The sequence below is a fragment of the Heloderma suspectum genome, chromosome 7 (genome assembly GCF_057233095.1).
Source record: "Heloderma suspectum isolate Gila_16-S chromosome 7, 16-S_ref, whole genome shotgun sequence".
Classification (NCBI taxonomy): domain Eukaryota; kingdom Metazoa; phylum Chordata; class Lepidosauria; order Squamata; family Helodermatidae; genus Heloderma; species Heloderma suspectum.
Genome location: NC_139464.1, coordinates 78,382,540 through 78,959,255, shown reverse-complemented (window position 1 = coordinate 78,959,255; position 576,716 = coordinate 78,382,540). Strand labels below are relative to the sequence as shown.

Below are 576,716 nucleotides of genomic sequence, written 5' to 3'. Positions count from 1 at the left end.
GGGAGATTAAAATTTGCAGCTCCTCCCGCTCCACTGCCTGAGGTGGCGATTCACCCCATTTCATAGGAGGTTCAGCCCTGGCTCCTAGCACTAGTGGCAACCAGAAGGCATTGTGCAGCTGTTCTGTCTTTTCTTCCTTAATGAATTTTCTGCGTTAAGAAAAAAGATGAAAGAAGTGATGGGAAAACATGGTGGGAGGGGGGTTAAGTATAGAAGACGACTACGTCTGGACCTCCCCCATAAACTTCCATGAATGAGGCAGGGTGAAGGTGTCATAAAAGCCTTATCTGATGGGTTCCTCCTTACATAGCTAGTGTCTCTACTATTCACCTACAATGACTACAAAACCTCTAGAGCATATCCATACTGTGAGAGTAATGCTAAATTGGGTGTAGTGCCATGATGGTGTTAGGAAGAAACCCAGTACTTTTGCTCCTAAAACACATCATAATCTCTAACAAGCCATAACATTCAAAAGAAGTTGAAATGGACTAGAATTTGTGGCTATGTAAAAGCAACCTTTATTTCACAGTTCACTTAATTCTGATACGTTCGTGTCCTATTAGAGTATTAAGTAAAAGAAATGACCTTTCCACGTTCCTTAAAAGCAAGTGTTGCATGTCTAAGTGGATCTCTCTTGAATTTTCTGCCTAGGTAGTATAAAACTGAAGTTCCATTCATCAAAAGGTTAAGAACCTAAAGTACTACAACGTTATGAATAAGGAAAGAATTATTGAAATCTTATAAATATGTGCTGCTGTATGAATTCACGCAGATTAGAATTATTATCATGTTATTAACCAAGACTGATTGGTTAATAGAAAACAGGTATTGAGATCACAACCAGTAGTCTTCAGTGGCTTCAAATTCAGGATTCACATTTCACATCAAATGGAATCCAGTTTTAGGTGTGTGTTTTTTAACATTTATGCCCTTCTTTCTCCTTCTCCCTCCCCCTTCAGGGCAGATCTACATCCAGTACATGGAACTGTGTGGGAATTGTAGTTGTGTGTGAGATGGGTATCAGTTGTGGGAATAGGTTTCTAACAGAACTCTTCGCACCTGACTAAACAACAAATCCCATGAATTTTTGGAGGACCCATTGCAGTTACATTAGTTTAGTACTAGGATACATTTGTGGTATGTAGACTTGGTCTACATACTAGACCTTGTTGGTCTACATATTAGACCTTGGGCTTGGTTGCCATAGGCAAGCAGGAATTCCTTGTTGGTGAGTGTATGGAATTCCATGCAGGTGAGTGAGCGGACTGGTGGAGAAGGGATAGATCGCTCCATCCCTCCACCAGCCTTCTTGGTTTCTGTGCAAGCTGCAGATGAAGGAAAGTCTCTTCCTCCACAACCAGCATGGAAACACAGTGGGCTGGCAAAGGGGGAACACATCACTTCATCCCTTCTCCGCCAGTCTGCTTGCCTGCTTGGTAGAAGTTATTTTAGTAGCATGCTAAGAGGCTAGTAGCCTGCATCTCAATGTTGACCGTAGAGGAGGAAGCTTACCTTCCTCCACAGCCAGCATGGAAATGCAAGCTATTAATTTTTTTTCAGGCAACTAACTGTTGTATTATTTACAAGGCTGGTATAGAATTAATCCCTCTCCTTTGCTTGCCAAAGTCTTTATTTCTTTTCTTTTTAAAATAAAATAAAATTGTATGTTGACTCACTACTTGGAATCTAGCGGTCCAAACAACATAGTAATTTGGGACTTCTGTTAAAGCTTTGTTTACATATATACCATTTATATAAAATGTGACTGCATGTATTTATTGGCTCACAAGTGCTGTTTGCTACTTTGACTTCATATCTAGAAAGACATAAATATGTCCGAATGGACTCACCTGGCACTGTGAGGAGCTGGCCAAATCAGGTGTCTCCTTCTCATGCTCCTTGTCCTGCCAGTCAAGGGCAGCAAGAGGCACGCAAAGCATGACTTGGCCAGAGCTAGGAGGAGCTGCTCCTTCCATGGCCGGTTGAGTCCCCGGCTCCTCATGCGCTCGCATCCCTGCTGTTATACACATTGCTTGCCCTCCCAATGGAAGGGGGACTGGTGCACAGGAGAATCCCCCCTCACCCTGTTATCTCTGATCACATATTAGAGATAACAGCAAGGATTCCTCCTGGGCACAGGGCCTCAAGGCCCAGCCCCGCTCCCTGGAGAAATCCTGGGAGGCACTGTGGGCCAGATGGCGAAACTGCATGCTGGATTAAGCCTGTGGGGGGGTTCCCTATCCCTGTGCTGATTGCTCTGAAAGGCAGCAAACTGCCCATTGAGGAAGAGAGCAAACTCTTCCTCCATGGGCAGTTCACTGCCTTTCTATGGTGTGTGTATGTGAATCATGTATCTGTGTTTGGGCAAGCACACTAGGGGCTGCATGCCAACAGCGGGGGGTGGCTCTGCCTACTTTGGGCTGTAGTCCCCAACGTGCTTGCTTGGAGCTAATATGACCCTTGGACCAAAAAAAATCCCTACCCCTGCTCTATGTCCAGCGACATCAGAGGATGCAAGACCCCCCCCCCCCCGGTCTTGTTGTTGTCAAGCCAACAGTCTTGGCTTGACAACATTTATCAGAGGGATTGCTATCAGATCGGTCTGTGCACTGCATTAGAACATATGTTTGGAAGTTAGAGAAAATTCTACGTAAAGGTGTTGAAAGTAAAACTATTTCAGTTTCATAGTTGAATAACTATTGTGGAAAATTTTAATTATTTTTCTTTGTAGCTGTCAATAGCTACAATAAAAAAGCATGTTTTATGCTTTTAATAGAAAGCATAAAACATGTAAAAATATCCACTGATTCTGAGAACATAGGACCCCCCCCCCCATAGCAACACATCTACATGACTACTCTAAAAGTTTTCCAAAACAATATTGCAGCAGTCGAAATGCATGGCCCATACAGCAGAATGCTCAGAGAAAATGACTTCTAGTAAATAAGATCAGTGAAATGTTAGTTTTGGACGGAAGTACATAGTAAATGTCATGAGTAATTAAGCTTCCGAAAATTTCTGTAAAATCTCAGATAGTTCCAGTACTTTGAGTTCTTGACCTTTTTTAATGAATGAAATTTTTGGAAGTGTACAGCTGGCACAGAGGGCTTGTTTTATGTGATTCTGCTTTGTTGGTAGTGATTTGTTTTCTGAATACTTAAAACTGCTGTGCTCTGAAATTCCTCCCCCCCCCTCTCAATCTCTTATATATCATGCATTATTTGAATATTGATCTGGAGAAGGAATTTTTTTTCCAGTGAGTCACAATTGACTGAGTAATCTATATCTCAGTCTTATCTTCTCCCCATGGTCAATTTCAGATATGTCTAACTGAATCCTCATGCTATATTTTCACAAATAGCCACAATCAAACCAGGGGCATTTATAAGTGTGGGTGGAGTACAGTGCTTCAGACCATGCAGGAGGTTCATTACTAAGCAATAAGACAGCACCAGATCACTCTAGGGATTTTCAGCCAGTTGTATGTAACCATTCGCATCCTTCTAACAGTATCATACCCACTGAACAGATATAGAAAAAAATCACACCTTGGAAGGACATCTTGGAATGGATGGGGTCGGGTGAAGATATAAAAATGTCTAGGTCCTGAAAGCTTTGGGAAAAAATGCTAATAAAATATCTCTATTTAACCTTGTGTTTGTCTATCTGTCTTACTTACATTCCCACACAGTTTATATATGTTGATATCTGGAATATATATTAAAATTTGATTATGAGGAGCTTCAAATGACAAAGTTGGATAATGGGGTGTTATGGTAGGTGTAAATGTAATGACAATGCTGGTCTTAAGTCATATATTTCATTTCATTTACATGGGTCTAAACTGTGTTAAATTCGAACAGTTAGAATTAACTGGATTAAGGATTACAGCTGAATGTTGGTAGTGTGTATTGTGCTGTTAATTTTGTAAGAATCTATCCAATATTCATGTAACTAATGAAAGAAAAGGCACTATATGGGAAGTAATGTATTTGATCACTGGCCTGTACTTTATAGACAGTAATACAAAATGTTACACATCCAAAGCAAGCAAGCCAAGCAAAGGAATCTATAATTTCTGCTGTTTTTAATTAAAGGAATCAATACCATTATCTTTGCCCTTCTCTCAAGTGTTAACAAATGCCTTTCTCCTAATAGTTTCAAACTAGAATTAATATATATATGGCCTGATGGATTCAAAAGCATTTAAAAATAAAGATTACAAACGTGCAGGGCAAGTAGAAATATGGTGTAGATGGTAGTAATGTACTGTTCCAAGTTGGAGGCTAATTCTCTTTATAAATTCCATTGAAATCAATGGTATTGATTTGCATGTGTTTATGTTTACTATACTATCACTAACTCTATTTTACAACCAAACACTAGTACACTACAACGAACATCTGAGGCCGCCCTCCAAATGCCTCCTCTGAAGGAAGTTCAGGGGATGGCAACAAGGGAGAGAGTCTTTTCAGTGATGCCCCTCCATCCCCAAATGCAGAATGTCTCCCCAGTGAGGTCCATCTGGCACCAACATTGTCATCTTTTCAGTGCCAGGTTAAGACTTTCCTTTATTCCCAGGCATTTTACAGCACATGATGGGCTTCTTAATTCAGGTGTTTTGTCTTAGAAGTCAGCAATGTGGCACCTGCAGGTGCACTGGCACACACCAAGATCCCTGACAGTGGCCTCCAAGACCACTGACCCCCACAGACATTCCCTAGCCCTTGCCCAGGATTCCCCCACACTCCTACCTCACCTCAGCAGTGACAAAACCCTAACCAGGAAGCAGGAAGTTGTCAGATGGGGAGAAGAAATCTCCTGATCTGCTGACTTCGTGCTTCCTGGTTACAGCTTTGTCGTTGTTGAGGTGATCACAGAGGTAGGCAGCAGAAGGGTGGGGGGAATCTTGAGCAAGGGCTGGGGAAGGTGCAAAGAGGCTGTGCACCACCTCGTCATGAAGCCCAAATAATAAGGCGAAGTGGGTTTATTCGGAGGTCTGCATGTGACCTGCTTGCAGACCTGAAAAGGTTGCTTACCCCTGTTTTTATTGGGTCTTGGAATTTTATTAATTGTTTTAGCTGTTTTAAATTGTTTTGTATGTTTTAATTTTTGTTATAAGATGCCTTGAGTCTTTTTTCTGAGAAAGGCATCTAAGAAATTTCAACAACAACAATGACAATAATATATTACACTTGTTTTCTAGATGGATTACTAAAGCTAATAGAGACAGTTTCTTGCTGAAGGCCATGCAATAAATACATGTATGGGTAGGAATCCACTTTATTTGTATCCATTTGTAGCCAAATATCCCATGTACTAGACCAAACTGAATATATTAGCATTTTAGTCTTTTGCCTGACCCTAAACGTTGCTGTGCCAGCATGTATTTTTTTAGGATGGCGTGTACCAGAAACACTATGTCAAGTGTTACATATAATTGCTTTGTGATAGGGATCGCTGCTTATTATGGTGGTGTTCAATCTACGGGGAAGAAGCTAAGGCTGAATCTACACATAGCAGTTATACCGTTATCATACCATTATCATAACTATTGGTGCCCATTGGTGTCATGTGTGCCAATACTTACGATAATGAAGCGCCCCTCCCCGACAAAGTGTCACGGGCTCCTTGGCGGCCTCTTTCAGTCTACTCCAGTAGCCAAGTCCAGACACGGACAAAGGATTCTTTTCAAAGCTTTATTCCTTTTACAACTTAATTACTCTATCATCAGTGACTAGCTATGAGCAGCAGAGTAACCTATGCCCTGGGTTGGAACAATTGGTCCCCGTTTGAAGGAGAATCACTTGCAGACCCTGAACTTATGGGCTAGGGAGAGTCCCTCCCCTTTTCCCTTGGATCCTCTGGGTGCAACCATTGCATGCATGCCAAACGGGCACTACGCCTCCTTTCTGCGCCCTCCATCTGGCGCCGCTCCCTGCATTGGCGTCGAGCGTCCAGCAAGCCCTCTTCCCACGCTCTCTCACTTCCAGGATCGCTATCTATCTCAGGAATGCCGGCGGGAGGAATCTCTGCCAGCTGTTAGCCCTGGGAGGGATGAGCGCACTCCTCTCCCACGGGTGGCTGTTCCGCTTCAGAATCAGAACTGCTCTGGGATTCTATGGGCTCAGTGTCCACTCTGACACAAAGCGCCTTCTCTGCCTTGTATATTCAGAGTTCTACTTCATGCCTTAGTAGTCCAGACAGACGGTCTCCAAAATGTATCAGCTTCTGAATGCTCACGTGGAGGGACGGAAGGAAGGAGGTGGGAGGGAGAAGGTGAGTGGACACAGGAAGGTGGGGGAAGGCGGGAAGGGGAGCGCAGGAGCAGGAGGGAGTGTGCTTTGGTAAACAGGAACTCTCGGCCAGAACCGACACTAGCAGTTTCCAGTCAGAGAGAGCGGGTGGAGGAAGGGGGTATATATACTTTGGTGAAAGGCTGTGTTCGGTTATTGCACTAGCTGTGTCTTTCGGAGAGGGCTTGTGTATGGGCAGATGATCGTATGCACGCATGCGCACGTGTGCATTCCTTGAAGTCGTTCCTTCTATTTCTTTGTTTTTTGTCACTATTAGGCTTTCCTCAATATTTAAATTAAAAGGAAACAGTTTGGCTGTAGTAGAATTGTTCCCTCACTCCCTGCTCGACTGTCCCCTTTGGGATGGTGTCTTTTGCAGCACCCCTTCGAGCCGCCTTCTCCTATTTCTTTCTACCTCCACTCACTTGTTATTTGTATTAGATATATTCATCTCTCCTTTCCATATTTTTTCAAAATAACATAGTTTTTCCTTGCTTGTTGCTGCTATGCTTCCCCTCCCCCGCCATTCCTGTGTTTGTTTATGTCGCTTTTGGACTCCAGAAAAGGCTGTGTTTGTTGTTTAAGGACGATCCACACTTCTGCTTCCTCCGTTGTATTTCCTTGTCGTTTTTGTCTGTAAACTCTGTCTCTTTTAGATGTTTAAAACCTCAGTCTTATTTCGATTTTTAAAAGCAAACATCCTGGGCATGTTCCTCCCCCCACCCTTTTTTAAGTCATGTTCAAGCATTTAGTTTTTTCTCGCTTTCTAAATTCTTAAAGAAAGGCATATTATAGCAGCCTATGTGTGTAGTGTTTGGTCCCCCCGCCCCCCGGTGCTGAAGTGAACCATCTATGTCTTCTCTGTGTTGATCCTTCCAAAAAGAGAAATTAAAGAAGGGTTTTTTTTATTATTCTTTGCTTGCTCTTGGCTCTTATCTTATCTCCTCTGCTGTCATCCTGTATTTCTTGAAGTTAACCTGCCTTCCATAAAAGAACATGAAATATAAACCAATAAATTAAAGACACCCATTATTCACTTAGGTAGTTCTGCTTTTCTTTAGCTGTTGTGTGTCTGTGTCCGTGTGCATGCATGCATGCTAGGTTGTTGTTCCACCAACACTATATGTCCAAATTTCAAGACAGTGTTGAAAAAGCATGAGATTCATAGTATTTGTATTAATTACCTTCTTATGCAATTACACTCCACTGTGTAGCAAAGCAATCCAGCACAATATGAGGCATCTTTGGGGTGCTGGCAGGGGCAGAGTTGGGCGAGTTGCTGCTATCATTAGCAGCACCATTAGGCAAGTTCTCTCTTCCCTTGTGCAGATAGTGCATCCCAGTGGAGAAAGAGCAGCAGAGCGCGGAGGCCAGTTGCAGTGCTCGGAGGTCACTGTTTGAGGAGACTGGTGTGGGCAGGTGCAGTAGTTGCACTCTTGCCCAAGGCGGAGTAGCATCTCCTTCTGCAGTGGAAGATGGGAGCCCGCTGATGGATGTTAGGTCAGAGGTGTCTGACATCCTCAGCATGGTGGAGGGCGAGGAGGAGGAGATCCTCCAGGGTGTGTTGGAGGAGGAGCAGCAGGAAGAGGCTCCAGCACCTGACCCCTCTTCCATTGTTTCCCCACTCGTGTGGTACGCCCCCAGATTCAAGGCAGGCAGTCTGTGTCTCCTCTTCTCCTGAAACATCAGGGCAGCATTGTGTGGCACCGCTTTGAGTTGGGAGCAGATCTCAGCTCTGCTGTGTGCCATCACTGCAAGCTGGCACTGCCCTCTAAGCAGGGGGAAACAGCCAGGGCACTACAGCATATAGTGTATAAGATTAGGGATGTACGAAAGTCACTTACATTTTCGCGGATTGTGTTCGTGGGGGGGGAGGTGCTCTGTCCCCCCTCCGGAATCCTCGAGGAGGGATGGCAGGCCGTTCCGTCATGGATTTCGGGGGGCCGAATGCCAGTGCATTCGGCCTCACTGAAATCGGTGGCGGAATTCTCTGCCATCCCTATGTAAGATACATTCAAAATACTCATTTAGTGTGTGCTAGAAATAAACAAAAGTAGATAAAAAATAACCTCTTCCAGGCTGCCTGCCAGGTAATGTGTGTATTCAGCTATAGAGAGGCTGAGCCGCTGATTCTCCTGAATAAGGGGTGTTTTGCACTTCAAAGAAACCTGCAGCAGAGATTAGGGATAGTGACCTCTGCTTCAACACACTTTCCCTTCTGAGTTTGGTCTGAGTTTCTGGGAATATCACATTTAACCTGCACCTGGCACACAAGCCAATGGGCCAAACTGCCTGGACTTTGGCACATGGGATGCCCTAGAGTGGGTCTGGAAGGAGCCCAGGTGTCATGCACTTCCGTGGAAACAGGGAGAACTTACAGCTCTTTGCTTTCTGAGTTTTTGTGGAAAAAAATCAAATTTCATCAGTGCCTTCCACACAAGCCAGTGGGCCAAAGTGCCTGGACTTTGGTGGGTGAGATGTTCTCAAGGGGGGCTGGGAGGGGCCCAGGTTTCACATGCGTGCATGGAAATATGGAGAAGTTACAGCTCTTTGGTTTGGGGGTTTTCCTGGAAAAACTCAAATTTCCATTGTGCCTAGCACACAAGCCAGTGGGCCACACTGCTTGGGCTTTGGGGGTGCAATGCCCTCGATGGGGGCTGGGAGAGGCCAAGGTGTCACGTGCGTGTGTGGAAACAGGGAGAAGTTACAGCTCTTTGCTTTGAGAGTTTCTGTGGAAAACATCAGATTTTAACTCCGCCTAGCACAAAAACCACTGGGCCAAACTGTCTGAAATTTGGCAGGTGGCCTCCTCTCCAGGGAGGTGGAGAGGTCCCCAAATTTCATGCCTGTATCATAAAAACTAAAACAAAAAGTTATGACTGTTTGTGTTTTCCCATGCAAGTCAATGGGAAAACGCCAAAAACAGGTGATATGGATATCCGAATCTCGCTTTGGATCTGAGTTGAAGCGGAGGGGGTCCAAATCAATCCGAGGCACATAGCGGTCACTTCAGAGGATCTGAAGCGGCATCTGAAGCAGATTGGTGGGTCTGTGCACAGCCCTAGTTTTAGGACAGCTGTCACATGGTCAGAGGGACAATAGGGGTGAATAATAATGGCAGCAGAGTGCCTGATGGATGTGAGCAGATGAAGGTGGGACAATGGAAGACCAGGGACATCTCTACACCTGCAATTTATCGCACACTCACGATTGGCCACTCACGGAAGTTTTTGGGTCCATTACACGATGTTGTAATCCTCCAGTGATTTTCCCGCCATTTCCCCCTACCTATCCAGTGTTATCCCCAAATGGAAAAAATGAAGTATTTTTTCAGCTTGTGCAACAGAAGCACCATGGCCTGCCTGTGTACTTCTCCCATAGCACAAAACCCCCACATTGTTTGGGGTCATTGGGGGCGCGGTCATGATGATGACAGCAGTGATGGGGTGGTGGGCGTGTCGGTATATTGACTTGGCTGCCATGTTGGCTTACCGCCATGTTGTGACTAAATGCAGTGCACCAACTTTTGCTCCTGACTTTGGCTGCTTACCCTACAACACAGAATGGCCAGTGTGCCAGCATTCCAACAGTTCACAGGGATACCGGTGCCTGTGGGGGCGGGTTTTTTTTTCCCCAGGGAACAGCTGGACTGAGGGAGATTCCCCCTCACACACACACACACACACACACACACATAATGGAAGAATATAGTTCTTCATATTCCCTGGTATGTTTATTCCTCATTTTGTCCATCCCCTGAACATGTGCAGAGTGTGCTTTTTATTCAAACAAAGAGAAGGTTGCTGATCTTTCCCTTCATGCTGCATTTGTACAAGTGAAGTGTGACTGCTTCAGAAAGAACTTTCCATTATACTGTCTCTTTTTCTTCATGAGTTTCATAACAGAAGTATGATCTCGTGGTTAGAGTCCAGCCCAAAGTCACCCAGTGAGATAACTAACAGGAGGTAGGGATGTCAGAGAATTTCACCACGAATCTCGGGGAGGCCGAATGCCAGCGCATTCGGCCCCCCGAAATCAGTGGCGAAACGGTCTGCCCCCCGCCCCCCCCGGGACGGGACTTACCTTGGGCGAACCTCCTTGGCGGCGGCGGCTGCGGCGGCCGGTCTTCCGACCGGCTGCCGCCGCCGCCATTTCCAAGTTTTTTTTAAAAAAAAACGTGATAGGCTACATAAAGATTTACGTAGCCTATCACGGCTAGATTTTTAAAAAATACCGTGATAGGCTACGTAAATGTTTATGTAGCCTATCACGGCTGAGTGAAAAAACAAAACCGTGCATACGCAAATGGCGGCGCCCATGGGCGCCGCCATTTGCGTTCCTTATTTTGGCACGTCTAGTCTATGTAAACATTTACGTAGACTACAGCGAAAATAAGGGGAATGCAAATAGCGTAGCGTCTGTGCTATTTGCGTTCCCCTTATTTTTGCCGTAGTCTACGTAAATGTTTACGTAGACTAGACGTGCCAAAATAAGGAACGCAAATGGCGGCGCCCATGTGCACTGCCATTTGCGTACGCGCGGTTTTGTTTTGTTTTTTCACTCAGCCGTGATAGGCTACGTAAACATTTACGTAGCCTATCATGGCTGACTGCAGGGACGCAAACGGCGGCGGCTATGGCCGCTGCCATTTTCAGACCCGGCAGGACAGGATTTGCGGCGGGAGGGATGGGGCGCCTCCCCCCCGGCCAGAATTTCGGGGGGGAGGTACGGGGCGCCTCCCCCCTGGCCAGAATTTCGGGGGGGAGGGACGGAGTGCCTCTCCCCCACCGCGAATCAAATTTCGTCACAGGTAAGTGACTTTCGTACATCCCTAACAGGAGGTTTGATAATGAGCTGGATGTGGAAATACAAAGCTGAGCTGGGGGCAAGTGGGGTGCTGACATGTGTAGGAGTAAGTTGCATTGAATTCAGTAAGACTTCTGAGTAGACATGCACAGAGTTGGTTCTCCTCTCCGCTCAGCTTTGTATTTCCACGTCCAGTTCATTATCAGACTTCCTGTTAGTTATCTCAGAAGACCCTTGGGTGAATGGGCGGGGTTTTTTCCAGGGAACAGCTGGACTGAGGGAGATTCCCCTCCCACACACACACATAATGGAAGAATATAGTTCTTCATATTCCCTGGTATGTTTATTCCTCATTTTGTCCATTCCCTGAGCATGTGCAGAGTGTGCTTTTTATTCAAACAAAGAGAAGGTTGCTGATCTTTCCCTTCATGCTGCATTTGTACAAGTGAAGTGTGACTGCTTCAGAAAGAACTTTCCATTATACTGTCTCTTTTTCTTCATGAGTTTCATAACAGAAGTATGATCTCGTGGTTAGAGTCCAGCCCAGAGTCACCCAGTGAGATAACTAACAGGAAGTTCGATAATGAGCTGGATGTAGAAATACAAAGCTGAGCTGGGGGCAAGTGGGGTGCTGACATGTGTAGGAGTAAGTTGCATTGAAGTCAGTAAGACTTACTTCTGAGTAGACATGCACAGAGTCAGTTCCCCTCTCCATTTTAGCCTCACAACGTCAACAACAACGCTGGATGTGGAACTAGAAAGCCTAGCAGGGGGAATAATACTCGTGCAGGGCTCCAGACTGGCATGGTCATTTGAAAAGGTTTTTTTCTTTCTTTCTTTCAAACAGCGTTGGTTTAAACAAAGAGTGCATCGCTCAGGCACACCGGGCAGCCTTGTTTTGGGAAGCCCCGAGGAGGAGGAAGTGTTTTGGCTGAAAGTAAACAGAGAGGGAGGATTTCAATTGAAAAAGAACACCCACAAACAAGGCGGTGAGCACCATTCATTTTTTAAAAAAAAAAAACTTAGGTATTTATTATCGGAATTACCTTGCGTTTTTATTTATGAAAATTTCGCGACTCTGTGTGGATGACCAAAAAAAAGCCACATGACTGCTGGCTCTGCAGGACCTCGTGGTGCCGTTCCGCAGAGGATTCTGCGGCACAGACTGAAGGGAATTCGATCCCATTTCAGTCCATGGCGGAATTCTCTGACATCCCTAGGTCTGCCTGTGTGCTGTAAGTACTTAGTAAATGTCTCCTTGTAAGTAAACCTGGATCTGACTTACCACTTTCTCGGCACCTTTAAATTCTGGAAGCCCACGGCCAAGGCAAACAGTATGTGCCAGTCATTCCATGTAATGAGCCTGAATTGTCTTTTGAGTTGTAGCATCACTACACTCTTACAGTGTGAAGCCTATCATTAGGCTTAGGTTATCAGTGAAACTTTAAATTTTTTAAAAAGTTATTTTTAATTGCAAAGTTTGTAAAGTTTGATGTACTTGTGCTACCTAGCATAATTTATGCTAATTTTTTTTTTTTAATTAATCAGTAGAGAATTTGGAGCTTTTGCACTGAACATGGCTTTGATCTAGTAGTTCACCTCTTTTTATCAATAATTTTACTTATGTCAGTTGTCAGTTACATTATTTTGGAAATCTCAGAAGTTAATACTTTCTAACTATTTTACTGTGTGCTTTTTGGTTTTAATTTTTTTGAACTGCTCAGAGAGCTTTGGCTATTGGGCGGTATATAAATGAAATAAATAAATAAATAAATAAATAAATAAATAAGGATGAAATTGACAAAGGAAAAGATAAACAAGAAGGTGGTAAATAACACTTCCTTTATTTAAAATTATTTCTACTCTTGTTGAATTATTTCCACCCTGCTTTCAACGCAGTGTACAAGGCAACATAAAAACATTAACAAATGCCTTTAAAACAAACAAACAAACAACAGCATTATTATAAATAGCTAAAACAACAGTAAAAGAGCAAAGCCGGTAAAACCTCATATCCAAAAATAAAGCCAGTATCACCACCAATTTAAAGCTCAGGCAAATAAGATAATTTTGACTGTGTCCCTGGTCCATGGCATTGTCTGAAGCAGGGGTAGGAAACATGGTTTCTTGACACCCACTAAGATACCCTACCCATCCCACCTTTTTTATTATTATTAATTTTCTGATGGGATTGCTGTGAAATAGGTTTCTGTTGGTGCTGAAATGAGTTCAAAGGAGTTGTTTAGTATGTTAGAGGTCAGAACCCACCACTGCCTTATCCCCAGTCTTTTGGAAAGGTTGCTTGTCCTTTGCCGCGCATTGCAGGGCAGCCATTTTGTGGTGGTTCTCAAATTGCCAAATGTGCCCACAGCCCCAAAAGGTTGCCTACCCCTGGTGCTGCAGCTTTGTTGAAGCTAAGCATGTTTGGGGCTGGTCACTGCTGGTTGGGAGACAGCCTGGGAACTTTATGTACCCAGCTTTAAGTTCCATGATGGAAAAGGTGGGATATAAATAAATAAATTAATATTACCTGGGAGTAAGTTCCATTGAATTTAATGCGATTTCCTTCTGAGTAGACATGCCTAGGATTGTGCTGTTAGAAATCTAAAGCACATACACCCCATTCCTTCCTTTTTTGTCTCCAAAGATAACCACAGTCCTGGCTAATTTGCTTTTTTACCACTATTTGTGTTTCTCTTGCAGTTGAACATAAAAGGCACAATTAATCAAAATCAAAAATGTATGTACAAAAACATCCATGTGCTTAATGATGTAGAAGGTACTGGTGTTTGATTCCTGGTTTTCTAGGCTATTATTGTCACTAGGGCAGAAGTAAAATTTCAAGTTGATTTGATGAATTTGAAGTTGGACTGTACAGCAAAAGTGTTTTGACAAAGTTTAATGAAATCCAGCCAGATAAAAGATCAATTCCCTTCACACTGCCTACTTTATTGTGTACTGTCCCATAACAGTGTTTCAGCCACACTCTGTGGAAATAATGTTCTTAGGTACAAAATGTGATAGCTGTTTAATAGCACAGCGCATCAGTTTACAGTAGCCATTCAGAAGAAGGAAGGAAGAAAACAATCCAACCGAACTGCTGCAGCCACTGTAGCTTGAAGTATGTATTTGGATGAAATCATATCATCTTAAAAGTTTCCTTGATCAGATTATGTTTATGTAGCTATGGTTTATAATGCATTTATTATGACAATATGAATAAATATTATGGATTTGTTTATCTGATGAAAATGGAATTTGTTCCACTTCTTCTTAATCTGCTGGCTATCTCTACTGTGTCAGTACAAATTGACCATGCATTAGATTATTATGTCCTGGAGGATATAAAGCAATATATATCATTTTATACTGATATGTATAATCTTTAAAAAAAATAATAAATCTGGACATCCATGCTTAAGAATATACTTAGAGTCACTGTTCAAGTGATGCTTCAGAGTGTAATGTGAGACAGGAGACTTGACTTAACCTATGTTACTGCCTATATGTGGATGTGAAGAGGATAAATTGTTATATTAGTTCAGCAACGTTCCTTTTGGACAACAGGACTTTCAGGATCATTTGAACTCCACAGGATTTGGTGTCCAATAGTAGTGTAAGAGATGTTAATGCACCAGGTATAGCTTTCCCCATTAAAGCATCATGCCTAGAAAAGGTTTGTCTGTTGAATTCCTGCTGTCATGCAGGAGTCCTAGACAGAAGATGGCAACCCTGTAAATGTTTTGGTTGACAGGCACCAAACTCAAACGCTGGATATCTCATCTACTAACATGGATCACAAGGAAATTAATGCCTCAGATGTTCATTTTTGACAGTATTTGCAGTGTCAGAACAAAATAAGTTGCAGAATGCCTCATTAAATACTTCTGCATGACTTTTTAACCCAGCTGTATAGATAGTGCAGTATAGATAATAGCAATTGTAGTTTACGTGTGAGAGTGTTACAGTAGTCCATCCTGGTGACAAAATTTATTTTTTGTAAATAATTTAAATGTGTCCAAAAACAGTAAATTGTAAGTTATTTTCCTTTACCTCTTCTCTTTGCCTTTTTCCCAACAGACTTCATATCCCTTCATTCAAATGATTAGCAGAAATATTGCTATTCTCAGGATATGCTATTTGGATTTGGGTTGACATTTAGGCTTCAGTAAACTACAAATGTAGTTGATTTTATGCACTATAGTCAGTAATTACTATTTAGCCCAAATAAAGAAAGGAATGTTACAGTATTTTTTTTTAAAAAATCAGTTTATTCAGTTTTCAAATGAAAGCAGTTGCTTTTGTGTGTGTGTGTGTAAAATTCAGAATAGTTTGTATTACAAAGTAAGTAATTTGCACACTACCATTAAAGGAGAAGTATAGAAAAATCTTCCTATGAAGCATTGCCTAGCAATATTTTTTAAATAAAAAGTTATTAATGGATAATAATGGGTTGTAGCGTGGTACAACATGCAAATACATATTTCTTAAACACAAGGCAATTGCTTACCCTACAGATTCTGAGGAGGTGCAAGTGGAGAAAGAGATTGTGAACAGAATTGCCGTTTTAAACCATTGTGAAAGCCTTCTGTGGGCAAACCCTTTATTTACTGTATTTGTTGGGAGTAATGTAGCCTTTTTATTGCCTGGTTTCTTTAGGCAACATGTGACAATGCCTCGCTCAAAGTTGCTGCATCATGTTGCAGAAATACTGGAGGCTACTATAAAAATTCCGGGGGCATCAAGAAATTCCAGCAGCATTAGGAAGTGAATGCTGGCCCAGTGTTCCCCAGTTTTTCAGCTCTCCACTTGGAATCCTGCTTATTACAGAAGCTTGCTTCCTTCATGTCAAGCTTCTTCCAGTTGTCTCCTGCTATTTCAATAGTTTTCTGTTGTTGTTGTTGTAGTAAATAAAAGAAATGCATGGAGCCTGAATTGGACAATGATATGGGGCTATCGATACGGCTGCTGTGATTTGTGTGATAACAGTGCCTCATGAAAGAGCCGCCATATTCACAGAAATCATTGCAGCCATGCTTACTACGCCACTTGAAGATGATGGTTCATACAAAACTCATCTCCACACAGGCAGCTCCCAGCTGGATCCCAGAAGCACTCTGCACACTCCCAGAGGGGGGAATCCCGAATTTTAAAAATCAGTCTTTGGTAGCCATTTCTACAGTTCTTTAAAAATATATTGGTTGCCCCTGAGGAATCCTAGCTGGCATAAAATATGTGAGAAGGGTAATCCAGCCATTTGACAAAGAAGATCCTTGAGATCAGGTTGGCTAGAGAACTTGGTGTGTATTTGCTTTTTGCCTTCTGTAGAGCATGGCTTGATTAATTTGCTTGAGTCATCTGAAGCTATTTGTTACACTGATACTGTTCTGTGTTTCATCTAGCACCCTACAGTCAGGATTGTGTGGGATTGGTATCTAGATTTCCTTGCCTCAAGCAAGTGATTCAGATAAATGGCTGTGAAGGTTTGAGGCCTACAAAAGGTCAGGCTTAAAGGTCTGGAGTTTTCTGTAGGGGGGGGGGTAACCCTGAGAGGAGTAGTTTCATTTCTCCTGTTAAGTGTCAGTTTAATTACTTAAGTTTTATTTCTTCAGGTTTGAAGCAGTACTTTGGTTTTGAGGGAGGAGGATAAAAAAAGCAGAGCAACAGCAACAGCAAGAGTTGAGGAGACCAGAGCATGAAGAGAGAGCAGGAAGAAGCAGCCTAGAAAAGTTGAAGGACAGCTAGGGTAAAGGAACTTGTGATTTGCAACTTTTATTTTCTTTTACTGCCTTTTGTATCACTCAGCTCTATTGTGTAAATACCTTTAGTTGTAATTGGTTTGCTTTAAATCTACTAGTAAACTGTTGTGGTTAAACCCAGTGTCTAGGGTGTCAGTTACCACACGTCTCCAGCCTAAACGCCATGTTACTGTAACGGGAAAGGGAACAGAAGGAAGGTGGGATGCCTAAGGAGGCAAGACTTCCCTAAGGAGTTGCTCAAGACGTCCAGGTCATAAGGGGAATCTTGGCAATGGCTTTTTTGTTCTTTCAGGTTCTGTTGTTCTGTGCAGAGCTCACTTCAGAATTCTTTGGGGGAGTTCATATGCCCTTTTTCAGAGACATGGATGAACCTTCCAACACTGAGTTGGGTTCAGATTCAGTTAGGTGCAAATATGTCCCATAGAAATCAATATGAAAAATTAGTCATTGCTAACTAGGCATTACCCATTGATTTCAATGGCACCTTACAGTGCAATCTTGTATATGTTTACTTGGAAGTAAGTTGCATTGTTTCCAATGGGACTTACTCCCAGGTAAGTGGGTGTAAGATTGCAGCCTGTGTGTGAATAATTGAGTCTGGATCCAACCTATTATATTTTCATTCATGTTAAGAAGTTTCTCAACCCATTTTAAAGCACCACCCAGTGGTACAAATTAGAGAGAGAGACAGATAAGGTCAGAAGAGAAATATTTATTTATTACATTTATATCCCATTCTTCTTCTAAGGAGCTCAGAGTGGCTTACATCCCCTACCCATTTGATACTCACAACAACCATTTGAAGAGGCCCATGGTCACCCAGTAAGCTTCATGTCAATATGGAGACTTGAACAGGATTTCTCAGCCCTAGAGCAACGTTTCAAGCCCTGTACTAACCTTTCCCAACCTGGTGCCCGCCAGATGTTGTTGACAGAATAATGGGAGTTGTAGTCCAACACATTACAATCTTCTATATTTTTGTTTGTAGTATTGTATAGTAATATATTTTGTCCTTAGCCATATCTGAATCACCAATTTTTTATGTCCAGTTTTCATTCTAACAGTTTTCATGAACATATTACTTTCAGAAGGCAGAGGATTACCAGTTACACATTTAGCCTAGTGTCAAAGTCAGCTTCAAAGCTAGCCATTATAGTTGGGTAAGAAAGAACAAAGGTCTCCAGGATGTAATGTGTTTACTAAACCCATTGGCCCGTAAATACAGTGAGGTTCCCATTTAGTGAAAGCAAATCCAGAAGAAGCTTCTCCTGGTTTACTTTCAGAATTTGTAAGAAAGTCCTTTCATGGATGTGAACACTCTGTTATGGGAACATGACAAACATCATTGTTCTTGTACTCTCACTTTGAAGTATTGACCCAGTTTGAAATGGGTTCAGTCTGCCACCTTTTCCAGTGCATGGTGAATGCCTGGCCTTATTTAAGAAGATTAGTCTTTCTGGCAGTAAATCACAGAAACCTTGCAAGTGAGGTTTTCTTCCCCCATATCATGAGGGCAGATGGTGTGCTGAACTTACAAATAAAGAAATGCAATGATTAATGTTTTCTCTAGTAAAATATGCATTTTTAGTCTGACATATCTAAGTGGCAAGATTTCAAGTGGTTTGTGTAATAGTTTGAGCATGTGTCCTATCTTTTGCTATCAGTACTCCTCATGCTTTGTTTAGGGGTGTGTTTTTAATAGAATGTAATGTGATGGCTTTTAAATGCAGATTAAATCTACCCATAGACTCCAAAGGCTGGACTCAGCAGTTTTTTTATTCTATGTGAGAGAATCTAGGACAAAGATGACAACAAGCTTCTATTCATATAATTTTGCCTAGTTAATTATCAACTGTAAGGATGTACAATGTTCATACATTATATTCTTCTGTTGATTTTATATGTATTCAGTTGTGCTGGACTAGATATATTGTGGAGCAGTGCAATTATATTTTAGAACCGTTATTTTTTTAAATGTGCTATTTATGTCAGAATTGGAACACCATATGGCCATTTCTTATTTATTTATGGAAATCATTTAAATAATGCAGTAAGTATTTTTGGGGGGGGGAAACTGGTTTTTTTTTCTGGTTTTTTACCCAAGGACTATTTTTGTATCTGTTCTGAAAAACTGAACAGCTTTGGATTATGAAATATTTTCTTTTAGAATTTAAGACAACGTATTTATATATTGTACCCAGTCTTTACTCCCCCCGAAATCATTTCTAAGAACTATGTAATAAAAACACTTTTATAGAAAGACTAGAGTTGTAAAATGTCTGTAAATAATGAAGCCATGAGGAAAAATGTTTTTATAATCCTCTCTGTAAGATTGTCAGCATAGTTATTTCTTCCATTCCTTATTAAATTCTTGACCTAAAGTATATTTTACTGATATACATTTATGCTCAGTTTCCCAACATGTGAATAGAGTCACCATTGTGCATTCTTGACAGTTTGGGTTTTGTTCTGTAGAGTACTGTGTTTCTGATGCTATAGCAGTCATTTAATGTAGTTCTAATCTGTTCAGACAAGAATTACAAATTTACTGAGTTTACTTTTACAAGTTTTAAAATATAATGATAATTTTATGAGCAAACTAAGTTATACATAAAATAACTTTAGGAACAGAAAGACTGCTTTATGTTCCTAATGCAGCCCTCCCCAACCTGGTGCCTTCCAGATGTTTCGGACTACAGTGCCCAGCATTCCTGATCACTGGCCATGCTGCCTGAGGCGTATGGCAGCTGAAGTCCAAAATATCTGGAGGGCACCAGGTTCCAGAAGGCTGTCTTAAAGCAACAAAGTGATTTTAGATCTGTTGTTGTTGTTGTTGTTCAGTCGTTCAGTCGTGTCCGACTCTTCGTGACCCCATGGACCATAGCACGCCAGGCCTTCCTGTCCTGCGCACTCTCTCGGAGCGTGCTCAAGTAAAGAGTGCTAAAAAAGGTATTGCTTATTTTTCCATTTCCCCCAAAATCTCCCCCCCCCCCCCGATAACCAATTAAAAACGGTTGTTTTCCATGGCCTCAACATTTCTGGAAATTTTATATCTCTAGGCCTCAACTTTCAAAGTATAATGTATAGTTGCGGCTTTTAAAAATGGACATTGCTCTTCATAAAACATTAGATGGGGAAAGCAGCAGTGAATGCTTTGTGAATCGAAGAATGTGTGTACCATCACACTGCATCTCTTTAAAAAGTCGCTTAAATACTATTATTAATCTTAGAGCTTTTTGAAGACTTTTATCAAATAATTCATTGATCTTTTCACTGATCCTGCCATGGTGTGATAAATCTAATTTAGAGGGAAAGTTATCAAGCAAGTTTCAAGACTGAAAAACTGTATTTCATTCTCTTTCATCTAATCAGAAGAAATAAAAAGGGGATTTGTAGGGTTTGATCTAGTAGCAATTATAGGATGTGGCAATGGGAGGGGAGGATTAGCTAGTAGCCAAAACTATTGAATGCTTGAGTTGTGATGGACCATTAAAATGTAAATGTTTTGAGGAGAGGTTAAAAAGAGGAAAAGAAAATTGGATGGAGGGGTAAGGTGTGGCTGGAGAGGGAAGGGCTAAGGCTCCCCTCCTGACATGTTGCAATCTTGATAACAATCCACCACATGGCCATAACTGTTTTTAGTAAAACAACACACAATATATTAAGCATAACAGATAGTTTACCTCACAGGTAAGCCAGGAATCAGGACCTGTTGGGGAAGTCAGTAGTCAGGATTGAAGAGCAAATCAAAACTAAAGGACAAAGGAGGAAGCAGAGGCAAGAAGCAAGTTATAAGTCAGGGCTAGCTGCATCTTCAAAGAAACATGTAGCTTGGTCCTAAGAAGCTGCCACCTGAAGTTCACAGGGCAGCTTCACATAAATTCAGCAGCTCATGACACAGAAGACACACTTCCTTTTCCTTCACTTTGTTGCAATGTGTAAAACTATGAGGCATGTCAGTAGTGGCTCCATTCCTAGAAAAGGTCCTGCTTAGTCTGAAATCACAGGAGGTTCAAATTAAAACTTTTATTTGAGCAGGCTTTGGGGGTGACATTGTAGACTTCTTTCTTTCCCCCCCTTCACTTTTGGTTGTGTGTTTTGTGTGTGTGTGTGGGGGGGGTGACTGTAGTGCTTGTTAACGATGGTTGTACTTGTTAATATTGAATGCATATTGTAATATTGTCTTGTAATATTTTGATGTACGTTCTAAGCCTCTTGGAGTGTGTGATATAGGAAGCATATATATGTAAGACATTCATGAATACATACTCATTAAGTTCATTAACAATGCAAAATGTTTAATCACTTCAAAGTGGAAAACATATTTTACACATCAAATAAGCATTGATAAAGGCTCAAGAAGACAAGGAGAAATAAGGAAGAAGTTTGTCTGGTTTATTGTCTGTCTTTTTTTTATACCCAGGCAAGTCTTCAGAGGTGTTATACATGCTTTGTCTGAAGGCAAAGATGAAAAGGTCAGAGATGTGTTGTTCTTCTGGCAGGTTCTTGTCCCTCTTGGGCTGTAGTATCCTGTTCTATGAGGCTGTCTGAAAGTATGCGTAATAAAAATGTGCATGTCTTCTTTCTTAGGTTTTAACTTTAGGTGGTCTGAGGATACACCACTGAAAATCTGAGTTTATAAATTCTATACATTCCCAAAGGCTGCAGTCCTGCTTAGAGTTCTCAAGCCTTCTTAAAGAGTTCCTTAGCAGATTCCTGAGCAAAGCTGTTTGTTTAAAAAATAAACCTTTCTACTGCTTTTCTACTGTTGCTAATCTTGTAGCTTGCTTAGAGATGTGATTGAAAGCATAAGGCATCATGTCTGGGAGTAGCCCATGTTTCTTTTCCTTCCTGTGGAATTCACTGAAAGTTTAATTTTCCCAGAATGTTAGATTTTTTTTCATCCCTTCACCGTGTCGGTTGTAGGAGCTGTGGGTTTTGCCTTGACATCAGAAAAGCTAGCACTTTATCACCCAGTAATGTCACTTGTATTTTTCAGTCACAGAAAAGTAAAAATAATTGCCAGCATTGTTCATTATTGAGAGTGCTGCTGTTTTCACTTGAGGAATACTATCCCTCCTTGCCCTAACAGTTAAAACTACATACTCTTAACAGTTAAACTACATCATAAAAAGCTACTGATTTAGCATATCACATTTAGGAATATTTCATAGATAGAAAATTAAAATCCTCAGCAATGGTAACTTTTGTAACTTTTAAACATTTTTTTAAAGAATGAGAAAATCCATCACTAGTACAGACTTAAGCAGTTGTCTTTTATACGTCTGACTGATGAGTTCAACCAACTTCTATATTTATGTGTATTCTCTATGGCTTAATAAATGAGTTATGCAAACTATTTTGCTCCATCTGATCAATTATATGCATTTTAAATGAATGCTGTAGACATCTATCCATAGTAGACAATCCAATCTTTTGTATTTTTATCACTTCAGGCTTCCGGTAATATGACTCAAGGACCACAGGCACAATTCAGTGGTGTTTTGAATAACAAAAGCAGTAGTGTTTCTTTCAGTAATAGATGCCAATAGGTTATGATACAGTATTCCGATAGGAATGTAAAATGTTTAAACTAATTAGTAAAAACATCATTTATTTTAAAAAGAACTATGGGAAAATATTATTTGTTCATGCTTAACCTTTTATTCTTTGCAAACACACTGCATGTATCATAGTGTGAAGCCAGTCAGTCAGGATGTGGATGAAGTATGAGATCCTGTTCAGCTGGGTTAGGAGGAGCACTTGTTCATATGTGTACAGCTTTTTAATTTGAGTGTTAAATCCTATAAAGTTTTTTTTGTTAAAGTAAGAGCTTTCTTTGAAATTAGATTTCTGTTGATAGGAAAATGAATTTACCCTAATTTATCAAAGGGCAATGCCACTATTCTGTGCAAGTGTCTAATCCAGTTAATTTTCAATCAATTTCCAACTCTTTAGGTGAGCAGCATGAGAAGAGCTCAAAAAGGAGACAAGGGAGAAGCAACCTTTATGTAGTCACATTCATATATCTTTTGTGAAGGATATTTTTATTTGCCCACTGCCCAATTCCTAATCTAGTATCTATGCTCTTGATTTTTTTAAATATTGGGATATTACTTCGTTTGATCGTCTATTCATTTGGACGCGTCTCTGAATTATTCACTTTCCATCTCACATCTTTTAAGTCCTTTGAGGCCTTTGGATGAAAGGTGCTTGTTATAAATGCCAACATTACAGTTTAGTGCCCTTTAAAAGAAAAAAGACTCTTAGGGCTGGTTCACAAAACTATGCTTTTCAATTGCCATGTGATAACTTGGTTCTGTGACATGCTTTCTCTATACAGCTTGATGCAGATTGATCAAATGGAAGCAAGTTTATTAATTGGTTACTAGCACATTCTTGACTACCTCTCTTTGGGTTTGTTTTCATTATGCTTCTCCCTACTGTTGGGTATTGATTGATCAGAGGGGTGTGTTCACTGAACTGATTTGCTTGGTTCTTTCTGGGCTGCAAGGGTTACTGTATTTGGGGAGGTGGTCAGGTGAGGCTGGGGTGCATGTGTGTGTGAGAGAGAAACATAGCGACTAAAATAGAAGCAAATGGGGTAGAGGAAGGTATGGAGGTGAGGAGGAAGGACATCTTCATGCTGTTCCCCTTTCTGCTCCCTCTCTCAGCCAAGGTTTTCTTGGCTGCCCATCAGGTCTAACTGTGCAGTTGAAAACAAGGGCAGTAAATGGTAGAACATCTGCCATTTAGTATCTGATTCTGGATGAGTACGCTGACCTAGAATACATTACTGAGATCTGGGCAGGTAGCATTGGTGGGGGAGTCTTTCACATTTCTAACCACCTGGCAGCTGCTGGACTCAATTAGATTTTCTCCACGCTCCAGCCACCCTGCATTTGCAGCTAGGTGGCCAATTTCGGCTGTGTAGCCTCAGCGCTTCGGGGGGGGGGGGCGGTGGCTGGACAACGCATAGGAAGTGTAGTATTGGCCTTTCCGAGGTCCTTTCCCCACCCCTAGGAATGCCCCCTTTCCTCCTGCTCCATGTTGCTCTTAGGAGCACAGAACTGGGGATGATCCACGCTGCCTATGAGGAGGGGGGCAGGGAGGCGGTTTTCTGGGAACTGAGCTTGCAGCACAGGCTCAGAGGTCGGTTCCTGAAAACCAAATAATCCTATGGCCATCCAGCTGCTGCCTGGCTGCCATAGGATTGCGCCCTAAGTGGCTTTTATCATTCCTAGAGGGGTGGTTCCAGAATGTAGAGCTGTGAGACTGCTGCTTTAACCCATGGCCAATAGCCTGTGGGATGCCACAGGGATTAATCTTATCTCCCATATTATTTGACATCTACATGAAGCACAAGGTGGAGGTCATTCAAAGTGTTAGGCTGTGTCACCAATATGCAGATGAGACCAAGCCATTTGTCTTTTTCATCAGATCCTAGGAGGCAGTAGAGACGAAAGACCTGCCTAAGGAGGTGTCAGAGACCCGACTTTGGTAATGGACTTGATGGAGGCAAGCAAACTGAAACTTTATCTAGACAGAATGGAAGGACTGCTTGCTGGGAGACAAGCTCATCCAAAGTTGGGTAAACAGGCTGTTCTGGACTGGGTTCTACTTCCTTGTAAATGTCAAGTTTTCATCTTGGGAGTACTTCTGGATATCCAGGTGATCTCCAGGAGTGCTTTTTACCAGCTTAGGCTGTTGTGCCAGCTGCTCCCTATTGTTCCAACTTCATTGGTTACCAGTGTGTAGTAACTGAAGGTTCTTATCTTAAAAGTTAAAGCCATAGACAGTTTCGGGCCAGGATATCTATCTATCTATCTATCTATCTATCTATCTAGGAGTTGCTTATCAGATTTGCAGATGACATGAGGCTAGGAGGGATAGCCAACACCATAGAAGACCGGATCAAGATTCAAAAGGATCTAGACAGGCTTGAACACTAGGCAGGATCCAGTGGTTGCCTTGTGCGGCAGCCAGATCCGCCCATCCTGATGCATGTGCAGCCAGCCCTACCACTTGCAGCTACACTGTAGCACTTCCGGGGGCAATTCCTGAAACAACCAGAATCTGGAAGGGGCGCGATCTGTCCCTTCCAGAAATGAGTGTTTTTGGTCATTTTGGGGCTTGCCCATGAAAGCACTATATCACAACCACTAGCAGTAGGGGCCATGCATGCACACCGGGATGGGTGGATCTGGCCGCCCACACAAGGGCACCATAGGGTCCTGCCCATCCGGCGAATCGAACATGAGATTCTAAGATAAGGTTCAAGAAAGATAAATGTAAAGTCTTGCATTTAGGTGCAACAAATCAAAGACACAAGTATAGGATAGGGGAGACCTGACTTGGCAGCAGTACATGTCAAAAGGACCTAAGTGTCTTTTTGGATCACAAGCTGAATATGAGCCAGCTGTGTGATGGGGTGGCTAAGAAAGCTAATACAATCTTGGGCTGCATGAACAGATTCATCGTGTCCAGAGCATGGAAAGTAATAGTTCCACTCTATTCTGCATTAGTCAGGTCACATTTGGACTGCTCTCTCCAGTTCTGGGCGCCACATTTTAAGAAGCACATTGACAAGTTGTAGCGCACTCAGAGAAGAGCAACCAGGATGGTGAGGGGTCTGAAAACCAAGTCCTATGAGGAATGGTTGAAAGAGCTGGGTATGTTTAGGAGAAGAAAAGATTAAGGGGAGACATGATAACAGTGTTCAAATATCTGAAAAGCTGTCATGCAGAAGATGGAGCAAAGTTGTTTTCTGTGTTCCCAAGGGCAGGACTAGAACCATGGGTGGAAGTAGCAGGAAAGCAAATTTTGGCTTAACATTAGGAGAAATTTCCTACCAGCGTGAGCTTTTCAGCAGTGGAACAGTTTGCCACAGGAGGTGGTGGGTTCTCCTTCACTGGAGGTATTTAAGCAGAGGCTGGATTGCCATCTGTCAGGGATGTTATAGCTCCACACCAGTGCAGAGTCTGCATTGAATTGGGTTGGACTAGATGATCTCTGAGGTACCTTCCAACTCTATAATTCCATGACTATCCTGCTGAGAAGGCCTGCTGGCCCATTGAAACTTGGTCGTTTAAGAAAGCCTTTGGGTGCTGATGTCTGTTGCTGAATATTGGGTGTTGTGTTGTTGTTGTTGTTTTACCAATCCTTATTTCTCCTTTCTGTACTTTAACCCTAAGAGGGCCTCTCCACTTATTTACGACTACTTAATTTGCTCAGTAGTCTTTGGAGAAAGACTTTGTCAAAAGATGTTGAGCTGACCCATCTATTGGTGAATAGCAAAACATCTGCATGCCCAAGATATCCATGTGTGCATCAGAGCTCCCATATGCATAAGGACCTAAAGGGTTAGGGCCTAACCCTTTTATTCACCTAACCATTAAAACACTTTCTGAGAAACACCATATTTTAGCATTCACTTGGCTGAGGCTCATACTATCCTACTTTGTCTGCATGCTACTATTCTTTTTTTTTTAAGTTAAAGTTCCTACACATAGTTTTGAAGGCACTTTTCATCATTCCAGTTCAAAAATCCCCCCCCCTTCACACCCCCCAGATTTCAAGACTCTCAGCAGGTCCTTGGTAGCACAGCACACTCATTGTTGAATCGTGAATGTACTGTCAGCTCTTTTCCTGAGAATCAGTGGGGGATTGAATTTAACAGAAATCCTGCTCTCCCAAGTTCCATAGTCCAAAAATCTTGTCAGTTTTAATCACCTGCCATCCCTCAAGAACTTGTTGTTTTCTAACCTTGTAGCAAGGATAAACTTTTCAGAAGGCCCGGCAGATATTTCACTATCTTGAGAATACCTTTTATAATAGTTTTATTTTGAAAGCTTGCAGTCTGCAGAAGAAGATTTATTTTTTAGTGTGTGATCTTGTGCTCTGTTTATTAAGCAAGAAAAGAAAAAGAAGGCCTGGTGGCTTTTTGGATTTCTCACCATCTTCACAAATGATGGAAATTAATTTCATATCCTGCAGCTTCTGCAGATGGCACACTGCTATACCTTTACTGCAAAAATAATCACATGTAAATATAGACATGGGGCTTGATTACTTCTGTGTGCCATTGCACAGTAGCTGTGATTATAGCAAGCAGAAAGAAATGGGGGGGTTTTAAATAAAAAGTTGTGTGAGTGCAGATCCTTGCAAAGGTTTTTACTCTGTGGGTTGTCTAGAATAATTATACAGAATAGGATGCCAAAAAAGACCATTTTCTGCCATGAATAGAAAACAAGAAGAGGAGGAGGAGGGAGAGGAGGAGGAGGAGAAGCAACAATCCACAGTTCCTAGTATATCTGTTCTAAAGTGGTTATTTTCTGTGGATTTAAGGCTATTATGGAGGGGTTTTCCAACCAGTGGTGCAGCTAGGTAATATTAGACCCCTATGGGGCCCCTCCCCTTCATGGATCACTGCCTTGTTGTGGTGAAGGGGCTTGCGTAACTCAGTGAAGCCATAAGCTATGCTGTGCAGGGCCACCCAAAACGGACAGGTCATGGCAGAGAGTTCTGACAAAATGTGGTCCACTGGAGAAGGAAATGGCAATCCACTCCAGTATTCTTGCCAAGAAAACCCCATGGAACGTATCACAAGGCTAAAAGATATGACACCGGAAGATGAGCCCCTCAGGTCGGAAGGTGTCCAATATACTACTGGGGAAGAGCAGAGGGTATTTCCAAGTAGCACCAGAAAGAGTGAAGCGGCTGGGCCAAAGCCGAAAGGACACTCAGCTGTGGATGTGTCTGGTGGTGAAAAGAAAATCCGATGCTGTAAAGAACAATATTGTTTAGGAACCTGGAATGTAAGATCAATGAATCAAGGTAAGCTGGAGGTGGTCAAACATGAGATGGCCAGATTGAACATCGACATCTTGGGAATCAGTGAACTAAAATCGACAAGCATGGGCGAATTTAATTCAGGTGACCATCATATCTACTACTGTGGGCAAGAATCCCTTAGAAGAAATGGAGTAGCGCTCATAGTCAACAAAAGGGTGGGAAAAGCAGTACTGCGGTACAAACTTAAAAATGATAGAATGATCTCAGTACGAATCCAAGGCAAACCATTCAACATCACATTAATTCAAGTCTATGCCCCAACCACTGAGGCCAAAGAAGCTGAGCTTTATCGGTTCTATGAAGACCTACAACACCTTCTAGAACTAACACCAAAAAAAGATGTCCTCTTCATCATAGGGAATTGGAATGCTAAAGTAGGAAGTCAAGAAATCACTGGGATAACAGGCAACCATGGCCTTGGTGTACAAAATGGAGCAGGACAAAGGCTAATAGAGTTTTGCCAAGAGAACACGCTGATCATAGCAAACACTCTTTTCCAACAGCACAAGAGGCGACTCTACACATGGACATCACCAGATGGTCAATATCGAAGTCAGATTGATTATGTACTTTGCAGCCAAAGATGGAGAAGCTCTATACAGTAAGTAAAAACAAGACCTGGAGCAGACTGTGGCTCAGATCATGAGCTTCTTGTTGCAAAATTTCGGCTGAAATTGAAGAATGTAGGGAAAACCACTAAACCATTCAGGTATGACCTAAATCATATCCCTTATGAATATACAGTGGAGATGAGGAATAGATTTCAGGGATTAGACCTGATAGACAGAGTGCCTGAGGAACTATGGACGGAGGTCTGTAACATTGTTCAGGAGGCAGCAACTCAATCCATCCCAAAGAAAAAGAAATGCAAGAAAGCAAAGTGGCTGTGTGATGAGGCTTTACAAGTAGCTCACGAAAGAAGGGAAGCGAAAAGCAAGGGAGAAAGGGGAAGATATATCCAACTGAATGCAGAGTTCCAGAGAGTAGCAAGGAGAGACAAGAAGGCTTTCTTAAATGAACAATGCAAAGAAATCGAGGAAAACAACAGAATGGGAAAGCCTAGAGATCTCTTCAAGAAAATCGGAAATATCAAGGGAACGTTTTGTGCAAAGACGGGCATGATAAAGGACAAAGAAGGCAGGGACCTAACAGAAGCAGATGAGATTAAGAAGAGGTGGCAAGAATACACAGAAGAACTATACAGGAAAGATCTGACTGTCCCTGATAGCCATGATAGTGTGGTCACTGAACTTGAGCCGGACATCCTCGAGAGTGAAGTCAAGTGGGCCTTAGGAAGCATTATTAGCAACAAAGCTAGCGGAGATGATAGTATTCCAGCTGAGCTATTTAAAATCCTAAAAGATGATGCTGTTAAAGTGCTGCACTCAATATGCCAACAAATTTGGAACACTCAACAGTAGCCACAAGACTGGAAAAGGTCAGTTTACATTCCAATTCCAAAGAAGGGCAACGCCAAAGAGTGTTCAAACTACCGCACAATTGCGCTCATTTCACATGCCAGCAAGGTAATGCTCCAAATCCTACAAGCTAGGCTTCAGCAGTATGCGAACCGAGAACTACCAGAAGTACAAGCTGGGTTTCAAAGAGGCAGAGGAACTAGAGATCAAATCACCAACTTTCGCTGGATCATGGAGAAAGCAAGAGAATTCCAGAAAAACGTCTATTTCTGCTTCATTGACTATGCTAAAGCCTTTGATTGTGTGGATCACAACAAACTGTGGCAAATTCTGAAAGAGGTGAGGGTACCAGACCACCTTACCTGTCTCCTGAGAAACCTGTACGAGGGTCAAGAAGCAACAGTAAGAACCAGACATGGAACAACCGATTGGTTCAAAATTGGGAAAGGAGTACGACAAGGCTGTATATTGTCGCCCTGCTTATTGAACTTATATGCAGAGTACATCATGAGAAACGCCGGGTTGAATGAATCACAGGTCGGAATTAAGATTGCTGGGAGAATTATCAACAGCCTCAGATACGCAGACGATACCACCCTAATGGCAGAAAGCGAAGAGGATCTAAAGAGCCTCTTGTTGAGGGTGAAAAAGGAGAGTGCAAAAGCTGGTTTGAAACTCAACATTAAAAAAACGAAGATCATGGCATCTGGCCCCATCACTTCCTGGCATATGGAAGGGGAAGAAATGGAAGCAGTGACAGATTTTATTTTCTTGGGTTCCAAGATCACCGCAGATGGTGACTGTAGCCATGAAATTAAAAGACGCTTCCTCCTGGGGAGGAAAGCTATGGCAAACCTATAGAGCATAGTAAGAAGCAGAGGCATCAACTTGCCGACAAAGGTCCATCTAATCAAGTTATGGTTTTCCCAGTAGTAACATAGGGCTGTGAGAGCTGGACTATAAGGAAGGCTGAGCACCGAAGAATTGATGCTTTCGAACTGTGGTGTTGGAGAAGACTCTTACGAGTCCCCTGGACTGCAAGGAGGTCAAATCAGTCCATCCTAAAGGAAATCAACCCTGAGTGTTCATTGGAAGGAAGATACTGAAGCTGAAGCTCAAATATTTTGGCCACTTAATGCGAAGAGAAAACTCCCTGGAAAAGACCCTGATGCTGGGAAAGACTGAAGGCAAAAGGAGAAGGGGACGGCAGAGGCTGAGATGGCTTGATAGCATCACTGATGCAATGAATATGCACTTGAGCACGCTCCAGGAAAGAGCGGAGGACAGGAAGGCCTGGCGTGCTATGGTCCGTGGGGTCACGAAGAGTCAGACACGACTGAACAACAACAACAATGGGGCCCATCCTTCATTCCAGGGTGGGCTACACTCTGTGAGCATGTGGCCCCCCTGCCTTTTTAGTGGCCCCCACTGTGCCACTGAATTTGTTGATGCCAGATTTTGGCAGCAAATTCAGTGGTACAGTGGTGACAATTTTGGCAGTAGGTAAGAAAAGTGTGGCCCCTGGGGGGGGGACTGGCCCCCAGACCCCCAGAAGTTGCCCATCCCTACTTTAGACAGCCATTTTTCCTCCCGATTTGATACTTCTACCTAAAAATTAAAAAAAAATGTGTAAGATGCACTCCTTAAAAACAGAAATACGTTTCCAGCCAAGATTAGACTGTTCCAGCAAGCTCTTTGAAGACTGTAGTGTCAGACTTGTGGGGCCTGGCCTTAGACATTTTGGTGACCTTGGGAAAATAATTAAAGTAGTATATGGTTTCCCTGCTCACTGCCTGGGCCTAGTAACACGTCCTCATCTATTAAATATCAGCCTGTTCCCTTAGATTTAATGGGATCTGCTTCACCCCTCCACCCAATTACAACAATCCTTCAAGAGATTTCGTTTACAAACTTCCCTCCATGCTAGTCAGTGAATGCTAGGCTCCTAATCTTTGGTGCTGCCGTCGCCACCATCATCTCTTTTGCCTCCCTTATAGCACAACACCTACTGTTTACATGCTGCTGCATTTCAGTAGATGCATGTGCACTGAGTTGGGCCAGGAAAAGTCCTTTTGACATACTGCTGCAACATATGAGCTGTCTTCTTATGAATATTGTCTGGAAACTTACTTCTCAGGGGTATTGCTTTGTTCTTAAAAAATCCAGGGCACAAACTCATAGAGTGCACATTTCCTCCTCCTCCCCCAGCCAGCTCTTCCTGCCCATCAGCGGATCTGTTGTTTTGGCTACAGTACAGCACTTCAGGCTGCTGAGGTATCTTTTTTCCTCAGCCATCACGGAGCTGCCTGAGGTGGCCAGGCAGCTCCTGGAAGGACCTGGGGCGCCCAGAAAAACAGAAAGGTATGTAACCCCTGTGCTACCCCTTGCAAGTCTTCTGCCTACTGTTTTTTAAATGATGAATTGTTTAATGGTGAGAATTGATGCTACTAGATGATGAATGATCTCTTCAAGTACTAAGGCTACGTGTTGATTTCTAGTTATTTGGGTTAGTCTGGCCTACCTGAACAATTGCAGCGTTATTAATTACATTGGGAAATGAAATCAGTTAGTTAAAGCATGTAGATTCAGAAAGTAAGAACTGGCCAAAGGTCATTTAGTCCAATCTGTCCTTGTGGCAGGATTCTCCTGCCATTACCACCAAAAACCATCCCACACAATTCAGAGAGTACAGATTGTCTGAAGCAGAGATCAAGTCCACCACAGAAAGGTAGACTAAGAAGTGTGCTTGCCCTCTTCTGTGTTGTCAGTCCCTTCCTCCTGCCCCTTTTCTCTATTCCCAGCTTATTTCCAGGATTGGAGCAAGGAAGGGAAAAAGCAGCTAGACTAAGCAACTGCAGTGTGGTAAGGCACAGGACAGGAGGGTCGGTTCAGCATTCCTTCCCCACTTATTTTATTATTAAATTTATATCCTGCATTGTTTAGCATAAATGGTCTCAGTGCACTTAACAACAAAATACAATCAATAAAAGTAAAATGGATACAACCAATCAATGGGCAGTATCCAACAGGATGCTCTGCCCCTGCCATATTGCGCTCCTGCTGATTCCATTCTGCAAGCAAAACCCACTGCTTGCACAGTGGAGATTTTGCACTTCCAAGAGCAACCAGGAATGAGTGGAAATGCTCATTTCTGGAATGGGGTTGGTCATCAGAGCTCACATAAGGGAGTTCTGCTGACCTGTCCCAATCCAGAAATGAGTGTTTCTGCTCATTTCAAGGCTTCCTATAGGAAGCATTAAATCTCTGTTGCACAAGCAGTGGGTTCCGCTTGTGCAATTCAATCAGCTGTAGGAGCAGCTTGCACAACGGAATCAGCGGAAAGGGCTGCTTGAGCAACAGCCCCGTTGGATACTGCCCCCAAACAATCAATATATAGCAAAAAACACATGGCACAGAACAACCATTATAACACACACACACATACTGCCACCATACAATGAACAGAGAGCTGAACCTTTACAGCTGTTTCAAAGGATTAAAAGGATCTAAATGGTCAGAAAATAAAAGCACTGTTGCCTGGCACCGGAAGGATAGCATAGGTTCCAGGCGAACCCTGGGAGGACATTCAAGAGGTGGGAATCCACAATCCTCTCCCTGGCTGCTATCCATCACACTGAACTTTAGATGATGACCTCAGTGATCGAGCAGAATGGTTTAGGGGGAAGACCATCAAATAAAAACTTAGACTCTAGGCTGTGTTGGCTTTAAAGGTAAGCATCTTGAATTGAGGTTGGAAACAGATTGAGAACCAGTGCAGCTGTTTTAATAAAGATGCAATATGATCCCACGTTTAGGCCCCAGTTAGCAATCAAACAGCTGTGTCCTGAAGTTATTGCAGTTTCTTAACTCTCTTCAAGGGTAGCCCTATGTATAACATATTGCAGAGGTCCAACTTCAAGGTTACCATAGCATGGATTACCATCACTTTGTCCAGGCAAGGCCAGAGTTTGTGCACTAGCCTGGATTGTGGGCTACTAAGGCCACTTGGGGCTCCAAGATCCAAAGCTAGAGCTATGAATATTCCGAAACTGCAAATCTTATATTTTAGAGTCACTGCAACCCCATGCAAGACAGGTTGAACAGCATACTCCTGGGCGAGAAACCACCACCCCTAGGCAGACAAACAGTTAAGTCTGTGTTTTTTAAATTAAGCTTCAGTGTATTTGGCCCTCATCCAATGCACATGAGCAGTCCATTATTGCTCCCAGACACTGGTTGCAGTACTTCCCCTGCATCACCTGATTGAGATGTGATTGTGTGAATGAGAAATATAGCTGTGGTTTGTCAACATACTGATGATACCTCACTCAAAATTCCCAGATTAACTTATTCAGTGTTTTCCTGTAAAGTTGGTGAGTTTGATGGACAAGATAGAACCCTGAAGGGCACTTTCCAGAGCTCCTACTGGTATTAAAGTATGGTCTAGCCCATTTCATATGTGAGCAGGTGAGTCAGTTATGGCTTTGGCTGGTTCTGGTTTGGCCCTGAGGAGCTTCAGATGATTCAGGCAAGAAGAGCACTTGACTGTAGATAGGCTAGGATATTAGATGTTGAAAGGGTGGGGACAGAAGAAATAGGAGTGCCTTTCTTTGTGCTTCCTGGGTAAGATCCCAAGCACTCCCAGGGCTAGCCCAGAAAGTCTTGGCACTTGATGTGGAAATATAATGATCAATTAAACAATTGACTATTTGCTACCCAGAGTCCTGCAATATCTGAGGGGAAAATATGTGACTTCTTGTGAGCAGGGGCACTTGTGCTTTCTCTTCTCCAGCTCTTGCAACTTCTAAATGTTGAAAATAACTGTGTTCCGGAAGTCAGTTATTAGCCCTGTGCAGACGTTGTCAAGGGTACAGTGTACAATGATGAAGGGTGATTGGCATTATGCCTGCTGCCCTTTTACAATCACATCCTCCTCCATTCCATCTGCACAAAGGTCTATGATTATCCAACAGGATAATCTTTACCCTGCAAAAATGTGTGTACGTACAGTTTGTGCACACATAACCTATGTATACTGGGGTGTACATACTTATCCTTATTTGGACCGGACCCTGTAACATAAAAGTCTGGGTTCGCATGATCAGGGAAGGAAAATTAACCATCGTAGCTTATTCTTCTGCTCCACATGTGCCAGTCATGCTCCACATCATTACCATCATTACCCTTGCCAGGTGCAGTCTGTTGTGTTGTCCAAACCCGGCAAGTCGCACAGCAGGTGGATTTACAAACCACCCGTCAACCTGTTGCGTGTTCTAGGGTTATGGGGTGGTTTGTAACCCACCCCCACCACACACCCTCATTGGACTCGGACGACATGGCAAACTGTGCTAAGAAAGGGTAATTATGGTAATGATGCAATGTGTGACCAGCATGTGCAAGGGCAGAAAAATAAGCGACAATGGCTTATTTTCCTTCCCCGATTGTGTAAACCCGGCCATAGAGAGCGAGGAAGGGGGTAGAGCCAGTGGATATGATCCTGTCTCCACCATGTATAAACTTTAGAATGTCTGCTCAAGGTATGTATCTATTTTGTTCTTCTGTGGAATTGTCATCAGTTTCCCACAAGAATGATAATCATGTTAAAAATGGATGATCACAATTCATATATGATGTGGAGATAGGGATAAAGAATGAGGTAGGCAGCCAAAGTTACTGTTAACACCAAATTATTGAGGACAGTAAAGTCTAAACTAGATTGTAAAGAATGGTAGGAGAATTGGTTCAAGAAAGTAGAATACAAGATTCAGTGCTGTGCTGAGGCAGTGAATAGCACAGAGCTAGGAAGGGTTAGGAAAGGGACTGAAAACAAAAGAGCATGTATCAAAATTGTGTGGGAAATGATTTATCCTCTCCAAATACAAAACCAACCCAGGGTCATGCATTGAAATTGGTAGACAGCAGGTTTTAGACAAACAAAGGGGAAATGTCCCCCCTACATCACATAATGAGCCTACAGTATTCATTGCCACAGGATGCTGTCATGACCACAGGCTTAAATGCTTTTCCAGAAGGATTAGATAAATTAATGAAGGATGCTGCTTCAGCTTGTCATTGCAGCTATAGGAGAATAGAATAGGCTGCTAGGAAGTAGAATGAATAGGGCTAGATTCAAATATGTTAACCTAACTAGGTTGTGAATTTATCTGTCAGAACATTTAATCAGTCTTTTAATATTTTGTTGCTTGTTATATATAATACTTGTCAAGGCTTTTCATTTCTTTTTGTACAAAATACTGTACATACATTATAATGCTGTGACTATGAAAACAGACTGCTTCAAGATTCAGAGATGACAAAACCATGGAAACGAAGTAGAGAAATGTAATTTTGTGTTAGTCCAAAAATACCATGGCAACACTTGAATGAAATGTAAGGTTGTATTTAGTTGTTAAATATGTGTAGCTGGTTTAGGGGAGGCTTTAAGGTAAATAATTGCCTCTTGAAAACTTCTGTGTTGGGTTTCTTTGTTTAATCATGAGTATTATTTCCTATAGTTGTTAGAAATCCATTAAAGCAACTAAAGCTGCAATCCTATGCACGCTTAACCTGGGAGTAAGCCCCATTGATCCTAGTGGTACTTACTTCTGAGTAGACATGCATAAGGTGCTGTAAATAAACTAGTCAGGGGTGGCTCTAGAGGATATCAAAGTCGGGCTTTTGCCAGAGCTCCAAGACAAGCAGAGAGCTCGCTGCCCTAACAGTACTACCATTTCCACTTTTCACAGAGTATACGAGACTGATGCAGCCTTAGTTTGCATGTCCTGCCTCTTCCAGGTTAAGGGGGCCTACCCAAAGGATCGTAAATTCCTGGAGCCAGTAGTGACAGTAGGGCTGCTCCCCAAATACTAATCTTAATTTCTCCCTGGACTGACTTTGGGATTACCTGGTCTTCTTTATACAGTGGGACCAATGCCTTAGGAATTACGCTTTGTTCCATTTTTTTTTTAAAGTTCAGAGTTTATATGGAGCAATATGCAATTTGCTACAGCTTAACATTCATTGATAAATCCTGCTAAAAACCAAACCTGATATGATTATATGTACAGTAGTATCAAGATACTTTCTCTGTCATGTTTTACTAATGCACATGAGCACAAGTGTGTATTGGTAAAGCGAGTGGGCCACATGTGGCCCCCACGGCTATTGTTGAAGCGCCTAGTGTGTTCCCCTGCTGCTGCTGAATTTCCTGCAGCAGTGGCAAAGTTTGCAGATATTTTACAGGAAGCAAGGTGTACAGGGTATACACCTTTTTTGCCAGCAGAATTGCACTCCCAGAAGGTAATTCTGCTTGGAAACAAGGTGCAGGCTCCCCATGTGCCTTGTTTTCCTGCAAAAATTGCTGTTACTTTTGCAGCCACTGTGGCAGTAAATTTGGCAGCAGCAGGGGAACACTGCAGTGAAAAATTTGGTGGCAGGGTGGGTTCTGGGGAGACAATGTGGCCCTCCCAGCCTCCAAACGTTGCCCACTCCTGTAAAACACTACAGAAATCTTGATGCAATGTTATGTACAATCCAGAGGTGGCTCAAAATAACAATGATAATTTTGAAGCTGATTCACGCATCAAAGCGGATTGTTTTGATTTATCAAATTTTTGCAAAATAAATAATTTAGGTTTGCAAAAACACAATGTTGCTTTATTTGAAAGAAGACCAAAAGGTATAAAAAGCCTTCTTATGGGGAGGAGGAAATCAGAGATTAATAGTGCAAGCCTATCCATGTCTAATCAGAAGTAAGCCCCGTTGAGTTCACTAGGACTTATTCCTAAGTAAGCATTCTGAAGAATCAGCAGTACAAAGTTGGTGTGGGGACATTTCATGACACTGTTTCTCCTCAAATTACTGTGTCAGTTTCACAAACCCCTTATCACAAATATTTGATCAGTTTCACAAACCCTTGAATAATTGTTCCTTGCCAATTTAGGTACAATCACTTCGAGGTTTCTTCACTGTCCTAGGAATGTACACGTGGACATCTGTAACACCAAGGAGAAAAAGATGCAGATAAACTGGAGGAAGAGAAAGCTATGTAAAGTGCAGATATTCCAGTTGTGAAATAAGTTTAAGAAATTAAGAAATAATTAAACCAGAATTCAGGAGGAGTGAAATAGGGATAGAGTGAAACGTAGGAGCAATCAAAGAAGAGATGGGAGAAATCCTCTCATCTGTGAAATAAATCTATATAAAAAGAATGATAAAATCCTGGATGTTTTTCTTTATAAAAACCCTTTCATTTTCATTTAAAATAAAGCACACTCCCTTCCTAACAGAGGAGACGCTGTTATGTGCAAGGCTTTGTGCCAAGATTATTTTAGGGAAAATGAATTATTTTAAAGATAATTTGTATGTTTACTAGTGATTATTTTCATGATTTGCATACTTCTTCACACGTTCCTTAGTAAAATCATGGGCAATGCCTGAATTCATGCAGAATGTATTGCTTTTTTTCTTATCCAGATTTTTTTTTTAATTGCATTCAAATTCTTTGGTTCACTTTTTTACAGTTGATCTTATGGGATGTGTTTGTAATAGTTTTTCTGTTATGAAAATCCAAGTATTTGGGTAAATGTTAACCTTTCAATGCCAGGTAGATATTTCTTTCTAGCTTTAGAGATGGGAGTACTTCTAAAAACAGAATTTTGACCTCATGCCAATCTCTACTACTTCTTCAGTTTATCCATTGTGATAACAGACTGTTTGGGGTTAATCACTGAAAACAAATTTGTATGTGTAGCAAACTGGCAATTTAGCAGAGTGCAATGCCTGGATTTAGAAAATGTGGAAAGGTAAGAGATTAACTTTGCAGTGAGATGATAGCAAAACCTACAACAGTAGAAAAGACATAAAAGTACTATGTTTTGCTTGGGCAGTAATGGCTGATATAAATTAAATTATCAGATAAAACTGTACCTCCTTTCCAGCAACACTCTCAGGTTAGTTCCGCAGAGGGAAAGAACTATGCTTTCTAAGATTTTAATTGATTTTTTTGTATATGATGTGCCATATCCTCATTTAATTTAAACCATCTGAATTTAGCAGGACTGTTGTCATGCCCTGATCAATCTCTCCATTACAAAAGTCTCCTGATATCTTAGAAAGTCTTTAGTCCTAACAGGCTCTATCTAGTGGTGTCATTCTACTAGCAGAAGCTTGTACTGTTCACAGACACCCTGTTTTTGTCCTCGTACAAGTGTTGAATCCAGTACTTTGATTCCTCTTGTGCAAGCGCTTGCACAAGCCATTGCACAAGTGCTTTCACAACTCATTGCAGCTACATTTCACTAGGTGTTGCTTGCAGTAGTTCCGCTTTCACTTGCTTAACCTCTAGTGAAACATGCAACCACTGGTGGAACAATGCCATCTCTTGTACTTTTTCAGCTAGCATTACATTAGATCCAACCCAATATCTTCGTTCTCTCAAGGAGGAAAAGGACTTGCTTCCCACTCCCTGGTTCCCTCCAGGATAACTCACAGGTGCTTGGAGGAAGGTTATTGAAGCCATTGAGCATACTGAACAACATTACAAAGGCTAAGTTGTAACTGAACACAAGGAATTCTTCCTTTTGGCTCTTTCTCTTCTCTGTCTCATCCCGTCTACATAAGCTGGTGCTGGGGTGGTATAAAACCAGTGCAGATCCCTGGGCAGTGACCTCAGCAATTCTGTATTAGTGATCTGACTCTTTACCAGTTGTTTTCAGGGGCCTTGGAAGATAATATTTAAAGGGCATACCTGTTGGCTAAGTATGAAGTTGTTATGCTCACTGAAAGGGATAAGCGTGCCACTTTTATAAGGTAACCTTTTACTACGTCTCAGTGCACACAGAATGACTCTAATTATAATTACTACTGTTGCCATTAATTATTCTGAGATGTTATGCTTCTGTAATGAGGCAATAAGTTGTTTTATATCTCATGATTAATTCTGAAGTGCATATATCCCTATCAAGCTATATAGTTACTCATACTACTGTAATGATACAAATAATCTGTCAGTTTGATTAGTGAAATTTTCTCTTTTGAAAGCAAAGAAATGATGAGAAGCAAATCTAGTCTAGAGAGAGAGAAGCACAGCATCTCTCGAGGAAGCAGTAAGAGGTCCACAGTCAACACACATTACAGCTATCATGCACCAGTTATACTACTTACAAAGTTGTTAAGGTAGTAGAGACCTTAGAAGTTCAGATCAGTCTGAGGCTTGGTTAGCCAAAGGACTGCCATAGTCCATATGGACCTACCCATTTCATAAGATCCTGTTCTCAAACTCTGCTCTCTGGCCTGTTTGTTGAGTATCAGAGACACGGCTTTTTCTGTGGTAGCCTCTAGATTGTGGAATTCTCTTCCTGGGGAAATCGGATAAGCTTCCTCTCTTTGTGCCTTTTATGATTAGTTTTATTTTATATGCCAGTGTTTTAGTTGCATTGTTTTACTATTCACTTTATTGGTGCTTTATTTTGATTATTGTTTTTAGATGCTTTGTAAGTTAATTCATAAGAATTTATTTGCTAAATGCATAATATAAATCTATAAAATAAATAAGGGAGCAATCCTACCAGGATAGGCAGCTGCCTCCAAGCTTGGAGGCAACCGCCTACCCAATGCAGGGCAGGAGAAGCGCAGAGGGGATCATCCCCTCTGCGCTTCAGCTGTCCTGCATTTGCGGCTAGGCAGCCGATTTCGGCTGTCTAGCTGCAGGAAGTCAGAGCGGGGGAAGCGGCAGCCGGATGACACGTTGGATGTGTCATGCCAGCATTTCCAATTTCCCTGCCCCAGCATGACCCCAGGAATGCCCCGGTTCCCGGGAACCGGCCTATCCTATGGCTGTCTAGCCACTGACTAGCGGCCATAGGATTGTGCCCTAAGTAATTAATGCATTAATGTCATAATTAATTGCATAGTTTAGAGAACAACTTCAAAAGTTCTGTGCAGTACTCTATCTGTGTGGCTACAGGAAAATCATTTACCATAGAACATGAACACCACTACACCTGTATAGGCCATAATAATTGTCTTGATTAGTTGGTGCTAATAAAAAATACCATCTAAATCATAACTTAGATCTAAGGTTCATTTATTTTTAAAATACTGTTTCAGTCTGCAGAAAAGTAAATACCTAGAATGCGTTTCTCCACCCTGTATTATTATGAGCTTGGAATTCCTGATTGGGCACAAAGAATAAAATGGGCATTTCTTGTTCGGGTTCAGCATTAAAATAGCTGAATAATAACAACATTGCTTCATGAATTAAACTGTTATTTTCCTTCTGATTTCATAAGGCCACACAAATCCTACATATTTTTCCTTTCAGTGATTTCAAACATTTTCACAGGCTTTCTGGCTTTGTCTGCATATTGTAACTGTATTTACATGCACATAATTTTCACTACCCATGCTTCAAAATCATACTGTAAAATATATCTTACATACCCTATTGTTAGATTGAAACTGTTCTCTGAACTATATATCAGAGAGGTGAAAGAGAATAAGAGAAAGTAGTTTATGGACACATTGGGAAACAGTATAATAAATAGGCTTTTCTCTCTGTATTAAGTAAGCTCATATAATCTGGGAATAGGCTATTTGAAAAGGGAGTTTCTGATGCATGCATGCATGTGGGAAGCTTTTTTTACTTCCATCAGTCAAATGATCACAGAAGTCAGATATCACTACTTCCCTTGCTGTTTCTAACCCATTCGTATTTATATTTATCCAAGGATGCTAGAAGACTAGATAGTCATGGGATTGGAAAATACAGTATTTGAGCCTTTTACCTCTGAGTGACCAATTCAATTGGATTCAATTCAATTCAATAGGAGGCAGAAAATGTGGCTGGGGGCGGCGGAGTATAAATATACAAGTTCTGGATTTTCTCAACTTCCTACATTCCACTCAAGTCTGCTGCTTCTGTCTATATCATCAGTCTTCCCCAACCTCATGCCCTCTAGATGTGTTGGACTGCAATTCCTATTATTCCTCACTGGGAATGATGGGTACTGCAGTCAAACATATCTGGAGGGCACCAAGTTGGGGAAGGCTGGTCTATATAGATATGTCCTATTTACTAATGGTTAAGAATAGTTGAAATGAGTTGCAGAAAACGACACCAAAATAGCCTTGAGGCATCTGGGATAGAGTTGATGAGCACATCTGTATAAAACTAAATGTTTCTAATGATGATATGTACCCTGGATGGAAAAAGAGATACAAGAAATATTATGAGCCATCCTGATAACTTTGTTATAGGCGAGCCCACTGATACTGTAAATAATGTTAGATGATTAATTGTATATTTTAGTACTGAATCTGTAATGTTGACTTTTTATGTTTGAACACCACCCTAGAATGCTGTTTGGATGAATGCAGGGCAGTCTAGAAGACTGTAAAATGAATGAATGAATGAAAATAACCCAACTGAACTCTGCTATCATCCATCTGCTGTTTTCTAAGTGCTTGTTATGAACTAATTCAAGGTTTTATTGATGAGCTGGTTTCACTGAAGAAGAGAAATACAATAGAGTTATTGAACTATTTCTGAACTGCTCTGCTAAGTACTATAGAAGCAGTGATGATAGAACACTGTTCTGGAGTTTACATGGCTACTGAAATTAATGGAGAGAGCCAAATTCAGAAGCAAGAGAAGTGGGGTAGTTGAGATAAATGAAGTTCCAGCAGTGAAGCTCCTAACGTGGGCTTGTAGCAGGAAGTAAGGGGGAATTCAAAGGTACACTCAGTGATTGCCGAATTGTGTGCATATCTCCTCATACTGCCTTTTGATTTCGCCTTATTTTCTTGGTAATATCCAGGGTATTTTAGAGAACAGTCTGATATTACCAGAATAAGGATTAATTCTTCTATTGTAGTCTGGGGTTTTCTCCCTCCTTTAACCCTGTCCCCTGTCCCTTACCCTGTAGAAATGGCTCCGTTCATAGCTATGACCATATCAATTACAGATTATTATTTTAAATGAAAATGTTTTTATCCATTACTGCAATTACTTCCACTTGTCTACCTGGAAGTAGCATATATACAGTATGTTTCATGAGTGTGATTTATTTTGGAAATAAAGCTAATGAGTACCCTTTGATGTATAGTCAATAGGGAGCCATAAGCATATATGTGATATTTTTATACAGCTGTTAGCTAAATCACTAATCCAAATATAAAATCCATCATGGATAAAATCCATAAAATCATAGACATTTTACATACTCAGAGGGACTTTTGGTTCATAAACCAATGAATGGATTATGTTTGCCCATATGTTGTTTTTCTTCCTTGGCAAACATATTTATAATCTTCATTAAAGAACATGCATAATTCAATGTTATTTATTTAGAGGGTTTTTGTGGTATGTAGATACTTGTCATAAAAAAAAATCACTGTCTTCAACAAAATTTAGTACTGTCATTTTAATTAACTAAGGTGAAAAATAGCTAAGTGCAAAGCACACTGGATAAATTCTTTTTAAGGTTTTTGTTCGTTTGTTTTTACAATCTTTAGCAATGGATTTCTGCATGAATTTGCTTGCCCATTCAAACTTTTGAAATTTCAAGTTGCACATCAATAAATTCAGTATCATATTTTTTTTGTATTAAATAGGGCCCCAGATATTATTGCACACGTATATGCTGCTTGTGACTTTTCTGTCTTATAGGTTTTATTTTAAAGGCTCCATAAACATCTATTTTCACACATGCATTGTTTGACTTTCAGTAGTGGAAATGATGTTGTACGTAAGAGAATATTGCATAAATTCAGCTAGTTTAGCATAGAAAAAGTTAAAATATCACAGTAATTGATATATGCATAATATTCCTTCATGTAAGTATGACTTGGAAGCAGTTCATTGAAATGTGGTGGATTTTGGCACGGCCACCAGGTTCTTTTGATCAGCTGTTTAAAACATTTCTGCAAGAAGACTCTGGTGGGGAAATAAGGGAACCGTGGTTAAGACATTGGTCAGATCGTTTCTGTTGGTGGGTTCAATGATCTGTCAAGCTCCTACTAAAAGTGAAAATTATGGAATCAGAGTTGGGGCTCATTTTTTCTTATATATTCAAAATTATACTATATAGATTATTAAAACCAACTAGAGATATGAAGTCTGGAGGCGGGGGGATCTGAAAAAAAGATTTTTTCCAAGGACTGTTTTTTTCTGAAAAATTGCAAAAAATGATTATGAAATATTCGTAATTTTTGGTTTATGAAATATATGTTTTTAGAATTTATGACAAGGTGTTCATATATTGTTACCTAGCCTTTACTGACCACAAAATGATTTCTAAAAACTATGTAATAAACACTTTTATAGAAAGTCTAGAGATATAAAATGTGTGGAAATAATGAAGCCAAGGGGAAAATGTTTTAATCCTTAAAAAATCAAGAAGATAAGGGAAAGGGGTGATTCTGAAAAAGAGAGAGTGGATCTTGTGTTTGCACTGTGGTGTGTGTGAGAGAGAAAGATGTGGGGGGAGTTATCCAATGTGAGAGAAACAACTGGGTTCAAAGATGTAGATTTGTGTTTTGGGGCTCAGACCACACCTCTGTCTTATATTGGGCAAGTTCTTGGGCAAGTTACTTGTCTTTTAGCCTCATCAGTTTACCTTTTTGTGAAATGGGTGTTTTGGTTTATTTATTTGATTTGTACCCCACCTTTCCACACTGATGGAAATTAAATGCAGAAAGTACTGGCAGTGACAATCATATTATTTAACAGTGGCCATTCATAAAGCAGCGGTGGCTTATAACATAAATATTCACATGACTGGGGCACACAGGGCAGAACTTCTGAATGCATTGACAAATTCTTATAGAAGGAGTGGGTCAAGTAGCGCAGCTCCAGATCATTTAAGGCCTTAATAGACAACATGAGCGCTTTGAATTGGGACAGAAATGAATAGGCAGCTAATGGAGATTAAATAACACTGGAGTACACTGGAAGATTAAAACCTGCTTTCACTCTTTCAGGGAAGTTCCTTAGGGCTTCTCCACATGGGGTTTTTACCCTGCGATTTAGATTGGTTACTTGCAGAAGTTTGTGGGTCCTTTACGTGACGTTGTCAACCTCCAGTGCCTCTCCTGTGGCTTCCGACCATTTCCGTGGCTTAATTTGAAATGGAAATAATGAGCTAATAAAAAGAAGCAGTTTGCATCAGTTTGAATTTGTCCATGTAAAGAGGAAGTGGCGCTATAACAATAGCGCCATCTAGTGGCTGTATAATGAAACATATAGAACTGATAAAGGGGAAGTGCATGTAAAGGGCTGATCTTAATCCCACAAAGAATCTGGAAGCAGAAGCCCCGGTAAAATCACAGGATAAAAAGCCTCTGTGTGGAGAAGCCCTTAGCTTCATGAGGTACCTAGGAGTTATAACTGATGTACATAATTGAAGTGGATAAAACATAGTCATTTTATATGAGATGGTAAAAGGTCATTCTGGAACAGACTGGATAACTATAAGATCCTGTCTATGTACTACTTCAGAACAAGCTGTTATACTGATTATTCCTCTTGCTTGCTACCTGAATGGAATGTTTTAGTGTTCTGTTCCATGTTCTACTTCTGCTCCTGATTCTTGTCTTGCTCTTTCTCTAGATCTAACCACTTTGTTGTTCAGTCATTCAGTCGTGTCCGACTCTTCATGACCCCATGGACCATAGCACGCCAGGCCTTCCTGTCCTGCGCTCTCTCCCGGAGCGTGCTCAAGTTCATATTCATTGCATACGTGATGCTATCTAGCCATCTCATCCTCTGCCGTCCCCTTCTCCTTTTGCCTTCAGTCTTTCCCAGCATCAGGGTCTTTTCCAGGGAGTTTTCTCTTCGCATTAGGTGGCCAAAATATTGGAGCTTCAGCTTCATTATCTGTCCTTCCAATGAGCACTCAGGGTTGATTTCCTTTAGGATGGACTGATTTGACCTCCTTGCAGTCCAGGGGACTCGTAAGAGTCTTCTCCAGCACCACAGTTCGAAAGCATCAATTCTTCGGCGCTCAGCCTTCCTTATAGTCCAGCTCTCACAGCCATACATTACTACTGGGAAAACCATAGCTTTGATTAGACGGACCTTTGTCGGCAAGGTGATGTCTCTGCTTCTTACTATGCTGTCTAGGTTGGCCATAGCTTTCCTCCCCAGGAGGAAGCGTCTTTTAATTTCATGGCTACAGTCACCGTCTGCGGTGATCTTGGAGCCCAAGAAAGTAAAATCTGTCACTGCTTCCATTTCTTCCCCTTCTATATGCCAGGAAGTGATGGGGCCAGATGCCATGATCTTAGTTTTTTTAATGTTGAGTTTCAAACCAGCTTTTGCACTCTCCTCTTTCAACCTCAACAAGAGGCTCTTGAGATCCTCTTCGCTTTCTGCCATTAGGGTGGTATCGTCTGCATATCGGAGGTTGTTGATAATTCTCCCGGCAATCTTAATTCCGACCTCTGATTCATCCAACCCGGCATTTCTCATGATGTACTCTGCATATAAGTTAAATAAGCAGGGTGACAATATACAGCCTTGTCGTACTCCTTTCCCAATTTTGAACCAATCGGTTGTTCCATGTCTGGTTCTTACTGTTGCTTCTTGACCCTCGTACAGGTTTCTCAGGAGACAGGTAAGGTGGTCTGGTACTCCCATCACTTTAAGAATTTGCCACAGTTTGTTGTGATCCACACAATCAAAGGCTTTAGCGTAGTCAATGAAGCAGAAATAGACGTTTTTCTGGAATTCTCTTGCTTTCTCCATGATGCAGCGAATGTTGGCGATTTGATCTCTAGTTCCTCTGCCTCTTCTAAACCCAGCTTGTACTTCCGGTAGTTCTCGGTTCACATACTGCTGAAGCCTAGCTTGTAGGATTTTGAGCATCACCTTGCTGGCATGTGAAATGAGCGCAATGGTGCGGTAGTTTGAACACTCTTTGGCATTGCCCTTCTTTGGAATTGGAATGTAAACTGACCTTTTCCAGTCTTGTGGCCACTGTTGAGTGTTCCAGATTTGTTGGCATATTGAATGCAGCACTTTAACAGCATCATCTTTTAGGATTTTAAATAGCTTGGCTGGAATACTGTAATCTCCGCTAGCTTTGTTGTTACTAATGCTTCCTAAGGCCCACTTGACTTTACTCTCTAGGATGTCCGGCTCAAGTTCAGTGACCGCACTATCATGGCTATCAGGGACATTCAGATCTTTCCTGTATAGTTCTTCTGTGTATTCTTGCCACCTCGTCTTAATCTCATCTGCTTCTGTTAGGTCCCTGCCTTCTTTGTCCTTTATCATGCCCGTCTTTGCACAAAACGTTCCCTTGAGATCTCCAATTTTCTTGAAGAGATCTCTAGTCTTTCCCATTCTGTTGTTTTCCTCGATTTCTTTGCATTGTTCATTTAAGAAGGCCTTCTTGTCTCTCCTTGCTATTCTCTGGAACTCTGCATTCAGTTGGGTATATCTTCCCCTTTCTCCCTTGCTTTTCGCTTCCCTTCTTTCGTGAGCTACTTGTAAAGCCTCATCAGACAGCCACTTTGCTTTCTTGCATTTCTTTTTCTTTGGGATGGATTTCGTTGCTGACTCCTGAACAATGTTACGGACCTCCGTCCATAGTTCCTCAGGCACTCTGTCTATCAGGTCTAATCCCTGAAATCTATTCCTCACCTCCACTGTATATTCATAAGGGATATGATTTAGGTCATACCTGAACGGTTTAGTGGTTTTCCCGACGTTCTTCAATTTAATCCGAAATTTTGCAAGAAGCAGCTCATGATCTGAGCCACAGTCAGCTCCAGGTCTTGTTTTTACTGACTGTATGGAGCTTCTCCATCTTTGGCTGCAAAGGACATAATCAATCTGATTTCGATATTGACCATCTGGTGACGTCCATGTGTAGAGTCGCCTCTTGTGCTGTTGGAAAAGAGTGTTTGCTATGATCAGCATGTTCTCTTGGCAAAACTCTATTAGCTTTTGTCCTGCTTCATTTTGTACACCAAGGCCATGCCTGCCTGTTATCCCGGTGATTTCTTGACTTCCTACTTTAGCATTCCAATCCCCTATGATGAAGAGGACATCTTTTTTTGGTGTTAGTTCTAGAAGGTGTTGTAGGTCTTCATAGAACCGATCAACCTCAGCTTCTTCGGCCTCAGTGGTTGGGGCATAGACTTGAATTACTGTGATGTTGAATGGTTTGCCTTGGATTCGTACTGAGATCATTCTATCATTTTTAAGATTGTACCCCAGTACTGCTTTTCCCACCGTTTTGTTGACTATGAGTGCTACTCCATTTCTTCTAAGGGATTCTTGCCCACAATAGTAGATATGATGGTCACCTGAATTAAATTCACCCATGCCGGTCCATTTTAGTTCTCTGATTCCCAAGATGTCGATGTTCAATCTTGCCATCTCATGTTTGACCACCTCCAGCTTACCTTGATTCATTGATCTGACATTCCAGGTTCCTAAACAATATTGTTCTTTACAGCATCGGATTTTCTTTTCACCACCAGACACATCCACAGCTGAGTGTCCTTTTGGGTTTGGCCCAGCCGCTTCACTCTTTCTGGCGCTACTTGGAAATACCCTCTGCTCTTTCCCAGTAGCATATTGGACACCTTCCGACCTGAGGGGCTCATCTTCCGGCGTCATGTCTTTTAGCCTTGTGATACGTTCCATGGGGTTTTCTTGGCAAGAATACTGGAGTGGGTTGCCATTTCCTTCTCCAGTGGACCACATTTTGTCAGAACTCTCTGCCATGACCTGTCCGTCTTGGGTGGCCCTGCACGGCATAGCTTATGGCTTCACTGAGTTACGCAAGCCCCTTCGCCACAACAAGGCAGTGATCCATGAAGGGGTCTAACCACTTACCTGTACCCTATTACTGCTTCTGTAGCCTTCCCACCTCCAGCTTTGCTCTTGCTGCGATGCTCACCTTGCTTTCATGGTACATTTCTCTGGTATTCTCTTTTGTCTTGTCCTACTTCCTGCTCTGATTCCTTCCTGCTGAAGGGCAAGCAGTTTTTCATCCTTTCTGCCTAAATTTTAGCTTTTCACATTTCCCCCCTCCTGTTTGTATGATGGTTATTCTTCTCTAGCTTGTTTGCCCTGCCTTGTGTGTCTTATTTGATCTCTTGGTCTGAAATTCAGCCTTGACTATGGCATATCTGGCTTCTTCATAGAGCAGCATCAGAACCAAGATGATGTACAAATGTAACACTTGCAAATGCCACATATGACCTCAGCATATTGTACTTCAGAATACTGGTATATCATGAATTCTCTAAGGCTACAGACTAAATTTGAATCTGTTTAAGATACATTTTAAAGTGAAAGAAATTTTAATAATATATTCTCTGTGTTAGAAATAATTACTTCATACTAAGTTTTGAGTCCATACCTAGTAAGCTCGACATTATGTTTGGAACTTTTATACATGAAACTTGCAGTCTAACTGTGATAAAATTTTAATTCTGTAATTCTTCAGTTAAGAAAAAATGCATCCCCCCCCCCCCCCCCGGCCAAGTGTCATCTAGAGCCAAGGGAGGTTTCTGGGGGAAATGCAGCAGAGCTTGCTGGCAGTTCATTTTGTGGGATAGGAGCCTGTGGCCCATTTTCTATCCCTTCCTCAAAGTAGCAGTCTTGTAAAAGTAATTGATGACCAGGGCTTGTCATTAATTTGGAGGTCTCTAGGCAGGTACCTCCCTGAACTGGGAAATATTCTGTTAATTAGAGTGTGTTTTTCTATAGTACCCTTCAAACCACCTAGATTATTCTAATTTCAAAGACAACAATACAGACAAAACTAATTTTAAATCCCATTAATTTCAACAGGAGAAAGTTAAACACTTGCTTATCTCTTGTAATGAAGAGTAGAACGCTTAAATTTTGACTGAATTTATTTCACTTTCAAACTGCTGAATAACCAGAGTTCCCTGGGTGGTGTACAATACGTTAAATGCATAAAATACAATGCTAAAACCAAGATAAAACTATCAGCAAAGAGTAAAAACACCACAGCAAATAAAACCAGAAGCAAAATAAAATAGTGTTAAGATCTAAAAGTACTAAAAACAGTTCTTAAAAGGCCTGGGAAAATAAAATGGTCTTTGCCTGGCACCAGAAAGGATTAGGAAGTGTTATGTTCTGCTGGTGCGTTTGATACTGTCTGAGACTGGGTGAGTGGCAGTCTCAGTCTAAAGATGGAACCATGGACTACAGATTAATGATCATGATGGAGAGTAGGCCAGCTTAATTTGTTGTTTTTAAGTTTGCCTCAGATTTAATTTCACCAGGACCTATGACTGCATAGTTTAAACGAGGGACGTGTATAGCTCACAGGCCACATTAATTAATTTAGCTCCTGCTGTAGCCCTCTCTTTGCCTTAGCCTTTCCCAGCCCTCTTGGCAGCTGGATGATGGGACCCATGGGGAAACTGAAGTAGAATCTGCTGGGTCGGCTGATGCTTCAGTCAATGCTTTTGCTTTTTACAGTATGTTTGATTATTGTGTCTATTTCTTTCATAAATTTCTTCTTCAAGTTCTACAGACCTTCAGCTATAGGATTTAGATTTTAATTCACTGCAGCCCCTTTTATGAGAGAGTTGGACTCCCCTTCTCCCCATTCCCCAATCACATTATGATGCACAATTTAAATCAAATGAAACAAAAAAGGATAGCCGCAGGGGCTTAAAAAATAAGGTACTCCAGGTTTTCAGTATGATTTTAAATTTTTTAAAAATCATTTAAAAATGATCATTAAAAATGATCATTTAAAAAAAAAAAGTTCTGTTCATGGTAGTCATTTTCCTTTTAGGTTATGACTCTGCAGGGGCTTGTTGACAGGCTGGATTTAGCAAACTAGGTCCTTTGAGACAAGTATTATCTGTTCTACAAAAGTAACCACATGCCTGCCTAGCTGTTTTAGTTCTCTGCCTACTTGAAGTATATTATCATCTATGGCATCTGTTTTGCCTTTTTGTTATTTTTGTAACCTCAGGACATTTCTACTAGCTGATCATTCTGCATGAATTGCCCTACTTCACAATTTATTTATGGATAAGAATATATATGGAGAGAGAGAGAGAGGTTGGTGTAAAGCAGCACAACACCAAAGCAACAAGGAGGCTCTGGATTCACTGTGGATGCAGTCAGTCTTAAGGTAAAATGTATAAGCAAGATAGAAAGACTAACAATAGAGTAGAATTTTTAATATTAAAATATATTGTAAGCTAAACATTTCAGCTTCTGCCCTCATTGGTGGCAGTGCTGTTAAACTTGTGACGTTCCTGCCTGGGGTTCCACCTTTTCCCCAGCCTCCACCTCTGAAACTCAGAACCAAACCCTTCAGGAATGCCTCCTGTCACTTTGGGACAGCTGTACCCACTGTCCCACAAGCTTCAGGCCTTTTACCCCCTCTGCTTTCCAGAGAAACTCAATATGCTCGATTGGTTCTCTCAGCCTGCTACAGGAGAAGTAACAAGGATATAGATATAATAAAAGTAGCATAAAATCAAACAACACATGGGAATTTGGATTTTTAAAAACAAACAAATAAAAATTTATTGAAAACATTAACATTTAAAATATATTATTAATTAATACTTGTTTCTAACTTCACTACCTACTCTACGCCTTCTAAAATCCTATACACAAAACTCCACTAACTAGATGTTGCTTCCTCGATCCCTAACGCCCTATCTTACTAATTAACTCTCAGCTCACCTTTTATATAGCCTTAGAATCCTCACATGCACTCAGGCCCCTCCCACCTTTCACTCACGCTCTGGCATACCATTAACCCTGTCTTACCTGGGTTACATTTAACAATGCAAACACAAACATTAATATAATAGGCATACATTACAACTCCCCCCGCCCCCCATTACAAACCAGAGGAAAGAACTTGTCCCCCTTCCCCCAGTTCATTTCGGAGGTTTATCCAGAAAAAGTGGTAAAGGAGTCCTTTCAGTAAAATTGTCCATCAGTTGAAAAATTTCAACTTTCCATTTCACCTGTAAAAAAGAAAAAAAAGCCCCACCACAACAACCCATCAATCAAACGCCACCCTTTTCCCCCAAGTCAGGAAAAGAAAAGTATTGCTCTAAATACTCAGTTCAAAAGAACAATACTTAGTCCTTGGTTGGAAGATCTTCACTCGATTGCAGAACAGGAACTCTCTCTCCTGGACAGTCCGTCAGCAACCACATACTCCTGACTGGCCACATGTTGGATCTCGGCTTGGTGTTCTTGAAGTTTCTGCAACCGGTGCTGCAACAATTTGTTGTAGTTCTTTATTGTCTGCGTCTTGGATTTCTTTTCTCTGGCAACTTTCTCTTTGGTGTTTTAGTGCTTCTTGTAGACTTGGATTTCTCCTTTGCCTTTTTCTTCTTGTCTCTGCTTACATTTTTGCTGTGAAGTGATCAGGTGATTCTGTTCTTTCAGTTATTTATCAGAGTTTATTTTGCTATTAATAGTTTATCAAATTGTATATGAACTTTAGCAAATTTGTGTAATCATAGTGTGATTACAGGAAAGATGAACACTAGATTTTAATTTATGTCAGTTTGATTACATGAAATATAAATGAGAGCAGTTGTCTCCCATTACCAGTTTAAAATTGTGGCTTACTGATGAACAACAGAAAGAGGGGGATGGAATACAAAGGGGAAATGTGTGCATGTGAAGGGAGCAATGCCTTATTCATTTCAGACTTTATCAGAAATTTAAACTTAATTGCAACTTTTCCAGAGAATTACTATTTTAATATAGTTTATCTTGTACTGCTAAAGTTTATAACTCGCTTGTCAACATACGGAGAAACTTATAAGGAGAAACTTCTGCTTTCCAAAGAATTTCTTCTTCCAGAAGAAGAATATGCCACTAGATTGCTCCCCTTATAGATAGTGAAGTCATTGCCTTTCCAATTTCAATAATTTGCTGATGTCACGTTAGTGATAAGTAACTAGAATGCAATCTGTAGCACAGTTATCTACTGAGTTCAGTGTACCGATATTATATCAGGTATTAATAAATCATTACCCATTTCAGTAAATGGACAATAATGGACTATAATAGTGAACTCAGGTGTTGTAGTGCCTATCAGTTTGGAAGCAAAACAGAGCACCCCAAAATAGGTAGTGGTTTCTATGTACTCGAAGGACTCCTTAGGTTCAGAGAAGTGTATAAGTTTGCAAACTGAAAGAAAAATAAAAAATTTAAAGTAAATGCTTAAAATGTCAGATTTTTTAAGGGCCCTATCAGCTTCCAGGGCATATAGAATGTTGAGATGATAGAGAAAATTCTAGAGTAACTCACCTCATTGTCTGGAACAGGAATATCTTGGTTCATATAAATGCCAAAGACACAAGTCCTACTTCTGCTACCTTTTGCAGGGAAGGGAAACATGTTGTTGCCAAATCACCGTTATATTAAATGTCTGGGCTTATGAGCAACTCTCTCTTCGACCTCTTAGAGGAAAAGGAAAAGTCAGGCAGGCAGCATGAGTCTAGAAATTAAACCTATGGTTGACCTTACAATTTGGCAGAATGAAGCAGCTGCCTCAGGCGGTAGATGCTGGGGCGGGGGGAGCAGTAGGTGTTGGAGAAAGAGCTATCTACCTAAGCTAGCCTGTGTTTAGATGTGGTGGAGGATGCTGTCCTATCCCAAATGTTAAAGTCTGTGTTGTTGTTTTTTAAAAAGTTAAGAAAAATGGAGGGAAGGATGGGGAATTCCCTTGCTTGAGTCCCTATTAGATTATAGTATCCTGGAGGAAACCATTAGCGTTGGCAGGGATTTGTGTCATGAGGATAAACAATTGTCCTCCATGCACTATATTTCCACTGTCCCATTATATAATAATTAACATTATCCTTTAGCACCATGCAGCCCCATTGGGAAGGTTTCAGGAGGGTAGGAAAGAAAAATTGTGTTTTCTGATCCCCACAAGCACTATAAGGCTCCTGTTCCAGGCTGGCTAAAGCCCTGAACAGGACCACTCTTGTTGTCATGACCACTCTAGGAACTGGGGATAGACTGCAACTTGCAGCTTTGCAAGTTACCACTTGTAGGTAATAATCTGTGTAACACTTTGACGTGATCAGAACAATTCATATACATTATCTTGTTGCAACTCTTAATGTATGGTGAGTATTAATTTCCCTACATTACAGATGGAAGACTAAAGTTAAGGAGGAGTAAGCTAGCCTAAGGCCACTTGGTGAGTTCATGCTGGATGCAAGATTTAAACTGGGGAGTTCCTGATTCATCATAGCTCAGCCTCTTAGCCTCTATACTACCAAGCCATTAAGCTACGGGTACAGTCAGGGCCCGAAATATTGAAACAAGGATAACTGTTTTGGCAGTTGACCTCTGTACACCACCACATTGAAGTTAAAAGGAAACACACCCAGATGGGAGCGAAGTCAGGACTCTCAGCTGTAATTCAAGGGGTTGGACAAAAGTGGGGCACTAACCATTCAGGAAGTACAGCCAGTGACATACCCCCCCTCCATCATTGGTGGCTCATAAGTAATGGAACAAACCAACATAATTTCAAATGTAAGGATTGCCTTTAATACCTGGATGAAAATTCTTTGCAGTCAATGACTGCCTGAAGTCTGGAACCCATGGACATGACCCAATGCTGAGTTCCCTCCCTCGAGATGCTTTGCTAGGCCTTTACTGCAGCTGCCTTCAGCTGCTGCTTGTTTGTGGGTCTTTCTGCCTTCAGTCTTGTCTTCAGTAAGTGAAAAGCATGCTGTATTGGGTCAGATCAGGTGACTGACTTGGCCATTGAAGAACATCCCACTTCTTTGCCTTGAGAAACTCTTGGGTAGCTTTTGCTGTATGTTTTGGGTCATTATCCATCTGCAAAATGAAGCGGCGTCCTATCAGTTTGGCAGCATTCGGCTGAATCTAGGGATGTACGAAAGTCACTTACCGTTTTGCGGATCTGCTTCACGGTGGGGGGAAGGCACTCCGTCCCTCCCCCCAGAATCCTGCTCAGCCGGCTCCACTCCGCGGGGATTCCATGGAGCCACTGGCTGGCTCCGCCTACAGCTGGACATCCGGCCGCTGGGCAGCAGGGACGCAAATGGCGGCTGCTGTAGCCGCCGCTGTTTGCGTCCCTGTAGTAAACCATGATAGGCCACTTAAGAATTTACGTAGCCTATCACAGCAAGCAAAACAAAAACAAAAAACACTGCGTACGCAAATGGCGGCAGCTACAGCGGCCGCCATTTGTGTTCCCATTTTTTCGCTGTTTTAGCCTACGTAAATATTTACGTAAGCTATTACGGTGAAAAAAAAGGGGAACGCAAATAGCATCCACTACACTATTTTCCTTCCTTTTATTTTCGCCATTTTAGCCTACGTAAATATTTACATAGGCTATTACGGCGAAAAAAAGGAACGCAAATAGCGTAGTAGAAGCTATTTGCATTCCCCTTTTTTTTCACCGTAATAGCTTACGTAAATATTTACGTAGGCTAAAACAGCGAAAAAAAAGGGAACACAAATGGCGGCCGCCGTAGCCGCCGCCATTTGCGTAAGCGGTGTTTTTTTCTGGCTTGCTGTGATAGGCTACGTAAATACTTACGTAGCCTTTCACGGCCTCCACAGGGACGCAAAAGGCGTCCCTGCGTTAGCCGTGATAGGCTATGTAAGTATTTACGTAGCCTATCACGGCTATGAAGAAGAAGCGAATGGCAGCCGCCGATGCGGCCGCCATTCGCAAGTAAGTGTGGACGGCGGCAGGTAAGTGCTCCGTTTCGCATGCCTTTCGTGGGTTGGGGGGTGGGGGCTTCGTTCCGCCATGGATTTCGGGGGGCCAAATGCACTGGCATTTGGCCTCACTGAGATCCGTGGCAGAATTCTCTGACATCCCTAGCTGAATCTGAGCAGAATGTATAGCCCTATACACTTCAGAATTCATCCTGCTGCTTTTATCAGCAGTCAGGTCATCAATAAACACCAGTGACCTGGTTCCATTGGCAGCCGTACATGCCCATTCCATAACACTGCCTCCACCATGTTTGACAGATGATGTGGTATGCTTTGGATCATGAGCTGTTCCTTTCCTTCTCCATACTTTTCTCTTCTCATCATTCTGGTACAAGTTAATCTTGGTTTCATCAGTCCAAAGAATCTTATTCCAGAACTGGGCAGGCTTTTTTAGGTGTTTGCTGGCAAAGGCTAATCTGGCCTTTCTGTTCTTGAGCGTTACCAGTGGTTTGCACCTTGTTGTGAAGCCTCTGTATTTACATTCATAAAGCCGTCTTTTGACTTTAGATGTTGACAGTGACATGCCTATCTCTGCAAGAGCATTCTTGACCTGGCTAGATGTTGTGAAAGGGTTCCTCTTCACCATGAGCAGAATTCTGCGATCATCCACTTTAGTTGTCTTCCATGGTCTTCCAGGCCTTTTGCTGTTGCTGAGCTTGCCAGTAAATTCCTTCTTTTTCAGGATGTTCCAAACTGTTGTATTGGCCACTCCCACTGTTTTTGCTATCTCTCTGATGGGTTTATTTTGTTTCCTCAGCCTGATGATGGCCTCCTTCCTTCACTCGCATGGACACCTCTGTGGACCTCATGCTGGGAGTTCCAGTGAACAGCTACCAAATGCAAATGTAACACTCAGAGCCACTTCCAGGCCTTTTATCTGCTTGATTGGTCATGGGGTACCCAGGAAACAGGCCACACCTGGCCATGCAGCTGTTTGTCAGCTATTCGTTCCATTACTTATGAGCCACCAACGATGGGTGTGTGTGGGGGGGGTGTGTGTGTGTGGGGGGGGGTGTATGCCCCTGGCTGTACTTCCTGAATGGTTAGTGCCCCACTTTTGTCAAACCCCTTGAATTACAGCTGAAAGTCCTGACTTCACTCCCAACTGGGTGTGTTTCCTTTCAACTTCAATGTGGTGGTGTACAGAGGTCAACTGCCACAACAGTTATCCTTGTTCCAATATTTCTGGCCCTGACTGTATGTAGTATAGAGATGTTCGTCCTAACCATGGCTGATGTAGTGATGGTTATATATTGTAGGCTTGCTTCTCTCCGTCAAAGAGGAATATTTTACATGTCTGGGATTTCTGAAGGAGAAATATTTGGCAAATAAAAAAAATTGAAGATTTTTATTCAGTAGTATTTAAAAACTTCCATAACAAATTCCTGCAAATGCTTGTATGTGATCATTAAATCTGAATTACAAAGGGGCAGTTTTCAAAGGTTTGGGGTGGAGCATGCATCCTCAGTTTCTGGAACAACCAAAACCTTACCCCAATTTTGTGTTTATTGATGTAGACACATTCTAATTGTGGAGTTTGGCACCATTCTAGAACAGTGTTCTGAAATGGAAAGGAACTTCCTTTAGAATTAAAAGAGCTAGGAGCTTGGACGTTCCTATTACTAACTTCAGACGAACCTTGACTTCCTGGCTTGTATGAAGATCGTATGTTTCCAAATGCCAGTTGCTAGGAAACAACAGGGAGATAGGGCTACTGCTGCCAAGTTCTGTTTCTGGGCTTCTCATAGTAATCTGTGGGAAACAAGATGCTGGATTAGATAGGGCTTTGGTTTGATCAAACAGGCTCTTCTTACATTCTTAAATTAGGTACCAGTATACCTAAACTAGCTGTAATCTTCTCCCCCTGTCCTCCACTAAAACGAAAGAATTAGGTATTTGTATACTTATGTATAACTCACTACTCTTGTACCTATTCCATTTTTACACAAGTGCTGCATTTTGACAGTATTTACAACAAGGAACATCATAATGTTCATGTGAAATAATGGTAAACATATACCAGAGATGGGATACCATTTTTCATTTCTCTGAGTGAGTTAGATCACAACATGGATAGTGTATTCTGAACTAGCAACTCCCACTACTCTGGTCCAAAAGGGGGCATATGTGAAGGAGAGCATGTGAACCACCTCATCTTTAGGGGCAGGAGGCCTTACGCCTTTTTTGGTCTCATAAGTCAACGTTGAAGACCACGATAAAGTTCTGTTCTGCAATTATGAGTCAGTTCTCAAAAAGTATGACAGTTATACTCTACATGATTACCAGGAAAGACAAACAATGGCTTTTTGAGGAATTCATTAAATCTAAACTAGATTTAGCAAATTCAGCAAACGTTGTACAATGGAAGATAGCACCTTACCTATTTCTTTAATTTATCAGCTAATTTCATTTTTTGTTTTCTGTCAACTATCACATTCCAAAAGGAGTATCTCATATGCATGTTTAAGGCTACCATCCTATACCCACTTACCTGGAAGTAACCCCCATTGAACTTAATGGAATTTACTTCTGAGTGGACACGTATGGGATTACACTTTTAGTCAAATTGATTTCAATAGTACAACACTCCATGAAAACAGCATTTATTTAAGTGTGTAAAAGAGTCATATAGTGCAATCCTAAATGTGTGTGGGTGGGGTGGCAAAGTAGCGGACCTACCACCATTTCCAAATCCCTGCCAGCTCACACCCGCCAGAGTGGGAGGTGTGTGTGTGGGTGGACATACCTTCCCCCCCGCTTGACATGTATATTTGTTTTTGTAATCTCCCTCTTAATTCTAATGAGAGAAAAATTATTTTCACTAGCTCCAGGCGGGTGCAGATCCATCCTATCCCACACCAGAACACCCCACTTCAGGGCCTCCTGGTGATGAGTTTTCTGCAGGTGTAACCAAGACCTTCAGGATGGACATGTTCCCCACCACCATCAGAGGAGAGCAAGCTCCATTCCATACACACACACACGACAGCTGTTTGGTGGTGTTTGGATTGTACTGCTAGGGATTTGTATGATATACAACTTCACAGTTTATTTAGACCTTTGATTAGCGATGTACGAAAGTCACTTACCTTTTCGCAGGGGTGATTCGCGGTGGGTGGGAGGTGCTTCGCTTCTCCCCCCGAAGTTCAGGTGAGGGGGGGAGGCGCCCTGCCTCGCCCGGCCGAAATTCAGGCCAGGGGGGGAGGCGCCCCGCCTCGCCCGGCCGAAATTCAGGCCGGGGGGGGAGGCGCCCTGCCTCACCCGGCCGAAATTCAGGCCGGGGAGAAGCGCCCCGTCTCCCTGGCCGCGAAAGAAAAAGTGAAAAAAACCAACAAAAAACCCCGTGATAGGCTACATAACAATTAACGTAGCCTATCACGGCTAGATTTCCAAAGTCAGCCATGATAGGCTACGTTAATCGTCACGTAGCCTATCACGGGTGACTTTGGGGGAAAAAAAAAGCGCGTACGCAAATGGCGGTGGCCCATGGGCGCGGCCATTTGCGTACGCGCTTTTTTTTTTCCCCCAAAGTCACCCGTGATAGGCTACGTGAAGATTTACGTAGCCTATCATGGCTGACTTTGGAAATCTAGCCATGATAGGCTACGTAAATCGTCACGTAGCCTATCACGGGTGTGTATTTTTGTTTTTACTTTTTTATTTTGTAATGGTGGCGGCGGCAGCCGGTTGGGAGACCGGCTGCCTCCCCCGCACCCGCCGAAACGCCGCCGGGACCCGCCGCCGAGAGGGACATTCGGCCACGGTAAGTCCCATCCCGGGGGGGGCGGCGGAGAATTTCCCCAACACTTTCGGGGGGCCGAATGCCTCGGCGCTCGGCCTCCCGAAGATTCGTGGAGAAATTCTCCGCCATCCCTACCTTTGATAGTGTTCCAGAAGCAGTTAGGGCTTTAAAGCTTTTGTTGATCTAAACTGGTATTATACTATTAAAAACCTCAGTAGCAGGAGGGAGCAATTCTACGGCTGCTAGTCAGAGGCTAGATGGCCATAGGATATGTGGTTTTCCGGGAACTGACCTTGGAGCCCGTGCCCCGAGGTCATTTCCCAGAGAACCGATCTTCCCCCCTTCCACACTGCTTCGCAGGCAGTGCGGAAGGGGTTTGTGCTCTGCACTCAGAAGAGGAACATGGAGCAGCCAAAACAGGGCATTCTGGGGGGCGTTCTGGGGCGGGGAAGGTGGAAATGCTGGTACGACACATCCTATGTGTCGGCTGGCAGCCTCCTCCCCGCCTGCCTGTGGCTAGACAGCTGAAATGTGCTGTCTAGCCACAAATGCAGGGCAGGAGAAGTGCAGAGGGAACAATCCCCTCCGTGCGTCTCCTGCCCTGCTTTGGATAGGCGGTCGCCTCTGAGTTCAGAGGCGGCCGCCTATCTGAATAGGATTGTGCCTTTAGTTAATCTTTTTGGCCAAGGGGGTGAACAGCATTTTGAACAAAATGTAAATGTTTATATTAAGGAAATCATGTGTCATATATTAGACTGCAGTCCAATACACACTTTTGTTGTCGTTGTTTAGTCGTTAAGTCGTGTCCAACTCTTCATGACCCCATGGACCATAGCACGCCAGGCCTTCCTGTCCTGCGCTCTCTCCCGGAGCATGCTTAAGTTCATATTCATTGCATCGGTGATGCTACCTAGCCATCTCATCCTCTGCCGTCCCCTTCTCCTTTTGCCTTCCATCTTTCCCAGCATCAGGGTCTTTTCCAGTGACTTTTCTCTTCGCATTAGATGGCCAAAATATTTCAGCTTCAGCTTCAGTATCTGTCCTTCCAAGGAGCACTCAGGGTTGATTTCCTTTAGGATGGACTGATTTGACCTCCTTGCAGTCCAGGGGACTCGTAAGAGTCTTCTCCAGCACCACAGTTTGAAAGCATCAATTCTTCGGCGCTCAGCCTTCCTTATAGTCCAGCTCTCACAGCCATATGTTACTACTGGGAAAACCATAGCTTTGATGATACGAACCTTTGTTGGCAAGGTGATGTCTCTGCTTGTTACTCTGCTGTCTAGGTTTGCCATAGCTTTCCTCCCAAGGAGCAAGCGTCTTTTAATTTCATGGCTACAGTCACCATCTGCGGTGATCTTGGAGCCCAAGAAAGTAAAATCTGTCACTGCTTCCATTTCTTCCCCTTCTATATGCCAGGAAGTGATGGGGCCAGATGCCATGATCTTAGATGTTTTAATGTTGAGTTTCAAACCAGCTTTTGCACTCTCCACTTTTACCCCCAACTAGAGGCTCTTTAGATCCTCTTTGCTTTCTGCCATTAGGGTGGTATCGTCTGCGTATCTGGTTGTTGATAATTCTCCTGGCAATCTTAATTCCGACCTGTGATTCATCCAACCCGGCGTTTCTCATGATGTACTGTGCATATAAATTAAATAAGCAGGGCGACAATATACAGCCTTGTACTCCTTTCCCAATTTTGAACCAATCGGTTGTTCCATGTCCGGTTCTTACTATTGCTTCTTGACCCTCGTACAGGTTTCTCAGGAGAAAGGTAAGGTGGTCTGGTACTTCCATCTCTTTAAGAATTTGCCAGAGTTTGTTGTGATCCACATAATCAAAGGCTTTAGCGTAGTCAATGAAGCAGAAATAGACGTTTTTCTGGAATTCTCTTGCTTTCTCCATGATGCAGCGAATGTTGGCAATTTGATCTCTAATTCCTCTGCCTCTTCGAAACCCCGCTTGTACTTCCGGTAGTTCTCGGTTCACATGCTGCTGAAGCCTAGCTTGTAGGATTTTGAGCATAACCTTCCTGGCATGTGAAATGAGAGCAATTGTGCGGTAGTTTGAACACTCTTTGGCGTTGCCCTTTTTTGGAATTGGAATGTAAACTGACCTTTTCCAGTCTTGTGGCTACTGTTGAGTGTTCCAAATTTGTTGGCATGTTGAGTGCAGCACTTTAACAGCATCATCTTTTAGGATTTTAAATAGCTCAGCTGGAATACTGTCATCTCCGCTAGCTTTGTTGTTAGTAATGCTTCCTAAGGCCTACTTGACTTCACTCTCGAGTATGTGCGGCTCAAGTTCAGTGACCGCACTATCATGGCTATCAGGGACAGTCAGATCTTTCCTGTATAGTTCTTCTGTGTATTCTTTCCACCTCTTCTTAATCTCATCTGCTTCTGTTAGGTCTCTGCCTTCTTTGTCCTTTATCATGCCCGCATAAAACATTCCCTTGATATCTCCAATTTTCTTGAAAAGATCTCTAGTCTTTCCCATTCTATTGTTTTCCTCGATTTCTTTGCATTGTTCATTTAAGAGGGCCTTCTTGTCTCTCCTTGCTATTCTCTGGAACTCTGCATTCACTTGGATATATCTTCCCCTTTCTCCCTTGCTTTTCGCTTCCCTTCTTTCCTCAGCTACTTGTAAAGCCTCATCAGACAGCCACTTTGCTTTCTTGCATTTCTTTTTCTTGGGGATGGATTTAGTTGCTGCCTCCTGAACAATGTGACGGACCTCCATCCATAGTTCCTCAGGCACTCTGTCTGTCCGGTCTAATCCCTGAAATCTATTCCTCACCTCCACTGTATATTCATAAGGGATATGATATAGGTCATACCTGAATGGTTTAGTGGTTTTCCCTACATTCTTCAATTTAATCCGAAATTTTGCAAGAAGCAGCTCATGATCTGAGCCACAGTCAGCTCCAGGTCTTGTTTTTACTGACTGTATTGAGCTTCTTCATCTTTGGCTGCAAAGGACATAATCAATCTGATTTCGATATTGACCATCTGGTGATGTCCATGTGTAGAGTCACCTCTTGTGCTGTCGGAAAAGAGTGTTTGCTATGATCAGCAAGTTCTCTTGGCAAAACTCTATTAGCCTTTGTCCTGCTTCATTTTGTACACCAAGGCCATGGTTGCCTGTTATCACAGTGATTTCTTGACTTCCTACTTTAGCATTCCAATTCCCTATGATGAAGAGGACATCTTTGTTTGGTGTTAGTTCTAGAAGGTGTTGTAGGTCTTCATAGAACTGATCAACCTCAGCTTCGTTGGCCTCAGTGGTTGAGGCATAGACTTGAATTACTGTGATGTTGAATGGTTTGCCTTGGATTCGTACTGAGATCATTCTATCATTTTTGAGATTGTACCCCAGTACTGCTTTTCCCACCCTTTTGTTAACTATGAGTGCTACTCCATTTCTTCTAAGGGATTCTTGCCCACAGTAGTAGATATAATAGTCACTTGAATTAAATTTGCCTATGCCTGTCCATTTTAGTTCGCTGATTCCCAAGATGTCGATGTCCAATCTGGCCATCTCATGTTTGACCACCTCCAGCTTACCTTGATTCATTGATCTTACATTCCAGGTTCCTAAACAATATTGTTCTTTACAGCATCGGATTTTCTTTTCACCACCAGACACATCCACAGCTGAGTGTCCTTTCGGCTTTGGCCCAGCCGCTTCACTCTTTCTGGCGCTACTTGGAAATTCCCTCTGCTCTTCCCCAGTAGTATATTGGACACCTTCCGACCTGAGGGGCTTATCTTCCGGCGTCATATCTTTTAGCTTTGTGATACGTTCCATGGGGTTTTCTTGGCAAGAATACTGGAGTGAGTTGCCATTTCCTTCTCCAGTGGACCACATTTTGTCAGAACTCTCCGCCATGACCTGTCTGTCTTGGGTGGCCCTGCACGGCATATCTTATGGCTTCACTGAGTTACACAAGCCCCTTCGCCACAACAAGGCAGTGATCCTTAGAAATAAATCTGATTTTAACTCGGTGGGACTTACTTTTGAATAAATATGGATGAAATCAAGCTGTTAATTAAATGAATTTATTTGAAATGTGCATGACAAATAGGCTTCAAATAAAAGAACATTTCCAATAATAGTTTCATCTAGTTTAAATCATCCAGAGTCTGAAAATAAATATAAAACACACCAGAAGTACTGATTAAAATGAAAAGGAATTCTCATTTTTCAAGGTAGAAAACTAAGATAAGGCTTAAACATGGTCACAAATTATTTGGTTATAGGTAGTTGCTACCCCAGAAATCGAATGACAGATTTTGGTATGGTTTCGAGATGACCATTACATATAGCACCTTCTTCCTTTGAATGATTTGACTAGCCCATTGAGTAGCTACTGTTTGGAAAGTAATGGGTCACAGTAGGAGGCTGAAAGGGGATGGGTTCCAGAAGCATTTAGTGTGTAATGGGGCTATTGCTGTAGTGAAGCAGTGTGCAGAAATAATTCTGATTAGACTTGGTCAATCAAGCTACAAAATCAGACCTGTCCTTTTCCCATTCATGTTTAAAGAATGGAAAACTTGTCGTTGTTCAAAATAAAAACCTAGAACTTCACTTCAAAATTCATTTTTTAATTATACAACTACTTTCATTTATATATTAAGTAGTTGAGATATCATATTCTGGTGAAAGAATAATTACAACAAGGCATGATAACATCAGATTTGAAAACTTATTTATCCAGCCAAAGCAACACTCTAAAGTCCCATAGATTTCAGTGGGAGAGTAAAGCATGTACTTAATTCCCTCCATTGAAACTAATGAAACTTAGAAGTGTTTATCTTTGGCTAGGTTCTCACTTTAGGGTTTCTTCAAGAGTTAAAATAGTACTAATATTAACTTCATGTCATGTTTAATTTTCAGTACATACGTTTTGTATCAGCAGGTGCTGTAAAAAGTTATTGCCACAGATGTGTCTACTTAAATAAGTAATTTTAGCAATAACAGAAAATTGAAAACATACATAGAATTATTAAATAAAGTAATTTTGCTTTCAAAGTAAGTATCATTATCTACTAATTAAATCCTAACTCTAAGGCTAGTGATAACACATGCCTAGAATTGCCATAGTTAACAAAGTAGAGTTGGAGTATGTCTTGTGTAAGAGGTCATGTGGCTGTGCTTATTGTTAGGCTTCCCTGACAATATGCTTTGAAGTAGATTATGTTACATGGTGATTGTGCTTTTGTGAAAATTCTGAACTGGCCTTCAAGGAGACTAAGTGGGCTTCAAAGGAACATTTTTTATTGTTTTGAGCATGCAAAATGACAATGGAAACAGTTTTGAGTTGACTTTTCTAGAAGTCACATTGTGTGCTCTGTCAGCAAAGAGATATATTGTATTTATAGATGTCATATTTTTCCACAGAGGGAGGTTTGAAAGGCATCATTGTTCTTGACTAATTGTGTCAAGGCAATTGCTTGAAAAGCAAAGTGGAGAAAGTGATAAATCTGGTGCATTAACCTTGTGTATAATGTGGTCATTTCTTCTAACCCACCCTGACTTTCTGAGCATTTTCCCTTCCCTATGTTGAAGGGCTCCTTTGTCACCATAAAGAGATTATTTTGTGGAGTTCCCATCCTTATCTGACCAGAAGAGTACTAATCTAATTAGCAAATATTCTAGCAAATAGCTAGGTCGAAATAAACCAGGTTTTTAAGATTAAAACAAGCAATTTGAGGGCAAATCCAGAACAGAGGAAGACCTCAAGGGAATATTGATACTTAACTCATTCCATAGTTATCCACTTTGTGAATCAGTAGCTATAGGAATGACACTTTTTCTAACTACTTGCTGCTACGTGAAATCTGATAGAACCATTTTTTGAATAAGAGTTTCAAGCAAGTAAGCAGATTTTCTTGCTTTTAAACACAGGGAAGTATTTAACCCCTATTGTATTGCTACAAAGCCTTTCCTGATCGCACAGTGAAGCTTGGGAGGTCCAAAGAGGATGTGATTGGCTATTTAAAAACAGCCTGTTTTGTACATCTTGCTGCACACAGTCCAGCAGCAACAGAGTTCAGCAGCACAGGGATTTATCAGCAGGATTACAAAGAGAGGAAGAGTTTTTAAACAACTTTTTATTATTTTTTTCCTTTCAAGAGATGAACAGCAGAGCAAAAGTACAATCATAAGGTAATATGCAAACTCATTTGGAAGATGCTACTGTTACATCTAGTTAATATTCAGTTTATTACCATAACTTTGTTTTGCACCAGTTACTCAATTTCGATAAAGTCTGTGACAAAACAGAAGTTTGAAAAAATGTGAAGGAACTAAGTTGAATTCTTTGAATTCTCTAGTTGCTTAGGGTTAAAATCAACAGGTGAGGTCTGTATATGGAAGTTCATATAAGGGTATGGACATGCTACCTTAACAATGCCCAAAGGCAAATTAAAAACAATGCTGGACCACTAAAGTCATTGGCAAAGTTCCTGTTGTCTTATACAGGAAGAAGTTTACTTTGTAGGCAGGGACATCTATCAACATAGTAATTTTGAGTGATGAGGGAAGGGATTGATGGGGGAATGTTGCTATTTGGAATTGTGCTCATATGTCATGTTTTCTAAGTATATTTCACACAGGTAATCATTTTTCTTTCAGTAAATTCGTTAACATTTAACTTATGTGGAATTTCATGCCATTTTATACATATTGCAAATCTTTTACATATTTTAACTAATGGAGTGTTTTTTTGCATTATAAAGCAAATAATTTATCTTTGCTGTTCCAACCTCAGTAAACAGATGCCAGTACATTTTCTGTTTACTGCTGTCCCACCATTGATTTGTAACAACTTTTTCAAATAATAAAGAAGAACATGTGTTTTTATTTTCACCATATATTTCTACAGCAACCACTTCAGAGATGTTTTTAGATATGGACAGCGGTATATAAACCTATTAAATAAAATATTAGATAACTTTTTTGGTATTATATATTCCTATTGATCAGTGCTAACATTTTAATCTCTAGCATTCTTTGAAAAACTATCAAAATTTGAATATGTATCATTATATTCAATTAATGACATACCTGCCCTAGATAGTAATGTTTGCCCATACATTCAAACAAAACAGTTTGGGTAGACCTCTGGATTCTGCTTTTGTGCAAGCTTCATTGCAATTGATAGGCTTAGTTCAGAAGCATTAGTTGGTGGATAATACCTGAAGGGTGAAAATCAAGCATTACTTGTTATCAAACAAAAGCAAACTGTATGAGAGATTTGCTTACAAATAAATGTACTTTAGGATTAATGTACAACAAAGCATAATATTCGAGAATGGCACATGTTTGTATTTGGCACAAAACCACTATGTAATACTGTGTTTGAGAATTTTATCTACTTCATAACAGTATATATTCTGTATTGGATGATATCATTGGTCACTTGGCTGGACTCAATCCAGCCAAAGTTAAGCACATTTAAGCCCCATTGATTTTCATGGGAGAGTTTTAAGTACAGCATATCCTTAACTCTCCCATTGACATCAATGGGACTTTAAGGTGTTGATTATGCTTTTTAGTTTTAATTTTAACAACATTATGAACTGCAGAGTCATTGCATTCCTCTAGGGATATTTATTACTATTGTTTTGAAACTATTTTCTTGCGTGCTATTGGCAGTAAAGGTAGACAATGCAGTTAAAAGAATTAAAAATTATTTCTATTGATTATTTTAGTAACTTTGGCTGGTGGGAGAGTACTAATCTATAATGATTGTCATCCTGCACACAGTTGACTTCAGCGCTAAACTCCGTAAGGTTAAAATACTGTGCTTTCTGTTTCTTCTTCAATATACTAAAATGAGTTGAGCATCTTCTATCATTTACACTTGATTTACAGTTCAGTCCTATACAGGTCTGTTCAGAAGTACCCTTACGCCCAAGTTATTGGATAGGGAATTGCAGCCTTAAGGATTAGTGTGATGATTGAATTGACTTTCAACTCTGACATCTGACACAGAGCGTTGAGTGTAAAGTGTATGCCCAACTTTAGAATGGCTTATCTTTAGGATTCCTAACTTTTTGTGTTTGCAGTCACATTATTTTGAACATTTAAACACAAATCAATATATCATAATTTGTTTTCATGTGTTACTGACTACACAGGAACTTTCTAAAGTTAAAAATATATTCAGCTGTTAAAGTAGAATCATAGAGTTGGAAGGGGCCATTTAGGCCATTGAGTCCAACCCCCTGCTCAGTGCAGGAATCCAGTTTAAAGCATCCCTGACAGATGGCTGCCCAGTCCTTGTCTGAATACCTCCAGTGACAGAGAGCACACCACCTCCCTAGGCAGTTGGTTCCATTGTCTGACTGCTCTGACCTTTAGGAAATTTTTCCTGACGTTCAATCAAAATCTTCCTTCCTGTAACTTAAGTCCATTATTTCATGTCCTACAGTCTTGGGTGATAAAGAACAGATTGCATCCCTCTTCTGTGTGACAATCCCTTAGGTTCTTGAAAAGTGCTATCACATCTCCCTTCAGTCTTCTCAAGGTTAAACATACCAAGTTCTTTCTATCTTTCCTTGTAGGACTAAGTTTCTAGTCCATTGATCATCTTTGTTGCCCTTCTCTGAACTTGTTCCAAAATATCAGAATCCTTATTAAAGTGTGGTGTACACAGTATTCGAGGTGAGGTCTGACCAGCACAGAGCAGAGTAGAACTATTACTTCTTGTGATTTAGAAACTGTACTTCTGTTGATGCAACCAAAAATCGCATTTGCTTTTTTTGTAGCCTCATCACACTGCTAACTCATATTCAGCAACATCACAAGAGAGGCTGTTTGTGTGAACTCATTTCCCACATTGTTGCAGGAGTTTCAGCAATGACACTGCAGTCTCTTTTTTGGCATAGGTAGGCATTTGGACTGCTATCGCTGAATTGACAAATGTGATGCTGAGCCCACATGGTTTCATTTTTTAAGAGATAACCACACCATCGCTGTAACTCCCATCAGCCCCAGCCTACATGGCTAATGGTCAGGGATGATGAGAGTTATAGTCCAGCAACATCTGAAGAGCCACAGGATCCCCACCCCTGCTTTAGAGTAACCAAAGTGGTTGAGGAATAGTTTAATACAGCCAACCAACCTTGAGGCAGCAGATATACAAGGCTAGCAAAGCCTCTATTGCCTCCTCAGATCACCTGATCTGTCTGGGCAGACAAGCAGTAGTACACCTTCCAGCCATTTTCAGGGTGGTGTTGTGAAGCAGTAAGAAGCAGGCCAGAAATTTACTCTGTCTATGAGCTACTCTAGTGTCACAGAGAGTGGGGCACTTTAGCCCTGCTGCTAGGTTCTCTGGTTTGAGCCTGCTGGCACCTTATGCATGAGGGGTATGCAACCTGGTACCCTCCACATGTTTTGGACTACAGACCTCATCAGCACCAGCCAGCATGGCCAATTATCAGGAATTATAAGAACTGTAGTCTAAAATACCTGGAGAGTACCAAGTTTCTGTCTTTGCTATACACACTCTGAAAATCTCAAGCATCCTTTTTCATGCAAGGCCTAAATCTACCAATGCTTTTCTTGTTTTTATTTGAACTGTATGATTATGGTAAGTAAGGTTTTCTCGGGGCTCGATAGAGATACCCGTCCTTTCACTTTTCAAATGAGATATGTAACATTCTGAAAAATGGTGTCTGAAATTATTTGTCATGGAACCATCTTTGAGAGTATCACTTCTGGCTGTTGATTTCAAGTTCAAGCATAAAGATATTTGACATCATATTCTCCACTCCTAGGATATTTGCTGTAGTTTCAAGCTCCGTAGCAGCCAAAGATACTGTTCTCTTGGACATAAATAACTTGCACTCAGTTTTGATCTTTAGCACAAGGCTTGGTTGAGTGATTTTACAGTGCAATCCCAATTGTATTTACTTAGACTTTAGCCTTGTCTTTTTTTAAGCCTGAAAATTCAGAATTTTGTGGGAGATAAACTTGTAGTTTGACAATGTAGTTATGAACCATACTTGTAGTATGGTTCATACATTAGCAGTAAAAATGCTATTCAGAAAGAACTAAATGTTTGTCCTTTTGCACTGGATTTGATTATAGAAATAAATCCCTTTATTTCTCCAGTAAAGGGTGTAGAAAGTAATATCTTCAGGAACATCTCTCAACTCCAGAGCGTTGCATTAGGCGATGCACGGGACAGCTGTTACTGCTTGAAGACCAAGGAAGGTACAACAAGCACCAAAAGCAGCATAAGATAAAGCCCCAGTGGTACCACAAGGGGAGAAGACATCCAGCATTAGGCCCTTCATACCAGATCTTAGGAGAGGGTTGGCAATTTGTGGCCCTCTAGATGTTTTGGCCTACAACTCCCATCATCAATCACCTTTGGCTGGGAGTTGTAGGTCAAAACAAGGCCACAAGTTGCCCACCCATGTCCTAGGAGCTGTTGTTTCAGCACAGTGATTCTAGAACAAATAATACAGTTTAAAATGTTTAATTAACAATATAAAAATTAAGCCTGCAGTAAAATAAAATTTTGAATATATTTTCAATAAGTATCCTTTTTTCCAGATCCAATAGCTTCTTGAAGACCAGAGGATAAAAAAGAGGTGAGACTCAGGCTGGCCTCGACAGAACAGAACAGTAAACAAAGGTATGCAAAACCATTTTTATTTTGTCAAATCCTGCATAGTAAGCTATTGAGAAATACGATTTCATGGATATATTGTATTAGAATATAAATGGCCATTTTCATTTGGCCATATTTTCTAGATATGGTGGCATAAGGCATTATGGAACATATAGCATCTTCTTCTCCCCTCTAGTGTGGCATCCAGCGCACCTCTGTTGAATAAGAGCTGTGGAAGCTGGTTCTCCTGCCTAGAAATGGAGAGATAGGGAGAATATGGATGTTGCCTGGCAAAGGGGACTGAAATAGCTTATTATTGTGATCAGTCTTGTAGACATTATAGTGCAGCTTCAGGAGTCAAGCCGTTGTATGTGCCACTGCGGATTCAGCTGATCTCCGGTATCTGGCAGTCAGATACTTTGCTCAAGATTAGTAAAGAAAGAAATGCAGGCTTTACATGGAATTAGCCTCCAAACACTTAAGAAAGCCACAGTATTTATTGGTGGGTGGAAAGTAGTACAGAAACATTGGAATCAGAAACATAAAACATATTCCAAAGAAATGGACATCTGAAAATGTGTGATATGAGTTTATTATAATAATAATAATAATAATAATAATAATAATAATAATAATAATAATAATAAATCTTAATTCTCCATACAATTTCATCAGTGGGATTATCTGCTCATGGATTCTTTACAGCAGGGGTCAGCAACCCTGCACCTATGGGTGCTATGACATGCATCAGAACCCCTGGGTGTTCCCACCAGGACTCTAGCTCCCCATTCCCAGGCATGCCCACTCACCCCCTTCTTCCTACCATGTGCTTAGGTCAGCAGCAAGGAAACATGAAGTTGGCAGACTTCCTCCTTCCTTGCTCCTGAGGTGAGCATGGCAACAGAAAGAAATGGTGGAGGAAGGGAGAAGCAGCAGCTGTGGTGCTGGTGAGTAGGTAGGTTGGGGGTGGCAGAAGTAGTGGGCAGGGGGGAAGACGCAGTTGTGGTAGCAGGCAGACAGGTTTGGGGAGGCAGAACTGGCAGGTGAGTAGGGAAGAATTGGAAGAGGTGGTGGCAGGGGCGGGCGGGTCGGTAGATTGGGAGCAGCAGAATTGGTGGGCAGGGGTGGGAAGATCAAAAGTGACTGCAGGGGTGGGTGGGTGGGTGGCAGAACTGGCAGGTGTGGGGAGAAAGAAGCAGCAAAGGAAATCTTGAGCAGGGGAGGAGGAGCAGCATGACAGTAGGGGGCAGCGGGAGCGGGGGGGAGCCGGAAGAGAAGAGAAAGGAAATCCCGAGGAGGGAATTCAGGTAAAGAGATGGTCAATAAAAGAGGGTATCCATGTAAAGGGGGGGGGGAAGAAAAGGGGGAATCCGGATAAGAGGGCAAGAAAAGAGAAAATCTAGCTAAGGGGGCAAGAATACAGAGAATCGGGAAAAAAATGGCAAATGTGCCTGTGGGCCCGAAAAGGTTGCTTACTCCTGCTCTAGAGTTAATAGCCAGTTGGAGAACAAGCTTTGATGTTCCTTTCTTTTTGTATTTGCATTGTTTAGACCCTTATAAGCAAGGGTCTAAACTTTAGATCCTTGATTATAAGAACATAAGGAACAGAGATAAGTTTAGTTGATGAACAGCTATATTGAGGGGGGAGGGTTCTTTCGTATGTGACTTGTGAAAATTAAAATCTTATTTTGAGATCTTGAATGCAATGTATTGTACTACTTTTGCATGCTTCTTCTGGTATTAAATTCACAACCCTTAATAAGGGTGGGTGGCTATGTAGACTTCAATGCCTTACTATATGTGCTTTCAGGCTTTTCCCTGAAATTAGAGACCAGCCTTCCCAAGATGTATTGGACTACAGCTTCCATCAGCCCCAGCCAGTATGGACAATAGTGAGGGATGGTGGGAGTTATAGTCAATTTGGAGAGGACCATCTGGAGGGTACTAGGTTGGGGAAGGCTGGAGAATAGTTTCAAAAGACATGTGATCAAAATGTGCCAATGCTGGGGAATTATCGTGTTTTACTATTAAAAAGTTATTAACAGTTATACACTTTTGAAAAGTTATACAGTAAGTCAGTATCCAAGCACAGTAAGTCATGAGTTAATGTTGTATGTTAATACAACATAATAAAAGAAGCTATTAAAAATATTGGTCACAATCTAGGCATGGTTAAATGCATTCTGGATTGCATCCCTTATCTGTTATTAAGAAAGACTGCAATCCATAAAGTACAATATCCAAATTACTTGAGAATAATCGAAGTCAGTGAGATTGAAACAATTTTAGTCCAAGCATTCCAATCCAGAAATACTGGGCAAATGCAGGTGTTCCTGTGCACACGTGAAACTTCCTCCATTTATTTATTATTTATTATATTTGTTTTTATGCTGCCCTTAGCTTCCCAGGGCAATTTACACAAAGAATAAAACAACCACCAGAGTTTTTTCATAGAACTCTAAGCAGGAACGTGCTATGCAAAAACAGTTTTCCTGGTTTGATGAGAGCCTCCAAAATCTATTTGTATAAGAACATTGCCTTTTACATTTATGTTCCTGTATACAATGTTATATCCAAACTACACCATTTGTGTTTTCTTCTACCCAGGACATGCACAAGCTGTTTCTGCATTGGGAAGTTGTGTTACTGTTGGGGGAAAGAGATGACATTTGTTGCCCAGAAACAGAAAGTACAGGAAATTTGTGATCCAGTTCTTGCACAATATAACAGAAACTGCTCTCAGTTTTCAGTTCTTTGGATATATAAAATAAAATGGTCATCTTATTCTCCATGCTGATAAACATGCTGATTTAATGCAAAGCCCTTGTTTTCTGTCCATTGACATTTTGTAATTAAGGGCAACACTGCTAGGCATATCTTACGAGTTACTGAGACCCCATAGCAACTTGCAGGATTAGCCAAGAATTCAACTTCATGTGTTCTTTGCTTCCCCCCCACCCCTTTCCTATGTCTTTTATATGTCCACTTTCTACTAGTCTCGTTGGGAATCTTCTCTGTCGTTCTTTGTCTTTTTGAGGGAAAAGGAACAAATAGGTTTTGTTCTTTTTTTGTTTCTGGGGTAAAGTGCACATTGCAGTACCCTCTAGGTACAGGGAGGATGGTCCAGGGACAAATTTCAGCACCATATCAACCTGCTGGAGCTTCTTGCCATCCTGAAGGCACTGAGGGCCTTTGACTCGAAGCTGCAGGGCTGTACTGTGCAGATTGTACTGGACAACACCACTACCGTTTATTACCTGAACCAGCAAGGGGGTACTCTATCCAGAGCCATGTTGGCCTTTACTCTGGAAATCTACGAATAGTGTGTTCCTCGAAACATTGGACTCATGGCAGTTCATGTTGCCGAGGAGGACAGCGTTCACGGACATCCTGAGTCAAGCCCTCTCCTTATCGCACAAGTGGATAGGTTGGTAATCCGCAGTCTGTTCCAGAGGTGGGACACTGTCATGCCCCCACTGGAAGAATCTTCCTCAGAGCAGGAGCTCCAGAGATGAAGAGCACCCGAGAACAGCCCATGTCAGAAGACCAGGAGGAGCCTGGGCTCTCGGGGGAGATTGCTGCAAGTGGTGGAGGACTCCGCCTCTGAAGTGGAGGACTTTGCAAATTGCAAATCGCAAAGCAGAACAGTAAAATGGACGGGAAAATTGTGCAGATCTCCTAGCTGCAGTCATTTGCTCCTGTGCACTTGTGCAAGACTGGGGGGGGGGGGAAGTTGCCAACATACTTGGGACACTCCGGTGTCCTTTCTTCTCTATTTTAAGAAGCACGGGGTAGAGGGCACCGAGAAGGGATGAGGGAGGATAGCAGCGACACTAGTGAGATTCCAAGAAGCAGCAGAGGTTTTCACTGCTCTTGCTGGGCATCTCTCTAGCTGTTCCCAACAACCCACGATGAAGTCATCCTGATGGGTTCGAATGAGACAAAAAGCCACCATGGGTGGCTCATGATGGCTTGTTTGTGAAAAATAAGAAACCACTCTGGGTTTGCATAACACGACAACCCACCTTGGTTGATCAGCCATGGTGGGTTGTCATGTCGTGCAAATCAGGTCACTGTGTTGCTGTGTGGTTCTCCCCTTTTTCTGCTTTGCACTCATGATTTTGAACTTACTTGCCAGTTTGCTTTTTTATGTGTGCAGGGAGTTGTAGGTGGAGCAGACAAATGTGGACTCAAAGGAGTATTTCTATTTTGCTGTAAGGATCATAGACATCCCGCAACCTTTTGCTTTGAACGTATGATATTGAAGTTAATTTGCATGCATCAGTTTGCCCTGTCTCTCTAATGGGCTCTTGTTGTAGAGCAGACCCTTTGGTTCCATCTATGGTTTGCTTCCCTGCCCGCTCTCCCAAGAGCTGCTACTGATCCACTCTCTGTGTTTTTCCTTCTACATTAATTGGAGGTTGTGTTTTCCTGATCTCTAGTGCTGGAGTTTATGTCTACTCCAATCTATTAAGATAGGAGTGGACAACCTCGGGGTCCAGAAGTCAGTTTTCACACACACACACACCAAACTCACACACTGACCTCCCATACTCTTACCACCACCAGTGAGCCATACTCTTACCACCATCATGCCACTGTGAAAAAATCTGCTAAATGTTACTTTTTACCGCTTAATAGCAGTTTGCTGCCAAAATTGAGTGGCAAACCACTGATTTGATTTGTGGGCTGCAGGGGCCATATCACAGATGGCAGGGGCCACATGTGGCCTGCAGGCTGCATGTTGCACACCCCCTTTATTAAGAAATAAGCAGGGTATTCCTCTGTAGTAGGGCTACCTCATCCTTCTCTGTTATATGGGGAAGGACTTGATTTTTGTTGCAGTTTTGAGTCAATCTGCATAGGGCATCTACATCCTAATGTAATCACGTTAGATAAATAGCATTTCAAAGTGGCATTTTGGCACAAGCTCAGATCTCCAAGTGCTCTCCTCTTTACAAGCTTTGTTGAAGTTATTTTGTAGAACTGAAAGGTAAGAATCCACTTGCAATCTTATTCTGCAGTGGTGATGGCGGCAAAGAAATCCTACTTCTCAGCCACCATTGCATCTGCTCAGTGTCATCCAGCGGAGCTCTTTTGCGTGGTTACATGAAAGCCTCTTGGGTATAGGCCTTGGAACACAAGAACTTGAACCCTCAAAGGCCTGCTGTGAACAACTTGCCAGACACTTTGCAGATAAAATCGCTTACATTCATGCCAACTTGGATGCCATTGTTTTGACAGAGTCTGATATGGACAGGGCTGATGCATCATCTAGTAGTGTTATGGATACCTTTATACTTGTGCAACTTGAGGGCGTGGACAAAGTGCTTGGAGGACTGAGGCCTACTACTTGCCCTTTAGATCCTTGTCCATCCTGGCTTGTGAAATCTTCCAGAGCTGGGCTGGATATCTGGACCTCTAAGGTGGTAAATGTCTCCTTGAGGGATTGTGAGGCCCCTGCAGCTTTGAAAGAAGTTGTGGTGATGCACTTGCTGAAGAAACCAAATTTAGATCCTATGGTTTCAGATAACTCCCACCCTGTCTCAAATTTGCCATTCTTGGGCAAGGTGCTGGAGTGTGTGGTGGCCTCACAACTCCAAGCCGTTTTGGATGAAACTGATTACTTAGATCAATTCCAGTTAGGTTTCAGGTCTGGTTATGGGATGGAAACAGCCTTGGTCATCCTAGTTGATGACTTATGTCGGGGAATGGATGGGGGAAATACAACCCTGCTGGTTCTTCTGGACCTCTCAGAGGCTTTCAATAACATCGACCATGTTATCCTTCTGGATTGTTTATCTGGATTGGGCTTGGGAGGCATGGTTTTAAAATGGTTCTGGTCTTTTCTGGAAGAGCGGTCTCAGAAGGAGGTGCTGGGGGACTTCTGTTCCACCCCATGGCCATTAGCCTGTGAGTGCCATAAGGTTTTAACTTGTCCCCCACGCTTTTTAACATCTACGTGAAACCACTGGGGGAAGTCATCAGGAGGTTTGGGCTGAAATATTGGTAAGAAGGTGATACTCAACTGTACCTCTTGTTTCCATCGGCACATCCCAGGGAGGCTGTGGAATTATTGAACCAGTGTCTGGAGGCTGTTTTGGGATGGATGAGGGTGAACAAGTGGAAACTTAATCCAGACAAGACAGAGGTACTGTGAGTTGGGAAACCAACTACTTCGGATGGAGGTTTACATCTGGTCTTAGATGGGGTTGCACTCCCCCTAAAAGACCAAGTGCGCAGTCTGGGAGTCCTCCTGGACTCTGAACTAATTGGGGAAGACCAGGTGGCTGCAGTGTCCAGGAGTGCTTTTTACCAGCTTAGGGAGGCAGCTGGCATACCAGCCTATCTGGAGACGATGGACCTTGTCTCAGTTATCCATGCACTAGTGACATCCAGGCTGGACTACTGTAATGCACTATATGTGGGGCTGCCTTTGAAGACAGTTTAGAAACTCCAGCTCGTGCAGAATGTGGCTGCCCACGTATTGGTGGGGGTGAGGCAATTTGATCACATAATGCCTAGACTGCACCAGCTGCACCGGTTATCAGTGTGTTTCTCAGCCCAATTCAAAGTGCTGGTTTTGACCTTTAAAACCTTAAATGTTTTGGGACCAAGTTACTTGAAGGACCGTCTTCACCCATATCAGCCTGCACTTTAAGATCAGAAAGAGAGGCCCTTCTCATTTGCCCACCTGTGAGAGCAGTCAGGTGGATGATCACACATGAAAGGGCCTTCTCTGCAGTGACCCCGCACCTTTGGAACAAGTTGCTATTGGCGGTCTGCCATACTCCATCATTGCAGGCTTTTAAGAAGGCCTTGAAAACATATAATTTTACCATGGCCTTCTCTTGACATGACTGCTATTGTTGCTGTTACTGCCATTATTGTTGTTGCTGGTTTTATTGTTGGCTGTTATTGTTGTTTTTATGTTTTTATCACTTTTAATATTTTACCTGTTTTTATGTATTTTATTGGTGTAAGCCACATTGGGAGGGCTTCTGCTCTGAAAGGCGGCCAAGAAATGTTTTAAATAAAATAAATATAAATAAATATTAAAGGATTTCTTTTGGAAGCAAAACTATGAAAATGAGAAGGACATTAGAAACAAACTCCAGTACAAGTTTGGAAAACTTTCCTGTAGGATTGTGATAGCCAGGTCATAACGGTGAGGGGGAGGACATAAGTGAGGGCCTCCCCTTGTTCCCATCTACAACCACAACCAGGGACCCCAAACATGTTTTAAGGGGAGGCTCAAGGTGGTTCAGTTCAAAAGGAATCTGAACTGTACTGAAGAGACACTGTTCATGAATGGTAGAAGAACTAGAAGATCACTGTTCAGAGCTTGGCTTCTTCACTTCCAACCTCAACTCTTGTCTTCCTCCCTCTCCACATTAATTCTCTTCCCTCCCCAGCAAAGCTCTGCTTCCAAGGCACCACAAGGAAGATGGTTCCATTGGTTGCTGGTTTCTAGAAAATTGCTGCACTTCTCATTTTTATCAATTAGCCTTGACTACAACAGCAATCTTTTATTGCCTGATTATCGTGGCAGGGCCCAGCCCCCCTGGTCGATCTTGCGGGCGGGGGGAATAACCATGTCAAAATATTTTAAATCACTGCTACTATCATTCCTTATTTATACATCTCAGAAATAGCGATATATGAATCTCTTACCTTGTTCCGGTCCGGGGCATCCACGGTTGGGGGGAGGCAATCCGTCCCTCCCCCCGGAATCCTCTCCAGCTGGCTCTGCTCCACAGAAAGGCTGCGGAGCCGCCGGCCACAGCCAGACTTCCGGCCACTGCCGGGCTGCTGCGGCCGCAAATGGCGGCCATCATAGCGGCGGCCATTTGCGCCCCTGCTCTTTGCCGTGATAGGCTACATAAGTATTTATGTAGCCTACCACGGCCTAATGTAGGCACGCAAATGGCGGCTGCTACGACGGCCACCATTTCCGGCCGCAGCAGCCCGGCAGCGGCCGGGAGACGAGCCAGAGCCACTGCCACATCCGCTGCCATGGCGGCACCAGGTAGGTCCATTCCGGGGGGGGGGGGAGGCCATTCCGCCACGGATTCCGGGGATTCTTTAGAATCCGGCCTCACTGGAGTCTGTGGCAGAATCCTCCAACATCCCTACTCAGAAAGAAAGGAAATTACTATATTGGATCCTAGCTGTGGATCTCTTCTGGTGCTTCTGACCAGACCTTAATTCTTTAAGCTGGAAAGCGAGACCTAGAGATCCCTTTAAGGACAGAACCTTCCCAAGGCAGTTTACTAGATTAAAAAAATACAAACAATACCATTCAATAAACTGTGCGTTTAAATAAAAGCAGCAAGGCCAGAAATTTAAAAAAGACCAGTGAAAACAGGTGGGTCTTCAGAGCTTTCTTGAAGACCTGCAACAAATGGGCCTGACAAACCACCAATGGAAGCTCATTCTAGAAATGCAGGGCCACTACCCAGTGGTGCAGCTCAGTAATTTTAGACCCCTATATGGGCCCTTTAGACAGCCATGTACATTACTTTAGTTGTGCAGCACACAACATTTCTCCCCCCCTCCCCCCGCCAATGCATACGTTACATTTTCTTCTACATTCCTAATATGTTAGAACAGTGTTTCTCAAACTGTGGGTCAGGACCCACCAGTGGGTCTCAGCCAACCTTCAGGTGGTTCTCAGTGCTGCAGACTCCCCAGTGTCTCTTTGTCGGACAGCCTTGTGCCATGCCACAGCAGCAGCATGAAGACTGCATAGGCAGGTATGGCAGCAAGAGGTGGCTAATAGGCATGGCAGAGAATTCCGCCACGGATCTCGGTGATGCCGAATGCCAGCACATTCAGCCCCCCGAAATCCATGGCGGAACAAAGCCCCCCCCACCCCGTGCAATGGGCCCGGAACAGAGCACCTACCTGCTGCCGTCCGCGCTGCATTGCGAATGGCGGCCGTGTCTGCAGCCGCCATTCGCTTCTTCCATATAGCTGTGAAAGGCTACGTAAATACTAATGTAGCCTATCACAGCAAAACTAAGGGAACGCAAATGGCGGCGGCTACAGCGGCCGCCATTTGCGTTCCCTTTTTTTCCGCCGTGATAGACTACGTAAATATTTACGTAGCCTATCACGGCAAAAGAGGGGCGCAAACGGCGTAGTGGCCGCCATTTGAACCCCTCTGTTTTGCTGTAATAGGCTACGTAAATATTTACGTAGCCTATCACGGCGGGAAAAAAAGGGAACGCAAATGGCGGCCACCGTAGCTGCCACCATTTGCGTTCCCTTAGTTTTGCCGTGATAGGCTACGTAAATATTTACGTAGCCTATCACAGGGTGGGGAAAGGACACAAATGGCGTCCCCTACACAGGACGCCATTTGCGTCCGCACCAGCCTGGCAGCGGCTGGAGGCCCCGCTGTGGGTTGGCCCAGCTGGTGGCTCCACAGCCTGGCCGCGGAGCAGAGCCAGCCAGGCAGGATTCCGGGGAGGAGGAACGGATCGCCTCCCCCCACCTGCGGAACCCGGCAGAGCCAGGTAAGCAGAGTTTCGTACACCCCTAGTGGCTACTAATAATAATTTTTAAAAACTGGGAATAAACAGGAAGGGGATAAGAGAGGGAAGCTGTTTTAGGAGAAAGTGAGGTCCAGGCCTAGTTGTACCACAGCCACTACCAAAAAGGCCCTCTCCTTTGTACTCACCAACTATTCTTGCTTTATTTTTGTGACCATCCTTATTATTAATAGGATGAGGACCCTGGTGGGGTTAGGAAGCTTTAACACTTGGGCTCCCGCTGCATTCCCGGGTTTGATTGGCACCTATTTGCATTGTCATCAATGGGAACTTTCCTTCCAATGCAAATAGCAGGTGCAAGAAAGGAGTGGTGATACAGCTCAGAACCACAGTGAGGGGCAACTAGTTAAAGCCCCCCTACGTTCAGATCAGGCTTTCCACTAGTGCTGTTAACTTTAAAAGAAAAAAAAAAATGCCAATCAAGTGACTGGTGTCATGTCTGTTTGGCCCTGATACTAACTTCAAGCTCCCTCTCACTTTCTTCCTCTTTGTGTGATCTTATCATACGTACCTTAGGGCCTTAAGATGTCTGGTTGTGTTCCCACACCATTCTTGGTGCTCCTGAGCCCTGAGAGCAGCTTCCTTCCATTCTGCTCATGCACACATACCCCCTAGTTGCTTCTCCTGTGGAGTGTTTCTGTCTCCACTTGCTCATGTCTGCAAGTCCCGTTGTGGGCCAAAGCTGTTGCTGCAATCCTCTCCTTCTTGCTGTGTCTGGGAAGTTGTTTTCGGCATGGCATGGGGCTTTTGAGCATGTGACCACCTTAAGCAGGTGTGCCCCCACCTGCCTTTGATTGATCCGGGTGCAGCAAATCCAGCTCAGTCTGTCCCTTGTGCTCCGTGGGTTTTAGGCAAAATGCCCCTCACCCCTGCATGAATCAGCATGGGGAGCACCTTTTTGCAAATTTCCATTCACATAAGCAGTACATTTTTGCAGGGTTTTTCAATGAAACCCGTGAAATAAGTAATAACAGATCAGTAATGTGAGTAATAAGTACTTGTGTATTCCATGAATTAACAATTCCATGACTTTTAACAATTAAAAAGATTTATAGAATGCCCTTATATTGATAGAGGCATCATGATGCATGCATTTTTCATTTCCCCTCCATTAATGTAGTAAACTATTTATATAATGCACTTTGAAACTGGAGTGGGTTTATTCATTGGGGAGAATGGTGATGGAGAACTTAATGGTATTGCATTTTTCTATAACGAGTTTCCCTTTCTTTGCAGCTCCAGTGCTCGCCAGAGAAGGAACTGCTAAAATCTTGAACTAAATCTTGTAATAACTATCTTCATATTGTGATATTTGTTAGTACTAGCTTTGTAAAATACATTTATCATTTATAATATAAATTACTTTGCATAGAATGTTCAGAGAAGACACTTGCACTGTCTCGAAAAACCAAAAAATAGCAGAATTTAAATAGTGCTTCCAAAAATGTTCAGATCATGGCATAGTATGATGTGTTCAATCCAAAAACCAGCATTCACTCTCACATGAATAGCGTTTCTGGCACGTACAGGGTTTTCCTCTTCACTGCTATACTTACGTATGTACGTGCACAGGACCTCCAGTCCTCAGCATACCGTTTCCTCCTGTAAGTGAGGATAGAAGTTCTACAACAACCCCCCCTTTTCAGACTATTTCTGTGCAGCTAAATTTAAAGCAGGTGGTACATGGTTGCTAAACCTGCCATCTGAGGGCTGATATACATTGCGCCCGCCATTGCAATTAAGTCAGGTGCACTCTCGGGTTAAATGCACTCGCATTAAAACGTGATTATCCACACTCACCCTCTTTCCCCGTTCCAGTACCTCCTCGAATGCACAAGCACGGTTCAGATTCCGGTGCCGTACTATTTTCCTGCTTTCAAGGAAGGCTGCTCTCACTGAAGGAGCAGCAACTCTTCCTGTTTCAGCCAATACCCTGCCCACCGTCCCTCTCTTCTTCTATCCCTATGTGTGTGTAGGGATGGCGCAAGCATCCGGTTGGGGCTTGAAGCCCAGCAAGAAGTTGCCACTCCGCCCCCCCCCAGACACCAGTTCCCTCAGCAAGAAGATGAGAAGAAGGCAACGCCTCTCGTCCTCCCCCCATCACTTCTGTGGTGGCAGTGGCGTGGGAGAAGCTGGTCGTTTCCACGGACTAACATCGATAAAAATGTCCGTGGACAATTTTAACATCATCTCATGAGCGGCGGACATTTTTATTGATGTTAGTCTGTGAATAGTGATGACGGTCTGCGTGGATATGTGTGTGTGTTTCTTTCCATGCTGCAAGCATGGGGGGGGACTGTGAAAAATATTATGCTTGCCCGGGCAAGTGTGCGGAGCAATCGGGCTGGAGAAGCTACAATTCTTTGAAGATTTGCTTCTTTGAAAATTTGAAGATAATGCCTTAATTAAAAAAAAAAAGCCAAAGCTGGGGATAGAAGGAGGTAAAACTTCATGTCATTTGAAGGGATAGAACAACCCCCTGCTCAATGCAGGAAGCCTGATTCCCAGGCAGTCTCCCATCCAAGTACTGACCAGGGCTGACCCTGCTGAGCTTCTGAGATCAGACAAGCGCACGCACATCCAGCCCTCTGCTGGTTGGTGATAAAACTTCCAGTGCTGAGGAAGCTATGCTAGCCTATCAGTAGCCGGAAGACCACATGGGGGCATTGAGAGGTGTGATTGGACAGGACAGAAATACAAACACCACCTTATATTCGCAGGTGTGGGAGTGGACTACGACCTTATATGGTGACGAACACGGAAGAGCAGAGTACATGAATGGGAAATACTGGGATATCAGGGTATTGAAAGCGGTAGCAGGGAAGCGGGAAATTGCAGTTCCAATACGAACCGTGGACAGCATAATGTGAAAGACGGGCAATGAAAGCTCATTGGAAGCATAAAAAAAGTAAGTGTAGATCGGCCCTGAGTTACAAACAACAACAAAATTGTAAGGGTTGGGTTGGCTTGGGTTGGGTTGGGTTGAGTGGGTGGGCGGGCAGGCGGTTTCTTAATGGCCATATTCCCTCAGGTGTGATCTGTTGGGGGGTGCATGCCAGCAGGAGATGGGCTTAGGGTTATAGTAATAATAATTTACAGCAAGAGTAGCAATAGTTACAGTATATACCATGAAAATTCACATACACTCTCTTTCCCCCTCCTCTTCTTCTTCTTCCCAACTTCTTTCTTTCCTTCCTTTCCACTTCTCTCTCTGCCCTCACACTCTTACTGACACACACTTCCCCCTCTAGCTCACATGCACTATTCTCCCTGCCCCTTCATGCATTTGCACACACATACTCCTTCCCTCTGATCAGCTGAGCAGTGGAGAAAAGGGGATGGGGCCACAGGTAAAGTTAAACTGTATGTGCAGCCCTGTCCCCTTTTCCCCACTGCTCCATTGGGAAGAACATAGGGGAACATTTTAATTGGGATCATAGCAGGTAGGGAGGTTTAACCCAGCCCTACTATCCCAAAGAATATCACCCCCTGCTGCTATTTTTCTAAGCTAAGCAGCATGGGGACAATTTTCATCAGGAGCATGGGGGAGGGGAGGGTTAACTCCCTCCCTCTTCGTGATCCTGATGAAAATGCTCCCCGTGCTGCTCAGCTGATTGGCAGGGAGGCGATGAGCAGCAGGGAAAAGGCAGGGCTTCAGTGCCAGACTGGATGGGAATGCATCATAGGCCCAATCTGGCTCAGAGGCTGGTGGTTTCCCATTCCTGGTTGAGAGGATAATGAACATGATTGAACTATGCCCAGGTGGTTAAAGTGTCATACATCACATTTTATTTCAGTAACAATACTTACTAGGTGAGAACTTTGCTTAGCCTAGTCCAGAACTATGAGAGGTCAAAATTCAGTATGAATGCAGATTCAGACCTCATTTCCTTACACACAGCCCTTCCCTGTCTTCTTCTTCCAGTAGAGTAACTCTTCATCATGTCCCTCATTTAAAAGTCCTTTAACCTTCATTATTACTTGGCAGCTTTTATTCCTTTTCAGACCTGCAGTAACTGCTAATATGTTCATGATTGTATGTGAAACGGGGCCATTACTATTGAAATCCCATGAGTTGACAAAACAGATTCAGTCCTTTTTCTCCTTACAGAAAATTGCTGCTGATGCACATTGTGCTGCCAATAGCAGATGTAACACAAGGGCAAAGCTCATAAAGGATCGATGTGACATAGTCAAGCAATCTTGCTGTTTCAAAGCACTGTGCATACCAAGCTAGAACACAGTTGTAATGTTATGTCCCCACATATCTGGGACATGCTTTTATATGTTAAGAATTGTCTGCTTTTATCTCTGCTAACTGGATAAGATCCAGTTGCATGGATTGGTTTCATTTCAGCGCAATGACAACTTTTGACATCATGAGTGTATGACACTCATTTTTCTGTCTATGTCAGTATGATATTACTTGCATCAGGCTGTTTTTTTCCCATTCATATTACTGCATCTTTTACTGTCCACAACAAGTTTATTCCTTTCAACATCAACACTACAAAACCTTAATAGGTTTCCTTCAATTACAAATCCACAGAAAAGTACAAATCCTCTTTCTGATGTTGGGGTGACTTTCAAATAGCCATTTACTGATATTGTAGCTACAACTCTGCATGCTCGCTCAGCAGCTTTTCAGCTGGAGCTGCAGCAGGAAGGAACACAAATGGTTACAAGTTGTGCTGCACTTCAGTAGCTGGAATAGGGTATGGCAGAAGGACATCGCATTCTCTACTATAATCCTTAATTAAATTTCATTTGATTTCTGTTCAATTGGAGTCAATATAAAATATAACTCATTGGGTGTTGTTGTTGTTTTTAACTGACTAAATTGGAGTCTATTTCACCCTAATATCCCATTAGGAAAAGGAATTTTACAACCATAGGAAGGTTAAGCTTGTGACGGTTTGGTCAGCAGCCAGAAACTCTAGATTAGATGGTAAGATGAGTTCACTCTGAGAAAAGGATTCCATGTCCTTCACGAAGAATCAGAAAATAAGATAACACATACTATTACAAATCCCAGCAGTTTTTAGTGCTGGAAGGATAAGTTGTGAATGAAAACAGTCAAGCTGTATTTTGTCTATCATCATCCCTGTGTTAAAAGAATGTGTTGAAAGGTACTCAATTAGCAGAGCAATCCTAAAAGCTGGCAGAGGGCCATTGGATGTGACAAAAGTACCCCTGGTATACCTGTGGAAAGCTCAGTGGTTGTGGATGTACCACTGGCAGTGCTCCCACCGGCAGTAGGGTCCAAAATAGTGGGCTTGGATCTGTAGGATTCCAAGCCTCCTTGTTCCACTGACACACCCATGGATCAGTTCTGCAAATATGACAGCCTAGAGCTGGTATAATTATTTCCCTCTCACTGGTGTCAGTGGGAGGGAATATAGAAAAACGAAACCGTGGAGGAAAAGAAGCTGTGCCCCCTTCTCCTGCCCTGGCCACAGCAAGCCAGTCAGGCTTACGAAGTGGAGGTTTCTCTGTCATGGAATCTCCCCCCATCCTCTGTCTTAGGATTCTTCTGTAAATCTGCCGTAATTTTTAGGTATGCCATGTAAATAATTACTGCAAAGATAGTGGCATCACTGACATGATAGAATAAATGTTGGAATTTATGTACACTTACAAAATTACTAAGCGTAAGCGGATTCATATGTTAACTTACTAATGTCATCTGTCTGGCATCAGTAGCTCTACTTTTCAATAGCTCAATGTTTCGTTTTGTGTTTTACATGGTCCAGTAATATTGTGAGGCTTTGCTGCTTCACTAGAATGTTGATGACTAGCAGCAGTTTCTAAAGCCTGCTGAAAGAATGGATAGAATAACGTCAGTGGTAGGATGACAAAAGAACAGATATTCAAATAGTGATGGTGTCTAGTTTCCAAAACCATGGCAATTGATGTGGTTTTCTGGCTTTTACAATTTTGGGACAAATTCCTTGCTGTTCAGCTTTGTAAGAAGCGTGATTCAGGAAACACATTTCAGCGTGAAATTATGAAATGCTGACATCTATTCATCTGTCAATACATTCATTAGATCGTGAAATATTACCAGAAAGAGTTAAGCCATTATAAATATTTTGAAATATAATAGGTGGCGTCAAAACATCTATTGAGAATAAATGTGTCTTTAAAGGTTTAAAAACATGCAGATGCTTAATGAACTACAAGTTTCTTGAGAGAGCTATTCAGTTGGTAAGAGTTAATTAAAGATATTTAAAAAGTAAATTTTCCAGATAATACCTCATTTTTGCAATCTAGATTTCTGGCATTGAAATGCAAGAAAAGTTGTATCTTAAAATACTTTTTACTAAATTGTGTGTGGGACCAGTCAAGATATGAAATGCCTTGCTGGAAATGTAAAATTGTTGATGAGCTTGAAGGCCTCACTGGCTCTGGCTGGATTTCTGAATAAGAAATTTTTCTCTTCAGTTTTATCTAGTTAAAAAACAATGTCGAAAATTAACTTAAAAAGAAAAGCCATTTATTTTCTGCTTTTTAGTAATTAAATATATACAGATCTAATTAAAGACAGTTAAGTACTGTTTCTACTTAAGTACTTTCCTTGGAGAAAAAAGTCCAATGAATAATCACAAGTTTATTGTAGCCATGGAAATCTTTAGAAAAAAGGCTTCAATAGTCTATGATTCAAGCCAATAGATGAATTCTTATTATAGGTCACAGTCATGCTCAAAATATTCATCATTTGAAAACCATACCACAATTTGGCATGTTCAGCAGTTTTCTTTACTCAGTGCAAGTCTATAAAATATATTATATTCCTTCCCTAGTATACTTTCCCTTTGAAATGTTACCATGTTTTTCTATTAAGAACAATTTCCATTGTTTTTTACTTAGTTGTACGTATACTCAAAGCATGATAGTTCATGTTTTAGAAATATAACTAGAAGAATAAACCCAAGTGTTATAACTTCTCAAAAGACAGGAGGAGTTGGCTGATGTGATATCTCTCTGAAATACCACTATTCGCTTATATTTTACATGCCAAAATCCAGTTTTTCCTAAGCATGTATGCAACACCACAAAAAGTAGTCTCACAGCTGCTTTCCAGTGATATAATGTTTCTTTAAGTATTAGTGGAAGTGACTGAAACTGACTGCCCTGCACATGCACCTGTATGAACAACTGTATGAACAGAACATTTAGGCAGCAGAAGATCAACTGCCATTACTAAGCAACTTATCTAAAGCACAGCTGCTGTGTCCGGCTTCTCCTTTTCTTCCCTTGGGCAGTAAAAAGACTTGCTGTCCTAGGCAATGAGGAGCACTTAGCCAGGCAACAGGAGATGAACTGCTGTTGGTGAACAAGCTAATCAGAGGCCTAGGTGTTGCACCTGCCCTTGGGCAGGAAAAAAGATCTGAAGTCCTAGGGGAAAGGGAGCATATCCTATCCCTAAACACATCAATGCCTTGGCATATTTTTGTATGAAACATACAAAATGCTTCACATTAGAGGATTTATGACTCTGAAAGACAGTGGATGCTTCCAGACAAGGCTTTTATCATGCCGTTGCCCTGCCTCTTCCACAGAATTGTACAAGGTGTCTGTCCTGGCTTGGCTCGATACCCAGGGGAAGGCACATGCGGCACTTGGATGGTTCAGTGTCAGGTAGAGAGGGGTCAAGTCCAGTAAAGCAGGGTCATGTTCATTAAACAGGGTCACATTCAATAAAGCAGAGTCAGGTCCAGGAGAACGGGATCACGGCAAGGTAAGGAACTGTCAGGACTCTGGACTGTAAGTGATACTGACTGGAGTGTTTTCTCAAAGGGAGAGCTATTGCCCCAGCAAGGGATTGCAGGCAACTGTGGCCTTCAGAAGGCTGGGAGGCCCAGAACATGCAAATGCTCCACCTCTGCTGTAGCCTGCTGCTGGCAATGGTAGCCTGGCGACAGTTGCCTGGAGCTATGCATACTCTTGATCCCTGTCTTCCTTCACCCCCTCCAGGTGCATCTGCAATAGTGGCTTTATAATCATCTCATGCTGGAGATCTCCTTGAGACTCTGGTGAAAATGCTGTTGACTTGCAACCTACTATGCTCTTGTAATCTACATGTTGATTGCACTAATGTTTTATGCATGAAAAATGTAAGACAGTAGTAAGAAGGCTAAACTATTATCCTGTTCACAAATACTAGTACTAGTGTATCATTCCAAAAGCCATATGTTTGTTTGAAACATTAACAGGCAGGTGAAGTTTTTGTGGGTCTGCCAAATAAAGGATCTATTTCATATTTTATTGCATTTGTTTATTTAGAGATATTTATATACTGCTTCTCATTTTAAAAATCCTGAAGCAATTTACAACGAATTATAATACAATAGATCACTACAAGCACAACAGCAACATTAAGACAAGTTAATGGTTGGGAAAAGCCAGGGTAAACAAGTAAATTTTTAATAATCCTCGGGAGCAGATTATCATTCCTGCCTGACGTATTGCAGAGGGGAGAACATTTGGGGGGGACGAGGGGACACACACCACAGAGAAGGTCCATTGCCACATTGCAGCCAGATGGACTCTGCAGGATGTGGCATGAACAATATGGGTTTTACATATATGATACTTATTTACTTTCATTTATATCCCACCTTTCCTCCATGGAGCTCAAGGCAGCATATATGATTCTCACCCTGTCCCATTTTATCATCACAACTATCTCGTGATGTACTTTCTAGGGATAGTGACTAGGCCAATGTTACCCAGTGACATTCATGGCTGAGCGAGATTTGAACCTTTCTTCATCATAGCACCTAAGGGTCTCTAACATCATTTTCTAGAAATAAATAGAGAATGAGGAAATGTTGTGTGTAGTTTATGAATAAATGCATAAAATGAGGAAAGTGTGAGTGTTGCAGTGGCAGTTCTTTTATGCATTAGATGTTCCACTAGCAGCAAAATGAACAGTGCTATTACTTTCCAAGTTCTAATGAAAAGTGCAACTCTATGTGAATGATAGAGGCAAAGAATCTTGCTCGGTTTTTCTAAATTAAACAGTAAAACTATGTTCCTTGTGTCAACACTGGATGTTGCACACAGCTTCATTAAAAAAAAAAAAAGACAATTGTTCAGTCATTTTCGAGGGCTGGATTGTCATGAGGACTATTGACTTCAATGTCGCTTTACAGCACAAATTAAAGAGATAGCAACTATATCCTGGAAATGGTGATACGTTATTGTGTGTCTTTTTTGCTCCTACAGCCTGTGTGTATGTGTCTCTATTATATTATCTGTATATTGGTTTTCAGCCCTAATGAATTTATTTTCAGTGGTTTGGTTCTTAGCAGTATGTAACAAGAAAATTGGATTGTGAGATGTTTGTAGCAGGAGCTTTTATTGGAACTTAGCATATGTCTCATTTGGCCAAATGAAAACTATTTAATAAGAGTCAAGACCTGGCCTATGCATCAACTAGAAACATATACATTAGGGCTGATTATTTGCTAAAACCTGCAATGATAGTTTTTTAAGGATATATATAAAATGCCAGAATATTTTTTAAATGATTGTATAGTGTGGGAGAATGTGTACATGTACATAACTATACTCCTTGTTTACTGTACATGGATAGCTGCTTGTATCAGCTAAAATAAATAATGAGTTCTTATAAATTATAGTGTTTAGGCCTTGTTTATGTAATAAATTACCCCAAGGCAACAATCTTAAAAGCTATGAACAAAGTATAGATGAATAGACCAAGAATGGGAATGTAGTTTTACAGTAGTTAATTGTGGGAATTAAATCTTGGGAAAGTATCTCAAAGTCACTTTTTTATATGTAAAAACCCACAAAGGAGACTGCTTATACTGTCTCTATGCAAATGTTCTAAGCACTTAGAATTAATGTATGTGGGTGGAACTGGATCACAGTGGCAGCCCCTCCTCCCCTTACATGAATTCACTAGACTGTGCAGATAATCCCTATGCTGGTACAAACTATAGCATTGTTTGCATCGGCACTTTACTTGCAGTTGCATTCACTGTATGTGAATAAGTGCACAGGGCTAACGCTGGTTGCTACCAGTGTTAGTGGAGCAAATAAGTTGCATCGTCATAATACTTAAACTGGAATGCAGTATGTGTGAGTGAGAGAGAGAGAGAGAGAAAGAGAGAGAGAGAGAGTCATGTAGAGGGCATCTCTACACCAGCCTAAAATCCTGCATTTAAAACAGTGCTTTCTGCTTCTGTTTTAAATGCAGGATCACAACTGACTCCCTTGACATGTGCTTCCTTTCCCCCTCCCCCCGCCGTATCTGAGTCTTCCATTATCTTTCATTGATCTTGCTCCTCTTCTTAACTCTTTTCACAGAGGAAACCAAAGCGCAACACAATGGGGTAATTTAATAGCTCATTATTTGCAATCTATTTAAAAACAGAACAAGGGGCATTTAGTGCAGGAGATGCCCCGGAGGGCCATGGCAGGGTCATGGCGTGATGTAAAGAGCCCGCAAACTTCTGTGGAGAAGCAATCTCAGTCACAGGATAAAAGCTCCGTATGAAGGAGCCCATGGCCTGACTTTAGTTGTTATGCCTTAGCTAGGGATGTACGAAAGTGACTTACCTGTTCGCGGATTATGTTTATGGTGTGGGGGGGAGGCGTTCCGTCCTTCCCCCCGGAATCCTTGACGGGGGGGGGAGGCGCTCCATTCCTCCCTCCCGGAATCCTCAATGGCCGGCTGTGCTCCGCGGCGGCTCCACGGAGCAGCCAGCCAGGCCCAGGCCAGAGCCGTCCGCAGCCAGATTTCCGGCCGCGGAGGGCTCTGGGTAAACAAAAAACAAAAACCGCGTATGCAAATGGTGGCGGCTACGGCCACCGCCATTTGCGTTCCTTATTTTTGGCCGTCTTAGTCTATGTAAATATTTACGTAGACTATGACAGCGAAAATAAAGGGGAACACAAATAGTGTAGCGGGCGCTATTTGTGTCCCTTTTTGATTCGCCGTTTTAGCCTACGTAAATATTTACGTAGGCTAAAACGGCGAATCAAAAAGGGACGCAAATAGCGCCCGCTACGCTATTTGCGTTCCCCTTATTTTCGCTTAAATATTTACGTATTTCCCCGGCCCCCTTAAATATTTACGTAGACTTAGACACCAAAAATAAGGAACGCAAATGGCGGCAGCCATAGCCGCCGCCATTTGCGTACACGGTTTTTTGTGTGTTTTTTACCCAGCCATGATAGGCTACGTAAATCTTTACGTAGCCTATCACGTCTTGAAAAAACAAACAAAACACAACTCTTCAAATGGCGGCAGCGGCAGCCCGGAAGATCCGCCCCAGGTAAGTCTCGTCCTGGGGGGGATCCATGGGGGGCCGGGGGTCGGCAGGCCGTTCCACCACAGATTTTGGGGGGCCGAATGCACTGGCATTTGGCCTCACCGAGATCCGTGGCGGAATTCTCTGCCATCCCTAGCCTTGGCAAGGAAGAGACCAGGGAACAATGATTCCCAGGCACATCTGCTTGTCCCCACTGCCGGTCACCCCAAAGCAGACCATGCAGTGATAGCAGCACTTCTGTATGAGAGCTTCGGCTATTGGGCAGTATAGAGATGGAATAAATGAATGAGAGCTGCTCGGTTCCCATACATGGCATGTGGTGGTCGTCTTCAATCCCCCCAAATGTATTACCTGTGGGGCTCCCATACAGAAGCACCACTGACACCCACTTGCTTGATGATGCAGAGGGAGGGAGGGAGGGAAAGTGCAGTAGCCACAGAAGGGGGAAGGAGGGGGAAAGTAATATGTGAACTGGCACTTCAACTTTCTAAAATTAAGAAAAGTATGTAAATTGAATTTTTAAAAAACCTATTTCTTTAGCAGTCTTCGTCTTGCTTAATCCAATAATAGTGGCTGCCAGGCTGCGATACAACTATTGCCCGATTAACAAGTTACGAAGGCTTATGTGAGCTGAAATTCACAATGAAAGACTATCAGCATGATGCTTATATAAATACTAAGCTAACTCTTACAGCAGTTAGGCTAGCCTTCCCCAACCTGGTGTCCTCCAGATGTGTTGGACTGGGGGATTCTGGGAGTTGTAGTCCAACACATCTGAAGGGCACCAGGTTGGGGAAGGCTGAGTTAGGCAGTGTTCCCTGACTCTTGTAAAACATTTGCTCATTGACTTAGTCAAATTTTCTGTTACAGCCTTTTAAAGTTGCCCCTTTCCTGCAGTCTCACCCACCTTAAAGAGTACCATAAATTTAGCAGAGGCAAGAAGTGATACTATTATAATGTGCAGTTTACTTCGTATATGTGGCAATTGTTAACCTTAAGTTTGCAGCACTGCTTAGTTTGGTAAGGAAGTGTATTAAACACCAATGGAAAAACTCCAAACCCTCTGAAGGGCAAATGGCTTAAAGGATGTTTCGTGGTGCTACAGCTCAGAACAAGGAACACAAACAAGGACAATGTGGAATTGGAAGAAAGGCTTCAGATTTGGCATACTGTCCCAAGTTAATGTTTAAACCAAAGGCTTCCCCAAAGATTGTTAACGAATAAGCAAAAATTTGGTTTTCTTGTTTACTGGAGACACAGAAAAGTGTAAACATATTTGGTCAAAGTAGTATTTATTTTATTTGCTTTTTTCACAAAAAGAAATGTAGCTTTTCTTCTTTTCTTTCATGTAAAATGAGCATTGTTCTCATAGTGACATCTTGACATTAAACACAACTAGAAGTCCCATTGATTTCAGTGCAAATCAGTTCCACAGTTATGTGCTGAAAATCTTTGGCTTAGTTTATTTTTAATTTCTCTAAATGCACACTGTGCTTTGAGTGGTAGGTTTATAGACATTTGCATGGCCGGTACTGAATATGACACACAGACTCAGCATGTAGTTGTTAAAGCAGGTTTCCAGTCTTCCTGATTGCAGATTAAAGCTTAAAAATATGGAAACTGTTTACCAATGTTTCAGAAATTAGGGGTGAACAAGGTATTGTTTCCAGTAACCAAAGGGCTGTTTTTCTACCTGTGTTTTACAACTCCTGTCAAGGAGCTCTTTACCCATGATGAATTTCCTATGGGACACCATTTCCATCTAAAAAATCATCTGTGTATGTTGTTGCATGGATAAATAAACGTGTCCGTTTTCACCATGTAAGTGACCATGAGTATAGCCTAGGATTCCAGAATGCCTGGTAATAAAGGCTCACCTTACACCTTCACTGACCCTATGGGAGTCATTTCTGTGTGGTTTTATTCCATGTAGTTACAGTGTGTGTGTATGTGAGTGTGCGTGAGAGAGAGAGAGAGAGAGAGAGAGAAACACTGCAATTCCCCTACATAACTATGAGCGTTGGAAAGGGGCCAAAGTGTAATTCTGGTGGTGGCAATGAATCATTACAACTTATACAGCTTCCTGCATTTTTCATCAGCTGCAAGTAGGGATGGAGGAGAATTCCGCCACGGACCCCAGTGAGGCTGGATTCTAAAGAATCCGCCCCCCCACCGGAGTCCATGGCGGAACGGAACACTTACCTCCACCTCCCCACAGAATCCTCTCCAGCTGGATCCTCCAGCTCCAGAGTACCAGTGATACAGCCGCCATGCCGTATCGCTGGCTGAAGGGGATTGACTGCAGATGCAAATGGCTTCCAGGACATCATTTGTGGCCATAAAGGTCTTAGTTTAAGGTAAATGCAGTGGTAAATGGTTGCGTCCCTGTTTTTTCACACGATACACTACACAAATATTTGTGTAGCCTATCGTGTGGAAAAAAAGCAGGGATGGAAATGACGTAAAGGTCTTAGTTTAATTTACGGCTGCATTTACCTTAAACTAAGACCTTTACGGCCGCAAATGGTGTCCTGGACGCCATTTGCATCCACAGTCAATCCCCTTCAACCAGCGATATGGCATGGTGGCCATAGTGCTTTTACTCCGGAGCCGGCCGGTAGCTCTGTGGAATCGCCGCAGAACGGAGCCGGCCAAAGAGGATTCTAAGGGGAGGAATAGATCGCCTCCCCCCCATGGGCAGATTCCCCACAGACTGGCAGGTAGGGAATCCATCCACCCATCCCTAGCTGCAAGTAAACTTTTTTAGGAATGGTAGGAAGCTGCCTTATACTGACTCAGACCACTGATATATCTAGCTCAGTGTTGTCTACACTGATTGGCAGCAGCTCTCCAGGGCTTCAGATAGGAGTCTTTCCCACTCCTACTTGGACATGCCATGGATTGGGATGGCAGAGAATTCCGCCACGGACTCTGGAGTCCATGGCGGAATGTTTCCACTCACCTCCACCTCCTGCCGGATCATCACGGAGCCGAATCCTCGGCAGTGGCTCCATTCCGCAAGCGATATGGCCGCCATTGCCATCCATATCGCTGCGGATGAGAAACAGGAAGTGATCCAGATGCAAATGGCATCCGCTACAACATTTGTGTCCCTGTTTCTTCTTGCGATAGGCTATGCGTCTGTTTTTACATAGCTATTTACATAGCCTATCGCGTGAAAAAACAGGAACATTTTTTCACGCGATAGGCTACGTAAATAGCTATGTAAATACAAATGCATAGCCTATCTCAAGAAGAAACAGGGATGCAAATGGTGTAGAGGATGCTATTTGTGTCCGGATCACTTCCTATTTCTCATAGGCAGCGATACGGCATGGCAATGGCTGCCGTATCACTTGCGGAACGGAGCTGGCCAGCAGCTCCGCGGACTCACCGCAGAGCCAGTCGGTGAGGATTCTAGGGGGGAGGAACGGATCGCCTCCCCCCACACACACAGAACCCTCTGTGGAGCCCAGGTAAGGGGATTCGTACATCCCTACCATGGATAGAATCTGGGACCTATTGCATGCAAAGCATGAACCCCTTCCTATGTTATGTGCTCTACTAATATGAATAAAACCCACTTCCATTGGATGCAGTTCATATCTGATTGAAATAAATGGGAATGTACCAATAGTTGCTAGCAAAAACAGTATTGCATAGGAAGAGAAACAGCTGAAAAGCTGAGGGTTCCGAACTCCCTCAATATGATTTCACCTTTCTTGTATTTTGAGGGTATGGATAGATTCTTCAGTGCCTAGAAGGAATGGTCTAATATAATATCTAGCTAAACAATACTGTATAAATTGTATTGTGTGCCTACAATGTAGCTGGACTGGGAAAAATGTATTTTTACATGGAATGAACAGAATTAAACTTTCAAGAATGAATTACTCTGTTTTAGTCTAAAAGTCTGAAGGTAAACAAGTTGTGAAATTGGCCCTGTTATGGCTTGCTTTGCTATAGTGTAATTCCTGATTACAGTAAATACCAGATAAAATTTAAGTATGTTTTAAAGGCTTTTCATTAAGAAATCATGTGCATATTTAAATATGGTGTATATTAATTTTGCATGCTTCAGTCAGCAACATCCTTTACATCTGTACTACGTATAATAAGACTTGGAATTAAACAGAGAAAATAAACATAACATCCTTCCAAGTAGCAAATGCCTGAATTTGGCTGAATAAATGTAGTCCTAATTCATAAATAAAACCCAATCATAAATTTCATGCTTAATGTCTTTTCCAATATTTATTCAAATAAATCAAGATGATAAAAGACTAGAAGATTAACTTCAATGTAATTTATGGAAAAGCCTACGGTACTTTATCAAGTGAAATTCCAAGACCAATTGGAGTTGACAAAGCAGCTTAATAGCTGTGATATTGGTGGTGCAAATAGAAAGCAAAATGTATAAATTAGTATTTGCATAAATACAATTATAAATTATATTTTTACTTCACATCTTTGAGACTAAGTTGCCTTACAGCCACATTAAAACAGTCAATATTTAAAACATCAACACTTGTCAATATTTAAAACATCAACATCAATATTTAAAACATCAATGAGAGATCAGTGGACTGTTTTTGTTCAAAAATAACACCTTGCTATTAATATCTCAAAGTAGGAGATATATATATATATATATATATATATATATATATATATATATAAACTAAAATGCTTTAAATCTATCTTTGATTTGGTCATTCATTTATTTCCAGATATGAACTTGTAAAACCTCATTGACATGGAATGTTTGATGAAAGATAATATAGGGGACTATTACCCAGGGTGTGTCATTTTATTACAAAAAATTGAATGACCACATTAAAAGAACTATATGTAGCAGCACAGGAAACGGATCTCATGAATTATTAGGGAAAATATGGCAGTACTGCCAGTGTCTTTGCACTGAGCCCCCTGGAGTTAGACTGGCTTACTGCAGAACTGGGACACCATGTACAGGTGGAGTGGAGCAAGGCATAGAAATCCAAGCTCCACCCCTGAAGCCTCCTTGTTCTGCCTCAGCTGGACAATGTATTATTTGTAATATTTTCCCCTAGTTCTTGCATTTAGAACTGCTTTAGTTTTCCCCGTATAGATTTACTTCTGTCCTGAGTTGCAGACTGGAAAGCTTGCACTGCATTGTCTTTTTACCTCATCCATACCATTTCTTTTATGTCAACTTGCTTCAGCCTTCTATTCACCCTCCTTCTACGGTTAGATACTGATCTTCTGAGCTTACAGTGTGCTATTCAAGTTGTGTTATCAACTAAATTGGAAGACTGATTTACGTGAAAGTGTGGATTGGATGTGAGTTTAGCTGCCTGGATAGACACGCAGCCCAATATGTGTTGAGGCCAGAAGAGTCACTGATGGTCATAGGGTGGGCCTCCCTCATGGCCTGCAGAGAACAGGTATGTGATGGATCCTATACCTGTGGGAGAATGACTTATGGAGAGCAAGAAAAAACACACAGAGAGAGTATCAACAAATAGGCAGTAGCTGAAGTACATTGTCTCTAAACCTAGATGTGCAGTAGGTCTTTGTGAGGAAGTAAGAGGAAAGTGGGAGTGAGGGGGGAGGGTAAATAGTGCCACCTGAGTGTTCAGCAGGTCCTCATGCCCCAGCCTTCTCCCTCAGGTTGGGAGAGGAAGACTACGATGACTGTGAGGAAACTGCAACCTTCCCCCTGGAAATTTCAGTAGAACTCCTTGCAGGGCTGTAAACTTGCAAAGCAAAAGTGCTCATGAGTATTTGGCCAAACCTTCTAATAAACATACAGAGAGGTTAGGCATGCTTAATCTTGCTTCCCTTCCTCCCTCCCTCCCTCCCTCCCACACACACATACACTCAAACGTCTGAACAGAGCTACTATGTCAGTTCTTTTTGTCTAGCCCAGAAGTGTCTGCTTGGACTAGCAGTAGCCCTCTGTGGTCTCAGGTGAGTTCTTCCCCAATCATGCTAACAGAGCCTTCACTGGAAATCCTAGGGATCAAATATAGGACCTCCTGGACACAAAGCATGTTGCCTGCTGAACGGTGGCCCCTCCCAATAGCTATGCCACAGTTGGCTGCATCTCCCAAGAACTTGTACATGTAGTGAAAAAAACATGTATACAAATGTTACACATGATCCATGTGCTGATTTCAGGTTAATTTTTAAAAAATATATGTGCGAAGTAGCGATAACGCAAAGATCGTGGTAGTCTGATGATCTCTTCCAGATCATTACTAGCATTCAGTTCTCTTTTATTGTTTGGCATTGTTTCTTTTCCAGATTGCACAACTTCACACAACCATTTCCAGAAATCTCTTTTGATAATAAGAAAGGAAAGCTGAGCGTATATTAATTGCAGTGGGAGTTTTCTAATGCATCTTGGAATAAGGATGGAGAGAGGCAGCAGCAAGTATGGCAGCAGAATTCCCTTGGTTCTCTTTTTATGTCAGATTATTGCTGCATTGGACGTACCTCTTGATTGTAAGTAGTAACAGTTCGCAGCATAAAGCATATTATTGGGTGAATGTAGATTGCTATAGCGAAACATCCTGATAACCGAAAATCAACCCATACAAAAAAAGGATTTTCATGCCCATCACTTCCCTTAGTTGCAGGAAGTTCCAAGACAGCCTTTATTTTTCCTTTATTTTCAAGTGCAATTGTATTTTACTTGCCCTGGCGTTGTATAGATCATTTTTAATTTGCCCAGCAGTGTGCTGTTTGAATGTATAGAATATGTTAAAATAATCAGTTCGCTTACATTTACTGACTTCTACCCATCCTAATTCATAGGCAGGACTAGATTTCTCACCTTTGCCTTTGTAACAGATATGTATAGTGCAACCCTATAGACATCTATTTGGAAGTAAGTCACTCTGTGTTCAGTTGGGCTTACTCCCAGATAGGTGGGCATAGGATTGCAACGTTAATGATTTAAGACAGGAATAATATGTATCAAAGAAACAAATTTAAGACTAAAACATTTATATTTCAGATATTTTAAATGGGTGCATAGAAAGGAGATAATACTGGGGCTAAAGTATAAAAAAATGATTCCCCACCAGAAGACAGAGCATTTCTAAAACTGAGTAGTAGCCCGTGTCTTCCGGAACAGGAGCTGCTGCAAAGAGACTATCAGAGGCAATTCTAGTTCATGTGCAGTGCACAAATTACTGCTTTGAACTGAAGCTTAAGTTTTTATCACCTATAGCAAATATATAAGTAATTCATTTGTTGTAAAACAGTAAATATAACATAAATTTGTTGTTTTTCCTGCAGCATGAGTTAATTCACACATAACTGAACATTATTAGTTTGGCTATAAAATATTGCTTAAGGCTCGCACATTCAAATTAATTGGTTTGATAATGAAATCAGATAGATAATTTAAAAAAATTACTCATGTTGCATATGGAATAGAACTTGGTGGTGTTTGTAACTTTAAATTCAGTCTTAAGTGTTTAGTTGCTTTTCCATTTGGCCCCATGGGCAGATTGATTTTTGCCTGCAGTGTGAAGGCATTGCATTCCATTCATTCCATCTTCCTACCTCCTCAGGACTTTATCAATACTGTATATTTTTACAGGTCATAGTAACAAGCAGTATTTACCCTTGAAAAGTCAGCATTTGACAAGTGTCTCACACATTGCAATGTGAGAAGCTACACTGACTCTTGTCATGCTAACAAAATAACTTCAGTGTCTCAGCTATTTCAGTGGGAATGATTAGAAAAGACCTTCAGTGTGAGTGATCTGTATATTTTCTCAATAACTTCTCTTTCTAAGATCTCACTTTTTCTTCTTACTAACTAATACTTTTTTTTAATTCATGATTACAATTCACCTGCTGAATCTGATGTGGGGGATAAAAAGCAAAACTCCTTGAAGAATGTAAGTTTTCTGCCCACTGAACTAGACAATAAAACTTACACTGTGTATGTCTTAATGAGTGTGGAGTCTAAGTGGCATGATTTTTTGTTTATGGTGTTGTTTGCTGTTATTAATGCTGTGTACAGATGATTGATTGAAGTTAGCACTGTAGAGAGTATAGCCAGGAGCAGCTTTGGAATATATTTCAAAATTTTGTTTTTACTTACTTTTAGCACCTAAAAGGATGTGTATGTATCCATATAGGTACTCACGTAGCCATTCTTTTTCAGTGATGCCCCATGATTCAAGAATATGTTGTTCTTAAGTTTCATTTAGGAGTTAAATTGATTGTGCCAGCTTCTGCTTGCAGTTTGGTCTAGTCAATTTCACCATTCAGTAGAACCTTTCAGATGTGCTAGAGTCAAAATCTCATAATTCCCAGCCAGGACTTTGCCTCCACTGGTTCTGTTGCCCTCGGGGGACTTACCACTTGTGTAACAGGGCTTTGGCTCTTGTAGAAGTAATCTTGGAAACTAGCAGAAATGCTTGTTTCTGGATTGGGATAGGTCAGCGGAGCTCCCTCCTGTGAGCTCCACTGACTTGCCCCATTCCAGAAATGAGTGTTTCCACTCATTTCGGGCTGTTTTTAGAAGCACCAAAGCCCCATTGCATAAATTATGGGTCCTGCGAGTGCACTGGCACAATAGGATACTACCCTGGAAATTGTGGTCTGGCACGTCTAGAAGGCGCAAGGTCAGGGCGAAGGATCCAGACAAGTAGCTGCAATTCAGAAAATAGAACCAAGTGGCATTTTCCTGTCCACAGGGCAGCGCTTCTTCATTAAGGTGAGTCAGGCCAAGTGCCGTGGTAGCAGTTAGGGAGATGTTTTTCCTATTGCTCCTGAGAAGTAATCATCTGTACACAGATAAGTGTGGTTTGCTCATCTTTTCTCTTGCTGTTAAGCTTTAGAGGCATGTGCAGCCTGAATTTGGCTCTTCTCAAACAGCACAAACATGTTTAGCCTCTCGCAAACACCCTCTGCACTAAGAAGCCACAATTCCTTTTCAAAATACTAACTCTTGGATAGTCAGTATCTTTCCACACCAAATTTAGGGTCCATCTGACTCTCTCCTCACCTATCCTTAGTCACTCACCTATTTAGGAGTGCTAGGCCAGGCAGTGGGGGGAACTATTTTCCATGTTTACTTCTTCCCTTCCTACTAGGGAGGGAAATGAACAACAGGGTACAACTGTTATTGTAATAAGTGAATGACATGGTACAGCTAATTTCTGAAACAAGACAAAGTATTACTTCTTAACCAGAAAATAAGAAATCCTCTTCGTGTATATTCTCAGGTGTACACAATACTTATTTTTTTTTAACCGAACAGTAATTCTTTCTCTGTTCCACACATCTGCACTGAAAACTGTTTGTGAAACTCCCCAGATTTTCAGAAGTGACTTGGAGTGCAGCTGTATTTTACAAAGCAAAAAAAGGTCAATTCTCCACTGCATGCACATAGCTAGCTGCTCAGTTTCCTATGACCTAGATATGATTATAGTTTTAGTATTATCTTCAGGTAGTATTATCTTCAGTGTTATCTTCTAGTATCTTGTCATCACTCAGCATTTCTCACATGGTGTGTATTGCCCTTTTATAAATACTGCTCCTGCAGGAAAAAGGAAAGGCTTAGACAGCCATCTACAGACACTCAGGAAGATTTCACTTACTAGAAATATCCTATCTCATTTCTTTCTACAACAAGAGAGAAATGTTTTCCATATAGAAATTGCCACACTACTCCACTTGCTTATACAAATGCTTGATCAATGATATCCTGGGAAGCATTTCATGGCATACAGCACAAACATTCATTATGATGCAGATATGCATAGGTCCCTACTTACTGGGAGACTGCCATAGTTCCTGTCACATGGAGAGGGAGAAAGGGGGATCTTTTACCTGTGCGGCCAGCGGCTTCTCATTGGAGTCTTAGTGTGGCCCTTTTGGTTGAGTTGGGTGGCCTCTGTGGGTGAGACCTTTGGAACAGACTTGAGAAGGAATGTTGTTCTTGGGTCCATTCTTAAGCTTTAACCTAGCCCCACACTGCAGGCACAATCCCTTTGAGCAGGTGCTTACATGCACACAGTGGAGCTTTTCTGCGGTAGCAGGAAATCTGGTTGTGATTGAGAGGCCCACAGACTATTCAAAATCCTGTTCTCCATTACACATTTTGAAGTAATGTGAAAACTTGATGTTACATGAAAATATAACTCTCTTCACTCTCATGAATTTTGCATGCCAGTCTAATCAAACAGATATAGGCTCTGGTAAATTAAGAACAAATTGCTTGACATCTGGTCCTTTGCCTAGAACGTTAAATAGTAGAGGGAATCTAATCTGACACTTGGCAATGTAGTGTGTTCTTGGATTGGGAACACTGGTGAAAGCAAATTTTGTCGGCTAGAAGAAGGCGAGGTCAGTGGGCACAGTGGTGGGCCAAGCTTCCCTTTGTGTCTTGATTCTACATAGTTATAGAACATCTGAAAAAGGCTTTAATCATTGCCTGGTAAGGCAAATGGATATCAATTTTTGTTCATAAGTAACTGTCCAGAATAAGAACATTTGTTGCTAAAAGATTAGGTAGTGTGAGCTGGCATGCAAATAGCTTGGCTGTGCTGACATGAATAATTCTGGTAGAATATTTAGTTTTATTTAGTTTTATAAACTTGGGCTGTAGTCCTACAGACATGTAACTGCAACATTCCTCATTCATTTCAGGGGAACCTACTCCATTGCAGGTTTGTGCAAGACTGCAGAACACTAGATGTCTGTGATTAACATCACTTTTTCTATGTTTTGCTTTAAAAAATATATATTTACCCTCTACAAAATGGTTTTGTGTTTTTTGAAGATATAATATAACATTTCCTTTTTTTCTAATCATATTTCACAAAAAGTGCCACAGCCTCCAACAATAATACAACAATCTCCAAAAGACTATATTATTGACCCAAGGGAGAATATTGTAATACAGTGTGAAGCAAAAGGAAAACCACCACCTAGGTAAGTATCAGCCTTACTGTCTTAGCTGTATTTCACTGTATTTTTACAGCACAATTCTGTGCATGTCTACTCAGAAATAAGCTCCATTGAGTTTAATGAGGCTTAAACCAGATAAGTGTATAACCGCAATGTATAAATCTAGGGACAAAACTATTGAAAGTAACCTGATAAAGAATTGTGAGTTTGCTGCTAATTGCTATATCTAGTGATTTACAGCAAGGAAGACAGGACTGTAATTCTACATGTAAAGATACCATATACAAACTTCTCTATTGCCCTATAAGTACCTTTAGTACTTGAAAGATCAGGTTCGTAGTCTGGAGGTACTCCTAGATCCATCACTTTTGCTGGAGGCCCAAGTGGCTGTGACAGCTCGGAGTGCCTTTTACCAGCTTTGGCTGATTCACCAGCTACAGCCTCTCCTGGACATTTCCTCTCCTGGAAATCTTTGGAAATCATAGCTTGGCCACAATGGCACAGGCATTAGTAACCTCAAGACTAGGGATGTACAAAACACTTACCTGGTTTCGTCCAGGGACATCCACGGTGGGGGGGAGGTGCTCCGTCCCGCCCCCTGAAATCCTCGATGGGGGGGAGGCGATCCATTCCTCCCCCCCGGAATCCTGCCCAGCTGGCTCCGCTCCATGGCCAGATTGCAGAGCCGCCGGCCGGGCCAACCCGCAGCAGGGCCTCCAGCTGCTGCCGGGCTGCTGCAGACGCAAATGGCGTTCTGAGTAGGGGATGCCATTTGCGTGCCTATGGTAGCCCTTGATAGGCTACATAAATATTTATGTAGCCTATCACGGATACAACGGGAACGCAAATGGTGTCCCCTACGCCATTTGCGTCCCTGCTTTAGGCGTCATAGGCTACGTAAATATTTACGTAGCCTGTTATGGATACAACGGGAATGCAAATGGCGTAGGGGACGCCATTTGCGTCCCTGCTTTAGCTGTCATAGGCTACGTAAATATTTACGTAGCCTATCACGGATACAATGGGAATGCAAATGGCGTAGGGGACGCCATTTGCATCCCTGCTTTAGCCGTGATAGGCTACGTAAATATTTACATAGCCTATCACGGGCTACCATAGGGACTAGGGATGTCAGAGAATTTCACCGCGAATCTCAGGAAGGCCGAATGCCAGCGCATTCGGCCCCCCGAAATTGGTGGCAGAACGGTCTGCCCCCCCCGCCCCCCCCCCGGGGATGGGACTTACCTTGGGCGGATCTTCCTGGCGGCGGCGGCTGCGGTTCGGCGGTGGCGGCTGCGGCGGCTGGTCTTCTGACCGGCTGCTACCACCGCCATTTCCAGTTTAAAACAAACAAACAAACAAAAATGTGATAGGCTACGTAAAGATTTATGTAGCCTATCACGGCTAGATTTTTAAAAAACACCATGGCCTATCACGGCTGATTTAAAAGAAAAAAAAACAAACGTGCGTACGCAAATGGCGGCGCCCATGGGCGCCGCCATTTGCGTTCCTTATTTGGTCCCGGTAGTCTACGTAAAGATTTACGTAGACTACGGCGAAAATAAGGGCAACGCTATTTGCATTGCCCTTATTTTCGCCGTAGTCTACATAAATCTTTACGTAGACTACCGGGACCAAATAAGGAACGCAAATGGCGGCGCCCATGGGTGCCGCCATTTGCGTACGCGCTTCTTTTTTTTTTCCAAAGTCACCCGTTATAGGCTACATAACGATTAACGTAGCCTATCACGGCTGACTTTGGAAATCTAGCCGTGATAGGCTACGTTAATCGTTACGTAGCCTATCACGGGTGTGTGTGTTTTTTTCACTTTATTTTGTAATGGCGGTGGCGGCAGCCGGTCGGAAGACTGGCCGCTGCCCCCGACGAAATGCTGCCAAACTCCCGCCGGGACCCGCCGCCAAGAGGGACATTCGAGGGAGGTAAGTCCCATCCCGGGGGGGGGGGGGGCGGGGGGGCGGAGAATTTCACCAACAATTTCGTGGGGCCGAATGCGCTGGCATTCGGCCTCCCCGAGATTCGTGGAGAAATTCTCCGCCATCCCTACATTTACGTAGACTAAGACGGCGAAAATAAGTGGAACGCAGATAGTGTAGCGTCTACGCTATTTGCTTTCCCCTTATTTTCGCCATCTTATTCTACGTAAATGTTTACGTAGACTAAGACGTGCCAAAATAAGGAACGCAAATGGCAGCGCCCATGTGCGCCTCCATTTGCATTTGTGCGTTTTTTTTCTTTTAAATCAGCCGTGATAGGCTACGTAAACATTTATGTAGCCTATCACGGCTGACTGCATGGACGCAAACGTTTTTTGTTTATTTGCGTCCCTGCTAGGCCATGGCCGGATGTCCGGCCGCTGGCGGAGCCGGCCGGCGGCTCTGCAGAATCCCTGCAGAGCCGGCCGGCCAGAATTTCGAGGGGGAGGGACGGAGTGCCTCCCCCCCCAGCCAGAATTTCGGGGGGAGGGATGGAGCGCCTCCCCACCACCACAAATGTCACCCTTCGAAAAGGTAAGTGACTTTCGTACATCCCTAATAGGGACACAAATGGCATCCCCTACTCAGGACGCCATTTGCGTCTGCAGCAGCCCGGCAGCAGCCAGAGCCGCCGCCAAAACCGCAGCCAGAGCCGCAGCCAGGTAGGCTCGGTTTCATGGGGCTTTCGCAGGGTGGTGGGGCAGGTTGCTCCGTTCCGCCACAGATTCTGGGGGGCCGAATTCACTGGAATTCGGCCCCCCTGGGATCCGTGGCGGAATTCTCTAACATCCCTACTGAAGACTGGATTACTGCAGTGTGCTCTATGTGGGGCTGCCCTTGAGGCTGGTCCAGAAGCTGGAGCTAGAATGCAACAGCTAGGCTCTTGTCAGGAGCCGCCCCTTTTCAGCATGAAACTCCTTTGCTGAAGGTACTGCACTGGCTGCCTATTCATTACCAGGCCAGGTTTAAGGTTTTGGTGCTAGTGTACAAAGCCCTGAACAACTTGGGACCAGGATGCCTGAGAGAGCACCTTCTCCCTTACTTATCTGCCCTGTCACTGAGGTCATCAGATGGCATGATCCTGATGGTTCCACATGGACCTATGGCCCAATTGGAGTCCACCAAGAGAAAAGCCTTCAGTGTGGTGGCCCCTTTTCTATGAAACTCCTTGCCTGTGGAGGTCAGGCAGGTGCCGTTTTCAGCGCATCCTGAAAATATATTTATTTCAGGAAGACTTCCTTGACTGACCAGTCACGGTTTTATCGGAATTCTGTATTTTTTTAAAAAAAAAAATTAACATGGTGTTTTATTATTTTATCCTATTTTGCATATTTTATTGTTTACCACTCTGAAATCTGTCTAGATGTAAGCGGTATATAAACATTGTAAATAAAATAATAATAATAATAATAATAATAATAATAATAATAATAAAAAATATCAGATTTTTGTTTTTGAAGAATATGTTTAGAAGTTTATGCTTCGTTTTGAAAACCTTTCATGCAGTGTGCTTTGGCCACACTACAAAGAGCTATTACTGTCTTCTATTTTCCTTCTCTGTTTTGGCCCAGTGTGCTTTCAGGACAAGACAGAGAAGCGGAGGGTAGAAGACCTTAATGGCTCTTTGTAGATTTGGAATTCGGGAGAACTATGACAGAAGGCCATACATGCAAGTCCAAGATTTGTGGCCCCTATCAGACTTCTTATGCCCCATCTCCTCCATTCTTAGTTGGTTCATAGAATCATAGAATAGTAGGGTTGGAAGGGGCCTATAAGACCATCAAGTCCAATCCCCTGCTCAATGCAGGAATCCAAGTCAAAGCATCCCTGCCAGATGGCTCTCTGGCCTCTTCTTGAATTCCTCCAGTGTGGGAGAGCCCACCATCTCCCTAGGTAATTGGTTCCATTGTCATATTGCTCTAACAGTCAGGAAGTTTTTCCTGACATACTGCCGGAATCTGGCTTCCTGTAACTTGAGCCCATTATTCCGTGTCCTGCACTCTGGGATGATCGAGAAGAGATCCTGGCCTTCGTCTCAGTGACAACCTTTCAAGTACTTGAAGAGCGCTGTCATATCTCCCCTCAGTCTTCTCTTCTCAAGGCTAAACATGCCCAGTACTTTTCAGGTCTCTCCTCATAAGGCTTTGTTTCCAGTCCGCTGATCATCCTTGTTGCTCACCTCTGTACTCTCTCCACTTTGTGTGCATCCTTCTTAAAGTCTGGTGCCCAGAACTGGAAACGGTACTCAAGATGAAACCTAACCAGTGCTGAGCAGCCCAAAATAGCATTTCCCTTTTTTGCAGCCACATCATTTTGTTGGCTTATATTCAGCTTGTGATCTACAACAATTCCATGATCCTTCTCGCTTGTAGTATTTTTGAGTCAAGTATTGCCCATCTTGTAACTGTGCATTTGGTTTCTTTTTCCTAGGTGCAGAACGTGGCATTTATCCCTATGAAATGTCGTTCTGTTGTTTTCTGCCCAGCACTCCAGCCTATCAAAGATCACTTTGAATTTTGTTTCTGTCTTCCAGGGTATTAGCGATCCCGCCCAATTTGTGTCAGCTGCAAATTTAAACAGCTTTCACTGCACCTTCTCATCCAAAGTCATTAATAAAAATGCTGAAGAGCACTGGGCCCAGAACTGAGCCCTGCAGTACACCACTTGTTACCTCTCCCCAGTTTGAGAAGATCCCATTGATAAGCACTCTTTGAGTCTGATTCTGTAGCCAACTGTGGATCCACCTGATGGTTGTTTCATCTAGCCCACTTAGAGCTAGTTTGCTCATCAGGATATCATGGGGCACTTTGTCAGAAGCTTTGCTGAAGTCGAGGTATATTATGTCCATGGCATTCCCACAGTCCACAAGGGAGGTTACCTGATCAAAAAACGTTCGTCTGGCAGGATTTGTTCTTGACAAATCCATGTTGGCTTCGAGTAATCACTGCATTGTTTTCAAGGTGCTTACAGATTGATTGCTTCCAGAATTTTCCCAGGGATTGAGGTCAGAGTTCCCATGTTCCTCTTTTTTGCCCTTTTGGAAGATACGGACAACATTAGTCCTCCAGTCATCTGGCACTTCACCCATCCTCCATGATTTCTCAAAGATAACAGACAGTAGTTCTGAGAGTTCTTCTGCCAGTTCTTTTATTACTCTAGGATTTAGTTCATCTGGCCATGCAGATTTGAACTCATTCAAAAGAATTAGGTGTTCCTTGACCATATGCCTATCGATCTCAAGCTGCAATCCTGCCCCTTCAGCCTGTACTTCGCCTTTGCCAGGGGGGTCATAGACCCTCTTTTGGGAGAAGACTGAGCCAAAGTAGGAATTGAGCACCTCTGACTTTTCTTTGTCATTTGTTATCATTTTGCCATCCTTATTTAATAGCTGAAACACCATTTATTTCCTCTGACCTTTATTATGCATGTAGCTGAAGAAAGCTTTTTTGTTGCTTTTAGCATCCCTTGCTAACCTCAGCTCGTTCTCAGCTTTAGCCTTCCTGATGCCATCCCTGAAATTCCGTGCTACCTGCCTTTACTCTTCCTTTGTTGCTTGGCCTTCCTTCCACTTCATATATGTGTCCTTTTTTGTTTTCAGGTCATCTCTAAGCTTTTTGTGAAGCCACCTTGGCTTCTTCTGTTGTCTTCCACCTTTTTTTCTTGTTGGAATTGTTTGTAATTGTGCCTTTAGAATTTTCTTTTTTTTAAACTCCCACCATCTTGTACTCCTTTTCTCGAGTCGCTTGCCATGGGACCTTACTTGTCATTGTTCTGAGTTTATTAAAATTGGCTTTCCTAAAATCTAGGGTACACATTTGGCTACGCTTGGCTTTTGCTTCCTTTAGAAGGTTGGAGGCATACTAGTCTCTCCTAAGTGTAGCTTGCTTTGATCTTCATCTCTTTCTCAAACTCAGAATTATATATGTGATAACAGCCTCCCACAAATTTATTTATTTATTACATTTCTATACTGCCCAATAGCCAAAGCTGTCTGGGCAGTTCACAAAAATACAGAATAAAAACAGTATAAAATATATAAGCTTAAAACTGCAGTATAAAAATACGAGAATAGAAACTAGCAGCAGTGCAGACATTTAAAATACAGTAACAGTTTTAAAACTGCAGAGTTAAAAGACTATAACACTAACATGCTAAAATGCTAGGAAAATAAAAAGGTCTTCACCTGCTACCTGAAAGAGTACAACGCAGGCACCAGGTGAACCTCTATAGGGAGTCCATTCTGTAGCCAGGGTGCCACAGCAGAAAATGCCCTCTTCCTGGTAGCCACCTGCCTTGCCTCCTTTGGCAGGGACTTCTGGAAAAGGACCCCTGAAGATGATCTTAGGGTCTAGGCAGGCAAATATGGGAGGAGGCAATTCTTCAGATAACCTGGCCCCAAGCTGTTTAGGCCTTTGAATGTTAATGCTAGCACTTTGAATCAGGCCCGGACATGGACAGGCAGCCAGTGCAGCTGAAAAAGTACTGGCATGATATGATCACGTCGGCCAGTCCCCATTAACAATCTCGCTACCCTGTTTTGGATCAACTGAAGTTTCCGAACCATTTTCAAAGGCAGCCCCACGTATAATGCATTGCAGTAGTCCCAGATGAGAGGTTCTCAGAGCATGGATAACTGTAGCTAGGCTATTTCTGTCCAGATAAGGGTGTAGTCGGTGTATCAGCCCAAGCTGATAAAAGGTGTTGCATACTACCGAGTCCACCTGTGCCTCAAGTGACAGTTATGGGTCCAAGAGCACCCCCAAACTACGAACCTGATCCTTTAGGGGGAGTGCAACCCTCTCTAGAACAGGTTGAACATCACCTAGCCAGGCAGATGAACCACCCACTAACAGTACCTCTGTGTCAGGAGCGCCCTTGCTGCCTTCTGAAATCCTCAAGTAGCTAGAATCAACACAGAGACATAGGGCTCTTTTCCAAGGCTTTATTTCCATTCAACCTAATGATGCTTACAGATGCTAATTGCATGAGCCTAATGAGGGAAACTTTAGAGAGCTGCCTACCAGAGGTTTCTAGTCTTAGTGAATCAGTTGATCTCCGTTTGGAGGTAAAGGCGGGAAGCCTCTGAACTAGGGATGGCGGAGAATTCCGCCACAGATTTCAAGGAGGCCAAAGGCATTGGCATTCGGCCCCCCGAAATTCGTGGCAGAATGGCCTGCCACCCCCCCACCCCCCCGTGGATCCCCCCCGGGACGAGACTTACCTGGGGTGGATGTTCTGGACAGCGGCGGCTCCAGCGGCGGCTTCGGCTGGTCTTTCGACCAGCTGCCACGGCCACCATTTGCAGTCTGATCTTTTTTTTTTTTTTTACCCAGATGTGATAGGCTACATAAAGACTTACGTAGCCTATTTTTTACCTATTTTTTTTTTACCTATCTGGGTAAAAAAAAAAAAGGATGTACGCAAATGGCGGCAGCTACGGCGAAAATATGTACAATGTAAATATGTACATTGACTATTACGGCGAAAAAAAGGGGGAACGCAAACAGCATAGTGGGCACTATATGCGTTCCTTTTTGATTCACCGTTTTAGCCTACATAAATATTTACGTAGACTAAAACGGTGAAAAATAAGGAACGCAAATGGCGGCTGCCATAGCTGCCGCCATTTGCGTACGCCGTTTTTTTTTTTTTACCCAGACGTGATAGGCTATGTAAAGACTTACGTAGCCTATCACGCCTCCCTGGCTGGACACAAATGGCGGCCGCTACGGTGGTCACCCTTTGCGTCTGCACCAGCCAGTCCGCGGCCAGAAATCCGGCTGTGAACAGCCCTGGCCTGGCTGGCTGCTCTGTGGGGCTGCCGTGGAGCAGAGCTGGCCATCGAGGTTTCCGAGGGGGAGGACCGGATTGCCTCCTCCCCCATCGAGGATTCCGGGGGGAGGGACGGAGCGCCTCCCCCCACGAACAGAATCTGCGAAAAGGTAAGTGACTTTCATACATCCCTACTATGAATTTAAGGGCTAGGAGGCGAAAGTCCACCCCTTTCCCATGGGGCATCGGGGCGCAGCTGTTGACAATGCGCCAAGCAGGCTAAGTGCCTCCTCCCAGCACCCTCCATCTCCCGCTTGTCCCTATGCCAGCGCCTATCACCCCGAAGCTCCAATTGTCCCTGCCTGCTAGGGTCAAGGGTCATTACCACTCTCAGAAATGTGACCAGGGAGGGGCTGTCCCTCCGGCGGCGCCTCTGAACAGCATGCAAATTCCTCTCACGCGGTTTCTATCTCTTCCTCAGAATTAGAACTGCTTTGGGGCTGTATGGGCTCCAATATCTGATCCAACCCTGACACTCTGTCTTGTCTAGACTGAGGCTCAGTTTATTGGCCCTCATCCAGACCATTGCCATGCCCAGGCACTGATACAGAACAGCCACTGCCTCATCCTTATTACTTACATAAGGGTGGCAGAAACTCTTTCAGCCCGAGGGCCAAATTCCACTTCAGAGAAGCTTCTCTCAGGCGCTGCATTTCAGTGGTGGGCAGGGCTGAATGCAAAAGGGGGCAGAGCCAAAATATGTATGATACATGTAGACAAAGAAGAAGAAAAACCGATTGCTTACCTGTAACTGTCGTTCTTCGAGCAGTCATTTGTGCATTCACACAGCTCACCTATTGTCCCTGCTTCGGTGTCAATATTGCTATCGTTTTGGGTACCAAAGCTCTGCTCGGTTCTGAGGCTGCGATGGGCAGTCTGAGGGAATAGGCGGGAACTCGCTAGGGACATGCGCACTGGACGGTGGAGGAGGGTTGTTCAGTCATTAAGTCATGTCCGACTCTTCATGACCCCATGGACCATAGCACGCCAGGTCTTCCTGTCCTCTGCTCTCTCCCGGAGTGTGCTCAAGTTCATATTCATTGCATTGGTAATGCTGTCTAGCCATCTCATCCTCTGCTGTCCCCTTCTCCTTTTGCCTTCAATCTTTCCCAGCATCAGGGTCTTTTCCAGGGAGTTTTCTCTTCGCATTAGGTGGCCAAAATATTTGAGCTTCAGCTTTAGTATCTGTCCTTCCAATGAGCACTCAGGGTTGATTTCCTTTAGGATGGACTGATTTGACCTCCTTGCAGTCCAGGGGACTCGTAAGAGTCTTCTCCAGCACCACAGTTCGAAAGCATCAATTCTTCGGCGCTCAGCCTTCCTTATAGTCCAGCTCTCACAGCCATACGTTACTACTGGGAAAACCATAGCTTTGATTAGACAGACCTTTGTCAGCAAGGTGATGTCTCTGCTTCTTACTATGCTGTCTAGGTTGGCCATAGCTTTCCTCCCAAGGACCAAGCATCTTTTAATTTCATGGCTACAGTCACCATCTGCGATGATCTTGGAGCCCAAGAAAATAAAATCTGTCACTGCTTCCATTTCTTCCCCTTCTATATGCCAGGAAGTGATGGGGCCAGATGCCATGATCTTCGTTTTTTTAATGTTGAGTTTCAAACCAGCTTTTGCAGTCTCCACTTTCACCCTCAACAAGAGGCTCTTTAGATCCTCTTCGCTTTCTGCCATTAGGGTGGTATCTGCGTATCTGATGTTGATAATTCTCCCGGCATTGTTAATTCCGACCTGTGATTCATCCAACCCGGCATTTCTCATGACGTACTCTGCATATAAGTTAAATAAGCAGGGTGACAATATGCAGCCTTGTCGTACTCCTTTCCCAATTTGGAACCAATCGGTTGTTCCATGTCTGGTTCTTACTGTTGCTTCTTGACCCTCGTACAGGTTTCTCAGGAGACAGGTAAGGTGGTCTGGTACTCCCATCTCTTTCAGAATTTGCCAGAATTTGTTGTGATCCACACAATCAAAGGCTTTAGCGTAGTCAATGAAGCAGAAATAGACGTTTTTCTGGAATTCTCTTGCTTTCTCCATGATCCAGCGAATGTTGGCAATTTGATCTCTAGTTCCTCTGCCTCTTCGAAACCCAGCTTGTACTTCCGGTAGTTCTCGGTTCACATACTGCTGAAGCCTAGCTTGTAGGATTTGGAGCATAACCTTGCTGGCATGTGAAATCAGCGCAATTGTACGGTAGTTTGAACACTGTAGTTTGGCATTGCCCTTCTTTGGAATTGGAATGTAAACTGACCTTTTCCAGTCTTGCAGCCATTGTTGAGTGTTCCAAATTTGTTGGCATATTGAATCCAGCACTTTAACAGCATCATCTTTTAGGATTTTAAATAGCGCAGCTGAAATACTGTCATCTCCTCTAGCTTTGTTGTTAATAATGCTTCCTAAGGCCCACTTGACTTCACTCTCTAGGATGTCCGGCTCAAGTTCAGTGACCGCACTATCATGGCTATCAGGGACATTCAGATCTTTCCTGTATAGTTCTTCTGTGTATTCTTTCCACCTCTTCTTAATCTCATCTGCTTCTGTTAGGTCCCTGCCTTCTTTGTCCTTTATCGTGCCCGTCTTTGCACAAAACATTCCCTTGATATCTCCGATTTTCTTGAAAAGATCTCTAGTCTTTCCCATTCTATTGTTTTCCTCAATTTCTTTGCATTGTTAATTTAAGAAGGCCTTCTTGTCTGTCCTTGCTGTCCTCTGGAACTCTGCATTCAGTTGGATATGTCTTCCCCTTTCTCCTTTGCTTTTTGCTTCCCTTCTTTCCTCAGCTACTTATAAAGCCTCATCAGACAGCCACTTGGCTTTCTTGCATTTCTTTTTCTTTGGGATGGATTGAGTTGCTGCCTCCTGAACAATGTTACGGACCTCCGTCCATAGTTCCTCAGGCACTCTGTCTATCAGGTCTAATCCCTGAAATCTATTCCTCACCTCCACTGTATATTCATAAGGGATATGATTTAGGTCATACCTGAATGATTTAGTGGTTTTCCCTACGTTCTTCAATTTCAGCCGAAATTTTGCAACAAGAAGCTCATGATCTGAGCCACAGTCAGATCCAGGTCTTGTTTTTACTGACTGTATAGAGCTTCTCCATCTTTGACTGCAAAGGACATAATCAATCTGATTTCGATATTGACCATCTGGTGATGTCCATGTGTAGAGTCGCCTCTTGTGCTGTTGGAAAAGAGTGTTTGCTATGATCAGCGTGTTCTCTTGACAGAACTCTATTAGCCTTTGTCCTGCTTCATTTTGTATACCAAGGCCATGGTTACCTGTTATCCTGGTGATTTCTTGACTTCCTACTTTAGCATTCCAATCCCCTATGATGAAAGAGACATCTTTGTTTGGTGTTAGTTCTAGAAGGTGTTGTAGGTCTTCATAGAACTGATCAACCTCAGCTTCTTCGGCCTCAGTGGTTGGGGCATAGACTTGAATTACTGTGATGTTGAATGGTTTGCCTTGGATTTGTACTGAGATCATTCTGTCATTTTTGAGATTGTACCCTAGTACTGCTTTTCCCACCCTTTTATTGACTATGAGTGCTACTCCATTTCTTCTAAGGGATTCTTGCCCACAGTAGTAGATATAATGGTCACCTGAATTAAATTCGCCCATGCTTGTCGATTTTAGTTCACTGATTCCCAAGATGTCGATGTTCAGTCTTGCCATCTCATGTTTGACCACCTCCAGCTTACCTTGAATCATTGATCTTACATTCCAGGTTCCTAAACAATATTGTTCTTTACAGCATTGGACTTTCTTTTCACCACCAGACACATCCACGGCTGAGTGTCCTTTCAGCTTTGGCCCAGCCACTTCACTCTTTCTGGCGCTACTTGGAAATTCCCTCTGCTCTTCCCCAGTAGTATATTGGACACCTTCCGACCTGAGGGGCTCATCTTCCAGCGTCATATCTTTTAGCCTTGTGATACGTTCCATGGGGTTTTCTTGGTAAGAATACTGGAGTGAGTTGCCATTTCCTTCTCCAGTGGACCACATTTTGTCAGAACTCTCCGCCATGACCTGTCCATCTTGGGTGGCCCTGCACAGCACAGCTTATGGCTTCACTGAGTTACGCAAGCCCCTTCGCCACAACAAGGCAGTGATCCCGCCCCAAATTCCTCAGCTATAGAAGTTTCCTGAGTGGGGCTCCGTGTAGGCACAGAGCCTGTATGTGTGTCAATTCACAGATTACCACATGAAAATCTACAGTTACGGGTAAGCAACCTGTCTTTCTGTTGGGAAACAGCAAATGCAGGGAGCATACCTTGTTTCCCAGCAGAATCGCTGGGAATTGGGAGACACAGCAATGGTGGGGGCCATCCTGCATACACAAGGGACCCAATGGTGGCCAGAAATCTCCCCCTGGGGGGCTGCCTGCGGGTCAGGTGTTGCCCACCCCTGTTCCCGAGACCATGACTGTGATACAGAGCCCCATATACACATAGCGCTTCAATTGCCGTCTGTGGAGGCCTGTATACAGGCAACAATTTTTTTCCATGTTGTTGCAGATAATAGAATATTCTGCTTGCACTAAGAGGACTGAATTGAGGCAACTTTTTTTTAAAGAATAGATGTCCTGTTCCATCCCCCAACACATTTTATAGTTGGATATCTCATTAATATTGCCATTATTTATATTGGTTTTGTATGACTGAAAATGACCTTAAAAGAAATGTTTTTTCCAAATGAATAACTTCCTCAATATTTTTATTCACTTGATAGCTTCTCATGGACACGTAATGGAACTCACTTTGACATAGATAAAGATGCACGGGTAAGAATGAAGCCACACTCAGGAACTCTTATAATAAATATTATTAATGAAGAAAATGGAGGAAAGGCAGAATCATATGAAGGAATTTATCAGTGCACGGCCAGAAATGAGCTTGGAGCAGCAATTTCCAATAATATTGTTATACGGTCATCCAGTAAGTTTGAATATATGATATTAATGAAACTTGAAGCTCTTACTACTTATTGTCAACATTTTGATTTATTTAATTTTCTTTCTTTTCTTAAAAAAAGACATGTTTTTAATCATCAAAGCAATCTTGTTAGAAGGTAATGGTATTTGATATTCTAGATTAGTGCTGTACTGCATGAAAAACTTCCTGTTTTCTCCAAAGTGGTGTAGTAAGTTAAACACGCATGTTTTCCCTCTTTTTCCTTGTATGTTTTAAACTGGGTATGGTGTAAAGCATCACAATTAGAAATAAATATTTTGATTCTTGAATTTTACGTATTTAAAAGTTATATTTTGCAAAACGGCTGTGCATTTTGAAAAGTGTGGATTCCATTTCAGATATAATTATATATAATCTCTTAAGAGTTTAGGATGAGGTAGAGCTACAGCTATTTCAATAGGACATCCTAAATCGTTGCACTCTAGTGTTACCAAATATACTCCCTTTTGTGCAGACCCACATATACCCTTGTCCACTTTCTCACAGACATGCAAAAGACATTGTATAGACATTGGACATGAAGTATCTATGGCTAAGTGGTGCCCCTCCTACCAAAGGAACCATACCTACACAAGATTTGGGAGACAAGCCACTTGGTGTGTTTATTCATAACAAACAAGTATTTAACATGCACAATTTGCTTTTGGGGAAATTAACTTGGTAGAACAATATCACTTTAAACACAAGCCTAATAATGGAAATGAACCTGCAAGCGTTCCTTGAGAACTGTACTCTGCATGAGTAAATTAGCTTATGTTCTCGCCAAGGCTGCTTCTTGAAAGCCAAAGCAAAGCTGTGGACATGCATGAATATTCTGTTTTGCAGAGGGTGGAAGGGACTGGGATGATAGCACAAGGAGGAGGGAATTAGATAATGTGGAGGCCCTACACACATGGGAGTAGGGAAAGAAAGGGAATATGAGGGCAGGGTGAGCGTTGGGAGCTGAGTAGGGAAGCGGGGAAAGGGTTTGAGACTTGGAGGGAAATTCAGCTAACAGAGAAGGGGCTGTGTTCCAGCTACACCCAACATTCACTTACTGTAGTTTTCAAGGCTACAGCCAGGGGTTACTGGAAACTTGTAATGCCCACACACTCCAACTTAAAGGTCTTGTGCGTTTACCTTTGGTTTCCTCAAGTCCTTCTCAACACAGTTTTCTGAGACTTCATAATCAATCACCTCTTCTAGAAGAGAAGACCGCCTATGGGGCCCTTTGTAATATCAAGGAAACCAAAAGAGGCACTGCAAGAGGGATCTCAGCTGAAATCCTTTCCACTAATAAAGCCAGGGAAAGGTGCAGTCAAAAGCTGACTCTGATCAAATCAGTTAAAGATTAGAACCAAATTAATTGCACACACACACTCCTTTTCCCGCTTACTCAGAAAGAAGGGATAGAGAAGGTGGAGGATACATTTGTAGTAGAGCTTTCCAGAATTGTATACCTTTCCCTGGGCCGAAGCCCTTTCCTGTAGACTGGATACTGGGGAGCAGTGATACTCTGGCTTGAGGCATCACTAGAAAGTTGTGTCCCTTTTAGAAGGAGGACTGTGTTCCCCTGTGGGAGGCACAGACCTACCCAGCCAAGCTGAAGGTAGCTTGGGGAAAGAAAATTAGGCTAGGAATGGCAGAACCTCAGCATCCACTACCCTTGGCGGAAGCGATGGCAAGCAGGATGCTGTAGTCTGCCTTCCAGGAAGAAGATCGGCCAGGAGTTTGGTTGGTGGATCCTCAAAAGACCCCAAACCCAGGATTGCTTGAGTTGAGAGCAGATGGAGTTTTGCTCCTCAAACCATGGTTTGGCACCCATCACAAAGATGGCACACTTGGCTACTGAAAACTTCTTATACTTTTTACACCAAAGAATTAAGGTTACCACCGGTATGACATCCCAACTAAAGACTTGCAAAACCAGTCTGAGTACTGGATATGGCATTACTTGCCCCCAGACAAAGGACTTGATCACTCTTTCTGCAAAAGCAATTCATTAGTCTAACACACAAGGAATACTTGATGAATATTCTGTTTTAATTTTTGTAAGCTGCCTTGTGTCCCAGTACTGGGAAAAAGGCAGGGTATAAATATAAATATAAATATAATAATAATAATAATAATAATAATAATAATAATAATAATGCTGTCTCCATGGTACACATTGAAGATACCTATTCATAACACTTTGCAATATTCTGGAGATAAATCTCTCTGTGTGAGGTATGCATACCTTACTCACTTTTACCCTCTCCTTTTCCTTTGGGGCATATGCACATTTGCAAGATTGATTAGAATCTGGTGATGTCCAATCAAGCCTTGCATATATGACAATGCTGCTGAAATTTATCCCTTTGTCTGTGTTTTCCCGCCTCTCTAAGGGCGGGAGTGAAAGACACCATGCATACTGTTCTCTAGCCAATATAGGGTCTGTTTGGTTCACTTGAAAACAGAGCTGCTTCCTAATACTAGCATGGCAGGCAGACATATCACTGCAAATGTTTAAAATGCTTTGAACTGACATAGTATTCACATCACATGTACATATATAGCATTGAAATCAATAGAACATAAACATGTATAACCGTGCTCAAGATGGTATCCTTAATTTGCTTTCCAGTTGATCTATAGTTTTTGTCAATGTCTACTCCTGCCATTTCTAATTAGGATTCCATTATCCTTCCCCCCCCCCCCGAATTTTTAATTGTTTTGCTTTCTACAATACCCGGAATTACATTATTCAAGAACTTCATATGCATATTTTAGGAAACTGTAAGAATCCAGAATGTTTGTTAATTAACAGCTGAAAACTATTCCCTGAAATAGCTATACCACAGCATAAAGTTCCTTCTAATTTCCCCCTGAGAACACTGCTACTCAAAATATATTCATGCCGAGCTGTGTAAATTTCATAAGGTTTTGATTTTGTGTTATGCAGTTTTTCCCCCTTGTCCTTGATGTTCCTGGTTTTCCTCACTTCCCAGGCCACACACAGTGATTTTTTTTTAACCTACAGGATCTCCTTTATGGACAAAAGAAAAAATAGTTCAAAAAACGCTAACTGAAGGTCAATATGCAATACTTCCCTGTGGGCCACCAGTGGGATTACCACCACCTATAATATTTTGGATGGATAACTGTAAGCTTACTTTTAAAATCCATAAACAATTGAAACAGAAATTTTATTTCAGTGATTCTATCTATGTTTGATCACCTTTGCTGGGTTGAGATACCTCTATGGGGCAATTCAGGCAATAAGATTATAACAGTTAACTGTTTTGTATCAGGTTTATAAGTTAGTACCATCATAATGGACTACATAGTAACTGCAAATCTTCATGATAGGACATGGTATGTCCACCACATTTCCGTCTTCCCTCATGATACTACTCATACTGCTTCTGTTAACAAATATACTGTTCACAGTTTTTGTGTGATGCCTTATCAACATGTAGCATGTTCAACCAATATGGTATTATGGGTTAGGTCATGTCAGCATTACAAGTTAAGACATGATGCTGGTGCAGTGGTCACTGTACAAGTAACATTTAACAGAAATTGTGAATAACCCTTCCAGATGTCACACATTTTAATAAACTTTCTGTATTTGTCAAAGTCCTGTCTGTTTCCGAAGTAATAAAAGTCTGAAAGGATAGGAACAGAGTGATACAATCTGGTGGACTTTGCAAAGGAACAGGAAGAGAGCAGAAACGAGACACTCAGGAACTGCTTCTTGAGCTGTAACTGGTAATAGAAACGCTGTTCCTTTGTCATATGATGACACAAATTTTGACCTGGCACTGAAAAGAATACAATGTTGGTGCCAGGAGGACTCACTGTGAAGAGCAGTCTACAGGTGGGGGGTGGGGGTGCTGATTGTAATGTAGAGGTAGGTTCATACTAGACAAGGTGCTCCATCAGGTATTACGGTCTTTAGCCATATACTGCTTTACAGGTCCAAACAAGCATCTTTAATTAGGATGACAAACCTATAGGCAGACAGTGCCGATGGGTCAGAATCGGTGTTACATGCTCAGATCTTCTGGTCCTCATTATCAGTCTGGCTGTCACATTTTGCACAAGCTGCACCTTTTGAACTATCTTCAAAGGCAGCCCCACATAGAGTGTGTTGCATTAATCTAACCTGGAAGTTACCAGAGCATAGACTATTGAAGCCAGGTTATCCCTGTCTATATAGGGGCTTAGCTGAGCCACCAGCCAAACCTGTTAGAAGGTACTCTGTGCCACTGGAGCCACCTGACCTCCAAGTGACAGTGATGGCTCCAGGAGAATCCCCAGGCTACGAACCTGCTCCTTCAGGGGCAATGTAACCCCATTCAGAACAGACTGAACACACTTATGCAATATCCCCCTCAGATAGTGTTCCTTGGCAAATTCCTTGTTATATTTTATGTGCCAGATTTAAGAACGTTTTATTTGCCCAAGTTGTTAGTCAACAGTAATTTTCCTTTTTTTTTAATTGACTGGGGATGTTTATATAGGATGCTTATATACTGTTTTATCTGTTTTTATTGTTTCCACTGCTATATACTTTTTCCAGTGGTACTGAATTGATATTTGTATATGTTTTATTAAGTATGAGTTGTTTTTTCAAAGTTATTGTGCCATTCTTGGAAATGTTAGTTAAATTTTTATAAATAAAGTATCTATATTGTGCATAGGATCATGTGTAGAAACCTCAGTGTAAACTGGACCATACACAGAAACAACCCATTTCTGTGAACTTTTTACAGCTGTTGTGTTAAAAGAAACAGCTGTGGAACGTCTCAATGTACAACCAGTAGTGTAGTGGCAAATTCAGAAGTGCAGGGTCCCTTTGTGACAGTCACAGCCACACCCCCTCACAGCCACACCCCCTTCTAAGATGGTACAACCTTGTAAGATATACAAGGATATCTTTTTGGATCCTTCAACTGGGATCCAAAAACAGCGCAGCTGAGAGTAAGGCAGTGGCATTTCAATTGGATGTCTGAGAAAAAAATGCGGGGGTGTTAATCTTTTTCACTGACTCACTCACTCACACACATTTTAGGTTTTCAAAATACGATACTCTATGGAAGCTTCACCCTCTCAACTCAGCCCTCATGGACAGATCCCTTCTCATTGAAACAGCCCCCTTGCGCATTCCCTTAGCGCCCCAATATTACCCATTAGCCTTTCCTAAGCTTCTTCATTATATATCTCCCATCCTGCAACAGAAACATCCACACACCCAGCTGGATTGAACCACACACACAAACACACACACACACACCCCTACATTCTTTCTCCTCTCCACACAACTGATTTTTTTTCTGTTTCCCTTCCCTCCTCCAGGGTTTGTTTGCCCAGATACATGCCAACCTTGTACTAAAAAGTGTAGCTGACAAAGCAGGTTGCATTTGGCAGTTCCGTTTACTGTAGAAATTAATGTTCAAGAATTAACAGTGCAATGCAATGGGTCTTTATTTTGAATTAAATTTACAGACATCTTGTGAAGGCAGCTAAGGCTGCAGTCCTATGCACACTTATCTGGGAGAAAGCCCAATTGGCAATTGAACATAGTGGGACTCACTTCTGAGTAAACATGCATAGGATTGTGTGATAAATCCTAAAGACTGGCACAAACCAGCCACCTGCCCTGCCCTGCCCCATAAGTAAATAATGGTGGCAGCACACACACACACACACACACACACACTCCTGCTCCTGCTGCGGCCAGCATCAGCCCTGAACGGGTGGCCAGTGTTGCAGGAGACGAGGGCAGCACTGGGTGCGCAGGCCCGGAGCAGAGACAGGCGGAGAAGCCAAGAGCTGAGGAGGAAAACGGGGAGTGAGAGGAGGCTGCAGAGCTCCCTCAGGCTTGCTCGCTCCCTTTGTCTGGCCAGCAGCCAAGAGTTAGCTGCCCGCACTCCCTCTGCTCCCTCCTCCTTCCCAGCAGACTGCGACCCCGCTGGGGCCTGGCTTGAAAATAAGTGCCGGAGCGACACCCTGGCGCAACCCGCCACCACTACACCACTGTGTACAACCCAGTTCATATTGTGATTTCTCCATGTCAGTTTTGTACAAGGGAGGGATTGTTGGGAGAAAGAGTGAGTAGTTCACATTCTTACACCAGACCCATATTGTTTAGTGGCACTATGAACATTTTCCTTTAAATTTTATTTTAACAGCTTTTCAGAAACTGCCTCAAAATAATAGAGTTTCCCAGGGTCTAAATGGAGACCTTTATTTTTCTAATGTAATACCAGAAGATACCCGTCAAGATTATATATGTTATGCAAGATTTAACCACACTCAGACTATACAGCAGAAGCAACCCATTTCTTTAAAAGTTGAACGTGGTAGGTATTATTTTTGTAAATTATTTTATATCTACATAACATTCAGCAGAAATGTATCTACATTTTTAATCTACATTACATTCAGCAGAAGTCTATAAATATTTTCTTGTGAGACTGTATCTTACTTTGAACATGTACAACTTAAATATATCTACAAGTCAGTGAAAATAATTTTCAATATATTTTCTATAGAATTTTCAGAACTTTGAAGAAGTATATACTGCAATAAAAATATGTATTGTTCAATATTTAGGATTCCATTGACAATAGGATTTAAGCAACCTATTTACAGGATTGCAACCATGGTTTTAGCAGAAACTGGTACCAAGATCTGTATTTTGCTCACTCAGATACTTTTATGTGACAAATACCAACTATCGTCTTACTATCTTATGCAAAAATTAGTATTTATTGTTGCCCTGGATGTTGCAATCAGTCAGTCAATAGGTTAATGCAATAAAATATTCCTTTCTGTTTGAGCTGATCAACATCAGTGAACAGACAGACAGACAGATATAGACAGACTTATAAAGCTCAGATTTACTACTGCGTGGTTGCATTCTTCATAATATTCTATTTATTTCAGTGGATTCATTGAATGAAACTATAGCCGCTAATATGAGTGACTCTGATTTTTATGGTGGTGAGTTTTAGAGATCCGCTCTGGCATTACTCCTTTCATTATAGAGTTTAGTTAACTAACTTTACTCCATGGCTGCTTAACCTTACTGCCTTTACAATTCTAATATATGCACTCATTAGTACTGGCAATAATATAAATAAATTGCATGATGTGCACACTCCAGTTGATTTAAAATCATTTAGAAATAATGGCAGAACCTTTGCATGTAAAACGTATTTTGTTTTGACAAACAAGTCATTGTAAAAGGCTTGTTGATTTTTATGTATTCTATTTATTTTCCTTACACATTAACTGATAATTCTTTATTACTGGGACTAGTCTATAGTGCACACTGCATCCTAAATAATAAAAAAGCTGGACAAATGATTAACAGTTGCTCATCCTGTGTAATACCTTGTTGAATAATCAGTCTAAATGTTAACTATTTAATGTGCTAGGAAGAATACATGTTTAACATGTTTAAAAGTATTCCTGTTTTAATGTGCACTTGGGTTTTATTTATTTATTTCCTTTCTTAAATTTATTTATTTCCTTTCTTAAACAGAGATAGCAATCATTGTAACACTGTCAACATAACTGCAGGGTTATCCATTTTTATTTTTATTTTATTTAATGATTTGTCACATTATTAAATTTCCCATTAATGCATAGACCTACCACTTTCCAAATGTAAAAACATGTAGTACAGCCACTTTGCCCAACCTGGTGCCCTCCAGATGTTTTGGCCTGGAACTCCCATCAGCCCAGCAAGCATGGCCAATGGTCAGGAATGATGAGAGTTGTAGTATAGGGACAAGGCCAGCCAATATAATCTATACTTGATTCAGGCTATTCCTGATCTGGGCTCCCATGCCTTCCTCTTCTTGCTCTCACTCGCATCCTCTTGTCACTCGCTACCTGTCATCATTGCACAGATTCAAAGTAAACAGCAGCAACCGTTCGTGTGTACACACGCACACACACACCAGCATCTATACACAGTATTATTAGTAGTAGCATTTATTGAATTTCTTAGTCACCTGTCCCTTTAAAAACCCTAAGGCAACTTACAACAGGCTTATTAAAACATACACCATATAAAGTAGCTAAAAACAGTGTCCATTAACATACCAAGATAATAAAATAATGAAAACATCAGTGCAGATCATAACTGAAACCACTAATGCATAAAAAGCCCATCATATGCCTTCAAATGCCTAGGAGAAGAGGAAAGTCTTGACCCAGTATCAAAAAGATGATGGCACCAGGCGGTCCTCACTGGGGAGATCGTTCCACAGTCAGAGCTGAGAGCAGGTACACTGCTGCTGTATTCAGGCCAAGGTGATTAGCAAAATAAATACCTACATCTGCTGTCCCCCTATGCAGCTAAGAAATGACAAGGGCAGATTTCTTGCTGCTGGTGGTCTCAGGCTGGGAGTTTCTCAGATCCAAGGTGACCAGAGCGGCTAATGCCTGTTGCTCTTGTTTTTGCGGAGTGAGAGGAAAGGGGATGGTGAAAGAGCTGCACAGCACATTGTTCTGTGAGCTGCATATTGAGGGTTCTGCCCTTAAAGGGCAGTTAGGTCTGCAAGACAAAGAGAATGGAAGACCATTGCTACTGTGCTAGATTTATGGGTCTTCTAGTCTGGTTACAAGGAAGTAATTGCTGCTTGCCAGTAGTGACAGGCAACTGGGTAATTTAAAGTCTGAACTTATTTATTTGCCTTTTGTTCCTTCATAAAACAAAATTTAATTAGAATACTTTTGTGTTGTATACGCAACTTTTGTGAAAACGTAGAGGGAGCAGTGTCTTGATCAACTGGCTCCTTGTGAACTCAAGGATTTCCCCATTCACCTTGAAAGACTGGGTGGCTCAGGATACACACTCCTTTTGAGCACACAGAGCTCTGTTGAAGACAATGGGGAGGTCTGTGTGCACAGGGGTAAGCTTGGGAGATATGTATTAAAAACGATGCATTTATAGTTAATGGGTGGCTTCTTAGGATATGATCTCTCTCATCCTGGGCCTATCTACACTTCAGACTTAAAGTTGTTTAACAGTCATTTCTTGTTCCCAGGGTAGGAACTGTAGGAAATGTACTTCTACAAGGTAGATGCGTGTGTGTGAGTCGGGAGTGTCTCCAAGAGCAATTTACTGCGAGTTGGCAGTGTTTGGAGGTCGTTCGGGGCACATGACGTTGTGGCCATCTCGCAGCATCCCAATGATTTTCCTGGGGGAAAAAAAGCTTTTCTGAGACTACTTTTAGTCCGATTGTTTTCCTTAATTTGGTTTGTCTGTGCTTCTGTTGCGGTGTGTACCAACCCTCCATATTTATACTGTCATGATAGCCCTGCCCAGGGGTGTGACTTTCACCTGGCTGTAACCTCACTGACCGTGGTGAAGGGGTGTTCCCCCAACATTCCCCCTCCCTGTGTATCCCCAATGTTTCCACCATTTTGCAGCTGGCCCTTCAGGAGTTCTGAGCTACTTCATGGTATTTACTTCACCTTGCCTACCGCTAACCTCTGGCGGCCATACCCCCAAAAGTATAGGTGTGCTCTGCTCCGCAGCCTGTTCCTTTTTAAAAGATCCCCTTACAAGCACAATGTCAAAATAGCACATTGCCACTCCATCGTGAACCCAGAGTAGGCACTCTAGTTTCACCAACCTGAGTGGAGCCTGGTTTCAATCTTTAACATTCCCCTCCCCCTTTCTGTGCATGTTTACTCAGAAGTAAGAAATAAATCTCACTCCCCTGCAGTGAAATGGCTAAAGGGTAATTGTAGTAACTGGCCCTAAAGCACTCTTGTACTCCTCTCTTAAATTGGGAAGGATTTTGAAGTTGTGCTTCTTTGATGTTCTGCAATTTTTCTGTTATGTAAAATCACTTCTCTGCTTGATCTTGCCTTCTTGCTGCAGGGGGAAGGAGAAGTGGAGAAAGAGAGGTGGGTGGAAGCAGTAGGCAAAAGTGCACACATAGGGAAAAATGGGCTGGGGAGCAGTAACTCCATAGCAGATTGCTGGGATGTGGCAAAAAAATGGGGGGGGGGCTAGAAATGGGGAACATTGTAATCCTATGCATCTCTACTCAGAAGTAAGCCCCATTGGGTTCAGTGGGGCTTCCTCCGTTGTAAGCGGGTTTAGAATTGCAGCCAACATGTCCCAGAGGAGTTTTGAGAAACAAAAAGAGGAACATTAATAAAGGAGGAGGAGGAGGAAGAGGATCCCTTCCACAATGGGAAAGCTGAAATCTGAATTTGAAGCAGATTGCTGGGATGCAGGGTCGCATTTACTGCTGTCGCTATTGCGCTATTGCAGTTTTGGAGAGTACATAAATTAAAAAAAATTGGTGGGGGAGGGTCGGACATAGGTTGGCAAGGGTGGGGGCGCTAACACACACTGGCCAGAGCAAGCAGAAGGGATGGAACAAGCTGAGAGTGGGAAAGAGGGAACAGGCTCTCTAAATGATGATGGGGACAAGACTCCACCTGGTAGCCACCCCAACAATTTGCAGTAAACTGCGTCTGACCTGCCCAGAGCCCCAGGCTAGTTTTGGGATAATCTGGATTTTCAACCCTCGCACGTCCCCAGATGGAGCTGATTCGACTCCAGTAAAAACTGCAACAAAGTGGAGAGCGAACTAAATCCATCGCCGTGGAGATTTCTCTCAGGGACAGAGAGTGAATGAATCAATGATGAATAGCTGGGCATATATTAGGGATCTCCAAGAGGATTCTCTGCACCAAACTGCAATCCAAGGTTTCTTCAGGGGAAGTCATAACAGTTAGTTGCATAAAACACTATACATTTGTAATGACAATATTCATCTTTGTCCAATAATACCTATTTGGAGTCCCCTTTGATGTTAGTGGGGTTTTGTATATCTGCATGTATGTGAAGTGATTTCACAGCAGAAATTGAAATAAAAAGGATAAAACTCAATGAGAGATTTAAGTCAACAAAAAATGTTTTCAGTAGAAAATGTTTATTGATTATAGTAAATAATAGTAAATAGCTATTAACTTATTATTAATGCAGCTGCCAGGAAGTTTACTACCTAGAATAACACTACTGTGTCAAAAGATAAAGATTAATTTGTTTGGGCAGATTTTCTATATAAAAAAATAGAATTCTAGTGTACTTAGTGAAACCCTTATAGGATATTTCCACATTTTAAAGATGGATTTTGTGAAACAAGGCACTACAGCATAGGTAAAAATGCCAGTGCAACGTTCCGATTGTTGGTATACATGAATAAACATATTAACAGTCAGTTTTACATGCTGTATGCATTTATAGTGTATGAACAGGGTTAGTTTTAATCTCGGTTTGGAATTATAGTGAATTATGAATATTTCTAAACACATTTTTTCTTTTAGCCATGTTATATCCAGAAAGACGCCCAACTCTTCTAACACCCACTGGCAGCACAAGTAGTAAAACAGAGCTAAGAGGAAACACCCTTATGCTGGAGTGCATCGCAGAAGGATTGTGAGTGGTTGTCATTTAAATCATGCAACATCTATGTGTTAATGATAAAAATGATATTTCATTCATTTAGATATCTACGACTAGATGCTTGTTAAAGTGTTACATTAAGAATTAGATGGTTGAATACTTTGGTGATGTACACATACGGGATGCGTACATCACAATTAATAGTTTCCTTGTTCAACCAATAAAAAATGTTTCCCCCAAATGTCTAGACTCTAGAGAATGTGTAAGGGATTATCTGTTGTAATCCCTCAGTTGTCCTGAGTATACCTTCATAAAGCAGGCTTTCGAGAGGCATCCAGGTTTTTATTCTTCACCTCTTCCTCTTCCCCACCAACACAATGGGCATCACAGAAATTGTGGGGGAGGTGGAGGGGCTCCTGAATCACTCAGCAATACTTAAAATTCCAGCAGCTGGCACACAGTGCTTTGGCAAGGACATGGAAGAGTTATATAGCTTGCTTGTCTACTCCTGAAACTACCATTATCTTCCTGTGATCACTCCCCTTCTGCCATTGCTTTCCTGCCCTATTCTAGGAGGACAGTGATAGTGCAGCATACATGGGCTGTGCTCTGGAAAGGCAACTTTGGCTGAATCTACACATAGCAGTTTTACTGTTATCATACTGCAGTGATAAATCGGTCTCATGTGCACCAATAGTTATCATTGCAGTGTGATAACAGTGAAACTGCTATGTGTAGATTCAGCCTTTATTGTCCTGTTCTGAAGCAGAAACAGACAGGATTACAGGGCAAGGATCATTATTTATTTCTGAAATGCAGACTTTTACAAATGTCTACAAAAGAGATCGTTTATATTAAATATACTGCTTATCTATGCATCTTCTTTCCTCTGTCATCTTTCAAGAATAAGTTAGTCCTGAGAGTAGTAAACAATTTTATTTGGCTACAAGTTATTTTTGACAGCATTTGTATAATTTACTGATTCACTTCTGCCAATAAGAACCTACAGCCCATTGTGGCATTGGGAAGGTAATTCTAATTTGCCTTTCGATAAGTGGTTTCTATTTCCTTCAAAATACAAGCAATTATTTCTCTTCTGAAAGTGTTTAAAGGTGTTTTGTCACCTTTGAAGGCGACAAAAGGTAAGAAGCGTTTCCTCAGTCTGCCTCCTTACACACTGGCCGGTCAAGATAAGCCACGCTCAAAACAAGCCATGGTGTGTTGGTTAATCATTTGGTAAGCTACACTGCTGCAGATTGACGATCAGTTGCTTGCTGGCTTGCCATGGTTTGTTTCCCCCTTCGTCCTCCTGCCCACTTCCAGCACATATCCCAGGGGCCTTTGTGACACACCTTGCCTATACTCTTGCTGTAATGAGATTCTTCCCCTCCCCCTTTCTTGCCTTGTGAAGCACCTGCGTTGACATACATATGCCATCTCTTCAGAGTGGAGGGATGAGGCTTACCTTACTTTTTAGGATGAGGGGACTGAGGATTTCATTTACTTTCTTTCTTTAACACTTTAAAAAAACCCTCCTTGGCTGCTCTTTGCAGACCATTCCCCCTCTTAGAACAGCTATTCCTGTATACATGATTGACTTACCTCTGGTGGGGGGGGGCACATGCACTCCCAATTCGAGACTATGGAAATTTGTGAGTGGGGATTTAAGCTTTCCCCCCCACCTGTTTTCATACCAATATCTCACCACCACCACCCTGGCATGGAATGGTTTTAAAAGGGGGGAATAGTTCTTTTTAACCCCCTTCAGTGTATGTGGGGGGAATTTCAGCATGAAAACAGGAGGGAGAAAAGTTTAAATCCCTCCCCTCCGAATCGCCATAGTTCCAAATGGGGGGGGGGCGCCTTACCCAGAAGTAAGTAATTCACACATACATGCATTGCTGTGTTAACGCAGGTCACAAGGGGATAAAGCCAGTTGCTGTCAAATGAAGCACTGAGCTGGAGGAGCACAGGGCGGAGGGCACTGCAAGATGCAGCCGAGTTTTCCACCGTTCTCACTGTTTCCGATAAAACATGCACAAGCCACTCTGCTGGGTTGGGACATCACAACAAGCCACCCTGAGCAACCTGACAGCAAGCCATGGATTGAAGGTGGCTTGTGCGTGGTTAACAAACCATGCTGAGGAACCACCCACCAGGTTCAGATGTCACAACAAGCCACTCTGAAACAAACAACTGGGTTGTCATGTTGTGTGAACCAGGTCCCTGTGGCCTGGTTCACATGAAGATTCAGCAGGAGAAACAGATTCAGACCCAGTGCAGATGTAACATTCCTGATTGCATAGCCATGGTTAAGAGGTTGGGAACAGACTACAGGATCATCTGTTTCCTCCTTCCATTTCAGCTCCTCCATGCAAAACTTCCTGTGTCAGCATGAACCATGGTGTAGTGCTATGTCTGCTCCAAGGTTAACAATAACAGTGGTTAATTTTAACAAGGGTTTGCATCTTCAAATCCTGGAGAAAAAATAACAGGGTTAGCGTTAGCACTCCCGTGCTGATGCAGTGCTACACCATTCCTAATGCTGACAAGGGAAAGAAGGGGAAATTCATGGGAAACAGGGAGGGAATGTGCCTAGCTTGCTCCCAGTCTTTTAACTGTTAAGAGATTTGGAAAATTGCTACTTGCACTGGCTCATAAAAAGAACCCGCTTCTGTTTTCAAACCATGGACAGTGAAATCCTGACACCAGGAGACTTTTCAGTTCAGAGTTTTGGTTGTGCACAGAGCTCTTGTGCATAGAGGGGTCCTCTGTCACTTCAAAGGAAGGAGACAATCCTCCTGCATGAAGGAACATACACATCGATCAACTCTTCATTTAAATGAATGGAGAACCTGTTCTAAGCTATTGGATTTTGTGTGCTTATCAAAGCTCCTGCACCTATTACATGCTGATCAGGGCAATTGACATTGGGGGTGCCAACATTTACCCAGCAAACTTACTTATTGATGGATAGTTTAAGGAAACTCAAGTCTTCCTTCATGTATTATGGTTTCAAGACCATAATTCCCTGCTTTGGTATTGCTGAGAGATTCAGGTTATGTCAGCATGGATTTATGAGATGCACCAGCACAAGAAGGTGTTTGCTTAGCACACTTGACTTAAGCATGTAAATTATTCTAAGGGCTATTTTGCACACTGCATTTTGTACTGTAGAATAAAATCCCAAGTACAAAATGGCATCCTTTATGAATAGGGCTCAATCTTTTTCTAGTGACTGTTCATTTGTCTTTGGATAATAACTCATGCTTATCACAGATATTTTGCATTTGAGAATTTTTCCTGAGTACAAAATATACCATTTAAGAGTTCATTATTATCGAATCTAAAAAAGGAGCATCTATGTTGTCCTGAGTTACTAGAGCTACTCTTTTGTACAGTTAAGAAAGTATTCACTGTGGCCCAAAAATTAAATCTACTTGCTTGGAAGTTGGTTTCAACTTCACTTAATGCTAAACACCTTAACTAATGAGCAAAGTGCCAATAAGTCCTTATGAAATACCTTAGGCTCCCCCCATGTGATATTTATCCTCTATATCCTGTGGTGCAGCTCAGTTTCCTTAATGGATAGCATCTGTGGGGCATCTTGATTTTATTATTTTAATTTATTTATATTCTACCCAGACAACTACAGTTTTGGGATGGTTTAAAAATGGAATAAATATAAACATATAAATACTCCTTAAGAACTTCTGTTGTTTTAGCTAAAAAAAAACTGCCATAGAGTTTATATATTAGGAATATATATTATTATTTCAGGGGAATATAGATAAATATACATATGATTTCTACATGTCCCTTCCATTCTTCAAGTGAGCCCCCTTTGTCCTTGTATTGGTAGAGAAACATGAGGTCTGGGTTTAAAATAAACCTTCTTGTAAAGATGTGTAGGCTTTCTCTAGTCATTTACACATTAGATATCGTAAGCACAGCTGGGACCACATTTGTTTTAGAACTGGCAGAACTGCAGGAGCTACTCTTCTGGGCCAGAATGTTTCTTCAAAGCTTGATGGCCCTCAGGCTGATTAGATGTTCAGCGTCTTCGGGTGACCTAATTCTCTCTAGATCTCATTGTGTAATTTAAAAAAAAAATTGCTGAATGGTGGACATATTCTTGTCTGAATATATACATCATGTGTACATATAATAGCTTAGATCCAGAGTTGCCCTTCTGCAAACAAAAGGGCTCTTCCCATTCACAGAAGGGCCTTTGATCCAGTGAAGACTTCTGCTGATAGAAGTTTGGGAAGCATTTTTCACCAATTCCCTCTTCTCTCTACAGCCTCCCATGCCACTTCCCATGCTCCCATGTTCCAGGGAATCCTCCAACCCTGTGAAGCAGATTTTGGAGGGCACAAATGATGGAGGAATTGGCAAAAATGGCCTGCTACCCTTTCCACAGGATCATCCCATGAATGGAACTCTGCTCATGGGGATATCTGGATCCATCCCAATGGCTCCTATTTTAAGTTTATTATAGCAGTACAAATCACACACCACATCACAGAACATCAGCATTTTAGTGTGTGGTAATATTGTCTTCCAGCCATATCCTGTTAATGTAGCACATGGCATGGGTAATGGAGCTTGCAGGATTATACCTATACTATTGCATGAGTATGCTGCTGGTGCCCTTGTGTTGTGACCTAGAATAAATGCCCACCTATATGTTTGGAGTAAGAGTTAGTATGTTTTCAAAATTAATTTCTTCATTCATTCTCAAGAGTTTAGGCCAACGCTGAGTGGAATTATAATTCTTAAAGTTATTCATTTCCTAAATTTGCTTCTTGCCCTAATTATTTTAATTTCAACTGCTGTTGGGGTTTCTTTCTACCAGACCTACACCAGTTATCCGTTGGATTAAAGAAGGTGGTGAGCTTCCTGTCAACAGAACTTTCTCTGAAAATTTTCATAAAACGCTCAAAATCATAGATATTTCTGAAGCTGATACTGGAAAATATAAATGTATGGCAACAAATCCTTTGGGTTCCGCTCACCATGTTATTGTGGTCACTGTCAAAGGTAAAACTAATGTAATCTTGTATAGCATATAAAATATTTGTTTTCCATAAAGAAAATTCAGTAATAGTTCAGAGGGGTGAGATCACTTGGTTGTACTACAGAAAAGGTTTGTCGAAGCAGAATTTCTAAACTGTATTTCTAAATTCAAATTAATCCAGTTTCCCAATGAGAAATGTAACTTTGAATAGCAACTGTACCTTTATATGTATGTGTAGAGTCCTTATGTGCTTTGTGCTAATAATTAATAATGTCATTGACCACACGGTGTGATGTAGGCCTCCATGCATACAAGCCAAATCTTGTTCAGCCTGAGGATAATTAGAAATCTGATAGATAAATTGGCAGATTTTGGTAAGTCCCAGGTCTAATCACCAGGAATTTTTCTGAAGCAGAACACCAAATCTCATAGAATCATAGAATAGTAGGGTTGGAAGGGTCCTACAAGGCCATCGAGTCCAACCCCCTGCTCAATGCAGGAATCCAAGTCAGAGCATCCCTGACAGATGGCTGTCCAGCCTCGTCTTGAATGCCTCCAATGTGGGAGAGCCCACTATCTCCCTAGGTAATTGGCTCCATTGTCGTATTGCTTTAACAGTCAGGAAGTTTTTCCTGATGTTCAGCTGGAATCTGGCTTCTGTAACTTGAGCCCATTATTCCGTGTCCTGCACTCTGGGATGATTGAGAAGAGATGGTGGCCTTCCTCTCTGTGACAACCTTTCAAGTACTTGAAGAGTGCTCTCATAACTCCCCTCAGTCTTCTCTTCTCAAGGCTAAACATGCCCAGTTCTTTCAGTCTCTCTGTATAGGGCTTTGTTTCCAGTCCCCTGATCATCTTTGTTGCCCTCCTCTGAACCCTCTCCAGTTTGTCTGCATCCTTCTTAAAGTGTGGTGCCCAGAATGGACACAGTACTCCAGATGAGGTCTAACCAGTGCTGAGTAGAGAGGAACTAGTACTTCCTGGGATTTGGAAGCTATGCTTCTATTAATGGAGCCCAAAATAGTGTTTGCCTTTTTTGCAGCCACATCACATTGTTGGCTCATATTCAGCTTATGATCGACAACAATTCCAAGATCCTTCTCGCTTGTAGTGTTGTTGAGCCACGTATTCCCCACCTTGTAACTGTGCATTTGGTTTCTTTTTCCTAGATGCAGAACTTGGCATTTATCCCTATTAAATGTCATTCTGTTGTTTTCTGCCCAGCGCTCCAGTCTATCCAGATCACTTTGAATTTTGTTTCTGTCTTCCAAAGTATTAGCTATCCCATTCAATTTGTGTCAACTGCACATTTGATCAGCATTCCCTGCACCTCCTCCTCCAAGTCATTAATAAAAATGTTGAAGAGCACTGGGCCCAGGACTGAGTCCTGCGGTACCCTACACATTACCTCTCCCCAGTTTGAGAAGGTCCCATTGATAAGCACTCTTTGAGTCCAATTCTGTAGCCAACTGTGGATCCACTGGATCATTGTTTCATCTAGCCCACTTTGAGCTAGTTTGCTCATCAGGATATCATGGGGCACTTCGTTGAAAGCTTTGCTGAAGTCGAGGTATATGTCTACTGCATTCCCACGGTCCACAAGGGAGGTAACCTGATCAAAAAATGAGATCAGATTCGTCTGGCAGGATTTGTTCTTGACAAATCCATGTTGGCTTCGAGTAATGACTGCATTGTTTTCAAGGTGCTTACAGATGGATTGCTTTATCATCTGCTCCAGAATTTTCCCAGGGATTGATGTCAGACTGACTGGTCTGTAGTTCCCAGGTTCCTCCTTTTTACCCTTTTTGAAGATAGGGACAACATTCGCCCTCCTCCAGTCATCTGGCACTTCACTCGTCCTCCATGATTTCTCAAAGAGAATAGACAGCGGTTCTGAGAGTTCTTCTGACAGTTCCTTTATTACTTTAGGATGCAGTTCATCTGGCCCTGGAGATTTGAACTCATTCAAAGTAATTAGGTGTTCCTTGACCATATGCCTATCGATCTCAAGCTGCAGTCCTGCCCTTTCAGCCTGTACTTCACTTTTGCCAGGGGGGTCATAGACCCTCTTTTGGGAGAAGACTGAGCCAAAGTAGGAATTGAGCACCTCTGCCTTTTCTTTGTCATTTGTTATCATTTTGCCATCCTTATTTAATAGCTGAACAACCATTTCTTTCCTCTGTCTTTTACTATGCACGTAGCTGAAGAAAGGCTTTTTGTTGTTTTTAGCATCCCTCTCTAACCTCAGCTCGTTCTCAGCTCTAGCCTTCCTGACACCATCCCTGAAATTCTGTGCTACCTGCCTGTACTCTTCCTTCGTTGCTCGGCCTTCTTTCTACTTCCTATATGTGTCCTTTTTTGTTTTCAGGTCATCCCTAAGCTTTTTGTGAAGCCACATTGGCTTCTTCTGTTGTCTTCCACCTTTTCTTCTTGTTGGAATAGTTTGTAATTGTGCCTTGAGAATTTTCTTTTTTAAAAACGCCCACCCATCTTGGACTCCTTTTCTTGTTAGAGTCGCTTGCCATGGGACCTTACTGATCATTGTTCTGAGTTTATTAAAATCAGCTTTCCTAAAATCCAGGGTACGCATTTGACTACACTCGGCTTTTGCTTCCCTTAGAACCAAGAACTGAAGTACAACATGGTCGCTTTCCCTCAGAGTTCCTGTAACTGCTACTTTATCCACTAAGTCATCTCTGTTGGTTAGGATCAAGTCAAGGATAGCTGATCCTCTAGTTCCTACCTCTACTTTCTGTAGGAGGAAGTTATCCGCCACTCGAGTCAGGAATTTCCTGGGGGGGCCATGTTTTGTTTGCAGAATTTGTCTCCCAACAAATATCGGGGAAATTGAAGTCTCCCATTACTACTACATCATGCTTCCTTGAAACATTGGCTATTTGCTTTTCAAAAGTTTCATCCTCGTCTTCTCCTTGATTGGGTGGCTGGTAGTAGACTCCAACCATCTGATTTTATTTGCAAGATATGAGTAACTAGAAACCTCCAGGCAACCATCAAATCGATGTAAATTTCAGTGTTGCTCATTGTCCTCTTAGCCCACATTACTCCTTTGCAGAGTTGCTTTGACAGTAGAAGCCACAACAGGAATAATTTCTTTCTTGGGGTCTAGACTTTATATGTAGGGCTCTAGCTCCTTTGTCTCCCTACCTGCCCTCCAACCCTTCCTTGCCATTCTATTTCCTTCCTATGTATGAGGCTGTGTGTGAGGTTTTGCCCACTCTTATTTGTTTCTTGGTTCTTCTTTCAACACTGTAACGTCCACCAATTGTTTCCTTCTTTTTAGCTGTCTACTTCATTGCCTTCCTTTGGCCACCATTTCTCTTGGTCAACCTTGTTATCTCTTCTGTGTCCCTGCCCATATATGCTACAGCCCTTTCTGACTTCAAGTATTGTGATGTTTTTTCACATGAGTCCCTTTTTGTTCTTGTCTCCTTTCCCTCTTCCTCATGCTTCATTATTCTTAACCTTTCCTTAGATGGCCGTTTCTGAGCACATTGTTTGTTCCACATCCTTCCTTCTGGCCACCTTGCCTCTGGGCTCCCTGCCCCTCACTTTTCTACCTCCTGTGATTTCAGCTCAAGGCACACTATACTTCATGAAACCACTTCTATCCTTAGCATCTGTGCAAGTTTTAATAATAGCAACCAAACGTGTTCCCCTTCTCTCTGAGGAAGTTCACTGCAAACATTCTAACAACTTTGTTCCCTAGACAGCTGGAATTTTGCCATCACGCTAACTCATGTCAATCTGTGTAAAATAGTATAACCAATAGAAGCACAATAAAAATGGATACTAATAACTGTTGTACTTTCTCTTCATTTAAACTCAGCTGCACCTTACTGGATAAGAGAACCTACAAACCTTGTATTATCTCCTGGAGAAGATGGTTCTTTGATCTGCAGAGCTAATGGAAAGCCCAAACCTAGCATAAGCTGGTTATCAAATGGAGTTCCCATTGCAAGTAAGGATCATTTTTACTATCTCCAGAAAAATGTAGTATTAAGACCTGGGTTGAAATTTCTCTTAGGAGAGATGAAAACTGTAAGGCTATGCAGGATAAGGGCCCCAATAACCTGCCAAGTGCCCAAAAGATTAGAGGGAAAGAAGGAAAAAGCATAAGGGAGAGAGAAAATGACTCAGTGGGGAGTTGTAGCTTTTTCAGTTGCTGAAGTTGCCACTTCTCTAGATTCCACCCCCTTTTCCACCAAGTTGCTAAGCAACAGCTTGAGCCTGGGACTCTGGAGGCTTCAGGTTGTGTCAGACAAAGAAAGAGCCATAATCCTCAAGTGAAATAGTTCAACTGAGAAAGTGGGCAAGAAAGATCTAGATTTCTAAGCCCTTACAGAGCAGGGGCAGCCTGTGTGACAGGCTTTTTTTAATACTATGTTTATTTACAGAAATGATGAGTTACGTTTTCACCTTGCCAAGTGTGCTCAAGCAACGGGTGTGTGTGTGTGTGTGTGTGGTTTTGAAATTCGAAATTCCGTTTCTTTATTTTGAGATGCAGCTAGACCAATTAAACATTATTTGCTGGAATAATAATTTGTTAAGGTATTATCTAGGCAAAGCACATACATGTTATTATTGATATTCTGCCGCTTGCATATTGTTAATTATCTTTCCATGAGAAAGAGATTATTTGATGTGAAATGCACTGGACAAGCCTACCTTTGACTGTACACAGATTAAAGTATTTTTTCCCAAATTTTGTGGTTTCTACGTGAGTGCAGGAAGATGTAGACCAAGGACATCATTTCAAAGAAAATGTGGATTTGAATCTCAAAGCCACATAGTCCCCATCGGCCTTGGAGTGTGCAGCTGTGGGCCAATGATGGAATTACACTGTTTTTCTTTTCAACCAAAAAGCAATGGAGACATGCTCAGGGCTTTGTTTTTTAATTCATGTGCTGAAGATGACAAAATTTGCAAAAAGAAAATCCTAAGTGTAATATTGAGGAAAAGATATACTCTGTGTGCATGCGCGTGCATGCTTGAATGCATGTACGTGTGCACATAGGTGAATTGTCCCAAGTGTTCAGAAAGGACAGTGAAAGAACTTGAGATGGTATCACTTTTCTTCTGAAATTAAATGTGAGGCTTGTTTGTTTGTTTGTTTTAGAAAAAGAGTCTCTTCTGCTAAACCAAATCTGTATTATCAACAAAAGTATTATGATTTTTAAGCCAGTCACCAAGCATTCTAATTTGAAAGGGCTGGATCCAGTTTACCCATGGGAGGAACTCTACTCACAGAACACTTTGCTGAAGAAACTGTGGGAGAAAGTGGTTTTTGCCAATTTCCCTGTGCCCCCTAAAAAGCTGCTCCAGAGTGTCAGTGGACCCCACAAAACAGCATGGGTGGTGGTATTGGAATGGGGGAGAAAATTGCCCCACTATTTCTGGTGGGAGCCTCTCTGCATCTCAGTTGGTTCCATAAACAGAAGTTCTTCCATGCGCAGAAAGCAAATTTGGATCCAGCCCAAAGATCTCAAGTTCAGGTGTTTTAGTAATGTGGGTCAGGCCAATCATAAAGCTCAGTTTTACCAAGGACTGGAGAGGGACCATAGCTCAGAGATAGAACATGTGCTTTACATGAAGAAAGTCCCAGGTTCCACCCCTAGCATCTCCAGTTTAAAAAGAATATCGGGTAGCAGGACTAGGAAAGACTGAGCCTTGCAAGCCAGTCAGAGCATTGTACCAGTTTTGATGGACCTGACAACAGCTTCCTATGTGTGTTCATATAAGTACCTGTGGAATTCAACCTTGCCCACCTGAATAGTCCCATTGAGGTCCCCTGAACAGATCCTGGCTTGGAGTCCAAGATTAAACCACAGTTTGACATTTGGATATAATGGGAAACTCTGTTTTAAAATAACCATGATGCATTCCCAGCTTAATACATAAATGTTATGAAGATGGACCTATGAGTGCAGTCTTTGATATAGTTGTATTATATTTCAATAATATTTTTAACCAGGTTATTTTAAGGGACACTTCATATAATTTAAATTAATTAAAATGTAAGAATATATTTCTTACTTTAAACAGGAATTAAAAATGCTATTATTCCGGCAGGCCACCCCTTTTTAGAACTCTTGTTCCTTTTGACTCTTGTATACTGTTTTTAAGGTGTGTTGTTTTTATTGTTGGATTTTTTGTTAAACTGTTTTTAGTTCAAAGTTGTTTTTAGTTATATGTTGTTTGTGTATGTTGTACATGTGCTTTTATGTAAATGGCTTTTAAACTTCATATATTGTATTTTAATGTTTTAACTTTTGTAAACCACCCAGAGAGCTTCAGCTATGGGGCGGTATAGAAATTTAATAAATAAATAAATATTTAATTTTTAAAAAAATCATTGTTTTTTATGCAGTCTGCCCTCCCCCCCCCCCCACAGGCAGTGCTTACCCACTGCTAGTTCCAATTTACCCTCAGTTCTGATTGTGTATGGAGGATAAGCAATTTCAGTTTAATCTGGATCTATTTTGAATGTAAAATAAAACTTTTTCTCATTTATGCTTTGCTTAGTCTCTTTTTTTGGCAATTGTGCATGTTATTTTTTAGATATTATATGATGTGGAACTTCCTAAATAACGTTGTCGTATCTCTTACAAAGTTTCAGATCTTCTCTAAGCCTTTCCTTATTTTGTGTTAATTCAGTATTCAAATCTTGAACATTTTTTTAAACATTTTCTGCGCATTTTCAACAGTTGCTCCTGAAGATCCTAGCAGAAAAGTAGATGGTGATACAATTATTTTCACTGATGTGCAAGAAAGGTCAAGTGCTGTTTACCAGTGTAATGCCTCTAATGAATATGGATATCTACTGGCAAATGCATTTGTGAATGTTTTAGGTAAGACTGCAGATTCTTTTTAAAAAAAAACTAGGAAAACTAGTAATAGTAATTTATAATTGTGATTTTACCATGTCACCTTTAATTATTTACAGTGTAATCCTATAAATGTTTACTTAGATGTAAGTCTCTCTAAATGGACCTGTGGGCACATTTGAGAAGCAGCTGTGGGCACCACCACAAAATGGTTCCCACAGAGGATGTGGCTATTCAAAAGTGAGCTAAAGAGGTGGTGGTGGGGAAAGAAATAGTGAGGCCAGAAGCTGGGAGAGAGGAGGAAATAGCAAGACAAAGGGGTAGAGAAAGAGCAAGTCTAGAGGCTAATGGGGAGAAACAGTGGGCTAAAGAGCTGTGGGGGATAGAAATAGTGAGGCTAGAAAGGGAGAGAAAGAAGGCCCTCTAACATTACCCAAGGTTTTTATTTAAAATTTTTTTGAAGGGGCCAGGGAGTGGAGAGCTTCATGGGCACCCTTGGAGGTCCCCACAGGTGCCATGGCACCCATGGACACTGCATTCGGAACCCCTGCTCTAAGTAATACTTGGAGAGATTTAAAATTTATTAAAGCATACTTAAAATAGCATATTAAGTCAATTAAAAAGAGAAGACATAACAAACATCAAACTTACATGGTTAAAACTCACCTCTAGATGCCAGCCCAAATAAAATGTCTTGCAGCACAACTTATGAATGTTTATTCAGAAATAAAACCACTGTTCAGTGGGGCTTACTCTCATGTATGTTACATAGGTTTGCTTCTTTAGGCTTATTCCGTATTACAGTAAAGTAAAGCCTGTAAGAAAGTTCAGCACTAAGCTACTTTACGTGGCTAAGGATGTGATCCTAAACAGACTTGCTTGGAAACAAGTCCTAGTGAAGTCAACAGGGCTTATTTGTAAATGTATACATTTTGGACTGAGCTGTCAGTTTTGGGGGGAAGGGGCACATGAGTTACCTCTAACGGGCAGTCCAGCTCATGGGGTCTACAACAGGGTAAATGGTCATATCCTTCTCCTGGAGAAATCAATACAATATTCACAGTACAAACTTTTTCTGTCATACAAATTTTCAAAAGTGACATACATTGAAGAAGCCTGACACATGTTTGCTCTGAGAAGGTTAATCTCAATTAAGCTATTGAGGAAAGAAGATCATTATGAGGTTGTCTTGAAAGGTTCAAAAATCGTAATAATGTGATATTTGAGTACCTTTTCTCAAGGTGTTTAGATTCTGTATTTTTTGTGTTTCTGAGTCTTCTTTTTTAACTTTTTAACTTTATATTTTTATACCAAGTGGACAGTAAAAAGTATAGGCATTATAGATATGAAATAATATCCAATTTACAGAGAAATAGTCCTTGCTTTCTTTTCTAGAAGGCCTGGCCTTAAATAAGCTAAGAATGCAAATCATAATGAAACTCACTCAATTCCAGACTGGAGAAGTAACTTCCAAACTACAATATAACAAGAGACAGAGAAGGAATTAACAAAAATAGTTGTATATACCGTGGTGTTTATTAAATAATGTATTTATTTATTCAAAATATTTGTATACCACTTTTCTATACAGATATATCCAAGGGGTTCACAGATGTTTCAATAATACCATTTTTGTTTCAGCTGAGCCACCAAGAATCCTTACTCCACATAATAAACTCTATCAAGTCATTGCAAACAAACCTGCTCTGCTAGACTGTGTTTTTTTTGGTTCACCTGTGCCTGAAATTGAATGGTAAGACACTTACACTATAAAAATCTTAAAAGATGTTATATTTCATTCACAACAATTATTTAAGCTAATGTATATTTTGGTATTTTATAAAATGAAGTAGAGAGCTGTGTCCTTTTTACTTCTGTGTATGTGAAAATTCCTCTTTTGCTTCTTGTGGATGAAACATTGACAGGTTCACTTAATTATTTCATTTTATACATAATATTTTTTTTCTACTGCTTAGGACAAAACTACATAATATGTTAAGTGTGTGTGTGTGTGTGTGTGTGTGTATATATATATATATATACACACACACAGTTAAATGTGTATATATCTAATATCTATCTATCTATCTGTCTATCTATCTTTTATGTATACATCTATAGCTTTTATGTATACATAAATTTCTTTTAAAGAACTACCATGGGGTTGGGGAGCAATCAGGATTGGGACTGCTGCATTTAGGGGACAGGGTTAATCTTCCGCCCCCCCCCCCCCACTGTATTCCCAAAAACTGTATCCCCAAGGCAACTTCAAGGAATGCGATTTTTGTCAGGACTGTGGCAGACAGGAAAAGGTTAATCCCCTTCACATGCTGCAGTCTTGAACCTTAGTAGCAGGCTCACAGCTTTTTTTTAAATGGCAAATAGGGTTGAATCCAGTGGTGTAGTTCTGTTGATGGAAGCTGTTCCATCAGCAGAACTGGAAGGGGAGTGATTCCCTGTCCCCTCTTTGCGCTCTCAGAATGTGCTCTGGAGGGCTGAGAAACAATCTGGAGCAGACTTTTGAGTGGCACAGAAGAAGGCTGCAGGGAGAAAGTTCTATTGTGCTAGTGGATTTCTGCTGCTGTAATGTTGCATTTAACCCACTAGATATAATCATGTATTTAACATTTTGTCTGATTTGGCCCTTAGAGTTGTTCTGTTAAATATTATTAGATTCTAACTATATTCTTTACATTTTAGTAAGTACTGCTACAGCTCTGTTAGTTTGGAGTGTAAATGTGTATTTAATAGTCACTCATTGTCCCCAAATGAGGTTGAAATGAATGTTTAAACTTGTATAATACAATCCTGTTTTTAAAAACATAGGTTTAAAGGAGTTAAAGGTAGTATTCTCCAGGGAAATCAGTATGTTTTCCACAAGAATGGAACCTTGGAAATTCCCGTAGCCCAGGAGGATAGCAGTGGCACATACACCTGTGTAGCAAGAAATAAACTAGGAAAGGTCCAAAATGAAGTTCAATTAGAAATCAAGGGTAAGAAATCATGTCTCAGTTATAAATCTCTACTGATCACAATTTATGGGTTGCCAGCTGCTAAATGTCCTAATAGCAATTTTATGTTTCAGAGCCAACAATTATTATCAAGCAACCTGAATATAAAGTTGTACAACGGACTGGGCAGGTTTCCTTTGAATGTACCATTAAACATGATACTACCCTAATACCCACAGTTACATGGTTTAAGAACAATGGTGAATTGCCAAATGATGAAAGGTATGTACAGGATTCCCTCTTTCACACTGGTTCTCTGCAAGGTAATAAAACTGCATCGTCAGGGTAATTCATAGAAGTAGCACAAACTTCCTAATGGGACCGTATATTTCAGCATATCATGTAGGAATTATACAAATTGTGGGTTTTCTATCCAGAGGATTTAGACCAGACCTGTGTGATTTACAACCCACAAAGCAGAGTACAACCTACCTGTGAGCTTCTAGGTTCTAGGTACCGTGGTCTTCTGGCTGTTTAACTATTCTCAGGAAGGCAGCAAAAATAAAAAGTGTACTGAGTAGCCAAATATAGTTGATGGGTTATCTGTGGTTGGTGAGTGACAAATTTTACAGGCCTAGCTTTAAACAGAAAAGAAAGCATAGTGGGGAGAGGTCAAATAAGTACTTGGAGCGGACTACAGAAGAAAGTGCGGTTGCAGCCTGTTTTGTCAGCATCAACAGAAATACATGGATAGTGTGCAGAGCTGCCATCAGGCTTGCTGATCAGTCACTTCCATGCGGAGGCACTGTTTGTATCAACTGAAACCACCACCTTATGTCTGATTTACAGTTTACATGATCACAGCTTTTTAAAACTTGTCTGTTAATCAAATTGCAGAATGGGGTTCTCCTGTCTCTCTCTTACATAAAATGCTTTTATTCAAAATTGAATCATATAATACAGTAGACATGCTTCAGTACGTTAGAAACATATCACCTCATCTACCCTAGCCTATAAAATATTATAGAAAAAGTAGTTAATATTAAGAGTATTAAATCATGTTCATGTTCAAGATAAGAGATGAGATATGATAAAAATAATACATATTTCAAAGTTTGATACAGCATTTCCTTAACTGCAGGCCTTCCTTTATTCTCCAGTGTTTTGTAAAACAAATCTAGCTAACAAAACCATATGTAAGTGTAGTTCTTTATTCTTAGGTATTACTTCTTTCGAATATGTCAGTAATAAATTTTTGTCTTCAAAGTGGGGATGGGGGGTCACTTCCAGTAAGACCAGTACTTCGTAACATCTGGACAAGCCCACCAACAGTGAGCAAAGTCACTTCCTCTTTGACCTCTCTTCCAATATTGATCAAGATTATTTCTACAAATCTATCCTTTACGTTGTCAAATATTGCATTAATAAAGTATAGTTGTTTTCCATTTAATGATGAAGATTGCATAGCCCCAGTGCCATCTCCCATGCTGTTCTTAAGAGTCCTCCAGTCCTCCAGAACAGCTTTTAGGGGGCGTGTGTGTGGGGGGAGAAATTGGCAAAAATCTCATCCCCTTACTGCAGAAGAGCATCACATCCAAAAGTCTGGATCCCACTCATTATTTAAATGTCCCAAGCCCTCCACAAAATTGATAATACTGGTATCCTTAAAAATGGTCCAACAATACTGTATTTACCAATAGTTTATAGTAAATATTTATTTTAATCACAGTAATTTTCCTGAGAAAGGAATGTTGTAACAATTACCATTCATTGAGATGTATTGCTAAATGCTGTTTATCAAGATTTATTTCTGAATGCCATACCAGTTCTTTCTGTGACAGAAAATAACCATTTGGGGGGAGGGGAACCTTTATAACCTGAAACCAAACCAAAATTCATAGTTCATAATACTTTAATTAAGGAGATATCTGGATTGGTATTAACTATGCAATATCATATTCATAAGTATGGATTTTAATTTCAGACTTACCCATTGTTAGTCCCTTTATTTTAGCATTATCCCTAATAGTGATTGCAAATGTTTCCAAGCACAAATTAATAAATATTGATACAAGAGCAACATTGTATGTTACCTCTAGTTAAATTAAACTGTGGCATTCCATTAACCAGAATTCTTGCAGTTTTGCACTAAATCCAAAATGTTTAAAACCTAAAAGAAATATGGCCACTTCACATGATCAAAAGCTTTCTCCATTTCAATAATGTAACTATAGCTTTGATCATCTTCCAGTTTATATAATCACTTATATTTATCATCTTATAGTATACACCATTTTCCGTTTCTTGTTGGTTCACATATACATTATAGGGCATGACCACATATAACCTTTAGATAAGACAGCAGTCAAAAAAAAAAAGTTGCAATTTAGTAAGGAGAATGGGTAATACAAAGAAGGCAAAACTGGATTTTTATCTAGATTAGGGATGACCATAATCTTGTTTCCTTCCAAGTATCTGGCATCTTTCCCTGAGCAATAATAGTGTTAATAGTACTCAGGACTGGACCTCAGGGCCAAGGTCTAGGGTCATGCAACACAAAGGGCCCCAAAATGACCCCCCCAGGGAGCAGTAGGTAATGGGAGCCACTGAAAACAGGCCCGCTCTCGGCACCTGAGCCAGCATGGGCATGCCGAGGTCCACTGGGAGTGACTCTGCTCACTGCAATGTACTTTCTTCAGTGTTAGCTGACTTGCCATATATATGGTTACTGATTCTCATTTGATAATTTTAATGTCAATATATATTATCCTTTTCTACAACAAAATGGTGCTTATTCACAAGTGTTTAGCTTCAGGGCAGCAGAACCAAACACCTTTTTACTGCACATGCTCAGAGTATTTCAGTTCTTATCAGGGTTGGCAGATTTTTTTTTTTCCCTTCTGAGATATCGGGAATGTAGAAGCAGTTGTAAAGCATGGAATGGCAGGAATGGAGAGAGAGGAGAAGTGTTCGTTGTCTGTGCTCCACAACTGAAGTAATACACATGGCTGTCTAAAGGGGTGGGAGGTAGGGAGACATAAGATGATTAAGTACAAGGTCCAAAATTACCTATCTACACCACTAATAACTCTAGTCCAGGCTTCCCCAACCTGCTGCCCTCCAGATGTGTTGGACTAAAATTCCCAGTATCCCCCAGCTCATGTTGGGAGTTGTAGTCCAACACATCTACAGGGCACCAGGTTGGGGAAGCCAGCTCTAGTCCATTGTCCTAACAGCATGACTGAAAACATCCTGTAAAACTAAAAAGGACATCCATACATCCCTGAAGCTTTTTTCAGTTGAGCATTCTAAATACCACTATTTACTTCAATTTGGTTTTCCAAAAATTGTCTATGATCTTAGAAATATTTAGGCTGCAATCCTATACCTTATATTTACCTGAGAGTAAGCCGCATTGATCTCAATGGGACTTCCTTTTGAGTAGATAGGTTTAAGATTGCACTGTCTACCATTGAAGAAAAGCCTGTATTAGGCTTTGATCTGGTTTGTCCAAGAAATAAATATTTTTATAATTATTTTCAAAGTCAGTTAATAACTCTTCTTCATTTAAAATAAACCCTCCTTCATTTTTTCTAAGTAAAGGTATCATATGTTTTTACATATATATGCTAAACTCTCAAATGGTCCACAAATAAAGACTGAATTGAAGTTAATAACAAAAAATCCACCCTGAGATTGCATACCATTTAAAATTTGTTGTTGTTCAGTCGTTCAGTCGTGTCTGACTCTTCGTGACCCCATGGACCATAGCACGCCAGGCCTTCCTGTCCTGCGCTCTCTCCCGGAGCGTGCTCAAGTTCATATTCATTGCATCCGTGATGCTATCTAGCCATCTCATCCTCTGCCGTCCCCTTCTCCTTTTGCCTTCAGTCTTTCCCAGCATCAGGGTCTTTTCCAGGGAGTTTTCTCTTCGCATTAGGTGGCCAAAATATTGGAGCTTCAGCTTCATTATCTGTCCTTCCAATGAGCACTCAGGGTTGATTTCCTTTAGGATGGACTGATTTGACCTCCTTGCAGTCCAGGGGACTCGTAAGAGTCTTCTCCAGCACCACAGTTCGAAAGCATCAATTCTTCGGCGCTCAGCCTTCCTTATAGTCCAGCTCTCACAGCCATACATTACTACTGGGAAAATCATAGCTTTGATTAGACGGACCTTTGTCGGCAAGGTGATGTCTCTGCTTCTTACTATGCTGTCTAGGTTGGCCATAGCTTTCCTCCCAAGGACCAAGCGTCTTTTAATTTCATGGCTACAGTCACCGTCTGCGGTGATCTTGGAGCCCAAGAAAGTAAAATCTGTCACTGCTTCCATTTCTTCCCCTTCTATATGCCAGGAAGTGATAGGGCCAGATGCCATGATCTTAGTTTTTTTAATGTTGAGTTTCAAACCAGCTTTTGCACTCTCCTCTTTCACCCTCAACAAGAGGCTCTTTAGATATTCTTCACTTTCTGCCATTAGGGTGGTATCGTCTGCATATCGGAGGTTGTTGATAATTCTCCCGGCAATCTTAATTCCGATCTCTGATTCATCCAACCCGGCATTTCTCATGATGTACTCTGCATATAAGTTAAATAAGCAGGGTGACAATATGCAGCCTTGTCGTACTCCTTTCCCAATTTTGAACCAATCGGTTGTTCCATGTCTGGTTCTTACTGTTGCTTCTTGACCCTCGTACAGGTTTCTCAGGACACAGGTAAGGTGGTCTGGTACTCCCATCACTTTCAGAATTTGCCACAGTTTGTTGTGATCCACACAATCAAAGGCTTTAGCGTAGTCAATGAAGCAGAAATAGACGTTTTTCTGGAATTCTCGTGCTTTCTCCATGATGCAGCGAATGTTGGCGATTTGATCTCTAGTTCCTCTGCCTCTTCGAAACCCCGCTTGTACTTCCAGTAGTTCTCGGTTCGCATACTGCTGAAGCCTAGCTTGTAGGATTTTGAGCATCACCTTGCTGGCATGTGAAATGAGCGCAATTGTGCGGTAGTTTGAACACTCTTTATCAGTTTTTAAATAATTCATTGGAAATCCAGTGTGATCAGATTTGCCTAGTACTTTCATCAGTAAAATATCTGGTTGTGGTACACATATATTGAACTATTTAGTATTTCCACTTCCACAAGCCTTATCAATGAAAGTGGGACTAGGAAATAATCTCATTGGAATTAGGTATCATTGGAATAAGATGGGAAAGATATAATCCCTCTTTTTCAGAGGTAGAAGCCATATATCTAAAACAAGAACTTAAATTTTCTTCCTAAATTTTTAGGATTGCAGTAATACTTTGCCTTTCTCTTAGTCCATCCATTTTAGTAAGCAGTAATCTCTTATTTTTAGGAAGTAGTAAGAGATTACTGCTGATATTTCATGCTCTGCCATCTGAATCAATCTATCTATATCTATATCTATATCTATATCTATCTATCTATCTATCTATATAAAAAAATAAAAAGCTGACTCACTCACATTCAGGACTCACAGTGGGCTTGAATGGCTGCTTCCCATTCACCGCCCCATTCCCAGACAGAAAATTTGGAACAGCCATTTCAGTGTTTTCCTCAGGAAGGGAGATTCTCTGTATTTTTCAGGGGCTGAGAATTACTAGAAGGGTAGGAGCTAGAACAGCCTTTTTTTCCTTGCTTTAAAAGACAATTTGTTGTTAGAAGCAGTGGCAAAAGCACTCCCATTTGCCACATTCCCCCAATGCCTCATTAGAATCATGCTGTATCGAAGTTACATTTCTTTTTTCAGGCAATGCCTTTCACCAGAGGCTTGTGCTGTTCAAGTGCTTTTCTCATAATTGCATTATTTAATCTTGTAATCTTAACAAAATCACCTACATCTTTACAAAGGTGCTTAATTTTTTTAAAATCATTATAATAAATAATTGAAGACTGCTTACATTCTGAAGGATCTATATTAAATTCGACTTGATCGGGTAATTCCATTCTTGTCTCTTTCAGCAGTTCTAATAGGCCATGTTCCTCAAATCTTGATTCTCTTCCCTCTCTTTCTGATGCTGTTCTGGAACTTCTGCCAAGTTGCAAAGTATCAGAAACCAACCTTGCGCAAAGTCTGGAGTTAGTAAATATAAAGTTGTTAATGCAGACAAAACAATTAGTTATTAGAAAGTTAGTCAAGTTCTTGAATTGTTAATATTATTGAATGAGGAAGAAGGGGAAAGATTGTCAGATATTCTGTCCAGTTCAGGTAGAAATAAAGAGAAATATGCTTCTTTTTTTGGCAATTGATGTACCACTGACCAATAATTAATAGGTGTCCAGAGGACCAATGGTTGTCCCATGTGCCTTGCCAAAAGCTGGAACTTAATTGATCCCCTCCACCCTGGCCTGCCTCAAGCTCTGAATGAGTAGAGAACTCATTCGTTTACGATTTGTTTGGAGTGAGTTCAGTAGGACTTGACTTTATCTAACCGAATGCAGAATTGCAATCTAAAGTAATATTTACAATCTTAGAAAATATACTTTACTATCATTGCAAAATTCTATGGAATTTTTAGATCACCTATGTATACGACAACCCAAGCAATAGAAAAGGGGCCCTACAAATAGTCAAATATTCATGCATTCACCCCCAAAGCAGATATAACTGCACTTTAAATGTCCATTTCAGTTAAAATAACTAAGGGCACAATCCTATTCAGACAGGCAGCACCTCTGAACTCAGAGGCGACCACCTGTCCAATGCAGGGCAGGAGAAACACGGAGGGGATCATTCCCTCTGCACTTCTTCTGCCCTGCATTTTCTGCTAGACAGCCGATTGCAGCTGTGTAGCCACAAGAGGGCAAAGTGGGGGAGGAGGCTGCTGTACGACACATACGAGGTGTTGTACAGGCATTTCCACCTCCCCCCCCCCTGGAACGCCCTCCAGGAATGCCCCTTTTTGGCCGCTCTGCACTCCTCAAGTGCGGAGGACAGGGCCGTGGGGGGAGGTCAGTTCTCTGGGAACCAACCTCAGAGCGTGGGCTCCAAGGTCAGTTCCCGGAAAACTGAATATCCTGTGGCTGTCTAGCCACTGTCTAGCGGCCATAGGATTGCTTCCTCCATAAATAAAGGTGCCAGAAGAAGTTTGCGAATGGTAACTACAGAATTAGTTGAGTTTAATTTAAAAGTGATGCTTATGCTACAGCCGTTAAAATAGCTACATTTCTGAAACTGTTCTGTCCTAATTAATTAATTGAAAATAGTGTGGCCATTCTAGATAGTATGTTTTTCATCTACAGAAAACATATCCTAATTCATGTTTTGGGAAAATTACTAAATGTATGTTCTTGCTTTTGGTACACTATGTTTAGGTGCTACAGGCAAATGTTTAGGGGGTTGATGTGTGGCCTAGTTTGTTTAATGCATGAAGGATACTGCTTCATAGCAGCAGGACTAGACCATATCCAAATACCTTATAGTATTCATATTACAATTAAGTTTCACTTTATTTTGCCACAATATATATTTAGAGTAATATGCAGCAATAGAGTGATTAAATCTATTGTAATTACAGGTTTACTGTTGGTAAATCCAACTTGACCATTATGAATGTCACTGATAAAGATGGTGGAGCATATACTTGCATAGCTAATACTACTCTGGACAGTGTTTCTGCAAGTGCTGTGCTCACTGTTGTTGGTAAGATTTCTCTTAATATACAATTAGGGGAAAGATGAGTTGCTGTCTTACTGTGGAAAATGTTGTTTTTAAGCTAATGTGATAGTGTAACTTTAACTTCTTTAGGAAAATTTAGAGAATTATATAAACTGAATTGGTTGATTTTCCCATACATTCAGAAACATATCTTCTGAAATAATTGTCAAGTTGCTAGTGAAATGGTATCTTGGATTCTAAGCCACAGATTTTCATATATAGCCACAAGTACTAACTCCTTGAAGGCTTTTAATCAAATCCGATAAGAGGTGAATCCAAAGAGACATCAGCCATAAGGGTGCTCATGCTGGTTGGCTTTCCTGCCCTCTCCTTCCCTCTGCAGCCATGTGTGTCCCCTGAAACACTGCTCCTGAGGGTCAGGGAATGGTGTGGGATGGGATGCAATGGGCTGCAGTGGGAGGGAGAAATCAACAGAAATTGGACAGGAGCAACTTGTATGACCAGGAGCTCCACTAGTGCAAGGTGCCCCCGCTCAATTTCTGCTCATTCCCTCTCGAATGCAGCCCTTTGCGGCCTATCCCATGCTGTCCCTGAGAGTTTCACGGGCACAGTGAGGCCACAGGAGGGAGGAGGAGCAGGAAGATCCCCTGGCTGTCCTTAGGCTCATCCTTCTTTTCATCCTACCTATATTATTTAGATATGGGTTTTTTCCCTTTAAAAAGGTTTCCCAGGCTGAATCTACACATCACAGTTTTACCATTATCATACTGCAGTGATAACTATTGGTGCCCATTGGTATCATCTGTACCAACAGTTATCATTGCAGTATGATAATGATAAAACTGCTATGTATAGATTCAGCCCCAGTTCATTCATTTTTTGGATTGTATCCAATGTTAGTCCTACTTAGGGTAAACCCATTGAAATGAATGGGACTGAGTTTAGTCATGAGTAACCTCAGTGCCATTCATTTCAATGGGTCTACTCTTAACATTGGATACAATCCTTTGTTTATACACATAATAAATATGCACAACTCCCAGATGCTTTGAAAACGCTGATCATAAGTTTGAGAGGAGAAGAAGAGTCCAGGATTTAGTTCCCACATGCTTGAAAAGCTGCTGTCAAAGCTGATGGAATCAGCCATGTGGAAATGATCCAACACAGACAACAGTGCACATAGCTCTGTGTGCTGGATGTCTGGGTTTTCTGAGCAAGCTCTCTCTGCACGCACAGGTCCTGATATGCCTGGTTCGGATACGGACTGGACCATTTGTTTCTGCTTGTTAAGTTAAAAAAAAATCTGTGTCTGTCTGTAGTTGTTAGGGAAAACACTCTGAAGTTCCTTAATCTCTTTCAGGGATGTGTTCGAAACTGTAGATTTAATCTAATTAATTTTGCTTTAACCCATTATATATTTCCCTTCAAGTTGGGAAGCAGTATTTTTAGATAGGTACTGTATCAAGGATCAGTATTTTGCACACAGAAACAAGACTGTTGTATATGATTGTGCTGGGTGTGGGTGCAACTAGCTGCTAAATGGGAAAGGAAAACTTCGCCACAAACAGTAGGCTAGTACATACTAGGGATGTATGAAACCCCGCTTACCTGGCTCCGCCGGGTTTCGCTGGGAGGGGAAGGCGCTCCGTCCCTCCCCCCGGAATCCTGGCCGGCCGGCTCTGCTCCGTGGGGATTTCGCGGAGCCGCCAGCCGGCTCTGCCAGCAGCTGGACATCTGGCCGCTTGGCTAGCAGAGTTGCAAATGGTGGCGGCCGTAGCCGCCGCCGTTTGCGTCCCTGAATTCAGCCGTGATAGGCTACGTAAAGACTTATCTAGCCTATCACGTCTGGGTTAAAAAAAAAAAGCATATGCAAATGGTGGCGGCTACAGCCACTGCCATTTGCGTTTCTTATTTTTGGCCGTCTTAGTCTACGTAAATATTTACGTAGACTAAGATGAAGACAAGAAAGGGGAATGCAAATAGCGTAGTGGACGCTATTTGCGTTCCCCTTTATTTTCACTGTCTTACTCTACGTAAATATTTACGTAGACTAAGACGGCCCAAAATAAGGAACGCAAATGGCGGCGGCCATAGCTGCCACCATTTGCATACGCGTTTTTTTTTTAACCCAGACGTGATAGGCTACGTAAGTCTTTACATAGCCTATCATGAAGGGGGGGGGGGAACAGACTGCAAATGGCGGCAGCAGCAGCAGCCGGTCGGAAGACCAGCTGCCGCCGCTGCTGAAGCCGCTGCTGGAGCCGCCGCCGTCCGGAACATCCGCCCCAGGTAAATCTCGTCCCGGGGGGGATCTGCGGGGGGGCGGGGGGGCAGGCCGTTCTGCCACAGAGTTCAGGGGGCCGAATGCACTGGCATTCGGCCTCACCGAGATCCGTGGCGGAATTCTCTGACATCTCTAGTACATACAGATCCACATATTTAGCAACCTTGCTCTGGGAAGTGTCAGCTCAGCAGGGAAGGCATATATGCTACTATTGTGGTTATGATTTCCTGGGAAATAAATGTGTTAGAGAGTGAACCAAAGAACCAAATCTCAGTTCACTGTGTGCCATGGGGAAAAAGTTCTGTTATGGTTCAGTATAAGTTTAGCAAGACTTTTTGTTAGTTACTGACTTTTTCATGAATAAGGCTAACACATCTGAGCTTTGTAATAGTATATCACCTTTTTGTGGAAGGTTGTTTAGATCTCAAATAAATGGACATGGTTAATTTTGTATGCCATTTCTTTCAGCTTGACCCCAATCCCATGCGTGATTAGAAATATATACTTCTCCATATAAAATTAATTTTGCTTTATAATATTCAGTCATTGTAATGATAACCTAATAATACAGCTCTTGTGCTTTCTGGCTACTAACACTGATTATATACTTTATATTAATATCCTTTTTCAGCTCCTCCAACAGCTCCACCTCTTGTTTACGGTAAACTAATAAAACATCTCATTTCCATCATGTACCCAAATAGTCCTAAACTTTCTGCCTATTTCAATTTAAAACTTCTTTCCTTTTTTCTGTTTCATTACATTTTACACACTTACTTTGAATCTGATGAGAATTTAGTGTTGCATTACCATTATTCTTGTGAGCTAAATGCTTAAACTGTTTCATTATTATGGTTAAACACAACCTGTGGTTCAGGATAAATATTTCTAATAATTGAGTAAATATTTCATCTAAAATTGTGTAAAATGCAACACTTTTTGAGCATTTTTAATAGTATAATACTGTTTTTTCCAAGTATATACATATTTCTAAGCTAAATAACATTTAGCATTCCTTTAGAGACTTTCTGTGGGCTTTTGACTTATTCTTCAATTGTTAAATGGAGAATAGAAAAATGGATACAATTCCCCAAAGGGGTAAACTTATAGCTAAGCATTTAAGATCCTTTGATCTGGATAGGAGTTAAATATGCTAAGTTCTGCTGAGCATGGGCTTCTTACTGTTATCCTTGACCTTGAAATTCTCCATGCCTCCATGTGCTTTCTCTCTGCATGCACCAGTCACTTCCTTTCCCTTATAAGAGGAAATGATGCCCTTATATACAAAATTATGTACATCTTATTATTAAACACACTAGTCAAAGCCACTGATTTGATTCTTCAGCACAGTATCATGTTCAAAGGATGTACATTCTGAAGATGGATTGCAGGAAAAACTATGTTTCAGAAACCATCCTTAGTTTCATTCTGGCACATAATGGCATACAGTTTTTTTATTTAGTTGACCAGCATAGATTGCTTTATAGAACTCAGTGCAGCTATCAAAGTAGATGTTTTTACGTAAACTTAGATTTTGTGAAGTACGTAAATACCAGCTTTTTCCAGCTTGTCAAGAGCTAACACCCAAATTTTTCAAAGATCACCTTAAACTTCTACATCTTTTGCAGTTTGGCCTGTATGTTAAGACTGGACTGGCAGTCTGGAGGTAGTCCAGGAAGCCAGCCAAGAAGCCATCAAGCAGGTTTGAAGGGACCCACAGTCTGAAAGCTCAGTCTGTGCTTGAGCAATGACTTGCTCAAACTGAGGCCAGAGACCAGAATGAGCTTCTTTATAGGATCCAAGTGGAGCCCTGATGATCCCTTCTGTCACTTAACTCCTACTCAGTTGGTATCTCCAATAATCCCCCCCCCCATTATTCGCTGCAATGACACATTGTACACTCATCATTACTCATGGTTGTTTATGGATTCTTTAGACAATCGTTTATGGGTTCTTTGTGACCCTCCAGTTTTGCTTCTGTATCCACACAGCACTTTTGGTGAGTTTTTTTTAGAGCAGGGAAAGTGTAGTATTTAATTGTAAAACCAAAAGAAAATACTTTTTTTACTTGTGTGTTTGCACTATTCTGCTATACCACAGTGCCACCTAGTGGTTATGTAGCAGAAAAACAGGAAAGGAAACACTCCTTATGCAGTGCTAAAACTGAAAGGAGATACAGCCAATTAACAGTTGATTGACAGCCTTGTGTAGAAAAGCTTTAATGCTCAGGAGAAAGCAGGTGAACAAGTCTTCCTCTGGCAAGCTATCATGCTGGCACAGAGAGTAAGGTGCCAGGGTCCCAGTGCTAGAATTCATGGTTCAAGACCCATGTATTGGTAATAATAATACTTCAGAAAAAATGCTAAAGGAGGATGCATAAGAGTAGGAACATTTTGTCTAGAGAGCCTTTGCCATATGCCTATGTATTGGGATTAGCGTCTGCTTTCAACTGCTCACTGAATATAGTTGGTAGGTTTTTCTCCAAGAGACACTTTGCTTATATTTCTTTAGTCATCATGATCTTTGGCAAGTCGGGATTGAAGTGAAGTTTCTGAGGAGTTGTGTTCTCCATTGAATACCACAATTTATTTTTTTTGCATGCTTATGTGAGTCTCACAAGTCCACCTTTTTTCAGCTTGCCAAGACCCAACTTAAAAGAATCAGCAAACTGATGTTTCATCAGTTATGTCTAAGGTGAGCTGAAAATTCTCCTGGGAGACCTTTTAGTTTAGGATTTGGTTGCCTGGGAGTGAAAGTTGTACCAAACCCACTACCGCCCTGCCAGTTTATCTCAGAAGTCCCCTAGATATTATACTGTATTACCATATGAAGGCAGGGGAGGTTCACTGTTTAGGAGGAGGTCTATTAGCTTTAACAGGAACACTGAAGGAGCAGCGAGAGCCAAGCTCAGTATGTCCTTGCAGTGTAGGAAAAATACTGTACTTCTTCCCAGTTTCCCTGTCATCTATTTGTGAAAGATAAACTAAGGCTGGAAGTATAAACCTGTTTACTAGAGAAAAAAGAAGGTACATCTTTCAACAAAACAGCAGGGCTAATTCCAAGCCACCTCTCCACAAATTCCCATGCAAGCATTTTTAAACTTTAGTTAATATAATTATATCTTGCTCTTCAACCCTGAAGAATTCTCAGGGCAGTCAACAATTTAAATAAGCCATTACAACACCAGTAATCAATATTAAAATGTAAAACAAATAGAACATTAACAACAGGTAGTTCTTAAAATCCCATAAACCCAGCAGCAAGAGGGTATGAATACACAATAACTTGGGGAAAATAAAAAAATTATTCAACTGCACCAGAAAGAGAACGAAGTTGGCACCAGCTGAGCTTCTCTGGGGAGGAAATTACAAAGATATACACTGGTACACTCGCAAACAATATGATGAACAGCGTATTATGGCTTCTTTGTCATGTCATGGCTTCTTCTACAGATTGCTTTATTCTGGCATGGATTAGAAAATGCCTTGCTAAATTCCCTGGTCCCCACCCTCAAAAGAACACACTCACTGCAATTTGAAGAGAATGTGACAATTAAAAAAATTTAAAATGTGTATGCTACAGCTGTCCAGAGTGTTAACTACAGATTAATAAAAAAGGACACATTGGAGATAATACATTATTTCGGATTTAAATTAATAAAAGACAACATAATTTTTACTGTAAGAAAACATGTCTTATCAGAATGCTTCTGATCACTGTAATTCTGAAACAGTTTCTTCCTTATAAATATGTATGCTTTTTTATTTTCCTTTTTGTGTACGAGAAAGCTTGTTTTCATAGTCATTAATCGTAAACTGAAACTGCTGGTTAACTATTCCAACTCAACTTTCGTTGTTTTTTTAATACAAAACAAAATCCGGCATTGGAACTCTTGTAACAATTCTTGCTTTCTTTTTACTTTGTTTCCCAGCAAAATCGGTTGTTCATTTTCATTGCAGTTGCATGCTAGTGACCATTAAATCATCTTTACATGCTGAAAATTAGGATTTTCCCTAGAGAGTAACTGTTTGTATCTTTGTGTTTATTTGGGATACAGATCGTCCTGATCCACCTTTTGATTTGGAACTGACAGATCATCTAGAAAGAAATGTTCAGCTTACATGGATCCCGGGCAATGACAATAATAGCCCTATTACAAGTATGGTTTGATAAATTTACTGGACTGTAATTTCACTAAACAGAATAATAGAGGAACAACATATTGCATATAAGTAATGTATTCTTTTCTCAGATTCTAAATCATTATGCCATTCAATTATAATTATCTTATTAACAGTTCTATTTTAGCACCCCCTGTGCAAAATAAAATTAAAGTCCTGTTCCATTAAGGGTTTACAGTTAACTCACTCATAAAATATGTTCTAAACAGTACCTTCATATAGGCATTAAACTACAGTACAAAATAGTAATATAAACTACCCATCCATCAGAAGCAGCAGCTTCCTCTACTTTTGCATATTGATAACACGTATGGTATTAACTTTTATCATAGTATATTTGATGTACTTTTTAATCCTTTTGATCTGTTACCACTACTGTCCAGAGATATTCTTGCATGCTTTCATCAGGCCCTATCCTACCTTTAAATGTCTTTTCATACAGCCGTGACAAGGTCTGCTTGTGGGAAGTTCTGCTGGCTTTCAAGGGAATCTTGATCACTCCTTCTCTTTTCAAGCATATGAAAATCTTGCTTTATCTTGACATAGGGTTGTCCTCAACTGAGTTACTCAGTCTGAAATAATTCTATTTGGCTTGTTGTTTGAGAGAAAGTAATGATTTCTGAAGTAAAATTCTTTCAATTTATATACAGTGTATGTCATTGAATATGAAGATGCTATGCGTGAACCAGGGATATGGAACTACCAGACAGAAGTACCTGGGAGTCACACAACTGTGCAGTTAAAGCTGTCACCGTATGTTAATTATTCATTCCGTGTAATAGCTGTCAATGAGATTGGAAGGAGCCAACCAAGTGAAGTCTCTGAACAATACTTTACAAAAGCTGCAAGTAAATAAACACTATGACTTACCGTTATCAGCTTAGACCATAGATAATATTGAATTACTCAGGGGGAAAACTTATTCAAATATAAATATTTAACTTTTAGAGCCAGATGACAATCCTAGTGGCATTCAAGGCAATGGATCAGAACCTGATAATTTGGTGATCGTGTGGGAGGTAAGGATCTATTTTTTTAAAAAAGCAACATTTGAACACTTTCAAGGAAAATATAAATGTAAATATTAGAATAAATTTGAAGGCAATGTAATTGGCATTCACTTTTCCCAAACATGTGGGAAGATGTGCATAATGAGAAATGGAAAATGACAGACACACTTACTCTTGTGTAAGACATCCTATTGGAATGCCAGTAATGCCATCCAGTCCATCATGGTGATTAAACAACCTTTTATCTGATGACACTTGCTGCATATAGAACTAAATATGCCAAAGCATGGTTCAAATCTGTATTATAGGCTACTGACACAGTATTGTGATATGCAGGTTTTATGGTGAATTCAAAGTGGTAATGATTTAGTACTAAAGCCTTCTAAATATCTAATTTCATACATGGTTATTGCCAGCATATACAGTCTGGAGATTCTCAAGTTTTCCAGATTCTTTGTCACTTCACAGTCTAAATACAGTGACCAGTGCATTCTCACAAAATTACTTTTGTCCAAAGATAATGTGCTAATTTAATATGAGGAAAAACGTATACAGAAGTGCCTGTGAACTGCAAGACTCTAATAAGAACTAGTGCCTGGGTTTGCTGTTTTTCCTCCTCCTCCTCCTCCTCCTCTTCCTCCTTCCCAATCCCTTTTCCTTTTGTGTCATGTCTTTTAGATTAGAAGCCTGAGGGCTGGGACTCTTTTATCACTGATATTTATAAACCACTCTGGAAATCCTCTTTGGCTGAAGAACAAGTAAAAAAGTATTCTCATAAATAAATAAGGTTCCTGAAGGAGCTTAGCGTGCTTGGATACATCTAAATATGAAAGAGATGTGATTAATAACATTTCAAAGCTAATATCTGATTAAGGGTGCAATCCTTTGCATGTTTAGACAAAAAGCATGGCTGGGGCACGCTGGGAGTTGTAGGACTTTTTTCTGTCTAAACTTACATAGGATTGTGCCCTAAACTGGAAATTTTGGCATTCTGATTTTATATGATCTTTGTCCTCTTTTTTTGTATTTTTTGTAAATTGAATGACTTTAATTAAAAGTAAAGCAGTACTTTAATTTATATTTCATTTTAGCCTTTAAAGCATTTTCAGTCCAATGGTCCAGGGCTTCAGTACAAAGTCAGTTGGCGGCAGAAGGATGGTGATGATGAATGGACATCTGTTACGGTTGCAAATGTATCTAAATATATTGTGTCTGGTACACCACCATTCGCTCCGTATGAGATAAAAGTCCAGGCATTAAATGACTTAGGATCCGCACCTGAACCTACAGTGACAATTGGACATTCTGGGGAAGACTGTAAGTTTTTTTAAGTTGACTTTGATATCTGCCATCATCTTTGCTGCAGGAGGTTTACATTTATCTGAATTCTCTGAAATTTCAGTAGTAATAATATTATGGTGCAATATAGAGATTCACAATCAAGTTTCTAAAATGTTGAAGTTCAAAATACTAAAATGGTGCCTAGACGTGGCTCTAACCTGAGACTTGCTCCATTTGTTCCTTAACAGTGCCAATGGTTGCTCCAAGCAATTTTCAGGTGCAAGTTGTAAACAGCACATTAGCGAAGGTGCAATGGGATCCAGTTCCTTTAAAGTATGTCCGAGGTCATCTTCAGGGATACAAAGTAAGTTAACCATAGAAGCTTCTTAATCAGCATTTATTGTGACAAAATTATCTTCATTTCTATGTTTGGCTGCGAACTCCTGATTACAACCTTGGGACTTTCAAGGTGCAATTCTATGAACATTTAGACAGAAAAAAGTCCTACAATTATCAGCATTCCCCAGCCATCCATGTTTTTTTTCTGTCTAAACATGCATAGGATTGTGCCCTTTAAGCTTTTTCTCTTTCAATAGTAACTATGTTTTCAGCAGTGTTATGGTGAACTAGCTATTCTGTCAGTTTCCAGATGATTCATTAAAGTAAATGCTTGAGCCATTGTGTTTCACTATCTAGATGGATGGCCATTAGTTCATTTCTGTCAAAAACCATTTTTAGCCTGGCTGCTGATATTCTGTGCCCTGAAGTGTTTCCTGAAAAGTGTGTGACTTGAAAGGTTCTGAAAATTAATGTAGCATGATTCAATCTGGGGTTATTCTTTCATTGTACTACTCTTAGAATTGTTTTTCTTAGCAGCACAGGTATTTATTCCAATTCTAATAACAATTATTTTGTATTCTACAACATATCAGTATGCTAGATGAAACGTGGCACTTTCTAAATAATGGTATGGATAAATCTTGCAGGTATTGTATGATACTGTCATCATTCGCATGCCACTAAATCACTTAAGTTTTATGTTTATTGTCAATTTTAAGTAATAAAAATTAAGCCAACCTCCAAATAAATGCAATTAATTATCATGGAGTTAAGGTGAAATGTTAGGCTGAAATGTGTATCTACTAAAATCAATGCTAGGGTACGGATAATCTGAAGAACACTTGTTTGGAAGGGTCTGAGTTGGCCCCAGTTATTTAAGTTTAAGTTTAAATAAGTTATTTAACTTATTTAAGTTAAGTTGGACTCATAGGACTCACTTCCAAATAAATATCCATAGAATTGGACTGAATATGCCTTAGAAATAAGTGTGGATTGTATCATTATAAGCATGTTAAGGATTCTGTATGCCTCAGTACAAATAAAATCACTGGGTTGGATCCATTCTTACTCATACTTAGAGTGAACCTGTTGAAATCATTGGATCTTAAGTTAGCCATGACTAACTTGAGTCCCATTGATTTCAGTGTATCCACTCTAAGCATGATTAAGTCTGGATCCATCCCACTAAGTGTCCAGACTGTCTCAAAAATGTATCTAAGCATACCAAAAATCAAATCATAGCACAAACCCAGAGAAGATTAGATAAATATTTAAAGTTAATATTTAATTTTTAGATTTACTACTGGAAAGTGAAAAGTTTATCTGGAAGAACTAAGCGGCATGTAGACAAAAAGAGTTTGATTTTCACTGGAAACAAGACACATGGAATGGTACCAGGACTGGAACCATATAGCTCTTACAAACTGAATGTTAGAGTATTTAATGGAAAAGGAGAAGGACCACCAACCCCTGATGAAACATTTAAAACTCCTGAAGGAGGTATGCAGTTAGAAAACTGTAAAATTTAGCTATTTAAATTTAACATGTGATTATATGTTACCTGAACATTTTCACCAGTCTTATAAAAATAGTATGTATGTAGACCATTATAGAAAATAATAATTCTAGCATACTTATTTGAAGTAATCCCACTGATATGAATGGAATTTCTGAGTAAACATGGACATACTTAGTCTGTAGGTCATAATAATTAGTACTGCGTTAAGTAAAAAGTGGTAAGTAAACATAAGGAGCAGTATCCCACTGCGTCATTCTGGTAGTGCAAATGTCGTTGCGCCAGCAGAAGTTAGGATCCAAACTATGTGCAAGAGGAGAATCCAACTAAAGTTACATTTGTGTGGTTGCACAAGCTGTTGCATAATGGGTTGGCATTACACTTGTGCAAAAGGAAAGATTTGGTGGAGCTCTGCTAGCACTATTTGGTTTTGTGGAATGACATGGGTGGATGCTGCCCAAGGATCATACACACTTTTATAGTATTTTATATAGTATTATAAGTTTCATTTAATTTCAATTTGTTACTTATCTTTAAAAAGTGTCATTTTATATTCTTAAAAGTTCCCAGTGCACCCTCCTTTTTGAAGATTACTAATCCAAATCTGGACTCTCTCACTTTGGAATGGGGTCCCCCTCCACATCCAAATGGTGTTCTGGTAGGATATACATTGAAGTTTCAACCAAGTAAGTTAACGTCTTTTTTAAAAAAACCTCAAAATACTTGCTTACTAAATATATAATGGTACTTCTTAGGTTGATTGCAACAACACATATTTTGGAGTAAATAATGTATTAAAAAAATTGAAGTGGACAGTGTTAAATCAAACGATCCACTCTTTTGAAAACTCCCATTGTGTTCTATTTCTGCATTCCTGCTGTCCCACATGTACGGAAGGCAGGTTGCACAGCAGCTCCTTATAAAAGCCAAGAAGTACCCTCCCCATTTTCTCTATGCTGCTCTACCAAGAAAGCCTCTGTCATGCTGGCGCAATCCAGCACAAGCAGACAAATTATCTCTAGAAAAGGCCCTTTTGCAAAGAGACAGTGCATCTGCTGGCTGATCCCCAGGGCTCAGCATGCAATCTCCTCTCAGCAGAAGACTTGGCTAAGCTACCTCTCTGAACAGTGCAGAAAGGATCAAGTTTTTCTGTTGGTCACAACCCTCGTTCTCCAGTTGGTGGGAAGAGGCATTCAAGGACTGAGTTATCTCCTCTCACTACCCAGGTAATCAGAGATCACATGATTAGTGATCTTTGATGGAAAACCTGGTCCTTCAGCTTCATCTCCAGTTTCCTTCCCTGACGCTGCTCAAGAGTCATTACTCTCAGAACTCTTTTTTCCTGTATCCTAATAAAATTCTACATTACTCCTTTTTCAACCCTGATCATTACTCACTTCTTTTTCTGACTTCAGTCATCTTTATCAGCCTCTTTGTGGGAAAAAAGTTTTCTCGTTCACTTCCTCTGTCCTCACTGCTCCAGTAGGGAAGGATTCCTCCTCTCCAGCCAAGCCTGCAAAGCTGAAAAAGAAGATGACATCAGTCATGCATATAAGACTAATTTCAAACTGCTGCCTTGTGCAACCTGCCTCTGCTCAGAGCTAGATTAGAGCCCATGGTCCTGGTGTCACCCAGCTTGAGTTGCTTATTGATCCAGAGCCTCCAGAACAATTCCTTTTGCATCTGCTTTTGACAAACTAGTGAAGGCTGAAAGGCTGCGCTGTCATTCAGATCCAGAAAGGGAGTCCACATCACTTATTCTACAGCAAATTTGGCCACAGCTCTCTTCAAGAGGGCTCATTGGGGGAGGGGGGGCTAAAAGATGCCCTAAAAGACATACTTGGAGGAACTAAGTACAAAAAGAGAGCTATGCCATCCTTCCACAAAAAGGATGAAAAAAGGCCCAGAAGAAAATATTCCTTCCTTTTGGCTCAACAGAGGGTTTCTAGACACAGGGACTACAAGTCTTTTACACCAGCCTGGTCCCACTCTTGCTTCTCCTTCAGACCCCAACTCTTTGTCACCTCTAAGCCCGCAGCTGCCCTGTCCTCCAAGGGTTCTGCCAGAATCAGGCCACTGGTGGGTGGCAGGCTTCTATCCTTTCAATCAGCCTGGAAGCTATTCACAGAATACAAGTGGGGTTTCCACACAATTCAAGAAGACTATCTGATAGAGCTCACATCCCACCCCCCAATAGATTTCTGTGGTGTTCAGTCTCAAGGTTCCCAGCCAAGAGGGCAATTATATCACAGTTGATCAGACAACTCCTGGACACAGGGGCTATAAATCAAAGTAGTCCCTCAATAGACCTTATCAGGCAACTATTAAATATTCTTCATAGTCCCAAAGAAGGCTGGGGAAAGGCCATCCTGAGCTTAAAGTATGTCAACACATTTGTGATTCGTCACAAGTTCAGGATGGAAACCCACCAGACCAAACAGCTCTTCACAACAATGAATACCTGGCCTCAATAAAGAGGCTTACTTCCATGCGCCAGTAGTCTCCATGCACATGAGATAACTCAGATTTGTGTATAATCACAGCCACTTTCAATCCCACCCCCCAACATTTAGCCTAGCATCAGCCCCAAGAGTATTTATGAAGCTAATGGTGCCAGTGGTTGCTCCTGCAGCTTCAGAAATACATATCTACCTGGATGATACCTTACTCAGGACTCCCTCCCTTCCTAAAGCAAGGAAAGACCTCTTGACATCCATGGCTTCCTGACATACACCGGGAAGAGCCACGTTCAACCATCCAAAACGTTAATCTATTTTCGGGTGGAGATAAACATGGAAAAGAGCCCGATTTATCTGGTCGCCAAAGAGATCAAAAAGCTGCTACACAAGATCAAATACATACATGGGGGCAGATCTCATGACCCTAGCTCACCTTGTGATTTCTTGCATCCAGATCCTTCCATGGACTCATTTTCATTCTTTTCCCCTACAGTGGCTTCTCCTAGGGCATCCTCAATACAACAGAAGACTTCCTCAGAGTAGGCAATACCATGACCTGGGAGGGAGGGCTCTGAACCAAGTCTTCCTCCAGATATAGGCTTGCTTCATAGATATGCTTGATTCTCCCCAAAATAGCAAGCTTCCGCACTTCTTTACTTGCTTCCTGACACCCAGATGGAGGGCTAGGATGCATTCACATCTTCCTGGTCTCCAGGCTTATTGTACCTGTTTCTTCCCATCCCTCTTCTCTCCAAGGTTCTGAGGAAAGTCAGACTCAAGCAAGCCTTGGTGGTGCTAGTGGCCCCACACTGGCCAAGGAGACCATGGTTCTCAGAAATCTGCAGCTGGTCCTTTCCAGCTCATGGTTCCTACCCACCAGTCTGGACCTTGTGACTGTGGGCCCCATCCAACACCCAGATTCTGGGTGGTTCCACCTAGCCACTTGGAGACTGAGCAGGAAGGTCTCCTTTACCTTGCCTTCTCTGTAGACATGGTAAGCTCCATCCTCTCCTCCTGGAGACTCTCCACTGTGTGTATTTATGAAGCCATATGGAAAGCCTTCATTCGCTGTTGCAAGAGAAAATCCATCTCCGGTTCTAAACTCGGCATCAATGATCTCTTGGCCTTCCTGCAAATAGGACTTGACATGGGTCTATGGCCCAAACATGGGCTGGTCCCCTCTGGCATCTGTCCTATACAGGCCGGGGGGGGGGGGCATCCTTTGGGTCCATGCCCATCTGAAGCATTTCCCCTGGGGTGTGGCATTCCCAGCCCCACTGACTTTCCATCCTAGAATCTACATAGCATCCTCAAGTCATTGACAAAAGCTCCATTCAAGCCACTGAGAACCATACATGTCCGACTCTTTGTCAGTCAAGGTGGTCTTTGTGATCATCATCACATCAGCTAGATGGTTCTCAGAGCTGGGGGCATCTCAGTACAAGTTCACCTTTGCTGTCACTCTTTGTTTAGATCCTCCTTTCATACTAAAGGCTAACTCCTTGTTATACAGCTCTCAGGAGCTCGCTCTTCTTTTTGCCCTAACCTCACCCACCCCTCTGACAGAGAATGACACAAGCTGGATGTGTGCAGGGCACTCAAAATCTATATGTAGAACCAAATCTTTCAGAAACACTGACTTCATAGCTTTCCTCCCCACTTCCCTGGTCCAGAAAGTGTCCAGATCTACCATTGCTAGATGGCTTAAGGCCTCTATTGTCATGGCATATGACTCACAAAACCTGCCACATCCTTCACACCTCACTCCATGCAAGTTCCAGCCACCTCAGCAGAAATTCACAAGACAGCAACATGGACCAACCCTGACACATTTACCCATCACTACAGGTTAGATAAATTTGCTTCGGTGGAGGCTGCTTTCAGGAGATGAGTTCTGAGTGTGGTCCTTCCCAAATAGTCAGACACTAGCCTGCCTGTAAGGAGGAGGGTAGCTTGGGCTTATTCCAGTCTTTGGATGCCTTCTCCCACCAACCAGAGAATGGAATGTTGGATACTTAGTGTGGAAGTCCATTCTGATTTGGTGGGACAGAGGCATCCAACCCCACCCTTCATGTGGCTGTCGTAATATTCTTAACCTGAAAATTATGCACACTCCATGTTTGTTCCCTTGTGCCCCAGACAGCTTTTTGTGTATTGGGTTTATTTTCTGGCTCTGCTGTTCTGTCCTCTCCTGGTCTCTCCTCCAGTATTCTGCAGAGTAGTACAGCCATACAGCTGCTCCCTGAAGAGGACAGCCATATTGCACACATACTTTCACACCTTGATTATGACGTTTTTAGCATACAAGATATGAAGCAGCCCTTAGACAAAAATTAAATTATGCACAATTGATCATTGGTGCTGTTGACCAGTGTGACACATTGAGGAGTCATATGCAACCTGTGTATACTAGAATTCAGGATCTGGTGTAACTCTTTTTTAATTCAACACTCATTAATACATAACATGTTCCCAAACAGATATTAACTATATTCTTTCTATCATCTTGCAATAACAGTTAATAGCACACATGAATTAGGTCGTGTGGAAGAGATCGGTATTCCAGCCAATGAGACCAGCTTGATATTAAGAAATTTAAATTATAGCACTCGATACAAGTTTTACTTCTATGCACAAACATCAGTTGGATCTGGAAGTCAAATAACAGAGGAAGCAGTAACAATTATGGATGAAGGTAAGATGGGTATGTATAAAGATGGAGTACTTAAATTTGAATAATTGTGCAAGTTTTTCTCAAAATAAGTGAACATGACTATCTGTAACTGGGGAATAGTGTGATTTTTTTTTAGAATGTTTTAGTACTCTTAAAATGTCAGTATATCCTAATATTTATGCCTAGAAAAGTTGTGCACAGTTGTTTAACAGAAGGGATCTTGCATATGAATAGATTTGCTTATATATGTATTTTACACACTAAACCATGCTTTTGCAATGATCACACAGCTTTCCAAATTGAAATTTGAATACAGTGACATGAAACTCGCTTAGAAATCATCCTGTGATCAGCTTGCAGCTGGAGGCAATATGTCTCTATATTATATGACAGCACTTTCCTCACTTCGTATTTCCAGTTCATTAGGACATATTTGGGTTGCCCTAATTTTGAAAACTAGATGTCTGCTTCCAGCATCTTTACTTCCTGCAATCCAGAAGTGCTGCAGGGTGCTTCAGGCAAAACTGTTTCCTCACAAGTGATAGGGGATGACACTGAGCCATTGTGCATTGTGTAATCCCACATTGGTGGCTTTTCTTAGTGAGCACAGGTGTGCCTTCTGGGAAGAAATTTCTGTCTGTCCTGCTGAAACAGTTTTTAGTATGCACTACTAAAAAACCAGGATCACAGATAGCCATCCTAAAAAGAAAATATCCTAAAATGGGCAAACCAAAGACAGGAAACTGTGTTGGTCCATTTGAACCAACCAAAAGTTTATTATTAGGATCGACCAAGCCAAAATTCACATAATATTTGCACATCCTCAGTGCTGAAGTTATTTTTACTGTGAAATGCTGTGCATTCCTATATATGTCTACTCAGAAGTAAGCCCCATAGGATTCAATAGGGTGTACTCCCATGTAACTATGTATAGGATTGCAGCCTGAGAGAGGGTATACATCTTGACTATACATTGATAAATTGTAACACTGAATGGTTAAGAAGGGTATTTTTAGTTGACTATTAGTTAGTATGACTAAAACAAATGCATGATTATTAACACAGGGTTGTGCTCTTACAGTCACTGTTTAGTGTGAGTATTTAATTTCTTATACCCTAGTTCCAATACTGTTCCATTTAACTGCATGCTTTTCTGCTTTAACATAAATGCGTAGATTTGTAATATTTATGTGTGTGTTCCTTTTGTTGTATCTAATTACATTGTGTCCTTTTATTTTCATCCATTAATGCTGGTATTTTCCCAACTGATGTAGGTGCGGGTAAAGGTAAAATAAAGCTGAGCACTGATTGTGTGGACTTCTTTAGTTTTCTAAACTGAAAAAAAATGCAGCTGGTAAGAAGGAGGAACAGTAGGGTTCCTTAAATGAGACCCTGAACTGACAGAGGGAAATGTTTATTGGTCATCTATCCTTTTCCTTAATGTGGTAGTTGGTTCAAAAAGCAGAAGTGTACGTGCCGTCTTTCATCTTTATATATTATCTAGTGAAGTGACATTAACTGGATAGGCTAGGTTGAGGAGAGTAGGTTGTATTGCGGAAGTGGCTCCCTCCCTTGTGGCTCAGCCTATCCTTTGAGAACAATGGTGAAAGCAGGAAAGCTGAAAGTATTTTGCAGGTTCCTCCTCCTTCAGGGCTTCTGACAATGGCACTGCTGCAACCACTAGGAGTGAAGGGAGAGAACAGGGCTCACTTCCCCACTTTCTTTCATGTAGGAGTGAGGCAATGCCACCTGTCCATTGGCCACACTCCACTTTCTGCTGTATGAGTGCCCTCTAAAGGCAAAGAGTGCTCAGTATACTGGTAATGAAGTGTAAGGAAAGGATGAGATTCAGTTACCTGGCATATATTGTTAAATGACTGTTGAAGTTCCCTTTAGCTATTGCTTTATTGGAGGGTTTTATGTTATCTTTGGCTAGGCTTACCTCTGAAGTTGTTTACTTGAGAAATTATAGAACGTCCCAGAATAAGATGAGATGGTTATTGCTGTTAGCATAAGACAGTGAAACATTAAAAAGGAGAAAGGTGAGCAGTACAATTAGTTAATAGTACAGCAGTATAGAATATTGTAGCACACTATGCCACTAAAACATAGTGGCTGGGGGCTTTTCCCCTCAAGAATTTGTGATCGTAATTTCAGACAGGATCTGAGTTGCTCTCACTTGCTCATTAGCTAAATTTCCATTTTCTTCCTGTTACATAGGTCATGAGTTGCTTTGTTCAAACAGTTAAATAAAATCTAATTACAAATAAACATTCTCATAGCAATTCCTCGCAGAATTTGATTTTCTCTGCCATTTTTTCTTTATATGTTTTCCCTTGAGGGTATTGTTCATACTACATGCACAACAGTAATGCCTTCCCTACAAATAACAGGCTTTAACAAAAAGCCAGGTAATGCAAAACTCTATGATCCAAATCATTTCACTTTCCCAAAGCATATAAATGCAGTATTTGAATTCTAGATGCAAGTCTCTAGAGAACCTTATTCAATGCTTAGCGAATCACATGGTGGATTTATTATCTTTAGTAGTTTTCCAGGACCATTTCTCATAGTTTGTTGTTCCTCTATTCCACTTCTATTTCTGGTTACATTGGTATGCAGATCCACCTATGGACAACTCTGGGATTTGGTGTGGCATTCTATGGAGCAGTAGAGCAGCATACAGCTGCCACAAACTACTGTTGCTACAACAAGAAAATGATACTCTTTGCTTCCAATAATGCTCAGTATTGTTGATATTTTTCCTGTTTACCTGAATGATTAGTTCACTGGGTTAGCCCAAAGCTCTGGACATGTAGTTTATTAAATGAACCAAAAGGAGAGATGTTAGCATTTCATCACTCCACATAATGCTTTTAGAATTCCACATTTCTTTCCCTTGTTACCAGCCCATAGGTATTCCCTCTCCCCATAAAATTATCATTATATATATTTCCCCCCCCAAAAAAAAAAACAATTACAACAACAATCCTTTGCAGATGTTTCCCTGAATTTGCTGGCTTATTGGATTACTTGGGGGGGGGGGGGGACTTCCCAAAACCTAAATGTCCCATAGATTTCTCTAAGCCTAGAGCCTCAGTGGGTTTGTTTGCTTTAGAGCCTGCAGTATCTAATCAGTCTCTGAATGCCTCTCTATGCAGTGGAGCACATTCTAAGAAAGAGCAGCAACAATATATTATATTCAGTTGTTTTATTCTGCAACTTGCATAGTTTTATCCATCTGTTGCAATATTCGCAAGTATATCAAGCAAATTTCTTATTTTTGAGTAGCTGGAACTTAGGAAGGCTCAAAACTCTTGTGAAGGGATTCTATCTTTTGCTTTATAGATGAGCACTAGAAACTTATTTTTTTCTGAATTGACTAGCATTAGATATGTGCTGACACAAAAGACTGGAATTTTGTTAGACTGTTAAAGATGGAGACACCCAGTTCAGCTAAAGTTAATCTTGACTAAGTCTCAATGAAAGCAATGAACATTGAGTCAACTGAATGAAAGTACAATGCTATGCATGTTTAGACAGACAAAAGGCCTACAACTCTCAACATGGCCCAGCCAGCATGGCTGGCTGGAACACACTGGCACTTGTAGGTCTTTTTTGATTAAGCAACTAAGGGAGCAATCCTTTGATTTGCTTTGATTAAGCAACTAAGGGAGCAATCCTATGGCCTCTAGTCAGTGGCTACTCGGCCATAGGATATCTTGTTTTCCAGGAACTGACCTTCCCCCACTTCTGTGCTGCCTCACAGGCAGCGTGGAGAAGCCCTGTGCTCCGCACTCGCAAGAGGAGCACGGAGCGGCCAAAACAGGGCGTTCCGGGGGGCTTTCCAGGGCAGGGAGGGCGGAAATGTGTTGTCCAGCAGCCTCCTCCCCCGCTCCGCTGTCCCACAGCTAGACAGCCAAAACAATTCCTCTGTGCTTCTCCTGCCCTGCATTGGATAGGTGGTCGCCTCTGAGTTCAGAGGTAGCCACTTATCTGCATAGGATTGCGCCCTTATTCAAAAGTGTAAATGTTGCAGCAAATCTTCACAATTAAAAATATACTGGACAAATGTGGAGGTGTCATGACCTAGGAGTCCATCAATGACATGGACTCTGAAGCCAAAAATGCAGTGGTGCCAACAGAGGAGACTCCAGGTTTGAGCACCACTGCAGAACTGCCAGAAACCCCTGAGCCCAAGCCTCCAGAGACCCCTGAGCCTAGCTCCAGCACCGGACCAGCACCCTCATCTACAAAAGCCCCACATTCCAGGGAGCCAATGCACCAACGCCAGCAGCGTGCCAGGCATGTACTCTTGGAGAGAGAGAAGAGGGCTAGGCTACAAGCCAGGGGCCTGTCCTTTTAAGGCTTCCATTCTGAAGGAAAGGGTGGAGTCTGGGACTGTAGCATAAAAGGCTTCAGACTGGCCTCAGACTTTGTTGGAGCAAGTTGCTCACTAGGAGCACTCCTGGGTGCCTTGACTCCTTGCTGCCCTCCTGCCCTGCTACCCTACTTCTTGCTGCCTGGTATTGATCCCCATGGGCTTCTGCTCAGGCCAGAACAGGACATCTTGCTGTGACCCACTGACACAGGATGGATGCTGCACCAGCTCAAGCTGCTATGTGGACATCCAAAAATGGTGACACACCAAGGGAAGTTCCCACCACAACAGCCCCTGTGCCCCCATGGGGAAAGTGTTGAGTAAGTCGTCCAGATACGTTTTCAGGAGACCAAGCTCTATTTCCCAGCTTCCTAGCACAATGTCAGCTCTATATGGAACTCTGACCTGAGCACTTCCCTATTGACCAGATGAAGACATGCTTCCTGATCTGCCTGCTGAGAGGGATTGCTGTGCCATATGTGTTACAGGCCAGTACACTCCTGAACAGCTATTCAGAATTCATACTTGAGGTGAAGCAAGTATTTGATGACCCACTGAAGAGAGAAATTGCTAATGGTCACCTTCAGTGCTTGCAACAAGGGGTCAGGCTCATTCCTAGAATCTGCCTATTCCTTTCTCCTACGGGCACAAGACTTGAACTGGAACGCCCTGTTTTTGGAAGGCCCAAAGGTGGAGATCTTGGATGAGCTGGCCCAATTGATACATCTAGGACCCTTCCAGAAGTGATTAATACCTGTCACCAGATTGAAGGATGCCTTGATTCTCGCTTTAGGAACCACCTGCAGGGACCTGCATCACCCCTTTAGCTGGATGTGGGCCCAAGGGGTGTTTGGTACAGAATAGGCCCTATAGAAAAATATTGCTATATTTTCAACAGCTGGACCTCTGACTATAGTGCGGGGAGGATGGGCATTTTGCCAGTGTTTGCCCACATAAAGACCCACCCATTAGTAAGGCAGCAAATGCTATTGCCCCTGCTACACGAAGGCTCACTGTCATGGACTATGTTTCCACGGATTCCGAAAGTAGCATTAACCTGACTCTAGTGGTGGTCCTGTGCTTGCCTGGTGGCCAGCTCCTAGAGACTGCTGCCATGATAGACTTGGATGCATCTAGTAATTTCACTGATGAGACATTTGCAACTAAGCATGCCATTCCTACCAAGCCTAAAGATTTCCCCATTGCCATAAAGGTGATTGATAGAAGACCGTTGGTCTTGGGTCCATTCACACGAGAAACCAGGAGACTGGAAACGAGGACCCAAGGGCCTAGGGAGCAGTTGGTCTTCAATGTGGTTTGGACTCCTCACTTCCCACTTGTGTTAGGGATTCCCTGGCTGGCTCAACACGACCCATCCATCTCCTGGCAGGCCTGCACCTTGGTTTTTAACTCATCTTACTACTGTTTACCATTGACAACGGCTACTATGATGGCAACACCAGCTCCTTCACTGAGCCCTTCACTCCCAGGGAAGTACAGTGATTTCCAGGATGTCTTCAGCCCAATAGAAGCAGACACTTTACCACCACATCGGCCATATGATTGTGCTATTGATCTGTTCCCTCGGGCTAAGATACCAACAGGACACCTCTATTCCTTGTCTGAACCTGAATTTGCAGCCCTTCAGGTCTTCATTGATAAGAATCTCAGGTGGGGCTTTATCCATCCTTCTACTTCCCCAGCTGCTGCCCCAGTAGTCTTTGTAAAAAAGAAGTGTGGAGAACTGCACCTCTGAAATGATTATTGTGCCCTGAATGCTATCACCATCCGGAATCGCTATCCACTGCCAAAGCTCTTTGAGAGACTGAGGACAGCCACAGTATTTATGAAATTGGACCTCCAAGGGGCATATAATTTGGCATGCATTAAAGAAGGAGACAAATGGAAGACCGCCATCAGAACCCATTATGGGCACTTTGAATATATGGTAATGCCCTTCAGACAGTGCAATGCATGCTTCCAACATTTTATGAATGTTAGACCAGTTTGTGGTGATTTATTTGGATGACATCTTGGTCTACCCTGAGACACCCCAGCAACATATACAACACATCAGGAAAATTCTGATGTGACTTCAGGAACACCATCTATATGCCATATTAGAAAAATGTGCATTTGATCTGATCACTGTAGAATTTTTGGATCATGTGATTTCCCCTCTAGGTGTCCAGATGGATGCATTTAAGATCCAAGCTCTCTTGGACTGGCAGGTCCAAAAGATGTGTAAAGACCTGCAACAGTTCCTTGGCTTTGCCAGTTATTATTGTCAGTATATCTTGAAAAGTCCATCAGCCATTCAAGTGGAACTTCCAAGGCCAACATGCCTTTGACCAGCTGAAGCAGAAATTTACCAAGGCGCCAATACTGGTGCATGAACTGCAGTTCATAGTGGAAACAGATGCCTCAAATATAGCTATAGAAGCTATTCTATCTGAACAGGCAACACTCACAGGCCCTCCACATCCCTGTGCTTATTTCCCCTGAAAATTGACTCCCCCTGAACACAGTTATACAGTATAGGAAAAGGAACTCTTGGCCATAAAAGCTGCCTTGGAGACTGGCGTCATCACTTGGAGGGCACCCAGACTTGATCCTCACTGACCATTGGAACCTAGAACACTTACAGACTGCACACAAGCTCACTCAGCACCAGATACATTTGGCACTTTTCTTTTTCTGATTCAATTTTCGGATCACTTATATACCCACTTCACAAAACAGGAAACCAGATGCCTTAATCTGCAAACCAGAATATCTTAAGGGAGAGCAACCCTCCATGCAACTATCCTGAAACCTGAACATTTTCCAGCCACAGTGGATCCTGAGCTCATATAACTGATTTAGTCTCATCAGCAAAAGGATCCATGTGCCCTTGCATGGCTTAAGGAACCACAGGAGGGAAAAGCCCATCCAGGCTTTGCAGTTATCCAGGGATGACTATCAAAATTCTCAGCTCTATGTTCCTGTTGGGCTGGCAAGGAAGCAGGTGTTACACCTTTGCCATGACTTCGTACCAAAGAACACTTTGGGGTGTATAAGACACTTTGGTGACTCTCACAAGCCTTCTGGTGGCCCCAAATGGGGGCCACAGTGCAAAATTATGTGGGGACATGCAAGACCTGCTGCAGATCTAAAGATCACACTGGCAAGCCTGAAGGATTGTTACTACCTCTACCCATCCCAACAGGACCCTGGCAAATGCTGACAATGGATTTCATCACAGATCTACCTCCCCAAGTGCCCAAGGAACTGCCTCTCTATTCCTTCACAATGGTTTTTGTCTGCATGGACTTCCCACTCATTTTATATCAGATTGGGGCACCCAGTTCACCTCAAAATTCTGGCAACCCTACTAGACATATCAGTTTATCATCCTCAAAGTGATGAAAGAACTAACAAAACACTGGAGCAATAACTCTGATGTTAGTCATCACATCAGCAGGACAACTGGGCAGACCTGTTGGCCACAGCTGAATTTGCCTATAACAGTACAATGTCTCAACTCAGCACTCTCCATTTTTTGCCAATTATGGCTTCCAGCCCCATTATTTTCCCGATGTCACCTCCTCCACCAGTGTCCCTGCCGCTAATGTCTTTCTGTCAGAACTCAAAGCTATCCAAGAAGACCTTTGGGACCAACTAAATCATGCCAAGGACATGTATAAAAATTATGCTGACTGTAAATGGCAGGCTGGAAACCCTCTTGAGGTTGGTGATAAAGCATGGTTGTCTACCTGTCATCTGCACACAGAACATCCCTCCAGTAAACTTGATTACAAATACATAGGGCCATTTCCTGTACTCGAGGTAATCAACTCTGTCACTTACTGGCTCCGGCTCCCATCAAACATGAAAATACACCCAGTGTTTCATTGATCTCTCTTGATACTAGCTGTCCCAAATACAGATCCTGGCAGGCACCAACCACCACCACCACTACCACCATTAATGGTTGAGGGACAGGAGGAATATGAAGTTTCCCAGATCCTGGACTCACAAGTACATAGGGGATGTTTACAGTACTTAATAGACTGGAAGGGATACCGGCCTGAAGATCGTTCATGGGAAAATGCTGTCGATGTGCATGCCCCAGCCTTGGTAAGGCAGTTCCACAAGCACTGTCTAAAAAACTCAGGCCCATCAGAGGGAGTCCATGGGAGGGGGGGGCGGTGTCATGACCCAGGAGTCCAGCAGTGACATGGACTCTGAAGCCAAAGATCCAGTGGTGCCAACAGAAGAAAATCCAGGTTTGAGCACCACTGCAGAGCTGCCAGAGACCCCTGAGCCTATCCCCAGCACCAGACCAGCACCCTCATCTACAAGAGCCCCACAATCCAGGGAGCCAATGTGCCAATGCCAGCAGCATGCCAGGAGAGATGGAGGAGTGCTAGGCTACAAGCCAGGGGCCTGTCCCTTTAAGGCTTCCATTCTGAAGGAAAGGGTGGAGTCTGGGGACTGTAGCATAAAAAGCTTCAGTCTGGCCTCAGACTTTGTTGGAGCAAGTTGCTCACTAGGAGCGCTCCTGGGTGCCTTGACTCCTTGCTGCCCTGCCTCTTGCTGCGTGGCATTGATCCCTGTGGGCTTCTGCTCAGGCCAGCACATAATGGGAAATAAGTTTGCAATTATTATTGTTATGCACAAGCACCCTGAGCTGGAGAAGTTTCATGAGCTACTACAGCACTAACCTAGGTTCCGTTTACTTAGAAAGAGATTACTGAAGACATAGGGCAATTCTGTGATATTTATTTATGCACACATACACAGAAGATGAAGGTGATGGGAATTATTTAGTATTGATGCCTGTTGTTAGAAAGATAGTTAGCAGAGAAAAGCAAAAGACAGAACAGAATGAGCGTTTACCAGTACCACGTGTACACAAGGCTAAAAAGAAGCCCATACCCTTATTTGGTGAAGCAAAGGTAAAATAGTTTACTCACAAAGTGTTCTATTATTCAGGCAGGAGCGAGAGAACAAACACCACAACTCCCAGCAATGGTGGAGGTCAAAGAAAAAGAGGAAGGAGGGAGGGAAGGAAGGAAGGAAGGAAGGAAGGAAGGAAGGAGAGGAGAGGAGAGGAGAGGAGAGGAGAGGAGAGGAGAGGAGAGGAGCAAAAGGAACAAATCACAGGAAACCATACTGTAGGCTTCAGAGATCCTAAAGCTAGCGGTGGCCTAAATTCCCATGAACTAACTAACTGCAACATTGCCCCTTCCAGTAACTTGCAGATGAGGTTGCAATATTCCCAACAGAAGGTTCACTGCATTAGCACTCCAGTTGGCTGGGGAATGCTGGGAATAGTAGGACTTTTTTCTTTCTAAACACGCATAGGATTGTGTCCTAACTGTATTTTTAACCTAGTTAAGGACAAGTGATTATAGACATGTTGTAAATAAATGTAGCTATCTTAGATTTTTAGAAGTAGCTGCTTTGCTGCCTAAGATGAGAAATCCAAATGGCATTTCTCCCTCCAGTAGTTAACATGAGCCACACTCCTGGGCATACAAGTCTCATTGAAAAGAACAGAAGGAGCACAGAAGCACTCTTATGTTCTTGCATAGCTCCTTTTTGTTTCAGTGGGGCTTAGGCAGGAGAACGTCTTGGTAGCTTTTGCCTCATGGTCCAGATCTCTCTTTTCCCATTCTGCTTCTTTAGAAGCATCACTGGGTGACCAACCAGATGGGCAATTAATAAATTTAATAAATAAAATAAAAATCACAAATCTGCTATCCGGGGTGACATTGTGGCAGAGCAGATGAGAGATTTTGCTGCCTCTTTTCTGAATAGGCTATAACTTTTCAGTAAATAAAGCCAAACTGATAATCTATTAGAAACCAGAATCTCTTTAGCAACCCAAGGAAAATTGAAAAGGCATGCCCTCCTCCCGAATCTTGAGGTGTGTTCTGCAGTTGTACAGAATACTGAAATCAGAGAGAACTGATCTAAATTCAAAAAGGAATAAGCCTGAACAAATTGCTGGTTTGGAGTAAGGCAAGAGAAGCATGCTATGTTTCCCTAGTTGTGATGTTATCTATATTTTTGGATTATGGACCAGAGTAATGCAAATAATATTTTTCTGCCTCATTGTGCACACTGCTCAGAAGTTGATTTTGTGCATACTGTTCAGTATTTCAGCACCAGGGCAAGAGAAAAAAGCAACAACAGTGGCATCCCAGATATATGAAAGATACTTTGAATTTATATAGCTCTGCTTTTTGAAACAAAAATGTAAAAATGTAAAACTCTGAAGCTTTCCACTGACAAATCGTTCAGCATTGCTTTGGGTTGGGGGTGGGAATCTCTTGGTATTTTGTTCTCCATGTAAGGTTTCACATACTGAATGTTTGAACTGTGAAACCATGTTATGAATTAAGTACCACAGAATCGGAAAATAAATGTAATCCGCCATGCACTACAACTATAAAATCTTCTCTAGTGGGCCTTCAGTGGGATTTCTTATGAGTTCCACTAATAGGAATGGTGGCTGCACAGTAGCAGTGCTTGGTGGGGGAAAAAACTAGGGCTGTGCACCGCTTTGGCCTGAGTTCCGAGTTGAAGTGGGATGCTTTGGGCTGCCTCTGAGTCAAGGCGGAGGGGGCCTGAAGTGAATCAGGTCACTCCGAAGAGCTTTGCTGTGATCTGGAGGTCTAGCTGCCATGCCCTCAGCTCCTTACCTGGGTCCTGTGGATGTGAGCCAGCAACTGTCTTGTTGTTCGGAGGGGGGGAACCATTTTTAAAATGGCAACTCCCTATATTCCCAGAAATACAGGGAGTTGCCATTTTAAAAATGGCTCCCCACATTCCCTGGAACAATAAGATGGCTGCCGGTGCACCTCCGGAGGGCCTAGGAGCTGGCAGCGGCAGTGGCTCCCCCGGAGGCACTGGCAGCAGCCTGCCCTCATTGCAAACTGCTGCTGGCCTGACTCAAGCCTTCATGCAAGCAAGGAACCCGTGGAGGCTTGAGCTGAGGCAGGAGTCATCCTCCAACCAGGCCTCCTTCCATCCTTGCAAGGAAGGGAGAGAGCTCAGTTGGCAGGCGATTCCTGTCTCCGCTGCCTGACTCAAGCTTTCATGGGCTCCTTGCAAGCAAGGAACCCATGAAGGCTTGAGCAGAGGCAGGAGTTGCCCTCCAACTGCGCCCTCTCCCTTCCTTGCAGGAGAGGGCGCCTGGTTGGAGGACCACTCCTGCCCTCGTGCCTGTCCAATCTGCATGGCCGCCTTCCATGCAAGGAAGGAGGCCATGCAGCTTGACAGGTGGCTGGTGCCTCCCGCCAATCGCCTGTTCTTCCCTCCTTGCAAAGAGGGCATAACAGATAGTTGGCGGGCTGCAACAGGCAACACCGGCAGCGCCTTCCCTGGCGGCTTCCTCCAGCAGCGCCGGCAGTGGCTCTCCCGGCGGCAGCAGCAGCAGCAGTGGAGGCTCCCCTGATGGTGGCGCCTCCCCACCACTCCCCACAGAACAAGGGCCCAGGTAAGGAGCTGGGGGCTGGGTGGGGTCTTGGGGCCCCCAAAGTGGGATTCGGATGTCCGAATCCCGCTTTGGCTTCATAGGCCGAAGAGAGTTGGGGACCCTCAGAATCTGCCCGAGCAGAATCAGGCCTGCCTCGGAAGCCCTGAAGCGGCTTCCAAGTCGGATCAGGGGGTCCATGCACAGCCCTAAGAAAACTCCTATGCTATTCAGTATGGTGGAGGATGGTGGGGGATTAGCCTTTCAAGGTAGCTTATAAAATAATTGTGCCTTTTATGTTCCTGTTTGCCTTTTGTAATGTGCTCTCCTGTTGTATCAAGTGTAATGTCTCTAAAAGAACCTGCATGGATGTTCACTTTTGCATGTATTATTTATTTAAGAGGTAAGATAGTACTGTGATTTTTGAAACATTTTTACTGTGTAAAAATATTTTCACTCTTTGTTTTCTTCTTTCCTGCTTTGTCTGATGAAGGATTAGAGAACCATTTTGAAACCTCCCCTGTCATGCATACTGTACCTCCAACATTTTATAAGGGTATTACTATTTATTTTATCAATATAAACTGCCATGGAAACAGCTGAAACACAACATCGCACAGAAAGAAACTACTGGAAGGAAATGTTGGCATTTAAAAAATAACATGAAACTAGAAAGTCATGTGCCTGCATGTCTTTAGATTTTCTTGTAAACCTGTAGAAATATCTCCACTTTTAGCATGTCTGCTTTAGGAATGGATTTAAGTAGTAATTTCCAGTATCTGGCCTTTTAATTGAGCAGTAGAGTTTATCAACATGCAATCCAATCCTATGCCTGTTTATCTGGAAATGTCCCACTGAATTCAATGGGGCATACTCTCAAATGAGTTGCATAGGATTAAATTCTTAGTTGCACTTTATAGTATACTGGCATGCTTCCTACCACTTCATGTACAATGTTTGTTAATCCTAAAGTCATGTACAATGTCTGTTAATCCTAGATACACTAATCTATAGTGGTTCCAGAATGGGGCACACTTCAGAACCTCCACTTGGTTATCAGGCAAGATCTTCTTGCCAAAAGAAAAAAAGAAGAAGAAGAGGGGCTTTTCTTCAGCTTCCAGACCTGCCTTGCCTGATTAGCAGGCAGCACAGTTCTAGCACAACTAATCATTTGAGCTTTACAACATTTTAAAAAATTATATATATTTTTCTTTCCCTTCCCTAGTGCCTTTTTGTTGGGTGTGGGAGAGAACTCCAGTCCTAAAGCCCGAAAAAAAATCATGTGGGTCGATCTTCTTTCTCTTCTATTTTCCTGGCTGTCTTGCACCTTCCTCCCACCCACCCCCAATGTGCAAAATGTAGGGCAACTAGCACTGAGTTTCAAGGAACTACCGAGTGCCACTCCACACACCTGACTTACTCCTCTCCCCATCTCAGGCCAGGAGGAAGAATTTAGTGGTGGCTTGGCCACAGTGACTCTGTCCTCTTGTCACTTAGCTGGATCCCATGGCATCCCATGATTCATGTGAGATTGCAACCACTGGTTTCAAAGGCAGTTTGATCTTTCATGCTCCAGCCTGAGGGCCGACATGCTACCCCAAGATTTTTTAAACACCTTGTGCCCAAAGAGATACAAGATGTTATTTCTTCTGAATTTGGCAGCTTGTCAGAGGGGTTGACCTTGAAAGGTTGTGAAGGCTGCATATCCCACACTTATAAAGGAAAAATGAAGCCACCAGCACAAGGATGGGGAAAGATGGCCATTGCCACTTAGGTAAATCAGTAGAAGCAAAGACAAGGATCACAACCGAGGCTAGGGGAACTAGGTTCTTCCATACCACATTTCATGTTTCATCTAGTCCAGCATTCTGTTTACATAGTGGCCAACCAGCTGTCAACCAGGAACCCACAAGCAGGATATGGGTGTAACAGCACTGTCCTACCCATGTTCCCCAGGAACTGGTGTACATAGGCATACTGCCTCTGATACTGGAGGTAGGAGATAGCCATCAAGCCTAGTAGCCATTGATAGCCTTATCCTCCATGCATTTGTCCAATCCCCTTTTAACGCAATCCAGTTTGGTGGCTATCACTATGAGCTTCTCCACACGGGCAGTTTTTCATGCAATTGTCGTCCTCCATTCTTTGTATTTCCCATGTGCAATACACAGCATCGTTATCATCCAGCAGCTCTTCCACGCCTTCACCTTGTTTTCCCTGTGAAATTCTGTTATATTTATGGACAGGGAAAATTCAGTATTTTTTTCAGTTCGCGCCATCACCGCTACCACCTGCCCACATATTTCTGCCATGGCGCAAGCGGCTTTGTGGGTGGTTGCTGGGGGTGCAGTTATGATGACGATGATGGCGTGGGAGTGCCACCCTGCCTCTTTGGCATTCTGCCATCAGTTGCCTGCAGAGCACAACATGGTGGGAGTCCGCAAGTGTGGCAGAGTAGCATTGCCTCCTCCACCCCCCATCTGGCACTTTGGCTCGTCCTCCATTTCCCTTCTTGCCTGCAAGAAAAGTGTTACTTCCTGTTTGCAATACTGACTTGCACACGGGGACAGGGGGGAGAGCACTTCCTCTGTACCCCTCGCTGATCCAATAGAGGCTGGCTTCTGGGCAAACAGGCAGCGACAGGGAAGGACAGGCCATTGAATTCAGTGGGCTCAGTCTGCACCCTGGTGTAAGCCATTTCCTCAGAACGGTACCCTGCCTTCTCCCACTCGAATAATATTGTTACTCGTTACCCACTTTCCGAATGGCAAGGCAAGAAGCTTCAGGGTTTGGTTTTCTTTGCAGGAAGAGATCGCTGGAGACTTCAGGGGATCTATAATAGTTGAGTTTACTTATAGAAATACAAGCTGCCCATAGGAGGCAAAGCAAGGAGATAATCCCAAATGCTTTTTTTCATTCCAGCTCAGCCTCAGCCCTTTCTCTGTGTCTCAGCCTCACATTCTCTCAAAACTCCAGTGTCTTTGTGCCTTTACACACACGTTGGCAGGCTTTATCTGATCGAGGCTGGCTTCTGGGCAAACAGGTAGTGGCAGGAAACAACATGCTATTGAATTCAATGGGTTTTTCATCCAGATAGCCAGGAGACTGCTGGGCAGCCTTAGCACCTGTTTGCTTGAAAGTAAGTCTTGCTGAGTTCCAGGGGCTTACTCCCAAGGAAGTCCTATTTGTTTCATCCACAGTGGCTACCTTTACTCAGAAGAAAACAAGATAGGGATTAGAACTGAAAAGGGAAGGCAAGGACATCCCCTCAGGCTCCACCCAGCAGTGTAAATGGCTGGTAGCGTTATTCAGTAAAGAAAAAAAAACAGCTGTGTAAAAAACTGATTTAAATCACAGAAAGAATCCAGAAGCAGAAGCCCCGGTAAATTGCGGGATAAAAAGTGCGGTGTGGTGAAGCTCTTGTGGAACTGAATTCCATAGTTTAACTATGCACTGTGTGAAGAAGTACTTCATTTTATCTATCTTGAATCTCCCATCAGTCAGCTTCATGGGATGACCCTGGGTTCTAGTATTATGAGAGAGGGAGAAAAATGTCTCCCTGTCCACTTGCTCCACACCATACATAATTGTGTACGCCTTTATCATGTCTCCCCTTACTTGCCTTTTTTGTAAGCTAAACAATACCAGATGTTGTAACCTTCCCTCATAGGGGAGATGTTCCAGCCCCTTGATCATTTTAGTTGCCGTTTTCTGCACTTTTTCCAGCTCTACAATATCCTTTGTTTAGGGACGGTGACCAGAACTGTACACAGTATTCTAAGTGTGGTTGCACCACAGATTTGTATAAAGGCAGTGTCAGGGTTGGATCGGAGCCCATAGAGCCCCAAAGCAGTTCTGATTCTGAGGAAGAGATAGAAATGGTGGGAGAGGAACCCATGCGCTGTTCAGAGGTGCCGCCAGAGGGAGAGTCCCTCCCTGCTCACATTCATGAGAGTGGTAGTGACCCTGGCAGGCAGGGGGAGGGACAATTGGAGCTTTGGGACGCTAGGCGCTGATGAATGGACAAGTGGGAGAAGGAGGGCACTGAGAGGAGGCACTCAGCCCACTTGGCGCGACGTCAACAGCTGCGCCCCGATGCCCCATGGGAAAGGGGTGGACTTTCGCCTCCTAGCCCTTAAATCCAGAAGTTTCCTGCCTCTGCCCTCCAAACGGAGATCAACAACTGATTTCACTAAGGCTAGAAACCTCTGGTAGGCAGCTCTCTAAAGTTTCCCTCATTAGGCTCATGCAATTAGCATCTATAAGCATCATTAGGTTGAATGGAAATAAAGCCTTGGAAAAGAGCCCTATGGTCTCTGTGATTCTGGCTACTTGAAGATTTCAGAAGGCAGCAAGGGTGCTCCTGACAGGCAGTATGATCTTGGCATTTCCTAATTATGCCTAACATGGAGTTTGCCTTTTTCACAGCAGCTGCACACTGGGTTGGCATTTTCATCAAGCTGTCCACTATAACACCAAGATCTCTTTCTTGGTCAGTCACCGCTGGCTGAGATCCCATCAGTGTATACTTCAAGTTTGGATTTTTTGCCCCAACGTTCATCACTTTACACTTGCTTACATTGAATCGCATTTGCCATTTTGATGTTCATTCTCCCAATTTGGAGAGATCCTTTCAGAGCTCCTCCTAATTCCTTTTTGTTTTAAGCACGCTAAATAATTTGCTGTCATCAGCAAATCTGGCCACTTTACTGCTTATTCCCAATTCCAGATTATTTATGAGTAAATTGAAAAGCATTGATCCCAATATAGATCTCTGTGGAACCCCACTATTTATATCCCTCCAGTGGGAGAATTTACCATTTATTCCTACTTTCTGCTTTCTGACCTTTAATGAGTTACTGATCCATAAGAGGACATCTCCTTTTATTCCATGACTGCTAAATTTGCTCAGGAGTCTTTGGTGAGAGTCTTTGTCAAAAGCCTTTTGGACGTCCAAGTAAACAATGTCTACTGGATCACCCCCATCCACATGTTTATTGACTCTCTCAAAGGACTCTAAAAGGTTAGTGAGACAGGTCTTACCTTTCCGGAAACCATGTTGACTGTTTTTCAGTGGGGCTGTTCCTTCTATATGCTTACTAATTTTATCTTTAATAATGCTTTCAACCAATTTACCCAGAACAGACATTTTAAAAATTGGTGTTACATTAGCCATTTTCCAATCCTCTGGTACAAAGGCTGATCTTAGAGACATGGTGCATATTTTTGTTAGAAGATCAGCAATTTTACATTTGAGGTCTCCAAGAATTCTAGGATGGATACCAACTGGGTCTGGTGATTTATTAACTTTCAATTTTTCAATAAGGTTGAGAACTTCATCTTTCGTCACCACTATTTGCCTCAGTTCTTCAGACTCCCTTCCTGAACACATCTGTTCAGGCACAGGTATCAGTCCTATATCGTCTGCTGTGAAGACAGGTGGAAATAATTATTTCAGCTTTTCTGCAATCTCCTTGTCTTCCTTTAGTACTACTGCTTTAACTCCATTGTCCTTCAATGGTCCAACTGCCTCCCTAGCTGGTTTCTTGCTTCTGATATATGTAAAGAATTCTTTATTGTTGGCCTTGATGAAGTATGCTTCTCAAACTGCTTTTTTACATTTCTTATTGCCTGCCTGCATTGCCTCTGTGCAGGCTTGTGTTCATTTGGGCAAGACTTCTATTTTCTGAACAAAGTCTTATTTTCTCTAATACCTTACTTGATACTGCTTGTTAACCATGCTGGAGACCTCTTGGACTTGTAGCTGAGCTTCTATTGTTGCGGTTTTGAATACCCTCCAAGCATTTTGAAAGGATTTAACCCTCTTGACTCCCCCTCTCAACTTCCTTTTTACCCCTCATTTTAGAGAAGTTTCCTCTTTTGAAGTTAAATGTGACTGTGTTGAACTTCCTCGGCAATTTTCCTCAGGTCCACTGAAAAGAAAGAAATTTGGACTGCCTGTGTATTCCCGTTCTCTTTAGTTCCATGGTGGGGCAGTATGCCAATAGATAGGCATAGAGAAAAACTTCAATTATATTCTGAGAAGTCTACACATATTTGTAGTGTGGTTAGATAGTCTGATGAACTGTCTCCAGTGGGATGATCTTTCCTTTCCACCTTATCCTTCTCATTGTTATTCATTGTGATAAGGTTAACTACAAATATTTTCCCAGTTATTGTTCAATACTGTTAGTAGATACTCTTGTCAATTCATGGTAGGGGCTTAACCAGGCACTGATGTTGGTCTTGGAGCTGAAAAGACGCTTCTCTCCTTGGTGCCATGTGCAAGAGGACCATGCCTCCATGCAGAGTGGAGGTACTTTCTCTAAACTGAAGACTGCCCCACCCTAGAATCACTGCAAATGGAAACTCACGGTAAGTCCATTTCTTTTTCCATGATGAAAACAAGAATAATTTCATAAGATTCAGATTAGTAAAGTAGTTAAAGTTGGTTTGTATTGGATGCATGCAGCCTTTCATATTTTGCTCTGTCTTTCTTGTGTATTCAGTGCAACCAGTGTATCCAAGGATCAAAAATGTTACGGCAGCTGCGGCTGAGACCTATGCCAATATCAGTTGGGAGTATGAGGGTCCAGTTCATGAGAACATTTATGTTGAATATGGTGTAGCAGGCAGTAAGAAGACATTTCATTGAATTCTTCTAAATGCTGTAATATATTTCAAAATACTTTAATAATAGAAAATGGCCTAATATTGACTTTTCAAAAATTTTCAAAACAAACGACAACCTTTTAATATGAATTACATAGAGGTAATACACATGGAGCTTTTCTCTAAATTAGTGCTGCTTAATAGTCTAAAAATACATATAGCATTGTTTCATTGTATTATTTTAGGACTTATTTCCAACATTAAGAAAACTTCAAATATCCCCATTTGAAGGAAAATGCATCGATCTGATGCAGCTCTAGGCACAGAGTCCTTTGAAAGAAGCTAAGTTCCCACAAATCTGCTCTTTGGTAGGGAAGAGATAGCAGGCCTGACTGAATCAACCCCCCATTGCCCCTCCCAAGAAGCAGATCAGCAGAATTTTGTTTTGAAAAGTACACACAGCTTCAGTTGTTGGATTAGAGGAGGGAACCCCTCATGCAGAACTTGTTTGAAGTGGTGGTTCCCCATCCAACTGTATATATATGCAAAGAATCCTTCCTTCTTTGCACGTAATGCTCTCCTAGCTTGATTTGGGCAAAAGTGTATAAAGCTGCTAGTCATGGCATACATTCAGTCTTATTGCACACAGGCATATTGGTTGTGCCAGAATATTATGTTATTAAAATTTCATTAATGCAAAATAAGTTAGAAGTATTTGTTTGAAAAGCTACAAAGCAAAATGTTCCTTGCAGTATGCTTTAAATTACAGTATATTGAAGCTGTAGATTTTTGAGCTATCAAATCCATATGTAACTAGTTAGATATTATCCAAATTAGAAAGCAGGATTTCGTAACCATCTTCAGGGGAGCAATTTGACACAGCTATCATCCTAAAGTCAAGTACTTGATGATATGCTGGCAAAAAGTGCCTGTTTCTTCATTCAGTTGTGGTCTGCCCATGAAAGTGCACGTGGTTGCCCCGTCATTAGTTGTCAGGACATGCCTGTTTCACTTCCATGAGATGGAGGATAACACCATCACAAGCCCCCAGTTAAGAGGCAGTATCCAGTGTGACACTACTGTTAGTATAAATTACACTGCACTAGTGTAAAGGACCTCTAGCACAATGGCAATAACATTTGCTGGTATGACAGGTTTCCCTGAAAAACCATTGCACCAGCAAAAGCTTTTGGTGTTGCACTAACAGAGCTAACACAACAAAATTTACATTGGTGGTAGTGTCACACTGGATACTGCCCAGAGTTTCAGAGCGACCCTGTGACATTGCACATACCAACTTTTTATCAGTCCTGAACAAAAATTTGAATGTAGAGATTCTCACTCCCAAGAAAATGATAAGCTACTGACAGAAACTGAAAATGAATTAAGCCAGCCAAATTCCTTCCATCTGGAGTGAATCCCATCCCTTCTTTTGATGAATAGTGGAGCAATTAAATAAAATGTAAAGAAAATCTCAATAGAATATGTATCTCTCTTAATATTTAGACTTGAAAAAAATATTTTCAAGAAAACAAAATGATAATCCAGTCCAGTGATGAGTTGACATCTTCATGGCAATTTCTAACTGTTAATTCCATCTCACTTCTTTTAGCAGATCAAAAATGAGATAGTATTTAGATTGTGGTTTACCTAGATATTGCATGTTAAGAAGTAACAGTAAAATATTTTTGAGAGGGAAATCTAAATTTTGCCAAATGACATTAAGAAATGTAAACATGAATTTATTTAAGAGTGAATTTAAACACTCCAATATGTTGTGTTCCTAAAAATCTTGTAGGCGAAGAAGAATTGAAAAAAGAAAATATTAATGGTTCCCGGAACTTCTTTGTGTTAAAAGGATTAACACCAGGAACATCTTATAAAGTCCGGGTTGGTGCTGAGGGTCTTTCTGGTTTTAGGAGTTCAGAGGCTGTGTTTGAGACAGGTCCAGGTGAGGCACACCATACCAATTCTGCCTTGCATTCAGAATTGTGATGTGTTAAGTGCTGGAACTTTGAACTAGTGTTGTGTTGTATCAAAATATTTGAATTTGTTCTCTGCTTCCTGAAGTAGAGCTAAAACATGTGTCTCATAGCCACACCAGCACATCGTTGGTATGTTCCATGAATATCTTCTTCTTGTAAGTTCTCTTTGTCACTTTGCCATCTTTTTTCAAACAAAAGATACACTTTTCATGGCTCCTTTTGTTGGGCACTTTTTAAGGCTGACATGCTTTGTTTCTGGGTAGTACATTATTTATTATGGATCAGAAACAGCGTAAAAGAATAGTTGCATCTGAGGAGATTAAACCCAGTTTTTCACGATGGTGTCTTCTAACTTAGGATCAACAAAAAATCTATTAAATTTGATGTTCTGTTTAACTAAAGATGCCACAGAACAAATCATGTATATGGTATTAGGAATGTTTTGTACAGAATCTTCTGTAAACCAGAAAACAAGGACCCTTTGTATCAGATTATCTTTATAAAATAGTGAATGTTAATTATTAAAACAGTGTATAGTTTTCATTATAAATATCTGGAATCTCATGTTGAGTAGTGTTCTCATAAAGCTTGTTGTTAATAGAAGTGTTCTGGGCTGTGCTATCAGCACACTTTTGTTTGTGGGTTTCATAAATTGCATGTACACTATGATTTTTAGTAAACAGAATAACAAGGATAAATATAAGGCAAAGTAATGATCAGGAAGATACTAAAGCATTTAGTTAAAAGGGCAATTAAAAAAGTTAAAACCATGTGCCATGATCATTTAAGGATGGTATATGAGTGGAAGCAGTACATATTGCTCTTCTACTTGCAATCCTCCTGTGTGTGTAAAATAGAGGGCTCTGCCATGAAAAACCCCTTGCATTCAGCACATGTTCAGGTACTAATGAACGTAAGGAATTTGATCCCAAGTTGTACACTGCACAATTCCACAAACTGAATGATTCCACTTCACTAGAAGGGACAAAGGTGATTTATTCCAATCCTCCCTCCCCTTGCAGTCCCCTATACCCTGGAAAATTGCTCTGGAGGGTTGAGGGACCTCCTGAACAATATTCAAGGTGGCACTGGAGGTTGCAGTGAGGAGAAGGAATCGAGGCGCCATTGGATCCATTTTCCCTCCACCAACAAAAGGTGCTCTTCTATTCCTGGAGGGTCAATTCTGGATCCAACCTATAGTCAGCACGGTCAATTCTGAAAGAACCAACCAACTATGAGGTAGAAGACTAATTCCAGGCACACATATCTTTCTCCTCTTTCCTAGCAGGTCATCAATGCAACCAGAGCTGATAGCACTGATCATTTATTTGGTAGGGGAGCACATGGACATCTCTGGACTAGAGGGTGTAATGCTTTGTAATATTATATATTACTAATATATTACTATCAGAAACATTGTACGATATGATAGAAAAACTGATGTGATGTCAGTGGACTTACCTATATCTGACTTGGGTTAAATGTTTAAATGATTCCTACAAAACTGATAGGTAAACTTAGTACAATAGAATGGTCGAGATTTAATTGTCCAAATGCTGTATATTCTCAATGATTTTTCCCCAACCACATTCTATGTTTATTGTAAAGCTGAATAAATTTTAGCAGTAGTATTCTGTACAGAATTTTAAAACAAAATCCTAGGAACATCACAAGAGCTTCCTACTGGCTCTTCCTGCAGAAGCCAATAGATATCCTGACCTGTGTTATGAGAGAAATAGAGCTCTAGTTTCACACCTAAAATTGGACACCAGAGTTCCGTAAAATATCTCATCCTGCCAGCAGAACCAAACATTCAAAACTTTATTCAAAACTGGTGGCTTTACCAGTCCCTGAACGACCTCTACATTAAATATCACATCCTTCCTGCAGAGAGTTATATAGGCTACAGCTGATTTAGTGCAGCCAGTCTACACTATGTGATGTGCATCCTGTATATTATGAATATTATGGAACAATAATGGGTATGTTCTTCCTTGTGAGAATTGTATCTCTCATAGCTATCTCTCATAGCTTTTTACATCCTTCTCACCTCTAGTTATGGAAAGGGCTAGTTATAGAAGGAGAAAATACCCTCCCGTCTCCTCCCTGTCAGCTTTTGTCCTGTCACCAAGGGAAGGGAAGCAAAGGGAAGAGTGGGGAATGCATTTGGGGGAGTGATAGGACAGAAGAGATGGACAAGGACGCAAAGGGCTGGTAGGTCAAATCGTTCTGAGCTCTTGCATTGGCTTGGGACATTTTTTCCTGGGTTTTCCTGATTTGTTTCTGGGAAACCCAGAAAACCAATCTAAAGAGAGAGAGATTTGGAGAGCTACTTATGTGTTTTTTAATTTATTTATTTACAACATTTGTATACTGCTCCATTTCTAAAACAGGTTTCGGAGCGGCAAACATACAAGGTAAAATAGTAAGAGGATAAAAAGATTAAAACACCATATTAAAATTATGCTTTTTATAAACAAAATGCCAATAAGAACTGTGGCTGGTCAGTTTAGGAATGCCTCCTGGAACAATGCTGTTTTCAGGAGGTGCTAGAAGCAACCCAGTGTTGGTGCCTGCCTGATCTCCAGAGACAGGGAGTTTCAAAGAAAGGGGGCCACCACACTGAAGGCTCTTCTCCTGGTGGACTCCAATCAGGCCATAGGTCCATGGGAACCACGAGGAACATGCCCTCTGATGACCTCAGTGACCAGGCAGGTTGGTAAGGGTTATGTTGCCTCTATTCAGAAGTAAACTTCACTTGACAACATTCCTGTGTCCCTCAAACTCTGTGGAATAATTCAGCATCTGAATTCTTGTTTCACGACAATGGCTTGGATCAAGAGTGTCCCATCGTCTCATGGAAGGGACTGAAATCCAGTAGAGGCTCTAAGTTGAGTTGGCAAGGCAATTTTCACCAATCCCCTCATCCTGTGCCACCTTTCAGGCTGCTCTGGAAGGTCCCTCAGCCCTCTGGATCAGCTTTTCAAGGGGCTGCAAGACGAAGGAGGAATTGGTAACAATCATTGAAGATAAGGCTGTCAATGGATACTAGTCATGATGACTGTATATTACCTCCAGTTCCAGAGACGGTATGCCTCTGAATTCTGGGGTTTGGGGGAATACAAGCAGGAGAGTGCTATTGCACTCATGTCATGTTTGTGGGCTTCCCATAGGCATCTGATTGGCCGCTATGGGAACAGAATGCTAGAACTAGATGTGCAATTTGTCTTATTCAGAACAGCTATTCCTATGTTCTTATGCTTTCTCCCCACCACTTCCTCCAGCAGTAGCATCCCATAAGCAAAGTTCCACTCATAGGAACTCTGAATCCAACCCAATAAACATGTGTAGATCAAATGAGAGAAAAGGGGAACATGGTCTGAAACCCCAAATTAGACTCACTATCACAAAACACGTTATGTGGTCTCTAAAAGGATATCTTCATAAGGCATTATTTCATTTTAAGCAAGTGCACTGGGACAGATTTATATGATCTGCATGTACTAGCAGCTTCTGTATTCATCAGAAAAATGTGCAATCTGCTTGAAGCAAACAGTTTGTGTAGCACAATTACAAACTTTTATGTAATTTAAAAATACAATACTGGCTCTTAGTAATCTATACTCCTTAGTAGAATATACAGTAATGCAAATACCAGAAGCTGCATAAGTAAGTTACCACCTTTGCTTGTTATATATTTAGTATGTGTTATGCATGGATTGTTTTGTTTAGCAGGCATGAAATTTCATACTACGGTTGAATGTTAAAAGTGTATGCCTTCCTATAACGTTCGACACTAAATTTTTAATTCCTCATAACTGCATGTCTGGAAAACCCCAGATTTCTCTAACCTATTAAGAAAATAAAAATTATTATTTTATTTCTATGTTAATATTATAATCATTTAAAATTCAAAGTTTCTACATATACTTTAATCACTATTTAGGTTGGTGTTTAAGGTTAGCTTTTGGGTTTTGTACAGAAGGAACAAAAAGCTTCTTAGAATCATTTGTTACCTTTATAAAGCACTCTTTTCTCTTTCAAAAACACAGTACATTAACCCAGTATAGTCTGAGAAAGTTGTAAATATATCTACACTAGAAATCCTGTTGCAGTGTCCTTGACATGAAGGGGAATCCAATGGGTATAACTGATGTCTTCCAAATGGATCATACTCCGAATGCATTCAGTGGTCAAATGTTCCCAAACAATATATCCTATAGTGGTGCAGAAGTAATGCATAAGATGTTTTATGGAATTGGTGTGCATAAAATGCCTCTAATGCAATAGATGTTTTAGTATAATAATCTTTTCCATTTTTTAGCAAAGGCAAGTCGGCAGGTTGACATAGCTACTCAAGGATGGTTCATTGGTCTTATGTGTGCAGTTGCTCTTCTCATCTTGATTTTGCTGATTGTTTGTTTCATACGGAGAAATAAAGGTGGAAAATATCCAGGTAAGAGTCATATCAGTATAAATTAAAATATTTAATTCTATTTAAATTTAATATCATCTCTACTCTTAATGACCAAATCAAGGAGCTGAAACTGGCATTCCCTGCGGGATTTTTGACTTTTTCACTTCAAACAGCAAGCTTTTATGCCATATTTTCTGTGCTGCCTTGAACACTATTTTTAGTGGGAAGGCAGGATATAAATTTGATAAATAAAGGAATAAATATCACAAACAGTTTTCCTTCCTTTTCAACATGAGGGCCTGCTGTTCAGGAAACATGTCCAAAAGCCTAGTTGGGCATGCAGAACTAATTGTGCTGCTCTTTGAATCCTAGTCAATATAATTTTATATTGACTCCACTTAAGGAATTATTGTGAACTCTTAGAATCTGAAATCAGTTTCGCTTGGCAGTGATGACAGCAACAATTTTTCAACTTATTCTGATCAGTGAGTCAGTAGGAAAAAAATGCAACCTATTTTTTTTCTTTGCACAGAAATTTCTGCAGTACTTTTGCATTGAGAATTGTCTTTGAAAGATTCTAATACATAACTGATTCTGCAGCTGCCATCCAACAGACTAGACATAAAAGTGGGATAAACGTGAGAGTGTGAATCCACCATTACTCTGAGAAAACATGTGAAAGATAGCCACTTCATGGCCCATTTCAGTTAGGTGCTGTAAAGAAGTGTGAAGGATTTGGAACACAGATTGCTCTAAAAGAAGTATTCATGGTATCAGGTTGTGTCTGCTAGCAAGCCAGATCATTGGATTGGTTCAACATTAGATCAGATTTACCACATATAGGAATCCATTCCTACAGGATTCTTTGCCAATTCACAATTAATCCCAATATTTATTGAACTGAATCAAGATTTAATTATGCTTAGAGTAGATCCACTGAAATCAATGGGACTTAAATTTGTTGTTGTTGTTGTTCAGTCGTTCAGTCGTGTCCGACTCTTTGTGACCCCATGGACCATAGCACGCCAGGCCTTCCTGTCCTGCGCTGTCTCCCGGAGCATGCTCAAGTCCATATTCATTGCATCAGTGATGCTATCTAGCCATCTCATCCTCTGCCGTCCCCTTCTCCTTTTGCCTTCAGTCTTTCCCAGCATCAGGGTCTTTTCCAGAGAGTTTTCTCTTTGCATTAGGTGGCCAAAATATTGGAGCTTCAGCTTCATTATCTGTCCTTCCAATGAGCACTCAGGGTTGATTTCCTTTAGGATGGACTGATTTGACCTCCTTGCAGTCCAGGGGACTCGTAAGAGTCTTCTCCGGGACTTAAATTAGGCATGACTAAAATAAGTCCCATTGTTTTGAATGAGGCTGTTCTAAGCATGCCTAAGTCTGAATTCAATCCACTGATTCTTTTAAAATACCAATTTGTGTGTTTTAGTGAAAGAAAAGGAGGATGCTCATGGTGATCCAGAAATACAGCCTATGAAAGAAGACGATGGAACTCTTGGTGAATACAGGTAAGTGATTATATTAATTCTTATTGGTCACATCAACTTAGATTTGAGATAACAACCTGTGCATAAGGCTTGTTGCACCCTGTTCAGTAGTGTTTAACATTGGTTATATTAATAGTTTCATCAACTCAGCATCATCATACATAATGTCACACCAACATTAAGAATATTATGTTGGTGTTACAGGCAAACATATTGATGGCTCTATTGCCATCCATTGCCATGGTTGTTCAATTCACAGACGTAGATATCAACACATCTAGTTATCAGATAAGTAATAATTCATTTAATTCTAAGAAGAATTTGAAACACCATGGATGTGCTAATTATGGCAAAGCACAGCATAGCAGAAGGCATGGGAAGACATGGCAGCATCACCATTGCTATAGATATTCTCCAGATGAGCAGCAGTGGTAGCGCTTCACCCTTGCTCTGGATGCCTTCTTCCCTCACAGACTTCCCACACAGCCTCTAGTTCATTTTCTAACAATGTGATCTTCTACATGTTTACTCATAAGTGGGTACCACTGTGTTCAGTGGGGCTTACCCCCAGATAAGCGAGCAAGGGTTGCAGCCTAAGTAGGGAATCTTAGGATCGTACATTATGATCAACCAGAAATGTAAAATACAGATCCAAATTGCTGTATTGACATCCCAATACTTAAAACAAAATTGGATCTAGAGTTTTACTTCATTCATATCTCTGGTATATGTGCTTCCAGTGTTCATTGTGAATTCTGAGGAGGATGTTGTTCATGTGTTATTTTTTTCTTGCAGTTTAATCTTTCTGCTTTGTTCCTTTAAAGTCAGGAATAAAGCAGAGCATATAAATGTCCTGAGTTAAATCCAAACTTAGAAGTAAAAATACAGTTGACTGCAGTATTACTCAGATTTTGCTTTTGCCTTTGTAGTGGAGTGATCATTTATAGACAAATTCTAGGCATCTCACTTGACAAAAAAAAAATAACAGCTAACTGATATGCAAAAGATTAACTTCATCACAAATTCAACACATATGATACAGATAATGGCCTCAGAGTAGCTGCAGTTTGTTCTTGTCTGTCTTAAAAAGCCAGTTCAGCATTCTTAAAGAAAACAAATTAGCTGCATGCCTTGCCACACAAAAGCATGCTCTTCAAATTAGTGAATTTATAATAGTACCAGTATGCAATATAAATTTAATATAATGTTACTGTTTTAATCCAACTTGTTGGGTTTAAACAAGAAAGGATTATTTTCTTAAATGGTTAGCGCTATGTGTTATGTTTTATGTTGTATCATATTTAAATGTATGTTTAGTTTTATGTGGTGCAATTTTATTTCTCATTTGTAATGTCATTTTTAATGAGTTCAGCATATTCTTGTAACACTTTAATCTATAGGAAATTAGTATTTATTTCCTCCAATAAGCTATATATTGTATTATTCTGAATACCAAAGAGTAGCTTCTGTGTTATTCTGTGACTCTTTCAGTGCAGAACATTTTAAAGATTATTAGTTTTTCTATTTCAGTGTTGCTGGGAAACATTAATAATTTTAAAAACTATGGGCTAATAACATTGGCCTAGAGCAATTGAGTAGTGGCAGTTACTGACAAAGGGAAATTATTCAAATGCAACTTGTACTTGTGAAACCTTTTTGTTGGACTACTTGATAGTCATGTAGAATTTTGCCAATTCTCTGGTAAGGTTTTTATGAGTCGGACAACTCAGTTCTAGATATGAACATCAAGTCATGTCAGACCTAAGCAAGGATTTCAGTATATGTCTTGAAATAACTAGCATGTTAATCTGTGAAATCACCTGTTCCGTTGTCAGTTGGTTTGTATGGTTAAGTAAATAATTGCATGAACCAGAATACCTAAAGTATTAAAAAGAAGTTACACATCTAATTCATTATTCTAAAATCTCCTTTGAGACATGAGTTCCTGTGCCATATGGTGGTAATAGGATTTGCCTCTTTTCTCTTAGAGACAAGGCAGATGCAAGCAAATATTCAAATCACAGATCATGAGTCGTACCTTCTGTGCAGCTCAGCACTGCTACAGTCAATCAATTCCATGGTTCATGCTGCCTCAGGCAACTCTAAAATGTAATGCAATGTCTTTGAGGGCATCTTTTGTTTTTCTCCATCCCCCCCCCCCCGAATTTGAGCATTTTGAACTTTTTTCCATCACTTCAGGTCCATGTCTCCATGGACAATAAAGAAAATGGACAAAGGAAGAAAGAGAAAATGTAGCAATGTCACCACATTTCCTGAAGCAGACCCTGTCTTTACGAAGGCAATGGGGCTGTTTGCATGACATGACAGCCCACCATGGGTTATTTAACCCATGGTGAGGCTGCAGTGTGTGTGGAGGACGTACAGGCATCATTTTGAATATGTAACTCCCGCTTGGGGGTTGTTGTGTTATGCAAACCGAGCAAACACGGGTTATGCGAGGGGTAAACAATTCTCTCATAACCAATGGTCTGTTTTAGGGTTGGGTGAGGGTTGTTTAGCACTCACCAGGTTTGCATGACATGACAAATCCCAAGTGGGTGATGGATATGCAACTTGGTGCCTGCAGCTGCCACAGCTCACCATAGATTAAATGACCCACAGCAAGCCACAGCATGATGTCTGAACCCAGTCAGTGTCTGTGTGGTCTGAGAGAGCCAACTTATGCAGAAGATAAGGAAATCAATCCTTCAGCACCAGATCAGAGACCTCTCGGGCACTCTTCAGACCACTTAGAGGTTAATTCCATCTCCCCTTCACTCTGTTGGAGGAAAAATATGTTGACTAAATGGCAATCTGAGGGTGTTCCTAGATATTACACTCTGCAGCAACAAATAATAGAATTGGATGGAGAATCAGATTCTCAGGTAGGAGAGCATTCCTCATATCAGTTCACCAGAGTTGAACTGCAGTTCTCTACAGCAGTGGTTAAGCCACACAGTAGACCCAGCTCAGAAGACAGCCACAGGTCCCATATCAAGAAAGTAAGAGCTGCTGCTGCTAGTAGAATTATTAGTTCCTCAAAATCTGACAAAAATTCACCAATAAGGTCTGTTGTATTACCTGAAGTTATTATCATTTTGAAGGATTCTTGTGCTGTGCCAAAAAAATACTATGGCTTCTACCACACTGAGTGGACCTTCTACAGTGATGTATCCCAAAACATCATAAACAGGAGCTGCAGTGGTTGCCCCTGGAGCAACTAGACACCAGTCCCATATATCAATATCTGAAGGTGTGGACATTTTGAAAGAACTTGTGGCTTCTGCAAAAAGAAACCTAAGTTTCACAGAGACTTGGAGGATGTGTCATCTCCTGAGGATGGGTAAATATCCTTTGCTTCCTCATTGGAAGTAGAAGAGGGTAGGGAGCTTGTACACATCCCTTCCTATCCATTCAGCTAATCCATAGAATCTGGAATAACCCCAATGTAAAACATGTAGCTCCAGCAATTCTGCATAAACTGTATCCTCTTCCAGTAGATAAAGGCTCATTATGGGAGTCATTACCCAAGGTATATATGGCAGTGGGAATGCTAAGTCATGTCTCTCTAGTGTTGAGGGACCTGTTCTCAAGAATCCAAGTGATAGAAAAATGGGGGCTTCAGTCAAGAGATCATTCAGCTTAGTTGCAGCCCAGCTTAGAGTTTCCCTTTATTCTGCCTATGCTTCTAGAACTTTATTAACCTGGCTGCAAAAGGAGCAAGAAATAAGAGAAAAGACATTGAGCTCATCTTCAAGCAAGTGGAGGACACACATGCTTTGTAGAATAGCAGCTAATTTTGTCAATAATGCAGCCCAGGATTCTCTCAGACTCATCATTAAAAACATAGTGTGTCTCTGGCTACATAGCTGGCCCTTTGACCTAGGTATGAAATATCTGATATTATCCCTACTGTATTTTGGTGGAACTTTATCTTGGAACAGGTTCTCAGTGATTATATCCAAGGGGAGAAATTCCTCCATCAGCTGAAAAGGAAAAATACTGTTCAGGCTCTTTTCCTTACTACCCTCATGGGTGTCACACTTTCTGTCTCGTCCCTGCTAGGTTAAAAGAAGAAACGTTTTGCAGTCCTTACATGTCAACAGTATGGAAGGTTATGGCATTCAAAGAAATTACAAATGTACCAAAAGGAGACTTCTGATTTGAAGCCTTCCCAGGAAGCAAAATAGGTGGCATGTTCATTTATAGTTTCAGTCAGTGAGGGAATACACACACACACACACACACGTATATTTATATATGTGTATGTGAAATTTATATAGGCTGAGATATACAAGATGTATGTTTATTGTAACTATAAATATCTCACTAATACTATCAGTTATGTTCTGTCAGCCTAATCTTTAATATTAAAGTACTTCTGTACAGTTTGACTTTGGACTTCAGATAAGCGGCTTTCTAGGCCTGAGACTTTCTTGTAGATCCATCTACTCAAAATATTCCTTTATTCTGCTCTTAGTAGTTACAGTTACAACAATACAGAACATACTCATTTTTTTCTGACTGAAATCAATTCACTGAAATCAGCTTAAGAAAATAAAAGATTCTAGTTCTTACAGTGTAAGTCAAGAGAATTCAATATTTCATCTCTATTGTAGGTTTCTAAGGGCCTGTTCCTAGCTTGTGTCAGTGTGGGAGGTACTGCAGTGTGGTAACATGCTGTTCCTGTAATGTATTCTTTATTATGCAACAGTATTGTAAAACTACTTCAGGCAGACCTGTTTCCCCTTGGGCTGCTATGATCTAGGTGTGCTTTTCATCCTAGGCAGGCCTCCATTCCTGCCATTGAATATATTAAACACGCATTGGCTTATTTAGACTAATTTAAAAACCGTTGAGATTGGTACGTTACAAAAATGGTATGTTAAGAAAACCAGTAACGTCTTCCAGCCAAGTCAACATATCATACCTATGCAGAACACTAAGGCTGTAACCCATACTAACTTACCTGGGGGCAAGCCCCATTGAACTTAAAGAGACTTATTTCTGGGTAAATATGTATAGGATTGTGCTGTAGGTGCCCATTCCATGTTACTAGTGCACTACAGCATGGCTCTTTCTACTGCCTCTCAGGTAATATAATAACCCTGAGATCATAGGGGAGGGGGTTAATAAAACATCCCACACTAGTACTGACCAGATCCCTGGAATAACACTTTTAGGAGTTTCATTCTCAAGGGCCACATAGTTTGGAGTGGTCTTGTTTATTTTGTAGAGTCTTAATGCCCATTTTAAATTTCAGATGATCTTCTTTATGTTTAAAACTGACAGCTAATTTTATACATTTTATAGTCCAAGATTCCCTCACATGCACAGTTAACAACACAGCATGTCTCACAGTAAACAGAGGGGATAATCTTCCTCCATTTCAGATACTCTGAAAGATATCATTGAAAAATTATTTGTTTTAATAAGGGGAAAGCCTTTTTCAAAATGCTGTTAATATTTATGAACGTTTTGTCTTTTTTAATTTACAGTGAGAGGGGTTTTCTTAAGTATATCTCCAGCTACTTGTGCCAGCAGCATGGAGTGAGGCAGGCATGGGAAGAATAGCTACTTCAGAATAGGCTGAAGAGGGTTAAAAATGGACACAGAGTTCACTATAGCATAAAACAAGGTTCTAGACATAGGGCAACCCTGCTGCTGACTTGTCCTTCCATCCAAGCCTGGGTATTGGAATAGAGTTTATGGGAGTTGCGGGACTCTCAGGCCCACCACAGTCCAAACTGATTCTATAGGCCCATCCTGTGACTTGCATGTGTGGCAGGCATGCCAGTCCCTGAACTGGGCTGGAGTCTTGAAGTGTCACACCAAGATCATATGGGCATCCTCCAGTGGAGACTCCACCCCTTCTTACCCCTACCATGCCCCTAGCCCAATGCCACCACCAGTGCCTGCAACAGAAAGCTGTGACAGAAATATAGTACAACACAGTTAAATGACAAATACTGAGACCAATTGTGAATGTGGGTAAGATTCCTTGGCTCCATCAACAGGTGGCTAATTTCTGTCCTTCACAAGATAACAAGCGCTACAACTAGTAAGAGTGAGTGGGGAGTTGGCAACAGCAATGCAGACAAGGCTCCCTATCTATAATTCTGAAGCAGACCAGGGGGAAAGGGTTCTCCTTCAGGTCCAAGACCCAGCTCCCAGAAACTACCCTACCTACACAGCCAGTAGCTTCTCAGGGCAGGCACTGATAGCATATGGCCAGGGGGTGAATGGTCAATAAACCACCAGCCATGCACAAAGGATTATTATACTCACTCTTCGCTCCCCACCTCTTCTGCATCTTTTCCAGATTATTTCCATACCTTGCTCTGCAGGAAATTTTGTGGAGAATTTTTAACCACATAAGCAAAGTGGATTTACTTGTCATGCCTGCATGCATTATGTGATTTTCTTCTTTCTGTCTATGTCTTGGTAAAAGATGTTTCACAGTTCTTTCACCCGTCAACAATCAACTCTGAATAATGTAGTAGATTAGGAAATGTAAACAGCATCTACCTTGGACAGAATACTTCTGAACATGTTCAGAGTTTCAACTGGAACAAAGTTTTTAAAGGACCCAAAGACAACAGATTATATCGAGAATAACTAACGAGTCATAACTAACATAAGTCCCATTGATTTCAGTTGCTCTGCTCTAAGTATGACTAAGTCTGGATACAACCCATAATATTCCTGATTATATGCAGAATGCCTTTCTTTTGTGAAGTTAGTGTTCACTGGGATTTGCTTTCAAGTTAGTTTATATAGACTGAATAGTTTATATAGTCCGAACCTTAAACTAGGTTCATCACATTCAGTTGGTATTGTGGAAGCTGCAGCAGCATCATTCCTGTACCACCAGGAAACGTTAAATCCAGGGATCGTGTAAGAAAAGGTTCCTGCTGTATGGCCCCAGGCTTTGCATGTTACCCTGCCACTGCATAAAGGAGTGACACTGCTGAAGTTCCCATGAGACTGAGGCCACGTGAAAGCCCTATCCTAGTTCTGCAATTAAACCTTAAAACATATAATGCTTACAGGACAAGTAGTAAACTCAATGTCAAAGGAGCCACATCATTTGTTTACACAGCCTACTTGACTTTCCAATTTTAAGTGACCAGATGCGAACAAGTTCAGGGTACTTCATGGCCCTTCAAGTCTCCCTTTACTAGTTATGCAGAAGAGAGAATTTCAGCAGGTGTAGCTTCTCAGAGAGCTGTGAAAAACGCTTCGCCTGCCAACATTTCTTCCTTTACACAATTATCAAAGGAATAAGATTCAGTTCCTTCTTTGCATTTAGTCATTTTATTTGACAGACTGAAGGCACAATACGATGCATGCTTAGACAGAAAAAAGTCCTACAACTCCCAGCATTTCCCAGTCAGCTGTGCTTTGCTCTGTCTAAACATGCATAGGGTTGTGCCCTTACAAATTTAGTCCATTAATCCAGTTCGTGAGGGGTTGTGTATCTAGTGTTTTCATGAACAGAAGTAAATCTGCCCTCCCCCATGCAGCCCACCCCCACACCCTGTATGCCTATAAAACCCTGTCCAGAGGGTCGGGGCCTTCCTGAACAATGGGGGCCACGTTGTGTGGGCCTGCCGTGTGAGTGGGAAATCACCCAATATTGGGTGGAGGGATCTTGCTCCACCAGGAGCAGCACAGGCACAACCTTGCTCTCCCAATTTCAGACAGTTCCCACTTACACTGCAGTCCCATATGTCATGGGCGCCACTGTTCAGGGGGACCCCCAACACCATGGACAGGATATTCACAGGGCTGCAGGGGCTTGCAGGGAAGAAGAGGAGAAGAGAAAGATTGGATGCATGAGCAGCCTTCCATTCGCACAACCATTGAAACCCAGATGTTTTGCTTGCCTTCAGTACATTACATCTTCTTTACACCCTGCTATCTTTCCCTCAAGATGGTCACTGTTCCCTCTTCATTCGGTTTTACTGAGAGAACCTAGTGCTCAGCCTTTTTCAGTTGGAACTCATGATTTTTCCCCTACCCTGTTCCTGTTTCTCAATGAAGAGTAATACTGAATTCATTTATCTGAGCTCAAAATCATGAGAACAGAATTTTTCTTTAAAAGTCATGTCACTTTAAATGTATTCCTTTCTGGTTGAGATGGGTTTCCTGGGTAACCCAGCTAAACATTTACTGCAGTCCCTATGGCAACATTACTTTCACTTTTTTAGTGTGCAAAAAGGAGGGAGCCCTGTTTCCAAGTTTGATTTTTGCATATGCTGTAACTGTGCACTCACACCAGTGTCCACCTTTGTGCAGGTACACAAGTGTGTAAATCTGCAGTTTTGTTTTTGTTTTGTTTTTAATTATACAGACATTAGAATCTGCATCATTACTAGCATATAGAAAAATCACAGAAACAATGCAACCAACTGTGTAAGTATTTTTTCATTATTTAGATTTTAAATATGGATAATTGTAAAATAACCCTAAAAGAAATAAGAATGCAAAAAAATTGAAAAATTAACTTATTTCTTTGAAGTAAAACATTCCTGTATTCTACAGTAATAAATAAAACAAATACTTTCTGAAATTAGTGCTGCTACCCATTATTTTCAAAGCATTTTATGTAACGTATACATTAGAGTAAAACAATTTGAGCTGCTTATGATCACCTTTTTAAAAAAGCAAGTGCATCTATAGTTTTTAGCAAAGTCCAAATATTTTGGGCTACAAAACACTGGAGGTGACAGGCAATACAAAGCAGTAAATATCTACCTGAATACTTTATCCACTGTATACTGCTCAGCCAGATCTGACTTTGGTGGGTGATTGTGAATTGAATGGAAAAGGAAATCAAAATAAATATTTACAGTATTAAAAAATAATAAAGAAGAAGAGCTCAGAAAATATTTGCAACTGTGGATACATAAGATTATTTTATAGATGACATTTGTATTTTGTGGTTAATGTGTGTTTACAAGTGCATGTTCATATATATATATATATATATATATATAATATAATGCATAATATAAAACTTTAATTATTCAATTGATTTCCATTTTTGACAGAGTTCAGATTTTCAAAACTATCTGTGTATATTTATATAGAAATATTTTTTTCTCAGCAGTTACAATTTGAAAGTTTTCAATGTTTTTTGTGGGAAACATTTCCATTCATAAAATAAGTTGTGAAAATTAGACCAACCATATAAAATTCATTCATGGGAAACTGGGAATTTTATTCTGTTTTAAAGGAATTATATGCTTTTTTTTAAGTCTTAAATCTTCAGGGATAGGGCAGATTCCACAACTGAAAAAAATAGTGCATTTCAATTTTATCCTGTAATGGGCACATTTTTATAAATAAGTAACAAAGAAAGAATTACAGTAACTATATAATCCTGTTGGTCGTTTCTTTGTAAAAATTACTAGTATGAACACTTTCTTAATACCAAGGTAGATCTTTTAACAATATTGTTACAGAACTTTCTTTCTAGAATCAAGTTAAAATACACTATGGAGAATTTGAGTGAAGTGCTCAGCCACATGTGATTGCTGATGTCTCAAATAATTTCATGTTATGGTAAATTACATCTTTAGAACTTTGACAGGTAAAACCCAAATGGTCCTTTCTATGGACTGCTTCACTTAAGATGTTTTCCTAAATGTATATAACTTCCGTGTAGGAAAAATGTGCTTATGTCATAATGTGTGACAAATGCACATGTCACTGTGGTTGTCCAAATGAACATTTCATACATTGAGAAAGTAGGGTTGTGCCTGTCAACCACACTGCTGCATCTGCCATATGAGCAATCAGTAAATGTGAGAAAGAGCCATATGTGTATTATGATGTACAAGCATAGAGCTCCTCCACACAGGAGGGGGGGGACCTGATAAACCCATCGTTAGGCAAGTATGCCCCCTTCTCATGCTTTTTGAATGCATGCTGGTAGGGAGCATGACTGCCACACATGTTGGCAAAGGAGCAGAGCCAGCTCACACGATCTCCTCACGTATGCTTTCAACACATGAGGGGGATTATCTGACACCCCGTCCCATTTTATTGCATGTACATACGGTAGCAGCACAGCAGATGAAATTTTGTTTGTCAAATATAGTATACACATGGTTTTCCCAAGGTGAATATTTGGGTAATTTTCGAATTGAAGCAGCCCTATATCACATAGTATAAATGATCATGGAAATGTTAGTTCTACTGAGACTTTTTGATGATGTCTTCTGTAAACAAGACTATACTATATGAAGGATAGTTATATTTAAAATGCATGCACATATAATGGTGTATAATACCACTCACTTGAGTGGGGCAATTATGCTTCCTCTTCCACCTTCTCGTAACCCTGATGGCACTGCCCTACTGTTAATACCAACTCACCTGCTAACATTCTTTTTATTATTGTCATTAGATCAATCAGTGTTTATTTACAGTTTGGGGCTGGTACTAGATCAGTGTTTTAGGCTTGGCTAGAATGATTCAATGGAATTGCGAATCACTTTGCTGTTGTGCCCTACATACTGGTAGAAGGTATCTGTCTTCAGGGACAGTTGTTGAAAGGGGTTTTTTTGTGTGTGGAAAATGATCAGGTTAACAATTAATTTAAGATATTAAAATATAATTGTTATTTTGGTCAATGGCCTCCTTTATTCTGTCAATAATTGGAAAAATAGTAGATCACAGTAATATGCACCAATTTTTGAGAACTTCTAAACTCATTGAGTTGGGTCATTCCATCTATGGATCTCTCCTTCCATAGAACAAAAACTTTGGCTCCAACCCTTTATAATAAATTCTAGTTTAACAAGGTTTTTGCTTATATTTCAAAAGTTATATTTTTCCTTTACATTGAATTATAATTTATATACATATTATTACAACAGATAGGCAATGCATATTGTCAAACAAGGCTATAAGAATGAAGAATAAATGGAATGGAAATGGAAAACACAACAGGAAATCTGGATATCAATGGGGCCACTCCAGTATGTGCAAGGAGCTACCCCATTCGCTTTAGTGCCGGGCAGTGCATCCACTATCATTATGTTTGCAACAGGTTCACAACATGCACATGTAATAATATCCACTGTAGAAGTAATCACCTAAAAATAAATGTATTGAAGTGTATGCTACTATTGTAAGAAAAAAAATTGTGACATTCAAAAATAAATAGGGCTGTGTACTAGTGCCCTCTTCTGCATTGCCTTGTTCATCATGCTGATGGGTTATTTACATGTAACAGCATATAAAAGATAACATTTTCCTTCTGTTCTGACTTTATAAATGTAAAAATGACTTATAAATAAGTGACTTACAAAAAAGTGACTTGAAAATGTGGGATATAAATGATAACATTTTCTGAAGAGTGGTATTTCTTAACTTTACCATATATTCTACAGTATTTTTATTTGTATTTTCAGATACATTTAATTCAAAAGTGTGTTTTTTTAATCCTGTTGAAGATTTCATAGGAAATATAAGGTTGCATATGTAATTGTATCACAATGAAAAGCTGGTTTAATGGTTTTGTAATAATGGGAACTTACTTTTCATTGGAGTATTGTTTAACAATTATATAGGTATGCTACTGTTAAAAATGGAGAAATGGAAATGAAAGACATATATATGAGCTTGTAGTGAAGAGAATGGAAGTAAAATGCATGTACTGCGCTTACAACATGTAGTTTGAATGCGAAATCTCCGCAGTGCTCCCCTGAGTAGAAATCAGTATTTTTCCTGAATCTGCTTTAAAAAAAGATTTATCTTTAAAACTGTTCTATGCTCAAAGATCCAAAATCAAACACACATTCCTGAGCATATTTCATGTGTAATGTACTGCTGTTGACCAAATTACATCTGCAAACTTAATCATGCTTACTAAAGAGTAAGTCTTATTTAACTTGGTAGGACTTGAGAGTAAATAATCTTAGTATTGTGTTTTGTATTGCTTACCTTTTTCTTCCCATGCTCCATTTGTGTTTCTGCAACTCTTCAAAATAATGTGTGACTCTGTAAGAGAAGTGTGCTTAATTGCTTATCTATTACCTTACCTCCTTTTTGAGTTGAGGTGTTCACATTCCATGTGTTAAATTTATACAGCACGTTAGCACCAGCAGTAAGTAGTGAAATGGCCAGCATTAGGACAAGCCAGTCTAAGAGCTTGTCCAGTGTCATGCACAACAAAGAGGCATGCAGTTTTCTTCCTGATGTGTCACAGGTAGGCTGTGAAATTCTCTCACAGTCCACTCTATCATACAGTACCTTAGGATGGATTCAGATAAGTAGTTTTTCCCACGATGCAATGAACAATGCAGTCAGTCTTTCATGAGACAAGTCTAGTCTGCCAAAAGTCATTTGTAGACCCAACCTCAAGCACCTTATGGAAAGTTTCAAGGATTGTCTTGACCTCCATTTAGAATCTAAGCACTCTCAGATCAGTGCTTAGATCCTTTGCTTCATGGAAAATGGGGTGGGAGCTCTCACGTTTTTCTCTTTGTAAACAGAAGGGAGGTGATCTGAACCAAATGGAGGCTAAGAACTAAGACGAAGAATAGATAGGAGCAGAGTTATTTCCCCATGTGATGATATATCAGGCAAGAAAGGATTTTACAAGTCCTGCAAGGAGGGATAAATTTGGAGTAGGCCAAGACTAATTTGTGAGGAAGAGATGTAATACAATATTGCATCAACCTACTGGACATTTTTGTATCTTGTCCTGTTTCCATCTCCTCTCTGCTGAGGGTTAAGCCCTGCCTAACAGACAAGTGTCAATGATTTAGGGAGGGGGTAGTACTAGGAGTTTAGAAGCAGAGCAAAACAAGGGGAAGGTTGGATGGAATCGGCTGAAAAGACACCCATCACTCATATCCCACAGGGGGCTACAATGGTGTCAGTAGGTGGCGTGGGCTGTGCCAAGGGAGAAATATTGAGACAGTATATATGTTCATTAAGGGAGAAATCCCTATACACTGCATACTTCTGCTTGACCATGATTAGCACAAAGCCATGATATGAACTAATGCTGAAGGCTTCAACCAAGCAATTCCACAAAGTGTGCTGCTTTGGATGTATTCCATAGGTATGTCCATACACTAGCTTCCTGTGCTCCAGGTTGTGCACTAGCATGCAACTGGATATATGACAATGTAGATAACCCTGCAGTGAGGATGAAAAGCCAGTCCTGCTGACTGTACAGCATGTGGTAGTCCTGGTAGTCATGTGAACTCCTGCTAGTCATAAACATGGGCACAAAAGGACAGATATAGAATATTGGCAAAACTGCAAAATATTTCACCCAGGTTTGTTGTTAAGCTTAGCACTGATTGAGACATTACCAGAAGAGTTTGGAAGATAGTACTACATGGCTGTATCCTACACCTTTGTAGTAGCATGTACAGGAAATGTTTGTGATTGTCAGACAAATATTTCTTTCAATGCTTATAATGTGTCATACTGCTGTGGGAAATAAGTACATAAATCACCCAGCCCATGTGACTATTTCCTGCAGATATTACAAATGGCAGGGAATCCAGCCAAGTGGAATGGAGTCCTGCATTGTTCTGGTAGTGTATAAATCCTCCCTTATCATGCTAATATAGCTACATCATTGAAGTTCCAGAAGAACATAGTCTACTTGCATCACTGTATGAGTAGCAGAGTACCAGTACGGGCTGGCATGCCTGGACTGTGGGAATAGCTCACCGCTGAAACAGGCCATGCTGCATGTGCCCTCAGTGTATGCAGAAGTCCATTTGTCAGGCTCTCAGTTGAGGGATATATGTATCAGGCAGCAATATCATCCTCTTACGTAGTTGCCAGCACAATCTCTCACTAAAGGCTAGGTAAACCATTTCTTCTATAACTGCTAACAAATTTTTGAAAATATTCACTCTGTGGAAACAGCAATTTCACTTAATTTAAATATGTGGTGAATTAAGCTCTGGTTCTGATTTAACTAAATACTGATCGCTGTCAGGATATGGACTCTGCTGTTCTTCTTAGGCTATTTTTATTTGTTTCTTCTGCACCCTTTTAATGGAATATATAGGTCTCTTGAAAGGTAAGGTTAAATGTTTCAAACCTGATGTGTGTAATGTAACAAATTACTCCAAATAGAACACTTCGTTTATTGTCTTTTCCTAATAATGGGGAGAATCAGTGTTTTCCATTTAATCAGATTCATTCCTCATTCATATCCAGGAATCAAGAATTAAGAAGTTTAACAGACTAATTTCACAGCACCCCATAAGCTTGATATTTGAAGAACAAAGGGCCTGTTCTAATGCTTGCAATTTTTTTACGTTGAGCCAAAATTGGGAGTTTAATTTTTTGTCACTGAGAAGCCATGCACAGCGGGGGAAATGTGCCTCCACCGCTGGAGATATCCTGCCTTTAAACCATTACTGCACCATATATTCATGCCAGTTGCATTGTATTAATTTGTCTCTACCATATGATTGGGTTTACTAAAGGACTGTGGGACCACACATGCTTTTCAAAAATCTGCATGCATGATTTGTTTGGCATTCCTTGTATATGTTACATGCTAATTGCTTTTTAAAAAACAAAACTCCTTTATTTTTTCAGTGATGCTGATGACCACAAGCCTCTAAAAAAAGGAAGCAGGACACCTTCTGACAGGACTGTGAAAAAGGAGGACAGCGATGATAGTTTAGTTGACTATGGAGAAGGGGTCAATGGTCAGTTCAATGAGGATGGCTCCTTTATTGGACAATACAGTGGTAAAAAAGAGAAAGAACCTGCAGAAGGAAATGAAAGTTCTGAGGCTCCTTCCCCAGTTAATGCAATGAATTCATTTGTCTAGTTAAAGAAACTCTGCCCCTTTCCAACAACATTTCCATTATTTTTTCAAGCCCTTGTACATCTTCCCCATATTATGGACATGAAGGAAACCAATGTTCTACCCAGCAAAGTGTTTATGCTATAAGTACATATAGGTGAAACCGTTACTCTATATAACAACAGTAAGTATGAATCACAATGCAAAAGTGGAAACATTTTGCACAGAACTTGCTTTTTTATAAACTAAAAAAGAGCAATGTCAACTAAGAATACTGAAAGTACAGTATAATGCATGCAAAGTGCTGCATATGTCACAGACAAAGCCAGTTATGCCATTGGAAATGATTTTGATACTTTGTTATGCAGTCCTCAACTGAATCCCTTGATATCAAGTCCATTTCATTGTCAGAGTGTTATAGTAGTATTAAATAGAACTTCAATGTCTTTGTGGACATTGTTGTGAAATTGGTGACTTAATGTCTAGATATCATGATGTCTTTTTGCAAGACAGTTAGGAACAGTATGTACAGTATATGATTGATAAATGACTTTAAGTATGACACTTGCATTTGCTGATGCTTACTGAGATCCTGATACCTGCTTTTTGCTTCTCTTACTTTATAGCCTTTCTAATCTATCAAGTATTATTGCAGTACAGTGTTCTATTTTTGACATCCAATATACGTTGTTGGGGTTTTTTTAGGGCATACAACAATATGCATCATAATGCATTTTGGAATTTGTACAGTTATGGAAGTGAAATTTTCAAATGAGATAGAAATTATTCCAGAAACATACAGGGCAGAATACATTCAGTGCCTTTAAATAATGTGCATTCCGTAGTGTACTGTAACTGGCCATAACCCACCAGGAACATTTTCCTGTGTAAGATAACACTGAAATGAGAGTTGCAAAAGGGCTTTTGTACAACTCTAAACATTTTGATGGGGCTTGTGAAGGAAATGTTCCCAATGGATTGTGTCCCTATTGAGCTGATACGATAGTATATGATTATTGAACTGCTGTCATTGCCAAAGTAATTTGATTATTTTTAAATTCCCAGATGTGTTGAAATGATACAGGAGAGTTCATATTTAAGTTTCACAAAGCTCATTAAGGTTTCTTTCTTTCTTTTATGGAGATAAACAATAGAGAAGCAAATACAACTTACATGTTCATGGCCTTACGCAGTTTATACAAAAATGACTGAATTAGTATATTTTGCTAACACAGGGAAATACAATTCTTCTCATAATAATATACTAAGACACCATGGTCACAACACCACACTCCCTTTCCCAGTGGTCCAAGTCCCAGCGACTACTGTGACATAGATTGTACCAATGTGCTTGGCATGAAGCAGTGTGTAAATTGCTACTCAAGAGCTATAGCATTCAAGTAATTTGACAAAAGCTAAGTAAGTTTAGCCACAAATGACCACTATCATCTGTTAGAACATTACTTAAACACACACACACACTATATCACATAAATGGTTTACCTCCAAATATGAAATTTTATATAACAACCTATGGTTGAAGGAATGCTCAGTTTCATTTGCCAATAAATTGGTTTTTCATAACTTGCATCAAGTTTAATTTTAAGTAAGCTTTTATATGTAGATATTTTGTTGAATTTGTACATACACTTAAAGTGTAGATGCTATATGCTTCTAGGTGTTTCAAATAAAAAAAACACACCTGCTTTTGTTGTACTGTGTAAGGAGTACTCTAGCCAATGAAATGCATGGTATTTGAAAGCATCTACCTAAATACATATAATTTAAAATTTGAGGTAATGAGATATTCAGCCTTCTATCTGCAGGTTTTTAGGTCATGTGCCAGTCAACTAAGACCTGCTGGTGTGTAACTTCTATTCATTTTTTGTGCAAGCTCCATAGACGTCCCATTTAAATGAATGGAGGCTGCATAGCAGCAGAGCTTGACAGATGGCATCCAATATTATCAGAAGGTGTCTCAGTGCTTTTCATTGAATCTCAATGCTTGTTTTGCAGTTATGATGCATATACTGCGTACATAGAGCACAATTTGCAACATTCACTTTATAAACAGCCCAACATTTAAGGTTGGGGAAAAAGTTAAGGTTTTCATAGGTCCCATTCTCCCCCAAAATCAAGAATCAAAACAGTCATACAGCACTGATAGAAAAAGCACAAAAGGGAAAAAAAATTCCTACCAAGATTTACCAACAGTATTGGAGACCAGCATAATTTTACAGTTAAATGTAGATGCTAAGTTTATCCATGCATGTGAAAATACATGGAGAAGATTACTTCTGTAATAGTGCAACACATTTTGTATTAAAATAAATGTGATTTAAAATTTAATTTGTTGTTCAGTCTGTATATCATAACATTGCTTACATTGTCACTGATACCCTTTGAATGTGTGGAAATGAAAAAAATTCTAAATAAGGCTAGATAAAAGCAGGCTTTGTAGTAGGTTATCATTCTGGGGTTTTGTCATCTTTTTGGAAATAATTTTTTATTACCAGTTGGTTATAGCAAAAAAGCTACCATTTGATTTATGACAATTTAATAAAAAAATTGTACTTTGAAGATCATTAGGATTTTAAAAACAACAACAGTCATAATCTTAAAGTGAGAATGGATTATCAACCAAACAAATGGAAAGGTGTGGAAATATGTGGAACTTTTTTTCCTTCTCCATCCTCCTTGTGTGTTCTATTGTGGGGGGGGGGGGTTGGTTTTTTAAACAAGTGTTCTCTTTCTGGTGCTAGCATATTGCCAGTGTTTTCCCCTATGTTATTCCAGAAGCATGGGAACAAAACCGCAACTCACTTGCACTTATACTATTCCACTTATTTAGAATATCCAAAGCACCTTGGGATTTGATTTTGGACACAGACTTCCAGTTCCCTTGGATACATCAGAAAAACTGCTTGAGAACAAAAAGAAAGAACAATGCAAATATCTCTGGTATTGTTTGGATTTTACTCTTAAATCTAAAGACCATACAACTTTTTACAAGTTGGTCAGCAAAGGGTGCCATAGTTCTCTTTTTCACAAAATTTCCAAATACGAATGGCAGCAACATTTTTATTCTGTATAAAAGGGGTCACACCAGACTCTGTCTGTAAATCATAAGAAAATAAGAGCCAAGCTGGATCAAACCAAGGGTCTATCTAGTCCAGCATTCTGTTCACACGATGGCCAATCAGCCTATGGGAAACTCACAAGCAGGTCATGAGTGCAATAGCACCCTTCTGGTCATGTTCCCCAGCAACTGGTGTATGTAGACATACCACCTCTGATACTGGAGACAGCATGTAGCCATCAGGATTAGTAGCCATTGATAGCCTTATCCTTGAATTTGTCCAACCCCCTTTTAAAGCCATCCAAATTGGTGGCCATCGCTACATCTTGTAGAGAATGCCACAGTTTAACTATGGGCAGTGTGAAGAAGTACTTCCTTTTATCTTCCCTGAATCTCCCATCAACCAGCTTCATGGGATAACCCTGAGTTCTAGTATTATAAAAGAGGGAGAAAAGTGTCTTCCTATCCAACGTTTTCACATGAATAATATTGTACACCTCCCCTTACTGGCCTTCTAAACTAAACAGTCCCAGCTGCTGTAACTTTTCCACATAAGGGAGTTGCCCCAGCCCCTCATTTTAGTTGCCCTTCTCTGCACTTCCAACCCTACAACCAGAACTGTACACAGTATTCCAAGTGTGGTTGCGCAATAGATTTGTATAAGGGCAAATCTATTTTATTTTCAGTTTTATTTTTGATGCCTTTCCTAATTATGCCTAATATGGATTCTGCCTTTTTCACAGAGGTTTTACAGCAGCAGCAGCAGCAACAACATCTTTTTAAATATATTTTTATTTATTTTATTTTTATAAATGAAATAATACCAAAATTACCAACAACCTAATCAATACTTCAATTTCCCAACAGTACAATATTCTGATGAGGACACCACAATAACAGAGAGAGAAGAAAAAAAGGGGGGAAGGGGGGAAAAAAGGAAAGAGAGGAGGAAAGGAAATGAAGAAAAAAAATCCCTTCCCTCCCCCTCTCCCTCTCCCTCCCCCTTAAACAATTGAGTTTAAACTCCAACACCCCCCAGCCTCCGATGCCATTCTATTTTAAAAATTATAACCTTAACAATCTTACAGTTTAATAAACAACCTTACATTTCTATATCATATCATCCATCTTATATCAAAGAAACAGGTCTACAATTCATTCCCAATATATTAGGCTTTTGGGAATGAATTGTAGACCCTCTCCCTGCTTTTATAAGCAATTTGTATGAAAATGCTTGAAAAACAGTTTAAGGCTTTTTCATAGTGCAGCGTGGTGGTTGTGTTGGAACGGGCCATCTCATGGCGCCATCCTTGGTCCATCCCACTTCAAGTATACTGGCTATCACCACCCCCCGCTGCCTGCCTCCCAAACATCATACTCCGTCTATACTCCACACACAGCAATGCCAGTCTTGTGAGGGGAAAACTAACAAGTTTCACTCGGTTGGCTATGTGAGCCAGGATCCATGCAAAATCTTACTTCTACCATCTCGTGCCACTTTACTTGAGCCAGCCCAGGAGCCATGCAAAATGCAACGATCTTTGAAGGGCTGCTACTTCACTTGAGTCAGCAGCCAGGCAAAGGTGACGTGGAAAGCAGTGGTAACAGATATCAGCTATCAGGACAGCTGTAGAATGAGCAGCACTACTTCCGTGATGGCCAGCAAGCTCAGGCGGAGGCAGGCAGGCAGATGCTGGGCCTGGAGGAAGCCAGCAGTCACACAGGCAAGCAGGCAGCTAAGCACCTCCCTTGCCAGGAAGGCGCGATCTCCCTCATGGTGAATGGGAGACCTGCACTGCAGCTGGTTGGCAAGAAGGCAGGTGGTGATGGGGCGGGCAGGCAGAGAAGCAGGCACCTCACTATAAGTAAGAGCAGCACCCTTGCCAGGTGGGCATGGTCCCCCTGAAAGCAAGCCACCCTCTTTTCCTGGGCCTCCCTCACACTCTCCTCCAAGAGAGCCTGCTGCCTTTACTGAGGTTCTAGCATATGCTTTGACATAGATGGACAATGTCATAAAGAGTTTGTCAGTCTGTGTCATTGTATTTATAGGGAAATGACCATAGAGAGACGTTCCATGGGGTTTTCTTGGCAAGAATACTGGAGTGGGTTGCCATTTCCTTCTCCAGTGGACCACATTTTGTCAGAACTCTCTGCCATGACCTGTCCGTCTTGGGTGGCCCTGCACGGCATAGCTTATGGCTTCACTGAGTTACGCAAGCCCCTTCGCCACAACAAGGCAGTGATCCATATTAGTATCCCATTGGCTTTTGGTGATATGAGATGGTACAGGGGAAACATTCATAGAACCAAGCTAATGAGAAGAGGAAAACCTGTTACACAGTGAGACACCAAAAACCTAACAAACATGACAGTAGCAGCCTGATCCTATGCATATTGAATAAGCCTTTTTAATAGCATATTCAGGGTTCAAATCACTTCACATACTGTGAAAGAACAGAAATTATGTTGTATTTAGTCTGCTTGTTAAAAGGTTAATTGTAAGGGATCAATCATATGGCCCCTAGACAGTGTCTTGGGGGGAGGGGATAGGACACTTGGGATTCCTGGATCCAAGGTCAGAGACAGTGCTCCAGCCTTGGACCCAGGGATCCGTGCTCCCTGCTCCCTCGCAGCCAGTGCAGAGAGAACCACACCAGCGGCCTCAGAGAGGAGGTAAAGGGGGAGTTCCAGTGGGTGGGGAGGGGACTGGAGAGGCTGGATTATGCGGTATCCCGAGGCCTCTGCAACCTCCTTCCTTCCCCAGCTAGATGAGCAAAAAAGCCCATCTAGCTGAAATGCAGAGCGGGAGGCATGGCAGAGGTGAGGAACTCCTCCGCCACATCTCCTGCTCTACACTGGATACTCATAAGCCTCCAAGTTTGGAGGCTTCTGAGCATCACGAGCATCAATAGGATCACACCCTTAACCCTTTTTTTAAGACCTGAAAAATGAGACGATCTCTTAAGACATTTTTTTACTACAAGCTGTTAAAATGCATGGGTGAATAAAAAGGCCTTCACCTGGTATCAGAAGAAATGAAGCCCTTTTTATTCACCCATACATTTTAAGATCTTCAACTGAAAATGCTTTGTATATAATCTGGCTGTTAAAGGGTTAATCACTGTATCTGTATTTTTTTAACCAAAAGGTCAAATGTTCAGGCAGTTGCCAGTAAGTCTGCAGAGCAAGAAAGAGGACAGGACCGTCAGCTGCAGATCAGGAACCTTGCTTCTTGGGTGCAGAAGTATCTGCTCTCAGAGAAAAATAGGTTTCAGAACTTTTTGCAGAAATGTTTGCAAGGAGCACATCAGAAGAAAATTGGGGCAAGGGTGAGCCTTCCTGATTGGTCAAGAGTTACAAGAGCACTAGCTAGCTTTAACTTATAAAATGTGGAGGCAACAAGGAGTTTTTTAGAAGGTAGAGGGAGGCTGAAAGTGATAGGAAGGTGGGAAAAAAAGAAGAATCAGAAAGAGGAAGAAAACCAGAGCACTGCTTAGGAAAAGCTGAATGCTTAGAAAAGCTGGAGATTCAGACAGTAAGATATTATTGAAAAGAATTTAAAGAAAATAGGAATGCAGTCTAGTTAGGAACTCTGGTTATTTTCTTATCTATTTGCTCTTATGTTTTTGCTGTTTGTGTGTGTGTGTGTGAGCACGCATGCATGCATGCATGCGTTGTAACCATTCCAATTGTAATTTTCCCCCTAATAATAATACTGTTCAGTAAACTTTTAAAATTTTATTATTTAAACCTTGTGGTCTCCTTTCTTGATTACCCACCCTATTCCTAAAAGCTAGAGGAGGCCCCCCGACAACTAACAGTTCATTAATTTTCTTTCTACATTTTCATTCCAAGCAAATTTTAAATAATTATGAATCCATGTGAATAATTTACCAATGATTTTTAAAACTGTCACAGAATAAATAATAAAATAAGTAGTGCAAGTTATTCCTATTGATCACACAAACTTATTCCGGCATGCTAGCAGCAATTTACTTTCTGAGGACAGGAACTGTAGAGAATGGCAATCAATAAGTCACAAGAATTACTAGTTCTGCCTCTAGAGAACAGCAGTTTACCCTCAAAATGCAAAAGTACTCATAAAGGCTATTACTCATGGATATTCCCCTGACAGCAAAGAGTATTGTTGCAATATATGAAAAAAGGATCCCCAAACAATATCTCTGAATTCTTTCTTTATTACTTGAATTATTACTAGATTTATATAGCAGCCCATTAACACATCTTCCCTGGGCAGCTTACAAAACAAGAAGAAAAACTGAAACAGAAAATAATGGCAAAACATTTTTTAAACCCACTGAAATGCAGCATTAAAATGCAATCAATCAGCAGCTCATTTCATAAAATCAAACACAGCATGTACAGAGAGAGTCCAGATTTTGTTTGTTTAAAACGCTAGCTTAAGGGCCTGGGGGAATAATAAAGTCTTCACATGATGCTGAAAAGACGATAAAGATGGTGCCTGGTTAACTTCCCTGAGGAGGCTACAGCCATGGTGCCTCCACCAGTGTTGTAGCTGAGCCATGACTCGCAGGTACTAAGCAGTGGGACCTTCTGATTAGCAGGGACAATAATGTGGTCTGTCTCCCCTCAGGCTTCCCCATTCCCTCTGAACTTAGCTGCAGTCCTAACAACAGCTGTGTGTGATGGGGGTGGGGTGGATAAAGCACTGGGATGGATTTTCTGATGATAAAGCCCAGAAAGAAGCTGGCTAGAAAAGCACTTCAGATATTCTATCAGCATCTAAGGTACAGAATTGAGAATCTTCTTTTCTGAGAAAACAAAAGGCCAGAAACAGAGCTTGCCTGTTGCCTCTTAACTGCACCTGGATACACTTGCTGGGGGTTTCTGTACCACAACCGCTGGAAAATTTATTCCACATCATACATATGTGTGTGTGTGTCTCCAGTCCTCCTTGTCAGCATGTAAAGAGCCCAGGACAATAACCACCACAGGAGAAGACTAACTTTACTGCCAAGGAATAAGGCCTCCCCATTTTGAGCAACACACATACACACACACACTCCTTTTCAGAGAAAGAATGTATTCATCATGAACATTCTGCAACTCAATGCCAATAAAATAAGATTATTAGGGCAATAGTATAATATATTGAGACAAATATTATTACTCTCATCTGGGAAAATTAATTATAGCCCTTATAATAATAGCAATCCACATCTTACAAGTAATTATGTGGGGCCTCTGGGTATATGATCCACCAGAACAAAGCTACACACACTGAGGGATGATACGTTGCCAAGGGAGACTCCTTTGTTGCTGTGGCAACATCCTAAACAGAGCACTGGTAGGCAAGCCCAATCAGTTGCAAGAGATTAGTAATTTTCTCATTCCCTGCACTATATATATATTGAAGATAGTAGTAATGTAAGGTTTTGTTGGAATCTCCTGTTCAGTAGTTGCTCAAGAATGCTAACGGGGTAAGATGACTCTATGGTGCTTCCACCTGGATATCACTGTGCCTGTCTCTATTAAAGAATATTTCCCATACATTATGATGCCAACACATTTGTCATCTATACAGGTGACATAAATATAGCTACATTCATGAACATTACAGTCGAGGAACACACTGAAGGTATCCAAACCCTAAACATTCTTTCGCTCAGTACAATTAAACACTGAGGGCACATGAAAAGTTAGTTGCTTTCTCCTAAACTATGCCCACTGAAACAATTAGGATGTTACTTCATGACTAAGGGCAAGTTCATTCATTCATTCTTTCATTCATTACATTTCTATTCTACCCAATAGCCAAAGCTCTCTGAGCTTTAATCTCTTTTTAATCTCTTATGAAGATTAAAAACCCTAAAAATGTGACATTGTACATAATATAAAAAACCATTTACCTATGCACATATAAACAGACAATACACAAAGAGATACACGAACAATTTTAAGAATCAACAATAAAAAAATTCCTGGACCTTATCATATGCTGCCAAATGCCTGAGAGTATGTGAAGGTCTTAACTTGGCACTGAAAAGATGACGATGTTGGTGCCAGGCAGGCCTCACTGGGGAGATTGTTCTATAATGGGGGACCCACCACTGAGAAGGCCCTCTCCTTTGTTGTTACCTTCTGAGCCTCTCTCAGAAGAGGGCTTTAAATGATCAGTGTAGTATATGGCTAGATTCATTGCGGAAGAGGTGCTTCATCAATTATTGCGGTCCTGAGCTATGTAAGGCTTTATAGATCAAAACCAGAACTTTAAATCAGGCTCAGAAACATACAGGCAGCCAGTGCAAGTGGTCCAGAATCAGTGTTATATGTTCAGACCTTCTGGTCCCCATTATCAATCTGGCTGCCACATTTTGCACAAGCTGCAGCTTCTGAACCATTTTCAAAGGCAGCCCCACATAAAGCGCATTGCAGTAATCTATCATGACCAAGAATAGACAACTGAAGCCAGGTTATCCCTGTCCAGATAGGGGCATAGCTAGGCCACCAACCAAAGTTGGTAGAAGGCACTCCATGCCACTGAGGCCACCTGAGCCTCAAGTGACAAAGATGGCTCAAGGAGGACCCCCAAGCTACAAACCTGCTCCTTCAGGGTGGGGCAACCCCATACAGAACAAGTTAAGCACCCTCCATCCAGTCAGAAGAACCACCCACCAACAGTATCTCAGTCTTATCTGGATTGAGCTTCAGTTTATTAGCCTTCATCCAGTCCATTGTTGCAGCCAAGCACAGATCTAGCACATCCATAGCTTCACCTGATGAAGATGAAAAGGAAAAATAGAGTTGCATGTCATCAGCATAACAATGACAATGTACTCTAAAACTCAACTGTTTCATGCAGATGTTGAACAGCATGAGGGACAAAACCAACCCCTGTGGAACCTCATACTAGAGAATTAATGGGCCAAGAAATATTCCCCAAGCACCACATTCTGGAGCTGACCATCCAAGTAAGAGTGAAATCCCTGTAATGCAATACCTCCCACTCCCAACTCAGACAATTGCCCTGGAAGGATACCATGGTTGATGGTATTGAAAGCTGCCGAGAGATCAAGGAGAATCAACAAGGTCACACTCTCCCATCTCTCTGCTGACATAAGTCATCATGCTGGGTGACCTAACACAGTCTGAAACCTGGCTGAAATTGATCCAGATAATCAGTCACGTCCAAGGGTGTTTGCCACTGGTTGGCAACTACCTGCTCAAGAACCTAGCCCAGGAAAAAGGAACCTTGTAACTGGACTAAACTTACTGAGATCTTCTGGGTCCAGGGAGGAGTTCTTCAGGTGTGGTCTCACCACTGTCTCTTTCAGGTGGCCTGCAACCACTCCCTCTTGCAAGGAGGCACTGGTGGCAGTGTGTCTGTGTGTCTTTCTCTGTGTGTTTGGCTCACTAACAGGCACAGATTCACACCTGTCTATTGAGGAAAACATTTAATGTATCTGATAAAGTGGACTTCAGTCTACGAAAGCTTATGTTATGATAAATCAGTTAGTCTTTAGGTTGCCACAAAACTCCTTGCTGTTTTGCTGTAAGAGCAAAGACAACACAGCTACTCCTCAGGATGTTGTCACTTAGCAGGAATAATATTAATGATCAAGAGTTGTACAATGGAAGATAATTAGCTGGTGATATATAAAACTCTATATAAAATTCTGTTTGGTGTCACTGTTATTAGGATCTGTTATTAGGAATACTTTGCTGGTCCGGTGCTGGGTGGTGGTGTACTAATCAATCTTTGCTCTTTGTGTGTGTGTGTGTGTGTGTGTGTGTGATAAAATATAATACTTCTGTGCTTCAGTTGTCAGAGTTCTTGAGTTAATTTCCCCCACTTTTGTTGAAGTACAGCATACACTCTGCCGCAAACAGTCCCAACATTGCCAGGTTTGTCAGGTACACGTGTATATATGAGAGTTCACATAAATGAAGACATTTGGCAATTGAGCTGACTAAAAACTTATCAAACACCATAGTCGCCCCAGGAGTTTTTGGACAAGCTCAACACTCATATATGTTGCTGTCAAAACATGTTCTCTAATGTCTATCAAATGGGATGTCTGTGTATGCCCCCTTCAGGCATTTCTCACTCATCCAGGGATCCACAGGGAGAGTCTATGTGTAACAGGTTCCCCACTGCAGACATTCACCCAACCCGTGAATGGTGGGGACCAGGGATAGCAGGAGATGCGATAGCAGGGGTGGGTCCAGTTGATGCCACTCCATTCTCAGAGGCAACCAAATGAGGAGCAATGCCTGAAGGGAGCTTTAGTGATTCTTCATTTGTAATGCCCTACATCAGAAGAGTAGTCTGTTTTTCAACTAAAAAGCACCATTCCTCTGACTGAAATTTCATTCATTTCACATCTCCTGCATCTCTTTTTTCCCCTTTTCATTCCCCCCCCCACACACCATTTTCCTTATGTCCTTCCCTTCCTTTATGCACTGCCAAAGAAAATTTATTTAAAGGCCATACTTTGCCAGAGGGAGCTTAACAGCAGTACATCACAGCAACTGCCATCTGATATGCGAAGAAGGCACAAACCACTTCAAATTAACAAAATGTGATAGTTTCATTTGGAAGACTGAAAACACTCCCAGAAAATGTAACTGAAGAGTTACATGTATACGTTATGATACCATAATAATACCATACCATAATAATGCTAAAATAATGGCATAAATAATCCACCCCAACCCATCCTCCAGATGTGTTGGACTTTGGTGGGATTATGGGAGTTGTAGTATGGGAGTTGTAGTCCAACACATCTGGAGGGCACCAGGTTGGCATGAAGTGTCACTTACAGAGACTTTGAAGATGCAAATGTTATAAGACTGCCTTGTTTCTTTTCTATGAGACACCTTTGTTTTAGGACCTTGGATAGCTCTAGTCATACCACTTTCTCTGATGAAGTCCGGCCCTCAGGTGAGGACTTTTATCCTTCTTGGGCCATCATAGCTGTCTGTTCATTGTGTAAGTGTTCTCCTTGATGGGTTGTGCCCTTTTACTCCTGTTCTCCCCCTCGCCAATATGCCTTCTACTTTTGTTGGAAAATAATCCCATAGGCGTGAGTGGTGAGTGCTGTGGCCTGCCACACATTCCAAAATATGTAGGAAATCATGCAATTCCCATATACAGATGGTAGCATGTGATTACCTTTCATACCTGTAAATTGTTGCATAAGTATACCATGATTTATATGCTGGAGCTTGAGCACCTCAATGACATCATGAGCTAAACCATGAAGGGACACCCAAGACGGGAAGGTCATGGCAGAGAGGTCAGACTAAATACAATCCCTGGGGAAGGAAACAGCAACCCACCCCAGTATTCTTGCCATGAAAACTAAATGGATCAGTACAACCAGAGATATGTCGGTATACCATCGGAAGATGGGACTCCCAGGTCGGAAGATGGTCAAAATGCTACTGGGGAGGAACAGAGGATAAGTTCAACTAGCCCAAGATGTGATGATGTAGCTAGCACAAAGCCAAAAGGATGGCTAGCAGCCGATGGTGCTGGTGGTGAACGACGAATCCGATGTTCTAAAGATCAACACACCATAGGAACCTGGAATGTAAGATCTATGAGCCAGGGCAAATTGGATGTGGTTATTGGGAAGATGTCGAGATTAAATATAGACATTTTGGGTGTCAGTGAACTGAAATGGACTGGAATGGGCCACTTCTTATCAAATGACCACCAGATCTACTACTGTGGACAAGAAGACCACAGAAGAAATGGAGTAGCCTTCATAATTAATAATAAAGTGGCTAAAGCAGTGCTTGGATACAATCCAAAAAATGACAGAATCTCAATTCGAATTCAGGGTAAGCCATTTAACATCACAGTGATCCAAATATACGCCCCAACCACAGATGCTGAAGAAGCAGAAGTAGATCAGTTCTATGAGGATCTGCAGCACCTACTGGATAGTACACCAAAAAAAGATGTTATTTTCATTACAGGAGACTGGAATGCTAAGGTGGGTAGTCAAACGACACCTGGAATTACAGGCAAGCATGGTCTGGGAGAACAAAATGAAGCAGGACATAGGCTGATAGAATTTTGCCAAGACAACTCACTGTGCATAACAAACACTCTCTTCCAACAACCTAAGAGACGACTTTATACATGGACTTCACCAGACAGTCGACACCGAAATCAGATTGACTACATCCTTTGTAGCCAAAGGTGGCGGACATCTATGCAGTCAGTAAAAACAAGACCTGGAGCTGATTGTAGTTCAGATCACGAACTTCTTATTGCATAATTTAGAATCAGACTAAAGAGAATAGGGAAGACCCACAGATCAGTTAGATATGAGCTCACTGGGAGTGCACTTCATATGCAGTGGAGGTGAAGAATAGATTTAAGGGACTAGATTTCATAGATAGGGTCCCGGAAGAACTATGGACAGAAGTTTGAAACATTGTTCAGGAGGCAGCAACAAAAAATGTCCCAAAGAAAAAGAAAACCAAGAAGGCAAGATGGCTGTCTGCTGAGATACTGGAAGCAGCCCAAGAAAGAAGGAAAGCAAAAGGCAACAGTGAGAGGAGGAGATATGCCCAATTAAATGCAAAATTCCAGAGGTTAGCCAGAAGAGATAAGGAATTATTTTTAAACAAGCAATGCGCGGAAGCGGAAGAAGATAATAGAATAGGAAGGACAAGAGACCTCTTCCAGAAAATTAGAAACATCGGAGGTAAATTCCAGGCAAAAATGGGTATGATCAAAAACAAAGATGGCAAAGACCTAACAGAAGCAGAAGAGATCAAGAAAAGGTGGCAAGAATATATGGAAGATCTGTATAGGAAGGATAATAATATTGGGGATAGATTTGATGGTGTGGTCAGTGAGGTTGAATGGGCCTTAAGAAGCATTGCTAATAACAAGGCAGCAGGAGATGACAGTATCCCAGCTGAACTGTTTGAAAACTTGCAAGATGATGCTGTCAAGGTGATGCATGCCATATGCCAGCAAATTTGGAAAACACAAGAATGGCCAACAGATTGGAAAAAATCAACCTATATCCCCATACCAAAAATGGGAAGCACCAAAGAATGTTCAAACTATCGAACAGTGGCACTTATTTCACATGCCAGTAAGGTAATGCTCAAGATCTTGCAAGGTAGACTCCAGCAATTCATGGAGCGAGAATTGCCAGATGTACAAGCTGGGTTTAGAAAAGGCAGAGGAACTAGAGACCAAATTGCCAATATCCGCTGGATAATGGAGAAAGCCAGGGAGTTTCAGAAAAACATCTATTTCTGTTTTATTGACTATTCTAAAGCCTTTGTATGGATCATAACAAATTATGGCCAGTTCTTGGTGGGATGGGGATACCAAGTCATCTTGTCTGCCTCCTGAGGAATCTGTATAATGACCAAGTAGCAACAGTAAGAACAGACCACAGAACAACGGGCTGGTTTAAGATTGGGAAAGGAGTACGGCAGGGTTGTATACTTTCACGTCTCACACTACCTATTCAACCTGTATGCAGAACACATCATGCGACGTGCTGGGCTTGATGAAGCCAAGGCTGGAGTTAAAATCACAGGAAGAAACATTAACATTCTCAGATATGCAGATGATACCACTTTGGTGGCTGAAAGCGAGGAGGAGCTGAGGAACCTTCTGAAGAAGGTGAAAGAAGAAAGTGCAAAAGCTGGGTTGCAGTTAAACCTCAAAAAAACCAAGATTATGGCAACCAGCTTGATTGATAACTGGCAAACAGAGGGAGAAAACATGGAGGCAGTGACAGACTTTGTCTTTCTAGGAGCAAAGATTCCTGCAGACGCTGACTGCAGCCAGGAAATCAGAAGATGTTTACTTCTTGGGAGGACAGCAATGACAAATGTTGATAAAATAGTGAAGAGCAGAGACATCACACTGACAACAAAGATCCACATAGTTAAAGCAATGGTATTCCCCGTAGTAACCTATGGCTGTGAGAGCTGGACCATAAGGAAGGCTGAGTGAAGGAAGATAGATGCTTTTGAACTGTGGTGCTGGAGGAAAATTCTGAGAGTGCCTTGGACTGCAAGAAGATCAAACCAGTCCATACTCCAGGAAATAAAGCCAGACTGCTCACTTGAGAGAATGATATTAAAGGCAAAACTGAAGTACTTTGGCCACATCATGAGAAGACAGGATACCCTGGAGAAGATGCTGATGCTCGGGAAAGTGGAAGGCAAAAGGAAGAGGGGGCGACCAAGGGCAAGGTGGATGGATGATATTCTGGAGGCGACGGACTCGACCTTGGGGGAGCAGGGGGTGGTGACGGCCGACAGGAAGCTCTGGCGTGGGCTGGTCCATGAAGTCACGAAGAGTCGGAAGCGACTGACCGAATAAACAACAACAAAGCAACGTTTAAATCTTACACATGGGAACTGTACAATTTCCTACTTGCATATAACTTCCATATTGTACTGTGGGGTAGTTTGAGCTGTGTTTTCCCCTTGCGGCTAATGTAAGCCCACTGCTCTACTTCACTAGGCTCCTGGGTTAGCCTTGATCTTATCCTCCAAATTTCTTTTTTCATAATGTGTTGTCAGGTGTTTTTTTTTCATAGAGCACTGAGGATAGTGGTGTGTTGTTTAATTGATTCCACAGTGTTGTGCCACTATGCAGAAATGGGGACAACTGATAGAATGCTGACAAACAAGGCAACCCCTCTGTCCCTTCCCACCGTGCCCTTTCTTCTTGTGCTGAATAGCTGGCACAACACAATTTCTGTTTAATTGCACAAATAAATAGGCTGTTACTGACTGTGTTGCTTGGATATTGCCCTCTCCTGACCACAAGCAGGTGTCCACAGGGCTCAGTGGATGCCAGAGGGTAGCTTAGTCAGGCACGTAGTAGCCAGAGTCAAGTTTGAGTGTCAGGACCTTGGATAGCTCCAATCATACCACTTTCTTGATGAAGTCTGGCGCTCAGGTGAGGATTTTTACCCTTGCAGCAGACTACTGCCCCTTTCCAGAAGAGTGGGGAGCCTTAAATGGGTAGTCGTTCAGCCTGGAGCCTACCATTCCATTGCCTCTCAGCCCACCTCATGCTCCACTGGAGTAGCACTTGGGAATGTGAGGGCTCTGGCGTAAAGGGGGATGGATTCTCTGGAGAATCTTGCTCAGGGGATACTGTTTCTGGGAATCTAGTTCAGGATTCTGTGGCTAAAGGGGCTCCTGGTTGACAGGTTCTGGCTCAGACTCTGTCTCAGAGTCCAGCACTTCCTGTTCCTGATCCAACTGGTTTCTAATCCTATGTGTCAAGAGTCCCACCTGCTGCTCCTGACAAGTTTTTTTTTAATTTCTTTTTCTTGTAACACACATTTCCATACCAGTGGGACTCTGTTGTTAACCTCCAGTGAATAGAGGACAAAGCACAGGATATCCCAGTACAATCAAAATGCTAGAAACATAAAGGGAATAGAGACTATGGAAGGACAAGACTCTCCAGTGGTGGTGACCTGCAAGGTCTGTGCAATGTTTGTTTTCTTGCCTGAGATCAACATGGCCTACACGTGCAACAAGTGCAAGTTGATCATGCTGTTGGAAGAAAAAGTAAGAGGACTGGAGCAGCAGCTGCTGACCCTCCAGGGAATAAGAGAAGACAAAGAGTTCTTGGATAGAACAGTGGAACTACAGCAGCAAAGTGAAGAACAGAAGCTAGAAGAGCAACAGCAAGCTGAGGCAGAAGAGGAAACTGCTGAGGCAAGGAAAAATGAAGTAGAGGATATTCCTTGGAAAAGGGTGACTGGAGCAGAAGAAGGCACTGGGTACCAGTGGAAGCAGTGGAGGTATGGAACCAATTCCAGGTACTTGAGGATGAGACTGGAGGACATCCTGTAGAGGAAGAATTACAGGGGACCCCACATGAGAGCGAGCAAGAGGCTGAAGGTCAGTCAAGCAGAGGCAATGAAACCACGGCCTACAACAAGAAGAAGAGAAGAATAGTAGTTGTGGGAGACACCTTGCTGCATGGGATTGAAACCCAAGTATGTCGCGAAGACCAATGGACTTGCCAGATATGTTGTCTCCCAGGAGGATGGATTAGAGTCATGACTGAAGGGTTGCCTACGCTACAAAGCCCACTGACAGGTATCCCTTTCTTCTCATCCATGTGGGAACAAATGATACCACCAAGTGGAGCTATGAAGAAATCACATCAGACTTTGGAGCTTTGAGAAGGAAACTCAAGAACTTTGGGGCCCAGATAGTTTTCTCATCCATCCTTCCAGTAGTTGGAGGAGGGATAGAAAGGGAAAGAAAAGTACTCCAGGTGAATGACTGGCTACAAGGGTGCTGCCAACATGAGAGATTTGGATTCTGGGACCACAGGCTATGCTTCCTGGAAGATAGACTGTTAGCAAGGGATGGGTTGCACCTCAGAAGGGATGGAAAGAATGTGTTTGGCCACAGCATGAAGAACTTCATCAGGAGGGCTTTAAACTGAATCCTACTGGGGAGGGAGACATAAAGTTGGGAGTAACAATGGAAGAAGGCCCACACACCACAACAGAGAGAACAGCTCTAATAGCAACCAATAACAGTTTTCAGAAACATGTAGGAAGAAAGCCAGACTATAAAGCACATGGTCTTTGATGTCTATATACTAATGCCCAGAGTATGGGAAAAAAACAGAATGAACATGAACTCTTAATACAGGAGAGAAATTATGACTTGATAGGTGTAACTGAAACTTGGTGGGATGACTCCCATGACTGGAATACAGCAATTGAAGGGTATAATTTGTTCAAAAAGAACAGGAGAAACAGAAAGGGAGGTGGAGTTGCACTATATGTTAAGAATACATATCTCTGCACAGAAATACAGGAGGAAGAGCTTGGTAGCCCCATCAAGAGCATCTGGGTTAAAATAAATGGAGCAAAGAATAAAAGGAACATGGTGGTCAGAGTCTACTGGTGGCCACCAATTCAAGCATAAGACAAGGATGACACTTTTGAAAAGCAAGTTGCCAATGTTTCAAGGAAGCATGAGGTAGCAGTAACGGGGGACTTCAATTTTCCCGATATTTGTTGGGAGACAAATTCGGCAAAACATGGACCCTCCAAGAAATTCCTGACTTGTGTTGCTGATAACTTCCTTCTACAGAAAGTGGAGGAAGGAATTAGAGGATCGGCTGTCCTTGACTTGATCCTAACCAACAGAGATGACTTAGTGGATAAAGTAGCAGTTACAGGAACTCTGGGGGAAAGCGACCATGCTATACTTGAGTTCTTGGTTCTAAAGGAAACAAAAGCCGAGTATAGCCAAATGCATACCTTGGATTTTAGGAAAGCTGATTTTAATACACTCAGAACAATGACAAGTAAGGTCCCATGGCAAGCGACTCTAACGAGAAAAGGAGTCCAAGATGGGTGGGAGTTTTAAAAAAGGAAATTCTCAAGGCACAATTACAAACAATTCCAACAAGAAAAATAGGTGGAAGACAACAGAAGAAGCCAATGTGGCTTCACAAAAACCTTAGAGATGACCTGAAAACAAAAAAGGACACATATAGGAAGTGGAAGGAAGGCCAAGCAACAAAGGAAGAGTACAGGCAGGTAGCACAGAATTGCAGGGATGGCGTCAAGAAGGCTAAATCTGAGAATGAGCTGAGGTTAGTGAGGGATGCTAAAAGCAACAAAAAGGTTTTCTTCAGATACATGCATAGTAAAAGGCAGAGGAAAGAAATGGTGGTTCAACTATTAAATAAGGATGGCAAAATGATAACAAATGACAAAGAAAAGGCAGAAGTGCTCAATTCCTACTTCAGGTCAGTCTTCTCCTGAAAGAGGGTCTGTGACCCCGCTGGCAAAGGCAAAGTACAGGCTGAAGGGGCAGGATTGCACTTTGAGATCAATAGGCATATGGTCAAGGAACATCTAATTACTTGGAATGAGTTCAAATCTCCAGGGCCAGATGAACTGCACCCTAGAGTAATAAAGGAATTGGCAGAAGAACTCTCAGAACTAATGTCTATTATCTTTGAGAAATCATGGAGGACAGGGGAAGTGCCAGATGACTGGAGGAGGGCTAATGTTGTCCCTATCTTCAAAAAGGGCAAAAAGGAGGAACCTGAGAACTACAGACCAGTCAGTCTGACATCAATCCCTGGGAAAATTCTGAAGGAGATGATAAAGCATTCAGTATGTAAGCACCTTGAAAACAATGCCGTGATTACTCAAAGCCAACATGGATTTTGTCAAGAACAAATCCTGCCAGACGAATCTGATCTCATTTTTTGATCAAGTAACCTCCCTTATGGACTGTGGAATGCTATGCTTATCAATGGGATCTTCTCAAACTGGTGAGGTACCGCAGGGCTCAGTCCTGGGCCCAGTGCTCATCAACATTTTTATTAATGACTTTGAGGAGGAGGGGCAGGGAATGCTGATCAAATTTGCAGGTCACACAAAATTGGGTGGGATAGCTAATACCTTGGAAGACAGAAACAAAATTCAAAGTGATCTTAATAGACTGGAGCACTGGGCAGAAAACAACAAAATGAAATTTAATAGGGATAAATGCCAAGTTCTGCACCTAGGAAAAAGAAACCAAAAGCACAGTTACAAGATGGGGGATACTTGGTTCAACAATACTACAAGCGAGAAGGATCTTGGAACTGTTGTAGCTGAATATGAGACAACAATGTGATGTGGCTGCAAAAAAGGCAAATGCTCTTTTGGGCTGCATGAATAGAAGCATAGCTTCCAAATCCTGGGAAGTACTAGTTCCCCTCTATTCAGCACCAGTTAGGTCTCATCTGGAGTACAGTGCCCAGTTCTGGGCACCACACTTTAAGAAGGATGCAGACAAACTGGCGAGGGTTCAGAGGAGGGCAACAAAGATGATCAGGGGACTGGAACCAAAGCCCTATGAAGACAGAGTGAAAGAACTGGACATGTTTAGCCTTGAGGAAAGACAACTGAGGGAGATATGACAACACTCTTCAAGTACTTGAAAGGCTGTCACAGAGAGGAAGGCCAGGATCTCTTCTCGATCATCCCAGAATGCCGGACACGGAATCATGGCTGAACGTCAGGAAAAATTTCCTGACTGTTAGAACAATACGACAATGGAACCAATTACCTAGGGAGGTGGTGGGCTCTCCCACACTGGAGGCATTGAAGATGAAGCTGGACAGCCATCTGTCAGGGATGCTTTGACTTAGATTCCTGCATTGAGCAGGGGGTTGGACTCGATGGTCTTGTGGGCCCCTTCCAACCCTACTATTCTATGATTCTAAGTTCAGGATGGTTTACATATCATTCCTGAAGTCTATGTCAAGTATATGGTTGTGTTGTTAACTCTTAATTCTGTTATTGGCTTGGCCATAGATAATGAAGCCAACTCAGTCATATAGGATGCTGTCAATATAGGTGTTGGGCCAAGGTACAGAAGTTGGAGAACTGAGCCTTAACAAAAGGAAAAAAAAGTATCAAAGGTGCACACTGTGAGCTGTGTTATAAATAAATTTATAACAATTTTTTAAAATCACAAGAGTACATGTGTGGGCACTAAGCAAAAGCAAAAGGCAAAAGAGTAATGCTAGGTGAGTTTGAATCAATCTTAAAGGAAATATATTATTACTCCTGTTGGAAGGACTCAAAAAAGGATATTAGTAGTAACTCGGACAAGAAGTTATAAAACCAATTCTGCTTCCATCTGGGAAAGGTAATATCACAACCCTGTGATGTTCCTGAGATGACAGAACACCAGGCTGGCAAATGAGCTGATGTCATGGATAAAAGATAGACTGGAGCCTGTGTTCCTTTCAAAAACTTTCATTGCTGCTGGAGAGGGAAAAAAGTTGCATAGATAGGCTGAAAATGTTCCCAGTGAAGTGAAATGGCAGAATTGTGCAGCTCTTGAATCAATACCTTATCTTACTCATTTTAAAACATGAGCAGATGTAGGATGAGAGTAATGAACAGCAGTCATGTTATTATTTCCGAGTTGTGAGCAGGAAGCCTTATTTTAAACAGTGCAGCTAGAGACTGAACTGTAAAAGAATTCTAATCATCTTAGAATTGTCAGAGCTTTCAAAAAATAAAAATGTGTATTGTGAGGGAGTGGGAATACTCTGTTCTTGGTTTTCAGGATATACTGAAATGTATCCCACCCCGCCCCGACTTCTCAGCAGCAAGCAGTAGAAAGCTATTTTTGTGGAAACCAGAATACCTGTTATTTCAACAGCTGGCCATTTGGAAATATATGGAAAACAAGCAAAAGATAAGAGCTGACAGACCTGCAGTTTTTTTGCAGGTAGAATGAAACTGAGTAGGCAATTCATTGTAATGAGTGTATGAGTCACAGGCAGCCCACACACTTATTGATGTATCACTAGTTAGCAAGTTGGACTGAGGATTCAGTTTATTACTGCTAAATCTCCATTTCAACCAGACACTGGTAGCAACGTGTTTTGTGGAGCACCGCATTTTTCACATTTGACAAAATAAAACAATCACATTATTTTGTGTGCATTACTGAAGTAGAAACCAGCCACAGAATAAGGTAAGCGAAAGCTGAATTAAAAGACAATTATAGTGACCGGAGACTTTATTTATTTATTTATTTATCATGAAATTTTATTTTGTCTTGAAATAAGGTTAACAAAATTAAGGCAACAAAAAAGAACATACATCATAATAAATCAAAATCACTAAAGAAACAAAGGAATTCACGAATTATAAATCTTAGTCTACAACTGATATGCTTATGGAACATTTGCAATGAAACGGCCAAGGTAGAAGGAGTTCAATATCTAATGAAAGTAAAAATACAGGTTCAACAAAACATAAAAGGAACATGTGCAAGTGTATGTCATTTTATGTTTGTGCATATTAATAAGAAAAAATACAGGCAACTGTACTTTGCTGGAACTTTATCAAAAGTTTGAAGTGCCTCAGCATAGGAAATGAATGGAATCCATGGTGCCATAACACCAGTGGAGCTTTTCGGAGTCGTCCAGGGGCTATTACATGCCCTAAGGACACTGTAGATCCCTCTGAGGCCCACAGCAATGCATTTGCTAGGCACTTCCAGGACAAGATCTCTTGCATCTGCCAGGACTTAGACTCCAGTGTTACAGCAGGTGAATCTGATGAGGTATCCAGAGCACAGCCTTGTCCTGTTCTCCTGGATGCGTTTCAGCTGGTACAACTCAAGGACATTGACAAGGTGCTTGGACAGGTTTGTGCAACCACTTCCATACTGGATCCTTGCCCCTCTTGGTGATAAAAACTGGCAGGGAAGGAACAGCTGGCTGGGCCAGGGAGGCAATTAATGCCTCATTGTAAGAAGGAGTGGTCCCGGGCCACCTCAAAGAGGCAGTAGTGAAACCATTCCTAAAGAAACCCTCCTGGACCTGGAAATCTTAGTGATTTTAGGCCAGGGGCACATGTTCATTTCCTGGGCAAGGTTCTTGAGCAGGTGGTTGCCAACCAGCTCTAGACACTCTTGGATAAGACCGATTATCTAGATCCATTTCAGTCGGGGTTCAGGCCAGGTTTTGGCACAGAAACAGCCTTGGTCACCCTGTATGATGAGCTGTGTCAGGAGAGACACAGGGGAGTGTGACCTTGATTCTTCTTGATGTCTTGGAGGCTTTCGATAGACCATGGTATCCTTCTGGGATGATTGAGTGGGAGTGGGACACACTGCATTGCAGTGGTTTCACTTCTACTTGGGTGGTCGGCTCTAGAAGGTGGTGCTTGGGGAATATTGCTCAGCCCCGTAGATTCTCCAGTATGGGGTTCCACAGGGGTAAGTTCTGTTCCACATGATATTTAACATCTACATGAAACCAATGAGTGCAGTCATCTGGAGTTTGGGGGCATGTTGTTATCAGTATGCTGATGATACGCAGCTCTATTTCTCCTTTTCATAATCTTCAGGTGAGGCTGTGGATATGCTAAATCGATGCCTGGCTGCGACAATGGACTGGGTGAGGGCTAATAAACTGAAACTCAATCCAGACAAGACTGAGATGCTGTTGGTGGGTGGTTCTTCTGACTGGATGGAGGGTGCTCAACCTGTTCTGGATGGGGTTGCACTCTCCCTGAAGAAGTAGGTTCAAAGCTTGGGGGTTCTCCTTGAGCCATCTTTGTCACTTGAGGCTCAGGTGGTCTCAATGGCCCGGAGTGCCTTCTACCAACTTCTGTTGGTGGCCCAGCTATGCCTCTATCTGGACAGGGATAACCTGGCTTCAGTTGTCTATTCTTGGTCATGATAGATTACTGCAATGCACTCTACGTGGGGCTGCCTTTGAAGATGGTTCAGAAGCTGCAGCTTATGCAAAATGCAGCAGCCAGATTAATAACAGGGACCAGAAGGTCTAAACATATACGACCGACTCTGGCCCGCTTGCACTGTCTGCCTGTATGTTTCTGAGCCTGGTTCAAGTTGCTGGTTTTAACCTATAAAGCCTTACATGGCTTGGGACCACAATACCGATGGAGCACCTCTCCTGACATGAACCTACTCATATACTATGCTCAGCATCTAAGGCCCTCCTCCAGCTGCCTACACCAGGGGAAGCTTGGAAGATGGTGACAAGAGAGAGGGCCTTTTCGGTGTTGGCCCCGAAATTATGGAATGGTCTCCCTGACGAGGCCCACCTAGCACCAACATTGTTATCTTTTCGGCACCAGGTTAAGACCTTTCTCTTCTCTCAGGCATTTGGCAGCATACAATAAGTTTTAATTGATCCTGGAATGTCTTATGGTTGTTGTTTGCTTTTGTGATTGTTTGTTTGACATTATTTTAGATATATGTTTCTTTTGTATATATTGTCTGTTCATGTGGGGTTTTTTATGTAAATGGTTTTTAATCTCTGTATATTGCATTTTTAATGTTTTTAATCTTTGTAAACTGCCCAGACAGCTTCGGTTATTGGGCGATATAGAAATGTTAATAATAATAATAATAATAATAATAATAATAATAATTCAAGTTAGGTTACCTTGCTCGTTGCACTTGCCGAGTAAGGAGATATAATTTATATGCATCTGATGAACACAGGAAGCTGCTTTATACTGAGTCAGATGAGTGGAAGCAGCTCTGCAGGGTTTCAGGCAGGATTCTCTCCTAGCCCTACCTGGAGATGCCGGGGATTGAACCTGGACCTTCTGCCTGCCAAGCATGTGCTCCCCCACTGAGCTACAGCCCTTCCCATTAAGAAGTGGACTATAGACCATGAAAGTGTATGCCATAATAAATCTGTTAAACGTGCCACAAATCTATTTTTGCTGCAACAGACTAACACAGCTACCCCTCAGGAAATAATTTATATTAGTGTTGTGCCGAAAATGTCTCCCACACTTTTTTCCACCATTCTCATTCAATCTGATGGATGAGAAATTGCTTTGGAAAATAAATTCAATGGTGAAGGAATTTCAGAGAAATTCTCACAGGTTGGGTTTGGGTTTCTTGGGTTTCTACATTTCTCCTTCACTTAGGAGGTGGCTGAGGAGTGAGCACAAGTGTTCTGTTTTCCATTATACAATCATCTCCCTGGCTGCCTGTGGCCCCCTCGTCTTTCTACACATCAATTAAAGCCCAGTTTAAGGCAGTAAGTCCTCCCATAGGGCTTTTTCAGATCAAGAGGTGCAGGCAGCCTGGGAGGCTAGCTGTGATTGGGTAAGCTCAAAAACACCACAAAAATGAATCATAAAACATCCCAAATGAGGCAGAACAATGGAAGCTCCTTTCATGGGGGAAGAAAACTTTCAGGAAATTAGAGGCGAGATTTTGGCAGAGCACTACCTCCACCTCCTCCCTGGAGCTAGACCCAACACTGCCCCACCTGCATTGCAGTGGATGCAAGCTGGGGGCCAGCCTGCCAAGACAGTTGATGCTGTTGCAGCATGAAGACCCCCAAAACATAAAACAAAAAAGAAACTGTGCTACACCCCCTGCCATTGGGGAGCCCTACCTGAGAGAAACTGATGAGAATTTCTCCTCCTCCTGGAGAGATTCAGTGAAATTGTCTCCTAAATTCCTCTGCCCACAAGTAAGGTGGAGAATTTCAAGAGGCCATTTGCGCACAGCTCTAATTTATATAGGAGAAGATGCAGAACAAAGAAAGACTGGCCTGTTTCATAGGGCACTGAAGAAATACAGTGGGGGTGGTGTAAAAAAGAATCTTTGTAACACTTTCATACCATCAGGAATCAGATTCCAGCTAGAGCGTGTACTACATTTCCCCATTTGATTGTTGTTTGAAGAGGTAGTAATTGCATTCAGCTCTAGGTAGAGATAATTAGCTAGGGACAAATGAGAAGACACCAGAGGGAAACTACAGCATAGCTTGAGCATGGGGACAGATGGCAGCCACCTTGGGGTAAGATTATTTTTATTATAAATTCTTAATGCTATACACTACTGTCTTATACAGTCCAAATTTCTGACAGGAATGGTTCACTACAGTGCAAATTCCTCTTTAACAATGTTTCTCTTTCAAGCCTATTCTTCTACCATTCTGTATTTCCATTTGTATATTTCTCACGCAATGTTCCAATCTGCTGTATTCCATCTTTGCACATCTTTTGGCACATTCCTTCCTACCCATTTCTATTTCTAGAACCGTGGAAACACACCATTGCTTTCTACATATATATGCTCTTCCCTTCTCCACAAAGTCTATGTTAGGCTTCACCTTTCATTCCTTGCCTAATTCTAAGCATTTCGTGATTCCAGCAGTCCCACTTGTTAGGCTTAGTTCTCTGATGAATATATAAGGAGGCAGCCTTGGTTGAAGTTCATGTGAACAAAGACTCACATGGGTTTGTCCTTTCAAAAACATTCACTGCAGCTGGGGAAAGCATCCCAAACATTTGTTCTGTTTGTAACATGCATAGTTTATTTTGTTGTTGTTTGAATTTAATCATGCAGGACACCCTTGAATCCTTTTTGTTTGAATCCTATTAGTGAGATCTGCCGGTGTGGTGGTTATTGTTATTAGTATGTCTTCAGACTTAAATCTAAGAGAAGGGACATGGAGCGGAAAGGTAGATGTATGAGATGAGTTGAATGCCAAGTGTAGAGATGTCAGGGCTGAGCCAAAGGTAGCTATCAGAGGGGGAGCAGGAGTTGTGTCAGGGCATCAGAGCTGAAGGACCAAGCTGAAGGACACTGAAGGACAGAGCTGAAGGACACACAGAGCCAAAGAACACACGGAAACACACCAGTGGCAGGAAGAGCCAGGGCCTGCAGGAGAAGCCACCACCACCACCACCACCACCGGGGAAGAGGTGTGCTTGCCGCCGCTGGGCCTGCTGCTGCTGCCGCCACTGGGCCTGCTGCCGCCGCCGCTGCCACCACCACCAGGCCTTCCTTGTGGACTTCTGCCTGGCAGACCGCCAGTCCCTGCAGGACCAGGCCCCCAGGTACCGAGCCAGCTGTGCTGCTCCACCTGCCCCTCCCTGGAGGGGCTACATAAGCTGGCTGGCTGAGGTGGCCTGGGAGAGCCAGGGCCTGCAGGAGAAGCCACCACCACCACCACCACCACCACCGGGGAAGAGGCGTGCTTGCCGCCGCCGGGCCTGCTGCCGCCGCGCCTGCTGCCGCCGCTGCCGCCGCCGGGCCTGCTGCCGCCGCCGCTGGACCTGCTGCCGCCGCCGCTGCCACCACCACCAGGCCTTCCTTGTGGACTTCTGCCTGGCAGACCGCCAGTCCCTGCAGGACCAGGCCCCCAGGTACTGAGCCAGCTGTGCTGCTCCACCTGCCCCTCCCTCGAGGGGCTACATAAGCTGGCTGGCTGAGGTGGCCTGGGAGAGCCAGGGCCTGCAGGAGAAGCCGCCACCACCACCAGGGAAGAGGCCTGCCGCCGCCGCCGGCGGGCCTGCCGCCACTGCCACCACCACCAGGCCTTCCTTGTGGACTTCTGCCTGGCAGACCGCCAGTCCCTGCAGGACCAGGCCCCCAGGTACCGAGCCAGCTGTGCTGCTCCACCTGCCCCTCCCTGGAGGGGCTACATAAGCTGGCTGGCTGAGGTGGCCTGGGAGAGCCAGAGCCTGCAGGAGAAGCCACCACCACCACCACCACCAGGGAAGAGGCGTGCTTGCCGCCGCTGGGCCTGCTGCCGCCGTCGCCGCTACCACCGCCACCAGGCCTTCCCTGTGGACTCCTGCCTGGCATTTTTAAGGGGATTTTAATTGTTTTGTTTGTTTGTTTTATTTTGTTGGGGGGGATTTTGTTGTGTTTTTAGGGGTGGGTAGCCTGCCTGATAGGCGGGAGCGAGGGGGCATGTGTCCACCTGATGGAGGCAGTGGGGGGAGTGTTGGGGGCCAGAACATACCGAGGCTGGGCGGCAGGCGCTGGCGGAGCGGTAGGGGCAGGCCATGCCAGGTAAGGGGAACAAGGGAGAGATGTGTAGTATCTGTCCCCTGCTCCGGGCCTGTCCAGAGCCAAAGGATGGCTGGGGGAGGCGTGACCCCATCTTCTGGCCTTCGTTTGCTGCTCTGCAATTCCAGGTCTGTTACCCAGAAAACCTCCCTCATCCATGACATGATCCTGGATGAGGGTGCAGACCTGGCATGTATTACGGAGACCTGGCTGGCCGAGGCTGCTGCTCCAACCCTTGCAGCCATGTGTCCAGCTGGATTTTCGTATGCACAGCAGCCGAGGGCTGGGGATCGGGGAGGGGGAGTGGCTGTTATCTACCGAGAGTCCTTGGTCTTCACCAGACCCCCTCTCTGGGACACCAAGGTTGTTGAGTGCATGTACTGGAGGTTGGGCCCGAAGGGCAGTCTGGGGATTCTGCTTGTGTACCGTCCACCCCGCTGCACGACTGACTCCCTGGCCGAGGTGCTTGAGGTGGTCTCTGATGTGCATGTACAGTCCCCTAACTTACTGGTGTTGCGGGACTTCAACGTACATTCAGAGGCCATCCTCACAGGAGCACCTCGGGACTTCATGGAGACCATGGCCTCCTGGGAGCTGCACCATATTCTAACTGGGCCCACCCATGTAGCCGGTCATGCACTAGAGCTTGTGTTTGTTTCTGGAGAAGCGGGGAGTGATCTGGAAGTCGGGAGTATCTCCACCACCCCCTTGTCATGGTCAGATCACTATCTGGTGATGTTGGACTTCTCAGTTCCACAACCCCTCCGCAGGGGTGGAGGACCCATTAAAATGGTCCGCCCCAGGCGTCTTATGGATCCAAATGGATTCCTGAATGCGCTTGGGGATTCACTGGGGCATGCCAACGGCCACTCGGTTGAGACCCTGGTGGGTGGCTGGAATGCCGCAATTACTGGGGCATTAGATCGGGTGGCTCCGAAACGCCCTCTCCCCCTGAACAGGGCTCGGACTGCACCATGGTTCAATCCGCGGTTACGAGCTCTGAAACAGGAGGTGAGACGACTAGAGCGCCGGTGGCGGAAGTCTCGCTCCAAAGACGATCAGACACGGGCTAGAGCTATATCTTCAGCCTATCACGTGGCGGTGAAGGCAGCAAAAAAGGAATATTATGCTGCCTCCATCACGTCTGCAGAGTGCTGCCCCAGGAGGCTGTTCCAAGTGGTCTGGAGCCTGGTCGGTCCTGTGGCTCCGGAACCACTGGAGCATTCTAAGGCCTCCTGTGAGGCTTTGGCAAGGCACTTTGCAGATAAAATTGATCAGATTAAGTGTGTTACTCTGCACACTGTGGATACAGTTAGTGAGCAAGAGGCGGCCTGTGGCAAACCGGTTTTGTGGGATCGGTTCCAGCTTCTTCCTCCTGATGAAGTGGACAAGGTGCTTTCATCTGTAAGGCCGACCACCTGCTTACTTGATCCTTGCCCATTTTGGCTCATTATGAGCTGCAGAGAGAGACTGGGTGAGGGGATCAAGGCAGTGGTGAACGCCTCCCTTGAGGAGGGAGTGATGCCATCAGCCCTCAAGGAGGCAGTGATAAGACCGCTCTTAAAGAAGCCCTCCTTGGATCCTCAAGTTCTGAACAACTTTCGCCCAGTCTCAAATCTGCCATTTTTGGGCAAGGTGATTGAGCGGGTGGTGGCGGTGCAGTTGAAGTCACACTTGGAAGAAACTGATTATCTAAACCCATTTCAGTTGGGCTTCAGGCCTGGGCATGGGACAGAAACGGCCTTGGTCGCCTTGGTGGATGATATGAGGAGGGCTCTGGATAGGGGTGAATGCTCCTTCCTTGTTCTCCTCGACCTCTCAGCGGCTTTTGATACCGTTGACCACGGTATCCTCCTGGACCGCCTGGACGGGTTGGGCATTGGAGACACTGTATTGCAGTGGTTCCGGTCCTTCCCCTCCGGCAGGTACCAGAGGGTAGCACTGGGAGAGGAGGTTTCGGACCCGTGGCCACTTACTTGTGGGGTGCCACAGGGTTCCATCCTCTCCCCGATGCTATTTAACATCTATGTGAAGCCACTGGGGGCTATCATCAGGAGGTTTGTGGTGCAGTGTCATCAATATGCGGATGACACGCAGCTCTACCTCTCATTCAAATCTTCACCAAGGTTGGCCGTAGAATCCCTGTCCAAATGTCTGGAGATGGTGAGTGGCTGGATGGGGAGGAATAAGCTGAAGCTCAACCCTGACAAGGCCGAGGTACTTTTGGTGGGAGACAAGAGGAGGCTGGGGGATGTTGACCTGGTGTTGAATGGGGTATGGCTACCCTTGAAAGACCAGGTCCGCAGCCTGGGGGTCATTTTGGACTCCCAGCTGTCCATGGAGGCTCAGGTGTCAGCTGTGAGCCAGACAGCGCTGTATCAACTCCATCTGATACGGCGGCTGCGCCCCTTCCTTCCCGACCATCTACTCCCATCGGTAGTACATGCCCTGGTCTCCTCTCATTTAGACTACTGTAATGCGCTCTACGTGGGGTTACCCTTGAAGACGGTTCGGAAGCTTTAACCTGATTAAAGGCAGCCGCCGGCGAGATCACATCACTCCAGTGCTGAAGGAGTTGCACTGGTTACCAGTTGTTTTCCGGGCCAAATTCAAGGTGTTGGTTTTGACCTTTAAAACCCTATATGGTTCCGGCCCAGCCTATCTTAAGGAGCGCCTCCAGCAACACCAGACAGGCCGCTTAACAAGATCAGCCTCAGATGGCCTTCTCTCTGTCCCATCAGCCAGGACAGCTAGACTGGTGGGGACGAGGGAGAGGGCCTTCTCTGTGGTGGCCCCCACTCTGTGGAACTCCCTCCCTAGGGAACTCCGTCATGCCCCCTCTTTAATGAGCTTCCGTCGTGCATTAAAAACGTGGTTGTTCAGGCAGGCATTTGGGGTGGGTTAGGGTATTTAAAAAAAAAAATTATGGTAAAATTTTATTGTTTTAAATTGTTTTATGGTGGGTTGTACATTGCCCAGAGTGGCTGGGTGACCAGTCAGATGGGTGATTAATAAATTTAATAAATAAATAAATAAATAAATAAATAAGACCACTGCTGCTCAGGCAAAGTCTCAGCCCAAACAGGAAGCCTTGTTAGGCTCTTCCTATCTAGGAGGGCCCCGTGGCTAGTTTTGGTGGGTGAAAGGCAAGATTCACAGTAAGCCATAAAGCAGGTTTTGGCCTACAACTCCTATCATGCCTCACCATTGGCTATAAGGGATAGGGCTGATGAGACCTGTAGGCCAAAATATCTGGAGGACCACAAGTTGCCCACTCTTGCTTTAAAAGCCCACTCTGGAATATTTGTATGATTAAATTGCAAACAAAACAAATGAACAAAGACAATATATTTTAAGAGCTTTTGATGTGGTTATTTTTGTACCTCATAATAAAATTATCAGCACAGGGCAGAAATTCTTGCTCTGAAGCAAAGGAATTTGTCTGAAGTGCAAATAGGTATAGAGTACATATGCCCATTTATTGACTGATAATAAAAGCTCAAGGTGTAGAACCAATGAGCTGGCCAGAGAGGTGCTCATGATGAATAACCATATTGAATTGGAAACATAGAGTGGGGCACCTTCAACCTTCCTAAGTGGTTCCCCTAAGGCGAGGGTCACTTACCTAAGAGAATTTGCACCAATTATGGTCTGAGATCTAAGGGCAGATATCCATTGGTAAGTCAGTGAGCAGGGTCCAGAGGAAACCCTCTCTGAAAACAGCCCCCACAGGGACTAATTTTGATGTGTATTCTTAGGTTCCCATGTAAAGCTCGTAGAATGGAAAATAACCACCTCTGGTCTCTGCTATAACTTTATTGTCCCTGTAAGACTGATGAATCTTCTCACAGATCAAGGGAAATTGCCAAGAAATGATTAGATTTTTGACAGTGTAACTTCCCTGAGCTACCGTTGGACCGTATCATATTTCAAATATAAATTGAAAATATTATGAACTCATGTGTAATTTATGACTTATGTATAATTAAACATCATTGGAATGAACAGAATTAAGCAGTGCTCACTTAAAAAGGAATACCTCATTTCGCAAATATACCACAAAGAAACCATATGAAAGGGTAATGGTGGCATCTATGATGGTCATTTGAGCTATGTAGTAAATAACCAGCTATCTGTATAGTGCACCCTCTTCCTAATGGTAGGTCAGTGTGGATATCATTACTTTCTATTCCAGGGTCCTGAGGCATGGAGACCTTTTATGAATGTGTACACTGAGCACTGATTGATCAGATGTGTACAGAAGTTGCTTCAGGCCAGGCAGAGCAATGATTTTGTGCTGGGGGTGGGGACTGAATTCTCAATTGATTATATGAATTAAATCCAGCCTAGAGGGCAAAATAATACATTCCTGGTCCTGTTGATTTAGGTTGTTTCAGGACAACAAACACTGTTTTCTCTGTGACATGTTAGTATTAGCACCATAATATGATGTCTCCCTGACCTGTTACACAATTGAAACAGCAATACTATTAGGGATCTGTTTTGTCATCCAACTATTAGGGTTAAAATTATTTGTGTGGTATTATGTGTAATTAGAGGTCCAGTGGATGTAACTTTGGCTTCTGCTTGTCTAGTTACAATGGATGATTTTCAATTGTATAGACCAAGGATGTGGACAGGATCCTTGGAGAGGTGAGGCCTACTACTTGGGCACTGGACCCTTGCCCTTTCTGGCTTATAAAAGCAGCCAAGGGGGACAGGCTGAGTGGGGTAGTGGTGAATGCCTCTTTACAGCAAGGTGTGATTCCATCTTGCCTAAAGGAGGTGGTGGTAAGACCTTTGGTGTGTGTGTTTTTCTTTAAAAGCCCTCCCTGAACCTCCCTGTATTAGCTAATTTCTGGCCAGTCTCCAGTATTGTAAGGTGCCGGAGCATGTGGTGACTTCTCAGTTCCAGGGATTTCTGAATGAGACAGATTATCTAGATCCATTTCAATCTGGTTATAGGACAGAGACTGCTTTGGTCACCATGGTGGACAATATACACCAGGAACTGGACAGGAGGAGGGTGTCCCTGTTAGCTCTACAGGACCTTTCAGTGGCTTTCTATACCATCAACCATGGAATCCTTCTGAGGCATCTATCTGAGGTGGGATGGGGGGCGTTATTAAATGGTGGCTCTGGTCCTTTTTGGAGGGGCAATCTCAGAAGTTGGAGCTAGGAGATTCCTGTTCGATGCCATGGCTGTAGGCCTGTGGTGTCCCTCAGTGTTCCATCTTATCCCCCATTCGATTTAACATATACATGAAACTGCTGGGAGACATTGTCCAGAGTTTGGGGGTTTGGTGCTCCCAGTATGCTGATGACACCCAACTCTATCTCTCCTTTCCATCTAAATCCAAGGAAGTGATTCCGGTTCTAAATCAGTGTCTGCTGTTGGTAATGAACTGGTCTGGATGAGGGCAAACAAACTGAAGCTTAATCCAGACAAGACAGAGGTGCTTTTGGTCAGTTGAAAGACAGATTAGGGAAAAGGGATTCAAGATATACTGGATGGGGTTATACTCCCCCTGAAGATTCAGGCTTGCACTGGAGAAATCCTCCTCAGAGGAAGAGCTAGCACTCCCAGAAACTGTGGTACCCCAGAAAGCCACTGTCACCAGACCAGGAGGAGCCTGGGCCCTTGGAGGAGATGACTGCAGGTCCATCCCCCCTGGATCCCAGGAACATCATCACCTCAAGTGACAGGCCAGTAGGGCTCCAGTGAGAAGGGGTGCTTGCTTGCAAAGAAGGACTCCTCAGGAGAAAGCCACTCTTCATGAGTAGGGCTCTAACCAGGGGGCTCTAATGTACTGCAGCTGGGATGTGGGTGGGGCTCAGCAGGCTGTGGTATTAAAAGCCTTCAGTGGCTGTCTAGCTAATGCTGGAACAGTGTTGTTCTATCAGCTCAAGTACCTTGTTTTCAGGACCTTGCTTTGTGATTGATCCTCTGTGCTACTGACCCTTGGACTCCATCTTGACTCTGCTTCTGGACTGTGTAATGTATCTGTCAGGAGCACCCTAGCTGCCTCTTGCAGTCCCCTCCAATAGCCAACTCAGGACACAGATGACGAGGATTCTTTCCAAGGCTTTATTCCTTTATTACTTTATGACTCTTTCAGATATTAATCACTAGCGACTAAGCAAGGAACAGCACTGGGGAAAGATAGCAGAGTAGCCTAAGCTCCAGGTAAGGCAGTTGGTCCCCGTTTGAAGGAGAACCGCAGGAAGACTCTGAACTTATGGGCTATGGAGAGATCCTCCCTCTTTCCCTTGGGTCCTCGGGACACGACCATTGTTGTAGCGCCAGACGAGCAGCGCACCTCCTCTCGGCGCCCTCCATCTGTCGTCGCTCCCTGCATCTGCGCCGAGCGTCCAGCAAGCCCCCCTCCAGCACTCTCTCACTGCCAGGGTCACTATCTCTCCCAGGAATGCTGGCAGGAGGAATCTCTGCCAGCTGCTGTGCTTGTGAGAGATGAGCGAGCTCCTCTCCCACGGATTGCTGTTCCTCCTCAGAATCAGAACTGCTCTGGGGCTCTACGGGCTCAGTTTCCACCCTGACAGTATCAGACAGCCTAACTGTGTTTCGATCTTTGCCTACTATTTTGCCTCCTGAACCCATTGGACTGAAACCTGTGTGCTAGAGCCTTTGCCTGCTTCATTACTTTGCTTCTTGGTTAGCACCTTCACTCAGTCTGCTGCAGACAATGCAGGGCGCTCTTGAACTCAGCCCTGAACCTGCATGCTCAAGTCTTGGCAGTGGTCAGGAGTGTGTCTTCACAGCTGAGGTTAGTGCACCAATTGTGCCCATTCCTAGTGGTGTCTGACAAGCCAGGGTCACACATGCCTTAGTTACATCCCATTTGAAGTACTGCAATGTGCTCTATATGGGGCCGCTTTCAAAAACTGTTCAGAAATTCCATTTGGTCCAAAATGCTGCATCCAGACTGTTGAGCAGGGCTCGCTGGTTACAGGGAACATGCAATTCCCTTGGTACAATAGCTTCGCTGGCTACCAGTGTCTTTCTGGGGAGAATTCAAAGTGCTGGTTATGACCTATAAAGCCCTATACAGCTTGGGATCAGTTTGCCTGAAAGACTGCCTTCTCCCCTACTACTGCTTTATTCAAGAAAGCCTTTGGCCTGTAAGTGGATCTGTTGGGTTGGATGCTGTTTTTTTTAAATTCTGTAATTGTTATGTTTTTATTGTATTTCAAGGTGCAGTCCTATGGGAATAGGCCGCCTCCGAACACAGAGGTGACTGCCTATCCAGTGCAGGGAAGAAGAAGCACCGACGGGATTGTTCCTTCCGCGCTTCTTCTGCCCTGCATTTGCAGCTAGACAGCCGATTTCAGCTGTCTAGCCGCAGGAAGGTGGAGTGGGGAAGGTGGCTGCCAGTAAAACACATAGGATGTGTCGGACCAGCATTTCCACCTTCCCCACCCCAGAATGCCCCCTGGAATGTCCTGTTTTCGCCTCTTCATGCTCCTCTTCCAAGCATGGAGTGTGAGGCTGTTCCGCACTGCCTGTGGGGCAGCGTGGAAGGGGGGAAGGGTGGTTCTCCAGGAACTGACCTTGGAGCTCAGGCTTCGAGGTCGGTTCCCGGAAACCCACATATCCGCCATAGGATTGCTCCCTTAATGTATTGTTTTAATCAGTTTTAATTGTGCCCATAGGCTGCCTTGAGTGTCATTTTTTGGTAGAAGGATGGAGTATAAATAAAAAAATAAGTATTAGTTTATGTGATTTTAAAAATCCTATATACTATTCAATTATTTGTTTTTCCTTAACTTTGTTTCTGGTTCAGTGGATATAAATTCTAGATGCAATGAATCATAGAATCATAGAATAGTAGGGTTGGAAGGGGCCTACAAGGCCATCGAGTCCAACCCCCTGCTCAATGCAGGAATCCAAGCCAGAGCATCCCTGACAGATGGCTGTCCAGCCTCGTCTTGAATGCCTCCAGTGTGGGAGAGCCCACCACCTCCCTAGGTAATTGGTTCCATTGTCGTATTGCTCAAACAGTCAGGAAGATTTTCCTGATGTTCAGCCGGAATCTGGCTTCCTGTAACTTCAGCCCATTATTCTGTATCCTGCACTCTGGGATGATCGAGAAGAGATCCTGGCCTTCCTCTCTGTGATAGCCTGTCAAGTACTTGAAGAGCGCTCTCATATCTCCCCTCAGTCTTCTCTTCTCAAGGCTAAACATGCCCAGTTCTTTCAGTCTCTCCTCATAGGGCTTTGTTTTCAGTCCCCTGATCATATTTGTTGCCCTCCTTTGAACCCTCTCCAGTTTGTCTGCATCCTTCTTAAAGTGTAATAATGAAATAAATATTTGCTGAATTACAGGAGGTAGAGCTTGGGCGACCACACCTTGGATGAAATAGAGCATCAGCTGCTTGATCTTGGCCTGCTTTTTGATGCTGTCCTCAGCATTCCATCTATTTGGAATACCAGGACCTGCTGATTTAAAAAACAGAACTTAAAATGGGAATAATAAACCCAGTATCCCATACAAAGTTACAAAAAAATATCGGTTGACTGATTACAATACTGAGAATCATGACGATACGATGCCTGTAGTATTTTTCTTAACTTTTTTTTCTGCCTTCAGTGAGTAGAAGAGATACCAAGGGTGCAATCCTATGGCTGCTAGTCAGCAGCTAGACGGCCATAGGATAGGTCGGTTCCCAGAAACCAATCTTGGAGCCTGTGCTCTGAGGTCGGTTCCCAGAAAACCGACCTCCACCCCCTCCTGTGCCGCCTTGTAGGCAGCACAGATCGGCCCTGTGCTCTGTGCTCAGAAGAGCAGCATGGAGCAGGGGAAATGGGGCATTCCTGGTGATGGGGCAGGGAAGTCGAAAGTGCCAGTAAGACAACATCCTATGTGTTGTCCTGCCGCCGCTTCCTGCACTCTGAGGTCCCATGGCTAGACAGCCGAAAGCAGCTGTCTAGCCGTGAAAGCAGGGCAGCGGTAGTGGGGAGGAGATACGCTCCTCACAACTCCTCCCACCCTGCACTGGATAGGTGATCACCCCCGGGCTCAGAGGCAACCATCAATCTGCATAGGATTGCTTCCAAAAGGTGCAATACTCTGCATGTTTAGACAAGCATGGCTGGCTGAGGCATGCCTGGAATTATAGGGCTTTTTTCTGTCTAAGCCTGCATTGGATTGCACTCTAATGGTATCATGACCAGACAAGGATGGTAGCCAGCCTGACCGGTGGGGTGGAGGACAGGTCAGCAGAGGCAGAACCAAGGAGTCATGAGATGGGGAGCCAAGGAGGTCAGTGGACATAGAGCAGTCTTTGAATCCCCAACAGTCAGGAACCAATACCACAGAAAGAGAAAACTGAGGCACAAAACATGCAAAGGGGGATCAGGTAACCACATAAAAGTACTCCTTTGAACCCACATTCTCCTGTTCCAGCAACACCTCCCATTCCACAGAGTATCAAGTGACTTTAAGATGATGAGTGGGAGGGGAGAATCCAGACAGCTATAATAACAATGATAATAATTGAAGTAATATATGATATTCTCAGAGCCACACAAAAAAGCAGCCTTTGGAACTAGGAGTGTATGAACCCCACTCACCTGAGTCTGCTGGGGGTCTAGGGGTGGTGGGAGGCGATCTGTTCCTTCTCCCAGGATCCTCCCTGGCCAGCTCCGCATCGGCTCCGCGGAGCTGCCGGACGGCTCTGTCCGCTGCTGGACTTCCGTCTGCTGCTGGTCTGAAGACTACGTAGCCTATCATGGCAAAGAGCAGGGACGCAAATGGCATCTGCTATGCTGGACGCCATTTGCATCCACAGACTGGCAGCAGACGGACGCAGACCTGGCTGGTGGCAGGTAGGATTCGGCCGGCGTGAACTTCGCAGGGTGGTGGAGGTGAGTGGTCCGTTCTGCCACGGACTCCGGGGGGCCAGATTCTTAGAATCTGGCCTCAGTGGAGTCCGTGGCGTAATTCTCCGCCATCCCTAATTGGAACACAGAAACAAGTTTGAAAACATTTGACAATCCATGCCTTTGTATATCCATCACAAAGCATCCATCAGAGCAGGCCTACTCAGAAGCCACACAGTACACAATTCCAGATTATGATTATACATATCTTGTAAGAAATAAAGAGGACTGGATTGCTCAGGGGAAAGTATGGCAAGTCACGTGCACATCCACAGTTCATCCCTTTCCATGTAGTGATGATGATGATTTTGTTTCGGAAGACAGCATGAACCCACCGCACAACGCAGACACCCCCATTACACACACAAATGTGCGTGCGCGCACAGGCACCCCCCCAACATACATAAACACACAAACCCCAAACCATGCTCCCACATTCCAGAGCATGCACACACACACACACACACACACCCCGTCAAAGATGAAACAATAACATAACGGTAATAAAACTGATGACACCATCAAGGAACCAAAACTCATGCTGGCCTCCAACACATGCCTCTATTGCCTATAGGCCAGCTTGGCTCAGCAAATTATCTAATGTGAGCCAGCCAGCAAATGAAGTGAGTACAACGAAAGCAAGGGCTGCTGGACATGCGCTGGGTGCCTCAACCTCACCCAGAACGACCCCCTCCCTCAGGAGAGAATGGGTCTACCATGCTTGGCTAGCTCAGGCTTGAGCTTGGCCCATTTTTTTGGTCTGATTTCCCATCCTAATGACAGGTGCTTGCGCCGCCTGGCACGGGACACCCGGCAGACTCAAAGCCTTTCCACTCCAGGGAAAGGCTCTGGAACACTCTGCGCAGGTGCGGGAGTTTATACATGCACCGTTTTGAACATGAAGCTGCTGTGACCAGGAGAGCAGCCGCAGTAGGGCAACAGCTGGCTGCTGTGGTGAAGCTGGAGGCGCTTTGGCAAAGACTTATTTTCTTTTAAAGGTACAGGCAGGGGGAGGGGGAGTGGTGAGGGTGGCACACAGCGAGCCCCCTAACTAGGCCCACCACTGGCAGTGAGACTGCCACTAAATTTACCTAAATTATAGCAGTGAGGAGACACTATTTTAACTTTAGGATTCGTGTTAGAAGCCTATGCTACTATAAATGTGATAAAATGTGTGTATATAAGAATGAACAAGAGTGGAAAGATCTACTGGGGGCAGTAAGAAGGTACATCATCTGTCTCCACCTCCTTTCATGTTATTGGGACAGCGGTGAATTCAGAACTTGCAGGGGCTATTGCTGGGCACAGTATGTGGGGAAAAAGAGGAGGAAGGTATTTGGAAGGGAGGGATCTCTCCTTTTCAGTCTGACTTATATAAATAATGGCCTTTGCCATCTTGTGAATTGGGCCACCACCTCATATGAGCACAGAGGCATCTGCTACTGGAATAACTCCTGTACTAGCTATATGGACAAAGTCTACGAGGATTTCTCTTCACTTTTATATTGCATGAAATCTGGTTCTAATAATGCTGGTGTCCAGACTTTGTGCTCAATGCATTCTATTCATTTGTCCTATGATGTGTTGTAGCCTGTGCCTTTGATGTGTTCAGATGCTTCCAAAAATGAAAAAAGAGATGCATTGTCAGGAGGTGGTGCTATTGTCTAATGGTGATGTTTATTCTCAGCCAAAAGGCTACTGTGCTATCTCTGTCCCTTCAGGCTATAATAGTTATGGATGCCTGTTTGTGTGTTTGATGGGTGTTGTAGAATCTAAGGAGAACAGTACAGCTATAAGGTAATAGAGAAGTTCTACAGATAGCAAAAAGACTGATTTTGTCTGACAGTGTACTGTGATAATCCATTTATTATGGATTGGGCTTTTGCTTGTTAAGTTACAGAAGTAATTACTAACTTCCAGATGTGACATGACATAATCTGATATAGATGTGATTTTTTTTTTGCATTTGTATTGCAGAGTGTGTGCATGCTATATATCCAGATCTCAAAAAGGAAGCAATGTGTCTTTGTATAAGTGATACACAGAAATCTCAACTACTTTGAAAATGAATTTAGAGTAAATATATCTTATCTACTAGAAAGGACAGATCTATGGTCTTGCAAACACACAGAAGATTCACTCAAAACCTCTAAACAGAGTAGCAGTATTAAATATGTTCTTAAACCTTAAAATATGGTACGATGACATATTAGAGATGGGCTATTTTTCAGAAAAGAATTGGGCAGACCTAGATGTTTTTAAATTCTAATTTTTTTAAAAAAATTAATTGCTAAAGATTCACCACCATTAGCTCCACTAGTAAAAGTACTGGGATCCAACAGTTTCTGAGGGGTTCCAGAGACTTCTTTGCTATTGTAGCTATAAGATAGGTATGTAAAAAAAAAAAAAAAAAAAAAAGCTTTCTGTACCAGCTTGACATAATCAGTGTTGTCTCTGATATAAGGAAGCCTTCTAGACTCAGGAAGATTCTAGCATGTCTCGATTCTAGTCTTGTTTGGTCCCACAAATCCAGTATCTAATCCTCATTAATCTGTCTTGCAGTTATTAACAAATGGGTAACCAAAGCTTTTGGCTTTTTTTCCCCAAAGCTTTTGTTTCTTCTTCCCTCTCGTATTTATAAGATCCACCCAAATGATTTAATCCCGGCAGTTTTTGAAATCTTAGCTAACAGTTCCGAAGTTTTATGGGGTTTCACTGAGTGACATCTAGGACTAAACAAAATTTTCATTGCTGTTGACAAATTTCCAATTATAGTTTGATTGTCCTAGATCTACAGTTTGGTGTAAGTTTTTTATGTTCAGTATTAACTAGGATATCAGTATATTGCAACAGAATATTTATAGGACCAGAGCGGGGACCATAACAGGGTCCTGGTTGTCCCCAGGTGGTCCCCCAATACAAATAACCTGGAAAGCCTTGGCAGCAGCCCCCTGGGTTGAAAATACTGTTGGTGAATGCCAGGTTGGTGAATGGTAAGACAGCTGCCATCCAGGACTTGATCCTGGATAAGCATGCCGACCTGGCATGTATTACAGACACCTGGTTGGATGAAGCTGGAGGTGTTAATCTATCTCAGCTTTGTCCCCCAGGGTTTTCTGTAGTACAGCAGGCTAAACCTGGGGGGCAGGGGGGGCGGAGTTGCAGTGGTCTATCGTGATACTATCCCCCTCACCAGGTGCCCTGGACCACAGTCTACTGAGTTTGAGTGTGTATACTTAAAAGTGGGTGCTTGGGACAGAATAGGGATTCTGTTGGTGTACCGCCCACCCTGCTGCCCCACAGTCTCCCTTCCTGAGCTAGCCAGGGTGATCTCGGTGGCAGTGATGGAGTCCCCTCGGCTTGTTCTGCTGGGAGACTTCAACATCCATGCTGAGGCTGCCCTGTCGGGAGTGGGTCAGGACTTCATGTCTTCCATGACGACCGTGGGTCTGTCCCAAGTGGTTTCTGGCCCCCCTCATACAGCAGGTCACACTCTAGACATAGTTTTCTATGCTGAGCAGGATGACGGTGATCTGGGCATGGAGGAAATTTCTGTTGTTCCGTTGTCATGGACAGATCACTACCTGGTGGGGTTTAGACTCACTGGAACTAAGTGCCTCTGCAGGGGTGGGGGACCGATTATGCTGGTCCGCCCCAGGAGGCTGATGGATCCGGATGGTTTCCTGATGGCTCACGGGGATTTTCCTGCTGCCTCGGCAGGCGATTCTGTTGAAGCCCTGGAACAGGGAAAGGCTGGGCGGTGGACACCATCTGTCCTCAGCATCCCTTCTCGCGGACTGGAGCCAGACCAGCACCCTGGTTCTCCAGGGAACTGGCGGCGATGAAGCGAATGAGATGGGGACTAGAGCGACGTCGGTGGAAAACTCGGAACGAGTCCGATCGAACACGGGCTAGAGCTTATTTGAAAGTCTGCTTCGTGGCAGTGAGGGCAGCAAAGATGTCTTTCTTTTCTGCCACCATTGCATCTGCAGGGAGCCGGCCAGTGGAGCTGTTTAGAGTGTCCAGGGGCCTTCTACATCCTGGCCCATGTGATAAATATTCTGACCACTCGACAGCCCGCTGTGAACAATCTGCTCAGCACTTTGCTGATAAAATCGCTCGGATCTGTTCTGACTTGGATGCTGCAGTTGATGCAGATCCTGTGGATGTCACTTTGGCTCCTGCTTGTTCAGTGTTGATGGATCCTTTTCCATTTGTGCAGCCCAAGGATGTGGACAGGGTCCTTGGAGCGGTGAGAGCCACCACATGTATGCTGGATCCTTGCCCCTCCTGGCTTATTAGAGAGGCCAGAGGAGGACTGGCTGAGTGGACAACAGGAGTAGTTAATGCCTCTCTGGAACAAGAGGCAGTTGTGAGACCTCTGTTGAAGAAGTCTTCCCTGAATCCCACCATACTAGATAACTATCGTCCAGTCTCTAACGTACTATTTTGGGGCAAGGTATTAGAGCATGTGGTGACCTCCCAGCTCCAGGGGTTCTTGGATGAAACGGATTATCTTGAATCATTTCAATCTGGTTTCAGGCCTGGGTATGGGATGGAGACAGCTTTGGTCGCCTTGGTGGATGACCTACGCCGGGAACTGGACAGGGGGAGTGTGTCCCTGTTAGTTCTGCTGGACCTCTCAGCGGCATTTGATACCATTGACCATGGTATTCTTCTGGGACGCCTCGCTGGGATGGGACTTGGGGGTACTGTTTTACAGTAGCTCCATTCCTTTCTAGAGGGACGAACTCAGAAGGTGGTGCTGGGGTTCGACTCAGTGGCTGTTAGCTTGTGGGGTCCCTCAGGGTTCTGTTCTGTCCCCCATGCTATTTAATATCTACATGAAACCGCTGGGAGAGGTTGTCCGGACTTTTGGAGTTTGGTGCCACCAATATGCTGATGACACCCAGCTCTATTACTCCTTTCCACCAGATTCCAAGGAAGCTGTTTTTGTCCTTAACCAGTGTTTGGCATCAGTAATGGACTGGATGAGGGAGAACAAATTGAAACTAATCCAGACAAGACAGAGGTGCTCCTGGTCAGTCAAAAGGCAGATCAGGGAATAGGGATTCAGCCTGTGTTGGATGGGGTTACACACACCCTGAAGACTCAGGTTCGCAGTTTGGGGGTGCTCCTGGATTCAGCCCTAAGCCTGGCTGCTCAGGTTTCAGTGGTGGTCAGGAGTGCTTTTGCACAGTTAAAACTAGTGCGCCAACTGCACCCATTCCTGGAGATGTCTGATCTGGCCATGGTGACACATGCCTTAGTTACATCCCGTTTGGATTACTGCAACGTGGTTCAAAGAGCTGCTGCCAGACTGTTGACTGGGGCTGGTTACAGGAGCATACAACTCCATTGTTAGAACAGCTTCACTGGCTTCCAGTCTGTTTCCAGGCACAATTCAAAGTGCTGGCTATGACCTATAAAGCCCTATATGGCTCTGGTCCAGGTTATCTGAAAGACCGTATCCTCCCTTATGAACCTGCCCATGTTCTGAGATCTTCTGGGGAAGCCCTTCTCTCAGTCCCACCACTGTCACTGGCACGTTTGGTAGGAACCCGGGAGAAAGCCTTCTTGGTAGCTGCCCCACAGCTGTGAAACACCCTTCCCAGGGAGGCTAGACTGGCTCCCTTTTTGATGTGTTTCCAGAGGCATACTAAAATGTTCTTGTCCCAGCAGGCCTTTGGGACATAGTTGGCACCTGGGGGTAAGCTGCTAAAATATTGTTTTTAAATGCTGCTTTAATGTTTTAATATAATTTTAATTATATTGTTTAATTTATATTTTAACTTTTGTATATTTTCATATGTTTTAATTGTATATGTTTTAATTTTTGTAAGCCGCCTTGTGTCCCGGTACTGGGGAAAAGGCAGGGTATAAATAAATACAATAATAATAATAATAATCAGAATATTGTAGTGGGCTATCAACTTAAATTGGATACCAACTATGGGTGGTATCCAATTAACTCCTCCCACTGATGGAACAGCTTCCTTCAGCAGAAGAGGGAGAAGTGATTCCCCTCCCATCTGTAGCCTCCCATATGCCCTCAAAATCTATTCTTGAGGATTAGTGGGGCTGCAGGGGGTGGGTGGAGAAGCCTGTGGAGAACCTCCATGGATAGAGAAGACTTCTTGCTGCAGACAGTTGCACACAACACATGGAGGATGCTGGTGAGGGTACAGCTAGCACGCTAGTCCTTGGTCTCCTTGCTCATATGTAGAGTCTACCTAGACTAGGAATGCCTGAATAGGACTATAGTCTGCTAATAATACCCACATATTGCAGGTGGGGGAGGGGGGGATGAAAATTGCCCCCCTCCAAAAGCTGCTACTTGCTGTAGGAGGGAAATTGCTCTTGGTTTAAATGCATTGAATAAAATGTATTCACCTGATTATAAGTGACGGTAAGTTTTCCCAGGTATGTGATCCCTAAAATGGAGATCTCTCAAGCCAATTGAGGCTGCAGTCCTCAACATATTGACTACGGAGTGAGCCCCATTGAATACAGTAGAACTTATCTCTGAGCAACCATGCAAAGGAATGCATGTACTTGGATTTAGAATTCAGCTATGATCCATTGAACTCAAAGTGTGTGTGAATGTGTGTGATTTATACTGATTTAGGCTAGGGTTGATTGATTTAAAGCAAGGTGATCAAGCAAGCAGTCATTGGTTGAAATAATGTTTTAAATTATTAAGAGAAACTGCCTGTATATCAGTGATTTAAATCAAATTTCCAGCTTTCTAATTCATATACTTTCTGAATAAACATGCATGTTAAGGAGCATGTGCAGAGTGGTTCCCTAACGTAGAATAAATGGGAAAGCTATCCCTAAGCAGGTGAGCTCCGTGTACGACTGCCATTGGCTTATGGGCTGAGTTGTAAATCAAAGGGCAGTGTCTAACAGAGACCTCCCGAGAGCAGCCAGCCCCACCAATTCCCTGCGGCAAGTGGTGCCTTCTGCTTGAGGAATGGAGATTTACCACTTCCAGGGGAAACCTGAAGCGAGTAAAAACGCTTGTTTCTGGAATGGGACCGGTCAGCAGAGCTCGCATAAAGGAGCTCTGCCGACCTGCCCTGTTCCAGAAACAAGCCCCCAGAAGCGCTAAATCTCCATTCCACAAGTGGTAGGTGCCCCTTGTACTCTATCCCAGTACGGATCCTATAAAAGGCTTCCCCCCACCCCCATTATGTGCTTTAAAATATATGTTTCTGGAAATTGCTCTGCATATTTATTCATGCCCCACCACAAATATTCAGATACTCGTATTATTCCTTGTTTATTTACTTATATAGGCACTGCAACAGGATATATGTGATTGTCAGCATCTGCCATTTTTGCAACGGCCTAGCCAAGTGTTAGCATCTGTTGTCCGTAATTCCTTGGATTTGTTGTTTTTCTTCTAGAACAGTATTCTGGAATGTCCTACATATTCCTGGAAACTTGAAAGGTCAACAAACATGTGATTTACAGTAATTATTTTATGAACAGAACAAGCTGCATTATACTGAGTGAGACCATTTTGGTTAGTTTTTAAACAGTATTCTGGAATGTCCTATATATTTCCAGACAATGGAAAGAACAACAAAGTTAACAAAAGATTTTCATTTCTTATTTTATACTGAAACCATGTCTTATGTGAAGAAACACTGTATTTTTATCTGTCTGTTTATATTTTCTAAAGTTTACATTCTGTGAATAACCTCTGAGTGATAATGTATCCAAGTAGGCCAGAAGCCTGGCTTTTCTACTGTGTAACTTGTAATAGGACAGTTGCAGCTGCCTTGGTCAGGTTGTTGTGTGACAGGTAACAGGGGGGGAAGCTGCCTTTGTTTATATAGGTACCAGGTGGATAGTAGAATACAGTTTGGATTGGTCAAGGGGTCAACAAATTTGATTCGTGGTTAGAAGGTCCATAAAGAATCACTGATTGGTCACTGAAAGAAGACCTGTAGGAGAGAGACCTGGCAGAAGGTAAGAAGGGTCAAATCCTGGCCAGGTGTAAACAGACAGATCCAAAAAATACACACACATTCACATATATAGGTTAGTCAGTTAGTCATAGGTTGGTTGGTTCTTGACAGGTAGTAGTCAGTTGGACTACACACTCTTTCCCCTTCCTTGTTAACTTGCTGTAAGCTATCTAGAATTCTTCAAGGATAAGGTGGGGTATAAAGGTGTTGTAATGTAATTATTAAATAAATCCTAGTTTTTGTTTTATAAGTTGCTCACTGGCTCTTCCCCACCCCCTTTCATGGAACAGGGGGTCCTGGTGGGCTACTGGAGGCACCACACACTGGTTCGGGGTCAGCATCTTTCTCCCTCACCCACTACTGTATGAACCCATGGTTTCCACCACCTCACATGGTTGCTGGTAGGGAAAAGTTGGGTTAGAGAGGGAAAAGTTAGGGAGAGCTAATTTAGCTGGGGAAGACTCTTAGCTATTAGGATCTATAGCTAAGCATGTTTAACCAAAGAACTGTACATTTAAGCAAACTCATCCTACAACTTCAAAAGCAACACTTTATTTCCTGGTGTAAATAATTCCTTAAATAAACATCTTAATTTTATTCATAAACTTGTCTCTAGTGGTGGTGTTAGTCTCATGCCTATGCCTTAGGCACAAAGCTAATGAGTTTCTATATGGTACAGAGGCTTTGGTGGCAGTGATTAAAGGTCTTATAGTTGATGCAGCATTCCCTAGTGGTGAGATCTATCTAAACACTGTGGCAGGGGGTTCCATATATCCAAGTCTCAAAGTTCTAAAAGGAGAACATACATAGGGGGAATAGCAACATTTTTTTGGTCACATCCGAGTACAAATATTCAGATACTCTTATAGTTCTAGGTGTATTTACATATATGCACACTGCAGTAGAACATATATTTAAGTTAGCTTTAAAAGAAGTTACATCTTTATTAAAGGGTAGCCAGCATGGAGAATCCTTGCAGTTCTCTAACCAGCGGTGTCTACTCTGATTGGCAATCTTTAGCAGCCCTGATACCTGAACTCATTTTCATGAGAGAGGCCAAAGACTGAACTTGGGTTTTCTGCATACAAAGGATGTTCTCTATGAATTAGCCATTTTTTCATGATATGACAGAATTCCACTGTCAGATTAGAACTTCTGTTTGTTATCCCAGTCCAAATATTGGAAAGGACAATATTCATTCCTTACCCTTCTACTCGTTGCAGTGATAACACACCCATGATGCTTAAACTGCAGGGGCGATGCCCATTGATGGAAACTTGTCCAAGGGCCCCCCAAAACATGGAGCCAGCACAGCCGCCTTCTTCCTAGTAACAATCATGTGGCCAGTCAATCAAGGGATTCTTTTGGAGGTACATGTCTGTTATGGAGGAGAATTTATTCATTCATTTCATTTCTTTACCGCCCAATAGCCGAAGCTCTCTGGGCGGTTCACAAAAATTAAAACACAGAGCACACAATAAAACAATACAAAATACGTAAAACATTAAAACCACAGTAAACAATACAACCAGAATAAAACCTAGCAGCAGTGCAGGGATTTAAAATACAGATTTAAAACAGCAAAGCTAAAAGTCTAAAGAGCTAAAATGCTAAAATGCCTGGGAGAATAAAAAGGTCTTCACCTGGCGCCAGAAGGAATACAGTGTAGGTGCCAGGCGAACCTCACTAGGGAGCTCATTCCAGAGCCGGGGTGCCACAGCAGAAAAAGCCCTCTTCCTACTAGCCACCCGCCTCACTTCCTTTGGCAGGGGCGCACGGAGGAGGGCTGCTGACGATGATCTTAAGGTCCGGGCAGGCACATATGGGAGGAGGCGATCCTTCAGATAACCTGGCCCCAAGCCGTTAAGGGCTTTGAATGTTAATACTAGCACTTTGAATCGGGCCCGGAAATAGACTGGCAGCCAGTGCAGCTGGAAAAGTACTGGCGTAATATGTGCTCGCTGGCCAGTCCCTGTTAACAATCTTGCTACCCTGTTTTGGACCAGCTGAAGTTTCCGGACTGTTTTCAAAGGCAGCCCCACGTATAACGCATCGCAGTAATCCAGACTAGAAGTTATCAGAGCATGGATAACTGTAGCTAGGCTATCTCTGTCCAGATAAGGGCATAGCGGGTATACCAGCCTAAGCTGATAAAGAAGTGCTCCGTGCCACTGAGTTCACCTGTGCCTCAAGTGACAGTCCTGGATCCAAGAGCACCCCCAAACTACGAACCTGATCCTTCAGGGGGAGTGCAACCCCTCCAGAACAGGTTGAACATCACCTAGCCAGGCAGACGAACCACCCACTAACAGTACCTCTGTCTTGTCTGGATTGTGTTTCAGTTTATTGGTCCTCATCCAGTCCATTACCATGCCCAGGCCCTGATTCAGAATAGCCACAGCCTCACCAGGGTTTGATGAGAAAGAGAGTTAGAGCTGGGTGTCATCCAGATATTGATGGCACCTCAGCCCACACCTCCGGATTACCTCCCCCAGCGGTTTCATGTAGATGTTGAACAGCATGGGGGATAAAATAGAGCCCCATGGAATCCCATGGCACAATTGCCATGGCACAGAGCAGTAATCCCCCAGCACCACCTTCTGGAGTCGGCCATCCAAGCAGGGGCAGAACCACTGCAGTGCAGTGCCTCCAACTCCCAACCCAGACAACCTATCCAGAAGGATACCATGGTCGATGGTATGGAAAGCTGCTGAGAGGTCCAGGAGAATCAACAGGGACGCACTCCCCCTGTCCCTCTCCCAGCATTGGAAACAGTCATTCCAATCTAACAGTATCAAAAAAAAAAATCCCTCAGGCCTTTTGAATGTGTTTTGGCTGGAGGAACCACTGACTGAAGCAAGCCTGAGATAGCATGGCCAGTGTTGCCCCTGCAGGTTTTTTTGTTGGCTTGCCTTTCGTTTTAGCAAAGCTATTCATCATAAAGTTGTATTATGTACTGTTTTATTTTCCTTTTTGTTTTTTGTATGTTTAAGGACATTTGGTTTAAGTTACTGTAAATTTCTCCTGACACATCAGCAATTTCTGTTTACAAACTGAGGCATTTGGTAGTTGCTGTATAAGGTGTAGGATTCGTTTCTGGCATTATCTGCACCCACCTTTCACTGTCTCAGCTTCAGTAAGCCTAGAGCCATCTTGTAAATGTTTATCAGAAAACTTAGGTTCTGAGGTTTCACCTTTTGTTATCTGGCTGACAGCTCTTCGGTTCATTTTTCCAAGTCATTCAACATCTGAGTTTGCCTGCCGGAATTCCTACGCAGGCGCCTAGATATTTCACTTTAACATATAATATTTAAGCTTGCATTTCATATGTGAATCCTTTGCAGCAGATTATCCATTAACATTTCAAGATCCAGTGGGTTCTATATAAACAAGCACAGGGAGCTGCATTAACACATTTAACGCTAACTCTTCCAGTACAGAAGACACCTTTCTTTCCTGCAAGTCAAGAGGTAGTTCTAAAATTCTGAGTGTAGTACATTCTCAAAGTTGTTCAGAAGGGGCTCTGGAAAGATCAAGATCTGTAGCCCCAGCATATATGAAAAAATCTGTGAGGCTCAAAACAATGCTCCCTTGGGTCTCTGCTGGAGGCTCTTGTGTGTTTAGGTTTCAGAATCTGGTGGTGACATTTCCACTGTTCTTTCTCTTTTGTTTCCCCTGTTCCACACGACAGTGTAACTCTAATCTCCCAAGATGCAACAGGTGGGATTACAAATATAAACACAGGTGAAAATTGACAAAACTTGAACTAATAACTGGAAGGCAAAATGCTATTTGGATATTGGGTAATGGCATCACTAATCTACTACAGGCACTATAAAAACAATGTATGACGTTAACAACACACCATCGTTGCCATTGTAACTTCCAGTGTCCATAGTTGCATTCATCTGTTTTGCATTTTAAAGGTTTCCGCTCCAGTTTAAGTATTCTGAAAAATCATACTTAAGGGTTTGTAAATACCATTGCCAACAATAATGTGATAAATGGTAGTATGTCATGTTGTGAGTCAAACCACATTTGATATGGGTCAATAAAGATTCTTGCAGCATCTGTAAAATGCTAGCCTACTTGTCTGTAACTATACTGCATTTTCTAGTCAGTAAACAGATGGGGATAACAGCAGTAAAATCTCCTTAGTAAAATTAGTCCAATGAACTAGGGTCTGTTCTATCAGATTTGACAAGTACACATTGTGTTTTACTGTAAATAATTACTCATATTCCTGTAAGGATTATGGTGTGTAATACACTGTTTCTTTCTAATTTCAAGGAACGCATTTGGCCAATTGATAATAAATACCTTTGTGTATATATGTATCTGAATGAAGCAGAGGTAAAGGAAAGCTATTATGGAAAGTTAATGCTATGCTTAACAGAGCCTTGATGTTGGAGAAAATGCATTTATATATTATATTAATTATATATGTGTTATATATTTTATTATACATATGTTTTCCTGATTAAAATAGCTTGAGATAGAACATCGAGAGCAGAGGTGGGGAACAGTATTGGAGTGGAGGTGTGGCCAAATGATCCCCACTCACCCCTTCACAGGCTGGATGTCAGGGGCATGGCCACACCCCCTGGCCAAAGCACTGGTTCAAGCTCCAGCTGGTGCTTGGTTCGGGGACCGGCTTTGGTGCATCTGTGCTATCCCTGGCTGGGGAAAACTTGGGCACAGCAAAGCCATCCCAACTGAGTTGGTGGCTGGGGTGTTCCTCAAGGTCAGCCAAGGATACTTTGGTCATGCAGCATCCTCCCCAATGGAGGAAGGCACAGTGCAAGCAAGACCCTGGGGCTGAGAGCACAGCACATACTCCCCACGGAGGCAGTGCATGGAGCACAAACAGACTCAGCTGGCACTGGGAGGAGCAGCTCCACCCAGTATTGACTGAGTCCCCCACTGCCTGCTTTGCCACTGTTATCTCCAATCTGTGATTGGAGATAATGGCAGGGATCACTCTTGGGGGGTGGGGACTTGAAGGCCAAGCCCCACCCCCAGAGGGATCCAAGAAGGTTTCATGGGCTGGATGGGGAATCTCTGCGGGCCAAAGGTTCCCTATGCCTGATCTAGAACAACAATGTCTAGATAAACCATAATTACATGTTCTTAAGAATAAAAATGTTGACCCTGATCCAGCTCTAGCTGAGTGGGCCCCTAGATGGCAATTGGAATAGTTTCTTCACTGCAGTGATATCCAGTGTGGCTGCAGTGTGTATATGAATACAACCAACAGAACTGATCATGTGGGACTTTCTCAAGTAGCACTCTGTCCATGTGATTGCTGTATCAGAATACTATTAAAGTTGTGTGCATAACAGGGAGAAGCTGGTCTCTCACAGGTTGTTGTGCATGTGTAGGGAGCAAAACTAAATGGCAATTGATACAGATACTGGAAACAGAAAACACCAGAAGAGTCCTGGTTCAGACCAAGGGAACACAGCAGCTTTGGGTCCAGCAGATTCAAAGTCTGCTCCCTGGAATGCTCCATTTTGGGAACTGGCACATGGTACAGGCAGTAGCTTTCTGCCCAGAGAGCTCTCTGTGGATGCAGCAGGAGCCTCTGTAATGGTGGAGACCCCTGCTAGCAGAGCTCCTTGCCACCACTGGTGGAGCTGCTCCACCAAATCTTTCAGCTGTCGATGTTAAGAGGTTCAGATTGCTGTTGGTCATGATGGTATATGTGAAATCTCCATCTTCAGAGCCAGTATGCCACTGAATACCAGTTGCTGTGGAGCAACCAGTGCATTGGCTTTCAAGGTACATTTTCATGGGCCACCTGGCTGACCACTGTGGAAGGCAGAATACTGCACTTGGATGGATCTTTGGTGTGGTCCAGCAGGGCTTTTTTTATGCTCTCAAGGCATTCATCATACTGTCTCTGAACTTGGAGATACCATATCGCTATCAAAGCTAATAGTCACTGGTATACTCTCCTCTGTTACTTTATTAGCCATGGCGGGGCAGTGCCATTGGGGGTTGCCACTGGGAGCGGCCATCAGGGAAGATTCCCTCCCCTTCCTCAGCAAATGTATAGAGGGACGTTTGGAAGGAATTTTGTCTAATCTCCCTTGAAAACCATTTAAGCAAGTTGCCACTGCCCCATCTTCTGGCAGTGGGTTCCATAAATTAATTCTGTGTTGTGTGAAGAAAAGTGTTCTGTTGCAATTTGTCACTATTTCTGAGGGAAAGACTGCACTAAAATGTGTGGTCCCACATAGAAGCTCCCTGTGTTACTCTGTCCTTAACTGTTAATGTTGGGTGCACCATCTGAGAAAGAGAAGTACCTGCTTGTTCCAGGTTGTTAGGGTGCCTCTGGCCACCAAAAGCCCTATCTGGACATGCTCCTGGGGGTTCCAGCTTTTCAGAAACAATTCGTACAAGAGAGTGTTGGCATTACAGAGTGGATGCTTTGCTGGCCCTATTCAATATAGTTTTCTTATTTTTTCCACTTTGTGTTTAAACAGAATACTATTCATCATCTTATCAAAAGCTAATGGAATATCTATTCAAGTAGATTTAATGTCAGGCATTTCAATGGATTTTGGCTCAGATCTGTACTCAAAACCAATCTATTTTAAGCAAAAGCTATTGATTGCATCATTCTATTGACATCAAAGTGTATCATTCCAAACACAATAATAGAGGAAAAAATATATCAGCAGCATCGCGTGCACCAATAAGATATCAACATTCTTCTAAGTGTTGCTATAGAAGAACCACCAAACCATTTTCACTGTGGCAGCATTCACATGAATATAGGTGAAGAGTGTTAGGAATGTCTCATGGAGGAGGGTATATTTAGGAAGATATGCCTTAACTTCTGAACTGTTCATATTCATATTAATAACAGAAGTATATAATACTGTTTCCCCCTGCCCCATTAATGGGACATTAAACAGTGTAGATTTATCCCAGCACATATATTTACTATTCGTTTATTTAAAACATTTTTACCCCACTCTTCAGCTGAAAAAGCTCCCAGAGCAGCATACATAAGATCAATGCAAATTTAGACAGTTCCCTCCCACAGGACAGGTATGCAATAAAAAAAGAAAAGACACATAAGGAAATCATGAGGAGGAGGGAAGTGGAAAACAAGCAGACGCGGGCACCAATGCTTAAAGTTACACAGTTGTTCTTATCATAAGTAGTTCTTATCATTGCAGTTCTTATCTGCAATGGAAACAGTTGGAGGAGGACAAGGATCCAAATGGAGCTGGTCTCTCAGCAGAATGAATAGAGTGGGCTCTGCTTCCCACCTCTCTCTCTGTTTTAGCCTAATGGAATGGCTGCTGCCGGGTGGTGACAGCTGAAGGAAGGGGGACCTTGATATAACTGGTCTCTCAGCAGAGTTGATGGACTGACATCCAGAAATAGGGAATTTCACTTACTGAATTTCTGTCTGTCACGAAACTATTACTCGTAAAGAGCTTCTTCTACTAGGACAAGTAATATTATGGGTGAGATCAAGCATGGTCTAGCCTTGCCCTTGGAGTTGAGATGCTGAGGGGGATTAAATGTCTGCTTATTCTGGAAGACACTGAGTGGCTTTGTATAAGTTTCAGGCCACTTGAATATTTCTGCAGTGATGAACACTGAGCTGTTTTGAGGACAGACAAGGACTGCTCACAAGTTTAAAATGCCACATAAATTATTAGTAGCTCTGAGAAGCTATTGAATTTTCACAGCCCAATTCTATGAATGTCTATTTAGATGCTACATCTTAGAGGAAAGTCCCATTGAATTGTATGGTGCTTGCTCACATGTAAGTGGGTATAGGACTGCAGCCTCAAATAAGAAAACCCACTCAGCGCACTAAGCCAGTACTAAGACAGCCCAAGAAAGCAGTGCCAGCTCCAAGTTTCTGAGAGCTGCTAGGCAAGGCAGCCTCAGTGGGTCCCCTGCCTAGGCTGTCACCACCACTGTCACCATCTGTTATTGCACTGCCTCCTTTTTCTCATTTTTCCTGCCACTTGCTTACTTGACAGACAGAAAGCCAGTGAGCAAGTAGGCCGTGGCATCTGCTCCTCCTCCTCCTCCTCCTCCTCCTCCTCCTCCTCCCCGCCACTGTTGTCTGGGCCACAGCAAGAGGCAGGTGAACAAACAGGCTGCAATGGGGAAGCCCCCAGCAAGTCCAGGGGGCTTTTGTCAGTGGGCCCCCACTGGAGTGTGTGCCCTCAGCTGGAGCCCAACTATACCAGTCCTTGACACTGGCCTGCAATAAATTCTTCTGCCTTACCCTATCCAGGATGTATGAACGGGAAAACACTGACGTTGCTTTCCTCTGCTCATATCCCCTTCCCCAAGAAGCTACCCCCTTACTTTATTAATTTGTGACACTTCCAGCCTGGCCTACCTTCAGGGAACTCAGGGAGACCTTTTTTTTGTGTGTGTGTGGTTTTTTTTACAACAACCTGGAAAGATAGGTTGGACTGAGAGATAGTGACTGGCCCAAGGCCACCCCGTGAATTGCTAAGCAGAGCAGAGATTTGAACCCAGGTTTCCATGACCAAACTGACAGCCTAAGCAGTGAACCACCCTGGCTTTTGAGCTTCTGAATTAGTTAGAATGGTTCACAACAGTTTTCCACAACCTGCTACCCTCCAGATATTTTGTACTACAACTCTCATCAGCCCCACCAGCATGGCCAATGGAATGGCAGTTGTAAATAATATTGAGGTGCATGGAACTTCTACTAGTACAGGCTAGGCAATACACAGGCCACGTGTACCTCCTGGTGTGGCCTCCACCCTGACCTCCACCCCCTTGCCCGTCACCCCTATTTTTTTTCTTTTTTAAAAAATGGGAGAAAAAGTCATGGTTTGCACTGAAATTCAGCAGCAAACCGCTTCAGAGTCTTCAAATGGACACATGTAGCTTGAAAACAAACAAGCTAAATTTGTCCATTCTAAATCTTTGTAGTGGCTAGGGTGGCTTTTTTTTTTTTACAGTAGAGGGGCAGTTGTGGGGGCAGTGTGTCCCTCAGTGGGTTGGGGGGGGGGATTGGCCCCTGGACTATCCAAAGTAGCAAACTCCTGCAGTAAAGCATACTTAAGGGCAGGAGTTGAATATGCTCTCATCATTTGCTGAGTAGGAGAAAAGAGTGGCATGGGGCATGGGGAGGAGAATGGAGACCACACTTGGGGGGGGTGTCCTACCTACATCTTAGCAGGGAGTTTTTCTGAGGAACACCTCTGCAGCCTCTCATGATCATCAGCATTTTTCTGGCAATTACTTTAATTGCTCACGCACTGAACACACATTAGGAAAAAAATATTGAATGACATTCAAAATGGCTTTTTAATGGAATTTAACAGCTGGATATGGGGAGTTAGCACGATGTCCACAGTCAGCTCTCTGTGGCCCACCCATTTCAAAAGTCTCATGTGTTTAGACAGACGAAGTAAACAATCATGTCTTACAGCAATTCTTTTGATAAGTTTGATTCTCTCACTTTTCAAACCAAAATGGAAATTGGAGCAAAGTGGCTTGCTCAGAACTTCCTAGCACATTCTGTCTCTAATAAGGACACACTCCTTGAGAGCCTTGCTACATAAGACTTTTATTGTGGGCTCATGATTGCTCAGTCATGGTAGTTTGTGGGTCCTTCTCCTGATGTTGTCATCACTCAGGGCCTTTCCTGCTCTTTGCAACTATTTCCCTGGCTTTTTTTTTAGATTGAGGAAAGTGTAGTATTATTTAGAAATGGTGGAATGAGGCTCTCATGTATTTGCACAATTCCATTAAACCGCAGCACCATCTAGTGGATGGGTAATGAAACATATAGAAAGGCAGAGAAAGAGCCTGGGGGGTTTTTCCCTGGGGGGGGGGAAACACATGTAAAAGAGCCGATCTTAATCCTGCAAGGAATCTGGAAGCAGAAGCCCCAGCAAAGGTGCAGGTTAAAAGCCCTATGTAGAAAAGCTCTTAGTGCCTGGAAACCAATATTTCCTTGCCATTACTAGGCAATGCTTCCTTGATTTGGGACAGTTTTTCTTTTCAATCACAGTGCTGTCCCAAAAGATATCCTTGGGGAAGAAGAGCTATCAGTCTGTAGTAGCACACCTTGCTTGGCATACAGAAGGTGCTAAGTCCAATCCCTGGCATATCTAGCTACTAGGATTCACAGTAGCATTGCTGGGAAAGATCTCTGCTTACAGCTTTGGAGAACTGCTGCCAATTGGGGCAGACAACAATGGGCCAGATGGACAAAAGGTCAGAAAAAGGCACTTCATATATTCACTTCACAGCACACGGAGCTTCAGCCAGAATGGAAAATCAGCAGTTGTAGGACTTTTTTTCTGTCTAAACATGGATAGGATTGTGCTCTAAGACTGCAGTCCTGTATGCATGTACCTGGGAGTAAGTACCATTGAACTCAGAGGAGCTTAAGATCCAAGTAGTCAGGCATAGGATTGCACTGCAAAACTTTTTTTTTTTTTTTTTGCATAGCCTGCCTTTACTACTCTCTTATAACAGTATAACTTGGTGCAAGATTTTTGACAGGGCATATCGAGAGCAGTTTAAATACAGATCTGACCTCCAGAGTGAAATCTGGAAGAAGAAGAAAAAAAGAATGGTTTCAACACAATGCGTTGCTATTTTGCCTTTAGTCATGCTCTGAGGTTACCCAAGAAGGGAGAGTAACACATGGTTATTTCTCCCTGTTTACAAATGAAGTGCCCCTTTCAAATAAACAGCCATTAGTGGAACAATAGGGGCTTCTAATCTTACTAATCCTCTGAAAGATTGCAGTGATTGTGTTGTATGAATAAAGCTGCTTCTGGCGTGTGCCTCTGTTTTATCATAGGGGGGAAAGCAGATGACCCCTCTTCCAGCCCTATGTGGAGTCGAGGATGTGAACGTATTTGCTTTGCTATAGGAAGCGTAAAAAGGTTACTGCTCTGAGCTGCTGTCCTCCAGGTAGTGTTGGATGCCTAGATCCACGTCTCTTTCACAAGCAGGACTCACTCCTCAATGGACAAAACCTTCCCCTTTCAGGATCCTTCCCAGCAGACCAGTAAGTGCATTCTAAAATATGCATGAAAGTGTTGTCTATCATATGTGCAACGATCTCTGCAGAAATAGCTAAAGTGCAGCGTGGGCATGATGTACATTGTAAATGGCAGATCATTATTCTGAGCACACCATGTGGTGTGTGTTGCCTGCTTGTGTGCCTTTTGTGCTTGGCAGACTGGTCCTTCACACTGGATGGGAGGAAAAGCTGTTTGGGTTATCGTAACAGAATGGGAGGGAGACATGCTAGTATGCAGTGCAGAGAAAGTCACTGTCACACATGTGGTAGCAAAAAAATAAGAGCAGTCTTATAATTTTCCCGTCAGCCATCTTAACTCCTGGCAATGAAATCTTCTGACTGCAGATACTGAGAGGCGTGGAACACCCAAAGAAAATGTGCCACAGTGAATGTATGTGATTAATACATTGCTTTAAGTATGACACAATCTACAGAAAGTGACCTCCTTTCTGCCAACCTGCCATTGCATCTTTGGAAGAATCAAGAGATAGCCTTTTTTTCCACAAATGTTTACCCTAAAGTTTTCATCTAAAAACCAGTGGAGGGAGCATTCTTTTTGTGTGTGCTGTGCTACAATTCTCCAATGAATGTGCACACCAACCTTCACATATAATAAGTATTTGCACAATGAACATTTTGCTATATAATTTTTTTAAAGACTGCCCACTTACCTATCTTCATATAGTAACATTCACACTCACAATCAAGGAGTTACAGTGGTGCTTCAGGATTGTATTTCCATTCACGTAGGGAACTAGAAATGTGCATAAGGCTACAGAAGTAATTGGCTGTTAAGCCCTTCTCTTATTACAAATCACACGGGGGAAACAGTTACGCAAAAATCCAATTATATTTCCCCATTTTCAACAACTAATCATAGGGATAAAATTATTCTGCCTCAAGCACATCTGTGGAAGGCAGTTTGGACATTTCCTTATCCCATTTTAGTCTTGGGTTTGCTTGTTTCTGCTTCATGATGTCAGGTAATGAAATGTGAAGAACTCTGGCATAATCAGATTTCTGTGAACATGAACAGTTAGAATTCATTTTTGCAAATGTTTAAATTGCAATATCTCCATTTGGGAATTTGAAATGAAATTCACTTTTAATTAGGTCTCTAAGAGAGCAATCCTATGGCCGCTAGACAGTGGCTAGACGGCCATAGGATATGCTGTTTTCTGGGAACTGGCCTTGGAGTCTGCGCTCCAAGGTTGGTTCCTGGAGAACTGACCTCCCCCCACTTCCATGCTGCCTTGGAAGCAGCGTGGAACACCCTGTCCTCTGTGCTCACAAAAGGAGTGTGGAGCAGCCAGAAAGGGGCATGGCTGGGGGCACTCCAGGGCGGGGAGAGCGTAGCTGCCTGTTCGACACATCTAACGTGTCATACAGCAGCCTCCTTCCCCACTTTGTGCTCCTGTGGCTAGACAGATGCAATTGGCTGTCTAGCAGAAAAAGCAGGGCAGGAGGAGCATGGAGGGAATGATCCCCTCCACGCTTCTCCTGCCTGGCTTTGGATAGGCGGTCACCTCCGAGTTTGGAGGCAGCCACCTATCTATATAGGATTGCGCCCTAAGAGGCACACAGCTTACAAAGCAGGTTCGGGAATCTAGTCAATGAGAAGGACTGAGGTTACATTTGGATTGTGGCACTGTGAAATCCATAGCATCTGTTCATATGGTGACAGGTTCAGAGGTGTTTGAAGTCAGCAAAGTCAACGAAGTGATTAGGTAATTGAGTGGGGGAAGAAAGGGTTAGGGAGAGAATTGCAAGAGTCTGCCCAAATCTTATGGATGTACATCTGTGAACGTGAATGTTTGTGAATGTTTGGATGTACGTCTGTGAAAGTATACCAGGCTCCAGCAAAATTTGGCCATACCTATCCCAGCCCAAAACCTTAAGTAATAAACCGGATCCCAGAATCCTTCTGCCTTCAGTCTCTAACACTAGCCATATATCTCTGAATATTTAGGGCAGTGGGTGGGGAACCTTTTAATTTGCCAAGGGCCCCCTTTCCTTGGGGCCACATGCTGGTGGCAAGCAGGTCCAAAGCCAGTGGTGGGCAGAGCTAAAAGTGGGTGGGCCAACCCTTTTCTCCCTCCTTTCTGCCATCACCTTCTCTCTGCTCCCTCTCCCTCTACTTTCCTGTCCAGTGGACTGCTGGGAAAGGGAGAGATCACCTTGTGAGAGATCTGAACTGATCACTTGCTGAGGGCTGTTGAAATTAGATCTAGGGCCCCAGGTTGCCCACCCCTGATTTAGGGCAGCGGCTGGAGCCAGAAAGTGGAGGCAAAAAGAGATTCTGGAGATCTGGTTTATTATGATTACTTAAGATTTTGGGCTGGCATCCAAGACAGGGGACTCTGTGATAAAGAAATGCATATGATAATTGGCAGGTTTATATAGAACTTGTGTGCAAGAAATTAGTGGAGTGTGATTACTATGTAGACATGTTTATGGTGTTGTATGGACCATAATATAGCTGTTATGGACAGAGAATAAAGATGGGATGCTACTTTTAACAGGTCTGTTGCAGAATGACACACAGTGCTATTCTCTTTCTCTAGGATGTGAGGAAAATAGCCACATCATCACAGGGTAACTACAGAATTTGAATCTAGAGCTCATAATGGGGTTTGACTGGTTTTTGGCCACTTTTTCTTTCTAATGTCATTATTTAAATCAGCCATTTCTAACTGGTGAGCGAGAACTCAGCATGGGTTTATGAGTAGGTAACCAGCATAGAGGCCAGCTGGGTGAAATACCCTGTTTATAATCAGTTATGAATAAAAGAGTTGTGGTGTTGAATCCCTCTAATTAACAGAATGACTGGTTTAAATTAGGAATGTCTGCTTTCTTGGGCTGTGTGGAAACTTTTGAGGCTCTAACAAATGGTTATGCAACACCCTCCACTGTATTTACAGTATTTCTATACCGCTTTTCTGAGACCAACCAAGGCAGTTTACACAAGGTACCAAATCCTGTACCTGGAATAAAGACTTTGCTAGCTCCTTGCATTGTTTGGTTGACCACATTGCATGGTGTTTAATTGGTAGAATATTTGCATTGTTGTGAAATCATTCCATTTTGGTAGCACAGCGGCAGCAGGATTGGGTTCTGGGGTGCCCTGGTCCCAGGGCCAGCCCAAGACTTTTGGCTCACTGAGGCAAATAACATCCCCCCTCCATTTAAGGTATGAAAGCAGACTGGACTGGCAGCTGAGTCTTTCTTTCTTCAACATTGTCAATGGGACAGCATCCTCCAGTTATCTGAAGGGGCTAGCTTAGGGGGCACAGAGCAGGCCACAGTTCTCTCCTCCAACACCTTGCTGCTGCCTCCTAGCATTTGCCACCTGAGGCAACTGCTTCACTTGTCTAATGGCAGGGCCAGCACTGATTTCCCACCAGAAGTTACCCATCCCTGATTTAAACATTTTTGCTTAAAGCCAAAGATAAGTTAACTGAGAGAGCAATCCTATAGACAGTGTCCAAGGGGTGATAGCATAGTTTGGATTCCTGGATCTGAGGTCAGAGTCAGCATTCATAGCCAGCATGGAGAAAATATCACCTCTGCCGTCCCTCCCGCCCTGCATTGGATGGTGTCAAGAACGCCAGCATGTTTCTCCACCATGAACCTAGGACTTGCTTTCGTCTCTGATGCAACCCTCTGGGAGTGTGTTATCTGGAAAGCTCCTCCTGCTGCTCAAGGCCAGGTTCCGTCTTCATTAATTGGGGAAGTGATAACAACTGGGTTTGGTGGGAAGATCCTACCTCCTTCTGGAGTGAGGGTGGCAGACCCAAGAACTGGGTTGGTGATTGGCTGGGGAAAATCTGACTTGGGTTGCCAGCACTGAGACTTAAAAGGAGCTGAGGCAGAGGCATGGCTGTCTCCTCTCATTATGATGGTCTTTGGACCTGGGTCAAGGGTTGGACTCTATCCCAGGAGGCCCTTACTTTGGTATGTACAAGGATAGGTTAGCCAGCTTTTGTTATTTTGCTTGGGTGTGTTGGTAGAAGGCTCTCGAAGCAGAAGGGTTCCCTTCTTGTGTATCTCAGCTTTGTACTCCTCTCTACAATCTACTACCTCTACCCCCCTTTTCTAAATAAGCATTTATCCAATTTAAGGTTGGTGTAACTCCTTCTGGGTAAGCTCTGTGCTAATTTCAGTGTCTATTGGCCTGGAAGGGTGGCTACTGGGTGTTTGGGGAATGTGAGGCCAGAAGTGGCCTGTCCTACCTTGCAGGGGAGTTGGAATTAGTTCCAGCACTCCTTCACAGATGGGCATAAGCCTCTGAATTCGGATTACAAATTTGGAGTCCCCATAGGACTGTGCCCTTAACAAAGTTCCTAAATCCTCCCACATTTTTCTGATGCCAGTTGAGCCTGTAGTTGTGTAGATGGTGAATTTGACTTGTGAAGTTAAATGCTTCTTTACATTAAAACAAACTCTGCACACCAAATGCAAAAATGCATTTAACTAGTTTGACCCTTAGTATCTGTACTCTGATGCAGGCAGGGAAGAGATAAATTTATTATACAAGAGCAAACTGGGGAGAAAAAAATCTGGCTTGGATAGAGATCTGATTTATTTTGGCACCAGAGCATGGAATTCTGTGTCCTAGTGCACAACTTGAAATGGTAGCTAGAGCGTGGGTGATGGAGCGCGGGGAAACTTGACTTTTATGTACACTGCGGGACTTTCCGAAGTGAGTGCACAATAATATGCAAGACCTAATTTTAAACGCCCACCCACACAGACTCGGCTTCTCCCCTCCCCTCCTGTTTCGGCTTCTCACTTCCCTAGCTCCGCGAAGCATCGGCTGCTGCCTTGATCTGCGTTTCCATCTCCCTGAGCATCCTCCAATCCCGTCCGGCAGTCCAAATCCATTTCTCCACGCCCTGCGTCCTTGCGAGGGAGCTGCTGGCGCAGGGCAGCGCCGCGGTGAGAAACTCCAGGTAGGGTAGGATGAGGGCAGGAGCTTCGCGGGGGCTTCATTTTGGCACTGGGCATGTGCGAGGGGACGGCGCACGGGCCCACTGAGCCGGCGCGGAGGCGGGGCCGCGCTGCCCCGCCGCCTTTGCACCTGCAGTAATGTGTCACCGAGAATAGAGAGGAGATGGGCGGGTGGGAGCTGAGCGCGCCGCTCGCCTTTCCTCGCCACCCTCCGGCTCTCCGGGGGGCGTAACGGCTTGCGCCGAGGACCGAGGCGCCTCCTGAGCCCCGTCGCCGCCACTCCCTGGCTCGCCCCCCCCCCGCAACTCCTTTGCAGCTGCGAGGCTGCGGCTGCTTCCCGCCCCGCGAGCGCCCTACCCTGACCCAGCAACGTTATCCTGGTTGCCAGGCTCAAGAGTGACATCACCCCTGTCCAATCAGTACCCGACGCTCCCCCCCGCCACCCTCCCCTTGCCCCAATAGGCTCGGTTCGCCCGGAGCCCCTCAGGCAAGGCGGGCAGCTGCCGAGGCGTTTGGGAGGCTCGTGGAGGAGTAGAGGGCGAGCGGGAAGGCAGGCAGGGCGCTCCCAGGTGCGTGCGCCGGGCGCGGGAAGCCTCCGGCGCCGAGTCCCGCTGTGCAGCCGCTATCCCTGCACACAGGTAGGAGCTGGCTTTTTTATTGTTCGATCTGCGCAGCGGAGGGGAAGGTCGGAGGGGCTGGTTTACCTATTTCTGGCGTGATTTACATGCCCCGAAGCCCGGCCCACCCTTCGGGAGGGGTGCGCGCCAAGCGCGGGGCGGGCTGAGGCCGCTGGCATAACCTCTTAGTTGTCGGGGTGCGCGCGACGCTCCCGGGGGAAAGGGGTGCGCCTCAGAGCGAAGTGCGCCGGGTTGACGTCGGTGCCAGGTGGGGGCAGCCTGGGGGCAGCGCCGTGGATGCCGCTGAAGGAGGACGGAGGGGAGCCCGGGCAACTTTTCCCACTGAACCCCGCCCGAGCAAGAAGCAGCCAGCTCGGTTTTTTGGCGGGGGCAGTAAGCTGTGACTCGAATGCAGCCAGTTTGGGGAGGGGAAGAGTGGTCGGAAGCGGTACGATGTTTAGTCAAATGTAGGTTGCCGCCCGCTTTCCTTTTCTTTTTCGCCCCCTATACATTCTCCCCCACCCCCTTTCAGTCTTAGAACACCAGGAGTCAAAGACTTCTTGCCTTTCGGCTCACCTGTTTGACTCCTTTGCTCAAGTTCTGGTGATATTTAGCTCTTTTGCCCAGGCTATGGTGATAAAAATAAATTCATATTGCCCCAAGCGGATGGATGGATCCATCCATCTGCTTGGGGCAGTATGAATTTAAATATATATATTTAAAAGAGTGTTTCTCTCCTTCCTTTTCCTGAACTGCACCATTGCTGAGGAGAAGCTTGTCTGGATTTCCAACAGGCAGAAGCGTCAAGGAGAACAAGAGCAAGATTCTTAAGCCTGGTTACACAAAAAATACATGTTGCTCAGGGGTGATATTTTCAGGGGGATTGATGTTCACACAAGCATTCCTAATTAATTGTTAATTTACAGTGTCTGAACTCATGGGAGTATTCACTGTGGAAAGGACCTAGCATGATCCAGTGCAAGGAAATGATATTAATTTGACAGTACATACTAGGTAGATCCCTGTAAAAAGCCTCGTTAACCCATCCTAGGTATACCTTTGTGCCCCTAAAATGGGTTAACAGGCCTTTTCACATGGAGGAATAATATTTTATGTATGTTATTGTATAGATACTTAGAGGAACCACTGTATGGGGCTGTTTTATCCCAAGTGTGTGCATATATATTGCAGAAGCTAGACTGAAAGAGCAGACCAGGAATTGGATCCACCTTTACAGTCAGTGAAAAGACAGTAGACTACTGAAATTGCAATGGCCTCCAGAAGGTATCTTTAACATATCCTCATTGCTGTTGTTTGCATTTACACCTTAAATATGCTGCATATATAAAGCGGAAGTAGGACATATAATTCACCATAAACTTCATTTTTAAAAACCGTATTACATAAAAGTAGCCTGGACTTGAACAGAAACAGATTGAGAAAGCCTAAAGAATGCAGTTTTTTTTAACATGTAGGATATTTTCCAGCCTGTGTATGAATAATGCAGGCATTAATAGCTTTCGTTGTAGTTCACACATCCATTTTAGCGCTGCCATGGCAGTTATGCAGGCATCTTGTGTAGATGCTGTTTGAATTCCAAAATGCAGGCTGGTTTCTCTCTGACAGTTTTTGTCCAAAGTTTTATATGTTTATAGAATCCTTGACAAGCCCACACTTGTACATTTGTTTTTTTGATTACTTTATTTGAAATGCAATTACTTTTTCTTCTTTCTTTTTTTTTTTTAATAAATTGTCACTTGGTGTATATGTTGCAGTTCATCTTGATTATAGTAACACCTGCTGGTGAGAACAGAGAAATTGCTCCCAGACTCTGCCACTGCTGAGCTCAGCAGTAATGCCGCATACTAAATAGAAATGCAATATATAAAAAGTTTCACTGGTTTTGGTGAAAGTTCTTTCTAAGCAAATGTAGTTTTGCTATATAGCCAAGGGCATAAATTGCAACTTTCACCTTTATTCCTCAGTCGAGACTACAGCCAAGACTTCAGTGAACTAAGGGTGGAAGTAGCCATTTTTGGTAGTATCAAATGTTAGCCCTACATAGAGTTGACCCATTGAAATGAATGGAAGTTAAGTTAGTTGTGACTAACTTAAATCTCATTCTTTTCAATGGGTCCACTGTACATAGGACTAACATTGGATGCTACTTTATGCCTCTAACTAGATTTTATGTATGTTATCATATGTAACTTTTAAAAAGAAAAAGAATAAACAAGGAAATCCCTGGTTAATAACTCTGTACGAATAATATAAATAACCAATGACTATAATGCTTCATGGCATGGGAGGAGACAGATACCTGTAACAAGGTATTCAAAGTACAAGATTTTTACAAAATTGACCTATATCTACCCGCATCACCCATCTACCCCCATCAACCTCCTGCAAGGATTGAGAAGGAACAAGTGAGGTTATATGAGGCTCAGAGAAACTGGAACTGGAACCCTCGGTCATTTGCTGTAATAAATTTGCTAGGCACTTTGAGGAGAAAGTTGCTCGTATTCATTCAGAACTTGATGCTACAGTTATCGCAGAGTCTGGAGAGGTGTCCAGTGTCCTGTTTGGTTGTGTTTCCTGGGATCAGTTTCAGTTGTTGCAGCCTGATGTGGGCCAAGATACTAATCAGTCTGGCCCACCACATGTAAGCTTGACCCTTGCCCATCTTGGCTTATACAGCAGGGGTGGATTGGCTGGGTGGGTCCAGCGAGTGGTAAATGCTTCACTCTGTCAGGGGGTGGTTCCTGCTGCCTTGAAAGAGGCTGTAGTACACCCTCTCCTGAAGAAGACCTCCCTGGATCCAGAGGTATGTGAGAACTATTGCCCCATTGCCAATATCCCCTTCTTGGGCAAGGTGCTTGAGTGTGTGGTGGCTGGGCAGCTTCAGACTTTCTTGGAGGAAACTGATTATCTGGACCCATTTCAGTCTGGTTTCAGGCCAGGGTATGGCACTGAAATGGCCTTTGTTGCTTTGACTGATGACCTACTCTGGATGAAAGACAGGGGGAGTGCTACCCTGTTGATCTTCCTGGATCTCTCAGAGGCTTTTGATACCATTGATCATGGTGTCTTACTGGACTGGCTCTGCAGGATGGGAGTTGAGGTCACTGTGCTACAGTGGTTCCACTCCTACCTGCAGGGCTGATTCCAGACAATGGTATTGTGGGATTCCTGTTCTACCCATGGCTATTAAGCTGTGGGGTGCCACAGGGTTCCATTCTATCCCCCATGCTGTTAAACATCTATATGGAGCTGCTGGGAGAGGTCATTAGGAATTTTGGGGTGGGGTGTCACCAGTACGCTGATGATACTCAGCTCTGTTTCTCCTTGTCGTCGGAGTTGGCTGAGGCGGTGAAGGAGCTGGACCAGTGCCTAGAGGCTGTAATGGACTGGATGAGGGCCAAGAAACTGAAGCTAGACCCTGATAAAACAGAAGCACTGTGGATTGGTGGTTCCCGAGTCCGGGAATTGGGTAAGCAACCTGTCCTGGACGGGGTTGCACTCCCCCGAAGGAGCAGGTGCGTAGCTTGGGAGTACTCCTAGATCCATCCCTGTCACTGGAGCCCCGGGTGGACTCTGTGGCCCAGAGTACGTGGGGCCAGCTTCAGCTGATCCGCCAGCCACAGCCTTTCCTGGACAGGGGTAACCTAGCCACAGTAGTAGATGCACTGGTAACTTCCTGATTAGACTACTGCAATGCACTTTACATGGGGCTGCCCTTGAAGATGACTCGGAAGTTGCAACTAGTGCAAAATGCAGCAGCTAGACTGCTGACTGGAACACCTCATCAAAATCATATAACACCAGTTTTAAAGTAATTGCACTGGCTACCAATACGCTTCCAGTCATAATTCAAGGTTTTGGTGATGACATTTAAAGCCCTAAGCAGCTTGGGACCTTGATATTTGAGGGAGCACCTCTCCCTATATATGCCTGCCAGAGAACTGAGATCTGTTAGGGGGGCCCTCCTCTGCATCCCACCAGTGTGAGAAATACAATGTGGTGGGATGTGGGAGAGGGCCTTCTCTGCTGTGGCACCCTGGTTTTGGAATGCCCACCCCTTGGAGGCCCGATTGGCACAGACATTGGTCTTGTTTTGGCACCAAGTAAAAACATGGCTTTTTACCAAAGCCTCTGAGGGCTAAATGCATTCCCTAGCACGTTATTTTAACTGTTTTATTGTTTTAGATTTTAACTGGTATTAGCTTGTTTAATAGTTTAATATGTTTTAAAGTGTTTAAATTATTCATTGTGTTATACTGCTTAAATTGATTTTATCTGTACACCGCCCTGAGATCTTAATGATATAGGGTGGGATAGAAATGTTTGAAATAAATTAATTAATAAATTATGTATGAGTCAATCCATTTACGAATGTAATCCAAAAAGCAAACGTAGCTGTATTGACCAAACAAAGTTTCCAAAATCCTTATTCATGTAATACCTTTGTTAGGTCAACCAAAAGATCACAAAAAGGTGCAAACTTTTGAGATCCCCTGATCCCTTCTTCAGGCAAGACTTTAGAAAAAGTAGGTTTGAGGCGGGGGCGGGGGGAATGGGACCCTGACTTGATGTGGAAGTCACATTGCGAGAGTCCCAAGATTAAGTAGGGGAGAAGGAGTCTGTGGACAGTCAAATTAGGCTCAGCAGGTGATTCGGTGGTTACACTTTGGACCTGAAGCTGACCCTATGGTTGCTGGGATGAGAAATGGAGAAATGTTTTGAAAATATAAAATTGAGCTGCTACTCAGTAGTATCCCCCCCCTGGGCTCCTTTTACTGGTGGACCACAGAGAGAAACTACACAGTCTCTATATTTACAATTCATATGTCTTTTTTTTTTTTTTAGACCTCTGGTATGAATGTTTAAAATGTTTAGGATGTTCAAAACCCATCATTATGTTGTAAGACAGGTTACTATTATTATCGTCCTATTGCGGATGGAAGGGGGCCTGAGGCTGAGAGATATTCACTTGACTAAGAGCACCTGGTTACATTATGCCAGAGATGAAATTCAGACTGTGGATTCATAGCTCATATTCTCAGACATCATGACTCACCCACTCTCTGTACTTACTGTAATCCGAGGATTTCAACTTCTCAAAGCAGCACCAAGATCTCTTTGGCCTTCAGCACTGAGCATACCCTAAATCATGGAACCATAACTGATTTTAAGGATGATCCCTTACCACAGGGATGGGCAGAAGGTAGATCTCTGAATGTTTTGGACTTCAGCCCCTAGCATTCCTGAGAATTGACCCTGCTGGCAGGGGCTTCTGGGAGTTGAAGTCCAAAACACCCGAATATTTGCTTTTTGCCTACCCCTGCCTCACCACACAAACTAGCAAGCACCTTTTGTTCTCTATTAAGTTAATTAGACTTCACAAATGCAAAGTACTTCCACAATTCTCTTCCTCCTTCATCTGCCTGTTGGCAAGACATGGCCCTTCAGATGTTGTTGGACTTCAGCTCCCATCATCCCATTGGCCTTGCTGGCTGGAGTTGATGAGAATGGAGTTGAACAACATCTGGTTTTCTGGATTTCCCCCTGTTTTTTCCATTTTTTTCTGGGCCTTCACTTCCCTAGGCAGGCCACAGGTTCCCCACAAATGCTAAATAGAAGTATGATTACTTAAACATCTTTTGCAGAGAAGATGGGTCCTTGGAGAAATTGAGGTCCTGTGGTATCAGCTAGCTTTTCCTGGACTCACCAGGTTTTCCAGAATCCAAAGTGACTAGACGCCTGCATTTCAAAGAATTTCCTAGAAGGTTTCATCTCAAAGTTCCAGTTGAGGCTTCAGGCTAGGAAGGATTTTTTATGGCTTTAATTTAAATGAATCTGCGCCACTAATGCAATACTTATTTCCCACAGCCATTCAAGGGAGTGATTTGGGTATTCTATTTTAAATGGTTGCAAATGTTATGAATGGCCATTAGTTTATGTACTCATCTTGAGATGAATCTCTGATCCCAGAGTTATTCTTAACCTAAATAATCTGCACTTGTTCCATCAGACTTTATTTCTTTACCGTAAATTGCAGGGTTGGCATATAATCCCACTCTTTCCTCTTGCCCATTAATCTAGTCATTCCCGTTCCAACACACATCTGTCATTGTATGTATTCCAACTGTGGCTATTTCTGAAGACTACCAGTATTGTTTGCAATTCATTAGTGATTATACATGATAACCTTGTGATGAAATCGTATCATGTCATGAGCCATGCTGCCAAATTTCTTAGCTGCACCTCTGTGTTTATTCATTAAAATGTATGTAGTGCACAGCAGAATAAACGTAAAACAAACATAAAATGAGAAAATTAAAAAGCAAAAACAGTAGATAAAAACTAGGAGCAATACATTCATCATAGTTGAATAATTAGAAGCCTGGGGAAATGGAAAGGTATTTGCCTGGTTCCAAAAAAGCCTGCCTGAGGAAGGGAGAAAATTCCATAAATGAGTTGCCATCCCTGAAAAGGCCCCCTTTCTAGGCACCATCTGCTTCCCTTCTGATAGTGAGTGCATCCAACCTCTGATGATCTCAGTGCATGGGAAGCTGATGCAATTTCATTCCCCGCAGCGAGCCGTGCCATAGGTTCCCTGGCCCAAATCCTGGTAGAGCTGCTATAGTTTTTGAGCTACATAGGAGGGAAAATTTCATCAGGTACGGTCTCTTCAGCATGTAGTTGGTTTAGATGTACCTGGTGAAATTCTGCCTTCCTTGCATCTCCTAACAGTACAGGAATTCTCTTAGGGTTTGAATTTGGCAAGATTAATCACACCTCTTATCCCTGAATCCCTTTTTCAGTTTGTCTGATCTATATAACACCTATTGCACCCCAGTGTCCTAATAACTTATTTTTTTTTTAGATTTTTAAAGATTTTCTTTTAGCACCTCCTCTCACAATCCTCTTGTGAGATAGATTTAATGTTGTTCCTCAACCGAAAGTTATGACTTGCACAAGGATGTTAATCTATGTCTGTAGTTGTTGTGGGATTTTTCACTTGAATCTCTCAGGTTTCTAACGTGCAGAGTGAGCAATTAGATTTTTGTGATGTTTTGTGCAGTAGCCATTTGCCAGTATACAGTTAACAGGGCTGATTTACAGTTTCAGTAGGTGTAGCTAATTTTCTCCCAACATGGGAAACACATGCAAGGGCAAGAGCATGCCATCAAAAACAGGTAAGACCGGCATGAGATGTCTTCGTAACTGCACCCTTTCTGGAGACATGGTTGCTACCCCCCTGTGCCTGTAGCTTTAATGACACTTTGATCTGCAGCAGCTATCAGCAAGTGGAAGTGTTTAGCTCCATGGCATAAAACACCTGCTAGTTTTTGCATATCCAGTCTCTGTTAAAGGCACAGGAAGAGGCTAGGCTTGCTTTCTTCTGGCCACTGGCAATATCTGAATTCCACAATAAATAAGTTAGTAGGATACCAGTAGGTGTGCCTGTAATAGAAGCTAGATCTGCAGCAATTAGCAGCTGATAACATTCATCTCCAAGGTATAAAAACACCTGTGCATTGCAGGAGATCAAGCTGCCTCACACATACTAAGGAATGGGAAAAGCAATAAAGAGTGTTGTGGCACCTTGAAGACTAACAAATGTATTATGGCATAAGTATCTGCAGACTAAAATCCACTTCATGTTGTAATACATTTGTTAGTCTTTAAGATGCAACAGCACTCTTTGTTTTTGCTGCAACAGACTAATGTGGTTACCTTTCTGGAAATACTGCAGCTGGCCTCCCTAAGTGTCCCTTTAACAGCTAGCAAACCTAGATGGCAATGAGTGGAGATATTTCCTGACTAGTTAAGTTTCTTCCTTCCTCCCTCCCTCCCCTCCAGTTTTATGATGGTTGCATGGAAGATCATGGCATTCCATAAGAGATGGGGGTATGCCTATAGTGAGCTATTGCTAATTGTATAAAGGCCACTGGGTTAAAATAAAACTGCAGTAGATGTCAGGGGAGTTTTGTTGAATTTGCATAATGAATAGTCTTTACTGGAAACTGATAAGGTTGTAATTCTAAATCCACTTACTAGGGAGTAAGTCCCATTGAACTTAGCATGGTTTACTACAGAGTAAATGTGCATGAACAGTGCTGTGTTTTAAATAGTGCTGTGATTAAACCTAGAAAATTGTATTTATTTTAAGATGTTATTTTTTCCTCAAATCTCAGGCCATGCCTACTATAGCCTTTGATTTAAAATGTTTGGTTATGTTTCTGCACATATGAGCTTTCCCTTTCACAATAATATTATTCATAGAATTGGAATAAGATTAATCTGCACTTCATTATAAGGGTGGGATTGACTTAAAGACAAATTGGGCATGATCAAAGTATACTTGAAATTAGGGCATATTATACATTTCTTGGAATACTACACAAGTTTGCAAGCATAAAGGAAGGTTTGTAGCTAAAACAGGCCTAGGTTTGTGACCCAGCACAGCTGTTCCAGTTCCATTTGTGCTCTCTTATTTTTGGATGTTCTTTGGAATTTTGCAAGCAGCTGACCCAGTCCTTAAGAGTGGTTGATCTATACAAACCTGCATTGTGTTGGCATATTACTAAAGAATTCAAAGGAAGTGATGAGCTCTGTTCCTTGACAGTTTTCCCTTGATGAATCTGGCCACAGAAGCCTCTAATGTTACTTTAGTTTGCTATGTAGAATTGCTGCAATTTCTATCTGGAATTACATCAGCATTAAGAATTCACAGCTGGATAATCATTTTCCCTTTCCCTTCAAAACAAAATGGAAATTCAGGAAGCTGGGTTTGTGAAAGCTTCATGAAGTGTTATTAGCAGACAATGGTTGTTTCAGGTTTTAAAGGCTGGGGCAGATTGAAAGGACTTAGAAGCTGCTGTTGCCTTACCTTCAGGTAGCCATCTGAAAGTGAACCAGATAAACAGTGATAACATAGAGATGAAAAGCCATTGTTAGGTCCATGGCCTAGTGGCTAGATTGTTGAATCTAGACTTAGGGTTCAAATCTCTAAGGCACATCATTTTTCAATATTCACATTGGTAAACATTAGTGTCTCCATCACCCCTTTCAGCATTAATTGCCCAGTCATTAACATGTCTACTTGGAGAATCAATGGGACTGGCTTATCTATTTGTTTATTTTAATTTATTGCATTTATACCTCGCCTTTTCCCTCTTGCAAGGACCCCAAGGCAGCTTGCTTAGTCATAAGTATGCTTAGGATTGTCGTGTAAATGAGCTATTTAAAGAAGATAAATAAGGAAAATAATTGTAATAGATTGGTGCATAATGTTAAGTTGAGCAGAATATCCTGCAGAGCTTGTGTTAGGATTTAATCCTCCAGTTCAGGAGTAGGGAACCTGTGACACTTCAGATTTTGTTTGACTACAACACCCAACATTTCTGACCATTGACCATGCTGGCTGGGGCTGATGGGAAGTAGAGTGCAACAAGATCTGGAGGAACACAGGTTCCTTACCCCTGTCCAGTTAAATGATACATAGGAAGTAGCCTTATAGCGAGTCAGACCCTTGTTCCATCTAGCCCAGTATTGTCGACGCTGTTTGGCAGCACCTCTCCAGGGTGTCAGGCAGGAGCCTTTCCTAGTTCTCCCTACCTGGAGATGCCAAGGATTGAACCTGGAACCTTCTGCATGCAAAGCATATGCTCTGCCGTTGAGTTATGGTCCCTCCCCTGTGGGAAACCTGACTATCAGTAAGTGGGGTTGACATGAAAATTTCAGGACGTCTGAAGACAGGGTTATACCATTTAACACACAAAACATACACCACCCCAAAGCATAAACCAAAAATCCCAACTATCTAGGCATTTTGAAAACCAAATCAAGACTGTCTTCACACATCACAACAAACACGTATAAAAGAGAGAGCAGGATTGTTCCTACAGTCTTTATTTCCACCTACTACATGCATTTAACATTTATCTCTGAAATAACTACAGTAGTGTGAAAGTGGTGTAGAGATTGAGAATGAGCTCAAAAGTCATGCTGATGTCAGTGGGTGAAGTCCTGCTCCCCACTCTATGTTCAGTGAATAGTGGGGATGGTGGGATGAGTCTTATCTTACAGAGGACAGTCCTCTATTTTAATGGATGTCCAGCCCAAATTCAATTTAAAGATAAACAACTTTAAGAAGTAGGGGTTTTGAAGTTGTCCATCAACAGCTAGCACCTGGACAGTAGACTGAGCAGGCGCATATGTCACTTGGTCATGGTCTTCCTACTGTGGTGAAATGTACTGTATTCCTGTTTAAATTATAGTAATGCTTGCATTTGCAGATATTCATAAACATACATTTGTGATGCAAAACTCTGTCCTCTGTTATCCTCTTTTCTGGTGATGCATTTCCACATGATGTGTAAGTGGCCAATTTAGGTGGGGGATATCTGCAGAATCCTTATGGCATCTTCTCAGCAGCTCTGATAATTAAAGCACTGGTTTTTAGGCCAGTACAAAACTTAATCCCATGTTCTTGAGCTAGTGAGTTATTTGGGATCCTATTATGGAGCTGAAAAGTCACAAACCTAAATACTACTCCTTGATATTCTGCAGAACCAACTTAGCCAAGAAACCTGTTGTGCAGTGGAGTATACTGTTGTCTGTAGAATAAAAGGAACACACCAGTGAGTTTTTGGTGGGCCACTCCTCAGACATGAAACACCAATGTACCCATTCAGGTATACTTGATAAACTTACTATCAGGATACCTTCCTTCTAGGCCAGTGGCCTTGCAGACAAATTTAAGATCAGTTCCCCAATCTTCATTTGATACAGTATTGAGTGCTGATCTCAACACAGCTGAACAAATAAAGGGAGAAGTTGCTCATCCATGTAATCTGTCCAGTCTCTTCCTTTACACTCTCCTTTACACCCAAAGTAGCCCTTTCACTCCTCCCACTTGCATTTACCATAAATCTATTTTACACCTGTTTTACACCTTTGGGCAATCCATGTTAAAGTAATGGCAAATGCCAGTTATAGCCATTCCCTTGATTCTAAGCAGTGTTTCACAATCTGCTGGCACATGTCAAAGCAGGAGAAAAGCAGTGCAGTAATTTTCCTGAAGCATGGGAGCAGTGGGGTCAGAATTGCTGTCTGATTTTTAATAGTAGCATGCTTGGGGGAAGCCTTTGGGCATCTCTACACCAGCCTAAAATCCTGCATTTAAAATGGAGCTTTCTCACAACAACTCCCTTTTTTACGTGCTTCCTTTCCCCCCACTCCGTTACCCCTCCTCCTGCCTGTATCCGAGTCTTCCATTATCTTTCATTGATCTCGCTCCTCTTCTTGCCACTTTCACTCTTTTTACGGAGGAAACTGAAGCAGAACATAACAGGGTAATTTGATAGCTCATTATCTGCAATCTATTTAAAAACGGAACCAAGGGCGTTTAGTGCAGGAGATGCCTTGGATGATCTCTGCATCATGTAAAGAGCCCACAAACTTCCGTGAAGGAGCAATCTCAACCGCAGGATAAAAGCTCAGTGTGAAGGAGCCCTTTGTAATGGTTGGTTGCTGTTTGTTTCATCAGCAGAGTTATTTGAAGGATTTAACATACAACCTATGTTTTTATGGCAACATTTTCATAGGATGGCTATTATTCATAAGTTGGTGAGCAATCTTGTATCAATGACAGGGCATGGTTCATATTTATTGTAATTCTGTTTTCAGTTAATAATGGGGTTATTCAGACACAATGCAGACATACATTATGGCTGCATTATGCAGCCATGTGGTGTTACAAGTGTGAGCTGCCATGAACTTCGGGTTCACCAGCTTCCTTCTCCCCTTATTTGCTGAGACTAAAAGCTTTCTGACTGTGATTAGTGGCAGATCATAGTTTGCTGTTTTGACAGAATCCATCAAATTATAGATTGGAAAAACCATAGTTTGCCCTTAAACGAGGGTTGCAAGCCATGGTTTGAATGTGGTTTGCAGTTCTGGTTTAATGCAAACAGTAGTTTGCTGCAAGCTGAAATTAGAAACTTCCAGTCTTGACATGAAAGCAGCAGAAGAGAAGGGAGCTTCCATACTTGTGCCTTGTTCTCATAACACCAAACATATCAGGGTTGTGCCCAATCTCCAGTTGTGGCAAATGGCAGGTTTTTGCTGGGGGATTTTCTTGGGCGGGGGGGAAGAAGGATTTAATTTCCTCACCTTGTGTCATAGTTGTATTCAGGATAAGGGGTTCTGCAGCTGCTGGGGGGGGAACATGGAGTTCAAATAATGGAACTCCTACATAACACCTAATTTGGCTCTACGAATAAGAACAATAGAGTATACAGGCACAAGTGTGTTCCTATTTTCTTCAATACAAGATTGGAGGGCATGAATTATGGGCATGCATGACCATGCCCTTGCTTGTGTACAGGTAAAGATTTTGAACGCATCTAGTTCTAAAATTTAAATGCACTAGTGATTATGGGTATGGATTGTGCCCATGTAAACACAACATTGATTTGCATTGACTGCTTTTGGAAAACTTAGGAGGCTGCTTGAAGAACCGCTTTGTGGAGTGTGGTTCTTCTGGTGCATCAGCAGATGGAGATAACACACTTTTTTTAAAATACTTTTTTAATTAAAAAAAGGTAATGTTTTCTTCCACAAATGTTTGCAGTTCTGAAGCAGTTGAGAAACTAAGGAAGTGGGGATTAATGCTGTAGGGTAGCAAGAAAGTTGCCCTTGCCAATGAAGTGAAGCAAGTAGCTACTAAGGAGAGGGCCTTTTCTGTTGTGGCACCCCAGTTGTGGAATGACCTCCCCAGAGAGGTTCACCTGGTGACTACGTTGTGGTCTTCTTGGCACCAAGTGAAGGCCACCTTATTTTCCCAGACATTTTAGTCTTTTAGTTTCTGTTGTTTTTAAATTTGTTACTGTAGTTTTAATCTTTACACGGCTGCTGATTTTTATTTTGCTTTTATACTGTAATTTAAATTTTTAAAGTTTTATATTATGTTTTATCATGCTGTATTTTATGATTATAATTGTTAACTGCTCAGAGAGCTTCAGCTATTGGATGGTATAAAAATGTAATAAATAAATAAATAAATAAATTGCTAATGATGCCTGGGCTGGTCTTTGACCGTAATAAAGTTTTATCTATCTAATGATGCCAAATGGACGAATTTGAAGAGCCCAGTGGCCTGAATGGAGTGCATGAGATCTTGAGAGATGTGTCAACAACCCATCCAGGCCTTAATCATACGGTGCAGATCATGGACTTTGTGTAATATGTGATTGGTTCATAGAGCTTATAGCAGGGGTGGGGAACTGGATTTGTTCCTTGTGGCAGGCCAGATGATGTCATGGGACCCCTCTCCTGATACCATAATAATGCCCATTTTAGCCTTCTTCATGGAGAGAATGGCACAGAGCCTTTCTTTGCATGGAGAAAGGGACTCAGCTGGTGATTGGAGGAGCTGCTTCCCCGAGCACCAGACTAGTCATGTGGTAGCTTCACCCACAGCTCACTGTTTTGATTGGGACAGTAAACAGCAGCTGAAGGGACTCTGCAAGGGCCTGGGGGAAGCCACTCTTCCCAGCGCTGGCTGAGTCTTAAGCTAGCTTCACTCCTCTTCTGCGTTTCTGTGATTGGGAAAGGCAAGGGACAAGCAAAACTGATTGAGCCTTGGCTTCAAGGCTGCAGCTCACTTGCTGTCCTGCCCCATCTCTCTTTGGAGGGGCGGGGCTTCTAGGAGGAGAGAGACATCAGGCAAGACCTTGTGGGCCAGATGTGCCTGATTTGGCATGCATGTCAGAGGTTTCCCACCTCTGAGCTCTAGGAATAGAGGGGTTGAAGAGGTCACATTCAGCAAGATGAGTTGAATGGCTGCATGATGAGTGGCTATAGCTCTAGGATGTAGTATATGGTCGAGAGAAACAGGAGGAAGGTTTTAACACTTTGCATTGAATGCCTGAACCCAGCTATGAATAAGAACACACATTTTAAAATGTGGCTATGTTATTCGTTTAGAATATTGGTTCAGTTTAGAGTGAATTCTTGTATTAAGCAGAGCAGTTAAAGAGAAGGTTGCTAATCTTGCCACAACTATATTTTGTTCAGCTGTAGAGTTCAAATCAATGCTTGCCAATATACTATACAGACTAATTACTGGCAATTTAAACTCTTAGATAAATATGAAAGATTTCTGTGTAAATGAGTTATGACTTAATAACTACCAAATGGTAAAGATAATTTTAGTTTTAGGTAGTAAATGTTCTGTCCTCCCAAGTGATTTTTTAAAGTTTTTTTTGCTCTTCTTAAAAACTGTTTCCCATAATTTGAGTTTCACCCACAAAGCTCTATTTCTTTGCTTCTGTGATGTTTTTATTTCTCCAGTGAAAGTTGGCAGGTGCTTCCTTTCCAAATGCCTGAAGAAGTAACAATTGTAAGTAATGCTACTTGGGAATTGGCAGAGAATTTGGCTAAGGAAATTACTCCCTTCCTTCATGCTACAATATAGTCTTTGAAAGACAAGTTCTTGTTCTGTTCTCCTTTTGGGGAAAAACACACATAAATTTATCCTCTCCTCTCCCAAAAGGGTGAAGGGATAGATATAAGCAGCCATAACGGCTTGAGACTTGATGTGCTCATCTAAACCAGCTGAGGAATGGGTGACTCTGATGCTACTCTGAAGTAATTTTGGAAATAAGAAGAGAGGGGAAATATTCACTCTTCATTAGGGCCAGCATCAGGGATCAGTATTGTCAGGTACCTGCCCAAGCCCACCTGCCAGCAAGGGCCAACTGCTAGCCCTCTGGCCTTGCTCCTCTTGTAGAATCATAGAATAGTAGGGTTGGAAGGGTCCTATAAGATCATCAAGTCTAACCCCCTGCTCAGTGGAGGAATCCAAGTCAAAGCATCCCTGACAAGTGGCTGTCCAGCTTTACCTTGAATTCCTCTAGTGCGGGAGAGCCCACCACCTCCCTAGGTAATTGGTTCCATTGTCATATTGCTCTAACAGTCAGGACGTTTTTCCTGGTGTTCAGCTGGAATCTGGCTTCCTGTAACTTGAGCCCATGATTCCATGTCCTGCATTTTCTTCCTGCCTGTGTGTTTGTTCATGCCCTCTCTGAGCATGTGAACAGTGACAAGAGCATGGAAATGGAACATCAGCCTCCACTCACCTTGCCCTATCCTTCTGGTAGTGATACAGACTGGGCCCAGCAGAAGAGAACAGCTGAATGGGCAAAGAAGAGGAGTCCCACTGAGGCAGTCTTACCAAAGAGCTTCATACAACTTGGAACCAGCAGTGTTCCTGATATACAGTGACAAGTAAAGAATAAGTGCCACTGGGCAAGCCTTCAGGCCTACCTAAGTAGCTCTTCAGATCCCAGCCATTATATGGGATCCAGTTTTCCTGGATCCCATACAATGGAATCCAGGAAAATCCAGTCCTATGTTGGAAAATAGTGCAAAGCTAATATAGTCTCATGTAATACAAACCTAGGTCTGAGGCTCACCGGTGTAATTGTGAATGGAGACTTTTGGAGCTAGACACATATATGAATCATTTCCACTATTTTGAAACACAGGAATTACTCACACATAATTATTGATGGTGCTAGAAACTTAAAAATAAAACAGATATCAAATTTAGGCCAATATTATCCAGTATGAAATGTACCATTCTTGGCTTGACTCTCTGGGTGGCAAATGTGCTTTCTTCTCTCCTGTAGAAAGCTGTAATGACAAACTAAGTGTTAAGCATTGGGAAGGGATATTGGGAATCCCATATGCTGTTTGTCTGGAAATACATCAACAGTTGATCTCTTAAATCTGTAATTTGGAATGTTTGCCTGATTGCATAGCAACATCTGCAAGTTATATTTGTTTTGGCAAGGTGAGGTTCTTTGTCATCCTGCTAAAGTATGATCTGTCCTCAATTCTGCACTTCTTAGGCTATTCTTAAATGGGCTAGGGCAGTAAAATATAATTGGACACAAAGCTAGCAAACTGAAGGAAATCCCCCAGAGACCCTCATTCTTTCCTTGCCAGTCCTTGCAGTGAGGATAGAGCAATCTGCATCAGGATTGCTGGTGTGTGTGTGTGTGTGTGTGTGTGTGTACATATATGTATGTATATGTGTGTGGCTCCCATCACCTGAGCCATCATCATATATGGGGCACCCTGTTGTAGAGGAATCTCAGTGTGGCTGCAGTGGAATCTGCTGCAGGAACATGGCTCTAGATGAGGTTCCATCTAATGTGTGGTGTAAAACAACCAGTACCTGAAAAAGCCTCAGGATATTAGAAGTATGGTTGCTAACCTTTGATTTTTTAAAAAACACACATGTTGGGTGGTAGAAGACCCTTGGCAAGACTTGGTAGATTAGGGATTAGTGCCTAGTGGTTATTGTTATGTTGGAGATGGACAGGGCCTGGTAGACCAGGGTATGAAGGGTTGGAGGAATAGGTAGAAAAATAATCGTCAGACTTACCATCTCTGGTTTATTCAATACTGAACTTGAGGCAAAACTACTAAAATGGCAGGTAAAATGTAGGACGGTATTGAAAAGGGAGAAAATGGAAGAAAGGAAGAAAAAAAGGTGGGGGAAATAACGTTCAAAGAAAATATAGTCAGTGGATGTGGGATGGGTGGCACAACAAGTTCAAGGAAATGAAGTCAAACGTAAGGCACAGGAGAAAAAGAACATTAGTATGTATGGCAAATAGGACCAAGAAAAGAAAAGATTAAATATGGGGCACAGGGAGGAAGAGAAGTACGATTGTCCATACTGATAAATCAAAAAATAGAGAGCCACAAACATCTCCCTAGTTAGAGCTAGAGTATTTTGTTTCAGAGAGTGAGCTCCATTGTCACACTGAGGGCCTGGGATTGTTGTATACTGTGAAGTCTAATTCACACTAAGGAGTCGAGGCAAGTCAAGTTCAGTGGATTCTGACCAAGCAGGAGTCAGGTTTCCCGGAGAGAAAGAAAATAGAGCAGCACCACGGAGAGCTCCGAGGGATGCTATTGCTGAAGGAAGCCGGACAAGTTTACCTGTATGTTGCTCCAACAAGTGAACCACCCAGAGAGCTTTGGCTATTCCATGGTATAAAAATGGACTAAATACATAAATAAGTAGCATGTTGTGACTGAGCCTTAAGTATGGTTTTGGCTCCTTTTAGGCTGGTTAGCCCTGCCTCCCTATTTACGGAGGCCTTTTCCCTTAAAGTGACCTGGTCTATTTCAGCAACTATTTAGAGCTAAATTTAAATTGATTTTTTTTTTTTTAATGAATGAGTGGTTTGCTAGCATTACTGTTTCAGATTCATACAGCCAGATGCAAATGCCATCATGTTTAAATAATCTGTAGTCAAAACACAATGGAAGCCATGCAAAGCCACATGAAAAAGCACTTCACCATAGCTGTTCTACGTACCTGGCAGGCTCATGGGCTGTGGATTCTCTACCTCTGATTTAAAGTATATTAGCTTGCATGCTGTGACATATGAATGCAACTGCATGCCAGTGCACTCACCGCTGCTCTATCAACACTGTACTTGTATGCTTTGGTATATTTTTAAATGTTGTGCCACTAGAATAACTAAGTCCTTTTCTTCATATGGCCTTTGTCACATTTAAATCTGCTCTTCACTTACTTTGATGTCTCAGTAATAACACTGCAAAACATACAAGCACAATCTATAAAAGACAAAAACATCTAAAAATTATAGATCAGCAGATGAACAATGTTAGTATGCATATATGTGTCACCCTGCTTATTTAACTTATATGCAGAGTACATCATGAGAAATGGCAGGTTGGATGAATCAGAGGTCGGAATTAAGATTGCTGGAAGAATTATCAACAACCTCCGATATGCAGACGATACCACCCTAATGGCAGAAAGCGAAGAGGATCTCAAGAGCCTCTTGTTGAGGGTGAAAGAGGAGAGTGCAAAAGCTGGTTTGAAACTCAACATTACAAAAACGAAGATCATGGCATCTGGCCCTATCACTTCCTGGCATATAGAAGGGGAAGAAATGGAAGCAGTGACAGATTTTACTTTCTTGGGCTCCAAGATCACCGCAGACGGTGACTGTAGCCATGAAATTAAAAGACGCTTGCTCCTGGGGAGGAAAGCTATGGCCAACCTAGACAGCATAGTAAGAAGCAGAGACATCACCTTGCCGACAAAGGTCCGTCTAATCAAAGCTATGGTTTTCCCAGTAGTAATGTATGGCTGTGAGAGCTGGACTATAAGGAAGGCTGAGCGCCGAAGAATTGATTCTTTCGAACTGTTGTGCTGGAGAAGACTCTTACGAGTCCCCTGGACTGCAAGGAGGTCAAATCAGTCCATCCTAAAGGAAATCAACCCTGAGTACTCATTGGAAGGACAGATAATGAAGCTGAAGCTCTAATATTTTGGCCACCTAATGCGAAGAGAAAACTCCCTGGAAAAGACCCTGATGCTGGGAAAGACTGAAGGCCAAAGGAGAAGGGGACGGCAGAGGCTGAGATGGCTAGATAGCATCACGGATGCAATGAATATGAACTTGAGCACGCTCCGGGAGAGAGCGCAGGACAGGAAGGCCTGGCGTGCTATGGTCCATGGGGTCACGAAGAGTCGGACACGACTGAACGACTGAACAACAACAACAATGTGATATATATATATATATATATATATATATATGTATGAGAATGAATGTCATCAGAAAAATTCAGTAGAGGCACATAAACATATACAGAGTGAAGTAGAGTTGTCTTTGGGACAGTAAGTGCTTTTTAACCTTCAGGCAGGTTAAAAAGCAGGCTGGTGGTGATTCAAAGGGACTACTTCAGTGACAATAAACTAAACCCCCTAACTTTTCTGCTCTTGGATTATCAATGAAATGTGACAATTTTGGTTTGTCCAAATAGTATTTTTTTTTCTTTGTTACATTTTTATGGCTTTTGACATGCAAAAATCAGTATATGTATATGTACAATAAGACGTATACATATACTGAAGATGGCTGACTTCACTTTTGCAGTCTGCAAATACATGTAATTTGTATCTGTAGTCAACAAAGAGTTGATTCTACCTTATTATGAATGGCTGCAGAGTTAATGCTGTGATCTCTTTTTCTGATACTGCTCAAAGAGCATTCTAAATAGTATTGGACAGATGGTGTCCTGTGTAGTATGCTCCTGGATGTTCTCTTGACAGGGATGTAATTGAGTTTATAGTGTTGAGAGTAAAGGGATTATGTTTGTTTTCTCTTTTTGCGCTTTAGGCAGTGATCTGTCCCTAGAGAAAAAACTTTAGGTCATCATTGGAAGCAATAAGTAGATATTATAAGACCTGAGAAGTAGGTCATCTTTAAAATGTCCTACTTTGCATATATCAGCCACTAAAGTGATAGAAAAGTCAGTATGTATTAAAACCTCAGGGCATCATTGGCTGATGCTGATATTGTCAAAATGAGTAGTCTGACATGTCCCTGATTAAATATTTGCATGACTGAATTTTATGAGGGAGAAACTGATAATTGTGTGGTTCACCATTAATATTTTAGTAGAATTCTTATAGACTATCACACCTATAGTCTACACAGCAAACAGATTTTGTACAATGTAAAGGAAAATTACTTAAAGGAAGTGCTGTATTGTGCAAAAGAGCAAATGCCATCAAAAAACTGCCATCAAATATATCAAATGTATTTGTAATGGTTATTTACTAGTTTTGGATGTTTATCTGGTAACTCATCCAGCTTTTAAAATATATATGTTAAATAATTTTTTAAAATATTGGTCACTTGTAATAAAATGTATGTGACTAGGCTGGCCTGGCCTGGGGCTACTTATGGCTATGAGATAAGTCCTTGAATAATGCATAATGTTTAGGAAAGTAAAGAAAATGGATTTGTACAAGGAAAAGAATTATTTCAGTTTATGTAAAACCCAAACAGATATTAGCTAGAGCTTTATATTTGTTACTGGCCAGATTTTTCAGTCCTGAAAATATGGATTCTTTATTTTAGTTTTATTATGCTGTCTGCTTGTAAATTGAGGAAAATGGCATGAGTGCTGCATAATCTTGCCGCCGTACCAGTATGCATTGTTGCCTAGCAGCAAGAAGACTTATTAAAGGCTAAAGAACTACCCATTTTGTACTTAAGGGAACATAAATGGTTCTCCACCTCCAAAGTAATGGCTAGAGCTTTGGGACATACAAAGTCAAATATGGAATTTTAAAAGCTGTTATATAGTGAAAAGCTGAGTGGAGCTTTAAAAACCCAGTTCATAACTCTGAATACTTGTGAAGAGAAAGACATATTTTCCTAAAATTACCTCAAGTCACAAAATTACTTGGCTTCCTTTGAATTATATGTTATCTCAAATTTTTACTTTAAGGTTGTTTTCACACTATTGTAAATTAATTCTGGTGATTTCCAGCAATTTCCTGTTACCCACATCTGGAGGATAAGGCTATCAACGGCTGCTACTAACTATGGCTTTGTATTCAAAGCAGTATGCCTCTGTACACCAGTTGCTGGGGAACATGAGTGGGATGGTGCTGTTGCACTCACGTCTTGCTTCTGGGCTTCCTGTTGGGGCATCTTGTTGGCCACTGTGTAAATATAATGCTGGACTAGATAGGCCTTTGTTCTGATCCAGCATGGCTCTTCTTATGTCCCATGTTGAAGCTGATTGCAAGAGGATAAAGCATTTTGGGTCTCTTGTACTTAAGAACATAAGAGTTGTGCTGGATCAGCCTGAAGGCCAATCTTCTGCTCCCACCAGATGCCCCAGTGAGATGCCCACAAGAAGGACATGAATACACTAGTACCCTTCTGCTTACATTCCCCAGCATACCAGATACTGGGGGTAGTACACAGACATCGTGACCAGTAGCCAATATACTTGGTGTTTAGCAATGAAGTCCTGTCCAGGGATGGCCCAGCCCTGAGCAACTTGACCTGGGTGAATCTTGCTCCATAGGGTAGGGAGCATATTACTGATTTGTGTAAAGCAAGTAAGTAGCCTCTAATCTTGGATATTTCTTTTCTTCACTTTCCAGTTAAAACGGCCTCATTAACAATCCTCCCTCTAAACCTCAACCATATTTAATATAGGCTGAAATGGAGAAAGGACTTGTGATCTTAAGCTAATGATGTAAGCAAGAATACTTTTCCCCCACCTTCCTGTGGTATAGAGCTAATTAGGCTACAATCCTATGCATGTGTACCTTGGAGCAAGTCCCACTGAACTCAGGTTTACTTCTGAATAGGCATGTATAGGATTGCAGTATAGGCCAGTTGCAGTAAATGTAACAAAGAGGCTTGTGGAACCTTTAAAGACTAACAGCTTTATTAATGGCATAAGGTTTTGCAGACTAGAGTTTAATTCATCAAATGCATGAAGTGTTATACTCAACTGGTATTGCATGCATACACACACACACCCTATCTATGTAGATAGGGAAAACGGTAAATAGTAACAATTAAAGCTTAAATGTCAGCTAAATAAGCAGAAACCATTCACAACAGCTGCTGTTGGTGACAACACAATCATCCTAGCAATGCTAAGTTAATTAACACATATAGTGGGGAAGGAAACCATTATCTCAATTCAAGCCTAAATGGATAGAATCAAACTGATAAGTTCTAAACACAATTTCATGCTGAAACCTTCTTTGAAATTCCTTTAGGAGAATGACAACAGCTTACTCGTAAAATAAGTTGTATTGAGATGTTGCTGTTTATTCTTGAAAGCTTTATTTGTGGACATTGAAAATCAAGTTCTTGTTACAAGCAAGTTGGATAAATTTCATTGATGAAAATGAATAGATAAATGTGTATTCAGTGGGAGCCACAGGTGTAGAATCCATGAAGTAACCTCATAGAATATCATTCTGTTAGAATATCATTCTAAGATATGAATACAAATGGAGACATGTCTGCATTTTAAAAGAATCAATGTTACTTTTTATTGTAGGAAATCTATATTGCTGTGAAGACTGAAAAATACTGCGGGGAGGAGACATACTTAGTATGATGATGAAGTTTTGAAGGTGCTGTAATTAAGGTCAGTGGCTATTGGTCAGTGGCTGCAGCCCTGAATACTTGTTAGTAACAGGATGTGCAGATTTTATTCCTTCATATGAAATATACAGCTATTTTGAAATAAAGGCTACTACTCAAAGTATCTCTATTTAAATGCTGGGGTGGGGGGAAATGGAAAGCGTACTTGCCCTTCCCTTTGTTGTTGTTATTTATTCGGTCAGTCGCTTCTGACTCTTCATGACTTCATGGACCAGCCCATGCCAGAGCTTCCTGTCGGCTGTTGCTATCCCCAGCTCCCCAAGTTCGAGTCCGTCACCTCAGAATATCATCCATCCATCTTGCCCTTGGTCGGCCCCTCTTCCTTTTGCCTTCCACTTTCCCTAGCATCAGCATCTTCTCCAGGGTATCCTGTCTTCTCATTATGTGGCCAAAGTACTTCAGTTTTGCCTTTAATATCCTTCCCTCAAGTGAGCAGTCTGGCTTTATTTCCTGAAGTATGGACTGGTTTGATCTCCTCGCAGTCCAAGGCAGTCTCAGAATTTCCCTCCAACACCACAGTTCAAAAGCATCTATCTTCCTCCACTCAGCCTTACTTATTGTCCAGCTCTCACTGCCATAGGTTTCCACGGGGAATATCATTGCTTTCACTATGCGGACCTTTGTTGTCAGTGTGATGTCTCTGCTCTTCACTACTTTATCAAGATTTGTCATTACTGTCCTCCCAAGAAGTAAAAGTCCTCTGATTTCCTGGCTGCAGTCAGCATCTGCAGTAATCTTTGTGCCTAGAAAGTCTGTCACTGCCTCCACGTTTTCTCCCTCTATTTGCCAGTTATCAATCAAACTGGTTGCCATAATCTTGCTTTTTTTGAGGTTTAACTGCAACCCAGCTTTTGCACTTTCTTCTTTCACCTTCGTCATGAGGTTCCTCAGCTCCTCCTCGCTTTCAGCCATCCAAGTGGTATCATCTGCATATCTGAGATTGTTAATGTTTCTTCCAGCGATTTTAACTCCAGCTTTGGCTTCATCAAGCCCAGCATGTTACATGATGTGTTCTGCGTACAGGTTGAATAGGTAGGGTGAGAGTATACAACCCTGCCGTACTCCTTTCCCAATCTTAAACCAGTCCGTTGTTCCATGGTCTGTTCTTACTGTTGCTACTTGGTCGTTATACAGATTCCTCAGGAGGCAGACAAGATGATTTGGTATCCCCATACCACCAAGAACTTGCCACAATTTGTTATGATCCACACAATCAAAGGCTTTAGAATAGTTAATAAAACAGAAATAGATGTTTTTCTGAAACTCCCTGGCTTTCTCCATTATCCAGCGGATATTGGCAATTTGGTCTGACCATTATGAGCTCACTGATGATTTCATCAGGGTGCTCCCTGCTGCCTCTAATTTGGCCATCCCTGAAGGCTTGCTATTGGGAATATGTTTTTAGGTGGAGGAATGCCAGATGGGATTAATTGATGTAGCACCTTGGTTCTTTGTAATATTCTATGCCGATGTCAAGTTGGCTGAGTTTATCATCCCACAACATTTCTAGTCCCTTAAAGCTTGGGATACTGAAGAAAAGCAATGGCAATACAATTAGGGTTGCCATCATAAAAACTAAAGCTAGGCTGTTGAGCATTCATGTGGATCTTATGGGTTTGTTGTTTGTTTAAGAACCTCCCCGTATGCAGTATTTTATTAGATACACTTAGGAGACACACAGATGTCACTGGAAGTGGCTTGGAAACAAATGCCAAAGAGTTCAAAGAAGAAAACTGATGACATTCAGCCTATCTAATAGTGTCCAGCAGAATTTACATTTTGTAGTCACTGAATAGGTCTTTAAACACAGTTGGATGTCGAAATTATTTCTATGTGAAAGCATCAAAAACAAGCAACTTTATAGACCACACAGGAGGCCTTCAGAACACCTTTGTGGCATGATGTCATCTTCTAACAGTGTCGCTGAGAACTGGTTGCTGAGAAAATGAATTGCTTATCAATGCTAAATAAACACTTCAAATTACTTACTTTAACTGTTGTAATCTCCCACGTGCTCCCTGCATTTGTAATGGTGTTTAAGGCCATTGGAGATAATAATATATTGAGATATCTGCACTCCCTTCAGCACAAGTAAAGCAATTAAATTTCTGTGCATTCTAATTTGGAATGCATTATGACAGGACTTATGACAAACAAGAAATGGAGAAAAGTAATTATATTAAGAGGCATCACAAGCACAGAAAACTGTATTTGTTTAATATAAATCATTATATTCTACTGGCAAATTCAGATGTATGTAATGTCAGTTTGTAAATTAAATGAAAATGTAAAGGAACTCCAAATGGCCCAATGCAGGCTGATCAAAGAAATGAAGAGGGAAGGCACCAGAACACCGTGCAGACTGAAGGAGGGAACCCTCCAGGAGCCTAAACAAAAAAGTACTGCAAGTTGGATAATTGTGAAGACGTTTAATTGAAGGCCAATGCATTTCAGGTTCTAAAACCCCTTTTTCAAGGGCACTCTTGAAAACCTTACTGCACTATTATCTTTTCCGTGATTAAAAAAATGAGTTGCTAAGTGCACATACCACAAAGACTGTAGTAGACTTTGTGGTCTGTGCACTTATAAAATGGTTGTTGTTGTTTTTTACCATGGAGGTCAGTTCTCTAGGATCAGAGCTTGGAGCGAGGGCTCCGAGGTCAGTACCTGTGAACTGTCCTATGCTATGGCCGTCTAGCCACTGACTAGCGGCCATAGAGTTGCACTCTTAATAAGTTACTCACAGTAGCTTATTTTTTTAATAGTCCATGATGTCCTGCCACATGAGCAGGCTAATAAACTACTGTGAGTAGCTTATTAAGCTACTGTGTGTAATTTGACTTGCGCCCCCCACCCCCATCCTGCTGTAGTCCTCCAACTGAGCAGTAGTGCTATTTCACCTCTAAAGCACTGGAAGTTTGCAGGATCCAAACAAAACTTCATACACAGCCTCCCCCAGTCAGGTAGCACCTGATACACCATCAAAACTCTGCATGATCACTCACCAAGAAGTGGAAATTCCAAGTGCAGCAAAAGGGGGATGTGGTTGTAAAACTTAGGGGTCTGCAGGTTCAGGACCAAACTTTTGAAATTTGAAATTTATTGCTTTTTAGCCAATCAGGCCATCTGCATACAAAAACAAATAGAATTCTCATATCAACCAAAAGGGAGACCAAAATACAAATGGTTAATAAAATAACAAAACAAATTAAAAAAAAATTTAAAATCCTAAAACAGTATTTGCCAGCATGTTATTACCATGTTTACAGATTAGTTTTTGTTTTTTTTAACAGTCAATGACTTTCACCTCTCCAGGGCTCGACTGACAAACTTAGTCCTATACGATGTATAATGATCTGTTCCAGCTAATAATAATCGAGTGAAGCTCAAATATTTTGGCCACCTAATATGAAGAGAAAACTCACTGGAAAAGACCCTGATGCTGGGAAAGACTGAAGGCAAAAGGAGAAGGGGACAGCAGAGGGTGAGATGGCTAGGTAGCATCACCGATGCAATGAATATGAACTTGAGCACGCTCCGGGAGAGAGCGCAGGACAGGAAGGCCTGGCGTGCTATAGTCCATGGGGTCACGAAGAGTCGTACATGACTTAACGACTGAACAACAACTTGCACTGGGAGTATCCTCAAGCACAACTAATAGGGGCTCAAGGTATTGCTTCCTCAAATCGATGTACAATGGGATTCTGCTAGAAAGTGCATCATGTCCTCTACCTTGGGGCAACCAGCTGGACAATCTGCAGTCATGCCATGATGGGTCCTATAAAGTACCTTCACCTCCATCAATTGGAGTGATTTCGGTCTGCAGCTAGTCATGAGCCACCTCAATTCATGTGAGGTGATGGAAATCAGATGTGGGGGAACCTTCCCCGGAGAGGTCATGATGCTTTTATAGATCTTAGAGTGACTTTCAGCAGCAACAGCCATTGTTGTTTTGGATATCAACATCTTGTAATCTCTTTGAGATCTCCTCCCTAGCTCTATCATAGCCCCTCACAGGCAAATATGATTGTGAAAAGCCCAACTCAGAAATAGATGTGGTTATCTTGTCTGCCCAAGATACCTTCCCATTGCTTCATATGCTTATAAGACCAAAGGGGAGGCCAGTTGGATCTTTAATCAGAAGGAAATGGCAGCTTTTTCAACAAGCATTCCCATGGAGTGACAGCTGTTTCTAGTCAGACAATGGCCTTAGAAGTTGATCTAGGAACCCCAAGTACCCTGGATAGAAATTTATGCTGCACTGGCTCCAATGAAACAGTATTAACATGGGTCCAGGCAGGTGCCCCACCTAATATTGGGGGAAGTAATTTACCCTTATATAGCTCTATTAAAGGGGCCACCATCTTACCACCTGGTCCAGCAGCAAAACGAAGAATGGCATTACTAGTTGCATTAGTTGTCAGGGCTATTGCTTTCAGGTGCTCAGACCAAGTTCCTGAACTTTGAAATGTCACTCCTAGGTATTTATATTTATTAACCTGGTCAAGCAGGTGGTTATCCAGCTGCCATCGGTATTTTTTCCTCCTTTTGCCAACGACTAAGATTTTAGTTTTTTCATAGTTGACCTGAAGGGCTTCTCTCATACAATATGAGCTTAGGGCTCTTAAAAACCTATGCATCCCCACCTGGGTATATGATAGGAGAACAGCGTCATCTGCGTATAATAACACTGAAATGTTGTTGTTGTTGTTCAGTCATTAAGTCATGTCCGACTCTTCATGACCCCATGGACCATAGCACGCCAGGCCTTCCTGTCCTCTGCTTTCTCCTGGAGTGTGCTCAAGTTCATATTCATTGCATCGGTGATGCTATCTAGCCATCTCATCCTCTGCTGTCCCCTTCTCCTTTTGCCTTCAATCTTTCCCAGCATCAGGGTCTTTTCCAGTGAGTTTTCTCATTAGGTGGCCAAAATATTTGAGCTTCAGCTTCAGTATCTGTCCTTCCAATGAGTACTCAGGGTTGATTTCCTTTAGGATGGACTGATTTGACCTCCTTGCAGTCCAGGGGACTTGTAAGAATCTTCTCCAGCATCACAGTTCGAAAGCATCAATTCTTCAGCTCTCAGCCTTCCTTATAGTCCAGCTCTCACAGCCTTACGTTGCTACTGGGAAAACCATAACTTTGATTATATGAAACTTTGTCGGCAAGGTGATGTCTCTGCCTCTTATTATGCTCTATAGGTTTGCTATAGCTTTCCTTCCAAGGAGCAAGCGTCTTTTAATTTCATGGCTACAGTCACTGTCTGTGGTGATCTTGGAGCCCAAGAAAATAAAATCTGTCACTGCTTCCATTTCTTCCCCTTCTCTATGCCAGGAAGTGATGGGGCCAGATACCATGATCTTAGTTTTGTTAATGTTGAGTTTCAAACCAGCTTTTGCACTCTCCACTTTCACTCCAATTTTGAACCGGTTGTTCCTTGTCTGGTTCTTACTGTTGCTTCTTGACCCTCGTACAGGTTTCTCAGGAGACAGGCAAGGTGGTCTGGTACTCCCATCTCTTTAACAATTTGCCACACAATCAAAGGTTTTAGCGTAGTCAATGAAGCAGAAATAGACGCTTTTCTGTAATTCTCTTGCTTTCTCCATGATCCAGTGAATGTTGGCGATTTAATCTCTAGTTCCTCTGCCTCTTTGAAACCCAGCTTGTACTTCTGGTAGTTTCTTTGCATTGTTCATTTAAGAAGGCCTTCTTGTCTCTCCTTGCTATTCTCTGGAACTCTGCATTCAGTTGGATACATCTTCCCCTTTCTCCCTTGCTTTTCGCTTCCCTTCTTTCCTCAGCTACTTGTAAAGCCTCCTCAGACAGCCACTTGGCTTTCTTGCATTTCTTTTTCTTGGGGATGGATTTAGTTGCTGCCTCCTGAACAGTGTTACGGACCTCTGTCCATAGTTCCTTAGGCACTCTGTCTATCAGGTCTAATCCCTTAAATCTATTCCTCACCTCCACTATATATTCATAAGGGATATGATTTAGGTCATACCTGAATGGTTTAGTGGTTTTCCCTACCTTCTTCAATTTAAGCTGAAATTTTGCAAGAAGCAGCTCATGATCTGAGCCACAGTCAGCTCCAGGTCTTGTTTTGACTGACTGTATAGAGCTTCTCCATCTTTGGCTGCAAAGGACATAATCAATCTGATTTTGATATTGACCATCTGGTGATGTCCATGTGTAGAGTCGCCTCTTGTGCTGTTAGAAAAGAGTGTTTGCTATGATCAGCGTGTTCTCTTGGCAAAACTCTATTAGCCTCTGTCCTGCTTCATTTTGTACACCAAGGCAATGCTTGCCTGATATCCCAGTGATTTCTTGACTTCCTACTTTAGCATTCCAATCCCCTGTGATGAAGAGGACATCTTTTTTTGGTGTTAGTTCTAGAAGGTGTTGTAGGTCTTCATAGAACCGATCAACCTCAGCTTCTTTGGCCTCAGTGGTTGGGACATAGACTTGAATTACTGTGATGTTGAATGGTTTGCCTTGGATTCATACTGAGATCATTCTATCGTTTTTGAGATTGTACCCCAGTACTGCTTTTCCCACCCTTTTGTTGACTATGAGTGCTACTCCATTTTTTCTAAGGGATTCTTGCCCACAGTAGTAGATATAATGGTCACCTGAATTAAATTCGCCCATGCTTGTCCATTTTAGTTTGCTGATTCCCAAGATGTCGATGTTCAATCTGGCCATCTCATGTTTGACCACCTCCAGCTTACCTTGATTCATTGACCTTACATTCCAGGTTCCTAAACAATATTGTTCTTTACAGGATCGGGCTTTCTTTTCACCACCAGACACAGCTGAGTGTCCTTTCGGCTTTGGCCCAGCCGCTTCACTCTTTCTGGCGCTACTTGGAAATTCCCTCTGCTCTTCCCCAGTAGTATATTGGACACCTTCCGACCTGCGGGGCTCATCTTCCGGAGTCCTCTCTTTTAGCCTTGTGATACGTTCCATGGGGTTTTCTTGGCAAGAATACTGGAGTGGGTTGCCATTTCCTTCTCCAGTGGACCACATTTTGTCAGAACTCTCCGCCATGACCTGTCCGTCTTGGGTGGCCCTGCACGGCATAGCTTATGTCTTCACTGAGTTACGCAAGCCCCTTTACCACAACAAGGCAGTGATCCATGAAGGGGAACACTGAAATACTCCTGTCCTTTAAGAGAGGTGGGAAGAAGTTTGGGCTAGATAAGTAGGAAACTATATCATTAAGATATAGGTTAAATAATAGAGGTTCAAGCAAACATCCCTGGCGCACTCCTTTATTAACAATAATGGGGTCTGAATGATCACCTGAAGACACTCTCACATGCAAGATAGAGTTCTCATACAGCCCCTGTATTCTCCTGAGCCTCCTATGATCCAAATTTAAAATGGTAAGCTTCTGCCAAAGATGCGGTCTAGATATAGAATCAAAGGCTGCTCGAAGGTCTACAGATGCAGCAAAAAGTGAGTGATAAAGGGGAGATGTATATTTCCCAGCCAAATATTTTAGTGGTCTACAATGGTCTACTGTAGATCTGCCACATCGGAAGCCTGCTTGTTCTTCAGCTAGGAGATTCTCCCCAAACACCCAGTTTTCCAGCTTATCTAAAAGATGTCTTGCTTACAACTTTCTTATAACATCCAGTAGGCTTATAGGGCGATAATTCTTAGGGTCTGACCGATTGCCTTTTTATAAATAGGCACTACAATAGCCACTGCCCAATCTTGGGGAAATTTCCCAGTTCTATCAATAAGTGTAAATAAGGTTGCTAACATTGGGATCCACCAATGAGGATAATCGATCAAGAAATCTGGTGAAATGCCACTCCTTCCGGGGGCCTTTCCATGCTTCAACTTCTGTATCAGCATAGCTATTTCCTCACAGGTGACTGGGGGCCAACTAGGTGATTTTGGGTCTTTCTCCTGCAATGGGGGAAGACAGGCCATCTCATCATAAAAGAGGGAATGGAAGTGTCATTCCCATTCATGTGTTGTGATAACAGAGTCAACAGATGGAGTCCCATAGCATCTTAAATCTGAAGTAAGGTGCCAAAATCTAGGTCTATCATTTCTTTCAAGTGCTGATGATAATTCCACCCATTGCAACCTGGCATGCTCTTGCTTTTTTTCTTTAATTGTATTTTTATAGAATTTATGCAGTGCCAAATAGGACTGTGGTAAAGGGACTATACTTCTATCTCTTAGGAATTTATGTTGTCTTTTGATTTCCTGCTTAAGTTTCCTACAGTCTGCGTCAAACCATGGATTGCCCTCTTTTGGCCTCTGGTTCTTTGACTGGCCTTTCCAAAATAAGAGAGGTTCGACTGCTGCTATAATCTGGGCATAACATTCTAGTACTACTTCCGTCTCTTTGGAAGAGGACAGGGTGTTCAACAAGAGTTGTACATTCTCAGAATGCCATAAGCATTCCAAAACATTTAAATTCACATTTGCCCATTTACGACGGTATGTTGCAACTCTTGTGCTTGGGACTGGGAACCTATTTTCTTGATTTGCCCAGGCATTTTAAGACATTCCAGCTGGACAATCAATGGCTGGTGATCACTACATGGATATGAATCTACTCTAAAAAGCATAATCAGCCTAAGCACAGCTGGAGGGCCTGCAATATAATCAACTATGCTAGCCCCAAGATGGTTGATGAAGGTAAAGTCCCCTGTCAAATCCTTGGACAGGATGCCATTCAGAATGCAAAGTCCAGATTGAAAGATCATTTGAATAAACAGCTTCCCTTGGGTGTTAATTGTGTGGTCCTTTCACTGTCTATCCTCTATCAGTGGGAAATCATCCAAGGAAAAATAGGAGACTGGCTCTATTGCATTCCAGTTTGGGCCAATCCGGGCATTAAAATCACCAATTAATATCAAGTGAGCTTCAGATAGTTTGGTCTGCAGGCCAAGTATATAATCTGTAAGGCTTTCCCAAACATTTTTGCTGTGATGAGTTGATTTCCAAGGAGGAATAGATACATTTACCATAATATATGACATTGAATTAATTTGGAAAAATACAGCCAAAGCCCAGGACTGCAAATTACTAATGAGATAACTTTCCCCTTTCAATTTAGTTGATATACAGCAGGCTAATCCCCCCCCCCCACGGGCTTCCCATGCTTCTGGGATTACTTGCAGGGACTTCATAGGTTTTATAATCACTCAAAAAAATTTCCCCTGTGCACCATGTTTCCTATAGGACTATGATAGCAAAAGATCTAAGGTACCTTCTGAATGAACCATCTGCCCTTTTAGTGGACCATCCAGAGATGTTCCAGGAGACACACCTAAGTGAGCTCCCCAAAGCCTTATTTTGTCAGGAGGAACAATCTAATGTAATTCGATCTATTGAGGGGTCAAGCTGCTCGGCACCATTTAAACGGGGAATGGAGTTCTGGATCATGTGTTTCCTTTGAGAATTATTTGCTAATGGGACTACTGTGGTGTTGATTTCAGCCATCACTGTTTTCTGTTTTTTTTTTGCGGTATCAACTTAAAATTATCAATATTAGTTTTGGGACCAAACTTAACACACAGCCTCTCCTAGTAGGGAAGCACCTGATCCACCATCACAACCCTGCACAATTAGCCCAGTGGAGCAAAAATCCAAGGAGCACCAAAAAGGGGGAGATTGCCTATATCACCATGATGGTTTGCAGGATTGGGACCAAACCTAATAGCCAGCCTCCCCTACTCAGGAGTCACCTGATGCACCCTCAAAAAATCCAGTGCCATGACACTGACAGCAGTGAAAATTCAAGGTGGCTCTAAAACCTTGGAAGTTTGCAGGATCAAACCAGGCTTTATAGAGTGTGATGCTTATTCGCTAAAGTGCAACTCTCCCCATAGCCAACAGAGATTGTAACATCTTCCCAATACTGCAGTTGTAGTATTGGGAAGACGTTAAAGCCTCTTTGTCAGCAATGGCTATGGGGAGAATTGCACGTTAGTGCTTTAGTGAATGAGAGTTACATCTTAATGGAGCTTGATCCTGCAAACCTCCAAGGTTTTATAGCCACCTTGGGTTTTCACTGCTGTCAGTGTCAGTGTGCTAGGTTTTGAGGATGCATTGGGTGCCTCCTGAGTAGGAGAGGCTGGCTATAAAATTTGATCCTAATCCTGCTCATTCTCCCCCACCCCCCATTTACACTGCTGGCTTGATTGCTTCAATGTGTTTGTAAGTGCTAAGCCAGTGAAGAGCACTGTGGCAGCAGTTTTGACTGCTCTTCCCAGACAGCTCTGTAGCTGGCCAAAATAACCCATGGCGACCGCCAGATGACACGATAACCCACAATGGGTTAAATAACCCACTCTGCAGACCATGGGTGATCAGAGTGGGTTATTTTGGCCAGATAATCCATCATGGGTTAAAAAAGCTCCTACTAGACAACATAACACACTGCAGACCATGGGTTCTCATGACATCCATTGACATATATACAAGCGTTATATACATGCATTATATAGTAATAATAGTACTAATAGTTGTAATAATAATAGAGTGTCTTCTGGTCATTAATTGCATGCAACCAACAAAATGAAAACATGCTCTAGAAAGGCGCAAAAACAAGAGAGTTGGTTCTCAAAGTGCCTGAAATATTTCTTCCACCCAATGCATTTCAGAAATATGATTCCCTCTTCAGGGGCTTCTAAAACAAGCAAACAATATATATATATATATAAAAATCACATTACACATATTTACAACATTTTAAAAAATAAAGGATTACAACAGACCACTTTCTGTAACACAACCATAAATTGCATGGTTGTATCATCTTCTGCTGCTCTGAACGTAGGCTGGAAAAGCAATTCTCAGGCATGTTGTTCCCCTGCTTTGAATTAGAAAACAAACTTAAAATTTAGGCCTTGCAGTGTAGTTTAGTAATGATTTTTCACAATTATAGTTGTCACGTTCTAAGGTAGAATTAATATCACACATAGCTTCATCATTTCACTCTGTTTATTACCATGTCTTTATAAATGGGGGGTGGGGAAGCATCTGTCACTGCACTGACTCTATCCAGTGACATTTCTTTTAAATTCCATGTTATATTAGCATCCCTAAATGAAGTACAGAAATTAGGCCATCTGTTGCTGTGAAATGTAGTAGAATTGTACCGCAGTCACACAAAAGCTGCTTCAGTCCTGCTGGAGTCAGTGGGATTTAAGCGCCCAAACTATGAGCAGGATAGTCTTGCTTTAACACAGCTTTTCCCAAACCGGTGCCTTCCAGATGTGTTAAACCCTCATCAGCTCCAGCCAGCATGGCTAATGTTGAGGAATTCTGGGAGTTGTAGTCAAAAACATCTGGAGGGCACCAGGTTGGGGGAGTCTGTGCTAGAGGTTGATCTCTTAGGGGAACACTTTTTATTTGTGCATAAATTACAAAAAACAAAACAAACCCTTAAAGCATATCCCAATAGTGAAAAACATCTGGAGGGCAGCAGGTTGGAGATGGCTTCTCTGAGGACATACAGCTGGAATCGTCTTTATGTATTTTTAGAGAAATATTGCAGTTGTGTGTTTCTTAATATCTCATTAAACATTACATTAGCCTTGGTTAATTTCACTGGAGTAGAACTGAAACATCAATAAGCAGTTTCCAGGGGGCAGATGCAGTAGTCTGTTGCAGCAAGAACAACAAAGTGTCTTGTGGTACGTTAAAGGAAGGAGCCTGGGGGAAGGAGGACCAGCCAGCAACTGCACCAGGTGGATCCTGAGCCTGAGCCTGCTTCTGCCCCCGCCCACAGGTACCTAAGGCGGGGCTGCCAGAGGCTGCTCGGGAAGGAGCCTGGGGGAAGGAGGACCAGCCAGCAGCTGCACCTGGTGGATCCTGAGCCTGAGCCTGCTTCTGCCCCCGCCCACAGGTACTTAAGGCGGGGCTGCCAGAGGCAGCGCCTCGGCATGCGCCTCGGCGTCGCGCCAAGTGCGATGCTAAGTGTGCACTTAGCGTCGCACTTGGAGTCGCGTAGGATCTGAAGACCTACCCACCTGCCTCTCCAGAGACACCAGCAGCCACAATACCAGCAGCAAATAGCAGCAGCAGAGGGCAGCAGCTTTAAAGACAAGGGGAAAGGGGCAAACGTGGACTTTATCTGTTCCTTCTTAGCTGCTGTTCTCTTTTATCTCTTATCTTTTATATTCTTTTAAACTGTTGTGCATTTTATACCCTAACATTTTAATATGTGCCTGAGAGGACTGTTGGGCAACTCAGGGGGTCGGGGAGGTGCCACCATAACTGTGGTCACGGGCAGGGGGAGGTATGGTGTTGGGGGATTAACAGGCCAGCTGAGGAGAAGAGGGGCTAGGCACCTTATGATTATCCCCTCTTCTGGTTCTTCCCCCAACCTGATGGTTCCTGGCAGCCTTACCAGCTTGCCCTCAGGTCTGGTGCTGAATGCCTGGTCAGTCCAAAATAAAATCTCCCTCATCCATTATTTGATTGTGGATGAGGGGGCTGACCTGGTATGTATTACTGAGACCTGGGCGGGGGAACTGGGAGGGGTTACTCTCTCCCAGCTGTGCCCTCCTGGATACTCAGTGCAGCACCAACACCGACTTGAGGGTCGGGGAGGGGGGGTTGCCATGTTCTATAGGAATTCAATCTCCCTCTCCAGGCTTCCTGCTCATTCGAGTTCAGATCTTGAGTGTTTGTACCTTGTTTTGGGTACCTGGGACAGATTAGGGATTCTGTTGGTGTACTGCCCACCCCGCTGCCCATCAGTCTCCCTGCCTGAGCTGACGGAGGTGGTCTCGGACTTGGTGTTGAGGACCCCTAGGATGATGGTCCTGGGGGATCTCAACTTCCATGCCGAGGCCGCTGTATCCAGGGCGGCTCAGGACTTCATGGCCGCCATGACAACCATGGGGCTGTCCCAACATGTCATCGGCCCAATGCATATAAAAGGACACGCGCTTGATCTGGTTTTCTCGACTGGGCAGGAGGATGGTGATCTGAAAGTGGAGGAATTAACATCTGTCCCTTTGTCATGGTCAGATCACTTCCTGCTGAGGTTTAGACTCCTGGCGGCCTTTCCCCTCTGCAAGGGTGGGGGACCTATTAAAATGGTCCGCCCCTGGAGATTAATGGATTCCGATGGATTCCAGAGGGCTCTGGGGGATTTTCCTGCTGGTATGGCTGGTGCTCCTGTCGAAGCCAGGTCGCTCTGTGGAATGCAGAGATGACTTGGGCGGTTGATACGATCGTGCCCAAGCGCCCTCTCCCTCTGAACAGAGCCCAGCCAGCTCCTTGGTATACACCTGAGCTGAGGGCAATGAAGCAAGAGGGGAGACGGCTAGAACGCAGGTGGAGGAAAACTCGTGCTGAGTCTGACCGAACACAGGTAAGAGCCCACTATCGAGCCTACTCTGTGGCGGGGAGGGTGGCAAAGAGACAGTTCTTTTCCACCAGCATTGCATCTTCTCAGTGTCGTCCAGCAGAGCTTTTCTGAGTGGTTCGCGGCCTGTTACATTCTGGGCCAGGGAGAGAGACGGTGGAACCCTCGGTAGCACGCTGTGACAAGTTTGCACAGCACTTTGAGGATAAAGTCGCTCAGATTTGTCATGAATTGGACACCACCATTAATGCAGTTCCATTGGTAGAGGCGTTCAGAGCACCATCTGGTCCAGTTTTATTGGATGAGTTTCAGTTACTGAGGCCTGAGGATGAGGACAAGGTGCTTGGCCAAGTCCGATCGACCACTTGTGTGCTTGACCCTTGCCCTTCATGGCTTATTAAATCAAACAAGGAGGGGTTGTCCAGCTGGGTCCAGGAGGTTGTAAATTCCTCCTTGAGAGAGGGAGTGGTGCCTGCCGCTTTAAAAGAGGCAGTAATTAGACCACTCCTGAAAAAGCCTAACCCAGAGAATGTTAACAGTTATAGGCCAGTGGCCAACATCCCCTTCCTGGGCAAGGTGCTTGAGCAGGTGGTTGTAGGACAGCTCCAGGCACTGTTGAATGAAACGGATTATCTAGATCCATTTCAGTCGGGCTTCAGGCCTGGTTTTGGAACGGAAACTGCCTTGGTCGCCCTGTGGGATGACCTCTGCCAGGAGAGGGACAGGGGGAGTGCCACCCTGTTGATTCTCCTGGACCTCTCAGCAGCTTTCGATACCATCGACCATGGTATCCTTCTGGATAGGTTGTTTGGGTTAGGAGTTGGAGGCACTGCACTACAGTGGTTCCGCTCCTACTTGGATGGCCGATTCCAGAAGGTGGTGCTGGGGGATTATTGCTCTGTGCCATGGCAATTGTGCCATGGGGTTCCACAGGGCTCTATTTTATCCCCCATGCTGTTTAACATCTACATGAAACCACTGGGGGAGGTTATCCAGAGGTGTGGGCTGAGGTGCCATCAATATGCAGATGACACCCAGCTCTACCTCTCTTTCTCATCAAAACCAGGTGAGGCAGTGGCTGTTCTGAATCAGTGCCTGGGCACGGTAATGGACTGGATGAGGGCTATTAAACTGAAACTCAATCCAGACAAGATGGAGGTACTGTTAGTGGGTGGTTCGTCTGCCCGGCTGGGTGATATTCAACCTGTTCTGGAGGGGGTTGCACTCCCCCTGAAGGATCAGGTTCGTAGTTTGGGGGTGCTCTTGGATCCAGAACTGTCACTTGAGGCACAGGTGAACTCAGAGGCACGGAGCACTTTTTATCAGCTTAGGCTGGTATACCAACTACGCTCTTATCTGGACAGAGACAGCCTAGCTACAGTTATCCATGCTCTGATAACTTCTCGTCTGGATTACTGCAATGAGTTATACGTGGGGCTGCCTTTGAAAATGGTCCGGAAACTTCAGCTGGTCCAAAATAGGGCAGCATGATTGTTAACAGGGACTGGCCTGCGAGCTCATATTACGCCAGTACTTTTCCAGCTGCACTGGCTGCCAGTCCATTTCCGGGCCCGATTCAAAGTGCTGGTGTTAACATTCAAAGCCCTTAACGGCTTGGGGCCAGGTTACCTGAAGGATCGCCTCCTCCCATATGTGCCTGCCCGGACCTTAAGATCATCATCAGCGGCCCTTCTCCGTGAGCCCCTGCCAAAGGAAGTGAGGCGGGTGGCTACTAGGAGGAGGGCTTTTTCTGCTGTGGCACCCCGGCTCTGGAATGAGCTCCCTAGTGAGGTTCGCCTGGTGCCCACATTGTATTCCTTTCGGCGCCAGGTGAAGACCTTTTTATTTTCCCAGGCATTTTAGCATTTTAGCTTTCTAAATTTTTATCTTTGCTGTTTTAAATCTGTATTTTAAACTCCTGCACTGCTGCTAGGTTTTATTGTGGTTGTATTGTTATATTGTGGTTTTAATGTTCTATATATTTTAAATTGTTTTATTGTGTGTTGTTTGGTTTTAATGTTTGTGAACCGCCCAGAGAGCTTCGGCTATTGGGCGGTATAGAAATAAATAAATAAATAAATAAATAAATAAATAAATACCTAGTAAGTCTTTAGAGTTACGATGTTTATATTGTTCATGTGTTGTACTTTGTTTTATGTGGGTTGGTAGCCACCCCGAGCTCTTTGTAATGAAGAAATAATTGTTTATGGCATAAGCCAACCTCCCCAGCCTGATGTCAATGGTTATGTTGCCTGTGGATGATGGGAGTTGTAGTCCAACACATCTGGAAGTTACCCGGTTGGGGAAACCTTACATAAGCTTTTGTGGATGCATGATGCACACACACACGTGTGCGCACACACACACATGCGCACGTAGGGGGTGGGGAAATGAAATGCAAAAAATGCAGATTGTGACAATTATAGTAAAGGTTAAATATATGATAAGCATAATGACCAGTCACAAAGCAGTGTAGATGATAACACAAACATCCTGGCATTGGTAAGGTATTTAAATGACTGATTGGTAAGGTATTTAAATGAGATCCTTCTGGCCTCACTGCCCCCTCCCCCCTCCCGCACCCATATGTATTCATATATACCTGCCAAATTAGGACAACACTTCATGCATCTGATGAAGTGGACTCTAGTCCATGAATGTGTATGCCATAATAAATGTGTTAAGGTTATATCCAGTGATTGTGCAAGTGGAAAAGAGCTTGTACAACCAATGTTTCCATTGCCTTCCTCCCTCTGCAGCACCCTTTACCTCTGAAAAGCCTCTCCATTGAGTCAGAGGGTCTTCCTGAACATTGTGGGCTGTGTTGCATGGAACTACAGTATGAGGGGCAAATTGCCTGATGTTGGGTGGCGGAAGCTTGCAGAGTTCTGCTGGCAGAAAAGCCCTCCACTTGAATTTGGATGATTCCCCTCTCACACTACAGTTCTGTGTGACACAGCCCACATTGTCTGGGTGTCTCCCCTGGTCCCCCAGAGAGGCTTGTCAGGGGCATAGGGGGCCACAGGTGGGATATGAGGAAAGATTGATTATGCAAGCTGCCTTCCACTTGTGTAACCATTGGATACAAGCCCTATTCTTTAAGGTATCACAAATCTCTTTGTAGTTTTATAAACAAGCAAAGGCAGAATATACTTAGGAAAGGCAGGATGTGTTTCCTTACTTCCCAGAAATGACCAGATTGTGTGCGTTGTATAGTACTAACAAGAAATATTCTCAGAACGTGAAGCAATGCCAAGAATTGATTATACAAAGTGCTTTATTATCCCATTCTGTTTATACTGTCATACTGATGTCTTGTAATAAAAAGGGCTTATACTCAGAATGAAATAACCAACACCCTAAAGAGCCCACTTGGTTTGCTTACATTTGTAGTGTAGAATTTGCTTTCTTTTACAAACATGGAATTGTGTGTTGAAGTCAGTAGTTTTTACAGAAAACTGGGAAAGTGAACTCTGAGATTCTGTTCCGTTTTCTGATTTATTATTTATATTTAGCTAATAAATATATTTTTCCAGCAGTAGCACCCATAGAAAGTTTAATAACTATTTCAGTTTAGGTAAATGTAATCCCACCTTTATGATCTGAACCCTTTCGGTGTATAGTCTTCAGTGCATGTTACAAATGGCCAAGAAGTGGATACACAAGTTTCTCTAGTCACTTATTTCTTGTATTGTGCAAAAAGGAAACTCTTGTATCCTCCACTGTGTAGGCTCCAAATGCATTTGGGGTACATTCATTTTTTCCCACGGTAGAGGTGTGCAGGCTCTATTTCCTTACATCTACAAGAAATAGAAGAAAGCAAAAAGATGAGTATGCACTCCTTTGCACTTGTGCATCCACTGTGTTTGCGCTGCTTGTATGGTGCAACTTGATCCAATATGTGAACACTACACAGCATGTAAACAAGGATCCCTGCTCTCTTTGATAGGATGGCATGGCTCTTTGCAATAAATAGGTTTTTGGTAAAGTAAGGTCACAATCTACTGGGAACATCTGAATTAAATGTGAGATGTGCAAGAACATAGCTGCTGTTTTGTAGATTGCACTCTGTATTGTAAAGTTAAAGGTAGGCATGCACAAAGTCAATTTCCTGGCTGAAAAGCAGCACTAGTATATGTGTTTCTTCTTTAATTGCATGTAGCTTGGCTATTTTGGCAAAGTCAGCAACAACTTTAATCTTATCATACTGAGATGAGCAAGATATCGGATGACTTATGTCATCTTGTGCATTCAGAGCCAGCAACAGAGAGATAATATTGATCAAAACTTGAAAGTGCTTTATAGGTCAAGGGGAGCATCTTGAATGTAATATCCATCTGATTGGCAAGCAGTGTAAGTGAGTCACAATTGGTATTGTTTAGTCTCGCCATATGATAGGCAGAATTCAGCAACAATTGTATATTTGATACATTTCTGTATGTGTAAATGGATGTCTTGAGGATTTAAAAAATGTACTACAGTAAAGATTTGAACAAGGATATTTTGACAGTGGCTATGAGATGGAACTGGGGTGGGGGGAATCATGAAAAGTTTATGAAAAATTTGGAGTTTATGAAACATATTCCATATAGAAGAGATTATACATTAAAGTCTAGTTCACACTGTAGTTTTCACATTTCAGTGCCAGTACTCTTACCAGCAATGTGGACCTCTCTAGTGATCATCCAGCATTTATTTCACATTTCCCCTTGAAAGTCAGTGGGATTGGCCAGGCTGCTCATATTTATAGAAAAGGTACTGTGTGAAGAGACAGGTTATATGTGATGCTTGCTATGGAGATGCTGCTGAAAACATTAAATCCATGATGAGTTTCCTTACTGTCTTATTTATTTATGATATTTTAAATCTACCCAATAACAACCATTCCTGGGAAGATTACAATCAGTTAAAAGAAGAAAATACAATAAAAATGACAAACAGCACAGGTATAGATAGATAAGAGATATATAAAACAGCCATAAATATATTCAGTGATTTTTTTAAAAAACTGCCTTTTTATTTATATATGCCACTCTTCAGCCAAAAAGCCTCCCCAAAAGGCTTGATTATGTAAATGGCTTATATATAATCAATTAAACAAGACAGTCCCTGCCTGCAGGCTTACAATCTAAAAATATATGGCACATAAGGAAAAAGGAATGAGGAGGGAAGAAGGGAGAAAATTAATTCTTTTAGCAAGGCTGGTGGAATAGCCCTGCTCTCCCTCTCATCCCCTTGCATACAGCTCAGAGTTATGACCAGTGTTAAGGCTATCTCATGTTGGCTTACACTCCACAAAACCAGGAAATTGGAAGCTTATTTATTGTAATTATTTATTGCATTTATATCCTGCCTTTTTTTTTCCTCCGTAAGGAACTCAAGGCATCATACATAATCTTCCTTCTCTCCATTTTATCCTCACAACAATAACCCTGTGAGGTAGGTTGGGCTAACAGTCTGTGACTGGCCCAAAGTCACCCAGTGAGTTTCTGTGGCTGAGTAGGGACTACAACCTCGATCACTCTCGCTACTACACTACACTGGCTGATGCATTAACAAACGTGCCCCATGATCAGTAATGATGATGTGCAATGTCAGAAATTGTGCTTGCTTACAACTTATCCTCCATAACACCCACACTTTTCCTTGGTCTTTCAGGCCCAAATTCAGATGGAGAGCAGGGAGTGCCTGGAACCAGGAAAGATGCTCCACACTGTGCTGGTCCATCTGAGCCTTACTGTTTTACTAGAGGAATCTTCCTGTGAGTTGACCCATGCCAGTGAGAGGGAGTCCTCTTCTAGCAGTAAGGCTAGATACTTCATAAGGCAATACAGGGTCAGGAGACATGGGACATCTTTGCTGTAAGAAGCAAAGCATACATCGTATGAAATACTTCCCAAATGGAACATATTTCCCTGAACATCTCTCTCTTTCGAAATTAAGCACTGATGCCTTCTATTGCTAGGAAAGTACAACCGTAGAACACATAAATGAGATCCACATACATATTCTTCCAAACAACAGACTTTGCTTTCCCCTCACTTGTTTCCCTGCAACTTTTCATAAAAACAGATTCTTCACAAATCTTCCTCCTTCCTCTCTTGTTAAAGGCAAGCTCTTTGCTCCTGTTCCCTCATGATTTAGTTTTTACCAAAGCTCACCAGGGCTCAACCTGGACATCAATTTTCAATACAAATGCTAGGAGCTGGAATATGTGAAAGAAAGTACCTATAATAAGCATTTTCCTTACCACTGAACAACTGCAGTAAATAACTAACTTGTTGCCATCATAATAATAATCCCCCCCCCCCAATCTCTTGGGTATCACAGATTGGCTAACCAAAAATTGGGCAAGGCTAAACTAATATGCTTTTCTGCATATGCAACCCCCCCACCCCATGGCTTTTAAAAGCCATTTGTGACAACTGAAAGTGCAAATCCATGTATCTGTTTTCAAATAGAGAGAATTATGATATCAGGTGAGATAGAAGAAGGATTATTCATTATTATGCTGTTTCAATGCCATTACGGTATTGCTAAGCCTGGAAAAATTGTTGACAGAATTTGTATTAAATAATTTTTAACATATAGTAAAATTATTGTAGATAGTTTTTGAATTCAAATATTTTAATGAATGATGATACTTCAGTAGTCTTCATTCTTGACCTTTTGAACTCACTTTTTAAATTGGATAAGCATATTGTATAGTATACATTTTCTTTAACATTTTTGGCTTTATAACCATTTATCCTTGAATCTCAAAGCAGTAGATTGACCTGGGGGAAAATGATAGTTCACACATTGGAAAAACCTTTAAGATTAGAGTCTAAATGGAAATTTAAATTAGAAAATTATCTCTGTCCCGCTGGGCCCTGAATATATAGCTTTTGAATATTTAAATTGAATCCAGCCTATAGTTCTATATCTGTTTGAAACATTTGCACTAGCGTATCTGGCTGTAACAGTGTCATAAAGCACCTTCTGAGGTCAGTGTAATGTGATACTATTGTGACTTTGTGCTTATGCAGCAGTTTGGCACATTCTCTGTGTAGGTGTGTGGGTATATATTTACACCCCATTTTAAACAGTTTGTTACCGGCTGATGTACCAGGCTCAATCCACTGAGTTACGAGGTATTTTGTAGCTTGTTTCTAATAGCAAGCATGAAGACATGTAGTGAAGAATGATCAGTGACCATGTTGGTACCTATCCCCAAACATTTGTATTAAATAGCCTCTATATTTTTTCTGTGTTGAACAAATCCTGTAATATACAGCATATCACATATGTAGTGAGGCCATCAACTTGGTTTGCTTGAAAAGTGGATTAGACAAATTCATGGAGTTTAAGGCTATCAATGGCTTTTAGTCATGATGACTATATGTTACCTCCAGTATCAGAGGCAGTACGCTGGGGAACATGAGTGGGAAGATGCTATTGTGTGCATGTCCTGCTGTGGGCTTTCCATAGGCATCTGGCTGGCTGTTTTGTGAACAAAATGCTGGACTAAACAGGCCTTTGTTCTTAAGACTAACCACAGTTTGTCCTAGTTTGACTCAAGAGACTTCTAACAAATAAGTGCAAGGCTGTGAACATCAGAGGCCAGACTCCTGTTTGACAATTGGAAATTGAATACATCTATTGCAATTGCTTGTTCATTGGCCTGATCCAGGTTAGTGTGAACAGAAATAGGAAACTGGAAATGCAAGTAAGTATCTATGGCCTGATAACTAGATATCCATAGGAAGTTGCTCCTTATATTCCTGCAGTGCCCGATCTCATCTGATCTCAGAAGCTAAGCAGGGTCAGCCCTGGTTAGTACTTGGATGGGAGACTGCCTGGGAATCAGGCTTCCTGCATTGAGCATGGGGTTGACTTGATGGTCTTGTAGGCCCCTTCCAACCCTATGATTCTGTGAAGTGATGTGGTAGCTGTAATTGTGTGTCTTTCTCTGTCTTCCTGTCTGTGGTGGAGTCTTGTGGAGATACCTGAATTTACTAGTGTAATGTTCTCCAACCTGGTACTTTCAGATATTTTGGACTACAACTTCCATCAGACTCAGCTAGCATGGCCAATGTCATCAGGAATTCTGGGAGTTGTAATCCAAAACATCTAAAGAGCAACAACGAGGTTGGGGAAGTCTGTGCTGGAGGGTGATCTCTTCAGGGAACACTTTTTATTTGTGCATAAATTACAAAAAGCAAAACAACCCCTTAAAGAGTATCCCAATATAGCCTCGGCCCTAGTTTATTAACTGGGTAGGTAATAACAAAACCATGTTTTCTCACTGCAATAAGTAACAAACTCATATATATATCTAGGTGAACTGAGGGCTCTTTGATCACGCCCTATTACTTTCAAGGGCCAGGTTATATAGCTGCACCATTACTTCCCTGAGTGGATAAGGATGGAGCAGATCTTCCACCATGGCAGGAGATTCTGCACACTGTCTCTTCCATTGGCTTAGAAGCACAGTGCAGCTATAAGCAGGGATAAATACAGAGCTCCTGCAAGTATGACCTCTCTGCTGCTTCCACATCCATTGTGCTTTCTCCAGCCCCACCCTGTGGAAAGGAGAGTTGGGGGGGGGGACTGGCCACCTCACGCCACCCCCGTGTTCTGGTCTGAAACACCCCCACTTGTCCCTCACTTGATTGCTGTTGCAGTGGAAGGGGGCACCCATGGGAAAGGCCAGTGCTGGCTGCTGACAGGCCCAATCCTGTGACTCCTTGCTCCCTAAAATAACAGCATAGTTTCTCAAAGGAAAGAGGTGTTCAGACAAAACCAGTGCAAATCGCAATACATTTTTAGGATTAGGAGTGTTACTCCTAGGGATGTACGAAAGTCACTTACCTTTTCACAGATGTGATTCACGGTGGGGGGAGAGGTGCTCCGTCCCTCCCCCTGGAATCCTCCGGAGTTCCGGCCACAGATGGGCTGCTGCAAACACAAATGGCGGCCGCAATAGCGGCTGCCATTTGCATCCTGCGAGGCTGCCGTGATAGGCTATGTAAGTATTTACATAGCCTATCACAGTAAAGGCAGCCACGCAAATGGCATAGTGGCCGCCATTTGCGTAGCTGCCTTTACCATGATAGGCTACGTAAATACTTACATAGCCTATCAAGGAAAGAGCAGCGGCACAAATGGCGTAGCGGCCGCCGTTTGCGTCCCTGCTCTTTGCCGTGATAGTCTATGTAAATACTTACGTAGCCTATCACGGCAGCCTCGCAGGACGCAAACGGCAGCCGTGGCAGCTGGTCTAAAGACCAGCCGCCAGAGCTGCCGCCACCGCTGCCACCGCTGCCGGAGCCCCAGGCAAGTTTCGTTCTGGGGCTATTCCGCGAAGTGGTGGGGGGTGGGAGGCCGTTCTGCCACGGGTTTTGGGGGGCTGAATGACAGTGCATTCGGCCTCACTGAAATCCGTGGCAGAATTCTCTGCCATCCCTAGTTACTCTGCACGCTGTGGATACAGTTAGTGAGCAAGAGGCGGCCTGTGGCAAACTGGTTTTGTGGGATTGGTTCCAGCTTCTTCCTTCTGATGAAGTGGACAAGGTGCTTTCATTTGTAAGGCCGACCACCTGCTTACTTGATCCTTGCCCATCTTGGCTCATTATGGGCGGCAGAGAGAGACTGGGTGAGGGGATCAGGGTGGTGGTGAATGCCTCCCTTGAGGGAGTGATGCCATCAGCCCTCAAGGAGGCAGTGATAAGACTGCTCTTAAAGAAGCCCTCCTTGGAGCCCCAAGTTCTGAACAACTTTCGCCCAGTCTCAAATCTGTCATTTTTGGGCAAGGTGATTGAGCGGGTGGTGGCGATTCAGTTGAAGGCACACTTGGAAGAAACCGATCATCTAGACCCATTTCAGTCCGGCTTCAGGCTTGGGCATGGGACAGAAACGGCCTTGGTGGATGATATGAGGAGGGCTCTGGATAGGGGTGAATGCGCCTTCCTTGTTCTCCCTGACCTCTCAGCGGCTTTTGATACCATTGACCACGGTATCCTCCTGGACGGCCTGGAGGGGTTGGGCATTGGAGACACCATATTACGGTGGTTCCGGTCCTTCCTCTCCAGCAGGTACCAGAGGGTAGCACTGGGAGACGAGGTTTCGGACCTGTGGCCACACACTTGTGGGGTGCCACAGGGTTCCATCCTCTCCCCGATGCTATTTAACGTCTATGTGAAGCCGCTGGGGGCTATCATCAGGAGGTTTGGGGTGCAGTGTCATCAGTGAGTGGCTGGATGGGGAGTAATAAGCTGAAGCTGAACCCTGACAAGACCGAGGTACTTTTGGTGGGAGACAAGAGGAGGCTGGGGGATGTTGACCTGGTGTTGAATGGGGTACGGCTACCCTTGAAAGACCAGGTCCACAGTCTGGGGGTCATTTTGGACTTCCAGCTGTCTGTGGAGGCTCAGGTGTCAGCTGTGAGCCGGACAGCATTGTATCAACTCCATCTGATACGGCGGCTGCACCCCTTCTTTCCCGACCATCTGCTCCCATCGGTAGTACATGCCCTAGTCTCCTCTGCCTTGTTGTGGCGAAGGGGCTTGCGTAACTCAGTGAAGCCATAAGCTATGCCGTGCAGGGCCACCCAAGACGGACAGGTCATGGCAGAGAGTTCTGACAAAATGTGGTCTACTGGAGAAGGAAATGGCAACCCACTCCAGTATTCTTGCCAAGAAAACCCCATGGAACGTATCACAAGGCTAAAAGAGATGACGCCGGAAGATGAGCCCCTCAGGTCGGATGAGATGGCTAGATAGCATCACCGATGCAATGAATATGAACTTGAGCACGCCCTGGGAGAGAGCGGAGGACAGGAAGGCCTGGTGTGCTATGGTCCATGGGGTCACGAAGAGTCGGACACGACTGAACAACAACAACAATGTGCTCTACGTGGGGTTACCCTTGAAAACGGTTCGGAAGCTGCAGCTGGTACAGAACGCGGCGGCTCGCCTGATTAAAGGCAGCCGGCAAGACCACATCACTCCAGTGCTGAAGGAGTTGCACTGGTTACCAGTTGTTTTCCAGGCCAAATTCAAGGTGTTGGCTTTGACCTTTAAAACCCTATATGGTTCCGGCCCAGCCTATCTTAAGGAGCGCCACCAGCAACACCAGACAGGCCGCATAACAAGATGAGCCTTGGATGGCCTTCTCTCTGACCCATCAGCCAGGACAGCTAGACTGGTGGGGACGATGGAGAGGGCCTTTTCTGTGGTGGCCCCTACTCTGTGGAACTCCTTCCCTAGGGTACTCCGCCATGCCCCCTCTTTAATGAGCTTCCGCCGTGCATTAAAAATGTGGTTGTTCAGGCAGGCATTTGGGTTAGGGTATTTTAGAAAATGTTTTTATTGTAGAATTTTATTGTTTTACACTGTTTTATTATATGCTGTACATCACTCAGAGTGGCTGGGTGACCAGCCAGATGGGCAATTAATAATTTTAATAAATAATAAATAATAATTTTTGCACAAGGGGTAGCCAACTCGGGCTGAATGTATTACTTATATGTTTAGCTCTCATATTGGGCAGATATTTCTGATACAAGCATTCTAATTTAGGGGAAGGGCTTTAACTCAGTGGTAGCGCATTAATGAACTACATACCCCCCATTAAATGAGAGACACATAATGGGAAACAGAGTCCCCATTAAAAAAAACTGTTCCCAGTTCCCAGAGTTCCCTGTGAAGAGGGTATGCTAGATAAAATGTAACTGTGTAAATGTCTCACAGAGTTAAACCAAGTCTTGGCTTACACCACTTTTAAAGGGTCAAACTAGATGTGACCTTAATTATGTTATTAACCCTTGCATGATTTTTTAAAAGTAAATAGCAGTCTAGGTGAGTGAGAGTGAGAGAGAGAATATCAGAGACTGTGGCATGCGAGGAGGAGAGCTTTAACCCTTTAGCCCCACCATGGTCTTTGGGCCTGCTATTTGCCCTGGGAGGAAAATTCAATTGGTGCTTTCTTCCCAGGGTTAATAGTGCACATGGGGACACCCAATCTAGTTTGCACTCCATCCACAGCTGCTTTTTACATTATGATTTATCACACAAGAGCTAATCTTACATCTAGTTTGAACCAAAGTATTCTACTCTGTAGCATGTAATAGTAGACATCTAGAACTCAGAATTTCAGTCAAGCTTTAGAAGTATCACTTATGAAAAACACTGTCATTTTTAAAAATTTTATATTCATATAAGAATTAATGTTTATGAAGAACCATTTGGTTATGTACACAAGAGTGCATGTTTTTTCCAACTTTTAAGAGCTACTGAAAATGCCAAATGATGCCCAATCAAAGCACTTGTGTTGTGATTGATTTTTATTTTTGTAAAACAAAGGATTTACTTAGCAGATGCTGATTTGGTCCCAGTGCATTGACCCCTGTAAAATGATTGAATACTAAAGAATGCTAATTTAGGACAGTATCCAACGGTGTTATTCTGCAAACTCAAATAGTGCTAGTGGAGCTCCACCAAATCTTTCAGTTGTGCAAGCAGTTGTGCAAATGTAACGTGCAACCGATTGCACAACCTATTTCTCAGCCAGTTGCACAACTATGCTTGTGCAAACATAACTTTAGTTGGATTCTCCTCTTCTGCATAGTTAGGGACCTAGTTTCAACTAGCATAACATCATTTGCACTAGTGGAATGACCCACTTAGATACTGCAAACAGAGTAACATGCCAGTATATCTAAAGCATTTTCTTTTCACTTGTGTCTTAGGAACAGCCTTTATTAATTATGGCCAGTCCTGATAAAGGTATGTGCATATGATAAAGGTATGTAAGACCTATTGAAATTGCTGCCCTTAAGCATTTATAACTGTAAAGGCTGTTTGTAATGATTTCACTGGGAATTAAGCACACCTACATAGGTTTATCTGGATTGTAAGCCCCATTAACAAGGTGGCACTGTGTTTATTCTTAGTAAACATGCATAGGATTGCACTGCTCATGTCCTATACTCTGTTACAGAAGGATTCTGTATTAAGTTTTGTTCTGGAAATTACTTTCCACCCTTGATGCAGCTTCTTGGTATAACTTGCTTAAGAGGTTCCAGCGTATCTTCCTCTTACTCAGCTATCATGATGAAATTTTATGCATGTGCTTTACAATACAAATGCCAATCTTTGACTTTCATTGATAACTCTGTTTTCAGTTGAGAACAAAGATGCCACTATATCCACTTTAGTCACGTGTTTGTAAAAGATGAGCTTCTGGTGCCAATGGCATCTGGTGCTTCTGGTCTTGTTTTTGTGTTCGTTCATCCATGCTCTAGTGCACTTTAGTTTATCCTGAATTTACTCTACTAACTGAGAGGGACTTGGAGAAATTATTTATTTCCTACCTCAGTGGGTTAATCGTTTACCACAGGAGAATTCTAAGAGGATGAAAATGTATATTTTTGTTTTCAAAAGAACTTTAAATATTTTCATTATTCATGGTGTCAGTGGTCTAATTTTATTATTACAGTAGTATTCCTGAGTTGTGCCCGGACGATTAGATGATAGTACACAGTCTTAGACTTTGACTTCAATCTGCATTGCTAAAGTTTTCTTTTCATACTAGCACAATTGCTTTCCAAAGGATGAGCATGTGTATGGAAATGTGATCATAAAGGTAGGCTGTAGTTGAGTAGGTAGACAAATACCAGTTGCAGTTTTCCAGTTGGCTTTGACCCACGTTTCTTTCTCTTGGCTCCTGCTTTTCCCACTCTGTTTGAGACCTTTGCCTCCCTCTGTGCTTCCTGAAGTGCTGTGCTGTTGTACCCTGTGTGGGTCCTATGAAGCATATAAAACTTGCAAGGATTTGAATTAAACAAACTTTCTTTAGTTAGAATCACAATAGTTAGGTATACAATAAAACAATACAGCAGTTGGCCACATAGAGCTAAACAGATAAGTAGCCTGTTAACACAAGAGCAGTAATACAAAATATCGTTCTCTTGCCCCAAGATAAATATGTTAGTCCTGCGTACAGAACTTTGTATATAGCCACTCTAACATTTCTCTAGTTCACCAAGTACTGGCTACTTCAGCTACTCTCTGCAGATAGCTTCAGTTCCAAAGCAATAGCACAACAGCAAACAGCAACTTACAAATTGCAGCATGAAGGTCATAGGCCCGCAACAATAATGCAAATATAACAAATAACAGAGATGCAAACGTTGGTTCCCCATCCCCTAGCACATCAACCGTGCACATATATCAGTTGAATTTATTTTTACACAACATGATAAGAGCCCATAATTATTAGTTCTCCTCCCAAACAAGCGGTTTTCCTCCTTGCTCTCTTCTGAATGATGACCCCACACACATTAACCCTTTGCCTTGTCAGTTTTATGAATGTCACTATTTGCAGTAAATATTGGGACAATATTTGACCAGATACTTTCTTATCTTTACTGTAGAGTACTTCCTGTCTTTTTTGTGTGTATGTCCCTGACTTGATTATATTTGTATAATTTGCCTTTTTTTTGTATAATAATTGGGTACAATAAAAAAATAAAAAGTCACTATTTCTCTTTCATCAATGGGAGATGCATTGGTTGCTAGGCTTGCCAAGATATTTGAGATGAGAGTGGAGATGGGAACTGTGGCTGCTGGTTTCAAAAGGACACTGATGCCTCCCTAAAGCAGGGGAGAGAATTGTTACTCTTTGGTGTAGTTTCTAAATGGGAAGGAGCATGGTGTTTCATTTTGTTTTTGTGGTGGGGAGGGTCTCTCTCAGCAAGAGGGTACAAGTTCATTAAATGCAGTCCATTACCTTTACCTTCCTCTCAGCTTTCCAGCAGCACCTCTGCTACTCAAGTAGACAAAACAGGCCTGCATAGCTTGTAACCAACAGGTCAAACCCACTATGCCAAACACAGCCATGATTTTGGCTTGCTAGCTTGACTGACAACTCCCGCTTTCCCGTTCTTATAGTCCCAGGCAAGCTGCAGAATATTTTCAAGTCCACAAGTTGATCAGACATTTGTATAGGATCAGCCACATGCAGGCCACAAGTGGCTGCCACCTACACAAAATTTGTGGTGGCGGCAATGTTCCCCCCCCCCCCGCAGTTTACCACCAGGTTTTGGTGGCAAACTGCTACAGAAGGCTAAAATGGACAAGTTTAGCTTCAAAACAAAATGTATATGTTTTATCCCTCTGTAATAGTTTGCCACTAAAATTCGGTGGCAGAGCAGAGGCAAGAGTGTGGCCCACTGGAGTATTGGCAGGAGGGGTGAAAGTGGCCCCTGGTATCCACTCCTGGTATAAGAGATGCAGATGTTGTTCTGTTTTTCTATGAAATCATTAAAATTGGAAAACAGACCTTGTTCATTGTGAGAAGTGCATTTAACTCATGGAGGGTGCAATCCTATGGGGATAGTCGGCTGCCTCTGAGTTCGGACGTGGCTGACTCTCCAATACAGGGCAGGCGGAGGGGGAGGGGATCTTTTCCTCCATGCTCTGACCGCCCTGCATTTGTGGCTAGATGGCCATTTCGGATATCTAGCCAGGCCGTGTCAGAGCCCGGGGTGGGGGAGGCCAGACGGCGCATAAGAAGTGTCATAATGGTGCTTCTGCAGTCTGTTCCCCTCCTTGGCCCCAGGGATGCCCCTTTTTGGCCTCTCCACACTGCTGTTATGAGTGCAGAACTGGAGACAAACTGTGTCGCCTACAAGGGGGAGGGGAGTCAGGTTTCTGTGAATGGAGCTCGGAGTGCTGGCTCCAAGCTTGGTTCCCAGGAACCGAAAGATCCTGTCGCCGTCTAGACCCTGTCTAGCGGCCGTAGGATTGTGCCCTAATTGGCTTTACATATTATATGTTCTTGTAATCTCATTTTCAAGGCTTTGCTCATTGTGTACAGGAATTATGTTCTTGTGAGTGCTTTATTATGTACATGACTGTGCATCTTAACTACTCTATTTATGTACTTCAGACCTGGTGTCCTGTGGATGCAAGTTATTTTGGATATCTTTTTTATCTTGAAGCAAACTAATTTAGCTATTGGGTAGATATAAGCTGTAATTAAAGATAAAACTTGATCTGATAGTATTTGAACATGATGATCCAGTGAAAATGTTTAGCCTGCTTCCAATTATGCTTCTGTATTTTTACAAACATATTTGGTTAAGTGGTGCCTTGGCATCAGAGCATTTTTACTATCTTATAAAGTTCTGGTGCTTATAAATAGACAGACAATGCATAATTATAATACTACAGAGACTTCTGTATGTGACAAGTAATGCAGTCATTTGCAATGGATAATAATCGCTTTCATTTTCAACAGTGTTCTTCACTGTTATTTAGGAAGATGTGATCGGCACAAGGATTAGAGAGCACCAACACGAAACAGTGAAGTTTCAATTCTTCATTTGCAACGTTGTGCAGTTGAGGTCTTATTTATTTGTTCACTATCTGTACATTTCAGTAAGTTCTGTTTGTGTGATTTCATTTATATTATTACTAGTTGCTTTTAAAAATATCTCTGAAGATAACATACACTCATTTTCTGAATTAAAATATATATATATTAGAAAATCAGTTTTCTAGTGAATTATAACTTAATTCCATAGAAAATTGCAGTGCATCGTTTACACATGCAAATTATCTTATTAAGATCTTATTAATTCTTTTATATGTCATACTAGATGCTTAAATCAAATGTCATGATAATTATAATTACTAGATATGTGCATTTTTTCATGAATAGTTGCAGAAGCCTTTTGTAGGTTTCTAAAGGCTGGCTCACACTTGAAGTTGGCCCTCATGTGCATGCCTATTGAGCATGTGGAGCCACCGGCAGGCTGTGTCGAGCTGTAGTCACAAGGAGGTATTGTTTGTATGAACTGGTGGCTCCACATAGGAGCTACATAAGTGGTTATTGAGATTTCCCTGGTAGCAATGGCACAAACCTGAAACAGCATGATTCACATATTGTACCAGTTGCATATACAAGCCACTACGTGGAGTTCACATGAATACCTCTGTAGAAACATGGCCTGGCTTTGATTCTGTTGGCATGCTTCCAAGGCACTTGTGTGAACCTACCATAAGATTTGGAAACCTTACCTGAAAATGGCCAACTATAGCATTGATATCTGAAAATGTTGGTGAGCAGGAAGGAATGTAGTGTTATACTGTGTTTTGTTTCTCAGTGCACTGCAAGAAACTATGCCGTAATCCTAAACATACTTCTTTAAAACATTTATATACCGCTCCACGTCTGAACAGATTCCAGAGTGGAGAACTAAAAAAGATTTTTTAAAAATGCAATTTTAAAAGTTTTTTTAAAAAATAGAATACTAATAAAAACGGTGGCTGGTCAATTGAGGAAGGCTTCTTGAAATAAAGATATCTTAAGCAGATGCCAAAAACAGCACAATGTTGGTGCCTGGCTGACCTCCAGAGGCAGGGCGTTCCACAGAAAGGGATCCATCATACTGAACGCTGGAATCCAGGTGGACTCCAGTTGGGCTATAGCTCCAGGCAGAACCAGCAGGAGCATCCCCTCTGATGCCTCAGTGACTGGACAGTTTGATAAGGGAGAAGGCACTCTCTCAAGTATCCTAGTCCGAAGTTGTCAGGCAGTCTTTCTGTATCTGTTGAAATAATGAGAGAAATCTAGAATTGGGCATTTCTTTTTATATACAAACCTGGATTTTATATCATTAAGCCATCCTCTCAGGCATACTCTTTTTCATTTATTTTTGTCTTTTCCCTTTGCTTTTTTTAATTACTAAAATTTTAAAGAATATTTCTTTGATTACTAAGGGTATTTAAAATATCTTTGCATGGTTTTTCAGGATTCTTTTTGCTACTGGGGCATTTTTACTCCAAAGCCTCAGTACAATTACATGGGAGGAAGCACCACTGGACACAGTGGGACTTACTTATGAGTAAACATACGTAGGTTTACTATTAAAGTGAAACTGTTACTTTTGGTTGTTTCTATTCAGTTCGTAGTTAGAGTGTAAAAAAGCAAACATCTTAATACTTGAAGTTGTTAAGATTATTTATTGGAAGCCCCAGTTGCATTATCTTTGTGTAGTGCATTCTCATTTGTAAAGTTTGTATTTGGGAGTTAAAAATGAAGATATAGCCTAAAATATGTATTGGGTGGCTGAAAACTCAGCCTTCAGGCCAAACTAGATGTGATGATGATGGTATGCCTTAAATGTGGGTCTGCTGCAATCATGTGTGAAGCCAGGGGTGGATGTATGATTTGAAGAGCAAAAGGACAATATGGATGAGGACTGCAGAATTCTCACTCTGCCCACCATTTACCACCCTGTAGCAAATCTCACATATGCATCTCTTTTGCTCTTAAATTGGATGCCTTGTCTTATATGTGACGCAAGTGGTGGTAACTTGCATTTAAAGCGAGAGGGGGGGGGAGAGAGAGAGAGAGAGAACTGTTATCATCATGTCTAGTTTGGTCCTAAATGGAATGTAGCTGAGGTTAGATTTGGGCTGAGAACGTTTCAGCCACCCCTCAATCAACAAGTAAAGCGTTTGATTTGATCTATTAATGTTTTCTGTTGTTGAACTTTTAAAAATACTTTTGGCAGAAGAATGTATATGTGTGAGATTTCCTTCCAGGTAAGCGCACTGTGCATTGAATTTTCAGTCCTTTAAGTGTCTCTAGGAAGATTGATTTCAGAGTCTCTGGGAGATAATTAGAGATATTCACTGGAACATTCTGTACAGCATTTAGTACTTTTTGGGTACAAATCCAATAGCAACAGTCCTAGGCAACAATGCAGCAAAAAACTACTCTAAAAGAAGTAGGGAACATGAGGAATACATAATTTAATCTTAATGGTGGGTTGAATTTGGCTTCAGTGAGAGGGAAAGGGGATATTTCCACCATGCACCTTCTCCAAGGCTCCTGAATCGTTTGCATATTTTTTGACTAGAGAGAGGAATATAGCCCCTCATTCTTGACCTTCCCCTTCTTCTTCCAGACCCATTTACCGCCTCCCTTGATTTTCATATGCACAGGCAAGAAAAGGCCTCTCTTGGGGTCAAGAAATCTGGCCAATGGAAGGAACCTAAAATGAATGGTCTCCACAGCATGGCTTCCCTTTCTGTTCATCCATATTTTTCTTCTTTCCCTCTCCTTCATGGAAGCCACTCTGGCATATGGAAGATGTGGCTGCCCTGAACCACTAGACTATGTTTCCCCATTTATTTACTAACTATATTCATGTAAAGATGCTAAATATATATATAAAAAAAAAAACACAGAAGAGGAACCCTGCTGGATCAGGCCAAAGACATATCAAGTCCAGCTTTCTATTTTCCACAGTGGTCAGCCTGATGCCCCAATAGAAAGCCCATAAGCAGAACTTGAAGGCAATGGCACTCTCCTGCTCTTATTTCCCAGCAAGAGATATTCAAAGGCATGTTGCTTCTGATCTTGGAGGTAGTATATAGCCGTAATGACTAGTATTATTGATAGCATTATCCTTCATGAATTCGTGTAATCCCGCTTTTCTTTTCTTTTTACCACTCTGAGTAATTTATTTTGGCCACCTCACTGCCCACCCCTAACTCCAGATCATTAATTAACATGTTAAAAAGCATCTATCCCAATACAGTTCCTTGGAAACCCCACTTCTTCCATTCCTTCTACTCCCTGCTTCCTGTTTTTAAACCAATTACTGATCCATAATCAGTGAAGCATCTTGAATAGCTCCTTTAGAATTCTCACTGGTTCTGACTGAAACCCAGAGTGAATTCACCACCTCACTGACATCGGAGCCACCAGCCTCCATTGTCCATAACAGGATCTTCCACTGATCTTTCACTGCCTGCTCCTCATCAATCCATGTTTCCCCTCAGTATTTTAAAATGTATATTTGAATGACAAAGAGTTAACATTAGAAAGTCAAAACTGAATGCTGTGTTTGCTCAGCCCACAAATATGGTTTTAGTTCTGTGTTTTGTCCTTGAACTATTTATCAGGCATTATTGGCAACCTATTATTTTATTGTCAGGTACTTCAACATTTTAAGTGCTTGTGGAGATTCTCTGGAAGGCTTGTCACAGAAGCAGCCGTCTTATTTTATTTCAATTCAGTTCTGAAATACATTAGACCTTGTTTTAAATTTGATTCCCCTTCAATAACTTGTCAAATGATTACTTCATACTATGAGGTTCTAAAGAAGGAAGGACAATCTTAGTATGTCAGCATACTTTATGTTTTGAACATTTGCCTATGAGAATGGGAAGACAATAATGTGTGAATTTGTGTGAAAAATGTTTCAGGTGTAATTCTGGGAGGGTTTTAATGCCCAATTCTTTTCACAGTTAAGTAATACTTAGCTCCAAAATACTTCATATGCATTATTTCTGTAATCCTTACAACAAAGTTAGATATAGACAAGTCAGTATCATTATACAAGATATATACAAGTCAGTACCTGTGTTGTGGATTGACAGGGTGATCTGATCACTGAGAACAGCCACCTAATAAGTTCATGTTAAGGTGAGTTTTGAACCATTGACTGCCTGGACCATGGTTTGCACCCTTAACCACAAAACTATACTAGCTCTTATTTTGGGGAAACACCTTTGTGTGAATGAAAGAAATGTTCCATTAAAATTATGTTTTGAAATCATAATGGTATAGGCCCTATACTATAGGATCCTGAAGGTAAATAATGATGGGATTGTACATGAGGATACCCAATGGGATGAGAGAGAGGAAAATGAATAGGAATTAGTGATGAATGAACCCCTTCCATTCAAATTGTATCTGGCCTGCTAATAATAAGCTCCACCCTAATAATAATAAACTCAGCTAATAATAGGCTGGGTTTACAAGGCTGTTTGTTTTACTTTTTTAATTATTTGACATACAGTATCAGTAGATGCATTGGGAGGTACGGAGAATTCTTAAAATGACTGGTGTATTTAGCCAAACTTTAAATGAGTAGTTGGCTTTTTGTTTAAGAGGAAAGTTTGTTTTTTGCCAAGTGGTTGTACAAGCCCCCTAATACATTTGCTTTTCTAAAACTCACTTCACACATTCACATGAACCATGTGCTCTCCTTGGGTCTTACATGGCTTTCCCAGGCTTCCATGATGACTGGAATGAATGCAGATGGTGCTGAACCATTGTTTTCTAAATGATGGGTGGGGTATTGTGGTCCTCCAGATATTAGTGGACTGCAACTCCCATCAGCCCTAGCCAGCATAACCAATGGTGAGGGATGATGGGAGTTGCAGTCCAACAGCATGTCCTTAGTAACCGAGCTCTTATGGAGCAAAAATCATTAACTGATTATTGATATAGGGCTTGATATGTTTTTAGTCATGACTAATCAGCTTGTATTTAAAAAAAACATATGAAGGAGGGGGCTCTGCTGAGGGTAGGAAGGAGTCACTGTGGGAGGTGGCAGGTTGTTGCAGTGCCCGCCAGTGCCCAGAGCTGCTGCAGGCAGCAAGTGCACAAAATGCCATGGCGGAGTTTCTGCCAGTGCCCAGTCTGTCCCTGCAGGAAGAGCTGCTTCCCATCTTGATGGAGACGGAGGCTGAACTCTCTCTCAGTCTGGTGCACACCAAGACCCACTCGTATGGCAGCATGGCCATTGTGGCGGTGCATCAGCCCCAGCGGTACCATGCAGGGCATCGTGCTCAAGTATGGAGTGATGATGAAACAGATAAAAAGGGCAAATAAACTTTTCATGAATGACTGTATATTTCTGAGAAAAACATTGAATATTTATTTATTTAAAACATCTGTATCCCATCCTATATCATTAAGATCTCAGGGTGGCATACAGATAAAATCAATTTAAACAGTATAAAACATTTTTTTTTAAAAAAACCTAAAAACTTAAACAAGCTAATACTAATTAAATTCTAAAACAATAAAATAGTTAAAACAGTGTGCTACTTTAGGGAATACATTTAGCCCTCAAAGGCTTTGGTAAAAATCTATGTTTTTATTTGGCACCGAAATGAAACCAATGTCTGCACCAATCGGGCTTCCAAAGGGAGGGCATTCCACAACTGGGGTGCCACAGCAGAGAAGGCCCTCTCCCACATCCCAAGTGTATGTCTCGCACTGGTGGGATGCAGAGGGAGGCCCCTCCAATAGATTTCAATCCTCGGGCAGGCATATAAAGGGAGAGGCGATCCCTCAAATATCGAGGTCCCAAGCCACTTAGGGCTTTAAATGTCATCACCAAAACCTTGAATTCCAACTGGAAGCATAAAGGCAGCCAATGCAATTCCTTTAAAACTGGTGTTATATGATTTTGATGAGGTGTTCCAGTCAGCAGTCTAGCTGCTGCATTTTGCACTAGTTGCAACTTCCGAGTCATCTTCAAGGGCAGCCCCACGTAAAGTGCATTGCAGTAGTCTAATCAGGAAGTTACCAGTGCATGTGCTACCATGGCTAGGTTATCCCTGTTCAGGAAAGGCCATAGCTGGTGGATCAGCTGAAACTGGCCCAAGTACTCCAGGCCACAGAGTCCACCTGGAGCTCCAGTGACAGGGATGGACTAGGAGTACTCCCAAGCTATGCACCTGCTCCTTCGGGGGAGTGCAACCCCATCCAGGACAGGTCACTCACCAAATTCCCAGACTCAGGAACCACCAATCCACAGTGCTTCTGTTTTATCAGGATTTAGCTTCAGTTTATTGGCCTTCATCCAGACACCATGCCCCCAGATGCCTAATGACCACACCCTACAGCTTCATGTAGATGTTGAACAGCACGGGGGAAAGAATAGAACCCTGTGGCACCCTACAGTTTAATAGCCATGGGGTAGAACAGGAATCCCCCAATACCAGTCTCTGGAATCGGCCCTGCAGGTAGGAGTGGAACCACTGTAGCATAGTGCCCCCAACTCCCATCCCACGGAGCCGATCCAGTAAGACACCATGATCAATGGTATCAAAAGCGTCTGAGAGATCCAGGAAGATCAACAGGGTAGCACTCCCCCTGAAACTGAGAGCCCCCTTTCTTGTGAAGAAGGACCAGTGAGAATTCAGAAAGACAACTTTTCTTCACGCAGTCCCCAGGGACATTACAATCAGCTTCCTCCACCTGAAGAATTATCTGCTAAAGATTTTCTACACAGACTGGATTTGTAGATTAAGTTGTCCAAACAGGCAGCTAGGAAATTAAAACCTGAAGATAACAGGGAGGACGATAACGAAAATTCCTATGCAACTATCAGCAAGTAGATGAATGAAGAGCTGGAATGAAAGCAGTTCTTAAAGAACTAAATATTTGAAGATCCAAAAACAAACCTTTGGGGTTGATTTATTATGGTGTACTTCTAACAAGTTGTATATAAGTGATTCCACTGACTATTCTTGCACTAAAATTATTTGATTTTTTTGCCTTCTACAGGTCAATGTCCTTTTCCTATACATTAATAAAGGAAGTGAGCCTTTAAAAACAAGCAGTTGCCTTCATATTTCTGCCATGAAAACATAGCACAGTAGCAACAAAGATCCCTGTGAGAGACCACTTTGATGTAGGATCTTTAAGAAACAGTTGTACAGATGAAGCATAAAAGGGATTAAGTGTTTATCAACATAATTATCATGGAGGCTTGAGGCAAATAAGCTCATGCAAACTGATGTGGCCCTGGATTGAGGGTGAGTGCATGCACACACACACACACACACACACACACACACATATAAAGACTTATGTGTTCTTAAAATGAACCAGTTTTAGCCAACTGTTTTAGAAAAAAAGATGTTGGGGTTTTGAAGTATTATTGAAAAATACTTCTATAGGAAACTTGACTTAAAAAAAACAAAGGGAAAAAGCTTACTAAAATGTATTTTTCTTTGTGCAAGGGTAATTTTTGAAACACAGCTTCTTGTGTTCTTTGTAGTTTTCATGTAATATATATAGTTTTCATGTAATAAATACGAAATGCACTTTAAGAAAGTGACTTACCTTTGTTATTCAGCCTATCTGTGTAGACAGTAGGGATGTACGAAAGTCACTTACCTGTTCGCGGATTATGCTGAGGCTGTGGGGGAGGCGCTCCGTCCCCCCCCCGAATCCTGGCCGGCTGGCTCTGCTCCGCAGGGATTCTGCGGAGCCGCCGGCTGGCTAGCGGGGACGCAAATGGTGGCTGTAGCCGCCGCCGTTTGCGTCCCTGCAGTCAGCCGTGATAGGCTACGTAAATGTTTACGTAGCCTATCACGGTGTTCTTTAAAATTTAGCCGTGATAGGCTATGTAAATCTTTATGTAGCCTATCACATTGTTTGTTTGTTTTTTAAACTTGGAAATGGCGGCGGAGCCGCCTCCAGAGCCACCGCCTCCAGGAAGATCCGCCCCAGGTAAGTCCCGTCCCGGGGGTGGGGTGGGGGGCCATTCCACCACCGATTTTGGGGGGCCGAATGCGCTGGCATTCGGCCTCCCCGAGATCCATGGCAGAACTTTCGTACATCCCTAGTAGACAGCAGAGTGTCTGATCCTTTGTAAACGCATTTCAGTATACGCTTTTCTGTTTCATCTGGATATATTTAAAAAACACACATGCAGGAATAGACATTTGGGCTTTGTGACAAATCTTCAGGTCAAGGAAATGTGACATAACTCTGAAATGATGAAGCTGTAAGAAAAAAAAAACTTGCTTACTAACTTGGTACCAAGTGAGGTTATTCAAATTGTTGAAATGATTTATCACTATTGTATAATTCTGGAACTGTATAATCATTGAAATAGAGGGACAAACAAAACATTTGTTATGGCACTCTGGGAGAGGAAAATTTAAGGCCCCACCCCCATTTTTTGTGAAATTCCACCCCCACGGGAGGGAGTTAAAAAAAAGGGGGGGGAAGCCAATGGAGCCTGTTTTCTTTTTTAATCCCCCTCCCCCACGCTGTGGAGAAATGTCATGAAAAATATGGGTGGGGAAGCTCAAATCCTCCTCTCTTGGAACTGAATGGGGCTGCATGTGCTTACAGGAGAGTAGAGAATATGCTTACAGGAGAGTAGTGGAGCTATGCATGCTTTAAGAAATGTTTTCTTTGGCCCTGTCATTCAAAATGGAAACACAATAGCTGGCTCAGATATAATGGAAAACCATGGTTTTCTGCAACAAGATGAGCTGTGATGAATTTTGATCTTATGTTTTCCTGTCTCCCCTCTCCTCCTTTTTTGCACCTGCAAGAAGGAGATTGAAAGCTTCCACTTTCCGTTTTAAACTAACCACAGTTCTCTGTGATGTCTGAACTCATGGAATGGTTGTTCATTTAAACTATGGTCACTGAAAACAACCCATAATGAAACCATGGCTTCAGGTCCTGCCAGAATGAAACTATGGCTTTGGAACCTCCTGACTGTGGACCTAGTTTAATAAACCACAGTTTCTGAGCATGGGTATTATGTGGAACATTGTAAAATGGAAACTTTTAAAAGATAAGGAGAGGCAAGGAGGAAGCGTGAATCCAAAGCTTGCCGAAGCTCATTCTCAAAGCTGAAAACCATAGTTTCCTGTTACTTATAAACTGTACTAGAATGTTGAGTCTTATTCAAAGCATCTTTCTTCAAGAAAAGAATGGTAATTCTGATCAATTCTCAAAGTCCAAGCATAGTGTTGAATCCAATATTAGTCTAACTTGAGTCCCATTAATTTCAATGGGTCCACTCTAAGTAGATCTAACATTGGATACAACCCATATGTCTCTGGGATATAATTCAAATGAAATATATATTTGCGGTATTTATTGCCTTCTTTTCAAATTTAAAAACAGTTCCCCAAATAAGGTAACAAAACACACACACAGTAATTTCACAACAACTCTAAAAACAAAAGGTGATAAAAGCAACATAGTAAAACAACTAATATATAAAATACAACAACGGAATAAAAAGTCCTTATTGGGTACCTAAAACTTAAAAGTAAAGACACCAAATGAGTCTTCCTAGGTAGGGCATTCCATAAGCGGGATGCTACCACCGATAAAGTCTTTTCATGCATTGCATACCTTAAGGTAGTGGTTCCCAGTGCCTTTACTAACATTGCTTGCAGCTCTCTCAGCTTTTTGGTTTTCCCTCAGAACCAGCGCAAACTAGCCATGCCATGTGCAAATATGTTGGTTGAGTCTAACTTTGTTAGAGCTAGTTGTGTGATGAAGTAGTAGACAAACTGTAAATCTAGTATTCAGCTTGCAGATCCACCAAGCCTGTTTTCAAAAGGGGACTGTAGAGTTCCTTTTAGGAAGAGGGGCCATAGTTCAGTGGGCGAGCACATGTCTTGCATTCAGAAGATGCTATGTTTAATGCTTGGCATCTCCCACTTTAAAGGATGCAGTAGAAGATAATGGGAAGGGCCTCTGCTAGTTAGAGTAGACAATACTGAGCTAGAAGGACAAGTAGCCTACCCTAGTGTAAATCCTATGTAAATTATGTAAGCTGTATAGTAAATGATAGGTTTAGCTATGTAAAAACAAGATATTTCCTGCCTGTTCAGCTACCCACAGATATCGATCTAACCCTCATTGTGATATGTGTTACATTCACAGCCAAAAAGGCATATTTGGGCTAATCTGAACTGCAGCACTTCCTGACTGATTCTGTTGGAAAGGAGGCTGTGGTTTCTACTGACTTAGTCCCAGAATCCCATCACATCATTTGTGAATTTGAAAATCTTTGTCCCAAGTGCCTTGGCGTTCATCACAATTCAAGTAAATCTTTTTTTGAAGTGTTATAGGAAGTGCTACAGAATAGCCTTCTCATAGTTACAAACTATTCTAACTTTTTATTTGTAAAAAAATTATATATCCATTGTTTGATTAGCTTCTTTGAATGTATTAATGAAAATTATTTAATGTATGTTTTATTATATCTGATGAACTCTTGAACTAATCTGGTTAAACACATTATGCCAAATTTGATGGAATATGTGCCTTTCCAAGACAAAATGGAAAGTTTGCTGATCACTTTGATGCTTTTCAACAATCATGCCTTCAGAGGTTGTAAGAGTGAAAACTGTGTCATTTTTTGATTGAATAAGTTCTTTGGTGTCGAAACAGTACCTTCCCATATAAACAGCTTTCTGTGTTGACTGTCATTGCCCTTTTAACACACTGGCAGTACAATTCTGTGCATGTCTGCTCAGAAGTAAATCCCACTGAGTTCAATCTGATTTATTCCCAGATAGGTTTGTATAGGATTGCAGCCTAAAAAAGGTTTGCAGCATGGATCAAAAACGTGATAAAGCAAACACAAATCAGGATTTGGGTGGTGGGTGCGGTGCAGGTGGGGTATTAAATGGTTGTGATTTTAAAACAACAACAACAAGGAGTGATGACACCTAAAGGAATCTAGGTCAGAATGTCAAATATCAAAAAGGTCATGAATTTACAGTATGAGATTATTTTTTTGCGTTTGAGATGTGGACATAAATTTCTGGTTTAATCTTCTTTAGGTGACATCACTGCTTCATAAATCTTCTTTAGGTGACATCACTGCTTCATATCGTTACCAAAACATTTTTCTACCAAAAATATATATTAAAATTCTGGTTTGTATTTGCCTTTTAAGCCACATTTGCAACCCTAGATTAGTTTTAATAATTCCAGTTTCAAAGCCATAACTGAAATAGATTTGCTTCTCCCCCCTTTCCCTAACTAAAAGTAAATAATTAGGGCATGACTGACTGCTTTTTTAGTTTACCTTTTTGTTAAGGCGGATAAAGGTTATTTTCATGCATACTCATTGCTGGCTGATCACTCTGTTCCATGTCAGAGGAAGGCTTGAATAATCTCTTTGAAGGCAGCATTGAGGCAGAAAATTAGCATTCTTTCCAGCTGTACTCTAATGCACTCAGGTTGGTTACTCATTTGCCATTGCAGAGTTTTCATGAGATCAGCTGAAAAGATGCTTTTTCCCCCTTTGGAATACAAAATTAGAAATGAAGAAAAGAAAATAGAACTAAACAAGTAAGTGTGGTATAATGTGTGTCAATTAACCATGAAAACATCTATATTGTAAAAATTTTAATGTGCATGTTGGTTTGTTTACAAAAGCATTTTATACATACAGGGGTTGCCCTGGACAAAGATCGGCTTGTTAAGTTAAATACTTATTTAGCTGTTACAAAAGGCCTACTTGTTATTAGAGCTGAAAGGCAAAGATAAATTTCTTAAAGCCTGTACACTTCACAATCTTATAGAGGTATCTGATCATAGTACTTAATCTGATTTCTGGTTACTTAATAGTGGGATGTGGCAGTAAATACACACGTTTGTAAGGCAGCTGAAGAGAGCTGTGCTTCCACACACACGCCTTTGCATGTGACATGAGCATTCATACATTACTAGTGCAACATGGGATCCAGCTATCAAGTGGCTTTGTTGTGGTACCCACACTGGTGGACAGAATTACTGGTAAGGTACGAATTGCTTTGTAACGGCATTTAATAGATCAAGCAGAGGGAAAGAGACAGCAACTGAACACCACCATAATGGTGGACTTGTTCAATAGACTTTGGTATTTTTAAGTGGTACTTTGAATATTTTGATCACAGTTTGTCTTGACGGGTGTTCTCATTGGCAGAAATGATGAGTGTAGCATCCCAGACAGCCCCAGTCCCTGGAGCTCTGAAGTGTGTGTTGCTGCCTTCCCTTGTCCATCTCCAAGGTACGTTTCTGAACCTTGAGGCAGCAAAAGGGGAAGGCGGTAGCAGAAGCACTAATGAGGCCCTTGTCCTTTTTATGAGCTCTTGAACAAAATTCTCAAGCATTCAGGTGGAATGCTTACAAAGGCTCAACTCCTTTCAGGTCAAGCAGCGGAACTCAAGCAGCTCACACGTGAATCCCTGGACCGTTTGCAAGACTGATTTTAATATTGCAAAATTCTCATTAAACTCTGCAGCAACATTAGCATGTAAAGAGTCATATTGACTCTATATGTACACACTGTGAGCAGAAAGGGAGAAATAAGGAGATGGACAGAAGTGATTGGAGTCAAACTGGGCCACATTTATTGATCAATCTGCAAAGGGGAAAGACCAGGACAGGCAAGTAATCTGTGCCAGTCACTAGCTAGGCACTGTAATGGGCAAAAATATTCAAAGCCTGTACAGTGGTGTCTCAGCTCGCCACCCTACACGGCTACCCCTTTTGGGGAAGGTAGGCCTACCACTGTCACCCCCTCCCCAGCTGCAAAACACTGGGTGGGTGAGGTAAGTTGGCCTCACAAGTAACCCTTATCTCCCTGCTGGGCCGCAAAATCCAGAGCGGGAGGTTTCAGGCATCACCTGTGTCCAAAACAGTGCCTCTGAATGCTCACCATCCCTGTTCTCATCAGCATTGCCTGTCCCTAGCAGCCACAGGAAGACGACAAGCCCAATGCTTAGTCAGACCCCCCCCCCACACACCTGTGCTGAATTAATTCCCACAGGCCCTTTTGCAGATCCAACAAAAATAAATCATTGCCTAGATCAGACAGGTGTACACCATCCTGTCTGTAAAGCTCCCTTCGCATCTGTCTAATCTCAGGATGAGAAATAATCCCATCACCATGCCTACATAATCCCAAGGCTACCTCCCTATTAATTTTCTGGCGGGCCCGTTGCAGGGCCCACTCGTCCCAAACATTCTTCCACTCCACTCTGGGAAGCAAACTGGACCAGTTGATAACAACCCCAGTCCAATGGCCTGACAACCTGAAAATCGGCCCAAGCCTGCAAAATGAGCACTTCGCCTTTCAAAAACCCCAGGTCATTCCCCCCAAGACGCAGCACCAAAACCTGCGGGGGGATCCACACCAAACCTTGCTGGAATGACGTGGGCAGGAGGTGCTCCCACCACATGCCACATCTGCCCAGCCAGTGGATGCAGGCAGGCAGGGACAGTCCGAGCTGAGGTCTGCAGTCCGACCTGGAAGCCCTCAGACAGGCCCAGGACACCATGCTGTGTCCACATATGAGCACGCACTTGGGTTCCTGTCCATTCCATCCATCTAAAAAGGAAATGAAACAGTGAAAACTAGAACGAGGTAGGCTTGCCCATCAAATATCAAGGGAAAGTGCACACATAAGCCTCAAAAGCCTTGGAGTGCCATCTGCCCATCTCCTTCGCCTTGTCAGGCATGAAGCCCAGTGACATGGCTGTTGAAGCAGCACCAATTTGGAAAGAATGTGTGCCAAAGCAAAACTTACCCAGACCCAGAGCATTCAAGGCCAACTTAGCAATGGCCCAAAATTGATACTTTGTTAACGGGGAACCATCCAAGTGACAGAACAAAGGACCATCTACGGACCCCTTAAATTCCCCAAAAAGCCACCAACGCTCTGACAGAACATGGCTCCTCCACCTGAGCAGGGAAGAAGGATACTCTTGGGCTCTTACCTTTCTGGTCAGTCTTAGACCGCCTGAGCCACATCAGAATAACATCCAGATGAAACTGAGCATCCAAAAATCTTAAAGGCCTTCCAGATACATCACCTTTGGATGCCATTCCCGATTCGGAAATCCTGAAAGCCCCAAAGAAAGCCATCAACGCAGCAGCATGAAACAAGGTGGCTTCATGAGGCAAGGAACATATGGATGGCCACAATCCTTGGAGTCCCAACAGGACGTCAGGGGAAAGAGGGTGCCTGGAGTTGGCGACTGCAGGTGACACCCTGGCCCAACCCTGGATGGTACAGCATACCCTGAAATCTATGGTGTTACCAGGCACACCCTTGAATTTGGACCGAAAGGCTAATGCTGCCAGTTTACCACCTACGGCCCTGGCAGAAAAACCCTTACTCCTAGAAGGGACACAGAACTGCAAAAGATGATCCACCAGAATAAGCCGCAATTCTTGTAACTGCAGTTCTGACCTGAAAGCAAAGAACTCCCTACCTGCTACCTGCCTTGTCATAAGCAGCTCTGGGACCGGGAGCTGTGGAGTTCATCATAGCTTGCTCTGCCTTGATCCACCAATCTCCCAAAGCACCGCTGGCATGGGTTCTGGAAGAGCACATGCCCAAGGGGCCAGCTCCTGGAATTTTTCCACCTGGTTATGCAACAAAGCGTGGACAGTCGGGTTGTCTAGGCCAGGTATGTGCCGGGCATGAAACAAGATGTTGCAGACAGTGCATAAAGCATTGTCTGTATTATTTTGCAGACAATGAAGTCTGAAGGCTCTTAGCGGTGAAATAACTCTAGGACTATGAGAGGATAGGGTGTTTATGACCTGGACAGTGGTCTGATTGTCACACCAAAAATGAACTACCAAGTTGGCCATTTGCTCTGCCCAAATATGCACAGCTACATAGATGGGGAAGAACTCAAAGAATGTTAGATCTTTACAAATTCCTCTGGCCAACCAACTATTGGGCCACCATCCAGAGCATCAACGATCCTGCCAAATCACCCGCAAAGCCAGTGACCTGGTGGCATCCAAATGAATCTGCAGTTCGGCCTCCAGGAGCAACTTGCAGCTCCAAAAAGAAACACCATTAAACTGAAAAAACTTAAGCCAAACCCGCTTAAGAGATCCCAATGCATAGCTGAGGTAACCCTGGTTCAGTGATGTGGCAGCCACAGCCCATGCGTAGCCCACCAAAGCCACTTCAAAAAGGACAGGTCTGGGGCAACAGCTCTGCAGGCAAAATTCAAGTGCCCAACCACCTCCTGAAGAACATGCAGTGTGACTTTATGGGAACACATTATTGCAAGAATTTTGTCCTCCAAGATGGAGAGTTTATACTGTGAGAATCTGCAGCACTGATTGATGGTGTCCAGCTCAATCCCAAAGAACATTAAGACAGTTGATAGACCCATCTGTCTTCTCATGTGCCAAAGGTACACCTAACTCCTCCATCAAGGTGCAAAATTCTTTCATCAAGTAGGCACATTGTGCAGAATACCTGGAGCTGGCAAACAAAAAATTTCAAAATAATGGACAACACCCTGTGCCCCCATCCTGTCTCTCACTGCCCATTCCAAGAAGGTGCTGAACCTCTTGAACATGGCGCAAGAGATGGAACACCCCATGCGAAGAGCCCTGTCCAGATAAAACATATCCTGGAAGCAGAACCCTAATAGGCCAAAATCAAAAGGACTGACCAGCAATATGTGGAAAGCGGACTTTATGTCACACTTACCCATCAGTGCCCCTTGCCAGCAAGCCTGAACCATAGAGATTGCAGCATCAAAAGAGGTGTAGCTAGGGATGTCAGAGAATTCTGCCATGGACCCCAATGAGGCCAGATTCCAAGAATCTGGCCCCACTGGGGTCTGTAGCGGAATGGAGCACTCACCTCTGTGCCCCTCTGGAATCCGTCCAGGCTGGCTCCTCCACATGGTGATCCTGTGGAACCAGCTGCCGGCTCTGCAGCGCTGGCGATATGGCTGGTCGCCATTGCCGTGCTGTATCGCTGTGCTAAGTCCGGACGCAAATGGCGTCCGCTACACCATTTGCGCCCCTGTTTTTTCACGCGATAGGCTACGCAAATTATATTTACGTAGATATTTGCATAGCCTATCATGTGAAAAAACAGGGACGCAAATGGCGTAGTGGATGCCATTTGCGTCTGGTCTTAGCACAGCGGTACGGCATGGCAATGGCGGCCAGCCGTATCGCCAGTGCTTCAGCTCCGCAGGATCACCGCAGAGCAGAGCCAGCCTGGATGGATTCTGGGGAGGACGGACAGATCACCTCCCGCCCCCGCGGACCCCCCCCACCTGGAAAGGGGTAAGGGATCTGCCCATCTCTAGGTGTAGCACACTGAATACAGTTGGTTTGGGATCTCATCATTCACAGAATCGCCTTTTGGGAAGGACAGGTTGTGAATCAACCTGTACTCCCCTGACTCCTTCGGGACAATCCCCAATGGAGAAACTCACAGGCTGGGGATTGGCAGTGCTGTGAACAGACCAAGAACCCTCCCAGCAGTTACTTCTTTATCAATTTTGGCCCTAACCAATTATTCCATACTCAAAACTGACTTCTGATTTTTAGAAAATTGAACCTTATGCTGACCTTGGAATGGTATTCTAAACCCTTCCGTGAAAACTCGCTCTAGATAAATGGCTTCCTCCCTCTGTGGGTACTGCCTCAAGAGCTGCAGCAGGGAGTCCTAACCGGGCTGCATGCCTTTGGGAGGAGGCTGTTGCCCTCCCCCAGGTTTCCTGCCCCCTCGCCCATCCCGGGCAGTGCCATGCAATCTTTAATCCTGGGACAATTTGTGCATGCATGCTGGCTGCTGCAGATGGAACATTCATGGCAGAACTGGCATGGATTCCATGAACAGGAGCCACGGGAACGATACTCTCAACAGAGCAAGTGCTGTTGACCCACCTGTCCCATGCTTGCCCCTACCGGCGCTGAGGCGAGTGACTGCTTGGCCAAAATGTGACCGCTGTCAAGACCTTCCCCTGAATCATAAACTGCAGCCAGAGGTCCTGGTCCTTAAGGTTCCACTGGAGGGAAGGGTTGATGGCAGCCCTCATACAAAAAGCCTCATCATAAGCCAGCCAAGCTCTGTCCTCATATCCATTGTATGCCTGGTATATAATGTCAATATATTTAGTTAAAATCCAACCTCGCTCCGAGAACTTTTGCTGAAGAACACCCATGTAAATCAGGAAACCTGGCAGCCAATTGGCCCAAGTACGGGCAGCCTTCTTATTCCTGCCTTTGTCCTTATATTTGTCACCAGATTTGTCCTTGTCCTTAGATTTCAGTTTACAGAATAATAAGGAGAAAATGTCTATGAACTCCCTTTGGAGAATTTTATCCCTTGTGGAGGGCATCAGGTGAAATCCCAATGGGGTCGATGTAGTCCGGATGGTATCACATCATTCGCAAAAAGCGCTTGGGGCTGCTCCCCTTTGGCGGGTCCAGCCAGGCCCTGCCAAACAAAGGCACAGGCTGTGGTTGCCGAAGATGGCTGCTGAATGCCCACCTCTGCTGCAACAGCAGAGGACACCCCTACAGACCCTGTCGGGGGGGCAGCGCCAGGCTCTGCCACAGAGAAAGTAGGAGGAGAAGCCTCCAGCACACTAGCGGGAGTAGGAGCACCCGGAGAGGCAAGGAGTGCCTCAGCTGCCCCAACGGACACCCCTGGTGGTGCCTGAGCAGACACCCCAGACAAAGCTTCAGTCTTAGCTGGTATTGAAGTTGTCCGCTCACTGCTAGGCTGAGAAACTGGCCAGCCAAAGGCAAACATCCATGGAAACCACCCCCAAGGCCCAATCGGGCCCCATCTAGACCAAGGGGAAATGTGCTTCAAATTCATCTCACCTGGATCCGGGATAGCTAGAGCTGGGGCCTCTGGTGCTGGCATGGATGTCGTGGACCCAACTGCCTGGGCCGGTGGCACAGCAGGTGTTGGTCCTTCCTCTGCTGAAGGAATTGGTCCCACAACCTGTGTAGGAGCAGAGCTGGAAGAAGCCTTGATCGCGTCCAAGTGCACTGCAGCAGAAAGTAACAATGCATGCTGGCTCTGCCTCCTGGTTTGTTTGGGCTGGGAGCCCCTGGTTTGTTTGGGATGGGAGCCCCTGGTCACCCTCTGCACAGGCAAAGGGGAAGGTGTAATCCCCTCATATTTCCCCACCGCTTCCAATCGTGCCAGGATCAATGACATATCAGGCCCCTCTTCTTCATTGGAAGAAGATTCATGCCTCCTCCAAGGCCTTTTGCCAGGTGGGCAGGGTGTCTTGGCCTTACCCTTCTTGTCCCCCTGCCCCTTTTATGGAGGCATGCTGCACAAAACTAGCCCAGTGAATGAGTCATAGAAGGGGTGAGAACTCACCCTTTCTGTATCCATCAGCAAGTAGCTCTCCCAATTGAGCTGATAACAACTCAGAACAATATAGGCAGCCTAAGGCAAATGGCACTGGGCAAAACCAGGTTGGAGCAAAGAGCAGAGGCCACAGTGGGGAATTGAACTCTCAGCCAAATACTCCCTCTGACCACCCTAGCACACAAGACCTCAAACAGGATCCCTCGCCCCCACCATGAAATCCTCCCGCAGGGCCCACACACCAAACCTCAGGCCAGATGGCCCCAAAACTAGGCCAAACTGTGCCCGATCACAGCCTCGGGGTTTGGAAAATGGCTGCCGGGAATACGGGCACCAGCTCACCTCCCTCCTGCTCCCATCATGCCGGGGCTCAGGCCCCAGTAGGTGGCCAAAAGAGCACCGGCCATGCTTGACCAAGCTGCTGCCCCAGTCAAGGGATGGAATATGACGCCTCTGCTACTGTCACTGCCAATCTCGGCTGAGAAAAGGTTGGAAAAAAGAGGAGCTGCTTGCCATGACCCTGGTAAACCGCTCTGATTCCGTCCTCGACTGGCCAATGACACCTTTTTGTCAGCTGCAGAAGTGTGTGTTACCTGCTCTGCAGCCGCGCATCCAAGAGGCATTGAGGAAGGGCCCGGAGAGCTAAAACTGCCTCTTGGGCCCCTCCCATCTCAGTAGCACCACCTGAGACATCTCCCTTCTCCCCAGCCACTTGCAACAGCCCCCCCTCCCAGCGGCCAGGATGCGGGGTAGAGCATTTCTGTAGTACTGGTATCCACATTAGGAAAATTAAGAGTATTTGTGCTATCTGGAAAAATGGTGGCAAGAAAGCAAGTGGAACAATAGATTACATGTCCACTTCTGTGAATGGCTTAATGCAATATAGCGGTTATATTTAGGATGAAATGTATAACATGAACACTAACCTTTTAAAATATCATAGTTCGTTCTGCCACATTTAGAACAGTGTGTTTGCTTTCTGTGACCAATAATGCTGACAGCCATGCCAAAAACATGTATCTTAAACATGACTATAATATGCTTAGACATAATATAACTATTTATAATGTATTCTATAGACATATGTTTATGACATTATGCACCAATTTACAGCTTTGTGCAAATGTTTCTGTAGTTTTTGCTATGGAGCTAAATATCTATATTTAAGGTAATATAATGTTTATAAAATAATAGTGTGATAAAATGTGTTGTAGCCTTCAGTTAAACTATCTTTATTTCCCTATACTATGACATATGCTAGATCTTATGAAGGGTAGGCTAACATAACTTGCTTTCAGATAATATTTCTGCTTAAATTTATTTGGGGTTTGTCCTTAGCATCCTGGACCTTGTGGGTCCTTCAGGCCACCCTGAGAAATTTTACAAAGGTGTGCCCATGTGTCATCTCCCTCTAGGAAAGGGGCTGGGAAACTTTTTCTCTCCCTGTGTGCCCCCACCCCTGGCTGCCTGAAGGCTGCATTTCTTGGGAGAAAGTGTTTGAGGGTCACATATAGACAGTGAGCAGGGCTAAAACCAAAAGTCTGCCTGCACACATACACACACATGCCTCATTCCCACCAACTCCCAGAAATGATCCCAGAAGCAAACAATACGATTCTCACCTGGATGTACAAAAATTATCTGCCGCACTGCTCACCATCGTTTTCCAGCAATGAGTTGAGCAGCATTCCCCTTATCACTGCCAGGGAGCTGATTATTCCTTTTTAATTGTTTGGTAGCCACTTCCTGTCAAAGTATGATCCTTGTTTGCTGTCTCCTGACTTTTTGCTACAGTGCTTCAGTAGAGCGACATAAGCTGGATCGACCTTACAGAAAATAAGTGTTTATAAGAGGTTTAATGAAATCAAAGTTTACTAAGTACCTTTGCCGGAATGCAATTTCTAATCTTTCTTTCTCATGCAGACTGTTTGAGGTCAACCTGCTTCTTAAGCATTTACTATTTAACAGCTCCCAAAGAAAGGCATGATTTTAATTTTCTTACAGTTGATGCAAGATCAAAAGGATAATAGAGATTAGCATGATACAGTCAATGTGGCTTGCGTCCTGCACAATGATCTTATATCTGTGAATATATTCTTTCAGTGCAGTGTGCTGTCCTTTGATTTGAGCCAATTTGTCAATGGCTTTGTTTTGATAACTCTGTGAAGACGAAGCAAGCACTGCTTAAGAGTTATCCCAAGTCACTCTAATACTGCTGCCATGGAATAGCATGTTTCTTAACATAATTGGAAAAAGCTTATTTTATTTCATGTACTAGGCTAAACATCCAAACATTTGGTAGACTAAACTTCATCCAATTGTGTAGCTGTGTCCAGTAATACTATCTCAGTAATTCCATCTCAACCAAAGCATTTTCTTTGATCAGGTGATTCTTCCACAGGAATATACAACTAATAATCAAGGCAACATACAAATTCAAGTGGTTTTGAGTTAATTTTTTATGCTTTGCTTCATATTGTAATTGTGTAGTTAATTATTTTAAAGATACTTCCTTGTAGTATACTCAGATTGTGTTTCTACATGCTCAAAGTACATATAATCACACCCTTATGGTCTGTGTTAATAAATCTGAAATAACTACTTCACCTGATTTTGTTTTCCATTCGCAGACACAAGTGATGGTCTCTGCTTTCCCTATAAACATGCATTGAAAGGGTAGAAAAATGTAATCTTCTTAGCACTGGCTTAACCACCTTGATTGTGAGTATAGTAGGACATTCATGGGTGCTAATAAGATTGTGTACGCTATGCAGGCATTTGCCCATGAAGTATTATGCTGTAATAAAACCTGTTAGTACGTTGCACCGTCCTATGGCAACTAAAAGATTAAATATAGCTATATGCTTGGAATCAATTCATGTTCGGTCTTAAATACACGTATGAGACATTTCTTTAGAGAGTTTAAAAAGCTCTTCTTTATAAAATAAGGACCCTTTTTTAAAAGATTGTGAGAAGACATCATATAGAATACGTGGGCTGCCAAGGTTAACAGTGGTAACTGTACTAACCAAGCATCTTTAGGAAGGGGCTGTAGCTCAGTGTGATAGAGCACATGCTTTCCATGTAAAAGGTCCCAGATTCAATCCCTGGCATCTCCAACTAGGGTTGGGAAAGATCCTTGCCTGAAACCCTGGAGAGCTGCCGCCGGCCAGTGTCGACAAAGTGGGCTAGATGGACCAATGGTCTAACTGTGTATAAGGCAGCTTTCTATGTACAGATTGGAAAGTTTTAGATAGTGATGAAAGCAGAAACATTGAGATGAAGAACAATTTTGTTGAGAAGGACCAGGTAGTTACTCTTGAACCAACACTAGGTGCTATTTTGCTGCAGGTGCACACAACTGAATCTGCCAGCTCAGAACAAAAGTCAGGATTCACACAGTGCTAATTTCTATTGTATTTCCATTCTTTATTGGGGTAAAAATATATTTTATTTTTTTCCTGTACAAAATGACTTATGGCCAGACTAAACCTTCTAATCACGCATAGCAGAGTGAGATTTCAGTAAAGGGTTACATGCAAAACAGAGGCATGTGTGATTGGTTTATTTAATTCAGAGTAAGCATGTGTGGCCGCCTATTCGGATCAGGACTGTGGTGTTCTGGGAGGCAGGTTAAGTGTCTCCCCACCTGTTTTAATCCTGAAATTCCACCCCCTCTGTGGGATTGAAAAAAGGAAAAAAAATCTCCCTTGATTTCAGTAGAGGTGTTTATTTTTATTTTTTAACACCCGCCCCCCCCCCCCCGATTGCCATAGTCCCAATACGAATTGGGGCTATGTGTGCTTACTTCGAGGTAAATAGTTAAACCAATCATGCATAGCTCTTCCATGTGTGAGTAGAAGATTTAGTTTGGCCCTTAGGATCTAAAGACTCTTAAGTACTACTCAGGTGTTCTGTACCTGAACAGAGCAAACGTGTGATGGAAAGGATCACTCTACCGTCACCCCTCTCCATCATCGCATTCATTGTGCTTAATCCATGGAGGGTGACTGCCCAAAGAGAAGAGTCTCCTGCATTCATGGGGGCTCTCTATGCAAACCAGAATGCTGGAATGTTATGTATTGAACCCAGAACAGTGGGTTGTTCATGGGTTGTTTCACCAGGGTACAGAGGTGGCAGGCAACAGTGGTAACCCCCCCCCCCCAAATCCAGCCACTCTACATGATGCCAGTACTGCAGCACTGGAAAGGCATTTGGAGTACAGGGAGGGAGTGGGCGAAGGAGGAGGGAAACAAACAAGCTAGGGATTGAGAAGACAATTCAGGGTTTGTTTGTTTGTCAGCCAGACAAACTGTGGGTATGGCAATAAACCATGAGTTAAATAAACCATGGGTTAGGGCTATGTGTGAACCAGGTGTGCAAATTGTGATTTGATCTCACATATCCCTTTCCTAACACCAGATCAGCTCTGTGAGGAGATTGTGAGTAAAGCTGATCTCTGTGCCATTCTGATAAGAGAAAGAGAGCCCCTGAAACCCTCTGCTTCCACAATCCAGGAGCACTGGCAGGTTGCTGGATGCAGATTTTGAGTGTCACCTTCATATCTCTAACCACTGATTGATAGCTATTACACTGAAATTATGCTTAATAGGCATCATACGGACTGATATTTCACCGTTAAGAAGACTGTATATACAAGGTCCCTATTTATTTATTTATTTCATTTCATTTCTATACCGCCCAATAGCCGAAGCTCTCTTAAAGCCCTAATATGCTTTAGAACCTGAGAATATGAACAGAAGCAATTAAGGGGTTTATTAGTTACATACTGATCGATATTGGGATAAGTGCTCCTGAATCTGTTGGATGCTTTCGAAAAATTGTGATTTGATGGGCAATAGAATATGTAGAGTTTAAATTATTCCAGATGGTTCAGAAATAAATAATTAATATGTGATTGATAGGTTTGGCTTGATGGCTGTCATTTGAATCATTCCACTAGAGCAGTAATTTTATGAATACATAGGTGTTGTTTTTTTTTAAACAGCTATCAGTAAAGGGTTACATGCAAGACTAAACATTAAAACAAAACAACAGCCATGTGCTCAAACTTTGTATGTGTGTCTATAAATTACTTTTTAAAAATGGTGAGTAGGCTAATAATATTGCATATGTGTTTGAATCTGACATTGATTCAAGAATCGTAGAAGTACTTCAGTAGAAGTACTGACAATAATTTGCGTGATACTTGTGTGCATGTATGTGTCTGTACATGTGTCTGGTTTTAAAGACTGTCATTAATTTACTTAATGAAGTGATAAGTGAATATATGCCAATCCTTGCAGCCAATGGTTTCTTAAATTCTTAGTGGCTTCCTTTTAAAATAACAAATAAGTCCACTGCAACAGTAGACTAGAATGGTAGTAACTTGTGTATTTAATTCTAGGCATTAAATAATGGTGCATCTCAAGTCAACTGTTGTTTTGTTGAGGTGGTCAATTTTACGGTGCAAGTCTTGCTATATAAGCTATATGTGGATGACATTTGGAACAGGTAATAGAATGCATTCAGGCAAATTCCCTGGAAGGATTACTTGCTTCCTGGGAGAACATACTTTTCTATTTTGTGATTTATTTGTATTCCCAGTTAAAAATATTTTGGTACACTAATGTCACAATATACATGTATGGTAAATGCTCAGCATAAACAATAACCTGAATTAATGAAGATTTAATTTACAACCTTGACATGAAAGATATTGCTTCTGCCAAACTGCTTAGATAAAATTTTATTTATTTATTTATTTCATTTCATTTCATTTCTATACCGCCCAATAGCCGAAGCTCTGGGCGGTTCACAAAAACTAAAACCAAACAACACACAATAAAACAATTTAAAATATATAGAACATTAAAACCACAATATAACAATACAACCACAATAAAACCTAGCAGCAGTACAGGAGTTTAAAATACAGATTTAAAACAGCAAAAATAAAAATTTAGAAAGCTAAAATGCCTGGGAAAATAAAAAGGTCTTCACCTGGCGCCGAAAGGAGTACAATGTAGGCGCCAGGCGAACCTCACTAGGGAGCTCATTCCAGAGCCGGGGTGCCACAACAGAAAAAGCCCTCCTCCTAGTAGCCACCCGCCTCACTTCCTTTGGTAGGGGCTCACGGAGAAGGGCCGCTGATGATGATCTTAAGGTCCGGGCAGGCACATATGGGAGGAGGCGATCCTTCAGGTAACCTGGCCCCAAGCCGTTAAGGGCTTTGAATGTTAACACCAGCACTTTGAATCGGGCCCGGAAATGGACTGGCAGCCAGCGCAGCTGGAAAAGTACTGGCGTAATATGAGCTCGCAGGCCAGTCCCTGTTAACAATCTTGCTGCCCTATTTTGGACCAGCTGAAGTTTCCGGACCGTTTTCAAAGGCAGCCCCACGTATAACGCATTGCAGTAATCCAGACAAGAAGTTATCAGAGCATGGATAACTGTAGCTAGGCTATCTCTGTCCAGATAAGGGCGTAGTTGGTATACCAGCCTAAGCTGATAAAAAGTGCTCCGTGCCACTGAGTTCACCTGTGCCTCAAGTGACAGTTCTGGATCCAAGAGCACCCCCAAACTACGAACCTGATCCTTTAGGGGGAGTGCAACCCCCTCCAGAACAGGTTGAATATCACCTAGCCGGGCAGACGAACCACCCACTAACAGTACCTCCGTCTTGTCTGGATTGAGTTTCAGTTTATTGGCCCTCATCCAGTCCATTACCGTGCCCAGGCACTGGTTCAGAACAGCCACTGCCTCACCTGGTTTTGATGAGAAAGAGAGGTAGAGCTGGGTGTCATCCGCATATTGATGGCACCTCAGCCCACACCTCCGGATAACCTCCCCCAGTGGTTTCATGTAGATGTTAAACAGCATGGGGGATAAAATAGAGCCCTGTGGAACCCCATGGCACAATTGCCATGGCACAGAGCAATAATCCCCCAGCACCACCTTCTGGAATCGGCCATCCAAGTAGGAGCGGAACCACTGTAGTGCAGTGCCTCCAACTCCCAACCCAGACAACCTATCCAGAAGGATACCATGGTCGATGGTATCGAAAGCCGCTGAGAGGTCCAGGAGAATCAACAGGGTCGCACTCCTCCTGTCCCTCTCCCTGTCCTCCTTTTTCCTTTTTTCAAGAAAATTTCCTTTTTCTTGAACCTTAAAATGCCATAAAAATGTTAGAGGAGGCATTTGGTGAAAATATTTAAACACTGCCTTAATTTATATGTATTACTTAACCTCTCACCTTTATATAGGAACATTCAGCTTTTCAGGTGAGGGATCCAAGATTTTCATTAAAAATATTGATCTACCATAAGACCTCTTAATATATGGGGCATCTATCACAGGACAGTATCTAGCTGCTATTTTCCACAAGGCATATAGTATGCTGTTATTTAGTTGCAGCTATGCCTTTTGAAGAAATACTGCTGTGTGATTTTTTGTTTTTTTGCACTTACCACCTACTTGTGTTTGCTTACCAGGGTTGAGAACATTAGCATGAAGTGCCAAATACTCTTCTGCATCCCAGGTTTGTGCCTGCATAGGACTGCTTATGAATGGAAAGTGTAGGATATCATGCAATTTTAAAAGGTGGTTTTTCCCTTAGGTTACTCTGCTGCCTGGAGGCTTTTTTGTCATTAGCTGTTCTTCAAGACAGGAAGTGAGAAATGGTCCAAATTTTTGCTGTTCCATATTGCTAAAATGGAAGCTTTGAGAAGTAGCAGAATGAGCTATGTACAAACTTGCTTATAGCCCAGTATATTCCCTTAAAATGTTATTTGTTTTCCCATTATACACTTATTTATTTATTTATTTATTTATTTATTATTGCATTTATACCCCGCCTTTTTTCCTCTTGCAAGGAACCCAAGGCGGCTTACATTATCCTCCTCTTCTCCATTTCATCCTCACAACAACAACCCTGTGAGGTGGGTTGGGCTGAGAGTCTGACTGGCCCAAAGTCACCCAGTGAGCTTCCATGGCCGAGTGGGGACTAGAACCCGGATCTCCCAGCTCCCAGTCCAATGCTCTTGCCACTACACCACACTGGCTCTCTTGGCTATTCCATTACATGCTACATCACTATACAGATATGATCATCCCCAAAACGTATTTAAAATATTAATATTTGACATGCCCATGTTAAATCATTGTGTTATGAATACATGGATCTAGGGTAAGAAGTTCAATCAGTGCAAAAATGAACAGTGCAAATATTTATTTTTTGTTTCTAGTTTTCACCTTTTTGTAAGGGGAAAGGGTCAACAAAGCAAAGGGTTTATCTGAGCAAAGTCCATTGGGTAAGAGCTATAAAATACCAACTCAGGTAATTTTACTTTTAGTATGACAAGATTAAATTTCTGAAAAATATTTTATAGTTTTAGAGAAAGGCATTTGTGGTAAAAAGTAGCATTAACTATATAATAAGCAGAGAACAGTAGAGGCCATTCTGTGAAGCCAAATGCTTCCACTTTAAGTACAAAGGGGAATATTGCGATGGCTTGCTTAAAAAAGAAAGTGGGAAATTAATATGATAATTCACACCAAATGGATCTTGAAAAACATAGGATGTTGTTCCTGGGGGTATCTTCATTTTGTCTAAAAATGAAATGCTCAAATGGATTTTCTGGTAGGTGTGTAGAAAAATAAGAAGGACGTTGATAGAAATGCCATGCATTTTCAATGGATGAAATCCATTTGACCTGTCAAAAAAGCTGGTCCCTTCTGGTAGTGCATCAGTTCTTTGGAATGTGATGTTGAAGAAGGAAAGTGGATTCAGGAAGGCATCTCCCTTGGAGATGAGTGGACTTTTTTTTACACACAACCCCCCCACCCCACCTCAGTGGCCAAGTTTGCTCAGGAGACTTTCTGGATCCTGCTCTTCTTGGACCAGAGGCTTAGAGATGGACATGCCTTATGGGTTCTCCTTCTTCCAGTGCTTTAGGAGTGTAGTTGGGTTGGGAGGAATCCTAGGATAGTGCTTAATTATTGGGGGTGGGGCTTAGATCTAGAGACAATCTCCCATAGGGAGTACCAAGGACAGCATGCTTTTATTATATGCTATACCTCTTTAGGAGGAGAGTAAGGACCAAAACAGACATTATTTTAAATGTTTGTCTAGGAGCTATACTTCTTTTCATTTTTACTTTAGAGTAGGTGCAAGGGGGCCAGTCTGGATCTTAAAAGCTCCCTCTACCCCCATACTAGGGGCTCAGCCTGGATTAGGGGCTCTGTACCTACTCGACAATAAAAATGAAAAAAAAAATGTCTCTGCTAGACACACATTTATAGTAATGTCTGTTTTGGCCATATGCTTCCTGTTTATGCTGCCAAACCTTAAAATAAAATTGTGGCCATCATTTTATTGTTTGTTCCTGGAGGTGGGACAGCAAAATTGTTAGCGCTAAAGAGATCAAAGTATAGAAATGTGTGAGCAGTTAAAGCACCTCTGATAATATTGCAAAATGTGTGATGTTCTCATAGACTGATGAAACAGTAAAGTTGTGCTTGTATTTTATAAAAATAGTAAAAAGGAGGATCTAAGATTATTAACCAAACTCAGAAAGCCAATCTATTTGTAAGCATTCAGAAGAAAATGATGATTACAAATCAACTTATATTCTTATTTGACAAGGTATTTGGCTTGGTAAATAAGGGGGGATGCAGTGGCTAACTATATTTTGATTGAGAAGAGGGTTTGAATAAATTCCATTCCATATGATGTTCTCACAAGTAAATTGGAAAAGATGGATTAGGCAGAACCAAGATTTGGGTAAAGATAACTGCTAAAGAATGGTACTCCTTCATGGATCACTGCCTTGTTGTGGCGAAGGGGCTTGCGTAACTCAGTGAAGCCATAAGCTATGCCGTGCAGGGCCACCCAAGACGGACAGGTCATGGTGAAGAGTTCTGACAAAATGTGGTCCACTGGAGAAGGAAATGGCAACCCAGTCCAGTATTGTTGCCAAGAAAACCCCATGGAACGTATCACAAGGCTAAAAGAGATGACGCCAGAAGATGAGCCCCTCAGGTCGGAAGGTGTCCAATATACTACTGGGGAAGAGCAGAGGGTATTTCCAAGTAGCGCCAGAAAGAGTGAAGCAGCTGGGCCAAAGCCGAAAGGACACTCAGCTGTGGATGTGTCTGGTGATGAAAAGAAAATCCGATGCTGTAAAGAACAATATTGTTTAGGAACCTGGAATGTCAGATCAATGAATCAAGGTAAGCTGGAGGTGGTCAAACATGAGATGGCAAAATTGAACATCGACATCTTGGGAATCAGCGAACTAAAATGGACAGGCATGGGTGAATTTAATTCAGGTGACCATCATATCTACTGTTGTGGCCAAGAATCCCATAGAAGAAATGGAGTAGCACTCATAGTCAACAAAAGGGTGGGGAAAGCAGTAGTGGGGTACAATCTTAAAAATGATAGAATGATCTCAGTATGAATCCAAGGCAAACCATTCAACATCACAGTAATTCAAGTAATTGAATCACAGTAATTCTATGCCCCAACCACTGATGCCGAAGAAGCTGAGGTTGATTGGTTCTATGAAGACCTACAACACCTTCTAGAACTAACACCAAAAAAAGATGTCCTCTTCATCACAGGGGACTGGAATGCTAAAGTAGGAAGTCAAGAAATCACCGGGATAACAGGCAGGCATGGCCTTGGTGTACAAAATGAAGCAGGACAAAAGCTAATAGAGTTTTGCCAAGAGAACACGCTGATCATAGCAAACACTCTTTTCCAACAGCACAAGAGACGACTCTACACATGGACATCACCAGATGGTCAATATCGAAATCAGATGGATTATGTCCTTTGCAGCCAAAGATGGAGAAGCTCCATACAGTCAGTCAAAACAAGACCTGGAGCTGACTGTGGCTCAGATCATGAGCTTCTTGTTGCAAAATTTCGGCTGAAATTGAAGAACGTAGGGAAAACCACTAAACCATTCAGGTATGACCTAAATCATATCCCTTATGAATATACAGTGGAGGTGAGGAATAGATTTCAGGGATTAGACCTGATAGACAGAGTGCCTGAGGAACTATGGACGGAGGTCCGTAACATTGTTCAGGGGGCAGCAACGAAATCCATCCCAAAGAAAAAGAAATGCAAGAAAGCCAAGTGGCTGTCTGAGGAGGCTTTACAAGTAGCTGAAAGGAGGGAAGCAAAAAGCAAGGGAGAAAGGGGAAGATATATCCAACTGAATGCAGAGTTCCAGAGAATAGCAAGGAGAGACAAGAAGGCCTTCTTAAATGAACAATGCAAGGAAATCGAGGAAAACAACAGAATGGGAAAGACTAGAGATCTCTTCAAGAAAATGGGAGATCTCAAGGGAACGTTTTGTGCAAAGACGGGCATGATAAAGGACAAAGAAGGCAGGGACCTAAGAGAAGCAGATGAGATTAAGAAGAGGTGGCAAGAATACACAGAAGAACTATACAGGAAAGATCTTAATGTCCTTGATAGCCATGATAGTAATGTCCTTGATAGCCATGATAGTGCGGTCACTGAACTTGAGCCGGACATCCTCGAGAGTGAAGTCAAGTGGGCCTTAGGAAGCATTAGTAACAACAAAGCTAGCGGAGATGACAGTATTCCAGCTGAGCTATTTAAAATCCTAAAAGATGATGCTGTTAAAGTGCTGCATTCAATATGCCAACAAATTTGGAACACTCAGCAATGGCCGCAAGACTGGAAAAGGTCAGTTTACATTCCAATTCCAAAGAAGGGCAACGCCAAAGAGTGTTCAAACTACCGCACAATTGTGCTCATTTCACATGCCAGCAAGGTTATGCTCAAAATCCTACAAGCTAGGCTTCAGCAGTATGCGAACCGAGAAGTACCGGAAGTACAAGCTGGGTTTCGAAGAGGCAGAGGAACTAGAGATCAAATCGCCAACATTCGCTGCATCATGGAGAAAGCAAGAGAATTCCAGAAAAACGTCTATTTCTGCTTCATTGACTACGCTAAAGCCTTTGATTGTGTGGATCACAACAAACTGTGGCAAATTCTGAAAGTGATGGGAGTACCAGACCACCTTACCTGTCTCCTGAGAAACCTGTACGAGGGTCAAGAAGCAACAGTAAGAACCAGACATGGAACAACCGAGTGGTTCAAAATTGGGAAAGGAGTACGACAAGGCTGCATATTGTCACCCTGCTTATTTAACTTATATGCAGAGTACATCATGAGAAATGCCAGGTTGGATGAATCAGAGGTCGGAATTAAGATTGCCGGGAGAATTTTCAACAACCTCCGATATGCAGACGATACCACCCTAATGGCAGAAAGCGAAGAGGATCTCAAGAGCCTCTTGTTGAGGGTGAAAGAGGAGAGTGCAAAAGCTGGTTTGAAACTCAACATTAAAAAAACAAAGATCATGGCATCTGGCCCTATCACTTCCTGGCATATAGAAGGGGAAGAAATGGAAGCAGTGACAGATTTTACTTTCTTGGGCTCCACGATCACCGCAGACGGTGACTGTAGCCATGAAATTAAAAGACGCTTGGTCCTTGGGAGGAAAGCTATGGCAAACCTAGACAGCATAGTAAGAAGCAGAGACATCACCTTGCCAACGAAGGTCCGTCTAATCAAAGCTATGGTTTTCCCAGTAGTAATGTATGGCTTTGAGAGGTGGACTATAAGGAAGACTGAGCGCCGAAGAATTGATGCTTTCGAACTGTGGTGCTGGAGAAGACTCTTATGAGTGCCCTGGACTGCAAGGAGGTCAAATCAGTCCATCCTAAAGGAAATCAACCCTGAGTGCTCATTGGAAGGACAGATACTGAAGCTGAAGCTCAAATATTTTGGCCACCTAATGCGAAGAGAAAACTCTCTGGAAAAGACCCTGATGCTGGGAAAGACTGAAGGCAAAAGGAGAAGGGGACGGCAGAGGCTGAGATGGCTAGATAGCATCACCGATGCAATGAATATGAACTGAGCACGCTCCGGGAGAGTGCGCAGGACAGGAAGGCCTGGCGTGCTATGGTCCATGGGGTCACGAAGAGTCGGACATGACTGAACAACTGAACAACAACAACAGAATGGTAATATAGTCAATTGTTCTCAAGCAGGCAGGAGGTTACAACTGATGTTTCACAGGACTTTGCTCTGGGTCCATTGCTGTTCAACATTTTAAAAAATATTTGGAGCTGAAACAGTGTATTAGATTTGTGGGAGACACAAAATCAGGATTAAATACTCACATGCTAGAGACTAATTGAGTATTCAAACCAACCTTGATAAATTGAGGCATTAGGCTGTAAGTAGTATAATGCAATTTAGGGAGCAATCCTGTGGCCACTAGTCAGTGGCTAGATGGCCATAGGATATGTCAGTTTCTGGGAACCAGCCTCGGAGCCTGCACTCCAAGGTCAGTTCCTGGAGACCTGACTCACCCCCCCCCCCGCGCTGCCTCACAGGCAGCTCGGAACAGCCTCGCACTCTGCGCTCGGAAGAGGAGCACAGAGTGGGAAAACAGGGTGTTCCAGGGGGCGTTCCAGGGAGGGGAAGGCAGAAATGCTGGTACCATACATCCTATGTGTCGTCCAGCAGCCCCCCCCCGCTCCGCTCTGCCTTCCCGCGACTAGAAATTGGCTGTCTAGCTGCAAAGGCTGGGCAGCTAAAGCGTGGAGGGGACGATCCCCTCCGTGCTTCTCCTGCCCTGCATTGGATAGGCGGTCACCTCTGAGTTCAGAGGCGGCCGCCTATCCCCATAGGATTGCACTCTTCAACATATATTGCTGCGCATTAAAAAGAAAGAGAACTCTATGTATATCAATACAAAATTGCCAGAATCTAGGATGATTGAGAATTACTTATTGTTATGGTGGATCTTATCTATGTATGAGTTACAAGTATTACAAGTTGGTAAACAATCTGGATTTTTTTAAAACTGAAAAACAAGGGTGTGTTCAGAGGGATCTAATTTAGGAGTCTATTTCTACAATTTATTTTTATTTATTTAATTTTATTTATTTCATTTCTATACCACCCAATAGCCGAAGCTCTCTGGGTGGTTCACAAAAATTAAAACCAAACAGCACACAATAAAACAATTTAAAATATATAGAACATTAAAACCACAATCAGCTCCCATAGCACTAATAGGTAGAATGCTTCTGTTTCTATTGGTCTCTTTCCAGCCCATGTAGCTCAAGGTTCTTAGGGCAGGATTTTTTTACCTCCTCAATTAGCAATTGGCTAAAACAATCACTCTGCGGTTGGCTAGGAGACATGCAAGGGGACATAAGACTTGCCATTAATTTTGAGTCTCTTTCAGTAGATACCCTATTCTCTGGTTCATGCAGACTGTGACAGAGCTGGAGATTACTTGAGCTCCTTTATGCAGAAACTCCCCCTTCTAAAGTTCAGATCAAATACCTTGATATTGTTCCTGGATGGTTAGGCCACATGGGAAGAAAAAACTCTCTCCTTGGGGTCTTGGTCAGAAATCTTAAGCACACACTTACCAACCAAATTAGAAGAAAGTGTATATTTATTAACAGATCTTTTACAAAGACAGAAGGGAAACACAGGATACATTAGTCACAAACAGAACCTACACTTTTTCCTCCCACGCAACAGTCACCAGGGAATGCTTCATAATCCTCCTCTTCCTTGTCAGGATGGAAGCCAAGGTCCAGAACATTGGTAGCTACCAATAGACTCTTGAGACGCAAAACCTCTGCAGCCTTTTATCAGGGCTAGACAAAAGAGGATGGCACAGGAATGACACACCTGCTCTTAATTAGGCTACAAAAAGAAAGGGGCCAGCTGTTATTTTCGAGGAGATATGTGTGGCCCAGTCCCAACAAGCCAACTGTCTTAAAGGACACTTGCCAAACGAAATCAGGTGTAGGGAGACGGGGAGATAGCCCCATGCCACACAGACCTAACAGTTTATCTTCACATTTCGAATCTCTCTTTTTGCGCACGCACGCACGCTCTCTCTCTCTTTCTCTCTCTCTCTCTCTCTCTCTCTCTGAGAGGAAGGAAGGAAGGAAGGAAGGAAGGAAGGAAGGAAGAAAAGAAAGAAAGAAAGAAAGAAAGAGCAAATCAAAACAGGGTAGAGTGTGGAGAAGAGAAGAACATTTGAGCAGATGAGACAATGGCATTGGGAAGAAAAAATTACTGTAGTCACTGACTTCTGGACTCTTTCTTTCTCTGTTTCCAGGTAACTCCAACTGACTGCAAATTGTTAAACAGCAGCATTTGAGGTTCATTTGGTAAGTTGGAATTGTGCTAAGCTCTTAAAACTTGCTCTTCTCTTTGTTATAGAGAACATGCAAGTCTTTCATGCTGCTGTTGTTCTTGCTGTTGTTTCTATCCTCTGAGGATACAAATGCTTCCAAGGTGTCTTATAAGTAGCATAAAATACATTAATAAAATCACAAACAATATCAAAATATAACAAGCAGTCAGGATCCTTCCCACAGAACATTTCGTGGTAGGTGGCCCTGTGGGGGGAGGGGATAGTCCAGTTGGAGCAGATTCTGAGGTTGTCTTCACCTCCCTCCTTTCCTCTTTCCCTGGAATCCTTCCCACAGGGCAATTAGTGGTTGTTGTTGATATTATTAGGTGCTTTGCTATAGAAAGAGTTAATTGATGGGTCTGCACCATAATGATTTACAGTCCAAAAGAAGAAAGGGAAAGAAGAAAACAAATGAATTGAAACACCTTGTTAAATAATGTTACATAAAGTTAGCATATGACCAAATGGAGGGCAGTAGATCGAAACAGTCTGGGAAGCAGAAGAGCCAAATTACAGTAGATCCTGGATACTCATAGACACTAAACTCAAGATCCTGTATTCCTTCCTCCCCTCTCCACCTCCAGCATGGCTGCAAGGAGATTGGGAGCTTTCACTTCTGATTTCAATTAACCACAATTTAGCATTTTATCTGAAACTTAAGCTGTGGTTAATATTAACTAGTTTACTGAAACAATTTTTCTTGGTTTCTTATTCCAGCTTGTTAGGAGAGAAACAAGCCAGGGATCCCAGTTTGGACATAATGCTAAACAAACCACAGATAGAGGTTTTCTAGGCCCCATCTACACCCAGCTTGTACTCCAGGGTGTGTGTGTGCGAGTCAAGGTCCCTCGTGATAGATGACACAGTTGCGACTTCGCAGCCATCCTTGGTTTTCGCCTGGAAAATGTGGCATTCCAAGGAGTCATTTTGCTGCGATGTTTTTCCTTTGCTATGGGTTTCCCTGCGCTTGTGAGCCATCTGTCCCTTCCCCAAACTGACTTCACATTTTGCAATGGGCGTATTGTAGGCCTGCGTAGTGCCTGTATCACTCTGTGATGTCTCTTCACTCCCCCATCCCTTCTCAGCTGCGCAGTTACAGAGGCACAGAGGGGCGTTTTCATCTATTTAATTACACTTTCGCACATTTTTTCAGCTTCGTATCTTCACAATGGTTGCTTTTGGACTCAGTACCTAAGGGCCGGGTGTCGTCATGGGGGAGGACCAACATCACTCTGACCACCATTTTGGAGCAATGGCTAGGCACACAGAACTCACGCTTGTGAGTGCAAACCATTGTGAGAGTCTCAGGCTGGGGAACTGACAAAGTGATGGTGTGGAAATGAAGGAGCACAAAACACCCACCTTTTATCTAAAAAGGGACGGAAAGACATAGCAGAGCCCCTCAAATAAAAAACAGCCACTGAAGTCTCATGCCCCCACACTCACCGGACTGCACAGCTGTGCATTTCAGTATAGTAGCAAAAAAAGGGTACAGCAAGTCTGTTGGGGAAGCGCACAGTACATCACGAGTGTATTGCAGGGCTTGCTGGTTTGAAGCCGCATTGCTGTGCAGTTGCGATGGGGTGGGGGGTTAAAGCGGTGCCATATAGATGGGGCCCTAGTTTGTTTACCACTCCCATTGGCAGGAGAAGCCAAGTGGGAGTGATTGGGCACCAGCACACCTGCTCATTCCAAATAAGCTCATCAGTTACATGTGAACCAGCTCCTTGTGACATAAGTGTCAAGTGGCAGCTGTCCATTCACATCTTGGTTTTTTTTCCTTTCCTATCCTATTGCGTTTTCAGTGCACGCTGCCTCCTTCGCTGCTCCTCCTGGACAAAAACTTGTGAATTAGGAGCTGAGGCAAATCTTCCTTACCTTGAGGCTGTATGTGGTTTTTGTTAGGAGCAGAAGCGATTTGATAAAGTTTTTGTGCTATCTATGACCAATGATTGATAGATGGGGTGGGTTTTGGAAAAAACTAGAACACTTCATCCCTGCCCATCGAACTTGACTCTTTCACAAGTATTTTATAATGCGTACTTGAATCCTTTTGGGAGAGAGAATTAAAGAAAAATTATATTCCGTCTTGCAAGTTTCACTGGAACAGAGAGTACTTTAATATTAAAGATGTATTTGACATACTGGAGATCTCTGGTTGTCCTCTTATTGTTGATTCCCACAGCATCAATAATTCTGTTTTAGAGGCTGGTTGGGTGCATAGATTTGTTGTTAGAACTACTTGAATTCGTTTTCAATCCAGCCCAGTTGCATTATGTCTGGAAAACTTTCTCACCTGATGACTGTCTTCTTGTATATGGGATATGTGTTTGTCACTAGCTGGGATATGTTGGATTATTTCCTAATAACTACCTATATTTGAAAATATATAAAAACCAAAGACTTCTTAAAGTACCTTCCATCTTCTGTCTCCTGAGAAAGAACCAAAGCAGGCTAAGACATAAAGAATAAAGATTATTCTTGCAGAAGGACTTTCTGAGGTCATAGGTGATATATTGCTTTCGGAGTACATTGATGTATCCCCTAATACTTGTATCTTGTATTTCATTGATTAATGAATTATTCTGTAACTCTCTAGGGAATTTCATGAACGTCTGCATTTCTAAAGAGAAATGTTTGAACGTAAAACAGAGAATGGGAAAAAATCCCGTTACTGTCAGTGAATTTTATTTTTTATAGATACAGCTGCACTTACAATTTTGTAAGTATTATTCTCAATTAGCTCTGTTATAAGATGCATAAGGCAAAAGAACAGTTACACTGTAAATTTTTCCAGATCTGAATACAGACAACAAAGTTCTGGATTTTATTTAAATTAAAAGTATAGAAAGGTTGGCTATGATCCAGCAAAGCTCAAAGGCAGTGACATTTTGCTGCACTTCTAATAGGTTCAGTTGGTTATACAACTTTACTATAAATCTATATTATGCAATCTGCTAAGGGATTCTGTGGCAGTGGTAGTGATGAAGCCCCTGGTCCGCTATTGGTTGAACTGATATAAAGAGAATGTTCAGAATTATTTTGGGAGAATGAAACAGGGAATATGGAAAATGCCATTAAATGTAAGGAAATGTAAAGTGATGCACATTGGGGCAACAAATCCTAATTTCACGTATTTGCTGATGCCATCTGAGCTGGTAGTGATTGACCAGGAAAGGGGTCTTGGTGTTGTGGTGGGTAACTCAATGAAACTGTTGACCACATGTGTGGCTGCTGTGAACAAGGCAAATTCCATGTTGGGGATCATTAGGAAAGGAATCGAAAATAAAACTGCCCGTATCATAATGCCTTTATACAAGTACTATGGAATACTGCATACAATTCTGGTCACCACACCTCAAAAATGATACTGTAGAGCTGGAAAAAGTGCAGAAAAGGACAACCAGTATGATCAAGGGGCTGGAGCAACTCCTCTGTAAAGAAAGGTTACAGTGTTTGGGATGTTTCAGCTTAGAAAAAAGATAGGTAAGAGGAATATGATAGAAAGAAATGTATAAAATTATGCATGGTGTGGAGAAACTGTGTAGAGAGAAAAACCCTTTCCCTCTCTCATAAGACTAGAACCCAGGGTCATCCAGTGAAACTAAGTGGTAGTAGATTCAGGACAGATAAAAGAAAGTACTTCTTCACACAGTGCATGGTTAAACTATGGAATTAACTTCCACAAGATATAGTGATGATGGCAACCAGCTTGAATGGGTTCAAAAGGGGATTAGGCAGATTGATGGAGGATAAGTCTATCAATGGCTACTAGTCGTGTTGGCCATATATTACTTCATGGATCAGAGGCAGTATGCTTCTCAATACTAGTTGCTGGGGAACACAAGTGTCAGGGGGTGCTATTGTACCTATATCCTGTTTGTGGGCTTCCCAAAGGAGACTGGCTGGCCTCTGTGGAAACAGAACGTTGGACTGGATAGAGCTTTGGCTAGATACAACATGGCTCTTATGTTCCATGGTGATGGATCCAGTCCCTCAAATGTTACATTTTTCCATTGCCACCTGTCATCTTGATATGTAAACTTGAAATGTTAGGCAAAATTGCAAATATTATGTTTGAATAGGCAGAGTATATTCTCACGTAAACATGCCTCACCAGAGATTGAAGTATGTTTTTTCCTCTTTATGTCTTTGCCTTTGAGCTTGAAAGCTCTGAGAAATTCTGTATGAATTCAGCTGTCCTCTGCATATCATTTTCACAGTGATTGAAATAAATCTCTCCTGACTTGAGAGAAAATTTAAGTTGCTATAAGAAACTCCTTGAATGAACGCATCATCTTCTCCTGAACTTCTGAAGAGATTAATTTCCTCATAATGTGTACACGTAAGGTAGATATAGATATAGATGTTTGTGTGTGTGTGTGTGTGTGTTCACATTCTGTGTCACAATGTCTCTACCTGTTTATGTGAACATGGATTTTGACCTAAATAGGAAAGTAGCATAAACAGCTATTTCTGACAGATCTAAATATCTCAATTCCCAAGCTTATATCTCTGATCAATAATTTTGGCACCCTCTCAGGATATAGAATTAATTGGGAGAAGTTGGAAGCCCTATCTCTGAGCAAAGCCCTCTGTCGTAATCACCTTACAAATTGTCCATTTGTATGGAAAAAAGAAATTTTAAATTATTTAGGCCTCTATATATACCAAAACAATTAAAAATGGCAGTTAACATAAGAGAAAATTATTGCAAAGGTAAAATTGTATCTGGACAGTTAGTTGACATTTCCAACAAGCCTCTGGGGGTAAGATCAACATTCTAAAAATGAATGTCCTGACTAGACTGATTTATATCCTGAGAGGACTCCCTTCCACAATTTGTCAAAATACCTCGAACAAAACTGTTTAAAATATTTCTGTGGGGTGTGTGGGAACAGTGCACTGTCTCTTTGACTTGTGTATCTGCTGACGATAACCACAAACTGGTTTAGACTAGCTAGAAGACAAGATGTGGCCAGCTCCCAAGAAGGCAAGAAATCCATGCAGCACAGTAACTGAACTCTTTACTTGTTTATTAGTAAAGTTGTTTATTTAAAGAACCAGTAAGGCCTGCTTCTTCATATAGAAAACAACACAGGCTGCAGGCACCAGACCATGCATCACATTTTCAAAATTGCAATGTCTGGTTCAGCAAGGTGGCTTTAACCTTCTTAATCTGCGAAATTATAATATGAAGTTAATAACTGAGGAAAAATCAGATCATTGCTTACTGGAATGGGCCAGAATAGACGCCGCTGAGGCAGCCCTGCTATAAATCACTGGGCTCAATTTACTTTAGATATCTTGCACATTACACTCCCACAGTACAGGCCACCCGGCAGGTCTGGAAAACAATGGCCAACCAGCTTCAGTTTGACCCATTTGCACACCATCTGGGGGCAATCCACACATCTTGATAGCTAACAGAAAGAGATAATGTAGAAAACATGGGCTGACAAAGGCTTTTATTTCCTATTTCAGCTCCTCACCAAAGAAGATGTGTTCAAGCCCTTTGGAGTGTTGCAAGATTAATTTGGCTTACCTTCCACAACAGCCTGACAACATCTAAAACCGAATCATAGTATCACTAACAAATTCAGCCCAGATGTATTGGCTGCCACAGATGCCCCAGACCTACTTCAGAAGGCACAGGCTGGGACAGACTTAACTAAGACCAACAAATTCCTGTATGGCAGGGGTGGGGAACCTCTTTCAGCCTCAGTTCCAAATTCCATTTCAGAGAAATTCTTAGGGGCCACATTCCAATGGCGGGCATAGCCAAAGTTGATGTCAGCGGTGCCTCTGAGCATAGGCAGTGGCAGAATAGCTCAGAGTCCAAAGAGGAACCGCAAAATGTGGGGGAGAAACTTTCCCAGACTCTTCCAGACAGGGAGGGACAGACTCCTCAGGTTTCGATAGTCCAGCTGGATGGAGAGAGCCTCTCTTCACACACCCCTGTGAGAGATAACAAACAGGGAGAGGTGGGGCTTGGAGAGCCTGAATTCTTAGATGCCAGGCACAGATGCAGGGACAAGAGAGAGATGGCAGGGGCAGAGCTGAGGCGATCTGCCCAATTGGCCCAGCAGGAACAGATTTCTCTCGAGACAGAGGGAGATCCCCCCTACCCCTTAAGTTAGGAAAGCGTGCCCGCCTTTTCTCAAACGGTAGGCGACTTTCAATCTTCCTGGCTTCTCTTTGAACTTCCTGAAGGCATTTCCTTTGTAGACTGTGAATTACTGACAATTAGCATCTGTATGACCCATTGAAATAAAAGGATTAAAGAGTCGTGGATAGAAGCCTCTTGTCTGTGTTTTGATTTTAGCTATTGAAGTTCAGCAGGGACAAAAGAGATACCTGACAGGTAAAGGGGGTGGAGCCAAAGGCAAATGGGTTAGTGTCAAAATTATCCCCCCCCCCCGCACCCCGTTATTGTACTTAAAGATCTTACTGCCAGTAACTAAGCCTTAGGAGAGACATTTCAGCCTTTTAGAATGGGGAAAAACACACAAAAGCTGGGAAAACATCAGATGACTGTTGGTTGGGGGGAAGTGGGTGGGGCCAGGAGAAGGGTGTGTGACCATCTTGGGGCCAGAGTGGGAACTGCAGGGGGCCATTGGGAAGCAGGCTTGAAATCTGTCAGACCATCTAACATAGATCTCATGCTGCATCTCATACAGCAAAATACTTTATACACAAAAGGGACCATTGGATACTAGAACATTTCAGATGCCTGGGCAACTCAAAGGATGATAAGTGTTGGAGATTCAACAGTGTGCAGGCTAATCTAGTGCATATATTATGGAGTTGCCCAATAGTGATGCTTTTCTGGCTTCAGATCCCAACCAGAATCAACATGGCTCTTGAAGCCTCACTCAATGTAAAAGATGTCCTTGCCTTAGTGAGATACATTCTGGGCAATTGGGATGTGGAAGAGGGGCATGCTGCCTGGTTTGGTATGGCCACACTAACAGCTAAGCATATCATGTGGCAACACTGGAAAGCAAATTAAACCCCAAATGTACATAAATGGATTCAGGAACTTATGAAAAAGGTGAGCTTTGAAAAGATATTTGAAGGAAGGATGTGCTCATGTTTCAGATGTTACACAGCCAAAAATGGAAGTGCAAGGGCCAAACTACACATGTTTGTGTGTAGCTCCCCTGGTCGCCCCCCCAGCTGTCTCTGTATGCATACTGTTGTACAAAATGTAGCCAAGGAGCCATTTGAATCCTTTCCCCTCTTCTGCTAGAAAAAAGCAGATGATGGTGGGGAACAGTTTCAGTTTTCAGGAGAGAAACTACTGGAGGGGGTTAACTGCCCAAACTCTTCTAAAGTTTGGAGCTGCATTTAAAAAATACATTTGGGGGGTGGGGGAGAACTACATGCAACAGTATATTTTGTCCATGGGCGCCTTTTGTACAGTTTTGCATCTAGTAACATCCAAACTGGGTTTTTTCATACATACAAACTATGAATTCTGAAAACTATACCAGATAAATATGAATGCAGTTGAGACAGCTGACAGTTGTAGTGCCTCTGGGACTAAGTGTTTGGCAGCTCATTTCCCACTGCCTAGGAACTACAGACCTTCTGCCCAAAGCACTTGTTTGTTTTCTAGAGACTTGCCATCTATTTTAGAAGAATAGTAACAGAAATGGGCCCAGCATATGGAAAAGACTGCCTTCACTCCTCATTTCCACCCAAACTTTTAAGACAGGTCAGAAACAGTTATCTTAAATACACTAGCTATCTGTGTACAAATTCAGGTCTGCAAGGACCTTGGTGGAAGTCCCTGAACTTTGAATTTCTCTTCCCCTGGAAAGTTGCCCACACTAAAGCCTGTGTGTCTTCTTCTGAAAGCAGGATAAGACATTTTCATTCAGCTGGCTTTTGAAGATGAAGAATAGGGATAAGTGTAGAAAACATGCTGCTTGCAATGAGTGCTCGAGATGTGGTGGCTAGAAGTCCAGCATGCAAAGGGCTTCATAGCACATTGATCTAAAAACAGTTTTTGCAATAATTTCACAAAGATCCATCTAGATTTGATGCATTCTGCTATTAGATGCCTTTGGGCAGGATCCAATGGGGACCTTCCACATCTGGCCAGCCCCACTGGCCCTAGTGCACATGGGGTGGGCTCTGCTGGCCCCAATGTGCATGTGGCTCCTACCACTGGTATCCGCAATGTAGTGCGTCCAAGGGCAAGCCCCCAAATGAGAGGAAACACATGTTTCTGGAAGGGGCACACTATGGATTTTGACAAAGTCCCTCACCAAGACTCCTGAGCAAACTTAGTAGTCATGGAATCAGAGGACAGGTCCTCTTATGGATCAGTAACTGGTTAAAGAACAGAAAGCAGAGAGTAGGAATAAATGGTAAATTCTCCCAATGGAGGGAAGTAAATAGTAGGGTCCCACAGGGATCTATATTGGGACCAACGCTTTTCAACCTGTTCATAAATGATCTGGATTTAGGAGTGAGCAGTGAAGTGGCCAAGTTTGCCGATGACACCAAATTATTTAGGGTGGTTAAAACAAAAAGGGATTGTGAAGAGCTCCAAAAGGATATCTCCAAACTGGGAGAATGGGCATCTAAATGGCAAATGTGGTTCATTGTAAGCAAGTGTAAAGTGATGCTTGTTGGGGCAAAAAATCCCAACTTCAAGTATAGCCTGATGGGATCTGAGCTAGCAGTGACCGACCATGAAAGAGATCTTGGGGTTGTGGTAGACAGCTCAATGGAAGATGTCAACCCAGTGTGCACCTGCTGTAAAAAAAAAGGCAAACTCCATGTTAGGCATAATTAGGAAAGGAATTGAGAATAAAACTGCAAATATCATACTGCCTCTATACAAATCTATGGTGCAATCACGCTTGAAATACTGTGTCCAGTTCTAGTCACCACACCTCAAAAAAGATATTGTAGAGCTGGAAAAAGTGCAGAAAAGAGCACTTAAAAAGATCAAGGGGCTGGAACATCTCCCCTATGAGAAAAGGTTACAAAAGCTGGAGTAGTTTACCCTTGAAAAAGGAGGGTAAGGGGAGACATGATAGAGGTGTACAAATTAATGTATGGTGTGGAGAATGTGGATAGGGAGACATTTTTCTCCCTCTCTCAAAATACTAGAACCTGGGGCCATCCTATGAAGCTGATTGGTGGGAGATTCAGGACAAATAAAAGGAAGTACTTCTTCACACAGCACATAGTTAAACTATGGAATTCGCTGATGTGTGCCCACCAATTTGGATGGCTTTAACAGGGGGTTGGACAAATTCCTGGAGAAAAGGCCATCAATGGCTACTAGTCTTGATGGCTATGTGCTGTCTCCAGTACCAGAGGCAATGAGCCTATGTACACCAGTTGCTGGGGAACATGGTTGAGAGGGTGCTGTGGTGCTCATGCCCTGCTTGTGGGTTCCCGGTCGACAGCTGGTTGGCCACTGTGTGAACAAAATGCTGGACTAGATGGACCCTTGGTCTGATCCAGCATGGCTCTTTGTATGTTCTTAAGATTGCAAAGGAGTTCATTGTCAACTGCTACCATGCCTGATTTGTAGGAGAACCAGGTTTCCTGAATATGTGGTGTGTGTGTGTCTCCTGTCTCTACAGCACCTCCCTAAAAATAGAAAAATGCTGAAAAAGCCCTTTGGAATGTTGACAAAAAACAGGGAGGAGGTTGTGGGTGGGGTGCAGGGAATTATTAGCAAAACGTGCCCCCCCCCCCTTTCAGGGCAGCTCAGAACCATTATAGTATCAAGTGATCACTTCAGCTTTCTAGTAATTAAATGTTTTTAGCTGCATGGTTAAATACTCTAGCTTTCAACATTTACTATTGAGGTTGTGTTAGTTGCAGTTTCTATTAAGATAGTCCTACATAGGATGGCAGATTGTAATTTTGTAAGTTATTTACACTTGTGTGTGTCTCTTTGGGCATCTGATTTCAACAGAAATTGTTAGATGGACTTGTATTTTAAAGCCCATAACGGGTTTGAACTGATGCTAAGCAGCACATGAAAATTCAATTAGTCTCTAAACTAACCATTTCGTTACTAATATGGTGCTAAGAGGTGACAAATTAATGTGTCTCTGCTTGTCTTACTCCATTTAGAGTTTTCCTAGAGATTCCTATGTGACATTATCATCCTGTCATCAGCCCCCTGCTTTTGTAAGCATCTGAGAGATCTTGGCAATTCTGAGACAAGATACTAAAGCCAATAAAATATATATTTGGAAACTATAGGGACATGTACACATCCCATCTTTCTTACCCAGTTCCTCATTGTAATGGTGCAACTTGGAGTACAAAGTTTTCAAAATGTTGCTTACTCCTTGATTTACACAAGGATCCTAGCAGTTACCTAGACAAACTCTCTATGCTCTAAAGGGCATTTATACATTGAATTGCAGTTTCTTGACATCTTGAACCCTTTCTCTATAGAATAATATATGAATTAGGCCCATGCCAAACTGTTGTTTTTTTATTTATAGATATACTGTTAATTAATAACGTGTGTCTAAAAAAAAACAACAGTACACATTTATCTGGTTGTTTTCTGTGGTCTAAATTACATGATATGTTAAATATGTAGTGTATGGTCATCAGATTTTTCTTGGTGTTAGTGGATGGTCCCCCTTCATGGATCACTGCCTTGTTGTGGCGAAGGGGCTTGCGTAACTCAGTGAAGCCATAAGCTATGCCGTGCAGGGCCACCCAAGACGGACAGGTCATGGCAGAGAGTTCTGACAAAATGTGGTCCACTGGAGAAGGAAATGGCAACCCACTCCAGTATTCTTGCCAAGAAAACCCCATGGAACGTATCACAAGGCTAAAAGAGATGATGCCGGAAGATGAGCCCCTCAGGTCGGAAGGTGTCCAATATGCTACTGGGGAAGAGCAGAGGGTATTTCCAAGTAGCGCCAGAAAGAGTGAAGCGGCTGGGCCAAAGCCGAAAGGACACTCAGCTGTGGATGTGTCTGGTGGTGAAAAGAAAATCCGATGCTGTAAAGAACAATATTGTTTAGGAACCTGGAATGTCAGATCAATGAATCAAGGTAAGCTGGAGGTGGTCAAACATGAGATGGCAAGATTGAACATCGACATCTTGGGAATCAGCGAACTAAAATGGACAAGCATGGGCGAATTTAATTCAGGTGACCATCATATCTACTATTGTGGGCAAGAATCCCTTAGAAGAAATGGAGTAGCACTCATAGTCAACAAAAGGGTGGGAAAAAGTACTGGGGTACAATCTCAAAAATGATAGAATGATCTCAGTACGAATCCAAGGCAAACCATTGAACATCACAGTAATTCAAGTCTATGCCCCAACCACTGAGGCCGAAGAAGCTGAGGTTGATTGGTTCTATGAAGACCTACAACACCTTCTAGAACTAACACCAAAAAAAGATGTCCTCTTCATCATAGGGGATTGGAATGCTAAAGTAGGAAGTCAAGAAATCACCGGGATAACAGGCAGGCATGGCCTTGGTGTACAAAATGAAGCAGGACAAAGGCTAATAGAGTTTTGCCAAGAGAACATGCTGATCATAGCAAACACTCTTTTCCAACAGCACAAGAGGCGACTCTACACATGGACGTCACCAGATGGTCAATATCGAAATCAGATGGATTATGTCCTTTGCAGCCAAAGATGGAGAAGCTCCATACAGTCAGTCAAAACAAGACCTGGAGCTGACTGTGGCTCAGATCATGAGCTGCTTCTTGCAAAATTTCGGCTGAAATTGAAGAACGTCGGGAAAACCACTAAACCGTTCAGGTATGACCTAAATCATATCCCTTATGAATATACAGTGGAGGTGAGGAATAGATTTCAGGGATTAGACCTGATAGAGTGCCTGAGGAACTATGGACGGAGGTCCGTAACATTGTTCAGGAGGCAGCAACGAAATCCATCCCAAAGAAAAAGAAATGCAAGAAAGCCAAGTGGCTGTCTGATGAGGCTTTACAAGTAGCTGAGGAAAGAAGGGAAGCGAAAAGTAAGGGAGAAAGGGGAAGATATACCCAACTGAATGCAGAGTTCCAGAGAATAGCAAGGAGAGACAAGAAGGCCTTCTTAAATGAACAATGCAAAGAAATCGAGGAAAACAACAGAATGGGAAAGACTAGAGATCTCTTCAAGAAAATGGGAGATCTCAAGGGAACGTTTTGTGCAAAGACGGGCATGATAAAGGACAAAGAAGGCAGGGACCTAAGAGAAGCAGATGAGATTAAGAAGAGGTGGCAAGAATACACAGAAGAACTATACAGGAAAGATCTGAATGTCCCTGATAACCATGATAGTGCGGTCACTGAACTTGAGCCGGACATCCTAGAGAGTGAAGTCAAGTGGGCCTTAGGAAGCATTAGTAACAACAAAGCTAGTGGAGATGACAGTATTCCAGCCGAGCTATTTAAAATCCTAAAAGATGATGCTGTTAAAGTGCTGCATTCAATATGCCAACAAATCTGGAACACTCAACAGTGGCCACAAGACTGGAAAAGGTCAGTTTACATTCCAATTCCAAAGAAGAGCAACGCCAAAGAGTGTTCAAACTATCGCACAATTGCGCTCATTTCACATGCCAGCAAGGTTATGCTCAAAATCCTACAAGCTAGGCTTCAGCAGTATGTGAACCGAGAACTACCGGAAGTACAAGCTGGGTTTAGAAGAGGCAGAGGAACTAGAGATCAAATCGCCAACATTCGCTGCATCATGGAGAAAGCAAGAGAATTCCAGAAAAACGTCTATTTCTGCTTCATTGACTACGCTAAAGCCTTTGATTGTGTGGATCACAACAAACTGTGGCAAATTCTTAAAGTGATGGGAGTACCAGACCACCTTACCTGTCTCCTGAGAAACCTGTATGAGGGTCAAGAAGCAACAGTCAGAACCAGACATGGAACAACCGATTGGTTCAAAATTGGGAAAGGAGTACGACAAGGCTGCATATTGTCACCCTGCTTATTTAACTTATATGCAGAGTACATCATGAGAAATGCCGGGTTGGATGAATCAGAGGTCGGAATTAAGATTGCCGGGAGAATTATCAACAACCTCCGATATGCAGACGATACCACCCTAATGGCAGAAAGCGAAGAGGATCTCAAGAGCCTCTTGTTGAGGGTGAAAGAGGAGAGTGCAAAAGCTGGTTTGAAACTCAACATTAAAAAAACGAAGATCATGGCATCTGGCCCCATCACTTCCTGGCATATAGAAGGGGAAGAAATGGAAGCAGTGACAGATTTTACTTTCTTGGGCTCCAAGATCACCGCAGACGGTGACTGTAGCCATGAAATTAAAAGACGCTTGCTCCTTGGGAGGAAAGCTATGGCCAACCTAGACAGCATAGTAAGAAGCAGAGACATCACCTTGCCGACAAAGGTCCGTCTAATCAAAGCTATGGTTTTCCCAGTAGTAATGTATGGCTGTGAGAGCTGGACTATAAGGAAGGCTGAGCGCCGAAGAATTGATGCTTTCGAACTGTGGTGCTGGAGAAGACTCTTACGAGTCCCTTGGACTGCAAGGAGGTCAAATCAGTCCATCCTAAAGGAAATCAACCCTGAGTGCTCATTGGAAGGACAGATAATGAAGCTGAAGCTGAAATATTTTGGCCACCTAATGTGAAGAGAAAACTCCCTGGAAAAGACCCTGATGCTGGGAAAGACTGAAGGCAAAAGGAGAAGGGGACGGCAGAGGCTGAGATGGCTAGATAGCATCACGGATGCAATGAATATGAACTTGAGCACGCTCCGGGAGAGAGCGCAGGACAGGAAGGCCTGGCGTGCTATGGTCCATGGGGTCACGAAGAGTCGGACACGACTGAACGACTGAACAACAACAACAACAACAGTGGATGGTCTCCTGATCCACATTAGGACCACTGCACATGGTAGAGAAGGTTTAAACCTTCCCAGCCAGCTGCTTTATCCCCTGAATTCACGCCCCCCCCCCCACGGAGCTTAAAAAGACACACGAAATTACACTGGCACTAATGGAAAATTTTCTTCTTCTTTTAGCATCCATGTGTGTGCGTGCGCATTTTTGTTGTTGTTTATTTGGTCAGTCACTTCCGACACTTCGTGACTTCATGGACCAGCCTACGCCAGAGCTTCCTGTTGGCCGTCGCCACCCCCAGCTCCCCCAAGATCGAGTCCGTCACCTCCAGAATATCATCCATCCATCTTGCCCTTGGTCGGCCCCTCTTTCTTTTGCCTTCCACTTTCCCTAGCATCAGCATCTTCTCCAGGTTATCCTGTCTTCTCATTATGTGGCCAAAGTACTTCAGTTTTGCCTTTAATATCATTCCCTCAAGTGACCAGTCTGGCTTTATTTCCGGGATTATGGACTGGTTTGATCTTCTCGCAGTCCAAGGCACTCTCAGAATTTTCCTCCAGCACCACAGTTCAAAAGCATCTATCTTCCTTCGCTCAGCCTTCCTTATGGTCCAGCTCTCGCAGCCATAGGTTACCACAGGGAATACCATTGCTTTCACTATGCGGACCTTTGTTGTCAGTCTGATGTCTCTGCTCTTAACTATTTTATCAAGATTTGTCATTGCTGTCCTCCCAAGAAGTAAACATCTTCTGATTTCCTGGCTGCAGTCAGCGTCTGCAGTAATCTTTGCACCTAGAAAGACAAAGTCTGTCACTGCCTCCACGTTTTCTCCCTCTATTTGCCAGTTATCAATCAAACTGGTTTCCATAATCTTGTTTTTTTTTGAGGTTTAACTGCAACCCAGCTTTTGCACTTTCTTCCTTCACCTTCGTCATAAGGTTCCTCATCTCCTCCTTGCTTTCAGCCATCCAAGTGGTATCATCTGCATATCTGAGATTGTTAATGTTTCTTCCAGCGATTTTAACTCCAGCCTTGGCTTCATCAAGCCCAGCACATCACATGATGTGTTCTGCGTACAGGTTGAATAGGTAGGGTGAGAGTATACAACCCTGCCGTACTCCTTTCCCAATCTTAAACCAGTCCGTTGTTCCATGGTCTGTTCTTACTGTTGCTACTTGGTCGTTATACAGATTCCTCAGGAGGCAGACAAGATGACTTGGTATCCCCATACCACCAAGAACTTGCCACAATTTGTGATGATCCACACAGTCAAAGGCTTTAGAATAGTCAATAAAACAGAAATAGATGTTCTTCTGAAACTCCCTGGCTTTCTCCATTATCCAGCAGATACTGGCAATTTGGTCTCTAGTTCCTCTGCCTTTTCTAAACCCAGCTTGTACATCTGGCCATTCTCGTTCCATGAATTGCTGGAGTCTACCTTGCAAGATCTTGAGTATTACCTTACTGGCATGTGAAATAAGTGCCACTGTTCGATAGTTTGAACATTCTTTGGTGCTTCCCTTTTTTGGTATGGGGATATAAGTTGATTTTTTTCAATCTGTTGGCCATTCTTGTGTTTTCCAGATTTGCTGGCATATGGCATGCGTCACCTTGACAGAATCATCTTGCAGGATTTTAAACAGTTCAGCTGGGATACCGTCATCTCCTGCTGCCTTGTTATTAGCAATGCTTCTTAAGGCCCATTCAACCTCACTCTTCAGGATGTCTGGCTCTAACTCACTGACCACACCATCAAATCTATCCCCGATATTATTATCCTTCCTATACAGATCTTCCGTATATTCTTGCCACCTTTTCTTGATCTGTTCTGCTTCTTTTAGGTCCTGGCCATCTTTGTTTTTGATCATACCCATTTTTGCCTGGAATTTACCTGCAATGTTTCTAATTTTCTGGAAGAGGTCTCTTGTCCTTCCTGTTCGATTATCATCTTCCGCTTCCGCGCATTGCTTGTTTAAAAATAATTCCTTATCTCTTCTGGCTAACCTCTGGAATTTTGCATTTAATTGGGCATATCTCCCCCTATCACTGTTGCCTTTTGCTTTCCTTCTTTCTTGGGCTGCTTCCAGTGTCTCAGCAGACAGCCATCTTGCCTTCTTGGTTTTCTTTTTCTTTGGGACGTTTTTTGTTGCCGCCTCCTGAACAGTGTTGCGAACTTCTGTCCATAGTTCTTCCGGGACCCTATCTACGAAATCTAGTCCCTTAAATCTATTCTTCACCTCCACTGCATATTCATGAGGAATATTAGTGAGCTCATATCTAACTGATCTGTGGGTCTTCCCTATTCTCTTTAGCCTGATTCTAAATTGTGCAATAAGAAGTTCGTGACCTGAACTGCAATCAGCTCCAGGTCTTGTTTTTATCGACTGCATAGATGTCTGCCACCTTTGGCTACAAAGGATGTAGTCAATCTGATTTCGGTGTCGACCGTCTGGTGAAGTCCATGTATAAAGTTGTCTCTTAGGTTATTGGAAGAGAGTGTTTGTTATGCACAGTGAGTTGTCTTGGCAAAATTCTATCAGCCTATGTCCCGCTTCATTTTGTTCTCCCAGACCATGCTTGCCTGTAATTCCAGGTGTCGTTTGACTACCTACCTTAGCATTCCAGTCTCCTATAATGAAAATAACATCTTTTTTTGGCGTACTATCCAGTAGGTGCTGCAGATCCTCATAGAACTGATCTACTTCTGCTTCTTCAGCATCTGTGGTTGGGGCGTATACTTGGATCACTGTGACATTAAATGGCTTACCCTGAATTCGAATTGAGATCATTCTGTCATTTTTTGCATTGTGTCCAAGCACTGCTTTAGCCACTTTATTATTAATTATGAAGGCTACTCCATTTCTTTTGTGGTCCTCTTGTCCAGAGTAGTAGATCTGGTGGTCATTTGATGTGAAGTGGCCCATTCCAGTCCATTTCAGTTCACTGACACCCAAAATGTCTATATTTAATCTTGACATCTCCCCAATAACCACATCCAATTTGCCCTGGCTCATAGATCTTACATTCCAGGTTCCTATGGTGTGTTGATCTTTAGAACATCAGATTCGTCGTTCACCACCAGCACCATCAGCTGCTAGCCATCCTTTTGGCTTTGCGCTAGCTGCGTCATCACATCTGGGGCTAGTTGAACTTATCCTCTGTTCCTCCCCAGTAGCATTTTGACCATCTTCCAACCTGGGAGTCCCATCTTCCGATGGTATACTGACATATCTCTGGTTGTACTGATCCATTTAGTTTTCATGGCAAGAATACTGGGATGGGTTGCCATTTCCTTCCCCAGGGATCATATTTAGTCTGACCTCTCCGCCATGACCTTCCCGTCTTGGGTGTCCCTTCACGGTTTAGTTCATGATGTCATTGAGGTGCTCAAGCTCCAGCACCACGACAAGGTAACGATCTCCTTTGCTGAAGTGTGCGCGCATGGGGGTGGGGTTAATTTAGGGGGGAAACTGCTGGTTGGGAAGCTTTAGACCTCCCTATTCTACATGTGGTGGTCCCAATCCAGATCAGGTCCCTGTGACCTTATATTGAGGTAAGAAAAAACATGAGGATTAGCTGTATGCTATGTATTTAACATAGTGACCTGGTTCACATGATCATTTTCATGTGATGATCTTAAATAAGTGGTTCCAGTCTGAATTAGGCCACACATGCTTACGCAAAGGTAAAAAAACCCAAAGAAACTTTTTGAACGGCACTCAGGGCCAAACAAACATTTAGGTAATCTCTTGCAAATGATCCTTGGTTGGTGGTGGGACCAAGAGAAGAACCTCCCCAAAGATTTTAAAACCTGGGCAGGCTTGTGTGGGAGAATGTTGTTTTTCAGATTGAAATTAATGGAAAATCCCAGTTTTGGACATTTTCAATGGAATCTGAGCCTGAATACAACCTATTATCTGTGTTGTGAGCGACACTGGCAATCCCTATTTTAGTAAGATCGGTAGAAGAGCCTTGAGATGAATCTTGATAATGAAATTTAGATAATGAGAGAAACATTAAGAAGTCAACCCATATGTCTTTGATGTTGTGACCTTGCATAGGAAGTATACCCTTGGCATTACCCGCAGCTGATAGTGAGACATTCAGGATGAGTTAAAGCGAAGCCGAATGTTATGATAAAGATGTGGCTTTAGCTAACACGGCAGCTAAGTGTCTAGTTCCCCTCTCCCTCCATAATGTTGAATGCAACTAATGCTGTACCAAATTCCACCCAACAATTCTGCTGATCTCTTCACCCCCCATGAAAGAGGTGGTTGTTTTTCTGCTTCTTTCTGGCAGTGGTGGCAGAATTTTGGTAACATTTTCAGTGAATTTGGAGGGTGCAGTGCTTACCTGAATAAATTAATGTTATGGCTGAGCACTGTTCCTTTTAACTAAAAAAAAATATAAAATTCTTGTACAGCTCTCCAGCACTCCATAGCCTCCCCAGCTGGCATACTTCCTGGAATGCCCATGGGAAGATGTTTCATCTTGATGTCTTCCCATGGGCTTTCCAGGAAGTATGCTGGCCGGAGAGTTAAAAGACCGAAAAGTTGAAAGACAGAAAACTCCTTAGTTACCTCATAATACCAATTATTTAGATAAGCACCCAACCCTGCAAAAGAGACAGTTTCTCTTTGCCTGTCCCCTTGAGAATGCCTGAAAAAAACCGTCACCCTAAATTACTGGAACTCCTACAACAGATCTGTGTCTAGATGTCTGAATACTTGTATTTCTTCCAGCAGCAACCAATGGTGCTAAGAGCAGAGAGGGGAAACACAGAACCAGGGCAAGAGTCAGTTGTACTAAATGTTATGGGGGAAGGAAATCTGTTCAGCAGCAGCTCTGTGTTTAATATAGGATCTTTAGTTTTTCCTAAGCCCTTTATATGTAGGTTTTAAGTCCTTTAGGCCTTCGTAGGAAATTATATTCAAAGACCATTTTGCTAGGTATATTGCAACGTCCAAAATGTAGCAGTTGTTCTTTGCCTGGGTTTATACAATTTGCAAACAATTAGCTCTTTACTAAGTGTAATGTATTATTCCTGTTTTGAATTTTGTTTTAAAAGGTGCTACAGTTGAATATAATAGAAATGTGTTTGTCTAGTATGCTATCGCTGCTAGTGAATTCTTACATTTCTTCTTGAATATAATTTCTATGTTTGAATCGGCCCCAAACTGAAGAGAAGGAAGACTTGCTTATAAAACAAAACTGCCAACAATGGAACAGGTTTCTCTGATCTCTTGAATTCAAAATAAGTTCCACAGTTCTTAATAGAATGTGGTAGCATTTTCTAGGTTCACAGAAACCTGTATCTCCTTGTTGAGATGCTTCCTGTAAAATGTCAGGTGCTTTTCAGCTTTCCTTTCCTCCTAAGACCCTTATATAGTTCTTCTCAGTAGATTTTAATTGCCTATATGTTTGTTACCATATAGCAGCAAATGTACTAGAGAGTTATGCAAGCATTTTATAAGAATTTTGTATTTATCCTTTTTTAATACAATTTCCTGGTATACATGTATATTGTCTTAGTAACATGCTTTATATTGCCTATACCATTTATATACAGTATTTATTAAGTAGTTTGTGCCTTGTTCCAAACCCATGAGTGTAATGGGTGTATGAATTCCAAGAGTTAACAGCACAGAACTGTTGCAAAATTAGAAATGGCAACACGACAGAAACCCAACAATCAGGACAGCAATCTGACTGTTTGATCCTGCTAATCTTCTCTGATCTGTGTGCATGTGTGTTTGTGATGCTGTTGCTCTTAGCTTGTGGAAGACTCCTGCTTCTTTTTCCTTGAAGCTCAGCTAGAACTCTGCCATGCTGCTCGTTTTTTTGAGCGGCACATGCTAGAAATCCAGTATGAACAACTCTTGCCATGTGATTCCTCATATATGCAAACCCTTGCAGGTTTGAATATATATTAACCCTGGGCCTTAAAAGTGGCGTTGAAAAACCCAAATCTAGTTAGCATATGAAGTAATACAGTTTTTCCATATTGCTGAATTGATGGAATCATTTATTGGAATTAGAGCTTCACTTACTCAGCTGTTTTAATCCTAAGTGTCGAGGGCTATGCTGTCTTTAGAGGTTATGTCTAAGACTGCATAATATGATGGTGGTTATGTTGTTGATGGTGGCAGTCTGAGAGTTCTCAAGTGTCAAGTCTCAACCAAAGTGCTTCATGTAGATCACTGCTCAGCAATTAGATGGTCAATAAATGCTAATATAGATAAAATCAGGATTGCTTATTAGGAGAAGGTCAATGAGATTTTCATCCTAGGATATTCCCTAAATATTGTTTTATCGTGCACATGCACACACACAGAGTAAAGCCTAATTTACTACTGCTATAGCTTTATTTATAATGATAAATAATTATGTCTTTCTGGTAAAACTTTTAACTTCTTTCTGTTAGGAGATGTTGATTTATTAAGAAATTGTGACTGCAGTTGCTGCAAAATGCAGCAACCAGTTTACTCTCTGGTGTATACTTTTTAGACCACAATACAGTGGTATTATGTCAACTGCACAAGCTTTATTTCCTGGACCAATTAAAAATCTTCTGCTTACCTATAAAGCCCTAAATTGTTTAGGGTCAGGATATCTGAAAGATAACTTCTCCCATATGAACCTGCCTAAGGTAATCTTTGGAGGCCCTGATATATGTCTCACCACCACCAAAAGACACTTGGTGGTAAGACAGAGCTTTTTCCATGGCAACATCCCTGTTATGGAATTTCCTTGCAAAGGAGGTAAGACAAGTTGCATCTCTGATGACATTTAGGAGGGCAGTGAAAACATTCTTACTTTTAATGGTTTTCAGTATATGAAGGTTTAAACTCTGTTCCTGTTTGTTTTCAAAGTCTTTGTTTTAAATGTTGTTGTTTGATGTTGCTTTGTTTGGTTTTCTTCAGTTTTGTAAACCATTTCGGGGGCCTTCATTGGGAATGATAAGTGGTATAAAATGCTTTAATAAATCTATTTTGGAATTTAAAAAAAGGAGAAAGGAGGAGTGCCTATGGATAGGCACAAAGAAAGAGCACCCCTTAGATTGAGAATTATGATGGGAAATGGTCAATGAATCTATCAAGTAAAAATAATTCTAAGGGTGTGCTAGTAAAATGTATTACAAATACAAAGTCTGGTGCAGTAAAACAGGACCATTAAAAAAAACACAACTCTATAAAGTGGTGCTTTTCTTTTTTGTGCCTGTTTATGAGCTCTCCTTATTTTCCGTCGTCTTGTTTTCCCCATTATCATTTTTATGGACTAACAATGTAGTCTTATGCATGCCTACTCAGAAGTAAGATCCGCTGTGTTCAATGGTACTTACTTTCAGATAAGGGCATTTAGGATTGCAATTTTATTCCTTTCCTCCTTTTAATTATTGTTTGTTACATTTATATCATGCCTTTCCTCCAAGGAATCCAAGGCAGTGTATATGAGTCTCCTCTGCATTTTATTCTCACAACAACTGTGAAGTAAATGATGCTGAAAGTCAGTGACTGGCCCAAAGTCATCCAGTGAGCTTCATGGCTGAGTAGGGACTAGAACCTTGGTTCTCCCGAATCCCAGTCCAACACACTAACCACTATACCACACCGACTCTCTTTTTACAAGATATACCAGTGAAATGAATATTGACATTTTCTGATTCAGACAAAACAAGTTTCATTAAACTTGGGTGATAATAATAAATCTTTTCTAAGGTGAGGGCTCCATCATCCTCAAGACTGGATGAGTCTTGAGTCACTTTATAATTATGTATCTCAAAGTGACTCATGACTCATCCAATCTGAGGAAAATCAAATCCTTCAAAATATGGATATACCAACGCATGCTGAAAATACCGTGGACTGATGGAGTAACTAATGAGAACGTACTATGCAAAGTAAGCAAAGAAACACAATTGGTAAAGACCATAAAGAGGAGAAAATTACAATACCTTGGTCATATTACTCAAGGCAAAAAATACACCACACTCCAACTCATTATACAAGGGGAAATGGAGGGAAAAAGATCAATAGGAAGAAGACAAACATCATGGTTAAAGAATCTGAGGGAGTGGTTCAGCTGTACTTCTGTACAACTATTCAGAGCAGCGGCGTCAAAAATGAAAATAGCTGTAATGATAGCTAACCTCCGATAGGAGATGGCACCTTAAGAAGAAGAAGAATAGAATACTGCAGACAGAAATGTATCTTTAGGGGATTTAAGAGTGATGAAAGACTGGTATGTTTGTGGATAATCCTATGTTTCTGGGTAATGGGCATCTTTAATAAATGCTCTTTGGATCTCATGATGCTTTTGATAGACAAGATGAATATCAGTGACAGTTAGACATATCTATAAAATATGTACAATTTCAATTATCTAAGAAATTAGGGCCCCACTTACTGACAGATACATTCCGTATGTGCAAAAGGAACTGGAAATCATAAAGCCATGAAGATTAAGAAGCTCGGAAGAGATGAGACAGACTGCACAAACAGGGTTTACAAGGAACAATATTTTTTTAAAAAACAGTCTAATATAAAGATCCTTTGTTTCAGTGACCCATCAGATGAAGAGGAGTGTTAAAAATTGGTGTTTTTGGAAACAAACTCACATAGAAGGATACTCAAACCAAAAACATTGTTGTGTTTTTCTGAAGGCTCTTATATTATTTCACTTAAGCTTGTATTTTGTTACATACCTTTTATTTTTAAAGCAATGGATTGTGGAAGGCAGGGATTGTGGAAAATCAGGAAAGGTGTCTCTTGTGAGCAGACCAGAAGGTGCCTCTGTACGATTCTCCGTGATCACCCATTTCCAACTCAGCCCTTCATCCCACAGCCCATCCCACCCACTATGGTCCCCTGACCCTCGGGGAGCATTTTTAAGGGGCTCATGTGCACTGAAGACCTACTGTCTTTTTCTAAAAGGTGAGTTAGAAATTTATTAAATATCTACTCCCATAAATAAATTAAAACTCCACAAGCATGAACAAAAGAGACATTACATTTTATTATTCTAAATACAGTCATTGCATAGTTGGGGTTTACTGCATTTAGCTCTCTCCCCTAATCACTGTAGGCAGTGATTTTGGATCTAGATTGAAACTGGTTTCAAAGTACAAGTAAAGTAAGTGGCACTGTTTCAAAATGCACGCGCGCACCCACACACACCCACACACAGTTTTTGTTCAACAGTAAAATAGCAATTTAAACACTGCTTTTATATTAACCAAGTTGATAAACTCAAAGAAGTAAAAATGTGGTACATCATAAAATACAAAAAATGCTAATAACTGCTAATTCATATAAGTGTAGTAGAAGGTTCCATTATGCTGGGCTAGGATGTTGTCTGTGAGATGATAGATTCTTGCATAAATAATCTAACTGCCATGGGATCTGGTTAATGGCCTATTTGTACATTGAAAATTCATAAAATGTTTGGATTAAATTGGTTGAGAAAATTCCATACAAGGGAAAATTAAAGTGAAAGAGAACAACTATGAACTTGGTTCTAAGAGTCCTAGCTGAGTTACAGATTCATTCAGCCTGCTTGCATGTTATGACAGCCCATCGTAGCTTACTTAATTTACTCACAGGGGTTTTGTTGTGCCAGGTACCTGCAGGTCCAGGCTTGCCGTGGCTTGTTGGGTCATGCAAACCCAGGCAGTAGGCTTTGTTTGAGGGTTAGACCGGGTTCACATGGCACGAAAGTGATTAATAAGCCACAGTGGCTTGTTAGCCACCCCTGTGTGTGCCTCCCACTTTACCTAATTTCCTTTGCTGGGCGTGGCTTGTCATGACGTCCGAACACAGCAAGGGTGGCTGGCTAGGGTAATTAATAAACCACCCAGCAACTCTAGAACAGGCCATGGGTTTGGGGTGGTTTGTTACCACCCCAACTACCCACCTTCACTGGGTTTGGCTGTTATGACAAGCTGCACCCAGCGAGGGTAATTAGGTGAACTGGGCAACACGCAACTAGCATGCATGGGGGTGACCCTTGCGTTATGTGAACCGGGCCACAGGCAACCCTCAAGTAACCCTAAAACAAGCAATAGATTATTTGACGGTTGTCTAACCCTCAAATAACCCCTGCCACCTGGGTTTGTATGACAAACTGGGTGTCCACAGGCTCGAGGCCTGTGCCTGTGGGCACCTGGCACAACAAAATGGTGCCTGTGGGCACCTGGCACAACACTACAGCCCTCGCAGGTAAATTAAGCCACAGTGGGCTGTCATGTCATGCAGATCAGGTCAGTGTGTTGCCTTCAGACAGACTCAAAATTTATTCAGTGTTTCTAATGCTCTCTGTGAATCAGAAAACTCCTTTTGAGTACAGAACCAGTGGTTCTCAACCTTGAGTCCTCAGATGTAGTTGGACTGTAATTCCCACCATCCCATCCTGCACAGTTGCAGTTGATCACATCTGGAGGGCAACAGGTTGGGGGAAGGCTGATGTAGACCAATAGAACAAACTACTTTTTTAATGTTACCATGTCACACCCTGATCTAGAAATGAGAGCTTGATGATTGTGCAAACATAATTGGGTGGTAGTGAGAAGAATCTGGGGATTGTGGAGAATAATTCTATTTACTAGGTTTTCTTATAGCAGCAGTTTCCACTAGTCCCACACAAATCAATGGAGTGGTGGAATTTACTATACCAGATTGCCAGTGGCTTCTGGTCTAGTTAGTAAACTCCTTAAGCCAGTGGTTCCCAACCTTGAGTGTCAAGATGTTGTTTCACTACAAGTTTCATCATAGCTATTGATGGACTTTTCTTCCATGAATTTGTCTAATTCTCTTTTAAAACCATATAATCTAACGACCATCACAACATCTTGAAGCAGGACATTCTATAATTTAATTACACATTGTGTAAAGAAGTACTCATTGGATCAGTTTCATTGGATGACCCAAAATTCTAGTATTATGAGAGAGGGAGAAAAACTTCCCTCTATTCACTGTCCCCATGCCATGCATACTTTCATAACCTCTACCATGTCCCCCCTTACTTGCCTTTTTTCTTAACTAATCATTGTAGCCTTTCCTCATAGGGAAGGTGCTTATATCCCAAGATCATTTTGGTTTCCCCTCGACCTTGGGGGAGCTGGAGGTGGCGACGGCCGAAAGGAAGCTCTGGCGTGGGCTGGTCCATGAAGTCATGAAGAGTCGGAAGCGATTGACCGAATAAACAACAACACCTGTATGATGTGATGGGTAGGGAAAGGAAGAGGAGGAAGTATGTTTCCATTACCAGTTACGTTTGGGACTATGAATAGGTATTTGCGATAGCTTTGCAAGCATCTCTTGCAGCAGTGCTGATTCTGCTGCTGAAAGCGAGTTTTCACTTTTTCCAGGTGGTGGCCAAAGTATACAGTTGCTGGGAAAATGTGATTATACTGTGGTAGGACAGCTATTGAACATAGTAGTACATGTAGTAAGAGCTCTGAAAAGCTTCAAGATATTTTCACATATGCAAATTTAATTTTTCTAAAATTTGAATATGTGAAAACTCTAAAGAGACTACCAGAGAAAATATTTACAATAAAATCATGGGAAGGGGGGCTATTTTATTGGTTGGTTCCTATGCAGGTGGAACTTTTAATTGTTTTGAAACATTAAGATGTATCCTTAGAAAAGGCATAAACAAAGCAAAAAAAAAAAAACCCAGTCTGCTTCTAAATAGTAGATTGTTTTTGGAAGTGTTTGTGCCAGCCAGTACAGAGAGAGCAATCGTGTCTTATTCCTCTCAAGAGAGATGGATTACTCAACTGCCTCTGGTCCTGAAGCTTTCCAATGTTATCTTTGAATAATATAATGATTCAGTGTTTTACAGAATTACTCGTGGGAAAAAAAGAATTTCTAATATAACAGAGAATAAAATAAGAACATAGTTATGCAATATTTTCATGTGTAAGTTCCCATGAAGTCACTTGGATGTATTCGGGGTTATCAACACCAGTTTTTGAGTTGTCTTTGTTTTGCTTTTAAGAAGCTCTAATAGTGTTCTGAAATCCATTTGTATTGAACAAAGGAGGCCAAGGAAGGATAAACGAGGTTGAGAGAGGATTTGAAAGCACTCTATACATGACTGAGAGAGGTCACACAAGAGAGCCATTCCTCTACTGTATTCCTTTAATACAGGGGTGGGCAACCTCTGGCCCTCCAGATGTTATTGGATGCCAGTTCCCATCAGCACCAGCCAGCATGGCCAGTGGGCAAGGATGATGGGAGTTGTAGCTCTGTTCAGCTGATAGAGGTATGTGCTGTACAGGAGCAAGCAGGCTCATAGTGGCAAGGCCTCACGCTCACACACACACACACACACACACACATGCATGTCACTAAACTTTCTGGAGAGTCTCCTGTGCCCATAATCAAAGTGGCAATCGTATACATGCACAGTCTATATGCATATATAGGGACTGTGCAGGTGGTATTGTGGGTTTAGTGATGCTATGTCAGTATTCATATTTTTGTTCCTGCAGGGATAAAAGTAGTTGAGCAGAGGAAATATTTTCATCAGAAAAACAGCACAACGGGACACATTAAAAAGTACTGGCCTTCTGTTTTAAATGCTTAGCCTCAGTGGCTGTATTGTTCTTGTTTTTAAGTCCAGAGAATCATGTAACTATGTGTAACATGGAGTTCTTCCCTGAGTTAATCCCTGACAAGATGTTGGTCTGCCATTGAAATTTACCTTAGGTTAAATTCAAAGCAAACGCTGGTGTTTCTACTCTAATTCCCACTCCTCTCATCCCTCCTGCTTCCACCACCTCTGCACCTTCTATTGACCCCTCTGTCTCTGTTCATTTGCTTCTTTCGTTGCCCTTCATCTCTCATTCCCCTTCTGTTATCTCTTCTGCTTCCTCATACCCTGTCAAATCCATATGTTTGCCATTCCCTGCTCCTTCTCCCTCTCTTTTCCTCACTGAGAATGCATGCATACACAGTCTTCCTGTTTTTGTTTTTGTTTTGCCCCCAGTGTGCGTGTGTGTGTGTGTGTGTGTATGAGAAATGTATACTTCTGCAAACCTCAGGATTCATCTGAGCATGTAGGTGCCTCCCACTTTTTGTTTGGTGACTCTGATTGGACTGCCAAGCTTTTGGCATACTGGGATTGTGTTCAGCATTAGAAGGAGTGTTATTATAAGCAACCCAGGTCTGTATTTCTGCTTCAGCTATTCCAGTACATGGGAATCCAAAACAGCTGAAGTGGCATCAAATGCTAGTTAAGTGAAACAGTTATCCAATTCTATCCAGCTTAGCTTTGAAAACCTAAATTTCTTCTCACTTTCAATTCTTTTGGCCCTTGTTGATCTCCCAGCACCCTGCCTGTCCCACCCCCGCCCCTTGTGGAGCTCTGGTATTCAGGACTTGGGTCAAAACGCACTGGTGTAATGTAATTGCTCCTGGCACTGATGGCTGCTGCAGGGTTTGTACTAGAGGCAGGTTAGGTTCTAGCATCAACACAACCCCATCTTTTGTGTTGCTAGTGGTTTTGTTTTGCTGATGCCTTAGTACAGCAAATGACTGGACCGCGAGAAGGAAACTTGTTGTTTATTCGTTCAGTCGCTTCTGACTCTTCGTGACTTCATGGACCAGCCCACGCCAGAGCTTCCTGTCGGCCGTCGCCACCCCCAGCTACCCCAAGGTCGAGTCCGTCACCTCCAGAATATCATCCATCCATCTTGCCCTTGGTCGGCCCCTCTTCCTTTTGCCTTCCACTTTCCCTAGCATCAGCATCTTCTCCAGGTTATCCTGTCTTCTCATTATGTGGCCAAAGTACTTCAGTTTTGCCTTTAATATCCTTTCCTCAAGTGAGCAGTCTGGCTTTATTTCCTGGAGTATGGACTGGTTTGATCTTCTTGCAGTCCAAGGCACTCTCAGAATTTTCCTCCAGCACCACAGTTCAAAAGCTTCTATCTTCCTTCGCTCAGCCTTCCTTAGGGTCCAGCTCTCGCAGCCATAGCTTACTATGGGGAATACCATTGCTTTAACTATGTGGACCTTTGTTGTCAGTGTGATGTCTCTGCTCTTAACTATTTTATCAAGATTTGTCATTGCTGTCCTCCCAAGAAGTAAACGTCTTCTGATTTCCTGGCTGCAGTCAGCATCTGCAGTAATCTTTGCACCTAGAAAGACAAAGTCTGTCACTGCCTCCACATTTTCTCCCTCTATTTGCCAGTTATCCATCAAGCTGGTTGTCATAATCTTGGCCTTTTTGAGGTTTAACTGCAACCCAGCTTTTGCACTTCCTTCTTTCACCTTCGTCATGAGGTTCCTCAGCTCCTCCTCGCTTTCAGCCATCCAAGTGGTATCATCTGCATATCTGAGATTGTTAATGTTTCTTCCAGCGATTTTAACTCCAGCCTTGGCTTCATCAAGCCCAGCACATCGCATGATGTGTTCTGCGTACAGGTTGAATAGGTAGGGTGAGAGTATAGAAGCCTGCCGTACTCCTTTCCTAATCTTAAACCAGTCTGTTGATCTGTGGTCTGTTCTTACCGTTGCTACTTGGTCTTTATACAGATTCCTCAGGAGGCAGAGCAGATGACTTGGTATCCCCATACCACCAAGAACTTTAATTTGTTATGATCCACACAGTCAAAGGCTTTAGAATAGTCAATAAAACAGAAATAGATGTTTTTCTGAAACTCCCTGGCTTTCTCCATTATCCAGCGGATATTGGCAATTTGGTCTCTAGTTCCTCTGCCTTTTCTAAACCCAGCTTGTACATCTGGCCATTCTCGTTCCATGAATTGCTGGAGTCTACCTTGCAAGATCTTGAGTATTACCTTACTGGCATGTGAAATAAGTGCCACTGTTCGATAGTTTGAACATTCTTTGGTGCTTCCCTTTTTTGGTATGGGGATATAAGTTGATTTTTTCCAATCTGTTGGCCATTCTTGTGTTTTCCAGATTTGCTGGCATATGGCATGCATCATCTTGACAGCATCATCTTGCAGGATTTTAAACAGTTCAGCTGGGATACCGTCATCTCCTGCTGCCTTGTTATTAGCAATGCTTCTTAAGGCCCATTCAACCTCACTCTTCAGGATGTCTGGCTGTAACTCACTGACCACACCATCAAATCTATCCCCGATATTATTATCCTTCCTATACAGATCTTCCGTATATTCTTGCCACCTTTTCTTGATCTGTTCTGCTTCTTTTAGGTCCTGGCCATCTTTGTTTTTGATCATACCCATTTTTGCCTGGAATTTACCTGCAATGTTTCTAATTTTCTGGAAGAGGTCTCTTGTCCTTCCTATTCCATTATCTTCTTCTGCTTCCGCGCACTGCGTATTTAAAAATAATTCCTTATCTCTTCTGGCTAACCTCTGGAATTTTGCATTTAATTGGGCATATCTCCCCTATCACTGTTGCCTTTTGCTTTCCTTCTTTCTTGGGCTGCTTCCAGTGTCTCAGCAGACAGCCATCTTACCTTCTTGGTTTTCTTTTTCTCTGGGACGTTTTTTGTTGCCGCCTCCTGAACAATGTTGCGAACGTCTGTCCATAGTTCTTCCGGGACCCTATCTACAAAATCTAGTCCCTTAAATCTATTCTTCACCACCACTGCATATTCATGAGGAATATTAGTGAGCTCATATCTAACCGATCTGTGGGTCTTCCCTATTCTCTTTAGCCTGGTTCTAAATTGTGCAATAAGAAGTTCGTGACCTGAACTGCAGTCAGCTCCTGGTCTTGTTTTTATCGACTGCATAGATGTCTGCCACCTTTGGCTACAAAGGATGTAGTCAATCTGATTTCGGTGTCAACCGTCTGGTGAAGTCCATGTATAAAGTCGTCTCTTAGGTTGTTGGAAGAGAGTGTTTGTTATGCACAGTGAGTTGTCTTGGCAAAATTCTATCAGCCTATGTCCTGCTTCATTTTGTTCTCCCAGACTATGCTTGCCTGTAATTCCAGGTGTCGTTTGACCACCCACCTTAGCATTCCAGTCTCCTGTAATGAAAATAACATCTTTTTTTGGTGTACTATCCAATAGGTGCTGCAGATTCTCATAGAACTGATCTACTTCTGCTTCTTCAGCATCTGTGGTTGGGGCGTATATTTGGATCACTGTGATGTTAAATGGCTTACCCTGAATTCGAATTGAGATCATTCTGTCATTTTTTGCATTGTGTCCAAGCACTGCTTTAGCCACTTTATTATTAATCATGAAGTCTACTCCATTCTTCTGTGGTCTTCTTTTCCACAGTATTAGATCTGGTGGTCATTTGATGTGAAGTGGCCCATTCCAGTCCATTTCAGTTCACTGACACCCAAAATGTCTATATTTAATCTTGACATCTCCCCAATAACCACATCCAATTTGCCCTGGCTCATAGATCTTACATTCCAGGTTCCTATGGTGTGTTGATCTTTAGAACATCGGTTTGTCGTTCACCACCAGCACCATAGGCTGCTAGCCGTCCTTTCGGCTTTGAGCTAGCTGCGTCATCACATCTGGGGCTAGTTGAACTTATCCTCTGTTCCTCCCCAGTAGCATTTTGAGCATCTTCCGACCTGGGAGTCCCATCTTCCGAAGGTATACCGACATATCTCTGGTTGTACTGATCCATTTAGTTTTCATGGCAAGAATACTGGGGTGGGTTGCCGTTTCCTTCCCCAGGGATCGTATTTAGTCTGACCTCTCTGCCATGACCTTCCCGTCTTGGGTGTCCCTTCATGGTTTAGCCAGAACTTGTAGACATGAACTAATATGAGTCGATACAAAATTTGAAGTTACTCTTCGTGGAGAAATGTATCCTGTTGCTGTTCCTCTTGGTGATGTGTTCATTTGAGTTCCTACTGACAATTTGGCTTTATTCACTAATTCTTTGATCATCAAAGTATGGGGCTGAAAAATATTTTCCTTGCATCTCACTGTAAATGGGATTAAAAAAAAAATAACTAAGTGACTTTAGTTGTTGTGCACTTTGAAAGTATGATCCCTCTCAGACAGACATAGCCCAGCCAAGACTCATTTTTCCTTCTGTGAATATCCACAGGCCCCAAAATTCCATGTTGCATTTGCATCAAGTAACAGCTTATGTGAACAGATTTTTATCTGTTTGTTTATATTTTGTAGTATGAGTTATCTTTCAGTGAGGTTATATTGTAACCTAGTACTCCAGAAGCCTTTGCTACAGTGCACAAGGCAGTATAATGGATGCCATGGTTACAGTTGGAAGGTGGTGTCCAGCTGTTAGTTTGAAAATGACTAGGGGCAAAAGCTGCCTTTGTTTATATGGGTACTTGTTGGATAGCAACATTTAATTTGGATAGGTCAAGGTGTCAACAAATTTGAGGACATCAGAAGGCCCATAAAGAACATGATTTTTCAGAGGTTCTGGCCAGGATATCAGCTGGGGAACATAGTTGGGGACTGGCAGTTGGAGGTTGACTAGAAGAGGGCTTAAGGGAGTAGAGCTGAGAGTGAATCCTACTGGAAGAGCTGAAGACTGGATCTGGGAGCTGAGGAGACCAGGAAGCTGTGATGTGAGGTTGTGGTGACATTTCAAGCAGGCAGCAGAGCCCTGCACCAGAAAGTTACAGGGAAAACTCTGACCAGAGGGAACTTCAGCAAGTAGACCTTGAAGCAAATTCATCTTAGAAGCCAGAGGCAGCAGGAAGAACTGGAGGCAGAGGAAGACTGCTGTACAGCACCTGTTCCTGGTTGTGAAGGATTGGATGGGGTGCAGTTTAGGGAAATTTAGGGTAACAAAGCATATTTAACCATAGTACTTTTAAGCAATCTTAATGTATTATTTGAAGAATTGCATTTTATTCCATTAAGTACATAATTCCCTTAATAAACATCTTAATTTTGTTTGTCTCATAAGATTGTCTCTAGTGGTGGTTTCAATCCCAGGCCTACACCATAGGAGGAAGGCTATTGAGTTTTCGGAAAGTACAGAAGGTTTATTTTGGTAGCAGCATTTAAACATTGCATAGTTGAGGCAGCATTCCTTAACTGTGTGGTCTGTTTGGCCACTTTATTAAAAACTGGCAGGGAGTTCAATAGACTGAAGCCTCAAAGTTTTGAAAAGAAAACATAGATGGGAATCATACCCACAGTGTTATTTTACCTGTGATAGCAGTGAGGAGGAGGAGGAGAAGGAGTTTAGTATCAATGCTCTACTGACCGCATACATATAAAATGAAACAATATACAAATATAAAATACATATAACAACATATATTACATAAAAATTAAGAACAGAATCATGAAATAATCATAGAGGGTCTGATCCAGATGGCTGTATTTTAAAAAATTAGCACCTTTTTCTGTAATTGAGCCATTAGAACTATTAAAAGAATCAATAGGTACTCTTAAGGATTGTCCAGGGAAAGATTGCGTAATAGAGTAACTCAGGGTTTCTCTAGCCCCTTGATAGAAACTACAGTTGAAGAACAGACTCCACCTCATCATTGTTGCAGAGGCAACATCTGTTATTAACAGGAGTTTTATTATATCTACAATCTAAAAGATTAGAGGGTAGAACATTGCATCGAGCCTAGAAAAAGCCCTCCTTTATTTGGGGGTGGATCACCAATTTAAATAGGACATCCTGATTTTTTAAGTTTGGGCCTGGCAAGCCCAACAACCACGGAGAGCATGGACCTTGTGTCACTCTGTGAAGGTCTTGAGAATATCTGTTAGCCTCAGTTTAACAATAAATTTGGCTCTGTCCCAGTATATAGATAACAATTAGGATGGAGACAGCTCCACTGAAATAACTTTCGGCACCACTTCCTTCTTCCAGACAGAGTTGTAGAAGTTTGTCATCACCTGGGATACAAAAGAATTGCAGATAAGTAAAAGACAGCAAAGAAATAAAAAATGGATAGACGATATTCAAGATAAACAGTTCAAGGAATTAAGGCGAGCTTCCAAATTAAGAGTAGCACCACAGCACATACCCAATATAGATCCAAGAAAGTGGAATTGAACTCATTCAAAAGAAATTTTTGAGCATGGGAACCAGATAGATGCTCTCAAAAGAATTTGAGATACAGTTTTAGTTTTGAAGACATGGATGGCCACTGGAACCAATTTTCTTTGAAGAAGAAGAAAAGAGCGACTTATAGCACCCATATTTTGTTCAGCCTTGGTCTCTACAAATCTCCTCTGAACTCTCCAGTTAGCTATCTCATGAAACCAACTACACACATATTTATAAGAATTAACTTGATCAAGTCTATGATTATCCAGGGCCCAGGATATCTAACCTTCCTCTTGGAGAATACCACAACTTCTCATTTTGAATAATTGCTGGTTAGAAGATTTTTACTGCAATAATCAGCAAACCCAGTCACTTGAAACCCAGTTGTGCTTGTAAGATTACAACTGCATCATCTGCAAAGAGAAGAATATATATCTTTGTAGACCTGATTTTAGGGGGATGAGAAGATAATGACCCTAAGAAGGAGTGGTACAAATTAAACAAAGTGAGGGCAAAAATGCATCCTTGTCAAACTCCTTGGGAGGAGAAAATCTCATTAGAGAGGTGACTATAATTACTGCCATGTACCAGGGAAAATGTATTATGGTACAGCACACAGATCAGAAACAGTAACCTCTTATTGAGGGAATACTGCTCTAGTTTACTCCAGAGACAGTCACAGGATATGTAGTCAAAAGCAGATTTTAAATCAATAAAGGCTGTAAATAGTTTATCTTCCTTTGATTTGGAGTATTTACCTCCTAAATGAGCCGGAACCAAGCAATGATCTAGAGTAGACCAGCCAGATGTAAATCCCATTTTTCTCTTCCCTTTATTTAATTTCATTTCTATGCTGGCCAACAGCCGAAGATCTCTGGGCGGTTCACAAAAATTAACACCACAGAGTACAGCATAAAACAATATAAAATATGAAAGCTTAAAACTACAATATAAAAGTACAAGAATAAAACCTAGCAGCAATGTAAAGATTTAAAATACAGATTTAAAACAGCAGAGCTAAAAGACCAGAGGGCTAAAATGCTGGGAAAATAAAAAGGTCTTCACCAGGCGCTGAAAGGAGTACAATGAAGGTGCCAGGTGAACCTCTCTAGGGAGTTCATTCCACAGCCAGGGTGCCACAGAAGAAAAGGGCCTCTTCCTGGTATCCACCCACCTCACTTCCTTTGGGAGGGGCTGCAGAAGCAGAACCCCTGAAGATGATCTTAGGGTCTGGGCAGGCACATATGGGAGGAGGCAATCCCTCAGATAACCTGGCCCAAAGCTGTTTAGGGCTTTGAATGTTAATATGTTCAAGCCCTAAATGATCTCATAAGTATTAACCCACATTTTCCATTTATAGCACGAAAAACTAGCATAAACCTCCCCAACTTTAGATAGCAAACCTATAGGCTGATAATTATTTGGATCATCTTTGGGGTCTTTCTTATAAACTGGAATAATAAAGGTCTTGAGTGAGGCTTCAGATTTATTTATTAAAGAAAAAGGGGAGGCCAACAGAGGCACGTGTGTGTGCGTGCGCGCGCACACACACACACACTGATATTGCACTTCAAGAGTTCAGAAGGGATGCCATCTGGTCCAGGAGCTTGCCCGATTTTAATGTAAGTAATATTTCCTCAACTGTGTTCATTTCACCTGGGACCATTCAGGGATATCAGGGTGTGAAAAAAGGGGTGGGTGGGGAGAATTAGAAGCTGATGATTGTGTGTCATTAAAAATTGAGTGGAAATGATATTCCCAAATATTAGCTGGAATATGGCAATCAGGACTACCATGACTTGAAGCACCTGAAACTAATTGCCAAAGTGATTTAGAATTTCGGGTGAGAAATGGGTTCAGGTTCAGCATTTGCCAAGTTTTCCCAATTGCCTTTTTTACAGTTTAACAGATTCTTATATTGTTTCCGTAACTCATAGTAAGAATGAAGTAATTGACATTTCATTATTTGCATGGTAGATACCATATATGGAGTGTATTCTCCTCCTGAGCCTGGCACACTCCCCATCAAACCAGTTGTTTGCAGATACTGACAGATCTTTCAAAGGGCAAACAGCAATTTGAAGATGGGAGTGCAGAGCTTGGACTAACCTCTCAAAATCTGATATGCCCTTCTCAGGCAGATGTGGTGTAGTGATGGGATAACATATGTGGTTACAGCTTGTAACAAACACATCTGAAGAGGCAGAATTGGGATTTTGATCTTTCAGATGTTTCTACTCCTTTGATGTCCAGTCACCTTCTTTGTTTCGGAGAAGTTGTAGAGCACATGATTTATATGTAAAAGGACCCAAGTCAAAACTGAAACCCTGGAGAACCACTGCCAGTCCGCGTAGACAGTAGCTAAATGCGCCAATGGTGTGACACAGTATAAGGCAGCTTTCTGTGTTCTTTATACATAAACCCTTTGGGGTCAGATTTTACCTGTGAGTATCTGTTGTATCCAGTGTGTGCGTGCACACACAGAGTTTTGTAGGTTGACAGCAGGTTCATTTCTAGCATGCTGTCTCTTTTGTGCTCTATACATGATGTTTATAGCTAGCATTGATTAGTGTAATGCAAGGCAGTTTTTATGATACAGTGTATGGAAATACCACTATATTGAGTTTGCGACATAGACTGAACAATACCAGTATTTGCTTAGGGCAGCAATCCTGTGCACCTTTAATAGTAGGTCACATTGAACTCAATAAGGTGTACTTCTGGGTAAGTATCAATAGGATTTGGATGTTATGAGGGGTGTTATAAGGGAAACCTGAATGTTGCTTAGAATACTCATGTATTTTAAAAAAGTATTATAAAAATGTCTTCTACAAGTTAAAATTACAACCTTTAAAACTGAAAGGTGTCACAGTTTATGTAAAACCATTTACATGAATATTCATGGATGACTGTTAAATCACACCAATATGTCTGTAAAGGTTTTATTAAAACACCATAGACATGTGAATATGTAGATCTTTATTTGGATCTGAAAAACCCCCTCATGTTTAAATAGAAGAGAATTAGCATATAAAATGTGTTTTATGCAGAATTCCAAACATTAAATATTTAGGCCCCTTTCAGCTAAAGCTAATTATGAATAAATCCTATTGGTTTCCATGGGATTTAGTTACAATAACCCTTAGCTAGACTATAGGCATAATATTTTTAATAATTGCATGTAATACTTTGCAAACTATGGAACTAAAGAAAAGGGCCATTTAATAAGTGAGTTTGGATAGTTAAAAGACCAGCGTTTCCCAATCTAGCTCAATATATATTTTGGACTGCAACTCCCATTACCCCTTACACCTGATCATGCTGCCTGAGGCTGCTGAGAGCTGTAGTCCAGAACATCTGGAGGGTGTCATGGTGGAGAAAGCTCTTAGATACTACCAAAATACTGCTGCTACCACTGCTGCTCTGTTTAGGACATTTGTTGTTGTTGTTGTTCAGTCGTGTCCGACTCTTCGTGACCCCATGGACCATAGCACGCCAGGCCTTCCTGTCCTGCGCTCTCTCCCGGAGCGTGCTCAAGTTCATATTCATTGCATCCGTGATGCTATCTAGCCATCTCATCCTCTGCCGTCCCCTTCTCCTTTGGCCTTCAGTCTTTCCCAGCATCAGGGTCTTTTCCAGGGAGTTTTCTCTTCGCAGTTTAGGACATACCTAGTCTGTAATAAGTTATGCAATGCACCCAAAAGTTGGGAACTCCACCTTAAAAATCATTTGCTTTTACTTTATTATAAAATGTTTTAACTTCCTTTTCTAAAAACAGCCCAAGGCAATGTACAGCATTTAAAAATACAGCAAATAATAGTAAATAACTGACCCTATGACGTACACATGAATATGTATTTTGTAGAAATATGCAAAAGTCTCCACATAACAATAATAGATGTAAGGAAAAAAGCTCAAATGGGCTACAGTTGAAAGGTAAACCTCATAAGTGCATGAGTCTGCAAGCTTAATATACTCAGAATGCTCATCATCTATAAGTCATAGATGTATGAGTTGGCTTTATGATATATCCAGTGTGCTGTATTCCAGATCTGCTTTACATATCCTCACTTTTCTGAAATGTAGTATTTACATGCATGCTTTGTTTCAGCATTGCTTGGATAGCCCTTCCCATTTATTTTAGTGAAGGGACCTGATCCACCTAGACATTCTTCTGCATGGCTCGATCAAGCCCCTCTATATCAAATGAATGAGAAAACATCTGAAAGAGGGCGGTTGTCTGTTCTTGGGAAAAGAGTAAAGACAACTTTACTCTCTGTTCTGTACTCTCTTGTCCCTTTTACTCCTCTTGGCATACTAAGTAGAAATTAGTTCATTAATAAAGTAATTATATTTTTAGAGGACTATGCATAAAGCTCAATAACATGAGTTATCTCATCAAAGTTCTGAGTATTCCAAAGAAAACAGCATTTAGGCTTTACTCCAACAAACCACTCAAACATGCTTTAAAAAAATCAGCTCGAGTAGATGCAGTCTCTTAAACATACACACCACTCTGAGTAGTTAAGGGTTTAAGCAAATGCTTAATTACATTCTGTTTTGAATCAGGATCTAAGGGCTATGTGTGAGAATTATGGTTCGGTGTTCTAAAACAGCTGCATTAACATGAAGACTCCATAAGGCCAATGCCTAGACCATTACAAAAACAACCAAGAACATTGTGAACCTTAAAGGCTAATAGATAAGTCTTGAAGATTCTACAAGATTCTCAGTTGTCCTAGCTGTCACAGACTGACATAGCTACTCCTTTGTAATTAATTACAAGAGAAGGCACACCTGTGTAAAGGCCCCAGGAGTGTAACCAAGTACTCAATAAAGTCTCCTTGTAAGCAAAGCTGGGTCTGGCTTATTATCTCGGCACCTCCAAACCTTAGCAGCCCACGACTGGGGCATACAGCCTGATGGACAAACTGTTAGTGCAGTCGTACACGTGATTGTTGCATGCCTTATCCACAATGTCATCGTGTAGTCACTCTGAGCCATTTGGATGGATAAGCTATCTTGGGGCAGTCTCGCCATCATTTTAAAGATATTTATCTTCCTGGCCAACAGGAATTTTTTTGCCATGCATCAGATGTAAATGTGTGATATCGTGACTGTTTAGTGCAGGGATGGGGAGAATCTGGCTCTCCAGATCTTGTTGGACTCCCATCAGCCCCAACCAGCATAGCCTATGGTGAGGGATGATTAGAGCTGCAGTCCAACATCACCTGGAGCACATTCCCCATCTTTGGTTTTGTGTGTCTTTCATTTCTCTCATGGCAAGGCACCTTTCTTGAAGGGCCCCCCCCCATTAGTTTACTGTAATGAGAGTTCATCATACTCTAGCTTCTTTAACAGCACAACCAGATATCTCTTCAGCATGATAGTGTAGCTAGTTTCCATTAACATCGTATAAAAAAACCCTTACATGCACGTTTGGGGAGACAGAGATTTAGCTGAATAAACACCAATCTCCAAAGTTAAGTTTTTAAAACTGGGTATCCTCTAGGGATGTACGAAAGTCACTTAACTTTTCGCGGATTCTGTTCATGGTGGGGGGGAGGCATTCTGTCCCTCCCCCCGGAATCCTCGACGGGGGAGAGGTGATCCAGTCCTCCCCCCCCCGGAATCCTCGACGGCTGGCTGTGCTCCACGGCAGGTCCGCGGAGCAGCCAGCCAGGCTCAGGCCAGGGCCGTCTGCAGCTGGATTTCCAGCCGCAGAGGGCTCTGGGTAAAAAAAAAAAATGTGTACACAAAGGGCGGCGGCTATGGCCGCCGCCATTTGCATTCCTTATTTTTCTTCGTCTTAGTCTAGGTAAATATTTACGTAGACTAAGATGAAGAAAAATAAGGAATGCAAATGGCGGTGGCCGTAGCCACCGCCATTTGCGTACGCGTTTTTTTTTTTTTTTACCCAGACGTGATAGGCTACGTAAGTCTTTACGTAGCCTATCACGTCTATGGGGAAAAAAAAAACAACACCACAGACTGCAAATGGCAGTGGCAGCAGCCGGTCGGAAGACCAGCCGCCGCCGAAGCCGCCGCTGGAGCCGCCGCCATCCGAAACATCCGCCCCAGGTAAGTCTCGTCTTGGGGGGGATCCATGGGAGGCAGGGGGGGTGGCAGGCCGTTCCGCAATGGATTTCGGGGAGCCGAATGCACTGGCATTTGGCCTCACCGAGATCCGTCGCGGAATTCTCTGACATCCCTAGTATCTTCTTACTAAAAGTGGTAGGAGAAATCTGGCATGCTTTAAAAATGATCCACAAGCAGTCGTATCCCACAAAGGGCAAACTGGTTTGCTTGGGGAGGTGCAGAGGCAACTGGACATGCTATGTTTTTTCTGGATCACATTAATAGCCATTAATTCTGGCAATGGCATCTGGATTTTGAATAGATCCAGCTACAATCCAGGAATAAAGTATATACTTTTTTTTTTTTTTAGAGATTGGCGAATTACCTTAAATACATTCAGAACTAAAGCTACTCGATAATACAGTACTTTTGTTGTTGTTGTTGTTCAGTTGTTTAGTCGTGACCCCATGGACCATATCACGCCAGGCCGACTCTTCGTGACCCCATGGACCATAGCATGCCAGGCCTTCCTGTCCTCCGCTCTCTCCCGGAGTGTGCTCAAGTCCATATTCATTGCATCAGTGATGCTATCTAGCCATCTCAGCCTCTGCCGTCCCCTTCTCCTTTTGCCTTCAATCTTTCCCAGCATCAGGGTCTTTTCCAGTGAGTTTTCTCTTCGCATGAGGTGGCCAGAATATTTGAGCTTTAGCTTCAGTATCTGTCCTTCCGACGAGCACTCAGGGTTGATTTCCTTTAGGATGGACTGATCTGACCTCCTTGCAGTCCAGGGGACTCGTAAGAATCTTCTCCAGCACCACAGTTCGAAAGCATCAATTCTTCGGCGCTCAGCCTTCCTTATAGTCCAGCTCTCACAGCCATATGTTACTACTGGGAAAACCATAGCTTTGATTAGGCGGACCTTTGTCGGCAAGGTGATGTCTCTACTTCTTACTATGCTGTCTAGGTTTGCCATAGCTTTCCTCCCAAGGAGCAAGCGTCTTTTAATTTCATGGCTACAGTCACCGTCTGCGGTGATCTTGGAGCCCAAGAAAATAAAATCTGTCACTGCTTCCATTTCTTGCCCTTCCATATGCCAGGAAGTGATGGGGCCAGATGCCATGATCTTCGTTTTTTTAATGTTGAGTTTCAAACCAGCTTTTGCACTCTCCTCTTTCACCCTCAACAAGAGGCTCTTTAGATATTCTTCGCTTTCTGCCATTAGGGTGGTATCATCTGCATATCTGAGGTTGTTGATAATTCTCCCGGCAATCTTAATTCTGACCTGTGATTCATCCAACCCGGCGTTTCTCATGATGTACGCTGCATATAAGTGATATATAAGGCGACAATATGCAGCCTTGTCGTACTCCTTTCCCAATTTTGAACCAATCAGTTGTTCCATGTCTGGTTCTTACTGTTGCTTCTTGACCCTCGTACAGGTTTCTCAGGAGACAGGTAAGGTGGTCTGGTACTCCCATCTCTTTAAGAATTTGCCACAGTTTGTTGTGATCCACACAATCCAAGGCTTTAGCATAGTCAATGAAGCAGAAATAGACATTTTTCTGGAATTCTCTAGCTTTCTCCATGATGCAGCGAATTTGATCTCTAGTTCCTCTGTGTACTTCTGGTAGTTCTCGGTTCACATACTGCTGAAGCCTAGCTTGTAGTAGGGATGTCGGAGAATTTCTCCACGAATCTCCGGGAGGCCGAATGCCAACGCATTTAGACCCCCAAAATTGGTGGGGAAATTCTCCGACACCCCGCCCCCCCCCGGAATGTCCCTCTTGGCGGCGGCTCCCGGCGGCAGTTCGGCGGCGGCGGCGGGGGCCGGTCTTCTGACCGGCTGCTACGACCACCATTACAAAGTAAAAAAAAAATGTGATAGGCTACGTAAAGATTTCCATAGCCTATCACGGCTAGATTTTCAAAGTCAGCCGTGATAGGCTACGTAAATCTTTACGTAGCCTATCACGGCTGACTTCGGGAAAAAAAAAAAGCGCGTACGCAAATGGCGGCGCCCATGGGCGCCGCCATTTGCGTACGCGCTTCCCCCCCCCAAAGTCAGCTGTGATAGGTACGTAAAGATTTACGTAGCTTATCATGGCTGACTTTGAAAATCTAGCCGTGATAGGCTACGTAAATCTTTACGTAGCCTATCACTTTTTTTTTTTTACTTTAGTTTTTTCTTTCGCAGCCGGAGAGGCGGAGTGTTCCCCTCTGGCCAGAATTTTGGCGGGGAGGGATGGGGCGCCTCCCCCCCAGCCAGAATTTCGCCGGGGAGGGACGGAGCGCCTCCCCACCCACCAAGAATTTCGGGGGGAGAAATGGAGCGCCTACCCCCCCACACCGAAAAAAGCTGCGGGACCAGGTAAGGGACTTTCGTCCATCCCTAGCTTGTAGGATTTTGAGCATAACCTTGCTGGCATGTGAAATGAGCACAATTGTACGGTAGTTGGAACACTCTTTGGCATTGCCCTTCTTTGGAATTGGAATGTAAACTGACCTTTTCCAGTCTTGTGGCCATTGTTGAGTGTTCCAAATTTGTTGGCATATTGAGTGCAGCACTTTAACAGCATCATCTTTTAGGATTTTAAATAGCTCAGCTGGAATACTGTCATCTCCGTTAGCTCTGTTGTTAGTAATGCTTCCTAAACAATATTGTTCTTTACAGCATCGGATTTTCTTTTCATCACCAGACACATCCACAGCTGAGTGTCCTTTCGGCTTTGGCCCAGCCGCTTCACTCTTTCTGGCGCTACTTGGAAATTCCCTCTGCTCTTCCCCAGTAGTATATTGGACACCTTCTGACCTGAGGGGCTCATCTTCTGGCATCATATCTTTTAGTCTTGTGATACGTTCCATGGGGTTTTCTTGGCAAGAATACTGGAGTGGGTTGCCATTTCCTTCTCCAGTGGACCACATTTTGTCAGAACTCTCCGCCATGACCTGTCCATCTTGGTTGGCCCTGCACAGCATAGCTTATGGCTTCACTGAGTTACGCAAGCCCCTTCGCCACAACAAGGCAGTGATCCATGAAGGGGAATACTTAGTTCAATGATATTTATTTAAAGAGTGTATGTAGAACTGGGCTTCTTTGTCTTAAGTACAAAACTGTACATTGCACACAATAGCAATGGACTGATTTATTCTATTACCATGTGTGCGCGCGCATGTGTGTGCATGCATATACACATCTGAAGTGTTCCTCTGTGTGTGTGTGGGATTCTGACAATTTTTATTTTTAGCTCTAGCCTATATACTGTTTCAGATACTACTTTGGAGGAATTCCTATCTTTCAGGAATAGCTCTCTTTTGGGGAGGGGTGCTACTGAAAGGGCCTCTGTGCTTATGGACAATCCCACATGTGGCTGTTTGCATCTCAGCCTAAACAGACAGACTGCATTTAAATTCCAATGTATTAGTGGCTACATGGGAGTATTTCCACCATCTGCTTCTTAGTGTCAGTTACGGTAATAACAAGAAACAATGTATGTAAATTAGCTTTAGCCATCTTTCTCACACTATATTTCTACTGTCCCACTGATTATTAAATAAATGTGCCTCCATCAAGCCAAGTAGGCACATTTATTTGGCCTGGTGGACTGTTTTTCTAAGACCACACAGCCCAGTTCTACCAGTAAATGGAGATCCACCCATGGGCTGTTTGTTCAGTGGAAAAGTGGTGTGTTGGTGTGTCCACGCTTGCTTTTCTGAGGGGAAGCTCTCGGCTCTTCCATTACCCCTATGCGTATAACTGCTTTAGTAGAATACAAAAAACGTATATGGGAAAAACCCAGTTCAGAACCTTCTAGTCATCCTGTAGATGACTAGGGCATAAATCACGAATGTTATAATTCAGTATCACTCATACATTCGTCAAGCTCTAAGTTAACACTGACACTTTTGTTTTCATTCCTTCACAGTCTGTTGTTGGACTGTTAGAGAACTCAATTTCCCACTTTATATTTTTAATTTATAGTCTAAATTTATTTATTTTAACCAATGTTTTCTTTAAAATTAAATGAGCACTTTCTACTGTCTTACATTTACATCCATTATTCATTTTTACAGCAGAACCATGACTCTCTTCAGTCTCGTTTTGCCAAGCTTAAATAAGTCCTTTTAATCACATACGTTCAGTTTCCTCTCTACAGTTTTGAGGGAAAAACAATATTTTAAAAAGTTTCCTTATAGGAAGATTCTATCTGTTCCTGTTAAGACTTTTGTCAGACTTAACCTCTGTCTCAGTCTTTCAGTATTGATCCATTACTATAAGTCCCTTCTTTTACTCTGTTGCCAAAGGCTATTTCACATATTACATTTTTAGGTGTAGATGTAAAGCACATTCAAGTGTGAATGGAACAAATATATTCCTTTGAACATATGAAACATGTAGATACACTCATTAGGGACTCAGTTTGACTACAGCTTTCATTGTTACACTTAATGGCAAATCTGATGCTTGGATCTAACTGTTCTTCTGGCAACAGAACAGAATCCACTGGGGAAGGGATTTTACCACCCCCTTGCAGTCACCCATGCACCCCCAACTTTGCTCCAGGGGTTTGGTGGACCCTCCAAAACAGATTTGGCATGTATGTGGGAAACTGCAAGGGTGTGGGGAGGAGAGGTGGGAGGAGTCCCTTTGAGTGCCTGGAACACTGCTCACACAATGTTTGATTTATGCCCAGGTTTGCTGCTGTGTAATACATAAAATTCTAAAAAGCTATCCTAAATAGCAGTGATGTTTTGGAGATACATTTGTTATTTATTTAAAACATTTATATCCTGCCTTTCCTCCAAAGTGCTCAAGACAGCTAATAAAGAAGATAAAACCATATATTAAAAATTGGAAACATCACGTAAACATCACTTAGTATTATCATCCTAACACTAAAACACCAAACACCAAAACAGTAAGAAAGAACAGTAAAGCAGTAAGAAAGAACAACCTCCACCCCAGCAATAAAAATTATACAAAATCCCAAGACAGTTAAAATCAGTACAATAAAAAATCAGCCATTCACTACTGAAATGCCTCCCTAACAGAGAAGATTATGAATTTATGAAAGGCCAATAAAGAGGGACCAAGACTTGCTTCCCATGGAAGGGATTTCCAAAGCCCAAGTGCAGCCACCAAAAAGGCCCTCTCTCTGGTCCTAACTAAACATATTTCTGGGGACATTGGGATATTCAAGAGCCCCCCCCCCCTCAATGATCCCAATAGGTGGGTTGGCTCATATGGGAGAAGACAGTCCAGTCCTCAACCATAAAGGGCTGCAAAGGTCATCACCAGTCCTTAGAACTGTACCTGGAAACAATTAGGAAGTTAATACAGCTGTTTCAAGAAGGGTGTTACATGCTCCCTATATGCACTCCCTATTAACAGCTTGGCTTGGCTGCAGAATTCTGGATCACCTGTAGTCTCTGGGTACTTTTCAAAGCAGCATATTGCAGTAATGCAGATGTCATGTAACTAGAGCATCTGCCATCATAGTCAGATCTTCATTCTCCAGGGAATGGGTATAATTGGTGCACCAGCTGGGCAGAGGCACTCCTGGTTACAGCTGCCAAAGGCATCCACGGTCAAGGCCCAGTCCCCAAATTACTAAGCTGTGTGTTTTCAAGGGGAGTGCTACCCCATCCTAGACTGGTTGAGCCCAAATTCTTGGGTCAGCTGTGCTGATCATGAGGACCTCTGTCTTGTCTGGATTAAGCAGAAGCAACCCAATCCTGTCATCAAACCCAACTACTTATGAAAGAGAATTCCCCCCTACTCCCTAGTTTGATTTGTATTTGGGCTCAGCTAACTGAACTTTTTGCCTAAAAATGCCAAAAGCAGCTTGGTTATTTCTTTGCCAGATTGGGGTTCCTACTATTCTAGTAGCCATGGTGGAGGAAGAAAGGCATATACATCTCCCTCTCTCTTTCTCCTGCAGCGATGTCAGAGCAGCATGAGGGTGGGAGGGAAGAAGCAAGGAAATCAAAATCCAAGCCAGAAAAAAAAACCCTCAGGGTTGGGATGGGTGGCAGGGAAGGGACTGTATTGCTTGCCTAATGTTTAAGTTGAGCATTACTAGAAGCTGAAGTTTATCTTCTGAACCAAGGAATTAGAAAACCCAGTGGCATCTCTACCTATTACTTAGTGTCTTGGGGCAGGAATATCGGGGGAAAAAAGAAGTAATAGGATTGCTTTAAGCTTCCTAAAGCAGGGTTAGGCAACCTTTGTGGGCCTGTGGGTACAGTTGCCAGTTTAATAAACTGTCCTGGGTACCACAACAAAATGGGCGCATTGCAGAAGGAAAGTATCAGCCTGTAGCCACCTGCCATCTTCATTTCCAAAAAATGTGTCCGAGCCCCACGTGTGGCCCAGAGGCATTTATGGGAAAAGAAGATGGGGGCAGCTAGAGGTCCTCATTTTGCTTTGAAGTGATCGCAGGTGCCTGTAAGAAATTCTGTTATTCAACATTTTTAAAATAGGAGGGTAGGGCACCTTGGCAGGTGCCAAGAAAGCTGTCCAAGGGTGCATTGGTGCCCATGGTGCCACATTGCCCATCCCTGTTTTAGAGGTTGGATGTAGAGCCTTCTGTGAACATGTGTGTGATCTAAACAGGATCATCACCTGTACTTGGAAACATAAATCTAATATAGTTAACTACTAAACAGCTAATTCCTCCATATTGGTACAGGCATGATAAAAGTCGTACAAGATAATCCGCCCAACTAAATTTGAAACAGTGCAGCTCTTTTCCCTTAAACCAAATTGCTTGGCTTTGGACACCCAACTAACTAGAACAAAGAACAGTACGGAACAAAAACAAAATAATGTGCGTTCAGCAGCATCAGTGAACAAAAAAGCCTTTCAGTGCAGTTGAAATTCTGTCAAACTCCACTTCTGATAGATAAGGCAGCAAGTTCCAAATGTGGCAACTCATGGCTATTCACTTGGAAAGCTGTACCATTGCCCTGAGAAACCATGGAGCCAAGCACAAACATCCCAGAGAGGTCAACAGAACTTTTGTGGTGCAGAGTCAGGGTCCGAACATGGATTGTGAAATATGAGGTGTGTGAGGAGAAATAGAAACAGATCAGAACTGTTTAAGGGAGAGAGAAGGGACAAATAAAGGAGTTCCCCCGAATGGTGCAATGTGCAATAAAGGAGAGTTCAGAAAGTGTAAATCTTGTTATTTTCAGAAACAGTATTCTGACTGGCTTCTTGATGAACATTCAGTAGGGATTCTAATGGGGCTGCTTAAAACTGTATGTGCATTCCATATGAAAAACTGTTCTGTGCAGGGAAAAGAATTTAAAATGTAGGTCTATTACATGTGATGCTGCTGCATTCTTCGTTCCACTGTGTGTGCATATGCTAGGATTGGCCATGGCTTGTAGCGTAAGTAGCCAACTTGTACATACAGCAAAATACATGTGTGTGCAAAAGACATATATAACTACATGTGTGTTTCACACTTTTTTCTTCATGGAAGTGATTTGTTCATGGAGGAAATGCATGATGTTTGAAGTGGTGTTAAGGCACACTGATATTGCCTCTGGTGTTTTACTTCATTTTTTCACCCTGATTCTGAATGTCACATTAATTTCTTAGCAGAATGTAAGCTGTTTTTGGAAGTATTCATCACATATCAAATTTCATGCGCCTCCCAGCCTTAGCTGCTGTTGCATGATAATGACAGCTCATTTAGTGCCAGTGTATGCTGGTATCATCTTATGTCTACCGATATAAGGATGTCTACAGGAAGGATATTGAATGGAGAGGCCCAGTGCAAAATAAATGCAAATCAGACTTAAGGGATCAGGAGTGGCCCATGGGATGTAGCACTGCTCCCTCTTACATACTCCTGTAGGAATTTCACCTGTCCATCTACCAAGGTTCATGACGTGTTTGTTAAACTCCATTTCAGTACTTCCATTTAGGAAGCAAATGGGTAGATCAGCTATACATCTTTTGGTGAAATAGCATCACACTTAGCATCACACTTGGAGATGCATAGAGGAGCACATGAAGACCCACCCGTCGCCTTCCCAGAGATACCAGCAACCAGTTACTAGCAGCACCTTTAAAGACCAGGAAGAAAGGGGCAGATGCAGATCTTATCTGCCCCTTCTTAGCTGTTGCTCTCTCTTTTATATTATTTTATAGTTTATATTGTAAGGTTTGAATATGTGCCTGGGAAGTCCATTGAGCAACTCAGGAGGTCGGGGAGGTGCCACCATAACTGTGGTCATGGGTAAGGGGAGGTATGGCGTTGGGGGATTAACAGGCCAGCTGAGGAGAAGAGGGGCTAGGCACCTTATGATTATCCCCTCTTCTGGTTCTTCCCCCAACCTGATGGTTCCTGGCAGCCTTACCAGCTTGCCCTCAGGTCTGGTGCTGAATGCCTGGTCAGTCCAAAATAAAATCTCCCTCATCCATTATTTGATTGTGGATGAGGGGGCTGACCTGGTATGTATTACTGAGTATGTATTATGGAGACCTGGGCGGGGGAACTGGGAGGGGTTACTCTCTCCCAGCTGTGCCCTCCTGGATACTCAGGGCAGCACCAACACCGACTCGAGGGTCGGGGAGAGTGGGTTGCTGTGGTCTATAGGAATTAAATCCCTCTCTCTAGGCTTCCTGCTCATTCGAGTGCAGATCTTGAGTGTTTGTACCTTGTGTTGGGTACCTGGGACAGATTAGGGATTCTGCTGGTGTACTGCCCACCCTGCTGCCCATCAGACTCCATGCATGAGCTGATGGAGGTGGTCTTGGATTTGGTGTTGAGGACCCCTAGGATGATGGTCCTGGGGGATCTCAACTTTCACGCTGAGGACGCTGTATCCAGGGCGGCTCAGGACTTCATGGTTGCCATGGCAACCATGGGACTGTCCCAAAATGTCTTCGGCCCAACACATGTAAAAGGACACACGCTTGATCTGGTTTTCTTGACTGGGCAGGAGGATGGTGATCTGGAAGTGGAGGAATTAACATCTGACCCTTTGTCATGGTCAGATCACTTCTTGCTGAGGTTTAGACTTTTGGCAGCCTTTCCCCTCTGCAAGAGTGGGGGACCTATTAAAATGGTCTGCCTCTGGAGGCTAATGGATTCCGATGGATTCCAGAGGGCTCTGGGGAATTTTCCTGCTGGTATGGTTGGTGCTCCTGTCAAAGCCCAGGCCGCTCTGTGGAATGCAGTGATGACTTGGGCGGTTGACATGATCTCGCCCAAGTGCCATCTCCCTCTGAGCAGAGCCCGGCCAGCTCCTTGGTATACTCCCGAGCTGAGGGCAATGAAGCAAGAGGGGAGACGACTAGAATGTAGGTGGAGGAAAACTCGTGCTGAGTCTGACTGAACACAGGTTAGAGCTCATTATCGAGCCTACTCTGTGGCAGTGAGGCTGGCAAAGAGACAGTTCTTTTCCACCAGCATTGCATCTTCTCAGTTTTCCAAGTGGTTTGCAGCCTATTATATTCTGGGCCAGGGAGAGAGACTGTGGAACCCTCAGTTGCATGCTGTGGCGAGTTTGCACGGCACTTTGAAGATAAAGTCACTCAGATTCGTCATGAATTGGACACCATGATTAACGCAGTTCCATTGGTAGAGGCATTCAGAGCACTGTCTGGTCCAGTTTTATTGGATGAGTTTCATTTATTGTGGCCTGAGGATGCAGACAAGGTGCTTGGCCAAGTCTGATTGACCACTTGTGTGCTTGACCCTTGCCTTTCATGGCTTATTACATCAAACAAGGAGGGTATGTCTGGCTGGGTCTAGGAGACTGTAAATTCCTCCTTGAGAGAAGGAGTGGTACCAGCCTCTTTAAAAGAGGCGGTAATCAGACCACTCCTGAAAAAGCCGAACCTGGACCTGGAGGACGTTAACAATTATAGGCCAGTGGCCAACATCCCCTTCCTGGGCAAGGTGCTTGAGCGGGTGGTTGCAGGACAGTTCCAGGCACTCTTGAATGAAAAGGATTATCTAGATCCATTTCAGTCAGACCTCAGGCCTGGTTTTGGAACAGAAACTGCCTTGGTCGCCCTGTGGGATGACCTCTGCTGGGAGAGGGACAGGGGGAGTGTGACCCTGTTGATTCTCCTGGATCTCTCAGCGGCTTTCGATGCCATCGACCATGGTATCCTTCTGGATAGGTTGTCTGGGTTGGGAGTTGGAGGCACTGCACTGCAGTGGTTCCACTCCTAATTGGATGGCCGATTTCAGAAGGTGGTGCTGGGGGATTATTGCTCTGTGCCTTGACAATTACGCCATGGGGTTTCACAGGGCTCTATTTTATCCCCCATGCTGTTCAACATCTGCATGAAACCACGGGGGAGGTAATCCGGAGGTGTGGGCTGAGGTGCCATCAATATGTGGATGACACCCAGCTCTAACTTTATTTCTCATCAAACCCAGGTGAAGCAGTGGCTGTTCTAAATCAGTGTGTGGGCACGATAATGGACTGGATGAGTGCCAATAAACTGAAAATCAACCCAGGCAAGAGAGAGGTACTGTTAGTGGGTGGTTTGTCTGCCCAGCTAGATGATATTCAACCTGTTCTGGAGGGGGTTGCACTCCCCCTAAAGGATCACGTTCATAGTTTGGGGGTGCTCTTGGACCTAGAACTGTTACCCGAGGCACAGGTGAACTCAGTGGCATGGTGCACTTTTTATCAGCTTAGGCTGGTATACCAACTACGCTCTTATCTGGACAGAGATAGCCTAGCTACAGTTATCCAAGCTCTGATAAATTCTCTTCTGGATTACTGCAGTGCGTTATACATGGGGCTGCCTTTGAAAATGGTCCGGAAACTTCAGCTGGTCCAAAGTAGGGCAGCAAGATTGTTAACAGGGACTGGCCAATGAGCTTATATTATGCCAGTACTTTTCCAGCTGCACTGGCTGTCAGTCCATTTCCAGGCCCTATTCAAAGTGCTGGTATTAACATTCAAAGCCCTTTACGGCTTGGGGCCAGGTTATCTGAAGGATCACCTCCTCCCATATGTGCCAGCCTGGACCTTAAGATCATCCTTAGTGGCCCTTCTCCGTGAGCCTCTGCCAAAGGAAGTGAGGTGTGTGGCTACTAGGAAGAGGGCTTTTTCTGCTGTGGCACCCCAGCTGTGGAATGAGCTCCCTAGTGAGGTTCTCCTGGCACCTACATTGTATTCCTTCCGGCACCAGGTGAAGAAGACCTTTTTATTTTCTCAGGCATTTTAGCATTTTAGTTTTCTACACTTTTTAGCTTTGCTGTTTTAAATCTGTATTTTAAATCTCTGCATTGCTATTAGGTTTTATTGTGGTTTTATTCTGGTTGTATTGTTATATTGTGGTTTTAATGTTTTTGTATTTTAATGTTTTTATATTTTATATTGTTTTACTGTGCGCTTTTTGGTTTTAATTTTTGTGAACCAAAGAGAGCTTCGGCTATTGGGCGGTATAGAAATGAAATGAATGAATGAATACAAAATGCTTTTGGAATTGCAGATTTCAAATCTGATTCCAAACCCTTTCTAGCTAATTGCTTTCTGGTCAGGTGAGTTATTTGTTAAGGTAACAGAACGGAAGACTGGGTATGCCTGTTCACATCTGCAAATTTCTTAGAGCCAGTTTGGACATTTTCTGTGCTATCTTTTCCTGTGGACAAATACTTCACTGGAAATACGCATTGCTTTCAACACGCTGAGATAAATTGTGAATCTATCTCCTAGATAGGGCACATGCAAAGACTGTCAATCCATTTTTACAGAGGAAAGGAAACTGTGGGAGAACTGACACATTCTGCTTTGACTCAGCAGGATTATATCGGAAGTGAGTCTCAGCCTCATGGCAAAGGGTTGGAGTCCCTCATTAATCCAAGAATAACAGGTGAGATTGCTACATCTCTAGGTCCTGTCCAGTATATATGGCATCACCGAGAGAGAGAGAGAGAGAGAGTGAGTTTGCTCAGAGGGCAATTCCAAACAGCAAAAATTGTATAGATGTAAGATGGCTCTCCCTTCCGTCTACTTACCTTTTAGGAAAGCTTGTGTGGGTTGGCTGTTTATAGTTTGGGCTGTTGTCGTATTCTATATTGTTTTGTTTGTTTTTGTTTGTTTTGTATTCCTTGTAGGCCACTCTGGGGACTTTTCTTAGCTAAGAATCATGGTATAAATGTAATGCATTAATAACGATAACTCCTCATGGAGTGCCATAATTCCATTTACTCAGGTATTTTATCAAATGTCTGGACTTTTTCTTTTTTGTAGTTATATGACATTAACAGCACTGTCCTGTGTATGTGTACTCAGAAATTAGTCCCATTATGTTCCCAGGTAAGTGTCTGTAAGATTTCAGCCTCAAGGCCAATATAGGCATTACCTTAAATCTGTGTCTAGTAGCTATGTTTTTTCCCCATTTTTACTCCGGAGTAAGCACAGTGGGCAATCTGGATCAGGACTCTAGTGTGGGGGGTATGGGAACTTTTAAGATCTGGATTGGGAGGCCTTGCACCTACTCTAGAGTTAAAAAAAAGATGTAGGAGCTAGACACAGATTTAAAGTAAATGTCTGTTTTGGCTAGGAGTGCTAATGTGAGGTTCCTCTTGAGGAACCTACTTTATCCCTATATTAATATTTGACTTAAATTGATGTTTGTGAATTAAGTACCTATTGGCTGATCCTATTTGGTAAAGAGGTTTTTTTCTCCTCTCCAACATATCCTTTTTTAAACGTATCTTGTGACTCAGTAGAATTTACTTTGTTGCTATGAATGCCATTTACAACAAGGTTTCCTGGCATTCAGAAATATTTAACAGACTTGTTATATCCTTGAACTTTCAAAATGATTCAGACTCAGATCGATATACAGTATCTGGAAGCCCAGTAATTTCCCCACCACTCTGGTGCCTGACTTCTTCTCTTTTGCAGTGGAGGACATAAAGATGTAACTGATTTATGCCAGATAGAAGTCTTTGTGTCTGATAATGGTGTTCTGCTTATCTGGTCTTAGTTTGCATCAGTGGAATGTATTATTAGTATTTTTGGATCACTGACCACCAATAATGAATGTTATTCATTATAATGAATAATGCATGTGCACAGTTGTGCTCCCTCCAAAAATCTGCATTTTCATGCTTTAGCCTATAGAAAAAATGCATATTTTTGATCAGGAAAAATGTGAAAATTTCTCAAGAATTGTGTTCCTGTTCACGTTTGTGTTCAGGGTTGCAGACAGTACATGTTTGCATGATTTGCGAACAGGAGCAGAATTCTTGTGCATCCCTATCTGTTTTCCTGATTTTTGTGCACAGTATGTCCAACACAAATGTACCAGGGAATAAAACAGATAGCTCAAGGCAGAATGTCTAAGAAAGGTAATTATAAGCCCTGATTTCTGAGATTGTAGCACACTGAGCCCCATTTGTTTTGTTTTCCCCTGGGGGCAGGGGACTCATTTCCTTTTTAAAAACATGTGGTTTTTATTTATAGATGTTTTTACGCATAGTAGGAACCTGAAGGAAAATATAGAAAAGGGAGGGGGGGGGAGGAGGTAGGATAAGGGTCACTGTGTAAAACAGGAAATAGTTTTCTTTCAACAGCAAAGTAGCCACATGCCTCTCATGGTTTAATTAAACTAGATGTGCTCTTTTCAGATAAACAGGAATCATTAACTTCAACTAAAGTGAGCAATGCTTGATTTCACAGTGTCAGCTTTTATTTTAGTCCTTCAGTAATAAAGGATTACTTTACATGTCCAAACCAATACCATGGTATCTACAGACTCTCTAATGGACCTTGCAATTTCTAAGATATGCCTTAAGTTTTATATGTATCATGCTGTGTTTAGCTGACAGGGAACCATTGATGTCATAGTGTGTTTAGTTGATAAGGAGCAGTTGCTGTTTTCATCGTACCAACAAGTGGAAAGATTATGGTTAATTGCCATTCATTAGACTGTCATCCAAACATCATTTTGCAATGTGGGTATTCTTTTTTTCTAATTTTTAGCACAAAGAATGACAGGTAAATGTATGTTCACTTAAATGTATATGTACATCAAATAATCGCTTTGAATACTTTGCATTTCTGTTTTTTATTCTGTCTCACTATTTTGCATTGTACAAAACTACTGTTCTTAAACTCTCCCTGAACCTTTTTTTCCCCCGGGTGCTCCTAGCCCATGATCCTTAGTTCACATGTACACATGAAGTTCTGCAGCCCACAAGGGCTTTTCTGTTCTCTCGTATGGAAGTGTCAGCTCCAAAGGAATACACCGAACTGTCCTCTTTTTCTGAAGTACAACGTGCTCTGACATCCTTGTCCTCAGGAGCTCTATGTATATCGTGGAGAATACATGGAGCTCTGGATTGGAATGGGGTCCTTCAGTCTTACTTTAAAAAAATCAGACAGTTTATACATTAATGCAATATTTCATATATTTTGTTCACTTTTCTATATTATTGGCAAGAGAGTACTGAGTACCATTCTAATAATATCTAAAGTATAATTTTAATTAAAAAACACTAGCAGTGTTGATAATGTGGTCAAGATCAGGCTTTTTATTTTTGTTTAGTCAAAAATATTTTTAAGATCTATCTGTCAAGAGGCAAGAGATTTGGAAGAAGAAAAGCAGAAGTAACAAATCTAAAAATGTGGTTGGCTACTGTCTAACTCAATTTTTAAAATTGCTTTCCGATTGACTTATGTAGGTTTGGCTTTCACAGTCATTTTGAGGTTATTTAACTCTATCATAACTTATTAGAAAGATAAACAGAGAATACGTTCATTGGCTTTTAAGTAATACCCATTTGTAGTTTTTAAATCTGCTACAATTATAATGCAATAAAAACATTGTAACATTGGGAATCTAATTGTTGGACTAGACAAAGAATTTATTTCCATCAACAGATTTGCTGTTTGGGTGATCAAATGTGGTTATGCAAATTATCCAGTTTTCATAATTTATTTTTGCTTGTTTTGAACATTCCTATCCAAGTAAACACATTTTTAATTTGAAAAGGTTCCATAGATTTCCACGGAATGTATTGCCTAGAAGACACAGGAACTAGCTATCCAATTTTTTTGTTACCACCAACTTTGCCCCCTTGATTCTGGATCCTTTCCGGGATTTAGACCGGCCCTGTATACAGGCATCTCTCCCTCAGCTCTATACCTTTTCATAGCTGGGTGGAGCATCACGGAAAAATCAGGACAGAAGGGGTACCCGCTTCCCTCCCCCGTGCCCCCCTCCCCTGACATGGTTCCTGTAACATGATTGATTGCTCCGCCTGTCCTTCCACTCTTCCACAGCAGGAGGGAAGTCAGAAGCCCTTCTAGTGACTGGGATAGTGGGCTATGGGACCTGGTCCCCTGCCCTTCTCCTTCCTCCAACTTTGGAGCGAGGGAGAGAGGGTCTTCTCAGTGTTGCTGGCACTACTTCCCAAGGTTGCTGGTGCTACTAGTCCTTCTCTGTTAAATATGTCAGTGTGTGATGGAATTAAACTCAGTACATTGCTTGCACTACTGAGTCTGAAAGGTATACCAATTTCTGGGTTCCCAACTACAGAAGTAAGAAATCCACAAACAGGCTTGTATACAATCAATGCACCAAGCCATCCCTAGCAGCCCCCCACCAGGTGACTGCTTCATGGGAACACCTTCTTCATTAGACCCATCTTGCTCCCCACCCACCGCTTTTGTTGTTCTTCCCCCTTATTCTGGCTTTCCAACAACCCTGTAAGGTAGACTAGGAGAAGAGATAGTGGCTGGCTTTCTCTCCCCCCCACGCTGTTGTTGCTGTTCCCCTTTGTTCTGGCTTCCCAATGACCTTGCAGGGTGGGCTAGGAGAAGAGACAGTGGCTGGCTAGGTGGGAGGGAGTACTATGGAAAACCACCTCAGCACTCCTGCCTTATCTAAAACAACTCCACACACAAAAAAGAAACCATTAAAAATGACCATTCCAAGCTCTGCATGATGAATTTATTCAGGGAAGGAAAAAAGGAACTTTTCATACCCATTGAAATCCTAACTCTCAAGCCTTTCTCCTGCATGGCTGAGAAGGGAGACTCCCCTATCCACCCTGGGAGGCAAAAAGCCCATCAATCTGGTGAGCAAAAGGAAGAAGCAGTCAGTGAAGTCAATGGGAGGGGGCAGTTCCAAGTACATGCATTGAAGGGGATGGGAGACCTTAAGACTGCTACTCTAAGTAGACTTACAATGCATGCCTGTGCATGCTTACTCAGAAACAAGCCACACAGATTTCAGTGGCACTTATGCCCAGGAAAGGAAAGCCTTAGAGCCAATGAGTTTACTCAAAAGTAAGCATTGCTGTGTTCAGGGGGATCTCGGAGAAGCATTTGGGATGGTTAACCACTTTACAGTTCACTTGCTCATTGTGGAATGGGAGAGAGGCAGAAACCATCACTGGAAGTTGGTCAGTGACCCCCCCCCCCTTGTTGTCATTTTTTGTCATAAAGTTATTCAGCATCGCTGGGCAAAGTGCTAAAGAAAATACACAGGTGGGAAATGGCGATTTCAGTTGCAAGCACAGAAAATGATGGGTGTTCCCCCATTCTCAGATAAAATGGGAAGAGGGAGGGGAAGTTGTGAGATAGCAGCAGGAGAGCAGTGTCATCTTCTAAAGCTCCCATGAAAACCAGTGATTAAAGAAAAACTATCGTGCTAAAAAAACTATGTGTGAAGGTGGCCTGGGAGGGGCATTTGGTTTATCTGTGAAATTATACCGAGCTTTGGAGGCCCTCAGTATCAACAAGAAGGTTCACTGCTTTCTGGGTACCTTTATAGATTCACACAAGGTCAGAGATAAGCTCCCATCTGTCTTCTAGACTAAACGTTTTTACTTGCACCTACCAAGAGCACATATGGACTCCTGCTAATGTAGAATATGGTAATAGCCAAACAATTCCTCTGATGAGGAAGAGAGTGGGTTCCATTCCAGCAGTTAAGAGACTAGGACTGCAATCCTATACCCACCTGGGATTTAAGCCTTATTGAACTGAGTAAGGCTTACTTCTGAGTAGACATGTGTAAGATTGCATTGATACTTCAGTCTATGTTTGAAGGAGACAACCTCTTGAGGAATTTTGTTACATCTCCTTTGCTAGTAAGATATTAGTCTGCTTTTTAGATTACTGTTTAGTCTGCTGTGTAGCATTCAAGACTTTTAGACTTGTATTTAGTCTGCTGCCTAGAATCCAATTTGTTAATTGGATAGGGTACCTTTAACAATGTAACCAGCAGTCTTATTTTATGCATATTTACGTGTATCTAATGACACTGTGCTCAGTGGGACTCATTTTCAAGGAGGTATATATTTGACTGTAGTCCAAAGGTCCCAGTTCAAGCAATATTATAACTGCATGTTATGCTGCAGATAATGTGTTAGATCCAGATTCCAGACTAAGTCATGCTTAGAGTAGATCCATAGAACTCAATAGGACAAGTTAATAATAACTTAAGTCCCATTGATTTCAGTGGGTCTACTCTAAGCATGCCTAAGTCTTGATCCCACCCAGTGGCTTCATTTCAAAAAGCATATTGCAAGAGACCAAGAGTGGAACTAAATGCTTGGCAGCAAACATAATATTCCCAATCCCATGTTTACTTTCAAGTGTGCAAACCCCTCTGCTTGCTTGCACACTTGAGAGCAAACATGGGATTGGGAATCTCATGTTTGCCCTAGTTGCTTTTTAAGTTCAAGATATATGTACATATCAGTTCTTGAACGTGGAATAGTGATTGAGAACCTCCACTGGACTTGCCTTAAAAAGTATTCTTCTTTAAAGCTTTCCTTGAAAGTGCTAAAAAAACATACAACTCAAACAGAACTGGAGGGGGTGTTCTGCAAATATATGGTGTGTGTCCCTCCCTCATAGGGTGGCCATATTTATTTATTTAAAACATTTATATCCCGCCCTATATCATTAAGATCTCACAGTGGCATACAGATAAAATCAATTTAAACAGTATAAAACAATGAATAATTGAAACAGCTAAAAGCATTGTTGTTGTTCAGTCATTAAGTCGTGTCCGACTCTTTGTGACCCCATGGACCATAGCATGCCAGGCCTTCCTGTCCTCTGCTCTTTCCCGGAGTGTGCTCAAATGCATATTAAACCATTAAACAAACTAATACCAATTAGAAATCGAAAACAATAAAACAGTTAAAACAGTGTGCAACTTTAGGGAATTCAATTAGCCCTGAAAGGCTTTAGTAAAAAGCTGTGTTTTAACCTGGCGCCGAAATGAAACCAACATCTCCACCAATTAGGCTTCCAAAGGAAGGGCATTCCACAACTGCGGTTCCACAGTGAGAAGGCCCTCTCCCATGTCCCACCATATGTATGTCTCGCACGGGTAGGATGCAGAGGAGGGTCCCTCCAACAGATCTCAATCCTCGGGCAGGCATATATTGGGAGAGGTGCTCCCTCAAATATTGAGGTCCCAAGCCTCTTAGGGCTTTAAATGTCATCACCAGCACCTTGAATTCTGACCAGAAGCATATTGCAGTCTTATGTCCTACTTTACAGAGTACAGTCCTGTATTTGAAGGACTGCCAGAGGACTGTCCTGTATTTTGAAATTGTCCTCTGTTTGAAGGGCTGCCCAGTTGAAATCCAGGCTAAACGTGAAAAATCTTGGGCCTTGACAGTCAGACATCAAGTAGGCATGCAGGTCAATTGGTCCCAAACTAAATGTTTGTTAAAGCATGCATAGTGGGGCTATGTGTGCTAGCTTTCTCTACTCTCCTGTAAGCATTGTTGTTCAGTCGTTCAGTCGTGTCCGACTCTTCGTGACCCCATGGACCATAGCACGCCAGGCCTTCCTGTCCTCCGCTCTCTCCCGGAGCATGCTCAAGTCCATATTCATTGCATCAGTGATGCTATCTAGCCATCTCATCCTCTGCCGTCCCCTTCTCCTTTTGTCATCAGTCTTTCCCAGCATCAGGGTCTTTTCCAGAGAGTTTTCTCTTTGCATTAGGTGGCCAAAATATTGGAGCTTCAGCTTCAGTATCTGTCCTTCCAATGAGCACTCAGGGTTGATTTCCTTTAGGATGGACTGATTTGACCTCCTTGCAGTCCAGGGGACTCGTAAGAGTCTTCTCCAGCACCACAGTTCGAAAGCATCAATTCTTCGGCGCTCAGCCTTCCTTATAGTCCAGCTCTCACAGCCATATGCTACTACTGGGAAAACCATAGCTTTGATTAGGTGGACCTTTGTCGGCAAGGTGATGTCTCTGCTTCTTACTATGCTGTCTAGGTTGGCCATAGCTTTCCTTCCAAGGAGCAAGCGTCTTTTAATTTCATGGCTACAGTCACCGTCTGCGGTGATCTTGGAGCCCAAGAAAGTAAAATCTGTCACTGTTTCCATTTCTTGCCCTTCCATATGCCAGGAAGTGATGGGGCCAGATGCCATGATCTTCGTTTTTTTAATGTTGAGTTTCAAACCAGCTTTTGCACTCTCCTCTTTCACCCTCAACAAGAGGCTCTTTAGATCCTCTTCGCTTTCTGCCATTAGGGTGGTATCATCTGCGTATCTGAGGTTGTTGATAATTCTCCCGGCAATCTTAATTCTGACCTGTGATTCATCCAACCCGGCGTTTCTCATGATGTACTCTGCATATAAGTGATATATAAGGCGACAATATGCAGCCTTGTCGTACTCCTTTCCCAATTTTGAACCAATCGGTTGTTCCATGTCTGGTTCTTACTGTTGCTTCTTGACCCTCGTTGACAGGTTTTTCAGGAGACAGGTAAGGTGGTCTGGTACCCCCCATCTCTTTCAGAATTTGCCACAGTTTGTTGTGATCCACACAATCCAAGGCTTTAGCATAGTCAATGAAGCAGAAATAGACGTTTTTCTGGAATTCTCTTGCTTTCTCCATGATCCAGCGAAAGTTGGCGATTTGATCTCAAGTTCCTCTGCCTCTTTGAAACCCAGATTGTACATCCGGTAGTTCTCGGTTCGCATACTGCTGAAGCCTAGCTTGTAGGATTTTGAGCATAACCTTGCTGGCATGTGAAATGAGCGCAATTGTACGGTAGTTTGAACACTCTTTGGCGTTGCACTTCTTTGGAATTGGAATGTAAACTGACCTTTTCCAGTCTTGTGGCCACTGTTCAGTGTTCCAGATTTGTTGGCATATTGAGTGCAGCACTTTAACAGCATCATCTTTTAGGATTTTAAATAGCTCAGCTGGAATACTGTCATCTCCGCTAGCTTTGTTGTTAGTAGTGCTTCCTAAGGCCCACTTGACTTCACTCTCGAGGATGTCCTGCTCAAGTTCAGTGACTGCACTATCATGGCTGTCAGGGACATTCAGATCTTTCCTGTATAGTTCTTCTGTGTATTCTTTCCACCTCTTCTTAATCTCATCTGCTTCTGTGAGGTCCCTGCCTTCTTTGTCCTTTATCATGCCCGTCTTTGCACAAAACGTTCCCTTGAGAACTCCGATTTTCTTGAAGAGATCTCTAGTCTTTCCCATTCTGTTGTTTTCTTCGATTTCTTTGCATTGTTAATTTAAAAAGGCCTTCTTGTCTCTCCTTGCTATTCTCTGGAACTCTGCATTCAGTTGGATATATCTTCCCCTTTCTCCCTTGCTTTTTGCTTCCCTTCTTTCCTCAGCTACTTGTAAAGCCTCATCAGACAGCCACTTGGCTTTCTTGCATTTCTTTTTCTTTGAGATGGATGGAGTTGCTGCCTCCTGAACAATGTTACAGACCTCCGCCCAGAGTTCCTCAGGCCCGCTGTCTATCAGATCTAATCCCTTAAATCTATTCCTCACCTCCACTGTATATTCATAAGGGATATGATTTAGGTCATACCTGAATGGTTTAGTGGTTTTCCCTACGTTCTTCAGTTTAAGCTGAAACTTTGCAACAAGAAGCTCATGATCTGAGCCACCAGTCAGCTCCAGGTCTTGTTTTGACTGACTGTATAGAGCTTCTCCATCTTTGGCTGCAAAGGACATAATCCATCTGATTTCGATATTGACCATCTGGTGATGTCCATGTGTAGAGTCGCCTCTTGTGCTGTTGGAAAAGAGTGTTTGCTATGATCAGCGTGTTCTCTTGGCAAAACTCTATTAGCCTTTGTCCCGATTCATTTTGTACACCAAGGCCATGCTTGCCTGTTATCCTGGTGATTTCTTGACTTCCTACTTTAGCATTCCAATCCCCTATGATGAAGAGGACATCTTTTTTTGGTGTTAGTTCTAGAAGGTGTTGTAGGTCTTCATAGAACCGATCAACCTCAGCTTCTTCGGCCTCAGTGGTTGGGGCATAGACTTGAATTACTGTGATGTTGAATGGTTTGCCTTGGATTCCTACTGAGATCATTCTATCGTTTTTGAGATTGTACCCCAGTACTGCTTTTCCCACTCTTTTGTTGACTATGAGTGCTACTCCATTTCTTCTAAGGGATTCTTGCCCACAGTAGTAGATATGATGGTCACCTGAATTAAATTTGCCCATGCTTGTCCATTTTAGTTCGCTGATTCCCAAGATGTCGATGTTGCCATGTCATGTTTGACCACCTCCAACTTACCTTGATTCATTGGTCTTACATTCCAGGTTCCTAAACAATATTGTTCTTTACAACATCAGATTTTCTTTTCACCACCAGACACATCCACAGCTGAGTGTCCTTTCAGCTTTGGCCCAGCCGCTTCACTCTTTCTGGCGCTACTTGGAAATACCCTCTGCTCTTCCCCAGTAGTATATTGGACACTTTCCGACCTGAGGGGCTCATCTTCCGGCGTCATCTCTTTTAGCCTTGTGATACATTCCATGGGGTTTTCTTGGCAAGAATACTGGAGTGGGTTGCCATTTCCTTCTCCAGTGGACCACATTTTGTCAGAACTTTCCGCCATGACCTGTCCGTCTTGGGTGGCCCTGCACGGCATAGCTTATGGCTTCACTGAGTTACACAAGCCCCTTCGCCACAACAAGGCAGTAGGTCAGGATCATGGTGTTCCAGGAAAGGAGGATTTAAGCTTTCTCCTTCACCCATATTTTTCATGAAATCCCACTCCCTGCAAGGGGTGGGGGGAGGGTAAAAAAAAGGAAAAAAAAGTCTCCATTTATCCTCCACTCCTGGACTGCCATGCTCCCAGTCCAAATTGGGGGCACACATTCTTAGAAGACAGTAGAGAAAGCTAGCACACATAGCCCTACTGTGCGTGCTTCAATGAATGTTTAGTTTCTTCCCCACCATGCTGAGATGTATTGAATTCCTATTTAAATTATAGTAAATATTTCTAAATTGGCATATATACATATCAGTTAGCATATGAAACTTTTATCCAAATCTGTTTCCTCCTTTGTCCTCTTTTTGGGTGAAGCATTTCCTCTTTTTTGTCAGTTACTCAGTGGTCACCCAACTCCGCTGCCTCTTCTAGAGCAAAAGAAGTCTTTGTGTTGAGGAGGAGGAGTAATCAGTGATATGGGGAAGGCTGATTACATACAGGGGAGGCCTTTCTGGCATTTCCTTAGCTGGAAAAGACATTTCCAATCATGCTCTGGAGCCTTATTTCCTGTTGGAGAGCATTGGATTTGTAGTTTTCTTTTCCTTCTTAATGAGGGGGCAGAAGAAAATATGAATCTGTGCTCACTGGCTGTAACTAGTTGCTGTGGAGTATGGGATTCTTCTTATCTCTTAAAAAAATCTATAAGTAAATATTAGAGAAATAATTGGAACTGGTATTTGCCATATTGTTTATCGTGCCTTAAATATTTCAGCAATGGTAAACAGACCTGGAAAAACCACATCCATAATTTGCAGAAGATGCAGTTTACATTCATTCTGTGTTAAAAGCCCCTTTGGATTAGGATAGTTGGATAAAACTAGCTTTTGACAATGACATACTAGGTTCCAGTTATTGCCATTTGCAATCTTCTTCTGACATTCTTTTATTTCCAACAGTACGTGTGATCATGGGTCCTGCATATCAGATTCCTGGGCCTGGACTGGAATGGATGAAGGGGGCTGTGGTGAGAGGCCATCTATATTTTCAAGATGGATGTTGGCATTGTCACATCTATTTTACTTATTCTTAATTTCCTTCTTAGTCATCTGTTCTGTTTTCTGTTTGGGACTTTTTGTCTAATGGTTTAAAAAGGTTCTTGAAATCCATTTTCTTACAATGTGTGCCCTTTAAATTTTTAATATTTTTACTCTTTAATTTATTGCCTTCCTTCTTCTGGGCCACTGTTTTAACACATCTTGCTTATTCATCACAGTTGGCGTGTTTGTTTGAAACCTGCATTTACTAGGCTCCATTCCCAGCCTCTCCTCTTCATGCCCTGGGGCAGTCTTTTTATATGCTTCCACAAGTGTAAAGTTTATTACATTCAGACAAGAAAGATTTAACATGTTTGATATCCTTTGTTAACATAAAGAGCCATCCTTCAATTGGTAGGCTGTCCCCATTTGTTGTCTCGTTCTGATTGGAGGACTCTTACTTGCCTTTCCATCACTGTGAGATAGCTCAGATATTTCTCTTAACATTAGTTCATTTAGCTCATTATCCTTTTCAGGTGGCTGTATTAATGCTTGGGATGCCATATTCTCAGCAAGTGCCAACTCTTAATGCAAGATTTACAGAGGATAAGTCCTCTTTAAAGTCTTGAATGCTACTTTTAAGGTCTACAGACCAGTCTAATATAGGATTCAGGGTATGTAAAGAATCATCTTCTACCTCCTTATCTTCTGCCCTGGCAGAAAAAAAATGTGTAATCTTCGTTTGGTTTTTCTGGCCATTTAAAGGGATATTCTCAGAGGTGGGTACTATCCCCAAGGCTCTGTATGCCTTTCGGGGAAGCACCATTTCTCAACAAAGACTTCCAATGCTGATAAAACCTCCCCACAAATTTCTATTTCCCAGTCCAATACTCCTGCCCTTTGCATGTTTATGTTTAAGTCCCAGGGCTTCACAGTCCACTCTTACTTGCTCACATGCAACAGGTGAACTTCTTACCTCTTCTCCTTCTGTCCTCCACATTTTCAAATCTTGTTCTCTGCTCTGTTCTGACTTTGTTATAAAGTCCAGGCAGGAACAGGGATAAGAAATAAAGAGGAGGGTGATAAAAAGCCAGTATTTTGCTGTGAGACAGTTCACGCAGTTTCACTTTTCAGAAGACAGTAAAAAGAAGGGGATGATAAAAGGAAAAGAAATAGAAGAATTGCTACAGATGAGCTCCTCTTATTCAAAAAACCAGGTAATGACAAATAATTACAGAGCTCCAGGCAAACATGTCTGATCACAATGCCATCTTGGATCCCCCTCTAAATATATCTGCGTATAGAAAATATTTAATAACCTAAGATGTATTCATTGTTAATAAAAGTCAATGAGCCTGTTGAGATGTCACACTAAGCCATGATGGTTAGGAGTTTTGAGCTAACTATGGTGGCTTAACATGACATCTGAACAGGGATCTGACCCAATCATCATGGTTTATTAACCACTTGCTGCAAGATGGTTAGTGGACTCCACCATGGCTTAGCATGACATCTGAACTGGCCCCTGCAGTTAACAGAACACTACCATAGAGCTCCATGGCAAGAGCAGCTGAAAGCAGCCATTACAGGAGTGGTGCTGCTAATGGTTGTTGGTGGCCATTTTCTTCTTTCTTTCTGCTTCCGTTACAAAAATAAGCAAAAAAAAAAGCGATATTGCCATGTTGCTAAAATGTGTGAAATCACCGTATAGCTAAAATGTGCACATGCACATTTGTGCAAAATCAGTATTGCAGTATAGTGATTTTGTGCAAATGCGCAAATGTGTATTTTTGTGATACAGCAATTTTGTGCATTTTAGCGATACGGCGATTTTGCACGATTTTGCACTGTATTTATTTTTGCTTATTTTTGTAATGGAAGCAGAAAGAAAGAAGATAATGGCCGCCAGTGGCCATCAGCAGTGCCGCTCCTATAATGGCTGTGTGAACCGCAGAGGCTGCTGGGATGTGTGACAGAGCAGTTGGAGGACTGCAGGACAGTAGGTAGTTAGAGAGTGGTTAGCCTAACCACACTGTGAGCTATGGTTAGCTGCACGTGTGGCAGGGGCTCTTGCAGTGGTTAGCGCTAACTACCCTGCACCATGGTTAGTCTAACCACCCTTCCCCCCTGTGCATCCGAACAGGGTCACTATGGCCTAAAAGATGATTTTATGGGTGATTCTGGAGACATGTAGATAGAATCCTTTGATCGTCATTTAAACCTGTGGTGCATTTATTATGTCAAAAAATAAATATGGGTCTTGTTAGTGGAATACCTGAACTATATAGTGACATTGAATTATCTATCTATCTATCTATCTATCTATCTATCTATCTATCTATCGAGCCTTATATTTGGTGTGAGGGTTAATATGGATTCTTCTGTTGATACCATTTCTACAATATCTATGAAGTCCCTAAATTCCATTCTGTCTTTTTTGTCTCCAGTTTAGTATCACTGTTTTTAGTTGTTTCTTGGATTCAGTTTTAAGAGAATTAGGTTCCTTCATAATGATCCATTTCATGATGTAGTTCACAGTGATGATCAGGTGGTTTTACAGAAAAATCAGTTCCACCACAAAAGTTCTATTAGAAAGAACATACATTCCCATCCTCAGCTATAATCCATCTGAATTATTATGTGTGAGAACTATCATCTTATATTCACTTCTGTTTTAAAGTGGTTTTGATGGAGTAAAATTCCCAGAATTGGAATAGTTAGGGATATTAGGAGTAGAAGGACCATAAATTATGGTTGAACTATCACTAGTTGCTGACAATTGGATGGGAATGCCCCTTTTTTTCTGCTTAATATCTGTGATTTTCAAACTATTTCAGTGAAAGACAATTCAGCTCTGTACTATGGGAATAGAATATATAGTACTCCTGAAACAATTAAAGTAGAAAAAATAAAGCTTGGTGTTTCTGACTCTAGCTTTGTGATTTCAGTAGGCTACTATGCTGTATCATTGGTTGACAGAATCATACATTGAGCCTGTGGAATTTAGAGTGGACAGCCAGGTAGTGCAGATAGTATGCAGTTGGAATAAAGTGTGTGTGTGTGTGTGTGTGTGTTGTGGGGGGGGGGAGGGAACATCAATTGATGCAGTATTTTTTCTTCCAAAACAAGAGCAGTAGATCCCAGATTAAGAGGGGAGAAATATAGATGTATTGTGCCATACAAGTTACATTTCAGTGTTGTAGGGATGCAAAACCTAGATCTGCATCTGACGTGGGCTGTAACAACTGTTTGCAGCAGTGAGTCAGTGTCTCATCTTGATTATTTTAGTGAGCTGATCAATATATTCCCATTACTGGCTGCAATGCTGGCTGCAGGAAGTGCACTGAATATTTCAGTGTGTGTATTATGCATGTTGTGCTCATTGCTTGAGTCTTGGAGCTGAGTGACAAAGATCTCAACATGACAGGATGATCTTTTGCAGAAAGTGACTGCAGTGAAATGCTTTATATTGCCAGGCGCACAGGGCAGGGCAAGGGTGTATGGGACAGCCTCTTTAAGAAGATATGAGCTTACAGTGCACAGAATGCTTGATCTGAAAGTGTTGCAGCCATCTAGAAAGCCAGTTTCCCTGCTGCTTAGTCTGTTTTCTCCAGAAGGTTGGCGGAGAGAGAACGGCTGTGCTTTGCTCTGAGGTCACAGCTTGAAATCTTCTCTCTCTCTCTCTGTCAATTTGCTTTCTGCCGCAGGAGAGGATCTTTGAAGTTTATTGGTGCAACCCTGTTTGTATGTGTGTTTCATAACATAAACTTGACATACTGCTACGGACAAAAAGACAAAAGGGAACTCTTCAACCAAGGTAAATGATAATTCTTCCCTTTTTTTAGCACTGTAAGTATGACTGTTTAGGAAGGTAGAATGTGCTGAGACAGGCTTATAGTGATGCAGGATTTGTGACATTCACTCAGATCAGATCTCTGTATCAAAATGCAGAGTCAGGTTTTTCAGATAGTTGTTGTTTGTGTATGTATATGACTGAGATAATATCTTAAAATTATGCAGGAGGCTTCTGAATGGTGGTTATAGCATGGGAGGCAGCCTGGGTCCCCCCCCCCCTAAAATATGTATTTTTGGTCAGTCTGGGTCTGCTGTTGATGACTGCATCATGGGGAGGGGCAGTACAGTAGAGCTCAATCAATAGGGAAAAATGATATACTCATTACCAGTCCAAGCAGGATAATGGCACTGGCATCTCAATTTCTACAGCAGTGTCTGTGCTGATATATTTTTTCTGCTTTTTGTGTAGGCACTAGGTGAGCTATCAGAATCTGCTGTCAAAATGGCTTGCAATGACTGAGATGCCCAAACTGGCTAAAAGTCCACAGAATACAATTAAGGGGACACATCTGTCTGCACTGGTTTGGAATAAACCTCCCTGATTTAATGTTTTAAAAACATGATGATATGTCTGCTTAGTGACAATGTATGTGTTCTTGAAAATAAATATGAAATGGTTATGGAATAGTCTGCTACAATGTTGTGCATATGACAAAAAAGTTCATATGGCAACTATAATGCAAATACGTATTACATTTATTGGGAGTGGGGAAGAATTAGTATAGCTGTTGATGTTTCTCTTTACATCAAATTTTCAAAAGCACCAATAGATTTTCATTTTTCAAAATCATCATTTTTCTTTTTGCATTTAATGGAATGCTCATGGCCTGAATTTATATGTGAGACCATAACCCACCCTTCCCCAACCTGGTGCACTCCAGATGTTTTGGCTTCATCTCCCATCAGCCCCAGTCAGCGTGGCATCAGGAATGTTGGAAGTTGTAGACCAAAACATCAGGAGGGCAGTAGGCTGGAGAAGGCTGCTATAATCTGTGCATGCATATAAATATTATCTATCATTTATCAGATGGAAATATTCCCTGTCTTGCATATGGTTAGTATCAAGAAAGGCCATTAAGACAACCAGTACATTTGTGTATTATGTGTTGTGCAATCTGAGTTGCTGGGCAGTATGGTGATGCTGTTGTCAGATGTGTATCATGCTTGATCATTGTGGTAATAACTACTTCAATATATTGGGTTTGAATAATTAATTTTATTTATTTAAGAATGTATCGTCTGCGTCTTCATTTTTGAATGAGAATTTTAAATTAATACCTAACTTGAAATAAATCATTTTACATTTAAAATAAATACTTATTTATTGGCCTGCAAATTTCAACAATGATTAATTTTTAGATACATTATTTGCAACCATCTTTTCTCTTATTTTTTTTAATCCTACTTTTAACTTGACATAAAATTGTAGGAAGCTGGGGAAAATCACACTGTAGAAAGTCACATGGAAATGTCCATAGCTAATATATTCACTACTATATTAGAACATTAAGGGTGCAACCCTATTGGAGGATCGATGTTGGAGGCTTCTCAGTATCCTGTGCCTTGCCAGGCTGCTGCCAACAGGGTGAGAGGAGTGATGGAGGTGATTTTTGTCTGTCTGTCCCCCTGTTTTTTTCATTTTTCCTCTGGACAGGCCTCTGAGACCATCTAGAGCAGTCACACTGCTGGGAGCAGGGCCAGGGTTGGAGAGACCATAGGATTTTCCATTTCCTGGCCATTCCCCTCCCCACCCCATCTACTGGAATGTCCCTGTTTTGACCTTTGTGAGGTTATCTGAGGTGGCTTTCTTTCCATGGTGATGGAGAGTGGGAGGGATCAGATCTTGAAGTCATAGCAGTGTCTACAGCTTCAGGAGAGGAAATGTGAATGATTCTATGGGCCTGGGGTTGTTCTCCAGGGTCCATAGGATTGCAGGCTAAATTAAATGTGATGCTGTTTATTATCATCAAATGTTAGCTGTGTTCACGCTGCCAAAGTGTGTGAAAGGGGAACTGGGATAATACCTGTAATCTTTGCCTCGCAGTCTCTGTGGCTCCCAACCACTGTGCATTGAGCCAGAGGCCTGAACAGAATAGGTACATACAAGGGTACACACATAGGCACCTCCATGCAATCAAGAGCCCTGCAAAAGGCAGGTTACCCACATGTACATAGCCTACACATTTAGACACTGTTCAGAGACAAGAGCATGTGCAATTTTACTTCCCCTTCCATACATTCAGCCTATATATTATATTTTAGAAGGTATGAGCTACATTCATGTGGATTCTGTATGCTTCATTTCCACAGCACCTTGCATGATCCTGATCAAGCATAATGGTTGAGCAGCACTTTTGACAATGTATTTATTTATTAGTTCAATTGATGAATGCAACCTTTAGAGAATGTGTCCAGCTGTCTCTTTTCCACTTTGGGTTTCTGAACTGGTTGAGGTTAGTGACATACAGCTTCTGTGAGGCAGAATTACTTGCTTGTGTTTTGAAGGCCTCTTGGATGCTGAGTCACTGAGAACATTTTAGGCAGTGCTTGCTTTCCTGCTGGCAATATATTATTCAGCAGCTCTTGCAGTGCAATAAGAATTGTTTACACAGAAGGGTAACTGAAAAATGTGTGGAAGCAGGCAAGCCTTCAAAATTGTTGCCAGCTTAAACAGTATCTTAAATTAAAAGTGGTGATTTCTAACACATTTCTGGCTGTGTTATCTTCAGAAGTTAAGTGAAAAGATGTCATCCAGTTGGGAGCCCTGAAGTAACATGAATACACAGTTCTAATACAATAAAAGTAAATAAAAGGGAATATAATTAAGCTGTTCGCTGCTTATGTTACCTTTCCCCCCAAAGACCCACATTTGGGGCAAAGCTCTGATGGTTCTGTGCCACGGTGCAGATTGTTACTTACAATTCTTTTCAAAGGAGAGGTAGTACAAATCCCAGATACTGATTAGCAGAAGCAGCAGCAGGAGAATTTGCAGAGGCAAGTACAAAAGGGCACCCCACACTGCCAAGGCCTAGGGGGTGTGTGTGTGTGTGTGTGTGTGTGTGTGTGTCAGCTGAGATGAAAGGGTCATAAAACGATAGAAGGTCCTGTCTGAGGCCTGTCACAGCCAAACTAAACGTTCCCCTAATCACACATAGCAGAGTTATGCATGATTGTTTTCCCTATTCTTCTGCAACCGTGTGTGGCCCCATTTCAAGAGAGGAGGGCTTAAGCCCCACTAACCCATTTTTGTCCTGAAATTCCATGTTTGTGGAGGGCTGAAAAAAAAGAAAAAAAAAGCCTCCACTGATTCCGATGAAGGCTTTTTTCTTGCTTTTAAAAATTCCTCCCACAGGGTGTGTGGAATTTTGGGACAAAAATGGCGGGACGGGACACAAAGGCCCTCCTCTCCTGAAGTGGGGCCATAGACGCCTGCAGGAGAGTAGGGAAAACAATTACGCATAGCACCACTATGTATGATTAGGGGACTGGCCCTAACCAAGTAAATATGGGGTTGGAGACATAGAGACTGTACAAGTACAGGTGTGTTGCAGAATTTAAGCCTCCTGCTTCTTCCCTCTCAGTCACTGACCAGAGACGGTAGTTTGAGCGGATGTTTTATTCAAAGCAAACACCAAGGTGTGGTACAGTCAAGACTGGCTCAAGACTGGACCTTGAACAATTAGCTTACACAAAGTTTTATACACACAGAAAAAAATACATGGACAGGACATTCCTCTTTAATATGATTGGTCTTCAAGATTGAAACATGTCAAGCATGCGCAGAAGCATCAGCTAGCCTTTCCCCTTGGGGGTGCTAATGGTCAACTTATATTTGCCTTGCAATATAATGAAAAAAGGAACCTAACAGATTGTTTTTCAGCCAGAAGAGACATGCTTAGCCACAGATTTCTTTTAGACAACTTGTGGTAGCGGTTGTCTGCTTTTAGTTACCTTTAGTCATTTCAACAGTTAAAGGAAGTGTAAAAGGTTAATCTGCTTTAAGATCATTATTAAGATACAATCAGCTGAAATGACAGAACAAAATGGAGGCACAGAGGCCAAGAGATTACTGTCACAGATGAAAGCCACTGTTTCTTAGCCTCAGCACTGTCCCATCTCCAACATCAGCTTGGACCCTTGTGCCTGGCTCTGCACTTGCTTGTCATCTAGCTTTTGCCTTCTGTTCCTGGGTGCATCCAGATGGAAGGCTCCTAGAACTGCATAGGAAAGGACATTGATGTCAGGATTTTGCGCAGGCCGTCTGTTTTGGTTTCGGACTGTTGTGATTCAGATTTGGAAGTGGAGTTAAGCCCAGTAGAGATAGGGTGTGGGGAGGAAATTCTTACCAGGAATCAGCAAAGAACCTTCCCAGGGGATTATTGAGGAGGGCCAGGCTCAGAGACCCTCCCCGCTCCCGCGGTGGGAACCCAGGCTCTGTTGGAAGGGGAGGGAGCTTTGGGATTGACAGATGCCAGAACCCAATGCCAAGTTAAGCAGACAGAGTTGAGAGGTGGGAGGCATCACACCAGATTGGTTGCCCATCAGAAGTTGGGTCGAGGGGATCCTCCCTGAAGGCAGGAGCTCAGAAAAAGCCAGCTAAGCATGGTGGGAAACCCTTCAGAAGTTGAAAGGCAACTAACTTTCTTTCAGTATCTCTCTTACCAAAAGATTTACTTTGTAAATTAGGCCTAGAGGACAGCTCTAAGCTTTTGTAGTCGCTTCAGAAGTGAAAAGGTGCTATTAGCTGAATAAACAGTGTGTGGATTGCACAGCAAGTCTCCTCTGCTTCATTACTCAGTGGGAGAGCTAGCATCCATGACAATTGTGTAGCTATTTTGTCTTTTCCTCCATAATGGATATTTTTCTGCTAAGAAAAGCAATGGAAGAAGCAGTGGGGAGGAGGGTTACAAACTGAAGTCAATGTCATCTGGACCCCCTGGAAAGCTCCATAAATGAGGCAGGGTAATTGCACAATAAAACCTTTGTCTGGAAGCACCCCTGATCTTACTTTTTTGTGACTTTGATCTGATGCATCCCATACTGAAAGACCACTAGTGCTCTGTTTACAAGTGAGATGAATTGGCAAGAGTAAATAATAAGGAGTTTCCCAGTTGGGCAGCCTGTTGGGAAATGGCATTCGGGAAATCAAGGAGATATTAGAGATGCCTAGCCATTTTTGCAACACCACAAACATAACTGATCATTTTATGGATAGGAGGGGCACTCAGACAAAAATGGATGCCCGAATACATAACAGCTGAGAAGGAAGGATAGACAACTATCTTCCTGGCTAAGACACAGATAATTTTCATCTGAACCAGCATTTCCTACTCACCACCTCTTGGTGGTGCTATGAACCTGTGTTGCTTTTTTGTGGCTAATAGGGATGTCAGATAATTCCGCCACGGACTCCAGTGAGGCTGGACTCTAGAATCCGGCTCCCCGGAATCCGTGGTGGAACGGCCTCCCCCACCCCGCCACACCGCAGGGACGGAATGTACCTGGCGGCGGATCCTGCGGATCCGGCGGCTCCAGCTGGTCTCCCGGCCACTGCCGGGCTGCTGCGGCCACAAATGGCGGCCATCATAGCAGCTGCCATTTGTGCCCTCGCAGTAGGCTGTGATAGGCTACATAAATACTTATGTAGCCTATCACGGCAAAGAGCAGGGGCGCAAATGGCGGCTGCTGTGCCATTTGTGTCCTTGCAGTAAGCTGTGATAGGCTACATAAGTATTTACGTAGCCTATCACGGCAAAAGGCAGCCACGCAAACGGTGTAGTGGCCGCCATTTGCATGGCTGACTTTTGCCGTGATAGGCTATGTAAATACTTACGTAGCCTATCATGGCTTACAGCAAGGACACAAATGGCGGCCGCTACGACGGCCACCATTTGGAGCTGCAGCAGCCCAGCAGCGCCCGGAACTCCGGCTGTGGCCGGCCCCGGCCAGTGGCTCTGCGGAGCTGCCATGGAGTGGAGCCGGCCGGGAAGGATTCCGAGGGGAGGGACAGAGCGCCTCTACCCCACTGCAGATTGACCGGCACGGAGCCAGGTAGGGATTTTGTACATCCCTAGTGGCTAAACTGATCCAGATCCTAATTTAGTACACCTCTCTGTCAGAAGAGATGTAATATGGAATTTGACCCATATGAATGAAGCCTTTGTAAAGAGGGACCAGATGGGGCATGGGGTGGGGAAGGAGGCACTTTTCCCAGGCCTGAAGGTCTAGCAGGGGCCTGGCCTGGCCTGCAAGTCCATTATCAAAAGTAAAGAAAATGAGGCTAAGTTGTAGACCATACTTGAATATGTTTATGCTACGTTATTTCCATCCTTTATCTATATGCATTATCCAGGTTTTGTAAGATTTTTGTTAGATCCTCTGGAGCCAATCAGGCCATGTGCTTGGACACTGTGTATAGTTGGATTTTGCCCCTTTCCATGTAACAGACAGGAAGCATTTTGGAAATGCCAGTAGTCACATATATAGGTTGGAATCTTTTTAGCCTCCTGTATCCAAATTCTCCTACCTCTGTTTTTCACCTCTGATGCCATCAGCCCCCTCCTGTTTTTCCAACTTCACCCTCATAGCTTAACAGCTGCCTCTCATTCTTTTCTTCATATCCCAGAGACATAGTGTCTTGGGTCCTCACAGATGCCATTGCTGCTGTCACATTCCCTCCCTCACCCTGCATGATACTTCAAGCAGTTAGGATCAGTTGAAAGCCTGTTTTGTACATAAAGCACATATTCATAACAGCCTTGTAAATAAGCTGGCAAAAGTTACTAGCCTGAAAAAAATACTAGCCTACTCTGTGCTGATAGAGGAGGGACAAGAGCTCTGTTCCTTCTTCAACAGCCTGCTTCATTAATGTGTTGAGTATGGAGGAAGGGGATTCTCTCCCCTCACCGCCCACTTGGTTTCTGTGCTGGGTGCAGAGGAAGGAAGAAGCATTTCATTCCTTTTTGCCAGCCCACATAGAAGTCCATATGCTTGCCTGCATGTAGTTCCTTGTTGCCTATGGCTACTGCGTGAGTGCTTAAATACAAGGCTGCATTATAATCTCTCTCATTAACTTCTTTTTCGTTTTTGAATTACCTGGCAACTATACTAGGCAGTTTAGCTTGGGTATCTTTTGAGAAATGCTGTTTTGAGAAATTCAACTAAAAATAGTTTTTTTCCTTAAAACACACACATATATCTTTGCTCACATATTGCTTAACACACCTGTACAAGGCATTGTGGTCTTCCCTCCAAAGTGTTCTGAAGTGTTCTTCACATCAGATAAAAGTAATTTTTACTGTGTCCAGCTAGCATGCCCAGAATGCAATGAAATGCTCTTAGTTCTGTAATGGTCATGTGCTTTACCATCTTACTTTATTTTCCTTTGAAATCGGGTTTGTAAGGAGCAAATTAATCTTACCTGGTTAGATTATTTAAGGCTGTCTTCATTACATATGATGAATACTTAGGAAGAATTCATGCTTGAATCCCTCATGCCTGAATCGTATGTATTCTTGTGAGAGTTTTGTTTTACTAGTTCATTAGTGTTGCTGCGAGAAGGATGTTCACGCTGTGTTGCTATATCGCAAGAAGCTGTGATGGAGAAATGAAAAATGTAAATGGAGGGAGGGATGGAGGGAAGTTAAGCTATTGTACCTACAGGCATGTCTCAAATAGGGTATTCATTTGGGGATGTCACCAAGAAGCTAATGCAGTTGCCTTTCCTTCAGTATTCAGAATGTACATATTTCAGAACTTAGAATGTAGGATATATTCAAAATCAAAACAATTAAATTTTCATAAGAAATAGTTTTAGAGTCTTGACTTTTTTTAGGAAGAAAATGTATCTGATTAATGTATGCCTGGGGGAAAATTAAAAACAAAGCATCAAGACTGCATTAATTTACACCTGGAGTGTGTAATTGGCATTCCATCAACTTCATGTTGAAGGGTGGAGGTGTTGGAGAAAATACTACTCCAAATGGCAAAATGCAATCCTTTTCTTACTATTTCTGTAGGAAAGATCTGTTGGAATGATGGCAGCAGGCAGAAATCCTCTGTTGGTACGCTGGCATTTAGCTTGAGCTCAGAAACCGAGATTACTGCTTCTTCAGGCAATGTGAGAAAAATTACAAGCGTAAAATATTACCAAAGAAAAATGGAACTGGACTATCCTGTCTTCTAACTTTGCTTGTGCTCTATCTCTTCAGTAGTGAAATTCACAAATACGCTCATCTTCAGTCCCTGACATGGCTTTGTTGCCTTTCGATGAGTGGGCCAGATCTAACCTGTCACATGTGCCAACTGAAATAAGTAAAGGTACTGAAATGGTATTTTCAGTAAAAGCTTGCAAAGAACTCTTTAAAGATGGGTGAGTGCGAGAGATTTATAAATGGCAATGTAGGTTTAAAAATAGAGACCAGCATAGAAAGAACATTCTCCTAACCATCTCTCTGTGTGTGTAGCAAATGTCATCTCGTCCCCTCATTTATTCTCCCTTGTGATGAATAAATGCTGTGTTCCAGTGTTTTTCAAGGTGACTTTTCTGAGTTGATTTCTTCTGCTGCATCTGTTGCAGTTTTGTACATCTGACAAAGGCTGTTTTTTCCCTGATCCCAATAGGTTTCTCTTACATTTTAAACATACAGTTTCTCTCATGTATTGTTCCTCTATGAATGTCATAAACAGGGAGTTTCATTGAAAGTTATTTTCTTTTTGAATTGGGATAGTCACCTGGAACCATGGCCTTGCGATGAAGGGATGAATTCCATTTTCTGACTCAGGTTTCTTGCATGTTTTGGAAGACATTGTTGAGTCTCTCTGAACAAGGAGCTGAATCCAAAACTGAAGTCTGTCCACCTCTCTAGTGTGGTGTTAGCTAATAATTAACATGAATAGTCCAGATGTCTGTATGGGAGAAGGACCAGTCAGCAATTTACTAGGAGCTACTTAACTATGACTCTTCATGTTTTTGAATACTATAATAGTGGGAGGTTGGATTTGTAGAATGTGAAGAGTATAATAAGAAGCCAGCTTGCCTTGTATATGCCCAGTGCTCTCTTCTTCACTGCTGCATATGTTCCGCCTTTCTGCCAGGTCTGCCATATGAGTCCAGTCCTATCTTCCCAGATGTAGTCCCATGGGTCAAGGATAATGGAGTTCAGATTAACAGAGGAGCTGCCCAGCATGGAGCACAGCAAGAGAGATTATCCAGCAGTGGCTAGGCTTAAACTGATTATTATTGGTGATGATGAAGCCCTAGCCCTACCTGGCTTCAAAGTAGGGCCTAGATCCACATCATGCTTCCACCTCATGAGTAGGGCTCAGGGGTACTTATGATGCCCGATAGGCACTGTGCCTCCAGCTCTAGACCTCCATCCAGACACACTGCTGCTTCCAGTCCTGAGGGTGATCCTGGTGGATCAGACGCAGGAGAAGAAGATGAGACTAAAATGGGCACTTTAGTTCCTCCAATGTCACAGCCTCCTTGAGGGGCCCATCCCCCCTGGATGGTGGTCTCCAGAAGGCTATTGGCACCCTCCAGTTCCCTTTGACCTCCGCAAACACTAGGGCCTGCAGTAGGATCCTCCTCATCCTCTGAAGTCTCATCCAGTTCCTGGTGGTCCTGCCAGGAAGGTGGTGGGACACAACAATTTGCCAGAAGAGTAAGTGAGGTCAGATCCAGAAGTAGCTTATCTTGTTCAACGATGACCACACGAGACAGCTCTTTTTTTGACCATTTAAACTCTACATATGTGCTGAGTCTAAAACCATCAACATAGCAGCGCTACCAAATAAAAGAATTCATAACTGGATTAAAGCAGCGGCAATAAAACACTCAGTTGCACAGCATGGAAACTCTTTTGAAATAGCCAGGTTTACTTTTGCGAATGAAACAGGATAGGAACTAAATGCGCCTTACTAGGCACGGAATTCCATAATGTGGGTGTTACAACAGAGAAGTTCTGACTCTGCCTTCATAGTCCATTATGAAGTTCATAGTACAACATTAGAAAAGGAAGGGGGCACAGAACAGGGCTTTCCTGAAGGATCAGAGGACACAGGGCAGAGGGAAATATGGGCAGAGACACGCTCTAATTTTATGCAGACTGTTAAGGGCTATTGCCAGCCCTTTGAAATACACCCAGAAGCAGTTCTTGGAAGAATTGCAGAGATTTTTCAGCTCATGATGACATTTTCGTGTTTTATAAAAAAAAAGTAACCATGTAAACAGCCAGCCTTGGAATTAAGATTATAAGGAAATGAGAAGAACCCAGAAAGAGGAAAGTTGCATGTTTAAGTGGTGTTGACTATTAAAATCACAGCCTAATTTAACTACATTCCTGGTGGTCCTTTCTTCCTGGAGACTCAACTCAGTAAGAGGGTTTACAGGAATCTGTGTGTAGTTTTTGTCTCCGCAGTCTGCAGGCTTTTCCGAAGAAGAGAGTAATTTGGTCTGCACCATTAGCACCTCATTATTCTCCAAAGTGGAACTGTAGTAGCCTTATTCATTAAGGCATAAGTACTTAGCTGAATCCCATAAACCTCTGCTGCATGAAAATCTGATTTTAATCAGAAGCTATTGGAGTTTTGTATAATTATTTTGATGCCATCTTAGAGTGGAGTTTGATTTTAAAAAAGAAGAGACATTGATGTGATGGTGAAGTAATAATAGCTCAAGAATGAGACAGTAGAGATTATTTCCAGGCAGGAAAAATGCATTGAAAATAGGATTGTTGACTGATTTAATGACAGACCTAATCAGTTGCTTTAACTAATTTAAATAAGTTTGCATATTATCAAAACCTTAATATAGGAGCTTTTTAAAAGGATATTTAAAGAAGCACGAGACGTCATTAAATTTGTTACTGTTCATTGTTAGAATGAAGTGCCATCTTTTTCATTTTCTATTACTGTGCCAGAAAAATAATAAAAAGTATGTTCTTCAGGCAACCTCATCACTTCTGCTTTCACTAATTAAAACTGGCTACCACCAATTTCTCAACTAAACCTGCAGCTGATTAACTTTTTAACTAAACAGAATGAAGATTACTTCCTGGGAAATGCCAGTGATTTTCAACATCAGTTACTCAGTCTTAACACATCTGTTGACTTTAAAAGGTTCAGTAGCCTTTGTAAAGCTACCATTCTGTGGCTTTGGGGATTCACTGTACTTGATTTTTTTTATGTGTTAGGGCATCATATAGAATGTGACATTGCCCTGTGTTATGAGAATGGATAAAATAAGGAGGGGCTAGAATAGTATGTTCTCTCTGGTCATGATCATATTTTCTGCTTATCGTAACCCGGATTCTCGGTCTAAGAAAATGTCTGTACAAGTGCCCATTGTGCAAATCTGCTTCTGTGTTTTGTGAAGACAAGACATGTAAGCTGATTTGTGGGACGTTATGCATATGGCTGCACCTATCACTGAGATTGAAATCAAGCAGTTCCCTTAGGCCCATTTAACACAGGAATTCTCTCTATGTATGGAGGTGGGGGTGGGGAATCCTGTATGACCAGCCTTAAACTTTACCAACATGTCTCTTTAAAAGAAGGCTAGGGAAAACTAATTATCAGATAGGTCGAGAAATGCATGTACTTTTTGGCTGCAACTACAATTCTGTTGTAGTAGCAGCCTATTAGTTGAATTAGTGTTTGACTAAATGATGGTAAACAAGAGACCCATTCAGTTGTTACAAAAGAAGTGTGGGAATTGCTTCCTTGTGTTCCAGGCCTCAAATCACTTTTGTAACATCTGAAAAAAGTAACCACATAGGTCTGTCAAAGAATGTGGTTGCTTCCTATTCCCATAGTGCAGCCTTCCCCAACCTGGTGTCTTCCAGAGAGCTTCGGCTATTGGGCGGTATAGAAATGAAATGAATAAATAAATAAAATAAATGTTTTGGACTACAATGCCCAGCATTCCTGGCCATTGGCCATGTTGGCTGGGACTGATAGTAGTTGGTCCACAACATCTGGAGGACACCAGGTTGGGGAACATTGCCACAGTGGTTGCTGGGCTCACAGAGTGGACCTCCCTGATTAAATCAGATAATACAAGGCTATAAATAACAAATTATGTAATGCAATATATTCTACTTTTGGTGAAATCTCATTTTATGGTGGCTTGTGATAGCTTCTAAAAGAATGCCAAATTTTGTGTTTGGCCAAGAGAGGGATCCAGTGCATGCACCAGGTTCAAACATTTCTAGTGGTAGGGATGTATTGAGAGTCTGAGAAGGGGGTGGAATCCGGTGGACTCCTCCCCACTCACACAACCCGGACCTGCTCACCAAGACTCCATGCTCACCTGGACCTGCTCACTGAGCAGCCTTGCACCTGGCGAGCAGGTCCAACACTTGCCCAGTCCCTAAGCAAGCTGGCATTTTGTGTAAAAATGGTGGCTCGGGGATTTCCGGGAATCTAATGTTGCATAAATGACAGCTGTAAAGTGTCAGGGTGGAAACTGAGCCGATAGAACCCCAGAGCAGTTCTGATTCTGAGGAGGATCAGCAATCCGTGGGAGGGGAGCCAGCTCATTCCTCACAGGCACAGCAGCAGGCAGAGATTCCTCCTGCCGGCATTCCTGAGATAGATAGTGACCCAGGCAGTGAGAGAATGCGGGAGGGGGGCTTGCTAGACGCTTGACACAGACGCAGGGAGTGACAAGTGATGGAGGGCGCGGAAAGGAGGCATAGCGCCCATTTGGCGTGCAAGCAACAGCTGCCTCCCTTGGACCCAAGGGAAAGAGGGAGGATCTCTCCCTAGCCCATAAGTTCAGGGTCTTCAAGTTATTCTCCTTCAAACGGGGACCAACTGCTTACCCAGAGCATAGGCTACTCCGCTGTTCATTGCTTAGTCGCTGGTGATTAGCATCTGAAAGAGTCATTAAGTTGTAAAAGGATTAAAGCTTTGAAAAGAATCTTTTGTCTGTGTCTTGAGTTAGCTATTGGAGTGTACTGAAAGAGGCCGCTAGGGCGCTCCTGACAGCTTGGTCCCTGTTCCTCTTTTTTTTCCCTCTCTCTTCTACTGCCGAATGGAGGGTGCCAGGGACCTGGCGGTGCAAGCTCTGGCGCAAGAGAACCAGATTCTCAGTGATCAAGTGGCTCAACTGACGACTGCCGTACAGAATCTACAAGCTACGGTTCAACCCCCACCACCTCCGATTCCCCCCCCCCCCCGCCGCAAGTGCCCGGTGGCTTTGCCAGAGAAGTTTTCTGGTGAGAAAGGACTTTTTCAGATTTTCCAGGCCCAATTGGAGCTGTACATGCGCCTTCGACCTGAGGATTTCCTGACAGAACAGGTTCGTGTGGGCTTCATCATTAACCTACTTTCAGGCGTGGCTTCGGGACTTCTTCTCGCTAATGACCTCCTGCTCAGGAACTATCAAGGTTTCATGACAACGATGGCCAGATTTTCCGGTAACCCCTTGTGCACGCAGATGGCTTCTCGGGAGATTCGCCGCCTCAGGCAGGGCAAGGACTCAGTTTCCAGCTATGCGACAACTTTTTGCTTGCTGATGCAGGATTTACAGTGGAATGATGCCGCGCTGGTGGCTCAGTTTTTGGACGGGTTGAACGACGGGATCTTGGACGAGTTGGCGCGCATGCCCAGCCCGCCTACTTTGGAGGACCTCATCCAGACCTGCCTCCAGATAGATAGTTGGCTGGAGGGGCGCCGGCAGACCCAGCGTGGTGCTGGGGGCCGAGATTTCCCTCCCATTCCCCCCGTTTCCTGCCCCCTCCCTCACCCCCTGCCTCTGTGGTGGGGGCGGAGGAGACCCCAATGCAGCTGGGAGCTACCCGAGCCCCGCTGCTGCCAGAGGAACTAGAGCGACTGCGCGCTGAGCGCTGATGCTTTCAGTGTTGAAAGGTGGGACATTTCGCCAAAACCTGCTGCACTAGACCCGCAGCTCCTCTGCCTCCCCCTCCTCTCCTTCCTCCTCCTCCTCCTCCTCGCCCCCAGGCCTGACTAGGCTGCCACCCAAGCCTGATGGGGGTCTCCAGTGTGGGGATCGGTTCCTGACCAGGTGGGTGCCTTCCGCAACCCCCCCACCCTCCCATCTGCTATTGCATGTTCACCTCAGCTCCTCCCAGTGGGGTGGGGTGGAGGCCCTGGCTTTAGTGGTCTCGGGAGCTACGACCAGTTTCATGGATGAAACCTTCACTCACTTCCACAAGATTCCTACCCTGCCTCTTCCTGGCCCCTTGGCAGTGGAGACCATCAATAGGCATCCTCTTTCTTCGGGCGCGGTGACCCGGATTACAGCTCTGCTCACTCTGCGCGCCCAGTCCCACACTGAACAGATTCAGTTTCACTTGGCCAAGGTTCCCCAATACCCATTCGTATTTCCTTGCTCTCTAAGCATAATCCTCAGATTTCTTGGCAGCTTCAGCAAGTGGAGTTTGCGTCTCCCTACTGCTAGGAGCATTGCCTCCCGATTGAGGCGCCAGTCCCAGTCCAGGCCTTAAGCCTTTCCTCCTCCTCCTCGTCTGCTTCTGGCAGTTCTTCAGCTACTGTGATCCTCCCAGAGAAGTATGCGGCTTTACGGGATGTTTTTGACAAGAAGGAGACTGACCAACTCCCCCCCCCCCCAACGCCCATTTGACTGTGCCATTAACCTCATTCCGGGAGCGATGATCCCTGCTGGCCAACTGTATTTGATGTCGGAGCCGGAACTTCAAGCTCTGTGGGAGTTTTTGGACACAAACCTCAGACGTGGCTTCATTTGCCCTTCCTCCTCCCCTGCCTGCGCCCCTACCATCTTTGTGACCAAGAAATCTGGCGAACTCCACCCGGTGGACGACTACAGAGCCCTCAATTCAGTCTCAAACCCTGACAAGTATCCCCTCCCCCGATCCCTGAGATGCTGGAGCGCCTGGGGCGAGCCAAGATATTCACAAAGTTGGACCTGCGTGGCGCCTACAATCTGATTCACATTCGGGAGGGGGATGAGTGGAAGACCTGTTTCGGCACCTGGCATGGAGCATATGAATACCTAGTGATGCTGTTTGGGCTCACCTGCACCCCCCCACGTTTTCGCGTTTTATGAATGCCATCTTCCGGGACTATTTGGACTCTTTCCTCATTATGTATCTCGATGATTTACTTATATTTTCTGAGGACCCCCACGCCCATCAGCACCATGTCTCTGCCGTCCTCCAGCTCCTCCGCAAGCACCAACTGTATAGGGATGTACGAAAGTCACTTACCTTTTCGCAGGGGTGCTTCGCGGTGGGGGGGAGGTGCTTCGCTTCTCCCCCCGAAGTTCAGGCGAGGGGGGGGAGCCGTCCCGCCTCGCCCAGCCGAAATTCAGGTTGGGGGGGAGGCTTCCCGCCTCGCCCGGCCGAAATTCAGGCCGGGGAGAAGTGCCCCGTCTCCCCGGCCACGAAACAAAGTGTAAAAAACCAAAACACACCCCCCCCCTCCGTTATAGGCTACGTAACGATTAATGTAGCCTATCATGGCTAGATTTCCAAAGTCAGCCGTGATAGGCTACGTTAATCGTTACGTAGCCTATCGCGGGTGACTTTGGAAAAAAAAAAGTGCGTACGCAAATGGCGGCGGCCTATTGGCGCCGCCATTTGCGTTCTTTATTTGGTCCCGGTATTCTACGTAAAGATTTACGTAGACTATACTGTAGTCTACGTAAATCTTTACATAGACTACCAGGACCAAATAAGGAACGCAAATGGCGGCGCCCTATGGGCGCCGCCATTTCCATACACACTTTTTTTTTCCCCCAAAGTCACCCGTGATAGTCTACGTAACGATTTACGTGCCTATCACGGCTGACTTTGGAAATCTAGTCGTGATAGGCTACGTTAATTTTAACGTAGCCTATCAAGGGTTTTGTTTTGTTTTTTACATTTTGTAATGGCGGCGGCGGCAGCCGGTCGGAAGACCGGCTGCCGCCCCCGCCCCCGACGACAGGCCGACGAACTGCCGCCGGGACCCGCCGCCAGGAGGGACATTCGCCAAAGGTAAGTCCCATCCTGGGGGGGTGGCGGAGAATTTCACCGCCGATTTCGGGGGGCCGAATGCGTTGACGCTCGGCCCCCCAAAGATTCGGGGAGAAATTCTCCGCCATCCCTACATCTGTATGCCAAGCTGGAGAAATGTGCGTTTGACCTAACCTCTTTGGACTATCTTGGCTACATTATCTCAGCTGACGGTATCAGGAGGGATTCTGCAAAAGTCCAGGCTGTCTTCTCCTGGAACTTGCAACATTTTCTGGGGTTTGCTAATTTCTACAGAAAGTTCCTGCCCAGCTTTGCTCAGCTGACATCTCCTCTCACAGACCTCCTTAAGGGCAGGAAAACTTTTCATTGGATGGCATCTGCCCAACAGGCTTTTGAGGAACTTAAGAAGCGTTTTAGTTCTGAGCCGATCCTGGTACATCCCGACCTGAGGAAGCCTTTGTGGTGCAAATTGATGCCTCTGACTTTGCGGTGGGGGCGGTGCTTTTTCAGCCAGATTGGGTGGGCGGTGGTTTGCAATCCTGCACCTACTACTCCAGGAAGCTGACCATGTCTGAGAGGAATTATACCATGTGGGAGAAGGAACTGTTGGCCATCAAGTCCGCTTTGGAGACCTGGCGTCATCTGCTGGAGGGGGCACAGCACCCAGTTGAAGTTAGAACCGACCATTGCAACCTGGAACATCTTCAGACCGCCCGTGCCTTAAACCAGCAGAAGATTAGGTGGTCGCTTTTTTCCCCCCGGTTCCACCTTAAGATTTGCCATGTGAAGGCCTCCGACAACTTACAATCAGATGCTCTTTCTCGTAAGCCGGACCTCCAGCCAGGGGGTGAGGGAAATCCCCCCCCTCTGATTCTTCCCCCTGAGAGCCTGGCGGCAGCTGTGGTACCTCGCTCTTGGGAGGAGCTCCTTCACTCTGCACAGGCTCAGGATGCTTTTGTTCGCACAAAAGTGGAGGAATTGGGGCTAGCCTCTGCCCCCCCCCCCACTCTACCTCTTTCTCTTTGTGAGGTGGCCTGCTTTACCATTCCGGTCGGGTCTATGTGCCTTCTAGACCCCTCCGTGAGAAGGTCCTCCATCAGTGCCATGACTCCCCCACCACTGGGCATTTTGGCTTCGCCAAGACCCTGCATGAAGTGACGTGGGATTTTTGGTGGCCTCATGTGTGTCAGGACATCAAGACCTATGTCGCCTCTTGCCCAACATGCCAGCAGGCGAAGGCCCCCTCAGGCAAGCCCACAGGTTTGCTTCACCCCCTGCCTACCCCCTCAGGACCTTGGAAACTGCTCTGCCTTGACTCCATCACTGACTTGCCTCGCTCACACAGTAAGACCACCATTCTGTTGGTGGTGGATTTGTTTTCTAAGATGGCCCATTTCATCCCCTGCTCTGGGTTGCCCACAGCCAGGGAGACGGCAGAGCTGTTTTTGGCGCATATTTTCCGGCTCCACGGATGGCCCGAGGGTCTCATTTCGGATAGGGGGGCCCAATTCACTGCCCATTTCTGGAGGGAGCTACTTAGGCTTTTCCATGTGATGTTCCATCTTTCCTCCACCCACCATCCACAGACGGACGGTCAGACCGAGCACACCAATGCGACTCTGGAGCAATATTTGCGCTGTTATGTCAATTACCAGCAAGATGACTGGTTTTCCTTGCTGCCTCTTGCAGAATTTGCTTATAACAATGCCTGCCATGCTTCCACCCGCCAAACTCCATTTTTTGCCAATTTTGGTTACCACCCCAAGGCTTTCCCGTCCACCCTAGCTCCCTCTTCGGTGCCAGCGGCCCATAACTTTTTAGAGGAGTTGCGAGCGGTACACCACCTCTTACGGGATTCCCTCGAGCAAGCCAAGACAGCCTACAAGGCTTCTGCAGGCTGGCGGCGCCAGCCGAGTCTGTCTCTGTAACCGGGGGACTGGGTTTGGTTGTCCACCCAATACCTCCCCTCTCACTCGCCTGCAAGGAAGCTCACACCTCGCCGCATGGGGCCTTTCCAGATTACGGCCCAGATTAACCCTGTTGCTTTTCGCCTGGCTCTCCTCCCCGCCCATGAAGATCCATCTTGTTTTTCATCAGTCCTTGCTGTACCCCCTGGTTTCTGGTGACCCTCATCACTCAGTCGGTTCCCCCCCGCCACCAGTGCAGGTAGAGGAGGAGTTTGAGGTCATGGAGATTCTGGACTCCTGCCTTTCTCGCGGCCACCTGCAATATGTAGTGGACTGGAAGGGGTACGGGCCAGATGAGCGAACCTGGGAACCTGCAGAAAATGTGCATGCTCCGTTGCTGCTGAGGCGCTTCCACCAGCTGTACCCCCACAAACCCTGGGCCCCAGGGGAGGAGCACGAGGGCGGGGCCTCATGGGAGTTGGGATGATGTCAGGGTGGAAACTGAGCCGATAGAACCCCAGAGCAGTTCTGATTCTGAGGAGGATCAGCAATCCGTGGGAGAGGAGCCAGCTCATTCCTCACAGGCACAGCACCAGGCAGAGATTACTCCTGCCGGCATTCCTGAGATAGATAGTGACCCGGGCAGTGAGAGAATGCGGGAGGGGGGCTTGCTAGACGCTCGATGCAGACACAGGGAGCGACGAGCGATGGAGGGCGCGGAAAGGAGCCGTAGCACCCATTTGGCACGCAAGCAATGGCCGCCTTCCATGGACCCAAGGGAAAGAGGGAGGATCTCTCCCTAGCCCATAAGTTCAGGGTCTTCAAGTGATTCTCCTTCAAACGGGGACCAACTGCCTACCCGGAGCATAGGCTACTCTGCTGATCATTGCTTAGTCGCTGGTGATTAGCATCTGAAAGAGTTTAAGTTGTAAAAGGATTAAAGCTTTGAAAAGAATCCTTTTGTCTGTGTCTTGAGTTAGCTATTGGAGTGTACTGAAAGTGGCCGCTAGGGCGCTCCTGACATAAAGGGTCCATTTACACAACACTACAGGTGAGGAGCTACTCCTGCCTCCGCCCCCTGTCAAGCCTTCATGGCCTCCTTCCTTGTAAGAAGAGGACTGTGTAGGCTTGACAGGTGGCAGAGTCCCATGCCACCCACCAAACCCCTTGTTCTTTCTTCCTTGGACTTGTGCAAAATGGTGGCTCACTAAGAGGATGGGCAGCCCTGCGTCACTCATCGGATGCTTGCTGAGCTGTTTAGGGGCTCCGCAGCATGGCAAGCAGGGGTGGGTGAGCAGTGGTTACGGCTTGGTGAGTGCCCAGTGAAACTGGCCGTGGGTGAGTCTGTCCATCCCTATTAGTGGTTGCCAAGTGCCTTTGAATGAAGGGTCATGTAACCTTTCTTTGTTGCCTTCAGGAAACAGATTTATGTGACATTTAAATGTAATTAATCATGAATACTTCTACTACTACTACTACTACTACTAATATTAGTTTGTGGTAGAGAAACACATTTGGATGATGATGATAGAACAAGGCATAGCTATAGATTTTAGAGTAATAAGCCTGGCTGTATGTGATTACTCATCTCTTACACTTCAGTTGAAGTTAAGATTTTCAACCCAAGCAATATTTTAATGTTTCTAATGTTTCATTTTGCATATGTGTCATTTCAGTTGTCTTTCTTTTTTATCTTTATTTTCAATAAATATGAAAATAAAGATTAAAAAAAAGAAAGATAACTGAAATGGTCAGTAAATCAGTATGTCAAGAGTCTAGAAGGTAGAAAATTGTATTTTATGCTGCAATTTGTTTTGTAATGTTGCACAGAATTTTGAATTGCTTCATGGCATCTTCCCTCCTCCGTCACACCTGTTAAACCAGATTAAGCACATTTTTAAAAGAATACTGAAATGTGTAAAACCTCACAAAATAAGTAAATACAGTGAATGCCTTAAGATAATGCAGCTTCAGTACAGAGAGAGTTATACAGAAGACTAATTCATAGTAGGAGTTAACAGCTCAGAATATCTTAATGAACATTCTCTCATATTTATTCAAATTTCTTTAGCATGAATAATGCACAATATAGTAGTGGAATATTGTCACAAGTACAGAATACAAAATTGAATGGTGCAAAGACAAAAGATAGTTCTTCTGACTTGATTCAGATGTAATGGCCAATCAGCGGTTTGGTCATTGGGACCACGCCTCAGACTTGTAAACTCTCTCTGCCCCCTGGCACATGTTTGTGATATGCGCAGCGGGGTGGCTGGGTGGGACGTGTAGGTGTCTTATGAGATAGTAGTGGGTTTGCACTGAGGGATTCAGGATGCAATTCTGTGCATGTTCAGACAGAAGAAAGTCCTACAACTCCCAGCATTGCTGGCTGGGAAATGTTGGGAGTTGTAGGACTTTTTTCTATCTAAACATGCATAGGATTGCAGCTTTACCCATTTTCCCTCACTGCAACTATTCCTCTTCTTCTGTAGGCACTGTCCCTTCTATATCAGCAGCTCTAAAGAGTCCAAACTCATAGGGTTGCTTCACAGGTTAATGGCACACAAAGGGAAGGGTCTGTATGTTTTACCTTCAGTTTTGGTAATGTTTGATGTGGTCCTTAATAATAGTTGAGTCAGACAAAAAATTCAATATAGTAAAGTTTGTCAAAGTCTCCAACTCAGCCCTCCAAGTTTTAAGAATTTTGAACTTAAAATCCATGACACACGGCCTTAGACTGGGATCTTCTTTAAAAATAAAACAAAACATCAGTTAACTAGGTCGATCAACCCTGTGGAGAGAATTGGATTGGGGGAATTACCTATGTTCTCTTGGAAGATGAATCCAAGCGTTCCAGAACTTAAACCAGGGCACAGACATGCACTAACAGTTCGACCAGTCATACAGGCTCTTCAGTGTGAGAGGTTAAAAAAAAAGTGGGAAATAAATAAATTGGAGTCCCTAACTAACACTCTAGGGAAAGGAAGAAGAAAGGTTTTGGGGTGAGCGTTACAGAGTGGGGAGAAGAAAAAGGGTTGAGGGAGGTTTGTGTTAATGAGAGACGGTGCAATCAGGCTATTCCTGACGCAGGGTCATATAATAACAAGAGAATGGGGGGAAAAGGTTACCTAAAGCTCAAAATTTATAGTACTTTGGGCACTTCACTCTTGTTTCCTCTCAAAGAGGGGAAATGTGCTTGCACTTGCAATTACCACAGCATTCCTCAAGAACACTTAGTTCTTACCAAGCTCAACTTGGCCAGATCTTCTGGTGGAATTGGACAAGTGAGATAGAGATCAAGAGGAAACCAGAGGAAGAAAATGGAGTTCCCAGCTTCAATCCTTTCCACTAAGCTGCACAAAGTGGTCAGGACTCTGACCAAATACAGTTCAAAATTAGACCAAATCTGACCATACCTGCACACTCCATAGGAAAAGTGGGTATGGGGAGAGGGTACATTTTGTAGAAGGTTCTCTGAAAACAGACTAAAATTTCAAAGATACTTCTCCCTGGATTGGTTGGACCTGAAGCTGAAGATTATGCTTAGTCTCTGTAAAATAAGTAGCAGATGAGTGACAGAACTACCTAGTACTCTTTAGGCCATTCTCCATGGGCTTTGCTAAGGCAATTGGAACTAGGGCTGTGCAGAGACACTCCCACCCCTGGTCCGCCTCGGATACCGCTTTGGTGCTTCTGAGGTGGGCCTGATTCACTTTGGGCTGATTGGGGGGGGATGACCCACTTTAGCCTCTGGAACCAAAGTCGGATTTGGGTGTCTGAATCCTGCTCCGCTCTGCGTTCTCCTGCTGCAGCCACCAACTCCTAGACCCTTCGAACATGCACTGGCAGCCATCTTCTTGTGCCAGATATTTTTAAAATGGTGATTCCATAAAAAAAAAGTATAATAGCTTCTCCCTGTATATCCAGAAACAGATCCTGTGCAAATAGCGGCCGTCAAGCCATCAATTACACTACATTAATGCTGCATGCTTGACGGGCGCCATTTGTGCAGGATCTATTCCTGGAAATACAAGGAGTCACCACTTGACTTCCTGGAAAAAGAAGATAGCTGCCAGCATGCATCCTGAGGGACCAGGTAAGGATCTGGGGGCTGGGCGGCAGCATGGCTGGGCTTCTGAATTGCACTGAAGCATGCCAAAATGCTTCAGAGCAACCTGACCCACTTTGTGCCGCTTCATGCCCCCTCTGCCTCACCTTGGAAGCGGCTTGAAGTGCCCCACTTTGGCTTGGAGTTCAGGCTTTGGGCCGAAGCGGTACGCAGCCCTAATCGGGACCCCATGGTTTGTCTGTCTCTGAGAGATCAGTTGGAGCTCCTGCCAGGACCTGGGTTGGCCAAGAGTACAAAGCGTTCACTAGCGATGACCTAGATGTTACAGATCTATTAGCTACAGTTGGAATGAATCATGGTGACTACACAAAACATGGGGGATTTATCCAGTTTACACAAGGCTTTGATGTTGTGGCTATCAGACAAAAACAAGAAAAGTTGCAGGAAGATTCTCAAGTACTGAGAATGACAGTTCCTGGTTGAATACAATAGGATCGATCATCCTACTGCCAGAGCATTCAATAAACACAAAACAGGGTACTTCTGGGGGAACGGATGCTCTGTCCTGCAGAGCTGTTTCCCAACATTACAAAGTTGTGAAACAGTTACAAACTATGCAATTTGGCTCTCTTACACTAGGAGGGTGTTTCCTCTAATCAGGAGGGGGGAATTACTTCTGGACTGCTTTCTTACACATTTGATTAATTTTACTTCTTGCCTGCATTTAAGCTTTTTAAATATATGTAGTTTAGATTGATTTGGTTATGCTGGATCTAGCCTTGCATATGTGACCTAAAGCTGATGAGCAGTCCCCTTTGTTGTGCCAAAGTCTCCCAGCTTGACCCCAGCTACACTTTCTTAAAGGCACCATGCATTTGACTGCCAATATCAGGGACAGCGCAGGGCTTTCCCTGCCACAGAGCAGTCTGCTAACAAGGGAGAGTGAATAAAAAGCACCATTCATAGCATACGGTGGAACTCTGCAGCCAGGGGAGTGACAGGCTGTATTCTGGCCCAGGGTTGTGTAGCAGCAGGCAATCCTAAGTGGGGATGTGCTCATTCATAAGTGTATTCCATCCCATTTCCACATCAACCAGTTATTTTTTTTTTTAGATTGCACAAAATTTTGCATTGTTTATTATAGTACTTATTTTATCCAAGAATTGTATCACAAAATTCAGAGATTGGACTCTAGCCCTTCCTGTTTTATTTTGTTTATTGACTTACCTTAAATAGTTTATTTATCTGTACTGATCCTATTACTACTTCCTATCTTTTCCTGTCCTAGTTATATACTTGTCAACAATTTTTTACTTTCATTAACGTTTTTGTTCAGTTTTCAAAGTTTCATGGTAGCGTTTTTGATGAACAGACAATTAAAAGAAACTATACACAGCTGGACTGCTTATATTTATAGTGATTTAGGTAGAATGAGTAACTTTTCCAGAGAGCTTAATCTTATGCAAGCCCCACTAAACACGCTAGGACCTATTTCTGTGTAGATTAGCAGCAGTTACTTTTATGAACAATTGCTTGAATTAAAAAGAGTAACCCATTTCCTGAAATTCCTTATTTCTACTGTTTGTTAGTCAAGAAGATTGAATACAGCAGCAATGCAGGGGTTACAGAATGCTGTTGCAAGTTCTTCCAGGTGAAGGAATGCCCTTTGATGGGCAAAAGCATACTGATGATAATGCAAAAAAACCCCGTATGAACACATGTACACTTTATTACATGTAATAAATGTTGATCAACAACATGTATACACAGTTTGTATGATTGTTGAATGTAATGTGCACCTCCGCCCCCGTGTCACATTGATTTCCATGAGACTTACTTCCAGGAATAGTGCAAACAACTCTGGCCCAAATTAGCAATTTTTACAGTCTTTTAAGACTACTTACCCAATCAAGATAAATGTGAATTATTTTACTTGCATATTTATGTCGTGAAACTTGTAACCTCATCTTTAGAGTACAGTGTGCAGTTATGACTGTTTCTGTGTAGAGTGTATTGTTACTAAATGTAGTGTATGAGTCGAGACACATTTTTCCTTAAATATCCTGGATTTTAATCTCTGAGGATTTAAACTTTGTTATGTCACAAAGATATGAAGCGGCTTATCCATTTGCAGTATGATTACAAAATAGCATTAAAGTCTCATGGATAAATATTAACATTTTGCCCTTGTGTTATACTTTTCTGTCAGCAGTTGGAAAACCCTTGTTCCCCTGCTGCTACTACTGGTGAAATGTCAATAAATTCTAGTAATTCTAAATTTGCACTCAGGTCCAGAAGACAATTAAGTCCAGTCTTATCCTCTAGGTAGGATCCTCTATAGAGCTCTGCACAGATTAAGAAATATAATCCAGACTGAAGTGTGGTATAAACACAGAGCAGAGAAAGCTGCCTGTAGAGCAGGTCACTCCAGGTCATTCTAGCAAGTGAGCAAAGCCACTTTGTAACTCAAAGAGATTCTGAAATTCCATAGAAAGCAAAGGGAGGTGTGTTGGCCAAAGAAAAATTACAAAATCCATGTTAAGGTAATACCTTCTATTAGGCCAGCTCAAAGGTCACAAAATACTGTGCAAGGTGACAAAATACTTCATATGTTTTCAAGTTCTCCAGAATGCTTCCTCAGGCAAGTTGTTAAACAAATCAAAAAGGTTGGAGCGGGAGGAGAGGAAAAAGGTGGCTCCTGTTCAAGCTATGGAGTCTGCATCTGGTCTGGTTACAGTCTTAAGATGGAAAGTGTGAAGAGGCTGCAGACATGCAAATAAGGCTCTACCAGGTAGTGAGATAGTGTCAGGTTGTACCTGGGACTCCCCCAAGGGTTACTGTGAAGAAGAAACAAGCTATGCTTGATCCTTCATTTTTGAAAATATGAACAAAGCTAAAAGGGGTATATAATTAAAACTTTAAAATTAGTATTTTTTAATAAGTCTTTGCGTTTAGAGGAGCATATTTATGGACTAAAATATTTTAAAATGTAGTTTGAGTTACATTAGTTAATAAACAAGTATAGATTCTGATCAGTTAGAAATTATTCATTTTATATTGAATTATGATTACATAATATATAAAAGGAGAGTTGCGATGAGATCTCTTTTATGACATGTTTTTCAACATTTCCAGAATTAATTGGTTTTTAAGTATCAGAAATAATTTGTAGCAGGAAAATCCTTCAATGAGTTTAGATTGTATTTACATAAATATTATAAAATATAATTACAGGTAATAACTTCCCTTACACAAATCAACTAATCAACCCATTCTTCCACCATTTAATTTCTTAAAAGTTGTTGATATAATTCTAGAGATATTACTGAAGAGCTAATCTTCTGAGTGTTCCATGTTGTTACGAACAGGAGACCTTTAATAGTGTTTCAAAAACACAAGTTTCCATTGAAATGAGACCTTTAAGAGATCAAGGACTTGTCTGCAATGCTGTGAGTAGAATTGATCAGTGCTGAGTTGAAGTGGATTTAGCAGGCAGTTGACCCGGCAACATTTGTGTGGCAGCATGTTGACAGAATCCCTGAAATGCTATCAGGGTCAGTTTATATGGGAGGTAGCACATTTATCAGTATTGGAGTTCTGGTTGAAAAATGCTTCTTGTATGGCTTATAATGTCCACTATGAAGAGGGGAACATTTCCCACAAAGTTTATTTAGATACATAAACAACTGTACACACACACACACACACACACACACTACATTTCTTAAATGTTGTTGATGTAATTCCAGATATATTACTGAAGAGCTAATCTTCTGAGTGCTCCATGTTGCCACAATCAATATACTCTTTAATGGTGTTTCAAAAAACACAAGTTGTTTCCACTGAAGTAAATGAGACTTTTAAGAGATCAAGGACTTGTCTGCAATGCTAGGAGTAGAATTGATCAGTGCTGAGTTGAAGTGGATTTAGAAGGCAGTTTACCTAGCAACATTTGTGTGGCAGCATGTGGCTAGAATTCCTGAAATGCTACTGGGGCCAATTTACAGAACCATAGAATCATAGGGCTGGAAAGGGCCTACAAGACCATCGAGTCCAACCCCCAGCTCAGTGCAGGAAGCCTGATTCCCAGGCGGTCTCCCATCCAAGTACTAACCAGGGCTGACCCTGCTTATGACTCCAGGCAGAACCTTTTTTCTAGTTCTGCAGCTTAGGACCAGTCCACATTTGTCAGCAATCTGCTCTCCAGTGTCACCCACACTGTGGTTGCAGCAGTGGGCAACTATATCTCACCATTTTAAATTTCCAGCAGTGTCCAAAACATCACTCCAGGGTATTATGGGAAATTAAAATGTCACTTTCACCCTCAACAAGAGGCTCTTGAGATCCTCTTCGCTTTCTGCCATTAGGGTGGTATCGTCTGCATATCGGAGGTTGTTGATAATTCTCCCAGCAATCTTAATTCCGACCTGTGATTCATCCAACCCGGCATTTCTCATGATGTACTCTGCATATAAGTTAAATAAGCAGGGTGACAATATGCAGCCTTGTCGTACTCCTTTCCCAATTTTGAACCAATCGGTTGTTCCATGTCTGGTTCTTACTGTTGCTTCTTGACCCTCGTACAGGTTTCTCAGGAGACAGGTAAGGTGGTCTGGTACTCCCATCACTTTAAGAATTTGCCACAGTTTGTTGTGATCCACACAATCAAAGGCTTTAGCGTAGTCAATGAAGCAGAAATAGAAGTTCTTCTGGAATTCTCTTGCTTTCTCCATGATCCAGCGAATGTTGGCGATTTGATCTCTAGTTCCTCTGCCTCTTTGAAACCCAGCTTGTACTTCCGGTAGTTCTCGGTTCGCATACTACTGAAGCCTAGCTTGTAGGATTTTGAGCATAACCTTGCTGGCATGTGAAATGAGTAGTTTGAACACTCTTTGGCGTTGCCCTTCTTTGGAATTGGAATGTAAACTGACCTTTTCCAGTCTTGCGGCCATTGTTGAGTGTTCCAAATTTGTTGGCATATTGAATGCAGCACTTTAACAGCATCATCTTTTAGGATTTTAAATAGCTCAGCTGGAATACTGTCATCTCCACTAGCTTTGTTGTTAGTAATGCTTCCTAAGGCCCACTTGACTTCACTTTCTAGGATGTCCGGCTCAAGTTCAGTGACTGCACTATCATGGCTATCAGGGACATTCAGATCTTTCCTGTATAGTTCTTCTGTGTATTCTTGCCACCTCTTCTTAATCTCATCTGCTTCTGTTAGGTCCCTGCCTTCTTTGTCCTTTATCATGCCAGTCTTTCAACAAAATGTTCCCTTGAGATCTCCGATTTTCTTGAAGAGATCTCTAGTCTTTCCCATTCTGTTGTTTTCCTCGATTTCTTTGCATTGTTCATTTAAGAAGGCCTTCTTGTCTTTCCTTGCTAATCTCTGGAACTCTGCATTCAGTTGGATATATCTTCCCCTTTCTCCCTTGCTTTTCGCTTCCCTTCTTTCCTCAGCTACTTGTAAAGCCTCATCAGACAGCCACTTGGCTTTCTTGCATTTCTTTTTCTTTGGGATGGATTTCGTTGCTGCCTCCTGAACGATGTTACGGACCTCCGTCCATAGTTCCTCAGGCACTCTGTCTATCAGGTCTAATCCCTGAAATCTATTCCTCACCTCCACTGTATATTCATAAGGGATATGATTTAGGTCATACCTGAATGGTTTAGTGGTTTTCCCTACGTTCTTCAGTTTAAGCCGAAACTTTGCAACAAGAAGCTCATGATCTGAGCCACCAGTCAGCTCCAGGTCTTGTTTTGACTGACTGTATAGAGCTTCTCCATCTTTGGCTGCAAAGGACATAATCCATCTGATTTCGATATTGACCATCTGGTGATGTCCATGTGTAGAGTCGCCTCTTGTGCTGTTGGAAAAGAGTGTTTGCTATGATCAGCGTGTTCTCTTGGCAAAACTCTATTAGCCTTTGTCCCGATTCATTTTGTACACCAAGGCCATGCTTGCCTGTTATCCTGGTGATTTCTTGACTTCCTACTTTAGCATTCCAATCCCCTATGATGAAGAGGACATCTTTTTTTGGTGTTAGTTCTAGAAGGTGTTGTAGGTCTTCATAGAACCGATCAACCTCAGCTTCTTCAGCATCAGTGGTTGGGGCATAGACTTGAATTACTGTGATGTTGAATGGTTTGCCTTGGATTCGTACTGAGATCATTCTATCGTTTTTAAGAATGTACCCCAGTACTGCTTTTCCCACCCTTTTGTTGACTATGAGTGCTACTCCATTTCTTCTAAGGGATTCTTGCCCACAGTAGTAGATATGATGGTCACCTGAATTAAATTCGCCCATGCCTGTCCATTTTAGTTTGCTGATTCCCAAGATGTCGATGTTCAATCTTGCCATCTCATGTTTGACCACCTCCAACTTACCTTGATTCATTGGTCTGACATTCCAGGTTCCTAAACAATACTGTTCTTTACAGCATCGGATTTTCTTTTCACCACCAGACACATCCACAGCTGAGTGTCCTTTCGGCTTTGGCCCAGCCGCTTCACCCTTTCTGGCGCTACTTGGAAATACCCTCTGCTCTTCCCCAGTAGTATATTGGACACCTTCCGACCTGAGGGGCTCATCTTCCGGTGTCATCTCTTTTAGCCTTGTGTTACGTTCCATGGGGTTTTCTTGGCAAGAATACTGGAGTGGGTTGCCATTTCCTACTCCAGTGGACCACATTTTGTCAGAACTCTCTGTCATGACCTGTCCATCTTGGGTGGCCCTGCACGGCATAGCTTATGGCTTCACTGAGTTACACAAGCCCCTTCGCCACAACAAGGCAGTGATCCATGAAGGGGAGTGCCATGTTACACTGACTCTTTTTAGATATAATTATAACTATATTCTCATTATATACTGCTGTAATATTAAAAAATACTTTGGGTTAATCTCCAGACTAACTTGTCTGTCACTGTGGCATTCATACAAATTTTAAGCTAGTTTTAATCTTATTAGAGTTAATTTTTACTGCGTTGTACTATATAGTATTCCTGCAGTTATTCATTCAAGAATATCACTGAACGGGGCTGATTATATCCCTATTTGGTTGTTCACCCCTCATGCAACTATGTTTGTGTGGGTATGAAAGCAGGGCTGCATTTGCTGGCCTCACCACTGCTATCCAGGCGTTGTGTAGGAAGGTCTGAAAAAGGGAGCCTATTCTATGCATGTTGGCTCCTTGTATGAGTTAGAACCTGATCGTGCAGGATTCTAAATCATATGAGAAATCTGCCCTCTCTTCAGACCTCCCCACAATGTGTGAGTGATAGAACTGAAGAGCACAGCCGTGCTTTGCCCCTCACATGAGTGGAGTCATTTTTTTTTTTTTTACTACCCCTGGGTGTGGTGTAATTTTGGGGAAAGGGGTGGTGCCCTCCCCCTCCTGGAGCATGCTGGCCCTGATCCCAACTGGAACTGTGCAGTCACACTAGAGTAAAACAAAACACATGCCTCAGCTCCACACTATGTGATTAGTGTAATGTGTAGTTTGGTTCTTAGATCTTTTTATAGCCCTACTCAAGTAGGACTTGGCTCTTGGTGGTACAAATAAAGCTATAAACTGCTTCTTTCTTAGTTCTGAATATTATTGTTGTTGTACTCCTGAAAATGGGAAACTCAAAGGACTAAATTCAAAGGACTAAAACATAATTCAGAACATTGTATGTATCTATGTACTAAAGTTTCTGTATACTCTGATACTAGAGGTAATAGCCATCATGACTATAGCCATTGATAGCCTTATCCTACATGAATTTGTCTAATCACCTATTAAAATCATTCAAGTTGGTGGCTGTCACTATAACTTGCAGTAGTGAATTCCATAGTTTGCTGTGTTCATATGATCCAGTGGTTTACATGAGCTGGTTCACATGATCATATCTCAGTTTATTAAGATGAGATATGAACATTGTATTTGCCTACACTGTTCCTTAGGACACTTGAATGAAATGCAGAAGTCTTCAGTTAATCATAGTTTCCCATTTCATCCAAACTGAGAAACTATGGCTAGTCACTTTGGATCAAGCTGGAATCATAAACCAGCTTCAAACTATGGCTTGTTACGAAGCTGGTAACTGTGGGAAACAATGGTTAATTGAATACTTCCATGTTTCATTCAGAGGCTCCTGGGAGGGGTGGCACAGTGCTTCTTCATTCTTGGCCTATAATGCTGAGATATGATCTAAACCAGGCCAATAAATCTAAACCCTGATAAGATAAAATGTTGCGTCAAACTACACAATACGTTAATACATAGTGTGTAGCTGTCCCTTTCCTGTCTTACTTTAAACGATGTACATGGGACCCCAATCTGGATTGGGACCATCACTCATGGGTAGGGGAGGTTTAAAGTTTCCTTCCCCAAGCCAATTGTTTCCTGAAATTTCACTCACTCACACACACAGACACACACACATATACACACACACGTGTGTGTGCAGGGGCTTAAAAAGAGAGAGAGAGAAAACCTCCATGGTGCCAGTTTGTCTTTGTTGGATGTAATTACAAACTGCAGTTAGATTAAACCTGAAAGTATGTGCTTTGTTCTTATCTTCTGATATGAATGAATAATGCAATGACAATTTTACTGCAGTTTCTTTACCATCATTGATCTGATTTTTCTTTGTACTATAAACATACCTAATATTGTTAGATTTTTATACTATTTATACATTATGGATAGTCCTAACCAACCTTCACTTTTATAATTTTTTTTCTATGATTTTAGCAGGCCATCAAATATTGTCAAATACAATATTTAATCTTATTGTGGTCAATTGTGGATTAAGCACTATGCAAATAAATGGCTTTATCTTTATTTTTGCATGTAGGTACTTGCATATATTTCAAGACACTGAACATGTTTATGTCTCTTAGTAAGTCTTTACATTTGGATAGAGAAGCCACAAATGTCTACAGCTGTGATGGCACAGTGTATTTTTCACAGGCAGAGAAAAATGGAAAATACAAATTCTAAGGCAAAACTATCAGTAGAAAAGGAAGAAGAAGCATGCATCTTGGTCTTACTGCTGCTTCCTGTAAATGGGACAAACTGCCTTGGCACAGTAGTGTTTTGGAATTAAGTAGTGCCTGGATGCTTTCATGATACAGGAAGTTTGCCTCCAGCATAAAAGAAAGATATTTGGTGTTTTGAAATTGACTTGGCAAGTAGAACTTGAAGCTTGCTTCAAAGTGAACAATAACTACCCCTGTGCTAGAATCCCCCCTCCCCCCACCTGAAGGCAATATAGAGTCCATCTTCTGATATTACCGCTTTTTCCCCTAGCTAGCACATTCTGGATCATATGTTCATAAAATGCTATCTGTGGCTGTCTTTTATTACCTTTAAGCATATGCTTTCATAGACTGCTACCTATTTCATCATATATATGAAGAGGGAGGCCTTTTTAAAGAGGTGGGTGTTTTGTACTGCATATTAAAATTGTAATGGGGAATCATGAACCAGTTGTTGTCATGGGAAAAGAACCCATAATCAGTGTATAGACCTGATCAGGCAATCAGAATTCTGGGTAAACTTTGCTATTTTGCTGTCTAAATGGCTGAATAAATCCTATCCATGATAGCCTCCCTGAGAGCTGCTTTAACTCTAAATCTAATGAGAAATGTGAAACAGGAATCATGAGTTACATTTCCCTCTCTCTCTTTCTGTCTCTCTCTTCCATTTTTTTTTTTTAGCATTGTGGGTTGAAGCTTAAGGGCTAAAGCAGACGTTTTATAAATACCTAGCATGCAGCAGAGTATCTACTTTTGCTTTAACTAATTGCAGGCATGGGGGGAAGGAGGGGCAATCCTTATCAGAAATACAGCTCACAGGAAGGGTAGGCTTAAGTCTCTACTTCTCAGAGCATTCTGAGTTTGCTAATTTGCATGGCCAGAACGCAGAAAATATGTCTACTGGCAAAGCAGAATGTCTGCTCTGGCCTAAGCTGCACCCAGATTTTTTCTATAAAATTGACCCTTACCCCTTATGTGAACAGAAATCCCTTCTGCTCAGGAAAAAGCACCTTCAGATCCAAGCCACTATGTTTTTCATTTTCATTAAATTTTTATCTTCATTCTTTCATTGTTTTTTTTTTTAATTTTTCTTGCGATTAACATCTATCATCATTTTTGTCCTACTACTGTTCCTCTCTTAAACCACTTTGTCCCAAGGAGACAAAGGTATTTTTGGCTGTATGCCAATCAAGTCTGTTTTTAATATTCATGTTGAATAAAGCATGCATGTCCCTGATTATGTCTCTTAATAGATCACAGACAGCTAATGAAGAATGTTTGAGCTTTTTTTCCCTGGAGAGGGCTTGGTGGATACCACCTGGTTTGACATTTATCTTCTTGGGTTGGAAGATGTAGTCATCATTAGTGATTTCACAAGTCTGGGGCCTTCGCCATCCAGCTTGTTTAGTAATGGCAGCTGTAGGCCATAGGCAGACATTGTGATAGTCTTTCCTGTTTAAGTGTCCTCTCCTTGATCTGCTTTTTATCAGGTGATAAAGGGATAACATGTCTCCAGGAAACAATAAGTAGAACAAGTTAGTATTTACATTTGTATGAGTTGCTTACCTGCTGCCTTGATTGTACAATTATTCACAAAAGGGCATGTCTCTTGATGGCAAGGTAAACATTTCCTAAAAAGCATAAGAACATAAGAGGAGCCATGCTGGATCAGACCAAGGGACCATCTAGTCCAAATTCTGTTCACACAGTGGCCAACCAGCTGTCGACTGGGAACCCACAAGCCGGGCATGAGCTCAGCAGCACCCTCCCACCCATGTTCCCCAGCAACTGGTGTACATAGGCTCACTGCCTCTGGTACTGGAGATAGCACATAGCCATCAAGACTAGTAGCCATTGATAGCCTTTTCCTCCAGGAATTTTTCCAGCCCCCTTTTAAAGCCATCCAAATTGGTGGCCATCACTACATCCTGTGGTAGTGAATTCCATACTTGTGCTATGTGAAGAAGTACTTCCTTTTATCTGTCCTGAATCTCCTACCAATCAGTTTCACAGGTTGACCCCAGTTTCTAATATTTTGAGAGAGGGGAAAAATGTCTCCCTATACACATTCTCTACACCATGCATAATTTTGTACACCTCTATCATGTCTCCTCTTATGCTCCTTTTTTCCAAGCTAAACAATCCCAGCTGTTGTAACCTTCTCTCATAGGGGAGATGCTCCAGCCCCTTGATCATTTTAGTTGCCCTTTTCTGCACCTTTTCCAGCTCTACAATATCTTTTTTTAGGTGTGGTGATTAGAACTGGACACAGTATTCCAAGTGTGGCCACATCATAGATTTGTATAGGGGCAGTATGATATTGGCAGTTTTATTCTCAATTCCTTTTCTAATTATGCCTAACATGGAGTTTGCCTTTTTTACAGCAGCTGCACACTGGGTTGACATCTTCATTGAGCTTTCCACCACAACCCCAAGAACTCTTTCCTGCTCAGTCACTGCTAGCTCAGATCCCATCAGGCTACACTTGAAGTTGGGATTTTTTGCCCCAACAAGCATCACTTTACACTTGCTTACAATGAACCACATTTGCCATTTAGATGCCCATTCTCCCAGTTTGGAGAGATCCTTTTGGAGCTCTTCACAATCCCTTTTGTTTTAACCACCCTAAATAATTTGGTGTCATCTGCTCCTAATTCCAGATAATTTATGAACAGGTTGAAAAGCATTGGCCCTAATACAGATTCCTGTGGGAACCCACTATTTGCTTCGCTCCACTGAGAGAGTTTACCATTTATTCCTACCCTGTGCTTTCTGTTCTTTAACCAGTTACTGATCCATAAGAGGACCTGTCCTCTTATTCCATGACTGCTAAGTTTGCTCAGGAGTCTTTGGTGAGGGACTTTGTCAAAAGCCTTTTGGAAGTCCAAGTAAACAATGTCTACTGGATCACCCCTGTCTACATGTTTATTGACACTCTCAAAGAACTCTGAAAGGTTAGTGAGACAGGACTTACCTTTGCAGAAGCCATATTGGTTCTTTTTCGGCAGAGCTTGTCCTTCTATATACTTACTAATTTTATCTTTAATATTGCCTTCAACCAATTTACCCGGAACAGATGTTAAGCTAATGCACCATCAATTTCCAGGATCCCCCCGGATCCCTTTTTGAAAATTGGTGTTACATTGGCCATCTTCCAGTCCTCTGGTATAGAGTCTGATCTTAGGGACATGTTGCATATTTTTGTTAGAAGATCAGCAATTTAATATTTGAATTCTTTGGGAACTCTAGGATGGATACCATCTGGGCCCAGTGATTTATTTGCTTTCAATTTATCAATAAAGGTGAGAACTTAATCTTTTACCTCTACTATCCTATGTTGCATTGCCAATGAAAGTAATGGGACAGTCATACCTAATTTATTAGGGATTACACCTATTTTGTAGATTCTCCTTCATTATTTAATAATGATGCTCTTTTAACGAGATGAAATCATTCATATTTTCCATAAATGATTAAGAATTACAGTATGATTAATACAGTGATTCTGGTGTTTTAAATATTTAAAAAAGTCATTTAGGCTGCAATCATATACTTGCTTACCTGGCAAAGGTCCCCTTGAAGTCAATGGGGATTACTTTTAAGTAGACATGTGTAGGATTGCACATTCAAAGATTTTGAGAAATAAAATCATGAGTCTGCATTGACACAATAAATCATCTGGTAAACAAAAGCAGTGCATCACTTAGTGCTGTTTCTTTTAATTAATCAGTCATTTTAAAGTTTTATTTTCTCAATCTCAATAGACAGTCCAAAAATCCTATTATTAGGACCAACTAAAATTTCACATGATAGCCATAACTCTTCTTTAGGCTGGACATTAAGCAAAACAAATGAAGTGGGGAAGAGGGTTGCTCTTAGTGTGTCCTAACTTTGCATAACATCTCAATTTTAAGCCTATTATGAAGAGCGGGATTTGGGACTTTTCCATCACGCCCATCTAACCCTTGTGTTCCCCTGGCCGTGAGTGTTGAACTCCTAGGTTAGAGGTGCCAAGATAGTGATAAATCGGATTCAAAGGTTTACTTACAAGGAGACTTCATTGGGTAACTTACAGCACACAGGCGTACCCAATGGTTGGATCAGACAACTTCTCTGAACCAAGAGCCATGGGGTACAATGAGTTTTATACAATTCGTTTTATACAATACATGCCCCTAGCATTCATTCCCAGCATAGACTAACAGCACTAGGTTCTCAGCACAGCCACCTGTATCTCAGCATAAACACATAGCTTCACTTCCCAGGCACGGCCTGATAAGGCCTTCTAGCATTCATTAGTATGGAATGCGCTGGGGCTGTTATCAGCCTTTTGACTCATCTGCACATACTCACAGGCCTACTAACAAGAGAATTGCACCAATAATGAACTTAAGCAAGCATTATGAAATCCCTAAGAAGTGGAAACTGAAAATGAAGACCCAGAAGATGAAAGATGCAGAATGGAGTAAAGGTGAAGAATCAGTGCCCCCAGGGCATGGGCTAGACCCCTCCTAGAGCAGGAAGTGTGCCAGAGGACGGTCCCAGGGGAGAATGAAGCGGAGAGACCACGTTGAAGATCTCTTTCAAGGTAACCGTGTTTAACTTTGAACTGTGCTAGAATTTCATAGAGCCTGTAGCTATTGATCATCAGCTATATGACTTTTGAAGAGTGTAACCATCAAGCTTTTGTCATGGGATTCCGTGCAATGAAGAAATCTCACTGATTTGAGTCCCCAGTGTTGGACTACCTGAGCGTGTGCGCTGAAGAGATTGAGACACCAGACAGCATCTTCCTGGCTGAGAAAATGCTACTACCATGTTCCTGGAAGCTGCAATAAACTGTGTAAGCTGGGAGACGCAACCTGTTTGAGAAGAAAAAGAAAATATCATAGCAGCTGTCTTCAAAAACACCGAGAACTGTGTAGCCGGCTGGCTGATGCTGTCAGTGATGTTACAATTGTAAACTAAGGCTGTTTTCCTGTTTGAGACCCCAGTGGGAAAAAGCTGACCTGAGTCATTTGTCACCCCTGACAAGGCAAAGACTTGGCTGCCCTGTACCTCATCGTGTCCTGTTTCGAACTTGAGATTTACACATACAAACTGTGAAGCTTTACTTTGAAGCCCTGCAAATCAGTACCCCACTGCCTCCCAAAGAAGATTGATGGCTGCATAAGGAATGCAAGTATAAGGCGACCCCATCTCCCTGCAACGTAAGAAGAAGAAGGAGGGGGTCATGTTATGAATCCCTGGCTAGCCTGCATAGTGATTAATAGCCCTGAGAGTCCCCCCCCCCCCCATGCAAGCCTCAGTTTCCTTAGTCCTCATTTAAAAGTATAATTGTTGTTTCCTTGCTGTTAAGAACCGTGCAGTTTAAAACTGCCTTGTGGCTGTAAGCTTACTTTTGCAAAGGGGTAGGGGATCATAGCCAATTAGTTCTCCTTTTCTCCTTGCAAAAGAGATAGTTTTGTGTTTTTAATGTGTTTGAAATAGCTTAGATTTAAATTAACCAGTAGACCCATGGAAAGCTCAGAAGCACTGGCATTGTTTTTGCAAGCTCCCTAGTTTAGACAGTTGCTTCCCTCTCACCAGTCTCTGAGCAACCAAGCCGAGAAAGTGTGGGGAGAGGAGAGTAAGTTTTGTAAGTTTTTAGAGTGAAGAAGTGTTATGAGAGTGAAGGTAATGTCAAGGCCCAGTTTCATTAATGCAGTAAGGCCTTGTACGTTATAGCCATGATTTGATTAGAAGTAGCCTAGAAGAGTTTAGGCCTATTCAGTTTTTAAAATGTCAGAGTCTGTGTGAGTGCGCAGAGCAGAGCCAGGTGGAGTCGCCCAACTCCCTGTCCGCTGCCGGTTTAGCCTTGGCAGGCAAGGAGGCTGGAAGATGTCTGAGAATCTGACAGAGGCAGAGTGAGATTTGTAGAAGAGTCATCCAAATTGAAGCGTCACTGCTAGAAAGCTGAGCAGTGCCGCTCTGTTTAGGCAGAAGCCTTGCTGAAAGGCTAAAGGCCCTGGTCTGTCGAGAGATTGAAAGGGGTATACAGTCACAGCTTCCCCTTTGAACTGATGCAGAAGCAGGGAGCCTTTGCTCAAAACATATTGTCTTCATTGCCCAAAGCCTCCTCTGTTTGAAACCATCATCATTTGGACTTTTTAGAGACACTCTGCACAGTGACTGGAACGTTGGACTGTTAGAGACTTGCCATGGAAAGTACTGTGAGGTTTTTCATGGACTTGAACTTCCATTGTTGTAGACTGTGTGTCTGTGTTTGTAGTCAGCGCAGTGTATGGCCGGCTGAGTTTGATCTATGACTTTTGAACTTCCCTCTGCCAGAACTCATGCAGTGTGGAGTTGCTGATACAAAAGCGGTGGCCTAGAACTCTTTGCATGTGTGAGTATGCCCTTCCCTTGATCTTGATGGGCCCTGACCATGCAGCCTGGAGGAGCAGTATGATTGCTGGATCTGCTCCATCATGCAAGAAATGTTTTCCAGTCATGGTGTTAGATTTCAATGAAAGTTTGTTGTGTGTATTTTATGATTTCTTAAATATCATGTGATATTTGCAAATGTTTTTACTATCAGTTGCAACTCCAAATGACACTGAGTGTGGTTCCCAATGGTGGATGTTAGTGCCACCCGGGACAGGGACAAAGACAAAGACAGAAGTAAAGATAAGGGAAGTGTGAAGAGAGACAGAGAAAGTGGTAGACAGACAGAGACAGGAGGGAAAGGCAAAGAGGGGGAGCAGGAGAAGGAGAAGGAGAGGGAGAAGTAGAAGTAGAAGGAAAAAGGCAAAGAGAAAGATGAACAGGTGAAGGGAAAAGAAGAGGACAAAGAGAAAGACCAAGAAAGAGAAAAAGGGTGGCCATGGTTGCCCCCAGAGTGGATTGGAAAATGCTCCCTGGGACTGCTGTGGGGTCCCTATATAGTTTGTAAATACCTGGAAGAGCCCTACAGTAAGTAATTACAGGGCTTAGAAGGTGAGATGGCAACAAGACATCTTCATTTCAGCTGATTATGCCTGGAGCCTATTACCTGGGGGTGGAGTGGCCACAATAAAGTAAGAGTTCTTTAAGATGAGAAAATGTGACTAGAAGGCAAAAAGGAGCTTATCCCAAATGTGCATGATTGGGACTGGTGTAAGGCAGAAAGGTTTAAGTAAGTGAGTTTCTGTTGTTGTTTATTCGGTCAATCGCTTCCGACTCTTTGTGACTTCATGGACCAGCCCACGCCAGAGCTTCCTGTCGGCCGTCGACACCCCCAGCTCCTCCAAGGTTGAGTCTGTCACCTCCAAAACATCATCCATCCATCTTGCCCTTGGTCGGCCCCTCTTCCTTTTAGGGATGTCAGAGAATTCCGCCACGGATCTCAGGGAGGCCAAATGCCAGCGCATTCGGCCCCTTGAAATCGGTGGTGGAACGGTCTGCCCCCCCGCCCCCCCGCCCCCCCCAGGACGGGACTTACCTTGGGCGGATCTTCCTGGCGGCGGCGGCTCCAGCGGCAGGTCGGCTGCGGCGGCCGTTCTTCCGACCAGCTGCCCCCGCCACCATTTCCAGTTTAAAAAAAACAAAACGTGATAGGCTACGTAAATCTTTACGTAGCCTATCACGGCTAGATTTTTAAAAAACACCGTGATAGGCTACGTAAATCTTTACGTAGCCTATCACGGCTGATTTAAAAACAAAAAACAAAAACGCGCGTACGCAAAAAACAAAAATGCACGTATGCATTTGCGTTCCTTATTTTGGCACGTCTTAGTCTACGTAAACATTTACATAGACTACGACGGAGAAAATAAGGGGAACACATATAGCGTAGATGCTACGCTATTTGCGTTCCCCTTATTTTCTCCGTCTTAGTCTACGTAAATGTTTACGTAGACTAAGACGTGCCAAAATAAGGAACGCAAATGGCAGCGCCCATGGGCGCCGCCATTTGCATACGCGCATTTTTTTTTCTTTTAAATCAGCCGTGATAGGCTACGTTTCACTTTTACGTAGCCTATCATGGCTGACTGCAGGGACACAAATGGCGGCGGCTATGGCCACCGCCATTTGCGTCCCTGCTAGCCAGCGGCCGGATGTCTGGCCGCTGGCGGAGCCGGCTGGCGGCTCCGCAGGATCCCTGCGGAGCGGAGCCGGCCGGCCAGGATTCCAGGGGGGAGGAACAGAGCGCCTCCCCCCCCGGCCAGAATTTCGGGGGGAGGGATGGAGCGCCTCCCCCCCCGCGAATGTCACCCTTCGAAAAGGTAAGTGACTTTCGTACATCCCTACTTCCTTTTGCCTTCCACTTTCCCTAGCATCAGCATCTTCTCCAGGGTGTCCTGTCTTCTCATTATGTGGCCAAAGTACTTCAGTTTTGCCTTTAATATCATTCCCTCAAGTGAGCAGTCTGGCTTTACTTCCTGGAGTATGGACTGGTTTGATCTTCTTGCAGTCCAAGGCACTCTCAGAATTTTCCTCCAGCACCACAGTTCAAAAGCATCTATCTTCCTTCGCTCAGCCTTCCTTATTGTCCAGCTCTCGCAGCCATAGGTTACTACTGGGAATACCATTGCTTTATCTATGGGGACCTTTGTTAAGTCTCTGCTCTTAACTATTTTATCAAGATTTGTCATTGCTCTCCTCCCAAGAAGTAAACGTCTTCTGATTTCCTGGCTGCAGTCAGCGTCTGCAGTAAACTTTGCGCCTAGAAATACAAAGTCTGTCACTGTTTCTGTTGAGACGAAGGTAAACAGCCTAACTTGCAGAGAAGACAAGTGAAGGGTTAAGGCTGGTGCATGGCATGGCACAGAGGGTTTTATGTAGAAAGTTTGAAACATGATCTGCAAAACAGGCAGGTCAGAAAAAGAAAGAGAGGGAGAAAGAGAGAGATTTCTCTTCCCAAACAGGGGAAGAAGTAATAATCCACCTTTGAGTTGTTACGTACAACCAGAGTGTGATAAATCACAGTGTAAAAGCTCTCTTTGTACAAAGTGAGAAGATACATCACCTAGAAGAGTGACTCTCCTTCTCCGACCCAATTTCAGACTGGTTTCAAGGGATCGGGGGATGGTGGTGGAAGCGATTGGTTGCAATAATTTTGACTGTTATTGGCAGCTTTATAGCTTTGTGTGCTTGCTCATATGGCTGTTGCATTTTAAAGTATACATCTAAGTAGATGTCAGCCCCCTGGTGATCAAGTGGCAAGGCAGACTGTTATCGGCCTTTGATCATCTGAGGGTGGAATGTATTGGCCCCAGGAGCGTAGCCAAGTAATCTATAGTGTTAGAGGGGCCTAGAGATATATAATGCTTGCTTAAGTTCATTATTGGTGCAATTCCCTTGTTAGTAAGCCTCTGAGCATGTGCAGATGAGTCAAAAGGCCGATAACACCCCAGCGCATTCCATACTAATGAATGCTAGAAGGCCTTATCAGGCTGTGCCTGGGAAGTAAAGCTATGTGTTTATGCTGAAATACAGGTGGCTGTACTGAGAACCTAGTGCTGTTAGTCTAAGGTGGGAATGAACGCTAGGGGCGCTTGCTGCTGTTGTGCTGCCTTATTGCTAACATGTATAAAACCCATTGAACCCCATAGCTCTTGGTTCAGAGAATCTGTCTGATCCAACCATTGGGTACGCCTGTGTGCTGTAAGTTACCCAATGAAGTCTCCTTGTAAGTAAACCTTTGAATCTGACTTATCACTATCACTATTTATCACTATCTTGGCACCTCTAACCTAAGAGTTCAGCACCCACGGCCGGGGCAACACAACCCTACCCTTGTTGACATGTTAGATAATCGTAATAAAGGTATTACCCTGTGGGTTTTGGATTTTTTTCTAATGAATCAGTAGTGCATATACTTCGTATATGCTTTAGAGAATACCAATAGAGAGTGCATCTTTGTGATGACTTTCTGGCTGGTGTGCCTTAGAGATAAACTTAGTTATCAGTTTGCAACATCATCACTAAAATGTTTAAATGCTAAAGTTTCCTGCACTATTATCATTTTAACTACTAAACTACAAGTAGAAAAAAGCTACTTACACAGGCAGTTTTATACGCATTTTTTTTACCTGAAGCAACAAATTATGAAAATCAAACTATATAAGCCATAATCCTTGAGCAAGACAGTGGTAGACTTTAAACCAACAAGAATAGCTATGTAATTTGTCAGTTATTAACTCTATGCATAACTATAGTGGAACTAACACAAACCTGATAGAATGAGCTTACCCCTTCAAAAATATTAAAATCTGCATTGTATACATTTTTCTTTTGGTATGAGTAAAAAAAAAGGTTATGATGATCACACTGCAGAAATAGTTGTAGTCTTTGCTCTAAATGTGAGGCATGTGGTATATGAATGAAGAGGAAAGAAGTATTATCAATACTTGCTGTCATATTGTGACCACTGGAAAAATATATACTAGGCAACTACTGCCTCATGTCTCAGATATATTATTGAACTATGCAAAAAACAAAACAAAAAACACACAACCCCCTCTACGCATTGCCATATCTTAACTTACCTTAGTGTGCCAGTCAATATAAAATCTTGTATTAGGTTAAATAGAATAAATTGTGATATGGACTATAAACTTTACAAAGATTTTACAGATGTGGCACGTTATAATCTGTGTTCCCCTTGTGGGCATGTCTGAAATCCAGCTGAGATATAAATTGATGTCACTTTTATCTACTGGAAATGTCTGAAAGACTGTAATATGTTCCACTTCTGTGGGTTTGTAGATAGGTTGTTGGAGTGCAATTCATTAAATTGGACTCAACAGGGTCCACGGTATGAAAATGTGTGTGTATGTGTGGAGGGGAGAGAGAGAAAGAAATTACATGGTTCTTATGATGGTAGCACAGATTTGTAAAACATAATATTTATCCTTTGTATCATCTGCCATATGGAACAGTAAGATATATAGAAATCCTGTGCCTGAATATTAAAAAAAGAAATATTTTTAGTCCGAAATTGGCCATGTTTATTACTGATAGGTCTCATAAGGGAATGACTTGACCATGGAAGCTATTAAATGCTTCCCTACTTTTTCAGACACAGTTATAAGAACCATAGATTGGAGATGAGCAAGAGTTCTCACAAAGAGTGGAATTAAAAACTGAAACAGCTATTATGTGTGTTATCTATGGAGTGCTACATAGGTTCAACCAAAAAATTAAGTCTTGCATTAAGCATGCATTTTCATTACATATACTTAAGTTCTCAGTACAAGGCTGTTGGTATGGATTTTTTATTTGTGGGTACAAAAGTAACTGCCATCTTCTGTTAAGCTTTTCTTAAATCTTCAAGGGTAACTGCATTATACTGAGGTGAGCAAATCAAGCCTTCTGGACGCAAGACGCAGCAGTATTATTTTCTTTTCTATTTTTAATGATACCTTTTTGATTGCTTGTAGGTTGGCATCTTTTATGATAATAACTAGGATAACGTGAGCATAAAGTGTTGCTATGGAATTTTACATGGATGCTGCGAGACAACCAAAAAAAAGGCATAACATTTCTGTGTGTCATTTCCTGAATCCAGTCAAATGGTCAAATATTCATTCAGTGGTGCTATTGTCTGCCAAAGCAGTATCAAAACAAAACAAAAATGCAACTTTAAAGTCTGCTTGGTAAGAAATAGTGCCCATGGTTTTGTGTAGGTGTCGTACAAGCCTATAATTCCTTCCATGTCTGTTGGACTCTGTCTCTTCTGGTTGGGAAAGAGGAGGCAGTACAGCGTGGCACTGAGAAAGAGGCTGTTTTGTGGGGAGCAATTCTGAAGAATCAGGCTGAAAGGAGTCACTCTGATAATGTGATGAACAGTAATGGCAAAATACAGTAATTTAAGATCAGTATTTTAGCGGGATTATTAGCTGCTCATATGTATAAATACCAAGGCTTTTGCCCACTCGCATTATTCAGCCCCATTTCAAGTTGGCCTAGCATCTTTTTGATCTGGGCTAATGGTGAAATGGGCTTGCACTCCAACTTATCTGTTCTTCCACCCTCTCTGCCAGTCTCCCTACCATCGCTTTCCCAAAAAAACAAAACCTTACCTTGGAGAAGGAGGAGGTGTTCCAGGCAACGGAGGGCAAGGGAGTGGACCAGGAGAGATTTCTCCTTGGTGATAAATGAATCGCAGGAAAGGACATGCACTGTGACTAACTTCCCACCTAGGAGAGGCCTCACAGGGCCTTTTGTTGCCCACCAACTGCTCTCCTCCAACCTACCTTTCCCAAAGGAGGTTTTTCCCTTTTGGGCAGTGATAGGGAACCTTTGTCCTGTGGAGATTCCACATCCGGTGCATGGAAGTTTGGGCTCCCTCCCAAGCCCTCGACCCCTGGAGGCTAGCAGGAGAGGAAACCCAATTGTTATCTCCAATCAATGATTGAAGATAACAGCAGGAATTCCCCTTAGTGTATTGCTTTCCTTCCCAATTGGGAGGACAAGAGGTGCTTTAAATTCTTTACATGCCTTGTGTCTTCCCAGTGGATGAAGGTTGTGGGGCAGATGAAGCTGCTCCAACTGAGGAATGGAAGAGTGGTCCTCTACCCATTACCTTGGCTGGGGGGACAGGGTCTTAGGTGCAGGGTGTCTTCATATAGCAAAGCAGCAGTGAATAATATTGGGGTGTAGCCCTACACCTTGACATCATCTGGCCCTTGGGGGTGTCCGGGGGCCAATCCAGCCCCTAGACTCAAAATGTTTCCCAACTCTTGCCCTTTGAGAAAGGAGGCACAGGGGCGGGGGAGAGAAGCAGATAAGGCAGGCAGGCTTTGAGAAGAGAGAAATTGGGTTGCTTGAGTACTGAATCCTGACCAGCCAATTTGACTTTTTGGATGAGCAAATGGCTGCTCACCCATCCTTGTGCAGCAGTATATAGTCACCTATTTTCTCATCCAAAATTAATGCATGTAGGTGAATAATTTTTAATATAATTTAGAAAATTATAATTTATTCCTATGACCTAATATATAATTTGTGTGCTGTAACATATTGCTGACTTACAAGTTGTCTGGCATCTTCTATTTTTTTAAAAGAACAAGAGATTCATTTAATAAGCTCGATTAGGACTAGACATAAATATTTTTTAGCGTCAAATAATCTGGCCATTCGCCAATCTATTTTAAAATTGCCCATTAACCCTGTTAACAAACAATGTCTAGCCAATAAAAATGTATTTAAGATGTAAAATAAAGTCACAAGTTGCATTATTCCAAATCAACTGGAGACCTGGATTTTCCTTTCTCTCTTTTTAGCTTGCAGCTGCCTACTTGTCTAATTTATATTGTTTATTCACAGAATGAAAGAGATGTTTTAAGCATTCTTAACAGAAGCAAGTGACTGATGTTAAAAAGGCACTCCATTTAAAAGAGTTGCTAGGAAACACGCAGTTTGGAGGAAAAAATCTCCTACTGAGCTTGTCATCAGTGGTAGCAGATTTTATTTTTTATTTTTTTTTAAATGTCTTTTGCTATGGCCTTGTTTTGAGATGTTAAGAATAATCAGTTAACTTTGCATAGTTCAGATTTCAGAATCTTATTTACAAAACTTCATGAAAGCAATTACAAAAATGTTGACTAATCACATCTGAATTCTCCTGTACCTTACAGAAAGTCAGGATGATGTACATGGAGTTAGCCCATATTTTCCTTGCCATAAATCTGAGTTAGGTAGGCTGATGCATGGTCATTAGCCCAAGGTAGTCACTTGACCCTTGTGGGTTTGGAGGGATTAAATTTTACTAACATCACAGTTGGACTGCATTCAGATATAACACTTAGCCATGGCTTAGCATTACGAGGCACACTTCTCCCCTCTTTGACCCTGTCTCAAGTAGATAAGAAACTTCTTGTTCTGTTTTAGATTAAACACAGTTTAGTGTCTTGGCTGAACCATAAACTGTGACTAATTTTAACTATGGTTATTCGAAATAAGCAATTTTTTTTTTTAATGAACATGGTGATATGCCTGCTGGTCAGCCATTCTTTTATTAGGGAGGTTGTTTGCTAATGGCCCAAAGTGGAGATTGATGTTTTTTCAGTGGGAGCTAATGACTATGAGATATCTAGTCATTTCTCTTGAGTGTTAGCCTTCAGGACTTTGAGAAGGTGATCTCCTCCCCAGTTCAGCTAAGGAGAGGGGTCAATATACGTTGTATATGTGATGGGATACAGGGAACGCAAACACAAAGGAGACATGTATCCCAACTGCTCAAAACACAACAAACAATGAATTGGGATGCACCGCAAATTAGTGCGGTTAGAAACTCTAAAGATTTTTTTTAGTTGGAATCTTTATAGTAAAATTTTTTACCAGAAAAACACAAATTAAAATGATCAATACAACCACAATATGAAATAATATAAAATGACCAAAGGCGTTTCAACACAGGTCTTCCTCAGTGGTCAAAGTCCAGAAATTTTTTATACCCACAATAAAGCAAATACTTAACAGAAATAAATAAACCCGTTGGTTCATAACTGAAGTTCTTATCAGAACCAAAATACTAAAATAATACTAAAACTAAAAAATGCCCTCCTTCAATGGACCTCTCAAATCTTCAAGGCTAGGAGGATTCATTAATTTTTAGCAGTAAAAATAATATAAATAATATTTATAATTCCTGCTTCCAATGTCAGTGTTTACTGACCATGGAATTTGCTCGAATTTCCCAAGAAAAAAAAATTCTTTAAAAGTTTCTAATTGCACTACTTTGTGGTGCATCCTAATTCATTGTTTGTTATGGGATACAGGGAGCCATTTTCGTTTGCGAGGAATCAGATTAGTAGGGGTGCACATGCTACTTGCCTCCATTTGTATATTTGTAAATAAACCATATATTGCCAAAAATGTCATAAGTCTCCAGAGTTCTCTCCTCCAAAGGAAGTTAAACATGGTTAGCAGTAGCTCTGGAATGTATCACTGCTTGGAAAAAATGGGAAGTGCTTAAAAATAATGAATGATGTAGGTGTACAACGGAGTGATTCAGATTTGCTAAACAAATGGGATAACCTGCCTGCTTTGTTTACTCTTTAATCCTTCTAAATACATGATATGGAGATGGCTCATAGCTCAGTTTTTCGAGCACCTGTTTTATGCCTACATAAAGTCCCCAGGTTTACTCCCCAGAATTTCCAGTCAGTGGTCTGCCTCTGTACAAGGAAGCTTTGCATGCCCATATAATATTTCCGTTACTTTGAAATGTATGAAAAAAGAGTTCATGTCTTAGGGGTTTGGTTCAAAACATTTAGTATGAAACTAGTTTCCAGTGCTGTAGCATTGGCTGAAAGACTCCTCACATGTGCCTCTGTAACATTAGGAATTTTTCCTTAGTTGGTGCACAGTTGTTCCATCAATGAATTAAGGGCAAAATCCTATGCATGTTTAGACAGAAAAGAGTCCTGCAACTCCCAGCCTCACCGAGCCAGCCTGGCTGACTAGGGCTTGCTGATAGTTGTAGGACTTTCTTCTGTCTGAACATCATCATCATCATCATTAACAACAACATTTCTATATTTCCCCATAGCCAAAGCTCTCTGGGCAGTTTACAAAAGGTAAAATATTAAAATACAATATACAAAGTTTAAAAACCATTTTCATAAAAACGTATGGACAATATATACAACAATATATAACAAAAAGCAACTTTGAACTAAAAGCAATTTTTTAAATATCCAACAATAAAACACAGTTTAAGACAACACTGCTTACAAACAGTATACAAAAGTCAGCAAAAGAAACAAGAGTTCTAAAGAGGGAAGGCCTGCTGGAATAATAGGGTCTTTCATGCCTGCTTAAAAACCTTCGATGAGGTCAGCAAGCGCATTTCAACTGGCAGGTCGTTCCACAACTGAGGGGTGGCAAAGGAGAAGGTCCTCTTGTGTGTGGCTGCCAATCTCACATTAGGCAGAGGACCTGGTGGACTGGGACATAGGGGAGAAGGCGGTCCCTGAGGTAAACATGCATAGGATTGAGCCCTAAACCTCATATTCCCACTGCCTTAATTTTAATTTCAGTTTTGTGGTGATTACTTCTTTCTTCTCAATCTTGTTTACCCTTCTAACTCTGAAAATATACCTGATATTTGGCCCCATTCTTTTGTTTCTTCATTTTTATATTCTCCTTCCAGTCTACCAACAGAGCTGTACAAAATAAGTGCTTTCTTACATTATCATTATTGCTGGAGGATTATAGCTTTTCCTGTGGAAATAAAAAAGGCACTGCTGGAGTCACTCTAGACTCTGGAGTGACTCTTGTTTAAAACTCTAATCTAAAACTCTAGAGACTAAACTAGATTTTTATAAGAGACAAAGAAATATGCCTAAAAAATTGCAGAATAGCAGTGATACACTTTGACTGTAAATCATAGTGGACCATTATATGCTCCAGCAAAAGCACATAAAAATACGTCTTTGCTAGTACAAAGTGTTTAGGGAGTAGAATATACTGCTTTACAGATCAAGTCAATTTCAGAATCATGTAGTGAGGCTGTCTTTTTATTTCCAATTTATATGTGCAGGCAGGGATATGGTTGCCACTTGAAGTGTAAGTGCACGAATACAGTGCTTCATGACAAGCTGTTCGTATGAAGTATGGGTGTGTATACTTGTGGTTTCAACCACAGCAGGGTTCATTGGCATGATTCAAATTGCCACAGCCATGTAGGGAGCTATTTGACACACATTGTTGGCCATTGAAGCTCTACCCACATGGTTCCATTTAGAGCACAGTCACACTTCACTTATATAAAAAAACGGTCAAGCCCTAATATCTGACCACCATAGGTCCAGGCTGTAGTAGGCAGTAGTTTGGGCATAAAAGTTGCCTATTCAACCTAAGGCATACAGCTTTAAAAAAAAAAGCTCCAGTGAGGAACTTGTGGAAACAGACTTGCCTCTTGTTTGGTCAGAAAGCAAAACAAAGGACAGTGTGGTTGAGTTTTCCCTTACTTGGTTGGTAACCCCAACTGTACATTTCAGTTCAACCCGAGCCTCTTTAGAAGACAAGAGAGAAGGAAAATAACCATTTCAAAATAATACGGTAGGGCAGAAGACTTGAGCACTGGTAGTGAATGATAGTCTTAGAACCTATACACCAGAGCAATTTTCAAGTCATTACGTGTCAGTAGTATCCCTAAGCATAGAAGCCATAGGGTGAAGACAGACTTATACGAAAAGAAGACTCACTGCACATTCTTCAGGTGTGCTGCAAGCCTGGTTTTCCCACTGAATTGACTGACAAGCTTACCGGCCAACTGAATGTTGATTTAAATAGTCTTGTTATCTCCCCTTTGTCCATCCTTTTGTTTTCTCACTTGATGCTGCTGCCACTGCCTCCTGCACCATTTGGTTGCTTGAAATAAAAGTGGCACATCTTCCCCATTTCAGGCCTGTTTCAGGCACTCAGCTGCACTGAGGTCTGTTAGCTTTCCCCATCTATAAAAGGGGCAAGAATGAACTGTAGCAAGGGAGAGAAGACATGACAGGAGCAAGGTGGATGGGTTGTTATGCTCATCTGACAGTGGTGCTGCGGTAAAGGGTGGCTCAGAGTTCTGTGAACAAGCTGTGAGCTCTGTTTTTACCTTGTGTCTGGCTTCAGTCATAGAGGTATTTGTCATAATTAAGAAAGCATCAGAAATACAGCCAAGAGATGAAGACACTGAATAATTTCATACCGTAACCATCGTGACTGATTTTCAGGACTTGGCAGTAGTCTTTCAAAGTGAGCAATGTTAGCCGCTCTCATTATTTCATTCTCTAAACCAGGCTTTTCACAGCTGAAAATGGTTTAGCACCCAAGCCTGTGGAGGGCTCAGGACTTGGAGAAGCCAAGTGGCACTTGCAACATTTCCCCTGAGAGGAGTGTTTCTGGTTCAGGGCTCTAGACAGCAAGCCATGCTCTGCTCCAGGATATTATAAGTGTTTATAGTTCAAGCAGGCCAATTCCCCACTGCCCCCATTTTCTCTTTTAAAAACTGGCAACTTTCTGTGGCTCCTGGAGGCCACTATAATGCTTGGTCTGCATTGTGCTTTTGATGGGGGTGGGGGGTCTTCTTAATTTACAGACTTATACTACTATGTACTTAAGGACTATGTAGAAGCTACTACTTTATTTGTAGGCAATCATGGGGTTGCATTCTCTCTGAAAGATCAGGTTCGTAGTCTGGGGATACTCCTAGATCCATCACTGTGACTGGACGCCCAAGTGGCTGCAACAGCTCGGAGTGCCTTTTACCAGCTTCGGCTGGTTTGCCAGCTATGGCCTCTCCTGGACAGGAATAGCTTGGCCATGGTGGTACGTGCATTAGTAACCTCAAGACTGGATTATTGCAATGCACTCTGTGTGGGGCTTCCCTTGAGGCTGGTCCGGAAGCTGGAGCTAGTGCAGAATGCAGCAGCTCAGCTGTTATCAGGAGCTGCCCCTTTTCAGCATGTAACTCCTTTGCTGAGGGAACAGCACTGGCTGCCTATTCGCTACCGGGCCAGGTTTAAGGTATTAGTACTAGTGTACAAAGCCCTAAACAACTTGGGACCGGCATACCTGAGAGAGTGCCTTTTTCTTTACCAACCTGCCCAGTCACTGAGGTCATCAGAGGGCATGTCCCTGGTGGTTCTACATGGACCCATGGCCCAGCTAGAGTCCACCAGGAGAGGAGCCTTCAGTGTGGTGGTCCCCTTCCTGTGGAACTCCCTGCCTTTGGAGGTCAGGCAGGAGCAAACGTTGTGTTGCTTCCAGTGCATCCTGAAGACATTATTATTTTGAGAGGCCTTCCTTGAGTGACCAGTCACAGTTTATTCCCTCCAGAATTTGTTTCTTTTAAAATGTTTTATTTTAACATGGTATTTTATTTTATCTCTCCTGTTCACCACTCCAAAATCTTTTGATGTGGAGCGGTATATAAATATTGTAAATTAAATTAATATATACATACATGTTTTTCTTCCAAATATATATGTGAGATCTGTAATAAAACATTGTAGAGTATCTCCACCCCCTAATAGGAGTGTTCCTGTTTGGGTTTCCTTTCTTATAGGATACTATACACTTTTAGAAACTCCAGCAAGATAATTCACTCTCCCCTGCCCTTCCCCCCTTTTCCATTTTTCTTTTCCAAGTGACATGCAACATCCCATGGCATGCTCAGTGTTCATTTGGCTCATTTAGGTTCATTTCTTCCTCTTTTAATTTACAAAGCTAAATACTTTTGCATACCTGGGTAATCTTCCGAGACATGTAGAAACCACTGTCTTATTCGTAGGTGCCCCCGTGGAATGGTGGCAGCTCTGTTCCTCTTGTAATGGCTAATTCTTCCCTAAGTGTGACTACATCTAGTTAATGACTACTAGTTAATTTCAGGACAGAAACATTTTCAGTAATGGCACATTTCTTCTCTCCCCCCCACCCCCCAATTTCTCAACAGAAATCCAGAGCTGCTGAGCAAAAGGGCTTTAGATCCTTAACAAAATGATAGGCAGGATGAATACGCATGAACTCAGTACATCCAAAGTCTTTTGAAAGTGTGTCTTAGATCAGTTTGAACTGCTATTTGGGCATCTGAGCTGAAATATTCTGCTCAGTGACAGCTTTCAGTTTTAGAGAAAGGAGCTGCTGTGCTCTCATTTAGTAGCAGACAGCTCTGAGGGCGTTTGTGATAGCAGTATATCAAAAAGCTGCACTACTTTTGCTTCTCGCTAGGTGAACAAAGGTAGACATACTGTACACTTAGCTTCTGCTCTTTTGGAATAGTATAAAATAAGGGAACAACTTTCCTTCTTCTATGTACCCCTTGGCGCTAATCAATGACTATTTACGATATGGAGTTTAACTGCCTTTGCTTTCTAATTAGTTCTTGGTGATAGTCAACTTCCAGTAGGGAATCCATGAAATAGAGATTCGGACAGGCTTTCAAAACAGAACCTGATTAGCTAAAAACAAAACCAATGACCATATTCCAAAGAAATAGTTCAATTTGATAAGTGTATGTCCAATATCATACACTTACTGTTAAGCCTTTGTAAGTTACAGTCAAATGAATAGGTGATAGCTTTTGACATGCTTCATATGTAATTATCATTGTTTCCCCATAGTTACTCTATTATCGCAGTTTAATTTGATGAACCCTTTTGCGGTAATTTAAATTGTAAAATTTATGTTACTGTTGTGCAAATGTTTTGAAGTAGGCTTTGAATAAATAGCCCCATACTAGGCTAAGGTAAAGTATGTGGTATGGAAGAGGTTTGCCAGTTCAAGTCGCTATCAGTAATTAATAGCACATTGTTGTTTGGCTAGGTAAAAGAGGAAAGGGAAAGATACCACCTAAGATGGTCTCTCTGAAGGGGTGACAAATGGGCATTGTCACAGTCTTCCTATGTGTCTTGAGCTTGAAATTTTTATTGACCACCAAATTATAGGGAAAATTTATATATCTTGTTCTGTTGATAGCTGATGGCACTTAATGTTGATAATTTTCTGATTATTTTAAGGCATATGGGCAGTATCCTCTTTGGCACTAGTGCTAATATAAATTACGTTTTGCTAGCATAAGCTATATCTGGTGCACCACCAATAGCTTTTGCTTGCACAATGGAATTTCCCAGAAAACTCATTGCACCAAAAATATTATTGGTGTTGCACTAGAGATAGCTTATGTTTGTGCAACATAATTTACTTAGTGCTAGTCCAGCCTAGGATACTGCCCTGTGTGGGCAGTATGCTGGCTGCTGTCAGCTGGGCACTAGGGAACGGATTGCTGTTTGCCCACTGAAATGGCAGTCTTGATCAGGATAGCTGTGGGGGCAAAGTTAAAGCCTTTTCTCCCACCAGTGACCCTGATTAAGATTGCTGTGATTTTACCTACATCAGGATTGCTGAGGGAAAAAGTTAAAGCCTGTCCCATCCCCATCAATTTTGGTGACAATCCTAATCAAAATTTCTGGGGGCAGAAACTTTAAGTTAACCTCCTGCTCCCCCAGTGATTCCTGCAAGCAAATCTGCTGTTTCTCCTCTGCTATTAACAACAGGGAAACCACAGTCTTGATCAGGATCATTCAGAGGGGAGTGAGGTTAAAGCCTTCATTGTTGTCATGTATGTTGCCAGAATTGTGTATTTCCAGGATCTAACAACATTTTTATACACTGTCTGTATTTATACGACCAGATATGCATTGGCCAGAAGCAAAATAAGTGATTTCTTTTTTCTTTTCTTTATGGTCAGCTTTTTTCTGTTATCTGAAGCTGAGTGTGGCAGAAATCCTTGTGAATTAATATCCTTGTGAAGATGAAGCTGCAGTCTTTAACCAGTCATTTTGCTGCAGTCTGTTCCATTTTCTGCCTGGCAGGTAAGATGGCCTCTATGTTTAGTCAATTAACAGATGCTGAAATGATACTAGCAGTGGAGTCCTATTCATGTCTATTCAGAAGTAAGCCCGCTATGTTCAGTGCGACTTACTCCTAGTTAAGTGTGCATAGGATGGCAGCTTAAGCTCCACTGAACACTGTAGGACCTACATCCAAGTAAATATGCACAGGATTGAGCGACAAGTCTGCAATCCTACACTGACTTACACATGGGTATATATTTAGTACTAATGCATACAATGTTCATGTGACTTTAGTTAGGACCCAGATTTTTACAATTTAACCCCTTGATTTGCTTAGATTTGGAAGTCATCACTTGGCACTTCACAGGCAGTAGTGGGGTTAATACCTGGAGGTAATAGTAGTAGGAGTCACAGTCAAATTCTCCTCTGCTTAGGCAATACCACACATAAATCACAGAACCTACCAGACCTGACCCCAAATACCTGTTCATGTACCACCTTTCCTTAAATTTGTGACACAGTACTGCATTAGAAGAATTAAAGTAGTTAGATGCTGGGGGGGGGGGAACCCTAAGAATCAAGGAGAGGTTTTTGAAAAGGACATATTCACTGCAAAACTGGCAGAATGTAAAAGCATTAGTCATGTTTATGTTAAGCATTTATATATCACTCTGGGGGTATTTACAAATGCAATGAAATATCAATGAGAACAATCTACAATAAAGTGAAGAAAGATGAGCAACAGAAACACTTATTCAAGCCAGTTATTGATCAAAATTAATCTGTCGGTTTGCGCACACCTTATCTTAAAGGCAGGGGTGTTAACCTCAGACCCACAGGCCAAATCCGGTCCCATCCCAGCCCTTCAGGTTTTCCCAGAAGGCCAAAACCCCCTTACCTTTTCCCCTAACCACCAATGGTTTGGTGGTATCCTGGCTTTTGTGCCTTTTCCCCCCACTCTAAAAGATTGAAATGCCTCTTCTAAGGCCTGGTTGCTGGCAGTAAGAGCTTTAAGCTAAAGTATGCTGGCATTTGTGGGATTTCTTTTTTAACTTTTGGTCCTGCCCCTCTTAATTTTTGTCCTACCCCTTTTGCCTTCAGCCCCACCCACCACTGGAATGGTGAGAGCTGCCCTAAATTTGATTTCAGCCCTTAGGCTGAAAAAGGTTCGGCACTCATCTTAGGGTATGGAACAATGCAGGTTTTTGATAGCAAGCAATTTTTTAAATCAAATTCGGCCTTCTGACTTCCAAATATTATCCGTAGAGATACAGTAGCAGCACCTTGACTATATGTATGAAGTTATTTTTTAAACAATTTGACTATACATACCAAATTATCTTTAATTTAAATGACAAATTTGAAAGAGGTTCTTACAGACTTGGAGCAAAGCTGACTTCGGAAGGGCAAGCACATTATTTTGTGTCACAAAGGAAACCACTGTTGCTCATAGATGTGTGAAATAGAGATTACTGCAACTTCCTACATATTCCAGCCTGTCTCCTTTGCATGTCCATAACAATTTTTGAGAGCCAGTGTAGTGTAGTGGTGAAAGTGATGGACTGGGTGCCGGGAGAGCCGGGTTCTAGTCCCCGCTCGGCCATGGAAGCTCGCTGGGTGACTTTGGGCCAGTCACAGACTCTCAGCCCAACCACCTCACAGGGTTGTTGTTGTGAAGATAAAACGGAGAGGAGGAGGACAACGTAAGCTGCCTTGGGTTCCTTGCAAGAGGGAAAAAGGCGGGGTATAGAATATAGATGCAATAAATAAATAAATAAAATATATAAATAAACTTTTGAAAAGTGATGTGTAACATTTTTATTGAAGTTTTTGGGGACTCCTGTTGCTGTCTATGTGAATGATTTAGAACCTGACTAAAAGAAATGATTTTCATTATTTTGAAAACAGTCACAAAGACTGTTTGTTATTGCACACACTGGAAATATTGTAATTAGAAGCAACTTTAGGAGGAATAGCTGTGTTAGTAGCTGTATCTATTGCCTCAAAACCAAACAAAAATAATTTTATAGCCATTTAAAGGCAAATGAATTTATTATGACATAAGCTTTTCACACACTGGAGTCTACTACCACAATGAATACATTAATTTTTAAGGTACTACAAGACTTTTTGTCGTAATTTGAAAGAAGACGAAGATAAATGTGAGCTTTTGTGAGCACTATGTTGCCTTCATGAGCTAATGTTCTGAGCCTTGAATTGTTGTGATGTATTACAGAATTCCTAGACTACGATTGTAGCCACTGGCCTTATACAGACATTGCATTCTGTAACCTCTTTGATTGTTTTGACTGAAACGTTTGCCCTTTGAAAAAGCATAGTATTTGGTAAAGAGACATGAAGTTATGGTTAATATTAGGATAGTACATTCTGAAACGAATGGATGATTCTGAAGGACTTCAAGATCAGTCTTGAAATATGGATTTGTAGACTCAGTTCTAATTCTGACCACCCCAATTTATACTTGTAATTAAATATAAACATTAAAAAATAAATATTTATAATTCATATTTGTCATTATCTTTGATGAGCTTCCGCTGGGCTTTAAAAACCTGGCTGTTCAGGTGGGCATTTGGGGTTGGTTAGGGGTTTTTAGAGCAGTGTTGTTTTGTTATGTTGCTTTGTTCAGTTGATAATGTAAATTTGTATGCCGCCTAGAGTGGCCGGGTAGCCGGCCAGATGGGTGGCTAATAAATCTAATAAATAAATACATAAATTATTTAATGCAAATGACCGGGGTCCAAAGTGCTTCCATGCACACATTCACTGTGGTAGTATTAATTTTTCCTTCCAGGTTTTGTGCTTTATGGATGCCACTCAAAGTGGGTCTTTTCAGGAATGCTGTAGCCTGCTGGCCCCAGATAGGGAGAAGCTAAAAAGCCCCCATGCATGCACCCATTGAAGACAGTTGGACTTAATTCTGAGTAGGATTGTGCTACTCAGAACTCCTATAGCTCAGAACTCTAACCAATGTAATAGTTTGCAATGTTGCCACCTGTATTGGTTTTTCAGGTTTTTCAGCGTCCATCCATTAATTTATATTGCTAATGGATCTCAGAGACTAGACCCTTTAGTTGATTAGCTTTAAAGGAAAAAAAAACTTTCAGGCACAGGAGAAATCCCATCTCTTTCCTTTTGTTTCCCTTTCCTTTCCTTCTCCTTGTCTCATTGCCAGAGAGACTTAAAGCAGGCAGAAGATGTTTGTTCTTTTTATTAAGACAATACTTGCTTTTAAGTTATTTAGTGTTTGTTCTTCTTTTATTGAATATAGGCCTGAAGTGCTCAAGTGCTGCAGGAAGCTCTGGTGAGTGACATGACAATCAGGAACTTCTTGATTGCTTCTACACAGATTAATACAGGCATATGCATGTGAAGCACAGGAGGGACACGAACTGGATAAATAATGTGCTAGTGGTCAAGATTTCAGTACGCTAAAGGCAGAGCTGGTTGGTTTTTATGTATTTCACCCACTGAATTCAATTTCACCCATTGAATTTGACAGCAGTCTGATACAGAATTCTGTAAATCCCATCCTGTATTTAAATCCCATCCCATTTATTTAGCACTTGAAATGTCTGAAAACACATAGAAAGTATCTGTGGAAGCTCTGTTTTCCAGAGATAGAGCATCTATACCTTGCAAGCCTAGCTGTCCCTCCCTCATGTCCTAAGAAATGTTCCATCATTTACTTTCAAAAACTTACCCATCTCCCTACTCTTGGGAGTACATTGTGTGTATTGGCAAAAGCCAATATTTCAAATTCTATAAAACTCAAGGCACGATCCAGCCAATGTTAAATGCTTTTGATTCCCAGTGTTTTCAGTAAAGGAAACTTAAACACATGCTTAACTCACCTATTGCAACACTTAACTTTGGCTGGATTGTGCCCTCAAGAGTTTAGCAAAAAGTATGCAGATGGAGAGTATGAATATTTACAATATGCAAATTTGCAGTTGTTGGGTTGATCGTCAGAATTCTGTACTGCACATAATCTTTATTTTAATGGTCCTCCTACTGATTCAATATTGTATTTCTATACCAAAAATATTCTCTTAATTTCAGCTGTTTTTTTTAAAAATCTAAATGTTATTCCAAATATGCACAACTAGCACAGTTTGTTTATATATACTTTGCGTAATTACATAATCATAGATTTATAACATTGCTTATTGGCATCATTTCTGGTGCAAACTTCTTGTTTTGATGAGGAATTTGTACAGAATAATAACTGTTCTGCCTGTTCTTCCTTTTTAACATGCATGGTGCTAAGGATCTCATACTTGATGTTCAATATCCAAACATAATCTGCATATGTGATGCTTTGTGATCTTGATTTGTATGTTCATTGCAAGCATAAAACCTCAGACCGCTTTAGGATGGACATTCTTCAGATTGACACTGTGAAGTTTGAATTTGCCCCCTTAATCTTGGTAATCAAGGAGGAAAACACAACGAGGTCAGCTCCAGCCAATATTAAGTACTTTTTGGTGGGACTTGATCCGAATCGTGCCCCTGCTAATGAAACACATATTGTATAGAATGACTTCCAAATCACACAGTAATCTTTAGCATGTCTTGCATTTCTACAAAAGCAGTTTCTGGCACTTCATTTAATAATAGCTGCTCATTACGAATATCTCTTAGGAAACTAATTTTCTTCCTTTCTCTTTCTCTTGCTTAACTTTGCTTGAAGTACGTGATACAATCCATGGACTGACCGTCCATGTGCGAGGTACGTTGCTCTTCAGTTTCCTAAAAAAACCTCTGATTAAGTTGAAAACAAGTCTAAGAATTAAAAGCCTTTTATCTTGACTAATAGCGCAATCCTGTCTACTGAGAAGTCCCACTGAGTTCAGTCAGGTTTACTCCCAGATAAGTGGTTATAGGATTGCAACCTAAAGGTACAGAGGGACCATATAAAGTGGTGAGCATAGTTTATTTATTTACAATATTTGTATACTGTCCTTCAGTTGTAAGGGTTCTCAAGGTGGTTCACAACAGTAATAAAACAACAATTCAAATATCCATCCATCCATCCATTCATTTATTACATTTCTATACTGCCCAATAGCAAAAGCTCTCCAGGCGGATCACATGATAAAACTTAATATAAAACCTTTTGCATTCAAAATTAAAACAGTTTAAAAACAAATCAAAACCAATTGACAATAAAACTATCAGGACCTGATAAAAACTAAAGTGCCCATCATATGCTGTCAAATGGCTGGGAGCAGAGGAAAGATTGGACGGACTTCACTGGGGAGAGAATTCCACAGTACGCAGCATTCCACAATTAAAACAATGAGAACTAAAATCAGCAATTACAAAAACAAGGGAAGTAGCAGATAAAAGAATGGCAGTGTCAAAATTGTCAGATATGTAGGCTGTTTTATACCATATCATACCTCTGGTCCATCTACCTCATCATTGCTTGTGATGTTTATGCTGACTGGTAGCATCTCTCTAGGGTTTCTTTCCCAGGTGAACCTGGAGATAGCAGGAATTGAACTTGGAACCTTTTGCATGCAAAGCATTTGCTCTGGTGCCGAGCTTCAGCCCTTTCAAACAGAAATAATACAATGAAATATATAAATCTTTACTGCCCTCTGAAAGGAGGGGTGGGCATGTGGCATTCTAAGCTTATGTGGTGGGAATTCTACATCTTAGATACGAAAAGGGCTTTGTTCCTCATCTATAACACTCTAAACTCCCTAACTGATGAAACTCACAGGAATCTGGAACTCATACAGAATAAGCTTGAAAATGCTTGGTTGAATGCAGAGGTAGTTAGCAGGTAACGTGATTCAAGAAGAAAGTAAACTTCATATGAGATAAGAGAGGTCTATGCCTGACACCAGAAAAAGTGCAATTTCTTGATGAAAGTATCAGGGAAAGAAAAATCTTATGGCTTGCATCCTGAGATCCCATGAGCAAAACTCTGTTCACAGGACGCTTCCATTGGTGGAAGGGAAGGGATGGGATGGATGCTGATTTCCCCAAACAGCCCCCTGGGGAAGATAACAGGAACTAGCCTTGTGCATAATTAGGCGCCACTGAGAGCTTGCATGGTGACCAGTGCTTTTCTCTATGGTGGGTCTCAAGCTGCTCCTCCATCCAGACTACTGCAATGCTAGTCCTTAATGAATGTATGAACTGGAACCTGTTTTGAGGCCAAGTGCAGATGTGATGTGTCTACATCTGAGTTGCCTTCTTCGCACCGAACAACAACCCAGGGTATGGGTTGTGTATGGGTTGTTGTTGAATCATGGGTTGTTATTGAGTCATGGATTGTTGTTACATGTGAACCCTGCACATAATTTAACTATGATATGTTAACCAAGAACAACCCAAAATGCACAATACAATAACAAACCATAGATTCTCTTCCTGGGTTGTTCATGGTTAACAATCCATAATTAAATCATAGTTCAGGGTTCGCACTATGTAATGACAACCCACAATTCAATGACAACTCATACTCAACCCATAGACCTGGTTTGTATGAAACAGGAGCCTATTGTGGGTTCATTAATCCTTGAGAGGCTGTGGTGCATGCTGTCTGAAGTTATGAAACTAATATGGGGCTTGCCATGGCTTGTTGTGTCATGCAAATCCTGCTAGGGAGAGTTATCTGAGGGTTAAACAGCCCTCACATAACCCTAGAACAGACCATGGATTATGTGAGGGTTGTTTTACCCTCGAATAACCCTCACCAGCTAGGTTGCATGACGAGACAAGCCTTGGCAACCCTCACTTGGGGTTGCATATTCATAATGGTGGATAGCACACACTACAGCCCTTTAAGGGTTATTTAACCCATGATAGATTGTCATGTTGTCTGAACTGACTCATACTCAACCTGTTGGTTGTCATTACGTATGAACCAGGTTGTATGTTAAGTCTGCACCAGTATTAACAAACCAAAGTTAGCTTTAAATTAGAGCTCAAAGAACAGGGTTTGAAGCTAGTTTACAAACACTAATTAAAAGTAACAATAGAGAGACTCAGTTCATATGTCATGACTACCCAGGGTTTTAAAACCTGGGTAGTTGTGAACAAGCAGGTTCCAACTCTAGGTTGTCTCTCCTCCAACAACTCAGAGTTCCAGGTTTGGACATCACAATAAACAATCCAGAGTTGTTTAGCTCCTCACATTTATAGCAGGAGTGAGTGGACAGCCAGGGGCCAGCACACTGCTTCACTTCCACTTGTTCACGACTTCCCATGGTTTTAAAAAAACCTGAGTAATTACATTTGAACTGAGCCTTAGTGTTAACATCAGTGAAGATGTGCGTTGTGGTTAACTCTGAAAAGACGTGGTGGTGGTGGTAGGATTTGCGCAGAAGAGGAGGTTACGTGAGCCCATGGGACAGCTTTTAATCATGGTTAAGAAATTAAAAATGTTACATCTGCACCTCTCCTGAGATACAAAGTTCATAATCCTCCCCTGTTCTAAGGATATGTCCTAACTAGAGACTTGCTGATACAAAATGCATATAAAATTCCTTTGGTCAGACAAGAATGCAACAAAATTAAGTTGTAATTTGGGTGGCAGTTTATCTGAAAAATCTCATAAAGTAGGAAGTCCATAGCTGTTTTAATGAGCATAAGTGAGTTCTGCAGGATTTGACACACTTGATATAGAGAAGTGGTCTTCAGCAGTTAACTAGAAAAACAGTAATTATTTGTGTTTCAGATAAATTGCTGAAAAATTTGCTGAAAATCCACTGCTGGAAATCCACTTTACTTATCCATCTTTCTGTGACATGTGGCTTTTTAGAGTGCACTTTCTCTGATAAAAGGTGAACAAGAGCAGCAAATTATTCAGTTGGGAATAAAGGGACGGTTGGCTTTCGAGCACTCCAGAAGATATTTCAAAATTTAACTGACCAGTGACATTTTACCTTCCCTTTTTCTTCGGGATGTCTATCATTTATGTTGCAGTATTTTATAGTTAATCTATTAATTTTTGTCTTTAGCTGAGGGGAAAAAGTAATAGGCAGCAGAAGCTTTCTGTGTGTGATTGTATACACACAGAGTCTCTTCTCAGGAACTGGGTTCTCTGAAAATCTAAGGATGTGTGAGGCAACTTCAGCATTTCATGGCTGACATGTTAGAGCACATTTTCCCAACATATGTATGTCCTTTAGTATTCAAGAATTATGTAGCGATTTCAATCATTTCATAGCATGAGATAAGTCAGGCTGCTACTATTTTTTCATGCTGTGTTGAATGGTTCCTTTAAAACTGTCCAGACACAATATTGTGGTCACTGTTATGTTCCTAATGCTAAATAGAGCTTTTTCTATTTGAAGAACAACAACCTGAAGCTATATATGGAGTTTTTCCAGCCTCTGTTGTGAACTGGAAGCTGGAATTTATATTTAAATCCTTCCATGAAGCACACAACATGTGGCAAGATTCACAGCTTTTTACAAAGTGAAACATTTCTGCCTCTAAAGATAGTGTGTTACTGTATATGCCCATTATATCCTACCAATGTTGCTATATCTCACAAATGTACACTCAGAAGCGAACATGATGGTACTTGATGGAGTTAACAAACAACAAATCATGTAGTTTGTTGTGACCATAATTTTCAGGAACATCGGAATATGTTCTTCTGGCAGATGTTTGGGCTCTTTTCAAAAACAAGTTTGTACTAACGAACCCCTTTCATTCTAATTAAGAACCACTTTTTGCACAAGATTCTAAACAATTATTGAGAGTTTGGAGGTGGACATCCTGGTTTTCTACCTCATGTAAAATTGTTTTAGTGTTGTTATGTTCTCACCCTTGAATGTATCTTGAACTCTCTCTCTTTTTAATGACACTGAAAGATGGTCTGTCATGAGTTATTGGTCACCATGCAAACTGGAAATAATGTGCATATTTCTAGCTGATATCATTTAGCAAGCTGTATGATTTATTTCATATAGTTATTTCAATATTTAGTCCATTGCACTCCTAGGCCTGGAAGGGAACAAACAGGTTGGATTTAGACCTCTAGTTTTTCCTAAAATTATTTACGTTTGTTGAGTTCTTAAATAGTGGAAGAAAGTGGAAATAGCTTGCCTAAAGGTGCCAAACTGGTAGTGTTTGCAGTATGTGTGGAGAGTGGTAGATGGAAAGTTTGTTACTCACTGGACATCTTCATGTAACCTGAAGTTAATCACCAATTGATTTCTCCCTTTTAGTGATAGCAGAGTATGTTTTTTGGGAGAGGAGGGCAAGATCTCATCTGAATTATATAAATAGGGATAATAGAAAATGATTGTAGCTACTCAGTGAATGTATTGAGTAGCTTTTATTTGGAAGAAATAAAAGAAGTGCAACAGGAAGTATTACTGGCCTAGAATTTTCAATGTCTTTCTTCCATAGAAAATCTATAGAACATCTATCCTCCTCCTCATCATCTCATTATCATATATAGCAATAGCAAACTCAGGTGCTGAGTTATGATGGCTATGTAGCTGTATTGCCCAGGCTGTGGGCTTCGAACTCTTAATTTAGAGATGCCAAGATAGTGATAAATCAGATCTAGGTTTACTTACAAGGAGATACTTTACTGAGTACAATCAGCACACAGGCATACCTAATGGTTGGATCAGACAGCTTCACCCAGAGCCATGGGGTGAAATGGGTTTTATACCATACATGTCAGCAGTGAGGCAGCATGACAACAGCAAGCGTTAATTAGCATTCGTCTTCAGCTTTCCCAGCATAGGCTAGCAGTGCTTGGTTTCCAGCACAGCCACTTGTAGCTTTAAGGAAAACAAACTTCACTTTCCAGGCGTATACTGATAAGACACTCCACTCGTTAGTATGGAATGGGCTTGAGGCTGCCCTATTGCTCTTTGACTCATCCTGGTAAATCAAGAGGCCTGTTAGGGAAAACAGCAGCCTTCTGAACCAAAGACAGAGAGCACTTCGAATCATCTAAACCCCTCTAAAACTACTAATAGCCTGGGGCCTTACATTCCACCCCCCCCCAGATGATCAAAGAGTGATTGAACTTTTGTGTCACAATCTCTTCTTACCCAGAGTGCCAGATGTTCTTTGCCCTGCCGTTTGATCACCAGGGGGTTGATATCTACTTGAATGTATACTTTAAAATGCGACAGCCATATGAGCAAGCACACAAAGCTATAAAGCTGCCAATAACAGTCAGAATTATTGCAACCACTCACTTCCACCCCCACCCCCGATTCTTTGAAACCAGTCTGAAATCGGGTCGAAGAGGAACTCCTAGGTGATGCATCTTCTCACTTTGCACATACAGAGTCCTTACACTGCGATTTATCACACTCCACTTGTCAGGAATATACAGGCAGCATTCCTGCTGCAGCATGGCACAAACACCACCTGGGCTGCTGTAATCATGTCCAGGGCCAGGTGGTTCTGCAAAACAGCAGTTCTCATGCATGTCATCTCTGTCTCAATGACTGCTAGTGCCTCGGCAGTGATGTTCAATACCATTTCTATTGCCTTTCCAAAACTTGTACATTATTGTGGCTACTCCACCCATAGGTAATAAGCTCTAGGCATAATCAGCTGAACTGAAGATACCTTGTTGCCACTTCACTTTCTAAGCCTCGTAATTACCTACTGCAGGGCTCTTCAAGGTGTCTACAAACTTATAGGGACCCTACAGCAGCCCCAGGGAGCATCTCTTCCAATCTACCCTGGGGGCATCCAGGGCCGCGCTTTTTCTCTATAGATCTAATAATTACCATTAGGGGTGGCCCAGTTAATGCCAGGGCGCTCTTTCCAATTTGTGTACACCTACCCTTGGGCATTGTCACTGGGGCATGCATTTATGGTCTGGCACCCCCTCTTTTTCTTCTCTTGGTTTTTCTCTTTGTCCTCCTCTTTTCCCCTCACCTGTCCTTCTCTTTCTCCCTGTCTTTGCCTTTTCCCCCTTCTTTGTCTTCTGCCACTTTCTCTTTCTTTCTGACTTTCTTTCTTTCTTTCTTTCTTTCTTTCTTTCTTTCTTTCTTTCCCTACCTTTGTCTTTGTCTTTGCCACTGTCTTGATCTTTCTCTCTTTTTTTCATGAATTTGTTTGCCTTTTGCATGTTGACTCTGAAGGCTCTATCCCGGGTGGCACTAACATTAAACCATTGGGAACCATGCTCAATGTCATTCGGGGTTTCAACTGACAGTAAAGACGTTTGCAAATATTGCATAATATTTAAGAAATCATAAAATGCATGCAACAAACTATCATTGAAATCTAATACCATGACTGGAAAACATTTCTTGCATGGTAAGGCATGATGGAGCAGATCCAGCAATCATTCTGCTCCTCCAGGCTGTGTGGTCAGGGCCCATCAAGATCAAGGGAAGGGCATACTCACACACGCAAAGAGTTCTAGGCCACCGCTTTCGCATCGGCAACTCTACGCTGCATGAGTTCTGGCAGAGGGAAGTCCAAAAGTTTGTCGAGGGCTCCTTGGAGGTCTCTCTCAGTCTAAACCAGTAGCCAAGTCCAGACACAGACAAAGGAATTCCTTTCAAAGCTTTATTCTTCTTTTACAACTTAACAACTATACCGATTGCAACTAGATCTGAGCAGCACAGTACCTATGCCCTAAGTTGGAACAGTTGGTCCCCATTTGAAAGGGAATTACTGGCAGACCCCTGAACTTAAGGACTAGGGAGAGTCCCTCCCCTTTTCCCTTGGAGCCTCTGGGCGCAGCCATTGTTTGCGCGCCAACCGGGCACTTCGCCTCCTTTCCGCGCCCTCCATCTGGCGCCGGTCTCTGTGTCTGCGTCGCGCATCCACTAAGTCTGCTATCTGTGCTTGGTCACTCCCTGGACTGCTAACTAAACTAGGAATGCTGGTGGGAGGAATCTCCGTCAGCTGTTGGTCCTGGGAAAGAGGAGCGCACTCCTCTCCCAGGAGCGACTGCTCTTCCTCAGAATCAGAACTACTCTGGGATTCTATGGGCTCAGTGTCCACCCTGACAAAGTCATAGATCAAACTCAGCCTGCCATACACTGAGCTGACTACAAACACAGACACTCAATTTACAGCAACGAGAGTTCAAGTCCGTGAAAAGCCTCACAGTACTTTCCATGGCAAGCTTTTAACAATCTAAAGTTCCAGTCTATGTGCAGAGTGTCTCTAAAAACCCAGACAATGATGGATCCAAACAGAGAAGGCTTCGAGCAATGAAGACGAGATGTTTTCAGCAAAGGCTCCCCGCCGCTGCATCAGCTTAAGGGGGAAGGTGTGATTGTACACCCCTTCCAGATCCCTTGACAGACAAGGGCCTTTAGCCTTTCAGCAAGGCTTCTGTCTAAACAGAGCAGCACCGCTTAGCTCTCTAGCAGTGACGCTTCAACCTGGGCAACCTTTCTGCAAATCCCACTCTACTTCTGTCAGGTTTCTACAGACATCTTGTAGCCTCCCTGCCTGTCAAGGCTAGACTAGTGGCGGACAGGGAGTTGGGTGACTCCCCCTGGCTCTGCTCTGGGAACACTGACAGAGACAAGCTCATACAGACTCTGACATTCTAAAACTAAATAGGCTTAAAGTCTTCTAGGCTACTTCTAATCAAATCATGGCTATAACTTACAAGGTCTCACAGCATTATTGAAGCTGGGCTTTGACATTTTCACTCTCATAACACTTCTTCACTCTAAAAATTTACTGTCTTCTCCCTACACTGTCCCAGCTTGGTTGCTCGGAGACTGGTGAGGGGAAACGACTGTCTAACTAGGAAGCTTGCAAAGACATTGCCAGTGCTTTTGAGCTTTCAATGGATCTACTTGGAAATCTGAATCTAGGTTGTTTCAAACACATTAAAAACAAAAAAACTATATCTTTTGCAAGGAGAAAAGGAGAGATAATCGGCCATGATCCTCTCTCCCTTGCAAAAGTAAACTTACAGTTACAGGGCAGTTTTGAACTGCACAACTCTTAACAGCAAGGGAAACAACAATTAAACTTTTCAAACACTTCTCAAACGAGGACTAAAGAAACTGAGGCTTGAGTGAGGGGAAAAACTCTTGGGGATAGTTATCATTAGACAGGCTAGCCAGGGACTCACAACATGACCACCATCACCCTCCTTCTTCTTCTTCTTCTCCTACACTGTGGCGCACAAAAACAGAGTGCCGAAACTGAGGCTGCTACAGGGAGATGGGGGTCACTTTATACTTGCATTCTTCATGCAGCCATCAATCTTCTTTAGGAGGTGGCGAGGTGATTTGCAGAGCTTGAGTAGAGCTTCACTGTTTGTATTTGTAAATCCCAAGTTCGAAACGAGACGATGAGATACAGGGCAACCAAATCTTTGCTTTGTCAGGGTTGGCAAATGGCTCAGGTTCGAAGTTGGGATTTTTCTGCTGGGGTCTCAAATAGGAAAATAGTTTTTGTTTGCAGTTGTAACAGCACTTACAGCATCAGCCAGCCAGCCAGCCAGCTCATATGCAATTCTCAGTGTTTTTGGAGACAGTTACTACGATATCTTCTTTTTTTTCTCAATCAGGTTGGGTCTCCCAGCTTACACAGGTTCTTGCAGCTTGCAGGAGCATGGTAGTAGCACTTTTGGCCTGGCCAGGAACATGCTGTCCGGTTTCTTGATCTCTTCAGCACACATGCTCAGGCAGTCTGATACTGGACACCTAAATCAGTGAGATTTCTTCATTGCAGGGCATCTCACAGCAAAAACTTAATGGTTACACTCTTCAGCAATCATATAGCTGATGGTCAGTAGCTACAGGCTCTATGTAATTCTAGAACAGTTCAACTGAGATCTTCAACATGGTCTCTCTGCTTCATTCTGCCTTGGGACCATCCTCTGGTGCACTTTCCATTCCAGGAGGAGTCTAGCCCATGCTCTGGGAGCACTGATTCTTCACCTTTACTCCATTCCTCGACTTCATCTTCTGGGTCTTCATCTTCAGTTCCCACTTCTTAGGGGTTTCATCCCAATCAGGTGAGGTGATGATGTTGCACACCTCAGAACGCTTTGGGCAATTCTTCCGAGCTTGGCATATCAGCCTAACGGCTAACTTTTCAGCCTCACACTCCTGCGCCTCATTGGAAGCCAGGCTGTCTTGCAACATTTCTCTAATTAACAGCCTTAAATCTTGCTCTTTTCCCAGCTCGTCCTTGAGCTTTTCTGCTGTTTTTTCTCTCCATTCCAACTCCTTCTGCCTGACAGTTTGCAACGCTGTCAGCACAAGCCATGCCAGAGTTCCTGCACCTCCTTATCTGACCACTTTTCCAGCTGCAGAGATTCCAATGCAGTTTCCAGAGCCACTGGCGTGCAGTCCTTCATGGCCTCTGGGCATGCTACCGGTCCACTCAGGACCGCTGATGGCTTTGTGGCCGGACCCCACAGCTCCAACTGTGGCCAGCCTGGGAGTTGGTTCTACATGCTGACACCCACATTTGTGACTGGACCTCACAGCTTTTAACTGTGGCCAGTCCGGGAGTTGGTTTAACATGCCAACACCCACATCTGCCTTCCCTTGGAATCTGAACATAGCAGTATTCTTGGCACCCTGCTTGCTGCGCCAATTGTATTGTCCCGGCCGTGGGCTTCGAACTCTTAATTTAGAGGCACCAAGATAGTGATAAATCAGATCCAAGTTTACTTACAAAGAGAAACTTTATTGAGTACAATCAGCACACAGGCGTACCTAATGGCTGGATCAGACAGCTTCTCTGAACTCAGAGCCATGGGGTGAAATGGGTTTTATACCATACATGTCAACAGTGAGGCAGCATGACAACCTAATTAACGTAAGCGTTAATTAGCATTCCTCGCAGCTTTCCCAGCATAGGCTAGCAGTGCTTGGTTCCCAGCATAGCCACTTGTAGCTTTAAGGAAAAAAACTTCACTTTCCAGGCGTATACTGATAAGATACTCCACTCGTTAGTATAGAATGGGCTCGAGGCTGCCCTGTTGCTCTTTGACTCATCCTGGTAAATCAAGAGGTCTGTTAGGGAAAACGGCAGCCTTCTGAACCAAAGACAGAGAGCACCATGAATCATCTAAACTGCTCTAAAACTACTAATAGCTTAGTTCAGGCCTGGGGCATTACAGTAGCCAAAACAGGGCTACTGGGAAATAAGAGGGAGGTATCAGCATGCCTGATACCAGAAGTAAAAAAAAACCAAAGATAAAAAATACTCAGTGTGCATCCCCTCCCCCCAAACCTTCCTCATAAACGAAGACTCTGCATGCTCACTGACCACAGAATGTTGAGTGTCTGATGGGGTGGGGAATGGAATACAATATCCTGAAAGAAGTCATGGCTGCTTTTCTGGAATACTGACCAGGAGCATGCTACACATGCTACATTGTTGTAAGTCCCGCTTGTGCTGTTTCTAAGAGCATGTCTTTACTAAAGAGTCAAACTAGCTTAATGGTCATTCATTCTTCCCAGAAAACCTGGAAGCAATGGGTAGAAACCAGTGGTGGCACGGGGCTAGTACTAATCGCGTTGCACTAGTGTTGGTTTCTGCCAGTGCAGCATCGTTAGCGCTGCGCTGCACCACCACTGGTTCTCTGGGGTGGGGGATCTCCGTTTCTCAGAACCTCACAAAACTGCAATTCACGGAACTCTTTGAGAGAAGCCATGACTATTAAATTAGTACAAAATGGATATACGTTTGTAGTGTAGATGTGGGGTAAGTAATATATAATTTCATATATTAATATATGAATTTCTCTGAAAAATGTTCACAGCGTTTTTTCTGAGGCATGTGCTAAGCCCAGTGGCTTTGGCCAAGGATGGAATTTATATTTCTTTTTAACAAATTGTTTTCCATTCTAAGAATTCATTAGTTTTCCACTTTATTGTCATTACTGAATGTAATACGATCACAGTGCTGGTTCAAGGGAATAAAGACCACATAAAAACAAAAAGGCAATAAAAAGCAAACTATTCCTCAGAATATCGTTTGTATTCACTCAATTAAGGTGACCTAACTTAAGTGTTGCTTCATTTCAGATGCAAACTTCCTCTTAATTACTGGCATGTAGTGTCCAAAGTGGGGGAGACTCATTTGAAAGATCCTCTGTATACAGTCCAGGAAGCGCTGTCTGTAGCTTACTAAGATATTATCAGTCAGCTTTTCTTTTCTTTTCTTTTCTTGTGTGTGTGTGTGTGTGTATGAGGGAGGGAGGGAGAGGGAAAGGAATGAAACAAAACGTAATAGCAGAAATGAGTAGCAAAATAAGTGCCACAAACTTTATAGGGACTATTTTTAAAATAAAAAGTATATCCATTTTATTTTTTATATAATGCTACCCCAGCTTTTATAAAGGCTTTGAACCTCTGTTTGCTTTGTACAGATTTTGGTAGAAAATTCATCCATATTCATATAGAGTTCTGGTATGAATCTTCAATATTACTAAAACAAGTCCACACACAATGCAAGTGAAGAGGAAAGATTTGAAATATTGCTAACAAATATTCCCTATATATGTAAGCAAAATGTAATCCATGGCTAGTAATGCAGTTCAGTTATTATAGAATGGGAAGAAGTGGGAGTAATCCTTATTGGTATTTTCATTTTATTTTACATAATAGTGAGAGTTTCGACATCATAGTAGAGAGCCTTTTTCAGCCAAAGGGAAGCCGTAAGATAACTCACTCTTCTCTCTCCAGTTATCAGTATTTTCTCCCACAAGCTACCAAACATCTATAATCACTGCTACTGCTAGTGCAAAAAAGCAGCCAGACAATGGCCAAGGTCCAATGAACTTTATCCATACACGACAATGGGTTTCATGTGCAGGATATTTCCCACTGTACATGCAGAAGGCTGTAACAGAATGAAAAACTCTAGCAGCTGGTTAAGGAAGAAAGGGAACTCTGCAAGCATAGTGGTAGGTAGCCATATTCTGCTGAGCTTGTAATTCTGTTGATCAGGAAAATTTACTGATAAGATCTTACGCAGTTTAACTCAGTCTACATCTAAAGGCAGTGACAGAATTTCCTCCAGTAGCCCATACTGCACATGTTTGAGCCCTTGTACAGCCAAACAGCAATGTTTCCCTTGTAATGATCACCACAGGTGTACTGCACTGGAATAATAAAGGCCACTACATATATAGCTATGGGACTAAAGTGGAATGACTTTCATTGACTCTGCTAATTTCACATGTTTTGTACATTTTCTTATTTTAAAGTCCCACTTTTCCCTGCTTTTCTGAAATAGGTACTATGTGCTTTTAACTTTTATCCTCAAACTCTCTTTGAATTCTGTATGCTTGAGAGTTGTTATAAATATCAAGCCTACAAAATATAATGTTATTCATCCATTTGAAATGGCTACCTTAATACTTTTTGCTATGATAGCAAGGTTGCTTCATTGTAAATCTTGCTCTCCAAATATTCACAGTACAGTTACACCTTTGGAAGTGCATATGCACAGGCTTGAATATGTAAAATCTTTCTAGTCGGTTGTTTTCTTGGGCTGCCTTTCCCGTTCCTAGAGTGAAGCTGGAAGAACTATTGTGGTCTGCTCAAGTCTGCCAAGTTCAAAGAGTGATGCTGTGACCCATTAACCTGCACAAGACAAATCTTTACCAAGATTTGAAGAGAGATCAATCTTCACATATACACAGGATTATGAAATTACAGTTCATTGCTTGATTTCCCCTTTTATTTGTGGATAAAATTGATTTTCTGCACTAAATTAGATATGTGCACATTCTAATTTGGTGGTTGATAAAATAAATTGATTCAAATTAAAGTGGAAGAGGCTTTGCTGTTTCTCTCCAGAGTGAAATTATTTCCCAGTCACAATAACTCCTGACATTGATATCCAGTAGAAAGGTCAAATAACATATGTTTTGTAGTGATGGGCTGTATTAATTACTTCAAAAAGCCTTTAGATGCTTAGTGAATGATCTTACAACATCTCTGATTTATTACTGTATATTTTAGCTTTTATTGCTATCATTTCAGGACAGGATCACACAAGAAAGAAAGAAGGAAAGATAAGATCACTTTGAATAACAATCACATTTAGTTTATTGCCTTCCTAGTCTTATATTTACAGGAAGGGGCAGTTCAAAGAATGGTGTGCCTAGTAAAAGACCAGGCAAAATGGCAGTGTTCATGTTTTAAGCATTTCTTCCTTCATTGCTATAATTTTTGCATGCATTTCTTTGTTACTGTATATAACATCAACAGCATGAAGTGCTTACAAGCATTTTAGGAACTCTCTTGATCCTAGCTATAGCTGATATTACTTTAAAAGTAGTGTCATTTTATATTTCAAAATGTACATTTTGTAGATAATCAGTGGTAACTACATAGATGAGGAATGCCAGAACAAACTGGCCACCTACCTGATACCCATCTTATTTTATCTATTATGGTGGGAGGGAAAGACAGACGGTAACACTGATAACACCAGGCACGTGACTTTCTATTTATCTGAATATATTCTCTGCTAGAAACATAATTGCCTTTTGAGGTCTGAATATAACAGAGAGGCCCAAGTGAACATGAGGATATACCTCTATGTGTATATATGCACTGTCGGTGTTTGTTGTTGTTGTTGTCTTACTGTTGTCGTCTTTAAACCTCTATATATTTGAAGCTTGTTTGCTGTGAACAGAGGAATTTTCTATGACATAAACATCAAGGTGTATTAATCTAATCCTAGAGGTTAATCACATTTTTAAAAACAACTACACATCAACAGTTTTATACTGAATGACTATTATGCCCTGAACACAAGAACATAATTCAGTTGAAATCAGATAATATTTATTTACTCTGACTAAAAACAGTGATTTTTATGCTTTGGAGAAATTTGTGATGTAGCCAGTTTGGAAGTTAATGTATCTTAAATAGATTTACAGATAACTTTAACAGAAGAAAAATGATCCTAAAAGTAATATTTTGGCTTTATTTCACCATTTAACAACACAAGTAACATATTTCCTTTTCATTAGACATTACTAGTGTTTTATTAGCATGAAGGTACTAGCTCTCATTGCTGAAGGATGGTCATTTCTAAAATAAAAGGTGCCAGGGGTTCTCTACTACCTCAAAGTCACATGTCCTCAGCCCCACCCGGAAATATTTTGCACTTACCCTAGATGGAAGCTGTGGCTATGTAGTGTTGGGGGAAGGCAGTCTGCATTTTTTCTTCTTCTTGTTCTTCTTCTTCTTCTTCTTCTTCTTCTTCTTCTTCTTCTTCTTCTTCTTCTTCTTCTTCTTCTTCACTAAATGTATTACAATTGTCAGAGTTGAATTCTGGGAACACCCTGCTGTCTTGAAAAGCAGGGTAGTGGAAAAATCAGATGGTAATTTTTCTTGCAGAGTTTGGTGACTAAGCAAATGAAGCTAACTTTTTAACTTCAGTGCTACTGCATATAATGGCTCAAGCCAGAGGACATCAGATGTCATCACCATCTGGTGGCTATTTGCTGGACTGTACAAGAGGTTTTAGCTGTCTTTATCATCCAGACAGGCAGATGTACAAGTTACAGATGCCTCCATTAGCTTTGGCACCAGTTGGCAGATTGATAATGGTGTCAACAGGGAGCCAGTGGCCTTAAGAGGAATTTTATCTAGTTCACATCTTTTCTAATGGGAGATATATTGACAAGATATAGTGATGAACAGGAAGCTAGAGCATTTAAACTGTTGGTGCTGTACTCACTGCATTGACTCACTAAAATGGATTATAGGATTTATAGGCATTTACATTTTTTGCATTCTATATGCACTGACCTGATATTTTCAAATGCTTTTAATTTATTTTCAGATGAATTAAAAGGTTATGGGCCAATTTTTGAAGAACAGCCCATTGATACAGTCTATCCAGAAGAATCCCCAGATGGAAGAGTTTCAATGAACTGCAGAGCCAGAGGAATCCCTACTCCCACTTACAAGTAATATATGTTGATCTCTTAACTTCTACAAATATATAGGAGTTGCCATTCATTTCAGTCTTAGAGATTTTAGTCTGGAAAAATGCAGCTGTGGTGGATTACCCTGGTAGCACCGGACAAGTCGGTATTGCTGTCCTTCATGGGAATAATCACAGGGTAGTTGTGGGCAGAAATGACATGCCAGAAGCAAGCACTGTGAAATACTTTGCTTATGAGAAACTTTGTTAGGGGGTTTCTGTGTATATCTAGAGAGATAAATTTAAATCCATAACCTTCCTATACCATTACTTTTGGTATAGTGCAGTAGCATCTGGAAGTGTAACATAAATGTAAAATGTAACTTACTGTACACTGAATTTAGGTGGGGCTATATACAGTATACAGCACGTTACATTTTACGTTACATGTTATACTTCCAGATGCTACTGCAGACACTTTCAGACGCTACTTCCAGACATTTCTGAATGTCTCTCCAAATAAAATAAGCTTATATTTGCTCAGGAGATGCAACTGTACTCAAAATGTTGATGTAAGAGCTTTAAGGCATTTAAATCCGGCCTGGCTTTCCATGGCCAGACTGTGAGGAACAGAAATGGACGTTAGCAATGTTTTAGCATTCTATTACAATAAGAAAATAAGAAAGAGTGACTAAACTATAGGAAGCTATTTCAGGGCTTTGAGTATGTTCCCAGAGAGGTGGTTTTAAACATTTGCTTCATATTAATTTACATACTATGTGGAAAGGTTGGATATGAGGAGGACTAGATACTCCCCCTGGTGGGCAAAGTGCTACCCTTCCATTTCTTTCACACCAATGTAAGTAAATGAGAGAAAGCCTGGCACAAGGTAATACAAAATACTAGGTCGATCCCGAGTCTTTGAGCATCTGAGAGTCCACTTTTCATTCAGTTTCAATAGCATCAAGACCCAAATCACACTAGATTCAGTATCTGGTGGTTGGCATTGGCTGACTGAAAACTGGGGCTGCTACATACAGGCTCAAAAGGTTGCATGCACTAGTCAATACTGACACAACCCGGAGAAGGAAGGAATTAACGTGTCCAGACTGCTTCTCACTCTGGAAATCATAGTCAAATGAGAACTCCCAAGTCATATCTGTAATATGATAGGGTCCTTTCCTTTCACCTCCACATCCATGCTGTCTTTCATCTAGTGGATAGTCCTTGTTCTAGGACTAGCAAAAATAGAAAGTATTATATCCATGTTATACCTGTTTTTTGCCTGTTTTCTTAGTAGTACACAGGCTTAAATATTAGTGATGCTTTTCTGCTGGTGAATGATTGAATAGATAAAAACAGATGTGTTTGACTCAGAAGAAAGCTTTTCTTCTTCAAAAGCTGGGATCAGTGCCATGCTAATAAACATTTTAATCACTTTCATATCCTGATTTAAGGAGAACAATGTGTTTCACACTTGAAAATTTGTAACAGAAAATTAGTTAAATATATCAAATTATGAGGTTCTTTTACAGAATATATATTTATTAGAACCTATACATAAAACCAATAAACATGTCATAGTAATTTTTTTGCATGGGATGCCGACATTTCCAATCAAGACAGCACTTTTACTTCAAGGATAGTGTACTTTTCTAGCACTATAATTGCAAAATTTTATCACTGGAAAGAAAGCATATTGGCTTGCTCCCTCAACTCTCCTATCACGTCCATTGTGATTTAGTGCTTTATAGATTATAATTCCATCATAGACACCAATTGGATAGAACCAATGATGTCTCAACATAATTTCTTCTGCACAATTTTGTCTGAAGAATTGTGTGGCCTTCTTTAAATTTAATCTTAGTTTTTGTTGTTTAATACATGTTTAAGAAGCTGAGCATTTCCCATTTTTTCCACTCCAGCACAGCTGCATTTATATATTGCCAAACAATGCTTCACAAATGTCATGCATCTTTTCCTTGTTGGCCATTTTCACTTATGTAGTTCTATGAAAGTTGTGAAATCACCCCTTCCAGTTCTTGGTTGCACATTCAGGAGCATGAGTGCTCTCTATTGCAAGACTCTCTCCCTTCCATTCTGTAGGAATAGGATATAATGCTTTTGGTGCGGGATTCACACAAGCTCAAATACAGTGCTAGTAGAAGCCCTATTCAGGCATTATGATCGCAAGAGGGATGGAGCTGCACTTGTCAGCCCCACCCCCAATGTCCCCAATATCCCTGTGTTGATCAAATAAGTCTTCAGGGGACTTCCACTCACATTCACTTGAAGCCTCCACATGAGTGGGGACCCTACTTTATTAGGGTTCTAGTTGTACAAAAGTTGTGCAAAGTAATGCAAGTAGACGTCCCTTGCAAACCTCCCTGATCAACATGGGAAGGTTGAGGACTTAGATGGTGGGACCAGCGCATGTGAGGTCATTGAGGGTGGGGCCAGTGTGCTTTGCCCCATGTCTCTTACCCGTAATCAAGGACCCTTTGCAGGCATAATGCAAGGATAATGCCTGAATAGGGCTAGAAAAGTGCAAGTGTTTAGATTTTTACTTTCTCCCTTAATAGGTGGCAACGTAACAACTGGGATGTTGATATTAAAATGTCAAAGGAGCACCACAGTATGGTAGGAGGTAACCTGGAAATCAATAATCCTGAGAAATCAAGAGATGAAGGAACCTATGTTTGCATTGCATACAATATACATGGAACTATAAGGAGCCGGGAAGCAACTTTAAACTTTGGATGTAAGCAGTACTTACATTTTAACAGATGAAAATATGGACATTGTTTTGTGTTGGTTGGTGTATAAACTATTCTGTTGAAGTACTGGGTCAGTTGTAATATTGTTCAGGTGTCGTGTTGGCTTAAGAGAAACTTGTAAATATCATACAAGATAGAGCTGTCGGTCTTGAAGAAAAGAAATGCACCCATAGTGATCCTCTCAAGCGTTTCAAAATTAGTTGCTGAGGCGTCAGCCTCCTCCATATAGTTGCTTTCCATATTTTATATTTATCATGATTAGACAGGCAGAGTTCCTCACAATAATTTTTGGAGGATTACTGCATCTCTCTCAGTCTGTTGCTCTGTGTTCCGTACTTTTCCGTGTGATGAGAAATTCAGGGACAGCAGTATGGAATTCCTTTTGGATGAGAAATCTTTGGAGATTTATGGTGCCTTTTCTTGATAAATCTTATCATATGAGGGTAAATCTGTAATCGTATGTATACATATAAGGAGAAGGCACTCAGATCATCAGTGCTGGTCTATAACATAGTGTGAGATCCCAAAACAAGCAACATGCCTTTTGGAGCTTCTGGATAGTTTCTTGCAAGCCAGCTGCCCAAATCAGATCTTTGTCTCATGCTAGCTCCATTCTAACTCAAAACTGTTTTCCGTTCTGCCACATGCAAATGCACACCAACAGAACTCCTGTCTAATCCTCCACTCTACAGCTACCTGTATGCGCCTGGCCAGAACAACCTATAGTACTTCACAAGCTGACATGACTTTTATTTTCTGCCATCCAATGAACACGCCTCTTTGTATTTTATGGAGGTTTACTCTGGCCCTGTTTGACAAGCTCTGCTTGAAGAAATTGTTCTCCATCATCTGAAGTATAAATGTGTCGCAAGAAGAAAACAGGAGAAAACATACTTAGAAAACAAGATGGCTCAAGTCCCAACTTAATTTGAGTAGCTGCATGCTAGTCAAATGAACATGACTGAAGGTTTTATTTATTTAATAAAATATTTTTACACTGCTTTTCTGCAAAACAGTCACATTGAAGATGACTCTGAAGTAAAAAAAACAATTAAAACAAAGCAGCAACGCAGAGAAAATTTACAAGAAGATACCTGCATTGTAATTACTATAAATTCTTTGGGGCAGGAAACTTTTGCTTATGTTAAAAGTTGCATGCATGAACCTATCAAAGCTAATGCAACAGCCTTCAGTACAGAAACCTTTGCAAAAATATCTCTCTCCCCCTTTATGGAGGGTAAAACCAATTAGTATCCAAATTATTATTGGACAGAGAATTCATGGGGAAGTGGTTGAGTCAGAGTAGCCATTAGATATAAACGGCAGCACTGGAGCAAGATGTTCACATCACTTTATGATAAAGATAGCTCCTTTGCAAGGAAATCCCATGCATTTCAGTCAACTTGGGGAACCTTATGCAAATGTTTTCTGCATATTTGGTGCCATTCAGCTTTGAAAAGGATGAATGCACAATAATATTAATAGTTAGACTTTAATTTCTGAACAGAAATAATATCCATTGTTCCATAAATATTGTCATACTATACAATAAACAATATTTTGCTTATGGAAACTGGAATCAAAAGATGACTGTAAGCACGGTTGCTGATGTTAAAACACACACTAGAGACACATGCTTTAAAATTATTATTACGGAAGCCAAATCAGACGAGGAGCATTGCTGCTGTCAAATCAGTTTGGAACATTTGCAAAATTACTGTTATTTTAATATACATACAGCACATCTGCCAATCCTTGCAACCTCTATTTTCAGCAATGGTAAGCCAGCCCTACCGCACCTCTGAAAGTTTAACCAAAATGTCAAAATAAATGTTAAGAGTCTTTTTTAGGCACAAGGTTTTTCTTTTCTTTTTTGTTTTGAATTAGTTTTTAAAAGTTTGGCACTCATAGAGGCAAAAAATGCACTCATGGCCTCCAGAGTTAGAGAGCAGAGCATTTACATGGACATAGCTGATTAAAGTGGGTAGGACTGTATAGTTTTTAAGAATAGAGCATTTTCTATAAAATTTTCTTTAGGCCATAACTTGTTGTTGAGTCATTAAGTTGTGTCCGACTCTTTGTGACCCCATGGACCATAGCATGCCAGGCCTTCCTGTCCTCCGCTCTCTCCCGGAGTGTGCTGAAGTCCATATTCATTGCAGCGGTGATGCTATCTACCCATCTCATCCTCTGCCGTCCCCTTCTCCTTTTGCCTTCAATCTTTCCCAGCATCAGGGTCTTTTCCAGGGAGTTTTCTCTTCGCATTAGGTGGCCAAAATATTTGAGCTTCAGCTTCAGTATCTGTCCTTCCAGTGAGCACTCAGGGTTGATTTCCTTTAGGATGGACTGATTTGACCTCCTTGCAGTCCAGGGGACTCGTAAGAGTCTTCTCCAGCACCACAGTTCGAAAGCATCAATTCTTCAGCGTTCAGCCTTCCATATAGTCCAGCTCTCACAGCCATACATTACTACTGGGAAAACCATAGCTTTGATTAGACGGACCTTTGTTGGCAAGGTGATGTCTCTGCTTCTTACTATGCTGTCTAGGTTTGCCATAGCTTTCCTTCCAAGGAGCAAGCATCTTTTAATTTCATGGCTACAGTCACCGTCTGCGGTGATCTTGGAGCCCAAGAAAATAAAATCTGTCACTGATTACATTTCTTTCCCTTCTATAATCCAAGAAGTGATGGGGCCAGATGCCATGATCTTAGTTTTTTTTAATGTTGAGTTTCAAACCAGCTTTTGCACTCTTTCACCCTCAACAAGAGGCTCTTTAGATCCTCTTTGCTTTCTGCCATTAGGGTGGTATTGTCTGCGTATCGGAGGTTGTTGATAATTCTCCCGGCAATCTTAATTCCAACCTGTGATTCATCCAACTCGGCGTTTCTCATGATGTACTCTGCATATAAATTAAATAAGCAGGGTGACAATATACAGCCTTGTCATACTCCTTTCCCAATTTTGAACCACTCGGTTGTTCCATGTCTGGTTCTTACTGTTGATTCTTGACCCTCGTTGACAGGTTTCTCAGGAGACAGATAAGGTGCTCTGGTACTCCCATCTCTTTAAGAATTTGCCAGAGTTTATTGTGATCCACACAATCCAAGGCTTTAGCGTAGTCAATGAAGCAGAAATAGACGTTTTACTGGAATTCTCTTGCTTTCTCCATGATGCAGCGAATGTTGGCGATTTGATCTCAAGTTCCTCTGCCTCTTCGAAACCCAGCTTGTAGTTCCGGTAGTTCTCGGTTCACATACTGCTGAAGCCTAGCTTGTAGGATTTTGAGCATCACCTTGCTGGCATGTGAAATGAGCGCAATTTAGGGGTGTCAGAGAATTTCTCGCCGAAACTTCGGGGGGCCGAGTGCCAACGTATTCGGCCCCCTGAAGTAGTTTTGGGGAGAAATTCTCCGCACCCCCCCCGCACCCCGCACACCCCCCCCCAGGATGGGACTTACCTTTCCCGAATGTCGCTCCTGGTGGTGGGTCGCAGCGGCGGTTCGGCAGGGCTTTGACAGGGGCGGGGGCGGCAGCCGATCTTTTGACCGGCCGCCGCCGCCGCCATTCCAAGAAAAGTTAAAAAAAAAACAATGCCCCCGTGATAGGCTACGTGACGATTAACGTAGCCTATCACGGCTAGATTTGCAAAGTCAGCCGTGATAGGCTACGTAAATCGTCACATAGCCTATCACGGGTGACTTTAAAAAAAAAAAAGCGCGTACGGCTAATGGCGGCCCCCATAGGGAGCCGCCATTCGCGTTCCTTATTTGGTCGCTGTAGTCTACGTAAAGATTACGTAGACTACGGCGAAAATAAGGGCAACGCTATTTCCCTTCTTTCCTCAGCTACTTATACAGCCTCCTCAGGCAACCACTTTACTTTCTTGCATTTCTTTTTCTTTGGGATGGATTTAGTTGCTGCCTCCTGAACAATGTTACGGACTTCTGTCCATAGTTCCTCAGGCACTCTGTCTATCAGGTCTAATCCCTTAAATCTATTAATCACCTCCACTGTGTATTCATAAGGGATATGATTTAGGTCATACCTGAATGGTTTAGTGGTTTTCCCTATGTTCTTCAATTTAAGCTGAAATTTTGCATCAAGAAGCTCATGATCTGAGCCACAGTTAGCTCCAGGTCTTGTTTTTACTGACTGTATAGAGCTTCTCCATCTTTGACTGCAAAGGACATAATCCATCTGATTTCGATATTGACCATCTGGTGATGTCCATGTGTAGAGTCACCTCTTGTGCTGTTGGAAAAGAGTGTTTGCTGTGATCAGCGTGTTCTCTTGGCAAAACTGTATTAGCCTTTGTCCTGCTTCATTTTGTACACCAAGACCATGCTTGCCTGTTATCCCGGTGATTTCTTGACTTCCTACTTTAGCATTCCAATCCTCTATGATGAAAAGGACATCTTTTTTTGGTGTTAGTTCTAGAAGGTGTTATAGGTCTTCATAGAACTGATCAACCTCAGCTTCTTCGGCCTCAGTGGTTGGGGCATAGACTTGAATTACTGTGATGTTGAATGGTTTGCCTTGGATTCCTACTGAGATCATTCTATCGTTTTTGAGATTGTACCCCAGTACTGCTTTTCCCACCCTTTTGTTGACTATGAGTGCTACTCCATTTCTTCTAAGGCAATCTTGCCCACAATAGTAGATATGATGGTCACCTGAATTATATTCGCCCATGCTTGTCCATTTTCGTTCGCTGATTCCCAAGTTGTCGATGTTCAATCTTGCCATCTCATGTTTGACCACCTCCAGCTTACCTTGATTCATTGATCTTACATTCCAGGTTCCTAAACAATATTGTTCTTTACAGCATCGGATTTTCTTTTCACCACCAGACACATCCACAGCTGAGTGTCCTTTCAGCTTTGGCCCAGCTGCTTCACTCTTTCTGGCGCTACTAGGAAATACCCTCTGCTCTTCCCCAGTAGTATATTGGACACCTTCTGACCTGAGGGTCTTATCTCCCTGCGTCATCTCTTTTAGCCTTGTGATACGTTCCATGGGGTTTTCTTGGCAAGAATACTGGAGTGGGTTGCCATTTCCTTCTCCAGTAGACCACATTTTGTCAGAACTCTCCGCCATGACCTGTCCGTCTTGGGTGGCCCTGCACGGCATAGCTTATGGCTTCACTGAGTTATGCAAGCCCCTTCGCCACAACAAGGCAGTGATCCATGAAGGGGAGGCCATAACTGCAATGACCCAAATAAAACTAAATATAAAGTAGCGATTGGGGTTAGGCTAACGAATGTTGGTGTTCTGTATGTTCTTCCCACCTGAGCCTCGCAGCCCCTCTTCATCCATCCTGCCTGGATCTATGACTTACTGTGCCTCTGGGCCATCATTAATAACTATTCATTCCCATGTTCGCCTGTAATCCTCTGCTGGGATCTGAAACTCACCACACCCTCTCCATGCCTTTCAGTGAACCCTGAGCCCCTTTAACAGCCCTGTATACCACTCAGACAAACAGCCCTGTGAATTAATGTTTCCACTGTTGGAAAACATGCTCTGTACTGCCCTCAAGGAATAAAAATAGAGTGGGCCACAAATATTCCCCCTAGAATATGAATGCACTATCACCCATTGTCTTATGATATGATATAGATAAGAATTATAATCCTTTAAAAATGAATATTTACCCTTTTTGTTAGATATTGGAATGGGAGAAATTTAATAAAGGCTAATATGGGAAGCTGCTGTATCTTATAATGATATTCTTTTGGAGAAAAAAAGAAATGTAATTGTCATTTGTAAATTTCTACTTGATATGTGTTTTATTTCTCCAGAATTAACTGCGTATTATAATGCAATTACATAACATGCACACATTGTTTTGAATAGATTTATATCCTTTTCCACCCGAAGAAAGGCATGCAGTAAAAGTACGGGAAGGCGTGGGTGCTGTCCTTCTCTGTGACCCTCCACCTCATTATCCAGGTAATTAAATTCATATTTTTCATCTTTCATTGGAAGGACAGGATAGAAACTAATCTGATTACAAAATTACTAACTTTGAATACGACTGCATAAGCTGAAGCTGCTTACAGGCCGCTTAAATCCTGTAATAAGAGAAGCACAGATTGACCTCTCTGCTTGACATTTTTTTTAGTCCCTTAGAGAGTGGTTGGTTTTCCTCAGATTAAAGACTACTGTGTATGGCTGCTGTTAAAGCTTTAACTGATAAAGTTCGGTGAATGTCTACTCCCAGAAATGGAAAGCACTTTTCTTCAGGCATAAATGGAGTGCGTACTGTATTATTTCCTAGCATAAATCCTATATTAGCCCATATAGAAATATATTTTATAGATGAACTAGTGTCACTGCTGTCATATGATGGGTGGAGTAGCAGGCCAATGAAGTGGGGGTGGGGGTGGCCCTGGAGTGACAGCTGTCATCTTACAGGGGTATAGCTCAGAAGAGGCAGAGACACATTGTGAACATGGACAGAGCTGGGAGAAAGTACAGGCGATCCATTAGCACTACTCTCTCCCTGTTGATGGACCCAACCCAATAGTTGGCTGAGGGAGTGAGGCAATTCATCAAGATGGATTCTTTGATATGTATGTATACAAGGTAGTTCATAACTTCCATCCATTCGTCATACTGAGTTTATAGCCTCCAGTGTGCCTGGGGGTTGAACAAGAATTCTGTCCTTGCGTTGCACCTAGGCAGCATGTTGAGGCATTTCTCTTTCACTTCCACTGCCAGCCTACTACCACTGCTATAGTTTGTCATGAATACATAGGAAGCTGCTTTATACTGAGTCAGACCATTGTCTAGCCCAGTATTGTTGTCAAGAACATGCTAGTCCTGGGACCTGCCTTAAAATATGTCCATTCTTACATCTGTTTTATCTGTTGATGTGGACAGAAGACTTTTAGGGTTAATCTTAATAGGATACTGTACTGCTTTCATTTCAAAATAAATGTGTCTACTATTAGTTGTCTATACACACTTGTTTATTCACCTAAATGGAAGCCTTAAAATTTTATGGGAAAGTGAAAATGCACTTTAATTAATGGGAGAAGAATGCATACATTTCAAAGACGTGCATAACTGATGTATACATTTGAAAAAAATATGCATGAAATACATACAAATTTTCACACAAAAAGAAAAAAACAAGGCTCGCCATCTGATACGGGTACAGAACAGAACAGGCTTCAAGGTGCAGTTTGGAGAACTGTGATGAGCTTAAGTCTTGTGGATCCACATATTCCTAACCTCAGAGGGCTGCTGTCTTCAGTCTTGGGAACTGCTGCCAGTCAGTGTAGTCAATACTAAGGTGATGGACCAATGGTGTGACTTAGTAGAAGGCAGCTTCCTACGTTATGATATATAGTAATGCCACAGCTTAGTGGCAGAACACATGCTTTGCCTACATGAGGCCTTAGAACACATGCTTTGCCTACATGAGGCCTTAGAACACATGCTTTGCCTACATGCTTTGCCTATATGAGGCCTTAGAACACATGCTTTGCCTATATGAGGCCTTAGAACACATGCTTTGCCTACATGAGGCCTTAGAACACATGCTTTGCCTACATGCTTTGCCTACATGAGGCCTTAGAACACATACTTTGCCTACATGCTTTGCCTACATGAGGCCTTAGAACACATGCTTTGCCTACATGCTTTGCCTACATGAGGCCTTAGAACACATGCTTTGCCTACATGCTTTGCCTACATGAGGCCTTAGAACACATGCTTTGCCTACATGAGGCCTTAGAACACATGCTTTGCCTACATGCTTTGCCTACATGAGGCCTTAGAACACATGCTTTGCCTACATGCTTTGCCTACATGAGGCCTTAGAACACATGCTTTGCCTACATGCTTTGCCTACATGAGGCCTTAGAACACATGCTTTGCCTACATGCTTTGCCTACATGAGGCCTTAGGTTCAACTCACTAGCATCTCTGGTTAAATTAGGAAAAGTGGGTAAGACCTCTACCCACTATGTTGGAGACCTTCAGACAGATTAGACAATACCTTTAACATTTTTATAAGGTGGCTCCTTTTATATCCATACAGACTGTTACTTGGATATACGCACAAGACACGTTTTTTATTAATGTTAGTTAAAACATTTTTCACCCGCTCCAGATGATCTGAGTTACCGCTGGGTTCTGAATGATTTCCCAGAATTCATCACATTGGATAAACGACGATATGTGTCACAAACAAATGGCAATCTCTACATTGCCAAAGTTGAAGCATCAGATAAAGGCAACTACTCTTGCTTTGTGACCAGCAACTCAATCACTAAGAGTGTATTCAGCAGTTTCATTCCACTTATTCCTCAAGTAGATCGTAAGTATTATGTATGTCAAGATGTCCTGTTTGCCCACCTTTCTGTTATGTGCAGTATTTTTACCTCTGTGCAATTGAAATCTAGAAACCGGTAAGTTCGTTCCCCTAAGGCATTACCTTTTGCAGTTAGCTTCAACTTCTTTATCATGTTTGAGTGTCAGGGTTTTTTCACGAATTATGGTTTTACGTGTACAGCTGTTTTAAATGTCACCTAAAAATCTTGTGTACATCTTACAAATACATGTTTGCAAAGATGAGTGAGAGGGTGCCGGGTTTGACTGCAGTTTGGTCTCAAATTTGAGATTTTGGGAGTGTAAATTTGAGACTAGGTAATGTGGGCCTTAATGTGTGAAATAATCCAATAAGAATTCTGTGAAAGGCTGCCAAAGAGACAAAACTTTTGCCAAGCTGAGAAGATCAAGTTAGGGTTGTGTCTTTCTAACATGATGGACCCTGTGAGTACAGGACAGTAATATAGCATTCAGCCCTCATACTACACTGTTGGTTAAACTTGCAATGGCAAATATCCCTGAGAAATACATATCAATGGAAAAGAGTCTTTATATTCCTCAATCTATATTTGAATAGGGATTTTGCCGATTTCTAAGCCTTTGAGATACTGATTTGGCTTAGGTAAATATTTCTACAAAATTCTACATTGTGCTGGATTTTCCCCCTCCCAGTTATTCTTTCCCAAACTTTAATGGTCTGGGATAATATAGATGTCTGGCCTAGCCATGGTTACACATGCCCCAGTTACATCCTGTTTGGGCTATTGCAAAGGCTGCCCCTGTTCTGTTTGAGGCTGCCTTTGAAAACTGTTCAGAAACTTCAGCTGGTCCAGGATGCTGCAGCCACACTGCTGACTGGGGCCGGTTACAGGGCACATGCGGCTCCCTTGTTACAGCAGCTTCACTGGCTATTGGTCTGTTTCCAGGCAGAATTCAAAGTGCTGGCTATAACCTATAAAGCACTATAGGGCATGGTACTAGGCTACCAGAAAGACTGCCTTTTAAAGAAATAATATTTATTGATTTTTAAACAAATAAACCATTAATAAGCAATAAGACAACGGAAATACATTGTCTACTGTCTGTCATCAATATCCTATATTACAATACAGAGATTATATGACGTATATTCTATGCATTTATCTTACTCCCTTCATATCCTGTTATCCTAACAAATCTTTCCATAATTGACCATGAGTCTGTGGTGGTTTTAATTTTTCCTTGTGCCTAATCATATACATTACAAATTGATGTCAAGTTGCATAGCAGTCTTGTTTATAGTTAATGTTCCTACTTGTTCTTTTGACTTGGGCCAACTTCTCCATAGGAGCAATTGACCAAACCCTGAGGTACCATTGCTGTAATGGGGGTTTGTGTGTTCCTTCCCAGCTGGCTGCAACTTCCATCTGGGCTGCTGCCCATAAGAAAGTCAGTAGTTCTTTGTTTTGTAGTTTTTTGTCATCTCTGCCATATATCAATAGCAGACCCATAGCTGGAGACAGATTGATCACTTGCCCTGTTATTTAACCAGCTTCTACAAGCACATCCTGCCAAAATGGTTGTATAACAAACAACACACAACCATCACATATGAAAAAAATTTATTAGTCATATATTACAGTTCCCCCAACACTTAGGGGTAGTTAATTTGTATATCTGGCTCAACTTCTGTGGTGTTAAGTACCACCTGTATAAAAATTTAATTGTGTTTTCTTTTATTTTTGTAGAAATAGATTTCATTGGACCCTGTCTCCATAATTTTACCCATCTGTTTGCCCATCTTGCATGCCCAGATCCTTTCCCCATCTTTGTTTGATCTCTTCTGTATTTCCAAATTGCAAATCAGAGATAAACCCATACAGGATTGAGGTTATTCCTTTAATTTCCATGTTTTCCTTTACTACTAATGTCTCAAATTCCGTTAGTCATTGTGCTGTCCCAGTGGATTCTCTACAAGGATTAGGTGTAGGGCCTTTAGGGTCTGCTCCCTTTAGAGTTATTGACAATTGTTGCATATGTTCTATTTGCCTTGTACGCAATTAACTTGACTGGATGTCCCCATCTATATCCAATCCCCACTTTGCAATGTTGCTCTGTCTAGGGGCAGAACACTTCTTTTCTATAAAGTTTCAGGACACAAGTCCTGAAAAATATGTATTTGAGCCCCTTCATATTCCAGCTTCTCCTGACACCTTGCAGCCTCCAAGATGGCCATTTTTTGTGAGTCTCTCCCAAAACGTGCTATTATGTCCCATGGCCTTGCACTAGGTGGGTAGTTGGCATAGAGGGCCCTGTGTGCCCGATCAGTTTCTATATTAACTAGGTCCAGTTCAGGGAACAATTGCATTTAGTTAAGAACTCAGTCATGTTTTCCCCGTCCAAATTCTCCCTCAGCCCTCTAATACAAAGGTTTGGCCTACGACTTCTGTTCTCCAAGGACTCTAGATGGTCCTCAAGATCTGCATTAGACTGGATCAGTCTTGCCAGGGTTTTTTGATGTTTCAAGCCAAGATTTCAGGCTTCATTAGCTGTATTTGAAATGGCTGACAATTTTTCTCCTGCTGCAGTTCCCTTGTCCTTTAAGAGCTCGATGGTCTGAGCCCATTCCTGCCTCATTTGCTTTAGTTAGTTAGCAACTTCAGCCATCAGGTCAGTTGTTCTTCTCAGGGGCCTTTGGCGCACTTTTCCCCATTGACAGCTCACTGTTGTCTTCCCCAAGGCCTCGCTTTGAAGTTTTGTTTTTTGCCTTTAAAAAAGGCAGTAAGCTGACCTTCTTTGTTCTGCTGAATGCTCTGTGTCATGCCAAGTCTCCTGTTGTCTCTCTGTGTCATGCCAAGTCTCCTGTTGTTTCTCTGTTGTCTCAGTAGTTGTTTTGCAGGTGTTAGTTTAAATTGTTTCTTGTGCTCGAAACACCATCTTAGTTTGATGACATCTTCACCATTCCAAAATACTTCCTTCTTCCATACATGCCTGCCTGGGTTTTAAGATCTTGAAGGAAGCCCTTCTTTCAGTCCCGCCACCATTGGAGGCATATTTGGTGAATGTGAGAGATGGCCTGATACTCCCTGCCAAGGGAGGATAGACTGGCTCCTTCTCTGCTGTCCTTCCTCTGGCAGGCAAAGATACTTTTATTTAGGCAGGCCTTTGGTGTGTAAGCTGGTCTGTTGCTGAAGCAGTTCTTAATTGGCTGGGTGCTGTTTATTTCTTTTACTGTGTTTTTAATTTTTTATGTTTTAATTAAGATTTTATTTTTTAATCTATGTTTTCCTGTTGGACACCTTGAGTGCCATTTTTGGCAGAAAGGTGGGATATATTGTAAAAGCTGGGATTTTATTGTCAGCTGCCTTGGGTGCCATTTTTTGGGAGAAAGACAGGATATAAATTATGGTACTGTATGTAGTTATGTGTTCTTTTACCTATGGGATTTGCTTAAGCACTGAGATAAACTCATAACTTTCAACATGGAAATAATTTACACAAATATAGGATAAATCAGAGGACAGAATGAGATCATGTGAAAGCAGCCTTTCATGCTTTGTTAATGTAAACCAAACATCATGTTCTATTGAAGAATTATCTCTAGAATTCTTCAGAAGCCTTTGGAATCCTAGATACCAAGTGGATGGCCAAATTACACCCAATGAAGTTGATTCTCTGTATTTCCCTGCCAAATGTAAATAAATGATAGCACATATATTGAAATGGTTATCTGAATGGGCTTTATATCCATTTCTGCAACAGGTTGTTTGTGTGTGTGTGTGAGGGGGATGTATATATTTTGATTGTTGTTTTATTTTCTGCTGCTAATTGATGTTTTAATGTGTAGTGTTTATTGAAAGGATGTTTTTAATTGTTAAATTTTCCGTTTATTATTGTTGCTGTTCTTGTTAGCTGCCTTACTCTCCTAGGAGAAAAGGTGGGCTATAAATGTTCTGAAATAAATAAAATATATATTTGCATCTCTCTGTTCATATTAGGTTCAAAAGGCTATCTACCAGATATCAGAGTGAAGTTCAAAGACACATACGCACTTTTAGGACAAAATGTGACGCTGGAGTGCTTTGCGCTTGGAAAGTAAGTATGCTTGAATTGAGTTACACCCATGGGCAAAGTTTGGGTAGACTAGACTGGGCCAGGATTGGTGCCCTAATCCATCATCGGGCGTAATCTTGGATTTTGTACTTGGAAGGTGCTCTCATCTCACCCATTTTGGTTTTTGGATTTTGTACTTGGAAGGTGCTCTCATCTCACCCATTTTGGTTTTTGGATTTTGTACTTGGAAGTGCTCTCATCTCACCCATTCCCAATGCTTAGGACAGCTTTGTACACACCGATGTAACAGGCTGCAGCTGCTGCTTTTAGCTAGGCTGGCATTTGATTAGATAATGTGCTATGAGCTGGAAATGCCTCTCCAATGAAAAAACATGGATGAGGATGAAACTAGCCAGGGATATTATCCAAACATCCTCTATGTCTGGATTTGAAAGACTCTCCACTGCCACCATTATCCCCCCTCCAGGTTACCTCCTATCCCTCCAGTTGTTTTTCATTTCATCTTTTCATGTATGCAGTTCTGTCCAAAATATTTGGCTTGAGATTCCTTTTTCATGGGAGGAGATCATCAATATAATCTTTCAACAGCCCATTTTCTTGACAGAAGTTAACCACAGCTTAGCAGTTCTCTAGGCATTGTGCAAACTCCTAGATGTGGTGCAGTGTCTGCCCAATCTGCATTAGATAGACAAGGCAAGGAATTGGGGAGAGAGTGGTTAGGAGTTGATTGTGGTGAGGGGTGGTGGTGGCAGGGCATGTCAAGAGGCAGCAGAGAAACAGTTACTTAAGAATTCAGTTTTTAAAAAAAGGCTCTCTTGAAAAAGTGAATAATGAGGAGGAACTTAAAAGTCAAAGGGGTTTGATAAAGTAGAAGGGGAGAGTAGCATGTCTGAAAGCATGAAGAGGGAAGATGCAAGACTACCAAGTGACCCCCAAACTCTATTCACTTGTGCTCCATTTTCCCCACAAAGCCCTGTTCCTGAGATTAGATGGAGTAAGTATCTGGAACCTATGCCCATCGGTGCAGATATAAGTATGTCTGGTGCAGTCCTCAAGATCTTCAATATTCAGTTTGAAGATGAAGGAATATATGAATGCGAAGCTGAAAACCATAGAGGAAAAGATAAATATTCAGCAAAAGTTTATGTTCAAGGTAAGTAGAACACTTTCCCACACATTTTATTACATTTTACTGTGCAGAAAGCATCACAATTCATAGTGTTGCATCTGATCCCATCATTTGGAAAGGCTGCATTTTTTGAAGTGCCACGTTGGCTACTATGTGAGACTATTAAGTGCCACACAAAGGTCAGTCAATTAATAGGACCGGACTGGCAATGTGCAGCTGCTGTGAAAAAGGCAAATTCTATGTTGGGGATTACTAGGAAAGGAATCCAAAACAAAACCACCAATATCATAATGCCTGTACAAATCTGTGGTGTGACCACACTTGGAATACAGTGTATAGCTCTGGTCACTGAATCATAACAAGGATAATGTAATGCTGGAAAAGCTGCAAAAAAGATCAATGGAAATAATCAAGGAGCTGGAGCAACTCCCCTATTGGGGCTTTTAGCATAGAAAAAAGGCATAGTAGTGGTGAATAAAATTATGCATCATGTATAGGAAGTATATAGGGGAAAAAAATTATCCTACTCTCAGTACTAGAACATGGGGTTACTCAACGAGGCTGAGCTGTGGGAAATTCAGGACAGATAAAAGGAAGTACTTCTTAACACAGTGCATAGATAAACTGAGGAATTTGCTACCACAGGATGTAGTGATGGGCCACCAGCTTAGATAGCATTAAAGGGGGATTAGACAAATTCGTGGAGGGTAAGACTATTAATGACTACTAAACATGGTGGCTGTATATTACCTCCAGTATCTGAAGCAATATGTCTCTCAATGCCAGTAGCTTGGAAAGGTGGGTAGGATGTTTTTGTGTTGCAGTTGTGTCCTGTGTGTGGGCTTCCTGTGGGCATCAGTTTGACCACTATGAAAATAGAATGCTAGGCTAGATGAGCCTTTGGTTTGATCACAGCTCTTCTTAGGTTTTATGGCCACAAACTAAAACAGCACATAGGGATGTACGAATCCCTTACCTCGTTCCGGGTGGGGGCATCCGCGGTGGGGGGAGGTGCTCTGTCCCTCCCCCTGGAATCCTCCCCAGCCGGCTGTGCTCCGTGGCGACTCTGCAGAGCCACCAGCCAGGGTCGAACACAGCTGGACTTCTGTCCGCTGCTGGGCTACGCTGGCCGCAAATGGCGGCTGCCGTAGTAGCCACCATTTGCGTCCTTGTGGAGGCCGTGATAGGCTACGTAAATATATACATAGCCTATCATGGCCTCCGCAGGGACCCAAATGGCGGCCGCTATGCCATTTGCGTCCCTGCCAAGCTGTGATAGGCTACTGAAGTATCTACGTAGCCTATCACAGCAAGAGGCAGGGATGCAAATGGTGTAGCGGCCGCCATTAGTGTCCCTGCCTTTTGCCATGATAGGCTACATAGATACTTATGTAGCCTATCACGGCTTGGCAGGGATGCAAATGGCAGCCGACATAGCAGCCGCCATTTGCAGCCACAGCCCGGCAGCGGCCGGAAGACCACCCGGAGCTGCTGGAGCCACCGCCAGGTAGGCTCTGTCCTGGGGGGATTCCACGGGGTGGTGGTGGGGATTGCCCCATTCCACCACGGACTCCGGGGCGGAATTCTACAACATCCCTACATACATATATTATTCCAACTTTTAGTAAAGCAGTACATCACTGCATCACTCATCCAATTCTGGTTCTGGGGGATTAGGGATGGAAGGATCACTGTATTTCTGTTCCTTGTCAATTTCTCATGTGTTCATTTATAAATTTGTCCTATCCAGTTTCCACATTAATCTGTGATTTTTAAAAACTCCATATCAAAATGCATATATTTAAGCATGTATATTTGAAAATAAGTATTTGATGAACAAATATGTATTTGCTCATAAAATAGATATTTCTAAAATACTGTCTCTTACGTTACACATTTCTAAATGTATCTTATCCTGCGGTTTAAACAAGTCAGTATCTTGAGCTTGTTTAAACCCTAGGGGTTTAAACCACCCTTACATAATGGGGAATTGTGATTTGCTTAAAAGCAGAAGCAGAGGCTTCCAATATCCTCTGATCTATGACAGAGGAGTGGAAGGGTGGAACGCATGAGCACAAGGGAAGCCATAGTTTATAGTTACATCTCAACTGGCCCATAGCATGAAATTCAGATTACATTTCCACAGGTATGAAATCATATTTGTTGATTAAGAGGGGTGCATCTCATGTTTCCATGTCAAATTCAACCTGGGGATTATCCATAAATTATGTCACGCAATGGAGGGAAGTGCAAGGCAGCACAACTGGGACAATGCAGGGCTTTAGAATTTCGTAAAATGGGGCAAAATGTGATAAGCATAGATGGAGGTTCAAAAAGGTCTTAAAGTGTGACATACTCTATGGATGGTCCCTTACAATTATCTCAGCATGATACTGGACTGATACATAAGATTGCTAAGTAGGATTTGGAATGCATGTCAGCATTGGAAAACGAGAGGACAGCTGGTTTTAAGTATGCAGTGTTATCTTTGTCTTTCAGCATATCCAGAATGGGTGGAGCACATTAATGATACAGAGAGAGATGTAGGCAGTGAATTCCATTGGCCATGTGTAGCTGCAGGCAAGCCTCTTCCAACAATCCGATGGCTGAAAAATGGATTACCGGTAGGCTTAGGTTACACTCTGAGTCATGTAGACACTATTTCGTAATGGTAGTAGAAAGTGTCTGAAATAAATTGAGGCAGATTTTTGATAAATAAAACCATCAAGGTCAAATACGTTTGCAAGAATAATTTTTACAGCATACTTATACAGTATGTATTACAGTTTACTCTTTTTGAAATGCATGGTTTGGTAAAACAATCAATACTCTGTATACTGCTGTCATTGTCTCTTTAAAATAAGCAAGGCATTATTTTGTTATCAGTTGAAAATATATTTTCTTTTAAAACAAGCAAGCAAACAACCAAAAAATCCACAGTGTATTGCAATTCTGATGTTTCAAGAGCAAATGTACCTGGATTTCAAAAAAGGTATATATTCAACTGGTAGTAATCATTTGTTAGAATTTCATTCAAGATACCAAGAAAATGTATGAAAAGTAGTGGTGGGTAAAGAATGCCTTCTCATTTTTACAGTACTGTTCATAGGACATGAAATTGGGAGGGCATTCTTCAGTGACATTCCTAGAGGGGCCAGAAAACATTTAAATGTTTTTAGAGGAAGGAGGGGCTTTTCAGCAAAGGTGGAAGCAGCAGCATCTTTTTAAAAACATTAATTTAACATAAACTTTCCATACCACTTGAAACTGCACACAATAGTCAGAAGCCAGCCATGTCACCATGTTCCCTAAAATACTTTGGTTGGAAAGACACTGTTATGCAGTAGCGTCATTCCAGATGCATTGTTGGAAAAAGAGATGGTGGCCCCATTATCATATTCAATTTCATATTGAGGGGAACCTCCTTTCCACCTATCAGACCACTGGTGAGCCATTCTTCAGGAATGGGTTAGGCAGCTGGATCTTTTGTGCGTCTAGGATATGAAAACCGAATCAAAGTCAAGGAGCAGCTTATTTAAGATGGATTGCTTCCTCCATCCCATCATGTGGTGGGATATATTTACCTTTCTTTGCTCCTCATCTCCTTTTGGTTTACTAAGGTTGTAATAAGATAATTTGCCAAATAGTTGAGGTGTACTAGCTATGCCTTTCCAAGAACTTTTAAGTAGATACTGAGTTTTCTTTTAATTCTCAGAACTTGGGCAAACAAGCAACAGACTATGAAGTGAGCACATAGAATCATAGAATAGTAGGGTTGGAAGGGGACTGCAAGACAAGTGAGTCCAACCCCCTGCTCACTGCAGGAATCCAAGTCAAAGCATCCCTGACAGATGGCTGTCCAGCCTCGTCTTGAATGCCTCCAGTGATATATGACTCAAGATCATTGTAGTGATATAAATGCTAGTATCCAGATGAAGCCATCCTGAAGAATATCTATTTAAATTTGCTTACAAAATGTGGAAATAAAAGAAAGAACTGATGTCAGCTTTGCTATGAAGGAAGAGTGTTGTGGCTTATGGGGAGGTTACAAACAAGCGATTTAACAAGCTAAATAAGGTTTTTGAAAAAAATCTACATATGGGATTGCCATACTAGATGCAGCACATTATTCTCAAACAGTATGCCACACAATTATCTTGATTTTGAACAAAATGGAACAAAATATCTTGATTGCTGTGAGAGTGTTGTGAAACCCAGTAAAACTAGATATTTCTCTCCTTTTGCCCCCCAAGGCACACTTCCTCCAAAAAAGGAATAAAAAGAGCTAAAATATTTATGATGGAAAAAAGAATGTAGATAAATGATATTTAATAAAAAAAATGTTTGCTCTTAGTTGTATAATTAACCAATAGATGGTCTTTAGACTGAATGTACTTAAGCCATATTACTGTCTCACATCTTTTGGGACTTCAGTGGAACTCATTCCCAGCATTTGTCCCAGCAACTGGCTGATAATACAGTAGTATGACATGATATTAGAGCTCCTAAAAGTGTTTTGGAGAATGTTAGTTATTTCCCCCTCTCCTTTCAAACAAATATCTTTTAATGTAAGCACTTTTAATGTAAGCACTTTTATGCTGCAATCCTATGCATACTTACCCGAGAATTGAAGTTAATGGGACTTACTTCTGAGTATATATGCAATTGCACAGATACAGTGGTGAAATCTGATAGGTTTTGTGCCAGCTTTTCAGTATCTTATAGAACTAGATCAATTAGTATATTGCACACTCACCCTGATCTAGCAACAGAGATCAGTTCCAATCAAAGAAGCAGGCTTCTGCATGCAGGTCTGCTTACTGGATTGGGCCTTTTGCATGTGTCAGGAACTGCATGCCCAGAGCCCTGGGTGGGCGTTCGCAAACAGAAATTAGATCTTCTCTTGCTTATCTAGTCGCTGGTGCCACCAAATGTGTGGCTAGCAATACTACCAGTCAGCTTCGACAGCACTGATCACCTGTGTTAGCGATGGGGTGACTGAATTCAAGCCACGCTTACCCTCCTGCCCCTATTTGGGCTGAAGTGGGATCAGGGTTTGGCACCAACCTGTTTCCCAAAGCAATGCCTGACACTGTCAAAAGTGTCACACTAACCATCCATAGGGTGCATGGATCACCATGTGTGGCTCATTGCTGCATGTGCAACAATAAGGGGCGAATTTATTGAGTATAGCAAAGTCCCAGAAGACAAACAAGTCCAATGTGGAAGATGACCATAATAAGATACTGAAGATTTCTTGCTAAAACAGAAAGGAATTTAGACAGTTCAAATCTTCAACACTGCCTGTGATATTTTTCTTATTGTTTGTTTGATCTTCAGTACTGGAAAGGAGAATTGAGATTTTCTAACCTGAAGCTTGAAGATACTGGCATGTATCAATGTGTAGCAGAAAATATACATGGAATGATTTATTCAAACGCTGAGCTGAAAGTTATCGGTTAGTGAAAACAATACTCTGTATCATTTGAAACCATTACTAATAAATAAACAAGTAATGAGTTAAGATCATATATTTGTCAATGCACTCATGGGGCCATTTCTGGGCTCAATTCAAAGGCAAACTTTACTTTTGAGGTCCTTTATATTTTGAAATCAAGTACCTAAAGCATTGCCTGTTTTCATTGGTGCCTATCCCCACCTTAATATCTTCATCTGAATCCCTTCTCCAAGCATCTCCACCATCTGAGATGCAGTAGGTTGCTACAAATGAAGGGCTTTTTGGGTGGCAGCACCCTGATTGTGCAATACTCTCTCCAGGGAAGTTCATCTAGCTCTTACCTGATGTCATTTTGGAGCCAGGCAAATACATTTTATTTTCCCAGACCCATTAATTCATTCTAACTTTTAATCTAAGCTGATCTGAGTTTTGGAATGATTTCTGCTGCTTTACATTTTATTCTTACAAATGCTTGATTGCATTTTAATGTTTGATGTGTTATGATTATGTAAGCTACCCTGGGAATTTGGTGAAGGGCCGGTATAATGTCTTACATAAAACAGTGCAGTAAATTCCGATGCAACTTTTAATCAGTTTAATTGGTAAATTAGCTGACTAAGCTCTGGTTGATTAATTTCAAGTTATGTGCAGTGCTGAGTTAAAACTATTCTTGTTTGTTTTGAGGCTATTTTGGTTCTGGTATGTTACTGTAATAGGAGTAGAAAAGTAAATATTAAGGTAGCCACCAGTGGATGGTAGCTTTTGTTAAACAAAGTGCTCATACTCACCTCAATATCTCAAAACAAGACAACTATGTTGGGGTAATATGCAAATATGTTTACATTTAATCAATTCATTAATTCATTAATCTGGTTAAAAGGCAGATTATTACAGTAATAAGATAGTTCCTTAATTCTGCAATATATAAGACTTAAGCTGCAATCGTATATGTGCTTATCTGGGAGTAAGTGATATTGATCTCAGTGGGACTTAATTCTGAGTAGACAGTGTAGGGTTGCACTAGTAAAGCTTTAAATCAGCGTATATATGCCTAACAATATATATGTTTTTCTCTGCAGTATTAGCTCCAACCTTTGAATTCTACCCAATGAAGAAAGAAGTCTTGGCTGCTAAAGGAGGCCAAGCTATAATTGAGTGCAAGCCTAGAGCAGCTCCTAGACCAAAAATCACATGGAGCAGAGGGACAGAAATTCTTAGAAACTCAACCCGGTCAGTATTATTGATTAGTGCAGTGAGCACAATTTGTGACCAACTATTTCCAAAGGAGCCCACTAGCTAAATATGATGAACCACCAGGAATGTGGTAAATCTCCTGTTATGCTGCTTGCCTGGGACTGAAAAAAGTGTGTGTGTATGTGTGTGTGTGTGTGTGAGAGAGAGAGAGGGAGAGAGGGAGAGCGCACCAATAGCAGGGACGGTGTGAAGGATAGGCACGGAAGGGTAGGCACCTACTGAGGGCCTATACCCCAGCAGGAGCCCTACTGACAGAAGCTCCCTGGACTTGCTCCTCCTCTTCACCATTGCAACATGCTTGTTCACTTGCCTCTCACTCTGGCCCAGACAATGGTAGTGGTGAGATGGAGGAGCAGTGGATGATACCGCCTGTTTGCTCACTGGCTCTCTGCCTGTGAAGCAAGGAAGTGGTAGCAGTCATGAGAAGGAGAAGGAGGAGCAAAAGCTGCTGGTGACAATGATAGTGAGGTGGTAGATTCACTGAGGGAGAGGGTCCATTGTGGGTGTCTTGCCTACAGGCCCTCAAAAACATGGAGCTGGCCCTGACAAAGGAGAGAATAAATGGTGCATTTAGCTTTGTGGGTCACATTAGCCTCCTTCACACATTATTTGTGTGAAGGGGTTCCACACAATTAAAAGGGATCAAGGCTGTACCCGTCTTCCTGCCTCCACCTCCAGATGTCTTTGTGTTGAGGGTAGGAGTGAAGGCCAGCTTCTTTTTCAGATATTTTCTCAATGTGCAGAGGTTAGGGGGCCGTGATAGGAGAATGGGCACAATGTGTAGGGCAGGGCTAGCAGCACATCCCACTCTCCTTTAATCACGTGGACCCCCTTCATGGCAAGGAACATGCGAAGGGGGTTGTTGTGCAGGCCTGCACTGGAAGAAACCAGTGTGAAATTGTTCTGTGGCGTTTGCACTCTTAACTCCATAATATAATTCCAGCTCCTAACAATGTTGGGTTTTTGTTGATTAATATGTTCTTGTAAATAAGTTAAATCAGTGATGTATTTTTCTTTAATAAACAAAATATAAATCAGCTTTCCATAACTAAAATTTCCATGTAAGCATTCCCTTTTGTGAATTTCTTTTGTTATTTTCTGCTCTCTGAAGCCCCATTCACTTCTCTGGGAACTAAGTCAGGGTCAAACTACACGATATGGAAAGTAACACAGTGTGCAGCTGACCTTCTCTTTCTTTTTTACTTTTAGTAAGCAGATCCTGATTGGGATCACCACGTGCAGGTAGGGGAGGTTTAAAGCTCCCTCCCGGTCACTTTCTTAAACAAGGAAAAGAAGACTCAGTGGGCTAAATATTTACTGTATCATGTAGTTTGCCCCTTAGTCTGGATTTAACCATATGGCTTAATATCAGCTTACTAACCAGGATATGAAACTAGGATTGGATCATGTATTCCTTTTAAAGATGTTGTTCCTATAAAGATAAGTGTGCTGGGGCCATTGTGCACCATATAAGTTGCAAAGGCAAAAGGATGCAGAGTACCCTCATGGGCCTTTGAAGGAATGATGGAAGATGAAAACCTTTTAGAGGCTGGTTGTTCTTTCCATATAATATGGCTGTTGAAATATTAATCCCTGTACTGGCCAATTCAGTCAGGAAGTTAAGGTCCTGCAGATGCTACTGTTTTAATTTGTTATAGTGCTGGTTCTGCGTCTGTTGATGCATTAACCCAGCAGAGTTCATTGCTGACCCATTTGACAGGAAGAGAGCTCACCCTTCTTTATAGATTGGTAACAGTTAAATCAGCTTCAGTTTCTTAACTTTGAAAATGATTAACCACAGAAAGCATTCATGGGAGACAGAAGAAATATGCTTAATTGTGTTTTCTGAATATATTTACTTTCCATGTCAACAGTGCTTTCCTTCTAACACACATTTTTCACAAATCTTGCAAGAATTGAACGTTATAATCAGGCACTCTCATAATCTAGGTTTCTAAGCTATAAGTTGTTTTGAAAAATAACATTATCTGTCCTATCTATCTAGTCCTATTCAGGCATGATGAAAGTGAGTACTGTAAACACGCGAGGTCTGATAGTCTGGGGCATCTTGGCCATCAGTGTTATAATATGCATGAAATTATTACAGTTCCATCATGAAAGATCTTTCAAATTGAATGTAATGTCTCTCCACTGCATTCCTTCATTCCCCGCTTTTATCATATGCACATAGCTGGAGTTTCTCTTATGCCAAAGCAATGAAACAATCTCTAGGTTTTGTTGCAAACATTTAGTGCATCACCCAAAGCATAATTTCAGTGTTAATGTTTGTAGTGATGTCCTGTACTTGGACTGAGTTGGAATGCTCCAGGATTTGCCTCTACTAATTTAATATATTGAGTTGCCAGGAAAGGAATAATTTATCTCTGATCTGCATATGGCATCGTTTCATAAACAATAGAAGTCAGCATGAGTTCAATCTAAGTCTAAAATATGAAGTATAAAGTAATAGAAGTATAAATGCCCATTTTAGGCACTAAGGGAGTGCTATACGGGCTATGTTTTTAGAACTCTGGAAAAACAAGAATAACAGTGCAGTCCTATGCAATCTACTAAGAAGTAAGTTCCACTAAGTTCAGTGAGGTTCTGTGAGCCAGCTTAGGGCGCAATCTTATTAGATCCGCCCTAGCCACTCATAAGCCTCTGAACTTGGAGGCTTATGAGTATCCAATGCAGAGCGAGAAGTGCCTCATGCCTCCCACTCTGCATTTTAGCTACATAGGTGTTTTCACCTGTCTAGAAGAGGTTTCAGGGAGGGGGAGCAACGGAGGCTGGGGAGGGCTGGGGATACTGCATAACCCCTCCCTTCCCCACCCACTGGCACATCCCCTTTCCCTCTTTATGAACACGCGTTTTCAAGCTCGTAGAGGCAGCCAGTATGGAAAGAACTGGCTTGGGGTGGGAGGAAGGGGGAGAGGAGCACAGTTTCTTGGCTCTGAGGTCAGAGCCCTGTCTCCGACCTTGGAGCCAGGAATCCAAAGAATCCTATCCCCCCCCCCCCCCCGGACACTGCCTCCCTCCATAACTGTAATTGTCTCATATTCATTATGCATTAAATGTCTAAATGGGTTGTGCATGAGATGGTTGTATGGTGATCTGATGCAAAGGACGACAGGGCTCCTATGCCTTTAATAGCTTTACAGAAGAAGGAATTTTGCCATGCAGTGGTAAAAAAAATCTACACCTTATAAAAACAACTTTTAAAGTTACACGAGCCCTGCTTCTCTTTTCATCTGGTCACCCTAACTATTCACCATATATGTCCTTACCATTTAAACAGTTGCCAGTCTGTCAGGAGCACCCTAGTGGCCTCTTTCAGTCTACTCCAATAGCCAACTCAAGACACAGACAAAAGGATTCTTTTCAAGGCTTTAATCCTTTTACAACCTAATGACTCTTTCAGATGCTAATCACCAGCGAGTAAGCAATGAACAGCAGAGTAGCCTATGCTCCGGGTTAGGCAGTTGGTCCCCATTTGAAGGAGAATCACTTGCAGACCCTGAACTTATAGGCTAGGGAGAGATCCTCCATCTTTCCCTTGAGTCCATGGGACGTGGCCATTGCTCGCACGCCAAACGGGCGCTACGCCTCCTTTCCGCGCCCTCCATCACTCGTTGCTCCCTGCGTCGAGCGTCTAGCGAGCCCCCCTCCCACACTCTCTCGCTGCCAGGGTCACTATCTATCTATCTCAGGAATGCTGTCAGGAGGAATCTCTGCCAGCTGCTGTGCCTGTGAAGGATGAGCGGGCTCCTCTTCCACGGATTGCTGTTCCTCCTCAGAATCAGAACTGGTCTGGGGTTCTGTGGGCTCAGTTTCCAGCCTGACACAGTCTATATGTCTTCAGAAGGATTCTGAAGGCTACTGGAAAATATAATTTTATGAAATAATAAAATGTTCTTATAAAATGAGTAACACACTTTAGTGAGACCTGCTTCAGGGGCACAAGAACACAGTTTTGCTGCTAAGGCAGCATTTCTTCCACTGTGTCCAATGGTGTTTATTGCTAGGAAAGCGGGCTTAGGATTGCAACCACAGTGTCACGATCTTTGGTGACCTTTTTTTCATAATAAAATTGAAAAGTACTACCATATTAAGCCGTTTTTAAATCTGCATACTTATATGCCTCACAACTCTCATTTCCAATTGTGCTTGCTTGATATGCAGTTTTGCAGGCTTTAGAGCTAATTTTGCCTACAAACACAATGACGTTCTAGTTGGCCCTGGCTGTACGATCTATTTTCTTTTCAAGTGAATCCCAGTTTTTCAGTCTTAACCTGTATCTCCATTAGTCCATGTAGGGTAAAAGGCATACTTGCCCAAAGCATCCTGTTGTAGGATTTTCACATCTCGTTTGGGCTTTTTCTCCTAAAGTAGTAATGCAAGATGGGACTCATTCATAGTGTATATGAAGCTCATATAAACACAAGGTGGTAGCTATAGAAAGTACTGTGTAAATGGCAGCTATATAAAGTTAACCTTGGTCATAGTATGGCTTGGTAAGGTCATAGAGTTTTTAATGTGAACATGATTTTTTAATACTAATTTCTACAATGGCCTGTTTTAAAATAGAAGTTGTTCAAGTGACTCATAAATAATGCCCTAACTGGCATAGACTTACTGTTGTCCCACTTGTACAATACAGAGAGAGGAAGCAAAGGAAAAAGTTTAACCATAATTGCAGGCAAAAACACAAACCACCAGTATGTTTAGATTACCTATTTTCAGGCAATAAGATATTAGAGAAAATCTGAAACAGGGTTCCCCATGCTTCTAGAGAGCATTGGTGTTTGCGATATATCTTGAAACCATTGCTCAAACAATGCAGAGCTGGAACTGCAGAGCTCCTGTTAGCTAAGATATATCTTCACTGACAGTGTAATTTTGGACAATTTGCAAAAAGCACTTGCCTTTATAAAGCTAGCCCAAATGGATAACCAGTAATTCCTTGGTTGTTAATTTGCTGAAGGGAGCAATCCTATGGCCGCTAGACAGCAGCTAGACAGTCTGGGAACCGACCTCCCCCCACTTCCGTGCTGCCTCGGAGGCAGCGTGGAACAGCCCCATCCTCCGCGCTTGCAAGGGGAGTGCAGAGCAGCCGAAAAGGGGCATGTCTGGGGGCGTTCTGGGGCAGGGAAGGTGGAAATGCCTGTACGACACATCCAATGTGTTGTGCAGCGGCCGCCTCCCCCACTCAGCCCTCCCGTGGCTAGACAGCTGCAATTGTCTGTCTAGCCGAAAATGGAGGGCAGGAGAAATGCAGAGGGAACGATCCCCTCCGTGCTTCTCCTGCCCTGCTTTGGATAGGTGGTCGTCTCTGAGTTCGGAGGCGGCTGCCTATCTCTATAGGATTGCACCCTAATTCAGTTTTAAACAAGAGATACTTATGAATACATTCATAACTATGAGTAATCAAAATGTTTACATTCCCTTGACCTGTTCTAGATATCTTCAGATACTTTGATGGATCATTAGAAATTTAGAAATCAACGTCTATGCTTGATTAATGCAGTCAGTTCAAGGGGCAGTTCTGATGTAATAAACTAATCATGACAGTGTTGGATAGGCATTGTTCTTCTGATCTGTTTCTTACTTTTTTTACTTTCAGTAGGATACGTATCTGGTATGATGGAAGTCTGGAAATTTTTAATGTTACGGCGGCAGATGCAGGCAATTATACCTGTTTTGTAGAAAATAGCAAAGGAAAAGCTAACAGCTCTTCTACTCTTTTAACCACAGGTAATTGTTTCTCAATTCACAAAACAGTGGAAATAAAAAAGAAGGCTTCATAATGCCAGTGTACTACTGCAGGCCTGGAAATTCTCTTCAGATCAGCTCTTCATAGATTCTTCTGGGTCAATTTTATAAAACGTTAATTCAGAATATAATGAGCAAGATAGCAGTCATTTTTAAATAGAATCATTTATATTCCACTTTTCAGTTCTAGGACCCCCAAAGCACCTCACATTAACACAAACAAAAAATTAAACATCAAATAAAATACAATAAAACTGAGAACAGAATAAATCCAGCATAATCAGTAAGGGGACATAAGATTTTTACAAATTAAAAGTTTGGTCTTTTTTTAATGTTCTAACTGATCGCTTAAAATTTAAAAGGGAGGGAGCCAACCAAACCTCTCTAGGGAGGGAGTTCCAGAAAGTGGTGTCACAACAGAAAAGACCATGTAGTACACAAGTGGCTGATTTTTATTAAGAAAAATGAAGATTGAGTTTAAGTAGTTCTCTGCCAACAATCCACCATTTTTCTCTATGCTTACTTATTTCGGAAGCCACAAATAGCCAAACTAGATGTGACACAATTCATGCAATTAGCAATTATGCTAATGTTTGGAGTATTTTAGCAGGCATAGGATCTCTGAATGAGTTCTACCATAGTCAACCCCCCGATCAGCCCCCGCACACACACACAATTGCTGTGTACACCAGGACAAAGGCTCCCATTGGAACTTATGCTCTGTTTGTTGACTTTTCTGTAATGTATGCATTTTTTGTGTTTGATTGTTTTTGAATATGCTGTAAGCTGCCCTGAGCCCTGTTTTTATAATGTGAGAGAGTATGATATAAATATTCTTATTTTATAAGTTAAATCAAGAAAACACATTGCACACTTAAAAATCTATTGAAATAATAATAATAATAATAATAATTATTATTATTATTAATGTCTTCAGGAGGAAGCAACTACAGAAGAAAGCAACATTGGTATAGCATAGTGGTTTAGAGCATGAGCCATAAGTTAGAAGCTTTGGTTCACGTTTCATCTGAGTTTAGTTGGGTTCTTAGACAAAGTACTAATCACAGCTTCCTGTTCATAATATTTTTATTCATATAATAACATTGACCTACGATGAGGCTATTTGCATTAAATGTTTTTTGCTCTTAACAGTAGTTCTTTATAAATACTAAGGCTGCAGTCCTGTGCACAGTTAGATGGGAGTAGATTCCATTGAACCAGTGTATCTTACTGCCAAGTAAGCATACCTAAGATTGAGCTGTAAGTATATTTTCATCATTATCATTGAGCAGCCTGAGCAGGCACCTTTTACGTAGGATAGAAAATAAAATGGTGTCACAGAACAACCAAAGGTGAAACAGGAACTTCTAACTTTTGAGAAATGTGCCCCATTTTTATATAGGAAATCATCTCCAAATTGCTCCTGGGTGCTCTCTTCGTTGAAACCATTTTTTCTTTTGAAATGCATAAATGATCCATGATGAAATTTCATTTTATCATAAATATTTCTGTATCTGTTTGTCCTTATATATAACAGATACAGAATCTTAGTTGTTGCACATCAGCTGGTTTGTTGACGTGTACATTTTCCACGTTTTCTTTTAAATGCACAGCTCCTACAAGGATAGTTTTAGCACCAACTAATATTGATGTCACTGTTGGACAGAATGCTACCATGCAGTGTCTGGCATCCCATGATCCCTCTTTGGACTTGACTTTTATTTGGCTTCTCAATGGATATCCAATAGATGTTGATAAAGAGAGTGATTATTATGAAAGGTCCATCATGGTAAGATACTACATATTTTTATCTGATATAATTAGGTCTTAGTAGCATGAATACTTTTTACTGTTCTTATATTTCCAATTTGTTGGAAAAGACTAATCTTACAGGTGTGTGTGTGTGGGTTGTGTGTGTGTGTGTGTGTGGGGGGGGAGAATAACCACCTCCAGGGACTGCTAGCCCTTTTTCATACTAGCAGTTCATTCCTAACGGAAAAAAATAGCTGCCTTAGAAATCATGATGTTATGGGTTCTTGTAGAAACTGCATTGTTGATAGAGGAGGTAGCAGAACTCAGGCATCAAAATGAGCTATAGCCAATAACTATATAAACCAAGGATGGGGAACCTGTGGCCCTCCAGATGTTGTTGGATTACATCTCCCATAATTCTTGACCATTGGCCATGCTTGGCTGATGGTAGAAGGAAACCAACAACATATGGAGGTCTACAGGCCCCCCTACCTCCCGCCGCCCTGATATAAAACTTTGCTTCTTCAGTAGAAATGTCTTCCTTGGATTAATGGAGCACACACCTCTCTCAGTGGGCAACTGTCATGAACTGCAATTAGATGCCCATGAAAGAGGTGTGTGTCTATCAGTGCAAGGAAAGCTCTTCTGCAAAAGAAGCAAAGCTTTATATAGTTCCTTGTTATTTACTACTGCAGGAGAGTGTGAAAGGTATGGATATGTTTGATGAGGCGACAACGTACTCCTCCACAGCACCCTGAATTTGGAAAGAGGGAAGGCAATTTAAGTAGCCCTTGGCTGACCATATAGTATCATATTAATGTCATCATCATGATATGACGCACACAACTGGTGGGAAGAAACACCGGGTATAACTAAAGTGGATGAGCTGCATCTGGGACCTTAGCATATATCCTTGACAGGGCCTTTTGTCATTTTTACTCTAGAGTAGGTGCAGGAGGTCCAGCTCCTTCACATCTTAAAAGCCCATAGCACCCCATGCTAAGATCCCAATCTGTATCAGGCCATCTGTGCCTACTCTAGAGTAAAAATGAGAAAAGATGTAGCTGCTAGATACACATTTAAAATAAGACTCTAATCTTCTATGCAGATTTAAGCCCTTACTGTACAAATTAAGTAATGCTCATGGTGGGATGGTGGCTTATGCTTGACACTGGGACAATAACCTATATATCAGTTAGGGATATATGGATTCTGTTATATCCATTCCATCTGTGTTTCATGGATTGTCAAACATCTTTCATTCCATCATCTGCTCATTGACAATAATTTTTTAGAGGGGATGAATTTCATTCCACTTGCGCAAATGTACATTAGTGCAAATGCAAAGTTGCACAATTCCCCCCCAATACAAAATCACTTCGCAAGTCCATGTGACTCGGAAAAAGCCAATCCACTGTGGACTCTGCAGGTCATATTCATAGAGATCCAAGCTCATTTGAATCTGTTGCACATTTCTCTGGCATACCTAATATCAGCCCTGATAGTCCAGATAGTTCACCATGGGAACACTGATGCATTTCAGTGCTATGCTCAATGTGCTTTTCCAAAGCATATTGGCCTCTGTTACCTAATGTGGCAACAATCACACTAGTGGACTGTGTTTTCATTTCATTTTACTCATTTATTACATTTCTATACTGCCCAGTAGCCACAGCTCTGTGGGCAGTTCACAAAGATTTAAAACCATAAAAATACCATTTTGTAACATAATATAAAAACCATTTACATACAACATATAAACACACATATTTTTAACAATCAACAATAAGCAATGCAGAACCCAAATTAAAAACCTTATCAGATGCTGGATTAGGGCACACAAGATTGCATGATGTGCTCAGAAATTCCCTTGATATAATATACTAGTGATTGTTGCTGATTTTTTTTCTTTTATCCTTAATAATTTTCTTTTTAAAAAAATTATTATGAGTATTATTATTATTATTTTGAGACTATGATTAGTAATGTTCCTGGTTGGTTAATTTTAGCTTTATCATTATATATTAGCTGAAAAGCATTTTATGGCTAGGGGGAAATTTATAGCATGTTTCTTCGCTATAAATCTGAGGATATGTTACTGAAATAAAATGGATTACCTAGGCTGTACTGAATTGTAATATTGGCAATGGTATAATCTTTTAAGTAGAGTGATACTTGAAGTTTATCTGTAATATGTAACTTTTTCTTTCTTTTTTTCTCTTAATACTTTTTCTTGTTCCCTTTATTTTCCTGTTCTTTCATCTTTTGCCTTCTCTTTCCTTTTCATATTTTCTTTTTTGCTTTTCTGGTTGTTGTGGTGTCCTCAAGAATAATGTAATGTTGGAAACTGTAGATGGTGATTATGTTGTTGGTATTCTTTATTTCATTTATAAAGATAAAAAGTAGAATAAAAAGAAAGAAATTCCCTTGAGAGAGTGTTTAACCTGGTGCACTTCCTTGACATATTAATGTTTTGGTGTCTGACAGAAATGAAGTCTATTGACATAGAGTCATATTTACATTTCACATTAAACATTCCTAGAAAGTCACTTGGCAGGTTTGTGTTGTTGTTTTTTTTAGCGTAGACCATAAACAACAAAAAATCAGATAAAAAACAGATACATTATTTTATAGTTAGCATTTACATCACAGCTGGACATTTCAGCATAATAAACCATTATTTAAAAGTCAGAAGGAACTCTGACTGCTTAAATAATCAAAGGCCAGAAAGAGTACAAATTGAATACATTTGTCAGGGCCCAGCCAGAGCCTCTCATTCTGAAAGGTCAGAGGTCTACACCCCAGGCACAGGTCAGATTCCAGAGTCAAAGGTACAGGTGCCATTCAAGACAGACAGGCAGGTGACATTCCCCAAGATAGGCAGCCAGGAATTCAGATACTGAAAGGTAGTAAGTAGTATAGGTGACAGAAATACAGGTGACAGGAGTAGGGGCTTGATTGGGCTGGTTGCTCAGTTTCTCAGACTGGTGAACCTTACCCAAAGCAACAGTTATATTAGGCCAGGAAGTCCCCCTATTGGCCCCACAGACCACCTTCAAGGCCAACTGGGGGAATAGCACTAGCAGGGGATGACTGATACATGGACCCCCTGATCCTTTCCTGCAAGTGCCTTCTTCCACACATTAGCTTTATAAGGGTTATATGGACTTTTCCTTATAATATGTAGTTCTCCCATAAGAGCATTGAGGGTTGTATGATGGAGACATTGTTTCTGTGATGTACATACACATATCTTCTATCCCACTACAAAACCTGTGAATAGAGACAATAGAGCAGTGAGTGTGCACATCCTGGGTAACAATACTTCTAACATATCACCTGCAGCTCTCTGCAAAGAAACTGCTGTCCATCATGACCAAGAAGAGACCCACTACACAGTTTTTAATGCAGTTTTTCCTCGCTGGAATCCAAGGCTAAGCTAACGTCACTTATACTTCCATCCTTAAAAACTACCTTTCTCCAACCTTCTTTCCTATCTTGGAGTTACAGGCTGTGGCCACCAGGTGTCAGCTTTGAATAAGGTTTACTGTTGGAGGAAGGCGACAAGACAACTTTTCTGTGCACTGCAGAGGAAATCTTTCTTCCTCTCTTCCCCACTTTCCAAAGAGCTCAGCCAGTCTCAGAAACTAATAAAGGTGGCTTGGAAAGTTTTTTTTTTTTTTTTAAACTTTGAGCAAAAAGGCCAGCATATGCATGGTTGCTTATAAAAAGGTTGAATTTCTTTACATGTGTGTTTCTTAGGCCTACAGGTGCCAAAACAACACAGAAGCTTCCCAGTCTCCAAGCTTTGCTGTATCCATGACATTAGAATGAGAGGGAACCATAAAGTGTGGAGGTTGGATAGTGTATAAATATGCCAAAAATGATTTGATTATTACTTAAGTAATAATCTCAGCTCGTCATATGGTTGTATTGTATTTATTTCAAATATTTAAAGTCCATCTTTCCAGAGGCTCACACTGGTTAACAAAACATTATTTCCTCCTCCCTCCATCATCTGATGTTCCAACTTCCTGCACTCCTTGAAAGCTTTTCTGCATACTACGTTAAACATTTACCAAGGTCCTGGATGTCTGGGGACAACCTCCACCCCACACTGGTCTAAAAGTGGCACTCTTGAATGCTGGGTCACTAAAGGGAAAGAACATGGCCATCCAGGATTTGATCCTGGATGAGGGAGCTGACTTGGTGTATATTACAGAGACCTCACTGAGTGAATTTCTCCCAGCTGTATCCACCACAATTCTCCATAGCACATGAACCGACTCTGGGGTGAGGGAGGAGGTGGAGATGCTATGGGCTGTCATAGTTCTGTCACCCTGATTGGATGTCCCTTTCAACAATCCTCCCTCTTTCAGTGTTTATTCTTTAGTATAGGTGGCCAGGACTGAATGAGAGTTCTGCTGGTGTATTGCCCACCCTGCTGCCCAATAGTCTGCCTGCCTGAGCTAGCCGAGGTGCTCTCAAACATGGTGATGGAGTCCCCCAGGCTGGCAGTACTAGGAGACTTCAACATCCATGCAGAGTCCACCCCATCAGGAGCATCTCAGGACCTCATAAGTATGTAAGAACATAAGAAGAACATGCCGCATTAGACCAAGGTCCGTCTCATCCCGCATTCTGTTCACATAGCATCCAGCCAGTTGCCTGTGGGACTTCTTGGCTTCCATGACAACCGTAGGGCTGTGCCAAATGATATCAGGTCCCAGGCATATAGCAAGACATTCTCTTGTTTGGTTTGTTCTGATGTGAAGATGGTGATCTGAGCATGGAAGAGGTCACTATCTGGTGGGGTCTAAACTTACAGGAAATTCTAACCTCTGCAGGGGTACAGGACCTAGTAGAAAGGTCTACCCTCAGAGCAAGATGGATCCAAATGATTTCTGACTGCTTTGGGGGAGTTTCTTGCTCCCTTATGTGGTGATCGTGTTGAAGTCCTGGCTGAGCTCTGAGATAGGGAAATGACACAGGCAGTTACACAATTGCTCGTGAGCATTCTGTCCCTGCTGGTGGAACCAGGTATTCTCCTTGGTTTTCTAGGGAGCTGAGGAATATGAAGCAGCAGGGATGTCCACTAGAGCGATGGCAGAAGAAAACTCAGGATGAATCCAACTGGACACAGGCTAGGGCCCATAATAAGGATTATACTGTAGCAATGATGGCAGCAATGATGGCTAGGTGATGTTCAACTTGTTCTGGAGCGGGTTGCACACCCCCTCAAGGATCAGGTTTGTAGTTTGGGGGTGCTCTTGGACCCAGAATTGTCACTTGAGGCACAGGTGAACTCAGTGGCACAGAGCACCTTTTATCAGCTTAGGCTGATATACCAACTACACCCTTATCTGGACAGAGATAGCCTAGCTACAGTTATCCATACTCTGATAATCTATCGTCTGGATTACTGCAAGGCGTTATATGTGGGGCTTTCTTTGTAAACAGTCTGGAAACTTCAGCTAGTCCAAAATTGGGCAGCAAGATTATTAACAGGGACTGGCCAACAAGATCACATTATGCCAGTACTTTTCCAGCTGCATTGGTTGCCAGTCCATTTCCAGGCCCAGTGCTCATTGGAAGGACAGATACTGAAGCTGAAGCTCAAATATTTTGGCCACCTAATGCGAAGAGAAAACTCTCTGGAAAAGACCCTGATGCTGGGAAAGACTGAAGGCAAAAGGAGAAGGGGACGGCAGAGGATGAGATGGCTAGATAGCATCACTGATGCAATGAATATGGACTTGAGCACGCTCCGGGAGAGTGCGCAGGACAGGAAGACCTGGCATGCTATGGTCCATGGGGTCACGAAGAGTCGGACACGACTGAACGACTGAACAAAATTAACATTCAAAGCCCTAAAAGGCTTGGGGCCAAGTTACCTGAAAGATTGCCTCCTCCCATATGTGCCTGCCCAGACCCTACGATTATCCTCAGCAGTCCTTCTCCGTGAGCCCCTGCCAAAGGAAGTGAGGTGGGTGGCTACCAGGAGGAGGGTCTTTTCTGCTATGGCCCCACAGCTGCTGAATGAGCTCCACAGAGGTTCGCCTGGCACCTACATTGTTCTCCTTCTGGTGCCAGGTGAAGAAATTTTTATTCTCCCAGTATTTTAGCATTTTAGCTTCTTAATCTTTTGTTGTTGTTGTTGTTCAGTCGTTCAGTCGTGTCCGACTCTTCGTGACCCCATGGACCATAGCACGCCAGGCCTTCCTGTCCTGCGTTCTCTCCCGGAGCGTGCTCAAGTTCATATTCATTGCATCCGTGATGCTATCTAGCCATCTCATCCTCTGCCGTCCCCTTCTCCTTTTGCCTTCAGTCTTTCCCAGCATCAGGGTCTTTTCCAGGGAGTTTTCTCTTCGCATTAGGTGGCCAAAATATTGGAGCTTCAGCTTCATTATCTGTCCTTCCAATGAGCAGTCAGGGTTGATTTCCTTTAGGATGGACTGATTTGACCTCCTTGCAGTCCAGGGGACTCGTAAGAGTCTTCTCCAGCACCACAGTTCAAAAGCATCCATTCTTCGGCGCTCAGTCTTCCTTATAGTCCAGCTCTCACAGCCATACATTACTACTGGGAAAACCATAGCTTTGATTAGACGGACCTTTGTCGGCAAGGTGATGTCTCTGCTTCTTACTATGCTGTCTAGGTTTGCCATAGCTTTCCTCCCAAGGAGCAAGCGTCTTTTAATTTCATGGCTACAGTCACCGTCTGCGGTGATCTTGGAGCCCAAGAAAGTAAAATCTGTCACTGCTTCCATTTCTTCCCCTTCTATATGCCAGGAAGTGATAGGGCCAGATGCCATGATCTTAGTTTTTTTAATGTTGAGTTTCAAACCAGCTTTTGCACTCTCCTCTTTCACCCTCAACAAGAGGCTCTTGAGATCCTCTTCGCTTTCTGCCATTAGGGTGGTATCGTCTGCATATCGGAGGTTGTTGATAATTCTCCCGGCAATCTTAATTCCGACCTCTGATTCATCCAACCCAGCATTTCTCATGATGTACTCTGCATATAAGTTAAATAAGCAGGGTGACAATATGCAGCCTTGTCGTACTCCTTTCCCAATTTTGAACCACTCGGTTGTTCCATGTCTGGTTCTTACTGTTGCTTCTTGACCCTCGTACAGGTTTCTCAGGAGACAGGTAAGGTGGTCTGGTACTCCCATCACTTTAAGAATTTGCCACAGTTTGTTGTGATCCACACAATCCAAGGCTTTAGCGTAGTCAATGAAGCAGAAATAGACGTTTTTCTGGAATTCTCTTGCTTTCTCCATGATGCAGCGAATGTTGGCGATTTGATCTCTAGTTCCTCTGCCTCTTCTAAACCCAGCTTGTACTTCCGGTAGTTCTCGGTTCACATACTGCTGAAGCCTAGCTTGTAGGATTTTGAGCATCACCTTGCTGGCATGTGAAATGAGCGCAATTGTGTTTGAACACAGAGTGTTTGAACACTCTTTGGCGTTGCCCTTCTTTGGAATTGGAATGTAAACTGACCTTTTCCAGTCTTGTGGCCACTGTTGAGTGTTCCAGATTTGTTGGCATATTGAATGCAGCACTTTAACAGCATCATCTTTTAGGATTTTAAATAGCTCGGCTGGAATACTGTCATCTCCGCTGGCTTTGTTGTTACTAATGCTTCCTAAGGCCCACTTGACTTCACTCTCGAGGATGTCCGGCTCAAGTTCAGTGACCGCACTATCATGGCTATCAGGGACATTCAGATCTTTCCTGTATAGTTCTTCTGTGTATTCTTGCCACCTCTTCTTAATCTCATCTGCTTCTGTTAGGTCCCTGCCTTCTTTGTTCTTTATCATGCCCGTCTTTGCACAAAACGTTCCCTTGAGATCTCCAATTTTCTTGAAGAGATCTCTAGTCTTTCCCATTCTGTTGTTTTCCTCGATTTCTTTGCATTGTTCATTTAAGAAGGCCTTCTTGTCTCTTGTTGTTATTCTCTGGAACTCTGCATTCAGTTGGGTATATCTTCCCCTTTCTCCCTTGCTTTTCGCTTCCCTTCTTTCCTCAGCTACTTGTAAAGCCTCATCAGACAGCCACTTGGCTTTCTTGCATTTCTTTTTCTTTGGGACGGATTTCGTTGCTGCCTCCTGAACAATGTTACGGACCTCCGTCCATAGTTCCTCAGGCACTCTGTCTATCAGGTCTAATCCCTGAAATCTATTCCTCACCTCCACTGTATATTCATCAGGGATATGATTTAGGTCATACCTGAACGGTTTAGTGGTTTTCCCGACGTTCTTCAATTTAAGCCGAAATTTTGCAAGAAGCACCTCATGATCTGAGCCACAGTCAGCTCCAGGTCTTGTTTTTACTGACTGTATAGAGCTTCTCCATCTTTGGCTGCAAAGGACATAATCAATCTGATTTCGATATTGACCATCTGGTGACGTCCATGTGTAGAGTCGCCTCTTGTGCTGTTGGAAAAGAGTGTTTGCTATGATCAGCATGTTCTCTTGGCAAAACTCTATTAGCTTTTGTCCTGCTTCATTTTGTACACCAAAGCCATGCCTGCCTGTTATCCTGGTGATTTCTTGACTTCCTACTTTAGCATTCCAATCCCCTATGATAAAGAGGACATCTTTTTTTGGTGTTAGTTCTAGAAGGTGTTGTAGGTCTTCATAGAACCGATCAACCTCAGCTTCTTCGGCCTCAGTAGTTGGGGCATAGACTTGAATTACTGTGATGTTGAATGGTTTGCCTTGGATTCGTACTGAGATCATTCTATCATTTTTAAGATTGTACCCCAGTACTGCTTTTCCCACCCTTTTGTTGACTATGAGTGCTACTCCATTTCTTCTAAGGGATTCTTGCCCACAATAGTAGATATGATGGTCACCTGAATTAAATTCGCCCATGCCTGTCCATTTTAGTTCGCTGATTCCCAAGATGTCGATGTTCAATCTTGCCATCTCATGTTTGACCACCTCCAGCTTACCTTGATTCATTGATCTGACATTTCAGGTTCCTAAACAATATTGTTCTTTACAGCATCGGATTTTGTTTTCACCGCCAGACACATCCACAGCTGAGTGTCCTTTCGGGTTTGGCCCAGCCGCTTCACTCTTTCTGGCGCTACTTGGAAATACCCTCTGCTCTTCCCCAGTAGCATATTGGACACCTTCCGACCTGAGGGGCTCATCTTCCGGCGTCATCTCTTTTAGCCTTGTGATACGTTCCATGGGGTTTTCTTGGCAAGAATACTGGAGTGGGTTGCCATTTCCTTCTCCAGTGGACCACATTTTGTCAGAACTCTCTGCCATGACCTGTCAGTCTTGGGTGGCCCTGCACGGCATAGCTTATGGCTTCACTGAGTTACGCAAGCCCCTTCGCCACAACAAGGCAGTGATCCATGAAGGGGTCTTAATCTTTTAGCTCTGGCTTTTTATATCTGTATTTTAAATCTCTTCATTGCCGCTAGGTTTTATTCTGATTGTACTGTTATATTGTGGTTTTAAGCATTTATATTTTATATTGTTTTATGCTGCACTTTGTGGTTTCAATTTTTGTAAACCACCCAGAGAGCTTCGGCTATTGGGCAGTATAGAAATGAAATAAGTAAAGAAAAAAAGAAAGAAAAAAAGAAATCATTTTTTTGCCACTGTTGCATCTGCAGAGTCATCCAGCTGAGTTATAGTTGTGAAAGGCTTTTCACATCAAGGACAAGTGAAAGTTGAGGAACAAGACTCAGTTGACAGCTGTGATGTTTTTGCTAGATCATTGTAGATAAAGTAGATTGCATCTGCTTTGACTTGGATATCATAATTATTGCAGGTCTTAATGGTGTCCTGTTGGTGCCTGCTTGGCATGTTGTAATGGATGCTTTCAACTTGTGAAGCCTGAGGAAGTGGACAGGAGAGTCCCTTTCTATGTCCCACATATTTTGGAGGCTTGGTTGACGGGATGACAGAAAGGGCCCCATCTGTGCCCACACCTAAATTGTCAAACTCTCTGCCCTGGGAGGTTTGAGACTTGGTCCCCTGTTTTACAGTATTTTGCCATCCAGCATAAATGTTGCTGTTTAGGCAGATGTTTGTTTTCTCAGATATATACATTTTATCCAATTCCTCTGTTTTATCTACTGTACCTGTCTGCTTTTATGATATTGTTTGTTGGGTGAGGGGATTATTGTATTTTATTGGTGGTTTTAATTGTTGGTAGCTGCTCTGTGTGGTACACCTTATTTGTTAAAAAGCCATGAAGTCAGTGCACAGGAATTTAGAACAGTGAAAACTTAAAACAATAAAAAGAAGGAGCAATAAAACATTAACGATATAATTTTAAAACAACAAAGAGTTTTGTGGCACCTTAAAGACTAATAAATGTAAACTGGCATAAGCTTTTGTGCTTATGCTTTCTATTGCATCTGGTGAGTTGAAGTGTCTATAAAAGCTTATGCCAGTATAAATTTGTTGGTATTTAAGGTGCCACAAGACTATTTGTTGTTTTTGCTGCAACACACTAATATAGCTACTCCTCTGGAAATTGTTACATAATTTTGGGAGCAATCCTATCTAGATAGGCGGCTGCCCCTGAACTCAGAGGCAGCCGCCTATCCAAAGCAGGGCAGGAGAAGCAGGGGGGGGGATCCTTCCCTCCGCGCTTCTCCTGCCCTGTTTTTTTTGGCTAGACAGCCGATTGAGGCTGTCTAGCCACAAGAGGATATGGGTGGGGAAGGAGGCTGCTGTACGACACATAGGATGCAGTTATGCTCTCCCCATCCCGGAATGCCCCCAGCCACGCCTCTTTCTGGCCGCTCTGCAGTCCTCTTGCGAGCACAGAGGATGGGGAGGCAGCACGGAAGTGGGGGGAGGTTGGTTCCCAGAAAAGTGGGGGGAGGTTGGTTCCCATCTAGCAGCCATTGGATTGCTCCTTAAAAGGCTACATTTAAAAGATGTGGCTTCACACTCTTTCTAAAATCAAAAAGAGTGAGTGCCCACTGTAGTTCTTGAGGGAGGACATCTCACAGTTTGGATGCAACAGAATGAGAAATGCATTCATTCCTCATCCATTACACATTTTTCAAACATTTTACTGATATGGAATTACTTCGAACATAGTGTAGAAATTCATACTAAGACATCTACTGTCATAAATTGATGAAGGGAAAATGCTGACTTGTCATGTATGAGTAGCAGAATTTAAAAGTAGGGTACATATCAGCCTGGTAGAGTACTTTTATAATGTAGGTCTTTTGCTTTAAATTTTGAGGAAACCTCCGAATGATAAATAGCATGTATCCTTTGGAACATCTCTGAAGATCCTATCAAAGTTTCCAGTTCATGATTCAGTTCTTCCTGTAGTTTGTAATCCAGCCAAGCTGAGGTTTTCAGTGAAAACATAATTGGACATGCATTTCTATGTTGTGGCTAAAACACGCTGCTGACCATGTTCATTATTTGCTTGGTAAGCTTTATTTTTACCTCTGAGCACCAACACTCCCATGGAGGAGTGGAAAGCTTGATTGCAAACCACTAAATGTTTGGTTCCATAGATATTTCATGTGCAAACTGATGCCATCTAGATATGAAGATTATTGCATACTTTCCTCCCTCAAATGTACTGTTGCATAGCTTCAACATGAGCTGCTTCAGCTACACATTATTTCTTTGGAGCTCTGTAGACGTATTGGTAAATTCAGCATTTTAGAAGTGTAATCAGACTTCAGACTCTAAAGCAGCCTTCACCAACCTGGCACCCTCCAGATATGTTGAACTATAATTCCCAGCACCTCCCAGCAGATGCCAGCTGGGGATGTTGGAAGGTGTAGTCCAACACATCTGGAGGGCATCAGGCCAGGAAAGCCTGCTCTAAAGTATATATCAGGCAATGTATAGTTCCAGGAATTTTTAGTTATATGGATTTGCATTAGCAAGATGATTAAATGAAAAACCTTTGAGATAATGTAATGGAGGGCTGCTTCACATGTTATTTTTCTACGTGAAGTCTTAGTATAGGAAGAAGAATGCATTTCATAATATATGAATGGCAACATGTGTCTTTTTCCCCCCATGGTTACATATTATGGGGAAACCAAAATATGCAGCAGCCTTATGTTTACAAAGACTACTGTTCCCATTTTATGAAGTGCATTTTTCCAACATGGAGAGTAACCCCTATGTGTGAAGCAATAATGAACAAGTTCCATATGAAATGAAACAGATCTTCCCTATACTTACTCATATTCAAATATTTGTTTCCTTTCCAGCAGGTATTAAAACATACCAGTTTGGGAATCTTAGTTGTTGAAAGTCAGATTATAAATATCTGAACACATAAATAATAGACATCAGTCTTGGCAATGAGTTTATCTTCCTGCCGCCCCCAGACAGTGGTATATTACTAAGATAACTGCACTTTTCACTACTGGAAATTCTGTTCATTTGTAAGTGGGCAGCTTCCATCAAGATTCATTAACAAAAACCTCAAAATATTTTTGCTTGCCCTGAAAGGTTCCTCCTTTGTATTTTTCCTAAAGCTTCAATAAACAAATATGAATGAACATCTCCATCACCTCACGGTTCTGGAATGAATTAGGGGAATTAAGGCAGTAAAATGTTAACCATTCCAAGATGGTATGATAGCAATTCAGCTCTTAATCTCTTCTAACATTTTACCACATATAAAAATGCTCTAGATATATTTGACAGGATGATCGAGGAGTTTATGAAAATACTTTAAAAGAGTAACATGCATGTAAATCAGTTAATTGATCTCCGTACATTTTCTTGGTAAACTGCAAAGTAGATTTATAAAGAAACTTGCCAAAGTAATGAAGCTGAGGTTACAGTGCTACACTTGTGTCTAGATTTTAATTATTTGTTGTGGAACTTAGTAGGAGTTGGACCTGAAGGTATAAATTCATATTTCAGACAGTGAACTGCTCCAAAACACTGTGTTACTTTATTTAATAATAGTTAATGTTTTTAAAAATACATTCCATACAAAACTACAGCTCTGCTTAAATCACAGCTATCAAATCAGTCTGAAGTGAAGTAAGTCAATGTTCCCAGATTCTCTACTTATGCAGGCCAAGGAGAATGATATTGTTATGAAGGTGAATTTTATTATTTATTTAAAACATTTATATCCTGTCTTTCCAATTATCACAAGTCCAAGGTGGCATACAGTTAATAAAATCAATTAACAAGGAAAATCAAACACTAAAAATGAACTATAAAATTAAGATAAAAGCAAGCACCAACAGAAGAGCAACAAGCAATCATCTACTTAATGTTTGGGAGAAATAAAACGGTTTTGACTGTCTTGGCACCCAAAGGATAACAATATCAGCACCAAGTGAATGTTTCTGGGGGGTGTTGTTGCCACAGCAAAAGCCTGATCCCCAGTTGCCACCTGCCCTATATCAGAATGCAGGGACATCTGGATTAGAGTCTCAAAAGATGATCTTAGATTAGAGATGGGCAGGTTCGTATAAGAGCAGATCGTTGTTCAGATACCTCTGTGCCAAGTCGTTTAATTATAAGTTAAAGCAGCACTTTGAATTGCACATGGAAACAAACTGAGAAAATACATTCCGAATGGTAACTTCTGGTGTGCACCCTCACCATCATATTCTGAACCAAGTGAAGTTTCCAAATGGTCTTCAAAGTTAACTCCACATTATAGCAATCTAACCTGAATGTTACCAGAAAGATAGATAACTATGGCTAGGCTATATCTGGCAAAGAGAGGCTGCAGTTGGTGCACCAGCCTAAGTTGGCAAAAGGCTCTTGGTACTATAAATGCACAGCTCATCCCAAATCTCTGGATGATCTCTTCTGGCGGTTTCATATAGATGTTAAATAGCAGGAAAAACCAGACACAGCCTTGTGGCACTTAGTATAAATGCCATGCTGCCAAATTAAAGTCCCTCAGTACCATCTCTGGAACCTACTGCTATATTGGAGTGGAACTACTAGAATAAAGTGCCCCAACTCCCAAACCAAACGAGGTTAAGAAGGATACCATGACTGATGATATTAAAAGCTGCTGCAAGGTCCAAGAGATGCTGCCTCTCATTCTCCCAGTGAAGGTAAGCAAGGGCAACCAAGACAGTCTCAGTACCAAAACTAGGACAGAGGCCAAATTGAAATGGATCCAGATAATCAGTGTCATCCAGGAGTGTCTGAAGTTTAATTACAACTTGAGCATTAAAGGTGACATTTGTGACTGCCCAATATTTGGAACAATTGTCTGGCTTAAAGAAGGGTTCTTTCAGTAGTAGTCTAACAACCAGCTCCTTTGAGGCAGCTAATACAACCAGCTCCTTTTCACAAGGAGGCATTTACCACCTCCTAAGCCCAACCAGCCATTCTCCCATGGCAAGATATAAGTCAAGAGGAACAATTTTTGTGAACCAGAGAGCCTCGGCTATGGGGCAGTATAGAAATATAATAAATGAAAAGTAATAAATGAAATGAACAAGCAAACAGGTTATATAATGCACATCTCCAAGCATCCTATCAGGATTCTTAGGTTGCAGCAACTGACATTTGTCTAAGCAATAGGGACAAGCTGGTTTTCTGGAATCATATGGTAATTGTTCTGCCTCCAAAGTGGTAGGAAGAGCACTTTTAGTCTGTAAAGTCACAGACTAAAGCTTAGCAAATAAGTCACAGGGGTGTGCTAAGAGTTTATCATCAATACCCTTGGGGCCTGTGCATGCAGGCTCCATGCAAACTGGAATACTTCCACTGGTCTGCGCTATATGGATATGATGATAGTGGTAGAAAAGTCTTGCTTTGCCACAATAGAGTAGGCTCTAAAAGGTGGTCGATTAGACTCTGCTCAAGTCCTTCTTCACTTAGGTCCTAGCTGTTATCTGCTGCTTCATTGCCCTGCTTCCTATGGTATTAGAGAGCTGACAGGACTCTATTCAGTAGGAGAGGGCACCTAGGAACACTCATCTCAGCCTCCCAGATCACCTCTGCATTCACAGATTGACCAGGGCTTTGATAGGAGTGTCATCCATGTCAATATGTCAAGGGCTGCCAGAAACCATTAAGATCCTGCTGCTCTGGCAAATGAGTTTAACATGTCCCCTATCCCTTTGTGCAGTCTGAGTGTTCATAAGTCTACACCTTACCAGGAAATTATCTGTCCATGATAAGGAAGTTGTTGAGAATTCTATGAGCCGCATCGCCAATAATCAGCCAGCAGAAAGAACCAAATCAAGTGTATAGCCCACCACGCATGTGGGGCAGATAATATTTTGGGACAGTCTTACAGCTTTTATGGCAGATGTAAAGTCCTGCCCCAGATAAGACTATCTCACCATGACTGTTGTTCAAACACATGGATCATAAATACCAGATTCAGGACCACTTCCACCAGCTCGAGCAGGGGGACTGTTAGGAAGAGAGTTGGTCAGTATACTAACAGAATTCTCAATATGTCTTACCCAAGTCTAGGTTCAAATATTCAAATACTCTGGTTTCTTACAAATGGAATCTGGAGAGACAGGGTGGGGTGGAGTTATAAGCAAACAACTTTCCAGTGCTACAGACAAGTCCGTGGTAGGTGACATGATGATTTGACATATATCTCTTTTTAGGAGTACATGGCCACAGATTGCATAGCATTTTATGGCAGTAATTTGGTGAGATGTGTAAGTGTAACATCCAAATTCAGAGGAGAATTACTGCTCTCTCTAATTTCGTTTTCATAGATAAAGTCCAATGGTGAACTTATCGTCAAAAATGCGCAACTGAGGCATGCTGGAAGATACACGTGTGTTGCTCAGTCAATTGTTGACAATGCCACAGCTTCAGCTGATCTTGTTGTGAGAGGTAAGAATTTTGTTTAAATGTATTTAGTTATTCATGTATTTATTTTATATCCCACCTTACTGTCAAAAATGGCACTCATGACAGCTAGCAATAATAAAATTGAGGTTAAGCAAAGCCTAATTAAAATATAAGATAAAATAAATGCACACATATAAAGGTAACACATTCTTTTAAAAAGAACTATTAACATGGTGGCTGGCAACGGGTAAATAATATTTAGCAATACAGCTGGAACAAATTTCTCTCCCCCACCTCTCCCCCTGAATGCTTACCAGAATGAAAAACAGCATCACGTAGTCTCATTCTGCCTTGTTACAGAGATTTAGAGAGCAATCATGTGGCCCTTAAACAGCATCGGGGGAGCAGGGGAGAATAGGATACTTCAGATTCCTGGATCAGAGGCTGGAGCCAGTGCTCCTACTTGGGACCCAGGAGTCCGAGCTGCTCTCCCTCACAGCTGGCGTGGAGAGAACCATGCCAGCTGCCTCTATGAGCTTGCCAATGTGAGCTCAGAGAGGAGGGAAAGGGGGCATGCCGGTGGGCGGGGAGGGGAGGGGACTGGGGAAGCGGGGATATAAGCTGTCGCCAGCCTTCCCCAGCCTCCGTTCCTCCCTCTCCCCGACGCCTCAGCTAGACAGGTGAAAACGCTTGTCTAGCTAAATTGCAGAGCGGGAGCAGCAACGTACCTCCACTTCTGCTTTGGATACTCGTAAGCCTCTGAGTTCAGAGGCTTACGAGTATCAAGGGTGGATCCCACAGAACTGCGCCCTTAAGCACGGATTGGTAGCATAGAGGAGCCAGGGGAGTGCTGCTGAATTTACCATACCACCCTCGCAATTCGTTACCACCTCTTAAGATATGAATGGGGGCAGTCTCACACCCTGTTTCTCTTTGCAACATAATTTGGGCTGGACTTTTCAATACTGGAAATTCTGTTCCGGCTGTATTGCTAAATATTATTTATTTGTTACATTCACATCCCACCTTTCCTCCAAGGAGTCCAAGACAGTGTACATAATCCTCTTCCTCTCTGTTGTATCCTCACAACAACCCTGTGATGTAGGTTAGGCTGAGAGTCAGTGACTGGCCCAAAGTCACCCATTGAGCTTCATGGCCAAGCGGAGATTAGAACCTGGGTCCTGCAAGTCCCAGTCCGGTCCAACACTCTAACCACTATACCACAGTGGGTCTCTCGCTAGCCCTATCTGTATAGGGGTGGGTGAGATCTCCTAACCTCTCCCTAGATTTAACCAGGAATGAACCAATTTTCTCCAAAAATTTTTAGAGAGAAATCATCTCATTTCTTAAGCCAGTGCAGGGTGCTCAGGAAATGAAAGGCCTCTCTCCCCACCCCTTTTAGTTATGTTTGTTTCAGGATCAAGGTGTCATTGATAACAGAGAAATATGGACTTGATTTCACTTTTGTTACTCTGATTAGATTCAGCAATATTAGTGTGATAGCATCAGCGCTGAGGAGGAAGGAGGACTTTTCTCTGCTTCCCCCTCCCTCAACATCACACTAACATAATGCAGAATGCATCAGTGCTTCCAGAGCAGTCTCCTTTGGAAGCTGTCACTGTTAAGAACCTTAGGAGTTTAGGTCCAAATTAAGCTTGGACAAATCCCCACAACACCCTTGATTTTATTATTGGGTTCTTAGGTGTGCAAAAGCTGCTGAATTACTGTATAAAATAACTGATCCTAATGAGAGATTTCCTGCAATGCCAAAGAGAATGCAATGCATTTTAAACTTTAAAAAAAATTATTTCTTGATATCTGCCTGTTTAATTCTTGATAAGATCATGTCATTATTTTTCATGGAAATATTTTTCAGGTCCTCCAGGTCCACCAGGAGGACTCAAAGTAGAAGAAATTAAAAACACATCTGTAGTTCTTACCTGGAGCCGCGGGACAGAAAATCATAGTCCTATTTCAAATTACACTATCCAGGCAATGACTTTTCTTTCTGACTACTGGAAGGATATGAAAACAGGTACGAGTAATATTGGAAATATTGGCTTGGAATCTAACGCTTCTGTTGTCATGTCCCCTCAGTGGAATTCCACTCATGGGATGCTCCCACCAGCAGAACAGTGGGGAGGGGGGGTGCCTCTTGTTCTCCCAAAAATCTGCTCCAGAGAGTTGGAGGCAAACTGGGACATATGTTGCCAAAAAGTGACATTAGCTTTTAATTTTACAAACATCTGTTCAGCCAGATGTTTGTACTATAACATAAGAAAAAACAAGAGAGAATTCTCAAGTGCCTAGGTGGTTTATTCATTCCCAATTTATTTTGTAATAAAGTTCCTTCTTCAGGAGCATTCTTCTTCAGCGCCTTTCCCCTTCGTTGGTTGTTCTATAACATCAAAATATTTTATCAACTGTTCGTGCACATGTGTATTATGCCAAAACTTCCCAAAAATTTCAGTTGTATGATTATTCAAAGCTATCCTAGTGCGTTCAATTATTTTATGAACAGTTGTCATGTCATATCTTGCTTCATATATATGTCATTGGATATGGGTCATATATGTGTTATTGTGTATTCTACCATGCTCAGATGGGAATATTATTTCAGTCAGTTGGACATGTGCACACATATGCAATATCACATACCCCAGTAATCTGAAAATGATCACTATGTGTTAGTTTACATATGATGTAATTTTTGGTGCTTTATGAAAAAGTGTAGACTTGTGAAAATTTGGACTATGCCACTGCTCTAATAATAAAATCTGGTGTTTAGAAGCCCATTCACACAATGGTGCTTGCAATGTATTGTATGCAAACCACAGCCACACATACATCCTGGCAATAACAGGTGAAAAATGTAATCAATTCAGACATAATATGTCAATCAAATATGCTGACAAGCTACTGAAAATGTAATTTGATGCTCCTTTTTTGTCATGTTGATGCCCTTAACATTCATTGAAAGAAACAGAGCACAAACTAGAAAATTCAGGTTGATCCTTATCTATTTTTAGCCTGTGTGAAATATTGGCTTCATCCGCAGAAAGGGGAATAGAATAATGGGCTCAAGTTACAGGAAGCCAGATTCCAGCTGAACATCAGGAAAAACTTCCTGAGTGTCAGAGCAATATGACAATGGAACCAACTACCTAGGGAGGTGGTGGGCTTTCCCACACTGGAGGCATTCAAGACGAGGCTGGACAGCCATCTGTCAGGGATGCTCTGACTTGGATTCCTGCATTGAGCAGGGGGTTGGACTCGATGGTCTCATAGGCCCCTTCCAACCCTACTATTCTATGATTCTGTGATTTCCATAGTTTCTTTTAGAATTTCTCAATGGTCTCTAGAATGTCAGATTCTCTCTCTCTCTCTCTCTCTCTCGGTCTATCTATCTATCTATCTATCTATCTATCTATCTATCTATCTATCTATCTATCTCAATCCATTGGAATGCCACCAGTTCAGGGACATTTCCCACCTGCATTTGATTCACTGCATTGCTGGCTCCTCATAAGTGACTGAACAGACAAGAAAGCCATTTTTGGCAACTGAAATACGAGCATGCCAACCTTGGATATTATTGTATGATGTTCTTTTGTTAAGTGATCTTTTTGTTTTCATTTAGATCCCCTAGTTGTTGAAGGAAATGCAGAGTCAGCTAAAGTGATTGATTTAATCCCATGGATGGAATATGAATTTCGGATAATGGCCACTAATATTTTAGGGAGAGGAGACCCTAGTATACCATCACAGAAAATTCGAACGGAAGGATCTCGTACGTACATGCTAATGCCTTGCCTGATTTAATTATAATTTTGAAGTCCAAAATAGTATGGTAATTTCAATATTTAATGAGTAATTGTACTGAATCACCATATTCAGCAAATGGATGCCAAGATTAACAAGATTTCTATGGATTCAGGTGAACAATTTTTTTTTGCATTCTACAATGTGTTTTGCAGTTTGCTAAGTGTGTGGTGGAATCACTTAGAATAATGTTATCAGACAAGATCCAGTGCATAAAGACCACTACAGCCACATGCATTTTCAGACAGGTCTCATTTGATTTTCACTATGTGGCAATTGTAGAACACAGTTGGTTGTCCAAGTCATCCCCTCCACATACCAAAACAGCATATTTTTAGAATGTTTATTTTTATCCCATCTAATTTCATGTAGATTGTGTTTAGTTTACAAAAACATAGTATTTTAGAAGATACTAAAGTTTTTGTGGATATGTGGAATGTTCACATTATGGTGCAGTTTTTGGAAGCTGGAGCAGAAACTGTTCTTATAGTGGCTTCAGGAGACCACAACTCAAAAGACCCACAAAAATTCCACACCACTGTTTCTAGGTGGAATATTTAAAGTATTGCTGCAGCACTACTTCCTGCAAATATCTGTGAGCTTTCAAGGGGCACTCAGTGCATCTCTTTTCTGGAATAATTTGGGGTGTTATGGTGTTGTACAATGATAAGGATTTCCCTGGCAGAAGCAGAAACCTTTTTGGAACTGAACCTGGTGTTTTCTGGCAAGTTCCGGACACGCTGTGTGAATAAAATAAGACCTCCAGGACAAGGAGGGGATGTCTTTTGCCTCCTTTTTTCCTGACCTAGAGGCCTTGGGCATATGACCCAACAGTCTACCAAAGTACTGGGGGCTGTGTTAAGCCCCAAAACTTCATTCCAGGGTAGAATTGCTAAGATCTAGTGCTAGCCCCTGCTGTTCCATCCCCCCTAGTGGTGACATCCAAAATCCACCAAGATGGGTATTTAACTTTCTCTCTGCTAAGTAAAAGAACCTCCATCCCAGGTTGTGGAACACTCAGTTTCAGTAAAGAATAAAGGTAATGAGAATATAACCCTGACTGGATTAGAAACATTCAGGTTCATGTTTGGGAGGTCTAGGCCTCTGGGCTATGCTATGCTCTCATCCTGATTTAACAATTGTTACTTTCTCCTGGAACATAAAACCTACACTCTTGCCCAAGCTTTATACCTTCATGGACTTTGCCCCCAGTTACGCTGAGGCTTCAAAAAATCCCCCTTTGGGAACTGTTTAGCTCTGTTTGAGATGCAGTTCATGTCCAGGACTTTGACAAGAATAAGATGTAAATGTAAGGCAACATTTACAGTGCAGCTAGCATAAGTTTGGAAGGCTTGGAGGGTGATTTTTAAAACCATTTTTTTTGCATTCTTGAAATATTATTGTAATTGACCACCCAGTCCAAAATGCAGCTGATGAGAGTCTGTCCATCACTAATTAAAAAAACACGTCTGCCTTACTGATTCTGAAACCTTTGGGCTGTGCTATCCCCCTCCCAACCAAATATCCCAGTCCACTAATGGGATGTTTTTATTTATCCCTTTCTGGACTTGAGGGCGTTTGTTTTGAGATGTAGAGCCTTCAGACTGCCCTTCTATATACAGCATGAAGTGGCTTAATGCAAGCAACAGAAACTGCCTTGGAGTGTTGGTGCATAGGTTGTTACTTGGTAGTCAAGGAAGAAAATAGGCAAATACTGCATTATGATCCTAGGAAAACATGCCGAAGTGCGCTTGCGTGTTGGGCTAGATAGTGTTGGTTTACAGCTGATTAAAAGCTTCTAATGCAGTATCAAAGGCATGACCTTATCCTCCATAACACATGCTCTAGTTTGTCCAATTGCTTAATGTTAGATCTCAGCACACAGTTGTGCATATTCTTTAGCTGTCAATAGGTATTACTTTTTCTACATGAAGAATTAGCACAGTTCTTATTGTTCCAGATAATGCATGCTGTTTTGACTGTATGAAGGAGATAACAGTGTTTCTCTGGGAAATCATATGTCACTGCAGAAATACCCAGCAAAGCCTACGTGTCATTCTTCAGCAAATTCTAAATTATTCTTTTGTACTTGCTTTTCGGTCCAGATATTGGCTCATTGTCTTGAATGAATGCATATCTGAAGTATAAATGTGTACTGCTAAAAATAAGCACCAGTATTCTCTTGAACCTGGCATTGGTTTGGGGATTACAGACACATTGGCTAGACAGGCTGTTTAAAAGAGGAAAGTAAGCTTCCATGAAAAAAAATCCCTGTAATTCTAAGTAAAACACTCTAGAAGAGATGTGATGTGCGTGGCATAGAGGGAGGGTCCCACTGCATCCCCCAGTGAAAGTGCACCATGTCCACAATCCTTAGTCCACCATCCTCTACAATCTCCCAAGTGCTTAGAGTGAAGTGAGATGGGCATATTGGGGGTTTTATACATATGGAACTTCCAAGCATGTCCAAAGCACACCTGTGAGAAAAACGATTACATCAGTCATGTCCCATGGCCTTTCCTTAGTAAAATGGTGTACCTAACAAATTGAAATTAATATGTTTAGGATAGTTTATCTCCCAGGAATGGGAAAAAATGAAAAAGCTAACTTTCTAGCTATACTGTTTTTGCAATGATTTATTACACTTTTAGAGAGCAATCCTGTGGTCCCTAGACAGAGTCGGGGGGGGGGGATAAGATAGTTCGGATTCCTGGATCTGAGGTCAGAGACAGTGCTCAGAACCTGGGACCCAGGAATCTGAGCTCCCCTCCCTCTCTTAACCGGCTGCCTCTCCGAGGTTGCAAAAAGTGACCTCAGAGGGGAGAGAAAGGGGGTGTGCCAGTAGGTGGGGAGGGAAGGGGACAGCTTATGCTGTATCCCCAGGCCTCCCCAGCCTCCTTCCCTCCCCCTCCCCAATACCACAGCTAGATGGGCAAAAAAGCCCATCTAGCGATGACAGAGCTGGAGGAGTGCAGAGGTTTATGGCCATCTGCATAGGATTGTGCCCTTAATGTTTTACATGCGCTAGACCAGAACTAAAGGAATATCTTGTTTTGGCAGTATCAAGTCTCTATGTCTGATCATGCCTGTAATCTACTGCTAAGGTGCTAGGTGGCTAGTGGTGCTGAAGAAATCTTCTGCGGACCCAAATGAGGCCAATTTTCCAGGAATCCAACTTCCGGAGTCCACAGTGGACCAACTCCCCTTATCTGTGCATCCTCGGATTTTGCGTGGGGTGGCTCCCGTCTTCCTAAAAGGCATGATAGGCCTTTTCTCCCCTATTGTGGGAAAATTATACCATAATTGGGATATTTTACACCATTTGCGGCATTAAAGCACTTACTTCTTCCTAAATTGTGGCATAAACGGCACATCGGGGAGTTCACCCATCCCTAGGTGGCAGATGTATATAATAATAGGTCTCCCAATTTGTTAAAAAAAAGTGATAAGTAGCTAGAAAAGGCTACAGCTCCTCACTGGTATAACAGCAGGGCATTTTTACACATACACACACACACACACACTCCCCCTCTCACTTCCTTTTCCACTCAGGTTCCTTTTCCACCTACGTAGGTAGATATAGGATAGAAAATAAACCACTGTTTTTAATAGCATCCATCAGCAGCAACCCTAAAAATAAAACAAAACAATGAATTTTGCTACAGTGCAAAGTGTCTAGCAACTGTTTTTCAAAATCATTTAGCCCTATGTAGATATTCAGAATGTATGTGGACTTGGCAGTTACACCTGCCTTCCCTGCCCCCACCCCAGGCATCCTGCTCACAGGTCGTCCATTGGCTTTTCTACTGGCGTAGTGCTCAAGGTACTGTGGCCTAAAACACACAATCTGTACACTTGATTTTGTTGTGTACAAATAATGCAACTTAGGTCTCTGCACACTGGATTCTATATGTGTAGTCCTCTATGCATGTCATGACCCAGACTTCCAGCAGTGACTTGGGCACTAATGTGTACTTACGGGGCTGTGGAATCAGGAGGGCCAGTGGCACAAATTAGAGCTGTGTGCAAGTGGCTTCTCAAAATTCTCTAGCATATTTGTGGGGAAAGAAATTGGGGGGACAATTTCACTGAATTTCTCCTAGGGGAGGAGAAGTTCTCCGACATTTTCTCACAGATAGGGCTCACTGTTGGGCAGGGGTTGTAGCTTCTTTCTTTCTTTCTTTCTTTCTTTCTTTCTTTCTTTCTTCCTAAGGGTTTTTGGTTTATTGCACTGCTTCTGCAGGTAGCAACAGCATCAACTGTGTTGAGGCTTCCATTTGTTTTTGAGGCAGAATTTTGAATTTCTTTTGGTGGTATTTTTGAGCTTACCTACTCACTGTGAGGTGGCCGAGGGCACTGAGTGTATTTTCTCTCTGTCTTGCACATCTTTCCATTGCTCTGCAGTCTCCAGGCCACCTGCACTTCCTGAACTGAAAAAGCCCCATGGGGGGAATTGCCTCATGATGCCCTCCTCATGATGGCTTTAACTGAAGTGCGGGAAGCTGAGAAGGCTACAGGCTGCCACGGAGATTATTGTATAATAACAGACAGGACACACACGTACACTCCTCAGCCACCTCAGAAGTAAAGTTAATACAAGAACCCCAAACCCAACCCATGAGAATTTCTCTGAAATGTCTTCTCCTGTGAATTTCTTTTTGAAAGCAATTTCTTTCAAAAAGCTTTTTGAAAGCAACAAAGAGAATGGTTGAAAAAATGTGGGAGAAATTTTCGGCACAGCACTTGCACAACCCCGCTCAGGTGCAGGAGGGCCAGTAGCAGAACCCACTGAGCGTGAGTAAGCAACCAGAGACCTTCCAAAATCAAGACCCCCATACCAAGGCCTCTAGTGATACCAGCTCCCAAGCCAGCCCCACCAAAGGGCCAACACCCTCATCCCCGAGATCATCACACGCCATCGAATCTATGCACAACCAGAGGCAGTGCATGCCCCAAAATAGAGTACCAGTCTTCAGGCCAGAGAGCTATCCCTTTAAGAATTAAAGCAAAGGGAAAGAGCCTGGGAGGGGTATTTAGGTGAGGGTCTGTAGAAGAGTTCAGTTGGCACACAGCCCTTGTCCAAAGAACTTGTCTCTTCCCTGGGACCTGTCCAAGATCCTGAAGCATGTGTCTCTTTCCATTCTTTCCCCGACTCAGTTCTTGACCAGTTAAGTTGCTACACAGCACTGCCTGTTGGTCCCTTACTCTTGCTACCTTTCACAGCCCACTCCATAACTTGCTCCATCCAGGCTCCACCATGGGCTTATCCTGCTAAGGCAGGACAATGCAAACAAGAAATCCAATACATGAATGGAAGGCAGGGTCAGGATGGGCAGTCAGTGGGGGTGGGGCAGGCTAATGCAATTCAAATCCTTTTGCTGTAGGTACATTCCAAGAGAGGTTTTGTTACCACTGTGTGACTTCTGTTGTTTTGGACAACTCAAGTATTTGCCGTACAACTACAAGTGTTCTTTAAGACCCTAGAATTAGATTCTCCTTGATGGTGTTGAATGTTATGTGCTGTGAGTTGTGCATAGTATCATTACTTATAAGCTATTCATACATGTAAAATTTAAGTATGTGCTTATGTGTTTGACCATAAAAGAGTTAATCCTTGAGTACAAACCATTGAGGTAAGAACGGTAAATCCTCCAGATGTCCAGTTACTGAAAAATAAAACATAGTGACTAATACAATCAAGAAAAATGGTTAATTGCAGCCAAGCCTAGATTCAATCATTGAGGGAAATGGGCATGCTTCTTCTGGCACATCTTGCATTTGGCAAGCCCTGAGACTTTCTCAGCTATCACAGGCTGTCATTACTATAATGGTGTGGGTCTTTGGGGCTCATTGGCATTCTTAATAAAAGGGAAGAAATTAAATACTGGTTTCTTTAGTTCATGAAAGTGGAGAAAACATGTCTTCTTTTTTGATTATTTAGCACCCAATGTGGCTCCTTCAGATGTTGGAGGAGGGGGTGGCAGCAATCAAGAACTGACAATAACATGGGTGGTAGGTATTATAACGCAACTACACTTATTGTGCATTCTGTTAAAAAGGAACTGATCCTGCTGACGTTGAACCAAGGGTTCTTGGCTGGTTATGTGTGTTAACATCAAGAGTGTGGGCCACTACAGAATTTTAATGCTCAGTTTTTGTTACTAGTATGTGATCTTGGTTTTGAAGATATGTGTTGTTTTTAAATTCATTTCATCATTTGTGGGAACTCATCCTAATAGTAAAAATTCATAACCAGATTAAAATTAATGATGGTGTCAACATTTGGAATTACCTGGTTAATCTGTCAAACTCATAATACTTGGCTGTATTACAACAGAGCCTTCTTTGCATGTTCTCTTGAATGCAGGCGGGGTTAAACTGGGAATGGGGAAGGGGCTGCACAAGCTACCCTACCTCGAATGTCCCTGTGTGTGCCAGCCAAACCCCTTTAGTTGCCCAAACATGCTGTATTGACTGGCAAGGTCATGCAGGGGAGTTCTACTCATGAATGCAAGTAGAACTCTCAGCAGAATTGGGACCCTTGCTTTATCAGGATTCCCAGTTGTGTGGCCAGTTCTACTCACATTCAAGCAATCATGAGTAGAACTCCCTACAGACTATGCTGTTCATGGCAAAGTTGGGGAGGTGAGAAGGGTGCATCCCCATGGGGGTGTTGGGCTAATATGCATGGCCCCATCCTTGTCCCAATTTAAGCCCTCACACATTGCACGAAGAGGGCTAAGATAATTTCACACATATGCATTCAGCAGACCTGGTGCCTGAACCCAGCTGTTGATTTCTGAGGACTGTGTGGTCAGACAACCCAACCAAGTAGCTTTTTGTTTGATGGATATCTTCTCCTTGCAGGTAAATTATCTTGATTGTTTCTTGCAAATGTTGTATCTGGTTGTAGTCTCCCATCCAAATCTCAACCCTTCTCTTGTTCCCAGGTGTGTTTTGTTTGGGGGAGGCTGATTGAATTTCCAAGCAGCACTCCACTATACTGATGCTGTTGGGTGGGTGCAGGGTAGGTGAATCAAACTACAATACCCAAGCACAGTACAAAAATTTGCACGTGCATAGTCCCTTCAGCACTCATGAGCCAGGAGAGAACCCTTGGAAACAGACAAGTTTTTCTGACTGCTCACTGAGAAAGTTTGTAAATACCAAGCTGATTTTGAATTGAGCCAGGGAGAGCTTGCCTGTCACTTTTAAAGTCACCATGCAGTGGAATCTTTTTAGTGCCCTTCAAAAGGCAAAAATGCAATATAGGAATTATTCTTAAGATCATCCCTTCTTAAATAGAAAGTGAATTGCTTTGGAAAGAGTCCCTTGCTTGTTACTCTTAACAAAGTTTTAAAAAGTTATTTCTGCAACTCTACTACACAAGTGTCCTCACAACTCTGGAGCTTCCTTACCCTCATGATGTGGCCTATGGGATTAGAGAGGCTAAACATTTAAACAAATTTAAAATAATAAAGTGAGAGGACATGATAAATGCTGGTTTGTTTCATGAGTAGTCCATCTGATCTAATATTTGTCTCCAATGGTAGATGACAACATGTTGTTATCAAAGCAAGCACATTTTAAGAGTATGCCGGTCATTTCAACTATTCCAACCATCTGCTGTTTAAAGCAATGCTTTTCACTATGTGATCCATGGTCCATATTTTGCAGACTTGAAGCCACACACAGGATATTAGAGTGCTTCCAGATGAGGCTTTTCTCATGCTATCTCCCTGCCTCATTAATGGAATGTTATGGGGGGGGGGGTACAGATGATGTTTTCCACTCCCGCTCAGTGCTTTCTGATGGCTAGTGCTAAGGCTTCTCCATCTGGAAGTATCCTCTGGAAGCATCTGGAAGTGTTTGGGGAAAGAAGTTATTTATCAGAAATATTGTCCACCTTCATCCTTCTACTATCTATCATAGAGTAGCTATTGTTTTAGTATTCTCTTGTGGGCATGTTATGTTTTGCCCAAAACAAAAGTAGCTGGCAGGTGGAAGACAACCATGGCGTTCTTGCAGCTAAGAATTTACTTAGCTGAAATGTGTGAAAAGGTCAGTATATCAGTCCCAGTGGAGCCACCTGTGGGTTGGCATAGCCACAGTGTATGTTTTGTTACGTTTTCTTCTTGATAGCTGTTTTACAACTTCAGGCACAAGACTCTCTGCAGAAAACTTTTCAGCCATCAGACATGTTCTATATATTATATACATATATATATTTCCCATTCATATATGAGCCCTATATGATTGCTGAATAACAGTGCCTTATAATCTATTAGTGCAGCATCCTCATGCTTCCATATTGACTCAGGGGATACCTTTTGACCGTTACATTGTCTGTGTTTGAAGGCTGCATTTAATCATTTCACAAAACACGCACCCCTGCATGGGGCTCTGTTTTAATGAGCAACATTGTTCCTATGTCATATTTTCAGCAATTGTGATTAATGGTCAGTCTCAGGGTTTTTGAGCAGTGTTCAAATTATGGAGGGACAGGAAGAGCAGAGGGGAACCAGCCCCCTCATCCTTTGTGAGGGCTCCCTTTCCTACTGTTTTAGAAGACTACAAGGGTATGGTTCTTGTTCTTTTTATTCTTTTAAGGTTTCGTTGTTTTAAATTGTACTCTTCCTTGATGGCTTTTTAGCAGATATGGTAGCATATAAATGTTAATAGTAAATATAAATATAATAAATTTGGCTAAAACCAGGCTAGGGCATGAGGCTTGCAGATTTCATCAAAGGGCTTCCTTCCTCCCCCCCCCCAATTTGAGCACTGCTTTTGAGGGTCTGATTTTGATTAACATGTATCTTCCATGAACATGCCCTCATGAACCCATTCCCATGTGATGACTGTATTCATCTTCAGATGTGGGTCAGAAGCTTCCCAGGTTCTCTTCATATTAGTAGTAAGCCCAGTGGCTGTATATTGCTTTGTAAGTACCAAGAAATTCTCTTTATGATAATCCAGGAACAAACAATAGTTGTACAAACTAGTACCTGAGAGATTAGTGTTAGTTTTATTCACACTTTCATATACCACCCTGGAATCCTTTCCATGAAGGATGGTTAAGAAAATTTAAAGCAAACAAACAAAATACTATTGTATTTTAATGCCTTCTTAAAGAGGCTTCAGGATAACATTATACATATTTTTTAAACAAAAATGAATGTGTCTTGTGTTTATTACTCCTTTTTATTTGTTGTCTTCTTTGTCTTGGTATTGCTTTTAAAAACCCCCCACCAACACTGCATGTATAAACTTTTGTACTATAAAATCTGCATCTTTGGTCAAATAGCAAGTTACAGCTGGGAAAACACCGACTGTCAAAAACAAAAAGTTAGAACTGAACTTCATGCTAAGTAAATGGCTTATTATCCACTTACTAATATCTGATGGATATTTTCTGATGAATGTTTTCACTTAAAAGTGGCACATTGGAAGTTCTAAATTCCCCTGGAAGATGTTTACCTGTAAATATATGGAATATTGTATCCGTTCATATCCTTGTGGGTTTATATGAAACCCATAAGGATAAAAAGTAGTTCCAGCTTTTTAAAATACTAGCAACAGTAGTAGGTATATACATATATTACTTGAACATGAACAAATGACCACTGTAAATTTGCTTTTTAGAATTTTTATCAATTTGTGCAGTACTTAAAAAAATACTTTTGGTTGGATCCAGATGTGCCCTTCCACAAATGAAAGGACTCCAACCATTCGCAGGATGTATTCAGTTCTAGCAAAAGCTCCTGCTGGACAAAAGGGAGGGAGATTATTTTCGCCAATTCCTTCCCTTCCTCTGAAAAGCTGCTTCTGATGGTCAGGGAACACTCCAATTCAGTGTGGAGGTAGCACTTTTAGAGAGAAGTCAGAATCAGTGAAAATCACCTACCCCACTTCATCCAGCGGAGTATGTGTAAGTAGAATTCCACTCTGGGAAATCTGAATAACACCCATATTTTTTCATGATGTTTCCTTTTGTTTTTGGGAAAAAAATTGTCTCTTAAAAACACATGTCATAAAGTTAAAAAAAATAAAATATCTTAATATTGACAACTGTTGACTTTCAGAAGCAAGAAAAGAATTGCAGTGACACATCTTGTGCTGCATGTGGAGACCCATATCCTTAGCCATGTTGGCACTGTGAAGAGCTGGATAATTTCCAGCCGTGACTGTATTTTTAAAATAACAACAAAGGGGATGGTGACTAATGCAAGATCAGAGAGTAACAAAACAAGATCACTTCGTTCTTTCAGATGGACCCAAATAAATTTATATACCAATTGTTTTTCTCAGCTAATGGGAGGCTTTCTCTTCTCTTCAGAAATGGGCAGCTAATTTACCTTCCCTCCCCCCCCAAAAAAATAGGTGGGTAGGATTTAATTGATTTCCTTATCAGTAATTCCCAACATGTCCTTGAACATGTATATCAAGGATATAAAAGTATTTTATTTTCACTGTCAGCCTGGCTCAGTGTAAATAAATAGGTTCATATAAGGCTGAGTGTTAGTTTTCTAAAATGTGTGTACTTTGCATTTGGTATTCCAATAACTGCATAAGTTATTCCATAAGAAGAGAATGCAAGGCAGGTTGGCACACCTGCAGGATTTACAGTGATTCATTAAGCCCCAAAGGGTGAGACATTCAGGAACTTAAACTACTTTCAAATCTTGTTTTGGAAATAGAGTGAAAGGGATATGAAGTTCCTTCCACTGTTCTGCTACTTCTAACCGTTTTTCTTAATGCAGATGAAAAGTTAGTATTTATGTTTCCTTTTGAGGACTAGACCGACATTAGGACTAAAAGTTAGTATACATTTTCATTTTTAAAGCTATCTCTTCTATGTCCCATGTGATTAAAAGGAGATACAGTTGTTGATTTCCTGCTCTCTGAAACTTTTCTGTGGCAGCAATCCATGTTTCGGTCTCCCTTTAAACATGTAAAAGCACATTTAGAAGAATAAGTAGACATGGCAGAATTGTAGATATCCCAGAAAACTTTCGGTAAAAATGAACTTAATTCACCAACAGTATTATACTATTTATCAATATGCCCAATGCTGATATTCATGATTGCCATCAAGTCTTTTACCATTGCATCTTATGTCACACAAAGTCACTTAGTGTTGTTCTTTCACTTTTAGCTGGCAACTATAGGAAATGTAATCGTGGGATCGCAGCAGCCTGTGAATACAAAATCAGAGCATTGTAGTCACTTTTGGTTATTTACCCAGAGGCAGTGCCAATGCTTCTAGGGATTTTCTACCTTCTAACGCATCTTGCATTGTCATTGGCTTTCAGTCACAACCCCACCGATCAATAATTGCAGTGAACTCCTTTTTGTTCTTTAATGGCATTTCAGTCCAAAAATGTAGGCAATTTGGATTGTTACATAAACAGTGTAGACGACTCTTTCAATAATTAGTGTTGCAATCCCTCTGCATTAGGGACAGAGTCATCCATGCAAGCTAAATTCGTGGTTCAAAGGATTCCTCCCCACCCACAGCAGTGCCTTGTGTTTGCGCGTACAGCTATGTACACATAAAGGTCTATTTCCATGCAAAATCTGTTTCCATGCATGGATTGCATTTTACCAAATTTTGGACAATATGTGAAGTAAAAAGAAGAAGATATTGTTGAAAGAGTCTTATAAAAGTTATAAGTGTAGGAAGGGATTCAATCCATGAAGTTAAAAAAACAACCCCTCTTCCTCACACAATACAGGACGTTTCTGCAGAGTGGGAAAGAAAAAGTGTCTTTTTTCATTTCTCCCTCCTGACACCTTCTAACTCCCTGCAAGCCTGAATTATAAGTGTGTTGTTCTGGGCTGGCTTGGGTCCTGTTCAGGAAGACTCCTGCTGGGGCCTGGGGATACACTTCAACATTTTGTTGCATGTCTCTGCTTGTGTAAAAACGACATAATTTTCAATTTTTTGTCTTCTAGCCTTTGTCAAGAGAGTATCACTTTGGTAATAATTTTGGATATGTAGTAGCCTTCAAGTCCTATGATCAAAACGACTGGAAACGAGTTACAGTTCCTCAACCTGAGGCTGGTCGGTATGTCCATAAGGATGAATCAATGCCCCCTTCATCAAGGTTTCAAGTAAAAGTGAGAGCATTCAATAACAAAGGAGAAGGACCATTTAGCCTTACTGCTATTGTCTATTCAGCAGAAGATGGTAAGTAGAAATTGTGTGATGAAAGTTAAGCATTGACTTAACTTTCAGAGGCTTGACACCCAGGAGCTCTCACAAGATCCTGGTTCCGTTTACATTACAGGAAACATTGCAGGTTCAAGCAGACCACTGACTTTTATGTATCCACTGCTGGCAAATAATTTACACTGACTTAGAGACAAAATTTTTGATATATGAATAAATCATTGTTCTTGGGACGGAGAGATGGAATGAGAGCTGAGCCTAAATTTCTCATAAGACATTTTTCTGAAAAAAATTCTGAGATGTTTCTTTTTCTTTGTTGTTGTTGTTCAATCGTTAAGTCATGTCCGACTCTTTGTGACCCCATGGACCATAGCACGCCAGGCTTTCCTGTCCTGCGCTCTCTCCCGGAGTGTGCTCAAGTCCATATTCATTTGCATCGGTGATGCTATCTAGCCATCTCAGCCTCTGCTGTCCCCTTCTCCTTTTGTCTTCAGTCTTTCCCAGCATCAGGGTCTTTTCCAGGGAGTTTTCTCTTTGCATTAGGTGGCCAAAATATTTAAGCTTCAGCTTCAGTATCTGTCCTTCCAATGAGCAGTCACGGTTGATTTCCTTTAGGATTGACTGATTTGACCTTCTTTTTCTTACCCTGCTGGAAAAAGATCACATTGTAGAATTTTCTCTGATTCTCTACAATTTTTTTGCGACAGCCACCATCTCGCCCTGCAATGCCCCAAAGCAATGCTAAGTCCAAGACATTGTGGAGGATGCAAAACGGTGGCCAAGCTGCCAAGGTATTTGCTGCTATCTACAGCAGCAGCAACAGCAGCAAGTAAAATAATGTAACATTCTTAGGAAAACAGCCCACCCTGAGAAACTGCTGGAGAATTCCTTCTTTCCCTGGAGAAATTCAGTGAAAGGGTGTCCCCTCTCAATTTCTCTGCCCTCAGATAGGGTGGAGAATTTTGAGAATAGGGAGGAGAATGTGCCAATTGCTCAAAGCTCTAGTTGAAGCCACTTTTGCAGCATGTTCAAATCTTTGCTCTGCTATGAACTCACCAGATGACTTGGCACAAGCAACTCTGTTTCAGGATCCACAAACACAAAATGGGAATATTAATGACTTGCTTCACAGTCATGAACAAGAATGAATGACACAAAGATTGTCATGCTTATTTATTCAATTTTTCTCTGCCTTTCAGCCCATAATAGAAGGCACCCTTAAGTTATCTAGAAATTAGATGAAATAGAGTAGTGAAGAATTGCTATTCTGCTCTAAGGAAATGTGTGTTTACAACAGAGCATATGAGATTGTCCCAGAAACACTAAGAGAACAGATAAGAACATAACATAAAAACATAAGAAGGGTCCTGCTGGATCAGACCAAAGGCCTATTTAGGCCAGCATTCTGTTTCCAACACTGGCCAGTCAGATGGCCCCAGGAAGCCCACAAGCAGGACATGAGGGCAATAGCCTTCCCTGGCTGCTTCCCAGTGACTGGAATTCAGAAGCATGCCGCCTCTGATCTTGGAGGTAATATATAACTATCATGACTAGTAACCATTGATATCCTTATCCTCAATAAACATGTCTAATCCCCCTTAAGAGCCATCTATAAATTGATGGCCATCACTACGTCTTGTGGTAGTAAATTCCATACTTTAACTATGTGCTGCTGTATGTGTGAAGAACTACTTCCTTTTGCCTGTCCCTTCCCTATCAGCTTGACAACATTACATGGCCTGGAGTATGGCATAAATATACAGAGAAATAAATAGAATAATTTATTATCATAATGCACAATATATTGCTAACTGACTATATCTTCATTAAATATTTTCAGATGTTCACCTGTACTGTGGTAGTATATAGATTTTAAATGAATTAATCAATGGCTGAATAGGACAAAATTAAAACAGCCCCATAAGCTGGTTTAATCGTAAATGTTTTTCTGTCAGCTCCACTAAAATCTTAAGGTACATTTATTCATTCACCACAGCAGCACAAAAATAGATTCCCTGTGATGAATCAAGTAGGAATAATCCCTCTAACTGGGCCTGCCCACCTGGTTCCAGGCTTCCAAACATTTCCATGGAGCATGAAAAGAAGCTGTGGTATGAAAGGACCCTTACTCTCAAGCAAATGCGTTTTCAATAGAAGTTTAAAATGTTTAATTGATTAAGGATGCAATCCTATGACGATCCCCATCAACATAATCCCCTTTGGGCATCCAATGCAGAGTGGGAGGAGCAGTGGAGGCAATCTTCACCTCTGCACTCCTCCTGCTCTGCATTTTGGATAGACCGGCTTTTTTGCTTGTCTGACTGGGGCGGAGGAGGAGGGAAGGCCTGGGGAGGCCTGGGGACATGTCATATCTTGGCTTCCCCAGTCCACCCCCCACCCACTGGCCGGCACGCTCCCTTACCTCCTCTCCAAGGTCACCTTTGTGGTTCTCTCCGTGGTTCTCTTCACACCAGCTGCGAGGGGGAGGGGGAACAGGCAGGGAATGTGGATTCCTGGATCTGCAGTTGGAGCACTGTCTCCGACCTCAGATCCAGGAATCCCAATCATCCTATTGCCCCCAAGACTCTGTCTAGGGGCCATAGGATTGCTCCCTAACAATGCTGCCTTATTAACATTTGGAAAAAGAATTTCAGAATCTACCATGCACTTGAAATAATGTGAATCCTGCAAACACATTGCTGGAAGTTTTAGATCTATGCTATCCAGGATAGTGAGGTTATACTCAGAGGTACCTTCAGGTTTTTAAACGTACCTTGTAATTGTCTTCATTCGTATATCCTGTGAATATACATAGAAACATAGATTGCTCCGATCATTCTTTCTATTACTGAGATGAACGTTGAACCCAATACATGATAATCTCATGTGTTGAAAAGGCTACTGCAAGGAGAATTAATCTGCTATAAAAGTTTCAGTGAGGACACCACATGTTAATTATAATTGCCATGTGAAAACTTACTTTGCCTGAGCATTTAGTAATGAGGGCCATGCCTTTGCATCTGTGGATAGATTAAATTTTTAAATGTGATGTATTGGATGTTACTGAAAGCAACATTTAAAAATAATGTTCTGTACAGGATGATTTGGTTTTCTTTGAAACTGTTCATCGAAGATATAACTGTTTTTCCCTGAACGCTGACTATTTTGATGCATAGTTGAGTGGATGCCCAGTAGAAGATTAAGTTTTCGAAAGGTTTCCTGAGCTTATCTGTTGCAACTTGTTATCCTCAAAAGCACATTGAACTTTGCTTGACAAATGAAATCTTTTCTAGGCACTGGACTGCTTTATGTACCTTATGTTCACAAACCTAACTGCTTATTTAATTAATCTTGAATTTATCACCACAAGGCAACTGAAGTAAATCTAAAATAAAGTTATTTAGTCATTATAATTGTAGTGAAACGTTGAGCAGGTAGAGCCATTCTTTCAAAGCTGTCTCTTCTGTGTGCGTACAACAGAGAACACTTTCTTGTTTGTGGGCAGGCACATCCAACAAGAAATACAGCCACGATCCTCAGATACATATATTTGTGTGCGAAGAAAGGAAGTACGCATTTTTAGCACTAAATTGGTACCCAAGCAATATATATTGCATAGGAGCATCTATGTCTTGTCTTTTGTTGCTGCTATATAGTAAAAGTGCCATAGCACCTTAACTATATTAATGGGAAACATCTGTAAACGTTACAATACATGTTCACATATCCTTTTTATTTGGTTGTGCATTAAGTAATTAAAAACTTTTATTTGGCACCTTTCCAAGGCCAAAGGTGGCTTGCTTAAGTAAAAAGATTTAAAAACAAAACAAACTGAAAATACTGCCAGAATGTTTAAAAAAGACATACCAAAACCTAAGCAGAAGTGGTATTTTATATACTTCTCTATTTTGTAACTTTGTATTGCTGGGAGGGAGTTGATTGCATTGAGGCACCATGATTTGGATCCAATGGTGCATTCCACCAGCAGAAGGGAAGCCACTGGTGGAACAGGTTTTCCCTCCCCACTGCAGCCCCGGTTCAGATGGTGGGGGGCCCTCCAGATAACATTAAGGGGATGCACAGGGGAGTGCAGGTGGGAGGAGAGGATGGGGAAGTCCTATTGCACAAGCGGGCCTCCACTTACATGATGTTGGACCCAACCCCATCACTCTAAATAATTCCTGTTGAATCACTATAATAGTTATACTAAAGACTGATACAACCAAAGTAACCACGAATGAAGTCATTTGTGTAAAGCAGGGATGCAGAACGACTTTCAGCCCGAGGGCCGAATTCCATTTCAGAGAAGATCTTGGGGGCTGCATTCCAGTGGTGGGCAAAAGAGGTGGGGCCAAAATAGAAAAAATACCAGCATATTTTAGCTCAGAGCTGTTATTGCCAGTAATTAAGCCTTAGGAGAGACATTTCAATATTGCAGAATGGAAAACAGTGCAAAAGCCAGGAAACTACCAAACTATCAGTAGTCAGGGGGGGGGCAGGGAAGGATGTGCCCTTCTGGTGAATCCCAGGGGGCCAGATTTGGCCCCTGAGTCTTAGGTTCTGTACTCCTGGTGTAAAGGATGTGTTGACCAGGTTGTGGAAAGCCTGTAGTTCATTTCTGTTCAGTATATCTTGTGTGTACCAGAGTTGCAAATGACCAAGAAATTTCAGTTAAGTAGCATCAACATCCCAGCCTTCGAGAACAGTGCATTAATGGAGATTCAATCCAGAATCTTTCTGAATTTTGTGCTACAAAGGTAGCAACAAATTAAATAATTGTAAATCAACAAATTACTTGTAGCGTACCTCACTCAGACTATTTGAAGTGACTTGTATTACTCATATTCATTTTTCCAGCTCCTACTGAAATACCTAAAAATGTGAACATAAAAGTCCGATCATCCACAGAAGCTTCTGTTTCTTGGCAGCATATTTTGAATCCAGCTGTTACTGGGTATGAGGTAAGCTTTAAAAAGTAATTCTCATTCATTAACATATATCAAATGAGTAGTGCCGCCTGCATAATAAGTACAGAGTACAAAAACACTACAAATGGTGTTGAATTCCGATTTCTTTTTGAGGTCAATAAGTAAATGTGAGATTGCAGTGAACTAGAAGTAACAAAAGCCATGGAATAATCAGGGGTTCTTTTCCCAACTCTCTTGAGGTTTCTATCTATATAAAAATACCAATTAGGGTTACAAGGCAGTAAACCTACAACGTAATAGTAATAATATTTGAGTCAAAAAATGAGAAAGACTATTAACTAAAGATCTGATTCTATCGAGATAAAATCCAGTTCTCCAGAAAGGAGGCAGGAAGGCATTCCGAGCCAGGGCCAGCCTTATTAGGTAGACTGAGGCAAACGATTCAGGTGGCGGAGAGGGAAGAGTGGCGAATTGCACTGCTCCCTGCCCTCATCCCTGCCAGAAGAGCCTTCTGCTGCTGCTGCCTCCCGCAGGTGCTATTGAGAGCCTGCCAGCCGTTTTCCCTCCATGGTATTTGCCACACCAAGAAAATGGCCAGTAGGGCTCTCTGGAGCAGCCACACCCCCTCCCCACGTGCCCCCCCCCCCGGTCTTGTGAGACCGGGCTGAAGTCTTGTGATAGGTTGGCCGAAGTCTCATGAGACTTCAAGCAAGCTCTTGGAAGAGTTCAGGTGAGTTCTCAAGTCTTTGGGCAAGCTACCTGCAGCCAGGAAGGCAGAGGAAGGTAGTGGCTTCTTGCTTCAGGTGGCAAGACAGGTTGGGCCGGGCCTATTCCAGTTCTCTGGGATTGTTCCTCCTATTGCAAGAAGGCAGCACCAACTCACATGTGGACTTCTAAGGAGGGACTCTCTGCATTTAGACTGGTCCTGCCTCATGACAGGGAAGCAGGGCCTGGGCTGGATATTCTACTTACCAAAATGTTGTGTGTGTGTTGTTGTTGTTTTGTTTTGCTTTCCTTTCCTTTCCTTTCCAAACATACACACACCACCACACCAATAAATCCTGACTACAACTGGAAGTGACATGGGCAAGGGTGGGAGAGCTGGAATCCATGCCTCTGCTGGATTGTTCATCCTTCCTACTTGGCTCAGTTTGGCCAGGGCAAGAATACCAGAGGTGCTGGCTATAGCAGTAGAAGCATGAAGAAGCTCTTGTGCTGTCAGAAGCTGTCTACAAACCTGCCTTCAAGATGAGACAAGAATAACTGGGCATCTGAACCATTTTGAACTGCCTGTATGACCATGGATATGTAGCAAATGAGGAATAGAGTTTCTTAATCCCTGAGCAAAGACTCTATCAACCTGGTGCTGTTCAGATGTTTTAGACTACAACTTCTATCTTCCCTCGCCATTGTTCTTCCTGGCTGGGCCTGCTGGGAGTTGTAGTCTGAAAAATCTGGAGGGCACCAAGTTGAGGAAGGCTGCACTAAATCAACTTGGAGTTCAACTGGACACCTGCAATTACTGCATGTACCTGTCTAACAAGAGGAAGGAGAAGTTTCTTGAGCTGACCAGGCAAGTCAGGGTATTCCAGCAAGTGAAACTTGATGATTCTGGCACAGTTACTGGGCATGATGATATCATGCCAAGATCTGGTGAATTAGACCTATTTCCACATGAAGCCCTTACATAATGTCTTTTTACCAGGAGATTGAGATTGCAAACTAATTCAGCAAGATAATTCCCATCCCAGTGCACCGATTAGGTTGGTGGTTGAACCAAGACAGCCTGGTGAAGGAGTCAGCCTTGTAACTCCCAACAGGGTCATGATCCCCTCAGATGCCCACTTACAGGCTGGGAGACACATATACTGGAGCATGTGGTCAGAGATACATGAAATAGGCTGAAATCATGGGGGAAGGACTCCTTCTGTATCTGGGTGCTTTTCTACATCCCAAAGGATTGAGTATGTTCTCCTGCAAGGTCTGGGGAAAATTTACCATAAATTCCACTTCTATTCACCTCTTTTTTCTTCATGTGGTATCAGTTTGTCCTTTTGGATGTTAGGTTCAGAGGAGGGGGTGGGGGTACTTGGGATGTTTCCCCCCACATACCTTTTCTATGTTCACTGCTTTCACTGGGTTGTATCCAACGTTAGTATAACTTAAGTCCCATTCGCTTCTTTGGGTCTTCTCTAAATAGGACTAACGTTGGATACCACCCACTCTGGGTGTATTTTGTCCATTATTTTTAGTTGTTTAGTTACCAGACGAAGCAAAAAACATCAGTTGCGTTTATAGATTTAAGTGCAGCATATGATACAGTGTGGAGACATGAACCATTTTATAAATTAATACGAGTAACCTCATGCCAAAAAATTATCCAACTTATTGATAATATGCTTGCTGGAAGAACTTTCTCTGTGACTATAGGAGAGGATACCAGCATCCCTAAAATTTTAAACAACAGACTACCACAAGGCTCAGTTCTTGCACCTCTCCTTTTCAATCTATACATAGCTGACATACCACACACAAAGTCTAGGAAGTTTGGCTATGCGGATGATTGGGCTATAGCCACACAACATAAATCCTTTGAGACAACTGAAGATGTCCTCACTTCCAATCTAGACATACTGGATAAATATTTTCATAAGTGGAGGTTACAGCCCAGTCCAGCAAAGATGGAAATAACATGCTTCCACCTTTGTAATAGATCAGCAGGCAGAGAGCTCAATGTTCAATTTGAGGGAAACCGGCTCAATCACAACATGCATCCCAAAAATCTTGGGGTCACACTGGATAGGACACTTCCTTATAAAGAACACCTGATGAAGACTGCTGCCAAACTGAGAAGTATAAATAACATTCACACAAATTATGCGGCACTAGTTGGGGCTCGACAGCGGATACGCTGAGAACGACCGCACTCAGTCTGGTTTACTCAGCAGCAGAGTACTGTGCCCCAGTGTGGCTTAATAGTCCATACAAGAGAAAGATCGATACACAACTGCATGAGTCAATGCTCATCGTTAGTGGGGCGATACGACCTACTCCCACATACTGGCTGCCTGTTTTGAGCCACATACCACCTCCGGATGTAAGACGAAAGGGTGCCCTGCTTCAAGAATATCGGAAGATTATTGACAATCTCCAGCTACCAATATTAAATGACGTAACCTACTTGGAGTGAAACAGGCTAAGATTGAGACATCCAGCCATTTCTACCGCTAAAGCTCTTCTAGAAGATGATTTTAATATCCACAACACGTGGAAACAACATTGGCTAGGAAACTGTCTTCCACAATGCCGAAGCTTGCCCTGCATCTTGGAAAAACCACCTGAATTTGACCAGCCCCGTGCCATATGGACAACCTTGAACCGAATTCGCACGAGTCATGGTAGATGTGCAGATGCCCTTTATAAATGGGGCAAAACAACATCATCAAATTGTGATTGTGGGGCTGAAAAACAAACTATCCAACACATAGAATCATAGAATAGTAGGGTTGGAAGGGGCCTACAAGGCCATCGAGTCCAACCCCCTGCTCAATGCAGGAATCCAAGTCAGAGCATCCCTGACAAATGGCTGTCCAGCCTCGTCTTGAAGGCCTCCAGGGTGGGAGAGCCCACCACCTCCCCAGGTAATTGGTTCCATTGTCATATTGCTCTTACAGTCAGGAGGTTTTTCCTGATGTTCAGCCGGAATCTGGCTTCCTGTAACTTGAGCCCATTATTCCGTGTCCTGCACTCTGGGATGATCAAGAAGAGATCCTGGCCTTCTTCTCTGCGACAACCTTTCAAGTACTTGAAGAGTGCTATCATATCTCCCGTCAGTCTTCTCTTCTCAAGGCTAAACATGCCCAGTTCTTTCAATCTCTCTTCACAGGGCTTTGTTTCCTGTCCCCTGATCATCTTTGTTGCCCTCCTCTGAACCCTCTCCAGTTTGTCTGCATCCTTTTTAAAGTGTGGTGCCCAGAACTGGACACAGTACTCCAGATGAGGCCTAACCAGTGCTGAGTAGAGGGGAACTAGTACTTCCCGGGATTTGGAAGCGATGCTTCTATGAATGCAGCCCAAAATAGCATTTGCCTTTTTTGCAGCCACATCACATTGTTGGCTCATATTCAGCTTGTGATCGACTACAATTCCAAGATCCTTCTCGCTTGTAGTGTGGTTGAGCCACGTATCCCCCATCTTGTAACTGTGCATTTGGTTTCTTTTTCCTAGGTGCAGAACTTGGCATTTGTCCCTATTAAATGTAGGGTTGGTGGAGAATTTCTCCCCGAAACTTTGGGGGGCCGAGCGCCAATGTGTTCGGCCCCCAAAAAAAGTTTCGGGGAGAAATTCTCCGCACCCCCCCCCCCGGGACGGGACTTACCTTTGGCGAATGTCCCTCCCGGCGGTGGGTCCGGCCGGCGGTTCGTCGGGTCTTCGTCAGGGGCGGGGGCGGCAGCCGATCTTTCGACCGGCTGCCACCGCCGCCATTCCAATAAAAGAAAAAGAAAAAAAAACGCCCAGTGATAGGCTACGTGACGATTAACGTAGCCTATCATGGCTAGATTTGCAAAGTCAGCCGTGATAGGCTACGTAAATCGTCACGTAGCCTATCACGGGTGACTTTAAAAAAAAAAAAAGCTCGTACGGATAATGGTGGCCCCCATAGGGAGCCGCCATTCGCTTTCCTTATTTGGTCGCTGTAGTCTACGTAAAGGTTTACGTAGACTACGGCGACCAAATAAGGAACGCGAATGGCGGCTCCCTATGGGGGCCGCCATTTGCGTACGCGCTTTTTTTCCTTTTTTTTTAAAGTCACCCGTGATAGGCTACGTGACGATTTACATAGCCTATCACGGCTGACTTTGCAGATCTAGCCGTGATAGGCTACGTTAATCGTCACGTAGCCTATCACGGGGGCGTTGTTTTTTTTTAACCGTTTAGTTCGCGGCCGGGCGAGGCGAGGCGCCTCCTCCCCGGCCTGAATTTCAGCCGGGCGAGGCGGGAAGCCTCCCCCCCGGCCTGAATTTCGGCTGGGCGAGGCGGGAAGCCTCCCCCCCCGGCCTGAACTTTGCGGGGGGAGCAGCGAAGCGCCTCCCCCCCACCACGAAAAGCTTCGAGGACAGGTAAGGGACTTTCGTGCACCCCTAATTAAATGTCATTCTGTTGTTTTCTGCCCAGCGCTCCAGTCTATCCAGATCACTTTGAATTTTGTTTCTTTCTTCCAAAGTATTAGCTATCCCTCCCAATTACATAGTGACAGAGTGTCAAAACCAAGCCTACAATGGAGACTTTGCTGATTTCCTGGCTGTGACAACTGAAGCAAAAAACTATATTTGTAACCTAGACATACGTTTGTGATCTTCCTATCTATATTTTATATTTTATATTTATTATGCTCTATGTTTTTATTGTAACGTGATGTGAATGTGCCATATGATAAATAAATAAATAAAATTAGTTGTTTCTGCCTATGGAAGGGGAGGTTCCTGCTGTTTCCTTGTCTGGGAGGAGAGCCCCTCCCCATAGAGCAGTCACCTTGAAAACTGGGCCTATGTCCTCCCGATTGGAAAGGCAATCCCAAATTATTGGGAATGCTGTCTTGATAATTTATGGTAAGAAGTCCTCTTTTCCCCAGTTATGCATATGGAAAAACAGCTTTTGAATAAAAAGGGAGGCAATGGACAATATCCAGCAGGGTATAACTGCTAACATAAATTATTTTGCACTAGTGTAAACTACTCTAGCGCAGCATCATACTATTAGCTGGTGCACCAGTTTCCCTGAGAAATCAGTGTAGCAGCTAACAATATTGGCATTGTGCTAGAGTAGCTTACACTAGCACAGTGTAATTTACATTAGTGGTTGAACCCTGTTGGATACTGCCCATTCGTCCAATTTGTTGAAATAATTGGACTGCTTCACTCCCTTCTCATGTGTAGTTTCCCTCCTTTGTTTCCTGTATAGTATTAACTGTAGTTTTGTGTGATATCTGATTTCTTAGTTAGCTTGTATTATCAAACGTTTGCCAATTCATATGTTTCCAATTATGCATATCATGGATCTGCTGAGTTGAACCAATGTCTTTTGTTGCAAAATTTAAGTCAGATCCGAAGTCTCTTCTGTTCTCAAACACAATTTCTCATTTCTTTGAAACTAGTAGCAATCAAGGAACAAGCATCGTTGTTTGAAATCTATTCTGTCTTGTACCATATAACCACATTTATTTCACGTTTACAGATCCGTTACTGGTCCAGTCGTGAGAGAGAATTAGCTGCAAATAGAGTACAAGTAGGCAGTCAGAATTTTTCTTTAAGGTTGGAAAACCTGAAGCCTGACACACAATACTATGTAGATGTGGCAGCTGTTAACTCAGCAGGCATTGGACCTACCAGTTCTCCTTTGATTTTCGTTACAGAAAAAGCACGTAAGTAAAGTAGTTTATGTGCTGATCTCTTGCTTCATTCTATGGGTTGTATCCCATTCATTTCAATGGGTCTATTCTAAGTAGGACTAACGTTGGTTACAACCCAATTAATCTATGCTCCATAAATTATCAATTTTATAACATATTCTTATTTGCTGTGTAGACACAGAAAGCTTAATTGGAGAAGGCAGAATAACCTATTGAAAAACATTTGTATACATTAATATCAATATTATGCTTTTGCCCTCCCCATCAATAAATAGATGCCAGCTCGTAGCAAATGTTTCTGTGCTATTTCACTCAATTTAGGCAGGCTATTTGAAATGATCAAATCTTAAAGGGTTCTTTGTAGAAGAGAAAATACAACTACATATTCCTTTTAAGCTGCTGTTTCCAGTTGTATCACAGAATTTATTTTAAAATGTATATACTGCTTTCTCCAATTAAGCTCAAGATGGATTACCATGATTTATTTTATTAAATGATAACAAGAGCCAAAAAACCTTAAAAATAAAAAAAGAATAAGGAACTTTCAAAAGGGTTGTATGTGGGGCGGGTGAGAGAGGGAGGAGGGAGGGAGGGATAGAGGGGGCAGGGCGGGCTGGACTGTGTGAGAAAGTTATATAGTAATAAAGGCTTAATTGTTCTGGTCGGAATAAAAGACATGTGCTATTTTTCAGCTCCAAGACAGCGACCAATAATTACCAGTTCTGTAAGGTCTGGGTCAAAGTACATCATCACATGGGAACATGTCAAGTCACGATCCAATGAATCCACTGTGAAAGGATATAAAGTAAGTTCTATATTAAAATCCTTTGGTATTATTATGTAATTTGGACTAAAATAATGCCTCACAACTTTTGTGATAATGAATCAAGTAGTAATTAATCACTTAAAAGCAGGGTAGCTAATGGACGTCTGATCAGGTTCCCCAGTGGCAAGGAAGAGCAACCCAAAGACTGAGTTTGCATGACATGCCAACCTATCGTGGGTTGTTGTCTGAAAGACCCCACGGTGGGTTAGTGTGTCATCTGAATCTGGGTGGCTTTCTGGAGGGTGGGTTGTTTTTTGGAAACAACCTACCATGATAACCCATGGGCTGTTCTAGGGGTTGTTTTGCCCACGATGGGTTGGCGTGTTGTCTGTACCTGGTTGCTGCCAACTCAGGGTAGGGTGGACTAGAAGGGAGCACCCCCAATAGTCAGGGCAAGACTTGAAACCCCAGGAATTACCTGGGTAAGTGGATGATCTTGAGCACTTTTTCCCATGTGTCAAAGTGCTCAAGATTACCCACTTAACCAGGTGATCCCCAGAATTTAAAGCGTTGCCCTGACCTGCAGGATCCCCTCCATTTAGTACACCCCTCCCAGAATTGGCAGCAACCAGTTTTCATAGAAAAGTGCGTTTCACCCCTTTTTCACTCCCAAAGTGCTAAGGGAAATGGGAGGGGAAAGGGGGAGGCACGTAGGTCTGCTTGAAGAAGACTCTCTTTTCGCTCCCAAATGCAGCTATCAAACTAGAAGCAGTTACTACATTTGGGAGAGGAAAAGGGAACAGCGTGCACTTTTTTATGAAAACTGGTTGCCGGGGACTTGGGCAAGTGGGGATTCTTAGCAGGGCACCCCCAAGGTTCAGGGCAACCCTTTGAACCCTAGGGATCCCCATACTAAGTGGGTATCTTCATTGTGTTTCCACACCTGTGAACTGTGCAAGGCTGTCAAAACAGCCTATATACAGTGTAGCCTTGACTGTTACCTTATATGTTTGACAACTGCAACATAGAAGGCTCCAGCCATGACTAGTCTCTAAATTTTGGATAGCTGCAGTTATACAACTGCACAACTGCGAATATCCAATTAAAAAAAAAAAAAAGGAGCATTTGTGCACATTCCACAGGGCCGGGAAAGTCGGTGATGGCTGGGAATCCTTTATGACACTTTTCTCATTTCACCAGAGGAAGTGAGTATCAGGAGCCTTGGTCCCATAGAGCACAGAAAAAGAGGTGATCCTTTTTCTGAGCAATTTGCACAAATTATGGCAAAAATTAAAATCGAATTTGCACAAATTATGCAAATTTGCACAAATTATGCAAATTTGGCCATAATTTGCCCAAATTGCTCAGAAATCTGTGCAAATTGTAGAACGTTAAAAATGTGCAAAAATCCTTGAAAATCCACAAACTGGCCAACTCACTGCAGATCAAGTTAGGTGCAACAGTGGAAACCCAAATGAAGTCCTGGGGGCTGAGCATAGGAAAACTCATCACACTCCACCCCCCAAATGGATTTATCTTACATCCCTAACTGGATCATAACTTCCAGCATGCCCCAGCCAGGGGGGGCCACCACTGAATGGTAGAGCACATGGTTTGCATGCAGAAGGCATCTCCAGACAGGTCAGGAAAAACTCCTGCCTGAGACCCTTGAGAGCTGCCATGAGTCAGTGTTGACAATACTGGTCTAGATGGACCAATATGCTGACTTGGTATGAGGCAGATTCCCATGTTCCTGTGGAAGGCTGTGCTGGAGCTTCTCTCTCTATGCTCTGGATGCTACTCAGCTCTGACAAGTGGAGCTACGCATCATTCCTGATGCTCATAAGGAGGGATCTCAACCCACTGTCACCTGCACCGACGTCCACAGTATAGGTAAGGCAAAACCTAAACACACACATTCCATTATGGTGAGGGTTATTTGTCAATCTACTCTCACCAATCTAGAGAAGAAATAGAGACGAAAGTCAGCCATTTTTCAGTTTTATTTTTAAAAATGACCTATGAAGAGGAAAATCATGGTAGCTTATGATACCGTTAACAATTATTTCTCACCTAGTTCCTCCAAATATGCCATGAATTTTGGATTTGTTGGATTAGCTAGGCTCAAATCTCATATTTAAACTCCCATGGATCTAAGATAGAAATTTTTTCTCACATCATGTAAGTTTTCCCTTGAGGGGCAAATAGCAACTCTAGAGGGGGACTTTGATTTGGAAAATGGCACAGAAAGAAAAATGTTTTTAAAAAATCCATTCTCATTCAGCACTGTGGCTCTGATCCAAATTTCTCTTTCCTACTCACACACAATTCACAGACATGTAGTTGTATCTGCCATTCGTAAAAACTGTGCAAGATCAATCATGGATCTCTGGACATCACATCTATTTTAGCCAGATAGAGATGGACGTAGTTAGAGATTTAGCCAGTTAAAACTGGAAATCAGTTTAAATTACCTGAGCATTCCCATTAGAACAATGCACTTAATTTTGGTATTCTTGTAAATGTTCATTTCATTCTTTAGTTATTTCTTTAATGCTTTTTTAGAATGAAATGGGTTGGATCCAGGAACTGCCTTCTGGGGACGGAAGGGCTCCACTTATGGAAGGTACCTCTGCTTAGTTTTCGGGGATTCCCCTTCCCCCCTGCACCACAGCTCACCCCATTCAGCAGGGTCCCCCAACCCCCTGTATAGCATTTTCAGGTGGCTGGGGTGGCTGCTGTGGGGAGGAGGGAATGGGGAAGTCTACTTCTGCCAGCCTGGTTGTACACGCCTAAATCTGGATCCAACCCAATATGTGTTTTAGTACTCAAATTATACTGTGGACTTACCCCTTGTACCATGTTATATTTTGTCTCTAAAAGGTGCTCTATAGACCCGATGGCCAGTTTAATGGCACACTGTTTAAGACAGGTAAACATTATATAGAAGTTCCCGCCCCTGTTAAGGGTCAATATGTTGTTGAAGTTCGAGTGCACAGTGAAGGGGGAGATGGAGAAGTAGCTCAAGTAAAAATTCCAGGTATGTAGCCTTTAAAATATATCTGGATTTGAAATATAAAAGTATATATTCTCTTTTCTGCAGAGTATATTCCACTTTCATTCTAATAAAAATATTCCAGAACAAATATCCAATCTTTTCCATCGTAACCAGGATTCAACCATTCCTCAATAAACAAAATATACTCTATTGGAATCAGGTTCTTGTCTTCTTTTTCAGATTTTGCCATTAAGTGGGATGATTTGTTGTTGTTCAGTCGTTCAGTCATGTCCGACTCTTCGTGACCCCATGGACCATAGCACGCCAGGCCTCCCTGTCCTGCGCTCTCTCCTGGAGCGTGCTCAAGTTCATATTCATTGCATCGGTGATGCTATCTAGCCATCTCAGCCTCTGCCGTCCTCTTCTCCTTTTGCCTTCAGTCTTTCCCAGCATCAGGGTCTTTTCCAGAGAGTTTTCTCTTCGCATTAGGTGGCCAAAATATTTCAGCTTCAGCTTCAGTATCTGTCCTTCCAATGATCACTCAGGGTTGATTTCCTTTAGGATGGACTGATTTGACCTCCTTGCAGTCCAGGGGACTCGTAACAGTCTTCTCCAGCACCACAGTTCGAAAGCATCCATTCTTCGGCGCTCAGCCTTCCTTATAGTCCAGCTCTCACAGCCATACATTACTACTGGGAAAACCATAGCTTTGATTAGACGGACCTTTGTCGGCAATGTGATGTCTCTGCTTCTTACTATGCTGTCTAGGTTTGCCATAGCTTCCTCCCAAGGACCAAGCGTCTTTTAATTTCATGGCTACACTCACCGACTGCGGTGATCTTGGAGCCCAAGAAAGTAAAATCTGTCACTGCTTCCATTTCTTCCCCTTCTATATGCCAGGACGTGATAGGGCCAGATGCCATGATCTTTGTTTTTTTAATGTTGAGTTTCAAACCAGCTTTTGCACTTTCCTCTTTCACCCTCAACAAGAGGCTCTTTAGGTCCTCTTCGCTTTCTGCTATTAGGGTGGTATCGTCTGCATATCGGAGGTTGTTGGTAATTCTCCCAGCAATCTTAATTCCGACCTCTGATTCATCCAACCCGGCATTTCTCATGATGTACTCTGCATATAAGTTAAATAAGCAGGGTGACAATATGCAGCCTTGTCGTACTCCTTTCCCAATTTTGAACCACTCGGTTGTTCCATGTCTGGTTCTTTCTGTTGCTTCTTGACCCTCGTACAGGTTTCTCAGGAGACAGGTAAGGTGGTCTGGTACTCCCATCACTTTAAGAATTTGCCACAGTTTGTTGTGATCCACACAATCAAAGGCTTTAGCGTAGTCAATGAAGCAGAAATAGACGTTTTTCTGGAATTCTCTTGCTTTCTCCATGATGCAGCAAATGTTGGCGATTTGATCTCTAGTTCCTCTGCCTCTTCAAAACCCAGCTTGTACTTCTGGTAGTTCTCGGTTCACATACTGCTGAAGCCTAGCATGTAGGATTTTGAGCATCACCTTGCTGGCATGTGAAATGAGCGCAATTGTGCGGTAGTTTGAACACTCTTTGGCATTGCCCTTCTTTGGAATTGGAATGTAAACTGACCTTTTCCAGTCTTGTGGCCATTGTTGAGTGTTCCAAATTTGGTGGCATATTGAATGCAGCACTTTAACAGCATCATCTTTTAGGATTTTAAATAGCTCAGCTGGAATACTGTCATCTCCGCTAGCTTTGTTGTTAGTAATGCATCCTAAGGCCCACTTGACTTCACTCTCTAGGATGTCCGGCTCAAGTTCAGTGACCGCACTATCATGGCTATCAGGGACATTCAGATCTTTCCTGTATAGTTCTTCTGTGTATTCTTTCCACCTCTTCTTAATCTTATCTGCTTCTGTTAGGTCCCTTCCTTCTTTGTCCTTTATCATGCCCGTCTTTGCACAAAATGTTCCCTTGAGATCTCCGATTTTCTTGAAGAGATCTCTAGTCTTTCCCATTCTGTTGTTTTCCTCGATTTCTTTGCATTGTTCATTTAAGAAGGCCTTCTTATCTCTCCTTGCTATTCTCTGGAACTCTGCATTCAGTTGGATATATCTTCCCCTTTCTCCCTTGCTTTTTGCTTCCCTTCTTTCCTCAGCTACTTTTAAAGCCTCATCAGACAGACACTTGGCTTTCTTGCATTTCTTTTTCTTGGGGATGGTTTGAGTTGCTGCCTCCTGAACAATGTTACGGACCTCCGTCCATAGTTCCTCAGGCACTCTGTCTAGCAGGTCTAATCCCTGAAATCTATTCCTCACCTCCACTGTATATTCATAAGGGATATGATTTAGGTCATACCTGAATGGTTTAGTGGTTTTCCCTACGTTCTTCAATTTAAGCCGAAATTTTGCAACAAGAAGCTCATGATCTGATAGATAGGACAAAATCCATTAATTGTGATTAATTTGGATGACTAATGTTTTTTTTTTAATCAGATCTGTCTTCATGAAAGGCATTCAGCAAGTGAATTAGCTATATGGTTACTGTTTCCAGGGACTCTGTTTTGGCACAGGCAGAAAAAAGTCCCATGGAATGGAACTGGACTGAACTGTTGGGCATACCTATTTCCAGAGGCTGGGAAACAGGTATGCCCAACCTGTAATCAGTCCCTCTGGTACAAGGGTAGGCAACTTGTAGCCCTCCAGATGTTTTGGCCTACATCTCCCATCACCCTTCAGCATTAGCTATGCTGGCTAGGGCTGATGGGAATTGTAGGCTAAAACATCTGGGGGGCCACAATCCTGTGGCACAAGCTGCCCTCTTTCTATAAGTTAGAAATTGTCCCTGGTTATTGTGTAATCACCCAATCAGTGGGTCTTCCAATGAGCTTGCACTCTGGTTCCTTTTCCTTCACTCCTGTAATACTGCTTTTTTTAAACTCTGCTTCTGAATAGGTTATCCATGTGTACCAGACTTTTTTTTTTTTTAACAGTAACAACACAAGACTTCATGTATTGCTCAGTGCTCAGATACCATACCATGGAAAATGTTGGACACAACAGTTAATTTGAGCCAGTGTTTTTCTCCAGAACTGTTTGAATGTCAGTCTGCAGTCTTGTCTTACAGGAAGTAATAATAAAGAAGACACTGGTTTTGAAGATGTGCAGAATTTATTTCCTTCACAACTGAGTAACATAAGGCTACCACATCCATCTGGGATTTGTATAAAATATTCATAAGATTTACACTTTTAGCCTTGCATCCCCTCAAATCTCTCAGTAGGCATAGTACCATAAGCCAAATGTTGGTAACTTTTTCTTCTCACCCATAAGCACTGCATTTAGAAGATATGTGATACAGTATACTGTTTGTCTGAGTTAGCAGGAAATGTATGGGTAACTGAAGCAAATTTCATTCTGCTAGAATGAATGCCTTGAGGGTATACTTCACAATAACAGTACAAATGTGTTCTTGATCAAAATTGATCTCAAAGTGTGGTTTGCCAGTGTGGCAATGTACCAGCCTAACATAAATAATGTTTTTCATGAGTGTATATTGTAATCCATTGTTAAATATGGTTGGATAGACTAAGATGGTTCTGTAAGAACCATTGTTTGCAGTGGAACTTCAACACATTTCTTCTAGATCGGCCAATTTTAACTTGAAGAACCAAACCTCCTTAATATTTTATCCATTAAGAGGGTATACTCTTATTAGGCAATTACAACTTGAAATCAGTAAGATGTAGGTTTTTCACTGTGTGCTTAGGTCACATTGATTTCAGTGGGAGTTAAGTATGGCTGACTTCCTCTGGTTTTGTTTCTAGACATTTTTGTGCAGAAGTGTTTTAAGAATCCATGAGTTGTAGCTTTGAACTATATTTTGGCCAGTGGCTGCATAGAAATCCAGCACAGTGGTTGCTACCTCAAACAGAATCAAATACCATGTTCAAAGATGCACTCTTCACCCTCTACCATAGATGCTTTAATCATAGGCTTAAAAATAAAAGTGAATGTAAAATTTCCACGGCTGAAATTGATTTATACAATGAATTAGCCAGGTCTCTACATAAGATGTCTGCCATAAATATATGGGCTGCAGCAGGAGATTAACAGAACAGAATGTTTTATACATAAGAACACAGTATTTATATACAGTAAGTCAGATAACTGGATGTTAGATTGCCAGATGAAAAGTTGTTCTGATTGTAAGGTGGTAGGCTTGGCGTCCTCTCTGGACTTGACTTCTCCTTTAATAACTGGAAGTTGAGGAAATATGCTAAAAGACTGTTGAATATGCTGATAGGCCAGAAAAAGTGCCAAAATCATATTTCCTATACATATACAAGAATTTGAAAAAGTTAGATATATCACAAGTAGGGATGTTCAGACTTTGTTAAATCCATTCTGTCTGTTTCATGGATTTTCAGGCATCTTTCGTTCCATCATCTGCTCTTTGATGTAATTGGATGTTTTTTTACCTGGATTTCATTCTATTTGCCCTAGTTTGCATTAGCATTATTTCACATTACTGCTATATGCACTAACGTACATTAGCTAGGTTAGTTAATGCAAAATAGCACAAATACACATTAATTTATGCAGATTAGTGCATTTGCACAAGTGTGCATTAGCGCTATGTGAATTAGCACAAATTCCCGCCCCCCATGAAAAACCAGCCCGCAAGTTCACAGAATCGGCATGGCTCAGAAAAAGCCGGTCAGGTACAGAATCCGCAGGTCAGATTCATGCAAATCCAAACTCACTACAATCCATTGCAGATTTCTCCGACATCCCTAATCACAAGTCAGTGAACTCCACTCACATCATGGGGCACGTCTGTTGGAGGAAGTTCAGAAGAGTCAGTTTTCCTCAATTCCTCCTGCCCCTTGTTCCCCCGAAACACTGCTCTGGGGGGCTGAGACACCCTGTGGAACAATATAGGAGGTGGGGGAAGGGGCTTCAGGAGGAAGTGAGAATCACTGAAAATTACCTCCCATCTTTTCTCCAGTGAGAGCCTCTGCTGAATTACTGTCCCTTCCACAAATGCCCTTCTTTTTCATGGAAACCCCTTCTTTTTCATGGAAAGGGAACTCTGTATCCTACCCATTGACTTTTGCCATGTCTTTGTAATTAGTATTTTTATTGCCTTTCAACTGGTTTTGAATCTGGCCTGACTGTGAGGCAATTTTTATGTGTGTGGGGGCAGAATTCTGCCACTGGCTCTGTCATCAACTGCTGCTACCCTCTATACTGTCACTTAAATGCTTCACCTCTTCCTCTAGTAAACAGGGAAGAGTCTCCAGAATAAATCCAGCTTCCCAGAATGGCCTGTTTGATATAAGACGGCACAGAAATAGAGAAAACTGTCCTTGTAGAAAGCCATGACTATTTTGGGATGTTCTTCCCCAGCTACCTGAAGAGAAAGAGAAAGCAGTAGGTGGTACTCAAGCAAACAGTGCAGTGAGTGAGAGGAAGAAGCTGCAACGGGGTGATGAATGGCACTGCTATCTTGAGTGATGAAAACTCTAAGGCTCCCTCTGAGTGGCTTGATAGGCAACTTTGTGTGGAAAGACAGATGAGGACTGACACATTTTACACACACAAACCTTGAACATTTCCATCAATCTCTCCGTGTAGATAGGAATGCATATCTTTGTTAGTTACCTATGGCCACTATTTTTTTTATACCACACATATTACTCTATACGACTCAATTTGAACTAAGACTGTGGAAGTTTCGGGGGGGGGGGTGTTAGCTATTGTGTCCTATTTTTTTATTATTAAGACATCATTCATATAGTTATTCATTTGTTAAAATCACAGTTACTGTCCTTATTAAATTGTTTTTATTGTTTCCATTCATTTTCATTTCCCATTGCTTTAAATGGGAGACCCACGCTAGTCTTCTGCTGCCTGGAACTTCTGTATTTTCCACCTAACTAGCATGAAAATTGCAGGGATTTACTACCCCTCCAAGGAATCAGATCTGCCAGATTTCATATGATTAGGTCAAAGTATCCCTGTCTTACAGGCAATTAAATAAGACAAAGAAAGACCATAGGAACCTGCAAATACTGAGTCACCAAGAAGAAAGAACAGGCAAACAAAACAGAAAAGAAAAAATAAAGCTCTTGTCTCCCTCTTTTATGGACTTTCACAAGTCTGTCCCCTTGCTACAATGATTGGAAGATTCTTTGTGGAAAGAGGACCTATCAGAATGTTGGGACACTTTTGCTAAAATGTGTTTTAATAGAAAATTGGACAGCTTGCAGTGTAGATGCCTTTTTCCTGCTCGCTCTAGCTCTCCATGTAACTGCCATCAGAAATTCTGGCTGCTGGGGGGAAATGAAAGCTAAAATGGCTCCAAATGCATTCTGAATGAGCAATAAATGAGTATATGATATTCAGAATTCTGGTATTTATTTCTTTAATAGTAAAAGAATGAAACAAATGTGCCCTTTTCATTTCAGTTTTTCATTTGTTACAAAACAGATGCACACCCCTAATTTGGATCAGGGACCTGGATTGCTTCAGAAAATATTTGGCAAATATCAAAAATTACAAAAAAGGTTTGAGGAAAATCATTAGAAGCAAGTTTGTTTTATCTCTGGTCTCAGCCAATGTTTAATATAATTACTGTCACTTAATTTTTAAAAAGCACCATCTGTTTGATTTCCAGGACTTGCTGCTGGTGTATCACCTAGTTGTCTTGGGTTATTGCTTCCTGCCATTGGCATCCTTCTCTACATGGAATTCTGAATGTAGCTGGATTTAACATATCCTCAACTTAGTGCAAAGGACCTTCCACCCTGAGAAGATTTGAGTTCTTTTTTGATTCCTGTGGCACCATCCTAAGCCAAATAAATTTCCCTTTCAAGCAAATTATCCTCCCGACTTAACTATGGACTTCAAAGATTGAGGCATCCAGGAACTCCTTCATCAAGCAACTCAACTTTTGGAAGTTTGAGGAATGATTTTTAACTTGTTCCAATTATGCCTTATAAAACACTTGTGCTGATCCACAACAGTTGCATGGTTCGGTCCAATGGGGCAAGTTACAGTGTTAAAATCCAATAACATAGGCTGTACAGGAAAAGTAAAATCACCACACATAGGTGCTTAAACTTTAATAACAAATTGTGAAAACATAATAGAGATTGAAATGTTGATTGTATGTGGTATATGTAGGAGTAACTACGTCTGTCCGTACTATCCTATCTGTTTCGTGCACTGCATATTTTTGAATGGCCCCTGTCATTTATGACTTTTCAGGTTTTTAGAGATACAGTCAAAGCAAAAACATTGAATTCTTTTTTTTTACATCTTTTCTTTTTGAAGTGGCTAAATGTGGATTGAGAACACTGGAATCCAAGTTCAGTAGCAATGGATCTCATTTCAGATGTATTTGTAACTGTTATATGAGTAGTAACAGTAAAGGATTTTCCAGCACCTTAATTTTAAGATGATACTTTAACTCAACATGTTGTTTTAGAAATAAAGCTAGCCAAGCCAAGTGTGAATTTTCTGTCACAGAGAGATTTATTTTGCTTTTAGTGATATTAATAGCTATATAAGCAAATTTACTTATTGCCACATATGAGTAATTCCACTTCTGTCATAAATTACCAGATTTAAATTTCAACATTATAAGCAGCTTGTTTTTTACTAGCCAATATAATGGCATGATGGAAATTTGAAAAATGATTCCATGATAGGATCAATATTAAAATGGATAGAGTATTTAAAGTGATATTTAAAGCTCGAATCTCCCACATTAATAACGAATGGGATATGGAGTAAAAAGACAAAGTAGCACATAGCAAATCCTGAGATTTATTTTTTTGTGATGCACATATTGCCTTACTTTAGTGAAGGCTAACCATTAGGAGAATGATTTGCATTTTCCAATAAATTAATATTGTTCTACTTCCTAGAGCTGTAAATAAGAGTTGTAAAATTCTAACATGATTTTCCCTATTTAATGATCCCAAGAGATAGATGTTATTAAAATTCAGGTGGATCTCAACCATTCTGTCTTCTTTAAGTGTTAGTTATCTTTCCAAAACTGGAATACTCATAGGAGGTACAGAGTGTCTTTGTTCTGACTGTTTCTGTGCTTTAAAGTTATTAAAAAGAAACACCCATTTCTACTGGAATCCACAGTGTGCTGGGAATTTGGTGTGACTGTTGGGGGAAGAACTCACCCCATGTGATATTGAATCGGCAGTGTCTGATGCTTCAAGAACTATAAGCTTTGAATCATGTTTTATTAGCACAGTCTTGCTAGCTGCTTTAGAGATAGAATTTAACTTTTAGGACTGATACTGTAGATGCCCATAATAATACTATCTACATGAAGCAAGAACAAACCTGTCAATACTTTACACCCCTTTGTTAATTTGTATGATTTTTGTACTATATATTTACATTCTAAAAGTTCAGACTTGTATTCATGGACAATATCAACAATACTGTTTTACTTTCATTTTGACTCTTTGTTACAAGTTGAAACTTTTTTTTAAAAAGTAGATTAAAATGATAATTTCCCTATAGAAGAATGTTAAAAGCTACACAAGCACTACTGACTTTCATAAATTATGTAATTATTTTAAAGAAACTAAGATGTCTTCATGCATAAGGAACTAATACCTTGGAAGCCTTCTGTGATATACTTTCATTTGTTCAGGTTTTATGCAGTATGACTTATTTTTATATAACCTACAAACACAACTTCTTTTTTTGCCAAAATGCATGATTGCCTTTTAATTTTCTAACACATGGTATGAGGAACAAAACCAGATTGTTTTTGCATGAGGAGAATTTGGAAGGCCAAAGCACACTTATTTAATTTAATCTTAACAGATGAGCTAGATGTTATCACTCATACTAATTAGCTAATCCCAGATTTACATTGTTCCACACAATTGTACAGATTTTACTGGGACATTCAGTTCCCAACAGTTGTCAGCACAACTAACTATATACTGTATCATCTGCTTTACAATGCAAGGTTCTTAATTAAAGTTTATATAGATAGACACATTGGTTGTTTCTTTGTATTTCAGACAATATTGATATTAGTATTATTTGATACTGGTGATTTTTGGATTTTTTTTAAAGTTACTTTTTATTATTTTCTTTCCTATTGAGTAGAACTGGACCATGCTCTGTCCGTTTTATGGTTGAAAAATAAATTATAATTAAATAAATGTATTACTGGTACTCCAAATGTAACAATTGTCATTTGCCTTTTCCAGGGGTTTAAGTAGATTTGTTTGTGTGTGAGAGAGACAGAGGGAAGGGCGGGGTGGGGGGAGTGGAAGAAACATTATCCATAGAAACAAATTGTCCTCTGGAAGCTTTTCATCATCATGGGACCAATGGATTAATTGACACCCTTGTCCTTGATCATTAAGTTTCCCTGCTGTAACTGATTATGTTTGGAAACGCCACCATGCTAATTTTTAAATTTAATTTTTTAAATTTTTGGCAATTTAAAAAAAT

The 576,716-nt window shown here is 42.2% G+C and overlaps 2 protein-coding genes and 2 pseudogenes across 35 annotated transcripts in view; 3 read left to right on the top strand and 1 right to left on the bottom strand.

The window, feature by feature from the left end:
• NRCAM (neuronal cell adhesion molecule) overlaps positions 1–207,211 on the top strand; it is a 218,278-nt gene extending 11,067 nt beyond the window's left edge. For 2 of the 33 annotated variants that reach the window (XM_084810713.1, XM_084810721.1), the window contains exons 2-30: positions 11,953–12,094; positions 69,210–69,291; positions 96,419–96,619; positions 100,969–101,074; positions 113,627–113,832; positions 116,870–116,992; positions 120,027–120,197; positions 120,784–120,840; positions 125,200–125,311; positions 130,137–130,321; positions 134,146–134,277; positions 137,024–137,167; positions 138,785–138,896; positions 139,970–140,136; positions 140,229–140,376; positions 147,630–147,754; positions 154,072–154,173; positions 154,846–155,043; positions 155,144–155,214; positions 156,297–156,522; positions 156,735–156,850; positions 158,121–158,325; positions 158,905–159,027; positions 163,319–163,495; positions 181,830–181,955; positions 183,731–183,883; positions 188,242–188,373; positions 189,770–189,848; positions 204,420–207,211. In XM_084810713.1, the coding sequence (XP_084666839.1) occupies positions 96,511–96,619; positions 100,969–101,074; positions 113,627–113,832; positions 116,870–116,992; positions 120,027–120,197; positions 120,784–120,840; positions 125,200–125,311; positions 130,137–130,321; positions 134,146–134,277; positions 137,024–137,167; positions 138,785–138,896; positions 139,970–140,136; positions 140,229–140,376; positions 147,630–147,754; positions 154,072–154,173; positions 154,846–155,043; positions 155,144–155,214; positions 156,297–156,522; positions 156,735–156,850; positions 158,121–158,325; positions 158,905–159,027; positions 163,319–163,495; positions 181,830–181,955; positions 183,731–183,883; positions 188,242–188,373; positions 189,770–189,848; positions 204,420–204,657 (3,843 nt within the window). In that variant the 5' untranslated portion in view covers positions 11,953–12,094; positions 69,210–69,291; positions 96,419–96,510 and the 3' untranslated portion in view covers positions 204,658–207,211. Of the gene's footprint in view, positions 1–11,952; positions 12,095–16,717; positions 16,852–19,705; positions 19,814–50,114; positions 50,277–64,148; positions 64,518–64,667; positions 64,809–67,414; positions 67,535–69,209; positions 69,292–81,544; positions 81,733–96,418; positions 96,620–100,968; positions 101,075–113,626; positions 113,833–116,869; positions 116,993–120,026; positions 120,198–120,783; positions 120,841–125,199; positions 125,312–130,136; positions 130,322–134,145; positions 134,278–137,023; positions 137,168–138,784; positions 138,897–139,969; positions 140,137–140,228; positions 140,377–147,629; positions 147,755–154,071; positions 154,174–154,845; positions 155,044–155,143; positions 155,215–156,296; positions 156,523–156,734; positions 156,851–158,120; positions 158,326–158,904; positions 159,028–163,318; positions 163,505–175,813; positions 175,877–181,829; positions 181,956–183,730; positions 183,884–188,241; positions 188,374–189,769; positions 189,849–204,419 lie in introns of those variants that run through there. The other 31 variants (XM_084810717.1, XM_084810720.1, XM_084810724.1 and 28 more) reach the window with 28 other exon arrangements.
• Positions 207,212–266,042: 58,831 nt separating this feature from the next.
• CNTN1 (contactin 1) lies at positions 266,043–576,438 on the top strand. 2 transcript variants are annotated; one of them, XM_084810709.1, is made up of 28 exons: positions 266,043–266,590; positions 267,761–267,853; positions 288,524–288,613; positions 314,709–314,745; positions 351,909–351,960; positions 469,879–470,002; positions 473,274–473,306; positions 489,758–489,884; positions 492,424–492,602; positions 498,474–498,569; positions 500,740–500,946; positions 504,935–505,031; positions 505,982–506,163; positions 508,639–508,763; positions 511,480–511,597; positions 512,677–512,827; positions 518,478–518,605; positions 520,237–520,412; positions 536,064–536,184; positions 538,019–538,177; positions 539,783–539,932; positions 545,906–545,976; positions 551,920–552,154; positions 556,994–557,097; positions 563,299–563,485; positions 564,166–564,278; positions 567,123–567,279; positions 573,892–576,438. In XM_084810709.1, the coding sequence occupies exons 6-28, from the start codon at positions 469,942–469,944 to the stop codon at positions 573,969–573,971; spliced, it is 3,057 nt and encodes a 1,018-aa protein (XP_084666835.1). In that variant the 5' UTR covers positions 266,043–266,590; positions 267,761–267,853; positions 288,524–288,613; positions 314,709–314,745; positions 351,909–351,960; positions 469,879–469,941; the 3' UTR covers positions 573,972–576,438. The 2 variants fall into 2 exon arrangements, with proteins under 2 accessions (XP_084666835.1, XP_084666834.1); XM_084810708.1 differs by lacking the exon at positions 267,761–267,853 and adding an exon at positions 474,696–474,734 and having other exon boundaries at positions 266,438–266,590; positions 518,475–518,605.
• Positions 323,441–325,176, top strand: LOC146339991 (lysM and putative peptidoglycan-binding domain-containing protein 2 pseudogene; annotated as a pseudogene).
• LOC146339990 (uncharacterized) lies at positions 330,071–336,546 on the bottom strand (annotated as a pseudogene).
• Positions 576,439–576,716: the final 278 nt, after the last annotated feature.

Coding starts and splice junctions, on each gene's coding strand:
- CNTN1 (XM_084810708.1), top strand. CDS start 469,942: ATGAAGCTGCAGTCTTTAACCAGTCATTTTGCTGCAGTCTGTTCCATT. Junction 474,735..489,757: donor ACTGACCGTCCATGTGCGAG/GTACGTTGCTCT, acceptor ATTTATTTTCAG/ATGAATTAAAAGGTTATGGG. Junction 538,178..539,782: donor CTGGAAGGATATGAAAACAG/GTACGAGTAATA, acceptor GTTTTCATTTAG/ATCCCCTAGTTGTTGAAGGA.